The 576716-nt window shown below is 42.7% G+C and overlaps 7 protein-coding genes, 1 long non-coding RNA gene and 5 other non-coding genes across 24 annotated transcripts; 5 read left to right on the plus strand and 8 right to left on the minus strand.

Annotated features, from left to right (window-relative positions):
- The first annotated feature begins 59008 nt into the window (after positions 1 to 59008).
- On the plus strand, positions 59009 to 66463 carry fzd8a (frizzled class receptor 8a). Its single transcript, XM_040127332.1, has one exon. It carries the CDS (start codon positions 59395 to 59397, stop codon positions 61138 to 61140), a length of 1746 nt encoding a protein of 581 aa, XP_039983266.1. The 5' UTR covers positions 59009 to 59394; the 3' UTR covers positions 61141 to 66463.
- Positions 66464 to 69611: 3148 nt separating this feature from the next.
- LOC120790138 (cytochrome P450 2F2-like) lies at positions 69612 to 83007 on the minus strand. 4 transcript variants are annotated; one of them, XM_040127464.1, is made up of 12 exons: positions 82985 to 83007; positions 76060 to 76161; positions 72769 to 72928; positions 72521 to 72673; positions 72232 to 72392; positions 71709 to 71777; positions 71439 to 71543; positions 71213 to 71351; positions 70965 to 71050; positions 70529 to 70630; positions 70267 to 70408; positions 69612 to 70179 (listed from the first exon to the last, which is right to left on the minus strand). In XM_040127464.1, exons 2-12 carry the CDS (start codon positions 76075 to 76077, stop codon positions 69992 to 69994), a joined length of 1323 nt encoding a protein of 440 aa, XP_039983398.1. In that variant the 5' UTR covers positions 76078 to 76161; positions 82985 to 83007; the 3' UTR covers positions 69612 to 69991. The 4 variants fall into 4 exon arrangements, with proteins under 4 accessions (XP_039983398.1, XP_039983396.1, XP_039983397.1 ...); XM_040127462.1 differs by lacking the exon at positions 82985 to 83007 and adding an exon at positions 82890 to 82955; XM_040127463.1 differs by lacking the exon at positions 82985 to 83007 and adding an exon at positions 82041 to 82077.
- LOC120790139 (gap junction delta-4 protein) lies at positions 78838 to 80540 on the minus strand. Its single transcript, XM_040127465.1, has 2 exons — positions 80477 to 80540; positions 78838 to 80207 (listed from the first exon to the last, which is right to left on the minus strand). The coding sequence occupies exons 1-2, from the start codon at positions 80538 to 80540 to the stop codon at positions 79018 to 79020; spliced, it is 1254 nt and encodes a 417-aa protein (XP_039983399.1). The 3' UTR covers positions 78838 to 79017.
- A 3162-nt stretch (positions 83008 to 86169) lies between the features above and the next one.
- On the minus strand, positions 86170 to 125910 carry ccny (cyclin Y). Of its 2 annotated transcripts, XR_005707465.1 has the most exons (11): positions 125239 to 125910; positions 103725 to 103799; positions 99514 to 99548; positions 98432 to 98532; positions 98228 to 98263; positions 97222 to 97279; positions 96690 to 96809; positions 92385 to 92551; positions 89001 to 89163; positions 88047 to 88230; positions 86170 to 87855 (listed from the first exon to the last, which is right to left on the minus strand). XR_005707465.1 is itself a non-coding variant. In XM_040126854.1 (10 exons), the coding sequence occupies exons 1-10, from the start codon at positions 125390 to 125392 to the stop codon at positions 88114 to 88116; spliced, it is 1026 nt and encodes a 341-aa protein (XP_039982788.1). In that variant the 5' UTR covers positions 125393 to 125910; the 3' UTR covers positions 86170 to 88113. The 2 variants fall into 2 exon arrangements, 1 of the variants encoding a protein (XP_039982788.1); XM_040126854.1 differs by having other exon boundaries at positions 86170 to 88230.
- Positions 125911 to 127645: 1735 nt separating this feature from the next.
- On the minus strand, positions 127646 to 132908 carry LOC120789576 (cAMP-responsive element modulator-like). Of its 2 annotated transcripts, none has more exons than XM_040126335.1 (3): positions 132813 to 132908; positions 131031 to 131175; positions 127646 to 129181 (listed from the first exon to the last, which is right to left on the minus strand). In XM_040126335.1, exons 1-3 carry the CDS (start codon positions 132841 to 132843, stop codon positions 129001 to 129003), a joined length of 357 nt encoding a protein of 118 aa, XP_039982269.1. In that variant the 5' UTR covers positions 132844 to 132908; the 3' UTR covers positions 127646 to 129000. The 2 variants fall into 2 exon arrangements, with proteins under 2 accessions (XP_039982269.1, XP_039982270.1); XM_040126336.1 differs by having other exon boundaries at positions 127646 to 129608.
- Positions 132909 to 134149: 1241 nt separating this feature from the next.
- LOC120790245 lies at positions 134150 to 136747 on the minus strand. The gene is made up of 4 exons (XR_005707517.1): positions 136690 to 136747; positions 135777 to 135925; positions 134684 to 134851; positions 134150 to 134274 (listed from the first exon to the last, which is right to left on the minus strand). It is a non-coding gene; the product is annotated as an uncharacterized LOC120790245 (long non-coding RNA).
- A 545-nt stretch (positions 136748 to 137292) lies between these two features.
- cul2 (cullin 2) lies at positions 137293 to 153167 on the plus strand. 3 transcript variants are annotated; one of them, XM_040127456.1, is made up of 21 exons: positions 137293 to 137373; positions 138712 to 138850; positions 139308 to 139410; positions 139529 to 139623; positions 143369 to 143474; positions 143712 to 143794; positions 144142 to 144238; positions 144418 to 144528; positions 147332 to 147494; positions 147632 to 147756; positions 148141 to 148248; positions 148471 to 148530; positions 148692 to 148820; positions 149083 to 149169; positions 149427 to 149579; positions 149830 to 149907; positions 150012 to 150078; positions 150378 to 150580; positions 150891 to 150992; positions 151108 to 151224; positions 152519 to 152650. In XM_040127456.1, the coding sequence occupies exons 2-21, from the start codon at positions 138732 to 138734 to the stop codon at positions 152648 to 152650; spliced, it is 2238 nt and encodes a 745-aa protein (XP_039983390.1). In that variant the 5' UTR covers positions 137293 to 137373; positions 138712 to 138731. The 3 variants fall into 3 exon arrangements, with proteins under 3 accessions (XP_039983390.1, XP_039983389.1, XP_039983392.1); XM_040127455.1 differs by lacking the exon at positions 137293 to 137373 and adding an exon at positions 137490 to 137605 and having other exon boundaries at positions 152519 to 153167; XM_040127458.1 differs by lacking the exon at positions 137293 to 137373 and adding an exon at positions 137742 to 137984.
- Positions 153168 to 154272: 1105 nt separating this feature from the next.
- trnaw-cca lies at positions 154273 to 154344 on the plus strand. The gene has a single exon. It is a non-coding gene; the product is annotated as a tRNA-Trp (tRNA).
- A 670-nt stretch (positions 154345 to 155014) lies between these two features.
- Positions 155015 to 155086, minus strand: trnaw-cca. The gene has a single exon. It is a non-coding gene; the product is annotated as a tRNA-Trp (tRNA).
- A 4624-nt stretch (positions 155087 to 159710) lies between these two features.
- Positions 159711 to 479715, plus strand: LOC120790065 (partitioning defective 3 homolog). Of its 5 annotated transcripts, XM_040127340.1 has the most exons (25): positions 159711 to 160116; positions 194755 to 194856; positions 260851 to 261025; positions 283556 to 283740; positions 286443 to 286580; positions 308051 to 308157; positions 309018 to 309101; positions 312873 to 312998; positions 315497 to 315709; positions 317367 to 317554; positions 321508 to 321647; positions 322168 to 322296; positions 337775 to 337963; positions 338737 to 338907; positions 350679 to 350826; positions 360203 to 360389; positions 370016 to 370164; positions 372735 to 372773; positions 379066 to 379299; positions 382373 to 382607; positions 400318 to 400446; positions 408370 to 408672; positions 465702 to 465822; positions 473688 to 473815; positions 478376 to 479715. In XM_040127340.1, the coding sequence occupies exons 1-25, from the start codon at positions 159997 to 159999 to the stop codon at positions 478803 to 478805; spliced, it is 4170 nt and encodes a 1389-aa protein (XP_039983274.1). In that variant the 5' UTR covers positions 159711 to 159996; the 3' UTR covers positions 478806 to 479715. The 5 variants fall into 5 exon arrangements, with proteins under 5 accessions (XP_039983274.1, XP_039983269.1, XP_039983271.1 ...); XM_040127335.1 differs by lacking the exon at positions 372735 to 372773; XM_040127337.1 differs by lacking the exon at positions 372735 to 372773 and having other exon boundaries at positions 465705 to 465822.
- Positions 181942 to 182013, plus strand: trnaw-cca. The gene has a single exon. It is a non-coding gene; the product is annotated as a tRNA-Trp (tRNA).
- trnaw-cca lies at positions 189750 to 189821 on the minus strand. The gene has a single exon. It is a non-coding gene; the product is annotated as a tRNA-Trp (tRNA).
- Positions 197335 to 197406, minus strand: trnaw-cca. Its single transcript has one exon. It is a non-coding gene; the product is annotated as a tRNA-Trp (tRNA).
- Positions 479716 to 576716: the final 97001 nt, after the last annotated feature.

The raw sequence follows: 576716 nt of genomic DNA on the forward strand, positions 1-576716 counted from the left end.
TCGAAGTTACTACTGCACTAGTAATGTTTTATGTCGAGCAGGTTACAATTGAAACCTTTCAATGATCAAAACTGTCTCTTAACAGAAATGTAGTGCTGATTCCATAAAAGTTGGATTTACTAATTACAAAACAGATGTTAACCTCTTCACCTCCTTCACCGCAAGCAGCCATTAAAAAGGAATACATTTATTTATATCAGGTTACAGGATACATGGTAATAAAACAGAAAGCAGGGGCTTTTAGGGTCTCGGGTTTAAAATGATCTTTGTTTTGGATTGGACTTTAAATAATCTCCCTCACATTTTGCCCAAATCTATCATGTGGCTATAGAAAAGAGCCATAAATAATACCAATTTTGGCAAAAGCAGTCAATTTACTGATACATCTACGGTTTATATGCCCTTCCCCATTGCTTGTTGTTTCTTGGCAAAACAGGAATCGACAGGTTGGTTAAACTATGTGCACGGGGGTGGGTACTTGTTGTTATGCAGAACGTCAGGTGTTCGTTCATTCGTCTAAATACTATTTATTTCATTTAATCCCTGGAGGACGATCCTGGTTTGCAGTCTATACTCCACGTCACAGAATTAATGATTAGATTTTACAGTCATTTGTATTGAGATTTACATGGAGGATAATGTAAATATGTTAACAGTAGAATTATGAAAAATCCATCTTACAGTTGAAAAGGGAAACATTTTACATTTTGGGAAATATAGTTTTGTTGGACAGCCAGATTTAAACGGGATTGCGGTATTTCGAAATATGAATAGTCATGACCATTTTCACAACGAAAAAAATAGAAAAACTTTTAAAGTGAATTTACCACATAGCAATACACAGTTAATGTGGAGTTTATCCCTTCATGGAGGGTTAAAAGAAATAATGGTTTCTCCCAGGGCTGTGGCACTGGCTGGGACTAAACTGTGAGTTCATTTTCAAACACACAGATGTACTGGGCCATTGATGCAAGATATGAGCAAGATAGTGACTGACGTCTGGATAACGTTAACTCAGCCAGTTATTTGAAACACATTGCAGTGTGCAAGTCATCTGAGGGGTAAAGCCCATCGCTGACAGCTCACATTTCACAGCTGGGAGCCCCGACGGAGATATTAGACATTGTCCTGGCAGAGCGAAAGGCTTATAAAATGTATCATTTTATAAAGACAAGCAAAGGTGATGAATCAAAACTGCATGCATGTCTGTTTTGAGACCAAAACGCCAACATTTTCTTCCATTCTCAGATTCCTCCCTGTAGCTCTGAGAGGCTTACTTGTCATGCACAGGTCTGTCCCTGTTTGAGAGCAGATTCATTGCACATTTACACTGGGATAAATAGCATTTCCTGGGGAATAAGCCAGCTCTTATTGGAGAGGCAAGTTTAAGCCGGGATGGCAATTTGTGCCCATCATGCAACACTAATTTATAATGACACCCCTGGAAATGCTGCTTCTCGTTTCATTTGCAATGCTAACTTGCCTCCAGACCACACTAACATGGCTCAACAGTCGAATATGGAGGGGGCTAATTGCACAGAGGTGGCCAGTAGCAACAGGAGAGCCTATAATTGGAGGACACGCTCGGTGTGTGTGAAGAACCATTTGCATATCACTTCCACTGTCTCTGTGAGGTTATGGGGAACATTATTAGCTGGAAAACACGCAGTGTCCACTGTTGGCGCCTCCTGCATTTATTTATTTTCGCCTTACATTTTCTGTGTTTGTCTGCCTGTCCAGATCACCGTCAAAATCTATGTTGTCTGACTTTCTCTCAAAACTTGAGTTCCTCAAGGAAATAAACACACCTGCCACCTTGTTCTGTCCTTCCAAAAGGAAGTGGAAGAGGAAAAACAGAGCTGTTAGATTATCGTAATGATGCAGGGCTGCTTTGCATGATGCCTTCTGCCATGATGTCTGATATAAAATCTTAGTCCCAACGGTTTTCTGAAAAAAAATCAAGAATTTTGTGGTATATCCATTTAAAAGAGTAACTACACCCTCAAAATCTCTTAGCATATTTTAAAAAATATGAAAATAAAAAAATGTGGCTTTGTGGCCATATGGTGTGTAGATGTGGGGCTTGTGGGGACGTGCGAGACAGTGACTGACCACCATACAGTTGGGCATGGACAGCGACGTAGAGCCAGTACTCGGAACGGTAACATGGGCAGCTACTGTCAGACTCCCCTTGTCTCTGCTCGAAAGACAGGGTGTTCATTGGCGCTTTGACAGTTACATACCGACAAGGATCTACCTGCCATTACAAATACATTTTAAAAAAAATTAGAGTGCGTTTACGCTGATATTAAATGGCACTTTGGGGGCCAAAAGGAGCAGCCTCATTACGTGGCTTTTAAAAAACCCTTTTAGCCCTTATGGGGGCTTGTTAGGGTAGACCGTACACCTAGGAGCAGCAGACTTGTCTAAGCCCCCCCCCCTCAGAACAATGAGCCTGTTGTGCTTTCCTCAGTAGTGAGGAGAAGTCCTGGGAGACCACAGAGGCAGCTGTGGTGGGATCTTGGGACAAGGGCTAGGACTTGAGAAGGAGGAGTGCAGCACAGGGTTTTTTGGGGGAGGGGTGGGAGGTTATGGAGTGTAAAGGGCCTGTGTGTTGTGGGAACCCCCGATCTCCCCCCCAAACCTTTTCTGACTTCAGAAAAGGCCAATGCGACAGAACTGCCATTTGCAATGCAGATCATGTCCAGGAGGAAGGAAAAAAGAAGCTGGGAATCAATGGTCCTGTATCAATCTGCTGACTGCTAATGTCCTCCACAATCTGATTCTTGACCCCTTCCCTGCCGCCTCTCAGAAAAACCACCATTGTCCCCAAAGGCCCCACCTTTCTCCCTCCACTCTATTGCATGGCCAAAGATGCCACATTAGGCGAGGAAAATCCACAACTCGAGGTTTCTTTGAAGAGAGACGCAGTAACTGTCATTTAGAAATGTGTTTAGCAGGTTTGGGGGCAAAACATAATGGGCTGAAAGGAGAAAAGAGTGAGAAGGGGGAGGGTTGAAAGTTGGGGAACCAGTCAGTGTTTGGTGAGCACAACATTTAACCCTTGTGGTCATTGTCATAGTATCCCAATTTGTGTCACAAGTCTGGTTAGACTGATACGGTAAATCAGTAAAAGAAGAGGAGAGTGTCAGGTGACAGTGCTCAGAGACAAAGGGGGCGACGTTTGAAGTCTCGTCCTCCACACTCATCGTACCTGAGCAATGCTGGACCAAGAAACCACCTCATTATTCTTACATGAAGCTGCAGTAACAGCTTCATCACATCAAGCTGTTAAATAAACACACCAATTAGCAAATCAGAACCTCCCCTCTCTCTTTCATCTCCAGCCAGTGATAACGTCGCAAAGATGTTTTACAATTGTTGGGTCACCTCAGAAATATTCCTTGGAGTGCTGCTCTCATCATGCCCTTCATAGGATGTATTTCAGTTTGCAGAATTGATTACAAATGATTCATGTAGGAAAAGCAGCTATAGTAAGAGTATTTTCTTTGTCGATTTGCTTCACAGTATGATACATTTCATTTCATCTTGCTAGGTGTAATATTTTATCACTGACTCACCCAGGAAAACTTACAGAGATAATCAGCCCCGCTTATTCCCTAATACATCCAGATGCTAACAAGCCCACAAGAAATGCCGCGCACGGTGTCACTCTCAGCTGTTTTGGCCAAACAGACGGAAATGCATACAATTAGCAAAACTTCAACTCTTATGGAAAGCATCCCAGCTATTTCTAGCCATTAGTGATTTGGTTTGAAACAGCAAACTGCTTCCAAGTACTTGACCTCGAGGGGGCGGGGGGTGGATGGAATAGCAGCGGGGGAGTAAATTGGCCGAGATGTGATTCTGAAGCCAAAAGTTCAGCATGTGCAGGGCGGTTGGCCTCGAACTATTCATTATGCTGCAAGATTGAGATGGAGGGTCGTCCCGTGGCACCTTGGCTCTCATTTGGAGGAGAACAGCTGAAAAAAAAAAAAAAGGACCACATATGGATGCACTGACCCCTCAACCCGCTCAGGGACTGGCTCTAGACTTAAAATCATAATATCGCCCCAAGGTAATGAGAGAACTAGGAGCGTTTGTTGTTTGGTTCGGGTTCTCTGTCAACTGCACATGTGGATGACATTTTACTAACTGGAAAAGGATGCATGGCACCGTTTTAGGCACAGACTCATTTGTATTACATCTATGTTCACAGTTTGGACAAAAATAAGAGCAGGAAGATGATTGAATGTATTCTAAGGGCATGCTCTACTCATTACAAGTGTTTTCTCGTTTACTTTTACACATCCTCTCCAGCCCTTAGTGCATATGCATGATTTCTGACTAGGCTGCTCCTACATAAAAGTGCTATACCGTGGATTAGCTACCACTGAATGGTATGATTTGGAAGCCAATCTGTCAGTTCTCCCTGTCCATGAGACGCCTGCTCAGTCCCGTTGCCTGCTGTTTATTTATGAGCAGGTCTTGGCTCAGACTTTTTAATCATTCATGAAACTTCGACAGGCCGCAAAAGAAGTCAGCACCATGCTGGATCCTTATTCCAACCAATGGTGGGGGTAAAAAAAAAAAAAAAAGGCAATTTTCTCTGAGACTGTAAAATGAAAAAAGACGAGAGGACTTGGAAGAAAATCCATAAGCGACACCCACAGATTCATAGTGAGCTGTGTCATTGTTATTGACTTGTTTTTACGGCTTGCTAATGATTGGCGTGCCCATGTAATCTCCTATGTCTGATAATTCAACCTCCAATTATTCATCTCTTCAGCTTGACCTGGTGTTTTCCCTTTGAGATAACCAATCAAATAAACACAGCTCGTTACTTCCAGAGTTCGGATTCTGCAATCTCCTGCCACCCACTCCAATAGCAATACATTTCCCAAATTCCATTCTCATTAATAAGTGAAAATAAATTAAGAGGGTGTGGGGAGCCAAGTAAATTGAAATGTTCCTTAGAGGTCAGTGGCAAAAATCGCCATTGTAAATCAGGGAGTTGAAAAGTTCAAATTAAAATTGTTGACATATTTACCACTGGGTCCAAAGCAGTCAGATATTAAAAGTGGAGGGTAAAAAATAATAACTTGATTAACAGGAAATAATGTGGTCTTTTTATAAACTAATGTGCTTGACCACACGGTCTGCAACCATGTTTAGAAATTTTCATATGAAAGACCAAAGAAAGAACAGGGTCAATGCTGGAAAACTTTTTTTGCAAATGGAGGTTTGTAGAAGGGGTTCGGGTTGGGCTGTATGAAGGACTGTGTGCATGTGTGTGTGTGTGTGTGTGTGTGTGTGTGTGTGTGTGTGTGTGTGTGTGTGTGTGTGTGTGTGTGTGTGTGTGTGTGTGTGTGTGCGCGCTGGGGTCAAGTAAGCTCTCTTGGAACAGTTTGAACAGTGTGAAGATCATAAACCAATAAACCCTCACAATTAGCCTCTATTAAGACACTAGCAGACACTTCATAAATCAGCTTCTTTACTGACAGCTCATGTCAGTGCATAGAATGGAATCATACCTGTATCCCCCCTTAGTTTAAACCTTACTGGAGAAGCTTGTTTTATTGCTTACTTTTTAAAATATCCACATCTTTTAGGCACCATGTGCCTAAATACAACTCAACCCACGAGTGGTTTATTTTTTGAACAGAATTTTGGCATCATCCCTCATGTTAGAGAAGTTGGCGGTGAGCAAGGTATAAACTACATGAAAAGTCAGGGGATCGTCTTGGACTCACCGACCAACCAACATTGCCATCCCGCTAGCGTGGCTAAAAAGTTGTGAATAAGCTGCTACGCACATGAGCCTGCTTATTGTAGTTAATTATAGATGAACAAACTGCACCGGTAGCTCCCTCAGTGGAAGACTCAGTTCTGCAAATTCAGGCATCTTAGCTGCTCTGAGATTCATGAGAAAAATCATTAAAGATCATTAGGCAATAGCCAGGTATGTAGAGTGAGCCGCATCAGTAGTTTTATCCTGTCATACCTTGCAGCATCGGAGTTTAGTTTTGTACTCACCTGTCCAAACAAAGGCAACAGAAGGAATGTGTTTCATAAATTAAAGATTTGCTCCAAATGTGTTAAGTATGAACTCGTCCTAAAATCTGTATGATGAACCAGTCAGTCACAATTTGAGTTCTCGTTATAATAATGCATTTTTCACTCCTCAAATACATCATGTTGTGCGTGGACGTGTATACGTGAGTCCCTGCTTGTGTGCGATGTAATCATGAGGAAATTCTTCAGCCTCGTTTAGGCCACTTGAAGACAAGGTTTAACCAATGTTGAAGCACAGCTGCACACAGAAGTGCTGCAGCTCTGTTTGGAAATATTTCTGCTGCGGCTGTGCCAGCATCCAAGAATTAGGGCCTAAGGAAGGCTGCATTACTCTGGAGATGGAACATCTGTGTTTCCGAAGGGCAATCCACCAGATACCCACCGCTCTTGGAGGAGAGATTAGGTCCGGCATTAGCCATTTCAAAAGGTTAGCCAATTTGCCTTAAACCAAATGGAGCTGATGGTGTCATGCTGCACTGTGTATTCACCAAACACTCTGGTGATTGGTTGTGCAAACAAATTCCACAAACTAAAACAGTACAGAGTACAATAGGTACAAGACAGAAAATACATGTAAATTAGCCTGAAACTTTACCTAACAGTGTTGTCAAGCACTAAGATGGATGTGCAATAACTTACTGCACATTAAAGCTTTGGGAAACCCCGACGGTAGAAGTCCCAAAAAAAAAATCGGCACAAGTATAGAGTCAAAACAAAAGTTAGAAGTTTCCATTTACATTTCAAGAGTTGCCCGAAACGGCTGCGCATAACAGCATGAAAACATTAGCTCAGTGAAAACGCCTTGATCTTACTGAGACAACAAGCGCCCAACAGGAGAAAAGATGGATTGGGGACTCAGAGGGTCACCACTGTTTGTGTGTTTGCTTTTGGTGTTTGCAGAGAAGGCCTCTTTTTTTTTTTTTTTACGATGCCATCTGCGCCTCTGCAAGAAAGGCTTGCATTGTCTGTATATGCAAGCCCCTTGTGAATGATCACTGTGTTGAGGCGTTAATGACAATACCATTTGAACTTCCCACACTGCTTTTCTTTCATGGTTTAAAGTTCTACACTCTGTGTGCCAAGGAAAACAAGAGCGTAATGGACATTTTCTGGCGGAGCATTTATGTGAAACGAGACTGCCCTCGTGTTTTGTTTGTGATGGTTTTGTGGCGGGGCAAACGTTGGCCAGCGAGAGGAAAGTGCAAAAGTTCAGTGTATTGGACGGTGGCTTGAACTGGACCTCGGTACATTGATATTTACATGTAGTATTCTGAGAGAGTCAGTTCCGACAGTGATAGTGCTCAATTACGCATCAGGAACCGAACCCATCATTGCTTGTGACTAATGGAAGCAAGGGTCTCTGCACCATTGAGAAATCAGGGGGATGACACTGAATGTAGACCTATTTTTAGCTCAGATATAGAGCTACTTCTCTGGGGTGAGCTTTAGCAACCTTCGCCCCGGGAATGAAAGAATAAACGCATTTTTTTTTTTGTGTTGACAGATGCCTTAAGGACTCGGTATAATCTGTATAGCATTTTCCCAGCCAGCCCTAATGTCATTTATTCTACAGCTTCATGTTACATTGCACTGGAAAAAAGAGGCACTCAATAACAAGGGGAGGAGGAGAAAATTAAAGCGAGAAAACCTTGTGGTTCGGAGGTCAAGCACATCTCCTCAACAGCTGACAACTCGCCACGTAAACTTTTCCATATTGCCAGTCATCTACACACTTGCACACTCTCCGCCTGCCTGCAATCTCAAGCACTCCAAATCTGCTTGCTCTGCATCCGGCCCCTCAACCAGTAACTGTCATTCCCACTGGTTAATCACATCAATTTGTGTTGCCGTGGCTGTATAGTTGTTGTTGTTGTTTTGCTGTTTCTGAGCATGCCCAGAGGAGGTGTTCTCTTGAGCAGCTACGAACAGGGGTCTCTCTCTTTCTGCCGGGCTGATGCAGGCAGCTCATTAACCGCCTCCCTCCTCATCCCTAAACAGCTTGGTTTGCATAAGCAAGGAGAAAGTGAAGGTGTTCTCGGCAGGAAAGAGATGATGGGATTCCGATTTGCCTCCTGATTGGCATTTTTCTGCCAGGGCTTCCGCATTGTAGATGGGGAGAATAACAAGTAACCCCCCACCCCACCCCCCAACCTAGGCCCAGGATTAAACTAAAACACACCCTCTGCTGCTGTTCCTGCTGTGGTTGCAATTGCTGTATGAATCTCTTAACTGCATTTATACACAACTAAAAATCAGTAAGCAAGCAGCATTTTCATCATTTAGCAACAGGATAGAGGAGTGCGGTCAGCAAAGTGACGCTAAACCACGCTAGGCTCTGCCCTTCACTTGATTATAAGGAAAACAACCGCTCCAGATGATGCTACTTGGTGTGAGGTACAGTATGAATTAATGCATATATCATGCCGAAAACTGGCTTACGTAAGCTCTGAGATTACTGTAGAAAGAAACAGCAGGAATTCAGGGGAACATGGGTGGCTGATGATAGAAATATCCAAGTCGCCCCGCGCCAAGAAAATATTGACCAGATAGCAATTATTTGTTTCGAAATGCTGTTTAAAAGCCTTGTTCACACTGTCAAAATAATATTTGAGAGAAAATTCTGAATCCTTCCAATCCTTAAAAACATTTGTGTAATGTATAAAGGGTCACTAGTAGTGACAAACCAGCTGAGAATTATCACGCGACTCTGCCGCTCCCCTTTTGGCTCTACTGAGCATATTAGTGTCTTTCAGCTAACACTGTTGGTTTTACGGATCACAAAATTTTCTGTTTCGATTCCGTCTCACTGCCCTCATAAAATAATTTCCAGACAAAAAGCCGTGTTTTTTTTTTTTTTTTTTTTAAATATTAGACTACAAATGAATGCATATCGTTCTACGGGATGTTAATAAGCATCTTTTCGCTTTATGTAAATTTTGTGTTTCAAAACTTGACAAGAAAGATCCATTACTGCCGCTTTAAGCAGATATTATAAATAAATAAATAGATTCTTAATGTCCTCAGTGGTCGCTAGTACCCAGCTTCTGAAATATTTGAGCAAGACACCAGCAGTTGACCTTGACCTTTGACCTGTCGGAGATGCAAAAAAAAAAAAAAAAAAAAAACGAAAACTGAACCTTTTATTGTGTGGATTTCACACAAAAATCTTAGCATGTACGTTGGTTAAACGCAGCATGTTTCAGCCACCAGGTGTAAATGCTTGGAACTTCTGTGTCATTTATTCTCTCATCAATTAATCGATTCCTTTACTTGATTATTTAACGTCTTATTTTGATGTTGATTGAGATCATTTAAAGCACATCATATATTTAGTTCCAAAAGTTCAACATATTGCAAAAAACTGTGCTAGAACAAGTCCAATGTAAATTTGCACTTCCAGGTCCTCATCTGGTTATGAGACATCAGACGTCCAAAAATATATTTCTTGCTCATTGACAATTTCATGAAGTATCGAGGGGGGCTGATATTGAGTTGTAGTAAATTAGCATGGGGCTCCATGAGAGGCGGAGGGAGAGCGTGGTATGGCTTTGTGACGGAGAGGGAAGGAGCTGAGAGGATCTCCTGGGCCGTTGCTGGCCTTTGGTCGGCAAACGTGAAGGAGATGGAATTCCAGGCTTGGAAAAAGTCATAATTCCCGAACAAGTGCGAGTGTATGGATCCTTTAGATTCCTAGTAGACCTTTCCAAAGTAAACAGGGTCACTGTGGCTGCTTTGCCAGATTTTCCAGGGGTTTCAAAGACCAACGTCCTGTGTAAATTACACTCCGTGTTAAAAGGGCTTTCTTTCTACCCACAGTTAACATGAGAAATGTTGATTTTACATCAAAGTCCTCTCTACCTGTGCGAGTATAAGTCCATTTTACAGTTTTGATTTACATAAATAACTGGATTATAAAAAGAGGTTTGAGATTATGTGCCGTGCATTTCGACACAAGCTCCCCCCTCCTCAAACCAGGTCCCCAGTAAAATCAAAACATTGTATTATATGGCTGCAGCTAATACTAGATTTCCTTTAGTTTCCTTTAGTTACTAGAAACATTTAGTAAGTTTCTATGAAATCAGCACACAATTCTAGAATTAATTTGAGGTGCTGTGAGATATAAAGGAATCAGAAACTGAGAAAGTGAAGAAAATAAAACCACTTTTGAAGTTAATCATGCAAGAAGGTTGTCAAAGATGTGTTGCAGCAAGACCCCAGGCGAGACCAGAAACATCTTTTTAATCTGCACTGGGGACATGTAAACAGTCATTAGGCTGGTGGGAACTCTATTCATGCTTTTCAGCTGCCTGATAGATGCGAGACGCCTTGCCAATGTCTACACAAGCAGAGCACCAATGTAAAACCGTCGACACTCAAGAAAAAGTAAAAAAGTGGGAGCTCATGTGAAGAACTTTGTGGGCAACCTTTGCGATTGACATGCATACACACAACACAACAGAGCACAACGCAACACACACATACACACATCTATTCAGGCTGTGTGCAAAGTGAAGGGATCCACTCAGGCTGACGATAATGTAGTTTTTCTTCTCTGGAGTTTCTATGGCAGATGTGCTAGCACTGTAAAAGCGGAAGGGATGCATTGGGGGCTTGTTAATTAGCAGAGTGTTTTGAAAGTCCTCGCGTCCCGCCTTGGCTGGCAGGTTGGCAGCACCTGATTAGTAGGGAATAGGGAAGCGCTGAGACGACGCTCTAGTTCCCCAAAATAAAGAGGAAAAACTCACTCGCTCTGACACACACACACACACACAGTCAGTCAGGGGGCCCATATGCTGGCCTCATTTTTTTCTCGTCTTCACCTGACAAATTGCATTCACGTTGTAAAAAGCGCAGACACTGAAGAGGGAATACATGTGTCTACAGCTTCTCTTTGAACTGGAAATGCAAAGGAGATCATTAGATATACAACATTGTTTTCTGATGTGAAACATGTTCCATGGAAAAGCCTGCAAATTACCTCACATGATGACGATGAGCAGATGTAAAAGTTTAGAAAGTTTCAGAACATGCCAATCTGGTTGAATTGAAATATGGTTTGATGTTTTGGTTGGTTTTATGGCACCCTGTGACCTTTATTCCCACATTTCTTACACACACACGTGGTTCCTGAATAGCCGCCTATTCATAAGCTCATGAAATAGCAATATGCATTTCAGTAGACAGCCAAACTGGGAGGTTGTGTCCATGGTGTGTATAGAAGTGGGTGAACCCTTCAATCTCTGGATGACAGCATTTCAACGAAGGTTGAAATCATAGCTCTGCGAGGACACATTAACATCTCCACGCACAAAGAGACAGAGACAGATACAGAGACAGAGAGAGAGACAGAGACAGAGACAGGGGCTCACGGGGAAGTCTATGTAGAAACCTCCCAAATCTCAAAAATCCATCGTGCAGCATTGGGTCAAACAGGCTGACTGATTGATCCCATTTCCTGTCAGGAGGTGCACTCTAAAGGAAGAAAAGCTAAATTCACATTTCAGCTAAGTATAAAAGAAACCAGTGCGAACTTCTCAGAAGGATCCATAACTGCACAGACTGTCTTGGTCTAGACTAAGAAAGAACAAACGGAAGAAATACACAAAAAGAAAATGTGCATATTTGACGGTTCTTGTGTTTGGCAGATGGTAACTACAGTGTGGTAGACTAGTAGTGGCGTCCTCATACAGACATTAGGAGGTCCCTGAGGGATCTATGATTTCAGGATATTTGTCTTTGCAGGCCATGTTGTTATCCGCCCGGTGCCCTCGGTGTCAGGACCACCATGGGAAGTCCTTCCCCCTGGGGAATACCGCTGATCAGGGCCCCAACTGGGGAAGCTCATTTCATGATTCCATCTCTTGAGGTCAAACAGGACCAAGTGAACTTCAGCGCTTGTGGATTCTGGTTTTTTTTCTAATAAAAAGGTGTGAGTTTTTCTTGGTTTGACATGCTAGAATGCTGGGATAGTGAAGTCTAGAGCCAGTTTGATCAAATTCTGTCTTGTGGTGTCCATTCTTTGAAATAAGTCACTTCAAATTTATTTTGAAGCGTTCTCCCCACAGAAAAGTGAGGAGATCCCTGCCAACTCCGGGCATAGTGTTCTGCAGCTGACACTGACCTCTGACATTTCTGTTCAGGAGGTACCAGGAATGAAACAAGAGTTAAAAAAAAACCAAAAAAAACAGAGCTAGAGTAGATAAAAACATACTGCGAACAAGCAGGCAGCCGTAACAGAAAGAGTTCGTGTTTCTCAGTCAGACCGGACATCCGGGACAGAAAGCATAATCTGGACGAAGGGCCACCCAGTTGTCACGCAGCCAGCCAGATGGGGACACCAATCTGGGGTATTACAGGTTACCGGGACCTTGCTTCCCCTGGTCCTGAGTCCAACTAATGGACATCTGTCACAGTCCCACAACAGCAGACCCAGCCACTCTCAGAGCCACAATGAAATATGTATGAAACCAGGATGTTTAGCACTGGGCCCTCCGCTGCTAATCAATGATTCGATCCATGGCGCCGAATGCAGAATACATTTATTATACATTATCTTTTCATGCAGTCAATTTTATGCATTCTGATTCCACCTCCAGACATACTGCATTGAAATGAGGCAAAGCTGAGATTGTGTTTAAAATTTAAAGTGGCCCCATTGCCCCGAGCTACATGCCCTCCTCACTGTCACGCGCGCAAGATTGTCGGAAAGTGAGACATTTCTTCTCTCGCAGTGCTCTCCCTCTGAGCTTCTGCTGCAACAATTAGACAGACAGGCCAGTCCTTCCTCAAACAACAGCAGCACACATATTTGTGGCACAAAGTAATGTCAATTAAGCTTTTCTTTCTAATTATACTCAGGAAAAAAAGAAAAAAAAAAAGTGTCCTGTGTTGTGAGCCTGAGCTAAGTGGCCTGAGCAGGAGTTAGCAGTAGCAGCCAAGGGCAAAGCTGGCTAATGTAAACCAAATCCTGTACCTGGGGAGCACAGTCTATTCAGGCTAATCCACTAGCCTGGAGGCTGCTGCTTTAATAGGGGCACTGTGGACCTAGTCATTGTCCTCTCTACTCAAGGAGCCCCGTGCAACATGTTAGTCCCACTGAGCTCCAAGAGCCCCTCCTATCTGAATATTTATCTGAGGCATATGGGAGGTGGAAGCTACAGGAGGGAGGAGAAAGGAAGCGAGATTTGTGTCTGTCTGTGTTGTATTTCAAATGTGCCAAAATTGATGATGTTCTATTTTTAAGGCAACAACTCATAGCCCGCCAAAAGAAACAAACCGCATTTCACATGCGAGGCTTGGAAAAAAAAAAAAACAGCCCAAGATGCTTTGACTCGGGGCTAGCACCGACAACAATGCAAAAAAAAAAAAAAAAAAACGGAATATAAATAGACTGAAGGGAAAGAGGATCTAGTGGATTGTAGTGGTTGTATTATCAAACACACCTTTCTCCGCAGGCCTGTCATTTGGCACCATTCACCGAGGGAGCAATAGCAGCTGTCAGCAGCAGCCCTTTACATATCTATCCTCCCAATACATCTCATTGGATTCAATTCATTTTACCTCAGGCATTTTTGTCAGTCCTCCTCTCAGATTCTTCCATTATACGTGTGTGTGTGTGTGTGTTTGTTTTGATTTGGTGTGTATATGTGGGCTACGTGCGCATACCTGCAATATGTTTGTAAGTTTTTATCTGTTCTTAGTGCATCTGTGCACAGGTGCGTTCATGCATGTGTGTGTGAGCACAAAGCAAAAGGAGTATTTACATACGTTTACCCCTGCTGCCATGGGAGCCTGGAGTACGCCAGGGGCTTCTGGGGTTACACAGCAGGGGTGGAATTCTGTGAAGGGCTGCCTCAGTAAAACCACTGATTATCTGTACCATTAATTCACATTTCCTTGACCCTGCCTCTCAATCTATACTCCAGCACTCATCTCAAGTGGCACAGTAGGGGCATGTCCTAATCCAGGGCCGATACAGTGCAGAGAACCAAAGCTGCAATGTTTCCTCTCCTTTTTTTTTTTTTTCCTGTTGTTTTCTGTCCTCGTCTCATTTTTAAGCCGCTGGCCTTTTTGATTCGGGGCACCGGGATCATTCTCGTCAATGCTTATCAACTACGTCCGCTGACATTTCAATGCACCCAAAGTCACACTTTTCCTGTGATTTTTGCCTTGCGCCATTTATTTGGAAGCAGCATTTCTTGCAGAGGCAAGTGAAGGAGACTTCTTCGAACTGCTCTGAGGGGGGGAAGTAATCACTCTAAATGTAAATTGAGATTTGCTAAGTGTAAGCGATGTTCCGTTCTGTATCCTTTGTTATGTAAAATCTCCTCAGGATCTGTGTGTCCAGAGTTATGGCTGGAATATAGGGGTCAGTTTCATAATTAACCCCTTATACTTTTTTAAGAGAAGGGATGGGTAGAGGTGGGACATCAACTACTAATTTACTTTACTGCAAGCAAATTATTTTTCTTATTACTTTATTTCTTACTTTAAGAAAAATGAAAGTGCATCTAAATTCACACCCTCACGCAACTACCTTTCTCTCATTCCCATGGAGCAAGGACGCATTTCAAGTTGAGGAAGGAGGGGAAATTCAAATAAAATGTGCATCCACAGACTATTAGCGAGCACCGACTCCTGTCCTGACAGTTTACTTCTGTTGCCACCGCTCATCAGCATCAGAGCCGTGTCACCCTTTGATGGCTCAGTTTCGGTGGGAGTCGGGAACAGGCAGCGTCAGGCTGGGTTCAGAGGTTAATTGTCGGTATTTTGGTTCTTTACTCCATGTGTAGCTTCCACCCACTTTGATTCCCCCCTTCAGCTTTTGACTGGCGTGGAAAGGCTTCGCGCTGATCACATTTGGCGCTTATTAATAGTCATAATGGTTGGGAGGCTGCCGTCGTATCGACAATGGCATGTGTGTCACTTACTGCTTCCCCGCCTTCACTCCATTCCCTCCTGCGGCTCAGTGCCTCGTCGTGGTGGACGACCGACGGGCGGGCAGGCAGGCAAGCAGGCAGGCGGGCTGGCGGGCTGGTGGGCCGGTGGGCACGCGAGGCTGGGAGCTCTCGGCGGGTGATGAAAATGCATTCTCCGGGCTTAATTGAAGGTAGAACTGTCATGTTCCACGCAGACAGCCACACGTAATTATTCCAGTCTACCAGGCTTCAGTTCGCCTGTCAGCTACCTGCCTGGGATGCCTGCTGCTGCTACTAGAGGGTGTATAGAAGCAGAGTGCAAGGGGGGGGTAGAAAGGGGGATGGAGGAAGAGCAGGAGAGAAAAGGCAAAAGTGTGTTTCTGTGTGCGCTCGGCCTGGCTGGGGAGTGTCACTGGAGGGGTGCATGAACAGCAGTGATCTTCCAATTTGTCTCTGCTGCTCGTCCTCTCTCTCTCCCCCTCTATCTTTAACTCTCTTTCTTCCTACTTTTCTCTTGTGCCGGCACCCCTCCAGTCAATCTGCTCTCTCTGTTTCTGTCTCCATACTTCCTCCTTCAGGAAGAAAAAATAAAATAAAATAAAAAAAATACAGAACCATAGGCGGAGAGAGGAAGAGTGAACGACAGGAAATGTAGGCCCTCCACAGATAGCCCAGGCCGCTAAACATAGTCTGCTTGGTTCAACATCGACTTCAATTTGGGGAACCTCAGAGTATTTTGTTCCTCCATGTGGCAATTAGGATGTCAAATCAAGCTTGGGAAGGCAAACAGCACAGCAAGCCTTCTCGCTGCTATTTCCAGACATCATGTCTGTGTCTCAAGCACACGCACATCTTTCTTCGTACACAGCCATCCAGAGCTCCTAAGGATTACACAAACTCTGTAGCTGCTCAGAAAGAACTCCCTTCTCCCTCACACGGACACACACACACACACACACACACACACACACACACACACACACACACAGTGTTATGGAAATGATCACATCCCTAAACAATGCTGAGTTCCTGACCCAGCAGTCCGAGGAGCCATAAATCTGGGTGTTTTAGGAAGGCCTGACCCTTGACCCCTCCAGCACCAGCCCTGTCCTTAATGTCAGTCAGGCCTTTATCTCCCTCTGGCCTTTAAACATTACCCAGACAACAATGGGGCAAAGCCAGAGCCCTCGTCGCCAATCATACGGCTTTTTTTCCAACATTTCACACCATGACATCAGTGTGTGCTCTCTGTTCCAGGACAAATTGGAGTTGACTATGGTGTCAGAAATGGTCAAACATACGGAAGATCAGGGTTGTCACTGTGGTTCTGAGATACACTACTTTTACATTACTCAGCCTTGTTTTGATGATCTTAGCTCAGCTGTTTATACGGTTGATCACCGCTTCCTCTTCAACAGGCTGAGAGTGGGTTGGCCGATCTGGTCCTGCTCTTAGTAGGTTTAATTTTCTGTGATGGTTGGTGTTAAAAATTTCTGATGCTGCTGTTTTCAGCCATGGAGTTCCTCAAGGGCCCATACCTGGCCCATTTTTCCTCTCTATTTATATGCTACCGTTGGGCCTTTTCATTCACCCCCCCCACACTTTTATGTCGATGACACAACTGTATGGCTGTATAGCCGCAATCGAAGCGCAGCCATTGTCTTTATCTTGTGTGTCTGGTGATTCTGTGAGACGTCGTGGTTATGAAACCAGGATTTTAGCAGCTTGGAAATGGCCTGGCAGTGACTGCTGGTTAGCATGTCGTCTTAATGGGCCGCGTTTCAGTCACTATTTCATACTTTTTCTGTTGTTAGACAACAAAAGCAGAATAACATGTAAATGAGAGCAGCTTTATTGGGAATTCAGCTGCATTTATTGACTGTATATGTGAGCACAGAGAGTGGGAGAGAAGCAAACAGATAAAGGGCGGGCCAGCCCTATCCTTGGTTTTCACCTAGTCTCGTTGCTCTTATCTTTGTTACTATCCTGTCTGAATAGTATTTCATTTTTTAAAATGTGAATCAATTTGAACTCGCTGACAGGATTTCCCCCAACTAAGTGGCAGCATCGCCATGACTAACATTTTCTTTTGGTTTGTTAATGGGGTTTCGCTAAGAAGAGTGAACAGTCTCGCTCCCACTCTAACTAGATTGACAACCATCTAGTGCAATGAATGCGTAAGATTCCCTGACTCACCAAAACAATTTGTGAAATTTAGTCACATTTTTGGATGTTTCCCGTCTGGTATACACCTCCCTAAATTCCGTACTATTCCAGAAAAATCCATGGCTAGAGGGAAAACTGCATACAAGATAAATATGTAAACCCTGGGAGGTACTTGTCAGTTCAACTCAGCGCAGAACAAGACACACTCCCCTTGTTCACAGAGGGTTTCGAAAGCACAACCACATGAAGGCAATGTCTCCACCGTAGTTTTCTTTTCATTTTCCCTTTTACAATCAAGAACTATAAATTATAATTGCTCTGATCTCATTCAAATTCTTTTAATGACAGACCAGTGGGGTAAATGACAGCTTTTGAAAACACTTTGTGAATCAGTAACCTAAACTTCAACCTGTGTGTTTGCACTCATGCACATATTCCTGCGTGTGCTTGCGATTGCATGAATGTGTTGGTCCTGCGCCAACATGGGGCAGTGTGCGCTAAACAAGATAAAAGAGTTTTCCAAGAAGCTCACTAAATGGAACGTGGACCCCGCTGTTTGTCTGCAGACAAGGCTGTCCAGAGGCTGGAGACGCTCAGGAATTTGGGGCTGAGCAGGGCAGGGCCGCTGGGGGACATGGGACTCACTCTGGGTCACTGCTTCTGAGGTCACCCCCCCATTTCTCCCCTTTGTGTCCCCATTCAACCTGCAATATGCCATGAGCAAAAATATTCCTCTACACCACAAACAAATCAACCCATCCAGCTTAACAAGTCATTTAATCTGGTATAGAGCACGGAAATCCCTTTTTATCTGAAAAGAAGGGAAAAAAAATGGCCATGGGGGTGAGATCATTGTTTGTTTCCAATGCAAATCTTGTTTTAGGAGTTATAAATAGCATTTCATATAATTTTCATGATTCTTAATTCTTCTTGAAATAAAACCGCATTGGTATCAGGGCATATTCATATGATCATCAGCTGATGGTGAAGCTTTTTGAAATGAGAGTAAGGTTTTAAAATTTCTAAGACAAATTGGCATTTTCTGCAGCGGTGATCAAACAATTCACAGCGGATAAAGTTTTCTCTCAACAGCAACTCCCACGTGTTGTGGTCTTTAGCCCGTCCCCTTTTCACCTCCAACCCCCCTATCTGATACACATGAAAATCCACTGAATCCATGGAATGTTCCCGTGTTTCAGTTCGGGGAGAGGTGCTGACCACATGACTTCTAATGTAAAATGTTTATCTTAAAAGAACACGCCGAGTTTTGGGTGACTGTCCTATCAGTCAGTAATGAGGACATAAATGATCTCTGTGTTCTTCATTGGCTCTGATGCTTCATGTCAACTCTTGCGCACATAATGTTGAGTGATAAATAAGCTACTTGCATACAGCATTTAGGTCATATCAGCTATTGATTCACTAGGTTGAAAACCAATTATGCTGGGGAGCCAACACCCCACAAAAAATATGGCAGCAGATGTTTTTCTTAGTACTTCGAAAGGGATAAAAAGAAAAGTGGAGGCAGGGTCTTGTACAAAAATGAGACAAAAAAAAAAAAACCCAGGAAAGTTCTGGAAACAACAAAAGGAGCCCTACACCCTCACAACAAACAGCCACTCCGTTTCAGAGGAGTGAGCCGCACCGTTACCGGCTCAGCCTCAATTTAAACTGGAATGTACCATCTGCTCAGGTCAGCACAGGGGTGAATTCAAAATCGCAAGTATTCCAAAGCTACACAGTTACAGCAACATGGATGCTCACCTAACCTACTTAGGATGGTTGGCGTCTGAAGATCGGTATAAACAAACTGGCTCACACACGAGCGCCATAACTTTGATATAAAGTCATCTACTGCGGAACCGGGTTTACCCTTTCTTGGCAGTGCCCACTCACTGCCGCCAGGAAGCAATCAGGGGCACCTGTGTCCGGGATCCCTGAACAAGCAGAAGGCACACCTGTCTTCAATATCACCAAACAAGCACATGGCCTGAGACGCCACAGGCCGAAATAAATGAAAATAAGTCAATAAATCAATAAAGGTCCACTGATCATCACCCAGAACACAATTTTGTGGAAAATAAATTGTTGTTTGTTTGTTGAACTTGACAGGAAAATTAAGGAATAATTAAACAAATAATATCACTGGCCTAAGATTAATGATTCAACACTAAAAAAAAAAACCCCACTAATGTTGGAGAATGGGGCCTTGTAAAAAACCAAGGAAAGACGGTTTTCACGCAGAAATTCAGTATTCGTTTCACTGCCATTTATTTTATGTACTATTTTAGCTGAACATTTTTTTTTAGCTGAGCAAACACAAAGTGCGCCACTTTCACTTCTTGTGGAAATAAAACTAGTCATACGTCAATTCTGACAGAAAAACAAACCATTTCAAAGGGTAGTTAGTTAAATGAAAACCTTTCTCATCTAAATTTGATCAGATTTGAATTAGGGTTAGGGCTAAGGTTACACATGAACAAGTGTAGGCAACTCTCCTCTTTTCTTTTTAGTGCATTGTAGTGTGGTCTACTGATTACGAGGGGGGGGGTTGCTGTTGGAGGATATTAGCCGCTCCTGAGCGGCCTCCTCCCAATGTGATGACAAGCTCCAGAGAAGCCCTTCACACAGCTGGAAGCTCGTGGGGCCCCGCATTTCAGAGGCGTGCGCCCGGCCCCTCGGTACAAACCACGGCGATGTACAGTTTTGTCTCTTCGCTCCTCTCCCGCCCTCTTCCCCTCCTTATCTGCCTTTCTTCCCCCTCCCTCCTCACTCTGCCTCCATTTCTTTTCCCAACTCCACTCTGAAAACGCCCTCTCTCTCAAAGACTTCAGCTGTTCATCTGATGTCTGTTTTCACAGCGGGGCAAACACAGTTAATTTACGAAACTGAAAACAGCAGAAATATGGTTTGTGCAATGCACCCCTCATTAGCTATGACATGTTTTAGACTGGCTATTTTAACATTTATCGATCATCTGATCTACAACTGTCACAAAGAAATGATAGCTGATCAAGTGTATTATCAAACATCAGAACCATGGATAACATTTAGCTGGCCCGATTGCTTGACTGCTTACCATATTTGACTGACTGACTTGATGTATTATCAGTTTAAAGCCAGTCGATGTCAATGTCTGCCTAGTGGTCGGTGGGTCCACCACTTTGGTCCAGACTGAAATATCTCAATTACTATTGGATGATTGCCATGAATCATCCCCAGAGGAGGAGGCCTTCTGACTTTGGTGGTCCCCTGACTTTTCCATTTGTGGTTCTGAGTGAAATATCTCCACGACTACTGGATCTGGATCTACATCCTCCAGGAGATTCAAGCTCTCCTTCTGCCTCACTGTCTCCCCGGTGTGCATGTTTCTCCTTGTCTCTCTCTCCTTCCTTTCTCCTCTATGTGTGAATGGTGCCTAAGGTCCCCTAGCTCTTTCCCAGCACCTGGAAGTTGTGCAACATCCTCCTGGATCCATAGTCCTCTTATATGTTTAAAATTTCTCAATAATACTGTAATCCTGATTGTCCGTAATGTAATTTTACTATGTTGTTTTCTTCTGTACGCACGACATCTATTGCACCTCTGTCCATCCTGGAAGAGGGATCCCTTCGCTGGTGCTCTTCCTGAGGATTCTTCCACCTTTTTCCCCATGAAAGAGTTTTCTGCAGGGGGATACAGACATGTGTCTCCCCTGCATGTAAGTAAGTAAGACACGTAAGTTCAAATGTTCTAACACACTAAACGAATATGGTAAGCATGGTAAGCATTATACCTCCTTAACATCAGCATGTTAGCATTGTCATTGTGAGCATGTTAGCATGCGGACAGCCTGTAGCTCAAAACACTGCTGTGTCTAAGTTACAGCCTCGCAGATCTCTTGACATGGCTGTAGCTGTTGTTCAAATAGCAGTGATCCCAATATATTCAGCAAAGCTTTCTGTAATACTCCCTAGTGCAACTACAAGCTCAAATGCTACCATATGACACAGTCTCAACAAAGTCTGAATATCATAAGCTTCACACATGTAGTGTTTTCTACTGTAGGGCTGTTGCATTAGATTTCCTTAGATAAGATAAGGTGTTCTTGTTATTCAGTCCAAACTGTAACTGATGTTGACAAGTGTTGATTAGCTGATGAATCTCTCGAGTGGCTGTGCAAAACTATTAGATATCTCAAATTAACTCTGACTTACAAAGACACTGGCCCAGTGTTGAGTTGTTTTTTGTTTCACATTCACATTCTGAAAGTTTCATATATCAGCTAAATTATTAAATTATCAAATGTCCAATCAAAGCTTTCATGTACTATGATTGTCATCATGCTCCTCAGGGATAGCAGTGGTTTCCTCTGCCATCTTATTTTCCATTTTAATGAAATGGAAACATTAGTCATGCTCTGAGTCCCTTTTAATCAGCGCAACTTGGTGTGTTGAAACTGAACGTCTATAAGCAGAACAAAAGTCACTTCTTCCCTGTGAATAAGCTGCAAATCTGGGCCAGCCACCACCAAGACCAGGCATGGCCCTTGGGCTCACTTAAGGAAGGCCTGTAAAAACCATGACTGATTTACATCCCCGCTGCCTGGGCTTCTGCAGAGCAGCGCCGCCCCCCGTCCCACAGTGGGTGCTTCAGAGAACCACGGAGGGGTGGGCTGTGAGGGCACAAGAACCGGGGAGGGGGGGGCAGAGAGAGAGAATAAGAGTGTAGAGAAGAAAAGAAGGAGAGGAGAGAAAGAGTGGGGCCATAAGAGGGGGGAGAGGTCACAAGGCCAGTGCAGGGCACTCCCAATCAGCGCTGTGTAAACAGGCCTCCTCCTGGAGTGGACAGGTTGCAGGGGGGAGTCCTCCACGGGCCACTGAGGCTGTCAGCAGAGCAGATAACTGATGGCAGGAATGTGGCATTTGTTCTTAAAAGAGGGAGAGCGGGAGGGAGGGAGGCAAGGGGGAGGAGTTCAACTAGTGGCAGAAAGCGGGGGCCGCCAATTAACATCTACTTGATGCATTCATACAGCCGGGCCTCTGGTTCCTTAAGCCCTGCAGCTGCTTTTCTGCTGGCAGGCAGCTCACTGCTTCCCTGGCGCTGTTCGCTCACACACAGATCCCCTTAACTTCGCAACAGCATCGGCCACGGGTCCACGGCTGTACAGTACTTACATTGTCAGACAGTTCAGTCATTACTCTGTAGACCGCTGGTCATCTGGTGAGTTCTTAACAGGGCCTGAATTTATGAATTCATGGGAAAGTTTCCAGTTTTTATATCCTCAAGAATTTGTAAGATGACGTTTTCCTTTTAACATAAGAACAGGCAGTCGGCAGTGTATTTGTCTCCAGTCCAGCATACCCAAACTCTTTGGTAATCCCTTTACCTGTAACTGCCTTTTAGTCTCATATTACATTATATCACCACACGTTCTGTCATTTTCCTAACCACCACCTCCCAGTCCGTCTTTGTCTTCTCCATTTTACATAAAGATTGTGTTTAGGAAGATTGACATCAATTTAGGAGTTAAGCTGCACTGGGATGGGATTAATGTGATCCACAAGTCAAGTCCTGTCTGCAGCCACTGTGTGTGTCCTGTCTGCCTGAGACGGGTGTTCGTCTCCCTCTGATCCCAAAACAGTTATTAGCCTGCCCTGCCATTATGAGAATATAGAATCGAGATCTGAGTCCCCTGACCTCACATCCGTGCTCATAAGAGAGGCAGAGCTGTCTCCCGGAGCGCTCGATCTGCAAATGAAGCCATGATCCCCATCTTTGACCCTCCCTCTACCACCACCCGTCGTGGTGGCCTTTGAGGCCAAGTGAGGTGTAAACAAATCCAATATACGCTGCATTGTATGGCACCTCGAGGGTCCCCATGAAGTTACTCTAGAGGTACAAATCACTTCGGGTCACGGTTTGCTTGCTTTTTCTTGCTCTATTTCCCCAAGGCTCGCGGTTCCCCACGCCAAGAACGCTACCCAGCCACCCACCGCTGCCATCATACGGGTTTATTTACATTTGAACGTCTGAGATTGATTGAATGGGCCCCTTTTTGGGATCGTACCTCCACAAGCCTGCTTAGTGTTCAAACTGGAGACCACCGTGCAGAGAGGGAAAGGTCCATACATTCTGTTCCTTATATCACAATGTCATTTGACTCTGTCTTGTTACACAGTATGAAGATTTTGGTCTTTAAGCTTTGCCACGTATCTGTGTTATCATAAACTCTGGCCGGCGTTATGACTCTGAGGTTGTGTGCAGGACCGTGTCTTGTCAGTGTGACTGTTGCCCTGCTTTTCAGAGGCTTTTGCCTGAAACCTGAACTAACCTTTATTTGCATTTTCCTACAAATCTTGCCAACCTGTAGCCAATTCGGAAACTTTCAGATGTTGTTTCCCAAACATCTTGGTAGGAAATAATCATGTGGCTCACACAGTTTTTCTTCAGTATGAATAGTTCATTTGGAATAAATGGAAGCAAAACTGGGAAGGTACCATGAGCAGTGATAGCCACTTTTTTCGGAACAAAGAATATTTGATGAAAAAAAGATGCAAATGATTATGGTATTGAGAGGTTGTCTTAGGAAATATTAGACTGAAAACACAACGATTGTTGCGCATAACCAACTAGCTTGTGTTCCTTGCAAATGGTCAGGCCAGAATCAGAAATATAGACATTTTAATGGCCGCTTTCTTGATTCCTTCACTGTTCGAGGACACGCCACTGAGCACGGTGCTGTGTAAATAGATGTGTGCAAACAGCGCTGCGGGGGAGCAGGGCAGGGACACTATCAATTTCCTGGAGAATATCCTCCCCAGGCAGTTATCAGGTCACTCTAGGTTCAGCCTCAGGGAGTGGTCCACTGCCTGTCTGCATGTTACCTAAAGTATTAGAGAGGTGCACAGGAATGTGAGACGATCCAGCATGTTAAAAAAAACTACGACTGGCCAGTTTGAACTGGACAGCGCAGATGGAGGTTACTGGTGTTATCTGCAGGTCTGTGACACTAGCCTTTGCAGGTCATCTAGTCTCTAACGTTCCATGGGAGGCCACTCACCGAGCCAATAATACACTGAAGCTATTGACAGTAATCTGCCTTGGTATCATGGTGAGTCTCGCATGTATAGAAGGAATGACAAAGGCAGTTTCAGTATCACTGGATGCCAACAAAAGCTCCTTTGTGTCCAGTTATGTCACCATGAGCTGCTGCAAAAAACACAGGAGTGTTTTGGAGGAGTCCTCTCTTCCACTGAGGACCTGTTTGGGGATGCACGGTTCAGTGGAGCACTCGCAGGTTTATTTGTGTGCGAGTGACAGACATACATGCATCTGCCTGCGTCTGAACACATGAATAAGATTGTGTTACGGGCCAATGAATCAATTCACACAATATAATGAGGTGTAGTTGGAAGATGGCAGTTGCTCCAGATGCATACCACTTAAGTTAACATTTTAGGTAATTGGATGTGACAGGTCTGTGAGGCTAGTGCCCACCACATTAATGTGAGCAGCAATGCAGTCTAACTTGTCAGCATGGGCTGACACCGTTTAGTCAAGTCGCAACTGCCATCCTACAACTACATTACCAGTCATGTTACAAACACGTCCATTGCATTCATTTTAAACCGGATCATGATAATGTTTTCATAGTGTTAAACTGCCCATGTTTAGGTCGGTCTGGTCAAGGCTGAAATTGTACTACTAACCATTTAGAATGGCAGAAGCAGGGTGTTTTTAACCATTTATCCAGCACTTTTAACTATTCAACTATTCAAGCATTACTTTTAAATATCACCATTTATCCATTGGGCTTCTTTTAGCAATCTTTGTTAACCATTTCTCCATTCACCCGAAACATGTTGCGTAGTGTCCAAGTGTTAGAGCTGACTCAATATCTGGATTTTTTTTGTAAAAAAACAAACAGTCATTTCAATTTTTTGTAGTCCAAGATCTTTTCACAGCAGAAGTGAATGTATGCCTGTGTTACTACTGCCTCCGGTTGCGAATCATCGACATACAGTATTTGGCAGTGGTGAATTGAGATTAGGAAAATATCAACCTTGTATCAATTACTCATGGTGGACTGAATGGTTGTATCCCCAGAATTTCACACACTTTAGTCTCATGGATCTGGATTATAAACTTTTAGGCCTAACCATCAAGTATGAGAGGCAAAGGGGATTTAATTAAGTTCGCCTTGGGAGATGTAATTAAGCCACATTGTGTAGCTGCTCTTCCCAGACCCAGCTGGGCTACCGTAGGATAGGTGGGTCTGCTCAGCACGTCCCGAGGCTAGCTAGCTGGTGCAATTACAGTGCCATCTCACAGCATTACTTATTTTAGGTATATTAGGGTTTGGCCTGGTTTCCCTTTGCCCCAGTTAAAGTTCCCTCCCTGCTCTGCCTAATTAGACAACAACTGTTCCCTCCTGTACTGTAAGTCTTGTCATCCTGACGTTACTGAGGTTTTACCGAGGCTCTCATTGGACAGACAAAGAGCGTGTGCATGTGGATCATTCACTGTACTGTATGTGAGACGTAGATGAGGAAGAGAGTGAAACACCTCTGCCTTTATTACTGATCAAAGTTGCACATCCATAATTTAACAAGGAGGGACCATATCCAGTTGTGACAAAAGGGACCTTCGCATATCAACAGTTGCAGCTCTGTTCATTATCTATGTGGGAATGTCAGGACTCAGATCTGTGAAATGCCATTTGCTGAACGCCGTCACACGCTCCAGCTCACTCCGCAAACCAATTAAAGCAAATTGACAGGATCGTTCAAACCGGTCAAACCAGCCCCCCAACAGACCCCACCCCACCCACCCACACACCCACACAAACACACACACACACACACACACACTCTGCATGGGATTATTTTACAAGAAATACTGTCGTCGTTTGGATCATTCAAAAAGTCTGTGTTTGCTTTTTGGGTGTAAACCATTAATATTAACTATGGCAGGAGGAGTATTTGTCCGAGCTTTGCTTAGGTTGGTTCATTATCTGTAAAACACAGAAGAGAGAAAGAAGAGCATGGTAATAATTCTGACTCTACATTGCGCTGGAAGTAGCTATCATTTATTTTTTTTTAATGGCAGCACAGCGATGTTTTCAATCACCTTAGCATGGTGCAATTTAAAAACACTACATGAATAAGTTACATGTCAGACATTTAGCATAGCACCAGCATAGCACAGATGTCTGAATCAAATGCTCCTACTGGGGACATGCATTTTTAATAACATGTCAATGCTCATTGGTTTTTCATACCATTTACAAACCCACTGGGGTGTAAATTAACTTTCCAAATTAAACTTGCTTTCTGTGTTTTTGGATGAGAATATTTAAGTATGCTGTTGGATCTCCGTGCTGACAGGGCTTGAGGAGATTATTTTTCCAAGAGCGCAACCTCGGGCTGAGAAGTTTATTGAAAATTCTATGAAAAGGACTCTTGCTTATGGAGTCAAAACAGCCTCCAACACGTTACAAATGAAGCAGATACTGATATGAATTTCTCGTTTGCACTCACCAGGAGTTTCATAAAACATGGATCTATATACAGCAGGACACTGAGGTCATTATTCTGGCCAACGGATGCTTTGCTTTCTTACAGGAAATTTTAAGTGTCGAAAAAGTCCAAAACTCTCCTCTCAGACTGAAAACAGTAAAACAAAGATGTACTATCTCATGGTCTTTTAATTATTTGTACAGCTTGACGGAAGAACACAATGATTTGTCTCTATGAAAATAATTCTCACGCAGTATTTCACTGAGAGTCAAGTCAAGTTTTCCAGAGTCCTACCGGGCAAATCCCCGAGGATCCCCACTCAGAGTAACATCAGCTTCAACCTCACAGATGCCGAGTTTCAGCTCTGGTCAGCTGTGTTTTCCACCACACTTCTGTCTGCAGCAGCTAATAAGACTATTTCAGCCCTCGACCCGCAACTGATGACTGAGATGCACTCCTCAATAATGCATTAGACAGGCAGGCTAGCACCCCCCCCCCCCCCACACACACACACACACACACATATACTGTACAGCCAAATACAGTGATGATGTTGCCTCTGCAGCCTGACTCAAAGGTGAGTAAGGCCTATTGATGTGTGAACAGAGAGCAGCACTTCTCATCTCTCTGGGCCTGGCTGCAAAATGGGTTAGAGAGAAGAGGATGGAGGAGGTGGTGTTGGTGGGATTGGTGGGGGGGTAATACACAACAAAAACATGAGGGAGATGGAGAGGGCAGAGGAGAGAGAAACAAACTGAAAAAATAAGAGAGTCACTGGTGCTTTGTTACTCTTTCAGCTGCAGTGACATCACTGTGCATTTTCCCCTCGAACGGAGCAGAGAGGGGGGGGGGCTAGAAAAGTTGAGGCAAGCAGAGAAGTGGCTGTTGCTCCAAGAAACTACTTTTGTGGGATTTCTCCAACAGAGACAGTTTTAACCCATGACATCGGCGATATTGTGGCGTTTGAGGGGAACGGTGCAGATCGTTGTGTCGGCCAAAGGGAAGCTGTTTCGACTTATTTTGACACTTCTTAAAACCAGTAAGCTGCGGTGACACGGAGACCTCAGCACACCGCAGCTTCAGAAAACACATGCAAATACACAAAACACGTTAATGTAACATTTTGACCAATTTGAAAACCCAGCACAGCATAAAGAAACATGTTGAGAATTTAGACGCCACCAAATACAGAAATGCACTTGGCCTTCACAAGCAGTCAGTGGTGTTGGAAATGACTGTTTGATTCAGATATCGTTGCAAATATCTGCTGTATAACTACGGTAGCATGTGTCGTATATACGTTATATGTGCGCTATGTCATGGAGTGAGCAAGTCCAGCCACAAACCGTGGCGACATCAGCTTTTGGTGTCGCCTAGAAATGGTATTTCGTTCAAGTCAAGTCAAATTTTATTTCTATAGCCCAATATCACAAATCACAAATTTGCCTTGAGGGGCTTAACAGTCTGTACAGCTTTACAACACCCTCCGTCCATTTCGTACCTTAACCCCCCCGCCCCTTTTTTTTCTCGAAACTTGCATTATTTCAGTATTTGCACGTGTCTTCTTTATTTGCAGTGTATTTCTATATTTGGTATTATTTTCTGCATTTGGTTGTGTTGTCTGTTGCTGTCTGTGTTTGGATGGGTGCTCTTTGCAGTGTGTTTTGTTAGGCTGCATACGCGTCGTTAAACTGGTCAAGACATGTCTTGACCAGACATGTGATGAACTGTCAGGGCCTCTGTAAATAACTGATAATTGGTATATTACATGTTTTAAAATCCACTAATACATCATGTAACTCTGGTTTGAAAGCAAAATTTACATATGCCACTTTTGTAAAATTGTCTGTTGTGCTAATAAAGCGAACCGGAGTGGAGCCGAGAAAAAGAGTATTGTCTCCGTGTTTGTCTCTATCCACCAGTGGCTCTCTAAGTGGACTCGCCATTGATAACCACACAATGCTTCGCTTCCCGCGCAACAAAGGCTCCCTCAACCAGATGGCAAATTAGTGCCAATTGTTCAAAAACAATGTGGACGGCTGATGACAGACGCTCAGGGCTGGCGGCGGAGGCTGCCGGCCGTTGTTTGGACAGAAGATTTTTCCATTCAGACTTCTCCTGCGTTGCACTCCCACAGCCGAGCGAGCGGGGGGACTGGGAATCATTATGAAGTACTCCAGGGGCCCGGCCGTTTAACACACATCCGCTAAGTTCAGTCTGCTCCAATAGACACATGGACTTCTGATTTCTCTCTCAGCGTGTTAGTGGAAAACAGATGAGGTGCCGCTGATACGCTCACTCGGGCAAGAGTTTTGACAGCATGCTCTTTTTTTTGCATATACTCTGTCCACGCTTCACGTCATTAAAGTAGCACCGACTTCGGAGCAATGAATTATTAGGCTGACAGCTGAAGGTATTAGTTAGCTCTTTGCTTCATTTTATCACAGCTTTTCACCCCTCAAGCGTGTGTTCATTGATTTCTACATCAGATATTTTTCCCCTCTGTCTTGCTCACACTCACCGTAAGTGTGGTACTTACAGGACTTGACTGGAATGAAACAATATGTGTTGTTCCTGGCCATTTCCAGTGATCGCCTCGATGATAATGACTAAAGCAATGGAGCAAAATTCGGCAAAATTTTCTGACAGGCTGGACAATTCCTGCACTTGTGTGAGCTGAGGAAAGGCTGGCAGAAGTAGCTTTCTATGATGAATTGCACCAATTGCTCGAAGGTATCTGGCTTTAAGAAAATAAAATCAACCAGTTACTAATGCCCCGTGGAAAGTTTCTTTTTTCTCTTAGTAAATTAAAATGTAAAAATGTATATGTTTGGGTCACAATTGCACAAGGAGAGTGGGATGAGGTAGTGGTGTTCAGGATTATATTTAGAGAGAAAAAATACAGGAACTCTGCTGGAAACCACAAAATGAAGAGTCCACAGCTTCTATTCAAACAAGAATAACAAACCAAGACTTATTTTAGCCTCACTGGTGAGCAGTCCGGACGACACGCACTTCTGAGTGGACAGCTGCGATATTTACCAGAACCACAATCTATTACCATTAGATAATAAATCAAAAATAAAAGACAATGCCAAGAATAACAACCATAAAATAGAAAGAGATCACCCCATTACGACATCGCTCGCTTTGAGAGTGTGCTATTAGTTTTCATTTTATATGGCATGCTGTTCGTGCAGCAGAACCAGAGACGAAAATTTTAGGCGATCAGGGAAGACTGATCCGCGAGGACCGGAGAGGTTGGTTCACATTTTTTTACTTTTTCCCTGAGAGAGCCATTCGATCTTAGAGCCATACATTTAGACATTTTTTGGACATACTCTAAATACGGTTCTCCTTAACATTTGAATCATCATTCTCTGCTGGTTGTAATGTGGATGTGCTGCTGTGGTGCAACAGTAGAGAGAAGAACCGTCCTCTTTTTGTTTCTTGTCTTATGTCATAAAATGACGCGTAGGCTCTAGAGGAGTGTGTGGGATCGTGCCATTCACCAGCCTAGAGTCTAATAAAACGAGGGTCCACAGCCATGCTAGCAGAACTGAGCGGCACAGCGGTGCTTTTGCTGCATTCAGACAATTTTAGAACAATTGGAAGAACAGGATAACTTCCTTTTGTTCTAACTTGGGAGTGTTCATAACTATCCCAAAAACTATTGCTAGTCACATACTTTAAATAGGCTAAATTAGCCATTTTGTAGCACTATTTAGTAGTTTGTTGGCAAGTGAAACCAGATACAAACAAACTGTCTCAAGCTCATTTTTCATTTGCTTTATTAACTGCATTCGTCTTTTTTATTGGATTTTATTTAGATGTTACGGCCAGCAATAATGGCATTGCAGCCATTTTTGACACATTTGAAGTTCTTTTCCCCAAGTGGGAGATATCGTCGCTATCAGAAATTTCCAATATCTTCACCTTGGAATCAAATGGCTGACATGAATGATTCTTCCAACCCAGCGGCTCATAATTACAGTCTAAACAATGTGCTGTGGATGATGCTAATGTTTAGCAGATCATATTTACCAGGTTCCAGGTATTTACCATCTCAGTTTAGCTTGTTAGTATGCTAACATTCGCTAAACAAAAAGTACAACTGAGGCTGATTTGAGTGTCATTAGCTGATTGTTTGGTCATAAACCAAACGATTGGGCAAACTGATATTTTGACCCGATGATGGCAATAGATGAAAAGTCAGACGACCATCAAAGTCATTCAACTGTATCCTTTGTAAATTTGTAGAAATTTGGTGGCAGTGGCAAATTTGTGGGGTGGTCTTGAAGAAGAAAACATCAACTGTGTCTTCTCATTGCCCTTAGTGAGCCACTCTCAGCATGGAAAATAAAAATTCACCTTCCCTTTCATGCGGATCTGAGAAAATGCCCCAATTAAACATATACACCATAAATCAAAACACCTGTTAGTGACGATGCAAGATTTTCAAAGACACTCTGAACTTCTTTGAAGATCTCCCTCTTCTCTCCATCTCCTCTTTGTAGAACATTGATTTACAGCCCATAACTTTGTATAAAACTTGATGAATAGAGGGGTTGTGGGTACACAGAGAAAGAGCGCGTCTGCATCAACAGTTTTAAAAGCAAACCTCTAGGGTAATGGTGGGGGCGACATGTTTGGGCATGTCGACTTAAAAGCAGGTATAAGGAGCCCCTCAGCGAATCCTGGCACTCCAGTTCCTGCCATTTGTTCTACATCTCTAGGATAAAAACCCGCCTGTGAGCACAGCGTGTCGGATGTAGACAGCTCCCCTCGTTTTGGACATGTTTGTCTGCAATTACTGTCTGAGTTCTTGCTGGGGGAACCTGTGAAGGTATCCCTGCTTCCTCTCGATTTTCTGTATCCCCCGTGTTTCTCCAACTTTACCTCTCTTACAGCCTGTGTCCTCAGTGATTTCACCTGTTGACAAAAGTGAGTCATACGAGACCCCCCCCCCCGGCCCTCCTTCTTCTTTTCTTTTCTTTCTATCATTTCACCCTGAATCATCATTTGGAAATCTACCCCACAATTAAGTTATTTTCCAGGAATTTGGCTACGTGGTGGTGAAACACTAGATGGAGCCGGTCTGGTCGGGCCGCACTAAGCCAGAGCTCAGGAGTGTATTTACTCTTCCTCTTCCTCCAAAGTGTCATTTGTCATGTTCTTGGCAGACAAATGCACCTCCTGAGAAGACGAGTGACGGCCTCCTCACTAACACATCCGCCATCATCATCAGCAGGAGCAGCAGCAGTGTAAATACTGTAAATAGTTCACCTGTCCCAGCACTTGAAGCAAGGCTAAATCCCCACTCAAATCAAGCAGTGGCGAACAGTTTACCAACAGCATCAGCCCTCCCCTGTCATCCCGCCTGACATCTGTAATGATAACAGAGTTAATACTAAAGCCTCGCTGCCTTATCTCCCTCGTCCTCTTTACACGCAGATTAATTCCAGCTCCGGTTTGACAGACAGATACGTCGTCAAAACCTGCCCCACTATACAAGGTTACTGAGTCAAGGCTGGCATCAGGAATGTATACGTTAGTGTGTGTGTGTGTGTGTGTGTGTGTGTGTGTGTGTGTGTGTGTGTGTGTGTGTGTGTGTCTCATTGCCCGCCTCCTTTACACCGCCTGCCAAAGGCACTTCCTTAAACATGTCAGACATAATCCTGTCATTGCTGGAGGGGAAAATTGTGGAGGCCGGCAGGCAAGCAAGCCGGAGAGAGGGTGGAGAAGGAGAGATGATAAATAGTCCAGGTTATATGTCCAGGTGTGGCTGTCTCCACCACACACCTGTACCAAAGACATATGTAGAAATAAGCTAAATGATACTTTCCAAACCCAGTGTCTGCTCGCATTTATGGAGCGAGGATGGCTCTTTAAAAACACAAAGCCACAGCTGCAGCGGATAGTGGATGTGGGTTTGAGGTGTTCCTGTCTTTTGGCAGACTTACTCTCTAAGTGGAAAAACAAAGATGTCAACAGGCCTTTTCTGGAATCTTGCACCCAAATCCTTTTTCTCACTAACGTTGGTAACAATTTCAAAACCAGTTCCAGACATAATTAGCCACCACAAATGTGCAACCTGAAAAGATGATTCTGGTAGTTTTGGACATCATTTCTATCAGTTATGATAAAGTTACCCTCGTCAGAGTAATAGCGGAGATCTGGACCTCCTTGTGCTCAGCCACCAAATAGACTGATATCAGTTTTAGTCCTCATCCATTCCCTGCTGTCTTAAACTTGTCTTTAGCTTTCATGCTAGTTTCAATTCAGTATTTTTTCTTAGCGTGATACATAAAAGCTACAGCATGTTCTCAGAAGTCCACTATATCAGTTCTGGGGCTGGCTTTAGTTGTAGCATCAGCACCCCCCAGCATCTGTTTGCAGGTGGCCCCCTTAATTCTCCAGAATTAGCACACCTTCAGCAATGCTTTCCCCACTGCTTCGTCAATTACTTGAAGTTCCAGCACTGTTGATGTTATAAAGGTGTTTTGTCTTGTTTTTCGTTAGATCTTTCGAAGGGACAAAAAAGTCACTTTTTCTTTTCTTTTCTTTTTTTTTTTTTTTTTTTGGATTGTTTATTGGTGTTAACACCATTACTACTTAATCCGCCAATGCCCTCACCTACCCCCGCTGTCACAGCAATGCTGCGTTCTGATTGGCCGTCTCGCATTTTTGGTACCAGTTTGTAGTTAAAATTGAAACACGTTTACTCAAAGTCAGTAATGTAGTAGCTTAACACCTTTGGTCCAGCGAAGAGGATGGTCAGATGATTTCTCATGAGGAACGAACACATTTTCCTATCACCCATTTGCTCGATGGACAACACGACAAAAAAAACCACTAGAGTCATTTGACTGTCTATTGCATTGTGCCGTAGTAAGTTTATGTCCAAGGCTATGATGTGTCAAATATTTAGAAGTCGTTCATGTTTTAACAGTATACATTCAATATCAGGATTCAGTTCTTTAATTACTTTGGTTAATGAACACCTGCAAATACACAATGAAAAAAGGCTCCTGAAAACCACGAACATGCATGTCTAGGCAAACGTATTACATAATATATTTATATAGCTAGAGTCCAGATGAAAGGATTTTTAAATCTTGGTTATTCCTAGGAATGTCATCCCTACTTAAAGCAACTCATTGAGTAACTGGAGGATAAACAGATGTTACTCATCCATCTTTCCACCCACCCTTATCCCTCAAGTCTAGGAATTCAGAGCTGCAATGCAAAGCCCCGAGCCTGTGTCTGTGTTAGTATTTGTGCATAGGGAAAACAACATGAATGTATGTTGTTTTGTCTGAGTGCCTTCTTCTGTCACTGTGTGAGCTGTGAAAATGTATCACTCTCCCTAGCAACAGCACAAAGTGAAAGCCCCCCCGCCCCCAACCACCACCACCACCACCACGAACAACATGGAGGTCCCGATAGAGAGTGAACCGACAGGCTGGCAGGAAGAGATAGAAGATACTCTCCTTAAAATAAAGAAGTCAGCTTCTCCGTCCCATCTGTCACCGACACCAACCTGCCATCTCCTCCGCCTCAGATTGTCTTGGCACCCTCTGCCTTCCTCTGTTCATGTTAGTGAGGATTTCTTGGCTGACATGCATTAACCGATTCTAAACAGCACATGCCGTAATTCAGAATTCTCTCAGTTGTTTTTGTAGCACGAGGCTGCAAATGGGAACCTGTGGGGTGACGTTTTGCAAAGATGTCGAAATTACAGATCAGAGAATAAACTGAAATGAGTGATGGGAGACTCGGTTGAATGTTGAGCTTTTGCCACCACTTTGACATTTTACACGTACAGGATTGTGCCCATTAACGAAGACATGTACGTTTGAGGTGAAAGGTACAGGTGCAGCTGTTGCTGAGAACAAAAGTAAGTTATTTATTGGTTTGTCGTGCTGATTTGGCCTAAATGAACACACAGTCATCTATGCTGCACCTGAACATTTGCGATAATCCTGTTGGGACTTGCAACACTCAGTTTACTCAGTTTCGTGACAGTGAGTTAGTAATAAAAAATAAAAAAAAGCATCCACAGAGGGATAAACTAACTGCATTTACGATTTACACGAGTGATTCTGTGCCTTTGGAAATGAAACATTGCGTTGTTACAGTTGCAGCTGACTGTTTCCTGCCAAACGTGCATTAGTTTCTATACAGTTTTTTTCCCTCACAAAGTCCAAGTTTTGAGGTTCCTCTCCCTTGACAAAATGAAGGAAAGTATTCCAGCACTTCTACCAGGCAGCTGTAGTCCAACATGGACAAAGCCTTCCAAAGCATATATCACCCTGCCATGGAATTCAATCTTTCCCAGAGGTTCAAAAAAACAAACTGTATTCCCCCAACCGAGGCTAGAAGTAGCATCTGTCAATAAAGTATAAATGAAGGGCTTGATTATACAGCTGGCTGGCTGGGAGCCATCTCTCCAAGGAAAGGAGAGGAGGAAAAGTGGAAGAAAAGAAGAAGAAGAAAAGTAAGAATTTGGTTGTTTTACTTCGGCCGGGCCCTTCCTCACCCATGCAGCTGCTGTAAACGCACCAGTCAAAACAAATCTGGCATGCCAAGGGCTATTCTGCCTTTGCACACACCCCGGCTGCACCTATACACACACACAAACCTGTGCAGTATTTCTTTACTGACTTCTTCCTCCCCATCTATGCGCCTCGTGAGTTATCTCACCGTGAGTGTCTTTCTTGGTGTTGGGTAATGTGTGTGGCCTGTGGCGGAGTAGGACTTTGCTGGCTCAGTGAGTGTTCATCCAATTGTGTACTGCAGATTGAACTTTGTCATGTGGATTCAAACACAAATAATCCCTTCATGAACAGTCATGTTTGGTTTAAGAGCTGATGGATGCAGCAGAGGGCTCTGGAATGTGAACAACACGGAGGCCCTTCATTCAGATCTATGTGCTCTGCCTTATAAAATTACTTAATTAGTCTTCTGTGTATGAAAGCCACTTCCGGTCAATAGCACACTTCAGACCTTCCTGTTGATGAAGTTTTTTTGAGCCAAACAGCAACTAGAGATGATACACAAAGCAGAGGCCAGCTGTAAAAATGTCTGTAAATACATAAATATACACAAACAGCTTCAGAGGAGATAAGACAGGTACGGTTTTATGCTGAGATGGCTCTTCTTGTCTCTCATGGGTGCTACTTGAAGACAGGCCAAGCCGGCCGCTCCAAGGCTGCGTGTGTGTGTGTGTGTGTGTGTATCAGTGTGTGTGGAAGATCCACAGCTCCTCACCCAGTAGAGCCAACTGCGCAAGCTGCATGAAGGGCTCCAATATCCCACCTAGCAAAATAAACTTGACGATTAAAACACAACATACGAGCCCAGTTCCACTCAGGACCTACACCTAAACTTTTCCAGTGCCGCCTCCCCCCTCTTCACCCACACCAACCCCCCCCCCTCCTATCCACCTCCTTTCTTCTTTTTCACATGCTTTTACAGTGAGGTACGCTGAAAGCTCTCTTTGTTGCCACGGTCTGTGGCGTTTGAATGGTACCAAACAAGCGCCCAAGTGCACCGAGCCCCCAAGATGGTCACTGAATAGAATTCCTCCCCTGACTTCTCCCTGGCCGAGTGACAATGAGTGGGACCACTCCTTTCTAGTCAAGCCCGCGCTAATGGCTAAGACAATATTTGCAGGAATGAGGGGGATTTAATTTGCATTCAGGCTGTCTCCATTTCTTTTCACAGGACCTGGGCCTGCTCAGTTCAACTGTGCCGCAGCGTCTGAAAGTACACATTCTGCCGATTTCACTTTGATTTTCTCTTTTTACCCCCCTCCACCGCCACCAAACTCCCCAACCCTGTATTTTTTTTTTTTTTTTTTTAGGGGAAAAGAGTCTTTCAAACACCATTTGCAGCCCTGTGCTTGGATTCTCTAATTCAAAACGGAAAAAAGAAGAGAGAGGGGTAGGGTTTGCCAGGAAAGTAATGGGTATGGGTCAGAAAAAGAGAGGACAGTGTGGATTCAGAGGCGTTTTGTCAAACAAGAACAAAATGCTATCGTTGTGGCTACTGTGTCTTGTTTTCTTAAATATTACACCCATCCTTGTTTTTTGCACGTTTTTGTCACACTAATTGCATTGGTTTTCAGATTATCCTCAGGTGCAATACAAGTATATCAGAGTCCTCGTGATCTTGGAGGGTCCACATGAAAGTGCAACTCAAAATCTGTGGATATAACAGCCTCCAGGATTAACTATAAAAGCTTGTTATCTTAAACTGATATTCAAAAGCTATTGTTGCAGGTTCAAAATTAGCTCCGGGCTACAAAAATAATTTCTCGGCCGGCCCCCGATTAAATAAAGTAATTAGCAGAGTCGTTTCAAAAGCATGGTGCTTTAGATTACAAAAGAAAAATACAACAGGCGAAAACAGCCCCTAATGCTGACTGACAGAAGAGAGAGTAGCGAGATGTCGTAAAACGCCAAACTGTGTTTTTCCTCCAGGCTTTTTGAAGTCCATTAAAGCAGATTCCACACACACACACACACACACACACACACACACACACACACAAATACATTAGGCTTTGCACACAGTGCTAATTATCACAGCTACGTTTTTACCCATTTGATGCTGGAAATGAAATGTTCCTGAGGATTGTTACCGCAGAAATCGTCTTACTAAATGCCCGTCGCATCAATTGCCACTATATAACTGACTTTTTTGTTTTCTTGGCCGACGAGGGGCTCAGAGCGGCGCGCTAACAAAAGGACGGCGGAGCGCAACATCAATTTGGGTATTAAAATGACAGGGCCCTGAATGCAGCCGTGAGCCGCCCATCTACTGACAGACAGTCAGATCTTTTGCGTACTTAAAGCTGACAGTGAAATTTATATTTGTGATGCCGGGCTATGAAGCAGTGATCTGCTGTGTGTTTAATTTGCTCACTGGGAATGAAAGCAACAAATGAGCTATTCAAATTTGCAAGCACTTTTAAAATCGCAATTTTGGCTGCATCAATTTATTTTAAGTTTACAGTACCCTACGGACAGAAAACCTTAAAAATCCTCACTTCCTGATTAATTTAGCCCAAAGTGAATAATTTGACATTTTAGAAAATGCTCGTTTCCTTTTTTGCCTAGTTGTGGTGAGAAGATGAAGGCGCCTCTCATGTCTCTCAATTAAATATGAAGCTGGAACCAGGAAACGGTTAGCTTAGCTTAGCATAAAGACTTGGGGAAACTGCTAGTCTAGCTCTGTCCAAATATAAACAAGACTTAGAGTCTACAGCCATGTTAGCAGTTCTTTAAGGCTGTACTTAAGCTCAGTGGTGCTTTGAGCTAAATGCTACATTCAGCAAGCTAATATGCTTGCTAAAATGCTGATGTTAGCATTGTCATTGCAAGCAGGTATAAGTTCCTCTAAACAGAGCCACGCAAGCTTTTTCCCCGTTTCCCATCTTCATGCAGGAAACTACGAGTTTCCTGACTCCAGCCTTATATTGAGAGTGATATCAATCTTCTCAGCTCACTCGTAGCAAGAAAGCACATGAGCGCGTTTCCCAAAATGTCGACCTTTTCCTCTAACATCACCTCTCACCAAGGTGAGCCGACCAAGCAAGGGCAGAAACACGTAAACCTACCGGCCGCCGTACTGTAAGGCGTGGGCTTTTTTGTTGAGCAGAGAAACACGCCATCTCTGACAAAGACAGTCGTACTCTGAATCTAATTCGTCCCCTTGTTGTAACGCTGACATCGTCCACGCCTTTAGAGCAGAGACAACCAAACTCTCTTGCTTTAAAGACATCTTTCAGCAGGAAAAACAAATGTAGCCGCTGTCGAGAGGTTTGTTCCTCTGGGAACGCGAAATGGTATACAGACGTTTGACAGGGCTGTTCAAACACAGCGCAATAAAGCAGTCTGTGTTAGCGGATTTTCTTTGAGATGTCTAAGTAGGATGTGGGGAGCTTTTGCATATATGCAGCAGTGCCTGAAATTTGTATTTTAGTCATAAATATTCAGTTGACAAAATAAATAATAATAGGGGTGGATACACAAAACAGGATGGGATTCTGTCTAAGCCTCTGGACGACCTCTTCGAAATAAAGACTGATAAAATTATCAATCAGTTACTGGTAGTGTGTGTGATAAACCCCCCCCCCCCCCATTCTGCTTTTGTTTCATTTAGCCTTTCATTATGTCACCTAAGAGTCACCTGCTCCCTGGAATTATCATGCGTTCGACGCTGATTATGTGTTTTCCTGCTTCGCCGAGCAGAGAAAAAGGTGTGTGTTTCTGCATAATGTGGGGTGAATGTGAAGCTGAGGCACATGTGCTTCCTCTCTGACTCCATGGCTTACCTCTAATCATTATTCCTCTTCAGATTGCCACGACTGAACTTTGATCATCTCTCACAGGCAGAAGAAGAGAGGTAGAAAATGATGGGCAAAATTTTGGGTTGAGGAGGAGCAAGGCACATTACCACCAAACTCCAGTATATAATAAGGTACTTTTAGCCCAAATCCACCCCTTTTTCCGACCCTCTCCACATTCTGGTCTGCAAGGTCAGCAGAAAGGGGAAGAAGAGAGGCATCTGCTGTCAAATCAAATCTGGTTGTCAGAAAGCTGTGCCACACACACACACACACACACACACACACAATCATATACAACTTACAGCAAAAACAAAGAGACGCTGAGTGAGAGGTGGACTCGCTGAAGTGGGAGAGAAGAGCTGAAAGAAAGTGGTGGTGGTGGTGGGTGTGATGGGGGTCAGGAGGGGAGAGAAGCTCACTCATATTGAATGAGCGGCTCGCTCGCTGTTTGCTGCTCGAACCAGGTCTCCGTTTGAGGGGGACCAGCTCCACCACCATTTTTCGCCTGCGGTCATATTGACTCTAGCCAGGCTGTTGGGTCTGATATGACTGCAGGCTATGTGTGGGCCTGGACAGGGGTAGTTGGGAGGGGGGGGGGGCAAATCCCCAGCTCCCATCTACCAAATTAACGAGATGAGGTCCCGACAATAACGATTCTGACGGCTTGTCTGTCTGCTATCTGTCTTGCCGAAGTGAGAGGGAGCCGCTCGTGTCTATATGGCAGGAATTCCAATGAGCCCTGGCCGAGGACTGTTTGCATTGGTGATTGCATTCCCAGAAGCCATTTTTAGTGAATCTCAATTGCTAAGACCTCTATTTCTGTTTCAGTAATCCCGATAAGATGATGTACTAGCTGGGCACCAGTTCATTACACTTGTACACTATAAGGAGTTGGAACTCAAAAAATAAAAAAGTTACTGTACAAAGCCCCAACTTTTCACATTCTTATCCCTTCATATATCACTCTGTGAGGGGCTTGCCACAGGTGAAATACTCCTGTGTTAGAGCTATACTTAAACGATGACAGGTGTCCACCCTCAGTGCTGTAAAATTCTGCAAGGACACGCTATAACAGCTCTTTTGTTTCATGGTTCTTCTCTGAGAATTTCCTTGGCACTTTACAGCTTCCTGTCAATTCCGAGGTGAATTTTGACGACGGTATTGCAAAGATCCTGCGTCTGCCTCCTTCTTTCTGCACAGCAGCTCTGTTTGAAGGCCACATGCTCCAGATTTTTTAACTGACTTTAACTGATTTGACCCGCGGAATACGTCCACACACACACACACACGCGCGCGCGCGCGCGCCAAGGTTGCAGCGAGTAAATGTAAACTGAAATGTTTAGAATTGCTAATGGTGCATTAGGTATTTCAAAGGGAATCTGTGTTTACTTGCATCACGTTCCAAACCCAACTAGTGGCCAATCAGATAGGGAAATACCCCCACTCATTTGCTTCTTGATCTCTCACACAAATACACACAGACACACATATACAAACTGGATTCCCCCAAAGAGGAAACATTAGTGGGCTCAAATGTGCTACTAATGAGTATTTCCCTGGGTACCTGATGCCGGTCTCATGCAGAAAGCCACTTTCATCTGCCTTTTTGTCCTCTTGATCATAGATGTCTCCTAGTGGATCATCAAAGTGAGGATGTGTCAACAAATGACAGCACACTATCATCTCTGCTGGGATGGAGGTTAATGGATTTATAAACACATTTCTGCCAAGGACAGGAACAAATATTTGGGTTTTAGGGATTATAAAAATGCTAAACCACAATGTTATGGGTAGACTGGTTTTCCCTGTGTTCTCCTGTTTCCTTTTCCTGTTCTTCTGTGTCCTTCCTCATGGGTCCGTCTGTCCTCAGGTTGTTCAATCCCCCCTGTCTTTGTGTGTGCTTGTCGTTGTGTTGTCTCCCTTTAAGAAGCTGGGCGTGGCTACCTGGGTCACTCTCCCGCCAGCTCACCTGCACAGCTGTCTCCTCGTTTGTTGTTCTCGTAATCTTCTCTAACTTCTAGTTTCCTTGTGCTCAGGTACTGACCTGCAACCTGCTCCCGGTTCCAGTCACCCTCAGCTCCTTCCTCACTGCCAGTCGTCTTTGGAACCGTCGCATCTGCCAGTGCTCAGTTCCTGACTCTGATTCACTGTCGATACCTGTCCTCCGTGTGGTCTACGGCCAAGACTCCCTCGCTTGATCAGCTCACCCTGATCTGCTCGCCAATCTCTGTGAATCCCCACTCCTATTCCCCACTCATCCACTCCTCAAACAAACCATAACCTACCGAACTCCCAGATCTCTGAACACTATCACAACCGTTACCAAACGGCTGTCTCTGAGAGGGGGCCCAAGACTATTTAAACCTAACAAACAACGCGTGCATGAAGAAATTTAACACATGATTCAATTAAGATAATTAGTTCTGTAAATAAATAGAGCCGTCCTTGAGCATATTTGCTTTCTTTATTTTATAGTTGCATAATATTTAATCCCAAAAAAAATATAGCCACTATACACTTTGATTATGTTTGTTTGTTTGACATATTACTCATTTAGATAAAACATAACTGCAACTTACTATGACAGATAAGTGGACTCCCTTTGAAACACATTAAACTAGAAGATACAATCTACATCTGCACTTTGAAGTTGAAAGAAGTGTCATGTTTTAAAACTGAAATGGCTCCTCCAGTGTTCCCATGTTGGTTGATTTTTTTTTAGTCCAGTTATTTTTTGATGTCTTCTAATGGCCACATTATTTGTGAAACAAAAAATTCCTTCTTTGTGAAAAGTCACCCCTACCCCAATGCTCGACTTTGGCCAAATAGTGAAAAGTGTTAACAGGTTGTCCTCGCCCGGTGACAACGCTTTCCTCAACATTTTGTGCAGATATGTTACAGATATCCTGCTAATAGTCAAACAAATGTAACTGGGATTCTTCTCCTTCTAACTGGTGCAAATCACCTAAAATAATGTAATGATCTACAAGGGGTGGATACAGCATCATGAACAACTGCACAACACAGTTCCGTCCAATCCAGCCGCAGTAAATCACATGTGAAGCTTAATGCTTTCAGTGTTTATTTGAACTGTGTCAGAGAGCAGTTTATTCCACTGCGTTCATTTGTCTTTATGCTGTTGTATTGCATTGCATTGTGTTTTAAGGAGTTATTCCTGTATTTGTGGTGGGCAAAATAAAAGCCTCATATAAAGCAATGCTATACACCAGTTTCGGGCTGGTTTCTAAAGAGAACCTACATTTTTTTAAAGCAGCACAGAACCCAAGGAGTCCTGGATAAAAGAAATGTGTGTCCATTTGTCAAGCACCACAACAGAAGTCAACTCTTGGTTTTGATGTACAGTGAGATACCAGGAATTATGTTTGTTTGAGGTTTTTGTTTTTTTCAATTGTGGCAGCTTGTTTACTTGCTAATGAGTAATAATGGTTTAGGTTAACACATACAGTAAAATAACTCAGAACAACAGTGTGTTGCTGCAGCACTTAACCGTTCGCAAGTAGTTTTGAAAGTTCACACACTAACAAAGACACAAGCAGACCACCTAAAATGTGAAATATGAATTTCTGTCCATAGGACATGTTTCTAAAGGTGTGGACCAAGAGGACACCAGTGTCCACCATGTGAGAGAGCGAAGGTCTGCTGGGGTGGTCTCAGCCCGGAGACAACGGATCTATACCCAGGACATTGTCTCCAGCTTTGTAAGAAGGCCTCGCTGAATTAGCCTCCGCCGCCTCTCACAGCCCCCTCTGCTGCATGAGCCACCATGAATAGCTCTCCATTGTTGTGCCACATAATGTAACAATCGCAATGTTTGACTCACAACCGGACCTCGGCAAGGCGGCCGGCGACGCTCATGCAGGGAGGAGGAAGGCGTCCAGGGGTGTGAAGATGCAGCGGCGGCTGGAGTCAGCGCAGGTTACCTCTGAAGACTGTTCTATCAGCCACCAATTAGACCTAATTGGATTGCTAGTCACCCCTTAAATTAGCTTGGCAAATAAGGTTTCCTGCTGTCAGAAAACTGTGTGCAAAATAATGAATAAATACTGTATTTGAGGTGTGAGGCTCTGTTGTCTCGCACTCGGGAAAGCTCAACAAAAATACCAATTAAGCCAATGCCTGGTTAACAGAGTCAACAGGAGAGAGAGAAGAATAGAGGGAGGCTATGAAGCAACAAGACACAACAAGGCATAGATACAACTAACCGTAAAAGAGTGTCATATTTGCCTTCCTGAGATTGAATATTTGATGAGACCTGTGGTTAAAAAGTAACAAAATGCTCAGGCATTGACATTCCTATTAATTTTTAACCAGCTGAACAACGTATTCGGTGGCGTGTTCTCTCAAATCTGTTTTGCATATAGAATTAAGATGCAACATGAAAGCGGGGAATTTAAAAATTAATCACACGTCCAAATGGACATGTTGCAGAAATCAAATAAAGTGTGTGTTCTGCTGCAACAGTTACTTTACAGGGTTTTTATCAATAGGGAGAGTCAGCTGTTGTTCTGAGGGTTGTCCGCTCCAGGTGTGTGTGTGTGTGTGTGTGTGTGTGTGTGTGTGTGTGTGTGTGTGTGTGTGTGTGTGTGTGTGTGTGTGTGTGGCCCAGCGGCCAGTGAACCAGAAGATATTTCAGTGACCTTGAATGTCACACCATCCCTCCATGGTTAGATTTTTTTTTGTTTTTTTTGTTTTTTTTGTTTTTTACACACGTTTGTGTTCCGACGTGGTGAAGCAAAATCCCTCAAGCAGATTCAACGAGACACCTCAGTACGTTGTCATAGGAAGCGGGGAACCCAGGCATAGATGATTCAATCTGCTGGAGAGAAACAGAAAGCTCCCCAGTAAATGTTACACAAAATTCAATATACGTTTTTAATTTTTCAGGACACTTCTGCAGCAAATGTGTGAAACTCTTTCTCCACTTCCTCTAAAAATTCAGAGAGAGGGAGAGAAAATGGTCATAGATTTAACAACCGTTGTACGTGGATACGGAGGCTTAACGCATGAGCTGCAGAGGCCCTGGAGCCTGCGAGGACGTGCCATGCGGCACAGCCTTCTCAATCAAATCAAATCTCTACGCACCGTGGCACGAAACCATTGCCCTTCACCACAGAGGGAGAATGTCTCATCCTGATAATTACACTGGGATGTAGAGATTGCATTGCCACAGGGCTAAAATACTCCCATCGCTAAAACTGCTCGGCGCTGCAGCAGCCAACAACGGGCCTGAGAAGTCGGACCCTGTTTTTATAAATGAGAGAAGCTCAAGCGCTAGCCCGAAGTGCTGAAATCCTATTCAAGCTTCAGTCGCTTGGGAACACGTGAGCTGGATGAACATGTGTAAATACCAATGCATGAGAAGACGGCGCTTTAATTTAACTAAAGGCCGGTGTAAAAATCACTTGAAACTACTGAAGATAGAGGGGATTTTTGACTTCTGTAAATGTGAAATAAATTGCTGGTCTGTTTTGAACCTCCTAATTGGGAAGCTTAAATCGCTGAAACCATGTTAATAAGTACACTTTTTTTTTTTTTTCCAATTAACAGCCTTCTAAACCGAGCAGTGCAGGAGGTGTTAGGCAAAATTCGGCTACTCTACACAAATCAACTAGTACTACAGACTCTGCGCCCCGTGTTAATTGACTGTTAGATTGCGCTCTATGGAGTTGGGAAATGTCTCAGGTAATCTGTTCCTACTGGGCAGCAGCATTAGCAAGACAATAGGTCACATCTGCAGCGTTAACACTCCTGCTTATCATTTGTTTGCACTGGCAGTCAAACAATCACAAAGCTGTGATACGGTAGCGGTGTGATTGTTTCACTGTTAGGTACTTATTGATACTGACTTATCCTAATCTTGTTATTATGTTAAGGGTAGGTGTTTTTTTTTTAAATTTGGCTTCCTTAAAGGAATTCTTTGACATTTTTGGGAAAAACACTTATTCGCTCTCTTGCCAAGAGGTAAGTGGGAGGACCGACAGCACTCTCGTGTCTGAACAGAAAAAATGGAAGCTAACCGGCAGCTGATTAGCTTTGCTCTGCGAGACAGGAAACAGGGGGAAAACAGCTCACCTGGCTCTGTTCCGAGGTTTAAAAAAAAAAAAATCCATGCACTTTAGCTGGGAGCCACTGGATGTTTTCCTGACTGTTCTGTTCTATTGCGAAGGTGAAGACACCCTGGGTGTTTTAACAGTTTTTGGACAACAATGGAGCTCTGTGACACGGAGATATAAGATAGATATATAATCAGGTTTTTGGATACACAGCTGGTACTATAGGAGACAATGTTGGTTTTTGGTCTTTTCTTGGAATGTGTTGTGAATAAGAGAAGTGTAGAATATATCATCAAACTTAGTGTTTAGCTGAGATCCCAGGATGTCTGGCTTTTCATTAGGCCATCTGACTGCCACACAGGCCGGTGTTCGGCCGCCTAATGAGGCATGGAGGCCAGGTTGTAGGTTATGGGAACCCGGAACACGGTCAGACCCTGGAACCGTGGACAAACAGAAGGACACACACAACAGGTGAGATCTGATACTGGTCCCATTCACTCTGACAGACCAGGAGAGAAGACACCACAGAGGCATAGAAACCTGACAGTCTTTGACCCTGATGTCTCTTCCTCTTTACTTAAGAGTTCAAATTACTCTTTCTTCCAATGTAAACTACGAGAAACTAAAATGTTTTGGAATGATCTAACCCAAACCGTTACTTCCTATTTCTATCTTTGGATTTCCTGAGAGGGATGTTTACTGTTTCCGTTCCTGTCATGCCTCACTTTCCCATGTAAACACCCAGGAGGAAGGAAAGAAAATATTACAGCTTAAAAGCAGTTTAAAATCTCCGTTCACTTACGAGAAAACCACATCTTCTGTTAGTCTATACTCTCGACTGCAGCTCTGCCTCGGTGTCAGATTAGTAGCGAGTTGGTCATGAATATACAGCTGGTTACCCTCATTTCGTAACGTTAGTCCCTGTTTGGCTTGAAGCCAGTACAGTAGGGGTAAATAGAGTAAATACAGACAGGCCTTGCAGATGCTAATGTACTTAGCGTTAACAGTAAACAAAATGAGATTACCGGGGAGGGAAGGCAAACTCCAAATTTGATTTACTCAGGCTTAGCGTAAACAGCTTGTCAAACTCCTGCTCTGCTGCTATGAAAAGGCTGCAGAGTGTGTATCTGGCTAACGAGCAGTGTTTCTCGCTATTCATAAAATTACCAAGGCTATTGTCACCGTAATTGGAAGTGACTGCGAAAAGAGAGTATGTAGGCGCATCGCCCCGAAAGAGTGTTTACTTTTTTTTTTTCTTTTTTTTCCCTCTTTATATTGTTGTTGTTATGTTTGGAGCGATCGGGGATTAAGGCAAATAGTTAGGCATCAATCTGTTCGGTTATTATTATAATAATGGAATCTTCATAATGCTAAATGAAAACACATAAACAAGTTTAGCACAAAGGAATGTGCTGCAGGGAGAGATCACCTAAACGTCAGTGTGTCCGCGTGTCTCTGCGACATTAACATAATCCACAGTATAATCCAGAGGAGGCAGCACGGGCCTCTCCATAACGAAGCAGATAACGAGCGAAAGACACCCCCCCTTATGGGAATAAAACTCAGCTAAATTAGATGGAACCAGGCTTAGTGCTCTTATCATGTGATAAATAGGGTTTCCCAAGTTAGAATTTTCTGGCATGTTATGTTTTTTTTGTTTTTTCACACTTTCCCTTTTTTTTCTTTTATTTATTTAATTTTTTTTTAGTTCTGACGGCCACAGCAGTCATATTATTTCTCCCCTCTCACTGTGGGGGGGAAAGTTTTCAGTGTGTCCCCACAAAAAAAGGCAGGCTAATTGCATGTCAATAATTCAATGCTTAATTTTAATCACCAGGAGAGTTCATTTATTCTCCGTCTAGGCTGCCTGACGATGTGATTAATAGGGATGAAAGATAAAGCTTGCAGAGGGGAGAGGGGGAAAGGCAAAGGGATAGATAATGTTAGGATCTGCTATTCTCTTGCTCCCTCCACCCTTCCCAGATGGCAGAAAGGTCTTGCAGACTCCTGAGTCGACAGTTTGGAGGAGCGTGAGGGCTGATGGGGCACATACCGAACAGGAGGAGGAGGAGGAGGGAGAAAGCGTCTCTGGGCGCACTTGTCGTCCATGAGAGCAGCCAATCAGGATTTTCTCATAAAAGAGAGGCAGTTTAGCACTTTATGTGGATCCTACCTGGCTACCAATGCTCTCTACACAGCCATAAGCAGTCCGATTGGCCCAACAAGGTGTATGGGGGGGGAATTTAAAGTGTTTTTGTTTTTTTTTTTTTTTTTAGTGAGGGTCAGGAAATCCACTGATGATCTTGCATAATCCTGAGCAGGATGCAACCTTTGTTTGTGCTAAAAGCTGAAGGTATTACAGGCACATTGTTATGAACTGAGCAGTTAAGGTTTAGAAGTGGAAGAACCCCCCCTAAGGTTGCTCCCCCACCTAGATTAGATGAAGATGAAGGCATCGCAGACCACTCCTTACAATGGAAGCACTTCCTCCAGGCCTAATGGCCTCTGAGCCGCAGCTTTTGTCCCCTGATTAGCCAGCCTATTCAGGTCTCAGCCCCCTAATTGCGTAGCCTGTTTAGCTACCCGGCATTACAGTAAGAATTAATGAGACACAATTACTGCACCCAGGAAATCTCCCGTCCCGGCGACCACTCCGATCTGGAGAGAGACCTCAATGAATAAAACTCCTCGAGTCTAGAATTCAACCTACTGTCAAAAAAAAAAAAAAGTGGAGCACAAGGTTTTTTTCCCCCCTTGCCGGAGAAGAAATTCATGTATTTATTCAAAGCTGTGTCATAATTAGGCCCTAGAGTGAATGAGTGAATGAGAAAGAGATGGGGAGGAGAAAGAGAGAGAGAGAGAAGAGAGAGGGGTGGGGGTGGGAGAGAAAGCAGCATTCAATAGCAAAAAGGCCCGTAGATACAAAAGGTAGAGGAGTAATAGGCACAGGAGTGAAATCAGGAGGTGGGAGGCGGAAAAGATGAACTGGTTCTTGTTGGGAGCCAAGTGTCATTGCTCCTAAAACCAGGGAAAGAACTTTTTAGAGTCCATTACATTGTATTTACAACTCCGACAGTTATGAAGTAGTCACAACCTTTTTTCTTTATGAGTTTAGCCAAATGGGTTGGAGGTGAAATAACCTACAGGGTCCTCGGTAGGTATCTATCAACAGTAAACTGATTCATTGCAGCGAGAAGTTGAATGTCCATCTGTATCCCAGCAGAACGCAGGGCAGAATGGAGTGAAACTCTACGCGCAGGCTGCCAGGCCATCACAGGACTAATACAAACCGACAGGTGTACATTTATACTCTTGTTCGTACCGCTGGGCAACTTAAAGAGTTTCTCATCTGAGAACGAAAGAAATGAGAGAAATCAGTTTCCCCATCTTAAAGAGAACCAGGACAAGGTGCGAATGCAAATGAGCCGCACTCTGACATCAAAGACCGGCGTTCAGGCGTTGAAGTGGAAGCATGCGTTTACACTTGGCTAACCATGACTGAAACCTTACCCGACCCGTATGCGAAATGTCGTTTTTTTGAAGGAACAGTTTGGCATTTTTGGAAATGACCGGTTTGCTTTCTTGCCAAGAGTTAGATGAGATCAATACCACTCTGATGTCTGTGCGCTGAATATGAAGCAACGGCAAGCAGCTGGTTAGCTTAGTTTAGCAGAAATACTGGAAAGCTCCCTTATTAACACATTTTATGCGTAAAAAAAAACAAGTTTGAAACGGTGGCAACAAAACTCCGCAACGCCACCGCAATCGGCCAATAAATACTCCGGCACATAACACCTCATGAAACCGCACCTTGTCATTTTCACATTTAAGTTTAAACAAAAATGAGACATGAGGTGTTAAAGAGTTCCCCAGACTTGTTTTCTGTCGCCTAATCTTTCGCCTTGTTACAGGACAACCAGGGGAAAATGGCATCTACTTTCCATCACATAATCCAGACGACAGGAGCTAAATGTAACCCTGTGTGTCCAGGGCAAGTATTCTGTGATGCTTCATTCCCACACAGTTAGTTGTGAGGCTACCATGCTAGTACATTGTGTCCAAATGTTGAAAAATCAGCACTATGTGGACAAAATGGCTATTTTTTTATTTTTTTTCGCCCAAGGGGAGATTTGTACACTACATTTGATCCGTCCTAACTAAGAGGGAGGCACTAGCGCCAGTCCTGAGGTCTTGAATCAAGAGCAACGCCAGGAGTATTCTTAAAACCTGACATTCATGAAAAGAAAGAAACCAGAAAATCCACTAAAACACACATACAGGAAGAACATGCTTACTCAAGAACCCAGGACTGTTTATTTTGTGACAGTATTGATAATGAGAGTCAGCGGCTCTGTAATTATAGGCGCATCTGTTATATCTGCTGTAGCTATTCAGTCCCTCAACAAGAGGGGACCAGTTAGGTAGATGAGATAAGGCTGAGGGGTTGAAATTTCCCAGCTGCAATTACCGCGGACGGCTCAGTCACTCATCAACATTCCGTCTGCAGCACTTTGCTGAAGGGGTACTAATCAAACACAAAGCATATTGATTCCCCGCACAGAGTCGTGTGGTCCACAAGTGCAGTTTGGAGTGAGAGAGTGTGGGGAGAGCTTTTCAAGTCCTCTTATGTGGTTTGTAAGTTCTGAATTTGCCCAAGATTAGCTTCCATAAAGAGGATTACTACTTTTTTTGTATGCATTTTCAACACTGGCGTAGTCATTTCAGGAATGTTCAGAAGGGGCTTTCAGAGCATTGTGTTTACTCACCTGTCAGTCTGTTTTTCCTTTTTGTTCACTGATTGAAACACCCAACACCCTCCCGCCCCCACACACACAGACACACACACACACCTTACCCAACCTGAATAGTCACTGCAGCTGAGTCTGGTGGCATTGACTGTGCAAATGCTAATACATTAGCCTCAGTGTTATCTTCGGTGGGAGCATGTCTGTCTCAGGCCAGCCTAGCGGTTTACCTGAATGGCCTTTGTTTCCCGGTGACCCCCCCACCCCCCCTTAGAGGAGGTCGTAGCCTGGAGCCATTCCACCCTGGAACGGGCCCTCCTCAGGTTTCCGCCCTCTCAGAAAAATAGAAAAAAAGAAGAGAGGGAGGGAAGGGAAGAGCGACAGAGAGATGTAAAGAGGGAGGTCAGAGGCTCCGGTGAGCTTAGCGTGTAGCCTGTCAATCAGACATCATACAGCATAGCTCAGGGGAGGCTCACTCCAGTGACCTCTCTCCTCGACCTCTGGCGCTCCATTCACCTTTATATGTCTTTCACATCACAACAAAACATACTCGGATTCACCCAGAGTTCTACTTTCTCACATTTCTCCTCATGAAATTCAGAGATATTTTAACAGAGGGAATTTATTACAGTTTTCATGCAGCTGTTGTTTTGTATCCAGGTTGACTACGTGGCCTGAAACTAACCCCTAACACACATTTGAAGCACTATATCAGAATTTTTCCATGTATTCTTAGCGGTACGTCAGTACCGGAGTGCGCTATTCTGACTTTGGCAGAGGCAGTTAATCAAATATATAAGACTCGTGAATAAATGGAAAGCGGCGCTTTCAATACTTTTTCTCATTATGGCGACAAACTCTGCACACACATAATCTTACGAGGAGTTTTAGAAAACGAGACAGATTAACAGAATTTAATAATTAGCTAAAACAGCAGGAAAAGCGGGTCACAAAAAACCAAGCTGTAAGGCAACTCTTAATATAATAAAGCGTAACAGCTCAGGAAGAATGCAGTCACAGCTGTCATGTTTATATCCTCCCTGATTGAACAATTAGCTTAGCAGCCTACTAAGTATACTTGCATTGTCTGGAGATGCCGATCTTAACGGTGTCATTGGCTGAGAGATAACATCACCGGCTGGAGAGTCGAAGCATTATTAGGCTGTTCTTTACCTGCCTGATGCAATCAGTGAAATTAAAAGAAATTGCCCTCAGAGGAGCTGAGTCCAGCCCGCTGACTGCATTTCAGCAGAGCGGTGATTTCAATTGATCCAATTATCGTTTGCTCTAGCGGAGACCCGTCATGATGTTAGAGCTGGGAGAATATGTCAGGAGCGGGCTTTTATCACTCAGTGTCGTTGCACATTGCACAGTTAGATCTGGAGTGAAGGGAAAGAACCAACACAACATTAATGGTGTTGGTGCATTTCCTCTGAGGAAACGTAATCAAAATGTCATTGCCCGTAGTTACAGGAAAGGTCAAATAGGACGAACTTGGTCACGCTAAGTTTGCATCAGTCTTCTTCTGCTCTTCCCCCAGCCTGGTTCCAGACCTGTGAATCGCCGTCCACATCTCTGATTTGCTCGGCGATTGCAATAGGTCTGGACGTTTTCAATCTCAACGAGGTGAAGGAAGTGAAACAAAAAAACACAAACGGCTGAAAACAACAGAAAATAGCCAACTGCTTATAGCTATAACAGCTGTGGCGATATTCATGTGTCCGCCTACCTGTATTTGGATACGCTATACAGGCAGAATTCTTCCGGTTTGCCAGGGAGGACTACCACAGGAGCCCAGCGGGTCCATTCTGAGGGTAAGGACCGATGGAGAAGATACCTAATCATTCAGGTGTTCAATTGACCACCAAAACTCCAGAATCCACATTCATGATATTTTCCCTGACATGTTTGCAGCATTTCTTCACACGGCATCAGAGTCTAGAAGAAATGTTTGAGCCCGGATCCCTCTGCTCTTTTCTTATTGATGCTTACTTGCCTCTAACATTCAGTTTACACACACACCTATACCGTGTGAGGCGTTGTATGTGGGTAACAATGTTGTTCATATCAATTATTTAGCTGGAAACAATGTGGCTGTCAGTGATTATACGAAGGGGGCGGCTTAAGCTTGTTGAGATTCGGAGACGTTCCCCGTCCGGGGAGAGATGGGGTGGCAGGAAGCATGTAACAGATAAGGTCATCAGTGTCCCGTTTATCTGGCCTTGGGGACCCCGAGTTTTCCCTCAAACACACACGTCTACACAAACACCACCCTGCCTCGTGCCCCCAGCTCATCGCAGATGTTTTTCCAGAGAGCTTCAGATAATATTCTGCACGCCTGGAACTGTTCCACGAATCAAATCTGTCAGACAGACAGTATTCTCTGTAAAGCCAGTGTGAAGACTGGATTAATACTGTAAATAATGCCTCTGTTTACATAAATAAACATGTCCTAATTGGGCTGCTAATGAGCAGTATAGGATGCCGAGGGTAGCTTACCAGGGCGTCGCTCAGAGTGTTCGGGGGTTTGATCGGAACCCGCCAAGAATGAGTCGCAAACTCCACAAGGTCGTTTTGTGTTTTACACATCTGCTACCTCTCTGCTTCTCGGCCTCTCACCCCCTGGTTATGGTTTCCCGCTTCCCTACCTTGTCTTTTTCTGCCTCTCGCTCTCCCTCTTTCCTTCTGTCTGGCGGTCATCCTTGCCCTCGCCATCTGTTTCACAGTGTGCCACACACAGAGATGGAGGGAGGTAGGGAGGGACTTGGTGCTAAAGAGGCGAAGGGAAAACATGAAGGATATACTGTACATACTTCCATAGATATTCCTAGACTCTCTGGAGTCATGTTCCAGGGCTGCTTTCATTGAGATATCTAACAAGTAGGCTTCATAAAGACATCCAAATTTATCTGTAGCGAAGCTGCCTAATACTTGACTGTTAGGACTAATTTGCCATTAATTCTGGACGAACTGAAGAAATAGTTTGACAATTTGGGAAATGCGCGACGAGATTTAGATGAGAAGATTGAGCCCACTCTTCTCGTCGTATCAATCTTGTCATCAAACTCTCGGCAGGAAAAGAGAATATTCCTGTTTCCCAAAATCCTGAACCATTCTCTCTCTTTTCAGGCCTGAACAAATGAGCCACACCGTCAAACAGTTAAACGCCATCATCTCCAGCAGAAAACCGGTGCTTTGTGCAAGAGTTTAACATTCATAAGGACTTTTTGCTTAATGACGTTGTTGATGAGTGAGGCAGTAGCAGATAAATATCCTAAGTGGACTGCAGTCTCTAAGGAAATGCTATCCCATTGCTTCCTACAAAGTCAGCACATCATAAGCTGAGCTATGGCTTCCTTTTTTTTTTTTAATGTCAGCTACAGATGACACTCACTGTCAGTGTCAGCAAGTTTAACGAATGTTACAATCAAGACATGGCTCTGTGTTTAACTCAAATTTTCTTAGAGGAAAAAGTAGGACTGGCTTCGCACCGGCGTTACACACATATTTTTGTGAACCCAGCGCCTGTTGTCAGAATCCCTTGATACTGCAATCTCGAAGGGAAAGTCCAGTATCTTTAATCTGGGCCATAACTGTGGACGTTCTGCCTATAGCTCACGGTAACTTTGCGCACGCCGCGTTTTTTGTCGTGGAGATCCAGCAACGGGACTCTGGCAAAACAACACACACATCCTGCACTTGTCTCCGAAATTTTTCCCCCGAATCAGCTGTTGTAGCCAACTGCATGGGGATCTGTTTGCAAGGCAACCTGCCCGCTAGCCAGATCTGCACACGCTGGTTTGTTTTCATGTACTGGGATGTGGGTCACTGCAGGCTTAGCATGCGGGCATGCCATTAGCTGCAAATGAGAGAGGACTCGCTACAATTTACGAGGCTGAAAAATACAACCCATCCACATGTCTGTTACAGGTACGTTGATTAACCCGTTCGTATTTCAAATCCAACATGTGTTTTCACGTGCACCGAAAACTTTTAAAACCCTGATTATTAATTTAGAAGTATTCTTCTTCCTTTACCGTGAACTCCTTTAACATTTGTTCCACCCACCGTGGCTCCGTCCTGAAACAGGATTCCAGCAGGATTTATGGTGGTATGGGGGACACAAGAGGGTCCTCTGCGGTACACTACACACCGGCCTCCATTCTGTCTAAACTACATTATAGATGAAACGCAAGAGCAAGCCCTACATTTGAATCATGGCATCACCTTGTGAATCAAAGATGAGACACCACACAGGCTTGCGCCGGACTAGAATAAAATCTCCCAACCGATAATGTCAAATGTCTGTGAGACCTGCAGATTGTGAGTTCGGGAAAGCTCTACACACTAATGCTTCCATCGCGGTATTTTAAAAAGGAGTGTTTCTGGGCGATAGAGTTCAGTAGCCTTCCCCGGAGTCCCAGCTGACACTGCAAGATCTAAACGAGGGATTTTTAGCTTATAGCAGTTGATGTGAAACGACATCAATGCCTTGAGACGAGGTGAAAGGAGAACAGGTAGAGGTGGAATGGGATGTATTTAAAGACTGCATGAATAGTAATGTGATGAGCTAATTAGCAGGACCCGCTTTCTCGTCCCTCCCTGTAGAAATGAATGCAGGCACCTTGTGACCCCTGTGACCCCTCTGCGGTTTGGTCAGAATCCGCCCTGAACCAACCAGACGAGCCCTTCAACAGGATCCCACGGCTGTGTGTCACCACGACGACAAGCAGCAGAGCACGGAAATGAAAAAACCACCTTCAGGATCCCAAGACAAGGATTCCGCCCCGCGTGTTGGAACCAGATGGCCGGTCTACCTGCTTAAGTGCCGTCCGTGTGTTGTTCCAGGCACGCAAGCCTGATCTCTGGTTACATGCAGGGGTTCAAAAAAATGAGCTCCCACTAATATATGGCTTTGTGTGTGTGTGTGTGTGTGTGTGTGGGGAGGGGTTTCTTGAGCAGGAGAAATCTCTGTGGGCTCCCTTATTTTTCGGGACGGAGAGAACAAGTTGCACGCTGTTTTACAAGAGGGGAGATAAATCTGACAGGAGTGTCAAGTAGCAGGCTCCACAGCAGCCAAAAGCAGACCTCCGCTGGCGGGCCAGACTCTTGTGGCATCGGACGGCTCAAAACCCCAAACAAATCAGACGCTGGCGCTCACGTGGATCAGGGACGGCAGCCAACGAGAGTCAGTTCTTTGGCTGCAGGAAAATGGTTCCGATTCTCCTGGTTGCAGAAACGTTGTTTTCTTTAATTAGTTGTGAAAGTGAAAATTGGATCTGCTTTTCTCAAGATTTTAGGAATAACCCACCCCAGAGGTGTTGGTGACAATACGTAACAGATTCACGGTGCAGCTGGGCAACCTACATTCAGTTTCACTGTTTCTGTAAAAAACAATTATGTTTTTATAAATAAATAATCAGGAAAAGATTGATTTATTCTTAATAGAGCCACTAGCAACAACTTCTAAATCCTTTTATAATCAGCCCTGTCGGAAAAAGGGCCAGAAATTTGTTTGAAGGGCCAGCGTTAAAAAAATTCAATTAAAGAATTCCGCATAAACATTTCTTCCCAGAGTAAGTGTCCCCGTTGCTGTAGGCAATCCACAGATCTCGCTGTGAAAAGGTTTACATAGGGGACTAGTCCTTCGGGAGGAGGTAGTTCCAGTTCAGGGTCTGTGATTTGGAGGCAGAGATGGATGTCTCAAGACCTGGGCAAATGAATCCAAAACTGTCTGGATGGTGAGGCAGCACTATAGGTAAATGAGAAAACATTTGGGCGAACTGACCCTTTAATAACACAGGGCTGCAACGCATAAAAAAGTCCCAATAAAATGAGGTTTGGAAGGTTATTTTTCTACTGGAACTCTGGGTTCAGGTTTGGATGTGTCTCACTCTCTTGCCTCTCTGATCCCTCCTGTGTCCTTTTCGTAAGAAGCAGACGGGACACGTAAACACGAGTGCGCGTGATTGGGTTGCTAATGTCACATCGGGGTAATGAAGTTCAGTTTTCTCAAGCAGCTACCTCTTGTTATCATGGAAAGTTGACTAGTGCTGCCTCCAGACCTGATTCTCCAGTTTTTTCACTCTCAATGCAAACACACACACACACACACACACACACACACAAGTTGCCCCTGGTCACTCACAGAGGGACAGCGGCTGTAAGGAAGGATTTACAGGGGCCGCCTGTACTCCCAGCAGTAGGCTGATTGGAGGGGCCGGCTGTGTTTGTTAAGGTAATGGGCCCTAGGTGAGCTAATTCACTGGGTACACGCTCCATGCTCTGTCACCTCAGGAGCAGCCCAGTGGAAATTGGGGGTGCCGGCGGCGGCCGAGGCCGGGGGGAAGGTTTTCAGCTCCCCGCAATCCCCTCAGCCTTGTTCCGGCTCCTCCAGCTCCACCTGAAAGTGATTACCAGGCCAGCCGTGAGCAAACAAGCCCCATATGGAGTGTCTATAGTGGGGCTGAGGCCGGAGCCCGGGGAGCCCTCCTCCACCTCTTTGGAGAGAAGAGGCCTGAGCAAACACAGCTAATGAAGTCCTAACAAGCAGCCCCGGGTTAGCACGAGCCCGCTAAATGCCAGCGAGGCTCTTGGAATTGTGTCCAGCAGATTGGCTAAATCTCCTCGAAGCTTTCCTTTACAAGATAAAGTTGCATTAGCATATCTCTGGCTCGCCATCTCAGAGGTAAGTCCGGGATCTGGCAGGCAGTCACACTTGATGGGCGTCCTTTCTCCGGCCGGAGCACTTGATTCTGACAGACAAAATGTGGCTTTAAATGGAACACATTAACTTTGGATCTTGACACGACTGCGGATTTTATTCATTGGTCACAGAGTATTTCTTCACGGCTTTGGTCTGGGGCAGTATTTTCTCCCGGCGCTCAGCCCCGCGTTGCAAACAGGAGATGAGTAGACTTCCTCGGAGTAAATCATTATCTCTGTACAGACACGCTGCACTCTCTTGCCCTCGTCTATCCTCCCTCTGTTCCCTCCATCGCTCCCCCACACTGTGACCAGCACCTTACCCTCACTCCCGTTTAATTACGTGCCTTTTTTTCCCCACATCTCAAACACCGGGGGTTATTATTGAGAAAATATCGCACCGTGCGCGCGGACACGCACTCGATAGCAAAGAGCCATTTGCAGAGCTCCCCTTCCTTGTTATCTCTCACCGGCGGGTCACTTAATCAATCTGTGCTCTCCTGATGCTCAGCTCAGTCCGGTTTATTTTTGCTCGTTCATTGTGCGGTTTAAAAAAAAAAAGAAAAAAAAGCTGCCTCACATGATAAAGACCTGGCCCCGCTCCAAACACAATACCTCTGAACTTAAACTGCACCACCACCCTGGCCTCTGCACACAATGTTGCATTTTGCCTGGATGGGAAACTGGGAGGAAGATGTTTTTTTTTTTTAAACAGTCTGCTTGCACTCTAAGATCACACTTTGGCCTCCCAGCACCCAGACTCTGCAGGAACTGTGTGTGTGTGTGTGTGTGTGTGTTTGTTCCTGTTTTTGTAATTGTGCGCAAACAACAGGCAAGATGTCCAAATCACAAACGCATCCCTCCTGTTGTCCAAATGAACATCGAGTTCCCGACAGATGTGCTGGCCTTGCTTGCCTGATTTGACCGGAAGTCGCGTTCGTTTAAATTCCCCGAGCGGCCTGTGACGAAGATGATAACGAAGCCCCACTCACAAGTTCAGCGTCTGACCTAAAATTACGAGCACTGAAAGATTTCAGCCTTTGCAGCAATGTCAGGCTTGTGACATATTTCAGAGTGACATTACACAGTTACCCAGATCCTTTACTCGGGTAAAACTGGCAGTGCCACAAACTTCAAAAACACCCCATTGCAGGTAAAAGTCCCGCATGCAAATTATTACTGGAGTAAAGGAGGGAAAAATGAATGTGAAAATGAATCTGCAAAGTGACCGTGGCTGTCAGGTAAATAAAGCGCAGTACAAAGTGCAGTATGTCCCTCTGAAATGTGGCCTAGTGGAGTAAAAGTGTAAAGTAGCAGGAGATTCAAGTAGAGCTCAAGTATCACAATCGTGCTCCAGTGCAGCATTGGAGCGAATGTACCCAGTTACATTTGGCCTGCTGCAAATAAATCAGGTCTCTGTAGGTCACTTACTGCCGAGTGCACCTGAAGCCAAACTGCAGAAGTACTGTAGCTCTAGCACAGGAGATATGAATGAAATAGGGGGGGGGGGGGCATAGAGCAAGCCCGGGTGGAGACGACGTGGGGGAAAAACGAACCGGCCATATGACAGATGATAAAAAAAAAAAACGCCGTTCAACAGGAGGAGATTAGTGCCAAACCGCCGCAGAGGTCCCCAGACGGACGCCGCTGGCGCGTCGACGCTCTGCCGACCGTCCCGGTCTTCGCCTCGCGCAATTACGCCTCCCGCGGCGCTCCGCGCAGAAGCGTTAAACGAAACATTAGCACCTCATTTAAAAAAGAAAACGGCTTTCCGCGAGGCCAGACGGCTCCCCGGGTAGTCTTATCATGCGCAAATGAGCCAATTTACCCGACTGGCCTCTCCCTCCCTGAAACAATCATCCGGGGCGAGACGCGGTGTGTTGGAGGGAGATACAGGCTGCCGAGCCGAAAGTTTAGTCACTCGGGGAGATTATGAAAACAGACCCGCGCTGCCTCTGGTGTACTTCACAGCGCCTTCATAATTACTGATTAGAAATGACCGATAAAGTACAGAACGTTAGGACGATACCGTTGCTATTTGGACTAGTTCTCTGGGACTTGGTTCCAGGATTATGATATCTCATTTGAGACCCGCCGCGGACCGGGATCTGGACTTTTGTTCGGACGGGTACCTCTGGCGTTAACGCGCACAGAGGTGCGGTTCTCTGATCTGCGGCAGTCGCCAGCCGGAGGCAGCTGTGCGCGCCGGCCACATCGCCGTCCCGTGTCCCGGCGCCTCAGACACTGGCTCAACTAGCAGGATCACTGGCTGTTTAACAAAACATCTTTAGGTTTAAAAAAAAAAAGAAAAAAAAAACAAAAAAAACACCAAACCCCATGATTGACACATAGGAAGCACCACCCCTGCCGCTCTGCGATTGGAGCAGCGGCTCCGGAGGTGTTGCCAGCCAGGCTGCGGTATATAAACGCACCGCCTCGTCCCCAGCCTGACGATTTGTATGGGAACCGGGACTGAGGTGGCCGAGACGACTGGATGTAGTCGTTGTGTTCCGAAGTAAGAACGAAGGCCCGCATTTTCCCGTCGGTGGCGGTCGGACAGCAGCACCTTGGTTCCCTTTAACGGCGGGCAGTCCGAGGATACTGAGCGCAGCCTCCAGGTGGATCCATCTCTCAGCCATCTTGAAGGCTGCTCTCTCTCCTCCTCCTCCTCCTCCACGGCCGAAAGTAAACACGGCTTGCACATTGCCTGCAACTCCGTGCAACATCCAGAGAGAAACGAGATGGGCTCGCTGCGCAACGTCTAACTGGACCGGAGCCAGGAGCAGACTGGCCGAGAGGATTTGCTGCCGTTTTGTGCCGACGCAGAAGAGGGGGACGCGACGCGCCGGGGAGATGGACCTGTTTGGGATTTACCTGCTCCTCTCATTCGCTCTCCTGCCCCGATCCAGCTGCACCACGGCCAAGGAGATCACCTGCCAGGAGATAGCCGTGCCCCTGTGTAAGGGGATCGGTTACAACTACACCTACATGCCCAACCAGTTCAACCACGACACGCAGGACGAGGCCGGACTGGAAGTGCACCAGTTCTGGCCTCTGGTTGAGATCCAGTGTTCGCCGGACCTGAAGTTCTTCCTGTGCAGCATGTACACCCCGATCTGCCTGGAGGACTACAAAAAGCCTCTCCCGCCGTGCCGGAGCGTGTGCGAGAGAGCCCGGGCCGGCTGCGCGCCCCTCATGAGGCAGTACGGCTTTCCCTGGCCGGACAGGATGAAGTGTGACCTGCTGCCGGTGCAGGGCAACCCCGACACCCTGTGCATGGACTACAACAGGACCGACTCCACCACAGCGTCCCCCGTCCTCTCGAAACCCACCAACCATCCCGGCAAGGGCTCCAACCCGCCTAAGAGCAAGCCTGGCAGACCCGGGGAGCCTGGGAAATACAAGCCGCCTGCCGCGCCGTGTGAGCCGGGCTGCAAGTGTCTGGAGCCCATGGTGCCAGTGAGCACGGAGCGGCACCCGCTGTACAACCGCGTCAAGACGGGACAGATCTCCAACTGCGCCATGCCGTGCCACAACCCCTACTTCACGCTGGACGAGAGAGCTTTCACCGCCTTTTGGATCGGACTCTGGTCCGTGCTGTGCTTCGTGTCGACCTTTGCCACCGTCGCCACGTTCCTCATCGACATGGAGCGCTTCAAGTACCCCGAGCGCCCCATCATCTTCCTCTCGGCCTGTTACATGTTCGTCTCGGTCGGCTACATCGTCCGACTCATCGCCGGCCACGAGAAGGTGGCGTGCAACCGCGAGTTCGACGTGGAGCACATCCACTACGAGACCACGGGACCCGCACTCTGCACCGTGGTCTTCCTGCTCATCTACTTTTTCGGCATGGCCAGCTCCATCTGGTGGGTCATCCTGTCCCTGACCTGGTTCCTCGCGGCCGGGATGAAGTGGGGCAACGAGGCCATCGCCAGCTACTCCCAGTACTTCCACCTGGCCGCCTGGCTCATCCCCAGCATGAAGTCCATCGCGGTGCTGGCGCTGAGCTCCGTCGACGGGGACTCGGTGGCCGGCATCTGTTACGTGGGGAACCAGAGCCTGGACAACCTGCGGGGCTTCGTCCTAGCCCCTCTGGTGATTTATTTATTCATAGGCACCATGTTCCTCCTGGCCGGGTTCGTGTCCCTGTTCAGGATCCGCAGCGTCATCAAACAGGGGGGCACCAAAACGGACAAACTGGAGAAGCTGATGATCCGGATAGGCATCTTCACGGTGCTCTACACGGTGCCGGCGACGGTCATAGTCGCCTGCTACTTTTACGAGCAGCACAACCGACAGACCTGGGAGATCACGCACAACTGCTCCAGCTGCCTATTAGAGCGGGACCGCAGGAGTCCGGACTACGCCGTCTTCATGTTGAAGTACTTTATGTGCCTTCTGGTGGGCATCACGTCCGGGGTGTGGATCTGGTCGGGGAAAACGCTGGACTCCTGGAGGACTTTCTGCACCAGGTGCTGCTGGGGCAGCAAGGGCACCGGCGGCTCCATGTACAGCGACGTGAGCACCGGGCTGACCTGGCGGTCGGGCACGGCCAGCTCCGTGTCCTGCCCCAAGCAGATGCCGCTGTCCCAGGTTTGAATGAGAAAAGACCGAGGCAGCTTACGGGGGGACTGCTAGTTGCTGGGGGGCCGTCTTGAACAGTTCGCGTTGTGATGAACTGCCGCCGAGGCGAAGCGTCCGCGCACGCACACACACACACCTCCGCCGGGGGGAAGCGGAGGTAGAGGTCTGTGTGAGGTAGAGGTCCAGGCCGAGGCTTCTGCGCAAACTGGGCATTAGTTGTTGTAGGCAGAGAGAGAGAGAGACGGTTGCTTTCTCCCTTCTTAGCCCCACACGAAGAGCGTTTGGCTTCTTGTGACCATTTTATCTACCTAGTGCCAGATAACATTGTGGAATTCAATCACATCAAAGATAGTTTAAATTAAGCCTTAAATCGTGCCCCAGTATTTTTACGGGTCATTCATTTTGTACGTTCAAATCTATTTATATAAAATTAAAAACCTGTACATTTTGTTTATAAAAGAAAACTTTATAAGCTATTGTAAATTTGTACAAAGTGTAGATGTCTCTTTTTGTGAGAAAGCAAATATGCCCTTTATTTTGACAATAAAACATCTGATAAATCTCGAGATGTGTGTAACTTTGCAGTGCTTTCCCATGCCGGGCAGGCCTTTCTGGCTCCCCGGCCCGTGCAGGCCTTTCTTTTTGTGGTTTGCTTGCGGCTGCCGTGTTGAGGATGGCAGCAGCAATCGCGGCTTCTGAGGGCCCGTGCTAAAAAGGAAGCTCTTCTAACCATCAGAGACCGATAATTAGAGGCAGGGGTTGGGTTGGAGCATCTCCATAATTGTTAAAGTCCTCTTCACATGCCCGCCGAAGCCCGCGCTCTTAATTTAGTAAAAGGGGGAGTGGGTGAATGGGGGTATAAATGCAGGGAACAGACCCTTTTCATCTGCTGAAACTTTGATCTTTCTTTTTTAACGGCCTAGAATAAAGGTGCTGCGTATTAGGAGTGTCTGTCTGATGTGCCAAGGTTCCCCCTAAACGTCCCCATTTGGATGCTTTGATGGACGTCCTACGATTGAAAGAGCATTTTGGAACCCCTCTCTCTTCTCTGGGTTTGTCAGAGCTGAAACCTGCCAGAGCTCCTGCGTCTTGGGTTTGGTTTTTTTTTCTCCTTCTTTTTTTAATTTTCTCCACAGAGTCTGAATTGAAACATCTTCTCCCTCGGCCCAAGCTGTGGCAGTGAGTGCCGGGGCCTTGACACGAATGATATTGAAATGGCAATGAAAGCCCTACAGGTGGTCCGCTCACATGATCTCACATCTCGGGGCCCCTAATGGAGGCAATTTTTTTGCCACAAATGTAACTGGTTTGGTCCCAATTAACCCGACGCGCTGGCATAAGATGATACACCGAAAACCCAGCGTAGACGTGCCTTTGATTTACCGGTCAATAGTGACAGTGGGCTTTGTGGTGCCTGCTTTGTTCCTGCTTTATTCCTCTACACTCCGGCCGCGGATGTGAAACCCAAAAGCGTCTTTCCAGTGTAGTGCAGACTTGCATCTGTTGGGAGTGTAAATCGCACACATAACTCTCGCATCACCCTGCTGTCGGCGAAGACACCGGGCGATGAAGGTGTAGTGGAAGTCGTAACACTTTTTTTTTTCGTTCTCTTGGCAACAGAAGAGCAGCCTCCTCAGCATTTCACTCCCACACAGATCAACAGCGGCTCTGAACAGTTTTAGTGTTTGCGTGAAGTGATGGGGAGGGGGGACCGTGTTGGGCAGTTTTACTCCGGTTTTTGTTCAGTTGCTAGTTCAAAACAAGTTCATGAAACATCTAAACGTCGCACGGTTCTGGGCTTGGTGAAGACCGTGCAGAAAGGTTCATGGTCTGGAACATTTGGTGGTGTACTTCGTTCAAACAGTACCATTTGCACCCAGTCCTGCAGCCTGTTGTTCTGGTGTTTACCACAAAGACCTCAGAGAGTGTGCAGCTCCAGCTCTGACTGCCGGCCTCCATAGCAGTGACATTAATGTGCAGCCCCATCTAGTGGTAAAAGCAGCACTGTGCACATCCACGTGCCTCCGCACCCTGCAAACGCTGCTCAGGGTGAAAGTTTGGCTCTAAGGAAGTAAAAAATTCCACGAGGGATGCCATTTTGCCCTGTCTTTGTCTCCTCGGTCTGAGCTCCAAGATTACGTAACAGGTCTCCACAGGTCTCCTAAGTCTGTTAAGTCACCTGCAGAAGTTGGAAAAGTATACAAGGTTTTTCCCAGTGCTCATTGGGGGTGCTGAAGAAGGAGGTGAGCAGGCAAAAAAGTGCCATTTATAAGCAAAAAAATAATAAAAAATCCATGACAAATTCAACTGAAATAACTTTTAAAAGGGGGGAGCACAGCTAAAACCTGCTGCCTCCTGCTCTGTCCCACCACTGACCAGTCAATCTCACCTCACTGGAAGGTTACCGCCTGCTCAGGTAAGTTTAGGGTGAGCTGAACAAAGCGTCCGCTTTAGCTTTCTTCAGTTACTGCCGGCAACACCGGTTACTCACGGGGACCCACGCACAGACTCGTGAACCAGCTCTATCGGAGTGCCGTCCGTTTACTGCAGAACTATTTTAGTGACCAGTCCCGCAACGGCGAGAGGGCCTCATGACACAAATCTGTCTCTGCGCTTCCTGAATCAAGAATAAACATGGCAAATCACACAAAAAGCCACATTATCACAGCAGAGCCGAGGCCCTTACACAGAACACAAGTTTGTGAAACACAAACTACTTCAAAAAGCTGATTTTGTAACCTGACCGATTAATTCGTAGATTAACCGAAACACTGGGTCGAACGAGACTGTGCAATACGCGTTACATTAGCTGAACTGGGAAATACGCAAAATTCACTTTGAAAGACAATGAACAACAATTACTTACCTCTTCGAGGGAATGTGCTTTTGTGTCGCGAAAAACCCCCCAGAAACAATTGAACACGTATTTGATTCACATGAAAATGTAGTGTATAGGGTCTCCACAGATGAGTGTCACTTAAAATGCCGACTCTCAAACTCGAGATTTTTATGAATAGCATCCTAAATAGAGTATGTTAAATGTATCATCTGAGCCACTGGCTGATTGAGTGCTTTAGGGGAGGGTGTTTTGGGTAGACACAATGACTGTGGTCCTAAATTAACAACAGGAGACACTGCAGTCAGCACTCGAGAATCACACTTAAACTTTGGCGGTAGTCACTTTGGGCTTCTCTATACCAAGCTTCAGAGTGCTAGCATCTCTCTGACACATGAGTTTGGAACCGTTTGGACCGTTTCCTAGAAGTTTTAACGTTTGGATGCACTGCCAAGCACACCATCCTGGCCTGTCCAGGCGCTTAAAAGCAGCAGGTCCCCGCTTGGCTCTTCTACATGGTCATTGTAAATAACAGGTAACGGCCCGCTTCCTCCGCCCAAGCCATTTAGGTGCACTTTACAGGGGAAAGTATGAGAGTGTCGTTAAGAAGTGCTTCACACGAACAGGGCAGGGCCGTCACAATGGGTGGGTGTTAACTGGTAACAGTTCGGGTCAAGTCTGACTTTATGGTTTATTTTTATTACGAAGTATTTTACGCACACATGGCTTATCTGATCTGGTCGGGGCTTGTTCTGGACTTCCAGCCGTGGCCTGTGGCAAACATAAAGACCGTGCTGGCCGTTATCGTCGGGCGACATCGGCGCGGAGCTGTAACCGGTTGAAACAAATCCCTCGGACCGCGCCGGAGTGTAAGAGTTGATCCCTCCATGCAGCCCCTCTCTGATTTGAATGGTCTTCTTTCCTGATCGCTCTCTGAATGCAGGTGCTAAAGCCTCACTTGTGGAGCCAGGAGGAGAATTCTAACACTGCCGCCTATCAAATATTAATGGTGGTGTTTGGTGAGAGGCAGACACAAAGGAGGGGTTTTTTTTTTTTTTTATCTCCTCATGCATGCCTGGAGATACTGTATTTGTCAGCTTGTAATGAGCATTAGTTGCTTTTATTTTACAGATGATGACAGGCAACTTTGGCAGCCCATATTTAGCATTTTTAATTTGGACGACAGGAGAGAAACATTTTTGGATGACAACAGATGCTATAAAAACATGACTTAATGACACCAAGAAACAAAATGTGAGAAAAAGTCATTATGTGGGTTTTTTGTAGCTGTGGGCAAAGAGACTAAACATGCGATTACATTTGGTTCTGTCAACATGAAGACCGCCGGTTAGTATCATGTCTCTTTATTTTTCCAGACTGCATTTCACAGTGGAAGATGAAGAATAGTAATTCAAACCCCAGAGTTTCCGTGGGTGAATTTTTCAATCCATAAGGCATGACAGTGACCTCGGGTCCCAGTGACCCATTTAGATTAATGTTGAGGCTCCCGACCTCCAGCTCAGGCACATTATTCCCAGCTGGCCATTTGAGATGCCAGATGTTGGAAAATAACCTCAACTGTGTTTTTGTTGTCTGCGTCTGTTATAAAATGTGCTATGTCTGTTTTGAAGGCCAAATTGAAAGGTTAAATAAAGATAAGACAGAAAATGACTGTCAGTCTCCGTCGTGCAGTTTTTAACCAATAAATGTTAGACTTTAGCACTAAGACTGAGCCTCACAAAGATATCAGGAGAAGTAGCTGGCCCCCCATTGGCACAGTAACAATGCCTCTGTGGTTTAGTAGTCCTTACAGTGCACCCCTGCTGCCTCTTCCAGTCCAAGGACCCCCACCTCCACACACACACGCACACACACACACTCACAGCGGCAGAACACTGTGTTCCCTCAATCCTTCAGTGACTGACTGACATGTACACAAAAGGAAAAACTTCTTTCATCTGGAGCCCCGAGCGTTTTCAAAGATTCACTCTGGCTGTGGTCAACTCAGTCCAAAGAGAGGCACTGACTCAGCACTGAAAAGGGACGTGGTGTCATGGTTCTGATGACAAGTAAATACTGAGCAGAACAAGTGCCAGTGAGAGCAAGGAGTGTGATTATATAAAAAAGGGTGATGGCCTTGAGGGAGAACAATGATGACTACTTATAGGAGGATGTGATGCAGACTGTAACTCCGGCTCCTATCGAACACGACAGCGACCAAGCACTTAATAAGAACAGCTGTGCACCTGCTTATTCATGCAATTATCCAGTCAGCAAATCACGTAGCAGCAGTGCAGTGCAATAAATCCTGCAGATACAGATCAGGAGCTTCAGTTAATGTTCACTTCAAAGATCAGAATGTGGAAAAATGTGATCTCAGTGACGTGGACCGCGGCTTGATTGTTGGGGCCAGACGGGCTGAGTATTCCGAGTATTTCTGAAACTGCTGATGTCCTAGGATTTTCACACACAACAGTCTCTAGAGTTTTTACTCAGAATGGAGCCAAAAACAAAAAACATCAAGGATAAGCAATTCTGTGGACAAAAAAATGCCTTGTTGATGAGAGAGGTCAGAGGAGAATGGCCAGACTGGTTGGAGCTGACAGAGGCTACAGTAACTGAGATAACCACTCTTTACAACTATGGTGAGCAGAAAAGCATCTCAGAATGCACAACACGTCCAACCTTGAGGTGAATGGTCTACAACAGCAGAAAACCACATCGGGTTCCAGTCCTGTCAGCCAAGAACAGAAATCTGACGCTGCAGTGGGCACATTCTCATCAAAACTGGACAGCCGAAGACTGGAAAAACGTAGCCTGGTCTGATGGATCTGGGTTTCTGCTGAGGCAGCAGATGGTTGGGTCACAATCTGGCATCAACAGCATGAATCCATGGACCCAACCTGCCTCGGGTCAACAGTCCAGGCTGGCGGTGGTGGTGTAACAGTGAGGAGAATGTTTTCTTGGCTCCACTTTGGGCCCCTTAATAACAGTCAGTCATGGTTTGAACGCCACAGCCGGTCTGAGGATTGTTGCTGAACATGTGCCTCACTTCATGGCCACAGTTCACCATCTTCTAATGGCTATGTCCAGCAGGATAATGCTCCGTGTCACAAATCAAGAGTCGTCTCCAAATGGTTTCATGAACATGACCGTGAGTTCAGTGGACTTCAGTGGCTCCCCCCAGACACCAGAACCGGATCCGGTAGAACAGGAAATTGGCAGCATGAATGTGCAGCTGACAAATCTGCAGAAATTATGTGATGCAGTCACGTTAACATGGACCAGAACCTAAAAGGAAAGTTCCCAAAATCTTGTGGAATCAAGGCCACGAAGAACTGAGGCTGTTTTGAGGGCACAGGGAGACCCTGCGCGGTATTAGTATGGGGTTCCTACTAAAATGCTTGGTGAGTGTATATCCCAATTGAAATGATCAATGTAATTTTAACAAAATTACAAATAAAAACGCTTGAAAGTATACTGAAAGTCACATGATGTGGTATTAGGACATTTTTTTGTATTACTATGCTGTAAAATAAGTTCCGAGTGTCGCACCACGCCTGAATTCAACCACAGGCCAAGTTCAGCGACCCCCCCCTCCCTGGACGAGGTCAGAGGCCTAAACAGAGCATACGCCTGCATCACGTGCGTTATATAAGTTCAGAAGGGTTGAACAATGTTTTAAGGTCAACATTGAGACAAAGTTACATGTACAAGATGTCAAAATTAGTTTATCACGATGCGTGATAATCTAAATTACAGAAATAGAAAATGACCCACGAGTATAAAAAACCATTCACCTACAGTGACAAGAAAAAGGAAGTGAACCCTTTGGAATTACCTGCATTTATGTATAAAATTGTCTTAAAATATGGTCAGATCTTCATCTAGGTTACAACAATGAAAAAACACAATCATTTATAACTAACGACACACAATAGCACGCTAACATCCTTGTTCGTTGTGTATGCATCATTCAAACATTCACAGTGTGGGCTGGAAAAAAGCATGTGAAGCCCTCGGCTAACAACATCAACAAAAGCTAAATGGAGTCAGGAGACATCAGACCTGGAGTCCAGTCGGTGAAACCAGATTGGAAGTGTGGGTTAGAGCTGCTTTGACTTATAAGATCACTCACGAAAACATCCTGAGTTTGCTGTTCACACGAAGCATCTGCCCACGTGAACTATGTTCCACAGATCTCGGAGGACTTAGACTCAAAAATGGTTGATTTGCATAAAGTCGGAAAGGGTTACAGAGTCCTCTCAAGGAGTTTAGATATTCAGTCCACAGTCAGACAAACTCTCTATAGACGGAGACGAGTTAGCTCTGTGGCTACTCTCACTAGAAGTGGGCGCCCAGCTAAGATGACTGCAGAGGCACAACACAGAATGATCAGTTATGTAAAAAGAGAATCCCAGAGCAATAGCAAGAGAATTAAAGGAATCCTTGGGGCTAGGCTACATCTCTGTTTATTAGTCTACTATATGCAAATCATGGTGCATGGTGTCCATGGCAGGACACCACGGAGGAAGCCGTTGCTCTCCAAAAAAAACCCATCACTGCACGCCTGTTGCTCGACCCTCCACTGTGCCACTGGGAAAATGGTTTGTAGACTGATGAACCTACAGGTGAATTGTTTGGGCAGAACACGCAGCATTATGTGTTGTGCAAAGAGTGCACCGCATACCAACATGAAAACATCATCCCAGCGGTGAAGGACGGTGGAGGAGGCATCGTGACTTGCTCTGCGGCTTCTTGGCCTGGAACGCTCACCATCATCCAGGGGGGGATGAATTCCCAGATTTATCAGGGTATCTTACAGCACAATGTCAGGGTGGTAGAAGTTGAGTGATGGAGCAGGACAATGACCCTGGACATCAAAGTGAATCTACTACAGACTGACTTGAAACTTAAGAAAGTCCACCTTCTGGAGTGGTCCAGTCAGAGCCCAGACCTTAACCCAACGGAGGTGCTGAGGAATGAGCTCAAGAGGATGTGAGAATACGTCTGAGCTGAAGCAGTTTCATGAGGAAGAATGGTCCAAAATTCCTTCTGAACTTTGCGCAGGTCTGATCTTCAGCTACCAGAAGTGTTCGAGGTTGTTGCCGGCCAGGAAAGTTGGACCAGTTATTAAATCCGAGGGTTCACTTTTTCCACCAGCCCCGTGAAATGTTTAGTGGGTGTCTTCAGTAAAGATGTGAAAGATTAGAATAGTTTGTGTGCTATTAGCTTAAGCACATTAGATGAAAATCAGATCACATTTTAAGACCAATTAATGCAGAAACCAGGTCATTCCAACGGGTTCACTTACTCTTTCTTGCCACTGTAACTATATATATTTATACTTTTTCCACTTGAAGCTGTGCCATACCACAGTTTTTCATGTTCAAAAATGTGACTTTATTAAATGCAATGCCAAATTTTATCCACTTGGGGGAGCCATTACCTGGATGTTGTGTGTGTCCCCCCCCCCCCCAGATTTAAGTGGACAACAAGACAGTAAAGTTACACTGGCAAGATCACTCTTTAATTTTGTCATTAAAATAAAATAATGCCACAATTTAGTACCAATGAAGACCAGGAGCGATTCAGAGGAGAGGAATCATTTATGTATCACTGAGAACCTTCAATTAACTCACAGCATGTTTGAAGTGCCACTTCTTCATTTTTCAGAGATTTTTACGCTTATCGAATATTCTTAGTCTGCTTGTAATCCATACACACTATGTTAAAACAATATTGGATCCTCACTCACCTGTACAATGTGCGGTCAACGTGAAGTTTTGTCTCTCTAAAATGGTGTTTTAGAGAAGGTTGCAAAATTCCAAATCAGTTATTCATAATTTCACACTCTGCAAACACACACACACACACACACAGAATTGCAGAGTGGATTATACAGTATATTAACAAGTAAAGGGTAGAAAAAATAAGTCCTCTGTTGTCTCCATTGCATTAGATGTGTTACTGGGACGTACTGTCCACTTGTGTCCATTTGGATTAACCTTTATTGCTTCTGCAGACAGTCTATCGTGGGACCCTGAGTTGAACCTTCATGCAGTAAGGTTTGGGAGACAAAGTGACCCCATAAACTGGCGAGTAGTCCGGCTGTCCTGCATCCTCGGGCCAGATGAACTTGAATCTCCTCAGCAGAGTCACCATGATGAGGAAGAGCTCCATACGAGCCAGACCCTCCCCGAGACACATACGAGGACCTGAGACATCATTTTTCAATCTGTAAGTCATGTACAGTTCTTAACATGGAAGACAGAACACAGACACTGGGGTTCAGGCTCTCATACCTGCAGAGAAAGGCATGAAGGCTTCAGGTTTAACAAACTCTCCCCGGTCATTCAGGAAGTTTTCGGGGTTGAATTCATGAGGGAATTTCCACTGTCGCTCCTCATTCAGCACTGAGTTCAGATTTTGGATGATCAATGTACCCTGTGGGAAAAAAATAGTAAGGCCACAGAGGGAGAAAGACAGAGCTGAACTTCTTTAGATTTTTTTTTATCTGTCCAACAAAACTCTATGCGGCATCAACTGATTTTAGGTGCTTCTTACCTTGGGCAGGGAAAACCCCATGAGTTCTGTGCTTTTTGTTGTGCAGTGGAAGACACTAAGAGGGACGGTGTTGGCTATCCTCTGGACTTCATGGATCACAGCCTGGATTCATAAAGATTAGACGACATGTTCTTGTGCTTTATCACACTGGGAAGATGTAATAATTCAGCCTCTGCAGGAGCCAAACCACAAAGAGCAGACCACTAAACTTGTCGTATGGGAATCAGCGTCCCCTGTGTCTCTTATAAAAGTAAGTACAAACCTGGGTTAAAAATAAGTACTTCTCAGTTGAAAGGCATCAGCAGTAAAAGAACATCTACTCTATCTGTCACAGAATTTGGGTTATTTGTGATATAAATGATGCTATTTTGACCTATGTCTGCACATGAAAAATATCAGGACAAAACTATTTAGAGAAATCGGTCTAATAATGTACCTGCATGTAAGGCATGTTGTGTCTGTCGTCATAAGTGACGTGATCCTTATTTTCCAACGTCTGGTCTATCTCCTGCTGACACCTCTCTGATAGAGACAAAGATATGATATGATATATGATATATAAAGATATGTTGAACAGCCCGTCGAAATGTCACACAATTACTAGAACAACATGCCACAGCTAACGTGAAAGAGGCCAGAATGATGGAGTCACAGACCGAAAGAGTAGCGGTCTAGCAGGCGTACCCTGTATGTGAGGGTAGGTCATGAGGTAGAGGAAGCCAGTGAGCAGGGTGTTGGATGTAGTGTCGGTCCCAGCAAAGTGAAGATCCAGAACAAGCATGACGAGTCGATCCTCACAAAAAGAAGAGCCCTCGTTGCCTCTCTGGAAAGAAAAGAGGGTTTTTTTTCCAGTGTCTGATTCTTTCTGTCTTTCTCTGTCATATAAATACTTTATTTGCACGACACACACCTTATCCAGTTCATCCAGATAGCAGTCAAGAAAGTCTCGTGGTTGCCCAGGGACTCTGGTCTCTTTGTGCTCAGTAATCCGACGAGTTGCAAGTTTCTTGCACGTCTGAGAAATGAGAAATGGTTTTGTTTTTTTGTTTTTTTCCCCTCTTTTCATCGACCCAAAAGGAGGGAAAGCCCCTTCGTACAGCATTTTAACATTTCTGACTTTGGTGAGTCCAGGTGGAATCAGAAAAAAACAGCATAGGACATTAATGATAAGGGAACTAACCTCAATGTTCCTGAAGGCCTTCATGAATGGCAGCGGTAGGTTACGAATCACGGGAACGAAGTCGTACAGCTGTAAAAAGCGAGAATTTATCTAAAACCTGTCATGTATATTTGAGTGCCCTTGATATAAAAAAGTCTCTGAAACCCTGTTCGCCCCTAGCTCGCCAACATTTCAACTGGCCTGCTAATGCTGTATATAAAAGCTGTTTGCTTATGCTGTTAATTAAAAACTGCTACAAATTAAAATGGGAATCCAATTCCAAAAGGACAGCATTTGATGTATCAGTGTTGGTGCGTTCTACAGAAGCTCAACAGTTTTTTCCAGCTCTCTTTCTGCATAGCTCTGTCATAAATATCCATTTTTGTTGTCGTTGTTTTTAACTTCTTTCCATCACCTGGAGCGGGACGAGCATCGGAGCTTTACGCACTTTAAATAACCACCGTGTCAGTTACTTAACGTGGATCTCGCTACCACTCTCGGTAGCAAAATGTCGGATGTTTCTGAGCTAAATGCGGTGACTCACCATAGCCCAGGGCCCATTAGCTATCTTGGAGTTTTCTTTAAAGCACTGAACAACCACTTTGATGAAGTCATCATCGTAGTCGTAACGCATGCCGAACAGAAGCTGGCAGATGATGTTGGAGGCTGCGTTGTGAAACATCACTCGAGGACTCAAGTTTGTACCTGTGACAGATGTGACGATGACACAGTCCAACACGAAGGGGTCAATTCATGTTGCTGTAACGGAACGCTACGTAATAAATGATGTGCTAGCACTGCCTACTGTATGGGTGCGCCCACAGGTGGCATACCAATGCTCTTCTCCAGTGATTCCACTGTGAACCGTAACTCTCCCAGAATCCTCTGCTCCATGGACTGCTTCCCCAGACCAAAATTCCTCAGGGTCATCAGAGCGAAGCGGCGATGCTCCTTCCAACTAGGGCCGTAGTCTGCTAGAACCATTCCTATAACAGGCATGGACACGGGCGCATGATGCTTAGGCTGAGTATCTTACCTGATCTTCCATACTCTGCCCCATGACACCTCATCTCTGTCTTACCGTTCTGGGTGAGGTCACTGACAAAAATGTCTTGGGGTCGTCCAGCAAAATCCGCAGCCTTAGTCATCATAGCCTCCTTCATGGCCTGCACCCCATTAATGACTACAGCTGGTTTGGGACCAATGAACAGGCTGTAGACGTTTCCGTAGCGTTTCCTCAGCTAGGAAAGAGCCAGTAAGAATCCCTTAAGATGAACATGAATCATTGCCAAATGCTGCACGCAATAAATCTGCTTTCGATTCACAACCAAGACGACGATTTATTTTCAAAAACCAGCTACAGAGAATATTGACTTTTCTAACCTATTAATATCCTGTCATCATCAGATTTAGTTAATCCATTCAATCATCTGTATAAAGAGTCACATCAAAACGTTGGCAAAGTAGTGCAAATCTTGCTCTTGGAAAAGGTTTTTCCCAATAACCAGTGGCCTTTACACATGTTTTTATCTTAATAATAATTATTAAAAACTTATAAATAAACATATAATGCAACTAAAAGTGTTTTACAGTATGGCATGAAAAAACAAAACAAACAAAACACAATAGAAAAAAACAAATAAATAAATAAAGTTCATAGAAATAGAATAAAAGAGCCAAGAAAGAAAAGACAGAGAATATAACAATAGAAAAAAATAAGTAGGTTTTTAAGTCGGTTTTTAAAAATGTGAACAGAGCTTGCATGTCTAATGTAAGAGGGCAGGGTGTTCCACAGCCTTGGAACGTAGTAGCTAAAAGTAGGGCCACTTTAACAACAGTTCAAATACCAGCACCAGAGGACCTAAGGGCTCTCATTGGTTGATAAGGAAGTAAAAGGTCGGAAATGTAAGAAGGTGCCATATCATTAAAAGCTTTTGTATGTGAGTTAAAGGATCTCAAAATCAATTCTAAAAGCAATGGGGAGCCAGTGCAGGGTAGCTAAAGGGGTAGGAGTAATGGGCTCTCTTTTCCTCGTTTCCTAGTTTCCTAGTTTTCTGTACTAGCTTAGATTTTCCTATCAACTTTTTTGGCTTTACAATAGTCCAACCTGCTGGTAAAGAAAGCGTGAATCAATTACTCGGCACCCTGCCTTGTTAAAAATGGCCTCACTTTAACATTTCTCATGTTTGAAGATTGCTGTCGTCGTCACTCGGCTAATATGGGCTTCAAAGTGTAAATCAGAGTCCGAAACGACGCAAAGACTTTTTACTTCTGATTTGGTCTGGTGGGCCAGGTTCCCAAGCTTATCAAAGTGTCTCTCTCTCGTATTTAGGTCCTAACAGCGGTATCTCTGTTTTATCTCCGTTAAGTTTTAAAAGATTGTCACTCATCCATCATTTTTATTGAGGCTAAACAGACGGTCAGAGAAAACAGGCTATTTGGGTCAGCTGGCTCAACAGAAATGTATAATTGGGTACCGTCTGCGTAGCTAAGGAAATTTACACTGAACACGTTGATGATGTGACCTAATGAAAGCATACATAAGGAAAATAGCAGAGGACCAAGACAGCTTCCTTGTGGAATACCAAAGGCAAGTCATGCTTCACAGATACATGATCAGCCAGACTAACAGAATTTTTTACCAGTTGTTTAGGATGGAAACCAGTTAAAAGAGCTATCTGAGAGACTGACCCATCGTTCAAGAAGATGGATTACAATAGCGTGGTTGATGGTGTCAAATGCTGAGCTGTAATCTAAAAGGATGAGGAATGACACTCGATTCAAGTCGGTGGCACATCTGAGAACATTTGCTGTACCGAGGCTGGATCTAAAACCAGATTGGAACTTTTCCAAAAAGTTTTCTCATTGAGAAAGGTGTTAAGTTGATTAGAAAACTGCTTTCACAAGAACTTTGCTCATAAAGGATAGGTTGGATATAGGCCTGTGATTACTAAGGATGTTTTCATCTATAGAGACAAACTGTCATATACATTCTTGAGGAGGTTGCTAGGGATTTGATCAAGAGCACAAGAGCACAAGCACATGTTTGAGCTTGGTATGCGAGATACTGGTAAAACATTTACAAGTTGGAGGGCCGCTACGGGGCGTGTCACCAAGCTTATTAGCTGTTCTACTAGGGCCTCTGTTCGGAGTGAAAGGGAACTTTATTAAACAGCCCGTCAGTGGTTTGGGATTAGGACTCTAGAGTTTCAGCTATTCTACGTGATGATGTTAGAAAAATGTATCTGTCAATCAGCGCAAACATTTTTATGACACTTGGCAATTTCTTCTTTCAGAATGCTAGGATTTTAGGGTGCTAGGGTTTTCCTCCATGTTCTGTTTTCCCACAAGACTGCGTGAATGCACGGATGACTTAGTTCATCCTTTGTTGTTTTTTTAGCTTTAATAGGAGCTATTTTATTGATTGTGTCAGCCAATGCACTGTTGAAGGCATCCGCTCTATCATCTGCAGGATAATCGAAGATCTTTTGATCGAAGGAATTCGTGAGCGCGGCAAATATTAATTCTGCAGTAGTATCTATGGTTTCTAGATACACAGTAAAGACCACACTCATTGAAATCATACACCACTAGATCTGTGATTCCTCTGGAAATTACTGGATCGAGAGTATTACTGCGGTTATGGGTGGGGCCAGTAACAGGCTGAGTAAGTTTCAGTATGGCCAAGATATATAGGAATTTTCTGGCTTTAAGTTCAGGTACAGTATTTATGTGCATATCAATGTCAGCATTCACAACTGTTCTGTCATAAATAGCTATAATTAGTGGCATAAAACCTGTCCATAGCTCAGGAGGGCAGTATACTGTGAGTAGGAGTACCACTGGCTCAGCCTTTAAAGAAAATGCAATGTACTCAAATGTGGAGAACTTGCCGAGGCCTACGCTAGCGCAACTGGATTTGTTTGAGAAAATAGTGAAAGGTGAAAGAAACTGTAGTTGGGTGGGCGAGTTTCAACAGCGACGGCAGCTCGGCCAGAGCTGAGCCATGTCTCTACAAGAAATATTCAGCCTAATTGCTTATCACAGATCAAATCATTGATTGTAAAGGACTTTGTAGTGAGGGATCCTACATTAAGTAAAGCCATGTCATTTAGAGATAGAACTGGCTGTAGTTGAATTTGGCAGCATTATTCTGTCTGCGAGGAGACGGTCTGCCTCAGCAATGCATAATCTGCACTATTTAGTTTGTTAACACAACATTCTGGAAGCCACTGCAAAGGAGCTGCTCAGTTACCAAAAGTGCAATACTTTGTGCGTACTGGACAAATCCCAGGTATGAATGTGTGTGGCCGATGTTCAGTAGCGTAACACTGAAGGCAATGTACGAGTCCCATGTCAGTGTTTTTCTTACCCTCTCAAAGTCTGTCATGGGGTTGTCTAGGCTGAGGTTCAACAAGTTCCCCAGCACTGGCAGTGGAAGCGGTCCTGGTGGAAAGTTCCTGGGTCTCTGACGCTTCAGACGCAGAATGAGGACAACAACGCAGATCCACAGAAGGATGAAAGAAACAAACATGGTGGAATGGATTGCACAGATTTCAAGAGGCTCGGAGTTTAACTGGCTTTAAAGGTGTAGCTCAGCTTTTGGCCCTGCCTCCTCTGGCTGTGTAAATGTATACGAGCGGGTTCAGACACGTGGGCAAACAAAGCAGAGGGAGTCCTGACAGGTTTTTCTTTTTTTTTTTAAATCATCAGGCAGCATGATCAGCAGCATGGGACGCACCTGTGACAGTATGCATGTGATATTTCTCTGCATTCCATTTTAACTTCAAATGCTCAAAGATGCTCACAGACATACATCACATAGTCAAAGATTGGGGTTTTTAGAATTGTAAATATTGACAGTGACTAACATGAGACAGGACAACCGGGGCTCAATTTTGCCCCAGGGTCCTTCATCAGGTTAATCCAGCCCTGCCTGCCGGTCTGATCCTTATGTCTGCATTTTAACGAGGAGCTTTAAGCAACCCAGAGACTCTCACGTGCCAAAGAAATGACATATTTACTGCTGTGGCAAAAAGGTTCATGTTAATCCGGATGGCTTGAAATGAACAAAAGGAAACGACTGATGCTCAGTACAGCCGGTAGAGGGACACTGGCACATCTTGCTGTCAGCTGAAGCTTCTTCAGTAATAAAAAAAAGAAATTCTACAGCTCAGGAAATTCAGGAAAAATTGTTGTTAGGTGTCTTTAACACAACTTTTCTCTAATTTTTCTGTAATAAAATTTTACTTAAAAACGTGTCACAACCACAAAGTTTTCTGAAGATACAAATATGCACATCAAAGTCAGTCATCACAATACCAGAGCCACCGATCTCTGGATGCAACACATGGCAGCATTTCACATTTTGCGCCACTGGAGGGCAGCATGATTTCAAACTGCAGCACTGATGAAGGGAACAAAGCACAACGGACTGGACCAAACAAGAATAGTCAGAATAGAGTGCTTTGAAAAAATGAACATCATCCTCAGTGTCACAATAACACTGATGAACAGCCATAGTCGGCACACACAAAAACATCCCTTCACGTTTGAGAGTCAGAGTGAAACACACAGAAACAAAAGAGATCCAACAAAAACTATCATAGAAGTTTCACTTTTGAGGAAACTAACTTTTGTAGTGTTTGAGACCGCAGAATTCACTTGATATGAAAGATAAGAACATTTTTAGGAATATGACTTGATGTAACAAAGTTAGGCACCTGTTGTAATCAAATTTGTATGTAAAAGTAGTAGTGTTATAATGGCAAGTGAGCACAACACTGTTTATGCAGTATTTTCAATTATTACAGCAAAATAGCACTTAATGAAAGACGTCATCTGAGAAGTCATGGGTCTTCGTCATTTCTCCATATGGTTTTAGGTTAACAATCACCAGAATGTTTGACAATCTACTTGGACAATAGAGTAAAGAATACCAATAATCAACAAGTGTAAGTGAGTCCAGCTCTGAGTCCAGAAGTTAGAGTTGTATGTCATCTCTTCCCCATGTGATGCTTTTACACTGACTACTGGGTGTATGAAGAAGGTGTGGCACAGTCAGACCCGCTGTGGTCTGACGAAAACCCCTGCGGTCATCCTAATGACAGTCGGGGCGCGGCACTCTGTAGATAGCTGAGATATGAGGCCGGGAGCTCTTTTTTTTTTTCTCCGCTTCAAAGAGCCCGTAAGAGGAGGATGATCAAAAGCTATCCGTTTACACAAAGACTGGCCCCTCAGGTATAGAGCAGCAGTCAAACGGCGATGCCGCTGATAGTCCAGGGATGTGCAGAAACTAGGCAGCAAAGGAAGACGTCCACGACTGGCGTGTCACCCTGGGACGCGGGTGCCTGACCCAAATTAGCAATTGAGCTTTGATCAAGGTGAAACCAAAGCCACAGCTAGCAGGGCGCAGATATCCTGAAGGGCAACAGACAACGCTGCTCCTTCGCAGAGCTCCGCTGTGCTCTATTTCTAGTGTCAGTGTATGTAAAGGCTTGTTTTCCTCCTAAGCTCCACGAGGCCCTGAAATAGAGTGACAAGCTGTCTCCATAAATATAGAGCCCCTATGGGGGAACATAATTGCTTTGTGAGCCTATGTCGGCTTTAGGGGACTTCCTAGCGTCCTTCACGTCTGACAGAGGAATCCTATTCTTTTCTATGAGCTCAGTAACAGCCCCTTAGCAAGATTATTGTCTCTCGTTTCAACGTGACCTTCTTATTCCAAGAGGCTACCTGCATCCACTTTGACACCGACACCCACACACGGAGAAGGTCTGTGGTTGTACCATATACAATGACTGTGGCAGGGGGTAGGTGTTTGTGTGTTTGGGACAGGTCAAGGCCTGCCTTTGTTTATGTACAGTCTGTCATTGGAGGTGGGGTAAAGGCAACAAGCCAAGAAACAGGTGGGCTGCACTCTTTTAGATTTTCTCAAGGTTGAGATTTGCTCAAGGACGCTTAAGCCTAGAGTGTCCTGTCATTCCTGCCCTTTTTTGTCAAGAGAGTTTGAATTAAGGACTCGAATTCTTGTCACGTTGCATCACTGGCCTTCGGAAAGCACGCTCCTCAGAGGCAATGTGATCTGAAGGCATGACAGAAATCACAGCAAATATGACTATACACCGTGCATCTCAGGAGTTTGGTTTTGATTCTCCTCTAGTGACAGAGCAGTCTGTGTTGTAAAATGAGGTAGAGAGTGTGACAGGATGTCGGCTCCAACAGTTGCTGCTACTGTGTAAACCTTGGGGTATCTCAGTCTGTTTCTCAAATTGCTCTCACACCTATTTGCCTCATTCTTATGTTCCAATATAACCTGGAAATAAAGCAGTCAAACCCACTCTGATCTTTTCTCCTGTCCATCGTCACTGGCCTGTAGCTTTACGCCGCTGCCCAGCTCCACCAGCGCGTACTGACCCACCCTTCTGGTACAGACTGTTGTTAATGTGGAAACATCCCCGATGGGCCCTGCTGACCCCCCAGAGGGCAACCCAAGGTCTCGTCTGGGCGGAGGTGGCGGTTTCAGTCGATTGCGTTTGCTAACACGAATGGATCGGGGTGTCCCCATTGGCTCTGGGGGACAGAGAGCCATCTCGCTGCCATTCCTTTCCGGAGCCTCCTCTTGGGAAACAGAATAGCCGTTGTTCCCGTTGGTGTTGCGACCTGGAGGTCCTGGAGAGCAAGGACGAGAGGAGCGCTCCAGGCAAGCTGGTTGCTGACCTAAAGCAAGCACCCCCTCTCCACAAGAGCCTTTGCTGCCGCGCCTCTTCCGGAAACTCCATTGTCCAGCTTCTCTCTCTAAATCCTGCTGAGCCAGGGAGGTGTTCAGGTCCATTCCCCTGGACGGTCCACCAGCTGAAAGGAAACATTGCTCTTCCTCACATATCTTCTCCACCACCATCTTCCTCTTGCTCCTCTGCCTCACCAAGCGCTTTATGGCGCAGATGAAATCCAACACATTTAGGAAAAGGGAGAGAGCAGCCACACCAAGCATGAAATTGAGCATCACAGTCTTCTCAGTGGGCCTGGAGATGTAGCAGTCCACCTGAGTTGTGCACGGTGGATGCTGGCACAGGAATCTCCTGGGGATGTAGAAACCAAACACATAGTAGTGAGCTGCTCCAAACCCTGCCTCCAGCAAAGTTCTGAACATCAGATGTAGGATGTACGCTCCAGTGAAGCACGAGGCCCAACCTCGCTCAGCTACCAGAGGCATCTCGTTTACGGACGTCTTGCTGAATGGCTCTTGACGGCTCTTGAACAGGTCTATGGTGACGCAATTTGACACCTTGTGGACCACGTAGATGACAAAGATGATGTAGGGGAGACACAAGGTGATGAGTTGCACCAGCCAGAAGCGGAAGAGCGAGATGGGAGAAAACAAATCATAGCACACATTGGCACAACCGGGCTGAATGGTGTTGCACACGAATCGCTCCTGCTCGTCCTGGTAGAGGGGGTAACCAGCAAAGAGGAGCATCAGGATGCGGAGGAAGATCATCACGATGAACCACACCTTCCCTAAAGGTAATGCACGTTAGAAGTTGAAATTGTGCTGATTTGACATTGACTCTGGAATGGAAGTTTGTTGATGGGGCAGAATTTGCGGATTTTATGATAAACTCAAGGCCCTAGAAATCAGCAAAAATCGACTGAGATTTCACTTGAGGTTTATACAGCCACAGAAAAGCTTAAGTATTTCAGAGCACATGAACATAAAACCAGAGGGGTTTTTTTTTTGTCAAAATAAGTCAGAAACCAGCTATTATCTGACAGCGAAGTCAACTCACCCATCAAAGTGATGCTGTGATTGACAGAGATGAAGATGACCTCGGAGGCACTTGGTCCTGCCATGCTTGTTGTACTCAAGGCCCTCTAAAATCTTCCGGTCCTCCAGTTCCAGGCCACAGGGTAAACACCTGAATCCCTCTCCAGCTACTTTTCTACTCCTCTTTCCCCATCTTCTACCCTTTATACCCAGGGGCACAGTGGTTTCCAGTAACACAATCCAGTGGCAGTCTGACACTCTGATTCTCTCCTAGACGGAGTATGTCCCATGTCCTGCTCGGAAAATCCAATCTGATCCAGTCGAGTCTCCGACAGGCTGAAGTAAGCCATGTAAATACCCCCGTCTTACCTCTTCCTCTGTCCCCTGCAGACAACTGTCTGTTCTCAGACAACGGAAGATGGGAGCGAGCCCCATTGTGGGTCTATTCTTAACACACTTCTAAAAGCACGTTCCCGTCCTGGCATAGCAGAGATATTTTGGTTCTGCTGGTCGTCCTTAGAGGAGAGGAACGAGCCTCCTGACTTACTCACTCTAAACGGCTGTATTAAGTTCTCAAGCACAATGGCAAGCATGTTCATACTGGCCACTCCGTAAAAAATACAAGCCTTTGCTGTGCATCTTTCAGTGTTCAATCAAGATAACATGTAGATAGGCGGACCGTGAATACCTGAATAATGAAATGCGAGTAGACTGTGAACTGTATTTTCCCACAGCTGCTGCCAGTTTATGACTGGTAGGTACCTACCGTACAGTCATTTAATATGGGTATGAAATAAATCTATGTTTAATAATTCATCTGAATTACAAAAGATGTTCTAATTATTTTTTTTTTTTAAATTAACAGTGGTCAGTTTTTTTTAATCAAATGAGGTTAATTGTAAACTTAAAATGAGGTTCTGTTTTGTGCTTCATCATAGTGCAGATCTTACTCATAGCGTAATTTTACTTGGAACAAATCAGATACTTTCCCACATGCTGCCTGCTCCCTCTCTCCTCTGGACAAGGTCCCGGGTGGGACACATGGCTAAAGACAGTTGGCTTGGCTTGTAATCACTACAGATCAGGTATCATTAGCACTTCCATACCGGCTCATAGGAACAATCAAACAGGAACTTTTTTGGATGGTTTTGAATGGATGGCGAGGCTAAGATTGGGAACGCAATTGATTCTGTTTAAAATTCGTAAAATGGTGTGCGACACTGAGCTTTTGACTCTGAGGGAGAAGTATTTACACCTGCAATTCATTTAAACGGGCTTATGTAGTTCTGACAGTTCTGTAGTTTTATTAACAAAAGTTGCAGTATGACGGGCAAGGGGCAAAAAAAAAAAAGCCTGAGAAGGTCCGGCAGATTCCACTTTAAGTCAAAGCTGAGCCTAAGTCCAAATGTGAGACCGACAGCCTCCAAGCAAAGTGCCAACCTTCCACCCACTGCAGAGCAGTGACCAGCAGTGTTACCTTCTCAGCCTTACTTCAACCGGAACGTACCATGTGCTGAGTTAAGCATGGGGGGAGCTAAACAGGTGCAGCCACTCCAAGAATACCCAATAACACTCATTTAACATACCTTGATAATATCAGCACGTAAGGTTGGTTATTAGTCGACACACACACACAGACACACACACACACACACACACACACACACACGAATATCATCTACTGCAGAACAGTTTTACGCTTCCCTCAGCTACTTGAGACTGTCTGGTTGATGCTCGCTTACAGGACACTGAGGCACACCTGTTCTCAGTTGCACTGACTGAGCATAGCTGCTGCAACAACACTCAAAAAGGTATATATTCATATTTATATTTATTTATTTGTTTATGATGTTGAAAACGCAACACAATTCTTATTCAGTATATTTTTACATCATAGTTACTGAATTCATTGTTTAGCAGTTAGCTATCAAAATCAAAATCAGAATTTGTTTCTCGATGTAAAATTAGATGCACATGTTTGTCCTCAGCCAACCATAGAAGTAGACCATGTGCCCCCAGTTGTGATTGGCCGGAGGTGTACTATATCGTTACGATGTTAAAAATCTAAAACATAAAAAGAATTTGCAACTCATCACGCCCTTTACCAATCTTTTTCTTTTGGGGTAATGCAGCCAATAATAACCACTGATCCGCGCTCCACACTGTAGAGAAATTGAGAGGGGAAGAACTCTTTGTCCTCATTTTCTGTCTCATCTGCTTCTGCTCATTTTTTTTTCCACAAAGGCAAATTGCGTCAAAGTTACGAGAATGTAATGATAGTTGCTATAAAGCCTCTGATCCTTATCTTATCAGGGAAGTATAGCTGCATTTCAGCTCGTGGATTACTGCGCACGAAATGGAGCATGCCTGACCTTCTTGGTTGTGTTCAAGCCCATGCCGGCAATTTTAAAACTTTCCTTAGGGAAGCTTTTCACCTTGCTGCCCTTCCTCCTCGCCTCCAGCGTCAGCAGTTAGTGCCATTTCCATGCATCCTAACTATCCTCTCATTTCAGACTCTGAGGTTCCCCACCTGCCCAGCTGCTGCCACTTGGTATGGCCGTCACCCTGCCGTCCACCTGATCCCACAGCTGTTCCCCCACTCCCCCATCAGCCGTGAAGAAATGAGCGTAATAATAAAATATGCGTCTGTCTTACATAAAAAGCTGATCCCTCGTGTCGATGCATAGGTGTGACACAGAGATCCCAACACAACTTAAAAAGGCTTTCATGAGCCAACACATGCAGAATGAGAAACTAACGATCCTCTTCACTATTTTTTCTCTACCAGGATCTTTCTTTATTTGCCACACTGTTCTTGATCTAATTCATCAACGGACAACCACAGAAATCCCCTTGAGAAACAAAATAAAACACCACCAGATTTATCGGATGTTTGTGAAGGATTTCTTTTTCCAACATCTGTGGAACGCTAATGCTACGGTCCCACGGGATCAGACATGGTTTCCTCATCTTCAAGCTGCCCTAATCAATATTTTCATATAAACACAAGGTCAAGTCTCTGTGTATAATATGGTAGGAGCCAATCATGATGACGAACCCCCACTTTCCAGACCGCATCTGGAACATTGCATAGAGAATGAGGCTGGACCTCCTTTAATTCTCTGAGAGGAAATTAACTGTCAACTGGACAAAATATGAGATTGTGAGATGTATGTGTTCATTAACCCAAGAGGTTGGGTTTCAAAGGTGAGTTTGTGTGTCTGCGTACGACATGTCTCTTCAGTTTTGCATGTTTCAAAGTAGTTGATTAGAGATGTTCGACAAGTGCTTTCGCTAAAGCTCACGGCACCTCTTCGTTGCATGAAACTGACTTGTATGGCAGTTAGCAGAGTGGCTGGGTGATTGAAATGCAAATCAGGGCCAAAATGGAGGATTAAATGTGTCCCTCAGCGACAATATGGCAGAGTGTAATCTCTGCATTACCGCTTGCTCGAAGCCATTTAAACGGTTCTCTCAGGGAGAACAAAACCTGCCGTATCACATCAGTTGCACAATACGGGACATGTCAAAATATTGTGTTAGCGATTGGACAGCACTTGGGAGAACACCATGAAATGATTTGAAGTCTCAGAGCTACGGAGGGCTACATTCACCTTCCAAAAGGTGAAGCGATCCTTTACATTAAACAAGACACGCACGTTGGGTTTATTGCAAGGTTTTAAAGTTTAATTCTTGCACAGGTTTTTTTTCTAAACATTGCTTCAGGAGATTAGAATTGGGAGCGGTTCTTTAAATCATAATAGAAAACATACAGAGAAAAAGAGAGAACACAGAGAGAGATCTGAGTTTGGCAATTTGAGAACAGGAACCAATGACTGACTCACTTAAAAAAGGAAATAATACAATGACAATAACATCTGAACACAGTACAAGTTGTTGGAAATATCAACGAAAAAACGAGAGAGGTCACAGCTACAGCAGCTGACTGACGTTAGCACAGGAAGTCGTCATGATCAATTGATTTTGTTAAAATCAAAGACTGTCACTGAAGAGAGGAGGAAATATCAAGAGAAAAGTAAAACTCTATGCAGAGGTAGAGTTCAGTGCACAAGGCTATGACACACACCTAGTAACCGGCCGACAGGATGCCACGGAGCCAAGGTCTCTGCTGTCGGAAGGAAACTTTCCATCTCATGACTCACCACGGTTGACGGCATGGCATCCCCACTTACTTCTGGGTCTAGAAAACATCAGACCGGGCTGTATGCACACATACATACAATAAATAGGATATACAATCTTTGAATACCTCTAACAGTTTGAACTCACAACAGCAACTCCAGTAACATTACTTTCCTAAAGACACATTTTGCACTTTATTTTCCACTCAGTCAAAGCACCACGCAAAACAAACAGCTCGCTTTCCAAGTCCCAACTCCTTTTCGTATACTTTATGTGCAAGAGGGCTGGTTCAACACATCCCACAGCGTCGTCCTTCATTTCGCCACGACTTTGGTACGGTTCTGTCCCTTCTCACACCTGCTGGTCAGGGGAGGAAATCTCACCCGCCCGACCGACCGACCGACCGACCCATTCTCTAGTAGCTTGACAAAACAGAATTTGAGTCGCCGACTTGGAAGTTGCTGACGAAATGCACAAAATAAGCTAGAGTCGTGAAGGAGGGTACGCTGATGTCACACCTGAATAACACCTTTCTCTGACTTTTTCGTATATGAAGAAAAATGCATTAAAGAGCTGTTTTTGTTTGCCTTTGTTTTTTTTTTTTTTTTGACATTTCCAGGGTATTTTTAAGCATACGGTTATGTAGTGGAGAATAACGTGAGTCCTGCTGATCAACCACTATTACAAAATTTATACATATATTAAAAACATTACTTCACACTTTAATCGGCCCATATTCTCATTGAACTAGAATGAATTAAACCAATTAAAATGAGAGATTTTGTAGGTTTCAGAGATGTCCAGAAAGGGCCAATCGGAATGTGATTTGTTCGTGAAAAAACTGTTAATGGTCGTTTCACTTATTTCCAGTAAATGCAAAAAGCTGGTGGGCCCCAAAACTGACAAAATGTTTTACAAAGTTATCAGACACGTCAGAATGAACTCATCAGTGGATAATATTGTTAAATTATTCAAATGAGTTAAAGTATGAGTAAAGTAAAAGTAATTAGTATGAGTAAAAAGCTTTTCCTTTTTTTTTTTTTTGACTTTACTCCCAATCAATTAAAAGTAAATTAATAACCTTGAGTTATTGACTCTTCCATCTTTCACAAGCTTTTGAGGAAAAAAAATATTTCATTTCAATCCTTCGTTTCTTTTTTTTTTTGGTCTTTTCACACATTCATCATTCATCTATTTTCCTCACCACATTTCCAATTTTCCTAATGCTTCTTTTAACAAGGAGGGCCGAGGGCTGGGAAGCTAGCCGGCGTAACTGCAAACACTGCTAAACACACTGAGTGTGAGCGCCAGCCTTTTAAGCTCAAGCTAACTTTGGTGACAGTACTACACAACCCAGTGCCCATATTGTGTAATGATTATATATCGGATACATTATATTATAATTCATAGATATCACTGTAGCTAAAGCTGGTTAGCCAGCAAAATAGCACAGTTGAATGATTAAACGTGTACCAAGACCAAAAAAGAAATTCAGTTTCTTTAAAAAAAAAAATTAATGAGCTAGTGAAAGAAAAAGAATAAAATAAATACATTTTACCTTTTTTTTTTTTTTTTTTAAATTGGCTGATTTGTCTTAAAGAAGAAGAATAAAAAGCTTTTTGCTTTTTTTTTTTAACCAGCTAAGTAGTTGTTAAATGTTATGTTAGATGTTGAAAAAATGAAGAGCTTTCTATTTCTCTTTGCTCTAGTTTAAGTATTTAACTAACAACACTAAAAACTTGTACTACGTTTTGTCAGTTTCAGGGCTCCGAAGGAACGAGTACTTAATCAAAAACATATGAATCTGTCCATGTTTCCACAGAGTGGGGCTAAAAAAATCTGTCTTGTATTATCTATATTCCATAAACTTCTGTCACACATGAAAATTGGCATTCTCTGCAGTGCGAAAACATCAAATCAAAAAATCTTCAGTGGTGTCTCCCATTTAAATCTTAATACTCTGCCCCTCGTGTACAGTACAAACCGATCCAATATAAATATTCTAACATCATTCTGGTGTTTTTCTTTTCTTCGTGTCCTTTTTTTTTTACAGTACGACTTCAGTCTACAGATTTGCACACTGGCGCTGTATTTACACTGTACAGAGACAATTCAGCAAAATGTTTACAATCTGTCTTTTTGTAAGCGGCGTCTGAATCATCGCTTGCTGAATTTTCATTCTTTTAGGTCCTCTGCAGCGCGACATCGACAATAACGACCCTGAAGAATCATACTTTTAGTGGCTTCCAAATGTCGATATTCCATTTGTGCTGTTTGCTAAGCTGGAAGAACCATACAAAATGTCAAAGAAAAAATACTTCAGTTATTTGTTCTTTTTTCTCCAGTAGAAAGGAGAGAAGTGTTGAACTAGCTTATTACAGGCACCACAGGTCAGGACAATGGCAGTGAATAAAGTACAACAGAAGCTCTACAATATGTCTCGCATCTGTCTCAGAGTGGTGGACCCCCATCTTCCAGTCAGTCTTCTCCCAAGTACACGTACTTTATTGTATTTAATGTCAACAACAAAGTGATGCAGGAATATTGCTTTAAGTGAGGAGCTGTATCTGAGTGGTGGCCGGACGGCCTTGCTGTAAGACACAACATTCTGTAACTGGATTTGTACAGGAGGAATTCCCAGGTGCAGTCAAAGCGGCCTTGACCTAAACACCGAATTGCTTCTTCATTGTTAGCTCTCTGCACGAGAACTCCCGATGGAATAATGGAATATTTTGTCAAGGAGGGCCGATGATATGTAGTCCAGTCAAATTGATTGAATGCACACTAAAGTTAACAGTGGAATGTACATGCGTCTCCGTTGTATATGCTCGAGGTTTCTGCTGGATGGGAATGCAAACAAACAGATAAAGAACGACAAAACACTGAAATAAACGGAGGAAATTTTAGACGTGCCTGTAAGCTGTCAGAAACGATGTCATGCTTCAGCTAGGAAACAGACTGAGCCAGAGGGTTAAAGTTAAAGGAATGTACATGGCCTCCGTCGAACAACCGTACAAGCCGCTTGAGCCTCTAAGGGAATTATGGAACGCCGTTGCCTCAGTCATGAGTTGTATTTCACATTAAACTTGTTCCCATTTGCTTTTCCAGACTTCACACAGTCTCTTATTTTGCCAGCTGTATTTCCATTTGGCCTCTTCTTCTGCAGTCACGGTCTTCGTCCCAACAACGTTCACTCACAAACTTCAGTTTGGTTCAGCTCAGCCTTGTTTGGTTCAGTGCAGGCAGCCAGTGGGACTTCTTTTATGTACAACAACACAGAGAAGGTACAATCACACTTGTAAAAGTGCCAGATTGGGTAACTGTGTGTGCGTGTGTGTGTGTGTGTGTGTGTCTGTGTGTGTGTGTGTGTGCGTGGGTGTGTGTGTGTGTGCATTCCAGACAGACCCACTGATCCACAGGACTGCTGCCCACCTGGTTTGCCTGCTTACCAGGCAGAGACACAGTATATCTGACAGGTCTATCTATTCCTCTGCTGCGTGCTGCCAGCAGCCAGTGTTAGGAAATGATGGCTGGACACCACCGCACCACCATCAGGTTGTCTGCGCTCACTGACCGCTTCTTGGCTAGCTTCCTCAAGTCCTTGTATTTGTCGTCACACAACCGTGAGATGGCCTGAAAGTCAAAACATAACAGAAATGAAATGGAGATTGCGAGGCCTACTCTCTGATTTGTTTAAAGTGACTGGTTGAGATCTTTGTCAAGCCATGTGCAATATGAGAGGGCACAAAGGAAATATTCCAAAAGTTTCGTCATCCGGAAATGAGGTAAACATACTGTAAAATCCTAGCGTTTTGACTGAAAGGTCACTCGCTCATTTATGTTGGTTTTGTCCTGTCTGATATGATTGCTGGCTTGAAGCGTTCAGGTTTTCTAAGGCATTAAAAGAGATCCATTCTCGGCAGTCTGTTATTCTGAGATGACAAAGAGTTTTTCATATAGCCTTCAACAGGCATCCACGTGGGACGTGGTCAGAGCCAGAAATATTCTACTCTCGCATTGGACATCATCAGATACTCACATCGTCACTGTGGCTAAGATCTGCTTCAAATGCTGACTGCAGCGAGGCAGAGGGACAGGGAGGGTGAGAAAGATGTTGAGGCAGTGAGGCTAATTACACGGCAACATTGGCCTTACATCCTGTCCTTCATCCGACACGGGACCTACACTCTGTGCTTTGTGTCCATGTGTGTTGAGATGAGACTCTTTGAAATAGTAACTACCCAGAAGGCCTTGGTTCATTGTATTCCACACTGTCAGGCTACACTGAATTGGACTCGACTAGAGTTGATCAAACCGGTAGCTTTTTGTTTTGACATTTCTCTGTATGACCTGAACTCCAAACCCTAAATCTGCTTCCACTTTTCTGCACGTGTACTATTCACCTCTAGTTTCTGGGCCTTGTCCCTGCTGAGGGGTTCCAGGGGAAGACTGAGGTTGTTGGCCTCGGCCAGGGAGCGCAGGTCGAAATAATACTTGGCGTAGACGCTGGACGGCACGTTGATGTTGAACTGCAGCAGCTCCAGGAACTGACGCTCCAGCTCATTCCTTTATCAGAGAGAGAGAGAGAGAGAGAGGATGTGTGGGTTGAGAAAAAACATAAAAAACAAAAAAACAAAATCAGATATTCAGCTTGGAGGCAGGACCTAGTTGAGATTCAAATTGAGTGCGTTAGTCCATTACAATTGAATTTCTGTCCACAGAGAAATCCTTCATGGAGCGACTGAAGAGGCAAATAGAGGCTTGAGTAGTCATGAGGCAATCCACGATGATGGCAAATCCATCACCTCATACAGACACTGGGTGTTCTCTTCACATGTACAGGACCGATGCGCAGACACTAAGTAAATCCCCAGTACGCCCACCACACATAAGCCTTTCCCCAAATGAAAGGGAATGATGTCTAAGCAATGGAGCCCCGAGCATTATGTGTATGAAAGAATATTAATCCCGCATCTTGAAAACGCTATTGTCACGCATTGCCTCACGCTGGACAGCTCTGGGATCCCCTCTGCAGTGTGGTGACGGCCGCTTTCATCTATTTCTCTTCAGTCGTGACCGAGTCATTTTGCATTGTAACCTGCAAAAGAAGCACTATCCATCTCTCCCTTCTAGCCTTTGTTCCCCCGCCCATGAACATCTAAAGGCATGCAGCAACAGACAAGCTAAATTTAGACTCCGCCGTAGCCAAACTCTGCCTAATAATACTGCTTCTTTCTTATCGCGCCATGGCACTCATTCAGCTATTCTCATCTGTTTCTCTTTCTGTTTCTCCACTCGTCATAATCCTTCCTAAACTCCCTTGCAGTTATTTTACAGTCAAGAGGTGGAAAGGGGATTTCAGTGGGCTAGGTCCCAGAGCAGGGATTTATAAACATCATAAAACTGATCTTCCAAGGAAATCTCTGGTCAGATACCGAGTCACTGTCCAGTAAACTCCCTTATGAGCGCACAGCAGAAGCACATGCTGGGCTCCTCTCGCTGGAAAGCGTCCCACACAGGTGGATTACAGTCAGTCGGCTGTGTGAATCTGAGCCCAAGGACCAGAATACACAGACCCTGGTGCAGAAGAGTGTGAGTGTAGCAGAGGTCAGAGGTTGTAGCGGTGGCAAGATGTCTACAGCGTCAGATTAATCCAGCCATTCCTGTGGATGTGAGACGGATGTGGTATATAGGACAGATTATTGGGTCTCATGCTCAAGATGCTTCTTCCTTATCTTAAACACTCAGATTAAGTATTACACACATTAATGTCCAATTGATTTTTTGATTTAATCTAAGGTTTAACCATTGCTTCAGAAGTCGCCCCTTCTCCAGTGTGAACCCTTAAATCGATGTCCAGTAAGAACCACGCATCTCTTATTATGGCCCGCTGCCGAAGAACTAATAAACTAGCCTTGTATAAACCTGGTGACTTGACTTCATGTGGATTATTGACGTTTATTTACAGGGAAAGGTGCAAGAAGAGCTGATATAAGCAGCACAACTCTTCCTCTAACAAAGGGTAGACTATACCTCCTGCCTCATGATCCTCTATCATAGTGTTCCTTGTCTTAGGTGTTTAGGAGAGGTCGACCCGAGCATGGCCAGACCACCATACACGTGAGTCTCAGCACCGCTTCAATTCAGGCTGGCCCCACGAACGCAGGCTGTTCTAAGCATAGAAGGACCCTGGGTGTTTGACACAAACTGGGGTGAAGACAGGTACAGTAGTTAAGAGGAAAGGCGACTAACAATGGCTGAAACCGAATACCTAGTAAGGGCAGTAACGCTTGTTTCAAACAGAGCTGAAGCAATTAGTCAATTAATCAATTAGTCCGTCATCAAATCAATGAATTGATTTATTGTTTAAGTTTATTTTTTAAGGAAAAAGGTCCCAATATTCAGCTGTTCAGATGTGAACATTTGCTCTGATCATAAACTGAGTATCTTTTAGTTTTGGACTGTTCTTTTTGAAACAAAGCAATATATAGACCTTACCTTTTTTTTTTTTTCATTTTTTTTTTTTTTTTTTTTTTTTACAATTTCTTTAAAAAAAAAAAAAAACATTTTATAGACCAATCGGCAGATTAATTGATGATAAAATAATTATTAGTCACAGTCCTATTTTCACAGCAGTCGTGTTTTGATCTTCATATATTTGGCATGAACAGATCCTATCCACAGCCAATCTGTCTTCAACTTAAGGCCCCTCAAGCAGAGAAAATAAGTTTCAGTTACAATGGCACGTAGACATACAGCTGTGGTTTGAATGACTGTAAGCTGTGTTTCCAATCACCACACACAAAATAAGACTTGAAGAGGCAGCCATATCCTCTACACAGGTTAGGTTCCAGCTGGTTGATACTTCCTGTAGCCAGAGATTGTCCCTGCCGCCATCTTTTCTTCGGTTCCTTGCCTCTAACTGAACCGTTTCTTACAATCTAAGACAAATGTGCTACAGCATGTGGTCCTGCTGTTCTTTATATTCAGTCATGGGATTCTGCACCACCCACACAAGGATGCTGCTTCTTTTTGAGAGAAGCTGTTGTGATGGAACCACTCCAGACGTTTCTCTCAATCACAAGATCATTGCGGCACTGTGGTGCAGAAGACTGCTTCCAAAGAAAAGGAAAAGAAGTGATTATTGCTGATTTCAGCTCGTTTCACACCCACTGATAATTTAATTATTCTAAAACCACCCAGTTTCCAACTATGGACTTGTTGCGGAGCAAATCCCTGGCCAGGAACAACACCTCAGAATCTGATGTTTTCTCAGTCCTTAGTGTATCGGAACTGGAACGAGGTGCTTTGTGTTTTTTGAAATGATTGTTAACAGCATTTACCACCAGCATAATTCTTAGCTTCAACACAAATACTGAACCAGGAAGATATTGAGTTAAACATCAGCTCTAGCCAACTGATTTAATGTTCCCAATAGGAGTTGAGTAATGAAAAGTCGGCAATAAATGCGCTGCTTTACTAATTGCACGTAAAATGACATTTTCAGTGTAGTCCTGCTGTATAATAAGCCACCTACATAATACAGAAACATAATTATCTATAATGAATCGAACAGATTTATAATTGTTATGCAAGAGGAAATGGAACTCGTAAAAGATATGCATATATGTGCATGTTAATAGCCACCATCCTTAGCTGCCAATGTTTAGTGTAACTCACCTGAATCTCTAGGCCTTTCTATTGTGTGTGCATTACCTCTGTGTGCATTTTTGGCTGCCTACATATCAGCAATATGCAATTTCGTGGGCGCTTTTCCAGCGACTCACATGTCCTCCACAGTGATATCCTTGAGAATTTGGCAGTAGTCAACGTTCCAGACAGCCTGGTCGTCCCACACCTTGGATGCCAGGAGGATGGCTCCTAACACGATGCGCTTCCAGTTGGCAGGACAAATGTCGATCTCAGCGTAGGTCAGGAGCCTCTCCAAATACACCTTAGACAAAGAGATGTGTCACAAGACAGCATCTCAGAAAAGGTTTCTGGTTTTCAGTTCTTGAACATAAAAATATTATACATAATTGAGAAGCCTGTGTACTCTGTCTTCTCTTCCCATAGATTGAACACAGCATTAGAACAACAATAAAACAAGATCTTGCAATGAAGTGAGAGACGGTCAAACTAGGTGATAACTTCAGTTTGATACAGTGTCAATGTCCTACAGGCTGGGTCACTTAACTGTTAATCAGCATGTGTTTTCCTTCAGCCATTCGCAGGCAGCTGTGATTGCTACCATGAAAACCTCTTTAGTTTTCTTTATGTAAATTTCCTCTCACTGCCTACATTCCTTTGCAGAGTTACGTTTGCTGTTTTACTGTTTCGCGTTCTCCTGTCTACTTCTCCTCCAGGTAAAAACCACAATAGCAAGGTTTCAGAGGCCGATGAATCTTCCCCTGAGCTCGCTCATAAAATATCCATGTGGATCGAACCCCTCCGTCTCTCTGCCTCCCTCTCCATTTCCATTTCTCCCTCTCTCTTTCCGTAGCCAGAATTCCCACAGTGTACAGATCACAAAGCGCACTGAACCCGCAGGCATCTGTTCCTTACAAGATGGAGTACTTGTATGGAAGCAGATCCTTCTTTACCCTTGATCATCACTTTGTTAGAATCTATTAGAGAATCTTTTCTATTACATTTCGTAGCTGTTGTCAAGCATGGAAGCTGCACTGATCTGCTGCATGGAGATAACTTAAACCCCACCTTGCTAATAGTGGCTATACCTCACAGTTTTCTCAAAACAGCTTCTATTAAAATGTTCTCCCAAAAATCTCCCAGTTCCCCTTCTGGGAAAACAAGTCAACCTTTTAATTTTACTTTTTTTTTTTTGTAGTGATCCATTTTTCATTTTCCATGAATAAATTGCACTGTAGACTAAACCGCAGTCTGAATTCAGACCAGTTACAGTAGCTTTAAGAGTTGAAGTCTGACATCTCAGTTGATAAGTCTATCAAAAAGAAATTGGGTTTGCAGAGATGCTGTATTTTTTATGGCAGAGTGGATGTACTGTGCTTTCCACTTGTTATAATTCTGTCTGAATCTGCCCAGTGGAGAATCTTAGAACACTGTTAGAAAGTAGATGGTCTTGTGCTAGAGGACGGTTACCATGTAATTACTAGACATAATGGCACCTTGTGGCTCGGACAAAAGAGGAGAGGCGAAGAGAAAGGAGTGATTTTACGAAAAAGAAATGAAAATATTCTTTCGTCCTACTTTGCAGCCTGGTTTGACTTGCCCACTATCACATCTCAGGTGGCTAAATGGACAAGTCATGCTGGGTTGGGCTACGTGCTGCAGGGTAATGAGCTCCTATCTCTGTTGTGGCATAACGGCTGCCAACAGACACCACATATACACTCATCAGGCACCAGGCAGTAAACACTGAAGAAATCCCGCATGAAATGAGAGCCAGCCCACATGCTGGGTGACACGAATGCAACAGCACGGAGCGGAAGCTGTACAAACAAGCCCAACAAAGAATCCAGAGGCAGAATGGTCGGTTGATGATTTAATGTGTGCGATTTCTTCGCAAATATCGCAGATAAGGCTTGGTACTATGCAGATCAACTGGCCTCCATGGAGCTCGAAGGCAAAATTAACCTCTTAGCTCAGGATCAGGCTAATTTCTGAAACAGATGATCTTATTGGATTAAAAACTGTAATGCGAAAACAGCACACTACTTTAACATTTCCATTACTTCCAGGGTTTTGTACGATGGCTTATTAGAGCAATTGAGAAAAAAAAAAAGAAAAAAAACTTGGAAAAATTGTGTTTCTTTGGTCAAGGAACTTTATTGCTACTTTTGATACCTCTCTGCTAAATTTTTAAGCCTCAGTATTATGTTCTCCGTTGCATGGTCACCTCTTCACTCCTCATATTGACAGACAGCTCCGATTCAATCTAAGTGGCAACTCTCAATGTCAGTCAACTCTGAGCCAAGTGTGAGGTTGTTTTTTTTTTTTTGTGCATGAACTAACCCTGAGGTGACACACAGCTGCCCAAGTAACATTCAGTAGCCAAGTGTCCAATTACTTTTGAACCCCTAAAATTTGGCCACTATGTGCTTAAAGGGCTAATAACCCCGCAGGTCTTTCTGTATTGATATAAACCTACTCAAATTAAATCTGAGACAATGCACTTTACTGTAGACTTGAACGCGAAGAGCAAAAAAAAAAAAACAGTGTAACTATCCAAATACTTCCAGTCTTGACTGCATGTATAACTAGAGAATGCGCTCAGTAGAGTGCAGTGCTCCGCCGATGCCGAAGTCAAACAACGTACACAAGACTTCAGATGAAAAAATTCCAATTCATAGTAAATGATCCGGATCTGCCCAAAATTTAATGGGTTCTTCCCTGGCCAATGCTCCATCCCTGCACCTGGTCCTTTTGACAAACAGACAAACAAACCAACAAACAAAGGGACAGACAAACACTGGTGATTCCATAACTTCCTTGGTGGATGTAATAAGAGGCACTTATGCAAGATGTGAAATCAGTGCAGTATAAGAAGGGATTGCACAGTGATTTAGATATCTGTAATAACAACTTTGATACACTGTTTTATGAAGATTTCACATTCAAGATATAATATGCACTCTAAGTAATAAGAGTGTTAAATCACATCTATTTATTCATAACAGTAGGAAACCTTGGCAGCAAGCACTGGATTTGAAGTTTATGGTTCACTCAGTCAACCAGAAGAACCAATCTGATCAATCTGATCACATCACTGACTGGTGGTTGTTTTTGAACTACTATGCACAATATTCAGCAGCCCAAGTCTGAACTCCAAACCATCAGCACGTAGTGTTTCTCATATAAACAACTAACCGGCAAACCACATCTTGATGTTGTCTACGTCCTGTGTGATATACTTTCTGCTAAGTTCATTCAGAGTATTGTGGTAAAACTCTTTATCTACTCTTCATCTTTTCTCTGTTCCCATTGCAGGACTATCCAGTTAGTGCAGGTACAGGAGAAAATGCAGCAGCTGTTAAACATATTGGCCTAATATCATAAAATTCAGTATGCTCACGTAGTTGCTTTCCAGTTAGTCTGAACACGAATGCACACCCACCCACCCATGGATGCAGTTCACACATTTGTGCATCTGTCAGGGAGCCAGAGCAACCCAATACTAGGCCACGTATATTAACCTTGCACTTCCTAGTCTCCGGGGACACACGTGCCGGCCAGAGCGTCAAAGTGTGGAAAGAGATGTTTCTGGGCAGACGAGTGGGGAGGGAGAGAGAGTTCATTTCCAAGTGAACGTGACAGATATAAATTGAGAAACTATAGCTGAGTACAGTAGAACAAAAAACAAAAACAAAAAAACAGCACAAATAAATGAACGCTATCCTGTATTCATACAGTATAAGACTGCATATGCATGTTCTTGAAGTTAGTTTATACTTTAGTAAAACAAACAATAGAGGATTAAGAACTTGACATGGTAACTGCCACTTGTTCATAAAAATCATATTTCATTCCAACCATCCAACTGTATAATTCCATAAAAATATAAATAAATAGTTAAACAATTAAGACTCCTCATTACTGCATTTAGGGCATTTTAATGCTTGTAATCGCTTTATGATGAACAGAAAGCACACGTAAGAGAGAAAGAGAGAAATGAGATAGGAGGTGGAGAACAGCTGTCTTTCTTTTCCTACTCCTAAAAAAGGCGATTACTGCAGGATGTAGCAGCAAGTATATGCTTGCTACAGGCACAGACATACGTCCCACAGTTCTGAGAGGAAAGGGCACAGAAGTGTGTCACAATTATTGCGTTACCGTCCAATTTTCTGGTCCCTCCTGTGAGGACTTAACCATTCAACAAATGATGGGGGCACAACCTCCAGAGGAATGCACTGAGCATTTCATACGATTCCAGAAAAAGAAATGAGGCCCAAAAATAAATGGGAGGAAACAGTCCAAAGAAGGCAATAGAAACAAGACAGTGCATGTCCCCAGAGAGGGTAAAAAAAAAAAAGGAGAATCAAGAAGCAACACTCCCTCCTAGTGTGAGCACTGAAATACACACACATACAGTATATACACGTACATACACTCACCAGTGTGACAATTGCACACTCAGCGGTGAGCTGTGCGGCACTGAACAGCGTCCTGACGAAGCGGTAGATCTGCTTCTGCTCAGGGTCGTGTTTGTCATAATCAGCAGGAACCTCGGACTTCTGCGAGGAATAAAAGATGACAACAATTTACGTGAAAGTCTACGAAAAACACCAAAAAATGACTGTGGAAATTCTATCTGAATGTTTACCAAAATGGATATGCAGGCTGCCAGTGGAGAATTTTGCCTATAAATGAGTATTCATTTCAAATGGAGAGCTTTCAAGGTTTTGGGTATGGAGCATTGGGCATAACGGTTATGTAAATTCTTGGATTGAAACCCTGCAAAAATTAAACTGAAAATACGCCTGAATGATCCAGATGGCTCCAGAGATTAATAGACAAATTTCCCTGCTATTTGATCCGCGTGGGCTTATTTGCAGTTCATCGGTTTGCATGGTTTGTCTTGCTGATGAATCCTGACAACTATACAGCCTGTGAATAACGGGAATTTATCTTCAGTTAAGGCCTTACGGAGAGCGGATGTAGTTTCTCATCGAAAATGTCTAACAGCATTCTTCCGTCGACATCTCTGAAATGACAAACAGAGAAGGAAGAACATCAGAGTATGAAAGAAAATAAAAAACAGATGGTGTGAAACTCTTGACTTCATCCTCCTCTAAGATACTTCATGTTCAAAAAGCTATTTATGGACATTCATCTGCACTTAAAACAACTAGCCTACCAGTTATGCTGAATACAGACTAGAGAACAGTGGGCCACATTCAAGAACATTTCCATCTTCTCATCCTAAAGCTCTTATTTTTTTTCTGTCAGGTTTGCGCATGCAAGTGTTTCAAGTCATATTCGCCGAACCCTCTTAACTAGACCCACTTGTTGTAAGTCGCTCGTTACTCCACAAATTACTTCACAAGGCTGTACGTGTCACGCCATTTTATAGGCAAGTTTCATTCGCAAAAATGTTAGAACTTCGTACAGCTGCTGATGTTACACTCGGGTCGGGTGTTAAAATGAAGGATGTCCACCTGCTGTCAGAGTGAGAGAATTTTCTTATCAACTACTTAAGCTGCCCTGCCAAGATACGCTGATGAAATCATTAGATCTAAAATATCTTCTCAATAAATTCGCAAACCATTACAATGATGAACAGAATAATTTCACACAAAGTCTATTTTAGCTATATTATATTTTTGTTGATTTTTGTATCATATTTAAACTCTATAAAATCTATTTAGAATAAAGTCAAATGAGTATTTTTGCCCAAAATCTTTAACAACTCCTATGTACCGCTTAAGAATAAATCTTTTCATACGGTTGGTTCTTGTACGAGGCCGATTGTCTTTACACGGTTCAACAAGACTACATTTCTGTGCAGAAGGACGCCCCTTTTCATTCAAGCTCCATACAGAGTATCCAAAGAGCCTGACATTTCAACACTGGCCGTGAGTGACATTTTTTTCCTGCCAAGGTTTAGCTTTGTCTGCTAGCCCGAATGAATGGATGAAAACTCTTATCATACCTGTTCTTTATGTGGTAGTATATTGCGAGGGCCACACTGTAAAGACAAAGAGAAAAAGCAAAAAAAAAAGACATGACAATGCATTTTAAACTAAAACTAGGATAAGAGGAAAGTGAGCAACAGCACTCCCCCTCACTGCAAACTGGAATTAAAATATCAGACACTGAGTTACTTCAGATTTGACAGAAACAGTTATGAAGTTACCATTTGATGGTGTATTTGAGGTTGGGCTGACTGACAGTGCTGTCATCAAGGAATATGGTGGAACATGAGCTGTACTTCCGTCTCACTGGACCAGGATGATGCTGGAGTTCACAAACAAACAGACAGTGCACACAAACACACACACACAAACACACACACACGTCAATCTCTATTTCTGTCATACTCAGACCTGCCAAAACGCCTGCAAACAGCTATGGAAAGTAGGGCACCTGTGAGCCCACAAACTAATTCTATCTGTCCTCTGTCAGCGTCCGACATGGTTGCATGCAGGAATGGCATTGATAGTGGAGTGCATCTTTAGAGAACCCCCAAACTTCTATTTAGTGAAGAACTGTCTTTTCTTTGGATCTTTTCGTTCTAGTCCATTTTCTCCAGTGCTTTGTCAGGCCAAGAGCATCAGTGTATTGTTTATGACAAAAGTCACAGAGAACTTTATTTCTCCCTAATATTTTACTATTTAGATGAACAGTGTGGATAATACAGTTCTTTCTTCCAGGAACTGAGTAATTGCAATTTTTCAGTTGCAATTAAAAAAGAAAGAAAGAAAGAAAGAAAGAAGAAAAACTATTCTTTTTAAGATAAAAAAAAAAAACTTTACTGATTCAACATTGAAACTGCATATTTTGAGGGAGTAATGGGCAAAGATGAACTACACCATAATGAGATGAAATTATTTCTACTATATTTTACTACATCTAAATAATGACTCTTAACTACATCTGAATGCTGAGTTTCTTTCAGGTTATTCAACATACCTGACTAAGGCTACAAGTGGAAACTGTGGGGTTCGAAGACGGCGGGACAATGATAAAAACGGTTGGATTATTTATAAGGGTTATTCTCAGGACTTTACCTTGTTCTCCGTAATGTGTGTGAACTTGCAAAAAATACAAGACAATAAAATTACCATCTGCAAAATCATCATTATCACACTTGTATCACTTGACCAAACTGGCTCGATCTTTTCACAGTTAAATAATCAAATTAGTTTGATCAACTTTAGCATTTGCAATAGGTGTTCCCAAGGTCTACTCTTTCACAGAGTCTTTGGTCGTACTTACATGGTTGATGTAAAGGCTCTTCCGTTTTTCTCGAACTGAAAAGAAAGATGAAGGGACAGGGGTCACTGGTGTAGCCAGCAGGATCACACACTTCCAGCTCAGTATCAGTGCAGTACACAACCCTGACAGACAGGGAGCAGTATTTATCCAGGGTTCATGAGTTCCCTATCATAGATTTTGAGAAAATATGGGATGAGCAGTTTTTTCCTCTAATTATTCGACAGTACATTAAACAATACAAAGCACTTTCGGCACACAGCATTCTGTGTACCCGGAGACACGAAAGTGCTTTTCTCTCCTGATATATTGAAAATTGTGTTTTAATCCATCCATCATTTTGTCATACATGAGTCCGAATTAACTCAAGCATACAGACTGTTTTAATTCAAGTGCAGGCTGTCGTTTGAGCTTATCTATTTTCATGTCCTTCTGTTCACACAAATCTGCTCATTTGCAGTGCTAATTATGCCTAATGGACGTGATGATCTGTAGAGCTCACTTCTCTGAGTGTTGTGTTGTGTCATTCCAAATATGACATAACACACACAGACACACAGACACACACACACACACACACACACACAGCTGTAAGTCAGCACTGTGTCTGTTTTGTGTATCCATGCGTGTCTATATGTGTATACTGTATGTTATCACTCCAATGTAGGAAAACACACAAGGGGCAAGGGAGGCAAAGCAAACTGGAGCGGATGCAGAGTGCAGTGTCTCACACACACAGTGCTGTTGTACGCTGACTGGAAACTCTCATCCCGGTACTGTCTGTGTTTCAGCTTTCTGACACACACACACACACACACACACACACACACACACACACACACACACACACACACACACACACACACACACACACACACACACACACACACACACACACACACACACACACACACACACACACACACACACACACACACACACATACTCTAATGCACTTTTTTCCCCCACTGAGCAGTTGTGACTGTGTGCACTGGCACTGCTTCCTAGCAAAAAGCAGCAGGCTCTTGCGTCATAATTGGGGCTGCATATTTTAGTGAAAAAAAACAATTAAATCACAATTCTGAAGACAGTGATTTCAGAATGGATTTGTTTACACCAATCCATTTAAACAACAGGATGAACACTGTAAACATCCTTCTACACAATGTACTTTGATACTTGTTCCAAATCAGTTTCACACTCCCGGTTGAGCCGCAACTTTTATTTCATTCACACCTTCTCAAAAGAAAAGATTTCCAAAACGCTGCTGCTGAGAAAAATAACTTGACGTGCAACATTTCACAGTTTTTCAGTTAAGGCTACGCAGCCCTGTTCAGAATGGTGTAACCCATGGACCGACTTGTGCATGGGCACAAACACACACAAACACACACAAACACAATGTTATCAGCAACTCAGCAGCAAAGACACGTAACCTGCTAAAAGACAACAACGCGGAGCGAGTACAAAAATACAATAAAGCATGAGACTACGTCCGGCCCAAGCACTCAGTAATGCTACCTGCCTACTGAGACCAGACACATTCATGCTTACCTCTCTTGTTGGTCACAGCAACTGAAAAACAAAAGTCCAAGTTGTCTCTATGTTTGCTTATGACACAGATACACAATGGACTTAAATGAAATAGAGTGTGGAGTGTACAAAATTACACATTGTATGGCATCCAGTATTAGCATTTATTGGCATTTCTGTATGTGAAATATGTTGAGAAAATAGGCCAGCAGACATTCAAACAATAGCTTGATAAGGCTAAAAAAAAATAGCATGAAGTATCAGCCCCTAGTATCAGATCAATATATCAGCCTTCAGGCTACAAACTCTTCAGCTGCACCAGTTTTTTTTCCAGTGTGTATATGTGCGACAATTAATCCTCTTATCACCTCAGTAAAGAGATTAGTTCTACACTGAAAAGTAATCTCAAAAAACAACTTTATCACATTTCAGTTGATTAAAATGTGATAATACAGTGTACTGAAGGGTGCTGACGGCTCTGACTTCGCCCTGCCTGACAGCAGATACATGAGATGATCAAAACTCCCCAGTGTATCTCAGAAAATCTGATGAAAAGGCAGCTGGTATGAAATTTTCACAGGAGCCTGCCTGAAGCCTTTATGGTGGATAAAAGGATGCTGGTCAAGGGTACTTTTGAAAAGCTCCACATTTGAAATCTCTGCATCAATGAAACAACCTTGCTTTCCCACAAAGTAGAAGGCATATTTCATGTCTTGACTTGAATGAGTTTGAAATATAAAGATAGTTTTTTGCAAGCTGCTTATTGCTTGATGCGCAATCTGCCACATATGGCGATGCTGCTCTTTGAAAGACTTCTGTCAACAGGCGCCACGTCTTTGAGGACCAATGCCAAAACATGCAAAATCAAAACATGCATTGTCAAAGGTACACAGAGTATTTCAATGCCAAAAGTGAAAGAGAGGACTGTTGGGAACAGGGGCTCTGAGGGAGCTAGGTCATGTAAAGTGTTGAGAAAACAGAACAAGACTAGGTCAAAACTTGGTGTAAGGCCGGACCGTCTATGGTCAATGTGCGACTTTTGAGGACGTAGTTGAAAACTGTTGTGGAACCACTGTAAAGGACTGCTTTCAATCAAAAGTAGCTAAAGCATCCTCAAAACATCGCTACATGATGTAATACCGCTAATTAGCATATTCATGCCATCATCGCATTGTATTTGCAGTCTGCCTAGTGTCTGCCCATTTCAGCCCTTTATCTGTTTGCTTCTCTCCCACTCTCTGTGCTCACATATACAGTATTTTAATCCAGCTGAATTCCCAATGAAGCTGCTGTCATTTACGTGCTTTTCTGCTTTTGTTGTCAAACAACAGAACAAGTAATGAAACAGTGAGTGAAACGCAGCCCATTAAGACTACAGGTTTGCCAGCGGTCACTTCCAAGTCATTTCCAAGCTGCTGATCTGCCCTGATTTTATAACTGCGATGTCATCTGACATATCACCAACCACATTAGTTAAAGACAATGGCTGAGCTGTGATTACAGAGACAGTTAGAAGCTCATTCGCGTCTGTGTCAGCTGCCATGCGGTCAGTGGATCGAGAGGCACAGACACGTGTGCCTGTGGAGGAAAAGCCCGACCTTGCGCTCACGGGGCAACACTGGTGACTCTCTTCTAGGGAAGTAGCTAAGGTTTGTCCAAAAACTCGCTGGACTGTAGGTAATCTAAGTTGGTAAATCTAGCAACAAAGGCTTTAACTTGGCAACACTTCCCATAAAACAAACAGCTCATGTTAATTCATTTTGACAGAGCAACAGCCAGTGGGGAAACTCCCACACTCAACCGGCCGACCAATGGTGTAATGTCATCACTCGGCCAGTTACTCAGTCAGTCAGTGACAGACATTCGCATTTATAGGGCTTGCCCCGCTGTTGCGGTCCAGCCGAAACTAAAGCTCTTCGATGGAACTATCTGAACTGTGTGTGCAACGTTACTATTCAAATGATATGCATTACATAATTGGAAAGCTGTGTGGAATTATACTCAGGCAGCATGACATGCACAGCTGCATAAGACATGTATAATTTCACAGTGCTTTAAAAATACCAGGTTTCAGACAGAATGCATACCCTGGGTCATACAACCATCAGATGGCTATGGGAATTTAACAGGCCAAAAGAGAAGGCCAACAGAAACAGATGTGAATGGCACATGACAGAGTTGCTCATTAATCTACCGCTAAATGCAGACTTTTCCTTAGGGGCATTAATGCCATAATCACATTTCTTATGCCTGATGTGCATCTAAATGTGCCCCTTACTGCAGAACGTACAGGCGAGTATTAGATGGACTTCTGTGACTATTTATGGTAATTGAGTGTGTTCAAATAAAGCCATGACAACAACGCAGGACATTTCTTCAATTTGCATTATACCACACACGCCTGGTCCGAGTAGGTCATATGTATGCCTGATAGAAACGCTGCTTCACTGACAGAAAAACTGTTTTCAGCCCAAACACCAATAACTCATTTTTAATGTGTTTCTCTGCTTTGAAGTAATACCACCCATGGCACTTTCTCAGGGACCAATCCGAAAAAAATCTTACTATAATCATCATACTGATCATTCAACAGAAATGTATTTGCAAACCGAGGAGAGAGAGAATTCCAAAGACAGGTTTTGAAGAAACGCAAGGTGCCAATAAAATCGAGCAGAACTCACCATCGGTTTGTGACTTGCTGAGGAAGATGGTACTGGCCCGGGGATGATCAGAGGGATTATATTCCATGGGCAGATCTAAAAAAAAAAAAAAAAAGAGGAAAGAAAACGTTTGTCTGACAGGAAGTTCACAAAGTTATAGATCCATTCAACACTGATTTGTATACAGCATACTGTGTAAACCTGGACAACCAGAATACACTTCTGGTACAAAATGATTTCACTTAGATTCAGCATTCTGTTGGTTTAGTAGCTGAACTAATTCATGACTCTCCTGATGCATGTTCAGCAGCAGATGACTGGAGCTGCAGTGCTCAAAGTTCTCAGACACCGACAAATAAAAATGACTGCTGTCAGGAAAAAAGACTATAATTTAAGTTGTTGAATACCTTAGGTTTCGTCAGAATCATCAGACCATGATGGTTCGCCAGTATAACTACAACCCATTGTGGACTGAAACCTTTCATTTTGAGGTTAAAAATGTGGGACTGGCTTTAGGGGTTAACCACTTCTCTTGTAATGGACTGAGCTGAATGGAAAAACAATCTGTCAGCCAACAGTTTGCTGCACCAACGGCGGCTCGTAAATGGATGCGCCAAACAAACACAGCAGAAAGGTAGAGATTTGTTTTAGATCACTCTCTGCACAAACATAGGATCCTAGGATCATTCGCCAGATCAGACCGTAGCGGCAAACAGAAACTTTCATGAATCACAAGCAGAAGATCTTTAAGCACTGGATAGCTGATGACCTCTGACAGCAGGGTTTTACAACATCTGTCTTCTGACTGTGACGCTGACTGCTGCAGGTACATCTATATGCCACCAAGTACTCCCTAACATAAGGTGTCTGCAAGTTGAATTGACTTTTTTTCAGATGTTTTAAAGCAGGATGAAATGAAATATGAGACCAGTGTCCTATTAACAGAATTTAACATGAAGATTAAAATAAATAGAATGTACAGTAAGTATATGTAGAATAAAATGTTTGCAGCTACATTTAAGACTGGCATTCTGCTTTGGCCTGCATTTAATATTAATTAAGGCATTGAGTTTACAATGTGTTCTTTTCTACATCCACTTCCTCTATTATTTCGGACAGGTTACAGATTAGGACATCTTTGTTTATAAGGAACCCGAAGCATTTTCAGATTAAAGTGACTAAACTACAAAGAATAGTTAGTGATTTTTACATGCCTTTTGATAGCTATCTCTATCTTTGCATTAGAATTACCAGATTTATTGTAATCAGAGGTTAGATGAGTAACTAACATTCCCTATTACCTTATTTATTTGATACTGGTTTACATTCTCATATGTCTTTTTAAAAAAATACTTTTTAATTTTTGCATATAATCACATGTAAAACTTCTGATGGCAAAATAAAATTTTATTGTTTATTGCTAACTGGTATTAAACGAGGTAAAGCAGCGTGTTTCAGAGGTCAAAGTAACAATTATTGTCAATATCAATTAATTAACGTTATTTTTTTATTAGTCGATTCATCATTTAGCCTAAAAAAAGTCAATAAAAAGTGAAACAAAGGTCACTAAAAATTCACAGAGACAAAAAAAAGACATGTACATCTTTTTCTTTAATATTCTGTCACCATGTACCTGGAAAATCTTCTCATTCTGTCATGTAACCTAAGTTTGTAATTCATCATCGCTTCTCACAGCCTCAGTTTGCTTTTTTGTTTTCCTGGTGTAGATAGTCATTGCTTCATCCACCTAAAGTTGTGGACACAAACACAATGGAAGAATAGATCTAGTGTTTATTGGTAGATTACAGTTCAGCTTTTGACTCCTAAACATGCAATCCTCCCTTGATAAACATTTATATGCCAAACTACAGCCAGCTACAGACACTGTCACCTGGCAGATGGCTGCTATTTAAAACCTCCGAATACATCTCTTTCGGTTTCTGCCCTCGTTAAATCCCACAGGCGAAATCATGTTGGAACATGAGGTTTTTTTTTTGTTAATTTATAAACAAGAAGTTTACAAAGAAAAGTTGGGATTTAGAGGGTTTTTGTACTGTATTCTGGGCCTGCAGACATCGTGTTCATATCTGTGGTTAGTGAAACAGAGAACCACTGTTGTTTCAACAGTGGATTGGTATTAAATCTCCTAGGTTGCTTGAATTTTATGGTGGCCAGGTGAGTTGATTTAATATCCCGAACAGCCTGAGAGGAAACATTTGTTGACATAAGGTTACGATCATTATCGTGTTCCGGGTTGGGTTAAGCATTAACTCCCAAAATCTCAGACCAACCTTGGGGAAAAAATGAATGTTAATACACAGACAATGTAACATTGCAACCACAAATCCACTCAAAAAACTAAACTAATGTACACACGCAGTGTGGGGCGGTGACCCCATGAGCAGCTTCCTGGTCTCTTGGATGAGGTCAGTAAAACCAGAAGGGTCAGAGAGGACCAACACCCTGATACACTAATAGGGACAATGAGAAACAGATGCTGTGAGACAGAGACAGAAGAAAACAGAGAGGCTGATAATGAGAGAAAAACAGGGCAAGGAGGGCGAGAGGGCAGAAAATGAAGTGATAAGTGAAGGATTTGAAATGTCATTGACAGGGAGGGAGAAGACAGCAGCGGCAGCGGGAAGAGAAAAGAGCGGAAATGATAAAAGAAAATGGAGACAGGAGGGGGAGAAAGAAGGAGAAGATACGAGAAAAGAAAACTGGAGATGAGAGTAAAGGTTAGGGAGAAACTGGGGGGGTATGAGAGTCTCTTTCAGTACACTACAGGTTACGCATTCGAGCCACCGCTATTGTGTCCAAACTCTTTTGAACTACTGTCTTTTTGTGTTGGAGAGCCACTTGAAGAGCCTCAAAGGACATGAACACACACACAAACACACACACACGAACACACAGACACACACACACACACACACACACACACGTATGTACATACATACGCTGCCATGCTGTAGGAGGAAGAGACAGGCGGTGCTGAATAAAAGATCTGTGTGTGGGAACAAGCAAAGAGCAGTGAAGGAGAACTGAAGGTTGGTTAATGATGCTGCACACGCTGCTCGACTGAAAGCTGAAATCGTGTTTTGTGTGATTTGAAATTTTTTCTACTTCAAAACTGAACTGAAATAATAAGTATACACTTAATAATAAGTTTCACTGCTTTCTTGATTTCCTGATGATGCAATGTTTTTTAAAGCCAGGAAGCTGACTATCCAGGGACACCATGGCTGCTGTCAGTGACTTCTGGTGTGGTTCCACCCTCCCCACTTTTCTCTCCCCTTCTCCAACCTGGGGCAGACGAAAGCACCCAACTTCCTGCATTTCAGGAAGCAGAGAGGAAATGAAGTAAGGGTTGGCCGTTACACATTGTTAGGGAGGTAGGCTAAACAAAGAGTGGAGGGAATAGGTCAGTGTGTGGATTTAAGACAGACGTGTCTAAACTTCCACCACTTCCACTCTTACAGAAACCCAACAGAACACACCTATAGTATGGAAAGATGAAGGACAAAATCCAAATAAAATGGACACTTACACAGCTACAATTCATGGCTCTTCTTCCCTTAGTTTCCGTCTAATAAAGGAATACAATTCAGCCTGTATTCCCCCCATGCTGCAAGCTAGAGGCCCATTAGCCAAAAACAGTCATTTTCCTCCAGCTATTTTATCCATAAACAGTTTAATAGTTAATTTTACAGGAAAATTTACTACATGACGACTTATATAAATAACACAATATATAATAACATGTACCATAATAAGGGATTTTACCCATATCAACCACTCCTAATACAGTGGTTGCCTTCATTCATATGACTGTTTGTTTTCCATACCCATTTACAACTGGATCCATAAAGTTGAGAACAGTTCATTAGTTATAAGGGCAACGGTTTGTAATTCTGAATGTTTTACTTTTTTCAGACTACTGCCAGTAATAACTGCTATTACTTTGAACTTTTCCAAATAATAAACAAAACCATATGCCTTCATTAAAGACTGAGCTGGTTCAATTAATTTTTCCTTCCCCATAGTTTTATAATTAGCAGCTACAATGGCCTCCAGGCAGTGCTTGCAGCACAGAGATTCTTCTTTTTTGTTCTGTTCATTATCAGTGTAGAAGAATCAATTTTTGGAAAATTATACAGAATCATAAAAGATAAGAAATCAATTATTAGTATTTATTTACCCTGCATCCTTACAGTTTATTCTGATTCTGGGTCGAGGAGGATCATTTACGGTCCCTGACATCATGTTCGGTAAATCGTAGTTGAGGTGGCAGCCGTGCCTCATTATGAGCCTCGAGGACCCTGAAACATGCACCTCGGCCAGCTGCAACCACCTGCAGAGGAAACTGATGCCCTTTGTACTGGCGTTAGTTCCACTGTGAACGGGAATATGTGTATTAGGATGGTTAGCGGTGAACTTGGACTGTCCCTGCCTGCCTTCAGGAGCCTGTCATGAGGGTGACTTCAGATTGTAACATCAGACTGCATGCTATCAAACAGTACACCCACACGGTTAAGATAAGAAGCACACAGCACATCTTGTAATGGAGGGGTTTGAGAAAAGAGCACAAGATGTACAGTAGCTGGTGTTAAAAATAGATAAGTTAAAAGGAATGCCATGTTGGATCAAATCAAATCATGTTTTGTCTGTTTTGACCACCCGTATGTGATTCAGTATTTTACCAAACGGTTTCTATTGAGAAGTCAGTGCACGGGGCAAAGCAATCCAAGCAGTCCTCAGTTGGTACACAAAGTGTCTAAGAACAGCATGCTGTTGTGTGGATTTACCTTAAACTATTTAAGCGCTCGCCCCATTTGGCCAGTGTTTTAGTCTCTCTCGATGTCCCCTCGAATCTCTTCCATCTGCTTTCTGGAGTGCAGTTTTGATCAGCGAAGCAAAAGAGTTTTTCATCTGATACTTATCACGGTGCAAACTTTAGGATCTCTGCACTACATTTTACTGTGAGCGGGCCCTGATAACACTCCTGTGCTGAGTGTGTGTGTGTGTGTGTGTCTGATAATAGGGAAAATAAGGAAAGTGAGAAATCCAAAAGAGAGGACACAGTCATTGACGTGCACAGTGGGCATTGTCAGTGAATGAGACACATGCTGTGAATGTGCGACAGAGGGCAGATTTTGACAGCTAGGCGGCTCTTGCCTCGTTCAACTAAACACTTTGCAGAGCACAGAGGTGGTAAAATATTATGAGCTCTGCTGTGGCATTAAGCATGTTATCTGTGTTATGGCATTAACCACCGGATCGCTTTATGACACGGCCACCCGTCTTTTCATTTGAACAGTGTGTGTGATACGAGCAGGCCACAGCTGTAATGGTAAGGTTTTTATGTTACCATTACAAACAATTTAATAGCATTTATCCCATCTGCTCACATTCCAGTGTTGGGGAATGGTTATAAATCCATTGAAGAAGTTCTAGATCAAAACAAGCTACCTTTTTATTACCTAAATCCACACCAAACATTAAAAATTACTAATTTAAAATGCTGTTTTAATCTACTGTTAGATGATTTGGGCACTGAATTCGCAAAAATCAGAAAATCAGTGTTCTAGAAGAGAGACAGGGTTAATGGTTTGTAGAGAGAATAAATGAATGAGAAACCAAATGAATAAAAGACTAATGCTTAATGACTCATCCATCCTTTTAGCTTTCTCTATACCCAACACACACGCGCACACACATCAATGGAGCTGCCCCCAGTAGCGCCATCACAACTCTCCCTAGCAGCTTAAACCACCCCCGAGCTTGTATCACTGATTGCAGACATCTGCCAAACTCTGTGCAGTAATGAAGACTCATCCTCGGAAAAGGGCTGAGTTTTTATTACAGAGAAGCCAACAGGGACAAGAAGACAGAGGGGAATAGGCTGAGAAAAAATTCACCTGAACTCCAAAGAAAATATATTCCTGTTTCCATGACTTCAATGAAACTCACTCACACGGATGTGCTTATTAGTGTGTGCTCTCATCACACCAAAACTTCCACCATTAAAACAACTTCAGTATTGTGTGTGTGTGTGTGTTTCTATCACTTCTATATATTTCAAGCGGAGACAATCGTGTACAAGATTACAACAATTTAAGAGCAGTCAATAGTAAGTCAGCGCCACAGTGGCCTGACAACACATGTCGGGAGTGTTGCTGTGTCCCTTGCGTGAATTACTTGGTGAACGATAAATGCTGCGAGGAAGAAGGTTTTTTTCGTTTCTCTGCATTTCTGTGTTAGTTTGGAAAATGCTGTGTTGTAAGCAGAGCGAAAATACCACAGACTGGAGAAGAAAGAGAAGTGCCAGTCAAGTTGGGACTGAGTTTAAACATTTCCCTTCCACTTTCACATTTGGTCAGTTCAGCAGTGGGAAATCGGGCCATTCCTGAGTTCTTCATCATGCCCGAATACTTATATGAGTCTCACTTCTCTTTAATAACTCTAATGAAAGGATGTCAAACATGCTTTTATCCTCTGGACATACAGTATGTCCTAACAAGATAAAGAGTCTACAGCCCTGCTAGTGGCTCTGTGAAGCTGTACTTAGGCACTGTGGTACTTTGAGGTAAATGCTAACGTCAGCATGATAACATCATTATACCTGATATTTAGTAAGTATAATGTTTGCCATGTTCACCATCTTAGTTAAGCATGTTGGCAAGCTAACATTCGCTAATTAGCACTAAAGAAAAAGCAAAGCTGAAGCCGATGGGAGTTTCATTAGTTTTACAGGAATTTGGTCTTAAAAAAAATTCATCCAGATGATGGAAAGAATGAATGAATTTCATGTGTGGGAGGAAAAGTCAAAGAAACACAGCAACGTCATTAGGATTCATCCTCTCTGTACAAAATTCCCTGGTAATCCATCCAATAGTTGCTGAGATTTTTCAGTCTGGATCAAAGTGGTGGACCAACTGACTGCTATCCCTCCAGCCAAGCCACTAGCATTGCTTTAAAAAAAAAAAAACAACGAAAAAAAAGGTGCTTAAAAACTTGACATTATCAATCAGTTTCATCATCAACTTGTGCGTCAAAGAAGAATTTGAATTTGACTGAAATCAAAAAGTCTAACTTGGAAAACACTAAAACAAATTATGATGGAAGAAAAAAATTTTGGCTTTCACGTAAATTATTTATCATTATATTGCTAATAATGAAAAAGAAAGTAGCAGCAGGGATCAGAAATCCGCACCCTCGCCCACCGCGCCGTACGTACAGTACGTGCACACAAATATGCGAATGGGAGGTTGAAAGTTCATGGATATGTTACCAAACACGCACACACCACACCTCCAGTCTGCCTGCACAGCCACGTCCTGTTCTGTGACGGGAAGACACCCTGGACTCAGACGAGGAAAGACCCCGTGAGGACCTACAATAAAGCAGAGCCTTACAAGTCTGTGTTGGAGTACTACATGAAAGCAAACACCCAGTCCCACATTCCTATAATCCATCACTGTGATCTGTTACTGTGACATTCCCTGGCAGTGTACATGGCCATGTGTACTGATGCGTCAGATATGGAGCACTGCTGTTGATTACTTTTACACTGGACAGATGGCTGGGGAGGGAAGAGGAGTAAAGAAAAGTAAAACTGTTCCCTAAAAAGCAAAAAGCACCATAAATGCTGCTGACAGACCACATGCAACACAGTACAAAAGTTATGTTTTCTGTACAGGCTTCTCAATATGTTAGGAAGCTATACTGACATGCCAAGGGGACAAAAGAAGCAGCAGTGAATGATGTTGCAAGGACAGACAGACTGAGAAAAAAGATGTTGTAAAGGCAAGGAGAGAGTGGCTACACTCCAAATTGTTGTTTAAATTTCACCGGGAGAGGCCAGTAAGTCGTTTTTGTCTTTTTCCAGGCCCTTACGCCTAACTACATCAACATCAGACGTCAGCTATTTCACTTCCATCTGTTTATTGAGGCTATGCGTTAAAACCGAAGAATTATTGATGACAGTGAGACTTTCTCAGATGTTTCTCATTGCCTGGCGTGAAATCCTGCTGCCCACGTGACACGTTGCTTTTTAAGCAACAGCTGAGACTTTATGACTCAAATTCATATGTCTACCATTTAGTTAGAATATGTTTACCATTTAGTTAGAAACAAAAACACTGATAGACCATTTTAAAATACTGAAAACTCTGTGAAGAGCAGTGTGTGTATGTGTGACAAAGACAGGCAGAGAGAGCAGGAGTGAGACACAGATGCAAGTAAAGGGACTTTAGGGGTTGAATATTCCATGGGCAGAGAGAGGACTCGTTTACTCTGCCCCCTCATGAGAACCATAAACCCACCTCCCTCTTTCTCTCTCCTCCCATCCCTGCATCCTCTGCTCGCTGTAACTAGGCAACGCTGGCTTGTAACGTTTCAGATGGTAGAGGCAAGCCCATCAAAGGCGAAGACAGACAGCTGGGCTAGCTGTCTTTTCCCTCCTTTCTTTTGCTCTCTGTCTCTCTCTGCTTCTCCCATCTGCTTGTACACTACACCGTTCTAATTGCTGCTGAGTCTTATTGTGCTTGATGATGCAGCGACACTGGTAACGAAACCATTGCACTGATTTCTTACGTCATGTGCACACCTTCACACATTGCCCTTGTGATGGAGACAGGAAGTCGTTCTTTCCATGGAGGGTGAATGACAGTTTACTTCCATGTCTGTCCAGACTCCTATAAATTACTGTATGTAGGGAAGACTTTGAAGGAATTTAATGAAAAGGTATTAAACGTCCAGTGACAGACTTGCAACCTTTGCAGGGTGTACCCCACCACCCCATGACCCTCACAGGATAAGCAGTATACCTAATGAACGGATGGATGGATGGTATTAAGTGGATTTAATCATAATTAGTGTATGAATTATTTAGTTATGGCACAGGACGTGTTTTGTTTCTAATCGGTTTAAATCTTAGTCCAAAGGGACGTTTGTGCCAGTTGTAATGAAATTCTCTCCAGGCATTCCTGAGATAAGTTCACAAGGATGGGACGGACGTGAGGTCACAGTGACCTTCGATCTTTGACTACCAAAACCTAATCAGTTCCAAGACGGCGTTTGTGCCGAATTTAAAGAAATTCCCTCCCGGTGTTTTTGGGATGTCGCGCTCGTGAGAACGGGACGGACGGACGGATGGATGGACAGACGGATTGACAACCCAAAAAGATAGAGCCCCCGGCCAAGGCTGTTGCTGAGGCATAAAAATGTGCCACAGTGCACCCGTTGGAACCTGTTTGCAGAAACACGATAAATGTGTTGATTTCTCTCAAATTTCAAAGCAGAAATGAAGTATTACTCAAAACTCAGGTCAACTTATCACACAACAAGAGAGGCACTTTAGGGAAAATCTGCCTGTGAGAACGGCCGGTTTAACTTTGACTGTGTTGATAATAACAGCTTGGTAAAACTGTCTAAGTATTGTGTGCACACAGAGCTAGTAGTAAAGAAGCAACCCAGGTGAGGAGACAAAGATAAACAAGCAAGCCCTGCTGTCTAAATATACTGAGAAATGTCACAACTATAATTATTTTGTGACACAATCAGGCGGATACTCATGTGCACTTACGCAGACATAAACCCACAGACACAGAGCACAGGTGGGACTGTGGCAAAGCACTGTCATGGTATCCATCAGTGTATACACACTGGGCGGTACATCGGGACAGCTGGGTGAACAGGCACCGGGGTCCAATGAGTGCTTGGTAAGAGATGGACAGTTGGGGGCAACAGCACTGGAGGGGTTGAAAAATTAAGAAATGAAGTGGGTACGCATGAGTGACGGTCACAAAAAAACAAACATTACATGACCGTCACAGAGAAATCAAAATTTTCCTGCAGATCATTGGCACCATATGTGCTCCATTCCTGGCGTCAGGGGAAATGTGTGATGATAACAAAGATGCATGTTTTAAAAGATCAGACATGTAATGTTTTAATAGGCAATATGACCTGTGAAGTCTCTCTCCTGTCACTGCCCATCACTGACCATGCAGAACATGATTCATGCACCACTAGCGGGGATCCATATCAATTATGTATATCTGGTATATTTCAATACATAATTCAAAACAAAAGCATTAAACAGGAAATTGCCACTATTCAGCAGCTTGTAAATAACAGCCAATCACACTGCACATGTCACTGTAATGACTGTATGCTCTCACTCTCTTTCATTCTGAAAGGGCAGGTTTTTGAAACCTTGCTGCCTCTATACCTGTAGTGTGAGTGTGGTGTGGTTTTTGATACACAAATATCTGAAACATGTTTGCTAGAACAATGAAAGCTCTTCAGTTGTGATGCATTAGCCTATCACCACCCTATGTTCCTCTCACAGCTCCTTTCTTAATATCTCTCTCTCTCTCTCTCTCTCTCTCTCTCTCTCTCTCTCTCTCTCTCTCTCTCTCTCTCTCTCTCTCTGTTGGGTTCATCCGGTGTCAAGCTGTGAATGGAGCTGAGGATGACAGGAAGGCCATCTGTGCCAAGCTCTGTCATACTCTGTTTGTGTTTACATTTCCTCACGATACATACGCACATTCAAATGTTGGCATGCCTTAGCACGCATGCATAAATCAAATCAAACACAAACAAACACACCAGAATAGTAGTGTGTGCTATCAATGATGCACAAAGGCCCTGATACACACACACACAGACACACACAGACGCTCACACAGACGCAAAAACAGACGCATACACACACTATGGCAGGGTGAGAAAGGGTAACGGAAGCCGAGACGTACATACATACATAAATGACCAAAACAGATTAAACAACAACAATGACTCATACAATGCTATCAATGTGGTCCACATTAGATAAACTGCTCGTTTTCTCCTGCCTCTGTGATAACAGTGTTCACTTGCTTCTGGCAGATGAAGCCCGACCGTGCAACATGTAGTCGCAGGATGCGCACTCAGATATACATACACATGCACGCCCGTGCGTTAAGAGGCATCCCTGTGCACGCACGTGCGACATGTCTTGGGCAGCTGGGCAGTTATGCCTGTTTCTCAATTACCTGTGCGAAGATAGAATATTCTATTAAACACATTTTCAGTTCTCACTTGGTTTAAAAATACTGGGCTTTAATATGATATTACATTAAAATAGGCTACACATAGTGGCCCTGCAGAGGATCTCCACTGTTAATAAATTTACTGTATGGGTTATGGTTTACTGGTTAAGCAAGGAGGTCATGTCTCTAAAGAAAAACTGTAAGCTACTTTATTCAGAAATTCCCAACAGCTGCAGCTGTAGGGCTGATGTCATGTCATGAGAATTGGATGTGTGAATCTCTGCATTTCCACCTCCCTCTGGTGCCTTTAGTCAGCACGGTAAATTTTGGTAAAACTACACACAATTTCCCTTTTCTTGAGTGAGCCTTAACTTTATAGTGTGATCATTTAATTTGGAATTTCTTGAAACACAGGCAGTATTTTTAAATACAGCTCAAAACCCTATCAAAACCCACTGCATCCTATATAAACTTCAAAACAATGGTGTTTTATTAATTTCTAAATCACTGAGGAAATCGTAAGACTGATATAGAAATTGCCACTTGTTTTCACCGTCATTGTTAACCCTACCACTTGATGTCTCCAGACTTTACTTCTGTATACGACTGGTCTCACTACACTAAGCCCAACACAACCACCGGATTCCACTGGAGCACTTTAGGGGTTAAGTGCCTTGCTTAAGGGCATTTCAACTTTGGGTAAGTAGGCGGGTAAAAAAACGCTGCGGGCTGTTCCAGGCTCAAATAGGTGGCCTTTGGTCAGAGAAACATTTCTGTGTCATTTAGGCAATGTGTGGAAGAAAAAGGGATAGCATAACCTCATCCATTAGTTTTAGACTTTTTCAGTGATAATTGCTTTTTAACATCCATTTGAGACTTGATTCAGACTTGCTTCTCATGGACTTCAGGCAAGGTCTGGACTCACTCTTGTCTCTCTCACTTGGTCAGAATACGGTGTAAAGTAATAGATGCAAATCTCTATTTCAAATCCTATTGTGAAGAGCTCAGTAAGGTCAAACATGGTCATAAACACTAACCCTGTAAACATCATTTGTCCATAGAATTCAGATGTCTCTGTCCTCTCCGCTCAAATCAAGACAAAATAGTCTCTCCCAGTTTGCATCACAAATTTGCCAGTAATGCAAGTGGCGTGCTGACAGCTGTGCCCTAATGATCTCTTGAGCTCCCAAACACCACATCTAATTGCCTTCGAGTCCTGTTCCCAAGCTTGTACATAGTAGCAAGCCCCTCTTCAGCAAGCAACTAGACAGATTGTGTTATGTAAGCGGATTTCTGATTATACCATTTTAGAGCACTGATGAGAATCTACTTAGATTCTAAACCATGGCATTCACGGATTTTTTTTCTTCCTGCTTACAGGAAAAACACAATCTTGAAAGGTTGGATTTGGGGAAGACGCTCCTAGAGAAGACTTGGTTCACAAAGACTATTGGCATTCCCACGCTTCGCTACACAGCCACCTTACGAAAGCCTTAGCTTAACACTTTGAAAGTACAAAACAAAAAAAAATTGCAAAGGGTTAAGCAATTTCATTGCACAAATCCAACTTGCCCTAGACGAAAATATTCTGTACAGGCATGAGGGGAAATCCTTTTCAAACTCCCTTTAGTCCCATGGGAGTGTCAGGGCTGACTTCAAACACACCTGTGTGGACATGGCCGGACCTTGACTACACTTTAATAAGTCTTGTGCCCATAAGCCCTTATAAATGTTGACATTCCACAAACACATCCAGCATTTTCGTAATACGGATATATTGTCAACTTTTGAACTTAAACGTTAATAAGAAACTCAAGTTACAACGCACAGTGACAACAACACCCTATGCCCCACTCTTCCTCACCATACTCCTAACAAGAAGGATCAGTTTGAAATGAACTCAGGATTTCATACGATTTCATACCACAGAAGGGGTATAATAAGTTTGCTCTATGTTACAACTCAATAATGATGAAAGTGAATTAATTATTGACATGCCTTCCACATGGAGAAATGTTCTCTAATTTTAATGACTATTCCCGATCAGTGATCCGGAGGCTTCCTCCCATTTCTTAATCAGAACTGGAAGAAGACAACTACAAAGTCAATTTCTCAGGATAGAGGGGCACTGTGAATGAACATGCAAGCAGGTAATTTGTGGGCAGTGGATGCATTTTCCCAAGTGTAGGCCAAGTCATGCCAAACGACACACCAGAATCAGGTCGTCACAGGCAATCGCATTTTCAGTAAAACTGATGATTTGTTTTTGCTTCTGGGAAGTTTCTGGCTTTTGTGAGCACAAATGAGAAAATGGTCAAGTAGATGAATAGTTTTTATGAGGCAATGATTGTGAGCCGCTTAAGAGGACAGGATTCAGAATCTCACAACCATTCAAAACCACTTCCGCTATTTGCTAGTTGATACAGGCCTCCTGCTTAATAGGTTGGCAGCCAAGAGCAGGTCTCCAGTTTGTCTTCTATTTTAAATGCTGTGGCTGTCCTGTCACTGCAGACAGTCCTTAAAACAAAACCCATTCACACAACCAGGAGGGGAAGGTTAAAGGTTGTAGAAATGACAGGACTACATCAGAAATCCTTCCATCTCTGTGCAAATACCAGCTTGTTGCAATTGACCAAGGCACTTCGACCACAGTTTCTCCAGCAGTAATGCTTAGTGAAGGACTGTGCATGTACAGGTCATCTGCCTGATGTTAACGTGTCTGAACTTTCTGAATATAAACTAAGGTCTAGCTGTCAAGTAGGGCTTTCCATTTGTCTTAAACCAACAATCCCCGGATAAACAAATATATGCACACGCACAGATAAGATTAACCAATAAATGAGGTGTGAATGCACTGACTGTAATTCAGCAAACTACAGTTGGAGGAGGATAAATACAATCAGAAATATTGTGGAGTCTGTGGCAAGAGACTGTGTGGTCAGCAGGGCAAAAAACCCATCTAAGACTCAGTAAGAAATTTTTTCTGTGGTGGAGACCAATCAATATTGATGGTATGCTATTGGCAGAAATTGACTTTAAAAAATGGCCAAACATTTTTTTACTGCCAATATTTGACACATTGTGCAGCTGCCTTCCCCCCCCCACAAGTATGCTAATACAGCCGTCAAATTAACTGTATATTGAGCAACCAGATAAAAGTACCTTGGTCTTTTATCTTATATACGGTACATTAAGTATGTTTGAAAAGCTTAAAACATTATGTACATATTTGTTCTAAAATCAAAATGCATTAGGGATGCACTAATCTGACCTTTTTCTCTCTTCTCTCAGTATTTGTTTATCCACTTTACTCGAACCTGTCTCATGTAATTCAACTTAAAGTCAAAATGTCTTACATTTCCCAGAAGAGTATGTATGTGCTTGATGTTCTTGATATGTGTGGACAGGGTAATAATGATACTGACTGTAATGGTGACAGCACTGGTTGAAAAGAGCAAGTCTAACTAAATTAGACAAAGTGAGATTCAAACCCCATCATATGCTCCATTTACAACCCAAACTGTATCGCTGAAAGTTGTATGACTGATTTCTTCCTGTGTATTTTTCAATGCCTTTGAGAAACACTGGGTACACAAATAATCACTCAGATTTTTAGCTCTGAGAGGCTGACACCAAAATGTGACATTTGCTGCCTAGGTTATAAACAGCTCATCAAATTGTAGTCAGGGGTGTTCTACACTGTTTTAAGGAAGTGGCTTTCATGGCTTAGTTCACTGAAAAATGTTTACCGTAAGTGGGGGATGTACCAAAATGCTGCAAAAGTATCCACCATCACTTGTGCTGTTGGGCCAAATATAGTTCTTAAAACTTTATATAGTAATTATAATCAACAATTAGACAGAATAAAAGATGACTGCACAGATCAATAGGTTTGCTTAGACACTAACAAAAAGAGTCAATAATTCCTTGCAAAAATATTGCTCTTTTTGCATCTTTTGAATAGAATACAGTGCATTCAGAGTCTTCAGACCCCTTCCCTTTTTTCACATTTAGTTATGTTGCAGACTTATGCTAAACTCATTTAAATCAATTTTTCCCTATTCAATCTACACTCAATACCCCCAAAATGACTGAATTTTAGTAATTTTTGCTAATTTATTTAAAAGGAAAAAAACTGAAATATCACATTGACGTAAGCATTCAGACACTTTTCTCTGTTTTTAGCTGAAGCACCTTTGGCAGCGATTACAGTCTCGAGTCTTCTTGGGTATGACGCAACAAGATTTGCAGGCCTTGATTTGAGGGTTTTCTGCCATTCTTCTCTGCATATCCTCTCAAGCTCTGTCAGGTTGGATGGGGACCGTCGGACAGTCATGTTCAGGTCTTGCCAGAGATTTTTGATCGGGTTCAAGTCAGGGCCACTCAAGGACATTCACAGAGTTGTCCCTAAACCACTCCTGCGTTGTCTTGCCTGTGTGCTTAGGGTCATTGTCCTGTTGGAAGGTGAACGTCTGGACCAGTCTGAGGTTCTGAGCTTTCTGGACTCGGATATCATTAATGTTATCTCTGCACTTTGCTCCGTTCAGCTTTCCCTCAACCCTGACCAGTCTCCCTGTCCCTGTCACTGAAAAACGTGATGCTGCCAACACAATGCTTCACCGTCGGCATGGTATTAGCCGAGTGACGAATGGTGCCTGGTATCTTCGCTTAGAATTTACTTTAGATTGGTGGAGAGATGCAGTGATGGTTGTCCTTCTGAAAGCTTCTCCCATCTCCACACATGATCTCTGGAGTTCAGCCAGAGTGATCATCTGGTTCTTGGCCACCTCTCTTACCAAGGCCATTCTCCCCTGATTGCTCTGTTTGGCTGGGTGGCCACGGCTAGGACGCGTTTTGGCTGTTCCAAACTAGGCCACTGTGCTCTTGGGAACCTTAAACGCAGCAGAAATGTTTTCTGTAGACTTCCCCAGATCTGTGCCTCAACACAGTCCCGTCTCAGAGCCCTGCAGGCAGTTCCTTCGACTTAATAGCTTGATTTTTGCTCCGATGTGCATTGTCAGCTGTGAGACATGAATTGAATTTGAATTTAACACAGGTGGACTCATATCAAGGTGTAGCAACATCTCCAAGATGACCAAGTGAAATACGAGGCACCTGAGCCATGTTTCAAGTGTCATAGCAAAGGGTCTGAATACTTAGGTCAATGTGATATTTCAGTTTTTCCTTTTTAATAAATTTGCAATCATTTCTAAAATTCAGTTTTTTGCATTGTAATTGTGGGGTAATGAAAGTAGATTGATGAGGGAAAAAATGAATTTAATTAATTTTAGCACAAGGCTGCAAGATAACAAAATGTGAAAAAAGTGAAGGGGTCTGAATGCTTTCTCAATGCACTGCATTCACATAATTATTCATCTTCTTCAATGATCAAATATTTTTACATGATTTATGTATTCCTAATTTATTCGGTCAAAATGAGCTGTTGGCTTATGGGTGTTACATGTAGTTTTTTATAATAGCTGCTTGATTTTGAAATTGGACTTGTACATTCACTGCACTGGCTATGAGACATGGAAAAGGGGGAAAAATGTCATTTAAATGTGAATTTAAATGTGTACATCTTTACCTAGGACGTAAAGACCTCAGACACAATAATGAGCATTTTTCAACTCATTAACAATCCAAACATCATAGTATCATACATAGCACATCTAGGTCAACTTGTCTGGAAATCATAGTTAGGAGACTCCCTAGGCTCATCAACCAGGCATGAATAATCCATGTCCAGATTTCAATTAGCCTGCAAGCAAGACTCATCAATACGTGTGTGTGTGTGTGCGCTCCAGAAATAACTAACTTTAACACTGATGAGACAGAGACAAATGCCAGGCCTGGAGCCATTGCTCATTTACAGATGTCTACATTAAATAAAACCCAAACAGGGTGAGATTCCATCTGTTTTGTCTTCCATATCTAATTGCATTTTCTCTTTTGTTCTGAGACATCACCTTTACTTAGAGCTGCTGTGTAGAAACAATCTCTGATCATTCTGTGTTCAAATACGGCTAAAAATAGCTCAGCTGTTTAGAGGGTCTGCGAATGGCAAAAAATGTCCCTCTTTCTCCTGAGCACTGCAGTGGTACTGTACCTAGTTGTGTTGAGCCAAATCAGATACATGTAGATGACAATATATACAGTAATCTCTGACAATCTCGTCTTCCATATTCCTCTCCTTTTATTATAAATTTCGACTTCTTTCTCTTCTTCCTCTACTGCAAAAAAATGATTTTCAGTTAACCTATTTTTCTCAAAAGGAGCTAAAGAAAGGGCTCTTACTGATGCAGTTTCCCTTGTTTCGAAAATCAGATTAAAAAGGCAAAATATTTCAAATTGTTCCAGTGAAAATGAGATTATGATCAATAACTGTAGCGATCATTTTTCCATTTCTTTCTATTTATTTTCAAGATTGGTTCAAGCACACTGCCACTACCTATTGCTGGATTTTTTTCTTTTTTATTGTTTTAAAAAAGAGAAAAAGATAAAGTGTGTGTTGTGTGAAGCCATGCCGATAAAGCCTTTATACCCACTTCACTGCTGCCGTCTGACAACATCCAATATCCAAAAAGACACTATTTATAGACTTCACTTTCTTTATGTAACTAGCTATGTATTTTTCATATTAAATGCATTTAGACATCTTGACCGTGGAATCTGCCCGGGGACCGCACAAACCACCAGTCGAACAAAACTAGCTGGAAAGCAGGAGTATTTTAAAAGCGATTTTCCTCCCCTCGGGAATCAATTACTTAACCTTTGTGTTGACAGCGACCATAAAGCTTAACTACCCTTTAGGCCTTTATATGTGTGGTAGTCGACATGTCTTTATTGCAGTCGAAGACAAGTAATGGGCTTAACCCTGATGTGCTAAAGAGACCCGTGCCCTGGTATTGGCATGCTTATACATGCTGTGAAGTACCACCTATATAGCTTGAAAGACTGAGCACAAATAGGCATAAACAAAGATAAATAAGCTTCCGGAAGAGGCATGAATCTCCAGCCTCTATCGCTGACTGATGTATAAATTATAATCAGAACACAGGGGAATGTATAGAGAGCGAGCAATTGCTCTGACAAAACAGATTATAATGCTAATTTGTGAAAGGGGGCCACTTTCAGGCCCTTTCTTACTTGGAAGAAGGCTGCTCAATGAACATTGTGTGTGTGTTTTGTTTGTACACACGCAGAGTGTACACACACCCCTGTCAGCGGGTCCCATGGCTGACTTTTTGTAATCACATGCTCAACGGATCCACACATAAACTCACAAGACAAGCAGAAGCATTCATGCGCTAAAGCCTGAGCAAAACACTTTTTGCTCAGGTAAAACCAAATACAAGAAAACACAGCAAGACAAATCCACAAGCGCTAGAATACCATCACGCCGTCCGTGTTTGCGAGAGCCGACCAGGCGAGATAAACACATGTCCTCACTCGTTCATAAGAAAGATATCAAATTTCCTCGCATCACATGGGTCCCTTGATTATTTCCATATTTACTGTTCACACTGAACTCAAGATTATACCAGGCCTCTCCTATAGCGAGGCTTGGGCGTGATGACCTACAGTACATGTGACTTTCCCAAGTATTCATTTGCTTGGACCAACCTGTGTTAGTCCACAGGATATGTACAGGACTCTTCTGGCTGTGGAATGCCATTAGAGGTCCAGTGTCGGGGTCACAGGGGCATTACCTAAAGACTTGTGTAAACAGCTTAAGACAGCCACTAAAAACCATACTGAAACCTGTTCTTGCGCTCCCTTTCCTGTCAAGATTGCATTTATTCTAAAAGACACAATCCCGAGCTTTGTGTTTGGACGTGTTGGTCCTTTTGAACTTTTGTCCATTCACGAGGCAACATAAGAGACTGACCTCCTGTTCTGGCAATAGATTTACACGCAGTGACTGCAGTCTTACACAGATATTTTAGTCAGTATATTCAGTAAACATTAAATATGATTCTGTTAACATTCGTTATTCCCAATTTGGTTCAGGTGAGGATAAAATTTTGCAAACTCCCAACGTGGTAACATGTGATGAGACCTGCCTCAACCTGGCATAACCAGCTTCTAACCAATGTAGGAATGCAACAAACAATTATTTTTCTTCATCATCAGTTCATCTTCAGATTTTTTCATTGGTTATTTTATTTTATTGTATCATGTACGACAAAACAAAAGCAAACACTTTTACATTTTTGCTTGAAAAATTACTGAAATAAAGGATTATCAAAACAGTTGTTGATTAATTTTCTTTTCATCAATTAATGAACTAGATGCTGCAGCTCTAAACCATTCAAAAAATGTCTATATTAAGGGCTGAAGACGAGGTTTTTCTTTATGGCACGAAAAGGGTCAACACTATACATAAATACCACTGGCACTAATGATTGAAAGAATGAGACTGTACGAGCAAGGAAACTCGAGTTTCCTTCGTAAGGCGTCTGGGCAACTAGGAGAAGAGCCCTGGATGGACCCAGAACATGCCTGGAGGGACGACAAATGTCATCTGGCCCAGGGGCCCTCGGGATCCCCCAAGAGGATCAGGAGGAAGTAACCAAGGAGAAAGGATGTCTGTGATACTTTGCTTAGCCTGGTACTAACCCAGCCCAGATCAGAGAAAGTGTCAGAAAATGGATATATGGATGGCCTATTAGCAAAAAAAGCCTTTCTTTTGGAAGCTCTAGTCGAAAATTACGATGTGAATATCCAACTGGTCATTAAAAACCATAGTGGTCAACCCACATTCCAACCATTCACTGCCTGCTCCATCACTTGCAAAGTTGCTGAAGAAGGCACAGTTGAGACACTGAGGCTCTCCTGATTACTCGCTCCAGAGAGTCCAGTCCTCACGGGGAGCAGTACAGCAAGTTGACTGGCCCTTTTTGCGGCACATCATTCAGACTGAGAACTATAGCTTTGGGAAGAAACCTGCCATTCTAGAGAAAGTGAGACAGATGTGAGTCCAAGTGGCATTTTGACCTATTTTTGGCTGACATCATACCACCCTGCGAGGGGCTGTTTGTGCTATTTGTATCCCCTATGCTCTGCACTGCATGACAAGAGCCATGATCTTGACTCATTTTGAGGACTGATACAACGAGATGCCAAGCCGGTTGACGTGCCACGACCTGAATTGAGTTTTCTCCAGCAACTAGCATCAGGACTAGTTCCTGCTAATGTTGAATGTTTTCTAATAACTGAACATTTTCTCAAGCAGCACTGGTAATTTCCTGACTGTGGTGGCATGCTGGGATTATTTCCTTTCTGCCCTCCCTCTCTTTCCCATTTCCTTAGTAATCAACGGGGTTCCAATTTTTTTTTTTGTTTTTTTTTTTGTCAGTGACGCACAATTAGACACACTTTAGACCTCATTAGACCCTAATGAAATCGATACAACTGTTCTTCAAGGAATTCCATCTCAGAACTGTTGTCTGATAAAACTAAATACTGTATATGTTGGTGGGTAAATGACAGATCCAAGCATTTTCTGTCTAAAACCACTGTGCTAGGGTCCAACGAGCCAAAAGCAGTTTTGCTGTTCCACTCATCATTTTGCTGGAGCATCCACAAAACTTTGGATCTAAAATGTCCAGCAAGAATGTGACTGTGCTGGTGTGAATGAGGGTCAAAATGTGCTGCTGGTCTGTTCCTATTCGGTCGCCCAAAGGAAGCGAATGGACACCCTGCCGTAAACACTGGCCGTCATTATCACATCACCTCCCACTGGAACACATTATTCCGCCAATATTGAATATGCTGGCACAACCTTACGCACACTTTCACGCACTGACACACGGTGAAGATGATGCGTGCTTGAGGCCAAGTCATCATGTCGTGTCCCCCCTCGGCAGACTCATTCAAACTGCATTCTTGAAGACAGCAATAACAACATCCAAGCCTCATAGAGAGGGGTTCCCATTTTCTTTTCTTTTTTTTTAAGCAAACAAGCCAAAGGAAGAGACAGAGTAGACCACAAATCACCAGGTTTTGTCCAAGACAGCACCAACCTGGAAGCTTGTTATAATCTGGACGGAAGCTAACAGAGAACTTTGAAATGATCACAACAGCTTCTTTCCTAAAGTGGACCTGCAGCAGACGGCTCGGACCAACAGGGGTCTTTTGCTCGGGAGCCCCCTGGAAAACCAGTGCCCTATGGCTGGTAGTCCGATGAATAAGGAAGCCTACGGTACTGTAGTTATCGGTGTAATGGATGGGTGGGTCCTGTGCACAGATGTTGCAAGTTCTCGTTTACTGTTAACACTGCATAGGCGTGAGTAATTACAGTACAAAAAACTAACTATCCACAACTATTTTACCATGGAACAGTAATAACAATAATAGTAATAGTAAAAATAATATTAATAATAATAATGATGATAATAATTTAAAGCAATTTTTGTAAGTAGTTTCTTATATCTGGGCATTTAAATGTCATTCAGACTCGTCGGTGAAAAGAAGGTGAGCCTGCATCTTACCGTCGAGATTTTCTCTGTCGCTGATGTGCTGGAGGTTGCAGCCCGTGTCCTCGCGACTCAGCTCCGGGTCCGGGCGGTACGTCTCCAGCCTGGAGTGGTTGTTCCTCCGGTGCTTGGGGCTCGACGACACGCAGCAGGAGGTCGTATTCCCCATGGCTTCAGCGGGTTCCGGCGACTAGTCCCTGCCCGACGGTGTATCGTCAGCCCTCTGGCTGCGCTGTTGGCGCTACGACGGGCGAGAAAAAACGGGGCGGTGACGCGGAGGGACGGGGCTGGTGCGAACCACAAGCTGGCCCCGGTATCCGTTAGCGGTACATGCCCTGCTCTCGGCTCTACGGTGCGGTTAGCTGGACAGGTGGAGTCATTTAGTAAGCTGAAAAGCTCGAGGTAGGCTAATAAGTCGAGAGTAGCCCGCCGCCCCCCTGCGAACCTCCAGGCGAGGGCAGATAGCGCCTCTATATAACCGACTTCGGTTTCACTGTCGACTCCCTCGCCTTGTAATTCCCGTCCGCGAGTCCACTTATCCTCACGAACACATTTTGACACACTCTTACTTTACGGCGACATGACGGAATACGAGGACGTGATGCTCTCGTTAGTCGGGAGAAGATATTTGTGCTCTCAGCGCTACATGGTTGCCGATGTATTGTGGACTACTACTGCCAATGCTGCTGCTGCCGCCGCCGCCGCTGCTGCTACATCCGCCGCCGTGTTGCTTTCGGGTGCATCCCGTAAAGTCGGATACTCAGAGAATGAGGTTAAGAAATGGCTTCGCGATTTGAAATGCATTCCAAATAGCGGTTTTCACGCACGACTGCGCCAAAAGTAAAACAATAGGAATGATACTTTCAGAGAATGAAAACGGAAGTTTGTCACAGTTTTGGTGTAATACATCTGGACCCGTTTACCCTTTTTATGATCAACTTTAAAGACAAATTCCACAGGAAAAACAACAGTACTTAGTGGTACATTTTTTTTTTTTTACCTCCTGTTACTGACTTTGTATTCCTGCTGTTCGTTTTTTTTTTATATTTTTTTTACCACGTTGAGCTAAAAGGGCCGTACATACGTGCGGGTAGAAATTACAATATTTCTGGCAGCACATAAACGTCTCTTTTTAAAAAAAGCCTACAGCGCTGTGGTTGTAATGGAAAAGGTTCCGGTTCAAGTGGGTGGTGTAAGTAAGTATGTGATAAATGGACAATTGTGACAGTCTCTAAAGGGATACAATAAATCAAGAAAATTATAGAATAGAATTGAATAGAAAAAAAAACCCTCTCAAGGTTTCAAGTGGGTTCCTGGGGCCCAATAATGATTTGTTGCTTTTCATCAATATTTATCTACATTTATTATAATAACAATAAACTAAGAATATATAGGACTTCGTTCGTGCTTAAACAACACCACTGCTACAGCCGATGAGCTGTTATGAACCCAGACATGGACATCTGTCATTTCCTTCTTACCCATGTTGTGTGTGCCAGTTAATAATTTGGTCTTGACTGATGACTGACAAATCCATAAGGGCTCTGCCTGTGTCAGAGTAAAATGGCTGCTCAATCTAAATCTCTGTGCAGTATTAAGTCAGATTAGTAGAGGTTAACGTAAACAAAGTCCTGGAGCCCTGAGGAATCGCCTAATCCAGGCAGATGTTTCCATGACATGCGAGACAATATGTACACACTGAGGCCTCAGACTAACACTGATGATGCTGGAGACTGAAGACTGTATGAGGGTAGATGCGCCTTTTTGCCTGATTACAGAGATGAAATGCTGCACTAAAAGATCAGGTATGGTGCTGCAGTGCAGCCTGCTGGTACTGCAGCAGCATCGCTGCTCCAGCGAAGGAACTTCATTCTGTGATCTGAAGGATGTTTTTACACATATTACGTGAGGGGGAGCTGTCCTCAAACCCCTGAGTGTCATCTTAAAAGATACACGAGCAATTGTCTCAAATTCTGCTAACCAAGATCGCAGACGTAAGAGCGCGCTGCAGCTGTATTTACCAGCATTTTAAACACTGCAAGCAAACCAATCTGCGTAATGATCAGTGACTCCATCTGCTGTTGTTTATGGCAACACTTGGACAGTATTTCCTTTTCCCTGCCGCTGCATTCCACAGAGTTTTGTTCCTATCAGTGTGGAAGTTGCCTGTGTTAGGTTAAAGACTGGGCAGGAATAAGGTTTCACAATAGGCCCAGGTGCAAGGCAAGTCCCACTGGTATTGGATTCTTCCTCAGCTGTTTTGTTTCCCATGATGTCGCCCTAACAAACAGCACATGGGAGTGATAGAGCAGGAAACCGATGGTCACTGCAACCAAACACAAAGCAGTGAAGATGAAGCACAAAAAAACAACATCGACATTTTGAACATCTTTATTTGAGATGTAACCCTAGTCATGTTCTCTAGCAAATAAAAACTTCAATTATGCCTGTACCACTTTCCTTGTGTGTTAAATCTCGTCTAATCAGTGTTTGTTGGCCGATATCTGACCAGAAAACCTACACACTCTCCCTTTTACTGCAACGAATTCCTGAGTATTGCTGTGAGCAGAATGCCATTGTTTAAATATTCATTTGACTTCGCTGTTACAGCATTCACTGTGGCTCTTCCACAACATGTGTCATTAATGAAAAAAAACGAAAGATGTGAGAGAGAGAGGACATTCCTTTGCTTTGTCAGTGACAGTCCTAGCAATCAAGCCGAATTATCATTGAAAGGACAGAACATCACATTTTGAGCAGAAACCCAAGGTTGAAACTCAGCACGGCAACAAAAGCTTTATCAGAGACTCACAGTGGAACTTCTGCATTGGTGATTGCTTGATTAATTCCAGTGCTTTGGTATCTTTCTTCTGTTTCCCTCACAAGCTCAAGTTAATAACAAATTAACCCACTTGTTTCAACATGCTTTATATAAGCTAGTCATGTAGGGGCTTTTTCTGTCTGGCCCCTGGTTAACACTGAACACCACTGTGCACAGTATTTACTTCTTATATTTACTGTGTGTGAAACCTAAAACACAGAGAGACGATCAAGAACTTTATTGAGGCAAATACATTTTAAAAAGATCTAAGACCTTTAAATAAGGTGTGGTGATAACAAGACATCGGGTGATGTGTAAAAGATGAGAAATAAAACACCAACACAGAAGTAAAAAAAAAACGGATTTCAGCATCAAATTTGTCATTCAAACAAATGAGAATTACATAAATGGACTTCTAAATTTAACCAAGTATACTGGGATGAAGCAAAGTGAATTAAAACAATAAAGTAATACAATCTCAACAAATGTATGTATTTGTTAACTCCATATACACTTATTCATATTGAGACAAAAACTTTTTTTCTATTTTTGTACAAACTATGCACTTGTATTCAAAACTATAAAAATGCAGGGTAAACTTGTCCAAACTAATATTAATGCCACAGGTTAAAAGCAGAAAAGTTCTTGTACAGATGCACAGCAGATCCTGGTGGGTCGCTACATCAAATATGAAGGATGGGTGGTGGGTGATAAATTCAGTGGGTTTTAATTCCTGTTAGTATGCTTAGAGAAGGATTTCTGAAGTGGAATAAAAGAAAACACAAACATTGATGTGTGAAACCCTGATGGTCAGGTCTCCTGTGAACATTTGACAGCATTTCCCTGAAAAAATACCTGTAGCAAAATAGAACATCACAAAGACTATCAACTGATACAGTATATCAATAGAGCCCAATTATAAAACTACTCATAAAGGGATGTAAAATGCAGTGCAGTTAAGGCGATAACAGCGTGGGTGTTGGTGACTGATCTAGGTTGGGTATTCGGATGTTCAGGTTGCTCAAGCTCTGCAGCTGGGCCTTCAGTAACTGATTCTCGGTCTCCAGTAAGGCATTGCGAGTCTGTAGGTGGTCCATATATTCCTTCTTTCTCTTCCTGCTTGCTCTGGCAGCCTCCCTGTGCAAAGGGACATAAGATCCTCACTGACAATAACCCTGACCCGAAACAAGGTTCTTGTTTTTGCTGCTAGTGGCTCATGGATAATTCAGAGCCAGAAACATTGACATCATCATGTAAACAAATTTAACAGCAAGGACAAGGAGTCTTATTATCTGAGTGTGTGTTCATGCGAGTGTTTGTACGTGTGTCTGTCTAAGCAAAGCCAGAGTCCTCAAGACACCCCACAGAAGCAGACAACACAGTTCCACACAATCGATGTTCCTCCTATAGTTAGAGGATTTATTCGACTTTGTGTCGATAGATGTCTTTTAAGGCTCTAAGCTCCTCAATCAGAGTCTTGTTTTGATTTTCGAGCACGGCCACGCGATTTTCGAGGCATTTGACATATTCCTTCTTCTTTCGTCGACACTCCCGGGCGGCTTCCCTGGAAGCAACAACAACAGTTACCATGAGACCTGAACAAAAAGAGGCCTTAACATCTTGGCTTATCTCCCAGATACAACAGAGAAGGCATTCTGTCCATAAATCAGTTTTATCAAGGGAAAGAAGAGAGCTCACATTACAAAGCTTACGAAAGGTTTTCTCATGTGGGCACAGAATATTTAGATAAGGATGATTATGAACACGTTTATGACATTAGATGCCCTCGGGATAGGACCTTACGTAATAGAGTCAACCCTAGGAGTTGGATGTCATGAACCAAAATACAAACAAAAAAGAAAGAAGCATAATGAATTTCTGAGGACTAATTGTAGTAGAATCATCATGTAGGAGGACAGGGAACATGCAAACTAGAAGAGTAGGAGTAAGCGGCAGCAGTGACACAAGGTTGTTTACAGCAAACACAAAGTAAGCTCAACGCCTTCTACAGACAGCAAGCAAAAAGCACGCTAAAAGTAGAAGGTAATCTACTTTGCTCACCAGCAAATCAAATTATCCACATACAACTGACCTACTTGCAACGTCCTAATATTTGATCATGTCAGCCAACTCACTCTTCACTCCAAACATGCGATACAGAGCAGATAATGGCCAGACAACCTAAGAATTAGCAGCTTAAGACTCTGGATGGAGGAGAATCATGCAGTGGAATGATGATAGCTTTGTGGACCTTATTACAACATGCAGTTATTGTCACCCATTGGCATTTGGTATTTGCCACTTACTGTATCACAAAGTATTCACAGCAGAAAGGACATTGGAAGACAGTATCCAAGGGTTTACATTGAATGTGTCCAATAGAGCCAGATCAATACCGATGTTAACATTTTAGAGTTCCAGTATCAATATACTTTAAAAAAAAAAATAAACATTGAACATTTTTGGTGAGGCTCCCTTAAATGTATTTTTAGAAGAACTGTGACGAAGACATGTACTGATTGGGACATTTTACAGTTGAAAAATCAACTTGTCAGTGCTCCCTATTGGAAAAACCATGTAACAGAGACATTGTTCTTAAACAAACAAGATATAACGTCTTCATTAGTGAGCTTGAGGGGCATTCCCTGTTTCCAGTCTTTATGCTTAGTTAAGCTAATCAGCTGGTGGCTGTTCATTCCTGCTCCATATAGCGTAGACCTGAGGGCAGTGTCAATCATCTCTTCTAACTCTCAGCAAGACACCAAATAAGCGCATTTCCGAAAATGATAACTACTGCTTTAGAATACCTCAAACTTATCTTTGGCCCTCTATACTGGAATTTCACATCAATCATGAGCCTCCATATACACTGATACCGATATATCTAATATAGGTAATATCAACTGATAATATCTGCTGCTAATATTGGTATGGCTGATTTATCAGTCTAATGTCCAGGCTCATGAGTGTGAACGGTCCTCTCTACCTGTTCTTCAGCAAGCGCAGCTCTCTCCTTTGTAAGGCATCCTCTAAGGGTTTCTTGGAGCTATGAGCATTGGCCCCTACCAACCCCTGTGGGAGGCTGGAGTAGGGTAAATGCAGCTGGCAGGCAGTCAAGTCACCTGCGGAACCTGGGTAGAAACAAAAACAACAAAACAACAAGTCAGACAACAGGATTGGGTTGCACCAGCTATCTGTAAATCCATCACAAAGCTTGTGTGTAAAGTCCTTCCTAAGTAACTGAACTAGCTCGTTTCAAACTGGTGATTGACTAAACTGGGTTGCACCAGTCAAACTTAAGTAATGTCTTAGATTGTAAAGTCATTTTTAAACATCTGTTGTGCCCTCCAACAGAGCAGTCAGCTGTGTAAACACTAGGTCACTTTGGTCACTAGCTGTAAAAGTATTGTTACAATTTTAGGGGCCAAAGTGATATATCAAACTTAACTGCCAATGCTCTGTAAATGAATGGATAACTTTTTTTTGTTTATATATGCACACAAATAGAAATATATGTTCCACTTTTGGTCCTATTCAAACAGTTGAGAATGAGTGGGAAATATCAGATCTGGTGCCCTGGCTCCATGTCATTCAGCGTGTCTATTATTTTCAAGTTGGTGACAGATCAAACGAACATTGCCTTAATAATCCTGTAACTTCTTTTAATCTTTTCAGTATCAGTATGACTTTTTTTTCTATTAAACCAGAGTCTCTCATCATTAGAGATTCCATGAGACTGTGTCAGAGTCCAAGCAAAATTCATTGTAAATTAACATTGTAAATTAACTGTATTACAGACGTTTAAGATTTCAAAGGTTTCATATAGTACATGCTCATTCATTACATACTGTGAAATGCAGTGTCTCATTTGAGGCTGTGTGAAATAGATAATAATAATATATAGATATAATTAGAGTGCAAGTGACTGATTTAATTCCCTCTTCTTTTATCTCGCCAGTGTACATACAGTTATCTTCAACAACGTATTTAATTTAAATGTCCTTGTGACACAATCTTATTGAATGGGTGCGTGACACTGAAAAAAAAAAAGAAATACGCAGTTAGACATGGCATAACGCTTATCTACTTCTCCCTCTGTTCAGTGTTTGCTCAGTATCAGTAGAACTCGCTGCCCCAAATGTTATAATATATTGATGATTTACTCTGTGATGTGATGGAATCACAGAAGGAACCGCATTCTATCACAGCACGGCCATCGACTGGCGTCAACATACATCGTATTCGCTAGTTTGCATTTACATGTCGCTGTTGGGAGCCTGTTCCAGGAAAGGCAGTGACGTCAGCTACTGCTGCTATGTGCTGCTGAGTGGGCAGAGCACTGAAGCATTTCACAAAGAGAGAGAGAGAGAAAGGAGACCAGCAGAGCATGTGAAAATGTTTCTATTTTGAAGTAAAGTGAGTAGCAGCTGAATGTACAAATATTTCAACTGATCCTTTGCTACTTTTTTAGAGGAGCCAGCTCAAGATGCGAGTTTGAAGAACTGCTACGTTTTATAATGGTGGCTTGGGAAAAAGTCACCGAAAAACATAAATAAATATGTAATGTCTGCAAAGCCAGGCTCACAATAATCAGTATTTTTTAAATACCAATACTCCTGAATTAACTGAACTATCCCACGCTGACATAAACATCCCTAACTATACTTTGAGAGATCCATAAATTAGTATTTCAACTGAACAAGAATGTTTAAAAAAAAGAAAAAAGATTTTTTGGATCTGGCAGTAAAATAGATGATAGCAAACATACCTGTTTCAGTCTCATCCCAACTTACAGCCATACTATATCTACTCCCAGGTGTTCCGAGCGAAAGTTTCCCCTTCAGAGTCTTCTCTCTGACTGAAATGTTACCACAGCGAACAGCGAGGCTATGAGTGCAATTTACAATTAGAGGCATTGACATCAGTGTGACATCACTGGACTCCTGATGTCAACAGTATGGTTTGCTCTCTCCTTGACACAGCACTATGAGTCAGGGGCTCTAATGTTTGTCTTTGGGAAGGAATTTTTCTCAGCTAGACTGGAGCACAACACTGAAGAATATGGCTTGTTGAAAATGGACAGGCAGTAGAGTCTTAGGTTATTGGAACTTCAACAAACACACAAACATTTTTTTTTACAAGTAAAATTTGTTCTGTAAGCCAGAAATAACATTTGCTAACATACAGTATTTTTTCATTGCTAGAAAGGATACTTTATTATCACAGTGTGTATGTATTTTTTATCCACTGTCCCAGCAAACCAATATCTCGCAGTTTATTCACTTCATACTCAGCTAAAGCCGCTGGCTCCCGCTGCAGGCATTACAGAGGTAAAAAGAGGACCTGAGTTCTGTTCAAGGAATATGAGGATGTCCTATGTTTTGTTCGCAAGTCTCCAGTATATTGTCACAACCATTTGAGGAGACAGCGAGACAGTGGTCGAGGAAGTATTCAGATCTTTACTAAGGTAAAAGTAGTAAGCAATACCAGTGTAAAAACACTCTGTTACAAGTAAAACTCCTGGATTGGCAAAGTTACTTGATTAAAATTATGTCTATCAAAATGTATTTTAATTATCAAAAGTAAAAGTACTAAAATAGCCCCTGTGAGTGTTATACTATTACCTTCTAAATGATTGACTTAGTGACTGATATTGACTTTATATGTGTTGTTGGCTCGCAACAAAAATCACAAAGAAATTCTTAACCTTGACAGGACTAACCTAGTCAGTAAAATGTGACCCTGGTTTTTTACGTGTTATGAAACACCGTAGGAGCATCTCTATGAGACATTACTACCCATATATTAGCAGGTGGTAAGCCCTCAAAGCGAATGTACAATGTGATCAATAAATAAATTCTGATGCATTTGGAAGATGGGGTAAACAACGCTCTTGCTCATATGTGGCCCTTTTCTGTGTGTCTTAGTGTCTGGTTAGCCTCAAGGTTGATTTAGTTACATATCAGCATAATAATTTCATCTAATGTCTACAGAGATGATTCAGGAAACCCAGAGCAACTGTCCCTATCATGTCTTTTTGCTACCCGTACTAAAAATTGAGTCACAGTGGTCTGGAAATGGGGTATTACCTGGCACTGGTGGCTTCCCATTTGTCTGTGGGCCATCCAGCGTCTCCCTGTTGTCCACAGGGCTGTTTGGTGGAGGCCGTGGTATTGGTTTGCTGGTGTACAGGTTCTGTGTCTCTTCATGCAGGAACTGGTCGAGATGTCCTTGAAAAAATCCTACTTTGTGGGTAAAAAGGTAAGGGTACCGACTACATCATAACAGGTCAAGGTTTTTTTAAACAACCTGGTTGTGATAATGGCAACAGCAAAGTTTCTCCTCTCTTTTTATGTATAGCACTATAATTTGCTTAATACGACATTATTTATCAATTGTAAGATACAGCGCTAAGACCATTGCCTGGATTGCCTGTCTTTTGGTGGAGTATTAACTGGAACACCCGGAGGACACTAAATAGACAGGAAAAGAAGGGGCAAACTCCATGCAGAGGACTAAGGAAAATATTCAAACTCTCGGCCCTATTGTTGTGTCAGCGCCAACTGTTGAGCATCATGCTGAGACTGTATTTGTTGTGATACTTTTATAATAGACACAAGTCTGGAAATAAGGTGTTACCTGGAAATTGGGGCATACAATAGTGCTGCATGCAATTCATCGTCTCCCTATAGTACTGAAAGGTGCTTGGTGGAGGCGGTGGTGTTTGTGTTGTGTTCATGGCCATAGACGGCAGGGTCTGGGTCCCCTCAGGCAGAAACCGGATGGGCGCTCTTTGAAAAAACCCAACTGAGAGGGTAAAAATGTAAAAAAAGGCCAATTAAGTATCATTAGCTGAGGCTTAATTACACAACCTGTGTTGTGTTTATGGCAACAATAAAGTTTCTACTATCATCATGCTGCATGCTATAATTTTCTTTTGTACCAGTTTATTAATAACTATATCACCATTGCACACTCTGCTACAAAGGTGGGTTGAGATTGGTCAGATATGCTTTTGTGGCATTAAATGGTCTCTCTCATCACCATATTTAATGATATGTCATTTGTATTGAATCCCTGTTTGCCAGTGTCAATTTGGGACTACTTCCCTTTTATGGGTACTCTTTTTTGGCCCATGTTATAATTTTGAGACTGTTCCCTTAGCATATGGAATGATTTTCTACTACCAAACAGCAGACAAACCCTTGGCTGGAAGCACATTTCAACATCTAGCAAGCTAAAGACCTACAGCAGGTATCTCCCTCAGAAGTTGTGATGGCCAAAATAGAGCTGAAAGTGAATGTTGGACTGACATGCATCTGGTGGACAGAAACATGACTGTAACAGGATGATAAAGTTGCTCGGTGTCTGCTGGATGTGAACATTACTTTTTCTAACACTTAAATCATAACAACTTCATAAGCCAAGGAGGTGGGGGTGGTGGCTGTGAATATGTAAGCTGGTTTGCCCTCTAGTGGTCAAAAATCAATGACTGCAGCTAAAAGCTATTTTAGATGTAAATTCACTTTCTATGGAGTTTTCATGTTAATTTGTCCATTTGTCCTTTGTTATTATTACTATTAGCAGTAGTAGTAGTAGTACTATTAATAAGAGTAAAAGTTGCTTCAGCTGTAGTAACGGTATCACTTTTACTAGTAGTAGAAGAGGTAGTAGATGTAGTCGTAATACAAGGATAAATTGAGCTAGTACATGTGCTTTCAGACATGCTTACAACACTGGTTGCAGCTGGATTGCTGGTAAACAGGTGTATGAATGCCAGGCGCAGGTGTATGTGGCTGACATTTCTCTTCCGTCTTCACTGGGTTCATTCTGACGGGCACTGAGAGGGGCCACTGATCGGGGTGTGCACTCTGATTTCACCTTGGTGATTAAAGAGGGTTAGAGTTAGGATTCGTTTCAACTGAGGTGTAAAGCAATGTTAGATACAGTGAGACAATTAAATAGGAGCTTCTTCTGAGCCGCCACTGTCTGGTATGCCATCTCTTAATCCTCGTCTTGCCATTATCTTCAAGAAGTTTAAACACTATATTAAACCAGTGAACCGGCATTAATGACTCAACCAGTTCCTGCAGTTTTATGAAACACTTCTCTGTTTTGTCGCAGTACTTTCTGTGGTTTGCATTTTTGAGCCAAAGAAGGGGTGGGGGAGGTTAGTTTGCAGTCAGATACTGCTGCTGCCTGACATGAATGCAATTTGTCGAAAGGACAAAACTGTATCCTGTTCAACTGCTGATTTTTATGTGTTAAGTTATGCATTAACAGATGAATGTGATAAGATTCACAAGTGGACTATGAACACAGGCCCTGGATGGCTTCCTGTCCTGGTTAAATCAAACCATGAAAGTTTCCTCTCGTTTAGTTGCAGGTTAGGTTTGTCAAGTCCTTTGACAAAACTAGCAGCCCTTTACTGTTTGCTAAATATGACGAGATGTAAAATAATAATAATAATAATAATAATAATAATAATAATAATAATAAATTAAATCGGTGGATGATTTCGGTAAAGCTAACTAAAACTGATATTTTAGCTATAGTGTGTTTAAATTTTACATAATGACGAGCTAGCTAGCGTTGTGTAACTTGCTAGTTAACAGTTCACTTATTTCTACCGCCATTGAACTCACGTTAAATATGCTGTACGTGACGAGCTTGAGCGGCGACAAGAAAAAACAAACAAACAAACAAGCAAACAAACAAACAAAAACGACAAAAATTCAGGGCCAGATATCAACAAACTTATAAATTGCTGTAAGTTGTGTCTGTTGTTAGCGTTATTTAAAAGCTTGGCTAGCCCCGAGGAACGTTAGGTAGTAATTTTTTTTTCCATGATTCTGATTGGCTGATTTTTCTTCTATTCTCACTGCCAAGTGAGTAATAAGAAACAACATCGCAAGCACCGGCTTATGGTTTTTAAGGCTCATGGGGTTTAAAAATGGCATACACCATTCACACCATTATTTGCAAATCACTTTCAATTTTTACTTCATGTTTCTCGCTCGCAAAAGTCTATAGTTTGTGTCAGTTTACGGAGGGATGTAAAGTGAAACTTTCATAGGGCACAGAAAAACCTTAACAGCTGATATGTTAATCACTGTAGATATATATGAGGTGAATACTTTCGGTTGAGCAGAAAAAGTTTGCCCCGTCTTTGTCAGGCCAGAGACAAAATTCATTACCATCTGCAGAACGTCTGTGGTCATGTTTTTAATTCTCACTACCTAAGAGGTTTCCGTAGTTTTAGACGATACCATGGGTATATGGGTGTTCTTATGGCTTGAATCAGAGTACGTTTGGTCTTATTCTCATCGGTAGGTATGAACATCGCATATACTGTTTCAAATATTTAAAAAAGTCTCTCAAATACACTCAATGAAGATATAATGCTAAAATATTCACAGCTAATTTAGGCTTGTTCATAATACATCCCCATGTGATACACTGGTATAATCCAAGAGGTAGGGAAGACCTGTAAGTGAGACAAATCAAGCCTGGTGACAGCGGAGAAACTTGACTTTTATAACAAGTAAATACTGTACAGAGGTGCGTATTATTCAAACGTCAACACTTGACCTCAGTAACCTCATTTGTTTAACAACAGCACCATCTTTTGCCGAGCTGTCAGTGTAAATGTGGGGAAATTGCAAATAAGATGACCATTTGCTAGCGATAGCTGAGCTATCGTTAGCTTCCTGCTAGCCGCTAGCTGCTAGCTGATGCCTTGAAACTGCTGGGACTTGAGCAGGAAGAAGTAGCATGCTAGCTAGAGCTAGTTAGCCTTTTAGCTAGTCAGCCTATTTTGGGATTGGCATCCCGCAAGCTAGTACCCTTAACTTAGCTGCCTTCATCATGACTGTAAGAAGCCTGTTCTTCTAGTAACGCTAACACGTCCTTTTGAAAGACGAATATCGGCATGTGTGAAGTGGGTAGCCAGAAAAAAATGTGAATTATGATGTTGCAATGTTTTCTCTGACGTGAAATCAACTGGTATGAATGACGAGAAACACAGGGCCTAGTTTCTCCTACTTCTGGTGGTCTATGATTCTTCTGACATTCATATACAAGTTGAGATATTATTATATGTAGCAGTCTCCGCTCCTAAACTGCATAGTATTGATAGCTGATGGTTATCCCAATGTGTTCACTGTTGATGAACGTTAGTATTACCTCCATGAACTTCAGCACAATGTTTATCTCATCTGTTGCTACCATAGTAATTCTGAGCAGCTGTTTTGAAGCAGGCTATTTATCATTAGGCTAATTTCTGTTGATGTACATGTTCACTTTGCCCTTCGTCCTGACAGCTGTGCTATGTAGTTACTCTTGCTTAATTTAATTAAATTTAGAATTAATTTTGTTATTACTATATATTTGGTGTAATGGGCTTCATCTAAATTACTTGGAAATCACAGTCACCTTGCCAAGATGTCCTTCCTTTGTGTTCCTACCGCCATTCATGCTTGGTTCACTCCTTAAATGTAATCCTTTCATGTAATTTACATTATATTTGCTTTAAACAATCCAAACTGCAGAATGGGAAAGTGGAAGTCACATGATAACAGACAAAGTGAAATCAAGAGATGAGATGTTTATTTATATTTTAACATCCTTTTCTCACTAATGTTTTCATGTGTTTCTTTTTCTCTCAGACTGAAAGTGAAACTGTACAATGTCCTTAAAGCCACGGGTGGTGGATTTTGATGAGACATGGAACAAGCTACTGACGACAATCAAGGCTGTTGTGATGCTTGACTATGTGGAGAGAGCCACGTGGAATGATCGGTTCTCGTATCCTACTCCAACTTGCTCCATATTGAAATTTAAACTCCACTACAGGATTTTTGCAAAGTTTCTGTTCAGGGTTCTGGAAAGGAAGTCACATAGCTGCTCAGTACAATAAATCAAGTTGACTAGTTGCATAAAGCTTAATTTTTTTACTTTAAACAGCAAATATGGCTAATCCTTGATAAGCACTTATAAAGTTTAGATAGTTAATCTACCAATCAGTTTTTTCAAACATCTGTAATATATGTTAAATATGTTAAATGTCAGTATGAAATGAAGAGTAGTTCATACAGGCAGAAGCCAAATATTAAAGTATTAATTTATTTGTAGGGAAACATTACCTTAGAAAATGCTGTATCCAATATTACATATATACTACATCTTTATAAACTGAATAAGCATATCTGTACATAATGAAATCCTGTACATCTTTATTATTTATCCTGAACTTTGACATCAGTGACATTTATGCCTTGTGTGTTGCATACCCAGAGCCTTTGGGTGAAAGATTATACACAGAGACCAAGGTGTTTCTTGAAAATCATGTTAGGCAGTTGTACAAGGTAAGCACTCACAATAGCTCTCCAGCATCTGGCAAAGAAAGACATGTTGAGTGCACATTCTTTTATTCCTGCATTGTGCCGTTTTCCATAACACCTGTCATGCTTGTGTGTTTTTTAGAAAGTCCTGGAATCAGAGGAGAAAGTTTTGGTGATGTACCACAGATACTGGGACGAGTACAGCAAAGGAGCCGACTACATGGACTGCTTGTACCGGTAAAATTCCTAACTTTTATGCCTTTTTTTCCACTTGACATGCTGATGTAGTGTTTAATATCAGTGGGTCAATAGGCAGATTCACCATTTAATGTGGTCTTTTCTCCTCTGCCTTTATTTTTTTCACAAACAACAAGCTGAAAACAGTGCAAGATAAAGCACAACTATACAGTGCCAGTTTCATTTTTTTAATCAGACATATTTTCAGTTCGTAGTCTGGGATTATAACGACACTGTTTCCTCAAATTCACAGTGGTATTAAAATGGTTGTATAGTTTGTTTCTTTGTCTCTTTGCAACATTTTTGAAGACAAATCAAGTCTACCAGGTGAGGAATATACATGAACATCTGTAGTCAATTGGCCGTTGACTGTAGTCAGTGTTGTCCTCAAGTATAACTTTTAACAGAAGATGTGAGGTGACATAAGTTGCTGTCTTTGTCAGGTCCAACTAATTCTTCGAAGTTGGCTCGGCGTCTTAGGGTCCTTAGATGCTGATTGACTAATTCTATCACGAGCTACAATACTCCAGCCTACAGTTTTTGTAAACTTAAGTATTACCTTGAAAAGCATAGTGTGAAGTGCCAACAGGCATTTGGTGTGTCCTGATTCATTCTAAATCAATACTCCCTTGGAGAGCTTTCAGGTCTATTTTTATGTGTACTTCCCACCAGACTGCCTGTGCATTCATATGCCTTTGTAATTTATTATGTCAGCATGCGCAAGAGAGAAAGCGAGGCTCATGGCACTAGTAGTGACATAGTAGTGTGCAGTTCTTAATATGGAAGACGGTTGCTTATTATCCTTAATAGATGTCTATAAATATATTCATGTTTATGTTTTCATTCTTCCAAACACAAATCATTATGCAGTGGGAGGTTGCATTAAAAATGCCAACTGAATTAAAACAAGACTGTTAAAACCTTCAAATACAATTCAGCTCTCCAGGCTTCATGGTTAGTGGTGCTCAACACTAGCCACGTAGTAGCCATCATTTAACACTTGATGCTGGTGTATTATGCTTGTCAAAGCTTCAGTGTATGAGAGAAATCAGGCTGAGTGGGATTGCTATACCGTTGATAGAGGCAGATGGTACAGCTGTGAAAACTACACGTCATTTAAGGTGGACTGGATCAGCCAACACAGACCAGCTTGATGACAACCATCAAAATGTGAGTGTCAGTCTGTTTGGTAGTTAAGTCTTCTGACTTAGTCTTTGCTTCTTTGGAGAAATGTTGAAACACCAGAGATGTGATGAAACACACTTGCAGTGTAGGACTGTCAACATCAGGGTGTCTGTCATTAGAATTAGCATCAGTGCAAAACGGATCTTCCTAATATTGATACTCACTGTGTTTTGCTGCAATATAAAACTTTTCCAGTGAGACATAAACACGTCCTTCTGTCCACGCTGCATAAACTCTGTTCTATTAGCTGCATTGACTGTTAACTGTGTTCTCCAGCCAACAAGATAACTTTGTCCTGCTGCCATTTGCTACTGTGCAGGTTGTGCATAGTGGGTTTATCAGTGTTTTGCTGGAAACTGCTGCCTACTGGGGGTTAATGAGCGGTGAGACACAACTGCACCGTAGATTTGTGGGCTGTAAAACCAAAACAGTGTGCCAAAGTGCTCCATAGAGCTGTAAACTTGGGTGTTTCTCACTAACTTTAGTGCTTTGATCAACAACTTTCACGTAATGAGGAGTCTTGCTATTAACTGTTAATATATCAAAAATATTAATTACTCATTATTCATTGTCACACAATTTAGAAGGGATAGTAATTCACTGTTTCTGTTAAAATTATCTGAATAATTTTAATCTGTTGGCCTGTTATCAATAGGCTGTTTAATCTTAGAAATGTATATGAGTTACCTGTGTTTGGCCAGTTAAAAAAAATCTAACAGAGACTATGGATTGGAATTTAATTAGAAGGCAAGGCCAGTTTATTTGTATAGTACATTCAAACAACAAGGCAATTCAAGGTGTTTTTACATTTAAAAAAAAAGGGTGATCAAGACGAAATGTAAAAGCAACATAAGACAATACAAAAGAAACATTTAGATAGAAATGAAAAAGAGTTAAATAGAAAATAAAAAAATAAATCCAAGTCAGAGTTCAGTGCAGTGTAAGAACTCAGTATTTATTTGATTCAATAAAAGGCAGCTGCAAACAAAAAAGTCTTTAGCCTTGATTTAAAAGAATTGATATTTGCAACAGACTTGCAGTTCTTTGGGAGTTTGTTCCAAATATGTCCAGACATGTGGAGCATAAAAACTGAAAATCAGTATTTTGAAATAAATTCTTTGGCAGACTGGAAGCCAGTTTAGAGATCCCAGGACTGGAGTGATATGTTCCACTTTCTTGGTCTAAGTGAGGATTCAAGCTGTAGTGTTCTGAAACAGCTACAGCTGTCTGATTTTTTGTTTTGTTTGTTTTTTGTTTGTTTGTTTGTTTGTTTGTTTTCTGTTTGGTTTTCTTTGTTAGAGATACCTGTTAACATGTCCTTGCAGTAGTCAAGCTGACTGAAGATAAATGCATGGACAAGTTTTTCCAAATCCTGCTGAGACATAAGTCCTTTAATCCTCAATACGTTCTTAAGGTGATAGTAGGTTTACTTGGTAATTGTCTTAATTTGGCTGTTAAAATTTAGGTCTGAGCCAGTGACTACTCCAAGATTTCTGGATTGGTTTGTGGTTGTTACATTACTGCTTGAAGCTGAGCACTGACTTTTAATTGTTCTTTCTTGTGTCCAAAAACAATTACGTCACTTTTATCTTTGTTAATTGAAGAAAATTCTGGCACTTCCAATCGTTGATTTGTTCAATGCATTTACTCAGGGTCTGTATGAGATTACAGTCGCCTAGTGATATGTTTATGTACATCTGTTTGCCGTCTGCATAATTATGGTAACTTATTTTGTTGTTTTCCATAATCTGAGCTAGTGGGAGCATGTAGATATTGAACAGGAGAGGGCCCAGAATGGAGCCTTGGGGAACTCTACATGTAATTTTTGTCCGCTCAGCTGTGTAATTACCTACATACAAAAACTAGTCCCTGTCCTTTTAAGTAGGATTCAAACCAGTTTAGTACTGTGCCAGAAAGTCCCACCCAGTTTTCTAGTTGGTCTAGTAATATGCTGTGGTCAAAGGAATATTTATATCAGCTGATCCCTTTAATAACATATTTGGTGGTAATGTTCGGTGTAAAAACATGAATCCGACCCTTCAGTACCACAGTTTGCCAGTGCCTGCTGGGTAACAATTCTGTGCCACTGGAACCATGAAAATGGCTGAAAGGAAATACAATATCCATAAACTATAGTTGGTGTACCGATTAACCTCCTACTGTCTGGAATGCTAGATGAAAACACGTGCAGTCATATTCTTTACAGAACAGAGTTCCCCAAAGTAGTAGCAATTTAAAAGCTCTTTAAAAAAAAAACCCCAAAAAACCCCACAAAAACTTGTAAATATAACAAGTCACAGATTAGTGCTTAGTGTGTTGTAAAAACAGGTATTTTCACCATAATATTTATAACATTTTTCCAAAAATGCCTTCCCTGGCTTAGGCATCCTGGACAGGATGAACTCAGTTTGCAATTGGTGGCCCCTGGCAGTAGCATTGTTGTGGTATTAGTGTTTCTTGAAACACACACACACAAACACACACATTAGACATTAGATGATATCTACTTCAACTCCTTGAGATACAGTTGATATCTTAACCCCCTCCCCACTTTGTTTAGGTATCTCAACACTCAGTTCATCAAGAAGAACAAACTAACAGAAGCGGACCTGCAGTACGGTTACGGGGGAGTGGACATGAATGAGCCGCTCATGGAGATTGGAGAGGTACTGACTGATTGACTCATACTGATATAAAAATTTCTACCGCACATTCAAACTTCCACTATGGGTATTAGATACAAATAGGACAGTGTATGCACAGAATGATCAAGAGATTAGCGGAATTCAGCCTCTGGGATCCAGAACCCAGTTCAAGATCTCACCTTACACCACTACTACAATGCTCTATTGTAGGATTGTGTGCACTATTGTGAAATGCTGTCTTTTCATTTGTTTTTGCAGTTGGCGCTAGATATGTGGAGGAGGCTAATGATCGAGCCCCTTCAGGCTGTCCTGATCCGGATGTTGTTGAATGAAATCAAAAAGTATGTTTCCACTTTTCCCCATCTGGAATACATACAATATTGGCAATACAATATATTTCTGTCTCTCTGCATTGGGAAAGATAAATGATATAGCTGATTCAGACCTGTTGTTTTAATTAATTTGGACTTTGTTTGCTTATATGATTTACATTAATTTGTATTTTATTATCATTATTGCAATGCCTGGTTTCCAGTCCTCCACACTATTAATGTCTGTCCATGTAATCTAAATGGGCTGCAGTGTTTAACGTACACTTACAACAGTGTCCCACCAGGCAAACAAATGTAGTGCTCAGCAATTCTGTAAAAAGGATCATGCCTAACAGGAGCTTGCTCATGTCCTACAGTGATCGATGCGGCGAGAACCCCAACCAGAAGGTAATACATGGGGTCATCAACTCCTTTGTTCATGTTGAACAGTACAAGAAGAAGTTTCCACTAAAGGTGAGACGACAAATAGTCACCCAATGATCTGATTCCCAGACTGTTTATTCGATTTTTGTTTGCATGGATCTGATTGTACCGATTGTTTTGCATTATCCACGTATTCACATTCATATAGGTCTTTGTATATCCATGTATACTTAATCCTATGTATAACATACCGTCTTCCTGTGTTGCAGTTTTATCAGGAAATCTTCGAAGGGCCATTTCTGACAAAAACGGGGGAGTATTACAAACAGGAAGCCTCCAATCTACTGCAAGAATCCAACTGCTCACAGTATATGGAGAAGGTAAAATAGATGGCGAGATAATACATAACCTTTCTCACATTTTGTTATCTTTGAGCCTTGTGCTAAAATCATTTAAATTTCATTTTTTCCCTCATCAGTCTACACTCAATACCCACTAATGACAAAGCAAAAACAGAATTTTAGAAATTTTTGCAAATTTATTAAAAAGGAAAAACTGAAATATCACAATGACGTAAGTATTCAGACCCTTTGCTATGACACTTGAAATTTATCTCTGGTGCCTCCCATTTCTCTTGATCATGAGTTGTTTCTACACCTTGAATTGAGTCCTCCTGTGGTAAATCCAATTGACTGGACAGGATTTGGAAAGGGACACACCTGCCTATATAAGGTCTCACAGCTCACAGGATTTTCTTGAGGCACAGATCTGGAGAAGGCTACAAAAAACATTTCTTCTGCATGTAAGGTTCCTAAGAGAACAGTGGCCTCCATAATTCTTCAGTGACATAAGTTTGGAACAACCAGGACTGCTCCTAGCCCTGGCCACCAAGCCAGACTGGGCAATCAGGAGAGAAAGGCCTTGGTAAGACGGGTGACCAAGAACCAGATGATCACTGGCTGAGCTCCAGAGATCATGTGTGGAGATGGGAGAAACTTCCAGAAAGTCAACCATCACCGCAGCACTCCACCAATCTGGGATTTATGTCCAGATTGAGTGTCCAGGTGGAAGCCTCTCATCAGTGAAAGACACATGAAAGCCCTTCATGGGTTTTTAAAAAAGCACCTGAAGGACTTTCAGACTGTGAGAAACAAGATTTTATGGTCTGATGAAACCAAGATTGAACTGTTTGGCCTAGATCTAGATTTTAATTGTCGTGGCTGGAGGAAACCAGGCACCCCTCATCACTTAGCTAATACCATCCCAATGGTGAAGCATTGTGTTGGCAGCATCACGTTTTTCAGGGACAGGGAGACTGGTCAGGGTTGAGGGAAAGCTGAACGGTGCAGAGTGCAGAGATAACAATAATGATATCCTGGTCCAGAAAGCTCAGAACCTCAGACTGGTCCAGATGTTCACCTTCCAACAGGACAATGACCCTAAGCACACAGGCAAGACAACGCAGTGGCTTAGGGACAACTCTGTGAATGTCCTTGAGTGGCCCTGACTTGAACCCAATCAAAAATCTCTGGCAAGACCTGAACATGACTGTCCGACGGTCCCCATCCAACCTGACAGAGCTTGAGAGGATATGCAGAGAAGAATGGCAGAAAACCCTCAAATCAAGGCCTGCAAATCTTGTTGCGTCATACCCAAAAACACTCGAGACTGTAATCGCTGCCAAAGGTGCTTCAGCTAAAAAAAGAGAAAAGTGTCTGAATGCTTACGTCAATGTGATATTTCAGTTTTTCTTTTTTAATAAATTAGCAAAAATCTACTAAAATTCAGTCATTGTAGGGTATTGAGTGTAGATTGAAGAGGGAAAAAATTTATTTAAATTAGTTTAGCATAAGGCTGCAACATAACTAAATGTGAAAAAAGTGAAGGGGTCTGAATACTCTCTGAATGCACTGTAGATATTCTTAAACTGCCCTTTTTTTGTCATTTTTGAGTTGCTTCTGTAAATATGGCTCAGCTGCTCTTCCTGTGGTTTGAGTTTATGATGACTAACACTGTGTGTGTGTGTGTGTGTGTGTGTGTCTGTCTGTTTGTACACCAGCATCCATCAGCTGAGTGTACATTCATTCGGGGCCTGTGCGTGTGAACTGTCAGGTCACGTCAGTCTGGTGACATAAGAGTTTTAATCTGAGTATTAGCTCTACTATTAACCTGCTAAGGCTGGGATCACAGACCCCTGGGCAACTTCAGCTGCCATGACCTACTGTCTGTCTCATTCATTCACACCAGCAATAACCAGATCTCTCTGATAGATTTATCCCTCCAGCCTGTAAACAGGATCATAGTTGAAGCTTTACCAATCATTACGGTAGTGTGCCTTGCCTTCCTGTTTGATCTGTCACTGTGTTTCCAAGTCAGCATGAAGATTGATATGCAGTATGACTGTGAAAGAGCAGCAATAGACTCTGTATTACAGTGCAGTCCCCTCCTGTCTGGACAAGCTCAGTCACAATTGATCATCAGACTGCTGTTTTTTTTTTTTTTTTTTTTTTTTTTTTTTACATTTATCAATATTTACTGGAGGGAGAGTTGGAATGTAAAGCAAATTATAGCTGTAAGCAGCAATAAGGCACCTGGGTTCCTGTTTTGCAGAAATTGGTTATTAATGGAAAAACTGTGAATTATATTTTCTAGCATTTTTTTCAGAATTCATCACTTGAATGTAAAATCTGAACCAATTCATATCAAGAGTACAAAAATTCGAAAATTATTTTTTTAAGTTTAAATGGTTGCTTGATGGTGCAACTATCAAGACAGTACAGTCTACATGATGAGACCGGAAAATTCTGCGTGTTTAGTGTTTTTTTTTGTTTGTTTTTTTTTAAAACTAATTTAAAGACTATTTGTTTTAAAAATTTCTTGAAGTGTAAAAAAAACTTTAATGGATGTTTAATCAGTTGCAATCATTTTTTATTTGGGATTAATGAAAATCAATCCACCACTTATCCTCTGTCTGCTTAAAAAACAAAAAATCCATTGATAGGGGAGAGAGCAGTATTTCGTGATTCAATATATTGTGATCTATAAATTTGATGGTATATAATGTGGAGTGGAAAAACAGATTGCAATGCATTGTTAGCATTCTGTTGAATTGGATTTGGGGATCTAGCGTGAAACCAAAACTGACCCTTTTGCCCTTCTCTTTTCACCTTTCTTATCCTCCAGGTCTTGGCGCGATTGAAAGACGAAGAAGTGCGATGTCGGAAATACCTGCACCCCAGCTCCTACGCCAAAGTCATCCACGAGTGCCAGCAGAGGATGGTGGCAGATCATCTGCAGTTCCTGCACGGGGAGTGCCAGAACATTATTCGGCAGGAGAAGAGAGACGGTCAGCCTACTACTGTTCTTTGTGTCATAATGCATGGATCTATCTTGCATGAAGGAAATTACTATACATACAGTCACACGGTAACCACATTGCTCTGTGGAACTGAGATGTGTGTCCCGTCGGGTTGTTTTGTTCAGACATGGCCAACATGTACACCCTGCTGCGGGCCGTGTCCAGCGGTCTGCCTCACATGATCCAGGAGCTACAGGTTCACATCCACAATGAGGGCATTCGAGGCACCAGTAACCTCTCTCAGGAAAACGTTAGTACCGCAGCAGTGTGTGTCTGCATGTGTGCCTGTACTTGTACATGTTGTCTAGTTTCAAACTGCAAGTGCATTTTCACAATCATGTTTTTGTCCTAGTACCTGTTAGGGTATTAAATATCTTTAATTCACAGCTCCTGTATTTTGAATTTAGCACAGGTTGTTGCACTACTAAAACTTGAAAGTAACTTGATTTGACAGTTTAATTTGATATAATCAAACATCACTAGTAAAACTGTGATCTTTGAATTTGTTCAGTGTTTTCATAGAGGTTGTGGTGCTCTGTCTGTAGCCGCTTTTAGTTTTAAAATACGTGTTCAGTATTTTGACTTTTGTGAATGTAATTTTAACAACTTTGTCTCTCTCCTCATACTACTCTAGATGCCAACCCTGTTTGTGGAGTCAGTGCTGGAGGTTCACAGTAAATTTGTTCAGCTCATTAACACAGTTTTAAATGGAGATCAGCACTTCATGAGTGCACTCGATAAGGTATTCAAGCCCAGACTGTAATGGCTGGTGCCTCATTGAACAATATACTTATGACTGTAACTAGATGTGTGATTTTCGGCTAGTTCCCTTTTCCCAGTATATTGTCTGTAACTGTAAAACAGTTATTAATGGGTTGAAAGTATAATTAGGTCCACGTGTTAATGTTTTTTTCCCACAATTAAGATGGTTTGAACGTGTTTATTTGATTTCTCTCTTTCTCAGGCTTTGACGTCTGTGGTGAACTTCAGGGAGCCCAAATCCATCTGTAAAGCCCCTGAACTCGTGAGTGTACACGCGCGCGCACACACACACACACACACACACACACACACACACACACACACACACACACACACACACACACACACACACACACACACACACACACACAATTATACAGAGTGCCTTGACCAGGTGATGTCCCTCCTGGTGTCTCTGTCCAGCTGGCGAAATACTGTGACAATCTGCTGAAGAAATCTGCAAAGGGAATGACAGAGAATGAGGTGGAGGACAAACTGACCAGCTTCATCACAGTGTTCAAGTACATTGATGACAAGGACATCTTTCAGAAGGTGAGAAGGCCTCCTATGTGTGAATGTAACAAAACACCAGTGTTTAATTTATTTCTCAGATATCTTGAGACATTCAGGTGTACAAACCTTGACTAGAAGGGGGGGTTTGATCTCAAAATACTTCAAGAATTATTAGCCTCATAGTGTGCACATTTTTAGTAGCCTCAAAAGTCCCAAAATACCCAACTTTAGAACAAGATTTGTCCATCACTGCATTAATCAATTTGTTTGTTCTAAGTCTTATTTTCTTTGATTTCCACAGTTTTATGCCAGAATGCTAGCAAAGCGGTTAATACATGGTTTATCATTGTCAATGGACTCAGAAGAAGCCATGATCAACAAACTAAAGGTAAATCCAAAGCTGAACAGTATAAAATAAGACTTGGGGGGCTTGTCTTATCTCTGGCGGTGCCTTCACTCAGTGTCTGATACTTAAGTTAGAGGTGGATCCAGGCCACAATGCAGGTGTGATTCTTTCGGCGTCCTGTGATCTTCTGTCTGGCCATTAGGGACATGCACAAAAAAAATGCCCTATCTTTGTCTCTCTTCCTCCCTCCTTTCCTTTATACAACTCATCATTCTTGGTCCTCGTCCCTAATCCTGCAGCAAGCATGTGGCTACGAGTTCACGAGCAAACTCCACAGAATGTACACGGACATGAGCGTGAGTGCCGACCTCAACAACAAGTTCAACAATTTCATCAAGACGCAGGAGACTGTGGTGGACCTCGGCATCAGCTTCCAGATCTATGTATTACAGGTGAGGAGAACTCCGACGGGGCCGACATGCGTCATTTATCCTAACAGACACAGGATCAAAGGAAAGTCTTGCTCGCTTGACAACATAAATCTTAGAATATTATGAGCATTACTAGATTTTTGTGTTTCCAAACAGACCACTGTATTTAGCCTGGCTTCATCAGACGGCTTCGATTCCACCAGTAACAGCTTGTATTCTATGGTTTTCAGTATAAATTTGAAATGTTGTTGTATATGTGATGGGTTTGCAGGCTGGAGCCTGGCCTCTCACACACGTCCCCTCCTCCACATTCGCCATCCCTCAAGAACTAGAGAAGAGTGTGCAGATGGTGAGTCTGCTCTGCGGAGCACAGCTGAATTGTCAGTTACAGAGGTTTATACGGATTACAGGAGCACATTGTAAAATAAATTCTGTGTTCCCCTCCTTTCACAGTTTGAATTGTTCTATAATCAGCACTTCAGTGGGAGGAAGTTGACCTGGCTGCACTATCTCTGCACAGGTAACACAAACACACTCATGTAAGATGAATTATGCAAGATTTCAGTGTAAAAAAGCAATGCGTCTGAGCCAATATCTGAAAGTGCGACTGCAACTGCAGAGCGCTGGGTTTGATGCGTCAGGATAGCCGTTATCAACAAAATACCAGTGTCACACCCAGGCAGGTTTAATCATGGAAGAAACAAAACTGTAATACGACCAAGAATATTTAAAAAAAAAAAAAACGGGTAAATCGTAAGCTACAGTAGATGGTGCAGTTGTATTGACCACCATACATCTGTGTCCCCTCGTCACCATCAGGTGAGGTGAAAATGAACTACCTGTCCAAGCCGTACGTTGCCATGGTGACCACCTACCAGATGGCCGTGCTGCTGGCCTTCAACAACAGCCAAACGGTGACCTACAAGGAGCTACAGGACAGCACGCAGATGAACGAGAAGGAGCTACAGAAGACCATCAAGTCCCTGCTGGACGTCAAGATGCTCAACCACGACTCACAAAAGGTCTGAGGTTTCTGGTGCGACAAGTGGAATTAGAAGTAGATCCCGCTACTGAGTCTGACAACAGGCTCGCTTGGCAGGGTGTTTTGTCATTGGTAATTGGTACTGACTGGGAATTTTTGGTTTATTTGTACAAGATGCCTTGTTAAGTCTGTTAATATGTTAGTCCGTTAATGTTCCAGAAAACTAGTGGCCTATGCCTCCCTTCCATCCCTACCCACCCACAGTCCACAGACTGCTACCATTTATTTCAGACATTAAATAATTCAGTGATGATTATATGAATACAGGATGTCTTCCCTTCTGCTTACAGGAGGAGATTGAAGCAGAGTCCACATTTTCACTAAATATGAGTTTCACCAGTAAAAGGACAAAGTTTAAGATTACAACGTCAATGCAGAAAGACACACCACAGGTCAGACAAATGGTTATCCATCCTTCTCAGTCCTTTCTCAAGTTTTGCTGTTTCCCTGTTGTTTGACAGCCACGTTGACATCTAAAACCCTGTCGCATATCTGTCTGATGTTCAGGAAATGGAGCAGACGAGGAGCGCTGTAGACGAGGACCGCAAAATGTATTTACAAGCTGCTATAGTGAGAATCATGAAGGCCCGCAAGGTGCTCCGACACAACGCCCTCATCCAGGAGGTGTGTGGAACTCTTCTTATTTTAAGACCTCTTGTGGATCCACTTGATTTCTTGATAATTTGATGGGCGGATGGAGACAAGCAGGCAAATAGCTTGTGTATACAGTACATGCCACTCAGAGTCACGTCAAAGGGATTTACCGGGACTTTGGTAATATGAGTAGGGATAAAGTTTGTAATGGAGGTCTGTTGGAAGCCTGGGCAGTAAAACCGGTTTGTACCCTTGGTCTAACAAATGTTCACTTTCACTGTAACACGGGTGTAAAGTATCATGCTTCAGAAGGCACCAGAAGGTGTAGGTGGAAGACAAAGAGTAAACTGAATGAACCGGCATGAATGTGTAAGTGAGTGGTAAATTCTCTGGTAGCGAGGTAATACCGCTGTGACAGTGGGTTGTGCTGGGAACAATGCTCTCCACTCCTGGGACCATATTGGACTATGTTTGCAATGGAAGTATCACCCCCATGTCAGCTGTCAGCTACAACACACACACACACACACACACACACACACACACACACACACACTGCATGTGCAGATTCCCAGCTGTGACAGAAGCATATTTACAGTATGCTGAACACATAGTTTGATAACCATGTCCCCTGCACCTTGTACTTTTTGTGGACTAGAGTTAATGTACGTTTTAAAGCTTACATAATTCTCAGGTTAATACATAGCATACTTCATGGTAACGTATAAAGCATTTGTGTAGTTTATGTTGTGTAAGAAGCATTAGGGCTGCAACGAATAATTATAATCATTATAAATTAATCCACCTGTCATAGTAATGGTAATAAGTGTTCATGACAAGTTACCAGAACCTAAAGAGATGCTGCTTTTTTCACACATTAGCAGTGTCATTGCGAGTATGTTAGCGTGCTGATGTTAGCGTTTAGCTCCAAGCGCCGCCGTGCCTAAGTACAGCCTCACATACTGTAGCTGCTAGCATGGCTGTAGACCCTTGGTGAGGTTTCTGGGTAGCTTAGTGATAACGGATTTGTTCAAGTATCGCTTTACATTAATTTTCCGTCCGTCCATCAACGGAAAAATATATTTTTGACACTAATTTATGGGCCCAGATAGCCCGCATTATATTTTACCACATTACTGATCTCAGCGCAGTCATTGCTCCAGTTTTTTGTCCAAAGTGGAATTGTTATTTATCAAAATCGTTCAAAACATGCATTCTGCAGATATCAATTCAGCAGCAGCATGTACTGTATGTGTGGCAGCATTCTTGTATCCCCGTTGAAAGTAACTGCTGTGCATTGTTTCTCAATCATCCCTGTTTGTAGGTCATCAATCAGTCCAAAGCCAGGTTCAACCCCAGTATCAGCATGATCAAGAAGTGCATCGAGGTGCTCATCGACAAGCAGTACATTGAGCGAAGCCAGACCTCGGCGGACGAGTACAGCTATGTCGCATAGACAGAGGAGCCGAGCCATGGGCCGCCTCCACACAAAACACTTGCCTGTGTGACTTTAAAAGAAGTTTAAAAGATGAATTAAACCACAAAACAGGCTCATTCATTCATTTAAGTTTCGGACTGTCGCCGTCTGCTGTGATCCCGTAGGGTGACCAAAGCAGGACTGGTGCCTCCATCTTTGAAAACAAGAATGGTCATTGTGTCATGTCAGAGAGCCAGCTGACACCACCACCCATAAGGCCCTCCTCCCAACCCCACCCACCTTCTGATTTTAAGCTGTTTACAACATCACCAGTGCCACGCACCTGTGCGTCAAACGTCAAAAAGAGAATGCCTATGGCCGTTTGAGAGGAAAGAGCTGATAAACATGCCGGTCGACCGGAAATAAAGGAAAAAAAGAAAACCGGGGAAAGAAATAGTTGTGACATCAATGACACATTGGTGGCTTCACATTCAAAAACATGCTTTCTTTTCTCACGTTTGCAGTTGTTGTGTGTTTTTTTTTTTTTTTTTTTTTCTTTGTTAAATGTACTGAAGTTAGGAAAAAATATTGTAATAAAACTGGTATACTGACTATTGTATCTACTTTCAAATGTAAAGAAAAATGAGGTGTGACAAACATGATCCTGCTGCTTGTCAAATAAATAAATAAAAAACACTGAAGGGTTTTATGTAAACATTTATCAAACGGATCCATATTTGTGTCATTTCGGGGGGGGGCGGGGTGTCAATGAATGTGTACTACATGTGTTCTTGAGATAGGGGCAGGACAGTATCACAATCGCCAGTTGGTCGCGCTGAACTTTGAGTCCCACCATTTTAACTTTAATGAGCAGCATTTAAACTTGAAATAAATTGCTGATAACTCTGTAAGGTGGCTATGAAAACGTCTATTAATATGCAGTAAATGTCATCGATTGTAACCTCTATGCAGACTCGTTTAATATGTGTCGTTTTGTATTTCCACAAGTGTGTGTTTGCTGTATTGTCGCGCATCAGGTTTACGCAGCGGCCTGCACCGAAGCGTGTCCGCGGGAGGAGTTCTCTCACATCTGCCGTGCCACGCCGCTGGAGGCGGTTGTCAACAGTTTGCTGACTGCTTACAGACGCAACAAAACCCCTTTTCCCAGCATTCGTCTCTCCTTGTATATTGATCACGTCGTACCGGAGGAGGTTTGGCGCCAAAGTAACAGTGAGACTGGCTGAAGGAACAGCTGGGGCCGGACAGATGTGACCTCGCGCCTAATTACGGCGCTGCCATGATCATCACCTTACAGAGAAAAAAAAAAAAGCCAAAAGCAAACAAACAAAGCGTCATGTGCACATGCGCGGTCGGCACGGGATCCGGCCGTTACGCTGACAGCTGTCCGTGGTCCTGACGCGTCCCAACGTGCGTGAGAATCCGGGTGGTCGGCGCATATGCGGGACGCCTCGGCCGTGGCTCCACGAGAGTCCTGCGGGAGGCAGGGCAGCCGGAGGCCTTCGGAGTTTAGTACATGCGTCGCACATTCGCCATGTTTGTCTCATATGAAATGTACCGGACCGGACAGCGGAGCGCGAACAACGTGACCTTCCCTTCGTAGGGTTTTCTAATCCCCCTGACTAGCGAGTAAAGGCATGTTAGACCTCGTGGCGCAACGGTAGCGCGTCTGACTCCAGATCAGAAGGTTGCGTGTTCAAATCACGTCGGGGTCACATTTTTTTTTTCTTCTTTCTTATTTCTCAAATACAGAATCTTCAAGATCACAACCGCTGCACTGGCACAGGATGCGCTTCTGCATAGGAGGATTGTCCACGGTACCACGCCGGTGGCTCCGCTGTGAATCTAATGTAATGCACACGTACGTAGACGCACTGCACCAAAACTCCACCCCCTGTTGATCCTTGTAAGAGCCTTTAAAAAAAAAGAGAGAAAAAGCTGGCAGTGAGCTGTTAGTTCAACATTGTAGTCGAGTAATGTTTCAGAGCTGACTCTGCATATCACATGAAGTGGCCCCTCCACACGTTTCCACGACGGTTTCATGCTCTTCACCTTCTGCGTGTTTAGGACCGATGGAGCTCCGGGGTTGTTCGGGGGTTACAACCTCATTCGGGTGCAAAAAAAAGGTTCCCGTACATTTGAATTATATTCACATTGTTAGAAAAAGACACTTCATCTCTACACCAGGGGACAATGAGACAGTTTAGTAAAATGGCTGCTGATTAAAAGAAGGCCTTAGGTAAGATATTCACAATGTGGAGCGAACGTGTCTGAAGCACAAAGATCACACACATCCACTGCTTTATTCAGACTCATCAGAAGATGCCAGACGATCTAGTTACTTATGCGGTTTCACTCTTATTGAGCAACGGTCTGAAAAACCACTGACCCTGACGTGATTTGAACACGCAACCTTCTGATCTGGAGTCAGACGCGCTACCGTTGCGCCACAAGGTCATGCGTGAAGCATTGGTAGGTCTCCTCCACGACTGACAGTCGTGAGAAGCGTACAGCACAACACGTGGCACTCTGTGTCTAAACTGAAATCCCTTACTGGGAGCAGGCCCTACGGTCTACCGCGGTCCACCCCTGCCCTCTGCTCAGCCTGTCTCCCCTGGACTTTCTTCTGAGCTCGTTGAGATGGACTCAGAGAGGCAACTTGAGCATGAACTTGAGCGAGCCTGCGCGGTGAAGGGCCCGATGCGCGCGGCCTTCAGGCATCCTTTCAGGAGGCTCCTCTGCTCAAACGTTTTCGTCCTAATCCCGCAGGAAGCTGTTCATGATCGCACTCCACAGAGCGCACGGGTCCATGAGTAGTGACCTCAACGATTAGCCCGGCAACTTAACGAAGGCCGAGCAGACTGCGGTGAACCTGGTCATGAGTTGTCAGATCTATGTTTATTAATACACAATAGAAGACAGCAAACATGAGATCTCTGGCTTCTCTTGTCCACATTGTTGTTGTAAAACCTTGTTTGTGCCCATAATCACTTTATTTGAATCATTTTAAAGGGATTTCCGAGTATTAAAACCTGTCAGGGCATGACTTCGACATCCGCTGTCAGGTAACTGCTGCTAAAAGCTGGTCTGCTCATTGTCCAACGAGGAGCCAACCATCATTTCCAGCCTCATTTTTACCAGTCAAATCATTTACACCCATTGTCACCGTTGAGCAAAACTTACTTCCACGCCTCTTTTGAAATATAGGCCGATTTTTCTTAAATTTCAAGTCTAATTGTGGTTACGTTTCAAAAATCGAATATTGTGCATTATCGATGGGACATGTAGATAGAAAGACTTCTGAAGTAACACAGTGTTAAATGGATCTGCTGATGAGATTCACAGACCTCACGTGGGTCTATCTGCACTGGGACCATATTAGGATCTCTAGGCTGAGGTCAGACATCTTATGCACCACAGGACGTTTTCATTCTAAATACATTTGTGATGGTTTGCTGTTGGACTTCAGGGGATCAGAAAATCAGAAAGTATATACAAAACAGCAGCTGGCAGCATTTCCTAATCCGTGAAATCAGAGTGCTAAGACTGCGCTAACACCATTCTCAGGGCTCATCGCACACACTGTGCCCAATCCCCACAAACACGGCAATTAAAGGCTCGAGGCTTAATCCAAACAAAGACGATTCCTGGAGAGAAGACAAGACAAAGTGCGGTGCTTTTTTCAGCCTGCAGATGGGGCCTCTCCGTTTTCAAAACGGAGCAGTGCCGCTCACAGGCCACCGGCAGTGGGACACGCCAAACTGTAGGTCCCCGAGTTGTTGAAGCAAACATTCAAACCCAAATTAGCTGGTGTGTCAATGGTCACGTGGATCTACCAGGTACAACAAGGCAGGATAAAAGCAAAACATGAGCAGATCAGTTTTAAGTCTTAGGATACTTTTTCATGCCCTGCTGCAACAGTCGGAGTTAGAGTTAGATTATAGGGTTGAACTATAAAAACTGTATCATAAAGTCAAGGTCCTGTAGTAACAGCGGCTAATGGGAGTGATTAGGGAAACTATTGAGTATGATGATCGGAAATTTGATTTAAGCAGTGTTAAACTTTCTTATCTGCCCATGACTCTGTGGGATTTCGATGACAAAACCGCTGTGTTTTAAGCTGTATCTGCAACTGGGGCAACTGGCCAATATCAACTAATTACTGGATGACTCACATGAAGCCAACCGGTGAGAACTTAGGCGAGAATTGCACACAGAGGAAATTATGAGGAGCTCTGGCGATTGGAGCTGCTGTGTCTTTTGGATATTAGCATTTCTGTAGCTCTCTTGACAGCTCTCTTGTCTTCACTGTGAAAAGACAACTGGAAACAATTGGCCCCCCTGTTATGTAGTAAAACCACCATTCATTGGTTGATTCGGGTGACGTGAACACTGAAAATTAAGCACAGGTGAGTCTTTGTTTTAATTTTTTTTTTTTTTTGGGGAATTCATTTGAATTCCTCAAAATGGTGCCAATAATTGTGCCAAGCGTACATTTTATGTCAGTATTTTTTATTTCCCTAAATAAAAGCCTTTTTTGTTGTTGTTTTGTTCAAAGCCTTTGGACGTTTGATTAAATATTCTGTTTGTACAAAATTGGTTAATTTGCATTTATTTCTGAAGATGTTCTAAATCCTGTACTTCAAATTCAGGAGTGCCGGTAATTTCAACCAGGACAGTATTGGCGTGTCTTCCAGGGCCTGTTTGACGTCATCCAAACGCGTCCTCTCGCGTTTTCTCTGTACCTGATGATCTTGGGAATTCAAGATCATCCCACTACGAAGGGCATGTTCCCCCGAGCTTATGGCCAATTCCACAAGCCCACAAATAATATGTTTTAGCAATAAGAAGGGGTTTCACAATGCCCTCAACAGAGGGGGGAGACTGTAAAGGTAGAAGGATGCCGCGAATCACACACGTGTATGTGAGTCTATGTAAAGGCAGTGTGTATGTGAGTGTGTTGAAGTCTGCAGTGGTGAGGTAAGTCCGTGATGACAGGGGGCTGTGGCGGGAATCGCCTCCTCCACTCCCGGGACCGTGTTGGAGCACGTCTGCCGCGGAGAGCAACACCCTCCGTCAGTTACAACAGCGCGCCGTCTTCGCCCTGTCCCCTCTGCACTGCTGCTCTTCTCTCCACACAGAACGGGCCCTGAGATGTGTGGACGAGGGATTTGGATTTGTTGCGTCTTGTTTCTTTTTGCGTTATTGTAGATAAACTATGTCAAACTGTAGAGTAAACTTTCGGTTGACAGAGAGTATGTCACGTTAATAAAAACACTGTGGGACGTTATGTAAACTTGTCATTAGTATCCATGTGTCAGTGATTTCAGGTGCTGGTTTTCAACGAATACACACATGTGGCTCATAAAGACGGGTGACACCAGGGTCGCAAAGGCGCCAGAAGAGCCCTTGAGATCATGAAGGTCCTCAGTCTGCTTTTTGGAAAAGTAGTTTTGTTTTTCTGCCACTAGGGGGAAGGATAGCTGTGTGAAAGCAGGAAACTGTCAAAGTGGACTCCCTGTGCACAAACTGTCCAACTGGTTGAAAGAGTTGGGACCACATCTAGTTCTTCACCTCGTGGCACAGCCAACTGACCATGGCTTTGACCCTGACCTGATTCGAACCCCATGACCTTCTGATCTGGAGTCAGAGGTGCTACCCTTGCGCCACGAGCTCGCAACACGAGCCGCTCCGGCATTATGCGTTGCATTAAAAGCATGTAGCCGGCAGCCCTGCCCTGCATTGGTGAAGCTTAAAGGTATTAGAGTACTCAGACTGAGTGGTACTCAGACTGGTGTGGTCAAATTCCCTCAGGGCAGGAAAAGACACAGCAGAACCGAAGACACAAAATGAAAAACCAACTAACAAACAACCGAAATCATACCTGAGAGCTGAGCAAAATACGCCCGCAGGGTTGTGACCTTTAAAGCCCACTTGTATCTTGCATTGAGATACCGTAGTTTGGAAAAGGGACCGTGGATCTTGCGCTTGTGTTCGCGTTCACTCGTTTGGACCACATTAGTTGATAAAGGATAGGGAGCCAGTGGAGCCCAACAGAAAGGTTGCAGCTTTTAGCAGTAAACTGGGTCATATTGCAGATCCAGCCTTGGGCTGACTCCTCATCCTGCACTGCAGTTCAATAATTTAGACACGTGCAGAACATTAATACACGCTGTGCTTCCAGTGTCTTACAGGTCTGGCTCTGGTGTGTCTCCAGCGGCTCCCTTCAGAGCATGCACACGACCCATTCAGTCTGTCTCGGCCATTCAACGACTGTTTATATGCGCCACGCGTTGAATCACCCAGGTAGTCACCGATAGGCTCCATCAGGCCCGGGCGGGGTGATGCATGCGCAATGCTTGTTGCAACAGACTTGCGGCAACCTCCGCCTGAGCCTGAATCCGGGTTTCCCAGACTTACCCAACCATAACTCCCAAACTCAAGAGTCTCTCTCTGGTAAGACGCCTGCCGGACTCCAGAGGGATCTCATGCGAGAGGTTTGTCCGGCAGGTTGATGGGCATCGGGACCTCACGACCTCCACAGGACAGTGTGCAAGGAGAGTCCCAGCATTTGAGCCAGGCCCTGTGGCTCTATTACTGCGTGAACCTCCAGTGAGTACAACAGCTGTGAGAATACAAAGTACCCCCCCCCAACCATAGCATCTGCCCCAGGTAAAGATGGATTAAAAACTGGGCAAAGGACCCCCCCCCCCCAAAAAAAGCCCCAGGAGCTGTGTTTAAGTGATAATAGACTACTTAAAATAAAAATGTGGTTTAGGGCATATTTACTCCCACCGACTACCAGTCGCCATAAGAACAAACTCGGGAAAAGTCTGCTCGGAAGGGCCTTTTTTTTCTAGGCTTTTCCACGACACCATCCTATACCGCAAATCTCTACGGGTACCGATTGCAAACCCAACTTTTTTTTTTTTTTTTTTTTTTTACTGTGTGGAGGCGAAGACGAGGAACGAGAACTCCGGCGAGTTTGCCCCCCCCCCCTTCCCTCCCCCGGCTACGACCTGCGCCGTATCGGCTCCCGGGGGGGGGGAAACTCTCTCGGTGCCTGCGCGAACGTGTGGGCGCACACGCAGTGTCAGTCCAGTTGTGCGCCCTCGCCGGAGAGGCTCTAGCTGGGAAGTTTTGTGCGAGTGAGTCAACAGGGCACGGGCAGGACGCCACCCAGCACTGAACCTGGATCCAACGCTGGGCTTCTTCCTCTCCTCAGAGGACCCAGGACACAAAGGCGACTTCACTTGGGTCCCTTCGCGGGAGCTGGGGATTTAGTTTTCAACCTTCGCACACCGGGGATGGTTATTGTCGTTTTGACGCGGCTTTTTCCTCATTGGAATTAACGCGGCGGAGGGGAAATGAAAGTGACGGTGTGTTTCGGGAGGACCCGGGTGGTCGTTCCGTGTGGAGATGGGAATATAAAAGTCCACAACCTTATCGAAAAAGCGGCCATGAGGTATAAGAAGGCGATCGCAAAGGTAAGCCCCCCCCCACACACACACACAGCCCTGGTCGGTGTGCTTTTGCAACGTTTCGCTCCGAGTGCGCGGAGCAGCACGCCGCATCCACACTGGCGCCTCAACATGGCGCTCTTCTCGGGCTGGAAAGAGCTGGAGAGCGGGCAGAAGAGAGCCAGTGGCTGCCCCCAGAATCGGAGCCGGTGGGGACCCCCAGGGGCCCCCCGGCAGAGGGAGACTCGGGCAGTGCACTCAGTTAAAGAGGAGCGTTTCCTTTGTTATTTCAGAGGAGATGCTCGAGAACGGCAGAGGGAGACTCGGGGGAGTTCAGTTCTTCCCCCGCAGCTGAGCCTAAGAAGTTGCGGAGCAGACGAGCCCGCTTTCTGCTGGCCCGTGTGTCGCTGTTAGGCAGAGCATGGCGAGGGTCAGGGGACACCGGCATTGTTCGCGCCCAGTACCAGGGCGCAGGAGTGCGCAGAAATCCTCCGGAGAGCCTGAGAAGCGATGGGGGTTGAAATGGGAACAAAATGACCCGCGCTGTGTGGGTGTGCTATAGGTGCCGTTTGAAACGGCACAGTAAAAGAAAACAATAAAATGTAAATATTCTACAGCGAGTCTCAGTAGGCCTGCTGGTCCCACATGACTTCCAGGAGCCATTCACCACACAGCTCACTGTCAACTCACTGTTACAGACACATCTTGAATCTGTGCGCGGGCACTCACGTCTTTTCATCCCAACACAGTTCACAGGTTTTATGGAACGAGTGGTCACGGGCCAGTGGAATGACTATCCTGCCTACGGAGGGAGAAGCCCTCTCGATTACGCGCTTGGGGAACGGGTTTTAAGTCCATCCGAGTTTCATCTATTAAATGACGGCACACACGATCGTGTGAGACCCCCCCCCCGTGCCAGTTTTGAAGGAGGCCTGGAAGGGACACTGCTTGATTTTCCCTTTGTGGGTTTCTAGTGGCTGTGCTTTTAAAGCCCATCAAATGACTGAGCGACTGAGGGAATGAAGGAATGAAAGTTTGGACCTGTTGCCATGGTTAGGGACAGCACTCTCCCCTCTTTGCCAGTGGGTGGTATTACCTTTGGAGCTCTTCCCCAAGGGACTGGAATACCTTGATGAACACGTGCTTGTATCACCCAGTTGTATCCTTTCGCCGTTTTAGCTTCGGGAAACTATTCAGCTACTTTTTTCTCTCGAGACAAGGGCCAACAGTACGATTTGGCGAATGCATACACTATGTGGTTTTGATTGAACAAAATCCCTCTTTTCCCAGTGCATTGCCAGAGATCCGGGGCTTCGCTTTAACTACCCGCTTTCCATTTCACACCCGAATGTCCATCTCCACACAGAGACAGATAAAATACCTAAACTTCCTGGAAAAGATGAATATTCACTGTTTCGCCTCGGTAGATTTTCCCCACTGGGCAAACAGTGACGAAGTAGGTCAACATTAACACTCATTCTTGAAGAGCACTTCCTCCTTAGACACACACCAGCAATCACACACTCACACCCACACCCATTCACTCCTCTGTTTACCAGTGCTTGATGGTTTTCCGCGGTTCAGCAGAATGGAGGCGACCGGTCCATTGATCCATGCACCGGTAGAGTAAATGTAGAAGTGTAGGCTTTCCCACTGCAGAAAACTTGGCCCTGGGTCAACACTAACCACTGTATCGCAGGCCAGCCAAGAGCTTTGGACTACAGGAAGCGCATAATAACACACAGGTCATTTGAGTTTTATGATATTCCTGCAGCTGACATCAACACAGAAGTGCTATAAACCTTCATTTAAAAGTGCAAAAGTTGTTTTTTTTATGGCTGCATTTCCAATGTAATAAAAATCACAGCTGTCCTAAGAGACGTTCCGGTATCATGTCTCGCAGACACTTTGTCCTTCAATAAGAGTTCTGGAGCCTCAGTCCGCAAAGAGACGTCCCTGCAACCGGAGTGTTTCTAAAAAACGCGATACAGAGGAGCGTAGGTACATTGCTGTCAGCCCGTATTTGCATGGGCTATGGCTGGTACGCTAGAGTACGTATGAGTATCAATCTGAAGAGTTAAGAGTCAAAGGCACTGCAGTGTGTGAAACGCAGCCTGATGTGCTTTCTTAGGCTGCTTGTGGTTGATTTGGTCCTGACCGAGGTAACAAACAAGACACGTACATTGCAGACTTTAAGCTCTGGTCCAGTTTCTCATGTACACTGCTTATAAGTCATGCTAAAGTCATATATCTACTGCCATAAAAATCCTGTCACAGCGGTAGCAAAGTCCACGTGGAAGTGGACCAAGGCCCTCCTTTTCAGGTGATCTCGGTCCAGTTGTTTAGTCCGCATCAGAGTGTGGGTGACGGCATTCGCACCAGCCCAAACAAACCGAACTAAATGAGCACCTGCACCAGAGTTGGTTTTGGGCCGAACCAAACAGGTTAGGTGTGAGTAAATCACGATTATCCACTTCTGCTCCTGTAGTCGCATCACATTTACTAATTTGTTCATCAAACAAGTACGATACAAAACCCTCCTTGGACTTCCTACCGCGCTACAAACTGCTCCCTGCCTCCACCTACGTTCTGCTTGACTCGAACGTGTTTATCTACCTCTTTATTATACATGAACTGTCCGGCTTTGCAAAACTCTTTGTTACATGTGTTGTTTATCTTGTTATGGCAATTTCAGCGACGCCTTTTATTCTTGCGCCCTTTGCTCTCAGTTGCCTGTCATATCAGTGGTGTGCGAAGTTACACGGATTTGAGGCCCTGAACTAGCTGTGTGGAATTGGCTGAACCCAATCAGACGGTGTCACAAGCTGCTCTGGTCTACCTGATCTTCTCTGGGGACGCTTGAAGGCTTCGTCACAGTCCCAGTGGGACCAGGGTGTGTGTGTGGCAGCCACCCACTCAAGCACCATTAACTTCAGAGGCAATCTGGTCTGCAGTACTCACAGTCATGAAGGATTAATGCTAGATGGCTTTTCAGGCTTCTTATCCTGCCTTTCCTTCGACAAGGCTGTTTTTTTGGCCCTTGGCCAGTCAAGTAATAAGTCAGTATTTACCACATTTTAGTCATGTAAGCAGGAGCAATATGAAGATGTTTTTTGAGGGCGGTCCTGTTTGCATACAAAACACCTCGTGGATGTGACTGGGAGGTTCAGGTCTTTACTCATTCGCTTACAGTCTGGTTTCCCTCACATCTGGTACAGTGTCAGAGACATAACACTCAAACATACTGTCACTGGGTGCATACTTTGTTGCTCTAACTCTTTGAAGAGCTGCATCTCTAGATCCTATGTGTCTTCTACTTTCCCACAGCTACTCCACCTAAATGTAGGCTAAAGCCTTAAAGCACATAATTGCCCCTTTACCTCCCAGAATTCCTCAAATTCAGACTTCCGAACATACCACGGCCTAGTCAAGTTGTTGTGATACACAGATGCAGGATACCTTGACAAGACAACACAGTCAAGGGAAACAAAGTCGCATATTTCCATATTTATCCCTTCTTTTGCTTTACAGTATATCAGCAGCATATGGTTCCTGGATGTCTGAAGACCAGTCCATGAAGTAATGAGTTATCTCGCTTCATAGCCCATACAGGTGCCCGTGACATCACAACATGGTAAAAGCCCAGAGGTTGACTTAATAGTGATGGTGTCCACTGTGGAAACAATGAAAGATTTGGTGGAAGCAGTGGCACTACTGAGTCTAGGTATTTATAGGATCATCAGCTTTTAGTCCGTGCACTATTGTCTATCTTGATAACCACTTAAAACAGTGGTTCTGCAATGCCCTGATTGGGGAAAGCCTCTCTGAGAACTTTCAAGGCTCCAGGACTGGTATTGTCACCGTGTCACTCCTCTACACTTCAACTAAACTGCAAGCTTTCTACAAACAGCAACGTGGAGTTTGTCAAGCTGAAATCCCCTTCTCTCAGTGACAAAGAGCTTAAAGTCAGGAGTTAATAAGAATTTAGCTGTGGTTTGAATGTTTGGGAAATGCGTTGATTCGTTTTCTTGCAGAGAGTTAGATGAGAAGAGAGATACTACTCTCATGTCTGTCCATAAACTATGAAGCTTTGTGGGAAGTAGTACGCTTTAGAGGTGTTTACCCCTTTAAGCTAAGCTAATTCGCTGCGGGCTGCAGCTTCATTTTAAGAGCGCAGACACGAAAGAGGTATCAGCCTCCTTGTCCAGCTCCTGGCGAGAAAGAAAATAGAAGTATTTCACAAAATGGCAAACTAGTCTTGAAAAATAAAAGGTCACTTTACATCCCGATTTTGGCATTACCTATCTTTTCTTGTGACAGATTACAAACTTCCCTCTATGGTAGATCGAGTCACTGTGTGTCTTTTCTCAACTTTTACTTCCGCCACCTGAGTCCAGCCGTGGTCTTATTCCGGGATGGACATCTTACAGATACTGCCAAACAGCTGTCACCCATGGATTTGTTTTCATTTCGAGATCCAAGAGTTATTTTTTTCTGTTATTCGGTGTCAAAAAGTGCAATTATATCCGCTGTGATTCAAAGTTGTAAAACAAACCATGAAAATGGGGCAGTGAATATTTTCTTATAGGTCCCGGATGAAGTAATATGTTTGTCGCGCTTGAAAAAACAAACAGCAGGCCCATGACACACAGGGGCAGGACACATGCACTGAGAGAACTGCACTAATCTGCATTTCAGCTCCTTGGACCCACAATATCACACTCACACCTAACAGTTCCTATTTCTGATCCCCGTCCTAAGGCTCCCAGTCTCTCTGGCCCCCTGTCAGTTCAAAGCAAATTGGCTATTGAGTAACTTTTAGTTCTACCTGGTGAGACATAGGGGAAAGCAGCGTCCTTTGGGCACAGCTGAAGAAGTCAAGATAGAGAGACTCTTTTCTGCCACGGGGCAAAGTTAAGCAACTGAGCGTCTGTTCGTAACAAAATGTTTAAAGCATCAAATTGATGCTGATTTGTATGGAAAGTGAAGGACACATAGGCCTCCAAAACCTCCAAAAGTTAGCTACAGCCGTTGCTGTAGTAGAAACCAGGCTCTAGGCCTTTTTATAGAAGGAACATGCAACATTGTAATTTAGAAAGTTTTTAACTGCATGTTTAGCATCTATAATGGAATGAAGAGTTCACTTTGCTTTCAAATACACTGCTTCAGACACCATTTGTCTGTTTGGGGAATGGTTAGCCTTCAGTGAAAGTACAACATGGGTTTTTTAATCCTCATCTACTCTCAGGTAAGGACCTAACATGAGTCGCTGCTAGTGCAGCTACAGAGAAACACACTGCAAAGCGAAAGTGAGAAGCACCTTTGGAAGGGTTATCAGTCCTCATTAGCTCGCGGCACTCAGTGGCTCACTAGTTATGTAATGAGGAGGAGCTGCTGTGTGTGAAGAGGAATATTACAGTAGTGGAAGGGAATTGGGGGAGATCATAATGTAAGTGGACTGTAGGACGCTGCGCTGCATAGGCCCTGTAGGATGATGGGATGCAATGTGATTGATGGTAACTGAGTACGAGTAGGTCTATGGTTCAACGGTGGTCAAGCAGCAGTGAATATTTTTTTTTAGATTTCATTTCTACCACAGCAGGGTACAAAGGAAGAGCAGAAGACGAGCAGTGTGGACTAAATAACCTCTCATCCTCTTGTATTCTCTTTTGGCTTTTCTTCAGTTTCCTATCTTTGGTTTCTCCTTTCTTGTATCTTGATCTCTTCATTTTCTTTCATCCCTTCTTCTCTAGCTGGTCAACAGTCTTGTCTTTCAGCTGGCTGCTAACTCCCTCCGGGGGAATTGTTGCCTGCCAGTCCATGAGTGAAGCATCGCACATCCGCTGCTCCACAAAGTCACGAGTTGAAGTTTGTCCAAGCATCCAGAAAAGATGTTCAGCACCCGGCCTGCACTGCACTGTGTCTACTGAGAACTAGGACACTGACTTACTCAATCTTTTGAGTTTCTTGATTTTAAAACTAACATGTTACGTTGGGGAAAGACTTCAGGTAGAATCTGCAATGTAAAACATAAGCAGCAATAAGAGGACAGGCAGGGGTGCTTGCAGAAAACAGGGTGGGTGTATGTTCAAAAATGTCTGCAGTTCCTACAATGTTCATCTAAAATGGATGTTAATGCCCTTAAAGCACGCACTTGAACCTCACAGGGCTTCGTCTGTAATCCAGTATAATGGATTACAGATTCGATACAACGAAAATCGCATCACCGTCCAAATATGTAAAGAGTGCGCTGTTGGTACTACAGAGTTTTGGTATACGTTTGTGTGGTTTGGCATGTGGGTCAATGCCAAAAAGAATTCGAAACTTCTTCCATACAACCCGTGTGGCTGACAGTCTAAACGACTGTCTGGCAAGCTTCAATATTCATGTGAAAGGCACCAAGGACAATGGCACCCCCACGAGTCCCACAGCGCCTCTATGTATGGGCAAGCTGAGATGACCTTAGGGCTTCCCCACCGGTTAGCGTGCATCTCAGGTGTACACACAGGTCCTGCTCATGGTAGGGAGGGAGGGCATATGCATGCAAAGACTTGTGACTGCAGAGGGCAAAAAAAAACCAAAACAAAAACCTCAGCACCCAGCTATTCTGGATGCTGAGTTGAAAGCACTGGGCTTGAGTGTTGCACACAAAGCTGGGAGAATTTCTGGCAGTAGCTGCTAAACACAAGCAGGCCACATGCCATAATAGTAACTGCCAAGTTCTGAGTGTGGCATAGCCATGCCAAGCCATTGCGTGCCTAGTTTTCTGGCTCCATATATTCTGTGTTGGGGCCTTCTGGGTCGGGGTCAGTTTCTGTTCTCATTACTGATGTGGTTTTAATAGTTGATACAAATAATAATTTTTTTTCCTTCCTTTATGGTTTTTTGTGATTATCCACCGCCCTTGGAGTTGAATAACAGAAATTCCTTTTGTTTTCAAGTCATTCAGAGATTTAGCGGGACTTGACACGGTGTGGAAGGAAGCAAATGGAGAATTACTGGGTGCATTTTATATGTAACCGTGTATTTGTGTGTGTCCTTGGGTGATTTCTTTTTTTTTTTTTTTCTCACAGAGATAATGTGGCTCCATTTAGATATAGCTCAGTTTGACCACGGTGACATATCAAAGACGAGTTCTTGATAGCTGCTAGCCCCTGTTCCAAGCCACAGGACTCCATTTTGTTATCACAACCCACTGGTTCAGATAATCCTGCTAATCATTAGCCCGAACTGTTAGAAGCCGGACAATAGCACCAACGCACTGCATGTGATCTTGCATAACTTAGATGTGTGTTTGTGTTGAAAGGCTCCTCCTCACAACTTCAGAAATTTCACATCTCAGAGAGCCTCCAAAAACATCCTTATGTTTCTGGTTATTCAAGATGGTGAATACCTGTTGTGCCAATATAAAGTCCAACATCAAATATCGCCAAGAGCTCTTTGATTAACCATCATGAATACAGAATATTTGGATTTGTCTTTTGAAGGGCCCTTTTAGTTTCATTAAGCAGATATACAACCTGGCAAACTAAAGGGAAATCCTGATTGGATGCTTGGTTGAGACTGATGGTTGGCTCTGATTACCTGATTAACTGACTGACTGACAGGTGTGAACCACATGAAACATTTGAGTGTTACAATTCATCCTCTACTGCATCCTGAATCTGCCCTTTGATGCGGTCTCCAATGAGGTGAGGCATGAGGGATGAATGTTATCTTGATTTGAGGTTCTGCCATGAGTAACGTATTCGGTCCAGGAAGATGGTAGTCATTCCTTTTAGGAGCTTTGTTTTCCTGTGTCTGACAAGTACCGTACTGATCTATGTCTTAAAACTTTGACCCCCCGACCCCGACGTGATTGGAACACACGGCCTTCTGCTCTGGAGTCAGACGCGCTACTGTTGCGCCACGAGGTCGTGACTCAAGCAGGACACAACCTATGTTTCCAGCCTGAGCTCTCTCTCCTATGACATTCAGAGTTCACAAGGAAAATTTACTTTTCCTCTTCATTGGAAAGGATATGCTAGTGAACAGCACTTACTAAATCCCTGAGGAAGGCAGGGCCGTGTTTGAACAAGGGTTTGAAGTAATTTCTTAGTTCATAACTTACTATTATCCATTTTTTGGATGCCAAAACACGGACATGCATCTTTAAATCTTGACCCATGATGTGATTTGAACACACAACGTTCTGATCTGGAGTTAGACTCACCAAAGTTGCAATGCTAACTTTCTGCTCCCCATCTCTCTATCTTATCACTCCTGCGCACCCTGCTCTCTCCATCTCTACGGCATTCCCCTCTAACGCTGCTATTTCTTATCACTAATTAGTCATCGGCAGATAATGGCTTTGCTTTGGTAAAAGTTACCGTTAAGCTCCTTTCATGTAGTTGTGTTTACCTGAATGGTAATTGACAAGCCATGTTTGGGAGTCAGAGGACTGATCTCCACCGTGGCCAAGTGAAACACACTATGACATGGCAGAATATGTAGTAATCTTTTGCTATACAAAACCCTCCTGTAGCTTATGGTTTTAGTGAAGCCATGACCTTCAGTGCAAACTCCTCATTACAGGGATTTTTGTTGCTTTTACCCCTTGCTTTGTATTTTATTCCTTTCTGTTCTTTTCTGCTGTAGAAAAGAAGATGGACTACATAACCCATATTTGGAGTATTTTGAATGGAAAAACAGAGCAAGGTGACAAGCTGTTGAATTAAATGTATTTCATGCAGAACAGGCCAACTTGTGTTTGCTAATACTGCTAAGATGGAAAAGCACTTTCCAGCTTTCCAACACATTCTTAAAGGCTGTTTTGACAGCTTCCACTGTCTACACTTTGCACGTCTTAACATGGAGGCCCCTCTTTCTACCATTACTGAATGGCATTCATTTTCCACTCAGTAAGGATAGAGGCTGCCGTAGCTCCACATTTTGGTCAAGGGAAGCTCTGAGATCTGGTTCTGTGGAGAGCTTTTATACGTTCCAGTTATAGTTATACAGTCGTTTCTTAGAGGCAGAGCTGCTCTGAAGGCAGAAGTATTTACACTGGATAAGTTAAACTTTAATGAATGCAGCCAAGGACACATAGCTTTGTAGACCGGGAAATGTGAGTGGTTTGAAAAATATGAATATACAATGAACTTGGAAGGTCAGTTAGAGTAACTGATAACTTTTGTCAGCATTATTTAAGTGAGCAGAGAGAAACAGAGATAGACTTTATGGTCTTAGCTTCATGCTGTCTTACACTTGCGATGGGCTGTAATCTGTCTAAAACAGAAAAGGGAAAAAAAAAAAAAACTGCATATTAACATCAACGTAACTCAACCACCGAGATTATTTCTGCCCTCAGAGCAGCTAGTCTGCAGAGAGATGTTTGCAAAGCTAAAACTCCAACCTACTCTTGTTTCAGAGTTGCAGGACAATGGCTGGTGGTTCATATACTATTATGCTTGACTGGCCGGCTGTTTCACTGGCTTAAAGCTGACCACAGAGTCAAGGAGGTTAACTCATCTCCATGACTAACCCATCAGCCAGCTACGGTGTGGCGAGCCAATTGCATTAGCTTTACTTATCAATAAAAGTTCTGTTATTCCTTATGATAACATCGTAAGGGCGAAGAATATTGTATTAATTGGCAAACGGTAAATCTGTAGATTTGGTCAATTCAGTTATTTAGATGAGACCAATTCAAAGTGCATTTCCTTTTGTTTTGACAATCTGAACTACTGAGTTATTCCCTCTTTTTTTCCCCCCTCATCCCATGTCTCTGGATCCAACTTTGAGCAAGTTGTAGCAAAGGCCAACTATGTGGTTCGCAGTGTTACAACATGCAGGCCACGCCAGGCCGTCTTGGGTGTGATCCTCTGTTTTGTCAACAGCTTATTTCTGTGGCCATAATTGCAGTTCAAGTGCACTAAGTTATTGGATCACAAGCACGGGTTGTTTTGTCAAATTATTAAGAACATGACCTCTGAATTATTGTCTTTAGGAGAGAACACCAGACACATTTTGTAGGTAATGTTATTTTCGCATCATGTGTGGATGAGATGGGACAGTTGTTCTGCAAAATAGCCCTTCTTGCAACAGCGCAAGGACATTTGGTTCCTAGCACCAGGGCAGGGACACAGTTATGTAGTTGTTGTTGCTATGTACTCTATTATTACATCTTAAATGCATATTAATGCAGCGGCTTTATCTGTCCATCGCATATGAAAAGCAAAATGGATGAGATCAACCATAAATTAAAATTAAAAAAAAAAATGTAAACAAACGAACAAACATAAATAAATAAAAAGTTGAAAATCTTAAATTTTAAAGTCTTTGCGTTTTCTCAGTCCTTATAAAGGCTGATGGTCATAAAGCTGCAACATGGCAGACATTTCGACTTTTCATGGCAAGAAAAGCCCAGCTGGAAGTAATAACTTTTAACAGTTTGTCTTGTCCATCTACACCTTAATGCATTCAGCCCTTAATAATGTAATCAAATTCAGCTGTGCTTTCCCTGCTATGGAAAAGGCATTTAGTCAACCGTTTTTCTCTTCTGGCCACAGTGGTGCAGAAGAACCCCTAAATGAGCTGACATGCAAATAAATGTGTTTCTGGCCAGCTGACACACGTGAGTCCAACAGTCCAGTCTTCTTTTAGCCCTTTTGGTTTCCACCAGATCCTGTGAAAATGATCCGGCTTGTAGCTTGCTAGGTGTCGACCTCTTTCGCCGGCTAGTTAACTGCTAACTTCTTTGCTGTGTGAAAGTGAACAAACTTAAAGATGCTGAGCTGCTTTGAGCCTACAGTTTTCTCGCTGTGTGATAATTCTCTGTGTGTTTGTTACTGTGAGCGCCCTCTCTCACACTACACAGCAATTTGTTTCATTGCTAATTTGTTACGCACACTTGAGACTACGTCACTCAGGTTACTTTTACACATTCTGTTACAGCAGGTTCAATTTACTACTTGGATAAATATTTATCTCCTCTCAACTCGTTTTCTTCTAGTTTTCTTTGACCTCTTATCACTGGTGTTATCTTGCCGTGCACGACTCCCTTCTCCTCCTCAGGAAAAGGGGTCAGAAAGGGTCTCTGTCCATGTAATTTGTCTTTCTGAATCTTCTTCCTCCCGTTGTGCTTTCTAACGCGACATAACTAGTATCTGTGAGGCAAAATACTGTTTCTCAGACTGTGAAGAAACTCACAACAAAGCACAATAGTGTTTCTGCACTGGTTCCCCAGTAGTGTTTAGACTTGGAAAGAAAGCCTGAGAAATGTGTAATTCTCTGAGGAGTTCAAAGCAATACAAGGAATACTGGCCTCACAGACGTGACATTATATGCTAAGATGTTGTTCGTCTGTGGGGTGTCCTATACAACAGTGCTGAGCGAGGGATTCAATGCCTCGCTCGGCAACACTTACGCAGGGCAGATGTTTGAAAAAACAAAACTTGAGCAGTTACCCTCTGGCAGAAGGACCGTCTTTGTACACACTGGGTTGGAAAATACAGTTAGATTGAAGAATTACTCGCTGACTGATTGACTGTATAAGGAGTTTTAATATCTGTTTTGAGGACTCGGACTATGTTTGATTTGGAAAAAGATTCATATGCAACGTCAAAGTGCTCGTGTGGCTTTGTCTGTCATTGGCTTTTGATCCCTCTAATGCACCCTGGGTCTTTCAACCCCAGAGCGCTATGCACACACAAATACCTTTCTTTCAGTTGATAAAGTAAATAAACATGGTTGTGTATAGTCGGTAGCTGCACTAAGCTTTCATCAAACACCGTTTAACCTACATTTTGATCTTGTATTAGTACATGAGCCTGAATGGTGCTAAGCCTAATCAGCATATGGGAATTCAGTGCCGGTGTCATCATCATTTTAATTTAGCACCGATATACTCACAGTATCCTTTAACAGTAACTGGTTCCCTGACTGTAGCAATGACTACATCGCGACCTGATGCCCTTCTAATAAAGCCATCAATGTGTTGAGACGTAAAAGCTTGAAGGAAAAGAAATAAAACATCTAATTCCAACTTAATTTTCAACCCCAATGTTCACTTTAAACTGGGTTTGGCTTCAGGACACGATCATCATTATTCATTCAGTATTCATCATCAGCATGAGCTTAATTTTTCATGCCGATGCTACAGCAGCTCCCTGGATGTAGTTTAGCCTGAATAACTTATCTGATACCCCAAAAAGGGTTGTGCCAAAAAGAGGTGACTAGTGTACTTCAAACTGTGTATCTAATGATCAGCCATAATTGTTCTCATGAAACGTTCCCTGCTGGTCTGGAATCGATTATGTTGTCAAATGAAATCACCGTTATTCTGTTGAGTTTAGGGCACTTTGCTTTGCCAAATAATCCTGACTAATCCTTCCTCTCTGTGACATACCATCTTTCTTTACTTTCCATTGTTTTTGCATATGCTGCAGATACCTCTTCAAACAGCCCTGTTTTCCTGTAGAACACCTACCTATTCGTGTCTGAAATATAGATATCACATTGACACAAAAAACACAACATTCACCCGTGATTGCCGTTTTGAAAAAGTTTGTACGTTTGCGCTGCCCCTCACAGATATTCTTTAAAAATATCTAATGTGTTACGACTCATACATTGAGATGACTGACGCTTATAGGAATCTGTTCGTCTGGATTTTCCCAAACATCTGCCCACCAAGATATCCCCTCTAACATCCAGACAGATCTGTGAAATGGAAATGGCATGCTCAGGCCCACAGGAGAAAAATAAATCCTTGATGTTAGAAGGGCTTAGACGCTGGCGGGACTGTGGGATATTACAAGCATTTGGAGCGATTTATTTTGAATCAAGCAGCAGGGTATGAACAGGGTGACAGGGGAAGTTTGCTACTAGGCTAAAGTAAACTCCTGTCTTTGCGTTGTTAATGAATGCAAAAGAAAAGTTTTTGACAGGTTTTGTGCTCTGGGGCTTAAAGTCTTTAAAACTAAAGTTAGGACCTCCCTTGCTGGGAAGTCACTCGTCTGTTCTCAGGGCACTGATTCAAGAGTGTCTGTTGTGGAAATATACTAAAGCAGTCAAAGGGTTCAGTGTGGCTTAAGTGGGATGAATGATCCTTTAGGTTGGTAGTAGGCTGGTACACTTTCACCATGAGTTGGGTCCCAAGTGCTGCCTGTTTCAGTGTGTTCGCGTTCAGGAGTCCTGCAAAGTATGAATGAGACCGAGTCTCATGGAACCTTAGTGGCAGAATGCAGACATCCTTTAGCTTTAGTCTGCTGATGCCACCTGTCCTGTCTGTTGTTGTTGTTGTTGTTGTCGTTGATGATACACAGAGCACTGCTGTTTGACCTTGGCTGTAGCTTCGCTGTGCATGGAGCAAATGAACTAGTTCCTCATCGCTCTTCATACAAAGATATTTATGGGATTAGAGCCCAAGGCTACCGAGTTCTTCAAGAGTAAAATGATTCGGAGATGACTCAGTCTTTTTTGTCATGTTGACTGAGATGCCTTGACAAGCAATAGCGCGGTGGATGGTTTGCTGTTGCGTGTACCACGAACACCTAAGGAAAGCCCCATCAAACACAACGAAATTATACCCTGACATGCATGCTTTGCTGCAAGGATGCTTACTCTTGCAATGGTTAATAGGTCTCTGCATTCCACTTTGGTGCTTCCACAGGTTAATATTTTTGGTGATTTCATGTTGTCTGATGATGTTGGGGCCTGTTGGCTTTATACTCACCTATGTTGACAAGAAGAGCAACATTATTTGTAGCCGGCTCTCTGATATTGAGCTCTATAAATAAAACTGACTTGACCGGAAAAGTAAAGACATCTCAGTGGCATTCCCCTGCCCTTGTGCATTTGGTGTAAATAGGCTGATAGAAACGTAAGTGCTGGTATTCAGTTCTAGTGTAGAAGATAGCAGGTTGATTTTTTTAAAAAGGCGCTGCAAGTAGAAGATCTTCCCTAGGCATTAGAGTAGACAGGCTTACTATACACATTTTACATCTTACACAAATTCAGGCCGTCTGGTTTCCACGGCCAACATAGAGATTTTGTTGGAAGAATGTGATGAATATGTAAAGTTGTCGGATTTTATCTGCGCAGAGTAATTTCCTGCCCAAACATTTTTTCTGGTCACAGAGCATGTTGTGGGATGATTAGTCTTTGCTTGGATCATGAAATGGGGTCATTCGGTACGGACTAAGGAATTGCGGCCGAAAGACATGAGAACTATTTAAATATGATATCATAGTCGGTCACAGTGCATTTGTGTGTTTGTCTTGATGTCTCTGTGTGGTCGGTAGTGACTTTTCAAATGTAACTTTCAGCTGACATTACACACATGTCGGGCAGCACATGGACCATGTCGTCGCTGTGAAAATGTGCTGCAGTCTGAGAAGCCTACGGAGGAAAATCAAGTTATTTCAGTGTTTAAAAAATGCTTGCTACTTTTACGACTGAGGTTTCTGCAGGACACTTAGTCATAGTCTCAGACTACTGTGTCTTACAACAACGAGTAGTCAAAGTCAGCCTGCTCAGCATGTACCAGAGTGTCATTTCCCCTGCCCGGGAACAACCGAGAGACGCTTGAGACTGACTTGAAGATGTCGCGGGGAATCATGGTTGGGTTATCCTGTTGCTGCTAGGGCAAGAGTTACAGCACATTGATAACAGATGGGTTTCTGCTCGTCAGTTGTCTGAGGCTGTGAGGATGCTGAGTTGCCACTGACAGGCCAACCATCTCACAACCTATGATTAGGGATCAGCACAGCCTGAGGGAAGGAGACAGCCTGCAAATAGCATCTGCTTCCTGTAAACAGATCCTCACATCTCCAAAATGTCTGCCTAAATGATGGTGACCAGATTTAATAGCTGCTGATTTTGTGGCCTTTATGTGAAGGGAGGGAGATGCACCTACTGCATTAGATTAAAATTGTAATTCTCGGTACACCGGAGGAATTCTTTTTTTTTTTTTTTGTATTTAAAGAACAGAAGAGAGATGGTTCTGAATGCTAAAAATGTCTATCAGGGCATTGAGTCTTTTTTTTTTTTTTTTTTGCATCCTTTTTTTATGCATTTTCTTCTGTTTATAATAAGGAAAGTGGTCCAGGCCTGCTTGGGTCTTGTGGAAACTCTTTACTCTTTACTGTTACGCTTACACTTTACTGTAAGCGTAAACCAGAACCAGTATTAGTTGTATTTGCGACTATTTTATTTAAAAGTAAAATTCCAGGTTGGTCTAAAGCACAGAATGAAAGCAGTGGAGCTCTACATTAAGGTGTATGTGTTCATGTCTGGTTTTACTGAAGGTTTCACTGAGTTTTTTTCGTTTTTACAGCCCTATTGAGGAAAGGGACTGGCACTGCCGTAGCCCAGTAGATTTTCTTTGCCGGAGGCTGACTGGCAGCGGGTGTTAGGTGGCAGTGGGTGTCACATTGCACCAGAGAGTCGCTGACTTGTGTACTGTACTGACAGAACAAAACCTCTGCGGTGTTTGCGTGTGCATCTACTTGTATACTAACGAATTTGAAGGCTTCTACAAAGCAAGGCTGTGTAAACATCCTCCATCTGTACAGTACAGTACATCTGTCGAACTCCGCAACTTCCTTACAGAGAAAAGTTGCTTTTCCTTTCTATGTATTCCTGACATCCTGGAAAGAGTGACTGGTTGTGTGTTTACGTGTGTGTCTGTGCATGTGCTGTCAGGTTCAGGTGAGTGACCTGGTTTAGCCGGTTTTTTACTGTCAGCTTCAACCCGCAGTCTATCAGCCACATAGATTTCCCAGTAACCCTCTTTCATCACCTCTTTTCAGTTTGTTGTGAAGGTGTTCCCATCATTAAAATAGCATGAAAAGCACATGCAGTTAGGTCTCGAAGAATTTCGGCAGTGACACAATTTCCGTATTTTTGGCCTCTGTACGCCACCACGACGGACTTGAAATGAAGCCTTCAAGATGTGATTGAAGTGTGGACTTTGGGCTTTAATTCAGAGGGGTATAACAAGAATATCCCAGTGGCCGCTTAGGAATCACAGCCATTTTTACACATAGTCCCTCATTCTCAGAGGCTCTTGCCTAACTGTAGTTTTGTCCTTTGGTACACAAAACAGGTTCTCCAACAGAGAGGTGTGTGGTTTCTGTGTTTGCCTGAAATTGATTGAAAGTGCACCGCTTTGGCCTGTGTCTGGCAGTACATTTTAACTCAATGGTAAATACACACCAGTCCCACATCACTCCTTCTGCCTTAAGATATCTGGATCAACCCAGCATTGTTTACAGTGGGTCTGCACCTCTTCATCTATGCAAACAGACTGCATGGGACTCTGCCACCAGGGGCGGAAACCTCTCTTATTCTTTCCACTTTCCAGTGGCTCTCTTCTCACACCCAGCTTTCAGCACTGGTGGTCCTAAAGAGAGATTGATGGGGCTCCCCTTCATCACTCACTGACCTTAATGAGAGCAGCCCCAGTGAAAGTACTGGGCAGAGGGGGAGAGGGGGCATTGAGCAGCGAGCGGGTGGTGGCGGGTTTTTTCATGATCTCTGCCAAGGACTTTATGTAATTACCCGTGCCTGTTTGTTTGTTTGTTTGTTTGTTTATCAGCAGGATTAAGCAAAAAGCGCTTAACCGATTTGCACCAAACTTGGTGGAGGGACGAGGCATTGGCCAGGGAAGAAACCAATAACATTTTGGGGCGGATACAAATTATTTACTACCTATTTGAATTTTTTCCTCTGAAGTCTGGTGTATGTTCTTTGACACCGGCCTTGGCGGAGGTCTGTGTTCTAATGAGCGCGTTTTCTAGTTGCCGTTGTGGGTTCGACTACAGCGTGTTTGCATCTTGTCATGGCACATCATAGAAAGAGACAAAAGCAAAAGAAAACTGAAAAAACCAAATGCAGAAACAACACTGCTGTCACCACGGAGAGCAGAGCTACAGAAATACATTTCATTCACATTCTTCCCATTTGTAGTTCTGAGATGGCTTGAATTGATCCCACAGGTTATTTTCAGCTTAGCGGCACCCTGTCTTCATGCATAGCCAAAGAGAATGAGATGTATTGAGGTTGCTTTACATTAGTCTCGTTTCAAGCATCAGCAGGTCCTGAGATTGCCTAGACTGCATGTGTGCGTGCATGGGTGTGAAAATTTCAACTCTCCTTTGTGTAACTGTGTCCCCGATTCACTTGTCGATAAACACTGAGCTCATTAGATTTAACCTTGCAGCACAGCCTCCGGTGCTTTCTCTCAACATCTCTTTTTATTCTCTCTTCTTACCTCCAATTTTTGTCTTATCTCTTTTTACCCACCCCTTTCTTTTATAACCTATCCTCCTTTTATACCTTCCCCACTCCCATTTCTCCTGTATTTTGGCTTCTCTCTTCTCTCCTGCTCCGTTCTCTTGTTTACATTTTCTTCCCTATATCTTCAGCTTTCATCCTTTCTTTCTCGTAATCTTTCAAGTTCTCTTTTTTGTGGCTCACAGTCCTTCTATTGAGAGTTGATTGCGTACTCAATCTTGCGAGATACTTTTAGGATATTCAAAGTCATTATCTGATCATAAATTTCAGATTTTATGTTGCGAAACATCAGAGGCATTTTGTAAGAACTGTTAACCCAATATATTCCGATGTTTTGGAGGTTTTAAGGTTAGTAGTCCATTAGTAGCCGGGAGAAAGTAGCAGAGGGAGCGGTGGTGGTAGCCAGGAGAAATGCAGGCTGGAGACGTGACATATTCAGTATTGTCCACTGTTGCACTTTTCAAACTTTTCAAAATTTTCCAGCTGTTGCTCCTGTGGAGAAATGATCAAACCCACGTGAACATTCCACATGCAAACCCCCTTTTAAGTGCACGTCTTGAATGGCACCGATTCTCTTTTCACTGGCACTTCATTAGATGTGGGTGGGTACCCTGAAAGTTAAATATAATGGTGTTGTGTTTGGAAGACTCCGTTGCCATTAGAAGGGCAACATGGGGAAATCAGAACGTTTACAAAGTAGAAACACAAGGTAGATGCATCCTGTTTTTGAGGTTGGGGATTTCAAACTTTGTTTACCCAGCAGGATGGATAGTGAGTGGAATCATTATTATGAGTGTTCAACAGATTTCTGTGGGTATAAAGTGATTTATGGGTATAAATTAGGCAGATCTTAAGAAATCTGTCGGTCACTGTTGCATTAGTTTTTAAAGTTATGTGCAGAGCATTAGGTAACAAGACCTGTTCTAACTGCAATGATGGATGCAAAGACAGTGAATGGAGAAGCGGTTGACTTGCTAAGTGGCCATGTGTGTTTCCTTATAACACTGCGCTCCGAGTTTACACAGGGGGAAACGCCACGATACAGAAGCAGATCGCATTCATCAGGAATAAAAAAAATAGCTCCATCTTTACATTTAAGTAATAGTTTCTCATGATTTTGAGAAAAGTTGTCATAACTGAGATAATTATCCCACGATTCTCAACGATCTCCATAAATCTGAGCAGACTTATAGAGCTGGATTTCCTACTGTCTCAAACAAAGACTGAAGTAAAACTGGATTGAATTCTGTAGCTGTGTCATGTCGGCCCTCTGTGTCATGCACACACCATCTCCATCCCAGATTTATGAAAACTTATATCAGAATTTTAACATAATCACATCAGAATTATGAGATATTTGCTTGGATGGCACAAATCCAGTCTGTCCGAGCACCTGTGAATTGTTTGCTGAATGTCGATGTTTGTGTTACGTGATGAATTTCTGTAGAGCCCTCTAGCTGAGAAGTCAGCAGCAGAAGACTGCAGTTATGCTGGACATTATCAAGCTGCAGACATGTAGAGCAAGACGGGGGGGTGCACAAAAAGAGGGCTAGTGCTCAGCAAACCTTTGCCTAGAGAAGATTAACATGCACCGCTTAATGCAAAGCACAGCAAAGCCTATTCATTATTGGACCACAGTAGTCAGCCCTGTAGTAGTATTCTACTACAACAGAATAGTTTTACCATGACCGTGTGACGCACTTTACGTAAATCGGCGCTCAAGCCAAATAAAAACACAGTCATGCACTTATAACGATGGAAAGGTGGCAAACGGCATCTCTGTTTAAACAGGCAAATATGCCCCAATATCGTTCCAAAATAAAAGCAGCGCATCAGGCAGTACATTAGGCCTAGCCAAAATCTCAGAGAGGCATGACTATAACCATGCCATCATGCGGTGAGACTTCCTGGTGAAATTCCTGGCCTGGATCTGAAATCCATCTAGATAACATCATGCTGGCATTTAGTTTTTAGAACAAACAAGAACAAATCCTTTTGGCACTTGGCAGCCGGTTAACTGAGCTGCTGATAGATGAGTAGTCCAGCAGCACAGCGCTTATAGAAGTAAATTACAAAATGATAGAGACATCTCAAATACCAGAAATGAGGTTATGGTGGGGAAGAATGAGCTCAGCAGGTTGTTCAGTTTTACGTAGCCGAGGCTCTCTCCAAATAGAAGAAAGAAGCTTAGTCATTTTATAACCCTGGTGTGGGGCTTTGATCTATGAAGGCATTGCTCCATCGCACTGACCTCAACGTGAGTTGAACATTCAGCCCTTTGATCTGGAGTCAGACGCTGCATCACAAAACCTTGACATATCACAGCACGTGTTACCTAATCCCGTACACAACAGCCGATAGTTTGTGCCGTTGTCTTTGCCAGAGAAGCTTCAGTGAGCGCCGTCCAGCCGCCTGCGTGCGTTTGTGTGATGGCAAACGTGAATTTGGCCGAAATGTCGGAGACAGATCGCCCTTGGCCAAACTTTGATTACATTTTAAGGTTCATCCCGATCTGGCATTTCCAACTTACTAGATGTTTTAGCTGTAAGTGTTCGTGTGCTGGAGGCGGTTGGCTGCTTAACAGCATTGTATTTACATGACATATGTTAGGAAATTAAATCAATGAGTCGAAACAAATAGAAAGTGTTTACAGAAGGGCAGCTTTGCAGAGTTTAGGTTAGTTTACCATTAGTAGAGACTTATGCTCAGAGGGCCTTCCAGTTTGAACCAGCTATCTTTTGTCCTTTGGATTAGTCCAATGAAGGTACTGGATGGTGAGACAGTTTTTTTTTTTTTGTGGTTAAACTCTTCACCTGTATCTCCCAGAGAGGTTTGAATTTTCCCTTGTTGTTGCTTAAACCTAATTCAATCTGCCGATGTAAAATCAGATACGACCCCAGTGTGATGCGAGTTGATTGGCTTCCCTTCCTCTGTTTTCCTCTCTTTGTTTATTCTGTCCATCTAAACTGTTAAGCACGTCCTTTGTCCTTGATCTTCTTCCTTTCCCTCTTTCTCACTTTCACTCTTCAGTGTCCTCCCCCTTTCCTGCCCTTCTGCCTTCCTCGCCTCACTTTCATCCCCCTCTCGCTCGTTTAACCTGCTCGGATGTTTCACCACTGATGTTGCTTCTCTTCAGGCTCAACTGCTTTTCCTATGTGTCGCCTGTTTCCTGTGCGGGGTCAATGAGCATTTCCCCAGCTATGAAGTAAACTCCTCCACCACCCAGTGGGGAGGTGTGATGCTGATATGAGACACAGTACCTGTTCACTATACACAATGGCAAGTGAGTATTTGTCCAGGTTGGGATGTTGGACGTAAGACATTATTTTTTCCCTTTTCAATGATTCTCCAGCTCCGTCTGTGATGCTCTCTGCCCACTTTCCTTCATCGATTTTACCGTTTGAAATGGCTGAGTAAGAGGTCCTGATTGTCCTGATTATTACAGTTTCAGTTGTGTGGAGCTGTGGCATTGAGGGATGTTGAAGACTTTGTTTATTACATAGTGTGGTCTGCTCAGGAAAACAAATGGAAATCCGGTGGCTCAAGTGGGCCAGTGCATGTACAGTAAAGTGCTGTGTGGTGTATACATTATATGCAGCGTCTATGTAACCCAGTCTGGGGCTGTTAATGATAAATCTATTGATTAACTATCATTGAGAATCAGATTGATCAAATTTACACTCAGTCTGATTGTCCACATGCATGCAGTCCATTTTTCTTTGTCAGTTCTTGTCCAAGCAATCACTTTTTATCACTAGCCAATGGTTATTTTTAGAGAGCAGAGCTCAGTTTGAGGATTGCCAAAACATAAACACAGTGTATACACTGGGCCCAGCTCCTTACAATTACAAACAGACATATGGACTCTCTTGCTCCTTTCTTTGTTCTCTTCAGACAGTTTTCTGTCCTTTTGTTTACATCTCATGTATTTTTGAGTCCATCGCTTTACTGTAAGTCTCTGCGGCTCAGAGTTTCAGACGTCAGTGTTTGTGGATTTTGGACGGTTGCCCCAGTGATCATTTGGAAAGTGGCTTTCATCAGCTGCCTCTCCTCTTGCCGCTTCCCTGCATCTGTGTGTCTTCTTCCCTGACTAAGAATCAGATGTTCTCGAGTTCCTGTTAGATTGGAAACTTATTGAAAAAAATACAGTTTATTGTGTTAAAATACCTCAACTTGGGATGTGTTTCCATTACATGACTCTAAACTTTGTATTTCCAAAAGTCCATTTATTATATATTCCATTCAATTTAGAAAATGACTAGCGCTACATGATCACAGTTGATTGTGCCGTTTAGATGAACACATTTTGACAAGACATTGACATCGGTCATTTCATTCCTTATTCCATATTTTTTCTTTTTGATGTACAGTATCTTGTTTGCTTTCGGACTGTTAACTCGAGTGACCTACTGTAGGTTAACTTATGGCTTATGGAGAAACTACTTCCAGTTGCGGCTTCGACTGCGCGACGCATTTTCACAGCGCCGCCTTTTGTCAGGTCAACATTAAGACCTGTTCCCTGTAAAGAGCTTCCTGACTCTTATCTTGAGGATGTCAACAAGCCCAGATCATGACCTCGTGGCGCAACGGTAGCGCGTCTGACTCCAGATCAGAAGGTTGCGTGTTCAAATCACGTCGGGGTCAAAGCTTTTCAAGGCCTTGGTGTGCATGTGCTAAAGTGTAGGACTTTCAAACGATGGCAAATATAAGGTGTAAGACTGGTTGCATGGGGTTGCAAGCGGCTTCCTTGATGGTCAGCCATGTTGTCGTCTAGACTGGTTGCCCTACTGAGTATCGGTTTGTCCCTGTTTCCGTGGTGGAGCTATAAGCTGTCTTTCAACCCCCTCCAGCTGTTTACTTTCCACCTAACTGAAATGCGTGGTGTGTGCCTGAGCTGTATAGTCTGAGTTGACCTAATAAATGACTTGCAGTATGCTGCCTTAAAGTGCCAGTTTAAAAACAACCACGATAACTAGAATTACAAGTTGAGAACACATAATCAATGTAAACAAGGTGGTAAATTTAGGCTTTGTAGGTTTTCTGTGATCTCCAGGTGTCAACACTGAATTTTTATATTAAATACAGCATTTTTTATTTTAAATACTCTAAAAATATAAGCAATAATAGTACTTCCCAGACTACATGTGTTATATTTATATTCTGAAAAGTGGGGCAGTGGGTGGACGCTGTGGATTGGCTGTGATGGATTACATTTCCGAGGCCTCTTGTTTGGAAACCTAGTCTACACCTGCTGATCATTATCACGGTTTGACCGTTTGGTAGTTTGGTAGTACATGTCTTTGGCTTGCAACAGTGTCATGACATGTTGAACACAGAAAGTTGGCACACGAGTTTTTTTTTTTGTTGTTGAAAGGAGAGGGAGGTTCCTTTGCCTCCAATGTACCAGCTATGTATGAAAGTGGTATTAGAGAAGTCTTTACTGGGTTCATGAGCTAGTTTTGTGCCCTGCAGTTGCAGCACAGATGTGGTGAGAGTGGTGCACTGTCTCAACATGTGGGTCTAAAGAGCTGCCACTCCCTTCTGCTGGCCTTTACACTCCTAGGATCTCAATGTCTGCTCTACATATGTTGTTCTTGGACTTACTGGGATTTGCACACACACATTTGCACATACACACACAGACAAAGCAGAGTTCTCTTTCATTGAACTGTTCCTCTTTTCTTTGGTGTAAAACGTGTGTGAGAGGGTTTCACGGTCACAGTCTGTTGCTACTCCACAAACCATGGCCAGCACGCTCCGCGGTACGAATGGGTTCTGTACCTCAGGGTTTCTGGACTTCACATGTTCCGTGAGGTCATATTACATGGTCACCAACCTGAATTACAAATAAGTCCAGGTATTTGGTAGTATTTAGAAATCAGAAGTGACAGTGTACACGTTTGGGTGAATACCTGAGTGCCTACTGAATACCTAAGGCATCGGTCCGTCCTGAAATTAAACTGTGTGTCTAAACAAGGAAATCAGATTTCTCTCTTCCCTGGCAAAATGCAGATCATCTCTCCTCTCGTATTTTACATTCCCAAACCTGACACTCTACACCCCATCCCGTGAACTCACCATCCACAGAGGCAACACAGATATATACCCTGACTGACTGAAGTCTATTCCTGTTCCGGTAGCTGCTGTATAACTGGAGTTGCAGTTTGACCATGTGTCAACTTGAACAATGACTTTATGTTTCTCTTTAAAGAGGACACAGTGCAGCACTTAATGATGGTTGTTCCAGATTTAGATCCCAGGAACAACCTCCTCCTCCTCCTCCTCCTCCTCCACCACACAAACAAACACAAATCCTAGAAAACACTGTGTGACCTGTCTGTGTTCCACATCTGCCATCTGTGAAAGAGCTGTGTTTGTCGTGACATCCCCACTCCGGGCTGTCTGTTCTTGGTGATTCACCCTGTGCTCCGTGTTTCTCTTGGCTCATTTAGAGGTCCCATCTGGAAAGCATAACCTCTGTGCTTATGAAATAATAAACAAAAAGTGTGCTGAAATCGTGCTGACTGCTGCCTGTTTAAGTAGACAACGAGCCCTGCAGTGCCCAACCAGTGAAACTGAACCAGCAGGCCTTAACATGCGGGGACTACACTGACTTTCAGTGCCATCTGCAGCATTTTGCAGCCAGTGTTGGACATTGTTCCAGTAGAAACTGGCAAACTGAGTAGCATTTTGTTTGATGGGTAAAAATGACAGGGATTTATTCTGTTGCGAATTATTGTTGTGAATGTTGGTGTGGCTCTTTTGCATATGGAAACTAAATGACAACATATATTCATTGTTCTCCTCTTCCTGTCTTGGTTTAGTTGTCTGTACACCCATATTGTTGCATACTGGCGCTGGCATCTCCTCGCTTCTCATTGCCTTCCCTAAATTAAGACTAAACCTTGTAAGCATGCAAAGACAATGACACACTGACAGTGAATGATGGATAATTGATAACGCTCTTTAAAAGTCTGTTCTTCACCTCACGACAGTCCACGACTCTCTTACAATACACAGATATTTCACATCTGCACCAAATCGGACCATTCCTCTTCTCAGTCCAGGGCTGAGCAGATGGCCTGATGGGATGTCTCCCTCAGGGTCGGAGACTAAAATGCTCGTTGAGTAACATGACACCCTCACCCTCTGTTTCTGCTCACCCTCTTTCAGTTGATTTCTACTGACGGAGTGTCTGAAACTGACAGATAGACTCTTTATTAAACCCCCTTGAGGAAACTGTCCTTTAGCTTTCCCCCATCCACAGCACATGAGGTCAGAGGTCAGGGTCGGCTAGAGAACTGTGTCCTGTTAGCATAAAAGGTCTGTCTTGCAAAGGGCTCTTCAGTGGGGCAACAGAGACAGAGGAACGAAAGTTTTTAACAGCACCTTGCTGCCTGGTTGAACCTACCCGCTCATCGTGGTTTATCGGCCTCTAGGCATTAGTAAGCCGTTTAGCCAGATCCTTTTTACAAAGCAGTTCATACTACAACCATTTGTATACCACAACCTGTCTTAAAGTCTGGGATATATTGTATTATATTTTTATTGTAGCTTCATGGTAGGAACTGTAATCATGCTTATAATTGCATATACATGTTTGTTTTTTTTGTTTTTTTTCCTTACTGAACCCCAGTTGCCCAATTAATGTGTGTTACTTTGCCTGTCCCGTATTCCCAAGACAGTAAAGGTGTGTGAGGTGTGTTTGTATGTGTGTGCAAAGCCCCCCTGCTGTTGCTAATGGCCACTTGTCTCAGATGGGATGAAACTGGCTAGCTGCCCGATCGAGCTACCTATCCTGGGACTCTGGACAGACTTCTAATAAACATGCTACTAAAAACATGACTTTGGGATGCACGCCAACGTGCTAGTTGTTAGCTTAAACACAGACTGTGAGCTGTCGACACTTACGTTTTGGCCATTTATTAATGAATGCATGTAAAGGGCTTCTTACAACTTGGGGCAATAATGTCCCCAAGCTGGTTATTTAAATGCACTAATTGATGTTACCTCTCAGACTTTCTGTCATACAGCAGGACAGTGCTGTTTTTTTTAATTTTTATTTTTACGTCTGTCATGCCTCATAATCACTGACACATCCTGTCTGAAGTTTTACTCTTTAATTGGCTTAATGATGTATCATTATGAAACTGCTCAATGAGATCCTCATGTGATAATGTCTGTTTTAATTTGTTAGTGAAACTTTCATCGCAGCAGCGGTTCCAGCTCATGCTGAGCCATGAGGCAGCATGTCTGGCCTTTGTGGACACACACACACTCTCTCTCACACGCACACGCGCACACACACACACACGCACGCACACACACGCTCACACACGCACATAGGCTGCAACCTGCTTCTTTATCCAGACCAGATGTTCGGCTTTCCACGTTGTGCTTATCATGACGAGTGATGTGTGGAGTTGTAGTCCTGCAGAAACAAGGTTTAGGGACTACGAATCCCCTACTCAAGCAGATCACAGCAGGGGAAACGACTTCAGAGGTTTAGACAAGCGTACAACTCATCCCAAATCCGAGAGCTTTGAAATCGGGTGTCATTTGTCCTAAAGAATTTCTGTGCTCTTGACGTATGGCGAAAGGAGTATATTTTTTCTGGCTCTCTGCTTTTCTCCACTACACGGCTACAGTTTGAGACTCTGCAGAAAATTGACAGTCATCCCTGCTCTGGCTCTGTGTGTGTAGGTGTGTTTGATATTTGGAGGGTCTCGAGGTCAAGAGGCTGCAGATCAGGCTCTGTGCTTGACAGGCTGGCCTTAATTACCAGCTTGATCCCTCACTGACCTCTATGGCACCAGCACTGCCACTGTGCTGTAGAGCACAGGGTGGGGAGATGTAAACTGTTGGCCAAAAGAAATACACGCATATCTTTGTACCCTTTCATATGTGCCTGCACTACAAACATATGCATCTCACAAAGCCATCGATCTAGTAGTCGACTCGTTGAAACTTGCATTTCTTAGTACAATGGAGGAATTTTCACCAGTTATGTGGGAACTTTTGCTTGTTTCCGTAGGTGGGAAAAATGATTCATTGACAAACTTCTGGGCAGTTTGTTCCGTCTAAATGCAAGATGTTGTTTCAGCAAATGAGGCACTAACCCACATACTGCACACGCAGTTGAACTGTTGAATGAATGAATGATTAATTAGAAAGTATGTTGTTTATTGGAATAATGGCAGTGAGTGAACAAGTGGAGAAGTTTGAGACTTTGTGAATTTGTAGTTGGCCCATTTTCTTTTGTTTTTTTTGTTTTTGTTTTTTTTAGAGCAGCCAGCCAATAGTGTGGCCATTGCCGAGTTAGGCTTATGAAAACCGCCCTGAATGCTAAAACATGTTAAAACTGTACTGAGTGCAGTGTAACTAGCTAATTGTGCTTTCTCACTCAGATAACAGCTGGATCTGTGAGTTGTTTAGTTATCTAAATGAGTTCTAAGACAGATAGTTCTGAAAGAAGTATTGCCGTGTTGAAAACAAGAATTATTAAAGTTTGTCAGAGGTTTAAGAAAAGTGTGGGAGTAAATTATTGTGGAGACACTAATTGTTCTCAGCTTTGTTAGTAAGACATGCATCACCAAAATATGAATCAATTTCTCAGTGTGAAAATTACACTGTGAATCATTTCAAGTTCGTTCAACTTAGAAATGAAGGTTCCTCCTCTGCATTTAAAAATGTGAGTTAACTGAGTTTAGGTTACATTGTTAGTTCAATGTGGGTTTATGAATTTTAAGACTTTTCTCAATGAAAATGTAAAAAGTAACTTAGATAAGTTCAATTAAGTTGAGAAAACCTGAGATATTAAGTTGACGTGACTTTGTTTTCACACAGACGTTAATTACAGACAATTTCCTTTTACATTTCCTCAGTTTAAGGAGTCAGCTCGTCATCTGATGTGAAGAATTTACAGCCGCAGCTGCCGAAGCCATTTTGTAGCCGCGTCAGTACAAAGACAACATGCGAGACGGCTCCCAGGGACTGTGATAAATCACGAGTGCACCGGGGTGGGGACTGACTTCGGTCCTGACCTTCATCGTGGTTCGCATTGATTTCATTAGCACGAGAAGAAACAACCGTGACTCAAGTTGACATCGAGTCTGTTTTCTAGAAGAACTACAAAGAGAAAATAAGCGTCCGTGGAGAGTGTCAACTCTCAAACACGCTCGATGGGAAGTCGGCTAACGGGGCTAGTTAGGTTCATTTAAAAACCCCGTTTAATTAGTCGAGTGAACTGTCAGCACTTCATTCATTCAACTCATCGTTCGAGTCAGGAGAACCCATGTTCATAAGTTCTCAGATGTGAAGATTAAAACTCGACACTCTGAGTCGCATCGACATGAAATTGACATCAAGCGGACGAGAAAAGTTGATTCCACTAGAATCCTGTACGATGTTTTACTGTGTAATACGTTGATTGATATTCGATATGTAGATATGGGTTAGTGTTGGGTTGTGATCAGAAAGTTGGTAAGTTTTGGGTATAAATTGGGTCAATGCGGTAGTGATTCAACAAATAGGCCCGTAAAACATTTTCACATTCCATTGCATTTCTTTGCGGGTACCGAACCCCTCTCTTTCTGTCTCTCTCTCGCGGTTTTCTCTCAACATGTTTGGGGACTGCTCACTTACACTGTGCAATGACTGCAAATCCTTTAAACTTAATTACAGTAAGACTTCATGGTCATTAAGTGAAGCTTTTGAGTCTCCGGTTCAGTTTCTTTGTGTCATGCTGTTTACCGTGGACGTGCAACATCCTGTAGGCCTCCTGTGTGTGTGTGTGCAGAGCTATGTACGATGTCAACCAGAAAACTTGTCTGTTGGGTCCGTTAAGGCTAAAAACAGCACACTTCAGGGTCTCGCTGACAGGTGCGTAGGATCAAAATCATAACTGGAGAACAAAAGGCAAGATTCCCGCACACCGTCCATCGCTTGTACTCGCACTGTCTACGGCGTTTCAGAGGAACAAAACGTTGTAGACAGTGTGCTGCGTTTTATAAACAACCGATGATTAGGTCTTCTTGAATTACCAGTGTCAGCTTTGGAAGTTTTGACGAGATGACATGGGCTGTCACTAAATTCCTCACCCTGTTTTTGTTTGCATAGGAGGACATTTCTACAGCCTGTTAAAAATAATGTAAACCGCAGTCGTTCTGTCAGGATTTAGGTAAAATGGTGAATAATCTTAGCTGTTTAATGCTAATCAGCATTATTTTAGGCTTTTATTTGCCTTTCATTAAAACACATTCTTCAACTGCCGTTGCGTTTGGGGTGTGTGGTTGTTTGTGTATGTAATCGGTACCTCTCAGCCCTGACTGGAGAGAGTGACAATATCTCAGTGATATTAATTCTTTTGTCTGTGTAAAAGAAAGCAACTCTGCCCTGAACCACCTTTCCTGATTTAATATGAATGGACTTATCCGCTTAAAAACAAATTAAAAAAAAAAACTTTTTAAGTGTTTTCTGTTTCACACACATGCATAAGTAAATGTAAGTTACACTAGGTGTGACCTTACAGCAGGAGTAGCCTGCTACTGTCCTATTTGATTTATTTTTCATTTGGTTTGTGTGTGTGTGTGCGCACAAGGGTTGCAGAACGCATCTGCGACGTTGATGACTCACAGAGGAGAAAATAGACTCCATAAAAACATTCATTATTGTGCTGCAGAACACAAACTCTAAGAGTGGGAGGTTGAGAGGTTGAACTACTGGGCTGGAGTGCTGATTCACAGGGAGGTCTGTACTCCCAGAGGTCAGAGGTCACAGCCTAATGGTGGGGTCTAAGCTCTGAGCTCAGGCGGTGAAACTCTGGAGACTTTGCAGTTCTCCTCAAACGACTTCTTGAGATTAGGTGAGATTTTGGTATTTATCTCTTCATTTTCTGAATGAAATTAGATTCAACAGGAGTCTGGTATGAACAGACAACAGAGACCACACGTCAGCACGTCACGCTTACTCTTCACACTTATCAGATTTTTCCCACTTTCTCAGTTTCCAGAGCAGAGCTTGTTGATGCCGCCTTTAGGAGATAACAGACACAGTCACATTTCATGTGTCCTGTAAACTGTTGCTTGCTTGTGCTGCTTTGCTGTTTGTGAAACTGCAATATCCTGTTTGTTATCTGTCCTCTGGAAATATCTCCAAATGCTTGACATTCCCCGGTGCTAACTAAGGAGAAACGTGTCTGTGTTGTCTTTGCTGAAATCCAATCCAAGCGCGACTGCCATCTCTGTTTTGCCTTCACTAATTTGCGTGTCATACAAAGGTGTTCCGCTTTCTAACTGTGTTCATCCGACTGGCCCGGATAGGGACAGTGAAGGCCTGGCTGCCCGGCTGCAGTGAGGGTTGTCAGACTTTTTAAAAGGGTTTGACCCCGACGTGATTTGAACACGCAACCTTCTGATCTGGAGTCAGACGCGCTACCGTTGCGCCACGAGGTCCTGCAGCGCTGCTGGATATTTGAGAGCGACATCCAGCGACTGACATCACCCCGGTGGGAATAGCAACACTTGCAGGAGCTAATGCAGCAATCGTAAAAAACCCGCACGGGCACATGCTCTCTCTTTCTCACACACACTTTTTCCCTCCCTTCTCCCTCCCCCGGTCTCCTCCGGGGCACCAGTCTTTGTGTGGTCTTTGACAGGAACAGAAAAACCCTCTCTGATACAAAGACAGATAATGGGGTGAAGGGAGCTATTGTCTGAGCTTATGTCGCAAGTGCGAGTGTGTGTCTCTGTGTGTGTGTGACACACAGAGAACAACCACCTCTCTATTTCCTCTCAGCCGCCACACTGGATCAGATAAGCGGATACCTGATCAGACTAGAGGGGGGGCGGTGTGTCACTCACTTGGTCTATGAAGGAATGGGTAAAGCGCACATGTGACTAAACAGGTCACTGGGGCAGGAGCGAAAACACCGGCGGACGGTACTCACTGGAAGACTCTGAGCATTTGCTCGTATGTGCTGCGCTGAATACAAAAGTCTTTGAACCCGCGGATCTTTTCAATGTCAACACAGCAGGGTTTATTCTGTCAAGCCACCAGGCTAATGTCACTTTTAACTGTCAACTGAATGTCCTTCTGTTGCAGTTGCTACATTAAGCCACACTTGTAATCATATATCCGATTTACATATTGGACTCCCTGTGAGGGCTGCTGTTCCCCACGCTGCACCTTCATCTCATTAAAGTGAAACCGAGCATGCTGTACATTCCTGTGCTGTTGCATTTGGCAGTGCTACATGAAGAGAATTCAGGCTACTCCCGTTACATCTGCAGTATATTGTGAAATGTAGCTCCCTTGTCATGGGCTCTTGACTCTAGTGACAGTAACAAAAAGCTCGAAGATACATTTTTTTGCGCAATGGTATTTCACTAATGTGACAGGGATCTTAGTTGTGGCGACACTTGGCTATAAAGTTCTCAAGTACTGGCAGTATGTTGCCGTACCTGTCAAGTGTCATATTTCAGGTTCTAATGTAGGTGGCATCTCATGGTTTGATTGTGACATGGAAATCCCAACGGACCATCAGATGAGATGCATTGTGATCCCAGTTCCAGGATCAAATGCCATGGCGCTGTGGAAGGCGTCACCTGCTGCTGTTCAGGATTTGCATGGCAAACATTTCAGACATTTCGTACCTGACCTGAGAATGTTGCCTCAGGTTGAGCACTGCGACGAGAAGTTAGACTTCGCAAGACACTGCTCTGACTTCAGAGAGTTGATAATCATTTATCTAACACAGGTTACACTAGTTTCTGAGGGTGTTGCGTAAACCCTCTCCCTGTTTGCGAGATGACTTGCAGTAAATTGGACAGATACACGCTGTTCTCTCATTTTACTTGCCCCAGACACACACAAATGGCTCAGATAGTCTATCAAAGCTCTGCATATCAGCTGTTCTCGTCAGTTCTGTTTGTTCCTGTGGTTTTTGTCCCATTGTTTATGAAATAAGATAGTGCTGGCTCACTCTCTAAGAGTAGCAGTATCTTTTTGGATGCTTGGAGATAATGATACTGATCACATTTTGGAAATTGCCTGTCCACTTTCGTGCCGAAGCCACCTCACAGAAGTGCTCTGCTCAAAGACCTGTCAGCAGGGCAGATGACTTGGGTCCCCTGTGTGCAGAGTTTCGGTTCTGACAAAGTGCATGAAACCATGTATTGAAAAAATGAAAATCTATAGCTGTAGAGAAATGCAAATACGGAGTTAAAATAGTCAGAAAGCTACATGTGCAAGAGGGAATCATGTGTAACATGTTGATTTAGTTGCAGAGATGATGGCACTGTACACCACAGTGTTACAAATGACTCACTCAACAATGCACTCTTTGTTGGAAAGATCTAGTCCCTCTGCTTCTCCTTCCATACTACGTGTGCTCAACATGTAATGAAGTGTGTCAAACGTGACGGATGTGATGACAGTTCATTTGTCAGCGTACACTTTAGGTGTCTCTAAACTACTGACAAACTCGGAGCATCTCCACGTGAGCAAGGCGGAACTAGAAATGAATCTTTCTATTTGAAGTTATTGTTTAAATGCTATCGTAAATGATTCGGATCACATAGGATCTTCCAAGATCTACATGACAATATGGCTTGGCTCAGGGGAATCCTTATATAAAGCTGAGCTGCATGGGGAACAAATGAAATGATCAGCCATCAGTGGGAAGAGAAACCATGTTTTGAATTGGTATGAACACAATATTATATCAAGAGTAGCACAGGTCTTCAGGATTGGAGACAAAGGTGAATGATACGAAGAAGTAGCCTAACCAGGCTATTTGACTGCCGGGTTTTTTGTGAGCTGAATTGCTAACATGACCAGCTGCATAGTCCCAGGAGTTCTTACTTATACCTACAAGTATCTGCCAAGGACAAACCTTTAGTCGTGTGTGTGTGTGTGAATCAGTTAAGGCTTTCAGTATTTACACCAGGGTATTCAGACATGACCCCGAAAAAACACAAAATCCACCCCACTCCCAGTCCGTGAGGAATCGGCTGCTAACACTCCTGTAATGAGGAGACTTTAAACTGAGAATTCTTAAGTCTCGCCTTTTGGCTCGCAGGAGGCAAAGCACCACTGAAGTAGGGCTTCTACATCGTTTTAACCAAGTCAAATCAGTATTTGTCAAAGTCAAATACTTTCCTTCCATTCCAAGTGAGTTTCTGGGATTAAGTTTTGTGGCCGAGCTTCTCTCAGAATCATATTTGTTTCTCATAATCCATCTGAGAAACCAGTTTTGTTGAAGATGCCAAACAGACTTGGAGCATGTCAACGTCTGAAAATGTAAAGATGTTTAGATATTTTTTTTCCATGTTTAATACTGAGGGTCAGTTTGTGTTTTGTAATGACTTCCAGAGACGGTAAATTTATGCCGGTTCTGTCTTCTTAAGGGTTTGAAGTATGTTTTTTTTGTAGTGGTATTATAGTGTCGTTTTAGCCAAAAAACAGAAATCCTTTTTTCTCTCAGGGTGGACGGCTCTCAAGCTACGCTTCCCAGTCAAACAACCCCACAGTGACTTTTACCGTGGACCAACACATGAGAGAATTCATATTAAACCTCACACACATCAACTCTCTATATATTCCTGACATTAGTACAATGTTGCCTTTTCATCTCAACTGCCCTAAATTATACAACTACTAACAAGAATACAATTCTCTCTTTGCGTTTGTTTACTTGTCTTGTCTTGTGGGAAGGTCCCTGAAAAACTTGCCATCTTTTCCCTCCTAATAACCTCAGAAGGAAGGAAAATACCACACAATCATTCCCCTTATGATTTGGACCACTTTGCCTGGTTAACCGTAATCGAGTCCAGTACAACAGAGCCGTGCATGAAGGCATTTAGCCACAGACCCGAGGAAAAAGCACGGTGGAAAAGAGACGGAGGGAGGGAGGTCGAGTGAGAACAAAATAGAGACAAAAGAGTGAGGAGAGATTTTCCTAACGCTGTGAATGAGGAAGGACAGTCCCTGAGCTGAGTCGCTGGGCCATCGTGCCTCAGTACTAAGCCCTGGGAGGGTAAGGAGGACAGAAGAGGACAAATGGAGAGAATGAGACTTTTTTTATTGCTGAATATCAAACATCCATGGGATCTTTGACGATATTTTGTTTATACATATTAGTAGAGTATTTACAGTGTCCTACATTCACCCTATACATGAAGCTGCTTTGCGCATCTAATAGTTGATCCCTCAAACTATACTTCCCTATAAAGATTCAAAAACCTCATATTTTGTTAAAATTCTTGATGTCTGTTTTACTGTTTTAAAAAAAAAAAAAAAAGAAATCTATTAAAATTTGGCGAGGAGATTTTTTTCCGGGGAAACAAAAAGAAGGAAAGTTGCACTAGACAGACTTTAACTTGGAGAGATACCGACGGATGAAACTTAATATGGGCCTCAGCTGAACTTCGGAGTGCTCTTTTGCACGGCATGAGGTGCTGTGCATTTGGTCCCCCATTTCTTACGCCGTAGTCGCACTCCCGGGAGAAATGCTTTCAGGGCTGAGATAGGGGGGAGAATGAGTTACGGCGCCCGAGACTTATTCTGACGTAGATATGGACCTTAAATTACACGTTTTCACTTCTCAAACGTTTTATATGAACGGCACTTAAGTCCACGAAGCACACTGCATACTGTACACTCTCCGATACGGCGTTAAATAAGAGGATCGGACCAAGTCTGTGATCTTTATAAAACACCAACTATTGTAAAGATACAGTAGTTCATTATTGTTTGAAAAAAATGAGTGCTTTAAAAAGTCATATTGGACTGATTGCACAGATTCCACTTTGCATGAATTGTATGAAGAATTAAGCGTAAGCGTGAAGTGAGCTGATCCGGGAGTTTGTCTGCACCAGGGACTCTACCCGAATGTATCATGTATGCAGGGATGACATTCAGATGCTGTTGCAAAAAAGGTGATGTCGGTATTTCTGACTGGATGGGGGGAAGGTAGACGAGTGTTGTCACCGGCGTAAATATATAACTATAGGACTCACGACTGACTACGACATCTCGTGCTGTGCCTGGTTCACTTTTATTCCCTCTTCTACTCCCCCGTGAGCAAAGGTTTCGTGCCATATGCTCATTTTGCAGGCCATCCAGCGCCGGATTAAAGTATTTCATAACTATCATGATGTCAATCCATAACCATGTCAGAGCCTCAGTGTGCCAGCTGACTGGATCATTATATGAACCGCATGGTGATTAGACCAGCTGAGGAGATACAAGCTGCTAATTCCTTTGGCCTGGCAATGCTAATATGTTGTATGGCTTTACTTACATAAGGCTACAAATCCTAAGTCTATATGCTGCAAATAAAGCTGATCTCATTACTGAGCTAATACTCTCTCTTTTTCTTTCCAGGACCTAAGCTACTGGGTCCAGGTCCACCGATTGGAACATGGAGACGGAGGCATTTTGGACCTGGATGACATGTTGTGTGATGTGGTGGATGACAAAGATAGGGTGAGTCAAAGTGTGTGTGTGTGTGTGTGTGTGTTTTATTTATTTGTTGTTGTTTTTTTTCCAGACTGTTGTCATTTGTTTTGCCACCTCTTCTCATTTCCACTCACCTTTTCCAAGTCTCACCAAGTCTGGCAGTACTACAGAGAATCTGACTGACATGTGCTTGTGATCACACCCTGTCTGCCACGATCACTAAAACAAGACAAAACAGTAAACTACTGCACACCGCCATGTTCTCTGTGTAATCATTTCAACCTTTTTTGCAGTTCTCCACAGCTTTCGTATCAGTGGAAGGTTGAATGATACAGTGCAGTCTGCTGCGTTACATTCAAGGTTCCGCTTTGATGTGTGTGTGTGTGTGTGTGTGTGTGGGGTGGGGATGGGGGGGGGTTGGAGTGTGAGCAAAGAAAGAAAGTGTGGCAGCTTGATGCCACACTAACCACCCCACCCACTGGACCAGCTGTGAATGATTACCCTCAGTTCCACTGCATCCTTCCCATGGGAACAGTGCTGACTACACCTGAGTCACTCGCTCCTCGGCTTTAATGTTGGGCCAGTTAGTGAGCCATAGCCCCCCCTCGTGTCTGTGTGAGCGGGGAATGGTTTCAGTTAACGGTGAGTGATGGCAGACTCTTTGCTGGAATGAACTCCACAGTCAATGAATGCATAGTTGCTAACTTGATAATAATGACAAAAATTCCAAAACTTAAAAAGAATTAAAAGTACTTTAACAGAGTGGGGCTTTTTTTTTTTTTTTCCCCAGTACAACGGTGACAATTATCTACTATTGCTCACTGTAGTCAATCCTGGTGTAGTTGTGATATGGATGATTTATCTTGTGTTCTCGTCATTTCACAGATAACTAAGCTTAAAGCCACCAGGACCATCATAATGCATTCCTCTAAGTGGTGATGGAACACTTAGGTTTGAAATGAGAGTGCGATCTTTGATTCTTATCTGCGAGCAGTTTTTTTTTTTTTTTTTTTTTTTAAAACGACACCCGGTGTCTTGGACTTGCCGCTGCTATCTTGCGAAATCTGTGACTCGTGTTGAATTGTACCTTTCCTGTGCCAACTATCTGAGATTTAGAGCATTTCAGTCATCTGTCAGTTGATGTGAACAGTTGGTCTGCGTGACTGAAAGACCGAAGATTGTCTCATTTGGGTATCAGGGAGGAAGAGTATGTGTGCATGTGCATCTACACACCTTGTAATGACTGTTTGGTAGGTGCCATGGTTACACATCAGGTGGGATCGGTGGTGAGTGCAGCTGTTTTGCACCTGCTCTCGGAAACGCTCCTCTCCTCTTTTTCTCTCATCCATCTCCTGTGATCCTCGTCGGACATGAAGGAAGGAGGAGAAAGAAAGAAAGGACAGAGAACTCTATCTTTGGCAGTTGCTACCTGACTCGAATACCTGCTCCCCCTGGTGGTTTTGTGGGCTCATTACCATTTCACTGATGACCAATTTCATTACTTCATTCATTATTGTGTCTTTTTTAGACCAATTAAGAGGCACAATAACAGCTGATTTAAAAAAAAAAAAAAAAAAAAGCATTTCACCATAGTTTCCATCAGTAGTTGTGTAGTGATAGCGATCATTCAGCCTAGAAAATACAAAACTCCAGTCACAAGACTAACATACTGTAGTAAAACTGTTGACGTAGAGTTCACAGTTTAGCTAGATGTGGGCTGGGACAACTGGCTTTACACAAGTCGAACAGCTATCTGTCTCTGTGTGTGTGTGTGTGTGTGTGTGTGTGTGCATGCATGAGTTGTGAGTTTATCTCAGTGTGTGTGGGTGTTTGCCCCTTTGTATGTGTATATAGTTGCTGTAGTAAATCCAGTCTGTCCAGTTCTTTCCATCATCACCGTTTTACTATCTCATCTACGAACCGACACACACTTAACCAGACCTGATAGTTTTACCCATTAATAGCAATATTGCTCTTATTCCTATGGACAAAGTGCTTCCACAGGCTTCCTGTGTTGTGCTTGGCCCTGACGCTGGTCACCTGGGTTTTTTTTTTTTTTTCAACTTTTTGTATCATAATCTTATGTGTGGCTTCCCATTGTGTTGCCAGTCCTACCAGGTGGTAACAGTTTGTTCAACCCCATGTCGAATCTCAGCAGTATTCAAGGTTACAGAGAACATAACTCAAAAGAAGGAATCCATTAAGCTGCAACAAGCCAAAGCGACAGTTAGTCACTAGAAATACAGTCATTTCAAAAGCGAGGATGATTGGAGCTGCGTCACTCAGGGGTATTCAGACTTCTCATGGTGTGCTGTTTATCTACTAGTAGTTTACTGTTGTTTGCCTTTTTTGCTGAAGGCCTTTGTTGTGCTTGTGTAGTGCAATTGACCCACGTGTAATCGGTTTCATTACCATATATGTGAACCACGAGCCGAACCGGCCGACGGCAAAGGTTTAATGTGATGCAGTCGTATGGCGTGAAGTCCTTTTTACCTCAAAATACGCTGACCCCGACGTGATTTGAACACGCAACCTTCTGATCTGGAGTCAGACGCGCTACCGTTGCGCCACGAGGTCTGCCCATTGCACCGTGTCTCTGTTGGCTACTGCTGCTTTATTCCGCTTCCTTTCTGTTCCTTCTGTCCTCAGCAGTATGCCAGGTTTGGACAGTTCAGGCAGGGCTAGTAGACAGGACTTGAGCCCTGTACCCTGTACACTGTCAGACAGCCCGCGCAGCTGTAGGTTGGCAGCATACATAGTTTTTCTTTTTTTTTGCCGCCAACTTGCCTGCTAGCTAGTTAGATGGCATTTTAGATTATAACTGCAACACTAGCCACAATAGCCCACTGCTACGATAATATTACGACCGAGCTGGGTACACTGCTGGATCAGACCATTTTAATGAATCTAAGTATAACTTTAAATTGAATGGAAACAAATGAAGTTATCTCAACTCAATGGCAAACTGTTGTTTTAAAAACTGCAATTCTTAGGCTTAAAACAAGGTAAAAGACTTGTTAGTAAAAGGACTTTTTTTCTCTATAATGCATTAAACAAGACTGCTGTCTCAATGGGATAAACTAACCCCTCACTTTTAGCCCACTGTGAGGTATTTCATAAACACTGAGAGAGCAGAATATAGCACAGACAGTCACCACTGGAGACAGTACAATTAACATAGCAGACCGTTATTGTGTATTTCATATCCGTTTCACTTTTCTTTTTAAGGCATCGGCTTCAAGGGAAAAAAAATTCTCTGACAGGCTGCCCCCCTTCTATCAGTCCATCACATCAACCATCAGTGGTACTGATGCCAGTCGCTGTTGTTTTTGCTGCAGCGATTTCTGTCGATATATTCCACAAATAAACAGGATGGTACCGAACAGCAAGCTCAGTCCTGTTTACACTCAAATGAATGATCTCACACCCGCCTTTTGTCACTGCAGTAACATGGGGGGAAAACAGAGCATAGGGGAGTTAAAGTCGAAACTGCTCTTCTCAGTGTGCAAGTTTCGGTCCCTCTACCGCTGGGAGCACTGAAGCTGTTCAAATCCTGTGTGTGTGTGTGTGTGTGTGTGTGTGTGTGTGTGTGTGTGTGTGTGGGGTATGTGAGATGTCTGGCTCAGGTTCAGCAGTTAGATTATCAAGCTGTGAATCATATGCAGTCATAGAGTGCATGCCGCAGCCTGTCCGTCTCTGCTCCACCGATCTTTTCATTGATGATCTAACTTCCATTTCACACGTGTGAGGAATATGAGAGCGTATTGGTACAGTTGAGGTAGTTTTGGTTTTGTGTTGCACACAATGTCCCAGGTGCTGTTCCAAGTTTGGTTCTAGTGGGAAGTTTAACCCTTTGTCTACACATCTTTCCTGGTGAAATGCTGATGGTTTTGTGGGTGACATTTGCTCAGGTCCCAGTTTCGTGGAGATTCCTTTTTTCTCTGAACAGGCTGCCTCTCTTGCGTCTAACAGAGAGAGCTGAAACACAGGACCTTTTAAGTTCCATCCTGTCCGTCCTTGAGGTCCTTTCACTATTTAGAGCATTACATCTGTAGCTGGTCATGTAAATCTAATGTGTGTTTGAGTAAGAGTCTGCAGGCTTTCAGGAGTTTGTTGATGTTTATTGGCAGTTGCCACCGGCCTTTTTGGTGCACTACTGCCACCAACTGGACCAAAGTGTGACGTAGTAGATTGGCATGGAAAAATCTAATTTTGTTTTTTATCCAGGCCAGGGTATCATATAAAACGATTTAGCCTGGTTATTTTAACCTGGACTAATCTAGAATCTGCAGTGTGAATTCTCACATGAGCTATGAGTGCCAGTATGCTTTATATTCTATACATTGTCTTTCCGGAAAGTGTGACCTCTTCTCTTTGCTGTGCAAACTCAGGATGTATCTCTAATGATAATGTTAACATTCTGCTGATGACCTTGTGGTGCAATGGTAGCACATTTGACTCCTCACCAGAGGGTTTTTTGTTTAAAGTACTTAAGGTTCAAAGCGTTTCAGGCGCACAAAAAAACGCAGTGGATATAAAAAACTGTTCCTATGCATGTTGTAGTTTAGTAGTACAGTGTCTGAATAGCAACAGCTCTTTAGTGTATTTAATCTCAAGAAGAACCATGAATGGACTTAAACCAGGGATAATGTACAGGAATAGTGTTCTGACATTAGAGAGAATAATCATACCATCAAATAGAGTAAGAATACTGAGGCACAATGGGATCTCTGTAACACGCAGTTACAACACAGAAGATCATAAAACAGTTTTGTTTTCGTGTCTGTCTTTACCTAGAGGGACACTGACACCCTCGGACCCTATTTAAGGTTGAGTCACCTCATGTGTCTTGGGCTAAACTGCTAAAGTTTTACTAAACCAAACAGCTTCAGGTGCATTACCGCCTCCTTTTGGCCCTAAGGAGGACCGGCCGTGATTTTAGAGAGACAGATCGCGATCGGATTTTTGATCTGGCTAGCAGAGAAGCCTATACGCTCATTGAGCACTTTATTAGGAACACCTGTACACCTGCTTGTTCATGCAGTTATCCAATCAGCCAATCGTGTGGCAGCGGTGCAGTGCAATACCTGCTGCAGATACAGGTCTGGAGCTTCAGTTAATGTTCACATCAAACATCACATCAGTAGAAGATGGGGAGAAGATGTGATCTCAGTGACTTTGACTGTTTGACAAACTGGACAGTTGAAGACTGGAAAAACGGAGCCTGGAATGATGGATCTGGATTTCTTTTGCTGAGGCAGCAGATGGTAGGTGCAGAATTTGGCGTCAGCAGCGTGAATCCATGGACCCTACCTGCCTCGCGTCAACAGTCCAGGCTGCTGGTGGTGGTGGTGTAATGGTGTGGAGAATGTTTTCTTGGCTCCACTTTGGGCCCCTTAATACCAGTCAGTCATGGTTTGAATGCCACAGCCGGTCTGCCAGAACATTAAAACTGATAACTGTGGCTCATAGCATGTTGTGGCTGATTTCATGTATTGTGCTGATACATAATAGTTATTGCAGATAACTCCCAGCCTTTACAGACTTCAGCAGGGCTGAATGAGCCCCGTGGCAAGCAAAAAAACATCAAACAAATGCTTTAGTTAATCAAGTGACGAGGAAGGAGGTGGAAACATCTAGCTGAGAGCCTTAGGTCAGACTTTTGAAAATTCATTCAGTGAGAAAAAATATTTCTGATAGCTATGAAATGGCTGGAAATGGCTGTTATACAGACACGTCATCCATATGCCAGATGGCAATGAGGCAATTAAAACGACTCCTGGTTAGATGATGGCCTTAGGTATGAAATTCACAATATGTGTCTGTTGAAATGATATCATAAAGGAATGAAATGGGCGAGATATGGCTAATTAGATCCAATGAGATTGAACTTTAATGGTCATTGCAGGGAGATTTGGGCTATTGATTAACTGGGCATTTAACACTTTGAAACTGTTGTTGTTGTGCAAGACAAACTAATGCAGAAGTGAGCATGATTCCTGTAATCAAGTGCTACGAATGTGTTTGACGTAAATCTGTGTGTTTCAGATAAGCGGAAGGAATTGATTTGTCTGATCATAGTGTTACATACAGTAGCAGCTGATTTGACTGGATAAGAGAAAAGGCAGAACATGTTTTCTGGAGTCTGTGCTCTTTTGTGCTAAAAGGCAAATTCAGTGTAAAAGTTAATCTCGCCTGGAAAAACATGCAGTTCTGACTTAAACATGGCACAAAGAAAGATACTTATCAACGGAATCAGGTCCACTTGAGCTGTCTCTCTTGTCTCCTGTCCTGGTTGTGACTGCCCACACAGACCTGTTTTTAAACTGTAGTGCTTTGATTTCCCCTTCACTTCAAACAGCATTAACCCTTAATGCTTGATTGAGCCTCATCCAACTTGTCAGCTCGCGTAGTGTGCAAGTCGTCATCTAGATAATTTGTCCAAAGGGAGCTTGATAACAAATAAGCCGAGATGATTTTAGGAGCTTGGTCCCTCGGTGGTAGTCTGGATCTCCCTTATTAACAGAGGCGAGTCAAAGCAAGCCTGTCCCCCTGGGCTTAATGGGTGCAGAGGCGAAGGGTGAATCCTAAGTCAGAAAAAGCTCATTACAGCAGTACCTGCAGCATTTGAATCAGCGGTTCAGTGAAAGTTGTTATGCAGCAGATGCTTGCAGCATGGACATGAAGCTTGATGGATGTTGCAGTTACACTTGTGCACCACAATGAGGCCCTCTAGCCCAAGTTATAGCAACCTACAGTATTGTCTGTATAGTGTCTCATTTAAAAAAAAAAAGGATATTCAGCCTTGGAAAACTAGACGCGCCATTTATGTAAAAAGATAGCCAAATGTAGAAGTACTAGTAAAGGAAAAGAGACGGCCTAATTGAAACGAACTGAACTGACTGTCTCCTCTACTTGTGTTAATATGGCCTGTTGATAATGAGTAGCACATCCTTAGATCCTGTGGTTGTAGTCCTAGGCTCCTTGGGCAATTGGCATTGTCTTGGCCCATGAAGTTGGCATTTCCATGGCAACGACGGTCGGGTGCCAAGTGGGCACCTGTGCTGGATCGAGATCAAGCCGTGAGTGAAATTAGCTAAGGCTAAAGCAGGGTCCCAGCAGCTGCCCCCTGGTACCAGAACACTGCCGGGGGAAATCAAAGACTAATTACTATGTTTGTCTGTGCGTGTGTGTGTTTGTGAGTGAATGCAGCGTCTTTGGCATAGATTGAAGACTATTGTGTCTGGTTGGCTGTCTTTCACCATCATCTCTTAGACAGCGTAGCGTGTTTACCGTATGATATGTTCTCTTTTGCCTGAGAGAGCAAAACCCTCAAACCTTTCTTACGTCTTTGGATTGTGCTAATCTAAAGACTCCGTAGAAACTGAACTGTAGTGTATTTTGCAAGTACCACAGTTTGTCACCTAGTTGACAGACTTGACTCCAGGTTTGCTTTCCAGCAGCTCTAGGTGGCAGTATGACTACACCATTCTTTGTCATTGCTACGGTGAAATGTATTGAATACTTAAATATACCCGTAGAGGCAATGCCATAAAATACAATCATATATCCTGAAAATGATGTCAGCCTCCTCTCTACAGGCTACATTGAGTTATAAATGTGTTGTAAGACAAATTGGATTGTTGTTGGGTGATTTAATTTTCACTATGGTGGCAATAATGTTTGTGAATAGCTACTTCCATTTCTTTAAACATGGCTAGCAATGGAGATGGTTAATTGGAACAAAGATACATTTTCAACACACTCGACTAAAGTGATTTCTTTTTTTAAATGAATGAATCAAATCCAGTTGAACTACAACCACAGTAACCGGGGTGTTAATTTTTCCAGTAGATGTAAGCGGGCTATAGTTGACTCTCTAACCCTTTATAATAAGCCCCGACCCCTGACAGAGGGAGGCAGGAAGGGGGGGAGAATGACAACCAGGAAGGTACGATGGCACCTTCCTGGTGGTCTCCCTCAACCATCAGCACCTGCCTCTGCCCAGACAAAAGTCCCCTTAGACTGACATGTCCATAGACTTGACACTCAGATTCAGCCAAGCATGTGGATTTGTACTTGAATTTTGAAAGGTGTTACTGCTGCTGAAATTAGATGCACACACAGGTGCGCACACACACACACACACACACACACACAAACACACACACATGCGCACTCACACTTTCTGAAGGTGTGTCAGAAAGTGAGATGTCCTCAATCAGTAAGGTCTATATCTCACAAAGATAGAAGCACGCGCACACAGGCACACTTGAACTTTTCCTGGCCAGAAAGTGTGAATGTCTTCACCCAGCTTGAACTATGAGAGAGCTCTCAGACAAAATGAGACATCGCGCTCATATGTTCAGACACAGAAATACAGAGACAGAGTCACACATGCCCACACATATATCTTGACAGACACACACCCTGCTGTAGTCGGCTGTAATTAGCCTGTAAGGACCAGAGTCGGCTCAGTGTGTAGCAGAATTTATCCTCACCTCTGCCGCTCTGCCGAGAGGCTTGTGGGCGGCGACAAGCAGTTTTTCATTTCATTTTCCTCGAGGGCTTTGGATTTATTGTCTGTTGTTGCTTGTTTATAAGGTTGCTAGTTTTTTTTTTTTTTTTTTTTTGAACTTCACTTACTGGGTGTATATATTTTTTCGAGCACTGTTGTTCTTTTTCACCAACACTCCACTTCCCACTTACGCAGTTATAATCCCTCACAGTGGTGGAGCTGCCCGCTGTAACAGTGGAAACTGCTCTAGGGAACCACAGGCCTTTATTGTTAGCAGCTCCGTAGTCTGCTGGTCAGTGTAGTCTTTTGTGTGACCTGAAAAACGTGCAGTTTTTACTCTAAGAAATTAACTTTTTGAGGGCATGAGGGTGTTTTAAGCCAGTAATTGTGTCCGTTGTAAATGTGCAAAAATGTATTAATTGCAGATTGTTTTCAATTAAGAGATGCTATTGAAACTGGGAAATCATCAAAGCTGTACATAATGACAGTCGTCTTGCAGCAGAGGTTGTTCTATGAAGTGTGATAGATTGCAGAACATGGTCTACAAATGATCGTTGTACTGTGTAGGTCTGAGAGGAAATATACCTCTAATGAGGCAAAAGCAGGAATGACCTGTATTCTTTATTCACTGCATTATAAGGTGCTATCTGGTCAGAGTTTTATTGACAACAGTGATGCATCATTGTGCACCAAAGTACAACAGTCTGATCATTTTTTAAAACACACACAGCGATATGAACGCAAGTGCCAGTATCCGTGACGAATAGCAGTAAAATGGCAGAAAGTAAAACATTTCAGAGTTCAAATGAAATGCCATTACTGCAACAGATGGTTTCCCAATTCTCATAGAGGAGTTTTATTATATTACTGCCCGCGATCGATGATATATGGATGACTTGTCCCATTCGCAATCTTTACGGGTGAACAGCTTTCACCGAAGTGAATGGGTTGTTATGTGAGGTTGGTCAAGCAGTGGAGTTGGTGAGGGATATTTACAGTGCAGACCAGTCAAACTGAAGAAACCAAACCAAACCAAAGTAGGGGTCCTAGCATTGTTTCTGTCTTTTTATTCCGTTTTTCTCAAGCCTTTATGTAACTAGGACAGTTTCTTGAAACCAGGGTATCTCTTTTTGTCTTTCAAATCCTTGCCAAAATGGCAAATGGGCAAATGGTTTTGTATACCATATGCACGTTAAATTTAAATATTTGTGTGACGTGTGGGTAGTATAGACGGTCTGAGAGCTGATAGTATGGAACAAAGGTCACCAGGCAGTCTTGAACCTCGAGCATCTCAAGTGCATGACAGCCTGCTGACGCTACCGACATAGACCTGCTGAGCCACACATGTAGATAACATCGGCCCATTCTTGTTGACAAAACCAGTGCTTCAGCTGTATAGCATATGTATGCAGTATGACATACACATCCCTGTGCCTGGGGTAAGAAGCAGGCAACTCCGCCATCTTCTGCTGTGGTTTCCTTTTAAAATGGGTGAAATCAGGCCATGTCTCCAAGTGTTTCTTTCAGCTCAAAGGCAACCCAGCTAGTCACGTAGGTGTCTTTGATTTCCCCTCCATGACAGCTCCCCTACAGGAAGAGATTTCTGCCGATGCGCCAAATTGCTACTGACATGGCGTCGGCTCGCCTGAATGCTGTCTGGAAATGCTGGGGTGTTTTAACCAGAGCTGTGGATAGGCAGTGCCAAAACAAGAAAAAAAGTGTAAGGACCTACACAGACAAGAGAGTGTACACATTTACACACCTACGTAGAAAAACAATATTGCACATACCCACCCACTCACACACAGACATAGTATAGTGGCGACACACACTCTCATCCTCATGTGCACGTGCGTGTGTCCTGCGGGAGGATGTTTGCCCTGGTTGACAGCTGTCAGGGCTGCTTTGGTTCCAGTGTCTGGATACTTTGCCAAACCGGCCTAGTATCTGCAGGGGTGGAGTCCTGTGGAGGGGGCTGGCATCGCCCCGGGGGGTCGATTTGGGTCAGCCGCCATGAGACAGGCTCTAAACTGAGGTGACAGATACAGGCCCCCACTGGGATCCTGCTGGCCTCCCAAAGACCCCCAGAGGGGTGTACCTAGGATCACTAAGATAACAAAGGACATCAGGCATCAGACAGATATACAGGGGAAGAGACATCGCCCTGGTTTCCACTTTGAAACTTAATGAGTTGTATTTGCTATTTATCCTTATTGTCCAATTATGTGGCTGCGGTTAGTTTGGCCCATTTCAAAGGACATTATCTTCTCCACATTTGAGTCTTTTCCACCTTGCCTCATGGGGGCAACGGTGCATTCTCCGAGTGGCTCTAGAGCGTGATTGCCTGCTAGGAAATTACTTCTAAAAAGTCACAGCCAGTTCAAGAGAAACTGCAGCTTAAACAGAAAACTTCAATCTACCATCAATTGCTTATTCTTTTGAATATAGACCCATTTCTCTGTCACCCTGCTGCCTCTCAGCTCCTTGTTAAACCAAGTCAGTGTCTCCTCTGCATGACAATAATCCCTGTGTAGCTTTTGTCTCTGGAGTCTCCAGACCATGAGCGGCTGTTTTCAACACTTGACTACTTCTCTCAAAACCATGTATATAATTACCCTCACAGATCCAAAGTCACTCCAAGGTTGTGTCTGAAAATTGGCTCTCAAATAGACTTTGGAAGGCGAAGCTCTGTTTTTAGGCTGCGTTCATTTATTACAGGGGATATACATCAGGCTAGTTAGGATTTGGACTGGTCTGTGGCTTTAAATATTGCAGTAATTAGTATAGCTGTGACTACGGGGCTAATAGAAGAAGGATTTGGTAAAAGGACCTCTGCATATACATGAGCAGTCAACCTGAACCAAAGAGAAAACACGTATATGCATGTAATTCCTTATGTATTTTAATTAAAAAAGGAGGGGAAACAAGTAAATAAAAATAATAAAGGAAAAAAGCAAAAATTTAAGGTGAATAAGAGAAAATAGGAGGCAAAACAAAAAAGTGAAAAGGTAAAGAACAATGACCGATGGAAGAGAAAATACTGACAGACGTCCAAGCGAAGGAAGGAAGGAAGCAATGTAGGAAGGAAAGAAGAAACCCAGTGAAAGTAGAGCGCAGGCATTGCCATGAGCTAAGATGAGTCTGGTGTTGGCGGCTGGCTTTGTACCAAGCTGAAGTTGACACTGGCACAGGGAGGGAGGAAGGCGGTGCCAAGGCTGGGAAGCTAAGCCTGGTTTGGAGAGCTTTAGACAGGCATATTGTGGCAGACAGAGAGCTGAATCCCCTCTAACGCCACGGCTGTGTGCTCTCATTACCTCTCCTCTCATGAGAATGGGCTGAAGACCTCTTCAGATTATATCCTGCTCTGCTAAAATACGGGAGGCTTACAAACATGCTGAAGCACTGTATGCTTTCCTCTTGCTCAGCTACCGGTCCGTGTGCTTTACCATTCACTCAGGGGTGCTGCTTTTATATACTTGTTTAAATGAAATGCAAAAGTCAGTCAGTTCAAACAGCAAGTACATTTAAAAAAAATAGTGGCATTATCCAAGATCTTTACACAGAAAGTATTATTTTCCCCCAGAGTTTTATTCCTGGTAGAATGGAAAGTATTTTCCACATCCCACCCAACCCTTTTCGAAATAGTATTAAGACCATGAAACCGCTGCTTTTACTGCTACTGCAGCTCCTACTGCTACGGCTACAAACAACAATATGAGTCTTACCACTGCTTGTACTGCTCCTACCACATTTTCTTCAAATACCATAAAGCTGAAGCGATTAGTCAATTAACCTATTACTCCATCAACAGAAAATTCATTGGCGACTATTTTGAGAATGGTTTCAGACATTTCCCAAACAAAAACGACCGAAACGTTCACATAAAACAGCTGCTGGAATTATTTGTGCTGACGATACATACAATATATAACATGTTGATGCAATGGAATTGGTTTAAAACAATATTAAAATCAATTGAGATTTTGAAGTTTATCATGGACAGACAGCAAATAACTGATATACAGTAAATATCTAATCTTCAAAATAAGTCACATCGGAAGTGGGCCGTAGTGACTTAGTGGTGTCTATAGAAAGGGTTTTCTCTTTCTTTAATATGCAAAAATCCGCTGTCTCCATCTTTCTGTCCTCCTGTCTCCTTGCACTCAAAGTCAAGAATACGAAAAGCTGTATGTATTCATTATAGAGGGTATCTGAAGGTCAGCGGGCCAATTTGAGAGAATGTGTCTCCGTGTGTCTTTGTGTGCAGCCGTGGTTTTATCCCGAAGGGATTTTTAGGTAGAATTGTCATAAGACCCCTTCACCACTATGCCTTCTTTCTTTCTCCCTTAGTGTTTAAAAAAAAAAAAAAGAAGCTTATTCATCACATGCAGTGAGTGTGTGTATACGTATGTGTGTGTGTGTGTGGAATTGCAAGGAGAATCTCGACAGTCCCTGCTTGAATGCCTTATTTCTCTCCCACAACAGACGTACCGCAGCCTACGGCCCCTCAGTTGTAGCTTGTTATCTGAATAGGCGCGCGCTTATGTGCGAGTGCGTGTGCGCTCGGCGTGTGTGGGAAGGCTGCATGCTATGCCCATTTGGAAGTCAGCGGGGAATTTGCCTATAAAAGGCGCAAATAATAGGCACCCATTTATCTCTGAAGACATTCATCCATCAGCGTACACACAAACACGCATACGCACCCACACAGACTTGCACACACATCTGATGGTTTGTGATATTATTGCTCTGTTGTGCCAGAAGCACTGTCCTGTATATATGCATTAGTGTAAATGTCTGTCTTTACGCAGGGAAAGAAGAGTCCCCTGTCAGTAGCTCTCTCTGGTTTCCTTCTTTAGGGCCATTAAACTGTAAAAGCCCTGATTCACCCGCTGACACTGTGTGTGGCCTCACCTACTGATGACACTCCCAGAGGACACACAAACAACCCTCTCCATGGCCATTAGAAAAGTCTGTCTTCCATTTTGTGTGTATACAGCCAATGTCTACCCTGCGTAGCCCGTTTGTCTTCTGTGAGGATCTAAAAGCACCAGTTTAGCTTGAGGTAAAGGTTGAAGCAAGGCGTGTGGACGTGGAGATTAAAGACATGTTGTGTTACATCTTAACCGCCTAACTTTAGTCTTAATAATAGGGAGAAAAGTAACTCTTCAATGAGACATCTTGGTCTTTCCCACATGAGCTAACGCGGTCGAGAAAAACATTTGGTTGCAACTGACAGTTTGCAGAAAGACAAGACATGAAAAATTAAAAAAAATAATTTAGCCTAAATTGGGTTTTCCATCCATGTTTTTCCCTCCCTTGGCTTTAAAGCAGCGATAAACTGGGCAGGGTATGTGCAGTTTACCGACATGATGTTACAGATGTTGGTACTAAAGTCAACTGAAGTTACCTGATGCTGCCATCTGGGGACAGAAACGCATGAAAACAGAGCTGGAAGGTTTGGGTGTGGGGAACAAATGCGGCTTTGAAGACTATACCGACCCTATAAAAACGCAGGGGTATGCTTTCATATGGTCATACTACATGTGTGTGTGTCTGTGTCTGCATCTCTAGTCTTACATCTTGCTGTCTGTGAGCATATGTTCTCAAAGTGTCCTTTAATGACCTAGTCCTTGTATCTCCCCTTAAAATTCTCTCCTCGCAGTGTTTGAAGAATCAGCCTCAGTGCGGTTGTTCCTCACAACTCCGCCACACTGATCGTCTTTCTCCTCACACCTCTTTATTGTCTTCGTTTTGCTGTTTATTCTCCACTTCCTCGCACGTCTTCAAAAGCCCTTAAACAGTCCCTGAGATGACAGAGACGGCAAGAGACGGGCCTTGCTTTCCCTTTCTAATCCCATATTGATCATCGGGCAGTGAATGAACTGCACATGGACTCACCAGCTGACTCTATTGATCACAGCAGCACACACACGCACGCGCGCGCAGACACACACACACACACACACACAGAGTCATTTACCTCATTTACCAGAAGTCTTATCAAAGAAAAGGCTCCTGCCCAACTACAGTCTGTAACTGTGTTGAAGTAAAAGTGAGCGAGTTCAAGCCCCACCTTAGGGAAATTAATTTTATGCAGCTCAAACAGATGGAAATTGGATGTAGTTTTCTTTGTCTAACCACAAAAAATGTAACCAAATCCACATGTAGACTTGATAAAAGTTTTTTGTTTTGTTTTGTTTTTTTGTTTTTACCTAATCTCGGAGTCTCGGATTTATTTTTTTAATCGGAACTTGTTATTTCAGCTTCTTTGCAGTGATCTTAAATCAATAAGCCCTTTTTTTCCCCCCTAATGATTTGAGTGACTCCTCTTTAAGCAGAAGACCAGGTTTAGACATTCATGTTGCCAAGAATCCATTATTTGGCAACACTCTGAATCCCCGCCAGCGTCGAAGGCGCTGTTGCTGTATGTGGCTGGCCTCTGACCTCCCTGTGTTGGCAGGTAATGTATCACCTGGTATATGTAGCCATTTGTAAGTATTCCACCAAACAATACACACTTTTAAAAAAACACTTGCTTCTGTTGATCGTTCAGTTTTTTTTTTTCTTTAATACGAAGACCTTGAAGTTTCAACATCACAGACACTGTATGGGCACAACCGATGGATATGAGGCACAGTTTTGTCACATTATTTCTATTCATAAGTGAAATAATGGTGACTGTTGCTGCCAGCGGTGTTAATAATTGATGACAAAGAGAGAAAAACGACAGATGTGCCACCTACTTGTTTTCAAATACGACTGTTTGAATAGCGACTGTGGACTAAAGCGTCATCGCTAACGACCAAAAGAAGCCTGTGTTTTTGCTCTTCTGTGGGAGCGTGCATCTTCTGATGGAGCACGTTTTTAGCAACAACTCTAGGTGGATGGGGATGGAAGTGGAAAGTGTGTGACAATTCTGCACAATCTGTCTTGCAGATTGTGCAGAATTGTGTGTGAACACACACACACACACACACACACACACACACACACACACACACACACACACACACACACACATTGAGAGCTGAAACCAGGTTGCTCCATCAACAACACATGCTGATATATTATTTAACATGTTGCCTCCATGCTTATTAGGAGGAGGAGGAGGGTTGAACAAAGAGGACAGAGAGATTCTGAGAGAAAAGAAAATTGGGAAAAAACGCCTGTTTCTTTCTCTTCTTTATCTCTGCCAGTCTCATCTGTGTCTTATGATGAATAAGTTAATGTTTAATATTTAAACCGTCTCCTAAAACCAAGATATAGAAAAAAATCTTTATATCGAGACACTTGTTCCACACACAAACACAATCCCCAAACCCTGAGCGAAGCACACAACTCCCTGGTGTGTCTGATCTCAGTCTCCCTCTGTGTGTGTGTGTGTGTGTGTGTGTGTGTGTGTGTGTGTGAGCACGCGCGCTCTCGTACTGCAGCGCTCCAATTAGCAGTCCTATTAGCAGAGGTGTGGCACCTGAGACCAGACTAGCCGTGCTGGGAGTTTCCCCTCACTGCAGCACCTCTTAACACAGCATTAGGAGAACTAGCCCCTGATTTAGTTTGACAAAGAAATAACTGACATTTCATTCTGAGGCCTATGCTAATATTTTGTCATGTGGCTGTGCAAATGAGTTTGGCTGCAGGAAGGGAATAGAGAGCGGCGTTTCAGCCACACGTTACCTGGGAGGTAGAATAAATTGCAAAGTGAATACTAAAGCATTCACCTTGGCAATGGTGTTTCATATAAGAAGAGGGTCGTAAAGCAAAGACACTTTTTCTACCCCAAGAGCAGTAAAGTACAATATTATAACATCCTGAGAGCTAAATCTGTGTTAACCGAAGCTCAGGCAAAACAGGGAAGGTCGTGGTTTCTAACGCAAACCAGCACGTTCAGGTGTAATGTGTTGCTTTTCAACTCACCTGTCATTTTCTTGTCGCTGGGAATGTTTTGACACATTTACAGGAGCTTCTTGAAAGTGCATTTGCAAAGGAAACAGGGGGAGTTACCTTAATCCGATGCTTGAAGCGTAGGCAGCTGTTCAGTTGTGTATGAAAATAAATAACTTGTTAAGGTGGTCACTTTTCTGCTGTGGATATCCACTCATTCCACTCTGTCTGTAATTTTTTATTTTGTTTGCCCCCATCAGTCCATTCCAGTCCACCAGCTGGGTCCTGCTTTCTAATTGTAATGTTGATGACGGCCATGATGGTGGATCTTTCCTCGGCTGCCTGGGGGGGGGCAGTTTGGCAGGACTTGTTTTTTCACCCTCCCGTCATGATTTGCACCTGTATTTTCACAGCTGGCTTGGCGGTGGGGTGAAGTCGAGATTTCATATTTAAAACTGTTTGCTTTCCCCTGCAGTTTTTTTTTCTTTTTTTTTTTCAAATTGTATTTTAAATCGTTGTGTAGAGAAGGTGATAAGCAGGGGTTCATTGTCTTCATAATCATCACAGTGGCTTCATTCTGAACTGTTTCAGAATGATCTTCAAAGTATCTAAAAGCCCCTGGAAACATTGAAGAAAAGATAATGCTATATAGAAAATAACCTGATCCATTGTAATTTAATATACTGTAACATAAAGTAACCAAAACATGATCTAGCATAACATAGTGTACTGACAGGTAATCATGCAATAGAAGGTACTCGATTTAGAACAACCAACACTTAACACTTTACGATACAGCGCTGCAGCCTTTGTAATGCTCTATGTTTTTTCCTACAAGCAGCTAAAATAAGAATAATGGCAAAATAAAGCTGATGCTTTAGCTAAGGGCTATACACTGTGTACACTCAATTTCTGTCAAATATCTCTGCAATTTTCTGTGTTTTGTTGGAGCAACCGGAAAGAGAAGTAGACAGTGGTGAAAAGTACAAGTTAAACTAAAGAGTATTATCTTTTACTGGGTGTGGTTTTGGATTCATTTCCCAATGTATCATTGGATCATTCAGCCTTTAGAAAGTCAAGTATTTTGTTATGCTCCTAATCCCCAAAGCTCAGTTCCCGGCTTTGCTTTTCAGTGTCTCATTTTGACAGTTACACGACTCAGTGACAGTGGTTATTCAGTGATTATGGTAACAAATAAAACAGGGCTCAGCAAGTATCTGGTGTTTGCACCCACTAGATGGCATAGAACTTATTAATTATCATTTTTCAGTGTTTTAATCGACTGAATGATAAACTATTCATCGCAGCAGCGGTGAAAACATAAACAGCTTTCATTTACAGCCAGGTCGGTGTTAAACGTGACATGTCAAAACAAAACGGAAGAAAGTAGGCATCAGGAGGAGACCAGATATAAACACACAGAATTTCATTTTCATCTTGAACACCTCCCTTTCGTAGCACAAATGGTACACGTGTGAGTCAAAGCTGACAACTTGTCTCTGCTAGGGTTTAGCCATTAAGTAAACAGTACAAAAGCACGTTGAGACTGAAGGGACACCGGGGAATTGTTGATTCATCCCACACATCTCCTCACTCCACACTGATTCACTCAACTGTAGCAGGAGCATGTCGATGATAGCATACATCAGAAAAAGTACAGTCACTTCTCCAGGCTGTCAGAACCGTCCACTGGTTGAAATGGGAGCTCCTGGTACAGTGATGACTTAAGGTTGCACTTTTCTGCAGCTGCAGCAGGGGGCACTGTGGTGTCACTGTTGGATCTGGTTTAGTCTGACAAGTGAACGGGTCAAACTCCTCTGAAAGCAGGAAGCCTTGTACTACGCAAGACACCCACAGAATTAACTATAAAAAACCCTTCCACATTAAAAGGGAGTCTTGTTAGTATGTAATGACTCGGTACCCCCTTAGATCATGTGCAGATATCACTAATTTAGGCATTTAGCGGATGTTATCTCAAAAGTGGATTGGGAAGGGTTCTTACTCAAGAACACCTGAGTCAGTTATTGAGTCCCAGGCATCGAAACCATGTCCCATGCCTCTCCACATATCAAGAAGATCACATTACCCCAGTGTTGAAGCCTGCACGTGCATTCAGAGTCACGTTGGAGACACGGGGGTAGTCAGCGGAACCAGTCCACATTGTGAGAACTTCATGCTCTGTAGATGTTCACGTATTCCTTCTGAAGCCAAGCTAAGGGACTGCTCACCACAGCAGGAGTGACTCAAGACTCGTCTTTTTCATTCCTTTTTCAGGCTGGCGCGTGCTTCATATAGATGCATGTGACTGAATTTGCAAAGTAAAAAACGCTGCAAACCTGAACAAACTTCTTGGGCACGTGCAAAGCCTCTTCCTCACTTGACTCCGCCGCTTGCCTTACACCGCGTGCGAGTTAGCTGCAGCTGAATTTCCTTTGTCTCATGGCAGCGCTGCCGTTGTGCCGTACATTAAGCCGGGCCTCCATGGGGGCAAACGGGCTGTACAGTATGTGATTCACCCTGCTTCGTACAATATCTAACATCAGGGGGACACAATACACACTCACAGTGCTCACCTTAACTGTTTGTGTGAGTGGGCACATAAATCATATCTGTCGGCCAGGAAAGGTGTGTGTATATATGTGTGCTTTAGTCTAGCAAGTGCATGTGTGTTTGTGTGTAGATAGGTAATGCTGGAAAGAATTGCACCATCAAACTCAGAGTTTTTGGACCCCCTCTGTTTTACTCCGTTTCTCCCTGACTGATCAAAGGGGCCTCAGCAGACTGCTCTTCTTTTACGAGTGACTCCTGTTCACAGACTTTTAGAAGACATGGATGGGAGCACAATTCACTTTTATCAGTCACGCAGATGGTTCGCACATTAGTCCTTCAACTCATCCCTTTTTCTGTAAGACTGTTTCTTCCCTCCCTCTGCGAGGAAATCTATCCTCTGGCCAACTTTAGAAAACTTCCCCACAACTACGGTACTTTAAAGCCCTAAGCCTTCTGCCTCTCAACTCCCACCATACACATCTTTGAAGCATCGCTCATTGACGATACTACACAGCTCAGAGAGCTTACGCCTAATGGCCCAGCGCTGGTTAACTTTCAGGCTTATACCGCAGTTGATGAACTCAAGCCGCCATCACAACTGTCTCTCATCCCAGCTAAAACCTGCATTGTGCTGGTGAGGTTCGGAGATGAGGAGAGTGAGGATTGTCAATAGATATGAGGGAGAGAGAGGAAACTGGGTGGAGGACTTTGGAGAAACCTGTTAATAGACGTCTGAGCCGAAGCCAAAAACTCTGGAATAATGAACTCTGTAGAGGAGAGACACACGTATGCGTAGACACTTGTCAAGCAGATTTACAGAATCTTCAGAGCAGGATTTACCACGTATACCACCACCTACACAGTCAGTCACGTAACCCCATCTGACACTAAGTTGTGCTGCCCCTTAGCATCCGTCACCCCAGGCTGAGAGTGAGTTTAAGACGTAGAGCATTTTGAGATCATCTCCGTGTTGACACGAGAGTGAGACTTTTTAAAGCTGTCCCGATTACGGGCGGTCGTACAAATCCAACTTGTCACAGAATACACTTCCATGATCTCGAGTCGTACTCTACAGACATTGACTTAACGCTGATATCGAAGTCCAGAAGCTGTTAAACCGTAAAGTCGACATTGAACTTAAGCTAGATTGGCGACGGGGACATGTTCCGAGATTTACCTGGGACTGTTAAACCCAATGGGGCTTCAGATGTTATTGGTGATGTAATGGCCTGGGCTAACGATGTGTTAACCTCTTTGACTCTACTGTATATGATCCCACACTTTAACGTGTAGGTCATAGATGGCATGTAATTGGTCCTGTGTCTACAGTATGTGTTGTGTCTATGGCCAAGATGCCTATTTGAAAAAAAGAAATCAGGTGCAGTAAAACATGCAGCTTTTTCTCAAATATGAACAAAAGCCAGTGGGGAACAAATCTGTTAAATAAAATGTCTTGACATATTCTGAAATATATGAGGTGTATGTATGTTTTAATTTTTATTTTGTTCCCGTTGCCCTTGTGACAGCATCCAGAGAAGCCTCTGCGCTTGTTGCTGTTGCGGCCATCCATTCGTAAGTCTGGTTGACAGGCAGCCCTATTTACCAATCAGCCCGACTTGAGGAGAAGCTGTTGTTTTCGGCTTGGGGCGGCTATGTTTTATTGCCCTCCACGTGAAGGCCTTATCGGAGGGCTCTTTTGTGTCAGGGTGAATTTTATGGCTGATCGCGTGTATGGGACCAGTCGTAACTAAGTAGAGGAGACGTGTCTTTTTGGCGTCATTGCTGGCCGTGCTTACGACCTATTCCACTCAGAAATGGGACGGCGGTGTGTGTGAGTCTGACTTACGTCTGCATTGATAGACATCACTCAAAACTTTCTTTGACCTGCTGTGATATAGTAGCCCGGGTCCCTTCTCAATTTGTTTTCTCTTCTTATAGTAATAACGTAGTAGGTTTCACAAAAGATCACAGTTGAGCAAAGCATCTTCTGTTGCGCATTGTAACAGTATTTGTTGAATAAATACATATTGGTGTGGGTATGTTTAGCCATAATTGCAAAGTGGCATTGGGCTGAATGAAATGTCCTGTTAATTGTCTGCTTCCACAACCAAAACTGTCATAACTGCTGTCTCTCACATATAAAAAGTGATACTAGACATTATTTTATGAACGAGAATATTACCAAGTGCAATCCTTTGTTTCCATTCACAGATAAATACTGTTTAGGAAGTATATAGTTGCCCCAGTAGTTGACAGAGGGTGAACATCAGCAACTTGATAGCCTGCGCTAATTTGTATTTTTCTTTTAGATTTGTGAGACTGAATCACACATCGCTGGCATTTTCTTTCGAGTCATTTAAAAAAAAAAAGTAACGTTAAAGGTCCTTAGTGAAGTTCTGGCATGTGCACACAGGAATTCACATTTCTGCTGCTTGCAGAATGCCGTAATGCAAATGTGCAGTTCATGTGTTAGGATGGTATGTCATGTTCAGCTAACGTTTCTGGACATGTTACCTCAGCTGGAGACATTTCATCAGTTGCTGGCCAGGCCCGGATGTCAGATTGTCCACTGTGGTAAATAAAACTGGCATTTACCTCCAACACTGGCCTTGTCTAAAGGAAGGCCATACTCTGCTTCTGAGTTTCACGCCACTCCTAATGTAATTTACCAGGAAATGCAGCTGTGCAGGTCGAAAATATTCAATGCGCTGGCTATGCTAATAATTACCGAAGGAGAAAATGCATGCAACATGTACATTACGTCTCAGGGATGTTTGTTAAGAAACACTAAGCATATCTGGGTTCGTGTACGAAGAAACAGGCTTACAGGGTTTTCTAACTCGTATTGGCCTCATGCACAAATGTGCAGCCCGAGAGAAAGACAGAGAGCAGAGTGTAAAGCGGGAAGATGTTGCTCAGCCGCAGTAGGATCACACCTGTTGGTGCTCTCACTTTCCAGAGTTGGCTACTTACCTGTGAGGAACTTGTGGTGCAGTAGCAGCGTGTCTCACTCTCGACCGGATGATAGTCCTCTGATATGTATACTCTGCTGGGTGATTCGCTTTTCTTTGTAACAGCAAACATAAGCTCTCGCTGCATACGCACGAACAAGAATGCGAACGTTGTTATATAAAGGAACAGACACATTGTGAATAGCGGCGCACACAAGTATCGCTGAAATTCAGGGTGAAAAACAACCTATGATTGACCATATTGTTCAGTTTTTTTTCAATGCGGATCACCTCAGCTTGAGTGTCAATGGAGTTAATTATACAACTCAAGTAAGGAGTTAGCCCTGTGAGTAAATTGTGGGTCACGGGCCTCCCACATTTCTTAATTCACTCCAATGTTTTTATCTACACACCCACACTGGAGCCTTTGGTACAAAGTGTGTCGAAAATCTGCTGTTCTTTGTTTCTCTCTGCGCCTCTCAGGCAGATTACAGTGCAGTACTGTGTAGATGTCCAGGGGTTGTTGATGAGGCAGTGGTCAGGGTATTAGCACGGAGCTGAATGGGGAATACTCCACACCTCGTCTCTCTGCCCACACAGCCACTGATAGGAGGATCATTATGCATCAAATGGCCGTAAATGGCCCTCAGACTGCCCGTCTTATCTGAGTGAGCAGCTCCCCTCAGGCTCTGTGTAATCTGAGTGTGTGTTTTATGGTAGCGTGTGTGAATGTCTGCATGTGTTCAGCCTATACACTACCTTGGTTTTCTTTGTATACAGGTTCTTCCTGCCCCCGTTGTACCCGTGCACCGGTGTTAGTGTTTGTTTGTTGTTTGTCTGCATAATACATGGTTCTTTGTATTTATGTATGGTCGTGCACGTACGAGCTGCTACTTGTTTGCCAGACAGCTTATGCGGGCTACTCACCACCTCGCATATCTAACCTCCCCTCCCCACTCTTCTACATTAGCTCATGCTGCTGATAGAGAGCCTCGATAACACACCCTATCACATCATGCGATCTACGGAGGGGGCTTGGATGGAGAACGCCATCCTTCCTCCCACTCCTCTCTCTCTCTCATCCTTCTTTCCATCCATCCCCATGTTAAACCAATTAACAGTAATTACCGGGACACCCCAGGCGCAGCTTCTTTCTGCTGGCTCCACTGTTTTGTCCTCATCACCATGCCAGCACGAAGGGAGGCTCCTAGGCTCCTATTGGGAAGCAGGTCATTACTGCTTATTAGCTAAGGGGGGCTGATTTCCCCCCAATGGGCCCTGTTGGAGCCCGGTAAAGTTCGGCTGTTTGGTCATGCATCTGACTTCTCACATCAGTCTGTGTTTGATAGTTTTAGTGACATGGTTGCGGTGTTAATGCCACTGTAAGCAGGAGTGAGAAAGGGAAGGGTTTTCACAAGCTATGGGTGATGTATCCTCACTTGTTACGTTCACAGGTGCATTTTGGCAAGGTCATGACTAACGGTGGGGTTGAGCAAGACTCTGTTGCCTAGTAGGGACCAATGATGGCAGTCGTTGGGATCAAGCCTGTGACCTTTTTGGCCTTGAGACAGTCACTACGTCTGTTGTCTGCTACAGTGCAAAAATATACAACTCAGTTGAACTGAAGAGTTTTTGGGTGTTTGCCTGCCTTTTTTCCCAGAGTTTGCTGTGACAGGCTACAGCCCTCCAGAGAATACAAGTGTCATTTAAAGTTGAATCCTGTTCACTGCGTCTCATCTAGTTTCCCGAAGCAACTTTGTAGTGCACGTGATGTTTCAGGCAGTATCGAATGTTTAGAAGCTGACTGCTTCCCTGGCTAAGAAAGCTTACCTAAGAAATGAATGAGTGAATGTGATAAGAAAGTATGTGAAGCAACAGTCCATCTCCTCCTGTCCGTTTTAAGTGATTGACAATAAGCAGAGTCAAATGCATTATATGAAAATACTCAACTCAGCGCATTGAGATAGCGACCAGACACTTTTGTGATGGACTGTCTTGCACTGTGAAAGTTGTTTATCCTATTGTACAGGAGTGAAATGCAGTTAATGGCTTCCTCTGAAAGGTGGAAAATGAGCCCTGATATCTCCATCAATGCTGAAAGTGCGCCGACTCGAGCCTTCAAATGTCTGGCTTGTGTGTTTAGACTGCTCCGGGTAAAACTAGATTGTTGTGCTGCATGTGTTTGTCTCACAAATACTGCACACAGCTTACAGTTATTGATAACTACAGAACGGGTGTCGCCAAAGCAGACTTCCTGTGGGGGGAAAAAAGAATTTGCTGCCCTCAAGTCTTTTTGTTTGAACCGATGGCAAACAGGTGTTTTTGTTGGTTAACTTCTGCATGTAGAAACATGGACGATAATATCCGAATGAAAAAAAAAAAGAACAACATACGGTTATAGCAGTGTAAATCGTTACGTTAGACTGTAATATGCAAAACTAAAAGCTGATGATCTTTGTCCCCTAAACATTACACTCATTTATTACAAGACTTTTCCTCTCATATTTAACATTTAGTTGCGGCTTTCATTTTTCAATTTTCAGTATTTCCAAAAAAAAAAAAAGATTTATTCACAACATCATTTTAGTCCACCAGGGACACTTTATAGCTGTTGCGGTCACTGGATGAGCTGGTAAAACGATGACTTGAGATTTATAAATCTGGGTGTCACCTCACACTCGAAGCGGCCACGTCATTATGCATCGCCGATGAGGCTCAAATTACTTCTTGCGTATCATTGGCGTATCAAAATTAGGAACAATTGACAGCAACACAAGTAGTAGGTCGTTAATATTCAAATGAGCCATTAAGTGTTGCGGGACATAATTAATGGGCCACAGACCACACATTATTCCAACAACGAGACACAATCAGTCACTCCTAACAGTTTGCCTAACCTTTAATCACATATGCAGATGCCTTTACTTTTAGTTTACTTGAATACAAATGAGCGGCACCCCTCCCCCCACACCCTGTTTATTTTTAAATGCACACACACACACACCCACTTGATAAATGAAGGTGGTTGTAGACTGAGTTGGTGTTAAAACTGAAGGTGAGGAGTGCAGGAGGTCACAGCCCTGTCACTTACCGTGACGGCACATCTCATAATGAACCGGGCTGACTTCTAGTATTTGCACAACTGTGGTTGACACGAGGTTATGAACACGCGTATACATACACACACGTATACATAGACACGCCGCCATGCCCTCCTGCGTCTCCGGGACCATGATCTCATCGTGTGAGAAATCCCCCACTTTCCAGCGTGGGGTGGGAACCTCTTTACTAAATTATTTAAAGGCCTTTTATATTGGGAGTCTTGATATTGGTGGGTGACCCCCACCCCCTCCCCTGCATTTATGTCGGCGTCAATAATGGATGAGTTGGGCAGCGGGAGCATGGGGCTGGGGATTGGTGCCCGTTGACCATCTTGGCGAGGAGGGCTGGCATGGTAATATGATCTGACTGATGTTAGAGGGGGAAAAAAAGGCACATTTCACAGTGGGGACCTGGTGAAGTGTGTGTGTGTGTGTATATAAGCCTTGAGCTTTGTGTGTTTACAAGAGATCCTGGGGATAATTGCAGCTCTCACCTGTTTATATGAAGAGGAAGAGGGCACGAGCATCAGGCTCTCAGGGGCATTAAACCTGCACACACACACACACACACACACACACACACTCTCACCTGCCTCACCTTCTGTCTTCGCATGTATGTATTTGTGTGTTTATGTGTAGATCCTGGTGTGATTGCTTAGTATGCCCTTTTTTCAAGAAAAGCCATCTGTCGACTAGTTGGTCAGCCCCTTCTGTCTCCGTCTTGTCCTCCTTCTCTGTCTCTCGCATACACACACACACACACACACACACACACACACACACACACACACACAGAGTCATGCTCACGTTGAGGTTCACCTCGCATCTGCACCTTGAAAACACTGACCTGTGAAAACCTCCAGCTCCAGACAACTCACTCTAGTCTCTGGCTAATTCAATAAAGACTGTTTGGATAAACTGTAGGCAACATCTGTGGACGCGCACACACCATAGTGGCCCCACTCGGAGCCACTCGGGCCACGATTTATACTCATTTATCACTTCGCTTAGGTTTTGGGCAATTTACTGGTTAACAGAAGGTAACTGCGGTCAGGTGTCACACTATGTCATTATTATAGGGCTTCAGCTAATGATTATTCTAAGTAATATGTAAATAGTTTCTGACTAACCAAATAAATTCCAGTCAGATGTCAGAAAAAATGTCCATCACAAGCCCTGGGAGCCTAAGGTGATGTCTTCACATTGTTTCCTTCAACCAACAGTCCAAAACGCAAATATTACCAATTTCCACTCACATAAAGAAGGCAGAGAAAAGCAGCAAGTCATTAAGCTGGAACCAGGAAATGTTTAGTATTTCTGCTTGATAGAAGATTTTAGCGATCATAGATAATTTTATGTCAGCTGAGGAATGGATTTATTCATTCATTGTTTTCGCACTACTCACTATTCAAAGATAAAACTGTGAGTGAAATATGAAATGATTTTTGCCACTGAAAAGAAACAAACCAACTGTCAAACTTTGTGCTTTCTTTTGTACTGTATTTCTTGAATTAACATTTCACTCACATAGAAGATTTGGACATCTTTCTACACATGGGAGTGTTTTAAAAGTCAGACGTGGCGACTACATAGTAACCGTGCGTATATGGCATGTTATCATTTAGCATAGATACAGAGTTCTACAGGTAATGTATCTGAGATCAGAGGCATGGTTCTCTCTTCCGTTTTCCTCCAGTCATCTGTCTGATAACAGGAAAAAGAGAGAAAAAAAAACCGCAGGGAGGACAAAAAAGGATGTCTTTGTGTGGGGATGTAGGGGATGGGGGGGCAGGGAGGAGGAAGAGGAGGGAAGGAGGTGTGTGTGCAGGAGGCGAAAGGGGGCAGGAGGAGGTTTCGAATTACCTCCCTCCCCCTCTGCCCCAAATGCTGTCTCCTGGTTTTATCAGTCCACGGCACCTCCAAATTAAATTTGTCTCGAGAAGGGGTGAATAGCGGGGGGTGGGTGGACGAGATATATGGAGGGGGGCCAGCCTGCTTTGCTCCATCAGAGCAGCAGGGGCCCCTGAGGAGCCGAGCTGGCTGCTGATGATGACAAGCCAGATGCAATCAGGGATTGGTCCAGGGCCTGAGCGAACCTGTGCGTGTGTGTGTGTGTGTGTGTGTGTGTGTGTGTGTGTGTGTGTGCGTGTGCGTGCGAGGTGGGGAAGAAAGGAGAAGCCTTTCATAGAGATAAACATAGTGTAGAATCAGTGGAGCCCCCAGTCCGGACCATCTGCACAGTTCCTGTCCGCTATATGCGTCCACTCCCAGAGAATTGATTCATCTCTCCCGTGCAAGCTGACCCATCAATAGGAGCATCTCGGACCACAGTCGGACCTGGCTTGCTGCAAACTGCAGCATCTGTCGGAGGAGCAGAGGCACGGCCGATAAAAGAAAAACATCCTTTCTGGAAATCTTGGATGAATGCTCTCAGGTCCCAATTGACGGGCCCACTCTAACCGCTCAGCGCTCAGAATCTAAGGTGGACTACAGTAACAGCCATTGTGAAAGATATTCCACAAATCTCCTGTACATTTGTAGACAGAGACTGCTATTGTACGATTCTTCTGTAGTCTAATAATCCTTTATTCATTCTGTTTCAAAAAATAAAAATCTTCAATTAAAATTCTTTTTTTTTTTTTTTTTTTTACCTCATGCGGTGGATGGGGCTAAATTGACAGATAAAATTTGATCAGTTTTGACTTCTCTAATGTCAATTTTCTTCACGTTCATTATGATAGTGAATTTAATATTTGTGTTTTCTGGACTGTTGATCAGACAAACAACAAGTATTTTGAAGATGTCAGCTTTGGCTGTTGGAAATTGTGATAGGCATTTCCCACTCTTTTCAGACATGTTAGAACAAATGATTATCAGTTCATTACAAAAACAATCAGATTAATCAAAAATAATAATAATCATTAGTTGATTCTAAGTCCCACCAGGGTAACACCATAGAAGTGCACAAAAATAAAATAGAAAGAAAAGAATGGTGGTTCAAATAATGAGACTGTCCTCCCACAGAAAAACAACCCCGGGGACGTTTGTAGAGCAGCTTATTATGACCCATAGTTCCGTTTCATTGTTAGGTGACAACTAGCGGGCGTGAGACACTATCAGTCTTTTCGTAATAGTGGGGGTGGTGGTAGTAATTAAGATAGATGCAAATAAGAAAGTGATGTTGTTATAGAACTGCAAAGTCCCCATAGGGACGAGATCGGGGTAGATGGATGGGGCTGTTCGTTTCGTTTCAGGCATTTATTCTTGTAACCACGACAACGAAGCTCCTCTAACCTTAACAAAGTACTTATTTTAACCCAGACCATGGTCTTTCCCCAAACCCAACCGAGTTGTTTTTGTGCCTGAACCCAACCAAACCTTTACCATAGCGCTGTCACATCGTAAAAGGGTTGGTTATTTATGTTTCAACAGTGATTTTTATGACTTTTTCTGTGGCAGATCTCTTGCCGCTGCAGGGGCGCGAATACAGGAAACGCTGATCCGGATCATTTCAGAGAGTCAGCACATATTTATCTTATTCTGCACATGCTTCTTATTCCGCGTTTTTTCGTTATTTATATTTTTGCCGAAAGCATCAAGACAATTTCCCAAACTTTTGAGGATGAAGGGTACCTAACTCAGGCAAGTAGTGGGACATGTAATACGAGTATGGGTTCTCACGTGATAAACATTGTTAACAGGTACATTCACTCACGACAGCTTCACGTCCCACCGGAAATGAACAATCTCTGCCGTAGCCAACACCTTGTTATCTCTGAATCCGTAACGACTGCTTCTTTTCTCACTCCAGCAAAGTGTTAGAGGGCTCTTTTTAATTCTTACAAGTCAAGCTGATGTATTCATGCAGACTTTCCTCGTTAGGGATATCTGAGCTCAGCTTGTAAGGCTCCCTCTCCATCCCAACACGACTGTAAAAGTTATTTCAAATTGCATCAGCAAAGGAGCACCCCGCATGCGTTGCACCGTTTCCCCGAACACATTTAATTTTAAGCGTGCCCTCAGCTTCAGTAGGCTGCTGAGGAGCTCTCTCCTTTGCAGTCTTTTGGCACCGTTTCATCAGGCAATTGCTGTGTGAATACTGTGAGTGTTGCTTGGCATTTTGTTATGTTTGCTGTTTTTGTTTACTCAGACGTCTCAGCGAAAAGGTCGATTCCCCATTGGGCCTACCGTTAAAAAATATCCACACCGTTTAAACTCGGCCTCTGACAGCTACAAGTACCGTGCCTCCAATTTCTATTGTTGTACATAGTGTAAAAGCAGACAAAAAGCTTTTGTGGGATGTGAATCCTCCAGCATAAAGGTTACTCTTAATTGAGAAAGGATCTATGAGGCCTTTGACAGTTTCAAAGCATTCAGCCTGCTGCTGAGATAAGAGGCAGTGTTACCGACTTCGAGATGTGCAGTGTCTGGGTACAAAGAGTTATAATGAGCTGTTGGTATGCAAACACACACGCAGAGGAAAAATACATGCGCAGGGAGACGTACAGACAATGATTGGGGGACACACCTACAAAATGAAACACACACTCACACATAGATTCCGCGGTTTGCCGTCTGTTGCTCCTTGTTGGTGGATGGAGCGAGAGGGCCGGAGTGCAGGGCCTGGCCTGGCTGACTGATCGAGCTGTTGATTTGTGGCTCTCACAACTACGCACACACACACACACACTCCTGTCCCATCTACAATGTGACAATGCTTTTTTTTTTCAGACCTCATAATCGGCCTGACGTTGACTAATTGAATTCATTAGACGTTTGGCCGCCGTCCTCTCATTGTGCTTATTTACAGGTCCATTTAAAAAGCAACAGTACAGAGAAAATGTCAGGTTATAGTTGAAATTGTGTGAAAGTACAGACTGTGTTTCCCCATTGTGGGTGTGTAATTATATTTGAGTGTTACATTTTAAACACACACATGTAATGTTTAATGGCCATGAATGATTTAGTGTGCAGCCTAAAAGGAATGGGGGAAAGCCCCCGCTCTCTCCAACGGACTTTGTTTTATAGGCAGACAATGACAAGGAAATTGAATCCTAAGCTACTTAATGTTTGGTGTGTGTGCGTGTTTAAATGTGTGTGCGTGTCAGGCAGGGTTAACCTGCCTATAGGAGGAGGAGCACCCTAGGGAGGGCTTTTATTCCAAGCCAAATAAAATCCTAAATCAAGCATGGTTTCAAAAGCTATCCCCGAGGCCTACTTGAGAAAATATCAAGGCCCCATATTCCAGGTCCAGGGACTTTTCAGTTCTGGGAACAGTCTTCAATTTTGACGTTTCATGAAATATCCTTTTCTTACTCTCTTTAGTTTTCTGTGATTTTAATGAATTCATTTCAGGAGTGTCACATGTTGGAGTTACGCATTGGGCTTATCTGTGAAGCGTTACAGTGGGCTCGTGTAGGTATTCTTCTCATTTCCCGACATTGTATTATGGTTTTATAATGGCCTCACTCTGTTTTTACATACTGACCAAACTTCATTACTTCTTCTAATAACTGAAAGCAGTGTGGGTGTTTTATTCCTCATGTCAATCAAAGGCCAGTGTTGCAGAAGTTTAATTATGTGAGTAAGTTTAATTACAGTGCTCTTGATGTTTTTATTCATTCAGCTCCGTTTTTAATTTAGTCGAATTATGTTTGCAGAGCATGCTAAGCTCAGTTCTGTCCAGTTCTGTCTGTCTCTCACTCCTCCACACACATCAAGCGTGTGACAGTGTGCCCTGACCATGTCACAGCGCAATGCTTAATTTAGACATCCCACGGTGCTGCTCTGTTGGCGGAGCAGCGCTGAATGGGGCCCAGGTGTGTGAATGAGCTCTAGCCACACTCCAGTAATGGTTTTTTACCGCCACACACACACACACACACACACACACACACACACACAATACACTGAGTCCTGCGTCTTAGGCTGTGTCTTTAAGAATCCTATCCTTTAATAAATCAAAATAAAGCCAAACTTCCGTTAACTTCCTTGTATTTCCTTACACATGTTTTCACCAGATTTACTTGGCTTTAAACACAGGAAGTGCTTTAGTGGATCAGGGGTCAACGGGTCAAATGGGTAACGTGCTGGATGTGGTCACCCCAGGGTCAGGCCAGGGAGGGGCTTGTCTTAGAGGTAGGTGCTGGTGCAGGGGAAGAGGAAATGTAAGAATAGCAGGATACAAAGGAGGAAGTACTAAAAGGACAAGTCTTATTTTGCCACGAATCCTGGTTTTGTTTGAATTCAGCGGCCAGAGATTTGTTGACCTCGAAAGATGTGCTTCGTGGGCAAAGAAAGAGATGGAAAATACAAGTAGCTGCACACTCAAGTGGAGAAAAAAAAGAAAAAAGGCAGCTCTGAAGTCACGTAGATCTCGTCAAGCCCAATTAACTGTGGGAATATGAGCCCAGCTTAGGGCCATGAAACCTACCGCTCAAAGCCTCCATAGAAATGTTCAGCGGAAACCAGGCGCGTACTAAGGATTTCAGATGTTAGGTGTTGTAACTGAATAACTCGCCTATGTGTAGATCATTTGCCTAAAGCAGTCATTTAGAAGGTGGAAACAGGCCACTCTGGACAGTTGTGGCCATCTGTTATTAGGCTTACAGGAAAGTTGACGCCTTCGAGGCAGGTAGATATGTCTGTGAAAATGATTATTGCATTAAGCAGACACAAAAGAACCTTGTGTCACAGACTAAACCAGAGGAGATGGTTAAAGAAAAATGCAGGCACCTGTTCTTTTATTGGAAATTATTTCAGTGAGACATGATTGTTGTTGTATGATCTTACTCAGCAGTGATGGACATGAAATAGACAGATGGACATGAACTCTGAAAAGCAACACTTCTAAGATCTCTTAGGTGGAAACCTCTCATCACTTTATTCAACTACATTGTATTTTTGTTGGTTGTGTTTTAATGTTTTCTTTACTGTGCATTTTTCAAAATGAAACTGCTGTTTGCTATGAAGCTCTTTTGCTCTGTTTTAGTGCAAACGCAGCGACTGTGATGACAAACTCCGCTGCCTATTGCAGAGCTTTTCCAGCACAGGTTGGCACAAAGCTTGAGGTGATTTTGAACAGGCAACCTTCGGATCTGGAGTCAGAGACTGCTACCAATGCGCCGCAAGGGGCGCAGCTTCCTGCTCCACTCCTCAACCAATAACTACTGGCTAATGTTGTTCCCATTGGATCAGCAACAGTTGTGAGGTCTGGTTGTAGATTTCTGCAAAAAAGAAAGCAAAAAAAGCTTCTCGTGCAATAGAAAAGTAGTTTAATAATTCACATCAGTCATGGATCCCTTCATTTTATAAATCTACATTAGTTCGAAAAGAAAGAGAAGACCAACTAATGCAGTCTTGTCAATCAATACATTTCATCAATACATTAAGAAAAGAACAACAAAATTTTACAATCATATTGAACAAGACTTGGTCAACAGTCCTGATGCTCAGTTTGTTAAAGAAACTGCATCTGGACCAGGATCCTAACCAAGCTGCAGTGAAACAACAACAGCAGTACATCGTGTGTTGGGAAAATATGACCAAAAAGCACAGCAATCTGGAAATCCTACACATTAGTCTATGTCCTTTTTTTTGTCCTCTCTCAATTTTCTTTCTTTTCTTCACTCAGGCCTTGTTTTCAACCTTCCAACCAAGAAATGTTATTATGGGCCGGCATCTATGGGTACGGTCTCTAGTCTTTTCTTTGACTTATCCACCATTTCCTCCTTTCATCTTGTACAGGTGCTGCAGTGTTTTCCTCGTCATCATCCTGTCAGACGGTAGACCATGTCTGCGGTCTGCCGTTCCCTAAACCCTTACATTTGTTGGGCCGACTACCATTTTTGGCTGCTTCACTCTTACACAGGCGCACACATCATAACGATGTGTTAAATACCTTCTCCGGCTGTTTAACTACCACCAACTCGTTTGTACTGCAAGTTTAAGCGAGGAAGGGTCACATTCGAGCCGTAGCTGTTGATACTCTTTCGATTGCCACGATAGATTTTGCTTAAAGGCAGCAGACGAATTTGTATTTATGAAACGATTAGGAATACGGATGCATTCCCAAGTGCATTAACATACATGTATGCACACACACAAGCATCCCTCATGCACACTGTGGCCTTCCACTATGTCCTTATGCAAACCACCTACATGACAGGTAAACAGTCCATTCCTGCAGTAACCTATAACAAATAGCTGGTTGCTGAATGGGAGCTCATATAAATAGCTATTAAAAAACCCAATTATTTTACTGCCAGCTTGGGGAAGGAACCCTGACTGGCTGAATTGAGCCCTGAGTGGCATTCATCAGCGTCCATTGTCATTCTTACTTTTCTCTCTCTCTCTCTCTCACTGGAGGTAATTGACTGGAGAATAATTCCAGCCGATCAGTCCACCTAAGAAGAGACGGGCCATTGATTGATTAGCTCTACAGCAACACATTGAGCCGTGCGGTGACTGAGATATTGTTATTCTCTTATATGAAACGGCTCTAATAGAGCTGGACAAGGACTGATGATCAGAGGGGATGGGATGGAATAAGGAAAGAGCTTGAAATATAACTGCGACTTGTTTATTTAAGAGGCGCAGTTTGCACAATGGAAAGGTTGAGTGTCTGAGTGTTGCTTGTCATATTTAGAGAGCAGAGGGGCAATAACTGGGGTTATTAGACTGACAGTCTGCCTGGATGCATTGAGACACTGGGAACTCCGAATGGTGGTGAGACTGTTTGGGAAGTGCTAAACTCTAATAATCAAGTTCCCTGTAAAGCGAGAGGGAAAAGAAAAGTTCATCCTTCTTTGGGCTCTAGACAGCTTGTATTTTGGCGATTAAGTATTGATTTGCAAGTTCTTTAGTAATGATAAGTTACAGCTCTGTAGGCTGGTAAGACGGGGATAAACAACTTTGCTTATGGTGCTTAGACCGCTCGCTGCCATGTGTAAATGAGTGTGTGTGTGTTTGTGAATGTATGTTGTGTCAGTCTGTGTAATGGATATACTCCAGTGACTCAGGGCTGCATTGCCCCACTCATTCAAATCAGATTCCTCATGGATGTGACGATGTGCACGGACTCTATTTTAGCCCTGCGCTTGTTTGCCCATAAACATGCACGTAAGTCTTTTCAATCTGTCTTTCTCTCTGAAGATAACATAATCACAGACTGCAGTATGAGAGATGCGGCCTCTCAGCCATCGGCGTTGAGCCCAACGTTAGCACTGTCCATCCTCTGGAGTCCTTCTTACTCGGCTCTCACACAGCTCAAATAGATTCACCTGTCGTTCAGGCTTCTGAATTCGTTCCACAAGTTTTAGGATTCGAGTCTCACTGTTGGTTGCGGAAGAATGTTATTTTTTTTGTGCTTGAGGTAAAATGTTTAAATGTTCCTACATTTCCTTTCACTAACATGGAAAATCAAATCATTAACTATTTCCCACACACCATATTTATTTCATGATAGCTACATCGCTTATTTCTGCTGTTGTCGCACTATTACTCTGCTTTACGATCTGGGTCGTATGGACTCGGTGCATCGCTGGGTTGGTTTTGGACTGGTGTGGTGTGCGTCCAGACCAGCATGCAGCCAAGAATGGCTGAAGATAGGTAGTTGGAAGTTTGTTCTATTTGAGTTACCCTCCACACTAGAAAACGTGTGTCAGCAACGCCAAGAGAATTGAAATTTTGTAACTTTTGAATATATCTGGGCGTTCTGACGTCATAGGAAGTCGTGAAACAAATTGCTTCTGGCAGGTAATACTTTGCACACTTTGTCTACAACATCTTCATAAAAAAGGAGATTAAGTATTAATCTAATATCAATGCACTATTAAATCAAATGATACAGAAATTTTGGGCTCTCATATTTTGAAGAGTTAAAAAAGTTTAAAACCCATGGTTTGCTGAGCTCACTGTACTATTCTCCTACTGGTATGGCCTGGATCTTTCTACCTGCCCGTCTCCTGGAGGGTTGGATGGTTTTTCCAAGGCCGCCCTTGAGAGACAGAGACGAAAAAGGAGAAAAGAAACAGAGTGAGAAAGAGAGAAAGTCTCCGTTGATGAAAGTGACAGTGACACTGGGCTTATTGCCTAGTCAAACACACACCACTGCTGCCACACGCGGCCTGATCCAGTAATAGGGGCCAATGAAATCTGCTCATTGGGAGCGCGGTAACTGAGCCGAAACAGTCTCATTCTGCTGCTGTCATACGCCGAAAATGGGCTGACTTAAGTTACAGCCGCGTTAGGCCCTGTGAGGTTCCTGCCACTTCTCTGCTCCAGCTACGATGGCTCTGACACAGGGGATGAGAATTTATGCTTTTACGCCGTGAAACCCAAACGGATGTGACATGCAATTTCACCTGGAATGAACGCAAACTGTGTTTTTACAGAGTTCGACTTTTCCCAGCTTGCTTAAAGTCAAACCCGTGTTAAGCAGGGAAGGGAGAGTCAAGGCTGAAGTTGACAGACATACAAACCGACCTGCATCCACCTCATCAATGGCGGATGGTATTTTTCATCCTCCTCCTTTGTTTTCCACCCTGTAATCAGATTGTAATCAGATTGTGTAATGAGGCTGTAGGGGAAGACGAGGACAATTATGTGTTCAAAATGAGCTCAGCTCCTCTGCGGAAAGCTTTTTTTTTTTTTTCTTTACGTGGCTGTGGGAGATGCTGCTTGGAAATGGCCCAGATTGCTCCCCACAGGGCTTTAACGCAGCTCTCTTCTGATTGCTGTGTGATTGCAGATTGAATCCGGACATGTCATTTTGTCAAACAGTGCTAAAACAATGGTGGGGCAAACTCAAACGGCCTGTGTTTGGAGAGGGTTGACATCCCACCAGATCCTGGTGAGGAGCAGGTCAGCTGTCTCACCTAGTTTCTCCATAATAATCACCGAACCCAGTTATCCCGAACGGGTAAGCGTGCCATAGCACCTCATTCGCCGCATTTCACAGTGGCGGTACATGTCTCAGATTACCTGGGCTTTGAGCAGAGCTACCATAGCCCTATCAAATGTCATCATTCAGCTGCCGTGAGGGGCACGTTGTGTGTTTGTGTGTGTGTGTCGGCACGCGCTAAGTCTGGCATCATGTTCTCATGCAGAACACTGCTAAAAGGATTTGCAAAGGTCCAATTTGAACAATTCTTTGCAAATCGAATTGTCGGCCGGCTGCATATGTGTCTCAGTAGCTCACTTGCTTCATGTCCGTCTTTCTGTTGAACTATTATGTTTATATCCCAGAAGGGACTGCACATCATCAGCTAACTTTATTTGGCATGTTGGGATCCATGCTTTTAACATAGTGATTGAAAATGAAGGAATGAAACTTTATTTTCTTGGCTGGATTAAAAAAAAAAAGGCAGATGAAAGTAAACACGCACAACAACACTGTTTTTATTTCTGCTCCATCCCTCCTCCTTCTCCTCCTCTGCCATCGCGCCGTGTGTCTTGAGGGGTTTTGAGTGCCAGGGAAAACCCTCTTTTCTGGAACCTTATCTATCACGCAGCATGCAAAGATGCCTCCAGACACACTGAAATTAACATAATTTCTAATTTTCCGTGTATTTTTTTTCAAGGTTTTAAAAATGTGTTTACTACCAATTGTACATTGGCAGAAAATGCACAGTAAGTCAGCGGTGGGGTACAGGCTGTTCTCGGCAGGAAGCTGCTGCACAATCCGGTCTTTTCAACGTGGACGCTTTTAATATCAAGTTCAAATTCAGGTCTTTATGGGCACAGATCAGGGATTAAATTTAGGAAGCAACAATGTACTGCTTTGTCATCAAATTAAGTTCACTGAAGAGACACATTCATTGTAATTTCTCTCCTCATGTTTGGGTATTTTTCCCGAAAACTGTGCGTTAGTTTGCTTCTACTGATTGATTCAAAAACTCTTCAGTCTCTATAGCTATTAATTTGATTTATTTATTCATTTAAAAAAATTTTTTTTAACCGGTTCTAGGGTGAAAGTAGACTTTGCTACTGCTATCCGCTGTTGTCACGGTGCACACAGTTACCACATTTATATTTGCCAAGAGGCGGGTCACGAAGTCAGGGGATGTGGGGTTTAGGGGGCAACATGACTTCAAAGGCCAGTGTTTTAAGATCATCTGTATAATTTGTGTTGCTCGTGGACTATAGGTCATAGCGAACCCGAGGTGAGATGAAGATACAGCCTTATTTTTGGGAGGTCATGTTTTCTCTCTGTGCCTTAATATTTTTCTGTTTAAATCTTTAGCTTTATTTTCATACTCATCGACGGAACTGCAAATATGAAACTGACCAACAGGTATGTTGCGTTTGAGACCTATAGGATGATTACTTGTTGCTTGCAGTAATTATTTCTACTTTGTAACTTCTAGTTGTAACCCTAGAGCCAGCAAAAAAAAAAAAAAAAAAAATCAAATGAATAGCTTCATAAATTGTAAAACCCCTCATGCAACTTGCATGCTCAGATGTTCATGCAGCATGGCTAATATAGGCCAAACAAAAAGAGCCTTCTGCTGTGCTATTCCCCGTCATTATATGAAAGCTAACCACGGATCAGTAGCTATTTTACATTTTACAGCTACTTAACTCGTCAAAATCTCTCCTAAAGAAGGATATATCTTAACCAGCCTTAAGCAGAGAGAAGCCTATTGGATATACACGCTAGATATTTCTATGAATTATTTCAAAGAGTCTATTAGTAGTGATATTCTCTTTGTCATTTCTTTGTCTATCTGGTCGTAACATTTGTAGATGGGGCCTATTTACCAGTTTGATATTGTTGTATTATTTGTGTAGGTATAGGTGGTCATAGGTATTTAGACTCTTTAGCCCATAATCAGGGTGAGGTTATTCCAATGATGTCTATTTTGAGCTAGGTTGTACTTGTCGCTAAGTCTCTTTGAAAGGATATGCTAAATATCCTACTGTCAGATTTTACATTTGGGAAGTATTTCTCTATTGATCTACTTTTGTATATTCCTTATATATTTGTATTCCTTACTGGCACCCACACTGGGTTGTGCTTTTTATAACAGTTGATATCTGTTGCTCAGTACATTAACCTTTTTCATTGCTCTGATGGTTTTTCTCTGTGGGAAATTTACTCTAGATTATACTGTTTACTCCATGTTGAGGGCTGAAGGGTGTATGAGCTGTGTTGTCACATACTGAATATTGAGTTTGACAATATTTTATTTATTGTAACTGTCCTCTTGACACGGACCGTCTTGCACTCCCGGGGACCCCGGAAGCTTATGGAATAAAGTCAGCGCTGCAAATCTGTCAGAGGGCTTCTGCCTCTTTGCAAGTATTTGAGCACGTTTGCTGTTCTCAACAGCTCTTCAGTCTAACAACTGAAAGTGTAGCTGGCTCAGGGCTGCAGTGTGGTTATGTTAAGGCATGAGATATCACACTGATGTAACACATGAATCGATGTGATACAACAGCTAGAATCATCCATGGCGACAGAAACACTTTTGCTAATTTTTCCATTTGGTTTTTTCTTTCATTTGATTTAAGTGACAGTGATGTTTGATGATTTCACACCTGTAATCCAGGTTTTCCTCTAGGCTTTCTCTGTCCATCAGAGTTGTATTAGTTAATACTGTAGATGCAGCCGCTTGGCCCGTCTACTTCATCCTGTTCACCTGATATGTGTTTATTGGCTTGAGAGATGAATTTGTCTTTACCTATGTCTCTTCCTTGCCTCTGTTGTCCTCGCTGCTGTACTGGATATCTCATTCGCTATCTTTCTCTCCTGCTTTTCCTCCCCGTTCATCCCTTCTTTTTATGGCTCTCATCTGTATTCCTGGTTCCATCACAATGCGGTTTTTACTCCTCTCCTCTCCTCTACCAGTAAGTAATGCTGTGTTGCCTGGATACTTGTTTTCTCCTCTCTGTAAGAGGTGGGTGGGCTGGAGGAAAGAGGGAATGGAGAGGGGGGGAAGATGGAGAGAGGGAGTGAAGAAGGAGGCCAACAACATTTACCACAAGGCTACGGACCCACTGAAGGGAGACAGCTGGAGGGAAAATGGGGAGAGAGGGGAAACAGAACGGGGTGGGGGCAGCTGTCAGTCTGTCACTTGGTCTGTGCTCGTTATGATCCCACCTTATTTATCCATTTTCTCTCTTTCCCAGTCTGTTTTTCTACCAGTTGCATATTAAATTGTACCGTACATACCATTAGAATATAGCGTAGCCGCAGCTGTAGGTCTGTATATTTCTTTGAATTATTGATTCATTTGTCTTATATGAATTATTGATAGTGGAGGTAGTGAGAGAATAGAACCTATCTACAGGTGAACCTTTGTGTAATCACCCTCGATAACCACACACACGCACACGCACACACAAACACAGGCACACACACACACACCTCTGTCTCGCTATAGATCTTTGCATTGTGGCCCTCACTCACCCCCCTCACCCTTCATTTCTTCCTTCATTATAACGCATGCCAGTCCCTGTTTCCAAGACAACCACTCCATCAGCCTCTCGTTGCTTTGCTGCCAATAGTATTGCTCACGATTTGTCCGGGTGTGATAAATAGTACTGTATGTGCGCTTCTGCCCGTGCTTGTATGAGATATTGAAGATCAAGAGTTCGTCTAGATTGAAAATTGATTCCTGACGTGGTATGTCTGCGCTTGGTCATTGGCACAGGTGCATCCTGGGATATATCACGGGGTAACTCATTAAAACTTTCTAGGCTGATACAGACTATAATAACACAAAACTCAAAGTATATAACTTAGTGACATTAACTTGTATCAGAAGTGTATTAATACATTTATATATAAATATGACATCCTGTTTTGGTCTAATAGTATGATTGCATTTGTCTGAGTTGCTGAGTTCCATGTTTTTATTTACCTCTACTTCACCGGGTGAGTCCCTGTTCACATAACCTTGATTTTTAAGCAGCTAAATTGTGTTTGCACTATACACTCAAACGTCACGTGGATTGTGTGTTGATATCAACCAGTCCTCCTCTGTTTTTGCCTCCCTTTTCCGGTGCCTTGCTGCTTCTGCCTGCCACGTGTGTGTGTTGGTTTCTGATCCACCAGGTTATTTCATGCTCCACAGTCTCAGAAGCCTCTTTCATTACTATGTTCAAACCAAGAACCTGGTCATCATGAACATAGAGAGGGACGGCAGCACAGGACACACACACACACACACACACACACACAAACTCTTCCCCTTTTCATCTCCATCTTCTCCATCCCTTCTCTCTGGCTCTCACTGTGGAAATACCACTTCTTCCCTGTGGGTGTCTGTTTTTATTATTATGGGATATTTGTTCATCCCGCTCAACAATGAAGGACCCTGCGTGTGTTGGTGTGCGTTTGGTGTGAGACAGACGTGTTGATGAATGGGCTGTCAGTGGCAGGTCCAGATGGGACAGGCCTGGTCTAATAGGATTCCATGCCGACAGAGGTTCCCAGTAGGGTGGTGAGGCGAAGTGTCCACGTAGGTCAAGTGAGGCAGGCTCAATGAAGAGAGAGCGGGAGAGAGAAAAAGAGGAGTGAGTTAAAAAGGCTCAGATGAGAGGCAGGAGACTTAGACCTCACACAGGTGCACACACATAAATACCAACATATTCATACATATATGTATGTTATTCACATATAGTCTATGCATAATTGCGTTTGTGCATACATCAAGTGTTGAGCAAATACACAGGCATCTATATGCATACACACACACACACACGCACACACACGCTCTGAAGAGTGGAGGGTCTGAATTGTGTGCTGAACTCTGATATCCCAAAGTAATTATTACTTTATTTGTTTCCTCTGCGCATGATTTAAATGAAATAGACAGAAAATACTGAAATAATACAAATGACAAAAACACAGGAAGAAGTTTTATTAAGAAAAACAAAGCATTATTCTTTTCAAGAAGTAGATAAATCAAAGAAAATGAAACAAATGCTTTTTTCTACACACTCTAAAACGTAGTGGATTGTGTGAATATCAAAACTTCAATCAAACGCATTACATGTTGTGATTATCTAACACTGGGCACATTGTGTTCAGAAGATTTCATCATGTTTATGTGCTCATTGCCTTTATTAGTCAACTGTGTCATCCTAGATGTAATGTAAAAAGCTATTTACAGTAATAGTCTGTCTGTGATAACAGCCGGATCTCTCTGCATGTTGAAACAAGGCGACACTAAAGCAGCAATAAAATGTTTTTCTTTCAGAAAATCGGCCTGCTGGTGTAGATTGTCTCAAACACACTGCTCTGAAGCTCATCTGTAATTCAAGATACTGGAAACTACATAGCAAACCCAATAAAATGGCTCTCACTCGCAGGTGGAATTTTTTAGGACTAATGTGCTATTTCGAAACATTCTGTTAGGCAAACCTTAACACGGTGAGTAAAGCAACTAAAAGCGAGTGTACTGATGCGTCACGGTGTATGTAACCTTATCCTCCTTAGGAGAAGCGGGGGCTCTAAATACAAACTTGTTTGACTGATAGAAGACAAGTAGGCCGGAGATCAGGCAATCCACAAAAAGCTACTCATTTGACTTTGGGAGTGGCTCAGGTTTCAAACTAAGACAGGTTCAAAGGCAGAAACTATAACAGGATGACACACATTAACATTATTTTCCACATGTAATATTGCTTGATTTACATTTGACATTTCAGTATTATAGCTGTTGTAGTACATTAACGATCAATATTGAATAGTTAATTGAGTTGTATTGGTCCAATCAGAATGAACCAACGAGATCATGCTTGAGATTTCATGCCAGCAGACATTTTTAACACATCGCAGCGCAACTAATAACATTAATGGTGCTCGCTTCTATTCAGGTGTCCCAGGAAGACATGACAGTTTGACAGTGAGCAGCATGAGCAATAACAGAACCCTGAACCCAAACTGGAATTCAGCCATCACTGATGTTATTATTCACACCTGCGCTTTTTATTACTGTGACATGGCCGAATGTTTTCAGTGAATTTTTTTTTTTTTAATCGTAAATCTCTTTACTAAAGAAGATAAACATGTTAGAAGTTATTCTTCTACAAGCCCACACCACGTCCTATCATCTGACACTTCCGGCTTCCTTCACTTTGGAAGAACTGCGTGCTCTTCCTGTCATGCACATTTCCAGTGTGACATATTGGCTCCCAATACAAGATTCAGTTTTCCCAGTAGTACCCTCATTTGTTGATAGTAATCAGGCTAATACTATAGTATTAAAATAATGATGATCTGTTGAGGCCACAATGCTTTGAGAGAGACATTTAAGTGAAATGGGTTCTGAGGAAACGAGCCAGACATGCTGCAGGTTTTAACATTCTAGTTATTTACTAGAGGACACATTCACTGGGAATTTCTCATCTACTATCTATTTAGCATAACAGGCTGTTTTCCAACAGCAGTTTATATGCTAAGTAGACCTCACACAGGCTGCTGGAGATTCTGCCGTTGTCCAGCAATCAATGGACACATAAGCAGCTGTGCGGCATTTTGATGCCGCTTGAGGAGCTTAAGGCGCTGAAAGCCGGTAATATCAGACTAGTGTCATCAACACCACTGCCCACTTCTGCACAACTTAATCCAAATAAAGGCTCCCTTTACAGAGGATACGACAAACATGTTTCCCGCTAAACGAGTCAGGTGGGTCAGGTTTATGCACCAGCTGAATTTCATCAGGCACTCCGAAGCCTTGTCATGAACTTGAACAGCAAATCCTTAAAACTTGGCACATAGCAAATGTACTATAACAAAATTATACATTTTAATTACATTTCTAGATGTGATTTGCTATCGTATAACAAAAAAAGCACTATGAGAGAAAGCTATCCAGTCTTTAGAAGAAAAGCCAGTTTTGTCAAAATAAAACACTGTTTACAACATTAGAGATGAATCTGTTCTTAGTTAAGAAAAATGCAGGCTTTGAAAACGTTGATCAGTCAGTGTTAAATTACATAGAGCTCTGAGCAACTCGGTTAAAAGCAATGCACGCAACAGTGAAAAAATCCATCCGATGTGAAACAGGCATTGCTGTTACGAGCATCTTGGTGGTGTTTTGGACACTATGTAAGCCCCAAATAGAGACTAACATCTATGAGTAAATTAGTACAGTGTCTTTGACCAAGTAACACAGTAGAGTTCCGTACTGAATTGAATGGTTTTTTTTATTTCAAGACAATTAAGTAAACCTAGAAAACTGTTTACACCAACATAGCTCCAATATCTGGTAGATTATAAGAAAAACAGATGAAAGAATTTTTAAGATTTTTATGAGAATAAATAGCTTCAGACTTTACTACCTTCCGTGCAGTCTGGTTAGATATCTTTTTTTTGTGTTACAACCTCAAACTCTCCCTTTATAAAAGGATGAACCATTCTCCCTGGTGTCACTGCTGAGCTGTAATGCTATGCAGGAAAGAGCAAAGGCATGATAATGCCAGTGAAAAGTGAATAAATGAAGAAAAGTGTACCGTAATGTATTCAAAGTATTTCAGCGCCATTGGCACCTCCAGTACCTGCCAGCAGGGTGAAAGCTGTGGCACATCTCAGTCTAAATTGGAACAGCACCTTGGAGACTACAACAAAACAAAAGGAAGCAGCCACGTTAGCTCAGCTTAACACAACTTTCTAAAAGCGTCTTTTTCGACGGTAACAATGGATCTTATTCATTTTTTGATACCCTCTATGAAATTTGGTTTGGGGTTTACACTGCTCCGTTCACTTTGTTGTTTTCTATAGTACACACACATGCACACTGTCTCTTTCTTCACCCCTCTTCCTCCATGTCATTTTCTTCTAATTGACGGATGCTGTCTCTCACTCCTCATCCAGCCTCTCTGGCAGCTTTTAAGATGCTTTTAATGGGAGCTGAGAGGACAACCAGTGCCATTGTTTCCCCCTCTTCTCCTCCTTCAAACTAGCAGCCTTCATGGGGTCTCTTGAAGACTATTGTGCGTGTGTGTGTATGTTTGTGTGTGTAAAAGAGAGAGAGACAGAGAGAACCAGCTGTGAAGTTCGCTAATAGGCTCGCCGGCCCGATATCTCCGTCTCGCACGGCCACCACTTCCATCTCCGCCCTGCCGCCCTCATGCCCGACGGGAACTCAAGCAACCTCCTCAAAGAGAGATAACACTCTGGCATTATTAGCTGAGGAGAGAAAGTAACATGAAGAGGCAGGGAGAAACAGAGAGCAGCGGAGATAAAGAAAGACTCACTGTACACCTGGTATCTTAATTCTTACATTGCTCCTGTCTACATCTGAGTTTGCTCGGTTACATTTTCACCAGCAAACTTCAAAATGCTCCTTTGGTGTTCATTGAAATTTGATTCTTCCTGTAGTACACATCACTTCCTCCTAAAGTTTCCGTCCTCTATACTTGTATCTCTCTTGTTCCCCATACAATGGTATTCCTATCATTCCTATTTGATTAGTATGTTAGTATCCACGTTGCTTGCTTGCTTGCTCGCAGTGTAATTTGGATACCTTCCCTTAGTAGATCCACATGTGAAACTCTATTTCCATGTCTCTACTTGCTGATTGTGATTTAGATGATCTGCTCCTCAGAGCTTCTTTTTTTAAAATCTTGAGTCATTTTACCCATGAGGAAAAACACATTTTTATGCTTTTGATCATTTACCGTATGTAGCATGCCACAAAGGAAACAAGGTTAAAGTGGAAAAGGGAGAGTACGAGACGGGATGGAGGCTTTTTTCTACAAAATGTCGTTGCACCTTTTGTCTGTCACCACTAGTGAATTGTGTAAAGTGTGTGATGCTTTGTTTGGAGAGCCCACAACCCTTCAGTGAGCTGATCGGAACAGGCAGAACCAATAGAGATGAAGGGATGAAGGTGTGGAGCAAAGACAGGGGGGTTCATCAAACACACTTTTCCTCTGTCTTGATCTCTCTCTCTCTTTCACACTCTCACACTCACGCACACTCACACACACATAACACTGGCACATTTTTGGCCTGTCTTAGCTTGTCTTAATAAACACAAGCTACATCTCTCAATTCAATATTGCTCATTTCATTAACTTGATTGGCATGACTGCTGATCAGACACAATATAGCCAAAGCAGTATGCAAGTTATTAAGAACAAACAACTTACACATTCACACATTATGGTGATATGATTTATGATGTGATACTATGACTTATTTAGCCTGTAAACACAATAGTGTTCTAACCAATATGTACACTACTGTATACTAAGCAGTGATTATTTGGTTTTAAGACAGGTATGACAGAAACACACACTCTCCCCAGTCTCTCTGTCTTCATCAGCCCGTCTTCAATCAACCTCTCTCTCCTAGCTGTCTTCATCTCCTCCTCCCATGACACCCACTCACCACCACCACCACTCAATACTACAGCACTAATACTGCCACTTCATGTGCAAATATTTGAGTCTGCCGTCAAACCCCAAATAACAGCGATCAATCTCACAGATATTACGGTTCAACTGCAGACCTTTGGAATAGCGAATTGATTTTGACGTCTTTCAAGACATATCATTTCCCTAGGGATGTATCAAAACAAATATTTTTAATGTTGAGTGGGTAAATATTCCCTTCATCCACTCTCAGGGTGACGAAGGAGGCTTGTCTCATGAAGCTGTTAAAGTTGGATCGCTATCACACAACAGTAACTGGCAGTGGTTTTCTCACCTTTCTTGGATTCCTAACTGCACTGCCTTGTTTTGCTCTTTTCACATACAGGTATATACGCAGTTAAAACACAAAGAATTCAGATCACCTTCTAATTGCACCCAAAAGCACATCAAAATAACAAGCCTGAAATGTTTAAGGCTGGATAACAAGAAAATGTCTGTAGCCTGCATGTCATCAGGGTAATTAGGCAGAGCCAGGCATTCTGAATGCATAGTTAATTAGCGCCTTCTCCATCTCTGCCGGGATCACCCGGCACGTCTAATGGTCACATAAATTCTCATTTATAGGTCATAATCTGTCATTTATGTACATGGGCTCCCCCAATTAGAGTCTTGGGCCCTTCAGACTGATGCCTCTCTGGGGGATTCACAGCTCTGGTACCCTGGCACTCACAGATCCCCATTAGTGACAAACCCTGACCTGGCGTCTCCGCTGACCCTGGAGGACTATGGATAATCTGGCTCATAAATGGCGCTGGTACCAGTGAATGGTTCCAGGTGCTTGTTGTGAGTATCCCATGTGTCTGTTTCTGTGTCAGTTGCCTGAAACGGTAAGGGACTGGCAGAAAACCAGCACTGAACCTGGGACAATGGAGAAGGGGACATAAATAGCAGGAGCTTGGTTCAACTTTGCTTCTTTCGCCACCATTTGCCATTCTACTGCTGCCATTTTGCATGATAATTACTGTTCTATTATCAATGGACGAATGTTTATATGGAGCACATGAGCCAAATTAGAATTGTAAATAGATAATTATCCTGGACCACATTCTGCTTCACTTTAATTTGAAGAAAGAATGTGGATTGCCAATGAATGGGGACATTTAACTCCGTCCCAGTGGAATCACCTAAAGGCCAAGTGAACACATTCCCATGACCCCAGCAATGTTACGTGAGTTTGTCCTCACATAAAGGAGATCCAGGCATCCAGCTGTTGCGGGGACATGGTCAGTCGCTGAAAGCTCTGGCGAAGGAAACAGACATGCGAGTTTTAATTACTACTCACACCACTGTCCTCTCAAAGCACTAATAGGGAGACAGAACTTGTGTTATTCTGAGGGGTTAAATCTGCCCTTCACTATAGCATCCTCTTATACACAATCACTCCAATTCATTTGATTTATTTGCATGCATATTTGTGTTTTTGATGTGTCTCTGCGTTTGCATACGTCTTAGCTTGGAAGGGAAGCATGAAATATTAATTCATTATTACCTTTGCAGAGGCTGAGGACTAGGGGTCATTTATCATTAAAGCTCTCCGAGAGGAAAGAGACACACCGCTTTCCTCTTTAGAAATGTCTTCTGTTACTTGCACTCTACTCTGAAATTTTTCTCTAGTTCACCAGCAAAATATAGCTCCACATTCTTGCATGGGTTATATGGAGAATTTGGTTGAAATATGCCATCTATAAGCACTGCTATGTCATGATACATTGCTGATGTGAGCATACTTGGCTTAAGTGCACATTCATTGATTGAAGACAGAACATTTAAGTTGGCATTGTTTCCTTATATCCCTACATGCAAAAATAGTTGGTCCGTGCTGTCAGACACAGCTAAAGTCACGTTAGCTTTAATGGGAAAAGAATGCCAAGCAAAGAAGTGAAAGTTGAATTGCCCACACTGTGAGGACCCCAGAATCACCCTGGTTAGTTAGCCCCTCTTGACCCATCTCACATACAGTATGCGCTGTTGCTGTTCCAGGAAGTCAATTTGGACGCTTTCAGCTTCAGTTCCCTCTGGAGACCCCTCTTTTCTCCACGGTATGTCATCATAGTCACATTTCTCCTGTCTCTCAGCCCCCCTTTTCTCTTCGTCCTGTCTCTTTATGGTTCTTAGAAAAAGATCTCAGAGAAACCTCATATTGATGTTTTACTAAAAAGGAAGGCAGGAGGGCATCCCACTCCTGTCATTTCTGTCAAATGGTCAGTGCACATGGTTTACTGCGGAACGGAAGCATGTCTGATAGCACCACAGAAAATAGAAGGATAGGAAAAGTAGGCCAGGTGACTGGTTTATAACCCTTGCTTGTTATTCGGCTGGAGAGCAGACTGCATTGTACTGTGCTGTAATCACAAATTTACAATATTAAAGCAATATTTTCGCAGCATTGCCAGTGTTTCTTGAACCATCAGTCGTAAGGAAGATGCAAAGTGAGCACAATGGTACATTTCAAGTTCTAGTGGTGGGCCAGCCAGCTGTGTTGCAACCCAAACACTACTACTCCAGCCAGAAAGCCAGTACAGGTCAGAGTTAGTGCGTGGGCGTTTAGCAATTTACTTCTTGCAAAGCACTCTCTAGAGGGATTCCTCTTGGGTTCTGTTACCAGACAAGTAGAAGAGGAGATGGTTGTGTTGTGGCTCACCTCTGAATCTGTGGGAAAAACTCAAAGAGCACATTATTTGATGCCTCTCTAGGATGCAAGCCAAATATACTGTAGTCTCTTATTTGAAAGGCAAAGTTCCGCAGGCCAAAGGTCTGTGGGACTGGATCTGTCAATCTCTATGGGATTAAAAGGCCAGAATAGTCAAGAATGGATAAAACAACTGGGTAACACAACTTAGAAATAAAAGCGGTGCAGGGAATATAAATTACAGCCAAGGTTATAGTTTGACAACAGGGTAAGAGCAGGCTGGATAAATATAAGACTTTACTGACCCTGTGTCGTTAACTGACAAATCAAACCTGGCAGTCGTATTACTCTTACCACTCTGCGGTAGTGTGTTTATTCACTGCACTGAAAGAGTCATAGAGGCTTTGATGTGGCTCTGACTCTGCTATTATATTCTTGTTGACATTCATTTCTCAGATGATACTGCAGGCTCCACTGATTAGTGGTTAGCTCTGAATAATGCATATTAAGTAATGAGCTGCCCAAATGGATCAGTGGGCAGTCAGTTAGACCATGCATAAAGCAATCAATTATTCGATCAATAGCCCTCATTAGGTCGTCATATAGTTAAGCTGTATGTATGGGCCTCTGGTTGGAATGAATAATTTACAGCCTGCAGAGGAAAATGGGAAGGCTGGCCCAGTTCAGTACTGTCATGTCTGTCGCCTTCTTGTTGGAAGAAATGAGAATAGAGGCATTTATGTGGGATCAAGGGTTTCTAACATGGAATTCTGACACTAATTTGTATTTTTAGATACATCTTGTCATTCTCTTTCCCGATATTCTAGTGTTACTATTGTTATCACTGTGCACACAACATCTATTGCATGTCTGTCCACGCAGGAAAAGGGATCCATCCCCTGAGGTTCCTCATCTTTTTTTCCTGTCAAAAGGTTGTTTTTTGGGGGATTCTTGCTTTATCTGAACAAACGGTCTAAGGATAGTGGGTGTCGTATGCTGTACAGATTGTAAAGCCCTTTGAGGCAAATTTGCAAAATGTCATTTTGAGCTGTATAATTAAAATTTCAAACTTTTAAAATGAAAAAAGACTTTCAAAGACACAATCCTGTGACTAGTAACATCTGTAATTTCTAGGTAGAAGAAATTGTTTCTAACCACTGGGTGTCACTACTGTGCACAACGCTTGTATGATCACTCTGAACCAACTCTGTTTATGTGTGGAAAATTGCACTAAATAAGGCCTTATTACCCTACAGAACGGTATCTGTTTGAAGTAAAAACCTTTGCCACACATTTGAAAATGCACCTTGCCTTCAAAGCCCTCCATGAAGAGTCGTGCTGTGCAGTTGGATGTAATATTTCCCGGACACATTTTCAGATCTTGGTTGGCGGTCGTGATTCAGACCAGCAGCGTTTTTTCTTTGTTTTGCGCCTTACACAACCTCGCTCAAGGGGGCAATGCTGGGAACCTGAACCTAAGCCAAAAGCGCTGGCGCCAGTCCCACATAGCGATAATATGGATGGGGCGGAGCCTTTGGAGATCAGAGTGCAGTGCTGCCATCGCAGCTTTTTCCCATGGGACCATTAAATTGAAGAAAAAAAAACCATCACGAAACAGCACTCTGGACCACTACACTCCAGTCTTTCTTCATTAGAAAACAGTTTCAGTGTAACTTTATCGATGTAATTTTAAAGGTTGGGCTAAAGATTTTACCAAGTTTGAATCTGGGGAAGGAATTATTCTGTATTGTCCCTACCCTCAGTTTTCACTCACAATTATCAGCAGCCATTGTCTACTTCCCAATCATTAGGCTAATCAACAGTAGCCTCAGTTCCCAGCCCAGTGTCTTAAATCCTCTTCCTGCCATAAGTGGCCATGTTTCCTTCCTTAATTGCATCCAGCCGTTTGGAAACAGACCTGAATGGCTGTCTAGGTGTTAATTGGTTTGAAGGACTGCAAACAGGAGAAAAACAGGATAAAGGTGAATTAGGATGGTGCATGTGGCCCATATATAGCACAGTGTTGCCTGGGTACTGTCATGCCTTGTTTAGAGGTGTTCTGGGTTATGTTGTCCATTGAGTGGCCCTGGAGAAAAGACATACACATGCACACACATGTATCACACAACCACACATGTTCTTGTGTTTTGCCTGATGCAATCATCTAGGTAAATGTAGTCATATATAACTTCCTAATCTAAATCATTCATCTTGTATATCGAGGATGAATCTTAACTTTAACCTGAACTTAACCCTAAAAAACCCTTTTTACATTGAAAGTCAGAATAGATTTACAGTTAATGTTAATTAGATTGTCCATGGACGGTTGGACATCTGTACTTCTAAAAATGTAAAAAAAAACAAAAAACAAAATCACCCACACTCACACACAGTCACTCTAAGTATAGAAAAAAAGTCCTCCTTCTGCCATCGACTCTTCACTCACCCATGGTTGCGAGAGTCACCCTTTTCCCTAGGCATGCAATTAATTCATAAAGTCATCTATAAAACATGCGCTAGGGGTGGAAACATGGTTACACTGCTCATGAAAGCTCAGATTTGGCCACTTCTGCTTGCATCGCCTGTCTCTTACTTTAAAAGAAACATCTCAACTGCTTCTTTTGCATCCCACTGTGACCATCTTAGATACAGGGCCAGGGAAATAATGCAGCTTCAGTAGCCTGTTTGGATGACTGTGAGAGGTCTGGGCCACTATGGCGATGCTGTTAGATGTCCTTTAGAAGGCAGAATTATGGAAATCTTCTGGCCAGTGGTTGCTGTTAGATCTCCCAAATAGCACATTACCCTTACTGGACCTGTGTGTAGTCCACAGGCTTAATACTGAGCGGAGTATTGACTCCACAGCTGGAGCTGAAAGCTTCTGAATCAAGCTACAACTCAAGCAGAACTGAAGATCTTTCCAGTTCCCAGAACAAACAAACCTCAAAATGTTATTTAGAGTGCTCCTGTCAAGGAGCTCAGTGTTTGAAATACCAGCACAAAAAACTGAGCAAAATCAAACTTTGGTCTTTTCATTGTCCGGTTAACAGCGTTTCTTTAATGTCGTCAAAAAGATTTTTCCCAGAAGTCATGTTCTCTGTAGCCTCAGCAAAGTATGGACAGGTTTTACACGCACTTAGCATTCAAAATGCTTTCTTAACAAGTGCCCCAGGTGTCAGAGGTTGCTGTTTTCCTGCTGAGAAATCTGCTGATTTTGTACCTTGAAAGATACAGCTTACACATCTTCTGAAGGGGGAGATTATGCTCTTGGGAGGCTTTTTGTTGCACCTCAAGTCACTGCTGCCTTACCTGTCTGCCAAGGCCTATTTTCTACGCAGATCAGCTGCCCACCTGGTAGAAGAGCTGACATTTTGGCTCCTGCTGCATGCTCCACTTTCCAAAGGAGACCTTTGAGAACGGCTGAGAGGATTTGCAGCTCTCTACAGCAGAGGGGAACCTGGATCTCCATCTGGTGTTGGCGTGGTAGGGCTAGAGAGCAGGGTAGTGACACGCTGGCTAGCAACACTTGCCTCTGTGGAGGATGGAGTTTGAATAAACATCTCTTTTTTTCTGTGTCAGGCTCTTTCTTTGTTAACATTTTTATTTGTTTGATTTACAAAAAAAAAAGAGATGTCCTGAATTGTAAAAATGCAAAAACATAACTAAATTTTATTTTACTAATTATTCATTCATCAGACACTTCATTTAAAAAAACCAAAGAAAAAAATCAGGGAGATTTTCCACTGACTAAAATTATTGCCTGATACTTATGATGACTTTAACCCCAAGCATAAGTCATAACACTAAACTACCCCCTCCCTGAATCCTTATTCGAACCTCTTCTTCATTGAAGTACTGCCCCAAACCCAATTCCTAATCTCAAAATCAAGACCTATTTACCCACAGCCCCTAAAATAAAATGCCCTCACCCAAAATGTCTAGAACTTTTTCTCAGAAGTTTAGAAGTATAGGACACGACAAGACACCAAATCAGACACCATATTCCTTCCTCACACCCATAGCTCTGGTCCTTTACCCTGTGTCAGCAGCTGGCTGCCTTGGTCATGTCAGTCTAATAAAACTGCAAATGAACTATGAGGCTTCAGTAAAGAAGCTCATGTGTCACTCCACATTGAGACAATGAACTTTGCCATGACTGGTAGCTGAAGGAAAAGTCAAACCTCTTGAGACTGGCCAGGTCATATTCATGATTTGTGAAAAAAAAACCCAATATTTTGAGATAGGTGAATGGTAATGTGAAGGAGAGCTGTGGTTAAGGTTTGTTTTTCGATGAAGGAAAAGACAGAGTGAAGAACAGAGACCGGCAAAGATAAACATTGTGATAGGCAGAGAGTGAAAGGAAACAAGAGCAAAAAAGCACGAAGAGAAAGAGAGGGAGATGAAGTTTGGACAGACAAGAGTAGATAATATGAGTGTTGACTATCAGACTGTTGACAGGTAAGGGCTGCAGAGCGTCTCTTCTCCAGCCCTGACAGCAGCTGACAGCATGATCCACCTGCTGATCTACATTCACGCCGCCATGTGCGAGCAGACACGAGCTCTCTGCCGTCTTGTGAAGTGCAGATCTTTATTTTACCTCTCCATCTAGCTCTCTTTATCTCCCTCTTCATCCCACGGCTGAAAATCTCTTTGGTATAGCCCCGTGAGTTCCAGGCAAGCACGAACAATTGGATGTTTTTGTTCTGTATGCAGTGAGTTCTGCCAAACTTATGTGTTGTGTATCAGAATGAATTTTGCCTCCAGGCTGATACGCTCACAAATATTCGATGACTCTCAAACTCAGTGCCAAGTCTTGACAGATAGTATCGTGTCTGCAATGACCTTACTGATGGAATGTGGATGAGTTGGGTAACTTCTTTTAATTACGGTGCCTTCTGATCTATGCTGTTGACTGACATATACAGTAAAATACCACCAATAAAGTATGACAGATCTGTGTTGCCAAAATATTACAACACAGTAACTGCCCAGGTCAAAACAGGCCTCCGAGCACTGACACATACAAGTACACAAACATCAGTGCTCTCCTACATACTTCAGACACATTCAGATAGATACATAGACATCTTAGTGTCTGGAAAGGGTTAGCTTTAATTTGCAGAGAAAAGAGGAGACAGCAGTAAACAGTCGCTGTGGTCTGCCCTACGGCCTGGACTTGTCATCAACACTGCCAATTAAGTGCTGATTAAGAGATGGAGCCGAATCGCTGACAGCTAACAACTCACTGCCAAGACCCCAACCTTGCCCCGTTCACCCCTTACCCCCAAACACACCCGCAAACACACCTCCACCACACTCCCTGAAAATCCCAGCCACTCAGAACAACTGTATCTCAAACTGTATTGTATTAGATGATAAAACATCAACTATGAACTGCAGTAGTTACAATCATCAGGTATTCAAAGGGCAGTAAAGTCGAGTAGATTATTTCCGCTGCCTCCTCCAACATACGATACACAACACAAACAGCAGCAGAGAAGCACACATACTGTACATAAAATGACAACGTGGCTTAGACTAAATGTTCCAAGCTCTCCCCATCACAAAATGAAAACAAAAGTTACAGATCACACTTTGAAGCTTGTCTGAACATGCTATCTGTTGTAATTGCACCAAAGCACCAAAGCATTTGTGTAAAATAGTGTTGAGTGTTGAATCAGTGAAAGGCAGGTGATTATATACACAGGCAACGCTTACATATAAAAACCATTTTATATGTAAGCAAACTCTTAAGTCACTTCCCGACTAAACTGTCCTAAAATGTTCAGATTCAACTTTTGTACATGGATGAAGTTTTAAATTACTTGAAACAAAAGGGACGGCATCCTAAAATAAAAGTCACTCCACTAGCATAATGATAGTATCAAAGTTTTTCTCCCCTGATTCATTAACATTTTCAAATTAGTCGTTTTGCACCAAAAAAAAATTACAATATTCACAGTTATTCAAAAACTGGGTTAAGAACAGTGAGATTTTGAAATACCACAGTCTAAAGATATGCTCCTCACTCCAGTGCTCTCTCACTTCTCCCAACACTTTAAAACCCCCTCATCTACTTCAGCCTCTTCAAATTAGCTTGCACTCTGTCAGGCTCAAGTCGTCAGATTTGCCCCCTCCAGCCTTCAACCTCCAAACCAGCTCAACCAAGATCAGTACCCTGCTCAGCCCATCACAGCTTCTCAAGGTTGGCTCAAGGACAAACTGCAGAAAAGCAACTCTCGCCATCTGTTTCATTTGGAACCTGACCCATGTCTGACCATGCGGCCAGATACAGGCAAAAAAAAGACAGACCTACATACGACCAGATTTAGACCTGGATAGTGAAACGGAAAACAAGATATTCCCTCTCTTATCAGCATAATGTTGTTTTCTTGTGTTGTCTGCATGTCACTTGTTTTCACAGCTGATGGATCTGGCATGTGTGAGAAATATCCAGGGTGACTTTGCCTGGCTTCACTATGTTGTTTGTTTTCACTGGGGTCGGCTTGGGGCACTGATGGATGCTTGAGAAAATGGCCCAATTCCCCCCAAAACCTCAGCACCAGTAATAATACCCTATATCCTCAACCGATTAGTCTCTCCCTACATATCTGACTGCCACAGAGTTTTCCTTTCAAACATAAATATTGTTCCTCCCTCAGCAGGAACTCCAGTCATGGGAACCTGCTGGCCTCTACGCAATGTCACCCACCCTCCCCAAGGTTGCAGAGTCAAACTAACTAGTCCCCTCAGCTCAGGCTGACCAACTAGCCCACTAGGCTGTGACATCTTCATCCATCAAAGCCTTGATAAGGGGTATCTTTAATTAAACCCCCCCGTCCAGCCATGGATCTGTATCTCTTTTCTCTCTCCCTCTAACAGACTCTCGTCCATCCGTCCATTCTTAAAGATCCATCCCAGGGAAGGCTATAGCATGTCACTGTCCCAATGCTCAGGACTCAGTAAGTCGATCCAACAGGAAATCAATAGCAGGGCCTAATGCTGAATAATTGAGGTTACGGGAGTTCAGCAGCACTCCCCAGACATACACTCCCACCCCGTCGTGTAACCTCCCATTATGCACGGGGTGGGGCGCGCTGTGTCCTCATGTCCCCTCTTTTGTATCTGTACTGAGTGTACAGATACATTTGTTTGAGTTACGGATTGTTTTAACAGAAGAGCGCTGCTTCATTATGTTGCTCTTAGAGCTTACTAGTAACTATCCAGTCATGGATTTATTGTTCACATCTGGTGGAAGTTAAAAATACAGATCAACACCGAATACTGGCCTGCCGAGATAGATTCTTCTAACATCTCTCACAAGATTTACTGTAGATGTGGGAAAAACACTTTGAGAGAAATCTGAATGGCTCTGTGTGTTTTCATTTAACATACCGTTGACATCTACTTATGAGTGATACCACAGCATTTCATAGCCACATTTCTCTTCTGCTGCTAGAGCATGTCGAAACAGGGAGTCTAACAGGAGAGAGTACAGTTGCTTGCAAGGTACTCGGAGAGTGACATGCACTAGAGGGCACAAGCTGCCTTTCTAAGAAACAAACTTTGAGTTGGAGAGGACAGAGTGGGTGAATGAAGAGGTGGACCTCTATTCAATACTGTTTGGAGACAGAACCTAAAGGAATGAGGGACTTTCTAGAAGGTTTCACCTCTGTGATGGAGGGCTAACTAAATGAAACCCATTCACCCTGGAATTTTTTGATTCAAGGGTATACCTGAAGCATGAGTGAGGGGTTTTGTCATGTGTCAGCTCTACTGTCAGTTTGGCTTGCACAGTGCACAAGTGTTTTCTTTTTCTTTCTTTTTTGTAGCAAGCACTGATACATTGAGATTCGAGTTGATTTTATTCACAACTGTCAATGTTTTGTTTGACAGAGTGTATGTAACAGCCAAAAGCTGTCAGTATTAGTTTATGTTTGACAAACATGGTGCTGACCCATTCTTCTCTGTCTTTGAAAAGAGCCAGACTGTGATGGAGTTACCTCTGCCCCACAGATATTACTAAAACGACCAAGTGCAGGAACCCAGCTCTCACCAGCCCTCAATGCAACTATGTCAGTCTAACTGATAAGTGTTTGGTGTACGTCTGCATGTTTTTGCTTTCTCTTTAAAGCTCAAGCTTGCAGTAGCTTCCAGTCAGCTTGTCACCTCTGGAAAGGTGCATGCATGTCTCCGAGAAGATTCTTTTAGACTCCGGGATGTAGGTCCGCCCCCATGCGAAGCTGACTGCAACACAACCTAACACACACACGTCTCCACAGCAAGAACCTTAGTGCCATAGAGGTGCTGAGCTCTCTGAAGCGATGCGCTTGGCTACATGCGCCTGGCTACAGCGTGGAAAGGCAGAAGCTGCAGCAAAGCCCACTCACTATCTCAGTGGCCCGTGTCCTTGTTATTCAGTCGGAATCTTAAGTGCTTACAGAACTCCTCACACTTCAATCCACCATTTTAACTGTACACACAAATATCAACAGATGAACTAGTGTATGAAATGGTTAAGAGATGTATTAAATTAGAACTGTTTTGTAAATACGTAACACATAGCAGCAGTTAATGGGTACATTAGCACCTACATCTTTTCTAAAGAGTTCTGCACTATCTCACGTAGTGCATCCATACACACTTCACACACAGACACACACACTTGTTTTTTTGTTTGTCAGATTGGTCCTGTTGAGCACACTGCTGTAATTGCTCTCTTGTAATCTAAGACACTGGATGCACATTTTCTCTCACAAAGCAGGGCCTGAGTGTTCCCTTATTGGCACAAAGCCATTTCTTTGTTGTCTCCTCGTGTGTTTCGGTGTGTTAGTGAAAGTGTGTCACTTCTCACATTTACCCCCCTACGGATGCACACATAAAGACAAGCATCCTCTCTCCCTGCTTCACCTCCCTCTCCTCTTCGTTTTCTCTCCCTCCAGGCTAAAGCCACTCAGGCCTGCAGATTGCAGATAATGACAGTGCTGTCCCCACTGGCTACTTTGTGTTCTTGTCTATTAGTGGAGGTGTGTGTTGTAGGGTTTGGCTCTGCCTCTGCTCAATTCAGTGCCAACAGTGGGGTATTAGCCTCTACTTGGCCATTTCCTTGCTGACTGACTAGGTGACTGGGTCACTGGTTGGCTTACTGGCTGAACACTCTATTGGCTCCCAGCTCACTGGTATACTAGTGGCTGACGTACTAGCTCATACTCAAACCGGCTGGCTGACTGACGGGCTCACTGATTGGCTGACTAGCTGAATGGCCCAATAGGTTGGAATTAGGTGATTGAACTCATTAGCTGACTGGCCGGTTGGCTCGTATACTTACCTGCTGATTAGCAGTCTTGCTGAGCACCTAGCTTACTGGCTTAGTGGCACAACACTGGCAGCTGCTAAGCTATTAGACAAGTAGGGTTGTAGTAACCACACTGTATGTTTGTGTGTTTGTGTGTGCATTTTAAGGACCTCAGGTGTTCCAGTACCGCCTTCTTGTATTTCACTGACTGGTAGAGAAATAGGTAGTAGACTCTACTGGTAGATTCAGCTGCCCTCACTATGCTCTATGAGATGTGCATGTGCATTTATTTGTTGGCTTCATTTTTACAGAGCAGGAACATATTCACGCAATAAGACTGGTTTGTTGTTTTTTTTTTTTTTTTTTTAACGGTTTTCAAAAACATACAGTGAATTCTCCCATAAGAATTCTTCTCAGTCAATAGAACTAGAGAGATTTCTGGAGGAGGAGTACTCCATAGATTTTTTTGTTGATTAGGAATTAATTATTACTATTGTAAATTGTGTTCCTTGTTGTCAAGTCCATTTTACGTGAGCTCACAGTGATTCCCTGAATATAAAGAAGTCTGTGCATATATACATACAGTCTCTGTTGTTGCTTCATGGCCCCGGGCGATCTCAGGCAGCTCACCTGGGGGCATCCCAAGTGACAGGGCAAAGGCCACCGAGGAGGGAGACCTACACTCTAATTTGGCAACAGTATACAACATGCACCTCCAAGCAATAAGTCAACCTAAATCCAATCCAAATCTAAAGTGTTATATTGTGTAACATTGATATTGTTTTTTTTTTTATCTGTTTACCTATTGGTTGAGAGTTGCTGCCTAATTCTGACAGAGTTTGGAGAGTGTTGTTTGACAGACACAGTTAACTATTACTTTGTTGATCCTGCTGGTTTCCTTTTACAGAATAGATCACTCTAAGCAAATGATATACAGCTCTTGGAGCCAAAACACAACATGGGCAAAAATAACGCACAAAATGAATAGAGTTAGAAGTAAAAGTTCACACTTTAAAATGACTGTCAGTGATGCACCATGGATTTATAGTTCAATTTTGGTGTTTTGGGTTGTGTCAAGAAAGGTCTTTGTCAAGATATTATCTGTGCGTATTAGCTTTTGGTGTCATCCTCTAAAAATCAAAGAGAAAGGGTTTTTCTCTTACTTTCTTCAAAAACACTCTAATACAGATAATACTTAGGCAGTTGGGGGTGGCATGTATGAGGCGACAGTCTTAAAACTTAAGTTCTTCTTCTTAATGATCGGGTCTGGCCTTTTATAAGGGTATAAAACACCTGATTTCCATCCGCCTCGACTACAGAGGATGTATGGCCTTGTCAAGGATACGGTCCTCCCTCTCTGTCCACTCCACTCTACTTTCTGCTTCTCATTCTCTCCGTCTCTTTCCACCAGGGAGGCTTCAACTGTTTGAAGCTTTCCCTTTTTTCTTTTGGCCCCCTCTCTCTCTCTGTGCCAAGGTCCCTGAATGTGGAGTTTTTTAATTACTCTCTCCTGGCTTTGTGCATAACCAATGAAAGATTGAAGGGCACTTCCCTCTGAAAGGCACTGTTAGAATACGGGTTTTCCTAATGTCATCGGCTTGGTAGAGGAATACTAATAAACAAACTGTGAATTTTTGTGCTTTCGTGTGTATCTGCGGTTTTTTGTGTGTAGGGGTGGTTGTGTGCACTCCAATACTCATATTTGTGTGTCTTTATTTTTGAGATCGTCCCCTAGACAGACTGTCTAGCCATTGTTTTGCATGTGAATCACGGATGGAGAGGAAAGGAATTATTAGATTTGACAGTGGGCCTGGGCTGTACGAAGACTGTGGGAGCAGATAGGTTCATTGCATTGATTAGATTTCTTTAAGACCAGTTTGGGAGTGCAATGCCTCAAGGTGCCCACAACAACTCTGTTTGGACAGCAAAATGAATATCGGTGGCATGAAATCAATACAGGATACCATAAACAAATGATTAGACTACACAAACTATTTTGGGTACAGCCTGGGCTTTTCATACATTCAACCTAAAAGTACAATGTCCTTCAAGGCAACAAAAAGTAAAGGGCATGCAACTGAAGAAAATTTTAGACTACATTTGTGAAAGCTGTGGCCCACAGTGAACTTAAAGTAAAAATGAATACATTTCTGTACGCCTAGAATGGAATAGGATAATTAATAGGATTACATTTAAAAATGTAGACGTATTGATGGAATAAGATTAGTTCAGCATTATTTCATGTGACCGCTCAGTGTTAATTAGTGTCAGGTGACTGATGTTAATTTAGCCCATGGAGGTCATAAGGGGCCTGCCTTGTTTCTTGCTTTCTTATGGACACCCACCCTAGCTGATTACATGAATACGTCATCATTTTTTCCTCCGTTGCTCCCTCCCTCCCTCCTCTCAGTCTTAAGTTGCAGACTGCAAAGGTCTTTTGAGTGTCTTAAAAAAAATGTGTTATTCATTTCCCATGGCTGAATAGTGTTGAATTGTACATCTGACCATGGGTTATAAGGTATTAATATACACGGCAGAATGCAATGGGGGTGTATTAGGGATTTTCCCTTCTGTCAGCACTGCATAGGTAGTGCTTGCACAGGGTGCCCTAATATGTGTGAATTCATTTCCTCCAACGCTGGAGGAAATCTTCAAAGGCAGGGACGAGAGCTTGGCCGAGTGGATTTGAAAGGGATGAGTTTCTAATCTGGTTAAACTTGGCTTGCTCTGTATATTTTTCCCACTGCATCTTCGCTTGTTCTTTCTTTAACACCCCTCGTTCCTTGTGTTTTTTCCTTTGTTTTTGTTTTTTCTTCCAGCAGTGAATGTACCTCGCAAGCTGCTCTGCCTTAAAGAGTGAAAGAAATGATGACTTAATGCTTTAGCGACAACAGCAGCGTAAACCAATGTTAGGACTTGCTTATGCTTATTTTGGGATTACATTGCTTTAAACCTGGCTTCCTGCTCGCCAGTGCATAACGTCAGCCCACCCCCTACTCCCAACCCCGCCCTCCTCCACTGCACTCGGACATCATTGCCGATATAAACAGAACGATGTGCTGCAGTATCTTTATGCATTACCTTTGCTTTGTGGTCTGTGTCATCACTTCAGGTCTTGGCTTAGCAAGCTTCTGGGGCACTTTTCTGTTGCATCAACCCCATGTGACAGCACCTGAAATATGCATATGTTTCGGAAGTGTTGCAGGGTGCCATTTGAGGGTTATTTGGAATGCTCCTGCTGGCAGGTCAGAATGCTCAAGACCTATTCTCTGAATATTTGATGGTCTTAATGAGCACGAAAATACAGGACTAAGCACTTTGTTGGTTTGCTCGACTCACAGTGTGTGAGAAATAATGGACGTGAGGAAAGGATGAAATATTGAGAATACTGTGTGATAACTCTACAGTAAGAGGAGGAGGGTTAATCCATTGTGACGGTGCCTGAGGTCATGAAAAAGTTATGTTCCCCTCAATGTGTGCTTTAAGGGAAAGGAAAGGACCATGTACGGTCTCTATGGCAACAAGTGCGTCACGTGAGGGCTGTATTGAGTTCTTCTGTCTGCACCCAATACATGATCAGAAATCTTACTCTTTGATGAATGCGTAAAGGATCCTTGACTGATAGATGGAGAGTGGTGAAGGGGGTGAATGGATGGACGGACAGATGGATGGGTAGATGGGTGGTGTGTGAATGAAGGATGATGGCTCGTGGCTATTACTCAACAAATTTAGGGTCCTTCGAGTTTCTGGTGGAGTAAGTGGCTTTCAGAGTTTCCACCGTTACTGTACCTATAATAACTTTGTGCCCCTGGTGCCCTTGCACTAAAATGATGATAAATGATGGGGAGCGGCGATGAATCCTGAACTGTTTGTGTGTGTTTGTGTGTGTGATGATATGTGTGTGTTTTCTAGCAGAGAAAGTATATGTGAAGGCTACTTCAGCCACTGCATAACCTAATTTAACTTATTCATTATAACCATTCATACACTGACCAAAGTGTCATTCCTTCCTTATTTCATATCAAAACAAACATAAGAGAGATTTCCACAGAGCCACACAAATACGAGTGAAGGAGAGTAAATTCTGCTCAATAAATTTGGCTCATCCGTCTATTCATCAAGGTATAATCGTTACTTATTAGTCATGCACTGAGTTTTAGCTTTTGGATATAAATGGAAAAGAAAAACTTCTGACATAAATATGGAACTTGTCTCCAAGGGTTGCTTTGTGCAGCAATAAGTATTCACAGCAGGACATAGCCTAGCGTGACTTTGGATGTGCTCTTTAATTGAAGGTGTGGATTGAGCGGACAGGTTTCCTGTGGGTTGACTCGTGTCAGCAGTCGCATCTGCTGGGCTGTGAAAAAGCTGTTGTGGCAGATATGGATTAGCGTCGGAGCATCGCAGTGCAGGTATTACATGTCTTTGGTGGCACTGCCAACGCTGCCCTGTGAATGCTAATAACCTCTGTTGTCTTGTGTTGTCATAGTGCTGCTTGGCGATCGCTTGGCGGTGGCATGGCGATCGCTTGGCGACGGCATGGCGATCGCTTGGCGGGCGCTTGGCAGACGCTTGGCGAACGCTTTGGACTACTGTTTTGTGCCGGTGCCAATCCTAATGGCCGGGCTTCCTGGGACATCAGAGGTTCTGAAAGTAGAGGGGTGTGTTTGGCAGAGGGGGGATTGGAGAAGAGAGAAAAGAGATGGAGAGAGGTTGTCAAAACATCTCCTCATTCCCTCCTCAGCTGCTTCCTTGCCTTCTCTTCTTCTACCGCGCCCTTGCTGCCAAAAGCAAGAAGGAGATCAAAGGAGGCCAACATGAAAGGCATCCCTGAGATTGTTTTTTCGGTGCCCTGTCTCCCTGCTCTCTCTTTTACAGATATGGAAATGATGAATCCCAAATACAGCCTGTACCTAGGCTGCAAATAATGCCCTGCCTCATCTGACTTTCTCTCGTTCCTTTCGCTTCTTCTCCTCTCCTCCGCCTCGTCTCACCCCTTCATCATCATGTCTCTCCATCCTCTGCTCTTGCCTCTCTCCAGCAGCCCTCAGGCTTCCAGGTAGATAGCAGTTGATTGGCAGATGCTGTGACAGTCAGTGGAACCGGTGAGAGTGGATGAGTGTCAGCCTTGCTCCAGGGGCTTAAGGCAGCAGCAATGTTGTAGCTCCCTGCTGGAGAGAGAGAGAGAGGGGCCCATGAAATAAGACTCAGCCAATTCCTCTCTTCTCCTTGCTTCTCTCAACTGAAGCAGGTAGGAGCTAAATAGGTTTTTCAAATTGCTCCAGAGTTTATCCCGAGACTGGAAACTGGAACATTTCTTCAACTTACATCCTGTCATTTGCTTTTCTTCTCTCATTCCTGTTTTTCTACCTTTGGTTTTGATATATCTGTGTGTTTTGTTGTAGGTTGTAGCATCTTGTTATTCATGGTCTCTTTAAAATTCTGTTTCGCTGCCTCACTCCTTCCTTCCTATCTGCTCTGAATCCTCATTCTCAGCTGTCACGCTGCTTGACAATTAGCCATGCCGTTCCCGTCTGTGCATCACTAAAAAAAAAAAAAATTTTTTGTCCTTTTGAAAAACTTCTGAATACAACTTGACGCCTGCTGTAGAGCAGCCACAGGGGGAAAGTGTGAGAGTATAAAAATTGAAACGTGAAATCGTCTCAGTTCTAAGTGACTGTGACCAATTCCCAGATGGAAGGAAAGCGTTTGTGTGATGGCTTTTGCTGTGTTGCCTCTCGAGCTCTGTCCCGTCAACAGCAAGAATTGCATCAGTTTACCCTCTGGCCAAGTGTGCCCACTTCTTCACAGAACATACAGAGGACAGGATGGCGAACTCAAAATCCCCAAATAAAAGAAACCCCCTGTAAAAATGCTCTGCAGACATATGTTGATGATTCGGTAAGTGTGTAGATCCAACAAGGGGGTTTACGTCCTTTTCAAATACTTCTTCTGTCTGTGTTTGTATGTTTTGGTTCTAGCCCAAGCAAGTGGCTGCAAGCAGTGTTTCCACTTCCGTGGATTATTAATTCATAACTGGACCTGGTAGATAAACACACTTTTTTGGAGTCCAGAAACTAAGAAACTTTTTAATTTCGGTTGGTAAAATTGCTCACTGTAGACTGATTATTAATATGGTATGCATCACTGCTGAAAACTTGATATAAAATGATCAAATTATGGCAACACTATAGCTGTCCCTGCTGCTCATATCTTTAAGATATGAGTTCAGAATACTTTCCAAAGCTGTTTTAAATTAAAACACAATTTAAAATGTTAAATTCAAACAAAAAAATGTGAAAAACATCTGTCTGCTATTTGAAGAGAAATCAGTCTATCAGCCAATCCTCCCTTTTTCTGTTTGGGTTTTTTAAGTTAGACGAGTAAAAGGTAATTCAATGTCTCCGCCCTCAACTTACAAGAATTCTGAACAGAGGGAACTTTTCGTGTCTGTTTGGGTTTAGGGGACGAGCAAGCACTTTCAAGATCCCATAAATACTGAATGCAGGATAAATGCAGGACCATTTTATTATGAAATGGAGGGTGTGTGGATGAGTTTAGCTGTACATGTCAGATACCGACAGAGTGCTCTGAAGTGTCTGGTGAAAGGAAGCATGGCATAGCAAAGTGGACCTAATTAGAGGGATTTGGAATGTATTTAAAAAATGAATCACGCTTCGCTGTGACACCAACAACAGTATTCACCACTACTCTATATGGGCAGCTGGCAGGAAGAGGGCTTGTCAGGTTGCTAAATACTCCCACCAACATATGAATGGGAAGCCTGATTACTTTGTCACTAATGATTCATTGGCTCGCACATACACTCGGGCAGTGTAAATCCCTCTGGGGACAGTCCTGCTCTCTCCTCTCTGTCTGAGTTCACAGCCATCTCGGCATCTTCGCTTAGTCGTTCTTGTCCTCAACATCACTACAAAAATGTTCAGCCAAAACAGCTTTTCATCCTAAAAACATGTAGAAAAATTCTCCAGTTGCAGATTGTAGCAGTTGCAGTATATGCTTAAAGAAAGTCCAAGTATCCAACTTGTGTAATGGAAAATTGACCTCCTCAAACCGCCTGATTTCTTATATTAAGGCTCTCTTATTTTGTACCAACAGATATCTCTTCTTTCCGATTGCCTTTCTGGTGCGCTGAGCAGATTTTCGATAAACTCTTACAACCAGAGGAATATAATTTCAAGATTGGAATGAAACATGATTAGAGTGAAATGGGCGAAGCCTACAGTGATAGGGTACGCCTCAGGGATGGAATTGGGATGCAAGAAAATATCTTAGGGAAAAAAAAAAAATCTTTAATTGTGCAAAGCCAGCATGAGAGATGTTGCTGTGAATTACAGGCAACAGTAAACCACATAGGTATACTCACAGAAAGGCATAAATTCGGTGACAGATACACAAATACATACGCGCTTCCCCATCGTCCCCTGCATATGAATCAAATAAAAAGGAGAACAGGGGCTTCTAAACTTGTTTATATGCAGATTTTCCTGTGTTTGGGTGATGAAAAACAGAAAAAACATTGAAAAACACTTGTGCTATTTTTACCCTCAGACAAATACAATGCGGGATACACAAAAGCTGTTTGCTCCGAACGGCGACTAATGCTTTCTTTGTTAGTTGCTCTCTCCACATCCATGGCCTCCCATTAAATAGATTTGCAGGTAGCACAAAGCCATGAAAAGAACTCATCTCAAGTCTGTAATATACATACTATTGTTCTGTATAGCATGGCGTGTATCAGCCTGCTGCTGTACGATTGCTCTGTTAGGAAGGAATAAGAGGTTAATCTTCTTGTGAGAGGTTTAGTAACAGGTTGTGCCGGCAATGAAAACCATTTGGCACTGCTATCTCCACTCCACTAGTGCAGGTCGTATGCATTCACTGCTCTCTCTCTCGCTCTTCCTCTCTTTCTCTCGCTGTGTGTCTCAGTCCAGGAGCCTAAGAAAAAGCCTTGACTCGTATGTGGTAAATCAGCATTGGCTGATCTAATTTACCCCGGTGAAAGAGGAAACAGAGTCTAGTGTTTCTTCTACAACATAATCAAGACTGCTTTCTCTCTCTCTCTCTCTCTCTCTCTCTCTCTCTGGTTGATTGGGTGAGTTGGCTTTAGTGATGAGCAGAGGGTGCTAGTCTGATAATTATGGGATGCTGTCGGGAGTTCTCCCTGTCTGGCCTGGGAAACGCGACAACGTATCACCTTTGTGGGACTGGAGCAGCTGCTTGCTGTGGGAGCCAAACTCGGCAACCTGGAACATCCCGTGCTACTTGACTGAAGATGTTGAGAGATTGCACTGTACAGAGAGATAGTGTGTGTGTGTGTGTGTGTGTGTGTGTGTGTGTGTGTGTGTGTGTGTGTGTGTGTGTGTGTGTGTGTGTATGTGTATTACACATACACAGACAAGACTTAAATCATGATTGAGAGATTTGGGCTGATATACTTTATGCATATTGCTGAATAGAGGCACATTACCTGTATGTGAAATTAAAAAAACATACACACGTACAGTACATACAGTAAATAAGCACCAATTCATGTATGTATGTGCATGTATGGACACTTGCATATGCCTACACTCGCAAAAAAGTTAGAAATACATATTCATATTCAGGGTGTATGTAGAGACTATTCCCCAAAACACTCTGTCATGCACTCACTTGTTTTTTTCCTTTCTCTCCAGCTTGTAGCTGTATATGAAGAACAGGATCCTCACAATGGAGGTGACGGTACCAGCGCCAGCTCAACAGGTACGCAGAGTCCCGAACCCTTTGCCAGTGAGATGAGTTCGGCATCTGCCTTCCAACCCTACCAGACCAGCAGTGAGATCGAGGTCACTCCGTCCGCCCTGCGATCCAGTGAGTCCAATGACAAATATTCTCTTGCATCATGCTACCACTAATAGTTAGCTTATAGTTAAGCTACCATCATTGTGGTATTAACAAATTTTAATGTACATGGAACAAAAAACTTCATTAAATGCTCATTTCTATAAAATCAATTGCTAAAATTGCAAAAGCAAAGAAAATTTAAAACTGAAAAAATGCTAAAAGTCTAACAAAATTATGAGAAACTCAAATTAAACAATCTAGTGGAAAAATAACTTACTTACAACTTACTTAATTGAGCAGAAATAAATTTAAATGAAATTGAAAAAAATAAAATAAATCCAAACTGAATTAGCATCAGCCTGACTAGCATCTTAATGACTGTGCCTTGCTGTAAAAAGAAAAGAGTAGGTGACCCATGCCATTAGCAGGAATTCAAATTGCAATTTAAAGGTCAGGAACATGAAAGTGAAATTTGAAAGCTGAAAATTACTTGGAAAGTCAAGCACAACAAAATGCACTGAAGACAAAACCACATTCTGGGCCGATGCACGTATCCAGAAAGTCCCAGTAAATATTTGAGCAAACCTAGGTAAAGTCATATTATTGTTTTGAATCTCTCAGGCCGTCTGGGTTCTGGGTAAAAGACAGAGGGATCGGAGGTTATCAAAACATGTCCAAGAAATTCATGCATGTGAGTCATGGGACTTTGGTTTATGAGCTTTAGTTTGCTTGTAACTGTACACTGTGAACAGGACTGAAACAATACCAAAATGCAACAAAGTAAACTTTTCTTACTCTGCAACAAACTGGCCAGCGTCTGTTTTACTTGACATGCTTCAGGTGTATTGTGTGGAGCTGAGTGTCTTTCAAGACTGTGCAGTGTGTCCAGGGAATAGCAGTGTACTGACTTAAACAGACAGGTATAAACCGAGACAAAGGAATGAATTGAGACACAGTTGGATACTCAGTCATGCATGAGCAAGGGCACACATGCCAGAGCAAGTTAGACACACTCACGCACGGCACACACAACCTGAAAACGGCACACACAAAGTCAGTGACTCAGGTGTTGCTCATGTCAACGTCCCATGAAGTGGAACCAGTGAGCTGATGCAGAGCTGCCATAAACTTCAAAGGACATCGAAGACATTCAAAGCCAGAGCTCACGTACGAGCATGGACTCACACACATGCACATGAATGAACAGTTGACTTTACTGTCCTGCCCCAACCTGAGAGCATATCCTAGCTTCTCTCAACCTGCCTGTTGGACTGCGGAGGTTTATGGAAATTGTTCTTGGCAATGATGCAATTGTAATAGTAAACCGTTAGCACAGGGTGGACCGCAGGTTTGTTTGGAGTTATCTGACCTGCTGTCAACTAGCTTCAAACATACCCACATTTGACATTTGGACTGGGTTTCTTAGAGATATGTTGGCGCCTTTTATTCTCCACACTGACAAGGATTGTCTAGTACTGATTTATGGCTTCTAAGACTGTTCATATGTGGTGGAAGGATGAATTGAAAACATCATCCAGTAAACAAATGCACAGCTAAATCTCAAATTGGCGCCTACCATCACACCCTATCCTATCTGGCTGAGGGTGCATGTTTGCTAGGTGGGTTCACCTTATTAAGGGCTGTCCCACACCACTTTGTGTGTAGTGGATGTGGGCAATATTGTCAAACAGCAGGTCTATCCCCTAGGGGAATCACCGGTGCCAGATAATGCAGAAACCGTCATCACTAAATTATAATCTAAATTACTTTTTAAATAAAATTTTGGTCATAAACATGAACCTTTTTTTCATGATGGGTTTCAAATGTGTCGTAAAGTAAAATAAAGTAAACCAACTTTGTTCCAAATTCATTCGATTTTTCTCACTGCCATAATCAAATCCCATATTCACATGTAAATCAACTAGAGAAGACCAGTCGGTATATATTTTATTGTACGTGATCGTTTTGTTTTGTTAATATACAGTAACTTGACCAGCCGAACAAGGAAGGCATCTATCAAATCCATGCTGACGACTGTTTCCTGTTCACGGTGGAGTGTGGCAAGTGTGCTTGTTGATACCCTACTGCTGCCCTCCAAAGCTTTGAATGCAACTCGAATATTGGGTTAAAGTCCATAGTGATGGGCTAGTGACTGGGGAAATATGATTGCCCCTCCAGTGTCACTGGGCTAGATTATATATAATATATCATATAATACGACCTGCATTAGGGCACAGGGCACTGCACAAGAGCCTAAAAATTGTGCCCAGAGTTTTCTAAGCCAAATTTCAATGCTGTTTTATTTCTGATGGAATTTTCTGATTTCCCACGGGCTCCTCCTGACAGATTTTTGGATCCCTATGTGCCACCTGATTTAAAAAAAATCTTGGAATCGCCCCTGGTCGTGCCACATGTATCTTCATTCTGATGCCACAATGGAAAGCCCATGAAAGCTCTGTCTTACCCACCCACACACACACACACACACACACACACACACACACACACACACACACACACACACTTCTAAGCCTGTCTCTTGCATGGAATACAAATTATCCATCTTGCATTCAAGACATGCAATGACAAGATTGCGGCAAAGCAGAGGAACTGACTGCTTCCTACACACTGCATATGCCATGGTGATGGGTATATCTTTGTCAATTTCTTGGAGATAAATGATTGTTTTGTTTTGTGGTAGTCTACATAAATGCAGTATTACCAACAAGATACAAGTTCCAAGATTGACAAGATTGCGTTGTTTGCAGTATATGTTTGTTCGCTGGAGATTATGTATAATGCACAGTGACTCTTAACCAGTTAACAATTCCTGTTTCCACTCAAAGTCCCTCAAAAGTTGTATATGTGTGTAGTGAACAACATTTGAGATTTGAGATGAGAAGAGATGGAGAGACAGCCAACCAGACAGACAGACTGACTGGCATCACATATACACAGTCAGGCAAATGAACAAGACAGAGAGGCGATGGTCTCTCCAGAGATGCAGATGAGCAAATTACTGGCAGCAATATTGCATATCAGACATCAAAGTGTAGCAGCGGCGCCCTTGGCAGCTGTGCTCTGAGGCAGAGAATTATGGCTATTTAAAATCATCATCTTTTAGAGACATGTTGATTGTTTTTTCTCCTTTTACAACTCCCAAAGTCCCAAACTCTCCGACTGCTTTCTTTCTGTCCTCCATCCCTCCCTTGCCTCCGCTTTGGGAACCCATTTTAGATTTCCAATGCTAACATGTGCCATGCAGGTCAAACTGCTAATAATGGGATTGGAGATGAGATGTGAATTAAAACAATGAACGTAATTTTCCGGTAATTATACGGACGCTGGAGCTGCCTCTGTCTCTACTCACCACTAAATTCTAATCTTTCAGAAGTAAGAGAAAATGTCTGAAACTTTAAATGAATGCTGGATCTTAATGGAGCTTGTAGTTTTGAAATTGAATTGAATTGTTCTGCTCTGTGTTGCTCAAAGAATCAACACTCAAACACCACTGTCCAATCATCATCAGTGCTGAGGTCACAGTTATAAGCTCGGAGTTCAGAGCCGGAAGTTTAAGTAAGTGGTCGGTGCTTAAACCTGTGTCCCCTGTCTAAAGCATCATGCTGTCTACAGTACTGAATCTAGGATATTAGCGTGTTGCCTGCAATGACATCATATGTTTGCAGTGTGAATTACCTCCTGCACACACTTACATGTGGGAAAGGCGTATTCAACAGATCACAGAAACTGCTTTGGGCATCGACTCTATCACTGGCTTGTCTTCCTTGACTCTCATAGATTACTACTTTTATGTGATTGCTCCTTGAATGTGAGCTCAAGTGCTATTGACAAAAGTTAGAACTACACTGACTTTGATGTGGAATGGCTTTTAAACAGGATAGGATAACAGTGATTGCAGGGATACTTTCTGAATGACATATAGATCAAACTAAAATACCTACATATAACTTGTCATTTTGCCTTTTACACTGTGAGCACTTTTACAGCTTTCAACACCACACAAGACAAGCTCGCCTTCTGGCGCTTCTATCGCTTAGGAAGACCAATGTGGTGACGAATTGTCCAGTCCTCCACTGACCTGCCCCTGTGGTCCTTGAAGCTCTGCGGTGACAGGGTTGCTGGGAGGCCATTAGAGAGATTGCCTGTGGGGGAGAACGTGTGGACACCTTCTAAGAGGAGGGCCTTCATCAAATCAATTTGGCTTAGTGGTCTGCCAGTGAGCAGGCTCCCTGCCATCAGCCAAGGCCATATAAAAGTCATTTCAGCAGAGGAGCTGCACAGTGACACTGACAACACAAAATATAATCAAACATAGTTCTCTGTGACCAGCATGTGGGTTAGTGTGATTGTAAAATGCCTCACAACACCTTTTAAAAAAACGAAGCTGCTCATTTAAGACATTACGTACGCACTTGTTCTGAGACTGTGCGTGAAGCATTCTTTAAGCATTTTTTTTTTTTTAATTTTAAGAACTCCATCTCAGATTTAAGGCTTAATAAGTGGGCAACCCTCCATTGTGGCCTCTCCAGTGGGTATGGGTGACTTCCATAGCAGTGACTGCCCATTATAGATAAACTGCCAGGCTTTTGTCTTTGGTCCAAACCTACCTCTTCAATCTCTCAATTCAGTGGTGAGCAGGTGATGCAGTATGATCTAGGGGTTTAGATATCGCAGGAATCGCAGACTTGATAACGGTGGCAGTGTTTATCTGATTGGTCCTGTCTGATGGTTAATCCATCTCACGTGGTCTCTGTCTAACTCTGTCTCCCCCTCCCCTCGCTCTCTTAGTAAAGTTCTTAGAATCTTGCTGCGGAGTATGTTATTAAATCGATTCAAAATTTGAGCTTGGGACAAGGCCAGGCACTAAGTTATTGTATAGTACTGATTGATGTCAAGTTAAGCTGTTTGTCAAAGACATCTAGCACTGTCAGTTCTCAGTTTTGTTGAGCCCATCTGTAATAATGCTTTATTACAATCCATGTTGCTGTTGGTTGCCTTGAACAGTTACTCTCACCATCAGGTTCTTGACCTTTTACTAGTCGGTGCATCCCAGGGCAAAACTTTGCTTTTGGGTCATACTGACCCCCCCACACTTATGTTTGTCTGTGTATTTTGCATGTACCCGGATGCCTCTTAGTTTCCATCAAGCACATAATAGGCTATCAATGGCCTCTTTGCCCAAACATACAGAAACTAACCAATACTCCCATGCTGGAATACTACCAACTGGTTTTCTGTGTTCCAGTCAGTTTGTGGTAATCTGGTAAAACACAGCTTTATCAGAGACTATTCATACATTATGTAAGCACAATATATACTAAAATAATGAGGTTCTTAAAACTGAATTTTGACGAAGGGCCCCTCCCTTTGCACTGAAACTCTATGGTGTTAGGGTTTCAGGGAGGTAACCTCTACTAGACAGGGTCAAAAAATGAAACAATACTGTGAACCTTTTGATTCCCTTGGGGACTTGTTGGTAATCCAGTTTTGGGTCCATGGACTATTGGCTAAAGGCCTACAAGGTGTCATATAGCAACACAATTAGCAGTGAGGTACTTATACCCTACCCCACCACCTGCCTCTACAAAAACAAATCTGCAGAGCAGAGTGAATGTAAGAAACACCTTCCATTCCTCACTGACTTTTATCAGTACAGGCAATGTATTTACCAAAAAACATGCCTCAATTTTTTTGAGTGGTGCATTTTCTCTTTGTTTCTTTTTCTTTCTGTCTTTTATTTTTGGCTTCAGGTAGTGGTAATGAAATAGCCTTCTTTAGGACTCTGCTTCTCTCTCCTCCTCTGCAGCGCCATGGCACCATCCAGCGTCGCAAAACACTTGTCATGACAGGCTTATCTCCTCAGCTAACACTGAGCAAGAACTGCACATTCATTTAGCTGTGATTCAACAAAAAATTAAAAAGTCCGCAGTCTATCTTTGCCAGTGATTCATTCCCTAGTGTTAAAAGTGGCTATGCAAAGCACTATTGTTCCAATGGACCTGTGGATATGAATTTCAAAGATTCTTAGCAAGGAATCACAAGTTTGGCCAATGTAGGGATGTAGAAGAGTTGATTGAATGAAAGACATTTAGCACTAGTCATTATTAGAGTTCATGCCCAGAGTTTTTGATCACTAATTTACTCCATATGGTTATGTCATGGTGGTCCTTCATACATGTACTCAACCCTTATTCATCAACAAACCACAGCCACTCAAACCGTGCATAAACCTCTCAAAGTAGCTACAGAGTTGAGTACACACTCAGCTGCGAGGACGTTGAGATAGCAAACTGATCATTAGCAAGCTGAAAGCACTTTTAAATCCATGGGTGCTCATGGGAGTCTGAACTGCCTTCCTCTACCTGAGTTAGAAGAGGCTATTAGTTATGTCAACTCTTAATCATACTCATGCTTGTAGAGGGAGAGGAAGATATAGACAGTGCCCAGGGTGGGTCTTTAAACTGCTCAGGAGTAGGCGTTTATTTCACAGTCACTGGGAATATTAGTCATAAAAACATTCATACTGTCATAATATCACCCAGGGCTTATTATAGCTAATTATTGCAATGGCCGGCACTGTTAAATTTTGAAGACAGTGTTTTGGTAATTAAGTGTGAAGTGCTTGGAGTGGTCAAAGTCTACACTCAGCACCATTGGGACTGCGCTACCAGTACTATTCCTATTATTACATCTGCCAGGATCCCAAAAAAGCCACAGCTACACTGCTGAATCATTGGTAGTTGTGTGTGTGAGTCTGTGTGTGTGGGTGTGTCTGTGTGTGTGTCTGTGTGTGTGTGTGTGTGTGTGTGTGTGTGTGTGTGTGTGTGTGTATGTGTGTGTGTGTGTGTATGTTTAAGTTTGTTGACTGCTTTATTACTTCCTGAGCTGGGCTGAGAGCAGTTTTGCAGGTCACTTATGTCACGCTTAAGCAACACAGGAGCACTTAAATCTTGATTGGAAAATAAAGTCGTTTACACTTACTGACACGCAGAAATAGACTGGAATGGTGACTGTCTGTAACCCCATGACTGGGGGCATGGGAAGGAAGCCAACGTTTGTTTGCACTGACTCCGGTGTCATCTCAGTAACAAAGACACTCAGCAGAAGGACATGTAGCCAAATCATGTGTCTCCCTGTCGCGATCTGAAATATGGCATCTTTATCCACTTCTGACCTCTCACTGGACTCTCAATTTTTTATCCACCATGTAAACGCTAACGTATTCATGTAGTGTTGAGAAAAATCCTGCACTGAATGGCAGCGCTTTGAGTGATAACTTGGGGGGGAGGCTTTCCAGAGACAGGAAGTGTTAGCAGGAGATATGATTGCAGAGGTGACAGGGTCAGCTGATCTTCTTTCATCTTGTTTTCGACAGAGACGAAGAAAGAGTCAGTGTTTGCAGTATCTTTTTCTCATTTGTGAGCAACAAAAATATCACAAAGTGCCTCAATTGCCAAGGGCCTCCAAATTTAAAATTTAAACAATCATTTAATAAAATCTCTCTTTTCTCTCTCAAATGCTGGGTATAGTTGAGGAGCTGCTAATTCACTGCGGCCCTCACCTAAATTGCTTTGTAAATCCCACAGAAAGAGAATCATTAAACTTAAAATCATTACACCGGTTTTATATTTCTTCCACTTTTCACTTCCCAATTCTGCTGCTTGCTTTTTAGCCTCGATCCATCTGGCCAAAGAGAACAACCAAGGGACACTTTCTTGCAGTTTTAGTCAGCACTTTATTGGCAAAACTGTTTATCAGAAACAGATTTGCTAAAGTACAAACTTTGAATTTCCCAAAAGAAAAAAGAAAAACAAAACATGGTGTTAAATGCACATCAGAACTTCCACTAATATGTGTGATCAACTTGCAAAGTATTTAAAAAAAACCAAAAACGAAAATGTGAAACATTCAAACAAAACAATGCAGATAAGATATAAGAACAAATATTTTAGGCTTTATCAATCTAACACATGATAATTACAATGATTATACCTCAACTTAAAATATATAAAAAAATATTTCAGTTAAATGGTTTAACTGTAAATGGAAAGCAATGCTAACAATAAATCCACCTTTAGGTCTATCCTCTCTGTGTCTCTCATTAGTCAGTAAGAGCCTTTGTGGTTCATTTATATTGTGAATGACATTCAAAAAGAGGGTCACAGTTGGCCAAGGGCAATGCCTCCTGGTCTTGGCCGTCCTCAAAGGATTATGGGATGTTTAGCATCTCTTTGTCTCCAAGCTAATCCCAGTGGACATGAAAACAACCCCTTGACTCCTCCACCCACCTCATTAGTCCCTTTGTGAAAGTGTCCCAGCGCTCTCTTTGTCCTGCACCAATCTGTTTCATTGTCTTCCATGGGGAGGTCACCTGTGAAGTTTGTCTGCTATAAAGCACATGTGGAGGAAGCACTCAGAGGCATGTGCTGGCAGCCACATGTGGTTATACACACACGTATATTTATACGAACCTAATGCAGGCAGACGGACATTTGTCCACACATGCTAATGCACACATGCGGATAACATGGACGCATTGATGTGTTTATGCAAACAGACAGTGCAGGTTAATTGTTTTCATTTTTATTGGTGAATGTGTTCACAAATGAGAAACTGCTCGTAGCTTGCTTATGAGAGAAAGATGCAGCTCCTTGGCCACAGCACCAGTAAGTCTGTCACTCCCCTACTGTCCTTCCTCCTGTTTTTCATCAGATCCACAAAAATACAGTCCACCCCAAAGCGCTGTGGAAATCCCAGAACACTCCCCTACCAAATTCCTATCTTCCCGCACACACGATCACTTTCAGAGTACTTGCTTTGATGAAAGCAAAACATTTTTTGCATATTGCTTGATTTTTTTTTTTTTTCCCCTCATGGAATGGTTTCTGCCAGCCATTTGAACATTAAGGGCAAATTAATTTGACAACGTGCAGTGACTGCTCAGCGGACTTACTTTATGCTACCATTGCAGATGTTTAGAAAACCACATGTTGGTATACTGGACCAAAGTTCTGGATATGGCATGTTTGGAAACGAGGACAAAGCGTCTCGCTACCTTTTGGCATAGATTTGATCTATTAATTATTTAGATGTGTTTCGATGCTTTCGTGTGCCCACAGGAATCAGCGAGTGAAAGCATTACTAACTCCCCCACTGTAACAAAGTCCCTAGTAATCATATGTTGTGTGAGAAGTCTTTCTTGTATTTTTGCTGATCAATTGCAGATTTGTGTTTTCATCATGGCAACACTTTTCTATTAACAATAATAATACTTTATTGATACCCATAGGGAAAGTCACCTTTCATTTGTGGCTCCCTACATTGACTTGTCAGCACTTGGTCGGTAATAAGAAAACAGCCTGGAGCTGGTTTGGTTTTTAGTGTCTTTTTCGAGCAAAGCAGATGCAGGCTGCACATGGGGGATTGAATTCCTGCCCACTTCCTAAGCCTGCTGGCCCAAATTGTCTTTGTCATGTGGAATTGAGTCAAGCAGCAGAGATCAAAACCACAACTAGCTGACTTATAGTATCTCCTTAGTGAGGCCAAGGAACTGTGTTTGGGGCACAGCTCAGAGGTAGAGCATTTGACTGCAGATCAAGTGGTCTTCAGTTCAAATCTGGGTGCCCCCTCATTCTAGGGCAGGATAATGGCATTATCCGTGCTTCAAATGGAGACTGGGTTCAAGTTGTTGTGTGAGCAAGCTCACACCTCGCTGATTAGTCCTTGAAACAGAAACCAGTTGCATTCATTTTCCTTTTTTGTACCTTGAAACTGATATCAGTGCTACCATCTTATAACAACCCATAATGCAACACTCTGTAAAAGGCCATATTTAGAATGGTAATCTCTCCATCCAAAAAGAGTATCTGTTATACTGAATGAAAACGTAATTGTCTTTTCTAGAAATATAGGACAATGACCACTTTTTTAAACACGAGTTTCAGAAAAAAAAAATTCTCTTATATTAGGGCCAATATGGTATTCTTTCTCTCCAGGGCCACAGAGAACTCTAAGCATAGTTTTTCAGTTCATTCGGTTTAGGCGCTGCGCCTAAGTCTTATGATGAGGGAAAAATCCTGGGAAGTATGTGTGTCCAGACACCCATGAAAGAAGAAACTCTGACCAAAAAAAAGGTTAATGCTAAGTGCTACACATAGCCCCTTTAACCTCTCAGCCTCCCTGTGACTCATATCATTCCCATCCAAACACAACTCTCTCCCACTATCTGAGCGTTGTTTTGGGAGACATTGTCCTTATCAGTATTATCAGTGAAGCTGCAGAAAAGTCCCCCTACTCACAATGCCACTTTGTTTCCCAGTTACATGTGTTATTCCTACCGGGGGTCTTATGCATACCTATCGAGAAAAAGGCAAGGTTTTCTAAACCTCCGCTCCCCTCCCCTCACCCCCTGCCTCAAATCTCTATGAAAACCTCATGTGCTTTCATAACACTGCGTGACTGATCAGAGTAATGCTTATCCAAAACACAGTCTGCACATCAAAATGCCATCTGTTTCTTAGGATTCTGTATTTACCGTTCTTAAAAAACAGTCCTTCTAAAAGTTCTACCCATAGAGCTGATGAACGCTGAGTTTGTGAGTTCTTTTCTTCTGTTTTTGTCATTGTCGCTCTGCTCTGCATTATGGAAAGAACGCCTCTCTGATATGCTTTGACTTTTTGCATGTAAGCTATTCTGACCTCATATATGCTGCTGTGTGTGTGCATCTGAGGTGAAACAGATTAATGTGTGTGTGTGTGTGAGCTGTTTTGAGATTAGCAAATATACTCAGTGGCAGTTCCCAGCTGGCAGCTTTTGACCAGAAATGTCTCAGTTCATTCAACAACACATTTAAGCCGGGCCTCATACCAGTGCCCATATCACTCCTCCTGCAGCACTGCTCTCATCTCACACACCAAATAACTTTCTGTTTTTCCCAATAAATCATCAAAGGGTCCAGAAAAAGTTGGGGAGGCTGGTGGAAGTTTGCATTTGTCATCTTTTCTGAAAAGAGCAGATGGCGTGAGGATGTTTTTGTTCAGAGCAAAGAGAGAAGTTGTTGTTGCGGCTGAAATGTTTGTGATATGGATTTTGTGTACGTGCTGTCTGGAAACTGTAGCGGAATGAGCTCCATGCTTTAGATGCTGTCTGAGCTGCCAGAAACTGATATTCATTCGCTCACTCATCAGCCTCCAGTTTCCGCTCACACATCGGCTGTGACAATTAAATCTGTTACAATTTGAGCTTGTTTGGAGATAGAAGAAGCAAACTATTTGTTCCATAAAGTGATCCTTTAAAGACACGGTTGACCACTGTGGAAAATGTATTTTAGTGGCGGATGTAGGCTGTAAGACACTGCTGTAATGCTCGTGTCTCCATGTCGCTGCTGTAGTGATGTCTCAAAATGACTTTAGTTACTATTAACTGACATTTACATTACAACTGGAATGTATAGGACGATGCTCTTAACCATTTTGTAAGCCTGCTGCACAAGCAAAGTATCTCACATATACAAGCAGTGCCATAAAAAGCTGGATTCGAGGTCTGCGCGGTTAAGTGAGTGCTGGCCTAGATACTTGTGGCATAGGTTTTGACTGATAGTTTGTTGTCAGATATCGCTCAGTGATAGCACCACAGCAATACTAATAGGTGGCATTGTACAGGATCAGGCCATATTGTTCTTTAATTATATTCCCCTCATTCTGTCATTTACTTATTGAATAAGGGACTATTCCGTGCAGCTGGCACATTCGTGTTCTTTCATATACCATAATAAAGAGCACGGTGAGCAGAAGGTTTGCGGTGGAAATGACTCCACAAGCTAAGGCTAAATGAGCTGTTTTCGAACTTGCTTCATGTTGTCTTCGCTCTGAATAAACTCTACCAGAATCGAAAACTTGTAAGGGAAAACACAAATAGTCCATACTGACCAATCACAGGTCTTGAGGTGCCCATGTTGTTTCTTCTTAGTCATTTCAGCCCTGACGTGTGGTTACATTTTTGAGGAGGCACACGTCAGCTATAGTGTAGCTTCTGAGCCTATGCCTTTAGCCACTGCAGGTACAGTGTGAACACTTAACAAAGAAGGATAAATCAAGTTAAAGGGTCAACATGCCCAAGTCAAGCAATAATACCCTGGTCATAATCATGATTAAAAAGTGGGTCAAAGTTGCTCTCGCTTGGTACAAAAGGTGAGTGTTTGACCCATGTTGTTCTTACACCTTTAGCATTAGTATTCACAACATTTCACACAGCATCCCCGCAGATGATAAGGTGCTTCAAAAGCTTCAAAAAGGGACATTTCATTTAAGAAAATCCACTTGTAGAGTACGTGTGTATGGGTTTGCCTTGGGTTGAGATGAATGGTGAATGGTCTTGGTGTGACTAGCCTCATAGACAAGACCGGTCCAGATCAGAAATCTTCCCAGTATGTGTGTAAGAAACAAGTGTAAACATACTACAGCTCAAGGCCAATACACGGTTATTTATTGTACTTACTGATGGACAACGTGTTGTGCCCTCTGTGTTCAGTTTTCTAGTGTTCATTGTTTACCACCAGAATTTTAGTACAATGGGACACTTAAGAGCACCTTTGGAAGCCATATTGATAAAATTGCTTTTTAGAGCAAAGGGAGGCAGGGTTCATTGCAGCTTTTACAAACTGACATCCCTGACGCTGACTAAAATAATCACCCACACTGAAATTACTTTTCGGGGTGAGAAGAGGTTTGGGTTGAGAGAAGTCTTTATGTCAGCAGTACCAGCTTTTTGATATTTTCTGTGAAAGTCAAAATTAGTTTGGCCAACCAAACTGAATCCTAAAATGTAAGAAGCCTGGCAGCTTTGGCCTTGCCTCTAGCTTCTACTACTCCTGGGTCATGATATTTTCAGAGCAGCGTTTTTTAATCTTGACACATATTAGGCTGAGTGAGATTTATGGCCCCTTTTCTCCGGGAGCCTGTGCGTCTGGACCGGTCATAATAGAGAAACACAAAAAATGGTGTTTACATGGAAGGTGCTGCTGTGGACCTGTTTCTGGGATGGCCAACAGTTGTTTGGTTTCCTGATTAGCAACTCCCTGGTGGCTTGGTTGTGGATGGGAGTCTCTGTGAGTGTGGTCTAAGTTGGGATCGATGTGGGGTGTTGTAATGCGGCTCCTTATCCCATTTAGCATGATTTTTATTAGATTATTTTATTATCAGGGAATAACTAGTTAGGTAGAGTTTAATATGCTACTATTGCAGTAAATAGGATAGGAAAATTGATAAAAATAGGAAAATATATATGTACAGTATACGCAGTAGTATATAAAGTAGGAAATTTCATATGAAAACTGATGGATTTAAACCAGGTCTGAAGATGGCAAATCCACTTATGTTTCCAAACCTTTTCTGGCAAAAAAAGGTTTGGGGTCATTTGGGGTCAGGTGATCACGCTTGATGACCTGACCCCAAATGTTAATTAACTGTTTAACAGTTCAAGCATTGACATTACGTGCAAGTTTGCAATTATTCATATGTGCACACATGCATGCATATACACTAGTTGTATTGCTCTCTGGGGTCTCAGCTGGAGTAGAGTCTCGACCTAGATGAGTCACGTTTGATTTGGGGAGTGAACTCCACTCCTCCCCTCGCCTCCCCTCCTCTCTGAGATCTTCATTGTCTAGGGAAACAGTTTGCCAACAACACACACACACACACACACACACACACACACACACACACACACACACACACACACACACACACACACACACACTCACACACGCATTGCTGTTATTCTTGCTTTGTTGTTGAAGTGCCTAGGTGTCTGCTGCTGGAGGCCTCATCTCCAAGGGCTTGAGGAAGGCTGACATCCTCTCCTCTTTCTCTCCAGTAAATAGTCTCTCTGTCAGGAGAAAAGAATCAGTCTCTGTCTCTCTGTATTTCTTATTCAAAATGAAAACAGGATGGTTGACTCAGCAATCCTGTTGGAATACAGCTCTGTCCTGCCTTAGTCTGTGACTCAGGGATTGTGGTAGCACATCATACCAACAACAAAAGTAATGTGATTGACATATGAAGTTTGTCATTGAAGACGGGACTGATTCTGAACAGAGTAGAAATATCTGGGTAGCATGCTTACTGAATGGTAAATTATCGCAATTAAACATTCTAAAACAGAAATTACTGTTGATGAATTATGTATTTTTGAACAAAGGGAATGACACAATCACATCACATTTGTGCTGTTGAGAGATCGTAGACACTGATCAGTATAAGCAGTTCATTTTGAAGAGATGATCACTATATTTAACACTGGCACAGAAATGTATCAGTTCTATCAAAAATTAAAACAAGTGGAGATTCTTTCCTATGGAGGCTACAAAGCCAGTCAGGTGATATTTGAGGCTAGTTTGCGAAAGAAGCTTCTGTGTGAAGAACTTCGGCATAAATCCTGTAAAAAGCCTGGAGGACAAAGCCAGGTCATCTTTTGATTTCTCTGCAAACAAGTCCTTTTGTGCATGAACCCTCTGAATGGTGCACTGGTAAATAGAAAGTTGACAAACTGGTACCATACATGTATGATTGGATTTTTTATAACTTAATAGACATTGAGTTACCGACTTGTTGTTTTCCAAGACAGATTTGCAGCATTTTATCATTGCTTGCTACAGAAAGTTTATTGATTTGTTTTGTCATTAAGGTTTTAGTCTAGAATGAAAATGAAATGAAAGAGAAGCTAGCAGAGGCTGCCTGTCCTATTACCACGTTTTGGTCACAAGTGGCTACAATATGCTTATATCTTACATGGATAATTTGCTCAGAAACAAAGAGTACATGAAACTGGAAAAATTGATTTATATTCATGCCCATGTGTTCATGTACAAGAAAGCTCAAACATAAACAAGTCTGCACATACACATTTACACACAAATACATATGCACAGAAGCATCCAAAAACCTGTACACACAGTGTATAGACTTAGCCCCAAGGACAAGTGGGGTTTTCGTTTTCATAACTGCCCATTTGCTTTGGTTTTCCATTCATCCATCTATTGGATTTCATCTTCCACTCTTGGTAAAGGTCAACAGTTGATGTTGATTCACAATTTGTCCCATCTCTCTTTCAGATTAGAGTTTGCTAAACACTTCGTAGGAGCACTCTGACTGGTATTTTCATCTCTTTTTAGCCTTCAATTGACCAGCATCCTATTTAAGTCTTCTACATATTTCATTTCTTTCTCCACACTCCTGGTTCCCACCACTCCATAACTGCCCCCCCCTCCAAAAAAAAAAAAAAAAACCCTTTTGTCCCCCTCTGGATGATTCAGGTCAGTGTGTATTCAGTGGAAATCCCCCTGACTGCACACAAGGGACATCAATATGTAGTCAGTGGGAGAGTTAAAATGGCTCAGTGCCATAATTTATTCAGACATTGAACTGGCCCAGGCTTGAAGTATTCAAAGCAGCCCAGAAAAAATAGCTTTTAGACATTTCATGAAGCCTTGTTCAGATGGCATTTATATTTAAATCAGTTCCATGTGAAAGCAAAGACTCGGAGTATGCCAGGGCTGGAGGGCCACAGGAGAGAATACCCAGTTCACCCACCAGTCTTCATCCCCGGTCGGCTGATAGTGCCTATATGTTTACTGTATGCACATATTTGTGTTTAAATTCTGGTGAAGACCTGACATCGTTTATTCCATAACCTTTAACCCACATCTTACTGTACAGGAAAATTTTACCCTTGTATGCATTATCACATGTTATTATGTGTAATGTTCAGTACACTGCAGGTGTTATGTTGCAATCGTGTAAGTGTACCTACTTTTCCTAAACTCAGCCCTCATATTCTCATTTAACGGTAAATTCACACAAAGCACGGAAACACATTTGTGCACTGTTCTTTATGGGTTAAACTCCCAAGCATGTTGTAATTCTGGCCACACCTCAATCAGTGGTGTCAGAGCAAGTGTATTTTATTTGACAGCTGATGACAAACATCTGATGCATTAGTCTGACAACTTCAATCCACAAAACTGCAGTTTTGAGCCCTATGAGGTTTTGTTTTGATTTATCAGTTAAAGCTTTCTTGAATTTCCTGGACATACTGACAACCTCATGTGTACGGGCATGACTTATTGAAGTTTTTTGTGTGGGGATGAATGATATACCTTCCTGTTTCACAGTGGATTTCTCCTTGTATGATTGTTGAACGGCAGTACAATAACAGTGGATCAAGAAAGAATCTCTTTCTCTAATTCAGAGGGACTGACACTAAACATTGCACTGATTCAAGTAAAACAGTACATTATAAAAATGTTAAGTAACCTATAATGTCCTCTGCACTTGTATGCTGGGATGTCATTTTGACTGTCCAAAAGGCAGTGTTTAACTATATTTACTTGACTCATTGGAGACAGAAGAAAAAACACCTATCTCGCCAAATTCTTATAAGCTCTTCTGAGTATGTCAAACTATATCTAACTCTAAACTAGTTTCTCGTGTAATTGATAAGTGGCAGAATTTGACTGGATTTTGTTAATTTTATGCCCCTAGGTGGTCATTAAGTCATCATAAGACTAGAAATACAAAAACCCAGCTCACACACTAATACAAAGTCTGTCCTTATCGTGTCCTCTCTATAGCCTTATCAGTATGCTGAGGTATTAGCTCCATTACCCTGAGTTGGCAGCCAGTCAGGACAAAGGGCCACTTCCTCCTCTCCAGGTACACTAAGGATCCTCTCTCTGTACTTCATGCCATTTCAGTGATTGGAAACTTCCACAGCTAATACTGTAGAGCTGGCCCCCATCTCTTTCACCTCTAAGTTGGAAGTTGATTTTGCTATGTTACTAGAACCGCTTGAGGAAAATGTGGGGAAGTGAAGTGAGGTGGTGGATGTAACTTCACTGCAGGCTGCTGTTGATTATAACCGTTTTAAGTGATGAGTATATAAAAAGTATATGTAGGTTTTGGGGGTGTGACATTTTTACACCATACAACCTATTTGTGCAATGCAGAAAATGTTTCTAACGGGTCAACCAGCTAAGAAGACTTAAGAAGGTATAAAACACTCCTGCCGACTCTCACATTGTCCTGTTCATCCCAGTAGCTTTCTCATTTTTAACAACAGGCAGTTAAACATGTATGATAAACATGTCACTTAACATCAGCCTCTTTTGATATAACATCATCTAAACCTAAAGGACACCAGAAAAACAAAGAAATATCAAGAAGACCTCAAATGCCTCCAAAACCATTGTGCTGTGGGTGCCCTCAAACATCATCTCCCTCATAAAGAGGAATAGCATCTTGTCAGGGATAGTGTTTCCTATTTTTTTTTTTTTTGGTCTTACATCCAATTGGCATCCACTTTTAAATTGGACTTGACAATATGTGAGAGTTATCTCCTCTCAGCCAACAACATGAGCCCTTTCTATTCCTGATTACACCAACACACTGTTTGCTGGACTTTCATTGGTATTTGCTTTTGGATTTCAACTGGAAAGTCACAGAGGGTCTTCATTTTTTCCCAAATGAGTGTCTGAATAATTATTTGGTGGAAAATAGGCCATCCACCAGCTATATCATGTTCCATTTTCAAATCTGTAACACCTAAAATAAGTGTTTGCATGGTCTGGACATCGGAAATAATTGTGAGACAAGTCATTGTTTAACCATTTTCTGATTGGTCTGAGACATACACTGTTTAGTTCAGCTTACTCTATTGTGTTTGGATTTTTTCTGTGCAGTGCCAGAACTGAAGACACTGTTTGGATGAACACTGAAATGTCCTCACCTTCACAGTAGTGAGTCCATTAAACTTATCTACAGATGGTTGAAATTCTTACCAAGTCATTTACTAGCCTTATTTTCATTAATTGGCTGGTAGCAGTACTTTTTGCAAGTGAGGTAGGCACATGCTGTTGATTGTAATTGAAGCAAGGCCCACCAAATTTACTAACAAATTATTCCCACCTTTGTTAAACTGACTGAAGGTCTTTTGGCGATTAAAATAGAAAAAATCAGTGGCTGTGCCCATACCGTAGACCCAGAATCAAGTTGAGTAACCTTACAGCATTCAGAATTTCCAAGGTTCTGCAATCTAATACTAAACTAAATGACTGTTATCTTGACTTTACTGCTGTGTGATTCATACAAACTAATGTATTTCTCCTTCAAACAAGGTGAGAGTGATAGATAAATAAAGGACAAAGCAATACGAGGTAATAGTCCCGGAGAGTCTGACCTCTCCCTGTGGTGAATTGTAGTGTGTGTACGTCTCTACGACCCTGCACCTTGGCCATAATCCCTCACTACAGGGGCTGGATTAGGGCCTCGTCTTATTAGCCACTGTCCGTCCCACCACCCTCAGTGGTCTCGCTCATTCTTCAACCTGGATCGATGGCTGGCTCGGTCTGAAGTGGCGGCTCTGGTTATTAAACATGGGACCAACCAAATCCTTTGGATTGCCGCGATAATCCCATCACAAATTAAGTATAGGAAAATTGGTAAGGGAGGATGAGGAGTGGAGAGAATCTTCATAATTTTGACCTTCTAAACAGTGAACACACAAACAAGATGACACTTGTTAACAGCTCTCTTATTTGTCATATGTTAATCTGTAAGGGTTTGTACCCAAGATGGCTCAGCATTTTATTAAAGACAACACCTCAATGAATGGGAATCTTGTCAGTCTTTAGATGCCAGTGACATCGTAAAAAAGCCAGACATTATTAGTTGATGTGTAAGCATAGATCCAAAGTGCAAACAGGGTCAGAGGGCATGTTTTCTTCTTCACACAAAGTAAATCCTTTATAAATCTCACTCATGCGCATCTAAATCTGTGAGGTTTTGCAATCTTGAAAGGGAAGGCATGATCAACAACGATGAGATTAACTGATGAAATGGAAAAATGGAATTGCCTAATCTAGAGTTTTATAAACTTCACATTAAATGATATCTTCTCTATTGTATCATAGAGTATATCAACACTTAATGTAATACTGCATCTCTTACAGAAATTCTGAAGTTCAGCTGCAGTCTCTCCCAACTTTTGTCACCTACTACATTTTAATTTATTTCAGTTATTTTGTGTGAATTTTGGGTAACTATGGTTTTCAGATGATTCAAATTGATGATTGGTCCATAATAATGGACATCTTAGTCTGTTACATCTGGAAACAATCATGCTGCCTTAAAACAAGATCGATGTTGTCATAGTTTCCAAAGACCCAGATAAATGTCCAGTAAGAGCTGAGCCTTAAGATATTCTGGGATATACACCAAGCTTTTAAGCCACAACAAGTGTCTTATATAACTCCCTATCCACATACACGCAGAAACACCAAAAACCAGAGCTTTATTAAGCCTCAATATAAGGTGATATAAGATAAAAGTCCCTAATAAGAAAAAAGGGCCACTCTATTGGAAAAAATACAAAAAAAATGTACATTTTGTTGCAATGATTCAGATTTATCCTGAGCCTTTTTTAAACCCTTTTTCTCCTTCATTTTTTTTATTTTTCCTCTTAAATTTTCCCTGTATTTGAGGATATCACTCACTCCCTTTGTTTTTATATTTGTGTGGGTGTATGTCATCTCTAAGCCTATCATGTAGGATAATACCCAACATTAATTACCCCAGCTGTCTGAGGTGACCGTCACTAGAGCCCTGAACTGGACATGAACCAGCCGTTTCCGAGAGGGGGCAAAGTCTATTATATGCCATTATTGAATCTTCAACTTAATTCAAGAGTAAACGCACAATGACTGGCCGTCTGGCTGCTAGCTGTGGTTTCTTTACTCGATTCCCAGCCTCCTTTGAGGAAGCCTACAGACAAAATAAACGAAACACATTTGTAACAGAGGGATACAGAATATATTAAAAGCTGCCGGTGTGTTATGTCAGCATGGTCTGTGTCAGCGGAGTGGTTTGGTCAAATCTTTCTGACTGGAGGTATGGGGAAACCTAGTTTCAAAGTGTGGTTTTACCTGTTACTTGTTACTGTATGAGAACTATACTTGAAGCAATGGTTCCCTCATGAGAAGTATAGTTTTAATAACTCAAATTGCTTATAAAAAGGAGTTTCAAACCTCGGTCGCCAACTCCACCTTTTGGTTGCTGAGAAAGTTCTTGTAAGTTTCCAGATGTTATCATACACTGCTTTGCACATGAAGTCATGAAGATGTGGTGCAATCACCAATAAACTATTGTGAAATGAAGTGAAAGTAATGAAACAAGTCATCATCACTGACCAGAGGACACTGGTGTAAGGCTCTGTGATGAACAGCTGCCTCGCTGTAAGCTTACTGTCTGTGGATTGCTGTTCTGTGCACAAACCTCATCACCAGACAAGTCAGTGTCAGATGACATTGGAAAACCTCAGAACTCTCCACAACAACTTTTTTTTACACCCAATGCCAATGTTTTTGAATTTCTTGTTTTCTACAATTATGGAATGATCAAGGTCAGAGAAAGAACTTGAAAAAGTTAATGTCAAGGAAAGCAGACATTTTGTCATGTGATAGCAGGAAAAGCACAGGTGTATTTGATATCATTAAAAATGTGCATGGCATGGGTTACCAGAACATTTAATGGAACTTCTTTTAGATGTCTCTGCCTCCTCATCCTCACTTTTTATCTCACAACATTAAGGGCGCTGTCCTTCCTGCATTGTCACTGAACATTGGCACTGGATGTAAATTGCGAGGTGATGAATTGTCCAACAGTGACGTAATTCTTTGTATATGATTGTTTTGTATACTTATGTGGCCTAAGGTACAGTAGCACGGTATCCAATCACCTCCATTGTATGTGGAAGCACTGTAAACTGTAAACTATGTAGACTGCTACGAGTCAGGTTTATGTGTATAGCTCTTGATGGCAGTCATTGTTCAAAAGTCTCAGCAACCAAAGACTACAGGCGAGCGAGGCACCAGAGCGACTCTCAGTGAGTGTAATAGCAAAATAAGCTTCATTTCCCATGTGGATCAACAACCTTACAAGCAACGGGTTATTGAGAGAACAACAGTTCGGTGCGACAGTCTTGACCACAGAGTTATCAGGTAGGAGAGGATGAAATAGTGGGAGTAGGAGTGAAATAATAAGGAAGGAGAGCGGTAGAAGGAATGTTTTATGTTGTCTACATGTTAGAGCAAACACATGTGAAGAACACTGGAGGGGGGATGTGACTTACTGGGGTCAAGAGAGATGCTTCTTGAGAAGACTTGTGTTTGACAAAAGATTGAATGGAAGGCTGTATTGTCTGTGTCTGAAATACTTGGACACTGACAAACACATGTTGATCTCACCTTAATTTTTCGCATTCAGTCGCATAATTATAACGTCTTCATTCCTAGCTGCTCTGCAGGCAGTCGCAAGAAACACAGTAACATTCGGAACTCCCCAGTCTCGTTACAGCATTAAATAGGCACGGGTAGAGGCACAGCGTAAGCCATGATTAAAATGCGTCACTTCTACCACTAAGGCATGTCTCTGGTGTATCAGATGGAAGCTTAGCACAGGCATATGCTCGCTGCAATGATCCACCGATGGATGACAGGTGGTTATCCAACTATTTGCATAATTATGGGTTTAACACGCACACTGCTAGAATGTCATAAACAAATCCATATGGCCTTTTGGGAAAATCCAGATGATTCACACCACAGCTCACGGATATACCTACCGTCTACCCTGTGTAACAGGCATCAGCAGGATTTTCTCACTGAATGTTTCATCTGAGTCTGAAGTGAAGAGCAACTTCATTCCCCCTACTTGTTTTGGCAGCTCTAATCAAATATGGAAACTCTATACCGAGTTTTAGTTGTAGATTAGTTAGTGTGGCAGCTGTGACATGGTCCAGTGTTTCTTTTGCAGTTTTCTTGTAGATGTTTGATGGCTGGGGTAATTTTGGTTCTGGTTTGGACCTGGTTTCATTCTCTGGAAACTTTCCAGAATCAGCTTCAGTTGGTAGTGCGGTATGTAAAAACTACCCTTATCTTGAGAGTCATTCATGATATATGTGCAATTTTCCTGCATTGCGATTGTTATTTTTTGAGTGGCTAGGCTGAGCAAAGGCTTAGATGATCATTCAAATACATACTTTTTCACATATTTACATTTTTCCTAGCTGTCTGGGTAATTCTCTTGCTAAAAACTGTATCGACAGTATTTCTTTCACTGTAGCAGGACTCAAGCCAAGCCTAACCTTCCATATTTGAGTTGTACAATATTTCCTTTTGGGCTAAGTAGACCATTTACAAAAACAAAAGTACTTATAATCAGCACTTCCCATGTCTCAGCTGGACTGTAGGGGTCTTGTGGCTACCAGACAGAGCAAAACCCCAGAAATGTGCAACTGTTGGAACACTGAGTTGGAAAGTGATCTGCTCGGAAGGTGGATAAAGCAGCAAATGATTTGTTGTTGCTATAACTCTTTTTTTTTTTCCCTCTGTGTCCCCTATTTTTTCTCTTTCCACCACTCTTCTTTTTTCCTTCCTATTCCTTTCTTTCCACCTTCCTTGTACTCCACTTTTCCCTTTCACAGACATGCCTCTCCATGTCCGTCCCAGCAGTGATCCCTCCCTGGCCGACTTTCCTCCCGGTGAAGTCCCAGTTGGTCCAGAGGAACCATCCAGAAAGAACCCGACTCGCTGGTCCACAGCGGCTGGCTTCCAAAAGTACAACCACAAACCAAACACCAGCAGTGGTACCGGCAGCCTGGAACGAAAGGTAACACATAAATCTGGTTGACTTTGGAGTGGTATCAGGAGAAATACTTAACTAAACTATTACTTACTGTGATTTACAATTAATATCATAAACGTTTGTATCAATCTAATAAGGTGCTAAAAATTCCACATAGCATAAAAAAGATCGATATTACCTTCATTCTTTATTACACCACTCAAGTAGTATATACTTATTTTCCTGCATCTCGCCAAGAAGTTATTTTCCACAGTGCTGCAGATGTACTGAAGCTGCATCAATTAAAATGTCAAAGATATGTGCTCTGAAATCTTCTAACCTCCAGCAGTCTCTGTTTTTAACTTCCTTACTGAGCTTTCTATCCCCATTTTCATTCCTACTCTCCTCTCCACCCCAAATCAAAGAAATAACCATTAGATACGAAACCCGTGCTGCCCTCCTTGCCGATATCCAGCAGTGGCATAGAGTCTTTATCTGAAACTAGTTCCTTCTGATAACAGCCTTTCTTGTCTTCCAAAAGGATGAGCAGAGATTGTTAAACACTTTCCTTTTGTTCGAAATTCACCTTTTCTGAGGCGTTTTAAGCCTCTGATTATAAATCCTAAAAAAGTGTAGCTCAGATATGTCCTCCCCACGGTTTCCAAAAAAGAAGGGAAGCCAATTAACTTCTCAAAATGACTGCCCCCCACATGGTGCTGATAGACCTGTGCTTCAAGCAGAGAAAGAACATACGTTCTCAATGAAACAGGGAGGTTAAAACAAAGAGAGATTATTGGGTGCTTGGAACGTGACACTGCAACCCTCCATGCGATTAGTTTGTCTGGAAGCGTCCTCTGATAATCCTATTTAAAGACACTTTAGTTTTCAAAGCCCCAACAATGTAACAGCACACTCTGCAGTGCAGGGCGGAGAAGAAAGTTTGGGTTGAAATGGTTATTAGACCTTTCATTTTGTCAGAGAAGCTTCCTTTATGGCCCATTGAGAAAATATTTAAGAATATTTATGATCTCAGAGAGAATGAAAAATGTAAGACGGAGGACCAAGAGCGTCAGTATGCTCCACTTGACTTCTTACTGCAATTTGGTCCTTCTGCTCTTCCCTGTGGCTTCCAGGTGATCAGTTATCTGAATTAAATCGCTTTACTATAAGTCATCTTCTTGTCGCTGGCGACTGGTATGAAAAGTAATGAGCTGACACCGTGAGGCTGTCATTTTTATTGTCCAGTTTCTGACAGGGCTATTAGATTTTTTTTCAATAAAAAGGGAGTCTTAGTCCTCATAATGCTCAATATCTGTTTTTCATACATCCAAATGTCATACTGTATTCACCACCAGTCCAAGATGAAATCTATTTTTATGCAATCAGCAACAGATGTTGAATGTATTAGTCAGCATTGACTTTGAAATATTTATGTCTTTGCGCTAACATTGTTTTTAGAGGGCCCATACATCAGAGCGCATGGATGCAAGCCATACACACATTACACAGACTCTGGGAACATTTAAAAATTACAGCCGTCCAGGATCTGTTCAATTCCCAATGAGTCCAGTTATGGCTGAGTCAGGCTCAGTTCTGCTAAATCTCCACATTATAGGCCAACAGGATTCCTCAGTCATCAGCTAGCACTGTAAACTCATCACGTCTCCCAACGACGCTTAGCCCAGTCAAGTAAAGGGATTAGGTAGTGGATATGAACCTGTTGATTTACTGTCACCTCTCTGGTGTCTGGGTTTCTCTGCACTTTATGATCTGATATGTCATAAAGGTTTGTGGAGAGGTCCTTTGTCGCGGCGTGTTGCGTGGTGGGGTCCGCGGCCATGATGACAAACAGGGGCTGTCTCAGTAGAGCCCACGTGTCCGGCTGAGTTTTACAGTCCCGTCTGCAGTGCTTCCTTGGGCCCCATCATTCCACATTCAGCTGCACTAAAACACACATGGCTTATTACAGCATGCGAGGGTTACATTTCTCTCTCTACTGTTTTTTTTTGCTCTCTCTCTTTTTTCTGCATTGTTTGCTGTTATGCTGTAACTTGTTGAACATAACATTATGTGTTTTGCCTTTTTTCGTTTTTTTGGCTGTCTCTCATCTTGTTTCTCATTCTGCAGTAAGCCACTTAGGATTTTTGTCTCTCCGTTCATTTGTTTTATGATGTCTCATTAAAGACATCCAAACTTCTGTGTTTACATCTGTGTTGGTAAATCATTGTCTCTGCTGTGATTTTTGATTAAATTTTTCTTTCATTTTTATTCATATAGCTTCAGCCACCACGACTTTCAATCACTGGGATTTCAAAGCCACGGCTAGCATGTCCGAAATGTATTCTTGTATGTTGTACGTGTTTTTGCACTTGCAGCCATTGTAATAAATAAGCTTAAGTCTGTTGGTTGACATTACCGTGGCAGGAGCATTTTGGGGGGTGCCTTTTGTGGAATGGAGTGAAACATGAATGAACAACTCAGTACTGGTGTGTGGCACAGCTCCAAGAAAAACTAACCAACTTACACCACAGAATGTCTGTCATTCAGGTGCTATAGTTATCACTAATCGGAAAAACTGTCGGTCCAAACGCCAAAAATATGGAGGATGGATCGGTCATTGAAATTGTTTGTTGACAAAGGATTTCAGATAGCTGATTACGTGCCAAATCATTTCTTTGTGGTAGTAGCTTCTGTTTCCTAGTCGTGCAGTGATGTTAATCTCTCCACCTTCTCCTGTTCCTCTGCAGGGCAGAGGAGGCCATGCCTACCGGAGCCTTCCGCGGGATGCGAATGGCTGGACCACTCAGTTCCAGAGGGAGATGACTCGATCCTCCCTGAGCGCCAACCATCCAATGGTGGACCAATGGCTTGACAGACAGGACCAGGTATAGACGTGGAATTGATACAAAAAAAAAAAAATTGTGATTTTTTTTTAAATGGTTTTTAAGAATGATATTTACTACTCGTTTGCAAACTTAAGCATTGCAAATAAATCCAAGCAATAAGCTAAACTGGAAAGGTAGGGATGTACCGCTCCAGTAAGCCAGATCAGTATTCACCCCATACTGACCTTATCAAGTGGACAAGGTATCAGCCGTAATGTGTTGAATCAACAATAAATACAGTTTTAATGTCCGTGTCTACCAGTTACTATCACAGTTCAATGATTTTTGAGCCCAAATGTAGACACACTCAAAGGCAGGTAGGTGCAGCGAAGGTACTAAGGTTGGGTTCTAAGGTAATAACAGCCACAAATGTCCAAAACTTTAAGGCAGGCAGAAGCACTCGGAAAAACTCAGCAACATGAATAGTGACTCCAAGCAGGTTGCAGGCACAATGGAAAACACTGGGGAACTAATGCAGGAACAAAACGGACGATCCGACAAAGAGTGAGAGGAAAAATAGAGACTAAACACTCAAGGAAGGCAGGGCAAATTGGGAACAGGTGAAATTAATCAGGGCGGGGCAAGCAATCAGACGGGCGGCAAACACACAAGGGTAGTATGTCAAACAACCGTAAACACAACCGGTAAAGGATGTCAAAATAAAACAGGATCACAGGGAAACTAAACAAGAAAAACTAAATAAAATTTGTGCTCAGGAACAAGGTGGGACGTAATAGTTATTTTCATTCAGTCCTGGAGGGCCACCAGCTCAGTCTGCCTAGCAGTCCCTAGCCTCATGCTACCGTACATACAAATGATGCCAATGAATTCCACACAGTGGGGTGTACAGATTTAAAATTCTTCTCAGTCTTGGAAGATACCCAAACTTAGGGTATCGGGTTCGGTTTTGGGAGACAGAAAGTTGGATATGTGCATCTCTTTGGAAAAGTATAGTACAAACTGTACGCTGTATGGATACACAAATTGTTTTCATACCCGCATCGCAGCAATGTTGCCATAATACGATGTCCTACTGAGTGACAGCAACATGTAACGTATGCTTTAGAGTAGCATGAGATATTTAAAAATATTTCCTCGGCATGGCTGGCACCTCTATTTGTACTCTCTATCCGCAGATTATCCATGGCTGTATGTTTCGTACTATGCTCCACTGTGTCACTAATGTATCATATCTTACCATAGTATAATAGCAATGGTAAGCACAGTAGTGACAGATAAGAGAGTAGTAATTACGGCATCAACGACCGCTCACTGCCCAAGCCAATGTGAAACTGGACCAGTGAATGACATCAGACTTCATACTGCTGTTCTATGTGGCAATACTTTTTATAAAGGAACATAGTAACCGCAGGCTTGTCTCCTCACTTCACATCTCTCGCTCTGTTGGCACTTTGTGATTGTCTCACTCTGTGACTGGTCCCTGTACTCCTCAGCCTGTCAGAAGAGAGAAAAAATGTTCACTTTAAAAGTTATTAAAAGTGACAGAGGCTCTCAGCTGGGGGAACAGAAATGACCTTGGGAGGTATCGGACACGGTGGGCTCGACGTGAAGAGGATTTCTCTCTGCTTTCCTCCCCGTCTCTCGCCCATCACTACCTCAGCTACCTGCTCTGACCTGTGTAGGAGGTGTTTAATCGATCTGTCCTTCGTGTTATAGAATAAGAAAAGTGCAATGAGAGGACGTGAAACATGTAGAGGAGAGATAAAGAGTAAAGAGAATGCAAGAGGAAATGCACTGAGGAAATAATAAAACAGTTTAAATATAAAAGAGCTGATTAAGATTCAAACTCTCAAACCTATGGCTGTTGACTTATTTCACAGACACCTTTCCTGCATTGTTTTCCATTTGTCTTGCCATGATTATCACGTAAATGTCTAGCCTACAGTGATGTGGGTTTCTAGGATGCTTGCCTTTATCTATCTAGTCTCATTGAAAATTAACCAGGCTAAGGTTCATTTTGATCACTGGTACAGACGCTGATGTTTTTTGAGGAAGTATTTTAATTCTTAAGTGTTGTTTTACAGTTTTTGTGTCCTGGCTATACAGTCTGTCAGGACAAAGCAATCCAATGAAAAATAAGCCACTTTAGTGCAGTGTGAATTTTTTGTGAGTGAAGCTTTTGCAGTCTTACTCTAACGGAAGGTCCTGTGACTCTTATGCTAACTGCTTCTTGTCATTACTCATCTTATCTGACCACGCATTCGGAGCATATCCTGACAGAAAAGTGGCCGAAAACATGCGAGGGTATGAAAATGCACACTGTTTCGTTTGTAGTGGTAAAACTTTTACCAAAGACAGATTTGTTTATTTTCAGTCATTATGTACAGTTTATCTTGAGGGGATTTGAAAATGTTTAATTTATGATGATATAATCCAGAAGTTGAAGTTAAAAAAGGAAAATAGCGTTGTTAATAACATCACGTTACAATTGAATGCGTTATGAAGTGGGTTTTTGGGGTTCTGATAGGACGGTTTTGTTACCTTTGGACAGACCGAGGCTAGCTGTTTTCCAGTCTCTGTGCTAAGCTAAACAGCTGGTGAAGCAGTCGCTTCAGTTGCTGCTTATTTCCTATAGGTACCATCGAGCTGTTCCTTTGACTCTTAGCAAGAAAAGAGATGTGTATTTCCCGAGATGTCAAACTATTCCTTTAACTTTTAAGTTAATATCCTACAGTAGTGAGAGTTGTTATATTGGCATGCTATACCAAACCCTCTATGTACTTGTGTGCATATTTTATTTGACTGTATTTATTCTGTATTTTTTTATTAAAACCCTTCATTTTAGTATTTGCAAACCTAGCTCTGGTAGAAACGAATGAATTAGCACAAACAATGCGAGAGCGTAATTTTGTTCAAAAATTAAAAAATGAAGATTACGTTTTTTAAGTTAATACTCATAAACAAATATCTAAAAAAAATCTGAGATTATCATTTTGGAGCAGGATTCATATTGACATCAGTATGTAAACATTTAATCAGTAACAGCGGGAGTATCACAGTGTAAGAATTCACAGATATTCACGCTTGGTGCCACCTGAGTCTTTGTAATCTGACAGCTATATGATTAAGATGATTCACAAAACACAAATCCGCTCATTAGAGGTGACACAGTGTAGGTTTCAAAGCAGCACTCAATTGCCCAGTTGTTTCTTTCCTTCGCTCACGGTATCTCAGCCTTGATCCCAGCCTTTCCCTCCCAAACATGACGATGATATTTTGTTTTCTTTGTCTATTTGACGGGCAGGCAGCACACCAGCATTAAACTGCGAGATAAAAAAAATACAGCGAGTGGGTTAATTAAAAAGAACCGCGATCAGCGCTAAAGCACTGGCGGAGATAATGAGTCTAAAAACAAGCACACACACACACACACATCACAAGGTTTTAGGAAAACACACCAATTAGCACTTGTTTGTTCATCACGGATTATTTATCTGCTGTACTTCATTGTTCTGCTTTATGACTAGAGATAAAAGCAAAAACGAAGGAAACTAAGAAAGGGCACCACACTCGTTTCTCTCCCTTCACTGGAACAAATGACGCACACATTACTTTGTACATCTAGGGTATATGCGTGTGGGTGTCGTGCTCCAGCAGCATCATCTCTTAACTTTATACATAGTCCTCTCCTTCCGTCGACCTTAAGTTTTTAAGCGCTCCTTCATCAAATCTTTTCTTTAAATGGCCGATACGTGTGGAGCCGCTCTGTTCTGCCCGGTACCGTGTGGTGCACTCTTAAAGTGCTTTCCTTCCCCATTTATATTTAAGCAGGCCACCCCGCCCTCTGATATAAATTAAGAATGTGGACTCGGGCACATGGGCATCTACGCTTAAAATACCAAAGAGTGGCTCGGGAAGCGGGATGCACGACACCACCGACTTTACGATCTGTCATTCCGTCGTCGCCTCGAGAACCCGGAGGTGATAAACTCCGAGAGGGATCTGAAAGTGGGGGGCAGAGTAGCAACTGTAAATCCGGGAGTGGTTCTTTCAGGATTTTATTTCAGATGAAAAACTCTGGTATCTTATTAAAACGCAGCGTACACATACGGTATACACACATGTTCAACATACACTCTGATCACAAGGCCTTCTCGTTCCTAGTTATATCAGGGAACCAGATATAAATTCACGTCAGTGTCAGATGGTTTCATCTGAGGCTTCCGGAGCCCCGGCCCACCAAAACCCTTGCCACCTTTCCACGGATGCACACACACACCCGGCCGACTGTGGGCATGGAGAAAAGCATGCTCTAGCAGCCCATGAACGCCAAGGCCTTATAAGTTATTCTTTTTATAAACAGCTGACATTAACTGGCCTGTTATCCTACTGATGAATGCTAGTGGGCCCTCCCGCTCGCCATCACACACACCAACACACATGCTAGTATGACATTTGGATCTGGCCGAGTGCTCCTCCACCGCGTTATTTTGCAGCACAGATGAGGGACCGAGGCCATTATCCTGAGCCGTAGCAGAGGAGGGACGGACGCCAGCTGTCAGTCACAGAGGGATTTAACCCGGTCAGAATGGGCCCCATGAAGGGAGTCCCAGATATTTGAAGTGTATCCAAAAAGTTGCAGCGAAAGGCAGAGTGACATATTATCATTTATTAAATACTTATTATCATGTTTTATTCATAGAACATTTGTACGACAAATAGTTATCCGGGTAGGGTCTGAATTCATTTATTGATTTATTATTTTCTGGCCTATAGCATGCTGCTTGGAAAATGCTGTTTCAAACAGTCAGGCCCGTAACACTGAAAGAAAAGAAAAAAAAAAAAGCTCACACTGTTACATAACAGAGTCCAAAACATGTCTGGGTAGAAGCAGCTCTGATCAGACATCTTTGATCAAGCCTCCAGCTGCCGGAGTGCCTCCCTCTCTTTGTTGTCTAAATGAGACACCTTGTCTGGCGAGTTTTAAAGGAAGCCCAAAGTGGCGCGGTGCCCATCTTACTCGCACAGCCAACATGTTGAGGGAAGATGAATCCGTTCAACTTCAAGTCGGAGGAAGAGAGCGTGGAGCAGTGCGAACACACTCCTTCACTTTTATACTTTCACATCAAAGATTTCCCTCCAAACAAACACAGATTGCCTTTTGTGAACCGATTTGTCAACAAAATGTTAGTTTCTCCCTTCTCTTCTGCCTCTCTCGCTTCAGTCAGAAGCCAGCTGTTGTTACGCTGTTTCGCTGGTCTTCGCACAGTGCACCATTACTGTTACATAACTAATGCCTATTAACAATGTGGCCCCATCAATGAATGTGCAGTCTAGAAGTCAGCTGATCTCTAAGTAGATCCTCAGGCTGACTGCAACAATCACAGTTATTTCCAGGGGAGTACTGTCCTTATAGATTTTCGGTTGAACTCAATGACAGTGTGTTTAGTTAAGGTGTTTTGGAAAGGTGAAGGAGGCTTGCATAGCAGTTTAAATGGACAAAAATAGGAGAATAACACCCAGGTGGACAAAATACAGGAATTTCCCTTTAAGTACGAATCAGCTTTTTGGCTTGTTGCTTTTCTTATGACCATACTGCCTTATTTCAAGATACAGGTTCAAATTTTTGAAAACAAGCCAAACTATAGCTTTATCTCCACTTGTTTAATTAAAAATACAATAAATAAAGAGGCAAGTAAGTCACAGTCGGAGTAAGTCTGAAGTGGTTGAGCCAAAAAAAAAATAAATAAATAAAAAAATGATGACATTTAAAAAAAAAACCTTGGGCAGGTCGGTTTAATAAAGTTAGCCTTTAATTCTCATGGCTGTTGTTGGTGAGTGAACTTACTGAGTGAGTCTACTCTCCTGACTAGCCTGTTGGTAAAGCCCACACAGTGTGCAGGCCCTGAGGCAAGCTGCAGGCAACGTTGCAGCAGTTGAGCACGGAGAGAAAACACAGCAATAACCCCAAACCCCTTTCTGTCTCTCGTTCTGTCTCTAGCGGTCTCTCTGAATGATTTAGAAACAGGTGAGCTCTCCTCTGCCGCCCCACCCATCCGCTGGCTTTGTCCCTCTGTCCATTGCTATCTGGTGGACGCAGTGTGCATATGTGTGTCCCTGCAGTATGTTTAATGGAGAGCGGGTCGAGGGGGTTTGCTGTGTTCAGGAGAGCGCACAGGAAAAACAACAACCCGCATTCCAGAGCCATGCAGTCAGTCCCGCTGTGGTGTCCCGTGTCTTCAGAGTGGACTTTGCACTTCCCCAGACCCTCTCGGTTCTCCCCGAAGCACACACAGGAAGGTCAGCCAGCTCCACAACAGTCGCAGAAGTAGATGAGGAGGCTTGCGTGCCGGTTTTGTCCGTATAAAGACACATCCGTGTCTGCAAGGAAGCATGATGTTCCCTACATCTCTTGTCTAATTGCCGCCCTGTGGGCCTGGGCAGCAGGAGGTGCTGTGTATTCAACGGTGACTCCAAGCATACAGCAGCACCACCAAAAAAGACAATTTCTCTCTCTTATTCTTTTTTCTATTAAGCATTATCTCTTTTTGTATGCCTCTTCCAATTTCTGTTTCTCTTTCCTGCTATCTCTCTCTCTCTCTCTACACTGCAAAAAATGTTGACTTTAAAAATTCCTTGAATCTACTACCTAGAAGGTTTATTTTTCTGAAAAAGGAGTACATCATTCAGGGGTTGGATTACTTTCAAAAGGTCTAATTCAAATCAAATTGTCACACAGATTTCATTCTTGTGACTTTCTTTAATACAATGACTTAGTGATTTTGGGGCAGTTAGCGTAATAATCCCAACTCTATTAAAAATTTGCTTTAACAGTGGATCTGAGAATCACTAACTTAAGATGTAATTCTTTTTTTTTTTACACGGTTGAGCCTTTTTTTCTTCTCCGTGAATGCTATGTAAAAGGCGGCTCACTGGAGATGCCCCAGTCCAGCTGAGGACCTGAGAGAGAACAAGACCTGCACTGCTTTTTGAGCCTCGTTTAGTTCTGCTCACCTCCTCTTTGCACCTCTAAGCGGGCTCGGGCATTCAGCTTTAGCTTTGCACTGACTCGTGGTGCTTCTTGACTGATCCGACGTATTGATGGTGAGTGATCTGAAAGTGAGAAATCCCAACCCTTATTACGTTCTTATTTTTACTAATGATGTTGCTGTTAAGGGTGAACAGTCTACACTCCACATTGTTATCCCCATTGAACTTACTGGTAAATTTTGGACACGTGGAAGCTTGAATTTAGTGTTCAGCCTAAGTCGAGTTACTCGGGTCTGTCCCTCCCTCAACACTTTTGTCTGTTTGCCAAGCTGCTTGTCCAGTGGTAGAATCTAACTAAGTGCATTTACGCACGTACTGTATGGATATGAACACTTTGTCCGGCACTGTGCTTGCCATTTTGCATTTTTTCTCTAAAAGCACACTGCATGCATCGCTGTTTTCATGATTTTGATGCTTTTTACTTTATTTTCTTATATAACAAATTAAGAGCAAAAAAGACACAGCAGCAACCACGCACATAAGGAAGTGTCCTGTGGCATCCACCGTTTTATCACTCCTTTATAGAGGACCATGACATCTAAATCTCTTGTACTGGGAGCAAGTGAAAAGAAAACCTTTCTACACTGATGTCTCAAAGTGTCAATATTAACACTGTTCCCAATTTTTGGTGATGTAAAAATAACAAAGAGTGACCATCAGCTGTATTTAGACTCCGGCTCACAGCCTGCAGGAACAAAATGAAATACAGATTTAGTGTCATTCTGTCATTAATTAGCCTACAGTAAGTGTGTGTGTGTGTGTGTGTCTGCCTGCACGTGTTTGAGCAGGTAACACAGACACTGTTGGTAGCATCATTTAGTTGATTCATTTCACAGCAGGGAAAATGGATTGGAAATGAGCAATTATGAAAAGAACGCAATTTAACGTCTCATTATTAAGTTAATATCTTTGTTAGAAATAAACAAAGTGACAATCACTATAAGCCATGGTGTCCGTGTGTGTGTGTGTGTGTGTGTGTGTGTGTGTGTGTGTGTGTGTGTGTGTGTGTGTGTGTGTGTGTGTGTGTGTGTGTGTGTGTGTGTGTGTGTGTGTGTGTGTATTGATTTATAGTGTGACCATGAAAGTTCACCGTCCAGCCGCTTTTCTGGCCAGACGCTTTTCTCACTTGGCTCTCAGTGTTTATTATCATTCAGAATGGCTCCCCTCTCACCTTCACACACCCACAAACACACACATGCACACACACCAACACGAACACACACACACACACACACACACACACACACACACACACACACACACACACACACACACACACACACACACACACACACACACAAACACACACACACAAACACACACAACATAGACATAGACACAGACAGAGAATAAGAATGATAGAAACAAGTGCTTAGCTATTAAGAACAACTTTCACAACTTAATCCCAAACACATAACACAGCAGACAGATGTAGTTCCCAAGGACAGAGTATGAAAAGGCCACCAGCAGGGGACTGGATGAGAGACAAAACTGAAAATGTTGCTCTACTCAGAAATGGGAATCAGAAGAACAAAAAACACAGTCTTTCTCCGTTGTTCCACGTCAGAGTTTCATGCCAAGTTGGCCTTTTCTTTTCCCCTCGAAACCAGACGCGACTTGTTTGTTTTTGCTCTTCCTTATTTTCTCTCCTTTCTCACTTTATTGAAAATTGTGCAAATCGAGTCTCTCTTCTTATCTCATTTGAACAGGAGAGGAGGCGGCAGACATTTTTGGAAGTCGCCAACACTCGTCTCTATCAGCTGTACAATAGCCAGAAAATGTTTAACCTGTCATCCTCTGCGGGCTGTGTGTGCGGATGCGTGTGTGACTAGACTGTTCAGATTAGAATTTGTCTGATTGAGGCTTCAGAAGGCTGATAGCAATGTTTTTGAAACTCCCCGGGGCTTTTTGTGGCATCTTTTAAATGTGACTATTTATGGGAAAAAAATCTCTGCCCTGAGAATTAAAAATTGTGACATTTTCCTTCAGAATTTCATTGTTGTCAGAGTGGAAAAGCCTCTGAAAAAGCATCCGTGCGATAAAAGTTAACGACAAAAACCATATACGCGAGGAACGTGATCAAGATGCTGCATCAGCGAATTCATGAATTCTAGCTTTGATACAAGACTACAGTTAACACCTAGACATCACGATATTCAGTAGTTAATAAAACACTGGTATGATCTTGATTCATTTGCAAAGTGACATATCCAGTTTCAAAAGTAAAGGTGGGTCAAGAAAAGCCAGGGATCAGAGGCCAATGGGCGTTGGATCACCAGGGGAAACCTGGGGGAGGAGTTGTACGACGTCAACAAGCGTGGCTTCAAGACAATCCTTCCCTCACCCATATTCTTTTCTCTTTATTTCGCTGCTCGTAGACTTGGATCGCTCGTTTCATGGGGGACATCCAGTTTGGAATAGAAAGAAATCCGGTCTCGCACGTGGTATTACATCATTTCATATTATGTCACTTCTCACATGTATTTTCGTGACAAAACGTAGTCTGGAGACCAGACGGGCTCTTCGGGGATCCCCCCTGGTGAAAGATCTTGTAATTTGTGATCCCCTGCCGCTGATCAGTCATGTAGTGATGGAAACTAGGATTTCACCATTCCAGATTACAAGTTCTGTAGTGCGAACGGATCAGCTTCCGACGACTTTGAAAGTCATGCAGTGTGTACACGGCACAAGTGTCCATTTTTCTCCCTTGCACTCATCTTCTCGCTTCCTGCTCTTTAGGCTCCCTTTCCCCGTTAGTTAATTACGGCTCGGATGTCATTCTCGCCCATTCCCTCACCCCATCACTGCGACCGGCCCTTCAGCGAGGCCGTCTGTTCTCTGTACACGCATCGTCTTCTCTCACAAGTTTTATTCAGTTCCTGTTCTTTTTCTTTTCTCGCTTCAAAACACTAAAGATGAGTGGATGTACTAAAACAGGGTTTTCCAGGGACAGATGAAAAATTTGTTTACATCAGTGACTGTCACTCATCTGCCCCTTTATCCTCCCCTCTTTTGCCCACATTCACGGCCCCTCCACACTATCAGGATGGCTATCTTTCTCCGCATTGCTGCTTGTTAATCCTTGATTAGAGTTCATGCATTCGCCTTTTCCGATTTGCTCCATGGAGTGAGAAATCACTTTCTCAATGAGAATAATTGAACACGGGCAGGGGGGTGCCAGCTCATTACCCACAAATCACAGGGAGCAGGGGCACCTTAGCTGTAGACAATAATGACTTCAGGGAATAAAACAGGCTGTCAGCATGGAGTCAAACCAGCTTGGGGAGCAGAGTACAAAGCTGGGAGAGCGAGATGCAGACTCTTAACACTGTTTCTTAAGGTGAAATCATTTTGTCCTTATCTTCCTGGATGTTCAGCTGAATCAATTTACTTTTCTCAGAGGGGCCAGTGTCGGTGGCTTTGGAGGGAAGTGCTGAGTGCTGTGTAGGAGGAGCATGGTCAATATTCAGGCAAGGTGTTTCTGTTGTGAAGTAAATTACGACCGAGCCCATTCTGTTTTTTTTTTTTTTTCTTTAAGAAATGTCTCCCTTAAATGGTCCAAGACGATCAACTCTAAAACCTTACTCCAACTCAAAGGACAAGAGAGACACAAAGATATAGAGGCTAATGAAAATATATTCTGCAGCAGCTAGAGCTAAACAGCTACGCTCTCTCTATCCCTGATGGACTTTGGGGATTGACAGAGCCCAGTTTCCCACAGGGTGAAGTCATTCACTCTTATTTATTTGATTTCTTTCTACTTTCTCACCCTCTCTTTCCCTCGGTGCTTTTAAAAAAAAAAATATGCCACACAGTTCCACTTTCTGCAGAGTGCCAGATGAGTTCACTCTGACACAATGAGCTCCATTGTCACAATAGGCTTTTCTCACTGTTTTATAGGTCCCCTTAAGGGGGCAATGCTTTTAAGTTGCTGAAGGAATGTAATAATGCCCCGACCGACAGTAAACATTCACATCTAGGGGCCACAGAGAAACATGAGATGGAGCTGCTTTGCCATCTCGGCCGAGGAGACCCGCTGCATTTGCATTGGCCGGAGAACAAAAGCGGTCACAGTTGGGTGCGAGCGGAGAGGAATGGGGTGGTTTCCTTTCAGAGCCAAGGAGATGGAGGAATAGAAAGCTTCTAAAGAGAGAGGCTGAGGAGAGGAGAGATGTTAGTGGGCAATCGGTCTGTTTCTGTTGCTTCCGTACAGAAGGAGGGTACTATTTGGATTCATTCATTTTTCTTCTGTTCCTTATTCTGACCCATTTCGATCCAGCTTTATATCAACAATTATGAGAAAAGCCTACAAGAGCTTGTCGAGAGACATACTGTATGTGGGAGCATAATAGTTGTCAAGTTACTGGCAAAACTCTCATGGCAGCCCCTGCGGCATTACTGTGTGTGTCCATCAATTGTCAAATGTTCCGGCAAGTTGTCCTTGAATATTATCTACCCCATCGTTTATTGTACTGTAGAAAATAAAAAATAAATAACATTTCAACAAGCATAGCACTGAAGCATGATGGGGAGTTCAGACGATGAACTTACTAAGCCTTAGAATTCGCTTGAGGCAGTTGAAAATACCAAATCGTTTGAAGTGCCTCCTGCCCGGAAGCTCTGATACCCCCGGTTTCAGCATTGCCCTCACTTGCTTTGTGGTCAGACAGGGATGGGGGTAATGTGAGTTTTGAATCTTCTCTTATTAAGGAACCCGCTGTTTGTCACCTAAATCTAAAATGTTGGATGTCGCATCATCCTACCAACACATTAGTTCGCCACCTTGGGAGATAATAATAATAATTACACCAATCAGCCACAAGATTAAAAGCAGTTACCGGTTTTAATGTTGTGAGAACAACGTACCATCAATGATAAATCCGAAAAACCGTGGTATACTTTTGAAGATTGTCGGCGGTAAAAAATGGAAAAAAAAAAAAAAAAAAAAGGTGTAATCCTTTCAGTGTCTCAAGGCTGGATGCCCACATTGAATTTAGAAAAGCCTCGGTAGCGTTGATGGTGTCATTCTAGCAAGCAGCACCACTGTAATGGGCAGTGTTTCTCCCTGCACAACAGTCTGCCGACAGGATGTGCTGCTCTTTATGCATCAGGGATACAGCCCATGGGAGCTGTTGCGTAGAAGAGCACCCCTGCTGAGCTCCATCACAACATACTCTGATCTTCCCGCGTGCATTCGTGATTTCAATCAGAACCATGCTGACAGCCTTTTCCATTTAGAAAAACGGCCGAGTGGAGGAACATGAGTCGGTTTGCATGTCTGGGTTTATGTGTGTCTCTTGGGTTGGAGGGCGAGACTCCTGCTGATGTTGTTATGTGATTGGCTCAAATAAGAACAGATACGTTGATATGCAAGTATGTCCATGTTTGCCCTGTGTGTGTTCGGTGTGTGTAGTGTAGGTGGGTGTCAATGCACGTACAATATTTATTTGTTGCAAATTGGCTATCCATGCTCCAATCTGTCTTGCTTGTTGTGACACTGATGATTTCCCCATGCTCATATCTCATCGGTGATTGCAATCACTTGTTGTATTTAGCAAGTAAATTATCATCAACTCTAACCAACACACTCCTTTGATCAATCGATATCTGGATTCATCTTGCACTCATTGCACTCAGATCCACGATACATACAAACCAAAAGTGTTTTTTTTATCTGAAAATGGCCTGGATGAGACGATTCTATCCCTCCCTCCTCTTACCTCCCTTTTATTCCTCTTTTCTCCCTCCTTCTCCACTAAAGCACAGACCCCTTCCACCCTCCCGCACCCTGCCCCAGCTTCCTGGGTCCACTAGATTGCTGTGGCTGTGCTGGAGTCTTTTGGGACCTCTCCTCATTACTGGCCCTCCACAGGCTCCTCATCTCCACACGGCTCTCTTCATTTAGCCCCGGCTGAGAGCATGGACTCAGCCAAATGGCTTTCTGTCTCCCCCTTATCCAAGAATTTCAGCTTCCAATTAAAACAAAGTGGAAAGCGCCCCCCCCCACCTCAGCCCACACTGCTCCCACGACGCTACCAATGAACCTCTCACACTCCACCTCCCCCACCTGCTCAAACAAAGCAGCAAACAACCTCTGATCTGTGGAATAGACTGCTCACCCCCTGTAATAACTTGCTGCAATGTGTTCCAAAGCTTGACTTTCCACTAAATTATTCATAGTTTAACATCATATAACCCTCATTCCCTTTTCATCATTTCTTCCTTCTTCATGTTCAGTGTATTTAGGGTTTAAGGTCACAGTGTGTTCAACATCCAATAGAAGATGAATGAGATTCTTGTACGAGTATCTGCTCTGCACATTTTCATTCCCAGTGCTGCTATTATCACTTGCTTATACATTTGCATCACAGTAAATGTTGTATTAAATAGTTCACATGGCACTTTGGCAGTGCAGGGTGTGCAGTTTATTCGCAGCAACCATGCTGCAAATAAACTGCAGGGGTGGTGGTGGGGGGGCACTGAAAACAATGAAATAAAGAAAATGCATTTAATTACAATACAGATCTGAACCGTGGGTGCTCTCATTGAAATTCAGAAAGTCACTATTATTTCAACTGCGGTGACATTGGCTCACTGACCTTCACAGTTTGAAAGATGGATTAAACGTTCTGAGCAGTGGAAAGCAGACTGTCCTCCCACTTAATAAGCTCAAAATGATGATTAATCTGTGAAAAGCGCCACAGAGCTCCTTTTAATGCATGGGTAAAGACCAAGGATTCAGCTGGGACCGTCGCTCAGCAAGGCTGCGCACTCAACCTCCAGGATTATCTGTTCAGAATCACGTCCCTTCACCTAAGCCAGGTGTCTGGAAACTCCAAATCTGCTTTAAACTCCCCCTTTGAAGTGCTATTCTAATGCAAAATGCCATGCACATTCAGACTCTTTGAAACACTTCTACGGTATTCAAACAACATTATTCACAGAGCTCGTAAGAGTAAGAAGTGCTCTGGACAAGGGGCCGGTGACGATAACTCAATCCACGGTAATTCCTACCCGTTTGAACCTCCGGCTCTCTGCTACAGGAGCAGTCTGCTCCGGTTGTGGCTGTTATTGATGAGGTTTGGAAAACGTCTTGAGCCTCTCCGTCCGCCTTGGGCCTTTGTTATTGACCTGGTGATTGATTTAAGCCCTCATAATTAGCAGGCCTAATTTAATTAAAGTGCAATTTAACGATGCAGTGGGCAAAGGCATAGGCAGCTGTGTCATTGATAGATCAGTCCAGGCCTGATATGAAACAGGCGCTAGCAGATGATGTATTCCACACACAGCAAGTCTCCCACTGACAGAGACAGAGACAGGAGAGGAAACAAAGGTTGTAGTCGAGAGACAAAGAGGCAGAATGAGAGGAGTAAAGAGAGAGCCAGGTCTTTGTTTTTCCAAATGTCAGCTCGCAGCCAGCACCGTCCGTCTCCCACCCCCACCCCTCCGCATCTTGCCGCTCTCTGTCCTGATGTGGACAAATGCAGTCTCGCATCTCTGATCTAATTTGCTTAACAGCATCAGGAACCTGTCTGTCCCTGTAATCTGCTTCAAGTAAACCCACATCAGAGCCCAAACTTTTATGAGCCGGAAGCCGTATCTCCCCAAAACACAGCAAAGGCTGGAGATTTTTGTTGATTAAAAGGAGGTGTTGGAATGAAGGAGTAATAGAAAACTCTGCCATTTGGGAATACAATAAAAGATACATATCACTGGCAAGAAAAAGTTGTCATTGAGAATGGAGATATATTAATAAATACAAACATAAAGCCTAATTTTATTGTTTGTCATAAAAACAGTAATCGCTCATAAATGTGTTTTTTTTAAATGAATAACTTGTTTTTCTTTCATTTATTTTTTATGTAAGGTAAAAAGGAAAAATCTAAATTTTTCCTGCCTTGCCATCCACAAGATGAATGTGTCCTGTTTTACACTTTAGAGCGCTAGCTGAGTATGAAAATGCTACCAGAAAAGCTGCATTCATAAACCATGCTGTAGAAGATTTGTCAGCCCTTTCAAACAAGCTCCCTCAGCTGCGTGAAATGATTTTCCTTATGGTGATTAAATGTTTACCACTGCTGTCTTTTAAACAGTACATGCTGCACTGGCACATGTACCACCAATATAAAAGGAAACAGGTTACAGTATTCAAAGTCCAGACTTTGCTGTCAGGAATGGTTGAGTAGAATCGAAACGCATATATATAATTTTTTTTTTTTAACAAACCCTTGTTTGTTTGAAATTTGAAAATAGTTTCAATTGGAAAGAGGTTCTTGATACCCAGCACCACTCTCCACTGCCCTCACCTCTCACACCACCACATATTGAACTCCTTCTCCTCACTATCCAAAGGAATAGCACGTCTAATTTGGAATGCAAGTGCTCTCCTTTGAAAGGCTGGAGCCCATGGGTGATGTGTGAAATATGAAAGACAACACATGTCCTCATCAGAGGACAGGCGCTGTTTCGTCTCCTCTCCTTGGCAAACAAACACAGCACCGTAGTATCGTATCCTCTCTCTGTATTTCTCTCTTTCTCTCTCTCTCACACGCATTCAAAGCAAGGGCTGGTCGTCACCGGGGTCACGCCGCTTTGATTCTTTTCCAGATCTACTGTTTTCCCTCCAACAGGGAACTAATAGTTTGCCAAACAAACTAAACATTCACCGAAGGAAGGCCTGTTACAGTAGGTACTATGCTGTGTATTCTGTGTTCAACTCCCTTCACATCAGCACGATAAATCCTCGTTGCTGCGTATTGAAATGACCAATAACTTACATCATCATGGTTCTTAAGATAATAACGATATAAAGGAGATAAGGCAGTATGCTGAAACTGTTTTTTTTTTTTCTGCTGACAACCCTTAAGTGCCATTTAGGGAACTTGTGGGTAGGATGAAGGAGGTCATTATGACCCTTTTCGTCAACCACAACCTGTTTAACTCTTCGTCCAGCCTTTTATAATGTTTCCATATCCCCCACATAAATGTAAATAAGAGTCTCATAATCTTAGTGATTGTGACATATTGGTTGTTTTAATGGAATTGGAGTCCAAATGGGCTGATGGGGAATGAGGGGTTAAGTATAGTGGAGAGGGTGGGGCTGGGTCATTGGGTGCAACAGTCATGTCCAATCTAATCTAAGGCCATTTTGGGGCCTAATTTGGTCCTAATGGCAGTTTCCTCTAAAGGGGTGGATAGAAGAGACAAAAGACCTATTGTAACACGAAGAATAATCCATGTATGGTCAATTCTGACACATCTATGACCAGATCCTTCTACACACTGACTATGCCATCCATCAGCAGCTGGTGAAGACTGCTGCTCTAATTTGACGTACACAAGTCGAGATCATCTGTTGCTCACATTGTGTCCCATGCCATAAAGCTTCTTTTAATGGCTGAGCGAAAAACAGCGAGATTCTGCCTCCGGTTCAGATGAAAAAGTATTGCTAATTGCTTTGTGAGGTCAAAGGAACTTTAATGGGACTATTAGGAGTTATTACCTGCAGCTTGTCTTTGTCAGTGCCATTGTGCAATGCAGCGGTGCTGTGAAGTCCTGTTTGGTTTTGCCTGCTGTACAGTGTTTAGTCGACCTGCAGGTAATGAGGGGGCATTCATTACTCCTTAACCCATTGTGAGGGAGAGGAAAAGCCTCCACCTCTGTTGTTTTTTTTTTTCTCAGTTAAACCTCCGCTCACTGAAAGCAGGCTATTTTCACATGTTGCCCTCATTTGTTACCTTTGGCTGGTTTAATGTTTCCATAAGGGGCGTACATTAATGTTTCATATGTTTAGCTGGCAAGTTCAGGAGGGAGGGCAGTCTTTGTAAGTATTTCAACAGCCATATGCTAAATGTTCAGGTTAAATTGCTTGTTTCCGTTACGTTTACGCACAGCGAACGTATCGCGTCGTTCATTGGAAGACATTTCTATATCCGGTTCTTTGGCCTCCATTGTTCTGATCACCACAGATGGCTCATTGTAGGGGAGTATGTGACATCGTCTGACAGGGATGCCTGTTCCCTACACGAAGCTGTCACACAGATGTGGACCTCAGCCCTAAAGGAGGGGTGGTGGCCAGTAACACACCATTTGCTGTGACCTTTGAACCTGTCCTTGTTAAGCCCTTGACACAAAGATGGGCTCAGGAGGGAACCCCCACCCCTTCCCCCCTTTTCCCCAGACAGCTACATGTTGTACTTGCCTATGGCTAATGGCGTGACACACACCTACGCACGCGCGCACACACACGCACGCTTACAGTAGGTGTCATTAAGGACAGTGGTTGATTGAGGATGACAGCTCCTCAACACAAACCCTTCGCCCCGACCCTCAAGCAGTGGGTTATGTGCGTGCATGTGCATTCGTGTGTGTGCGTGCGTGCGGCGTGTGTGTGTGTGTGTGTGTGTGCAGCATTTTCCCTCCTGAGCAGACAGCTGCTATCCTCTGCCATCCCCTCTCTCCTATTTTTCTCCTCTCTCTTTGGTCTTCTCACCACTCTAACCTGTCGGGCCATTTGAAGGTAACAAGACTCTGCACTTTGCAGCCATCCCACTCACCCGTCGCTCTCTCTCCTTTATGATTCTCAATAATCTAATGCTACAGCTGTCCGATGGCCAAGCCTCTAACCTTTGCTTTTGCTTCCCTTCATTGTCAAAGAGGCTGGTGGATTCTTGGACACAGATCAGGGCTCCGGGCCCTCCCTGTGACATGGGAGGAGGGGAGAGGGAAGGAGGGAGGGAAAGAGGCAGAGAGAGAAAGTGAGAGAGCTCAAGCTAGGAATGAGTGCCATGGCGAGTTGAAAGCCTTGTTGCTTCCCCACTTCACTGGTTACCAAGGGATCAACAGGGTGCTAAAAGCACTCGGGGGAAGAAGAAAATGGAGGGTTTTTAGAGAAGGGGCACGGAGAGATTCAGAGTTATGGAGGGATAAAGAAGGAGAGAAGAGAGGGAGAGTGAAGGAGCACAGAGAGACGGACGTATTGTATATTTAGCCTGTGTTTCTCCCCTGCTGTCACACAGTGCTCGGCTTTGCCACAGACAACAAGTGGGTTGGCAGCGAATGTAAAGGCAGATGACTTCTTCCACCCACGGTCAAGAGGAGATATTGACCCCTGCAATACTGGCTCAACGCTCAGTCAGTCTGTTGGGAAGTCCGCAGCTATCCTGAAGGACTTCAATGCAGGAAACGTCAGTCTTAGCGAGTCATTTTCATCGTATTTCTTTTCAGAGATGGTATTTGCTTGCCTGACAGACTTTGCGAGCACGGAGTATGAAATAATGAAGCGGCTGGGCCATTGCTGGGTGGACATCCCCATTTCGACTCTAACGAACCACGCTGGCCACTTAAGCACTGCTTCGTGAAGCCAGTGTCAAGTGTCAATCACGTCTTTCTGTTTGCGGTGGAAACTGACTGGCATGGTTGAAGCATGTTGTGCATTCAGATGTGAGAATGAACATCCCCAGTGGCAGAGGAAATGGAATCTTAATATTGAGAAACACTAGCACTAACAACACCAGTGGAATAAGATATTCGTTTTAGCGAGACAATATGAAAATATGTTTCAGTTTAGAGGAGAACACATTAGCACATTTTTCATAAAGAACATTACATTTCCTGCCAGCACAGTGAAATGATTCTGCTCCAATACCCAGAGTAGTTCAACTGTTCCACAGATGTCCTTGGAAGGAAAATCAATGGGGGTGTGTAACACAGATCACTGCACTTCTGTCAAGGAGAAAACACTTAAGGAAGTTTCTGAGTGCAAATCTCACTCTGCAGATTTTTCTGTTTGTTTTAAACAAAGCAAGGTGTTAACCATGAGGCTGATTTAATGACAATACTTTGCAATTCTCCCCCTTCTTTATCTTTCCTGGTCCATCTCTCCTTTTGTCTCTGCTGTCCTCTGTTGCCAACTCACTCTGATTTGGTCACTCGAATGCATTTTTTTTTCCCTCTTTTATCAGCAGGTTTCTCTTTTCTTTAGTGTCGTTTTTACAGTTCCTCCTCCGTTTTTCACACCTGAACAGAAACGTCACCTTGCTGTGGTGCTGCTCTGATATCTGCTTTTGCCGGTCTATGGTAACATTACACGATCCCACTCTCATACCCAACTTGCTTGCACTGTGCTTTGGTCTGGTGCGAGCGATTGATGCCTTCACCTTGGTGACTTATTAGTTTTATAGTTAGACCTATTATTATTCTTGTTATTGTTATTATGCATCTTTATGTGGAACCTCTGTGCGCCATATTCTCTTTCCTCCTGCTTCAGCGCTTTTCTATACATACACGCCGACACTCACACACCAGTGATACGTCAGGGGTAACTCTGGGTTCAGTATCTTGCCCGAGGACACTTCGACGTGCTGCCCGGAGGACCCGGGGATCAAACCACCAACCCTCTGGTTAGTGGACGACCCGCTCTACCTCCTGAGCCACAGCCGCCCCCGGTGCTTGCTCATGGGGGAATTTTGGGTATATAGTATAATAAAGAGTACGGTCTAGGCCCTGCTCTGTGTGAAGAGTGCCCTTAGATAACGTCTGTTATGATTTGGAGCTATGTAAATAAAATTGACTTGATTTGACTTGGTGGTCTGATGGTAATAATCACAGATACAGTTGTTTTCGTTTGTCTTTACTTGTTCTTTATGCCATCACGTCACATCTTACTAATTTTTCTCACGCTTAATCGGAAAGATGCTTAAAGAGGAAGAGCGATGCAGTCACAACACAACCGCTTGCCACCTACAGGAGCAAACTAACAGAGAGGAGATTGTTGCTGGGAGCTACTGTTACTGAAGTTAATTACACGTCACTTTCGGTGATGATGCACTGTGAATCAGCTTGCCTCTTTGATCACTCTGTTGTCTAATGAGACAAAGATGTCAAGCACCATCGCCTCCTTCATTTGGTCACTGAGTATGAAAATGGTACAACATATTCCTTCATACCTCATTTTCCGCCAGTCTTGTCGTATGGCTCATACTTATATGGTCTTATATTTATTCTGCTTGTCCAAATTCGGCTGCCTTCTCCACCCCTCGCCCTCTCGTCTTTATTTATGGATTCCCACAGGTGGCCGAGTCCTTAGTGCAGAGCACATATATATATATGTGTATAAAAAAAACCAACCAACCCGCCCGAGGGGTTTTCATAAAAAGCCTTGTGAATAACGGGCCCTGCGAAGCGCAAAGGACCTCAGCTGACACTTAATTAAAGCTGGGGGTGACTGGTTGACTGACTCATTTTCGTACGGGACAGTTAGGGAGGGGAAACAGACAGGTCGTCCGATGAAATTTTCATGCCCCCATCACACCTAACTCCCCTACCCTAATAAATAAATAGGGGGCAGAGTCTCTCCGCGCCAGGCCTGTGTGTCGGCAAAGATATCCTGGCCTCTGAAAAGGGTTGAATCCATTTCCATAAAGATGTGGAAATGGATGGATGTGCTTGACATTTGAGTAAAAGAGAGAGAACAAGGAAGCGATGGGTGAGGATGGGGAAATAGCAGCGGCTATCAAAGCCTTTCAGTGGACCCTTCCGAGGAGACGATGCGCTGTCTGGGTGCTGACAAGCATATACGTACACACAGGAAGAAAAGCACGCACCCACACACACACACACACACACACATCAGCAATTACTAAAAGGAGTGGAAAGAAAAACTGAAATTTCTTTCTCCTTTCAAAATGAAGAAACTGTGATTTCCAGTGTGCTCGTCACTTGTCGGTGAACCTCCCGGGCTCTTTCTGCAATTTCAACAGATGATGATTACTTGAAAATGAACCCCGTGTTATTAAATATGTCTCCCTCCTACTCTACATACAGCATGTCATCACTGCACGTAAGTGCCCTGTCCAGTCTGTACCATCCACATAACGAGAACTCAGATAAAGATTTTATCCCCCATTAAGGAGAGCATGAAGCTGCCGTCTCATCCCAGAGCCTAGTTAAGTCCTCAGACGTCTGGCTTGCCTGTAAAAGCCACCGCCTCCCAGGCCCGCCGCCTAATAGCCCTGAAGGAAGATGAGTAAATGAAATGAAGAGAGTTGCAGAAACAGATGACAGCAAGCACGGCCACTTCCACTCACTCTAGACCTCATCGCATCACTGCAAAGACGCAGTAGTGGTGCCACGCCCAGGCCAGACCTGATAGATTGAGCAGGAGCGATCGATCAGGGCCATGTTGTCACTGCAGTCGCTGGGGTTTTTGGCCGGGGAGGGGCGCTTCGGCTGCGGCATCAGGCCCCCAGTCTGTCCCGTACTGAAAGTCTCTCTTGATTTAGAATAGAGAGTTTTGTTGTTCTTGCAGGTAATTGGATTAAAAGCCAGAGGAGAGATATAGGCTGGGAGGGGAGGCAAACACAGCCAAACAGAAATAATGACAGAGATTGTGAGCTTTTTACTCAGCTGAGACAGTCTTTTAATGATTTATCCTGTCTTTTTTTTTTCTTTCATTTTAGGAGGAGGAGGAAGAAGAGCAAAAGAAACAAGAAAGGAGGATTGAGCGGACAGAGCCAGTAGGGAGGGCTGACTCCTCATTGGAGCGTTCACCGTTGTTAAGTCTAGAGTGAGTGGCCTCACTGTAGGACAACCCCCCCCCAACATATACAACATATAGCTATGCTGATAGTCCTGGTCTTATTCAGCCAGATTTTCAGATATATTTCCCTGCTCTACCACAGTAATAGATATTGTTTGCAGTGCTCACAGCATTGAAAAATCTAATTTAAAAATGTTTCTTCCCAGAAAGACGCATGGCTGTGTTTTCCTGGAAACAAATAAACCAAACCCGTATCTGTGTAAATCTAAATCTGTATAGCTGTATATCACTACAGGTAGTGGAGGAAAATAGTTTTTTTGTAATTCTGGTGAACCTACCATTTAATCTGCTCCGAATAATACCAGAGGTGGGAATGTTTGCGAGAACACCACCATTAAATACCTAATCATAAGCACATGACAATGACATCACAAAGCTTACATCAAGACCCAGGCCTTTTGCCACAAAAGCTTCACACACACACACACACACACACACACACGAACTGTTGTGTTCCTTTGTCTTCACTTCGTCATTTACACAAATGAACCTTCTCCTCCTCCTCCCTCCCTTCTTAACACATTTTCAATTCATTTGTTCTCTTTGAGCACAACAGTCTGATCTTAATCGCTTAATTGGAGTCTCCGTTTGGTTCCCTAATTGACCCTGAGGTCCACCATCCTGACTTTGTAACGGATGACTTTTTATAGACAACACAATGCAGCTCCACCCCCCATCCCGTACATCCCATCCACGCCGTCGTGTTTGACTGTGTCGTCCTCTATAACCCTGTCATTTTTGTTATTATTTATTCATGCATCTCTCCCCCTGCCTCCTCCTTCTTCTCGTCCTCTCGGCCACCCTCCATCCACATCATCGTCCTGCAGAGGCATGCTCAGGCCGGTCAAGGTGTCCAATGAAGGAGGGCCCCTGGGGATCCACGTAGTGCCTTTCAGTTCGCAGGATCTCAGGTAAAATAAAGAAGTGAAGTCTGGGAATCAATGCAGCTAAGTGTAGAACGATTGCTAGTCGGTTTCACCATCCAATGCGCCTCCTTCGGCCTTTGTATTGAAGCCCAGTGGATGTCGCTCTCTTTGGGCTTTTACTCAAGATTTCTCTCATTTTCTCTCTCTCTCTCTCTAACTCTGTTTTTTTGTTCTCTCTTATTCTTCACTTTTTGCGTGTTACTCTAGGCTGTTTTCATTGACTCTTATTCTTCTTCTTTTTTTATTTTATTTTTGTGAGTCTCACTGCTGAAAGTACGCGCCAACACCCGTCATTGCTCACATCCCACAGCTTGGAAGTCCCCAGTAGGAAGGAGAGCAGATGAAAGTAGATTGGAGACTGCACAGTTTTTCAAAGTCTTGTTATGCTTTTCTTTTATTCAACATACTACATACCTATGTCAAAATGATGTCCACTCTGCCTTCAAGGGGATTCAGACTGCGTTTGAGCCGTCGTTGATAGGGGACAAGAGGAGTAGTGCTTCCTAGTTTATGGTTATTCCAGAAAAGAAAAAAAAATAAAGGACAGAGGAAGTGGCCAGAATGTAATCAAACTAAAAGCTTGTGTATAATACAGACCCCTGCTGCACGCCAGGGGACTGGCGCACCACCAAGGTGAATGTGACTACTCACGTGACTGCTGGAAGAGGGCGTCAGGGGACTGAGGTGAAAAGACAGAGCTAGGAGATAAAATGGGGCTGACATTTTAGGGAGTGAGGAAGGCTGTCATTGAAGACTGCTGCATGTCATTTCTTTGGGACACTAATCCCATCGCTGTTTATAAGCAAGTGTCAGGAAACTATATTTAGCTTTGACCCTGTGCGGATCGACTCTCTCAGAAGCTGTGACACTTTGAGTTATCCTGAGTCAGAGTAGGAAAATAATGATTAATGATGACAGGCGCTAAAAGAAGTGAAGCGTTTATAAGACTTCAGTGAGCAATATTGCTTGAATAAAGTTTAAAGCCAACGATTTATTAGACACTCTGTTGTCCTTGAACTACTCTGTATTCCCACAAAATCCGACTGCATCTAGCCAGATATAGCAGTATTGCTACATGGCCAGTAAATTTCTTCTCCATCAGCTAAGGACGGGCTAATAGCTATCAGAGCCTTCAATTAACTTCAGACATGATAAGACTTAGCGTCTGGTCAGTGGGATGATGCTAATGGCCTGCCCAGCTCTTTCCTGTGCGCTAGGACAAGAGGCATTAGGCTCAGCAGGCTGTCATTAGTGTCTAGACCGGGGATGCAGGGGTCAGACAGCCAACAAAACCAGACAGCAAACAGGGAACTGCCGGCGCTCCAGCTCTGGCTGCCTGCATTCTGTTTCACTGCTCTGACAACAAGTTAGGAGGGGAAGATATCTGCAGGAGAGAGCTTCGAGACTCTGTCGCTCCAGCAGACAATGTCGCTCTCTTTTAAACACGCGCACACACGCACACACACACCCAAATGCACAGATCCTTACCTGAAAACGAACTCACACCCGTGCAACTGTGAAAGGTATGGAGTTACTCTGAGAGGCGTATTCCAACACAGACTCTTTCTGTCTTTCTCTTTTTATTGCACGCTTGCAAATGGTTAGTGAGCAGTGCTGCTCTGCCTCACACAAACGCCCCACGCAGATGCATTCTTTGCTTAATGAACTTCTCATTCCATGACCAGGTTTAATTGTAACCAAACTACAGACCGAATTGCCGTGCATAAATGGACCCTGATTGGATTATTATTTGATTAAAGGAAGTAGATGAGAGCAGGTGGCCTCCCTCACTTCCTTTCTCAGCACTGCTGCCCCGCCACAAGATGGAGTAAAGCCGTCGGACAATGCTGATTATTGTGTTCTATAAAAAGTAGGACTCTGCAAGCCTCACGCAGTATCTTTCTCCAGAGTATGTAGAGAATCTTCCAACTGCAAACTCCTTGTCCTTGTATCTGATGCCTAATGAATTCACCCACTTGCGGCCTATGAGAATACCATTTGAATTTTGCTTTGGCTCTGCTGTTTTCCCCCAAGTAACTGATAAGTATCTACAAAAACCCCATCAGTGAGACAGGAAGGAATTGAGAGGGTGCCAGTGCATTACATTTATCACAGTAATGGTGCTTTTATGAAACCATCATCTTCTTCAAATCCCCCAAAGATGCCACTTTATCCCCAATCCTCTCTACTGCTGCTTTGAATACTGATTAGGGATCAACCAAAACTCCTTTATCTACTGTCTCTGGTCTGCTACCAGATCAGAAGTCATTAGAGTGTGTCCATTCTGTAATCTCTACGCGCAATACTTTGTTTTCAAGCTGCCGACACTTATGGAGATAAAGCACAATCATGTCCACTTCCACACCGCCTGCAATTACTCTCTGTTCCGCACACTTAAGCTGACCTGGCAACGCTGGCTCAGGCACTGAGAAAGAGGGAAGGGTCTTTTGTGATCTTTAATTTCAACTTAATGCCGCACCATTTACCCCCACCGAGGAGCCGAGATGAGTCTGTGGTGTGAGCGCGGATGTCCACATTATGCAGCCAATTAGAGCAATGTTCCGAGAGTGGCCCTGTTTAGCTGAAACGCTAAAGAGCTTTGCAAATCTGCCCTTGACGCCTGTGGTAAACAGGGTCACGATTTAAATGTGCCGTTGTTTATGTGTCCAGTGACATGAGAAGAAGTAAGTGAAAATTATGAAAAGCTCGCAGCTTATGTCCTTGGCCCAGATCAACTGTTGATTGCAGTGTAAATTTCTGTATCTTGTACATCTTCGTTTGGCTTCTTAATGGTTTTGGCTCTGATATATTCCATCAATACTTTTAATTTCCCAAAAGTGAGCCTCCAAACTTTTTGTCAGTTTATGCAAGGACACCAAACATTTGCACTCAGTCAGTCTACCTGCTTCCTCAGGCATCTGGTGCCTTAGAGACGGAAGGAGTTTGTAGTTCTGCTGTGCGAGCGCACATCAGATTTCCGTGCATGTGTTTATCCTCAGGGCCTAACTAAAGCCCCAAAGAGCTCACTGATGTATTTATTTAGAGGAGGGGGAGAGGGGGGCATATCTGAAGGTAAAAAGGTTGCCTTTTTTGAAGGGATTGCTGAGATGGCACTGCCATGGAACTGCCTGGGTATTTAATACAGCACTGCTGGCGCTCATCTTAGTGAAGGCAACTGCAGTGTTTCCTCTGAAGCCATAAGATGATGTCTCAGCTACTGGACTGGATTACCTCAGACGACCCGCCCTGTCATTCTCTCAGACCTGCCCCGCAGATAGGCAGACAGAATGGAGGACAGAGGAACAGGCAGAGGCCTGAAATTAAGTTAGTAACGCATTGCTTCTCCAAGTCGCAGGAAAATGCAGATCTTGATCTGAGCTTAAAGCTTTGAAAGTTAACTTTTGTTGACAGAAGAGCACCAGAGGACTGTATATTACAACGGGGCTAAACTAAACGTACTTACTTTCCCCAAAATGTGGCGGGAAACTTTTAAAGTATCACAAGTGCAAAACTGAATAATTAATTCTCATGGCCTTTCAGACTTGTTCACCGATGAAATACACACAAAAATGGAGAAGTGCTTGCGGCTCTTTGTTGCACTGGTTGATTCATCGGTTGCTGCTTTATGCAGGGGACAGGGATTGCAGTTTGCTGCCGGCTGTTCAGTGGATCGATATGTGACTGTATGTGGTGTGATTGCTACGGTATGTTTCCAAATAAAGTTTTATCTGTAACCTGTTGTGTTATTATTTGCAGGACTCAGGGTTTGCTTGTGAAACGTCTGGAGCAGGGAGGCAAAGCTGAACAGGAACGTCTCTTCCAGGAGAACGACTGCATAGTCAAGATAAATCAGGGAGATATTCGCAACCTGCGCTTCGAACAGTAAGCTCTGGAGTTGGTCCTATATCGACGACTATAACATCTTGTCCGTTGTCTTTGCCTTTTGCTCTCAATTCTCTACTTCCAGTGGCTTTTCAAATAATTTCAGTTTCTCCTCCTTCTTGTCTGGTCCACTGGATACAATGCTGATTTTAATTTTCCTTCACTATCTCCAAAGCTAGGACACACACACTGACAGTGTTGTGTTGGACATTCAGTGCAGTGACAGTAAATAGTGTTGCTGTTGATAAGTGGAGCCCGGACATCAGAGAGAGACGTGACACCCACACAGCTACACAATAAAACAGAAATATTACTGACTTGTTGGCCTTTCTGTAATAGGTCTCAGTGACCTGTAGTCCTTCACCACCACTTCGCCCTCTGGTCCAAAACCGCAAACACTCTTCTCTCGATTAATTTCTAATGATTCATCGCTCCCCTTCATTTCCTACAGAGGAATGAAGATATAATCCTGGGACTTTTCCCCGCATACACCCAAAGCCACTGTTTGCTCTCACACACATAGGCCCAAGGTGTGGACTCCTACACATATTCCCAAATGCTCTGGCACACACATGCAGTGACACTGAACTATAAAGTCTTATCTACTCCCCCGTGTGTGTGTGTGTGTGTGTGTGTGTGCCAGGCTAAGTAATAGATTGCTTCTCCTCCTCGCTGGGCTCTAGAGGCAGTGTGTGTGGAGATGGTCTGCTTGGCTCTCTCGCATTTCGTCCACTCCTCCACAGGAAGAGACAGCCTGGATTCCCGCTAACGAGGGTCCGGCCTACAGTCATACTGGGCTGGACATAATCATCTAAAACCGCTGGGCTTAGAGCCACCTTGCTGGGTTACTGACAGAAACCATGTTTGGAACTCCTTAGCATTCAGGCGTATAGTTAGAAACTATCCATTTTTCATGAGCAACTCTGTCATTGTCAAATTGTGTTTTTTTAACCGAGGCATGCCTAACATTTCATAAACCGACTTTGGCAAAGATAAGAAAAGCTCTCCATCAGCTTGTAAAACTCCAGACTATCACAGTTACCTTACCCCATTATGCTAATGTGTTCATCAGACTGTGTACAAAGCCACTAAGGTTTCAAGATTCCTTCTTTTCTCTCCTTTCAAAACAATGCTATTGTCATTTGTAAACATTCAAATTTCCATCCAAGCCTCTTTCTACTGTGAAAGAGGCTTTCAAACCAAATTCACAAGGGAGTGATGTTTTGTAGCGTGCCACGCTTACCCTCCTCCGCTAAACACATACTCCTCACCAGCATCAAGATGCATATGATGTTTGTAATTCTGCATGAAAATGAGGTGGAGGAACTAAACTTTCCTCTCCATCTGCCCCCTTCAAGCTCCTCTCTTGATTGTGCACCGCACAGAGCAACAATTTAAAGTGATAGTCTAATCTCCTTGGATTGTTTTGGATGAGTAAATATTTTGAGGCGCTTAATCTAACTGAATGTAATGATGCATTGATGGGGTAATTTATTATTCAATCAGGCTCGCGTGGAGGCTGATTACTGGAGTGATGGCACTGTATATGTGCTTGTGGGAACACTAGCGTACAAACACAGACTCACTCAGTCAACACCCCTCAGTGTGCGCATGTGAGTGATTTTTGTAAATTACCATAAGAATCAAGATGGGAGAAACCAAATCTCGCAAAAGTGCCTCGGTGCAGTTGCAGGTCTCGCCTCTGTGACACCGCTTGAATGGAGTGCTGTCTGTTGTGGCGGAAGCAACTTAGCGGCTGTCAATTGGATAGAATCAGCATGGTATTACTGGCATGGCAGTGGGGGTCTGGAAACAGGAGTTGGGATTGCTGGATTCCAGACAGCCACTAAACCCTTTATGCTGCTGCATGGCTCGCTCGTGGCGAGCCTATCTATATGCTAAGTGCCGCGGGCAAACCAGACTAAACAATTCTTGTGTCTGTGGGTGATGTTGAGCTCTTGTCTTGGCTTATTTGGCCATAAAACTTGCACGAGACTCAGTGTGTGTTTTGGCTGTTTTTCCGTCAGGAATCGAGCCTGCTCACTTTGGAACGTCATTGTCTGGAGAGCTTCCCGAATATGACATTCACCATCTCTGTTCTAATTCTTGAGTCAACTCATGTCAATTCATCTCTAACCGCACAGACACAAACAGACAGACTACTGTACCGTAGACAGATACTCTTCTCTGGCGTAATGAAGAATACACAATATATAATATTTCATTCACCATCCTTATTTCTTTCCCGTCTTGATGTTGGTAATTATAGATAATGTATTTTCTGTTCTCTGTAGCTATACAGTGAGTAGCCCTGCGATTAGCCATGCTAAATTCAACTCTCCCTATCGCCTCTCAACATACAGTGAATCATAGCCTTCCTTATCCCTCTGTATCTGCCAAGCTATGATGGTACATTATTGTACTCGTATCTCTTATCATGTTAGAGCTAATTCATTTCTGTCTGCGTGACCTACACACCCTATCTGTATTACCTCCAGAGCCCAGAACATGTTCAGGCAGGCCATGCGTTCCCCGGTCATCCTCTTCCACATGGTCCCCGCAGCCATGAAGCGGCAGTACGAGTTGCTGTCAGCGCAGAGTGAACTCAGCTCACCCCAGTCCAACAGAGTCTACTTTAGCCAAGGGGAGAGGTCCAGTCTAGTGGGGGGGCCGGCACCCAGGTTGGGACCACAACCTGGCCTCAATCACAAGTAGGTTTGACCTTCTTTTTGTTTCTGTACAAGAGTTGCATTTCATTCTTTGATACCAACAGCAAACATTGTGTCATTGAAAAGATGTTCAAACAGCCTACACAGATGTTGAAAGACATAAAACATACCACCAAAATGAAAGTAAAGGCCAATTCATGGTTTCTGTCTAATTCTACGGGGGTCTGCGCAAACCCCCGTGCGGATGTCCATGTGCAGCCCGAAATTTGAGACCGTGCTGACTTTCCGCACAACATGCGGGCTTAATGTGCACGCATCAGAAAAGTAAACTGCTTGTGTCAAGTACAGTGTGTATGTCTTGATGTATGTACTGTATTCCACATCCTTCTCATGTTGCTCAGCCAAACACAAGAAACAAAGGGGCTCTTCCTCTTGCTGTCGGAAAGTCAGCATCATGTTTTCTAGTGCGCTTGTGTGGAACATATCCACGTACGTGTAGTATTGAAGTGCGTACAGAAGCACGCACAAGTCCGCCGTCCACGTGCAAATCCGCAGCTGGCTGCATCCACATCCATCCTGGAGTATGATCAGGGCTACAAGACATCTGTTGGGCTGTCCTCAAGCATGAAAGGAAAGTTGCCCTTCTGATTGGTTGAATTAAAAAAAAAGAAATCTAAAAAACCGAACCACGCTCAGACTGCCACAGTTTCCAATGCATGGCAGTTCCGTTTTAATTGCACCAGTCAATGACCTTTCCCTAATATCTTCACTGTGAATCCATCATCGTTTAAAAGCTACACAATAAAAAGGCGGGAGAGCAGTTTAATAAGAATTTCTACCTGAGACCTCAAAGTCCACATCTTGTTAAAAGCCCATTTTACGTGCCTGTGGTCACTATTAGTTTCTGTAATGTCGTTTTAAAAAAAGCTAAACATGTGGGTGATTATCAAACAGATGATCAAATCCGAGTTTATAGGTTCTCTGTATTTTATGTTTAGTATGTCTGTCTATATTCCCTACTTCTTGGAGATACTGATTTAACGTTGAGGCCTCCTTACTGTGCATCTCACTTTACATCATAGCAGCTTGACAGATAATGGCTATAAACTTATATGCTCAATTTAAAGCTGTACTTGTTGTTAGCGCAAAATCAAAGCAAAAAACACCCTCCGGTGACGTAGAGCAGGCACGGATTGGATGAATCCAATTAGCCAAGCACAGTATCAGAACTTAAACAAAATAACCACTCTAACCCCACAAGCAATTTGTCACCTGATAAATTATAGATTGGACAACGGCAGTTTGACCAATCAGTTCATCTAGGCTACATATTTGCAGTTGTCCATAACTCTCACCACCATCATTATTCCAAATTGGAGCTCAAAGTTGTCCTGATAATTATTCAAAACTTGTACTGAATATGATGTTTTGCCATAATATTATGATGAAAGCATCCGTTCTTGTTTGGGTTGTGGTTGAGATTAACACACATTATTATTTATGAAATGCTGACCTGCTACAAGGAAATAATAATAAGAATTGGAAAAAACAAAAGATATACAGAAAATACCAAAACAGCATCTAGGGAATGTCAAAGGAAATAAATTACTGTTTTCTCTTCCACCATACTAATTCACAAACTGGTTATTTTGGTAGGTTATAGACAAATCAAACCTTGATCTTTGTTTTGCTCCCGTAGCCATCAGGGCCCCCTGGCAGGAAGCACCCCCGAGCCAAGCCGACGGTACACCACGCTACCCCACACCTTGGTCTCCAGGACCTTGTCAGCCCCCTCCCCCTCCCTGCAGCGCAGGGTAAGCATAAACCCATGCACCAGCTCCTACCTAAAGAACAAAGGCCGCAGATTCAACATCCAGCTGAAGAAAGGTAAGAACCAGCAGTCACACGAATGCATGGTTGTAAAAAGGGGAACTCTGTTCATGAGAATTGTAGTAAGATCAATGATGTGGTTAACTTTAGCAAGTGGCAGGGGCACATGAAAAAGACTGACAGTGGTTTGTGTCCCCTTGTTACTCATTACTGAGTCAAAGGGGACAAAGCGCCGTCTCATCCTATGTATGCATTTATTTTCTCCGGAGTAAATAAGAGAAAAATACTCAGAAACCTCTTCTTGCCTCTGGGTTTCGTTTGACAGAGCAAGCCAAATGCAAACACAGATCAACCCCGTCCTGAAAACAGAGATTGTGCTTTGGTGCACTCAGGCTGCATCACCGTGGTCTTGTGTCTGAAATATTGAGATTCAGCCATCAGGTTGGTTTGTTCGTGGACAGGTGTGTGATACTGGAGCAGTTGTGTGTCTTAGCCAGCCACTGTGGTGGGTCTGCTGCCAGGCCCCGTCTCATTTTCGTCACTTCACTATCTTTACACGTATTGCCGAGCCGTTGGTTATGAAATGAACCGGTGCTGAGGGTGCTCGCCTGCTCTCTCTCTCTCTCTCTCTTTCTTGCTCCTTTTTTCTGTTGGAGGGAGCAGATGTTTAGTTGAAAGCTGGCACTGAGGCCTCAACAGCGAGCTTCAGGGAATAGAGCGGCAAGTGAGGGCAGCAGCGCAGGATAAATGCAACAAACCTCTGGAGCAATACAGTCACAAGCTGCTCTAATGTGTTTGGCAAAAGTCCCCGAGCACTGCAGTACAAGTTATTTTCATTTGTTTATAATGTGATAAAATTTCTCTTTTTTTGTCTGCACACAAGCCTCTCATTTTAGTGAAACCAACCCAGGGAGATGTTGGTGGAGCTCCAGCAAGAGACCAGTGCCAATAGTTTAGTTTATTTTCACCAGCCACATTGCTTAATGGTCTAATTCAAGACCAAAATTCCTAAAAGTATGCTTTCGCCCAAGTGACAGAAATGGTTTCTGAGATTGTTGCTCATGATTTTAATGGGGCTTACTGGAACGGATGTGCCCCACTTGTAAACTTCAAGCCATTTGTAAACATTAAATGGAGAGGAATTATTGTCTAAAAGTTGTTGAGCACTAAAATCTGAGAGGGTCAAAATGTGCTTCTGAACACGTTTTTGACAGTTCTATTTGATTACCAGCCGGCTTTATCACTGCTAATGTACTTTGAGACAGGGTTCAGCAGTTTTGTTGTTGACTCATTGTAATTGTTGTGATTTGGCCTAAGTGGCTCTGAGTTCCGAGTGACAGGAGCAGATCTGCATGGCAAATTAACAAGAGTGCCTTAATCAAATACCGCAGTTGAAAAGGACATATGCACCCCATTAAGTCATTCTAATGTGCCTCAGCCTCTCGTCATGTTTGCTATTTAATTGGCTTATTGGAGCCAGGATTTCAACTACTCCAGAAAGGGATACAATTACTTTCATCCTGGTCTTCTGTTACCCAAAATAAAGATGTCAGTGGTTAATTACTGCAGGCCTATTAGAGATGCATTCTCCTAATTGTGTGATTGGAGACTGCTAATGACTGGATCTTACAATGGGCAGGAGTTGGATTCTGTTCATTAGGCTGTGTGCAGGCCGGGGACTGGCATTGGTTGGGGGGGGTTTGAAAGGGGCACCATAATATGCCACTTATATGGACCCCTGGAAACTATAGGACATAGATACAGTGAATCTATTGGTCTCTAAGTAAGAATCAGCGAAACTTTATTTCGAAATCTGTGAAACCACAGCTGCTTCTTTCGGTGCATTATTTGATTACTCTGTCGCTACAGCTTCATTTTGAGTATAGCCACCTAACAGTGAAGGGAACTGACTGCCGTGGCAGCCTGTGTGACCTTGTATTAAAAGTTTGTCAGTCATTGAGACAAAGTGCCGATTTAACACCCAACATTGAAGACAGCAGCTCTATCTGTCTGCTTAGTTATCATGCCGCACTGAGGGAGAGCTCACAGAACGCCATCACCCTCGACTGCTCAACTTTCTGACTTCATAAGAAACCTCCTCATCACCTTTCCGTAAGCTTATTTGGGTGCAGAAGCCATGAGAAGGCCTCGTGTTCATCAACACCATCACTGTCAGCGAGAAGACAGACTGCTAGAGAGACGTTCTGGGAAAAGTAGGTCATGATGAGCCATCAGAGGTGCTGACAGCCCTGTGAAATGAGCAGCTACTTTGACATGAATACTAATCACTGTTGTTACCATCGGAAAAGCCTCCACTGAAACCATGTAATGCGACTTTCCCACTTGACTGCTTGAAACACCAGAGGCTAGGTTATGCATGTTGGAATCTATCTCTCTGCACGCTGCTCTCAGTGACTCATCTACTAATATTATGTAGCAGGGATATTGAGTTTTTGAATATTTGGTCAAAGAATAACGGACAAACAGTTTTTATATGGTTTACTTTATTCCCTAGCTGACATTTAAAAGCATTGCTTGCTTTTATTTGACAAATTCAGGTCTGGTCATCAGAAAAGGTCAGCCTTGAGATCCTCTTATTTATCCGTTATTGTACTGGCCCACTTCATCCGGACCAGCAATTCATATTCATTTGATGAACCTTAAAGGTCAGTCTCCAAACCTAAGCTGAATGGCTTTTTGCACAGCTGATACCTGAAGTGTTTTCTTACATTCAGATGCTGAATTTACACCTACCACTCACCGCACTTTAAAAAAGGCACGCAGCTCTTGCAAAAGGATAGATCAATAAGAAACAACTTTAATACACACATTTAGATCAATGCTGTCTACATTATGTAAACTTCAAACTATCTGTAAATAGTTAAAGTTTTGCCTTGACCCAGACACGGCTTGGTGTCCTCCTGGTCTTGTACCAAAACATTTGAAGGGCTTTTGATTAAAACATCTGGCCCATGGTACATGGATGATTTAGAAAACCTCATTTTAGCTATTGAGGTGTAGTGCACTACATTTTAAGAGGGTATTTGAACAGTATTTCGACTCATTCTGCAATCCATATTCATTCATTTCTCTCTGCTTATTCTGGTCGATAACTGGTATTTAATCGGACCATAATTTAAAAGAGTGGCTTTACGGTCCACGCGCTTATCATAAACATTCAATTTGGTATATTTAGAGCTAGGGACATGTTTTCATTTTTACTTCCTAAAAAACTTGAGTGAGACACACCCTGACGGCGAAGCAATAAAAATGCCAGGAAAAGGACAGAGGTATGTTTGTCGTAACTGCAGGAAATACAGAACACGGTGGAAAACCATAATTTGATCCCTGTGCAGCGGTTGCTCGTGTCACAGCGGCAAGTAATGAAAAAGAGCTTTCAGAAATTGATGTAAGAGTCTCGTCTGTTCCTTGGAGTCACAGTGAAAGGAATATGATAGTTTGGTACGACTTTTTTCAGGCTTCCTTCTGACTTTGATTAGCATTACTGATGACTAGATACAAGTATTTCTAACATTCAGCTATATGCAGAGTGAGAAAAACCTTACTCTCATAGCCACATTTCGTATTGTATATATTGGTTATTCTCTGTTAGTGGCAAGACTATTTGAAATGAAAGTAAGAAAAGGGAAAAAGAAATCTTGCGTTGTTGACATTTATGAATTCAAATGGAGATGCTGTAACACTTTACCAAACATAAACACATGCGCTTTATTTACCTCCCCCATCCTCACAAAGCTGTAAATCACTAATGGCACTGTTATAACTTTTGTGTCGGGAGGGTAACAGAGCATGTAGACAGACAATCTCAACTTTACAGCCCAGGTTCAAGCACCCCTGCTGGTAAACATTCCTAACCAAGTGCCCTTGCGCAAGACACTGAAATCTCCAGGACTGACGTTATGTAGTGAACCTCCGACCTTTGACAACTATCAGCAGTGGTTAGTAGAATATAACATAGCTATTTCATGACCTTTGTTCTTTTTTCCTAGGTCCTGAGGGTCTCGGGTTCAGCATCACATCCAGAGACGTCCCCATTGGCGGCAGTGCTCCCATTTATGTCAAAAACATCCTTCCTCGAGGGGCCGCCATTCAAGATGGCCGACTGAAAGCTGGAGATCGGCTGCTAGAGGTGGGGTAGCGCTTTTTTAACAACCTCCAACCATTATATGTGTTCAGCAAGCGTGAATTGCACGTTATTTCAGAGACTAATTGCTCTTCTGGAAATAGTTGTGTTCCAAAATTCAATCTTATGCAGCTTTTGTTGAAAATGAGTCAAATACACTGTGTTCCCTGTGGCTACATTAACAATATCAGGCCCAGCTGTGAATTGCAGAAGAAAATTGGTTAGAGGGAACAATATTTTGATTAAACTTCAATCAGACTGTCGTGAAAATCAACTAGTGCTCACTTTAGGAGGAAATAACCCATGTTTAATTTCAGCTCCATCTGGCTCCGACGGTTAATCTGCATAAAGGTTATGTGGAGGCCATAGATTCCCCCTCGTTAAAGTCAGAGAGCTCTTTGATTTTACTTTTGCCGCTGAGTGTGTGTGTGTTTGTATATTCATTATGACCTATATATGTCTGCTTCTCTGCGTACTTATGACTACGCGCGCATGCGTGTGTGTGTGTGTGCATGTGTGCGTGCAGGTTAGTGGAGTGGACCTTAACGGTAAGACCCAGGAAGAGGTGGTGGCACTGCTACGAGCCACACCCATGGGGGGCACTGTGAACCTGTTGGTGACTCGCCAGGAGGACTCCCTGCTGCCCCGAGAAGTGGTCAGTTCCTCGTCAGCAAATCACCTTATAGCCTAAAGTTTTCACCACCGCTTTCCCTCTAAAAACAAGAGTATTTCTCTAACAGTTTATGTCGGGACCTCGGCAGTTCTACATTTCTTGGCACGTGATGTACTTGATACTACAGGAGCATTCTAACTTATCAAGCTGGCTACAGGCTTCCTGCAGTGGTTGATAATTGGCTCATCAGCAAGGATGATGTGGGAACCACAACTCTGTCATTTCCTTTTCCGCCTACATCTAAAACATACTGACAATCACATAACTAATGTGTTTATAAAGGACGAGCAGAACACAAAAGCGAGTAGAAAACCAGCACCAGAAATGAACCCACTGTAAGAATCTGGTGGAGGCCACTAATCGAATGTACAGCTGGAATATTTGTCCTGGTGGCTACACTGATGTGCCTGTAGTTGCTCCCTCAGTCCGTCAGCTTTCTGCGCAGACGTTTCTACATCCTTGTGTCTTCTGTGTAATTCTATAAGTGCTGTGTTTATTAACAGATCAAAGGCTGCTCCTCTCTTCAGGATTTCTAGTCTTTCTAGTCTCATAAATCAAAAAGTTTATGAATTATAAGTGATTTCATTTTGAAATTTCGTACCGATGTTGAACTGAATTGTAAAGTATTTTTTAAAACCAGTTTTAGATCCTCCTGAGGGTTGCGACAGTGGCTTTGAGGTCTTTTTGCAACTAAATATTTGAGCAGAATGAGAACTGAGAATCACATGAACACACATGGCTCTTTAAGTTCAAGGGGAGGCCGGTTTAGGTACACAACCGACCGACAGTTTACTGCGTGGAGTGCGCACAAAGAGACAGAGAAGCAGCTAACATAATAACACACGTTCACATTCTGTGCAACTGCGCGCCGCACACGCTCGCACATGCACATGGAGAACACACAGGCTTTTAGTCAAATACACATTCGAGTGATATGCACAGGCAGACACAGTCACAGCTTTTAGAAAATGAAGTTACTCACAAACACACACACGCACACTGATCAGTACACACATACACAGACACTCTCAAATGATGTGTATGAGCAGACAATATTCACAAACACAGTGGCACACATGCGCAGGGACATGGACACCTCCACACACACACACACACACACACACACACACACTCCCACTCAGACACAGCCTACATACAGGGTGACTTTGGCTGTCGTGCAACAGATGGTGAGGCTACTGCCCTCGTCCAGCCTGCGCTCAGTGGCTCTGACAGCGGGCTCGGGCATCACTGCACCTTGGCAGGGCCAAAGGCCCCTGACGCCAACCTCACTCCTACCGAGAATACTCAGCCTGGCAACCGGGCTGTTAACCCCGCCATAGGAGCTGTTCCACCTGTAGAATAATGGCCCTCTGAGGCACGTTTTACTCTGCTAATGTACTGGACAAATTTGAGACCTGCAGTTACTCAAAAAGCTCTTCAACCACCACAGCCAACGCTCGAACCACATGAAGCCAACTGTTAATGGCTGTCCTCAGCGGCCTTGACAGAATTTGAAGGAAGGCACGATGGCATGGTACAGTGTGAGCGTTTGATGGCTACAACCTCTTAGCTCCTCAGGCATGACACGATCAGAAAAAGCCAATCATGGAAACACTTGCGTAAAACTCTCCTTGTCTTCGCCCTTTTGTTTTTTTTCTATCTTGGCCAACTTCTACATGCTGTGAGAGACATTTAGTTCACATTTCATCACTTTCCACAGCATAGTAGCATTTTGCTCTCCGTTTACGGTTCCTTTTTTTCTCTTTCTCACTTTCACAGCAGTGCTTTCACAAATCCCAATAATCCCTAAAAGTATGTTCATAAAAATCAGATAAGGAGGCCAAGGCTCCGCCAGTGACAGTTATTGCAAATAAGCTTTGGTGGGAAAGCATGTTTGGTAATTGCCTCCACTGTCACACACTCCGGATGGATGGGTGGGTGGGTGAGTGAGTGAGTGTGTGTGTGCATGTACTGTGTACTTGGCACTCTGGTGTCACGACACACATGAACGCAAATATGTGGACGAGCGTTTACAAGCTGTCATTCGTGGAATTCTCTCAATGATAATACCAGAGTACTGCAGGCATCTGACAGAGAAGTATTGCGTGCGCACACACAGGCAGGATATCCAGCTGTATACATGAAAATAGAAAGGAGTCATCTCTTGTCTAGTTGACATTTGCCTGCTGATGTTTAAATCCCTCCACATCTCCTTTTGTTTAGACGTTTTATTGTGCGCCAGACATACCTCACACACCCCCAGAGGAACTAATTTACCACCCCAGCATGTTTACGTTGCGTCTTTATTTTTCAGAGTCTTGCTATTTTGACACCTCTCCATTAGCAATAGCAGTAGCTCTCAATAGCTTTCAATAATTATGTAGTCACTGAGAAGACAAAAGCTTAAATGGCATAGAGCAGAGTGGGGCGTTTCCTCTGTGATTTCCCCGTCTTTGTCTGTGTGGTTACTGCTCCCTCTCCACTCCAAGGATAGTAGAGAGTAGTGCAGCCGTAACCCTTACCCAACTCTAGGCGAGGAGTATTTCTTTCTTCCCTCTAAAACCTGCGCCATTCATAATAATTTTCTGTAATCTACCTAGCGGCGGGAATCGTTCATCATTGGTTTTCTGTTTGGTTCTGTAGGATGAACCCTGTGACCTTCAGGTTATAAGGAACCTTCATTAAAAGAGGAGAGATGATACGAGCAGGGACACGCAGACGGAGTTCTCTCTGAAAGCTTAACTCAAACCCTGAAGGTGCAGTCGGAGGTTCTGATCAATGGCTGCGTGAACAAAGTCACTTGTTAAAAGGGGTCCTGTTCCGTCACTTGACAGCTCTGGGGTGCTGAATGCTGGTGAGTGCAAGGCAGGATTTACAAAAGACTAGAGAAAAGTCAGGAGGATTTCTGCCCCCTACGGGTTCGGAGGTTAATTCGCAGAAACTTATATCATCAGAGGGGCTGATATGACTAAGTAGAAAGACTTGAGTGAGACTTGGGGTAAACCCAGGATTTACATGAAGATATATAGTGACTCAGTGCCTCGTGACCCTAACATAACAGCTTAATGCACGATCTTTGGTTCGCACCTTTGTAGTGATCCACATTAAAGGTGAAAGTAAGCGAAGGAAGAGTGGTATAAGTGCATCTAATGGAACAAGACTAAGACATGGGCTTAGAAAGACAGAGGTGGCAAGAAAAGAAAAATATAGATGAATAAGTATAAGAAATTGTGGCAGAAATCTAAAAGTAAATATGGATGGACTGGAGTTAGGTGGAGGTGGTATTCAAATCAAGAGGTATATGACTCTGCCTAAGCTATCCCCTCCGGCGCTTCGTGTGACACACACCACCACTCTCATCCCTCTCCCTTCGCATTATTCATGACCTCAGCTGCAATTACCAGCCCGGTAACACTGACCACGGTAGAGTTTACAAAGTATTACAAAACAACTCCACGCACACTTACACAGACAAACACCACACAGGAAGAAACAAACAAACAAAAACAAAAAAAAAAAAAAAAATAATTACTATGATTATAATTATATATAATTACTATGATTATAATTATATATAATTACTATGATTATTATTATATATAATTACTATGATTATTATTATATATTATTACTATGATTATTATTATATATAATTACTATGATTATTATGATATATAATTACTATGATTATTATTATATATTATTCCTGTGTATATATATATTATTAAGCTGTGCAACATTAATAACCGTTACTGGTTAATATGACGCACAATCAGCGTATGATCACTGCATGATGCATACTTCAGTGGATGTTATTTATTGTAGGCATTTATCTCCCAGCGTGCAGCACTGTTTGAGCTTACAGCTGCGAGCAAAGCTGCGCCCTTGGCCCACTTTGCCCAGCCTCGTGAAGTGGAGATGGTGGTCCTAGCTGCCTTTTCCCCTGTGATAACCAAGTCAAATGCCGTGCTTCACTTTGCATTAAGCAAAGGCAACGGTCACCAAGTCAAATGCCGTGCTTCACTTTGCATTAAGCAAAGGCAACGGTCAAAAAACAAGGAAGTACTCATCCAAGGGTTGTGTTGGGAGAAATATCGTGTAGGCTTGCCATGTCCCCACTGATGACAAATCATTTTAATTCATTCTAAACCCCCGGCTACAGTGCACTGTAAGTGAATTAGCCTGTAAGTATTGCTGCTGTTTCAGCATGTGTGCTGCGATCTCAACTCCTTGTTTTACGGACACACTCGCATGCATACAGTTAGTCATGCCTTTAAACATATTTAGATAGCACCACAAATACTTAACAACCCCACGTAAATCCTGAAACACAATACGGGCCTGATTAGTCACATATGGTCTGGTGCCGTAATAACGTCGCCCATGCTTACCCTTACATCATTCTGTGACCCCACATGAAGAGAATAGTACAGTACATGAACAGCATTTTTTTTTTTTTTTTTACATCCAATAAGACTATGGACTGTGGAGAAGAAATGGGCTTGTGAAGCCTCTGTTGTACATAAGAGCAATCAAACAGTACATTAAAATCCCCTCTTTATGATCATATCACACTTGTCACTGATCCATTAGGAGCTATATCTGCAAAGCAATGAGAATCTTAATTGCGCAATTAATTCCGGCCCCTGATTGATGTGACAGCTGAATTTATGGCTCGTGTGAATGCTGAGGACGCAGCAGACAAATGCGTGACAGCATTGCTGACAATTATAGCAGACTAATGGCCTGTTTCACGAGTGCCAACCCGAGTGGCCTGGTTGAAAATCCTCCCTGCCATGTTTTTACCACTGGACTGTAAAACTGAGGCATTCAGAGCTACTCCACTCAAAGATTTGTTTCATAATTCCCTGAAACAGTTAGGTATATGGGGTAGAAATAAAAGCACTTAGTTCCCTGAAATGGCTCAGGTATCCAAACAAGCTCTCCATTGTTTTTTCTCCTCCAATTCAAGGCAATCATTGTCAGTATTGCGTTGCTTTGCACAATTATTCACAGCAGATGATATCTCTGTTCCTTTTTCCTAATCATTCCTCTAACAGTGTTACACAGCTGGCTTTTTGTTGTGGTGCCCACAGTACAGTGCGGTTACGATTCACGATTTGCCTGCATTAAAGTTGGAGGACAAGAACAGACTTATGAAGTATTGATTTTCTTGCTGCTGAGATCCATTTACCAAGCCGGTAGAGGGAGAAATGAATTGATACAAGGCAAACAAAACGCGATCCCCTGCCTTTAGAGGCAACTAAATGATACACATATCTGTTGAGTTAGAGCCAAGTTCACTCCTCCTTACTTCTTTCATTTACTCCTCAACATAGAATTCAACTTTGCCATTGACAGTTTAGTATTAACTTAAATCTTGAATATGGATAAACAGAATCCTAGCTGTGATACTAACAAGAATTTCTGACAATGGATTCATCTTTATAGATACATAAGCTGTTTTTTTTGTTTGTTTTTGTTTTTTATTCTGAAAAGCTTCTGTTGAATGTCACAAAATACAGTGGAATACTTCTGGGTTTTTAAATAAGCTCCCTTCACCAAGTCACGTTGGTACTAGCTTTTAGCAGAGTTGATCTGGGACCGCAGAGTAAACTCTTTGCTTTGATTTGGTAGGAAAAATCTGAAAACAATAGAAGAAATTAGATCAGATGGCTTACATCGTCTCTCACTCCTTCCACATGAAGTATCTTTTTCAGTGCTTTAACAGTGCAGATAAACCTTTCGGGGTATTACAGTGTAATGGTGATAAACAGTGCTATCTTAAGCTATGGCGTATCTACAGCCATGCCAAAAAATGACATCTTTGGTGTTAATATAATTAGATGTCTCTCAGAGTAATGCTCTCTTGCCTCACTGTAAAGATGATGTAATGTATTCCAACTTTTTGCTAATAAAGTGCTGCAGACAGAATCTTTCTGGTCTGTCTTTTGAGGAGTTTATTAATATAACAGCAGGTGACAGAGCCAGATTTTTTACTTGAGTAAAACTTGGCAAACGAGTCGAAGAGGTGAGTCATTTCTCACTGTTGGAACTGATAATTTAAGGTAATGTCACCTTTTTGCCAGGATTCACACTTTTTCAATAATGAATTCCCAGTTGTACTCTATGATATCACTTAAAAACAGAACAGCTGCTAGAAAATAATTGGATGTAATCAGCAAATTGCTCTACTATTACAAATATCTACAAATACTTGACCCGTACTTGGTGAATTTGTTCTGAAAATACAGTTGGATCTCGGGTTAAGTCAAATTAAATGAATTGCTCTAAAGGCATTTGGGAGGAGTTCTTTTGTGTTGCAACAAGTGGGAGCATTTGTGACTTTACAGAGCTCTTGGGAACATTTTGGCAGCAGCGGATGCATCTTAGAGGTCACTTTGTCTTCCACTTTCTGCCGAAAAATGTCTGAAATGAGAGGGCACGGTGATCTGATAGGTAAGGGCTCCAATATGTTACCATGGCACAAAAAAATCTTTTCCCCATCTCCTCTTGTGTCTGCTGAAAGCTTCATGAGACTCATACTTTGCTCCTACTCCCGGATTTTTAGTAGAAAAACACCCAAATTGTACTCGTATTGCACTTTCCTTTTCCTATTTACTCTTGTGTATCCCCGAAACCTTATTATTTATTTCAAGAATGCTGATGAGTTCTTCCTGCATTATTAATTTGGCTCCTATAGAAAGTATTTCTGATCAGAATGCAGAATTCAGAAACATGCTCTGTCATAATTAAAGATAATGCTGCCAAACGTGGTTGAAGACAATGCCAGCCTGGTTAACGATTTCCGAGCGTGTCTTGTCAACGCCACCTGTTTTCGTTGAGCACTTTTCAACAGCTGTTCCCATAATTATGCTTGCTGTCACTGCAGAGAACAGGAGGGTGCACCGCAGTGTTGTGCTATGCCGATAAACAAGGTAGTTACAGGCCACTTATGGCGACACAGTTACTCTCCCAAAGGGGATTCAGCGTCTGTTTCCAGAACACATAATGGGTTGAAGTTTGTATGTATAGTTGGACATAGCAAAGCGCTTTTTATCCACCATTAGCTTGAAATGAGAGGCATCTGCTTCATGATATGCGTCTGTACTTCCACTGAAACGCCTTTGCTAACATTTGCAGTTGCCAAGTACACTTAGAAAGCCGCCTTTTATTTTATTCAGTGTTCTCTTTGATTAGATGGAATTATTTCTTAAATATCCTACAGAAACATCTAGTGTCAAGTCAACCCTGCTTTTGGTTGCTCACGGTGAGATCGCCTCAGTGCCTTCACGGATAACCAATAGCCATAATGCATTTGCAGTCATGTAGATTGATCCTGCGTCAGATGCCCTCTTGGAAACAGAATTTTTTTTCTGCTAATGAGCCAACTGAACTTTCTCGAAGGACATGTATTGTTATTTTATCCGCACTTAAAACCTGCCACTGCTTGCTTTGCTCTTCATGCCCTTCAGTTTTGTGTTAACAGCTTGCCTCTCAATCCTTCATTGTACCTGAAAAAGCCTGGATTTGTTTTTAGGCTTAGAGGTATTTAATATTCTGCCCCTTTGTCAGAAAATGTTGTGAGAAGAAACATCGCCAAAAGAAATTTGTGTTACAATACTTATCACGTGTGCACCCCTTTTGCAATTACATCCATGGCTGATTTCTTTTAGCCTTTTAAATTCTTTTCCAATGACCTTTAATGTCACCAAATTGGGCCAAGTGTGGAAAGAAGTTTCCAGCAGTGTTAATTGTTTTAGGCAGTGATGTGCAGAGAACTCAGAGTTATGTGTGAATAGAAGTAATTGTGATTCATTTGCACTCTCTCTTTCTTTCGTTCTTCCTTTTCTCTCTTGTATCTCACTCTGGTTCTTTCTGTTGCTCTGTTTCTCCGACACACACTTTGCACACATCCAACGCACCTTCCTTGTTAGCAAATAACTAGTTAAGCGAGGTAGTAACAAAACAAAAAGGAGGCGGGACTCAATTGCTAGAATTATGAGCAGTGTTTTCCTCTGCCCTCTTCTGCTCACCTGCCTGTGGATCTGCTCAAATGCTGCCTCTATCGCCCTCCCCTGCCCAGACAATAGACTTTATTAATGGGAGCTATCCCATCACAGTGTTAATTAATAAAGGACTTAATTGTATAATGGACTGTGACTGCATGGCTGAGTCAAAGGCAGCAGAAAGCAGACAACGTAGGTTTCTTATAGTCACTCCACTTAAGAGTGGTTTAGTAATAAGTCTGACCTTAATGATCAGTAACTGAACACAGCACTGGACCTTTTATTCACTGGGGCAACATTGCATACTATCAGCCATTTAGTACATTGGCATCTTTTGGATTTTGTTGTCACTTTAAAAACCTTAAAACATGCAATACAATATGAACTACACAATCTCCAGATTTTGTCCTTGGTTTCTGGTTGTCATGCTACAGTGGAAGAGTACTTGTAAACACATTTTTTACTCTGCAGACATGTCGATAACTGTTGCACATACTGTACTTGCCTATAAAAGTACGTGAACATCTACATGCAAACTACGCAATAACTGCGGGATTAAAAATATATGTACTAGGGGGCGTATCAGGGCCAAATCATCCAAGGTTGACACCAGAATACAGTTCCTTCAGGAGAACGATTTTGAACATCGTAAACATACCTTAACATGGTGACACTTATGGAGGTTGCTAGATTACATCACTATGAAGCAGCGTAGACATACAAATGGGCAATATTAGTTACTCAAATACGGGCTCAAATTAGGGTCAATAAAATTGTGAGCTTGTAAAGTCATATTCACAAATAACTCTAAAGGTTGTAGTTATAAATCAACCTTTGTAAACCTGTAAAATAAATCTGCATGAGAAATTCAAATTTGTGCATGTGTAGGAAAGATTGGTATTTGTAAAAAAAAAAAAAAAGAAAAGAGACTATGTGAATAAAATGTGTGAACAAATGATATCAGTGGTTAAACAAAGCCACTGTGAAAAAAGTGCTTTTGTGAACATCTGTGTACAGATACAAAGCAGAAAACTTTGTGTAAAACTCAACGCTCAAAGTTCACACACAGTGTGAGACACTGAAGTTACAAGTACGTATTTTGTTCCTGTCTTTACACCTGAATATGACTGGGAAATGAGTCCAATCACAGTGCAGAGTCTAATTGGGGGGCAGATGGTTCTGTTGCCTGAAAGGTGAATTAGATATTCAAGATGGATGACGGCGCCGGCTCCTCCACAACACTTGTGGGTTGAATTATATTTGATGATTTTGTATAAAATAATGGTAAACATTTAATGTGCTGTGTATGTATGCAAACCCACCTGGGTCAGTTATAGTTTTTTCCTGGCTTATTGGCTAGTGAGAGTGGAGGTATTAGACATTGAGCCATCATTAGTGAGTGCACCTTCTCTTGAGAGAATGTTGTCCTTTCTGTTTAGGAGACAGTATGGATTTGTCACTCCATGTTAGTAAAAGATTTCCTGCCAGTGACTGTACCTAAGAAATATTGTTAAAAACAAAATGTTGCAGTTATCAATCAGATGTATTTTACCCTTTTTCCCTTTGGCTTTTTGAAGTAGATGAAATGCTTGTTGCAGGAGCCCACAGTGCAGCTCACAGGGTCTGACCCTGATGAGACGCAGGACGAGTCTGGCTCGGTGGACCCAGCACCTCCAATCACCAGAAGCTCCATCACTGAGCAGATTAGTACAAAAGGTGTGGTTGAAATGGCCCCCCAGTCATTACCAAGACAGTAGTAGCAATCATCATGAGCTATGGAGCCGAGCAATTCGGCCTGGAGAAGGAGAAGACTGCTAGAGCGCCTTACATCAAGAACCAATGAGCAGGAAAGATCCAGCACCTGCCACAAGAGCTCTGGGCCCTCACAAAGCAGCGCAAAAGTATAGAGGAGGAGGAGAAACCACTGCTTACAGTGTTCCGTAAAATCCTTAGGAGTAAGCTCATGGCCCTGCGGAGGGCAGAGTGGGGCAGGGAGAGAGCCAGGAAGCGAGCTGCTTTTATAGCTAATCCCATTGGTTTCACAAGGAAGTTGCTTGGCAGCAGGCAGAGTGGACACCTCGCAGGCTCCAAAGAGGAAGTAAATCAATTTTTTCCATGCCACCCAGCATGATTCCATTGAGAGACCAAGAATTGGAGCACCACAGAGCCCTGTTCTACCATCCAGCCTCAAAAGTTAATTTTGACATGAAGGAGCCGAGCCTGAAAGAGATTCAGGAGGTGGTGAAAGCAGCCAGAGCCAGCTCCACCCCATGACTGAGCAATGTACCTCACAAGGTTTACAAGTGCTGTCCAGAGCTACACCAACTCCCCTGGAAGGTCCTACAAAGAATATTGAGCAGTGGTGTAGTTGCCAAGCAATGGAAATATGTTGAAGGGGTGTGGATTCTCAAGGAAGAGAATTCCACAGGCGTTGAGCAGTTTAGATCGATATCACTGCTTAGTGTCGAAGGAAAGAGCTTTTTTAGCATCTTGTCCTGCTGACTGACAGAGTTTCTTCTAAAAAATAAATACATCAACATCTCAGTGCAAAAGGGAGGGACTCCAGAGATGGCAGACTTCCTTGAACATACTGGGGTAGTCACCCAAGTAATGAGAGGCATGTGAGGGGAAAGGAGATCTGGTTGTGCTGTGGCTAGACCTGGCCAGGGTTTATGGGTGAATACCACACAAGTTGCACTAAACCGGTACCATGTTCCCAGTAAGGTCACGGACCTCATCTTAGATAACTATAACACCTTCAGATTGAGAGTCCCTTCTGGGCTAGTAACATCAAGTTGGCAACAACTGGAAAGGGGCTTCATCACTGGGTGCACAGTATCGGTCACCCTCGTTGCCCTTGCCATGAACATGGTAGTAAGAGCTGAAGAAGTGGAGTGCAGAGGCTCTTGAACCAAGTCTGTTATACGACAGCCCCCCTTCACAACCTACATAGATGACCTCACAGTCCACCGCATCCTCTGTACCAGGCAGCAGATAGATCCTCCATGGGCTGGAGAGGCTTATTAAGTAGGCAAGGAGTCTCTGACAAGTTCCACATTTCCCTGGATGGCAACATGATTCCATCTATCAGTGAGAAAACAGTCAAGAGTTTGGGAAAACTCTTTTACAACAGCCTCAGAGATGTAGCAGCGATCCAGACTTCCAACAAGAAGCGAGACCGTTGGTTTAGCAGAGTGGACAAGTCAGGACTGCCTGGAAGTTTCAAGTCCTGGATATACCAGCTTGGCTTCCTGCCTTGAATCCTCTGGCCATTGCTGGTTTAAGATGTACCCATCACATCAGTAGAGACAATGCAAAGGAGAATCAGAGGATACCTTCGCAGGTGGCTCGGTTTACCACGCTGCCTAAGTAGCGCAGCTCTGTATGGGAAGAATAACATCTTGAAGCTTCCTTTTAACAGCGTCATGGAAGAATTCAAGGCCCCCCGGACCCGAGAGGCTTTGCAGTATAGAGACTCCAAGGATCCCAAGTCTCAGCAGCTGGCATTGAAATCCGCACTGGTAGGAGATGGGGTGCCGCCAGGGAGCTTGAACGTGCAGAAGCAAGTCTGGTGGGTGGGCAGCATTGGGGGCAGTGGCAATTGAAAGGGCAGGCTTGGGCAGCTTTCCAACACCTCAATACAACAAGGTCCAGGACAAGGAGAGGCAACTGCTTGTCCAGGAAGAAGTGAGGGCTGGGATGGATGAAATAAGAGCAATTAAAATGGCATGTATGAGGCAGCAGGGGGCTTGGATGAGATGGGAGAGTGCAAGGGAATGAAGGCTTACTTGGACTGACATCTGGCGAGCAGAGCCCCAGCGCATAAAATTCCTCATTCAAGCCGATTACGACATCTTACCCGGCCCAGCGAACCGCCAGCTTTGGCGCTGCCCGAAAGCCCTGGGGGATGGTTGCAACTGTTTGCGTGATGACCAGGTGCTGAAAGCAGTCGCAGAGAGTGTCTCCTTGGCCATAGCAAACAGCAGGCTCAACGTCCCCCCCACAAAGCTAAGTAACGTTTATCAAGGCAGGAGAGCAGCCCAAACCACAACCCACTGTAACATCTTTGCGAGCAGACATCGTCATTTTGTCAGAGCCCTCAAAACAGCTTGCCCTGATAGAATTGACTGTGCCCTGAGAGGACCGCATAGAGGAGGCACTTGAAAGAAAGCATGTCAAGTATCAGGGACTCTTGGAGGAATGCCAGAGACAGGGTTGGCGAGCACAGTGCTACCCAGTTGAAGTAGGCTGCAGAGGTTTTGCCGGCCGCTCTCTCTACAGAGTCTACACCCTGCTGAGTATGAGTGGGCCCACAAAGAGAACAGCCATCAGGGCACCAACGGGTCTCTAGGTGGCTGTGGATAAAGAGGGTAGATCCGTGGTCCAATGCTACTGGGACACAATTTGGAGACTGATCAACCCTGGCTGGGTCGCCGGGGCAAGGGTATATGATGTTGTGAGGCCCGCAACACCCAATGAACCCAGGGATAGTCACTGATGATGCGTGCCAGCGCATCCGTAAAATGTATCTTTCACCTAAGCATGCAACCTTTTTAAGTGTTTTTACATCAGTTTATCTATTGTCAGTTATTTTGTGCTCTCTGTCCCAGGTGCACACATGGGGCTGAGCTTGGAAAAATAAGCTGCTTTTCTTTTTTCTCCTGTACAGAGGTAGTTGAATCCAGCTCTGCTTGAGCTGAAACGGTGCAACAGGGCCTGTCAAGCAGCCTGACAAACTCATTCTTGGCTAGCGGCACTTGTTCCTGTCTGATGAAAATGTTACACAGCTCTCTCATTCTCCCCCTCGGCCCGCTATTCCCGTAACACAGCTCTGAGTGGGTGGTTTTTTTGTCATCGTTTTGGAAAAGAGCGTGCACACGTACACACAGGCTGAGACAGGGTCCATCCAAAGTAATTTTTTCATCCTATGTATTACTATCCTTAACTGCTGGGCTAAAAGCCTCTCATAGCCACTATTCATTTATTTTTCTTTTGATAAAACATCTCGTTAAAGATAGACTGACCCTGCCCGTGACGCATAAGGCTATCCATCCATGAGTGTTCTTTTCAGGGTGGAAATTGTATGTTTCTACTCCATTGCTAGGGGCCTGCTTTGGGAGCCAACTGATCACAACTAATTATTTGTGTCAAGGTTGCCCCAATGTGACAGCTGTCAAAGCTTATAAATGATATTGATATAAATTTTGACATGGGTTTACAAGCTCCAGACAGACATTGGGAAGTTAAACATTGTTCATGCATTATATTTACCCCTTCGCTGGATAACATATTGTTTTTCAACAGTTATTCTTTTCTGTCCCCTATCCGCTTCATTCAGATGTCGGATGGAAAGCAAATGGCCATTTCCTGACAAGAGCCTGTGACAACAGCCGGAGTTGTTGAAATGCAGAGCAATTAAATGAATTCCACCAGTCTGAATTTACTAATGGTCCATTCAGGGTCAAAGCCCAGTCGGCAAGTTTTGCAGACAGGTGTGCTGCCATTTTGAAAGAAAGAGAAGAAAAGCAGAGAGAGAGAAAAGGGGGGCTGATAGGAGAGCCGCTGGAGAATAGGGGCTCAGTCAGAGGGTGTTGAAAAGAACCTCCACCTGAATGCACCACTGCATCCTAATAGCTCCTCAGCCTCCGAAAAGAAAAAAAAAACACCTTATACTCTAGCTTTCCCTTCTTTCCTTGGCTTCACTCTTTATCTGAGCAGCTGTGAAGCGCACACACCTGGCTGCCATCCATCTGGTTGTGTGTTTGTGCACGTGTGTTGATGTGAGTCTATTTAAAGAGGCCTTGCGATGGGCTTCTGGGGTTGATTGCTCTCACCACCAGTATTGTTCATGTGGATTTGGCTGCCATGGCAATAACTAAACATGTACATTAGTATCTGGCCAATCAGTATTACAGCTCTGCTCTCCACATTCCTGTTGAGCGGGCCTGTGATCAGACAGTCGTCAGCTCTTATCTTCTGAATATAGATGTCTGTGTGGGGAAAGTGAGTGGGATATTCTCTCACTCTTCAACAACTGCTGTTGATGTGCCCTTGAACAAGGCGCATACAGTTACCCCCAAGAACTATGGTGTTTCTCAGTGAGGCCAGTAGCAGATGTCTGGATGGTCATTTGGGAGGCTTTCTCCTCTTTGAAATGTACAGAGAAAGACGGAGTGTCTCATTTTCTTCTATCAAACTGTTTGGAAAGAACAACTAATATCTAGCTGTTGATTTCAGCAGATTTACTCAGCTACAGTATCTTGGCTACAGCTCAAAAATCTTTGGAATGCACTGAGCACTGAATGGAAATTATTTTAAACCGTCCTTAAATCTTTACCAGGTTTTCCCAAAGTCAACATGAAAAAGGAACTGCCAGTTCCTTGATGCTTCTGGTTTTTTCTCTACATCTGTACACACACTTCCTCTCACAACTCTTTTTCCCTTCTGTTTGGCTGCAAGCGACAAGTAAAGTACAGAAACACTGTTCCTCCTGTTATTTTTTACAGATGCTGTTCGTTAGACACCAGTGGCAGTTTTTAGAAAAAAGACTGGAGAGGTTATTTGATGGACTATTTTCCAGCTGAATTGATCACGTTGGGTGTTAGACACTCAACAGTACTCTTTGCACCTCACTGGCAGATGAAATGAACCATTTTTGTGTGCCATGCATGAGGATTTGCACTACGGGCCCTGCAAACAAAAGGGCTACTATGGTAATTTTCAACAAAGGCCAATGGATCACACGGGGAAAGAAGGCCCCATTTCTAATGTGTCACAAATTATCCTTAAAAGGGCTGTTGTTCAAAGTAAGTCATTGTTTTTTGAGCATCAAATTGCTACCTGGCGTTTTCAAAGTTCTCCGCTGTCCACACCTACACTGAGCTCATGACAGTGGAAAGGAATTAGCAGCGCTTGACTACACGGTATGGCCAATTGACGATGACAGCCCTGAGATATGAGTTGCTTGCCATCCATTTGCTTTCTTCTCCTGCTCCCCTCATCTTACCCCTCATTATCTTGTCTGCTGCCTGCTTTCCATTTTCTTGTCATTCACCATCCTTGTTCTTTTTTCAATTTTTGTACCACTATTCTCCATCTTGTTTTTTTTTATTGTCTCTATGTTTTTCCATCTTTTGACAAAAGTTAAAGTTAGATACTCCTCACAGGCATTTGAGTGCAAACATAACACTGTAGTGGGACTCAGCAACAGTATGCAGCTTTGGTTGGTAAGTTGAGTCATCACAGCCCAAAAGATCCAGAGCTGTGTGCAGATTCTTTTTCACTCTTTTAAAAAAGTTAATAAACACATCAACACTGCCAGAACACAAATAATAATATAATATATAATAACAATATTCACTTATACATGTAATTTTTCTTTTTGAAGGCCAACTGATATAGAATAGGTTAGGTCTCAAAGTGACATCTCTCTCTTTCTTCAATACTCTCAGCAGCCAGAGGAAGACGACATGGTGTTAACCCCTGATGGTACACGAGAGTTCATGACCTTTGAGATCCCCCTGAGTGACTCAGGCTCTGCAGGCCTGGGTGTCAGTGTCAAGGGTAATCGGTCCAAGGAGAACCATGCCGACTTGGGCATCTTTGTGAAATCCATTATCAATGGAGGGGCTGCTAGCAAGGCAAGTGACTACTCCTACCCACTTATTCTACCATTAACTTGTTGGATTTTCTTTTTGGAATTTCATTCATTATTTTTGTTGTAACTCAAAGACGTCCAGGTAGATACAAATATGAGACGGCCCAATATGCTGTAGAGCAGTTGCCCAACTGAAATACTGTACATTGGAATCAAAGTCAGCGAGTGGCATGACAGCCCTGTTGTGAAATTTTTTCCTTGTGGCAGCAATGTTCTGTAATATTTTCTTATTCCCTTGAAAAAAGATTTTGAATTTGAATCAAGTGTTCAATTTAAAGTGGGAGTCTTGAAGATTTTCATTTAGATAAATGCCTCTTAAATCACAATTTAGCGCCGAATGAGGTAACACAATGGTGATTGAGCCTATGGCCCACTGATGAAAGTATTGCAATATTTATATATTTACAGTAACACAAACTGGGTGTCTGTGGCAACAGTCTTGGAAAAAATGCTCTATTATGTTACTGCTGATGCAAACCGAACATTGCCTACTGCTACAGCGTTGCATTAAAAACAATTAATGGGCAAACAAATGTCTAGCACTTACCGCTATCATTCATCAGAAATGCATCAACAAAAGAGCAGTCATTTTCACCGGCAGCAACACAGAGAACAGAAATGCGTCAACAAAATCAGTCTCCTTTAAGTTGCAGCTGCAGAATTTACATTTTTGTCATGTTTAAAACTCATGATGACAGTGTTCATGAGTATTTTAAGAGCCGGATCTAATTTTCCCCTGTTGGTATTTGTCTGCAGGATGGGCGTCTACATGTCAATGACCAACTCATTGCAGTCAATGGAGAGTCGTTGCTCGGGAAGACCAACCAGGATGCCATGGAAACACTGCGCAAATCCATGTCTGTGGAGGGCAACAAGCGAGGGATGATCCAGCTCATCGTGGCCCGGCGGGTGGCCAAAAACAGTGAGGTAGCCTAACAGTCACGGAGGAGTCGCACTGATGTCCTGGGGACCACAGTAATTGGCATCACAGGGAGTCAGATTTAATTGGTCTGCCTTTGTTTCATTTTTAATCAAATTTTTAAAAAATTATTCTAATTATGACCTACCATAATTCTAAGATGGACTGTGCACCTCACTTTCCCCCATGTGTACATGCATACGGTATACAGTATAGTACATATTGTTAACGCACACGCAACAAACACGTGCTCGCTTTCATTTAAATCCTGCCTGTGAATAAGCCGAAGACATATTAAACGAAGAAGAGGGATGGCTGCATTTCAGCTCTACTGAATGATAAATGAGAGGGGCTTTCTTCTACCTTGCCACTAGCCATAATCGGTCCACCATAGGTTTTAGGCGCTCCGAGATAGCTAGAGGAGGACATTTATGAAGCAACCACACCCCCATGCAAATCTTCAAACAGTCTCATTTCCTGTGTGAGATAAGTGATACATCTGACATATGCGCGTGATTTTCTTTGCCCATGGTGGGCCTTGATATGATATCTTTGAAGCACTTTACTGAGTTATGATTGACAGGCGGAATAACACTGTAGGATAGCAGATAAAGGAATATGTACTGCGGTTAGGTGAATATTTGTCGTGAGGCAAAAGTGAAGACTATTAAAAGTGAGGGGATTTCTATCTTCATGGAATGTCCATTGGGATATAGACCTAATCCCAGCCTGCCCTTCTTTGAGAAAAACGGTATTCTTTAACATACTTGAGTAAAAAACAAGATGAATGCAAACATGACTTACCCCAATGTGAAATGCAAAGCACAGTGTGACTGCATTTCAGAAACTGTGGATTTGTGTGTAAATTCTTAAACAAACTCACACACGTCCACTCACCCTGCAGCCAGAGGTTGTAGATCAGGTTTGATTAGTGTTGCTGTGACTCTAATTGGAGCTTGTGTCCCGTGGCTGTGTGTCAGTGTGGAGCACCACGCTGAGCCCCGTACTCTCTCCCTGCCCTTCACCCTCTCTGCTAACCCTCATTCTCCAAGTGCTCTGTCTCTCTCTTCTTTACCACACGTCATCCCCCTGATGCCCTGTGAGCTTGTTTTTCTTTTTGTTGTAATGTTCTTTCCCTTCATCACTTGAATGAGACCACTGGGTTGACACAACGGTGGTACCAACCCTGATGGATACAGCAAAAGAAAAAAAAAACATAAAAAAACAACAAAAAAGTTGAACATTAATTTTTGCTACAGTACAATGCGACACCACCCTCAGAGTTAGATTACCCTGTACTGCATTATTTCTACTGGTTACCTCACAATCATCTCGACGAAAAATAAAATACAGAAATTGCTGTCATGATAATTTTTCGGAGCAGTAAAACCCTCAACTTTTATAGGATTTACTGCTCCAATATTATAAACCACTGTGCGGTGTTGTGGTATCTTTTGTTCCTTCAAACCCATGTATCTTTAATTCAAACCGGACTTCCTGGATTATAATTTGATGTCTCGGTGGCACTTGAAGCAACTCAGCCCATCAGCGCAGGCCTTCGCATTTTTTAGACGTAGGGCTGTTTTCAGTCGACATGCCTTTCTCTTTTCATTCTGCCTTTATCCCTCCTACCCCCCTCCATCCCTCCACTCTCTTTCCCCTCCTTCCCCGCTCCAGACTAGGGGAGAGGACACATGTCCCTCCAGGGAAAGCTAAGCCCCAAGGTTCGGTGAGTTCTATCACTTCAGTCCAGTCACTCTCCTGTCCACTTTAATCCCTCACCAGCAGGCAGACAGGTAGACAGACTGATGCATCTTGAGAAACACTGAAAATATTTTCATCTGATTATTACACTCTCACTTTGTAGGTGGATTGATGAAGGACGACATTTTTACATTAAGGTTTATTGCAGTTGTTATCAATTTAGAGAGAAATTTTGGTAAGTTTGTATATAACTCGACGTTTGTTTCAACATCAGTTGCTATGAAACAGCATATTGATGATGTTGCAAAGAAAAAGTGAGAGCGTGTCAAACAAAAGCAGAAGGGAGATGTAATAGTGCGTTTTAGATTCCATCCATTAAAGTCCCATTACAGGCAATCATACATTGTTTGAGCTGCAGTGTTTTCAGGAAGCTTAGTGGTTTGAAAGGTTCCCTAAAGTCACTAGAGGGACTTTTAATCTACTCAGAGTAGAGAAAAGATAAGATTGTAGATGAAGAATTTAAGGTTAGTTGCAAAACCTCAAATAAGAAAAGCAGAAGTTAAATGTCAACATAAGCTCCCGGCAGTTACATCCACCCCCCCTTCTCCCCTGCTCTGCTGTGTTGGCCAGGCAGATTTCTGGGCAGCCAGCACCAGTTTGCCACTGTCACCCAGCTGAATGGGAGTGAGCACTGGAGGCCACCATTGAAATGAATCAGATCCATCACTGTCTGCAGGGGAGAGGAGCCGAGCAGTACAGCCTAATGCATCAGAGGCGAGGACTTAGATGGGTGCAGCATATCCAGGCCACCTCACTCCATGAGAATTTCATTGATTTCATCATTGCTTGCTCCTGTGGGCTAAAGTATGATCATCTTTGTTAGAGCAGAGCAGTATAATGTTTCATGGTAGTTTAAGCTCGTTTGGTTTGGTGGGTGTTTGCAAAAACTGAAACTGCACTCCAGGCACTAAACTGGCATCCATTTTCTTCTACGTGATTTAACTGAAAATGTTCTAGCTGAAAAGGGCCCTGGAATACACGGATGTGAACATGAAACAACTTAATGAAAATGTGAAATACACAATGTGACATTCGGGACTGTGTGACCTCACATGCACGCACACACAAATGCATTACCTAAAAGAACACACACACACACACACACACACACACACACACACACACACAGTTCCACACATTGGCCAAGGTCTCTCAGAAGCCCATTTGCTTTCAGCAGAACTTCGGGCAAGATCTACCCAGACGTATCCTCTCAAAGGCGAAGACAAGTGTTTCAATAGGCTGGTTATTACTGTCTGCCCATGATTAAGCCCGCGTCTGAGGTGGAGTGCCTGGTCTACTTTTGCTGCCATCAAAGCAGTAGCAAATGAGTGGCCTTTACCTTGGGTGAAAATGAGGATTTTTTTATGACCTCGGAATAAAGAGAAAAAACACTTCAACTTGATTAAGGATGAATTCCAGCCTAACCAAGCAGTTTGCCACTTTTATTATTCAAAATCTGACCAGAGTGAACACACTAATTTGTCGAGGAAGACTATCACTCAACTAGGTCACTGAATAGTAGTGAGTCGAAGATGCAGCAAGCCAAATGCAACGAGATCTAAAGTCAGCTGATGGAGCCTGTTGGATATGTCGAGGAAATGTCTCCAGCTGTTTGTGGCTACTTTTGGAAACCAGTCCTAATACCAATGCCTTATAGTGCATTTGATGTTTAATCCAACAGAAAACAAAGGGAGGCCGAAAGCTATATTCATAACGTTGGAATATGCTCAGTACGCACAAAAGCACAGATACCCCCATACGCACGCTCTTTACCAGAACAATTAATTTCCCTCTCTTCTGGTCCTGCAGATATCCCCTGTTTGAAAAACTGCCATTCTGCCCCAGATAGTCAGGCGATATGATTGGTCACCGCCAATTCCTTCGAAGCATTGTAATTGCATTGCTGCTTCAGAGACTGTATAATTTCTCCTCTGTATCTGAGTTCTATTAATATATCAGCGCATGTGTTTAAGCAATTAAATTTATGACAAGTCATTTCAGTTCCATTATTTACCTATTTATATATTTATTTATTCATTTATTTGGCTACACTTTCCGAATGTTCTTCATCTTTCTTGTTTTTAGCGCAGGGACTCGATCCTCAAGTCACACACCCAGAGACCTGTGACTGAATCAAATCTGCTGCAGTGGTTTGGTTGTTCAAAGTCAGTGTTAGATTTATTTGCGACTTTCTGCCCTCCACTTTCGATTGTTTTTAAAATGTACATCCATTCGTTCAATGTTTCGTACATTAAATCTGACATCTCTCTCAGTACCGCCCATGTCTATCACCATTTGTTTGTGACAATCTGAGGACATAATCCTGTATATGCTTTTTGGAGGCATGCCTGTTGTTGTCCGCCATATCCGTCTTTAATGATGCAGTCATGATTTTGTGAGATGAGGTAACCTGCAACAGCAATTTTCCAATCGCTGGGATGTAATTACCTTGGAAATGTGGAACGTTGAGCAAAGTTTAGCAGTGAGGTAAGAGGTGTGCTGAAGAGACGGCAGCCTAAATAAGTATGGAGTGTGAACAGTCGTGATGACATAAAGACCTAATTGCAGTTTTTTACAATTCGCAACCCACATTTCCCTATACTGAGTTCCCTTTTTCGAAACCATTCAGACCGCTCTCTTTACCGACATGCAGCTCAGCACCACAGTTGATCTGACATCCAAAAAGCACTAATGCAACCACTAAAACTCGTCCTATACATCTCAGGATCAAGCTTGGTACCAGAACACAGACAACATATGTCTCTCAACAGCAACACTGTAACTCAAAATACACTGGCCTAAAACAACACCGATGACAGCTAGCATGACGATATGGATCACTACATTACAGTATTCAGTATGTACAGATATGTATCACAAATGCTGCAATATGCTTTCATAGGCTTTGTTATCATTTTATTTGTTTGACGTTTTTGACGTTCATTCCAAGTGCGCAAAATGAAATTAAAGTAATTCTAGTAATGCAGTGCAAAACTATACATATTCTTTATGTATATAGTACATGTATAGAATAGCTACATATATAGCAATACAACAGCGTTAGTCAACCCTGTCGTCTTAATTTGGAAACAAGTTCTCACCCACATCACACCTTCAGTCCACCTGGGAAAGAATCATTTTGCTGCCCGACCCTTCCTGACTATCTCGGGCAGATATGTCAGAGCTTCTCGCATCCATCGTGTCATAGAGGGACATCTGATCCTGTGGCTGGTGGTCGTAAACCTTCCGCTTCCATGAGGAAAAGAAGTTCCTCTATTTGGGTCAGCATTCATCTTGTGTTATGTAAGGTTTAGAATGTAAACTTAAGTTTTGAAAATAGTATGCCAACGTGCAAGAAATGGAGTGTAACAAAGCTTTGAAAACTTTAAATCAGTTTTGAGAAATGTGTGTTGGCAATTCTAAAAAAAAATATTCTTCAACCCCCTAGCTGATCAGCTACCCTCATCTCAATCTGGCTGAAACCAACAAAATTGACCGTCGTGTGGGCAGAACGAAGAAGATGGCTTATTGTGAGACATAATCAGCACTTATTCCAATACAAACGAGGTTGGTAGAAAACCTGAATAGCAGCTAATCAGTGGGAATTTAAGGTAGAATTATTCCAATAAAGTGACCTGGATTTTATGTCTGGTCATATAAAAAATGCACCCCCCTCTCGCCTGTGCCCCTTATCCTGCTTATGAACTTTTGATCGGTGGTGGATGTTTGTTCCTGTGTCTCGCAACAGCCGTAGCAGTTCATGACACTTACGGATGTACGCATTTTGATGTTATTTATGACAGAGATCTCCTGCAGACATTGACTGTTTTTGACAGACTGGCTGTCATATGTTTTTTTTTTTGTTTGTTTGTTTTTGTGCTTCCTGGCAGTGGTACTTCAACTTGCCAGTGAAGCACTGCATTAATCAGAGCAACGAAAAAAGATACTTTCCCCACCAAACCTTTCTATTCTTCCCTGTCTGTGTTTGCCAGCGAACTACTTCGCTCATTCAACACATCTACAGATTGAGTTGAATTTCACAGTGTTGTATTTTTACATTGTGGTGCTCCAGTATAGAGTTCTCATGATAATTCATGAGACAGAGCTACTGCCTAAGGATGTCCTTCGCTTCACCAGTGATCTTCCCCATTTGTTCGATTCCCTGTTATTGAAATAAAGATATTTCTAACTTTGGCTTTTTTATTTTATGCTTGTCTCAGCAGACAACCTTGAGACATACGTAAATGTAATGCTTTTATGTAAAAAATTCCCCCTCTTTTGAGCACTTGAAAGACTTTCTAGTTCAGGAACCCTAATTATGTAAATACCATGTGGGACACGAAACCACGTGGCCCAGTGCATTTAGTCACCTGAGAAAGTTTCCGGTTTCCTGTTTCCTTGATTTCCTTAAGCCAATTCATGGTACCACATTTACAGAAATGCCCGCTGGTGTTCTGCCGTTCCTCCGCAAATACACCACCAGTAATGCCGACATTTACTGCCGTGCTGAGGTTTTGATATACATGAAAGATAATTAACGTCAGTGCTTTGAAGTGAAAGAATGTGACGGGCTCATAACAGCATGATGGAGAAGGATTACAGGGCAGCTTGCAGAGTGAGGTGGGGGGTTAACCCACATTTTTAGCCTGACGCAATGACATGAGCTAATATTACATACAAAAGCGAAATCAAAATGATGCATTTTAAATATGTTGGGGTTTCAAAAAGAAGAAGCAAAAAAAAAAAAAAATTCTTCTTAAAACAGTTAGTTTTATCTGTGGTCATTTTCTTTGTAATGGTGACCACCTGTAGACCATAAGTTTACCACACTCTTATATTTTACAACTACACCATTAGGGAACTTTGTCAGGTAACTGGCAAGCTAGAACAATGTTTTATTATTCACGAGAAGCGGCGGTGGGTACAGACGAATGATCGAAGCAGCGGAGTATTTATGCCATGCTCTCACCCCGGCACTGGTGCATCATAGAAGCTCGCAGTCGTGGTAGTTTAGTTAACTCCGCGAAAAGAGTAGATACGACAGCTTATTCTCTATCTCAAAGAGCACCCGGGTAGTGTCCTCAGCATGCTAATGGCCCATGTTTGTAATTCTTTCCAATAGTGTTGCTGTTAGTCACTAAGAGAACGTTTATGCAAAGAGACAAAGGGGAAGGAAGTGGCTGGCCCTAACAATGGACGCTCCCTCGGATGAGAGAAGGGCTGATCGATAGAGCCTTGAGAGAGCTATCAATCAGGGTCCCGGCCTAGTAAATTATGGTTTTATTAGTATTGAGCTAACCACTGCTGGGAGAGACCTTAAAACACTGAGATGCTGGCCCACAACAGAGGCTAGAGAAAGGGCTGGAAATCTGTGTTGACCCCACCCCTTCAACTTAATAGTGAGTGATTTGAAGGTAGTTAGATCATGACATGAAGGAACTGCAACTGCCGTTGTCATAGCAAATAGGAGTGATTCATTGAAAGGGGATAGCGCGGGGGCACGGAGCAGTGCACTCTGGGAAATGCGGTTTGCAACAAAGTGGTGACTAAATTGAGGAAAGTAGAAAGAGCAGCAGAAATGCAATTCCAGAAGTGCCGGGCCCTCATTCCCAGCCGGCTCTCCGAGGACTAACTCAGTTAGGAGCGGCAGGGGAAACTCAATAGGACCAATTGAGAGAATAATATAATGAATCTGGTGTTTGAGTGGGCTGCTTGGGCACAGTGGAGGACTGCAGAGGTGAAGTGTGTGCTTTAGTGTCTGAAAACCCAAGTGTTGTTGCGCAACATACACGTGTACGTGAATACACACACACACACGTACACGCACATTCCTTTCGCTTCACAGCATAGTATATGTGGTGGTCACTTGTTAGCTGTGTATAATAGCATTGCACTGTGCTTGAACTTGGCCAGTATGAACAGAGGATTGTCAACTCTCAACAGGTCACAACCAGAAATATAGATCCCCACTGAAGAGATGAAAAGAAGATGGAAAAGTATTTGGTTGATACCAGCGACGCTGACAGAAGGCATAGGTCTGGGATAAAAGCCAGAAACACTCTTAATGTGTTGAAAGTTATCTTAAGTCTTGAAACTGTAACTAAAAAGTAAAAAATGTGTACATATGAAAAGGAGACATCCATCGTACTGGATGTTTGGACATTGTTACAGTTTCCTCTGTAGCACAAAATGACAGGAAGAAGGAGTTAAGTGTTTTATTAGTAGTAGTAGTGATCCTACTAGCCAACAATAAGGAAAACCCAACCTAATAATCATTTAGCCATATAATGTTAAGTAAGCTATTGCATATGAATTTCAATGCTTTGAATTTCAGTTTGTGAAGTTTTAGCCATGCCACCAGCAATTGATTTCCTACTGTGAAACGAAAATCCGAAAATGAAAAATGGGCTTTTCCTGAAAATGGTCTTGTCCCTCGATTCGAAAAACTGAATATCAAAGTATTTTCTGACACAAAAATAGAGTTAGATAGAAAAAGGACAGAAAAATTCAGTTTTTTCATTCTGAAGTCTAATTTATTCTTGATAAGGAACCTCCTATCTAGTATTAATATTACCTAACCTTTCAACATTATTAACAACAGCTAAAACATTGACAGCTCAGTTATGCGTAGGCTGTGTCCAGGCAATAAACAAGCACAGAATGGCCACACAGAATAATGCCTGGAGCACATTGGACAACGCCTAGGTGCTAGCTGTGAAACAATGAATCCTAACGATTTTTGTTATGTATATTATACATGCTCAAAATCCACATGTTAGTGTTATTGTGAGTGCATTAGAAAGGTAATAATAGTATTTATTTCAGAGCAATGGTTTGTTGCACTGGTTACTTGGTAACAGAGGTGGGACACTGAAATATGATCAGGAGTCATTCTCACATATCCTGCTGTCGGGCTAATTTCCTGTCTCTGCGATGTTTCGGAGAAATTGAAGTTCTGCTAAGAGCTCCTAAAACACCACGGGCTCCACGTTGGGAAGCGCCGGCATTAGATGAGTCTCTAGGTGGATGTGAGAAGCTAATGAAAGCGGGGTATCTGTGCCTGTGGCAGGATGCAGCAGTTTAAGGATTGTAATTACAGCGTTATAGTGGAGGTTGACTGGATTAAGGCCAGAGCAACAGGCTGAGACCATGATAGAAGGCCAGGAAATTGCCGTGGACTAGACATTATTAGCCTTAGTTGACAGCTTAAGACCAGCCCTGTGGACACACTGCTGCTTCCTTTATCCAAATACTCAAGGTCAGGGAGATGCTGATGCACACGCAATAACACATTTGTCTGTACTTACCACAAATGCATATAAACACACACACACACACACACACACACACACACACACACGCACGCATATAAATACAGTTATGCGCATACACGCACTCTCATACTACATTCACACATCCATACACAAATAAAAGCATTACCTTGAACACACAAACACACAGGCGCGGTTAGCGAGTCCAGTCACTGTGCAGCAGCTGATCTTGACTGGGCTCAGTGCAAGTCACAGCGCTCCGCCCCCTCCCTCAGTCAACGGGATAATCCACTCTGAAAATGACTAGATTAAGGCAGATTAAACACATGATGAGGTGATGAGAACCTGGGGTAAGAAAGGACTAAAATCTCACCAATGACACTGAAAGACTTAAAGGAACACTTTAACACTTTTTTTTCCACTTTTGGAAAAATAAGCCCCTCGATTAACTTGCTGTTGCTGTTGTTTAGGGATTAAATCGGCAGCAGGAGGCATTTTTATTTTTCCTTGGGTTGTTTTATTGATTATTCTGTGGTTGGCAATTTTATGTTTGTCTTTTAAGACAATAGTAACTATTGATACTAAAGCTAACTACCAGTTTCTTCTTCTATTTATTTAATCCTTCTAACACGCTGCTTCGGTTGCAGGAAAATGGACTGTTCTTAAGCATCAGAAAATCTTTACCTCAGAAAAAAATTAGATGTATGTTGAAGACGGAATAAAGGGTGACAGCAAAGGGCGCATATTTTACATAAAAATGTCACCCCTTGTCATACAAACTTGCACCAGTCAGTGAACATTCACAAGTCAGTAAACATTCACAGTGTGCTAAAGCATTAGTATGCACAGAAGCAGACTTAATTAATACTGGATACACAAAGATTAAATTGCTGCCATTTTGGCTCTATGTTAAGTGGATTCCAAAGTCTATTTGCCATAGAAACCAATGAATACTTTTAAAATAAGCCTGTTCAGCTCTCAAAGATAGAGGGAGACAGTGACATAGTGTCTCTCTGAGATCTATTCCATTCGACACAGACTAAACATAGTTTTCACATAATTTGGTTCTCAGCCGCTTGCTTTCTGTTCCACTGTCCGCACATTTCCATACCTCTCATCTGAGATCTACAATCTCAAAAACAGATTTAAAAGTCCAGAGAGGTGTTGAGTAAAAGAGAAAGAAGTGCGTAGAATAAATCTTAATTTAAACAATTTGAACCTTATTGAGCCTGAATCGTCCAGGCACATGCTGGCAGTGACCGTGGCTCTGATTGTAATTGCGTTGACCCAGGCCCCAATTTCACACCAACACTCACCGCTTCTTTCCCTTCTCACCCATCGCTCTTATAACCACACTGTCACGATAGAGTCCTGCACTCTCAACCTCATTAAACCTGTCATTTACTGTATATTGAACCGCCAGTAAGTCCCTCTAACCTGATATCCGTCTCCCAGGGCATGCTCCTACCATGAGCATGCACACGAACAGGACCCACGCTGCACTGTGGTCTCAGCCCCCACACCCTGAAATTCTTTTTTCTCGTTATTCCCTCCATTTGCTGACCGCAACCTCCCTAATGTGGTGGTGGGAAACATGGTGGGGAGTTTCCTCTTCTTCTTCTCTTCCTCTCTCTCCTTCGTCCTCCTGCTCTCCTGTCAGCAGAGTATTGTTATATTAGCCAGGGCCTCCTGGTTTAGAGCATGCTTGAGGTACAGAGTTGGAACTGTGCAGAGAGCTATCTGTCATAGGTCCTGTACAGCGAGTTCTTCTCCAGTGCGTTCCCCTTGCTGCCCACAGGCTGCTCTGAAGCATTGTGTGGAATAAGGCCGAGGCCCAAGCTTTAGCCACTAACTCTCTGCACGTGGATTTGAGATTTGTTTTTACCTCTCTACCCCCTGTCTCTTTCTGTGGTAGCTCCATTGTCTCTATCCTAAAAATATCACATTTGACAGACTATTGGCTGTTGAAGACTGGACACAGTATCCTGGCCCACTGGTCCCAAACCCAAAGACTAACTGCTAACCATGTCCCCTGTCAAGACTGACACAAGCACTGCTTGTACAGTGGGCTCAATAACCAGCAGTGCGGCCTATCGACCACATGGCAAATGTCACTGGTCCATTTATTAATTGTTAGAGACAGCTGTCTATTGGCCGATGGGAAATCCATGGAGCTTTATCCTTCTCGGACTACTGCAGGAGCTGTTTCACACTGCTGAACCAGATAATACCGACGCAAGCCGAGATGGATGTTAAAGCCCCGGTTCCATCTTTTTTGGAGTATTGATGGCATCGCACTAAGTGCCATGCTATGCAGACACCATTTCTTCTTTTGTGTGTGAATGTGACTGTGTGTATATAGAGTATCTTCCCATTCATATGTTGCGTATACACAGCAAAAATAATCGGTAAATGACGGTTCAAATCTCCCAGTGGGAAAAGATAGTCGTTCCTCTTTCCATTTCAGAACTTGTTTTCAGCATTTTGGACATGTAATTTTCAAAAATCCTATTCTAGGCCAACTTGGTGTTGTAAGCTTGGTATGGTAATTCTTTCCATCAGTGACTCAAAATTTTTAGTAACATTTATGAATATACTGCAAACATAATGTATATGGCGAATTTTTTTCATACAGGGCCTTTAACAAAATTTTACAACTTTTTATGAGACTAGATAGAACATATATTTGGCACCTTTTGGTAAGACCTCATGCCTGCTCTTCATCTCTCTCCCCGTCTCTGTAGGAAGCCCCTGGCAGCCCTCCAGTTTTAGTGCATCCCATGAACTCTCTACTGGACAACCATGAGCGCCGTATCTCCCACTCTCTGTATGAAACCATTGAGGGCTTGGACAACATCTCCACACCACGGGCTAATGTGATGGGACGCATTGGTGAGTCATATATTAGCAGGGGTTCTTTCACTCCCCCTTTCAACACATTTGTGTCTCTTTCACCTTTTACTAGACACAAAATTACTCCACAAATTGGATTCTTTTCGGCCGCTCAATCCCCATTCGCCTTGATTGGAGTTGTGGTTGACCTGTTAACCTCTTGCTATACAGGATATATTTTCCTCATAAATTGGTGCCTTCTGTAATCTGATATTTGCCAATCAATTTTAACATCTACCTCATGCCCTGTGAAGTGTTTTTGCTACCTCTTTCCCCAAAACCCCCAGCCAGCATTACCTTCAAAGCCTCACTCTGCCTCATCGCCCTGCATCCCAAGGTATGCTATTTCACTATTCAAACCCCTCAGGGATTAACGTCATCTCCAATCCTCCCCACCTTCACTCCAATCCCAACTGGCTTCACTGGGGTTGACTCCCATTCTACCCAGTTGACATCAGTGGGCTAAGATCTCCGCTCTTCAGGTGTATTAGAATTGGCAATTCAATCCTCGGGCAATCGCTGCTGTCATCTCAACATCGACAGACCTTTCACATATGCATACACACAGAAGCTGAAGGTAATTGCATCAGTGTAGGGAGGGTGTCTTTGTTGGGGATGATGCAGTGTAGTCGCATGTATCCACACCCTTTTTCTCAACCCACACAGTAGGTTTTTTTTACACACTTGTTTATTAACTTTACTTCCCATCCCCTCCATGTTATTATATATCCATCCTACCCTCTTTTCTCACCTCTTCTATCTCTTCTTCTCCATCTTCTCTCTTCTTACTTTTTCTTTCTCCAAACTCCAACTTTCGCCATTTTTCTCCCTTCTGATAAACTGTATCATCAAGATCTTCTTGTCTTCGCACTTTCTCCTCCTTCACCTCCCACCCTTTTACCAATTCCACCTTCTCTGCATGGATGAAGTGAATTTGTCATCTGTCAATGATATAGACTTTGTCCCTTTCCACCCTTCCTCCATTCATTCTCCTGTTTCTCTCCTATCCCCTCCCCAACATTCCACCCAGTGTGGTGCCACTGTGCCACTGATCATGGAAGATCAGAGGATGTGTCAGAGGCATCTGATGGTTAATTAAGCCTCCAGATCAATAGGGCTTGCCCCTGACACACTCTCTCCCTCTGTCTCCCTGTCTCCCCTTCTCTTTTTTTGCTCTTTCATCATGTCTTACCCCTCCATCTTGAATCAAATGTTCTCAAATTGGCTGGGTTTTCCTCTCTTATTTATTCCACTTGCTTTTCCGATGCAGGTTTTTTGGAATGCTGCTGTGATCATAAGCGGCAACTGTGGGCGCTAATGGAAAAGTTTTTTGCTGCTGAAACTTCAAGGGCGCCCAGCGCTCATCTCATCCTGCGGAGCAGGAGTCAAATGAACCAAGTGGAAGGGTTTTAGGGGTGGGGAGGTGGGAGTGGGAGCTAAAGCACTAAGTTATTACAGACGAAGCTCAGTGGAGTCTCAGATCTTTGACTCGGATTGTCTTGCAGCGAGAAAATGTCAGTTCCTTTTCTTCTGCGTCTTCAAGCTGTCTCTGAGTCGTGCCCTCATTAACCCGTGCCTACATTTTGTGAGTCCTCACCTTTTTAAACTGACACAATTCTGTTATTTAAATTTCTGATGCTACCAGAGATGAGTTTTTATTCATTACAGCAACACAACACTGCCGCAGTGAGGTAGAATTTAGAACCTGAGAAGTAAAATCAAGGAATGTGCTGCTCAGGGACAGTCAAAATTTTGGTCTTTTGCCATTGCTGTATATATGATCCTCATTTTGTCCATAAAAATCTTCAGTTTACCGAAGCCGCGGATGATGCATTTTGTTTTGTCCCTAAAATGCATTAAAGGACAGTAGGTATATTTGAGGAAAAACTGAGAGAAACTGTCTCTGTGTCTCTTCTGCCCAAAGCAAGTGGCAATGACCTTGCTCACTGACAACGCAGAGCTAAGATCTAGTTAACCTTGATCAGATGTCACAAAAAGCAAGTTTGAAAGCAAATAGCATCAGTATTCCTCACACATCAGAGTTATTCATGTTCATCCAACACATGCTTTGTTTTTTTCTTTCCATTTCTAAATTTAACCCACAATTTTAGTCTACTACACTTATTCACTTTAGTTTGAATCAAGGCAATAAATAAGCATAATGAAGACATAATAACAATATAACCAATTAAAATTGTCTCCTCACTTACTCTCCACTGGTGTTGATGGTGAATTTCTGCAGGCTAGACAGACAGTACCTGTTTCCACTCTCTATCTTCTCCTATATATTATTTCGGATGGGCTCAGACATATTGCCTGGTGTGTGAGAAGTGACAGATGTGGTTAGAGGACAGATGCTGAGATCGGCTCCGCAAGGTCAGGAAGCACACAGTCGACAGGGCGTGACTGACAGCTCGATGTTGAGTGTATCTAGACCTGCTAAATTACTGAATCATGAAGGCCAGACATGGCTGGCATAGCGCTGTCTCATTGATTGTAAAGCCAGCCTTTCTTGATCTTCCCTGTAGTGTTTTGGGCTGCCATTTAGAAATACCTGCTTTGTGTGTGTGTTTATATATTTGTGGCTGTACACATTCAGCTAATCAATAGTCAGAGGTAATTCCATTCCCCGTTTGCTTCAGTAAGCCATGAAATGCTGTGATATTGTCAGCTTTAGCTTCACACATGCACACACCAGTTGTAATATCATGGCCAGGGGCTGAATCCAAAGCTAGCAGGTGGTGAACATATAGTAATCTCTACTTGACTCTCTGCTCCCCAAATGAAATGAGTTCCTGACCCTTTTTCCTTTTATTCTCCTGTTTTCCCTCCTTTTCCCTTTTTTTTGTGGTGAAAGGATAGAGAATTGGCAGGGGTGATTTTTCTTTAAAAGCAGGAAAAATGGTAAGAAAGAAAGAAAAAAGAACGAATAAAAAGTAAATAAAAGGGAAGGAAATCTGGAACTCAGTGAGTCTCCTGTGTGTGCACAGTGTGCCAGCGACAGCCGAGGTTTGACACAAAGGTCGTTAGCATCACACCCAGCTTCGCATTCCGTTCTGTCTAATTGAAAAGTGCCACTGGGTGCAGGGTCTACACGCTGGGGTGAAAATTAGAGCCCGTGGACACTGTCTGTGGATGTGACTGTTTGGCCAAATGCCTGACTCAGAGTGCACACCTAGGACTGGCACAGGAGTGAAGGAGGGGTGGGACAGGAGGCTGGATGTGGGGACCAGCCAAACAGACTCATGCTGTTGTCACACAGGAAAGGAGATGTTCATATGATGCAATGTATGCAGGGCAGGCGACGGTGCAAAATCCTGTAGACACACATTAATTCAATCCAAAATTACTCACCTACAGAAGTACAGAACAAGTTCTCTCACTTTGGACAATTTAATCAGTATAAGGACAGATTTTTTAGAAAGATGGAAGTACAAGAGAAAACACACTCGTAGACACAATAACCTCTAGGTGTCCCCAGACACAGTTGTCTTCACTAATTTTGTTTAAGGGGGGCCGTTTTCCCAGAACTAGACCCAGCTGTCTCCTCAACTCCAGTACTTCACAGTCTGCAGACTGATCCTCTTTGTGTGCTCAGCCATCAGCACAGGACACGAGGCAGAGTGGCCGCCCTCTTACCTTTGTGTCCGGACTGCATCAAAGTGCTATTAGCGTGTCCCTTTTCCCGTGTTTCACCGTGCATATTCATTGTGGTCCCTTTGTGTGAAAAGAGGTATGGCTGCAGTAGTTCAACCATTTAACATATTCTGTGTGACGACTGTGAGGGCATGTAGTGACCGAGCTTGACCGACGTGTCTCTGACTCTCCTAGTTCTTGTGCACTTGTTTGGGTGGGAGAAGTTTCTTATTTGTCCATCACGTTTGGTCACCTCACAATTTTCCAGCATAGTTTTACCTGACGTATCCCTGAGCAGAGGTCTGATTAACCAGAGTAGGTTTCTCAGGGTGGAGGTCAGCAATGCTACATTTAAAATTAGATTTATGTAATTTAATGACAGGACATATATGTGTTTGTTTCTGAAAGAAACACAAAGCAGACAGGACTAAAGTGGACTTTGTCCTTGGTTAATAATGATTATAGCCCTAAGGTATCAAGTATTTGGTTTTAATTTTTCTAAACCTCTAGACTGCTCTTTGCACATACAGTACGAAAGTTTCCATTTGTATAATTATGTGCCAAAGTATATATACATTGTACAGCAAGTTTTTAACATTAAATATAACTACTTTGCGCCTGCCCACTTCTTTTTTCTGCTCAAGTATTTTTAACTAAGTGCATTAGTGAATGACTTGATTCATATTTGGTTCAAGCCTCATATTACAAGTGTATCAAGAGGCACAGAGTATATATTTGTCTTCAGTGTGGGTGCATAGCATTTGCAATTGGTGCTCCTGTGAAAAGGTTGAGGTGGTTTTTCGATTATATTCCCTGAAATGGCATTTCAAGGCTACATACCAGGCTTGGCTAGGAGGGCGGATCTTCCTTCAACACTGCTGATGACCTGATCTCTGGAATAAGAAAACCTTTCAGTCTCATCACGGTAATTTATGCCGGATAAGTGGTTAGTTTGGTTTGATACTGTAAAGGAGACCAAATTGGTTTTCCAAACATTACAATAACAGTAATCCGATTGTGTCAATATGTGGTCATATGGACCTTTACAACAACAGCTCTCAGCCCAGAACTTAGATCAAAACTGATTATGACAGGTCGGTGCATAGTCTGTCTCTGGGTCCATAGGAATCACTGCTTAACTCTACATGTCTCTGCAAGTCTCAGTGTTTGGTGTCCTTATTCGTATCCTAGACACACTTCCATCAAGCCAATTAACTAAATGCTCTGATCAATTGCATTGACCAGGGAATCGCTAGTCAGTGGTGGAACACTGTTAAAAAATGGTACCAATGTCCCCTGTTGAGCATGAGGTTTTGGTTTCCACCAGTGCGTACTTAAAGTGATTACCTTCTGCAATCCACGTATGGGTCTGATAGCTGTGGGAGTGTGGATCAACTAATGATCTCTCTTCCAGTCAGATCAATAGGCCAAAGTGTCACAGAAGGAGGGAGGAGTACAGAGAAGAGAGCGGAAAAGAACGCATGAGAGTGTGTGATGGACAGAGGTGGAGGAAATGGTGTGGGAGAAAGAAGATGGAACGGGGCTATTAGTGTGACCTCTCACCTTACAGCTCAATGTTTTAATGGGTAACGCTTGGTCAGAGGGCAGAAGAAAGAAGAGAGTGAAGCTCTGATCCGGTTGGACGGATGCCGCCAGCTGGCCTCTCGAGCCAAAGAGCTCATCTGTCTCTTGTCTTCACACCCTCTGACAAAGGAGAGGAAGAGCATCTCAGCTTCAGCACCGTGGAATAGCTTCCACGCGCTAAGCACGGCTGGCCAGAGGGCTGCAGGTGCTTCAGTACAGTGGTAGGGGACTTGCACTTTAGTGATCGCACCATTTGTGGGTGCTACTGCACACATCTCAAGTGTGGGGCAGAAGAACAGACTGCACATATTGGAGGATCTGGAGTGGACAGATAAGATAATGTGATAATATGCGTGTGCAGTAAGTGTGTAACGTGTATAGCTCAGTTGATATAAAATGAAACAAATGTGATTTTTTTAAAAATATTTTTTTCTGTTTGAGTGATGAGCAGTTGCAATGAAATGTAATGTTCTAACATTAAAATGAACAACCACAGTAATCGCTTTGACTTCAATATGTTTCAGCCGTTAAATGTGTTAAGCCTTCGCAGTACAATATTTCTGGTACATGGGAAACCCCACCCAACAACTTTCATTTGTCTTTAGCAGGGTGGTGACTGTAACAGTGGATGCTGCGTTGTCGGGTGCTGTGTGTCTGTTTCTGTCAGTGTGACTCATGAGAAGCGAGCTTTAATTACAGTGTCACAAAGGCCGCAGTGGCACCGTCGTGTTGCCAGAGAACTCTTCCCTCAGCTGCGTAGAGGGTAAGCATGAAGCAGGAGCCCTTAAACAAATACCGAATAGCCCCTTTGTGAGAGAACCAGCTTCTGTGAACAATTAATCATAACTCAAGTGATATTTATCCCCACGTCCCCTCGTGTACATGTCTCTAAGGTGTGTGTGTGTGACTAAAATCACAATACCATCACAAATCACAAATGAATCAGCAAAGTATTTATTTTCATTTGTTTTCTTTCCACAAACTGAGTGCATGAAAGACTCCAGTATTTCTGGAATTGCAAAGGTTATTAAAGGCTAAATAGCATCATATTGATTCAGGCCATGATAGTGGTTCTGGGGTTTGGAATAAACAGTAATTGCAGTCACACTACCCAGGTTCAGATTCGTGTGGTTATTTTGCTCTGGTGACTTCAGGCAAGAGAATAACCAATAAAAAAGTTGCTTCAAACTTAAGAACAGCAATATGGTAGGATGACCTTCCCTTAGCAAAATTATGTAACAGAGACAACACTCGAAGCACATAAAAGAAGACTTCAAACAAGGCATTGATAATGTATTCAGTCATTATTTCACCTCCATCTACACCTCACTGCGCCAAAACACCTCCGAAGGTGCTGAAAAGTCTCCTTCCTCTACACCTTGTGCCCGTTTCCGCACTCTGCCTTTTGCTTTTTATCTTTCTCAGCCCAATTTCACGAGAAAAAGAGCCATTTAACATAAACTGAATAATTTTGTTTTGGTTTCTTCGAGTCAACCTCAGTCTCGTCTGCTCCTTTGCCCCCGCAGACCTGAACAGTTAGACTTGCCGTATGTTACAGCAAGTATTGGGGGTGGGCCGGCTGTGATTTCCCTCTATGCTTATTATTCTAACGACTGCAGACGAGCAGGTGCTGCAGCTTCTCTAATTATTTTCACCTCTCAAAGCTCGGTGTCACTGATGCAATCGAGAGGTAACCCTACCTAAGCACGGGGGGAAAGTAAAGGCTGGTATAAGGACGGCTACTGTGGACACACAACCGCGGGGCCTCTCTTATTGACACTGCCGCACTTTTCCTAAACTGACTGTAAAGCAGAGACAATGGCGACAGAGGGGAGGGTACTGTTTGATGTTGGGACTGACTGGGAGTAGTACTGCACGGGCTCTGAGGTCAAACCTGAACAACACTATACAGCGTAAGGCACGCAGAGCAACAAAATACACCGAATATAGATAGACCAGAATGAAGATTCCGAAAATCGCATACACCTACACGTTTACCGATACACAAATACTGATAACTATAGGCTGCAAAAGCAAATGTCTCTTTTTCCACTATGCAGATATCACCATCATTAATTGTCCTTAGAGCTTGGAAAGGCTGAAAAAATTGTCACAACAACTACACAAACTGCTCCACAGTGCGTCACAGTATCTTCCGAGATACTGAAAGTCACCGGTTATACCAACATTGGCTATCACAATTCATGATATAATAATAATAAATAAAAACAAAAACTTGATTAAAAGGTAATGATGAATATTGTTTCCCAGCTATAATTTAGCTTCGAACTGCTTGGTCTGCCTGCTAAGACAGTGAAAGGGCTAGACGAGTCACACCAACTCTCTGGAGCTTCTCACTGTCACGACTCCAGCCCTGCTGATTTACAGTACGCGGTGAGTTCAGTTACCCGTGGTTCAGTGTACATTACCCGTGCACAGTGTTGGCAGCCATCTTAGCTGGTTTAGATGAGCACGCCATAGACAAAGGGACGAGGCTTCCGAAAGAATCCGGGAACAGACGCGTAAGTAAAGCGGCGGCTTTTGGATTTGGTTTCTGGTCACGGGCCAGCATAGCAAGAATGCACAAGGAACTCAGGTATAAAACAGCTGGCCCTATCACGCAACTTCATTTCATTAGGATGGAAAGATAAACATTGTGGTCGCAAAGTAAACTAGCATTTTACTGTTATTATCCAATTTATCCACTGTAACACTACATTTGGTATAGTACACGTATTCACCAGAGGTATAAGATATATGAATCTCTTTTGTCACAAGCCTAAGACTCCTGACTATGAAATAACCGAGAAAATGCCATTTTTCCACTTGTTGTCTTTGTTTTCTGTTTGTTTGACATTTTTCGTTGCTCTTAGGAGAGGATCTTTATAAGCCCACCTTGTGTGTGTGTCTTCCCCTGCACAGCTGTCTTGTTTTGTGTATTTGCTTTGCCTAAAAAACATTTTTTATCTGTGGAAATAACTACACTTTACACCTCATTGCTGCCTTGATTGGTGCTCAGATTTACTTCCTCAATGCGCATTTATCCTTCAGCGGGCCCCAGTGAAATTAAATGCCTCTCAGACGCATGTTGGGATCCTGCCAGGGTAAATATTGTTGTCTGCTGTTAGTGATTACACACAATTGTTCCTAAGCTTTTAAATTTGGTAAATGGCTCTCCCATAATGCAAACAAAAGCACAGACCATAGGAAGTTCAGCATTTCTGGAAACCTGTAGGTAATAGTAAGCAGGTGTGTGATAGGGCTTAGACCTCATCACTCATCTTGACTTTGACCCCCCCCATGTGTGTATGTCTACACTTAAGTCATACACTGATTAATTTGCAGAGTGAATCTTTCACCCCTTGTATTGTAATGCCACTTCTCATGCTGCAGACCAACCCCTTCCTCTGCCCTTGGTGTTGAGTGCCAGCCACAGTAGCCCATTCCCCTTGACTTTGAGTCCCGAGGAGCGGCAAAGGAGCGATTCAAAGAGGTCCTCAGCGGGGAGGGTCATGCGAGACGGAATATAGATCAAGGGAGCTCCCTTCCTCTGCTAGTGTTTGTCCTTGGAAAAAAGAGGAGGAGAATGAATAAAACTCTCCGGGTGTCCGACTTTTGGCTGTGACATTAGGTGACCGGATTCTGGAGAGGAGACATTAGACCATGCTTGTGTCTTGTCTTGTGAGTCTTGGTGGCCACTTTGTCCTGTCATTTCCACCGGTCCTGAAAACGTATGTGTGTTTAATGAATGTCATTCGGTGGTAATTGTCTGTTCGTGCATCATCTTTGTATGCATTCAGGAACTGCAAAATTGTACCTGATAAGTACCCTTTTTTCCCCCCTTTCTGAGAAATAATGGTGTCCTTCAGGCATGTCCTGATATGAAAATTTCATAGTACAATTATCTCTGTTTACAGTATTAACTTTCTAATTACTAAAGGAATATAAAATTGTTATGTGTACTCAAACGTGTCTGTGGAGCAAATTGCTTCAGCAGGTGCACATATCTTCTCAATCTGATTTAAAAAAAAATTGGTTTCAGACACCACGGATTGGATGTGGTGAACTGATGCCATGTTGTGTTATGTAACTGGGAAGAAAAATGATTTGAAGCCATAAACGCTTTCTAATCGCTCTCTTTCCCCCTCTCCGTCAGGTAACTACCAGCTCTCTCCCACTGTGAACATGCCGCAGGACGACATAGTGATGATTGAAGACGATAGGCCACCTCTGCTTCCGGCCCACCTTTCCGACCAATCGTCCTCCAGTTCCCACGATGACATGGGCTTTGTGGGAGACAACCCGGTGTCCTGGATCCACGAGCTGCCCGGTCAGAATGAATGGTGAGCGGGCCGAATTATTTATAACTTGATGGACTTCAGACAGGCCTTGTGTGGAAGAAAGCAGGAGAGAGTATGTGTGAGGTGTAGGTGAGCTTGTATCCCATTAAACCCAACCATCAGTGGGTTTTCGCGCCCCGCTCCGTCTATAGACTGCAGCCCTCATAATCAAATATGGAGCCAGGGCGCATCAACCTTGTCAGAGGACTAAGTCTCTTCCAGGCCCGTTTAAGCGGACGAACCGGCACAGACCAGGGAGGTTATAAAAAAAAAAGATTCTAGCATTGTGAAATCGGCAGGTAGCCATTCTCTGCTGATTGTTAAAAATGTTTCTCAAAAATTCTTTCTTTGTTTTTGTCACTGAAACGCTGCCTTTAAACACAGGAAGTTTTAGCTGTTGACACTTAAATGTACACTCGAAAATTACACTCGGAACTTCCTGTGTAACTGCAGTTGTATAATTGTGTTCAGGTACAGGAAATCAAAAGACAAAACATCCAGTCATGTCCTCATTTCTCATCTAAATGATGAAATCAGTGATTGCTTTTTCACTAAGGTAGGTTGTTGCTAACTTTGACATGTTTTTTTTAATAATGAGTCATTTTTTTATGGCAATTGCTATTGTTCCTTGAATTGGCGGGTTGGGGTCACATGTACTGATATGCAGCAACAGAACCACAGACTTGAAGGTTTAGTTTTTTTTGGTTTAGTTTTTTTCTCTCAAGGTGGAATGCTGGCTGCCATGATAGAAATGTTTGGCGTATTTATTTCTTTTTTTTTATTGAGCAGATTTGCTCGTTGTTCTTGTGATGTCAGAGGTTGGTCGTAGTGGATTGGGTCCACAGCACATGGCTGAAACGCACTCAGACACTCCTCAAACACTCCCCACCCCACAAACACGCACGCAAAGAGAAAAAAACTCACATACACACACATGGCCTGTGCCACGCGAGGCAGGAATGTGCTACGTACCACTGCTTTGGGTTATTGTGAATAATTCATGTCCTCAAAGTGACACACACGTATAAACACACATCAGGCGCACATTCGCTTTCACTCAAATTCCAACAGCTGCTCAAACGCACCAAGCGGGTATCCTCATTCTGACTGACTCACACTGTTAGACTGTTTCTCATTTTTCCTTTTCGAGTGCCCCGAACATCCCAGCGCACATACAGGCACACGCACAGTGTTAACAGGCATAGCGAGCCAGCGGGGGATGTAGGTTAGCCAGACTCCAATGAATTGGAACTGTTACTTTTTAATTAAGCTCTTGCAACACTGCAGCCAGGGCCCCGTACATACTGAATATGTATTGTGCAGCGCCGTGAAAGTCTCACCTCTGGCCTCCAGCATTATACAGCTTTCAATTCTCGCGGGAGGCGCCTCGCTAAGGCCACAGCCGTACACGTAACAGACAACACAAAAACGGGCCAGTTGGCTTGTACAATCATTGTCATTCAGGCCCTTTCTCGCCTTGTCCTTTTTTGACCCAGTGGAACTTAACCAACTTTGATTTCCTCTTTCTCTTCTCTTCTATTTCCTTTATTTTTTTCCTTTTCTTCCGCACCAGCGTTGTGTGTGAATTTGTCTCACACGGAATAGAAAACCAGTTGGCTTTTAAAATCAATTTCATCCAGTCTCACTTCTCTCTATTAATGCATCTGGTTGTGATTATTATAAGGTGAAGAACTACTAATGTACTACTAATGTTATGTGTTTCTTTCTTCTCCTCAGCAGGTTTCTAGTGAAGGACACAGGCCATGTGTTACTGTGTTAATGTGTAGGCCTCCAAGATGAATGGTTGGTTTGGAGGTAGAAATTCCATCTCACACACATAACTTGACCTACTTTTTCCCTCTTGACATCCCTAGCCAATATCTAATGGGTGTGTGTTCTGGGTATTTGTTCATGTTTTACCGTGTGAAGCCCGTTTTGCCTTCTCTCATATCAGATTTACAGGCCTCAAGTGAACATAAAAGGGGCTATAAATATTACACACCAATACCTTTAGATCTGTTAAAATGGTAATGTAAAGATAACCAAGGACGTGTTTGTTGCTATTACAGACTCTCTTTTTTATTAAAACGAATTCTAATTATATTATTATTTAATGTTATTATTAGGACTCCTACTCCCTTTTATCAGCTAGGTGGTGGTAGTTTTGAGTTTTGAGGTGCATTTCAACCCATTGCATCCATATGGCTCTTTGTCGGCCAGCTGTGGAACACTGTGGCTATACTTGTTAAGTCCAGGATGTTAGTGCGTAGGGTTAAAGGGTGTGTGAGTAATGGTTCAGGGTAGAGATGGAAACCGTCATGTGTTATCTGTCAGTTTTCACTGGATAAATGAAGGTTGTAAATTATTGTTTTGCATATCTGCACCAAGTTCATTTGAGCATGGGGTCCTGAACCATCACATGAATTCCCTTCGTGGTGTCTGCCTCCTACTAGTTGGAATCTAAAGTCAAACAGGAAGGGGCACGTCTAAATGATTTACAGTGAAACAGATAAGACACACTGGTTGATTTAGTGCCTTTGCAGAACGATCTGGATAAATAAGAAGATGAAAGGGTTTTTTTTCTTCCTCAGGAATGCCATGTGCAGTGTCAGAAACACAATTTGTTGTACAATCATGGCAGCTCCTACACTGTGATACATACAGGCTCATCAGAAATGCAGAAGGAAACTTTCTAGATTCCACCTGGTTTTCATCCCAGAAGTTGATAGTGGCAGTCGCAGGGTGTGTCTGTTCTTTCTAACTGGGCCATTTCCAAGTCCATTTCTAGTTCTTTTTAGGAACACATCGTTAATGTGCAAATAAAGAACTGGTTGTTAGTCTTATACAATCAGTTAAAATAAAGCCCTAATATCGGAGATCGTAATCTACAAAAATATAGTTTAAAGATGTTCAGCTCTGCAGAGATACTCCCATCAGATTTCCAACTAGCTCAGCACCATCAGCCACGTCTGTATGAATATTTTCATTTTACAACAAGGCCCCCTTAGTAGTTGCTCTAATCACCACTGAGATGCCGTCGGCTTTGTCCTTTAGAAGAAAAAAAAATACTTTAAGAAGTATTTGCAAGCTCACGTCGCAATGTAGCATCTAAACAAGAGAAAACGCAAGTCCCTGTGCTCAGGAAAGGTTTGTAAGAGCATCCCAAGGAGTGTAAAACCCTTACCTACAAAGTTCTGGCACAGAGCAACTTGACTTTGAAGATGAAGCTCGGTGAGCGGCTGAGAATGTCTCTCCTACCAACAACAGTACCTCTCTACTTCCTCATCCTATTTTCTATCAACCCACAGCGCTGTGTTTTTCTCCTCATTTAGCTGCTTATAGTTTACAGTATATGCACAAGTCTAGTGAAGAAAACTACAATTCATTTTGTGGCGTTTGTAATAATAATAAGAAGAAAAACCTAATACTTAATGCAGTAAAATGTAACATTAGACCACGAGAGTACATTTTAATGGGAATTTATTAATCCTGTTTCCTTTAATTACAATTTACTTTAACTTAGTACACGGCAGCACTGCAAAGCTGTCACTGTTTGCTCACATAGTTACACAACACTATGTGAACAGAAGTTCACAGTTATCCCACTTAATTACTCTACAGTGTGGAAGGCTTTGGCTGTGGTTTTGCAAATGTCAATTATGATACAACGGCTGTGGATGAAAGGAATTTAAGAACTTTATTGTTCCGAAAATGTGAGAAGGTAAGGCTTGTTTTCCGCCATAGGCGCACCTTATTTTTCAGCTCCAGTAGCAATCTGTATCTTTCAAAGTCACACACGCATAGTTTACTGTGTTATACGAGGGTTTGAAGTGAGATTGCAGTGAGTGAGTTGGCACTGAAGTGCAGAAAAAAGCTGGGGGGTGTCTGCAGCACGCTCATTATTCTGAGGTTTCAGGTGAAACTAACTACTGCCAGCTAGCCCTTGGCACACAGGCTACTAGTACCCTACCAACCACTGTTATCGTAGCTGCCCTGCAGACTACCTGAATTAAGTTTTACTTCTTGCAGGAGGGAAGGAGGCGTGTGCAGCTAAAAACGAATAATGGCCACTTGTGATTCAATTTATAGGGCACAATATGTTCAATTATGTATTGATTGTATGAATGATTTGACCGCCTATAGGAAGCACTTGGGTTTCATTCTCCAGCTTCTTTTGGAGGTTTTTAAATATACCAAGGATTAAATTATGGGGTTAACACCGAATGCTAATTATTTTTGGATTTTTAGCATTAGAAAAGTCCAAGTTCCAAAACAAATCATCCCAAAATAACCTTGCAATGATGTATACTATTCTAAACTTCTAATCGCACTCCTTCCTCAATATCAAAGATCCTTTCCCCCACAAATACTGGAAAACACAGACTATTATCAGATCCTAACACGTAATGAGTCCAATGCAAGAACAGTTTACATGGTAGGCTAATAGAAATGGTTTAATAGTCCCTATGCTGTAAAATATATCCAGTCTATTTCTGGCTTCAGTAGGTGTGGAGCCTCCTTAAAAGAGAAAAAAATACTTTCTTACTTGGACCACCAGGGGCACTGTCAATCTGGATGAGGCTGACAGAGGATAGGTGTCAGTTCTCATTAAGGTGAAAGAGAAGCAAATTGGACAGTGAGAGAGATAGAGAGAAAGAGAGAGAACTAGACTGTGTCCTTCTCCGTCTTTGTGAGATGTCACAGGTGGAAATATAATTTCCCAGGCAGCTCTGACACAGTCTGTCAACCAGCAGAGATGGAAAAGGACTCCAGACAAGCGCACACACACACACACACACACGCGCGCGCATACACATACACAGACACACACATAGACAGACACACATACACACACACACACACACACACACACACACACACACACACACACACACACACACACACACACACACACACACACACACACACGCATACACATACACAGACACACACATAGACAGACACACACACACACACACACACACACACACACACACACAAACACACACACAAACACACACACAAACACACACGCACACACACACACACACACACAAATATATACAAACACACACACACACACACACACACAAGCAGACAAACATATACACACACATATACACACAAGCAGACAAACATACACACACACACACACACACAAACACAAGCAGACAAACATACACACACACACAAACACACAAACATATACACACGCATACACAGACACACAATACACATACACAGACACACAATACACATACACAGACGCACGATACACACACACACGCTGCTGCACAGATGCACTCAGTCTCAAGAGCGTTTAGATAGACATTGGCTGGTAAACAATTTCACAAATTAACATATAAAGTGGAAAAGGTCCACGTAGACATGAACAAACAAACTTCCCAGCTAACATTTCAGGCAGACTGCCTACTTCACCTGACTACCTAATAGTCTCTATCATCGGTAAGGTAACTAAGAATCGCAAGTGCTCTATTAACAATGTGTTTTTCCCATCAAGCTATCGGCATAAGTACATGTAAATGAAACAACCAGCCCTGTAGTGCACGCGTACACACACATCATTTGACTAATCGCAGATGTCCATTTAAGTTGGTAGTGGCTTTAACACTAGGCAGTACACACACGTTCACACACACACACACACACACACACACACACACACATACAAATTGCAGGCATTTTTTTTCCTTAAATGCTAATAGTCCGCTCTATCTTTATGAATATTTACAATGTCTCAGTGGTGCGCTCTTGCTACAAGCATGTCATACATGCTCTCTTTTTTGTGCTCACCTTGAGTGTTTATCTACAGCTTCTGGGGTTGTGTCCTGTGTGTGTGTTTCTGCCCTACACTGCCTCAATGTGACAGGGTGCAGGTGAATCTCAGCATGAATGATGCCAAAGTAACCTCCACACACACTCCTGCCTCACATACCCAGGTATCTCTTTGTCTGGTCCCTGTCAATCGCCCTCCCGTTCAGCAGCCTGGCGAAGTCAGTGTAACAAAACTCAACCGCATCTGTACACCGTGCGGGTAATGAATGAGGGGGTTGACGCGGGAGTCAGCCAACGGACAAAGAGGTCTTAATTGGTCTTGCGCTCTCCCTCTGTGTCTTTCTGCAGCTTCATCAAAGTTAGAAGGAAATCGCAGCAAATCACAGGGGCAGGTGCTTGTATGTGTGGTGCCAATGGAAGCATTTTATTTTACAGTTCTTAAGTCCAGGTTTCAGTCAAATCTTTTATTAGTGCAATTAAGCAAGTGAAAAAAAAAAGTGGTGATGTGAGACATCATTTTTACAATGATCTCATGTTTAAGAACATCTGTACAGAGGTCATTTTTTTCCTGTGAAACGGGTCAAATATTTAGACTGTTTAGCGTACGTGGGCGCATCTGCCAGCAGTACAGACCACTGCACCAACTTCTTATGCGGGGCTTTAAGCAATGATTGAAGGCATCTCCAAGCTCCTTGTCCCAGCTATGCATTCGTGCAGTCAACGAATTGCCCCTCTCCGAACCTCAGAAGGTCCATTTCAGAAGCGCCTTACTGAGCTTTACTCTCCACCTCTTGCCCCCTCTCTGAGGCGCTGAAACTTATACACAGAACCCCCCGGAAAGTCAATTAAACAGAGCTGCACTTTTCTAAGAAGCAGGACGCCGAGAGACTTACCTCTTTGGGGTCGTCTTTAAATGAGGGTAAGAAGTGTGGGGAGTTGGGAAAAAGAAGAAAAGGAAGTAAAAAAAAGACACAAGTCACCAGGGTAAATTGTGAGCACAGAGGGCTTTTAGCACACACCACTTAGCAACAAGGCTGATGTGCAGTTTGACACATTTAACTTCCTGTGAGGGAGACAGAGACAGGAACAAGTTGATGTAAAATGCAAGTTAAAGCTGTGGATTTGCCTGTGAGCAATCCTCAGGCTAGTTAATTTTAGATGATGGGAGGACTTTGAATGCGGAGGAGAGCATCTGCTCGGAATGTTGGAAATTGCTTTTAAACACTGTTTAAAGAAGGAGAGATGAGAGAATGTATTATCCAAATGGATTGAGCCCACTATTAAAAATAGGCCAGAGGCATGGATGAGATGGATGGTCTGAGAAAGAAACTGTGCCACTCTGCAGATTATATAACTTGTCTTGGAGGCAGTCACATGGTCAAGCTTTTTCTTATTCCCATCTGTCAAATACACTTTCCATTGAGTATATGACCAAAGTGAGCAATTCAGTGGACCTCTATGTCCAGTATAGGTCTCCCCCTCATAGACTTAGCCAGTCCAGGTTCTTGAAGTTGGCTTTTCTGTCTGATAGTAGACATTGTTTGAGCTTCAGAAGCATCTGGATCAGAGCAAAGAGACTTCAGTAGCAGTATCTCATTACAGCAAGCATTCCTATGGGAAAATTAATAGCCGGTAGAGAGTGAATACGAGTTCTGTAATTGAGTTTTATATTTCTATTAATGGACTGTACAAACTGTGAATCTTTGTGTGTCAGCTTTAAGTAGACTAGAAGATTAATTCTAGCCTTGCAATGCTTTTGGTACTGTAGTAGCACACGTATTTTATGGTTAAATGGCCACATATGCACTGTATTGTGTTACTTGAAAATTGCTTTAAATGTGCTTTTTAATTTTACAAAACTGAACAGTGTAATATCTAATTCAGTTCGAAAACCTAGTGTTTGCAACCTGTGACGAAGATTCACAGGTAGGACTGGCATCTCTGTAAAGGGACAAGTTAAAAAGAGCGGGAAGCAGTGGTGTAGAGGATCACCGCCACCTCTTTAAATAGTAATGGTTAATTACACCTTGCGTGCAAGTTCGGCAGGTGCCTCCGGTTTGGAAGGATACTCAAAGCAACACAATGCTGCCTCTCTTCAGGTTACCCTGGATCCCAACCTGGGCATTTAGGCATTGCTCTGTGTGAACCAAAGTAAAGCAGAGGCAGTGTTAAAATGGTTGCTTTAACAGCAGCTTAAGCCAACAGATCTGATGTCCCACTGAGTGAATTAACACCACTGCTGGGCTGTCCCCCTGAACTTCACTCTTACTGCCCGCAGATTTCTCGCCATTTCTGCTCAGACAAGCTGGATTCTGAGTCATCCCAACTGCGTGTCTCTGTAATTGCTCTCACATACTCGCCAAAAAGTCCGTACCTGTGTGACAGGGTTGTGCATGTTCCCACCTGCTGGCCTCTCACTTCGTCTAATTTCTATGTGTGTTCAGTTTCCCCAGAAACTTACAGTACGTCTGGCCAGAGCAAACAAATCTAAATTCAGTCTGAAAAAGCGTCCTTTCTCGCTTGCACCATCTCAGTTACGTTCCGACAGATGACATTTGAGGAGACAGAAAAAAGAGAGGGCAGGCTGGTTTTTACGGGCTCGGAATGATGAGAGGAGAAGCGTGAGGGATGATGAATAAATGAATAATACATCTGTGCTGTCATTCCTCTCTTCCTGTGTCAGCCGGAGTTGGTCCTGTGAGGCGGTCTGATCTTAGTTTGGATTGTCAGGTATGGTCGATAGCAAAGGGACACGTTGACGCCGGCCCCTCTGTGACGCATGAAGCAGGTCTTTTGTTGAATGGGTTTGACAACTCAAATAAGAATTGTTTACATGCAAACAAGTGCTAACAGTTGCAGTTAACTCATATTACAACTATTGAAGGGTGCTCCAAGTAGCAGCTATTCCAAGAGGATACTTCGACAAAAAACATAATTTTTCCCATACTACTCCACATTCAAACACATATTCGCGTCATCTAGCTTAGGACAAAAGCTGTTTGTGCAATATCGCGAAAGATCAGATTACTTGATGAAATTTATGTTGTAAGATGCAGGAAATTCAGGATCTCTAGAGATAAAAATACAAAGACCCGTCAACGATCCTAATGTATGATTATCTACAGAACAAAAGAAACAGTGACAATGTCCTCTCGTGCATGTCTATTAGACTCCATCGGTACTGCATCTCCTCCCTTCTGTCTCCCCTCAGAAGGCAAGATGGTCTCACCTTAATTGTAAATGCACTCTTCTGCATGCAAATGCCAGTGTCCCCGTCTCCCAATCTCCTCTCCCTACTCCCCTCCGATTTTCAATTAAGATCCAGACAGAGATAGAGGATCTCAAACGGAGTGCGCTATGGTGGGCCGGGCACTGCCACTGCTCCAGACATATTGAACGAGGGGGGTTATTGAGTGGCCATGACCCCAGAGCAGCCTCACCTCACTGGGATATCACACATCTTAGACTGGCCTCCTCTTCCCAATTGTGGCATGTCCTAAATCCACCCGGCAAGGGTGGAGGTGTCCTTGATTAGAATAGTCGTTGAAATGAAGGATTGAAACTGCCTGTGTTTGTGTGTGTGAGGCTGAGATTTGGGGGTGTTTGAATATTAATGGGAAGATTTTATCTCCCGGTCTGATTATTAGGATGTCCCCTAGCAATATATCCATACTTGATGCAGATGATTATGAAATATATTCTTTATTTGGATGAACATTGGATAACAAGGTATGCTCTGGGAATGGCTGGGCATTGGCCATGACACTCAATTTTTTTGTGTGTGTGTGTGTGTGTTTCTCTCCCTCTTTTTTTTTTTTCATTGTGAACTGCAGCTCGCTCAGTCCGGACGCAGATCCTGATGGTGCATTCCAGAGGGAGGGCTTTGGCCGGCAGAGTATGTCAGAAAAACGCATCAAACAATATGAAAATCCTGCCCAGCTGGAGATCATCAAGACCCGCAAGTCCAAGAGCATGGATCTAGGTAAATGCTATGCTATGCTATGCTAAACACTCATGCATGGAGTCAAGAGTGTGTGATTAAAGGAAAAGGTCGACATTTAGACAAATACTCTTATTCACTTTCTCACCACTTGCATGCTGTTTTACGGAGGGTTTTGTATCGCACTATTACTTAACTGGGATCACTAACCTAGAGTCTCCACTGGTTGCCTGGTTACTGGTCCGGGCTCATATTAGATACAATAAGATTTTGAGCTTGGAAAGTGAGTTTGGCAACTAATTCCAAAGTTTGTAGCTGTAAATAAACCTTTATAAATCTGTCAAATAAATCTACATGAAAAAATTCAAGTTTGTACGTATGTAGAAACTGTTTGAATTTGTAAAAAAAAAAATGGAGAAAAGAGAGAGAGACAGAGAGAGAGACTGTGCGAATAAAATATATGAACAAATTTCATCAAATTCTATCAGTGGGGCGGTTTCACAAAGACGCTATGAAAAAATAAATAAAAACATGTCAAAATCTGTTTGCTGTGTCTTTATGTAACCTCCCCACTGACAGAGTTTGTTCCCAGATTTTATTCGCAAAGTCTTTCTTTTTTTTTTTTTTTCACAAATTCAAAATTTTCTACATATGTACCAACTTGAATTTCTCCTTGAATTATTTGTGAACATCACTTTACAAGATCAGAATCTCATTTGCCCTAATATGAGCCCATGAGCCACCTCCTGTCCTCATTTGGCCTACACGTCCCATGGCCCTGTGTAGCAGTGTAGCATGGGTAAAGCACAAAAAAAATTGCACAGTGGCCTCTTTGGTGACTGTTAAGTGATAGGAAGGCCGGTGAGACACAGGCCTGTGCACACTCAAGCACAAGCTTAAACACACAGACTGTATCTAGGGAAGAAAATGCTGCAAATCCCGAGCCTCTCCCAATGAAGCTGAAGCAGATGCCGCCTTCTCTCGGATCACTGGCTAATCATAACAGATAACAACTAAGACATGGACCCACAAGGATCCCAGAGACTTGTAGAAACCTTTGACTCTCCCCCAGACTGGCATAGGTCTGGGCCACTGCACTCTGATTTGTGGGATCCATCTTCCCTGTATTAGCTATAGCCTTTGTTCGCAATCGAAACTTTTCTACAAAGTGACCCAGACTAAACGAACTTATAGCAGAAAGTGCTGCTTTGGAGAAAGATGATAGTTGGTCATGGGATAGATTTCACCGAGAAATTAGATGAGCAGAAAAATAGTTTCCATTATGTTCTTAGTGTTAAATACTGTATAATTGGATATTACTGAGGGCAGGAATTGAGAAGAATGGACAGGAAGCTGAGATCGCTCCATGATGGTGGTCTAATTATTGCAAATGCACATTTTATCATCACGTTTAATCAAAAAAGCTTCACAATTGAGCCGAAGTGGCGTCAGCGTCTATTTGTGAATTTGATTAGTTCTAGAAATCAACCATGTTTATTTTTACAAAGGAGACTAGTTCATCTGCTCATTAGACGATACCTTGCTCTTGGGATAACCAGTGTTATAGATGTTTTGAAAATCTGTATTATTTCTGTATTATTTCTTAGTTCTAACCAATATTGTGTGTGTTATTAGATGTAATTCCAAATCGCGTTCTCTTTCAGTACTTGCGGGACCCAATTGAGTTTGTGAAAATCCTGCTGACAGAAATCCCTGCCAGTTCATAATCATGGTCCATCGGTGAAAATATCACAGTGTTCAGATGGTGCAGGGAAATAACTAACTTGTTCCTCTCATAATAACTGACACGAGGTCCCGGAGGAGAAGTGTTTCGGTCAATACATGGACCAAAGGCTCTGCAGTCTGCGTTGTCACTGTCACATAAGTTCCATTTATCCCAGGGGCGCACACTGTAGAGTGTGGTGATTATTTTAATGAAATTATTATATCAAAGCCAGACAATGAAAAATGACCCATAGGTCATGTATAATGAGCCACAGAACATATTGCCAATGTTTACCCGTAAGCCTTGTCTTTGGTTTTCTTGAAAGTTAAGTGAAGTAGGAGGTGTAAGCATTCCTCTCTGCTTTCTATTAATACATTACTAAAGCTGTCCTTTTCTTCCAAAGCTACTGTGACTAAGTTGGTAACATGCTCAACAATGCTATCCCCTACAGACTCATCTTATTCTGTCACGAGGTATTTTTGTCCCTCCTTTTAATCGTGTTCCAGGTGCTCCCAAATCACATCATCAGATGGATTTCGTGACTTTGAAGCCCATCGTTGTTGAAATAGGCTACACTGGTCAGGCATCCCGCAGTTCAATCCCATTTAGTTGGGGAACAAAACTGAGTGAAGGAAGAAAAGGGAAGAGGGAGACGTGAGGTGCTATGGCTGACAGTAATACGTTAGCACATTCCAGCCACTTTGCCTTGTAAGCCTCATGATTGACGGTCTCTTGCATGGGGTGTATTATATGCTCCACTTAGATCACTGTTCTCAGACTGTTCATGGTCTGCCTGCACTTTCTGATTCTGTCTCCTCTTTGCATGTGCTCAATAACATGGTACAGAAGGTACTCACTGCTCACGCTTGTTTATGCTCTTTAACAGTAGCAGATGAGATTAACTGCAGCACAAGAACCAATGGAGGTAAGCAACCATGTCGGGACCAGCTCAATACACTATCACCTTTATTACAGTGGACCATTATGACTGTTCATCTGGGTCCATGGGTCAATAATAGAGATTTGAAAAGCAGTCTCACTCCTTCACCATAACCAGCCCATGACCAACTATTATTGGCTGTGTGATCTTGGCACCTTTAGATTCATTTGGACGAGAGTGTTGGTTGAGGTAATTGCAGCATGATCAAAAAAGGGTTTTCATATTGCTGAGAGGTAGTTGCACGGCGCTGAATAGAGACTTGGCAACTCGTGCGGGGACCTGTGCCATTGTGCTCGTTCTGCGGTGCAAAAGAAGAAAACACTCACAATTCCAGCAAGTGTAGAGGGCTTGAGAAAGCCGGGCGATGGAATGGCATTTGCAATAGAGAGACATTCACTGCCATTTGGCCCCTTTAGCTCACTGCAATTGATCCAACATAGTCAGTGTGTTTTGAGCTCTGTTTGCAGCAAATTAGACTGCATTCACTCCATTAAATTAACACAGAATGAGCTGATGACTGGGTTGTTTTTTTGTTTTTTTTTCTTTGTGATTTCTTTGAGCAGTAATTTGAAACTAACTTGCTTCCTGCATCCTGTAGTGTATAGGGATATTTTAAAAAAAAATCATATGTGTGCCCATATTAGGTATGTGACATTACTTTTATATAACAACTTTGTGTATATCTTGCAAAGTTGACTCCAAAAAATATTGTAAGACCCAGGAAAAATGTTTAAAAAAAATATTAAAAGACTGATGGTCAGCAGTGTTGAATGAGAGACGGGCACTGCTAGCTCACTCTAATTGTCAGCTGCTGATCCAGTGGGTCGCCCGGGTTGGCATGAGAATTGCCAGCCTCTGCATATTAATAGCTTAGCTAGTTACATGAGTAGGCTTACTTGGAGAGTGATAAGCAAATATAAAAATAAAATTAACGGGTTGATTAAAGCGCACAACCACAGGACAGTATCAAGCATCCTTGACTGAGATATTAACCACAGGTCTGGGTAATGACCATTCCTTTGTGACACATGTTCAGCGTACGGAGGACGTCCTCTGTCGGGCTAATGATCCACAACTGGCAGAGACATAGGAGCCCGGCCGACCCGGGGATGCCTCACTTCCACCAGGACACCTGGACATGGCCTTCCCTCGACCACCTTGGAGGCTATTTTTAACATAATTACCCTTTTACCGCCCTGCTTAAAGCCCTGACTCTCTGAATAAATTATATGTAATGGAGCCACTGTCTGTACACAGATCTTTACATGCAAGGGCCTGTGGTGAATAATGGCTCGGGAGCATAGTTTTAGCTGCTCTAATTATACTATGGGCTCCTGTCCCTGTAATAACTGCTGCTGATTTATTCATGGAGTTTGCCATACCTCCCCTCTAACATTTAATGGCAATGGATCTTCTCCAATTAACTGTCCTTGCCCTTAATCAGGCTAAGTAACACAGCACATTGACCATTTTTGTCTCAGCCATGACTAAATTCCAGGTGCACTTTCCCCATATTTGGTTTGTCTTTCCTTTTTTGTATTTCATTATGATGATTTTCATTTCTCCTCCAGACGTGTGGGGAGAGACAGACTCATGTCCGTATGCCGGGGGGGGGCTTATGTGTTTTCATCCCTCTGAATAAGAGGGAGATGAGGAGCAGAGCACTGAGGGTTCTGTTGTGTGATAGGAATCGCATAATAAACTGGCATACAGAGAGCTGTCCGTCAAACTCTCCCAGGAGAGCCAGGGCTGCTTCTGACGAAAACAAAGGCAGGTTCGAGACAGCCGGGATCTGTGGCAAACTCTCCCTTTTCTTCGCTCTCCCATTCTCTTTTTCTCTCTGCTTCTCTCGGTCATTCACCGCAATGACTAGAAACCATGGCAAAGGGGATCATGGTGCGGAATACCAAGCGGGAGGATAATTCCCTGTTTCCAAGTACAGCAGATGTCATTTGTGTTCCCTTGAACTGTTGCATCCTGTGCGGCTCTAACTTACAATCCCATTGTGTCAGACATGTACCCTGGCTGCTTTGTGTCCACTGTTGGCAGGCTTTATGCACGAGCTTAAAAAAACACCCAAATTTACGTGACATTTGTACTGGATTGATGGAGTTTTATCCTCAAAGTATGAAATATTACAGCATTTTCCTGCTATGCTGTATCTGCGTCTATGTTTCCTTATAATATATTTTTAGACTGTCCTCTCTTGTCCTTCGCATGATGAGATTACTCTTTCTGAACAAATGAATTACATGAATTTTACTTGCATCCTCTTGATCTTGTAAGGCTTTTTATGCCTCCCTGGCATTAAAATTTGTCATAGTAATCAGAAATGGTCCACCTCCTCTGAGGAACTAAGCAGTAAAATGAATCTTCTGTTCCTGCAACCCGAGAGCTTTTGACCCCGTAGACATTTGTAGTACACAGTAAAGTTTCATTTTACGGTGCAATGCAGCCTGAAGGCACACATATGTGCTCTTCCCACTAAATGGGATCCAGCATTATAGGATTGGTGTTCATTTATTTTGAACGGTGCTTTCAGGATTGAGTCCAGGTTCTCTTGGGACTGGACACTTTTATTAAGGTTGACAAAAAGGAAAGGAGAATGGTGTGTTAAATACATAACAGTACGTTGACTAGTCTGGAAACCCAACACCACTGGCTAACGGCTGACCTTTTAGCCTATCTGACGTCTTTGACACCGGATCTGTAGCCGCCGCGGATGACAGAGGAGCACTGACACTCTCAGTAAGGCTGCATTTGTAGCAAACACAGAAGAAAGACGGATGCCATGGTGATCTGAAAGATGCTAAAAGTAGCATGAACATTTTCAGTTCCTTTAAAATCGTTCAGCACTGCTCTTTGCTACATGTGTCCTCTGCATGTAACTGCCTAGATGAATGTTTGGACTAGCTGGCTAATCACTAGTGAGCTGCTGCAGGTTTGCTTGGTTAAGGGATCAAGAAGAAAATAGCAAAGGCGCTCAGCCAACAAAAGAGACAAGCTGCCATTAGTAAAATTATGATAACAGTATATGCATTCCTGTGTACCCTCTTTTTTTCCTAAGCTCTTGACTCATTCATGCCCTGCCTTTGCAACCTCTGTGTACTGACACGGCTCCATGTTTCCGCTCTCCCATTTCAATCTCTCGTGCACTGAAACAAATGTATTTCAGGGAAGGTACTCCACGCTACAGTTCCAAATTGATTTCTTTCAGTGATGGGGGTTCATTTTCGTCGATTAATCTGTGATTAGCCGAGCAACCCTCCATCCAAAGATTCACTGTGACCACCTAGCTACAATGGGTCTTGCCTCATTTAAGCTACTTTAAACATGTCAAGGATCCTGTTGATGGTAGATGACGGAAGTGTGTGTGTACGTCATGTGTTTGTGTTTCTTGTAACTATTGAGGGGTCCCTGCACGGGGCACACACATACAAATATACTATATACACCCAGTGTTTCTCTGTGTGTTCTATTCAGTGGGAGTAGAGGCAGGAATTTATAGCAACATTTGCTATTGAAGAGCAATAGAGCAAAAATCGCAAAAGAGCTATGGGAGACATTTGTCTGCACCAAATGAAGCCACTGAGGAAACAGCAGCAGACATTCACTACATGTGGTGGGTCTGTATGGTCTATAGGGAGCTGTAAAGACACAGTGCTGCTCTGTCCAGACTTCATTGACATGTGTTATGGCCTCAGAAATTCAGTGAGGCTGCTAAAGTAATTAATTTAACAGTCTGTCTATGACTAGACTGATAGTTTCCTCCGCAGAAGTTTACATCTAACAAGGCTTCACTTGCACATATTCTGAAATCCATCTTGTTACGTTTGACAGCACCGTGCCGCACACTGAATGGAGGTAGAATAAAAGGGGCATAAAATCAACCAGGCTGTTTGTTTACCAACTGGCAGGTAGGGTGAGAGCTCCAGGGAACTGACGGAGGTCCCCTGACAAAATTAAATATCGATACCTAAGTTGTGCTCCACTGACATACCCTAAACAAACCCCTGCTGAGCATTAGAAAAATAATTACAGCTTTTTGGGGCCTGGCTCTAGTGTTGAGGAGGTTGACAGTTGGACATTCACTTTGCTTTCTACACAGTTGGCCTACCGTGTTATCTATTGCCACTTAAGGATATACAGTTAGGGACATAAATATTGGACAGTGATACAATTTTCGCAATTTTGCCTCTGTACACCACCACAATGGATTTGAAATGAAGCCGTCGAGATGTGATTGAAGTGTAGACTTTAAGATTTAATTAAAGGGGTTTAAGAAACTATCACTTTAATAATCGTTAAAGCCACTTTTCTACATAGTCCCTCATTTTCAGATGGTCAAAAGTAATTGGACAAACATAACTAAAAATATAAGGATTATTTTTGATACTTGGATGAAAATACTTCACAGTCATTGGCTGCCTGACATCCGGAACGCATGGAAATCACGAAATGCTGAGCTTCCTTCCTTGAGATGCTTTGCCAGGCCTTTACTGCAGCTGCCCTCAGTTGCTGCCTGTTTATGGGTCTTTCTGCCCTCAGTTCTGTCTTCAGTAAGTGAAAAGCCTGCTCAACTGGGTTGAGGTCAGGTGACTGATTTGGCCATTGAAGAATATTCAATTTCTGTGCCTTGAGAAGCTGCTGGTTTTTTTTTTCACAGTATGTTTTGGGTCATTTTCCATCTGTACCGTGAAGCACCGTCCTCTCAGTTTTGCTGCATTTGGTTGAATCTGAGCAGACAGCATAGCTCTAGACACTTCAGAATCCATCCTGCTACTTCTATCAGCAGTCGCATCATCAAACACCAGTGACCCAGTTCCATTGGCAGCCATACATGCCCATGCCATATCACTGCCTCCACCATGTTTGTCAGATGATGTGGTGGCTTTGGATCATGAGCCGTTCCTTTCCTTCTCCATACTCTTCTCTCCCATCATTCTGGTACAAGTTAATCTTGGTTTCGTCTGTCCAAAGAATCTTGTTCCAGAACTGGGCAGGCTCTTTTAGGTGTTTTCTGGCAAATATTAATCTGGCCTTCTGTTCTGTTAATTCATAGTTCTGTTAAACCCCTTGAATTAAAGCTGAAAGTCAATAGTTCAATCCCATCTTGATGGCTTTGTTTCAAATCCATTGTGGTGGTGTAGAGAGGCCAGACTATGAAAACTACGTCACTGTCTAAATACTAATGTACCTAACTGTACTTTGTCTTACAAGTATGATATACATGTATATGAGCTACCTCTTTCATGTCATAACAGCCCTCCATTGGTATCGTGTCACAATTTACCTGTTAATTGTATTAACTTTGCATAATGGTTATACTTTGTGCGGCTTCCTTTTGTGAAGTAAACAAAGTGGGAGCCACTAGTCTTGTCTCATAAAGACATATCTGTCCGGAAACCGTATTGGCATTGCCCATACTAAGGTTTGTATTGGTACGTGCAGTACATATGATGACATTGTTGTGGAAAGGTTCCATGTGCTAGTTTTGTTCTGCAGGTGGCCTATGTCAACAGATGTTTTGGTGGTTTTCGCCCAAGAGGCTAATCAACATAAGACCGATAACAGATCGGGTTGTTTTTTTCCCCCCTTTTTCTATTGGTACTGCCTTCATGTTGTGGTATTACCTGCAATTGTCTACATGTGAAGCCCCTAGAAAGAGAGAAAACGATTTCAGCTGTAAGATGTTGTTTGTGCTCAGATGAGCTAGTGAATACAAGAGAATGCTGTTGGAAATGAATGGACTTAGATTTGTTTAGTCTACACCCCTCCTTTCGGTTAGAGAAAGAGAAAGCAGAGTGAGGACCACCCATAGGAATAGGTTTAGGTTCACAGTCATTCTGGACATCTTGGGAATTTATAATAGTGTAATACAACACTATAATCACTCTGGTGCTGTTGTACATTATTGTCTGTGACATTTATATGCATTATGTTTCAGCCATACGGAGAACAAAGGTTGAATTATAATTCTCAACAGGAAAATGTCTCAGTGAAGATGTAATGCTCTGTTCTCATTTCACTCACTTCATTGGCCAAGCGTCGGCATCATTTGTTTTTCGTGTTAATTGCCAGACTCACACTTTCTCTTTGCCTGCCAAGTACGGCACATAACATCATCCAATACAAAACTAGTAAAACGTAAATGATTCATTGACATGCAATGAGCTCCCTAATAATAGGCTTTAGGTTGCCATTGTGGGGCAGATAGAGTTAGAGCCATGCACAATTACTCTGTTTTCCTCTGTGACACTGTTTCCTCTTTCCATAGGCTCTGCAGAACAAGAGGTCGGACCCTCGCTGGGCCTGAAAAAGTCGAGCTCCCTCGAAAGTCTCCAGACGGCTGTTGCTGAGGCAACACTGAACAGTGAGATTAACGTCAACAGGTCACGCTCACGGATTGTCAGGGGCCGCGGCTGCAATGAGAGCTTCCGAGCCGCAATTGACAAATCATATGAGAAATCTGGTGTCACAACGGCAGAAGAAGAGAACAGCATGGAGACATGTGAGTGTTTGGATATGAGGTTTTCGTTTATTCGGAGTAGAGACCCATGATAATGTGCCCAAAAGTGTGTCATTATATAATGTACAATGGCAGACATTAGCAGATTATTACAGAGAAATTTAGTTGGTGTGATATAGGCCAACTCAATAATGCTTCCCCAGAGCCTGTTCAAAACAGCAGGATTCACCCCCAAGTAAACTAGGTCAGGGATCCCCACTTGCTTGAGAGATATGTGTGTCACAAAGCACATGTGCAATAGGCGTCTAGGTTACACACTCATTAAAATTCAAATAGTTCATGCTTAGTGGAATTGTTAGAGAACGTGGCAACATGTTTTTCCCTTGAGCTTACATACTCTTAAAGTGCATTGCCATGTTTTTCAACATAGTGCATGTAAGGAAAAAATTCTGTCGCTTACTCACATACATTAGGGTCCTATTGTGTCAATTTTATACGTCATATGTATGTGTAATTACATTCACTGCGATTAAAAATGAAATATATGTCTTTGCTTTAGCCTGTGGTAGTTAGTTTTGGCACGTAACCCTTTACAACTTCGCCAGGTTTCCTTACATTCCTTTTCCTGCATACCTGACTGGAACAGGAAACCAAAATTACCTTACTTTATCCTTAACTACGAAGTCAAGGAGAGAGGAAGAAGAAAGACATGCCACCTTCCGTTTGAGTGGATATATCCATTCCTACTTGGTGTTTGATGACAAAAAGACATGCATTGGATATAGAGAGACAGCCGTCTTATGTTTTTGCGACAGGTAATAAAACTGCAACACTACAAGAGTAATCACCAGATATAAATTTCCATTCACCATCAAAGGATTCCATTAAAACAGCTGGGGAACATTTGAAAAAGAAGGAATTATTTGCCTGAAACGCTTTGTCCTCATAAGCTCTGTCGGCATGCCACTAAATACAGTCTTATCTCGGCAAAGAAAAATGGGGAAAGCAGCCGATTTCCCCTGCTGCGGTATATTGCATTCTCCCTCATGATATTCAAATAACTCTGTTTTTCAATTTAGATAAAAGCAGGCAGTCTGTGCTCGTCACTGAGGTTAATAGTCAAAGTTGACAGATAAGCCTCTGCCTTCGTCTGCTCCCAGACTTTTATTTACATAAAATAAGAATGTGGAATCACCTAAAGAAAATGTGTCCCCAAAGATATCCTGTTGGGCAAAATGCACTTCCCCTTGTGCTTCTTCGTGTTGCATCGTTTGAGGAAATATAAAAGAAAAAGGAAAATCTGTAGTATAGGGCATAAATCCCTTCTTTACTTTTTTATTTTACTGTGTCTGTCATAACCTTCACTGATAGGTCAGCTTGAAGCTCCTTGATTGTTAAAGCAGTGAAGGTTAATGGTATAGTTTCACGAAAGTGACAAAATGGTTGCTGTGGTTGTTTGTCTCTTTAAATTATCCTTCAGGCTCCCGATGCTTTCGTCATTGCTCCTGCTGTCATTTGAGATTTTAAGCCAAGTCTTTTTTTTTCTTTTCAGTTCAATGAAGTTGGTACGGGTTGCGTCGCTTTTTGATTTCCGGTGATAAAGGCTTTTGTCTGGTTTTGTGATAGGAGGTCCCTTCTTTTTCCGTATTGCTTTATTTGAAAGACTCAAATAGATACACACGTTAATATACACATTTACAGGCGCACATGGCCACTGTCCTCTGGGTGACTCTGGATTACAATATTTAGTTAGTTATCTGCAGATTGCCTTTGTTAAGCAGCAGCAACATTAGCACTCATTTAAATAGCAGGATACCGCTCAGAGCTGCTATTGGCTACTGTTGCTCTTAAGTGGATGATAAGCAGGCAGCAGATTGAGTGATAAAACTGATACTCATCCAGAACCTGCTCCCAAATTTATTGAGGTGGAGAAAAGGAAGGGAGGGCCCACATGTGGCAATGAACCGCATAATGAGCAGCTTTAAGCTGCCAGTTCACTCTCTATTCCTGCAATACAGTGCCTCGTGTTGATATTCCATTTCAGTAATTCCCTCCGAGATGGCAGCTGAAAGAAATAGCTGATAGCGCCACAGATCACAAGAGAAAACAAACCCCACTGTTCATCCTTGAAATGTGAATCCAGCAGCTCCTCCCTCCCGTAGACTGTCTCATCCCGTATGCCAAAAATCCATCATGGTCTTCCCTCCCTCTTCTTTCCTCACGATAAGCGCTTTTTCTCTCCTCCATCAAAGGCAGAATTTAGACAGCAACGCGCAAGACTGTAATAAGTTGTAATCTGAAGGACATCTACCTCATGCCTCAGAACCAGAGATATAGCGTAGACAGGAGCTATGCCGTTTGTGGAGCACACCACATTTGCAATTAAGATCCTCGGGAGCCTTTTTCAAGATTATTTAAATGTATAATTACTGACAGATTAATTACATTTTGCACATCAGTTCTGATTAGATGTGATGGAAACTTTGAGTTTAATCAACCCTACATCTCCTAAGGAGTTTGGTCTCAATTTAAAGTCTGGGTTGAAACGAGTCCAGATGTAGATTAAGAACAAGATTCATATGACAATCAGTACAACTTCCATTATTTGGTCGCATCACTTTTATATGAAATGCAGCAGCAAAGGGCAAAAGTAGATAGTTCTCTTCTGAGCTGTGTGCAATGCACACACTTGAAATAACTTTAGGCTTTCAGCTAAGTGAAAATGTGTTCAACTTAATACTATTCTCCCAGGGTGTAAAGTGTAAATATATTCTTCTCTAATGAGACGAATGAATTCAGCTTGTTTTGTTCAAAGCTGCTATACCTTGTGGGACACAGCTTTTCTTTTAATGGTTTAACTGATGTTACATCAGGAAAGAAGTGATTCTTTATAACTGTTTTTTTTTTTTAAAAGTGCTGTTGTTGTGTGCTGATTTCAAATCTGGCTTCTGTGATCTATGGAGAGTCAAGTGGAAGTTAAAGTTTTTGTCTGCCTTTACTGACTCATGTTTTATTTTTCTTTCTCTCCCTATGTTTGTGTGTGCTATACTCCTTCCCTCTCAACATATATATATATATTTAACCACTTCTCCATCCCCTTGTCTCCTCACTCCAGTGGACGAGGATACAGAGGGAAGTTCCCGATCAGGTCGTGAGTCGATGTCCACCAGCGGTGACCTCATTGTGGGTCCTGGGCTGAATGGCAACCTCTCCAAAGATGACAGACAGAAAGACTGGGACAAGGTTGGCGGGAAGGAAAAGAAGAAACCTGAAAGGGATAAAGAGGAGAAAGACAAGGACAAGATGAAAGCCAAGAAAGGCATGCTGAAGGGCCTGGGCGAGATGTTCAGGTAAGAATGAGATGGAGCTCAGCTCAAATTCCTAAACAAGTCCTCCCCTGTGTAGCCCCGAGCGCTACGTGCTATCTGCTTTATTTAATTCCACTCAACACGTTCACCGCTGGATCATACAAATTTTGAATGCACTCTCTGGATGTTGTCGGTGCTAATCAGAGACCCCTCTCCTTGAACCCTGTGAGATGGAAGGATTGGCTGGAGGAGGGGGGTGGGGGGTATCGACCTCGAGGGCCTCTGGCACTTTTGCACTAGATTATTTTTAATAAGGGCAACATGTTTTATTCATAAACCCATGTGCGCGCTCCCTCCTATCCAAACACGCTCAGCATTTGTTAACCAGAAGACAATGTTCCGAGCCCACACGGGTGCTAATGCGGGAGCTGTGATTTGGTGCAGGGGATAAAAGACCTTTGGAGATGAGAAATAGACTGCAGGCTGGAATCGTTGCCTGCGATTGGTATTTTCAGTGGCTGTCTCATCATGCGCTCGCAAAGTTTTGGAGGCAAACTACCTTGGGAGGCCAAGAGAGGTTCCACGGCTCTGCTCTCAACAGCCCATAATATTCATCAATTGAAAAAAAATGTTCACAAGCAAAAGATGCAATATCAGTTATTGAATTTAGCAACTCTCACACCTGCTGTAGGTCTGAAACATAGTGTTATCATCTCATATGCCCCAGGAAGTGGGAGGCTAGGTCAAACCAGACACCTCTACTGGCACATTCTGGGGTTGTTGGCTTCGCAATCCAGCCTGGGACATGATACAACTGCCACTGAGCGCTGATGGGCGAAAACCCCACAGTAAAGAACTTATGTTACTGTGGACCATACACTGTGTACACAGGCAATAGTAGGGGAAACATGCAAAGAGACTCAAGATGAAAATAAACATCCTACGGGTATCCATTCAGTATCTCTGCCACAAGGAAAATTAGTGGGGGAGTCATATTAATTGTTTCCATTCTGTGCACATTTAAATATTGCATAAATTAATGGTGGAGGCAGTGCAGGCCGTTATCGTGCTGTAAGTTGTTTTCATGTGGATTAGTTTAATGGGATTAGTTAGCGTATCGCGGCGCACGGCTCAGTAATGAACAATAAAGACGACAAGTGTGTTTTGAGGTCAAGATTGAGGAATGCGGGGAGCCTGCTTATCTTCCATTATTTTCACTGTTGTGTTTTTTTTTTTTTTTACTGGCTTTGCATCCTGTGGTGTAAATGCATAATGACTCATACAGGCTCACATTCTGTTGCACACCAGGTGTGAGCACATATGCGGAGACACACTCGTTCACAGGAGTACACACAGAGAAATAGGCTGGTTCAGTAAATGAAAGAGGAAATTTGACACTTTGCGACATACAATCAGCGCCATTGGCAAACCTCTCTGAGTGGCTATGTGCTCGTCCCGATAGGTGGCTGCCGGGTGAATTTAGACGTGCATGCAGGTCCTCGGCATGCCATCCTCAGCCTCATCATCGCTCTTCATTGTCTATGATTGCCACTGCCTCTTAAGAGTTGGCCTGTGGCAGGCCTTGCTGACACTCTCCCCTGCTCCATGCATTTACCAGCAAGCCCTGTGCCTCCTGAATGCAAACAGGCAGCCTCCTGAAGCAGCATGTCTCTCTGACTCCCAAGCTTTGTCTTTCCTTCTTCCTGCTGCTCCTACTCCTTGTTGATACATCAAACATTTTTCTACTTAAAACTGTGACAGCTCTCACACCCACACATCTACACTGTCCTTTTCTATTCTCTCCCCGCTCTCTCACAATCAACCTAACTGGTTTAGAAAGTTAGAGATGGCAAGGAACTGAGGTGAGAATGAATGTGTCCCACTGGATACAATAAAGACCTTTTTTTTTTTGTAAAGAACAAAATGGAGGGATGTGAAATGCCTAGCAGTAAAAAGGGAGTAGAGGAAAGAAAGTGAAAGATCCGTTGTGTGTCTGACTTTCAGCGATTCTAGCAAAAGTTTTTACAGTAGTTTTACTGTGCGTGACAATGGGTTTTGCTGACAGTAACTTGACACTCTCAGGCTTATGGATCATGGATAGAATTTACATTAGCAAGTTTCACATGTGAGTGTCTCACTGTTGCATCAAAACATCAAAAAGACATCCTGATTGGGTTAATCCTTTGCAATGCTTGTCTCCATGGTTTTCATTAGCATAAAATGGACAGGCAGGCACTCACTTTTTCCCGCACTTCTAACACATACATGTCTTATGCTCACGTTCTCCCTCTAAGGAGATTTGAAGGAGTTTGCAGAGCGCTGCAATTTGAGCTCATTTGCATGCAGGCCTTTGGACGGCCTGATAAACGTGTAGCCCACGTCCGCTTAATGGACAGCCTGATTGGGAGTGCATTAACATCAGAGCCAGGGGAAAGGAGGATGGCCTAATATATAGAGAGAGGGAGGATAGAGGGTGAGACTGAGATAAATACTGTGAGTGCAAGAATGAGTGAAAGTGTGCGAGTGCGTGATGGAAAGAAAATTGACTGCCTAAAGCCCAAAGCGAAGAAACTGCAACGCACAACCCTGGCTTCCCTGCCTCTCCGGATTCATACTGTACTGCCTGTAGGATGGCAGACTGCCTGGTATACAGTCCTGTACCATCCAGTAATGGATAGCTTACAATCTTATGAATGGATAGCTATGTGCATGCAAGCATAGGATAAGAATTGGGCCCTAGGCAGCTTGACATCGCTGTTATTTCAAGGATGTCTGTTGCATGCATGTACTACTGTGCCCATGTCGGCATTCAGTGGGACAGAGGGGAGCGCAGGGTGATGCTTTCTCCCTCAAACCACTGTATGTGATTATTCATCTCCTTTCTAGTGGATAACGTGATCATTACTTTCCGATTCTATCAGTTTTGTTTAGATGTTGGAAGCTTTGCCCAGGGCTCTGTTAGCATGCCAGCAGACAGTGATGTCTCAGCCCCAGCCTGCAAGACGCCCTTCAACATGCCTAATGAGGTGTTGTTTATCTGCTCCGTGACTGACTGACCTCCTCCATCAAAGACCCATCTCCCATCTCTTGATGTGTTCATGTGTGTGTGACCATTTTGTGTGCAAGCACATAAAAAAAATACCCATGCCTGATCATTTATTACAGGGCTGAGTATTCGATTGTTAAAACATATTCAAAATTAATATTTAAATCTGTTAATTACACTCATTAGATAGGCATTTTTGCAGTGTGTTTGCACATCCATCCTCAGAATGTTGCAGTCTGTGCTCGTACATTCATAATTTTACATCGAAATAATTTTTTATATGTTTATAAATGTGTTTTTGGCAAGACTGAGAAAATGCGTTATACCGTAGGAAAAGCAAACAGTAGCATGAAGGAGAAACAGTGTGAAAGCTGCAAAAATGGAAGGCAGGGTTGGGACGGGGAATGGGGGCTAGATAGGAGGAGGGTGGAGGGTGGAGAGTGGATTGGGTGAGAAGGAGAGAGGGGCCGTGTGCACTGGAGTGAACTGGGGCACCAAGAGAGAGTGGGAAAGGAGGATGAAAAGGAAAGGGAGAGGGGGAATGAGAAGAGAAGGGCGCTTTTCACAGCGGCAGTCACGGCATTGTGCTACTCTCTGGCTGGAGGGAGTACTGAGCATCTCTGGCAATTTTTGTGTACATTTTTGTTTGCGAGTTAGCGTGAGCAGGTTCAAGGAGCATGTAAAGTTGCGCGTGCCTGAGTGCGTAATGTATGTTTGCGTGTGTGTGAGTAGATGAAAAGACTGTGTTAATGACCTCTTTGGCATCTCACCCTTGCTCCTCAGCGTTCCTCACCAACACACCCATACCCCTACCCCCACCCCCCACTCCCACCAATCTGATAAATCGCATGCTTCACGCCGAGCCATCAGCCAACACTGGAGCTTGGTGTGACAGCCTTGCCCCCCCCTTCACCCTACATCACCCCTGGGAACTCGTCTGCCTGCTCCTCCCTGCAGATGCAGTCCCACTCAAGGCTACATGGAAAGTTGAAGGAGGGAGGGGTGTGGACTGGAAAGGGAAGCAGTGAAAGATGGAGTGCGGGGATGCTCTCCATCTTTCAGTCTTTGAGGGGGTTTGCACGAGGGTTTGTGTGCCTTTGCATGCATGCGTGAGTATGACTAGAATGTGGATAACGCACCATGAAAGCATGACTGTGTAGAATGAGAGTGGGTAGTTAGCGTGTTCCTGTGCTGCTCCGTGTCTTCATACCATATGATTCTTTCTGCTCATGTGGGTGTGAAGAGCTGATGGCGGGTAAGCCAGTTTGGTCGTTAGTACACCGACATGACACACGAATTAGCCTGGCTTTTTCTACACACACACACACACACACACACACACACACACACACACACACACAGCCGAGAGCGAGCTTGATGGACCAACATACACATTTACTCTCTTTAATACAATCCTCTTGCCTTTCCACCTTCCCCGGCATACTCACAAATGGTCACATATGCTTGTACCATTATACCACAGTTGATTTGGAGACAGCAATTAGCCGCCTCCACATGTGGGCTCTGACATCTGCTGAATCTAATCTGAGAGAAAATGATAATTGTTCTTCTTTTGCTCTGCCTCACTCATCATAATGTCCGTGCTGGGGGAGAAAAGGGAAGCACGGGGCACAGCATCAAGCTGGAGCCTGTACGTCTGAATGACAGCTGGAGGGATGTGAGGAATATGAGTAATGCAGAAAAAGATAATTGCATGAAAAAAAGAATGTAACACATCGTGGACTATAGATGGTGATGCAAGAATAGACGTCAGCGCAGCTGGGTGGTCAGTGACTGCGGATATTGCTTTTCTAGTTCTTCTGCGACAAAGTGACTTCCTGTCAGCTTTAGGGGCACTTTTGTGCCGCTGACCCCTTTGACCTGACCTCACCGCGGAGCAGGCGAAAGTAAAGTGAGCCACAAATTTCCCCTGTCATGGATGAATATTTCAGGGGGAACTCAGGAGTGAACTTTGGCAGCTTTTGGCAGCTCTGCCCAGTGCAAAGTCAAACCTCAATATCACTATCAAATGGATGCACAGCTAAAAGAAATATGTCACTGAGGGCACTACGCAGGGAAAGGGTCAGCCTTTTCAACTTCTCAGGAGAAACAAAAGAGCACAGAAATGTCCTTTGAGTGTCACATCCCATTAGCCTCCTGCCGATCATGTACCAGAGAGGCCCAGCAGGGGGCCAAACAACTAACAACAAAGTCCCCCGCTGAGAAAATAAGCGCCACTGTCACAGAGTGCAGCGACGGGACATGAAAACAGTAAAACAACAAAACTCCTCTGTACGCCAGGTTAAGGCAAGCACAGCTTTGTTGCTGGTCTCCAACAATAAGATGTCGCCGTCAATTTCTGACATGGTGGAGCATTTAGACGTGGGGAGAGACTGAGTGATAGGATCATGGAGGGGGAAGAGAGGCTGCTTTGCGACTGCAGCCACCATGCAGATGGCCGAGGGGGGGGGCTAGGGGGGTCTGGCTGTCTGGCTGCACTTCCTCTGCTTTTGGCTACTCGATGCAAATGTGATTGGGCAGCAGCGAGTCTCCATCATATAGCCCTGGAGTAATTAGGTTTAGAATGATCATGCAGTGCTCCGAGATAGACCTTGAAGCATGGGGAGAAGTGAGGAGGATTGTGTGTGTGTGTGTGTGTCTCTGTGTGTCTGTGAAGAGGTGGTGTTCCACGGTGGAGTTAATTGAATCTGAAATCTTGTTGGCCTGAAATGAGATCCACCGATGTCTCTCACGCTGTGTCTCCGGGAGAGGGCTGCAAACATGACTGAATTCATAAAGTGTGTTATTAAAGAGCTCAAATTAAGTGTAGCAGAGCACCCCTCCATTCTCTACCAGGCCTATGACTACTAATGATCCAACCCCAGTGGAATCGCGCCTAGACCCACCAATGGAAACCCAGAATTCCTCTCCTCTTCTCCTCTCTTCTCTTCTCTTCTATTCGAGCGGTGTTCCTAAACTTCCTCCGTCTCTGTTTGATATTTGTTTTTTCAAAGTTTGAGACACTTCGAATCCACTTTGATGTTATTTTTTTTTTCACTCTGGCCTGGAACACTTTGATCAATCAGAGAAAGGCTGTTCGACTCTCAAAGGACGGACGGATTTGAAAATAATGAGAAAACATTAACAGCACATGCAAGGATCTGAGAATGGCACAATCCCATTTGGTTTTCTAAATAGTACAAATGTATCAGTAGTGCCCTCCATATTAAATGTATGCTTAGGTCTGAGGAAGGGAAGAAAGGAAGGTATTAGATGACTTAGAGATGCATAGCATGCCTGATATTACAGAGACAGAGGTGAGAAATGCGCATGGGAGAACCTATTTATTTCCCACTATGTACTATGCAAATGAAGTGTGCTGGCTGCTACAGTAGGACTCATTGCTAGTCTGCTCAGCCATCCACCAGGCTTAGCATGTAATGAAATAGAGGCCTTTGGCTGAAATGACCTTTCCTATCCACTGAGTTCCCACCCGCTGATCTGTGCACACTCCTATCATGTGAGTGAGAAGATGGGTGGTGGGAGAGAGAGACGCTGGGAACGGTGCTTTTGAATAACAAAGTTAATATCAATCGATGTTGAATTACACTTTGGATTTCCATCAAAGACAAACAATTAAAGCCAGGAACCGTATCCCTCTTGTTTTGTCAGCGTCTCCGACATGTGTTGGGCATGTAAAGTGAAATTGTCTATTTTTTCCTCCCGGTTTTCTACCTCTCTCTCTCTCTCTCCGCCTCTGATCTTTTTTTTTCTGCCTTTGCTGAGCGTGTCAGAGAAATGTAGATTCTTTTCATGGCTGGAGCAGGATTTCATTCCTGCCTATGTTTGTTGTGTTGGATTCTTAATTGGGCTCTCCCTGCCATACTAAGATGTGTGAGATGTGTCCCCCCACCCCTACTTTGTGAGTTCGGGAGGGGGTAAATGCAAGGCTGAAGGAAAGAAAAGGACTGAACAGTTGATATATCTAGCTTCAGATCTGTATGTTGTCTGGTTCAGTCTCTTCTAAGTTATTTGGTTATCAACAGTTGTATATCCAGTCTAGCATAGCTAGGAATTGCAGCCCTACTGGTTATTTCTGCATCCTCTGGTTTCCATACAACCCCAACATTTAGTGCCAGAAGTAGTGTGCTCTTTACGTAGAGCGGTGGAAAGTAAGGGTGTAGAGGGTGGGGTGTTGGAAAGGTGTGTTACACAATAGACTTTAACACAGGTTTCCCAACACAGGCCCGCAGTTAATGTTTGCCTTTTCATTAACGTTAACCACGATCCTTTCTTATCCTTAACCAGTCGGTTGTCTAACCCTAACCATCCACCAAACCTAACAACTGCAAGTGTTTTCAAACAAGTCCTCCAACCCAAATGAGCATTGAGGTGGTCTGTCCCTACCCTACGACCCGTAGCAGCGTACCAGCAGCAGGCATGCCAGACCTTCGTCGTCATGGTAACAGTTATACGATCCCATATGAGCATACCAGTGACAGGCATATCGGACCTTCATTGTCATGGCAACAATCATAAGCATGCGATTAAGGTTATGGAACTGTCATTGTTTGATTAGCTTTAGCCACAAAAACTACTTGGTTGGGCTTAAGCGCAAGAACTTCTTGTTTGGATTTCGGAAAAGATCGTGGTTTGGGTTAAAAAAAAAAAAAACTTCCCTGGGGTTAGGGGACCTTCGTCGTCATGGATACAGTCATAAACATGCAGTTAAGGCTGTTGAACGGTCATGGATAAAAGAAACGACAATGACTATTGCTTTCACACGGAGAATGAACAGCGGTCTCCAGCGTCAAAGTGCTTTTCTCTACCCATCCATCCACTCCACCCTCCTCTTAACTTGGACTGTGTCACTCTATCTACTGTCACCTAACTTTCTCCTTTGCTCCTGTCATAGTTACTGTGGCCACTAGAGGTCGCCTCACAATTAAATGTAACTCTGAGTTGAAATAAGGTGCTTACACTGACATCCTGTGGGTTTGTTTTTTACAGGAGAACAGTCTTAGTATTTTAGCTGCCTTACTTGAAGCATAGCTTAACCATATTTATTTGCCATAACCACAACCTTGCTTTAACTTTAGCCATACCGCAGTTGTCGCGTGCACATATTGTGCAAAGCAAAGATCTCAAAAATAGCGGCGCTGGACATTAAAGACGTCGCCATGGAATGTAATCTGGAGTTTTGCTGAAAAGCCCATTCTGGACATTCTTGTCTGGCGATATGGATGGTATATCAACTTCACCCTGATAGCATTTCTTGATGCGACCGTGGTTGATTTGTAGTCTCAATCTCATACCAGTGGTGTTGATATGATAAAGTTCATTTCCCATTAACCCCCGCCGCTCCCTGACACGAGGAGGATATTTCCTCTTTGATCAAAATGTTTTCACTCCTGCTTTACCATAGCAGTTTAATCTTTGCCAAAACCCCATGTTCCTCCAATGCTATATATCAACTTCCCTTTGTGCTGTAAATCATGCAGTTTACACAATATATGATGTAATATGTGTGTGAGTAGAGGCTGCAAATCCTCTTATTGATCCTTCTGTCTCATTTGTTTACAGTAATTATACGGAGGTTTTATAAATGATTTGTTGAATTGAAAAAAGCTTAATGCAGCATGTTTAATTTTATCATACTGTACCAATGGTCCTAGTCCTGTAATTTTTTGATTTATTTTGCTTTGGAGAAGCATCAGTTTCATCCAACTGCACAAGGCCAGTAGACAGAAGAGGAGTGTCCACTGTTATTTATCTAACCCTGCTTGTGATGTTCCATGGGATTCCTACTCTCTCTCATCCTCATTTTTCTCACAATTACTGTCACTCCCTCCCTCTGTCTTTCCATATATCCACCCATATCCCTCTTCCCGCCTCTTTCTCAACTGCCCTGGAAATTCATCGTAGCATTGACAGAAAGACCTCTCCCGTCTCTCTCTCTGAATGCTGGGAGGGATGTATATCATGGATCAGCGGTTCCGCTGTCTCCTTTCTCTGATGCACTCAAATACAGCACGTGGGCTGGTGTGTGTCCATGCTTGTATTTCATAGTCTGACGTTTACGAGACAGAAAATCTGCCTCACTTTTCCCCTCGCTGTCCTTAGGCAAGCATCTTGGAAATCAGGCATTTGAGCGTAGCAAAACACATTTGTCTCCAGGCTCATCATCATGTAAATTAGTTGGGAGACAATTGCGAGACACAAGGATAATCAAAACAGAAATGGCAAGAAAAGAGGCCTGATAAACAAAATTAATTTATGAGGTAACCTTGTGTCATGACAATAATCATAAGCTCTTTCCTCTCACCGATATGTCCTGATGGGTTTAAGTTGTAGGATGTGAGAGCAGCTGTAAATGCATCACCAAAGCTATTATCAGTGGAAGTCTCTGATTCCCGTGAGTTTTTTACACATCTGTGATCACTTGTTCAGCCATGCTAAAATTCAGGTTGCGTTTTTACCCTGTGGTACTTTCAAACTCACAGTTGCTGCCATCATTAAAAGAGCTGAGAAGACTTCGGCTGCTGTGTCTGCTGAGATTTTTGTATTTACAGCATGCAGCTGGAGCTGGATACAGAGAGTGGCAGTGATCAAAATGGCCCATTAGGAATGCAGTGTGCCGCCATGCTGTATCTAGGTCACAGCCTGAGCCACCTACTGTAGCTCCTCCACTGACCAACCACAGCGCTGCCCTCCTCATCTCCATCTCCATTCCTCCACCCCTGCGTTTGTGTGTGTGTGTGTGTGTGTGGGCTGGGTTGGTTAGGCTTTAATCAAATGTGGGTGCGTATAGGTACAGTATATGGCCACGAAAGAACAAATGTGTGTGTGTGCTTATGGATGGGCTGTGGCGAGCCAAGGCATTTGGCAACTTTTGCGTTTGTCTGTGTGTAAAGTGAGAGAAAGAAAGTGTGCAGGATGATTATGTGCGGAACAAATGTCAGCAACTCAAATAACGCAACGTTACTTTGGGTGATTGGAATGCACACAAATACATACTCACCAACACAAGGCCTACCCCAGCACCAGAAACTCCCTACTCACTGCACTCATATACTTTAACATATGGATCTATGAATGCCTTTGGACTGTTTATTTGTGTTGTAATGAGAGGCTTTAATCAGTGGTGTCAGGGATTTGAAGCACTCCTCTGTGTGTGTGTGCAAAAAACACCCCTCCCCTCCTCACACACACAAACATACACACACAATGCAGTGATTTATGTGAAACATTAGAGGCAATCATGTTGGGCTGGGCCCCGTCCTTTGTATTGCACAGGCTGTTTGAAATATGGACAAGCCAAGCTGTCCCTTGATATACAGGCACACACATATAGATAAAACACACATACACACATTGTGTGTACCTGTTATTACTTAAATAAAAATTGGCACACAGAATGATGAATGCTTTTTTTTTTCCAGCTTTGAAACACAGAAGCCATACACATGTGCAAGAACCTTTACATGTACATGGACATTTATAGACTTACATTTGTACACACACACACACACACACACACACACACACACACACACACACACACACACACACACACACACATGCATAGATTTGTTCTACTATCCCCTCCACTCATTAACATAATAGACTCCCTAGCCCCTTACCCCAACCTTAGGCATCACAAATAAAGGCCTAGCCCTAACCTAAACCTAATTCTTACCCTAAAACCAAGTCTTATCCCCCTTTTGTGCCTACAGTGACATGAATCCCCATGGGTGAGTGTGCATTCAGTCTAAGGTCCCCATCCGGATATAAGAACAAGGGCACAGACACTTACACTCTTATTCAGTTCAACAGTATCGCTTCGAGACTGATGGTTGTTAGTTTAAAGGAAGAGAACATTCTCAGCCATTCACTCTGATGTAATTCCATCATCTCGGATGTTGCTGCAGCTCTGTCTGTCTATAGTCTGTCTGGTCTCTATGACTAGAAAGAAAATTTCTCAATAAGAGCGGATTAGCTCTGTAACTGTAATTTTGAAAATCTACCACACCCTCCTCCACACCAACTCACCACGACAGACAGACACACACACACACACACACAATAACATAATGGCACAAACAAACACAGTGGAAGTACAACGACCAGTCTTCATATTTATTTAGTCCAAACCCTTTTTCTTTCTCTTCTTCTCTCTTCTGCTCCTCAGGGGTGTTGGTGGTGGGGTAAAAAGGCTCCGTGTGCTCAATTGGACACACATACAGGCTTGAAAGGAAAACAGTTCAAGCCGGAAAGATAAATTCTGAAAGAGGAGTTTGAAGAGAGGAAAAAACAGATGGAAGAAGACCTGTCTGGAAAGTAACAGAGATAAGAGAAAATACTGACTGACACAGCAGGCAAAAAGATAAAGCTATGGATGAAAACAATTTTCTGAAAGTGTGGCATCGCATCAATTTCTGTGCATCTTTATTTCAGCCAGAAAATCTTTATTTACATACAATTGAATAACCTCTTTATGGTAAATAGGTGGGGACAGTGCAGTGATATTGGTTGAGAAAAAGACCAGACGTTCATTTAAATACAATGAGATGGCATGAAAATTCATGTACTTGCAAATTGTTTTTCATTGTTTTCATATGGTGAAAGACTACGTAGGATGTTACTAAAACCGAGTGTTCTCCAACGTGACGGTGTCTTTTTTTCTCTCAGCTGGGAGACCTAAGAGTCATGGAAGTTTGTGGTGAGAATCATTTTTCCTCCATCTCGCCTCTGGCGCTGTTCCCCTACTTGGGCTCGACCTGATGTCATGAATAAATGCATGTCACGTCTCTACAGGGTGGGAAATGCCGCTTTCCCACCTGGCATGAAACGTTTCGACTCCTATCCTGCCTCCTCCTGTACCTCTCCCCACTGTTTTCACACCGTTGGTGGAAGAATTAAGGCCGGCTTCTCTCCAGAGCTGCAGCCAATCAACAAAAGCCCAGCCCCTCCCAACCAGTGGAAATCGATTGATTCAGTGTGCACAAGCCGTTGTCCAGTCAAGTAAAAGCACAGAGATGTCATATCTTGCTGTGACCTGTAAGAAGCAGAGTCCCTGTGAAAGGGAAGGGAATGTGCAACTGCATTAAGAGTTGTGTTATTTTTAGGGCACATTCCATTCATTCCATATCATGAACTCCAAGATGGAGTGAATCCAAAGAGGTGTTACGTTATCTTACGCGTTCTCTGATAAATCAGAGGTAGCTGTCTTTCTTCTTAAATTCTAAGGAAAACGCTTTTCCTTTCCTTAAGAGATGCGTCAAATTGTAGATTCTACTTTAAAAGAGGTCTGGCTGAGCTGGGAAAGCGCTGACTGATGTTACAGGTTGCAGATAATGAGTTCCACGGGGAAGGAAATAATCGGCTGGCAGTGGCTTCAAGCTGGAGGACTGACGAGAGAACATCCTCCAATACCTCTCTGGGGTTGGTGTGCCTCGAAACCGGTGGTGGCAACATTATGCAAGGGCCAGTCGACGATAATAAAATGTCCCTTTAGTGTCTGTTAACGATTGCTGGGTCACAGTGTGATTCGTAGGGGAGGACCAAAAAAACTCTCTTTTTCTTTCCCTGACCGACTCATTGGATTTTTTTTTTTTTTTTACAAGGCGTCCGAATGTCTAGAGACTATGGTAGAGACTCTTTACTCACCACAGGTGCAACAACACTTAGCTAGCACGGAGGACAGACAAAAGAAAAAGCTACTATTAAAATTACAAGCCACTGTCAGGGTTGCCACTGTACCCTAGGTGCAGTACTGAGTAGAAATCATGCACTTCTTCATATTGGCACGCCCTTGCATTGGACAGGGATAGGAGAGGGTAGAAAAAGAGTAATGTGTGTTTGGTTGACCGTGTGTGCTAGTTTTAAAATTCTGCTGGTACTTTTAATAAAATAATAATGTCTCTTGATTCTTTTCTGAGAAAAAAGTGTATTTTTATGGTGCTTTATGGATTATCACAATGAATTGCAGTGTGTAGAGGCATAGTTATTAATTTACTTGCCGTCAGCGACAAATACTGTTTCTTGGGATGTAGGCTCAGACACCACATCAGCCGTCTTTGGGGGACTTCGCCCTGGGAGGTTTGGATTAACTTTCAGGTTCGCCGAGCAGAAACCATAATGATTCTCTCTGTCTGCCCTTGAAATTATCCTCTCATCACTGAATCAAATTGATAGATGAAGTTATTTTTTCTTTCTGGCTCACCTGTTCCATTTGCAGGTTTGAATAATGCCAAAAGATTTAGCCCCTTGCATGATGAGTGCCTCATGTGAGGTTAAACCAGGCGGTCCATCACATGCTTGCATTCACTTTTTAAAAACCGCAGATTTTAGGAGGAAGGAAGAGACTGCTATTTCTGCTGTCCCCTCTCCCCAAGTCAGCAACTTCCTTTGAGCAAACCGAAAAATTCCCTACAGAAGATGTCAAAACAGATTTGCTTCTCTCAAATCTACTTCCCAGATTCAACGATTGTAACAATCACACTGGCTTTGAGGCTTTGCATAATTTACTCTTTTTCCATCTTTGGAAATTCTGTCTTTTACTCTTTACTCCACTGTTGTGCTGCAGCCTTGAAGTTTTATTACCCTGTAAATCGATGAAGATGATGTATGAGGCATCCACTACTAGTGGTATAAATCGTTCTGTTTTCAGTGATATAAGATGATGTATCATATTGAATGCCGTACATATTTACTGACTTATTTTCTAGAGAAAGTAGATACGGTAAAGGCAGATACCCAGTAATACAGTATGCCTAATATGCATCAGTATTTGAAACCTTTATTTTATGAGATGCTGTCAGCAGATGACTAACTCAGGACACTTTGATTGAACACTTCAATTTTATTCTCAATATTTCTTCGCATCAATGGCCATCACAGCATTAATAAAACATATATTATATATTGCTGACACATGTTAGAGTATCTAAATGAGGTTTAATGGTCAATCAGAAATTATCAAGACCAAACAGTGATGAATGGCACAGAGCAGCTCAAGCTTTGGTTGAGCAGCTCAGGTGGTTCTGCAATCTTCATCGTTCTTTGTCTTTTGAGGGCCCCTCTGCATTTGTGTATTCATCACTCTTACCTGCTGTCTGCCACGGTGAGATAGATGCTTAGGAATGGATCATTAAACAGAGCTTCGGTCCGGTGGACTGAAGCAGAAAAGGATCAAAGCTTTATGAGAATGTAAATGGCGTATCATTGTTCTCCCGGCTTGAGATGAGAGGTCCAGCTGTTGCTGTGACAAACTGCAGGTTTAATAACTATTTAACGGAATAATCTTAATTCAAAGGTTCACTTTTTACTCCTAGTAAGCTAGTAAGTGGATGTTTGAGGCAGGATTATTCTGTTATACAACTGTTTTTGAGGTCATTAATGAACGACCATGCTCAGTCCAAATATCTGTTGAAACAATGCCATCAAGATTCTTAGGTTGTAGATTTACTGCTGTGCAGCCACATGATACAAAAACTCACCCGTCAGACTTTTGGGCCAAATTTAGTTCTCTTTGCCAAACTGCAATGAATACTGTAGTTACTCCATTGTTATTCTGCCTATGAGTTGCAGCTGCCAATCAATATCTTATTATCAAGCCTCAACAACCTCACTCTCAGTACAAATATCCTGATGCCAACCCCGATTAATGCCAAGGTGCCAATACTGGCTCAAGAGTTTTCATAGAAACGGCTGAGTTGCTTTCTTGACTCCTGACACAGATGAACTCAAAATCATTCCTGGTTTGTATCAGATTCTGTTCAATTCTCAAATGAGACACTTATCTTCCAGAGACAGGTGTGAAAGTCAGTACAGTTTGCAGTTTTTATACACACACTGGTACCACGGATCTCTGAGATCTCTGATATCTTCCTTCTGAGAAAATGTGAGTATAGAAATATTACATTGGGGTTTGTGCGTCATTGAGGGTTTGGTGGCTAATCCTGTGTTCCACAATAGCCCCCAGTGGCAGGGCATCGGCTATTCAAGCGGAGGGCAGAGCCATGTTGTCCTGGAACCAGCAAGTGTCCCGAGCCTTCTAATAGTTCTGGTAGGATCTTCCCTTTCCTCCGCCTACACTTTGATGTTGGCCCTCCTTCTCAAGCCACCAGCGATGGGGGAATAGCCTTCTATATGGGAACTGCTACATGCCCAGGGTCCTGCACAGTCTAATCCGCCAACATTTTTCACTATGACAAATCCCTAAATGTATTGATGTCGATCCAGAGGAAGAAGAACAAAAAATGCTGAGGGCAGAAGTTTGTCTCCTGTAAGGTTATTTTATGTGTGTTAGGGGGGTTGGAGTAATGGGAGACTAAAAAAAAACTGGAAGAGGAAAAGAAGAAGGTGAATTTTCCTCAGGAAGTTAATGAAAATCTTTGAAGTGAGATGAGGAAAGCTGTCACCTGCCCTGGTGAAAGATAGCATTCACTATTATTAGCATTCCCAGCTCTAGCGTTTTATGCCCGGCTAGAGCCATTTGTTGATTAACTAATCAGGTAATCTGTGCTACAAAAGAAACCACATATCACTGCATCTGCTTCTTCTGGGCTCTCTCTGCAACCACAAACTAGGATCGCCCACCAGGCCATAGCGCAGTCGAAAAATTACAGCTACAAAGGAGCAGCTACCAACGAGAAACCATTTGCACAAAGCTCCGGACTGCTTTTAATGCAAAGTAGAATAATATACATCTGTGAGGGAAACATTCTCCAATTTCATGAATTTATTCACTTCTACTTGACCGCAGTCAACCTTGTCTGATGTGATTTTTTTTTTCAGCCTTCATAGAAACTTTTCAAACTGTCAAATAAAGCTCAGCTATGAAAAGGGTAAAAATAAACTCAGAGTGAAGCACTAATGGCCTGGGAGACTACAGAGGTTAATGCTTTCTCCTGTTCCGCTGTCTGAAATTGAACAGGACCACTCAAGAATGCCCACATAGAACATCATAATCAATGTCTATGAGTACAATGCAAGAACACTGAGTTACTTTTCACTTGTGGCCGCAGGCCCTCATGCCCCTAAACTTCCTGTTTTTGCCTTGTCTTTACAGTCATCAATATTGTTCATCTAAGTGGCCTGGTTTCCACCAACCTGACAAATAAAGTTAGAAATCAAAGGTTCAAGGTTTGCAGTACATTTTTTTGTCACATGTGACAGTAGTAGAAAAACCAACACCATTTCATTTTTCAGCATTTCAGTCCTTTCACAGTTTCTATCAAAATATTCTCAGCTTTTCCACAGGCAGTATTTTAGCCAGATACTGTATCTGTCCCTTCCTGAGCTGATTTGGTTTTTAAATTATGGCCTTTGTTGAGCCTCCCATGCTTCACCCACCCAAAGCCCTACCATGGTTATAAAATGCACAATAACCCTAATTACAACATTCGTGTCAGGTTTTCATAGGTTATCTGCATATATAGACATGGTGTTCAAATGGTTGCATTCTTCATATACTTAATTAGGTTTTACTGGTGCATACATATTCAGGACCACGCACCACGGATCATAGCAGATACACTGACATTGAATCTACTTTATATGATGTGCAGATTTGCTTCTATCTCCATGTGCAAAATGACCATCATGTGCACTTCCTGGATATCTGCATGTAATACTTCCTTTTTCTGTATCCTTTCTTTTTGCACTTCCTCCACAGCTGGCACCATTGTGGAGCAGGAGGAAATTACATCATATTTTCATGACATTGCCTTTCCTGCTCTGCCTCATCGTAGCGTTTCTCCTTCATCCCTAAATTCTGTGCACATGTACAAAGTTGGCATTTGATCCACAAGCACATTTTGTGAGTAATAATTATCTCAGCCAGTGGAGTCAGACAATAGATTTATCAATTTATTGTGTGTTTGCGGTTGTGCAGCCCTGTAAATGCACTATACTCTTAACTGCATGCCTCCTTTCTACTTTTCATTCTTCATCATTTTCTCAAAGCCAGAGTCTCCAGTCATATATTTGCCGAGCATCAAGCTTGGCCAACCAGAACAAGTTACGATCATCGGCTTGGCTAATTCTAACCTCCTGTAAGGCTGTCACGGATTACCACCACCGGTGTGTCACTCTCGTCATTACAATTCAAGTTTGTGACACTGCCTAGAAAGTTACAAATAATGCTTGGCGGTTTCCTCATTTTCCTCACATTTTTCGTGGTTGCAGGTAGTTTGTTCCCTTCTCGCTCAAAACTAAATCATGAGCTGTCACTGCTCCTCACACTCTAAGTAAACTGTACAACTGAGGGGGGCTCATCCCCTATTTAAAAGGGGATGAGCCCCCCTCAGGCCATTTTCTGCTTTTTAGACTTACTTTTAACATCGCACACTGAATCTTTTCGGCTTTCCAGGATGGAGTCGTGTCTGGGAGGGAATTGACTACGTTGAGTTATCTTTTCATATGGCTTACTGGGTTTTGATTGGATTTATATGAAAAAGGCCAAGTTGTTCTTTTAGTACCTATTGGGTCCACAGGGAGATTCCTCCTGAGCTGTCTCCCCAATAAAAACCCAAACTGAAGATTTTGACAGTTTGACACTTTAATTTCCTACTGAGTATTTCAAATAAAATTCCTGGACAAAGGAAGAGACAAGCTGCCGTCAAAAATGTCTATATTGGGTTGGAAATTATTAAAGCCTGGGTCTCAATTAAATCCACTCTGCCCTTCTCTTTTGCTCAGGTTTGTAAAGCACCGGAGGGATGAGCGGCCAGGAGACAGGATGGAGAGGAAGAGCTCCAGTAAATCTAAAGCCGAGGACATGCAGGCGTCAGAAGAGGAGACCCTGCGGATGAGGCTTGAACAAGAGAGGTGAGTGCTCAGACAGAGTCTTGGCTTGCTAAAAGCCTAAACAATTAAGTCCAGCCTGAACAAAGGGGGGAAAAAAACACTGCTGACTGGAAAATTAGCAAACTACCTAATTAACAAAATGCTGGAGCAAGGTTGGGAAATTCTGGGAAAGCACTTGGATGTCAATTTGTGAAATGTCCCTTTCTTTTTTATCAGTACATTAAATAGATCATTTATGGATTGTTGTTGCCTGTGCCATTCGGAGGCACTGACCTCCTAATGTTGCTCGTAGGCCCCGGTGGATTTGGCATGATTGAATGGTGCTCATTATAATAGCGAAATCGATGTAGCTCTGCATTTGTCTTCTCCTGCAGCTCTCCCAGGTTGTTAATCGCTCAAGAATATGCTGTTCCCTTCTATCCAGCCCTCTTGGCTCCATGTCTTCTGGTGTTTTCGGGCATCAGGACATCCAGAAAAATAAGGCAAAGCATTGGTTTTGCTGTATGCGCCTCATCCCTCACAGACAAGCCCCATTTAATTCTCTCCAGCAGGGAAGACAATATTGGTGGCATGGTGAATAAATAGACAGCTTGCTGCCTCCATTGTTCTCCACCAGCCAAATGAACTCAGTAATCAAACTGCCGTTGGTAATGAAAGCTAATTGAATAGAAACAATAGGGCTTGATACCTCTCTCTCTTACGGCGAAGAGAGAGGATGGATGGCTGTTGAAAATGCACGGTACCGCAAACACAAACAAGTGTGCACACAGACAACACCCACAAAGGGCCTCTTCCCTTCTGAATGGAACATCTGGAGGCCTTGCTTAGAAAGCTCTCTTTTCGGTATTCAACTATGACTTGCAGCGAAGCTCCTCTCCACTGCGGGTGCGAACCCCCCTGGCTGAGGGCCCAACATATTTCCCTCAGTGCACCGAGGGGACTAGCGGACCTGGCTCTACAGCCAGATCTGTCCCCCTTTGAGCAGCTCCCAGACGACTGTCATGCTAAGCAGCAGAATCAACAAAGATGCACAGCAGGCATGAGATACGTAGAGTACATGCCCTCAACCCTCCCCACAAACACACACACAATTTAAATCCTGTTCCTACTTCTTTTCTTTCACCCCTGTCAACCAGTCTCTTTGTCCGCTACTTCGTCTTACAGCACAATCTCATTCCCTCTCTTGTTTGGGTCCGTTCTGCATGTGTGAGCTCAAGTCCCACCTCCCTGTGCAGGAGGGCAACGTAATTCTTTCCTTTTGTACCTGTTCCCAAATCCCATCACTCAGCTAGGCCAAGATTGTCCCTGGGTTAATGGAAAGGGAATCCTGAGGGAAATGGTTGTGGGTAATAATAAACCAACCTGCCATGAAGCCGAGTCGATATTCAAAGCATTAGGGTTCAGCAGGACGACAGCTCAGAAATCCATTACTTCTTGTATTTTTTGGTTGCACTACTGTATTACACTCCCAAGGTGCTACATTTGATTGTCGTAGGTCTCCGCTTAAGGTACAGACTCTGATTGATTATATTCCTGCCAAGGAGACAGGACCATTTCAGAGTGCATTTATGAAATTATGGATCAGGCCGTAATAGGTTTTCGAAGCTGGCAATCATCAGCCAGCACGATGTGTCAGCACGACCCAGGACGGGCCGCAGCCAAACTCCCAGCTCGGCTGACATTAGTGATCTCTAATTCAAGCAGACGGTTTCGACAGTGGCTTTTAGTGATCCAAAATAGGAGTCAGCAAAGAGGTGAGACAGATTAATTCATAAAACCTGCCCTTTTCCCCCCGAAGTTTAGGTAGTTTTAGTTATATATTTTAAACTCTGACCTTAACATGACTCCTGCAATTTATGGTTTGACCTGCGGTCCTTAAAGACACGACCTGTTTATTTTGAGTAAAAATGTTCTTCTAATTGATATCTTGTCAGCCTCTTATGGAAGCCTTATTGAAGATGATAGAGAAGACAATATATAAAACTCTGACTTTATTACTGAACACAGCGGAGTACATTGATTTGATGAAGAGTGGTTATCAGCAGCATTTGTTTTACTAAAATCTGGCAGATTTTATACAGCTCCTGTGATTGGCTGTTTCATACCTCATCAAAGCAGCATTAGAACCTGTGGTTAGGCTAATCTAAATGACTGCTCAGCCCAACAGCGGCAGCCATTACTCTGGTTTCTATATGCCTGTGGAAAGCACCCAAGACACCCCTATCTGATTGGCTGGTGTTGAGAGGACTGTGGAGACAATAAGCTCTCTGATTGGACCCTGGGTGGGTTGGAGAAGAGCTTTTTCTGTGGCAGTGGACCTCTTTCATGCAAGGCTATTGGGGAGAAGAGAGAGAAAGAAAGAAACACAGGGCAGGTGGTGTTGGTGGAGCTTCTATCAGTCTCTGACTTATCTCTGCACATGCTAGCCCTGAAACAATATTTTCCTGGCCAAAGTGGGGAACGCACAAATACACCCTGACAATGTCCCTTCCTCATATTCTGCCTGAACTGAACTTCATTCTCCCTGTCTTTCTCTGTGGCAGCTGATTGTGATGTCCATTCTCTCTTATCTGCTTGGCTTCGGTCGGCTTCTAATCAGCGGCCAGCACTCCACTGCCTCTCTCCTTGTTCCCATTTCCCAGACCACAGTAAACCACATCACTGCCCTTTTTTTCCTTAACAATGGAGCACTTGCTCTTGTTTGTTGTTTGAGTTCCTGCTGACTCAAGACAAACAAAACCTGAGCAGTGTTTCTGGAGAACGTCAGTCAACACAGTTCATTTTCAGCAAACAGCAAACGGGGATTAGGAGTAAGAATTTGGTCTTTAAGTTCTTCGTACAGACACCTAGTGCCACCAAAAAATTACGCAGTTTGCTAAAGGGCAGATCCTTACCTTTCTTCTTTGTCACAGTGATTGTGGCACCAACGTTATTATTCCACTTTGTCAAACCATCTCTTTATTTCAGTATCTCTTTATTTCGAGTCTCATTTGCAAAGTGAGCTCAAAGGAAGCTACAACTGGCTGATTGGGAAGTGTGATTACATTTTTAATTATATTGATACCTACAGCAACTTAACGTGATTATTAACACTGTGAATTAACACCACGGAGCTTGGACAATTATCCCTGTGTTGCAGCTATGGACCAAGTGTCAACACAAAAGCTGGGCTATCGGAGGTTTGCGATTCTGCACAGACAGCTGCACAAAGAGTCATTTACTGCACTTTGATTAGATTCAGATACATACTGCCCTCCATCTGCACTTCGGAACAATAGAACGTGTTTTGATGAGGGGATATTGAAAAGAAAAATCTATTCAAAGCGGCTGGATGAGAAAGTAAGAGAGCAAATACATTCTGTTTCATCCACCATGGTAACAATGCATATTGAAGAGGCAGGCTTTCAAACTTCTAAGTGTGTTGACTTCAAAATGAGTGTCTGAGAGTACAGACAGCCCCCCCCCCCACCACCAGCCTCTCCTTGGGTAGATTAAACACTGACAAACATATTGAGGAGTTTGCTGGCTTTGTTGGTCCAAAACAAGAGCTCTGTTGGGTAAACTGTGAGATTTATTCAGTGTGGAGAAGAAAGACTTGAGGTGAGCTGACATGTTCACATTACCAGTTCACACCAGGCCTTTCATTCTACCAATATAATGTGTTAAAGTAATTACTTACCATTCTTCTGTTTTAGTCTTCTGCTTTACACATTCATATGCTGAAATGAACCCTGAGCAAAAGTATCAATGCATATTCAGTTTTAGTTGATGTGAAGATGCAATTTTCAGTCTCAGTTTAGTGACGATAGATGATTTAAAAAAAACAATAACAGGAAGAATAGAAAAAGTTGAACAGAAGGAAGTTAAAGAAAGAATTGTGTCATCTGGCTGACACATACTTTTCTTGAGGACATGGTCAATCAGTGGATAAGGAGTTGAACTTCAACTGCCCTGAAAGCCTCAGTATTAGATGTCTAGACTGTCAGGCCAGGAGGAAATGCCTCCCCGCTGCACTGTTATGATGAACAAGTAAGTAAGCACTGCGTTTTTTATTTAGAGGTACATGTTTGGTCAATTCTACTTCTAAGAATAGAGTGCAAAACAGGGACAACACAAAGGGACACAAAAGGAACCAACCAATTACTGACTTAATACTGGAAGTATCTTCTTTTCTGTCATCATTATAATTAAAATAAAAATTCAAATCCACTCCAGGGCTGCTGTGAAACACTAAATCTCACTTTTCCCCTTTTTGAAAAAAAATCTCCACCGGCTGATGGCATTAAAAGCTACAGTGTTCTCTCGTATGTAGTATCTGGTAAGAGCAGAAGAGAGAGGGGCTAGTAATTGGGGCTACACAGTAGTAGCGTGTTTAGTGTGGGCAGCACTTTCCTCAGTGTTAACATGCTGGCCCATTAATTGGCTAATGGAGTATATATGGTACAGTGCGGGGGTGGTCTCTCAGGAGAAAGTAGGGGAAGGAGAGCAGCAGCTGCAGGTTGCCCAAGAGCGAAGTTAGTAGGTGTGAAAGTTGAAGGTAATGAGCATATTGCTGCAAAGAACAATGGCTACCCTGTTCCCTATGAAACATGTTTATATTTTACTAATTTGCTTTACGTTTTTATTAACGAGGGGTGGATGGTTGGGCATACAAGGCATAGGGCTGTTTAAAGGCAACACATCCCCTTTCATGCCTTAAGTCAGGGTTGACTTTTTTCCAAATTTAACTTCACAATCTTTCACTAATATTTATAATGTTATCTACAATATCGTAGATATTTTAGTATGATATGTTGACAGTGAACATTTTGCAGATACTTATGTTGATAAAACGAGAGTGTCTACAGCCAGATTAGTATCTCTGTGAGACTGTATTTAGACATAGCTTTGTTTAGAGCTAAATGCTAATGTTTACCTTGGTCATCATCTAAATTTAGCTTTTTAGTGTGCTATCATTTGCTTGTTTAATGGTCATAAACTGAAGTATTGGACAGATCAAAACTTGACCTGATGGTGCTGAAGGAAAATGATGATCATTACACTTCAACCTGAGGGGAACCTGTATGTCTGTACTAAATTTCACAGCAATCCACCCAACAGTTGTTGAGACATTTTACATTTCACTAGAGGAAAAGTCAAAAGAAGATTAAAGTTATTAGGAATCAATTGCTGCAAACCGGGAATGCCACAGATTATTGTGGCAATCCTTCTAGTAGACGATTAGATATTTTACAGTATAAGTGAAACCTTTGAAATTTCTAACACACACCTGCTCATGGCACTAGATGAAAAGTCGTTGGATCATCAAAGTCAGTAGGACGCGTCCCCTTCAGGCAATGAATGCTGCTATTTTTTTAAGTGCAAATTAGTTGCATATACAGCTGGGTTCCAAAAGTCTGAGACCGCATTCCCATTCAAGCAAATGGGAATGTGGTCTCGGACTTTTTATTATGTTCAATTCTTGACACGCATTTAGCAGAAATAATCATCTAGCAGAAATAATGCACTTGAGAGTGTAGCAATCAAATGGCAGCTTGCCACAGAGCCCCACTGCCACCTGGCCAAGGATGGAAACTTAATACTTAATAATAATCTATTTTTCTTTCTGACAGCCAGGACAAGCTGAAAGTGAAGTTTTTACATGAACACACAGACAGACAGACCTTTTGTATGACAAAAAAAAGCCTTGACTCCTCTCCTGAAAAATGTGAAGGACATGATGAATTGAAACAAAAGCTTACCTTGAAAGTTGATGAGTGTATTAAAGCAACTAAATTACCACGCAGGATGGCTCTGATGGTAATGATGCTAATGGCAATAGCATGACTCACATCTGTGGAATTTTTGCTTATTAATATCCTTCTATTGAAATGCACCTATTAGCTTTATCCATGTCAGACTCCTGAGCCCTGGAAGAGAAGTCTCTTTTAGCTTCATGTCGCCAGTCTAGCCAAGGCCATTATCTCATCCCAAATGTCAATATTGCAGTTTTTATGAATCTGATTAGTCCATAAAACGCCAGAGGGTCTTGAGATCCCAGTGGACTTCCGTGAACCTGTGGTAACATCATTGTCTTGTCCTTCCTGGCAGAGATCTGACATCACTTTAGCCAGATGGCAGGTGAAAGGGCTTCTGGGAATTAGCGTTTTCCTCCCTGTGAGGCCTGTGTTCTATTTCCTGACAGCACTAGCAAAAGTGAGACCGCACAAGGTGTACACAACAGTGCTGTGAGTTGATGATTTCCATACTGTAACTAGTCTGCGACAATGTGGAAAAACACCAAACCACCTTAGAGGATTTATAGATGACTGCATATCATGCAACATTGCATCAGGCCTCCATCAAAATCCCATTCCGTAGATAATGCTGAGAAAATGGGATTTTGGACGGCTAAAAATAAACAAGTCAGTCTATGGTTAGGATATGGGAATTGGGTTAATACGGCTCTGAAAAATGGTGATTGTTTGAAATGTGATTAATGTTATTAAAATACGCAGACATGGGAGAGAAAGTTAGGCTAGAGGGGATTTTAGCTTTGTTCCAAAGCTGTCAGTCATCTGTGAGGAGCAGCAGTGGAGGGTCAGAGGTCAGTTATGACCTGAGGTAACAGAGAAGTCTAGCACCAGTGGGAGGTAGCGTGCGGGTATGCATGTGTGTGGATGTGTTACTCTACAGCGCAGATACAACATCTGGAACCAGTGAGCAGCCTGGTGGCTGCTGCCAGGGTCACCGCAGTGGGAGGTCAACCCCCCCCTCCCCCTGTCCTCAGCCCTTCTGCTCTCCGCTCCCCTATGTCCACTACCCTGTTCCTACAATGCCAGCTCTCCTCGCTCCCATGCAACACCATGACTGGATCTTGTTAGCTGCCGACAGATGGGCAATCACATGGAACCATTCTCTGAGACCGGAAAGGTCCTGTGAAAGGCTCCGTTGTGTGGAGGTGGACCCCGGGAGAGGAACGGCATGGAGGGAAAGGAATGGGTGGGAAGCGGGAAGAGGAGATCCAACTCTCTCCCTCCCACCTCCTCTTGTTAGAGGACCTGTGGGATAAGATCAGTACACTCGTCTCAGCCCTTTTAATGGCTAAAGGAAAGCCACGTATTTCAATACTACTGCAGGGCTTCTCCAACTACATGGGAAGACATTTTTCTCTATCCTCATTACCTGTTACTTAGTAGAAGAAAGCCACTGTAGTAGTTTGAGGAGGAGTGGCCTCTTTGAATCTTGGATCGAAAATTATACTAGGTCTTTTTCTCTTTTTTTTTTTGCCCCCACCTCTTTCCGCTGCGTTACCTCCTTACATTTCTAACCCACTTGCCACTAAATCCCTCAAATACCATTAAGTATTTGACTCGCAAATAAATGCATGTAATATGTAAGTTGCCAAATTTTCTCAGTTCCCAGGGCAAATTGGATGAAAACCTTTCCAATCTTGAAAAAAATAACATGAATGTCTTTCCATCAGCAGAGCCAGAACAAATATTGTATATACTCCTCCTGAGCATGAAAATAAAAAAAATGACTGCCTGGAAAACATAGAAAGAATCTTTTAAGAACTGATTAATATTGGGTAATATGATATGGTTCTATTGCACTATTATAAATTGGCCAAATGCATAATTTCAACCAAAGACAGAGGCAAAGAAAAGCAGTTAGCAACATTTTACAGACATTTCAAAACATCCAAAACCTTTTTAAACTCCTTAAAAATTCATCAGGCTGATCACCTGAAACTTAATAATTTTTCACTCATCTAATGTATTTCCATTTTGAGGGATAATATCCTTGTCACAGTATTTGAGCGTGTAAAATCCCTCACGTTTTCCCAGTGAGGACATGATATTGAATTTAGGCGTTTCTGTGCAACATTTTTAGTTTGCCCAGATGATTCACAAATAAAGAATACTTTTATCGCAGTTTTCCTCTTCAATGTTTTTATCCCAGAATACAGGCCAAGACGCGGGAACTTCGGGAGAGGCAGGCAAAGGAGAGGGAATATGCTGAGATCCAAGATGTTGTCAGCCGCACCTTCAGCTCAGATGAAGAGCACACCTACGCCGGCATCGGCTCATTAGACTCGTCAGTCGATAGCAGCGGAATGGACCCTTACAACCACCACTACCATCTCCCTCAAAGTCCCCAGAGTCCTCACCTTCCCTTGAGCCTTCAGGACAATGGTCCACCCCTGGAAGCTCTGTATGCCCAGGTCAACAAGCCTCGAAATGGACGCTCTGCAGCACCAGACGGGTAGGGAGCGACCAAAAAATTTTCCATACGCAGGCGTTGCAAGGTTACTGACACTAAAAAGCTTTGTCCCTGTTGCTTGTGCTTTGCAACATACTTGCTCATTTACACCTCATCTATAATGCAGGACCACTGGTGTGACAATATTTGTTCAGTTTGACTTGTCATGGGTGACACATGCTGCACGAAAAAACAATGAATTTTACACAGTGTTGTTGCTGCCTTCTCCCACAAGGAAAGCAGGCAGAATCCATAGTCAAGGTAAAACAACACCAGGAGCCTATCAGTAATTCTCAATGTGTTAGAATTTAATATCAGGCAGTCTCTTTTTTTCATTATCTTTGGATCACAGGTAATCCTCCCCGGCCTCTCGCACACCCATTTCAGAGAGTGACACTGCATCTGAGTTCAGCTTTTTTGTCGCTGGGGGGTTGTATCGCTCATAAACTCCATGTCAACACAAATATTTGATGTGACGACAACACCATGCAGAGCATGAGAAGTCATCTAATATGCTTTTATTTGTTTAGTCACTCTTTCAGCTTCAGTATACAGGAAAGGATTGTGATTTCTTGGGTTGTGAGTGAAAGTGACTTGTGACTTTGCTTTTTACATGCTTTGCCAGCTATTAGCAATGTAAAATCCCCAAAAAGAAAGAGCAGAAGAGAGAGAGAAGTATTATTAAGATGCCTACAATCTCTTAGCCACATCTACAGTTTTATGCATTTTAACCTAACAATTCAGCTGTCTTAAATTTTGATGTATTGATAACATGCTGCACATCTTGGTTTTAATAATCCAAGTGGCTGTTGCATTTATTTTGCTATTCCATTCCTAATGAGTAGTCCTCTGCGGAGTTGTAAGTGTTATTAGGGCTACAGATTTCCTGTAGGTCATATCCAGTGGTGACAAGTCAGGAGACCGCTATCCGGATAGTTTCCCAGAACCTTTCAGGTTGTTATTAATGGATCGGATAAAACCTACCTCCTGTGATTGACAGCTGCCACTTGGGGGCTTGTGATCTTTCACTGCTAGGCTCAGGTGGGGTGGAGTGTGTCAGTTTCTGTGTGAGATCAAGACAGAGCACCTCCATGAGAGTGTGTTTATGTATTTTAAAAGGATTTACAGAGGTAGAATTTCCATCCTGTAACCCTCCCATGACAGTCAGAGTAGATATGACAAGGTTATCTGGCCTCTCTGATAGCTGGCTAAATCCATGTGCCAATATATCTGAGGCTTAGTCGAGGCCACTAATCCATACGTCTAAAGTGAAGGTTACGTCCACGTGTTTCCTCAGGATAGCCCCGTTGTGTCATAGCAACAGTGTACTGTAAACTATCGCTCATCCGGATCAAGCAGAAGTTGCTGATAAGCTTGGCAGCTAGTTAAAAGAAGAAGGTAAGGCAATGCTTGATTGGTGTTCAGTCAACCTGTGTATTCAGATCACAAGACTCTAAGATGTTGGTCAATGATAGACATAGTGCCATTGATTCTCAATGGGAATATCAATAAGCTCTGTGCAGGGATACATGATAAAAACCTTAGCCTAAGACTGAATATTAACAGCAATCCTCCAAAGGTTTGCTGTTAAACCCATACTTTTTCAAATAGTTCGAGTTGCATAGGTTTATTCAGAGTTGGCCAACTATTCTCTGACTATCTGAAAGCTGTTCAATATTTCTGCTGTTTTTATCTTACAAACTGGCATAATATATTTTGCACGTGAATACGGTTCCATTATACTATTTATGAGGCTGTCCCTGAAATTCATCAGTATCAAAAAACAAATAGGATAAAAAGAACCTGTCTTATCTTTTCCTTCCTTCCCTCTGGTTTTAGCAGTTCTTTGGAAATAGTGAATTCTCACCTTCATGGGTTTATTTCAGCATGAAAAGCTTAGTGTTGCGTGTTAATTATACATACAAGCTCATATTTAGTTTGTGGTCTGAGCCATGAGTATTGATTGTGCAGTACGGAGTTTTACTTTTAGGGACAGGATTAGCTCTTGGTTATTATTTGATGTGAAATATGCACTGCATGTTCAACACTGCATTTTTGTTTTGCACCTCTCACTGCTTTGCATATCTTGTGTATGCCAGCCCGGCTGTACGCCTGTAATATTTGTCTTGCTGCCTTTGAGATATAATAATATACACTAGCTCTTATTTAGCACAGAGGCTTTCTATTTACAATTTGCAAGAAGGAGCTTGAAACACATTCAGATTCAAGACTCCTGTCACTTGCATATCATAACAAATATAAACAGTAATTTGCATTTCAATCATTTCTGACTGTTCCATGTACCAAGAGAGCAAAATTGGTCTCAGAACCTTTGTTTTGCCATATAGAGATCCAGTATGGCTTACAATTACTTTACTTTTTTATCCTGCTGCCCCAAGCAACCTAATATTTCTGAGCTGCAGAGATAACACAGACTTCCTGTTTGAAGGTTCAGGAAAAGGAAATAGATGAAGATTGTCCAAGGAAGGCTGCTCGTTCCTGGCTGTCAGTCGCTCTTAAGTATGAAAGAGAGGAGTGAGCAGCATTTATCTCTGAACTGGATAACGCTACTTCTACTACTTCCTCTGAGGTGGACCACAGAGAAACATACTCTGATCAGGGGGCAGATTACGGATCCTATTTTACAGGGATATTTGAGTTACTTTCTGTCAGAGTTAAGTTCCATGGTCAGATGTGTGTGACAGCAAGTCATTACCTTGTAACACACGTGAAAAAAAACTTAAACAGCATGTAAAAACAAATGTTTTTGCTATGTCATGCCTATAACCCGGTTGCCAACACTATACTGTCGGTAATGGAAACGGGTAGCAATTTACAATTTTCAACAGGTAAAAAAGTTTCAAAAGAAATTTGAGAAGAAATTCATGCTTTTCAAGAAATGCATGGAAGATACATTTGTTGTCTTGTTTGTTTTTTGGTGTATATTTTACAAAAAAACACATGTAGAAAATACATATCTACATAAAAACAGAATAAACCCAGCACTTTGTTGTTGGCTAGCTTCCATTATCTCCTACAGCATAGTAAATATTGTTATATGGGGATGTTACCACAGTGGAAGCCATCTCCTGATTATCATATGACTTCTAGAAGCCTTGCACAACTATCTTAAATCTTATCTTGTAAAATTGGTTCCAGGGACCAAGTAAGTGGAAGTAAATTGAGTTAAAATTAGCTGGCAGTCTTGCTTTATTTTTCAGCCTTTACTGGGAAAAACATACCAAATGGTGAACAGAGGCAGCGAGTGTGTTGGAGGAGGACTACACTTGAAAGCCACCTAGTCAAACATTACCGTAGCTGGAAAGACATCAAACAACGCTAGTGCACCCAGGAGTCTGGTTTCCCATCCGTTTGTTTACTGTACATCCTTTGTGCTGTCATTAAAACTCAACATTTTAGTCAAATAGAAGAAAGGTCTTTAGATTAAGTCAACTAATTATAGACACTTAGGAGCCCTTCAGTTGATGTGGGGAGGTGTTCCTTTATAGAGGAGGTGGGGTCCAAATGCCTGCAATTGCCAGTAACCATACATTATAGTTTTGCATCTTGAACTCTTTTTATACCTCATGTGTTTATGCACATGTGCATTCATTTTATGCCATAATAACAGCATTTACCCATGACGCCAAGGGTTTCAAAGCTGCACTTTTGTTTATCCACTACAGTTCATATGAAGAAGCTGCAGCTGGATAAATAGCCCCTTTGATAATGGAGCCCTAATGGGAAGGTCACTGTGACTGTAAAAAGCTGGAATGAGTCAGACCTGAGCTTATAAACCCTTGGAGATACGAGGACCCCTGGTTGCTCTGGGCGGCCAGAGATCCTGTCCATTCTGCCGTGTCAGGTTTTATTGTTCCTCTACAAGATCACGGTACAACAAGAGCTCATTTGACAATTTATTACCAAACTCCATGTTATTAGAGCTGGCAGCACCAGTGATGTTTTGATAGTGCTGTCAGACTCAGTAAAAATGCAGGGCACCAATAGAAATCTAGGATTTTTTCATGTTCATGTTTTGTTAAAACCTTATATAAAGCAAACGTAAATATCATTTCCCCCCAGGAGCCTGTAGCATGAATTCTGCTACGTCTGTTAAGGAGTTTACGTGAATATGAGACCGACGTAAACACCTGAACTCCGTGCTTTCTTTTTCAGTTGTTTTGTTTGACCTTATTAAAAGGTAGACCTAGCAGAATGGAATGACCTCATTTCTTGACAGGCAGCTGACAAGTCAACCCTTCCATCTGTCCAGGGACCATGGGGTTTGGGTGACTGGCGTTGGATGCTGCGTTTCAGAACGGCAACCTGACAGGTGCCAGGCTCGATGGGATTTGTGGGAAGCAAGCGTGAAACAAAGCATCACCTTTGAAACTGCAATTTGATTGACTGCTGCTCCCATTACCCAGTTGAGTTTCTAAAGCTCCTTAGAGCATGGGCATGAGAAAGAGTCAGAGACACACAGAGAGGAAGAGGTGGGGGGAAGCCAGGGAGGAAGGGAAGCACGGATATGGAGCTCGCAGAGCTCAGCAGTGCAAAGCCCTTGAAGTCCTCTGCAACTCAGCAGCTCCACAGAGCCTTGCAGGCAGAGAGCAGGGAGAGAAAAAGAACCCAAAGATCCTCACCTGAAGAAACACTCACTCCAGTGTTTCCCCCTTGCTCTCTCCACACTAAAATTCAGTTAAAACCTCCACTTTGCTTGGTTTTGAAATTGGATTATGAGGTAGCTAATGCATTTTCCAGTGCTGATAAAAAGGTCAGGCTTTTCATCTCTGGAGAAAGTTTGTGAGGATTTCGTCCCTTGCTCTCGCCACCTCACCACTCTGAGGCTCAGAGACGTTGACTCGTGAGGTGGGAAACGTTAATACGCAATGAGAGACATAATTCACACCTCAGATGAAGGGTATTTTACAGCTGTCCACTGCAGTTCCAAAAAAAAAAACCCATTCCCCTGCTCCTCAGAGCCACAGGCTGATAGAGCTTTTGTCCTCACTATGGTTTGGATAATCATCAATAAGAACGATTCATTGTTCCCATTGTCTTGTTCTTATCATCCTCATCATATGTTTTGGCTAAGAAAACATAACACAACCATTCCAGTGGGGACACACGATCATTTGGTTTTATTCTGTGCTGTATTGTCCGAATGGACTACTGGATGAAACAATTAAAGAAATGCAGGTGGAGAGCACCTTCTTATGAACAACAAGGTTCCACCTCAATCAGATGATCAGTGAGCCAATCTGAAGTAATCACTTTTTTATTGTTTGCTATTGTTTATTTGGTGCTTGTAATTAACTCTGCAATCAACAATCAGTCTCTGTGATTTTTATTGTCTATATTTTCATTTGCATGCAATCAAAGTCAGATTAACAACACTTTCTGACTGCAACATCTGTAGCTTTGATTAAATCCTACCTCTCAATTATTCATTTGTAAACAAATGAATCCCTGCATCTGCATTAAGGCTTTAATAACAGTCTCTAATAACGTTTTTCTCGTAGTTCCCAAGGGAGTAAAACTGATATGTCTAGCATCAAGGAACAGTTTGCTTTAATGAGACACATACATTAGTGGTAAGTAATTACATTTCACTTACTCATCAGTATCTCTGTTATTTCAGGGTGTTTTGTCTGGTGTATCCAGTTCCTTCACCTCTTGTATGATACCAAGCTAAAAAATACATAGAAACAACACTGACTGCATCGCATTTGATTCCCCGAGCCATGGCAGCGTGTTTTGGCACTGCCTTTTGTGTGTCTGTGACATCCACCAGCTTTTTTTTTTTCACTACTCCCTCTCAGTGTCTATGTGTGGGTGTGAAATTTGTGTCACACTGAATGTCTGGAGTGGTGCCGTCTCCTGCTCTAATTGAGAAAAAATAAATAAATAAAAAAAAGGGACACTGAGGTAATGGGAAGAGTTCATCTGGAATGGTGGTAGCTCCTGTTGAGAGAGCTGGCTGTGTAATGAATGAGCCTGAGTGAATCCTCAGGTCAGCAGTTGTTACCGGTTCCTGCAGGACATCCCCTGCACCGGGTAAACCTGTGTAGATGGTGTTTCAGTCCCCACACAGCTTTGGAAAAGCCCCGTGTAAACCCTGAAGATAAGTTACAAAATGAGTGTACAAGTCTGACACACACACACGCACACACACACACACACATTTGTGCGCTGACTTTTGCCCTTTACTCTCAGCCTGTTCTGTGCTGTGGCGATAGTGCAGGAGGCCTAATGCAACAAATGCACATCAGCCTTATCGCAGGGGCTGTACATAGATAGCAATGTGTATCTCCCAGGCAAAGCAAGTGAATTATTTTCCTGGTCTTTTTTCATTTTTTTTACCCTCCCGCATCGGGGAGGGCCCTGTGGGATGGATGTGATGAGATGGAGCACAAGAAGGCAATTTATCCTCAGTTTGTACCATTACGTTCATTTAAGAAAGCAAACAGCCTGAAAGCAGATTGAGAAAGAGAGAGAGAGATGGAGGGAGTGTGAGAGTGTGAAATATAGACCCACCTTTCCTTCAACTCTACATCAAGTGGATGAAGCTGATTAAGGTTGCAAATACAGTATGTATTTTATCAGTGTCCTTCAGATTGGAAGCCTGGAAGACATGCATACAGTACATAATGAATTTTCACAGGAAGATGAAAGGAAAGGAGGGGAGCATACCATTTCGGGCAGGCGTGACCCAGCAGACAAAATGGGAGGTGGAGATGGGGGGGGGGGGCTGGGGTTGAATATGGCTGGGGGCTGCCCAGGGGTGTTTCTAGGAGCGGACAAGGTCATCTTACACACACTCACATTACATTTCACTCAAAGTTTAATTTTTAATAGTAATGTTAGGACAATTGCTCCGGACAAAATAGACATGTGCAGGGCATCTGGGAATTCTCAAACCTATGGCACCACTGTTTGCTATTTTTTTTCTTTAAATTTCGTTTTCACATTTTTATTTGACTGCCGTAATTGTTCGGCAGTTTGTGTCGTACAAGTAAAATAAACCAGCAGCCCGGTGACAGTAGATTGGTTGTAGAAATAAACAAGTGTTTTAATTCATTTAGGGAATATCAGGTGTTTTGAGCGTGTCACTTTTCACCAAATTGTGTTACCAACTCTCCAAGTATCCTATATCCTTTAACTCATGCCATCTATGCCTACATGACAAAATCATGTATTACCTTAAACATTGTTCCAATAACATGTTTTTCATATTCACAAAACAATCAAGCTCATAAACTGTGATGTATATAAGAATTTAAGGGGTATTTCCAAGATATAGCATACATACATGTATCTTCAGGAACACTTTGGGATGTCTGCATTGTGCAATAGGAGCCTTCACCGCCATCTAGTGGGTGGACAACCAGTAACGTTAGCTTAACCATGTTCTCCGGTGAAAATGTCTTAATGCACCAGCAGCAGATATCACAGTAGTTAGGGTTTGCTTAGCTAACATTAGTCAATAAACCAGTGGTTTCCAATCTAGGGGCACTGTCACTCGTGGGACAGAAGATTCAGGGCCAGTCAAAAAATATTCCCGGCTAAAGCCCCGGAAGCCTGATGCTGACGACGCCGATGGGTTTGCCAAAAGCTTGTTTGTTGATCGGCACCAGAGGGCATCTCATTCCCTGCAATCAGCAGCTGCAAATAGACAGTTAATCCCCCCTCAACTCTCCCGAAGGCTGCCAGTGCCTGACAGGGTAACTGCCTGTGCTGTATCAAGGAGAGATTAACAAAATAGACAAGCTTTAGCTGGGAATGGCAAGTTTTCCTCCACAATGTAGAATGAATTTGAGGATTTGTTTTGAAAATGTCACATTGACTAATTGGGAGAAAGCACACAGAGAACACGCTGTAAGCAATTGTGGGATGTACCGCTCTCCAAATTCGGTCGCTGAAAATCCATTTTGATTGAATAACACACACCGTGGTGTGCCTGTTACGTGAATACTGTATGAGATTCCTCTGTAAGAAAACTCTGATTTTCACATGATAGATAACCCAATTTCCTGAACTAATCACGAGTCCTCTCTACTAACATAGCGTCGCCGCTTTCATCCCTTCTCGGCTCTCACACAGGTGCTCCAGAAATAGTTCAGGTGAGGAATGTGACTGAGAGGCAGGTGACTGCAGAGCGTGAGCTTGCACTGTGAACCGCGCGAGCGACCAGATTACTCTCACGCCTCCTCATCCTCTTCACCTTGCTTTCATCTCTCTCTTCAGTTACAGCAAATGGAAACACACACATAAACATGAACGTGGCCTCAGCGTGCCAGGTAGGCATGGTAATTGCTGCATTTTTTCTTCTGTGCGCTCGATGTTTGAAAGCCAGCGAAGTGAGGCCAGGGAAGTCATTGTTTACCCTAAAGTGAAAGCTGGTAGAGACATAAGGGAGTGTTTAGGGCTTCCCCTCTCACTGTAAATATAACTTGTGGAAGACAGGAGAGCACAAACTGGGGGAAAAGGAAGAACTGAATTAGGGACAGTAGTTCTCGTTGACCAAAAGAAAAACAAAAAGTGAATACAAGAAGAAAGGATTAGACCAATCAAATTGTTGTGGTATCAAGTCAATATTAGTCTCCATCAAAAATGAAAAAAAAGCCAGTTAGTGTTGTGTTTAGTATGTAGGTAGGTGAAAGCCTCCAATTAAATGTTATCTTCCTTTATATAGACCAATCCAGATTTTAGATGAGGAAATTAGGAAATCAAGCCCCCCAACAGTGGCATCTCACTTGAAAACCTGCACAGTAACATTTTACTTTTAACCACGTTTGCCAACAAATACAGTATGTGCAGGCCATACCAAACAACCTGCTACATGTTGAAAATATAGTCATTACAATCCGTTGAAATAAAGGATATAATCTAATAACTTGAGACGCTTTTGCAAATCACTTGCAAATCACCAAAACCACACAATATTACAACCCTATCGGCTGCTCCAAAAATAAAATCCCGCAAGTCTCTGCTCCGTGAAGTCAATTTCATCCTCACGCTTCATTTCTTTGGCTGCATCCTGGGCGGCATGCCGACTAAGGACTATCCAGGGACCACCAAACATCAAGCACCTGGCCAGCCCTCAGATCTCTTGCAAGATGATACTCTGCATGTTTTCCGGGCAAAGTTCCAATTTAAAATTTCATGTTGTTTGATATTTTGTTAACTATCTTTTAAAAACAAACTATTTTGAATATTAGCAAAAAATATCTGCTATTAGCCCCTATAGTACTAAATCAGTGGTTCAGGTATCGGCCTTCAACCAACAGTATATTACAGTACAATATCCTCTTAAAACCCTAAATTTCCATGCTAACCTCTTACTATCATTCCTTTATTGCGGTACTGACAGGACCCCCCTCATATTTACAGTTAAAAAGGGTTCAAATCCATGATGTTATAAATAGATGAGGCCGCTAAACAGTATGGACAGTAGAGATTTAGGCCTAAAAGTTTAGTACTGACCAGTGGCTCCTGCATCAATTACCGAACCGTGTCCTGAACACTATATTCTAAGTGGTCGCCGGGGTATAACTGTATCAAGAAGTTACTCCATTCTAATCGAAAGCCAGCCAGTGTGTCCAGGGCACATAATTAAATTTACCTTGCCCACATCTCAGCCAGCGAGCCTGTGCACTCAACACAGAACGGCATTAGTTCTCTCTATTTTAAGAGCAGTATCCATATTCCCTTGTCAAACTACGCCATTGTCATTCCAATCCCTGTGCCTTGAACAAGCTCCCGGCAGCAAATCGGATCTCAGCAAGAGCCTTTGTAATTATAGGGAGCTGAATGGGTGAAAACATCCCAAATCCACAAGACCAGCCAGTGATACATTCCATCTGTCTTAAGCCTCCTTCCAATATCCGAGATTGGCTTATGAGGAGGTACTGAATAGTGCACACCCTCAACATATTTTCTGCTGTTCGGGTGAAAATTCTGTTAAGTCTTTTGAAAGTTTTGGACAAAATTTGTCATTTGCCTTGGAAAAATGTCTTTCACAACAGTTCTGGGAAAGTAATTCTTTTCCTGGTATAATGGAAGTCCATTGTTATATAACATGTTGATGACATTGCTGTGTGGATGAACAGTTGTTGTACAGTGCATTTGACAGCTACGGTATATTGTGAAGAAGCAGTGTCACATAAAATGAAAATTCATTAAATGCCAATGCAGAGTCACAAAATATAACTGAAAATAGGAGTTCCCTTCTTTGCAGTGAGAGGTGCGTGATAAATCATCATATAAAATAAAAGCTATGTTCTTTTTTTTAAAATTTCATAGTAGAAATTATTTGTTTGTTTTAAATATTCCCATTCATGTTACATATCTGGCTTCGTATTGTTGGACAGCAACAACCCTTTCTAGCTTGACAGTCAGATATCCATGCGTGTCAGTAGAGTGTATAACCGGAGGTCATACAGTGAACATGGGGCGCATTTCCTGACTTTTACTCCATCATTCCACACAGGTAGAATAGAAGTAAACCAGAAAATACCAGGGAAAGCCTAGGGGCTTCCCTGTATGTTTCTATTCAGTACAGCCTCTGCTTGATTCCCAGACTCAGCTTTAGGACCCCTCTAGCAAAATGGGACAAGTGCTTTGTAAAGTCACCTGAGACGGACCTGTTTGAGCTCATTGTGGGACCAAATAAAACCCTGTCAGGGCCACCAGACATTTCTAATGCCATCAGCATGCCAGTGAAAATGCTCTTATCCCCTTGCAATAGAGTAATGGCAGGGCATGGCCTTGTTGGTGCACTGTAATGGGCCCATGATGTCATCACAGATCATCATGGAGCCAAGTGTCTTGGAGCCTGTGCAGTTTTCAAAGAAAAAGAGTCGTTTTCAAGGAAATCATTCAGTTTCCACTGTACCCACTGTGATTGGTGGAGTTTGTTTATGCCAGAAGAAATTACCAGGGAAGTTAATAACCAAAGGCATTTTAACCTAGTCAGCCCTGTTGAATTAGTTCACTGATTGAACCAAACGCCATGCAAGCCCCTGGAAATAAGCCCTACTTTTCCTCTCTCATGCTCTCTCCAATTTTTCTACGGCCTGGAATTGCACAGTAAATATCCTCTTATTAAACATCAGGACTTTCTAGCAACTCAAGAAACACGGATTTAAGTATGAATTTAAGTTCCGTATAATGGGCATTCTTCAGATCTGTGCGTGTCTGTAAGAGTGCAAGGTATATCTGTGCTATTGTTGGCTATTACAACTAAAACACCTTTGTGACAGTGGGCTCCCTCTGCTTCACCATCCTTAAGCCTTAACAGCTTCTATGCCTGAGGGTCTGTAAGTGTCCCAGTGAGAGACGTCACCCCAGAAACACTTGTCTTCTCTGCTGTGATTGAACATAAAGAATAATCCCCATCCTGCAGTTATATGGCCATCATTAAAGGCTCACTACCCGGCTGACCTGCAGTCAGTTTTACCCAGGATAATGGCCATGTTTTAGTGGTAGTCAAAGATGTCAATTAAAATCCACATTGGTTTTATGACCTTTTGTAGGAAGTTGTGGTTCATCCATTGCATAGCTGTGAGAGCAGACTTGGTGATAAAGCCTGTTATTTCAAATTCACTTTATGGTTTTGTGTTTATGGCTGTGTATTTTATTTGTATTTGTATTGTGGTGCATGTGAGAACATAGCCATGTCCGAGAGCAGGCATGTGTTTTACTATTCTTTCTCTGTCATTTATTCATAATGTATCACAACAAGATGACAGGATGACTTTAATAGAGTGGTTGATAGTGGGTGGAATGGTTGTCAGATGATTAAACCGACTGTGGCAGAAAAAAACTACTGGAAAAGTATGGTTACGTACATAGAATTACTTCCTGGTGTGTTGCGATGATGTCGTTTGAAATATCTGCTCTTGTGTGTGCCGAGGACGTCGGAGGTCAGGGTCAGCTGCAAAACAGGACCTGTGCCCTCCAGCGAGATTAAGTAAAGACTGACTTCAGCAGTGTGAGTACTGGCTGACTGGGTTTTGAACATGGTAAATATGCAGCTGTTGTTGTAGTTATTTAAAGCACAGTGATTTAAAGGATAAGAGCAGGGGTTGTGTAAGTTTTTCTTCCATACAAATGGCCTATGCCTTACATTCCTGACGACTGACCAATTTTCTATAGTGTACCAGATGTTTTAGATACATTTCTTACCTCCAGGCAGCTATTGATTTCCCTCCAAGGCAGTACAATTAAAAAAAAGTCAGCTTAACAAGCTTTGTTTGCTTGCTCATTCATTACAGTTCACATTTTTTCACCTTGACCTTTTTGTCAAGGTGACGTTATTGTAAAGTTGCAGTGACTGTTTTGAAAACTCTCCTTGTTGGTGCATTTAAAGATCATCCAAAACCTGAGAGTCAAGAGTCAGCTGCCGCACATGACCTTTTTTAAAGAAGAACTCAACTGGTTTTACACATGGAGATCATTTCACTTGTCCCTAGGAGTACTCCTCAACCTGTGAAAACAGTTGTATGATGTCTTTTGTTGCTGTGAACTGGGCCCGAGACCTCAAATTCTTAACAGAAAGCCTGTGTTAGGAACTTGTGATGTGGGGTTTAACTGGATGTGTGCGATTACCAGGCAGGGAGGGTCTAATGAAAGACACTACTGAGTTGCATCATTGGAAATGTGGGATCCAGTGGTTTGAGAACTTGACCCATACCAGTGACTAAAAGTAAGAATATAGCCTCTGCTGCTTCCGTTTTCTGTCTCAATTCCATATACATTTCTCCAAACATAGCTCATTTACGCAGAGGTTTTAAAATCAATATCTCGGAAATCTCAATTATTTGCTTATTTGTGGTAGGAGTTAAATTCCAACAAGTTTCACTGTTACCACTATTTTCTTTTTGCATGCTGTCACACAATTCTAAATCTTCCCACATGGAAGAAAAAGATTCTGTTGTAAGATCATGGATAAACTCTTGTTAGGCCTGTTGTCTCCCTGTGTCCACATAATGAATGAGTGAATCTCAACAGCCATCTGTTTCACAGTAGAGCCTGAGTCATGGATATAGCGAGTTGCTACAATGTCAAAGCATATATCACGAGGGCCTCGCGATCATTCTTACAGTCCTGTGAGGTGATGAAGAGGTTAGAGATTCGGTGACTGTCTGCGGTACCTGAAGTATTTCCTGAAGTAGCTCTTTGTGTGGCTTTTTATCATGGCGTATTGCTATCGGGAGGCACACTCAGGTTAGTAAGTAAGACAATTAACCCCTGTATTATGTGTGCAGCCAAATTCATCACAGACTTTAAGCATTTGAAAAACCATTTTCTATAAAACATGCCTGTTCTTTAGAGCAGCATGACATGAAAATGAAATACATTTGATATAATTGCATACTGAATAATACCTCTAAATGTTCTCTACGATTTTCATCTCTTACAAAACTCTGCAAGAATTAAAACCGCATAAATAGATAGAAACAGCTTAAACACTGAACCAAACGTGTTTTATACAAGTTATTTTACAAGGGTGGAATGAATTTGTTCCTTGAAAATAACAGGTCTTACTACATATGACATGAGACAAGACAAATATGTTGTAATATGATCAGAATATAGAAAAGGTTATGGCAGCTTTATTGGAAAGAGGTAGAAAATGTGACCTTTAACATCATTTGTAATATACAGTGCATTCAGAAAGTCTGCAGACCCCTTCACTTTTTTCACATTTTGTTATTTTGCAGCCTTAATGCTAAACTCATTTAAATTCATTTCATTCCTTCATCAATCTAGACTCAATACCCCATAATGACAAAGTGAAAACAGAATTTTAAGGATTTTTAAAAGATATATTACAAAGGAAAAACTGAAATATCACATTGATGTAAGTATTCAGACCTTTTACTCAGTACGTAGCTGAAGCACCTTTGGCAGCAATTATAGCCATGGGTCTTCTTGGGTATGAAGCGTCAAGCTTTGCACGACTGGATTTGGGGGTTTTCTGCCATTCTTCTCTGCAGATCCTCTCAAGCTCTGTCAGGTTGGATGGGGACCGTCGGCCAGCCGTTTTCAGGTCCCTCCGGAGATGTTTGATTGGGTTCAAGTCAGGGCCACTCAAGGACATTCACGGAGTTGTCCCTAAGCCACTCCCGCGTTGTCTCGACTGTGTGCATAGGGTCTTTGTTCTGTTGGAAGGTGAACCTTCGGTGCAGTCTGAGGTCCCGAGCGCTCTGGACCAGGTTTTCGCTTTGTCATTATGGGGTATTGAGTGTAGATTGATGAAGGAATTAAATGGATTTGAATTAGTTTAGCATTAAGGCTGCAACATAACAAAATCTGTAAAAAGTGAAGGGGTCTGAAGATTTTCTGAATGTGCTGTAGAGACCTGAAATGTTCTTTCTTGTCATGTCCTTCTCTTCCATTTAATCTGTCCTCTATTGTGAGATTGTGAAGGATTTATACTTGTTCACATCCTCTATTTTGCTTCATTAATGTTCCATTCTCCTCGTTTGCCTTCATTCTTATTCTTTTTCTCCTTTTTCCTGTTGCGCTCTTTCCCTCCCCGCCCTCCATTCCCCATCTCTATCTCTTTATCTCCTTATTTCTCCCTCATTTTCCACCAATGCCAGGGATACTGAACAAGCCCAAGCTATCAAGCCGTAATGAGCATGTTCACTAACGCACTGATTCATCAGAACAAAGAGAGGCAGAGAGAGCGAGGGAGAAGGATGGATGACAAGGGGGAGACCGAGAATGAATGAGAGAGAGAGAGCGAGATGCTGGAGTGTACCCTTGAATGGCTTTGGATTGAAAACCCCTACAGCTTCTTCTCCCTCTGGCTGTATTTTTCCTAATACCCTTTTGGGCTATTTCTGGGTCCCATTTTAAATGAGAGGTGGGTGTGAATGCACTGAAGGGGGTAGAGGGGGGATCGAGGGGAGTGTGTGTGTGTGCAGGGGGGTGTATTTGGCCCCACCGAAGCAGTGAATAAGAACTCTGAATCGCAGCAGGAACAAGGGTGGTGGTGATGGTGGTGGTGGTGAGGTTTTGTGTGTGTGTAGGGGCTCTCTGTTGCCACTGGAGACGAGCGAAGAGATGCATACACACACAGACACACACCAAGCCCGTATGTGGAACCTCCAAAGCTGATTAGTCAAACTTGTGATTTCCAATTTCAAACCCGCGACACAAATCCCGTACTTAATATTCATGCAGAAAGTGGTGAGGGCCCCCTCGCCGTCCCGTGCTGCCGTAGGGCTGTGGGTTAGGTGGTGGGTGAGTAGGGGGGTTGGAAGTGGTGGTTGTGGGGGGTTGCCTTTTAATCAGCTTAGTTAAAAAGATGGAGATGAGGAAAAGAGGAGGACGACAGGGAAAGAGAAAAGAGAAAGTAGTGTTTTTCGCCACTCGATTGGGTAGGTGGCCCGTTGGTGAAAGCAGCCCATGCACACGCGCGCACACGCACACGCACACACACACATACAGAGGGTGACCATCATAGCCAAGGGTGCAGAGCGACCCGATAAACCCCCCCCTGATCACACACCCACCTATGTCTTGTCTCATTCAATCTTCTGGTCTGCGGGTGGCACTAAAATGTCCTGTTTAATGAAACTGTTTACACATCTTTCCTAGTGTTTGTAATGTGTGTGTTTGTGCATGATTCTGGGCCTGCTCATGCCTTTGTCAGAGAAGGGGATTACGGCCGCATCTGAAAAACGTCTTTTCTGTTTTGGCGAGGGTGGCTTCAGCAGTGCTACTGTTTGTGTGACTCCTACGTCTGTGGCTTTTAACCTTATAATCAGGATGACATGTCGTGTCATCGTCACTTCCTCGCACGGGCAGAGAGAGCTGGGAGCAACGGAGGGATGAGTGAGAGAGAGGGAGGGTGGATAAATGGACATTGAATGCAGGCAGGGATGTAAACGTGGACGTAAACCAGCTAAAAGTTTACCCACCTCAAGTTTACCCAACACCAGGCTGTTTTTGCTTGTGTTTCTCTCTCTCTCGCTTTATTTACAGGCTTATGGCACAGTCATCACATGTCATAGCTGGGCATGTCACTTATTATTATTTTCAGGATAAGTTAGGCTAATCAGAAATGCCATCTTTTGGCATATCTGTCTAATGATACATGTTCTAGGACAGTTTTTTTTATGAAAAAAGGTCTCATGTGATTTGAAATTGTTTGGGATTTTTGCTTTTATGTACAAGTCTACAATGGACCAGTGGACACACTGACAGATATAAGACACATGTTGATGGGACATTCTGAGCCTTAGTACTGTAGGAAATGTAGTGATGGTGTAAAAAGGCAAATTTACATTCAAGTCAGTGAGTTACCTGTGGCCTGACTCAGGGGAGCCACATTTTTACATGAAGGAAGCGACTATTTCAATTGTTAATACCGTCTGTACCGTAATTTTTGGTGGAGGAGGCTCCGCTCTCCAGCAGAAATCTCAACGAGTTTGAGCAGCATCGAGAACCTTGCTGGAAAACCAGTCCCCTCAATCAAAACACACAATAAGCTGTAATTAAATCAACAACAGCAAAGACTTACCAGAAAAAGATCAGGTTGGTGTGGAGGAGGTGCACCTGTATGAATATGATTCCATGTTATTAGTGAGCTGATAGCCAAGCAGCTGTCGGTCGGCCAATGCAAATGCAACCTCAGTTGTATACCGTACCAATACTGGACTCCATATTCCATATTCAAAGAGCCAAACCATGGACGTTGCGGTTATGTGGCATGCGCTGTAACCATTCGGCTAATAGGGTATCCTTGATGGACATCGGCAATACTGCTATAACTGGAAGGAGTAACCGATTCTATCAGCAGATGTGTGATATAGTGTATGTGCTTTCCAATTTAACAGAGTTGTGATTTTGAAAAGAAGAGGTGCAAACTCTGACACAAGTCATATCAACTGGGTTCATAGAACGAAAGGCTTTCGAAGGCTACAGCTGACTTGATAATATTGTGTACCCACTATGTTGGTCAACAGTGCACCTTTTGAAGCAGGAGTAAGAGAAGGTGAGTGAGGAAGAATGATGGGTGGACACCGGACGGGAGAGACAGCTGGAGAGATATAAACAGAGAGAGCTCATGAATGAGAGAAAAATGTTAGGATATAATAATCATCAAAAAAGAAAATAGCAAAGGGAGGGAGAACAGTGAGCAGGACAAAAAGACAAAGATTAACCCCGAAGAAGAGAAAACAGGGAGGCGAGCAGCCCTCCACCTTCCAGAGAGCCGGAGTGATTGAAGTGAAGAGTGTTTCACCCTCCCTCACCTCCCTGTCAAGGCCACAGCTGTAGACTCACCATCCCATCACTCATCCAGCTATAGCGGAGTGGTGTGCGGTGTTTCCATTCTCCACCACGCTCCATAACTCAACCCTTCTTCTCCACAGAGACGCTCCTTAAACACCAGCCCCCCCCCCTCCTCCACTTCTCCCCCTTCGCTCTCATCACTCCCATCAGTCTGTCTTTAAAGCAACCATCGGGGATATGAGATGCAACAGCCTGTGACCATCTCCATAACTCCCCACATACCTACCAGCCTCATTCATGTAGGCGAGGGGCAGAAGAATGGGGCCGACATGTAGACAGTGCCGCTCCACAGGGAGCCTTGAGGAAAAATGGCAGCAATAGAGTCTGAGAGGGCTATAATTCACCAGGCCAGCTCAATGATGCTGTGACACAGTTATTGGCCATATAAACTAGAGCTGTCACTGTGTCATTATTGCTGACACTCATGCGAGATCATCCTTTTCTTTTCATTTGCTTATAGCTAATTTCTTTTTTTTGGTCTTTTTTGTTTGTATCGTGGCATTGTGACTGATGCCTCCTGCCAAAATACTTTTGCTTTCCTTTTGTTGTGATTTTGCTTTGTTTGCCCTCTATCTGACTGAGATTGAAAACACACACATTGGCACATTCACCTGACATAGGTGTTAATTAGGTGGCTCAGTGCCTGCGGTATGTTGACAGCAAGTAAACACAGTAGAGGAGCTTTCATGTGTTGATTTTGTTTCCTACAGGTTCACTGACTCCTCTGCACAACTGCTCATAGCATTACATCTCTTGCTGATTAAATATAAGTTAGCAGCTATTTTTATAGTCTTATACATCTGTAATAAGTTTAGACCAGGTAAGGTTAATGCATTTATTTCTGCTAGTTTTATATATAATTTTTAAAAATAGCTACAGACTCTGCAAAGTGATATCTCTAGTTAATGTAATGTTGTAATGTAATGTTAATCTCTAGTTAAATATTACTGAAGAACATAATTTCATTTAGTGACTAGATTGAATTTACAATGTCTATGTGATTTAGATTGACAGGACAGGCCGATTTTTAAACATATAATCTTGCCTGTAGCTACCAGCTTTGAAGAACTCAGCCATGTCTTACTCTAAAATATTGTTTTTCCACTCAGGGCACTGTGTTGTGACAGTATCTAAATACTACACACCAGGTACATGTCTCCCCTCCAGGTTTGGGAGTCTGTTTTATGAGCTGAGTAGCAGCGAGGTCTGGGTCTCCCTGGCTTGTAAGACAAATAGACTGTTAGTCAGTGTTTACACCTGGGTCAGACTGATATATGTCCCCCCGGTTAAGAGAGACATAAAGAGCTCATTCTCCTACTCATTATTATCCAATAGTCAAACATCACAGGCCATCGGTCTGCAGATATGACCTGTGGGGTCGTTCTTTACAGAAGGACAGTCTCACCTTGACAATCAATACCACCTTTCTTAAATGCTTAATCATTAGTGTCATCTATCATTACAGTCCTGGTCGAAATTATTGGCACCCCAAGTACAGAATTTTGAAAATCTTTAGAAATAAACGCAGCTCGATCAATTTTGCATAGTCAGAATATTTTAATAAAATGTCCAAAGTTACTGAACAACAACAGCAACAAAATGCTTTAGTATAGTTGAATAAAAAACACAGAAATAAAATGTACGCTTGACACAATTATTGGCACCTCCTTTATGACTTTAAATTAGTTCTTCAAACAAAAAAACACAAACATATAAGACTCACCTGTGCCTAATTTTTCCTAATAACCAGTGAATGATGTTTTCATTGTAAAAAAGGGCTGATTGTTTCCAGTTTCTTTAGCACAATGGCGGGCCTGGAGCAGTCTGGAGTGGTGGTTTCAGCCCGTACCATACGCCGCAAAGTAAACCAAGTACCAGGCCAAGGAGGACATCGCTATTAAAAAAAAGGCACAAGAAGGCAAAACTAATCTTTGCAAAAACTTTCCTAGATAACCCCAGTCTTTATGAGGTATAGTTCTATGGACAGATGAAACCAAAGTAGAGCTCTTTGGGAACGCAGTGATTCAGTTTGTTTATAGGTGATGAAATGAAGCCCATGCGGAAAAGAACACCCTACCTACAGTAAAACATGGTGGAGGTTCTATCAGGCTGTGGGGCTGCTTTGCTGCCTCCGGTACCGGAGGCATTGAATGTATCAACAGAATGATGACATCAGAAGATTACCAAGGCGTTTTAGAGCGAAATGTGTTACCCAGTGTCGGAAAACTTTTGAGGCGAAGGTCTTGGGTCTTTCAGCAGGACAACGACCCAAAGGACACATCCATCAAGACAAAAGAGTGGCTGAAAAGGAAGAGATGGGCTCTTTTAAACTGGCCAGCAATGAGTTGTGATCTAAATCCCATTGAAAACCTTTAGAGAGAGCTGAAATCTGCCACTGGGAAAAGGACTGCAAACTTAGAAGACCTTGAACAAATAGCAATGGAAGAGTGGCAGAAACTACCATCTGACAGATGCAAGAAGCTTCTAGATGGCTCCAAGAGTGGCTTGGAGCCATCTTGGAGCCATGGCTTTAGAGTCTGTCATCATTGCCAAAGGTTCTGCAACCAAATATTAGAGAAGGGTCGCAAAAATTGTGTCTGGGGTACATTTTATGTTTGTATTATTTCAATGTTATGCAAGTTTTGTTTTTTATTTTCTTTTGCTCAATAACCTTGTACATTTTATTAAAAAATTCTGATTATACAAAATGGGTTCATTTGCATATATTTCTGAAGATATTCTAAATTCTCTAATTAAAATTCAGGGGTGCTGATAATTTCAACCAGTACTGTACATACAACAGAAAGAGATCACATACGTCTTCTCACAATAATGTAACGGGAAAACAAATGTAATGCATCACTTCACTTTCTTACTTGCAGTATATCACTATAATATATATATATATATATATATAATTACCATTCATTTTCTTATGTCAATCATCCCAGTAAAAATCACACAAAAAAAGTAATCTATGAAAAATGAATCTCATCGTACATTCTTCTCTCAGGAAAATAATGAATGATAGATAAATAACACTGTGCTATAAATATGATTGTGATGTTTTATAGAATCAACTACTATAACTTTTTACCATAAATCTTTCCCTGAAAATCTTTGAACTAATCTAATCGCATTTGTGGCCAAACTCTGTGGCATTTTGGCATCAAAATAATTTAGCATTTTCAGGAGACAAGCTATCAAGCAGCCGAGGCAGAGTCTAGGTAGAAATACATTGTATTATACATGAGACTGAGACACACAAGCGTGCACACTTGAAGCCACACGCATCAGTGCCCACAGCAATACTGAATCTGTTAAACAGTTTTGGTCCAGACCATTTTGCTGTTTGAACCTCAATTCTAATTTGGTCCTGCACTAAATTACCAACAATTACCTTTCCAGGGTTGGTTTAGTACATTTCCCCCCTTCATCATCAGCAGCCCCTGGTCACCTCATCCTCGTTCTCACTCCATCTCACTTTCTCTTTCCTTCTCTGTTAGTCTGACTCCCTCCTTCACACCTTCACACACACACACACACACACACACACACACACACACACAAACACAGGGCAGCTTTGGAGCCCTGAGGAGTAGCTGTCAATCACCCATCAGGCTCCCGGGTCAGTTTGCCAGGCTGCCAAATGTGTCGTATCAGTATGCTCCCCGGTGTCAAGAGCCCTCATTATAGGCCAAAGGCTAAACCAAGGAAGTGAATGAGGCTTTCCTCTTCATTATTTCCAGTCCCCTGTGACCCCCTAACCACCTTGTGCTCTCTCTGCACCTCAACATAGCTATCCCCCATACCTGGCTATAAGAACAGTACAACCTTTAACCAACCACAGTGATATAACCCTGTTTCCCTGCAGGCCATGGCCCTGCTGCTGCCTGAGAATCCACTCATGCTTCTATCGCCTTCTTTCTTACCACTCTCTCTCTTTGCTAGTTTTCTTCCCTCTCCTACCGCCTTCTCTTCCAAGGGCCCTGAGGAGATTGTGAAAAGGAGTGCTTGACAAGGGGCCTCAGAGTAGTGTTTTCCCACAGTGTGCTGTGCATGGTGCCCACTTGCTTTCTGTCTTCAGGTGTCAGAGACACAGAGAAGTAACCTGGTTGCTAGACGCTAAAAGCTCGGCCAGCTAGCAACTGGGCAAGTTTTCTGCCAAGTGAGAAATGTCATGTGACAGCAGCATCGCCCGTGCAGCATTTGACGTGACAACAGAACAACAAAACCAAAAACCACAAAAAAAAATACATGTATTTGGCAAAGTAATCAAATAGCAAGTTGTGAGATAAAGTGTTTCATCTCAAACCTGGGTTTGTTTTTCACATGATCAGTCTGATCAGTAGAAGCACCCCCCAGCATGTGGAATTTCTCTGTGTTGGCCAGGTACCATGACGGTGGAATCACATTGGCAGCAGAATTATTTTATCCCTTATTATTAATTCACAAATCAATTAACTGTCATCGCAGCATCTCTCTGATGAATTGCTTGTAATTAACCCATAGGTGTAACAGAGCCATCCTCCATTATCTGCCTCCCTGCCCGCGTGCATGCTGGCCAAGCTGGCTGATGTGAGTTTAGATGGCTTTCCTGCACATTAGCCTAACACAATTAAAGTAATTATTGATTTTTGTTTTGCCTCCATGCAATTCACGGCCCAGATAGCACTCTGTAAAGTAAGGCCCTGATTTCTGGGTAGATTAAAGGGATCAACTAGAGGCATTTGGTGAAGGATGATGGTAACTTTAGAGCACTGTTTATTTTCACTTTTTACCTCACAAGGTTGTTAAGGTCGCAGAGTTATGACATATTAGACATACAAGGTTATCTGTAGGCCTTAATGGCTTCGCCTCACTAACACCAAGGCCTCAGTATTTGTTTGCCAGTCCATCTAAGCAAAAAGCAAATGAATCACAAAATCCATGTTTTTAAATACCGTCCTTGGTGTGGGTTTTGTCACAAAGGGTACACGACCTGTAGTAAACACAACACAGACATTTTGTTTTTACCCTGAAAACGGCAAAAATGAACAAAATCCCACGCCGCAGGATCAAAGCTACACCGTCACTTTCCTCATACAAACAGAATACGTATCCTTAATGAATAATGGTGTAAAGTTGGTTTCATTTTCAGCAACTACAACTGTATCATTAGGTGTTACCGCTGGATAACTTAAGCCGAAAAAACTGCATTATTAATGGGTTCTTCCGTGGCCCATGCCCCGTCCCTCCACCTAGTTGGGTGTGAATCAGTTCAGTACTTTTGTGTGCCCAAATATCCTGCTGACAAATAAACCAACAAACAGTCACAGGTGAAAACATAACCTCCTTGGCGGAGTCAATTACTAAAGGGAGTTATTATACAGGATATTTGGGCACAGACAACAATTCAGAAACATATTTTTAATTTACATTTATTTTTAATGTAGATACTAAAACATTAGGTTAAGCAAAGATTTGAACTGACAGATTCAACGACGATCCAAGTCATAAAGTTTTGCTGAAAATTCAATTGAAAACAATGCAACAAATTTAAAATGTCCCTCTGTGTGATTTTCTTCTTTCATATATTCACAGGATATGCATGGCAGTGCATGGCTATGTAGCACGATAGAGTTAGCATCAGAAGACTAAAATGATCAGCAATTGGCTATCTAGAAATCAGAATTCCTCTCAGATTCCTACAAATTAAAAATCTGGCCACAATTGGTGTCTTCTCTTCAGCATGGTAAATTTAAGCCCCTATTACTAATACTAATACCATTCATTCTTGCTAACGCATATCAGCAAGCTAGCTGACTTGCGTGGCAGCTAATGGTAAAAAAGAGCTTTTCATAAAGTTCAAACTAAATTAAAAAACGACTTTTTATCAGTTGCGTTTACAGTGTCATTGATGTCAACAACCGATATCATAAACTGGGAGGTTTCAAAGCCTCACATAGGCCAAATGATCTTTCGTGATCTTTATTCCTACATAGTAAGGAGAGCGCTGATTTGTTTATCAGCCGGAACCTTATAGGACAAACTTAGAGAACAGCTTTGAAAACAAAACTATTTCTTTTCTTGAATTACATAATCATTAATGAATAAAACTAAAAATAAACCTCACGCGTTACAGAAAAGTTTATTGTGCATTTTTCACAAAATGTCAGACAGAGCCTTGTAGTTCTATGGTAGCAATTTGTTGTTGTTTGTCTTGCCATGATGACAGTTACTAATTTTGGCCACTACATCACTAAGTCTATTGTAAGAGTGTAATCTTATCATAGGTAAGTGTTGGCACAATCCGAAGCAGAGGGCTAGTGTGCATGTGCTCCATTTGGCCCTGTGTGTGCGCGTGTGTGTGTGTGTGTGTGTGAGAGAATGTCAAGCAGAACCCGAGGCCCATTCATCTTTGCTTCCTACTCCGTTCATCTCGTACATGTAAAGCCTGCCCCTCGGGGATAAGCCTCATTCAGTCTGACATATGGTGCTTGACCACGGTGGAAGGAGAACAAAACAGGAAGTGTGGCGGGACAGAGTCAAAGAGGAGAGAGCATTCTTGAAGCGGTTAGGAGGCAGGCTAATCCCTCCTCCCCTACCAGGTGCTGAGAGAGGAGATAACCTGGGAGACAATGGCAACTGCCAGGCCTCTCCATATGGGCCTTTATGTGTGTGTGTGTGTGTGTGTGTGTGTGTGTGTGTGTGTGTGTGTGTGTGAATTTGTATGAAGGCTGCTAAGCGGTGGGGAGGCGGCAGGCTGAGTTGCTGGCTGGGTGGGTAGGAGCGGGACTGGCAGGGAGCAGAATAACAAGAGTGAGTGAAAGGGAGGGAGAGGCCTTTGTCTTTGTTTGTGCAGGCTAAACAGGGATTAGTGTCTTGCTGACATATTCTGTCACTAGCCACACTGTGACGGCTGCTTAGAGGGTCCGCGGCTCAACCAAAGTAGCCGGGTTGAGACTGACCTGCCCAGGCTTAAAGCCCTGCTGACTGATCTGTGTCTGAGAACTGCTGGATTGATCCCTACAGATGCTGAAATTGCCGTTAGGGCTTGACTGACAAGGACAGAATCATCAAAGTTATATCCAAATGTTAAAACAACTGATTATTTACATTTTGTGACAACATCCAACGTCATTAAAATTGAATTTTAATGTCAAAAACTAAAAAGTTTATTTTTTAAAGTTTATATATCGTTTCAGTTTTCTCAAGTGACATTTTTTACAAAGTGTCAAAGGAACAAGAGCAAGATCAGATTTACAAAATAATTTACCTCGTAGTTCTTTAGTAAAATATGAAGAAAATTGAATTTGCACAGCTCTGGGTTCCAGCTCACCTTTTAACTGAAAATGACAGCTAACCAAAAGTGAAAAAATGACCTCCTCCGTCCCCCTAGATCCTCTATAAACCCCCAGCAAAGAAACAGTCTGGGGGGGCCGTCACTTTCGATTCATTATAAAACACTGATAAAAGTGCAGTATGGCAAGTTTCCCCAGTTACCTCACCGCCCACACACAGGCATTCACATATCTGGCAGCCCCCCTTGTGAATTCTCCGTTTCATGCCTCCACTGTGTGAAAAACTTTACATCTGTCTGCACAGCTCACCGTTCTACCTTCATAAAACAAAAAATCTACCAGGCAGAGACCAAAGAGAAGGAGGACTCTTTGTTTCTTTTTGCTTTTCATATTCAAATCTACTCACACTTTCTTTTTTTCTAATGAAAATATCAGTTGGCTGTCTATAACTTTTGCAATGGCAAAGTTTTAAGTGTTTATTTACTTTCGATTTTTTATTGGTTCTATAAGTTTTCAACTTTGTGTGTGTGTGTGTGTGTGTGTGTACACATGTTGTGTGTTTGTGCATGTTGTGTGTATTTGCATGTGTGTTTGAGAAGGAGCCTGAGCAACCGAAAGGGAAATTGCAGGTGAGAGTCCAGAGAAAGGGAAATATAAAGTGGAGGGGAAAAAAGACACAGCGAATTGAGATGACCAGAGCGTAACTGTCTTTTAGAGGGCGAGAGGGAGGTGCCATGGCGATAACATGCCACGCCAAGCCAGATAGGACATGACGCAAACTTGGCCGCCACCCGACAGCCTTTCCACTTCTCACCCTCACGTTGGGGGAATTTTTTTCCTTTCTTTTTCTTTATTAGCACGGGACGCGAGCAAGAGATAGAGATACGCTTCATTCTCCACTGAGACACCGTATAACAGCAGAACTTGAAGCGAGCCCCAGTGATAAGATCGGGAATGTGTGACTCCCTGATAGTGTCCCGGGATGACAACCAACCCCTACGCTTTTCCAGATGTTTACAAATGATGTTCTGGCATCGTCTCCTAATGGGATAGATTATCAACCAGTAGACGTTCTGTGTCAAATGAGTGCTCAGCATTATGCAGCTTCGGACCGTGCTTGACACGTGAAACATCAAGCATTGGATGCCATCTTTTTTTGACCAGTGCTGGCTTTGTCTGGCCAGCACAAGCGGGGGACATGAGGGCAGACCAGATGTCAAGGTCTGGAGGCTTTGGCGGTTGTGGATGTCGTCGCCTCGGGCCTGTCCTCAGCACACGATAGAGTAACAACGACCACCTTGCCCAGCCGCTGTGGGAAGAGTGTGGAAAAGCATGTAACCAAAGAATTCAGCTCCAGATACCCTGAGGTGTGTATTAGTCTGTTTTTACAAGCAGAAGTCACAAACAGGAGATGAAATGCATCGCAGAGCAAACTAGTTTATGAAATTTTGCAGCTTTGGAGAACTAGCCGCAGCTTGTGGATGTTCAGCTGAGAAATAACTCATAACGAGGCATGTGTTTACTTTCAGAGAGAAGGAAAAACACTGATGCAAAAGGGTGAAAAGAGCTACAAAACCCCTAGCAACGAGCTTCTCCTGGTATAGTTTTTCTTGTATTTTTAGTATCTCAAATGAATCTACTTTAATTTCTCCTTGCACAGGATTCAAGAAATTCTCATTCATTCATTTAATGATTATTACTTCCCTGCTGTATATTGCTGTGCTGACAGTTTGAATGTTTTTACTTTCATTACAGAGAGTAATTGGCATATTGACTTTTCACTTCATGGAGGATGGTGGTATTTCTTCCAGTCTGATTGCGCTTTTCCATTTGAGACCCTTGGTATTTTATTTTTTTTTTAAAACTGCTTCTCCTTGTTACCATCCCGAGGAGATGCCCTTCATAAATATTGATGTTTAATCGCTTGCAAGTCTCCGTTCCACACCAGGTGTTTGGGAATATCCTTAGGTATCTAAATCCAGACTCTGGCTGCAGAAAGCAAAATGTTCTCTCAGAAATCCTGTTTTTTTCCTCCAGTGCGCGCATAAAGAAATAAGTGTCTTCTCCAGCTTACGGTTCCGCTAGCCTAGCACTTCGTCTCGCTCGTTTTGATCTTAGGTGACAAGTGAGGGCTTTCACAGATGGGAGGAGAAGCAAGCAACGTGGCACACAGAAAAGGTGGCTTTGATAGCTGAAATTAATGAGGCTGGATATGTTTGGCTCCGCTCATTATGCCTACACATAGACCCCAAACCCTGGGGGCCCGAAGCTCTGCTTCTCGTCTTTGTGCCCTGATCTCCGTCTCCTGATTTAGAGCCTCCTCCACTCTTTCCTCCTTCTTCCTTTGCTACTTTTTCTGTCTCCATCTCTCTCTCCACTCACACCTCATCCCCATCTTTTAAACTCGCTCTTTCTGTGGCGTGTGGAAGAGAGAGATAATGTAATCAGCTGTGCATGGCGAGAACAATAACTGTGTCATGTCGGGTTGACACGAAGCAGACACCTCTTCAAAGCCACCACCTCGACATTCCACCTCAGCCCTAACTGCATGCGGCTGGAGGAAGGCGGAGGGGTGGAGCAGCGGCAAATGCTTCCATCTCTCTGCCAAAGGAAGCCACTGGGGTCTGGAGATGTGTATTCTGTACGTCTCTGTGTGCGCCTCTGTGTATACCTATGAATTAATTACTATTCATAATTGAAAGTGAAAAGAATTTTTTGTGGTTCCTTCCAGGATGAGACTTAACAAAAGCACACCGTCTCACGGTGTGTGTTTGTCCCTGCGATTGCGTGTGTCTGTGAGTGTTAAGGAGTTGATGGGCTTGAGGTTGGTCCTGAGATAAGGGGAACATCTGTTAGTCTGTCTTGATCTTTGGCAGAGCTCCTGGTAAGAAGCTCCATCTAATCAGAGCAGACACGGAGTCGGGGGGTTGGTTAGCATGGCTGCCAGCTCTGTTGCCCATCCTGCCTCAGCCCTGGCACTGGGATACGCGCGCACACACACACACACACACACACACACACACACACACACACACACACACACACACACACACACACACACACACACACACACACACACACACACTCACTTGTCTTACATTAGTTGTGAGGACACTCTTTGTAATCATATATTCCCTAAAACAGCCCTTAGAAGTCGTGAGGACTGGCCAAAATGTCCTCAAAATGTCAACGTGTCCTCAGAACGATGGTTTTGAACCAAAATCTGTCCAAACAACCGTAGACAGACATGTACACACTCATAAAACAGACAGAGACGCAGTCGCCTTCTGTGCACGCTGTCCTATTTTGGCAACATTCTGTGGTTGCAAATAGCTTATCTTTGGTTGCTTTTTTTTTTCTGCCTTTTTTTATTTATGCAAAGAAACTGAACTGAGCGTGCATGTTCCTTGCTTTACACTGATACAGTTTTATATCCACAGCCGGAGCTGCTCAGTAGTGTATATTCTAACTACTAATGGCACAGTTTATGTGCTTTGCTTAACGGTATCTTGAAGGTAGTTCTTGATGAAGGGCCTAGTGTTATTTTATCTGTTTTTCACAGCGAGTCAGAAGTCTCGATCCAGCCTGCTTCTCCACCCTCTGGGCTAAACATCCTCCGGCTCCATCAGTCGGCTTTTGCCACCAGACAACAAAACTAGTTTTGTGGCAAGCATGTCATCACTGCAGCCATTTTATGCCCCGTTGCTTTAGTGTTTTGCCATCAGCTTTTACCAGTCCTGACAATGTCAACTTTAGCCTACTCTCAGAAGTCAAACACAATGCCTGATGCACTCCTTGACATGAACTGTCCAATATTGACTGCTAGGTGGTCTCACTGTGTATCAAGATTGATTTAGGTCTTGTTCCATGTTTTTCCTATCTCGAGGATTTGTTTTGCTCTGGTTGTGTGTGTGTGTGTGTCTGCGTCAGGGTAACCAGCAGTGACACACGCCTGCAGTGCTGTATGGATCTGGTCCTTAGGAGGTCTAATGAATCTAGGTGAGCCTTGTCACCGCGTGTCCCCACGCATCGCCCTGCCGATCATGAGAGCCGACAGGTTTATGCGTCTGTGGCAACTCCCTGGGGAAGCGGGATGCTGAGGGAGCAGGCACCCAGGGCACACACATAGACAAACTTGTACCACTTTCAAAGTCGGACTGCTGCACGTGCATGCAAAAGTTCAGGTAAAGTGGGCATTAATCACAGCCTCCCTGCTTAGCAAACAAAGTAACATGCAGGCAAAAGTCTTGTTAGTAGTTTCCAGGGGGATGAAAAAAGCCTTCTATGTAACACATAGTTCATTGTGTCAGCCTGTGTAGATCTAACAGAGGAGTGCATATTCTCATGTATCTCATGTGTGCCATCTCATATGGGTTGATATCAGAATAGAGATGTTGACAGTTATTGTCGTATTTTGACCGGGCCTCTTTGAAGACAGTCGCCCCTAGTGACAAACACATTCAGCAGCAAATACAGTTGTTTTACATCCTCCAACATTCCAATAACTGTGAGGAAAAACAGTGGCACCAGGAGATACCATCTTTCATTTACCAAAGCTGTGAGTCAAAGATTTTTTTTTTCCATCTCGTTTCTGTAATGAAATCATATTCCAACAAGAGGGGTGTGTATCTATGGCGATTAATTCTGATGTGAATGGGTGGTTGTGAGAGAAACACAAGCCGACATTTGAATTATATATCTGCATAGGTGGTCGAGGGGTAATAGGGAATTAAATGTCTAACTTTTCATGGGGGTGTTTGACCCGTGTTGGTAAGATTTTAGTTTTTTTTGTTTTGTTTTGTTTTGTTTTTTGGAATTGAGTTGAATCAATGTTTATTTTGCTTCCATCATCAGCCCGACCACAACTCGGACTGAACTATAATTTTGTGTTTGGACTAAATTATCTCTGGAACATGATTCCCCACATCTGATCCCAGAAAATGACACAACCAGTTTAACCAGCAGAGTGGCTGAATGGCTCCCACCTGTAGCATATTTCTTTCCTGACAAGCTAACACATGGGCATTCCCAAGTATGGGCTGTTGATTCACTATCCGCCTTTCCCAAAGTCAAAAGTCACACACCAAACCCCCCATAATGACTTAATTAATGCAATTTTCTTTTTTTAATCCTCACCATGTCAGCTCTCACAGAGGGAGACCTTTGACTTGTCACCCCACCCCACCCCCAAGGGGTGCTGCCTTTGTTATGCTGAATCTAAACATGTGTCACTTTCACTGGTGCACTGTTTCCCCAGCCTGTTTAGATAAATGCCAATTTGAAGCCTTGCTTGTCAGGAGAAATTATGGCAACATCTCGTGTTGGAGAAAAGCCAGAAGTCTTCTTGTTTACACACATGTCATTTAAATCTGGACTTAAAAGACAGCCCCTCTTTCTCCAGAGCAACCACTCAGGGATTTAAGCGATTGAGGTGAACTGAAACTCTTCTTGTGACTCGGGGAAAGAAAGTTAAGAGAGTGCAAGAAGGTCATGACAGCCTTGTCAAAACTGGTGGGTAGATAGAAAATCTAAACAGCTTAGTGCACAGTTCTAGTCTGTATCCCTGTGACTATGTGTTGCTGTGCAAAAAGGCTACTGTATATCTAAAGGTCATCATATATGTGTCAGTGCATTTATGTGCTTTTTTTGTCTCCTCTTCTACTGGATGTTGACTCAGCTTTAAACAATGCTAAACAATGTTTTGAAGATAGGTTTTCCACAATTACTTGTGGGTACGGATTTGTCAAACGTCTGTGCTTTGAGTCGAGATGCTACAATAAGCAAGATGCTAAGGGATATCTGCCGAAAGGTATATCGCTTTTCTTATTTGATATTGTTTGGACTCTAGACTTGCTCACACATAGCTGGACCTGCTTTGGAAATGACTTGGCACCCTTTACCACAGCGCTGATGATCATAGGAGAAATTATATTTTTGTTGGGCTAAATTTTAACAAGCCCTTCAGCCGTTGATAAATCTAGGTTCAGACACCCCTTTTTCCTCAGCTTTAGCATAAAGGTCTTTTTGAAACAGTGTAATGCACCAACAAGGGCCAAACCCTGGCACTTTGAAACCTTTCAAGCTCGTACCTCTGGAGTGAGCCAGGCATGGAGGAGATAAGGCTAAGCCCCTTTCTCTCTATATTTCCCTTCCACTATTCCTCTCCTCTTCCACTATTCCTCCTGCTCCCTTTGCTTTACTTTCCAGCTAGCCCAGTCAGGGAGGGGGTTGAAATACCCACAGGTCAGATGTCTTATTGTTAGCCTTTTATGCCTCTCCTCCTTAACTTACAGTTGGAAGATCTGTCAGTCATAGCGATGGTTTACCTACTCTGAATGGTTTAATTCCAATGCTTATGGTATATTTAACTGTAATTATACACCTTATGTATTTAAAAAAAAAAAAAAAAAGTCTCAATAGTTGTTATTAGAACGAAATATCTTGGAAATGAGAGTACAACATATTTGTTTCAGACTATGTTCTTTAGTACAGCTGTTGCCTTCACCTCATCTGAGTTGTTTCTATGGGAACCCAGGGTTTTTCGACGGATCAAGGTATTTTTGTCCGCTGAGTGAAGTACTTGGCTTCTGGTAGCTATCACCAGTGGCACAGGTGGTAGATTGTAACCATCAGCCACTCCTTCCCTCAGCAGATTTGTTGTTGCTCGTTGAGTTGGCTCCTTACATCTGTTTGTTTCCTTGGTATGGTAGAAAGAAGCCACTGAACATTGTTTTAATTTTTGCTTCAGCATTATACCGGTCTGTGTTTGTCCTGTGCAGCTGGGAGCAAGGGGGGAGTCTTGCACTCCCAACATGTCAGCTCCTAGCTGGGTTCTAGGAACTGATATATTAGTAGGAAGGTAACCACCCAACACACTCCAATTCCCCGAAAAGCTGCCCTCCTTCCTGTAACCAGTCCATGTAACTCCTGACTAGGATTGAAGCAGAGGGAGGGATGGGCTTTCACAGCTGGAGCTTCTCCCTACCTTGGAGTACATAGGCAGTAGAAATTATACCATCATCCAATAGCTTCACCATCTTTAGCATTTCAGCAAAAACACTTGCCATGTCACATTGCTCTCTGTTTTTGATGTGCTACACTGAGTCGGCCTGTTTACCAAAACAAAATAAGGCAGAGGCAAAATATGAAATCATCACTCAACCTCAGGGTATCTTACAGATATGTCCTGGGTTTGCTCAGAGTTATTCTTGTAAACATGCGTAATAATCGGTTCCATGTTCATTGGAGTGGCTCTCACTAGCAGCAAGGCCCCTAGACAATACGTCAGTCTGAGCAAATATCTATAATAACTATCAAGTTCTTGGGCCCTTGTCCAGCACTGGGCCCCTGAATCATATAGGTTTGCTGCTAATATTTGGTACGCATGCTCACTGTTCATAGTGCCCTATAGTGTACAGCGTCCAATATGCAAGTTCAAAGAAATACTCAACATACAGTATATACAACATCCAATGTATGTCTTAGTATGTAAACGGAGTTAATCAGTGACCTATCAGGGACAGATATTACTTGTCTGTGTTCTCACTGCATAGCCAGCAGCCCAATCTCACAAAAAACTTGTTTTTTGCAAACACGACCACATTCAAATGCCCAATAGATACACACATTATGTACTGGATTGCGCATACAGTTACACTGTAAACATATGGATTTCATCACATATCCCCTGATCTACCTGGAATCATATTATAAACCATGCAAATCACAATGTATTTCATGTAATAATGCGAGGCATGTGGACCACGCTACTCTCATGACTTCTGCCATTTGAGGAGGAGATGAACGAAGAACGTTGGGGCCACTTCATACACATCCACGGAATCGGTATACACACAATTTGCAGTGTGCATCCTCGCAATTTTTATCCAAACAATTTCCACTTGTTCTCACAGACACACAGAGGTAACAATGGACAATGGTAACATAGCACTACATCCACACACATACATGCACCTGACGGATCAGGCAGTAGGTGCATGCTTCTTCACAGTCCAGAGTGGCTTCATAGCCTGTGAAATAATGGTCATTTTGTTGGCTGCAATAGCATCCTTTCCCATCCCCTGGTGCCCAGTGGTGAAATAACAGGCTCTGGGCTCATCCACAAAACCCACAGGCCCACACTTGAATCATTGCTACAATTTGAGCCATCAAATCATAATGGGAGGATGAGATTGCCTTTCTTTGCTTGGTGGGTTTGTGTGTATGTTTGGGTGAATGTGTACATGGCGGGTAGCTAAGCAGGTTTATATTCTCTGGGCCCGCAGGCTCTGGTTAATGTGTTTAGATAGTTCACATTTTTTCTCCTATTTTCTAACTGAGAAGCTAGTTTTTCTTTGTTGTTTTGCTGGTTTTTCACTCTATAGCTCCCTGTCTTAATTAGTAGAAACTGGGAACAGTCACATTAATAACTGATGGTTGTCTCTGGGTCTGTTTCCCGCTCAGTTTGGAATGAAGTTGTCTTGTACTTAATGCACTACTACACAGACTTTATCGCACGGTATTTGTACTACTTATTTCTCCAGTTGTTACCTTGAAATCTTTGCCTGTGTGGGTCACTGTGCAGTGCACTCCCTGGTCTACATAATGGGAAATTTTATCTTTTCATTAAGGACACATATCAAGCATGACATAATGAGTCATCTAATACTACATATTCAAAACACCAAATGTATTTCTTAAGGCATCACATAGTGTAGACCACCATGAACCCCCATTGGTATCTGGCTGTCATGGCTCTGTGTGCGTGTCCTAGTTTTTGTCTAATTTCGACCTTGACATTACAACCCTACTGTCAGGCCAGCTCGATGTCACCTCATTCTTATGTGTAGTGAGTACTTCACAATCTGCTGTTGTTATTATGGTCTCAGTTACTTACGTCATTTTCCTGTAATGAGTCAAAATCCCACTGCAAGTGACAATGCATCAGTGGCACAGAAAAAGACAAACAAAATAAATAAATGTAGAAAGCAAAGGATGATTGTCCCTCAGTCCAGAGACACTGTTCTTACATAGCTTCTTGTGCCATCACAAGAGTAGCGAGGTCAATTTTTCCTCCGTGAATGGAATGTAATTTACCGTCAGCTTTGTGAAGGCAAGCTATGGTCATGGCAGAGAGGGCTCTCTCTTCTGCTCAGGCTAATGATTGCCTTTGACAGAGGAATGGCCACCGTGCTTTTCACCACAATCCTTATTCCACTCGCATTGATCCCCCTGCCTATTTTCACACAGTAATGGATGGCATTGTCCCTCCCTCGCCACTGTTAGTACAAATAATTACGAATCAATATGCACTCAAGGCCCCACATCAGAATATAATTTTAACACATGATTTATTTCCACCAATGCTGCGCAGTCCCTCCCATGTGCAGTGGTCAATGGTGGGCTGTTCTGTGACCAGCTCCTTACCGCCCTGTGTGATCAATCGAAGCAATCAGCTAAAGACTCTCCCGTTCATAGCTGCTGAATAAAAGAAATGGCGCCCTTTGTATAATTCCAGTGCAAATTGTGTAGGTGTCTTTTCAGCAAGGGTGACATCCCTGACGGTAAATACACAAAACAATGGATCCATGTTTGTTCACCAATAAGTGGTCTTTTCAGCCAGGATGACATCCCTGACAGTAAATAAACAAAACAATGGATCGATGTTTTTTCACCAATATGTGTGATAATAAAACGAATACAGGTCTTCGCTATGCGTTTGCCATAGTGAATACATAAAAGTCTGTGTTTTTTCCATCCATACCAAACTAGAAAAGATTGTACACTTCAATATTGGCTTTGCAAACCTCTGAACAGCTGGAATAAAATCTAAAATTGCTCTCTTAAGCCGTCAAACTGAGATTCTAAACAAGACTCGGCAAGGTGTTCATATCAAAATCGTCCGTTTGCCCAGGCTCGACACTGAGAGGCTAGCGCACTAATCTCTTCATTCTCCGGCCCTGTCGGGCCCAGTGATATGTCATACAGTGTTCCTCATTCAGGCGACGTGTGTATGTGTTGTACAGTGTGTGTGTGTGTGTGTGTGTGTGTGTGTGTGTGTGTGTGTGTGTGTGTTTGTGTGTGTGTGTCAGTGTTTGTGTGCCGGGGCTTGTCATTTGACATTCTGGCAGACAGAGAAGCCGGATCGCTTTGAATCAGACTCGGAGCATTCCACCTGCCCAGGCCCTTGGAATTTCAGCTCATCCATCCTGCGGCACTGCCATCGCTGTCACACATACGTGTGAAAGGTCAGCCAAACCATCCCTCTACTCCCGAGAGCAAATAAAGAGGTCAAACATGTCGGGCACAAGAATAAAACAATATTCATTAAACTTCACCACACCCCTCTGACCCCCACCAGAGTACGCTTTGGTGTGTATAAAACAGTTTTTGGTACATTCCAGAAATGCTTTGAGGGTCAGCTGTTCAGCTGGTGAGAATGTAACTTAACTAATTAAGTAACATTTGACAATTTGATAACTAGTTTAATGTCTAATGAAAAATTAGACGTTTGTGTGTTTAACAGACGTTTTACTGTAGCTAGATCTAGGAAAATACCTCCGTCATACATGGATGGCAAATACTGATAATCAAACAAAAATCTAATATCTGCCTGGTGTGAGGAACAGACCACAGGTCATTTATGTCGTCGTGATCCAAATTACAGATCAAACTTGGCCAAGAGTCTACATTTGGAATCCTGACCAATCGTAGCATATTTCATTATTGGTATGACTATCAAAGTTAATTGGTGCGGAGGGGCCAGAGACAGACGTCCTGGATTAATGTCAACAAACCGTGGCATCTGGAGGGTCACAGACCATGTCACAGATGTTGTCAAACTAGGCAAGAGAAGGAAAAAAAAAATGAAAAACTAAGACATGCCAGTCTTTCTATTGGGGCCTTGCTACTCTGATTCACTACACAGGAATAAAATGGCAAAACATGTCATATCCAGCACTCATTTTAATGCCTGACACCCTATATCTGTTGGCTTGGGTCATTATTGGGATGATATTGTATGTTGTCTGATTCTGGTATAACTCTAATGCAAACACTAACTTCAGCATGAACTGTTCGGCATACTCATGCTGAATGCTTTTATGGTATGGCCAAAAAGTGCCGCCGGCGAAGGGCTGATGTATGGAGCATTGAGTGACTTCATTCTCTCCAGGGTGCGATCCAGCAGACAAAATCAGGAAGAGGTGATGACGGCAAAAGAACGGTATAAATGCCATCTCAACTAGGCACATCCCCTAAAGGCAGAACCCCACACTGGGATACACACACTGGACATAACATAGAAACAAAGACTTTATGTAATGTAGACAGACTGGGGTATTGTATGCTGAGGTTCTGCCGGGACCTCGGTCCAAGATACAAAGAATGTGTTACTGTGGCTATGTGTGTGTGTGTGTATTAGCAGACAGAAAGTGGGGCATTCTGCGCGCGGGGGTCAAGTCAGGTCCTGGATGTTCTTCCTGTGTTAAACACTCACCCACTAACTCCCTCTCACACAGACACAAAATCATACTTCCACATTGCCTCTTGTAAGACGGTCTGTTACGCTGCCCATTTCAGCAGGATTACAGTCTTTGATTCTTAGCAGATGAAACGAAAACAAATATGGCACCAGCAGCACCCGACAGATGGAGGTCAGGCGTTCTGAAAAGTGATTTTGTGCAATGGATTTTAGAATGAACGTGCTCGTGCACACACACACTCACGCGCACACACACACACACATATATAACCACTCTCACATTTCTGAGCATTAGTAACTGTTAGTGCTGTGCCTCGTCAGCGGAGGGGGGTGAGCGTTTTTGGGATTGTCTCTGATGGCTCTGTCCCCCTTCTGAGACTCCAAGTCATCCCCTCTCTCTGTCGCACATTTTCCCTTCATACACACGCATACACGCTTACCCAATCTCTCCATCCATCCTGGAAATACTGATGAGAGACCGTCAAAAAACACCAGAGCCATTTTCATTTTTTTGTAATGGTAAAGAGAAGGTCAGTGTTCTCATCGTCTCCCGCGGCAATGCTAGTCTGTCTTTCGCTGGCACCCACACACACACACACACACACACACACAGGGAAAAGATCACAGCCTTGGCAAGGCAAAAGAGACACAAGAAAGCCCCAGTGTACAGTTGCTAGGGGTGGGAGTACATGAAAAGCTACAGGCCTAAACTCTTAAGACTCTTCAGTGTTTAATGTGCAAAGTGATGGGCGAGCAAGTGGCTTGCATTGTAGTTTGTTTCTTTTTACTTGAAAATCTAAGCAGTGTTTATGGCATGCGTATTCGTTTTTTCTCTTCTTGTCTTTCAAGGTGACATTAAATCACAGTTTTCACAAATCCTCTCCCCCTTGCCACCTCTTCATGACCGAGAGGCCTCTCACAGAGATGGCTCTAATTAAAAGTGGACTCTGTGAGCTTTCCTGGTTGGATGGAGGTTGCTGTGCTGCCAACACAGGACAATCCAATCCATCGCTGCTTGCTCTAAAGCTGTTACCTGAGCAGCATTGAGCTAATAAACACTGCCGGGTAGCGGGGGGAGGATCGCTTATCTGGTTCTTTTTAGTTCTGTCTTTATATTCACTCCATTGGAATCAGCCATGATGCGCCTTCCTGGCCGTGGCTCTGTACCTTGACGAACGGGACAGATTTAAATAACTTAAAGCACCTCTGCTCAGACCTAATCACCAACCACACTTTAATCAACCCCACTGTTCCCGTCTTTGCTTCTTAACATTTTCTATGTGATGGAGTGAGGCAAGGCCAGATAGAGGCATTTAAATGTAAGTGCTGGCAGGCTAATCTCTTCAAGTCCACCCTCCATTGCTTTCATTACTCCACTGGGGTGTGCGTTGTTTTCGTTTCTTTCAGGTCATTCCCTTTGATACTGCAAGTACAAAAGTGATTTCTGGCAATGTGAAAGACTACAATTGGCCCCAGTTTCAGGACCGAAATTGCTTAACCCTCTGTGAGACAACTCAGGCTGTGAAGTATAGGATGTGAATATGCTTTGTAGTACATCAAATAGAGATCAGGCTCTCAGGCTTGTCCTCTATCTTCTATACAGGCTATCATGTCGATAAAGACATGATATGTTAATTGGTCTACAGAGATATGTAAAAGTCCTCCCTCACTTTTTCCCCAAATTGTGGCATTTACGTCATTATCTATTTAGCCGAAATGTTACTGAGATCCCAAGAGGATAGCAAGTGAGATCATTTCTCCTGGCATGGTTATGAAACCCCCCCCTCCCCAAAAAAAAAAAAAAAAAAAAATTCTTTGCCTGCAGCAAACAAACACAATAAATACAGTTTTTTAAGTGATTATTTTTTGTGGTGGCCGCCCAAAGCTCTCCCAACATTCAGTAAAATTGAAAATGTTCAGGGGGACATCGGCACATCGGCAAAGCCAGCCGCAGAAGACTGCAGAAGAAGAAGAAAGCAATGATGCAGACGAGAGAAGGGTGCAGGTGATGACCGTTTTTGCACTAATGATGCTGTTTTTTTTTTTTTTGTTTTTTTTTTGTTTTTTTTTTTTTTTTTTTTTTTTTTTTTTGTTTTTTTGTGTTTTTGTGAAAAAAGTTATTATATTTATATATTATATATTTATGTTCAAGCATGAATTTGTTATTTTATTTATGTATATTATATTATATTATCTTATCTCATCTTATCTATCAATCACAGCCTATAGGCACCTAGAGCAGCGGTTCACGTCTTTCCATTTGGTGTCATAGTATTCAGCACAGAGGATGACTCAACCCTCTGCACCTGTCATCTTGTCTGTCCATCCACTTTTCAGCGTGTCACACAGAGTTTACGACACAGATGCTCTAGCAGTTGGAAGACTGGAACATCTGTGGAGCATTCCTGTTCAGACCCTGGTGTCCTGAGCTCCAGTGTGCACCAGGAACTGATTAAAGGAAGGTGAGAAGGTGAAAGTAGCAGGTTTTAAAGGCTGGTGCCAACTTTATTAAACATGTCTCTGTAGCAGTATTTCAGGGCCCTTTGAACAAGGTTTATTTATGGGATTCAGTGTGCAATCAACATCTCACAATTCAAAAAACAATGACCATGGACACCTTGCCCTCCTCTCCTCACCCAGCATTAGTCTGTGTGTTTATGTGTGTTCAAAGGTTGTATCCTCCCCATCCATTAACTTTGTAAATCGATGTGCTAACTATAGTATAGTCATGTTTCTGTCCTTTTTCATGGACTTGATGAAGTATTACAGAAAACTAAAGGGGAAAGGCACAGTTTAGATAATCTCAGTATCACAAATGTATTTCCACTGATTTGAGGTGTCTTATAATGTTGCTAAAGGAGAAATAGAAAAGCGCATCAATTATGTACCTATTGTAGACTTGAAGGGTGGCTGGTAAAAGAGTTTTTTTCACTTTAAGACTGAATAATGAAATAGAATTATTAAATGGAAAATGTAATACCTTTACATTTTAATAGCATAATTTAAATGCAAATTTATTTAATCACTTAATGAATTTTTTTTTTTAATATATCCACTTTAAAATGTATTATGATTAACTTCTGAAAAAGTCTACAGTTAATCGAGTGGCATCCACAATACCTAACCATTAAGTCAATCTGATGCGGCCATATTATGCATTGCATATTTTATGGGCTTTTGCCCATTTTATGCAACATCTGAGTTTGCTTAGCAATTGGTTTCAAATACACTTGTTAGTAACACAATATTGAATCATCAGCAAGATTTATAGACTCTCTATCAGCTCTCTACTGAGATAGACAGGCTAATATTCAGTGTATGAAGCAGCATGAGACCAACCTCTTAGGGGTAGTGTGAAGACCCCCCCCCAACCCCCCACCCTCAGCACACAAAGAGGAGACAGAGTTGGCCTGGGTAATTGGGATAATAATTATTTCTGCATTTAGTGCCAGCTGGGTGCCGGAGAAGGTCAGGGAACAGCATGAGGACAGGCTTATCTCCATGTTGGTGCTGGCTTCCATATGGCAGCAGACAATAGGAAAGGGCCTTGGCCCCGGACACAGCAGCATGGCACAGGACTGCTCCCACGGACAAAACACAACAACACACCGCTAACCACGGTGGGTCTCAGAACTGCCACACAGGCTGGCTAGCTGAAGGACTGGCTGAACAGTAGTGGACTGACAATAAAGGACATTTGAGAGACGGAAGAGGGAAAGAGGCAGAGACATGTGGAGGGAATGGAAAGAGCGCAACAGAAGGACATTAAGCACATGAGAGTGAAAATAGCCATTTCTATAAAGTTAATATCATGAACTTGTTGCCTTTAAGTCCTTTTCTGATTCAGGACACAAATAGATCTGTTCTGGCCTGAATGGAAACAATGAGAAAGGCTTTTGTTATTTATGAAGAGGACTTTGACCCCTCTATTGAAACTCTACCTTTATGCATGGTCCTGGTAAAGGCTCGAGGCTTGGTTAAAAGTCTCCTTTTTTTTTCTCCCCATTCGGCTCCTTATTCCACCGCCCCTTCGACCTTACTGTTCACGGGGTTACCATGGCACCAAAACCCCCATAGCAACCCAGCCCGAGCATCATAAATCAGATTTTTACTGTGTAACACTCCTTTTAATCTCCGTCTATTGACGGCTTTATTTGATTCCGTCTCTTTAGCGGGCTTTCAGTGGTAAGTCCATCCTGACAAGAATGCTGGGGTGTGTGTAATCAAGTGTATATGTGTGTCTGTATGCATGTGTACAGCGTGAGAAAATGCCTATAGCAAAACAATGTTGTCCAACGCTCCTTTGAACCCCCTGTATGCATATTTGTCAGTTTGAGTCTCCCAATGTCCCCTTCCATGCGTGGTGACTTTTGAAATGTTTTTAATGAGTGGTTAATCCCCTACCAGGCTCCAGTATTACCTAACTTTCCTATCCAAATGAGGAGGGGAGTCTATTTTTTCTCCCTTCTTCTGTGTTTTTATTTTTTTTATTTTTTTTATGTGACTTAATTTAATTGAAAGGGAACTTGGCAGTGTCCAGGCAGATTCATTACTTATTCATAAAGTGACTTTGTTTCTGTGCAACCTGTTAATCAGAGCGTCGCTGCAAAGAACACGAGCCAACAAAACCCCCTCCCGATGCCGCCATCAAACTTTAATACGACTCACTGACTCATCTCCCAAACAAACAGCAGAGGTGAGAGAGAAGTGCCCTGATAAGACAGAGATGGGCTCGGGTGAACAAGAGAGGAGTCAGTGCACGACTGAAACGGTTAAAGCGTCTGCGCTGGTTGACCCACTGCTCCAAGGGCCATTTCAGTAACTGTCCCATTGATCTGCAAGTAAATGGATGAAATGGCTCTGTAATAGCAGGAACCTCTGGCTCTCAGCAGCAGCTGTCCATCTCAGACATTATAAGTTATGATCGATGAGGTGGCCATGTGAAATCAGACACTGAGATTGGGTAGTTGTGAGTCTCCCTGAGAGAGTAATAGTGCGTATGTGCGTGTATGTGTGTTGATAGTTTGTTTTTCATGGTGTGTAATGATTTATACTTTTGAGTATGTACAGATTAATCCTGGTTTGAGGATCCTGCGTGAGTTAGAACATGTTTGTCAGTGAAATGTATGTGTATGTGTGAAGGGGTTTCTACTGTGTTTCCAAATCCACGCACCTCTAAAGCTCACTTTTTGCAACGATTTATCTCATTAATTTAATCTGTACAAAAACCAAAGTGTAAAAATGGAGACGTTAGGAATAAGTGCAGGACCAGTCTTTGACAGGAGCAGTGACTTCCACCTTTTACATTCAGATTTTTTTTACAAATTAAAGAAAAAAAGAAGAAAAAAAGTATAACGTGTTAATTCAAAAATTTTAGAGGTCCTGCTAACGCCACTGAATCAAATCTTGTGTGAGAGTGAGAGCAGAAAAGACAAGAGAAACGCAAGGCAGCCTGACTATATGATGATTGTGATGCAGGATTGTGATCGTGAAGGGCTGTTCAAGTTCCGTCTGTCTCTTTCTTTCGTTCTGTCTGGGCTATTGAGAAGCAAAGTAAAGGTCTAGAGTTCATTATCAGACATTTTCCTCTTTAAGGAGACAGCAACCAGGGCATGTGGCAAGTTGTCATTACTTCCAAGGCTGTCACATAATCTTTGCCCACTTACATCCCAGACTCAGGGACCTGGCTTGTCTGGAGTGGGCCTGTCTCATGTATCTATTACCACTCTTCACAGGAAATTAATCTGAACGTGTCTATAGAGAAATCGCCATTTCAAGCCATTAGCAGTTTGTTGTGCAATGTCGCCATTACTGAAATAAGCTGAGCGGTGGAGAATGGACTTGGACTTACTTGAGCAATATCCAACTGATGTTACATTAGTATTAGCAATCGGTAATCAGTAATTAGTAATCAGACAGAATCGGACTTCACTCAACTTCATCCGCCTCTCACAAGAAAAGTTCAGGATGAGCCACACACACATACAAGAACATAAGCATGCACGTATAAAAGCTGCAGAAGAGGAATGAAATTAATCCATTCAACAGTTTTATGGCTTATCTTTATAGGATGTGATTGGATTTTAAGGATTTTCCAATTGATTCCAAAGTAAACACTGACATTTAGTCATGCATCAAGACAAATCTGCCAATGAATAGTGTCAGTCAGCTGTTTTATTTGATTGGACTGATTTTTTATTTATTTTATTTTTTTTTGATACTCCACAGTAAAGCCACTACATTCTTGGTTGGAGATTACGTTTTCTTTCACTCCCTATAAAATGGTCTAATCTCAGAAGTAAAAAAAAGTGTGTTGGGGGATACCCAGTTCCTCCCACTACCGAAGTTAAGGTGAATTTTGGAAGCTAATTTAATTTTTAAATTTTTTTTTTTTTTTTTTTTCGCCGTGGCCACCACGCCCTGCTTTGGAGGTCGCCGTTCTGTGAGCGCTGGCCAATTGGCAACCACTGTTTACTGCTACCAGCTGCTTTGCTCATTGAAGTGGTTGCCTCTCTTTTACACATCAATCTACTTTCTCTCTCTTTTCTCCCCTCTCATTAATCTTTACAAGAACCCTGAGTATGGCATAAGTTAAGCTTTGCCATATTAACTGCCCTTGAGGCCCGTTAAAGCTATTTTTGGGATCGCCTTGGTTTTGATTATACTATCACATAAGTGTAGATACCACTTGTTGAGCTAATCTCATTCTTTTCCTCATTAAGTGTCTCTGGAGGGTGATGGATTGGACTTTGGTGGGAAGTGTGCAGATGGCAGATTCTTGGGATGTTAGGTGTTGTTGGTGAAAGACTAGGAAGGGTGGACTCCAGTCTCTTGTCTTACTGAAGGTATTCGTTTTAAGTCTCTTTAATGATGTTTTTCTCAGTTGACCCAGTGTCCTTCAGACACTGCCGTGCCGTCAGAAGTTTCAAAAGCCCGCTCTCTTGACCTTCTCCCTGTCTTCTTAAGAAGATCACGTTGCTAGTGCCTTAGAGGAAAAGGGGAAGGGGGCTGGACTGTTTAAAGGTGATAATGGTCTTTAATCTGCACCAGTGATGATTTATCCACTCCCGACCAGCCTCACAAACTTACTTTAAAACACGAAATAGAAACTGTCACCTATTACCAGCTCATTGCTCATTTCTTTGAATTTCTGAAGGTGCGGGGTAAAAGCAAAAGCAAGAGCAAGAAAAAGATAGAGGGGGATAGAGAGGAGGCAGGGGAGAATTCATCTTTCCTTTTTTTTTTCTTTGCAAAGCCACCAGAGCTCCAATCCAATTTGCCAATTTTGTGGAGTTATCCTTAAGCCTGTCAAATGCACAGACAGGGAAAGCTGTCACTTCTCATATGGTCATATGGTCACAATCAACACTCGAGTTATTTATAGGTCTCATCCTTCACACATTAACTACTACATTGAGCCACATACGCAGACACCTCACTACACTCTGAGACCATAAGAGAGCCAATTTACTCATTCAGTATCACCTCTTTACTGTCCTTTAAGCTACTAATAACATTTTATTATAGAGCATACAGCTGTTGGAAATTTTTTAATGGATCCACCTTCAGTCAGTTGGTTATGGTCTTTAACAGTCCTTAGCAAGTCACACTCCCTTACCCAGGAACACATAAAAGGATCAAAGATGTAGAAAAAACTCATTTTCTCTTGATAGTCTAATTTTCTGCAGTTACACAATAGTATCAAAACTACTAATTATATATTCAGGTAAGTACTGTACACATTGCAGCTTTAAATTAAATGCTAAAGAGGATGGTAAATAACGGGGTATCTGCTTGCACTTAGTGTGGGAGGAAGGCTAATTAAATGTGCTTCAGATATTTCTGTCTCCGTTCGGACTAGCCACTCAGTTCTCAAATACCAACAGGGCAATTATTGCTTCATTTCCATGGCATGGCGTGTGACTCTGTGTGTGAGTGTGTGTGTTTTGTCATACCTGAAGGATCTGTGTTAAGTCAGCAGTTTGAGCATTTCCAAAGACCTCTATTGTTCTCAGCTCTATTGAGAGTTCTCCACACACTGGCCTATAATTAAAGGGATCACTCCCACTTAATGCTTTTGTTCTCATGCCCCTCACCCACTGTAAACTGGAGATTAGGGATAATGAGCATTTTGTGCATATATGTGCCTATGCCTGTCTGTTTATGCAGGCGGATGTAGTGACAGTATCCTAATTTAGCTTTGACTCACTGGTGCGTTCATTCACACATCAGCCACCACGGTCGCCATCTGTGGACAAACCCATGACCGCTTGGGGGTTAATCCTCTGTGGCTTGTCTGGGACTCTGGGAGCACCACCACAAGTGTCGTCCATTCCTAACACCACCTGAAGGTGACAGTGTTTTGTCATCAGTGCCTTTCAGCTCCGTTCACTTAAAGGGCAAACTAAACCCCCAGTGCCAAAGTCAGCCACCTAACCAGGCCTGAATAATTCTCTTGGACATTACAAGGTGAATTAGGAGCTTGGCTGAGTGCTTTGCTGTGTCAAATTTAAAATGTGGCTCCATATAGGTTTTTTGCCTATGAACATGTAGCCTTGCCAAAGGGGGCAAATGTGTTATGAGATAAAATAACACGAGAAGTACTACAGTATCTCGCTTTTCTCATCCCTGTGATGTCCACTCCAGGTTCCTCTCATGAAACTGAGAGACGCTGCCCTTCTCTCACCTCCTATACCTCTCCCTCTCTTCACAGTTCTGTTTTGTCTGACTCAGAAGCAGTTTAGTCGGAGGATAAAAAGACATTACAATCTGATCTGGTGCGCGATAACAGCTCACATTTGTGGAGTCCAATAATGACCTGCACATAAAGACAGGCAGAAACACTCAACTTCTGCGTGTAAAATGCCAAAAACTTTTCCTCAATGATGGAATATCGTCCTCATTAGCTGTCCGTTGAAAGGCGTGAAGAAACATTATCAGATCTCTGTGTGCTTGCTGAAGCCCAGGGCCATCTTAAGTTTCACTGGTTCAAATCCCCGTTGCCAAGAAGAAACAACAGGACGGGACTGATTTTAGCTAAAAAAAAAAGACCACTGAGTCCGACTTTAGCCGCTGCCTCTGCTGCTAGAGGAGGGGGTGTTTGTGCATAATCATGAGTGTGAACAGGGAACACTGCCACTGTCACTGTATTGCAGACTTAAACGTTTGTTACAGCTGACCTCATAGCCTTTGGTTAGGCTGAATCTGGAAAGTTATAACCTTCTAAATGTCGGGGGGGGGGGCAGAGACACTCTAAGATGATCTTTGTCCTCGCTACAGTGTCACAAGATCAGCTTTTGGAATATATGAGCATATTCTGCACTAAAAAAGGATTCAAACCAGTTCCCATGTAGTGTTGTATGTTGACTTTGCTCTTCTCCAAATCCTGTTATACTTGACCGGTTCTGCACCCAGAAGTCTTTTGCATGCTTTGAGTATTGACTGATAGTGCTCCTGATAAGCATGTCGGTCACAGGGGAAGTGGTGGCCTGTGGTCACGATGATAATTGAGATGATAATCACAGCCGAAGAGTTTTCGCGTGCGTGCGCGTGCGTGCGTGTGTGTGTGTGTACGGTGGTCGTAGTGGTGGATTAAGGGGGCGAGGGGCTCCCAGCTGTCACAGGGGCTTTTGATTGATTGATGCCTGATGTAAGATGATGGATGTGTACTCACATTAAGCCGAACGACGGCCATGCCAAGTGCGCCGCTGCTTGAGCAGTTTAAGGCAGCGTTACGGCTTCATTAAGAGAGAGAGAGACGCTGTGACCATAGATCATGGCGGTGACAGGCCAACATTATGTCTGGCTGGGCTGATAATGATGTCATGAATGTGAGGGTCAAAGGTTGAAAGGGGCATTAACATATGTAAGGTTCCCGGAGGTTGATGGGTGATAGCAGTCAAAGGCAGAATTTCTTCTTCAAGTATTTGAAAATGTGACTTTATGGGCAGGTACAAAAGCATGGCAACATTGTAAAAGACACACAGGACTGGTGGCTTTGACGTGAATATGTTTCACGTGCATAAAGACTGAATAAAAAGAAGACCCTTAAATAGTTAACAAAAACAGCCCGCAAACAATTGTGCACTAGAATAAGGATACTGTAGTTTTGTTTTTATGGTAATTTTTGTATATTCTGTTTTGTATAAAATTAGATTTTAAGAGTTTAATTGTCTGTCATGCAAATCACTTGTTGGTATTTATGATCCATTGTAGCCATTATGTAAAAAGATAGGAGACAAATGATTGTAAGCGATGTTATGTGAACATTAATTAGTGTTTTTAGCTCTGACTCTTTTATTTTTGTCCTTGTAGTCTGCCTCTTTTTGTCTCCCCATTTATCAGTATATGCCAACCTCTTGACCTTCACAATGATTATTACACAACACTGATAGCCTAAACTGAAAGGATGCTGCCATCTTCATTTTTTTTTTTTTTTTGCTCGTCTGTCTGAATGACCATTACTAAAGGTCACAACCTCTGAAATCCTCCCTCTTCCCTCTTTCTGGCTTTCAGAGGAGGGCTCCAAGACTTAATCCAGTAATGGAGAGTACAGGAGAGCCGCCAATACAGGACACCAGGGGATGGTAAAGAGGGGGAGGGGAACGGGGTAACAGCTCCCCTCTTCTCCTTCCATTCCCTCCCCTCTTTTTTCTTTACCTCCATCCATTCCCTAGAAGTACCCCCCCCACGCCACAGCCCCCTTCCCTCTCCTCACCACTTAAAGCTTGGACCAGCTGTGCCAGGAGCAAAAAAATCATTGGAATCCATCTCTTTAATTCTGCCTTATTACACCCAATACCAATATTGTTATTGTTTAAAGTGGCCTTGGCTCTAGCCCGGCTCTGACGGACGGGCGTCCCACCGCGCCTCTCTTGTTAATTATGTACAGAGGAAGTAGCAGCGGCACGGGGGGTTGTGGAAGAGAAGACTTGGGGGCTGCTTGTGTATGGGACAAGAAGGAGGGCTACGGAGGCCTGGCATGAATTATTTACCATTGAATCGTGGCTTGCCCGCTGAGCGCCATCAACTGACATTTGGAAAGGGAGCGATCGTCTGCATTCAGCACTGTGTGATTCTGTGCTGGCGTAAAATGAAATACTTTGTGGTGTGGGCCTTCCAGAATGAACCTGGGGGACCTCAGTGCCCTTATAAAAGGCAGGATATCTGCTTTGCTTGTTAGTTGCTAAAAGGGATTTTAAAAAATGGGTGCACATGTGAGCATTGAATGCCGCAGTAAAGAAGTAAACCTTCCAAGTCAACCAGTCCTACTGAAAATGATGCACCAGATGTCAAATGATACATTTCTAAATACATATGGCCCGTGCATGACCACAGCTTAGGCCCATTTGAAATCTAATATTAGCCTTTCATTATAGGTAGCCAGAGAGAATGTGTCACTCTAGCAACACGCTAGAATAGCAGCTGAGTAAGGGAGGGTCGGATGCGTGTGAGTATCTACATATGGAGCGATTCATCTGCTCATTCACATGCTGATATCTTTGCATATATTTGCATTAAAGGACCATACCAGTTTTTAATCCATTTATTACATTTTTATACACAACCAACAAGAATACCATAGTGTCACAGTTTTTTTTTTTGTTTTTTTTTATGTGTTTCTCCCACTGTGCAGGCAACCACTGGTTCTCAGTCATTACAGAATGGTATTATCACTTTGCAGAGACTAGACAGTGAACTCACGGAATGCTGTACACGCATAATAAACTTGTTGCTGCTTTTTTTTTTTTTTTGTCAAGTACACACCACTACATTGCATGGTAATGCGGCATAATTCGGGCTGCAAAAAAGAGAAGCTCAGACATTTAAGAGTCAAATGCTGCCTGGTGATTCATTCTTCATAAAAGTTTAGTGATTTCACAAAAATTTCAAGTCCTTGCAGGTTGATTTCAAGGCCATTTTAAAATCAGCAATCATTCTTAATTTGGAAATGATCTAAAGCTTGCATAAACCTGACCACATACAAACTACTGTGTGATTACAGCGCTGGGTAATCATAGGCGGTATTTTCTATGATGTACAAAGTACATGCAGTGTATGTCAATTTACCGCCAATTAAAATTTGAGATATTCTGAATAGCACACTGGATAATATATGATTATAGCTGATATCACCAACTTTTTTCATGTGAGTAATATTTCATCTTATTTTCTGGTTTTAAGCAGGGACTCACCTCTTGTCCCGTCTTTGAATTGCTTCCCTCCAATCTGTCTGTTTTCCTGCTACCGTGCTGAGGCAGTGGTACGCTGCGTTTGAAAAACTTGCCTGTTTGTGCCTCCCTAATAAGCTGCCTGTGGGCATTCCAACACGTGAGAGCAGCTGAAGGATGAGTCTCAAAATGCAAAGTTATTGGTAAGTGGAGTGGGAGGGAGAGTCTTGGCAGGATCTGCAGGATCACACAGCTGTTTGATGAGCTCAGCTGGACCTGGCTCGGCAGACTGGAGCTGTTTGTGAGACTCTTCTGTGGGACTGTATCTGTGGCAGTACACCAGTACTAAGAAACATGGATAAATAAGTGTCCCCATTTTCTCATTTTATCCTCCACATTTCAAAAACCTATTAAATTCGTTGGTTTTGCAGGTTTTTCTCCCTCTATGTTCCTTCCCTTTAATTTTACATCTGTTTACTAACTTTCATTATGCAGGTCATTTAACTTCAGGTGTGGCATCTATTTAAAGCTCGTGAGGTATCAGCACTTGGCTGGACAAACTCGTCTCAAGCTCCACTCGGCTCCTTCTTGTCTAAGTGCTGACAATCGTCTAGCCGGTGCTTTCACTAAATTTTCTAGCCCTCTCGGGGCTGTGGAGTGCTACTCAAAAGAAAAAACCTGCAAAGGTGACTTGTCCCTGCGGCATATCAGTCTCACTGGGCATTTATTTGAGGTGACCTAATGCAAAGCAATACAGCAACCAATTTCATATTTCATGGCAACAACCTATACTTAGACCAAATATTTTGGTGTCAGGGTCCATAAAAGAGTATACTGGAAATGAAAGTCATATAGTATACCCCCAGCTCACTTCTCCTTTGCCCTCTCAGTGTCTAGCTAGCTGATATCTCGTAAAAGCTGTCTTTAAAGCCTGATGGGCTCATAAAAGCTGAGCTAACCTGTTTGGGTGGATAATTTAGCCTATGGCCTTCACATGGCCTTATTTAAGACTGACTCTTCACTCTCCTTAACCTAAAGAGGAATGTTGACTCATCAGATGCCTCTGTTCAACATAAACCGCCATAACACTGCACAGCAAAGAGACAGGAAAGTTGTATTTGAAGGGAATTATTCACCCTGTTATCAAACTTGAGCTGCCACATGTGTCTTCATATTGTTTATATGAGGTCTGACGCTTTGTCTCATCACAAAGTGGCACTTTCTCTGATGTGTATGAATGCATGTGTGAGTGCGTGTTTCCGACTGTGTGAATTACATTACGCAGTCCTAGCCATACTCCCAGTCTACTGCTCTCGCTCACTCTCAGAGTGTGCGAGCACCTCTGATTCAATGGACTGGGATTAGGGGCTTTAACTTCAAAGTTCGTCTCTTTCTTCATCGAGGACGCAGCTGTCAGTCAGAAACTGCCTTGCTCCTTTCTTCCCAGAAAATATCTTGTTAGGTTGCCAGCCACTGAGGTGGAGAAAAAAAAGTTTGGGCACCCCTAGTCAAAATTTGTTACGATGAAATAGTTAAGTGGGTGGGAGATGAACTGATCTCCAAAAGCCATAAAGCTAAAGATGAAACATCATTTTCAACATTTTAAAGAAGATTAGTGTATTACTATATTTTTGTTTTGTACAAGTTCAGAGGGAAAATAAAGAAAGGAACACCAAACAAACATTTGGGCACCCCAAGAGATTTAAGCTCTCAGATCATTTTTATCAAGGTCTCGGACCTTAATTAGCTTGTTAGGGCTATGGCTTGTTCACAGTCATCATTAGGAAAGGCCCGGTGATGCAAACATTTCAAAGCTTTATAAATATTCTGACTCCTCAAACCTCGTCCCAACCATCAGCAGTAATGGGCTCCTCTAAACAGCTGAGTAGCACTCTGAAATCTAAAATTCTTATAAAAGAGCTGAAGATGAAAAGAGGATGGCTTCTACGATAGGATAATGATCCTAAACACCCCTCAAAATCCACAATGGACTAGGTCAACAGGTGTAAGCTGAAGGTTTTGCCATGGACCTCACAGTCCACGACCTAAACATCATCAGAAAACCGGGAATAGACCTCAGAAGAGCAGCGCATGACGGCAAGAAGTCCAAAGAATCTCACAGATCTAGAAGCCTTTTGGAAGGTAGAATGAGTGAAAATCCCCCAAACAAGAACTGAAAGACTCTTGGCTGCTACAAACAGCGTTTACAAGCTGTGAAACTTGCCAAAGGGGGTGTTGTGGTATTGACGAAGCAGGGTGCCAAAACATTTGTTTCGGGCCCTTTTCCTCTTTTCTTATTTTGAAACTTTTAAGAGATGGAAATAAAAAAATTAAAATATTAAGGAAATGTGTCATCTTTAAATTTATGCCTTTTGGAAATCAGGTCATCTTTTACTCGCTTAACTATTCACAGCCCATACTTTTTCATGCCGCTATAGAGTCTATCATCCATTTTAAGAGAACATGCCATGTTAATGTTTTATGCTGTATGAAAGCATCTCAGTATCCCTCAAAGAAGCAACTCGGAAAAAAGGTTGCTCCTGCTGGATGCAAAGTGTGTTACACTAGATTTGATCTGATGCAACTCATGAGAGTTAGCAAAATGAATCGTGTGGAGTGTTTTTTTTAGAACGTACTGTACACTATACCTTGATATACAGTATGACCACATTCTTACAGTCAAAAATTTCAGGTATTTTTTCTACGGTAAAAAATACTTTTTGAACAGGGCTTCTGTAAATTGCATTCACTTCAAATGGACATCCATTAAGACCTCCTGTCTATCCCTCTGTCTGTCCTCCTGTCTGTCCTTCACTCGGAGTTAGAGCGGCTGCCATCCGCCTCACAAGATCAGTTGAGTAAGTGATATTTTCCGGACTTCACCTGAGCAGTAATTTTTTTTTTTTTTTAACCTTGCCACAACATTGCCTCAAGAAATATGATTGGTCTTTAGAGGGCCATCTCAGCGTCTTTCACTTTAGCACTGGAAGTTTTAAAACAACCAAAAGTACTTTCAGTTCCTCTTTTTTATAGAAAAGGTTACACCTGTTTCCTTATTACCCAGGAGTAATACATCTGAGCAGCACAGCACGCAGAAACAAAAGTGCCGTAAATCTCTTTGGAACCGAAGCCGTAAAAGTTTTCCAGTGAAACGGCAGGGCAGAAGGTATTGACGGTGTCTTTGAGGTGTACGCGCCTCTAAGGCCAAGTCCTCACTTGCACCTGTATTTTGACCACCCCTCAAACAGAAGAATGAGAGAGAGCATGAATGAATAAAATGTTTAGAATGTAATGACCTAAGAACAGTGATTGTAGCACGTGTCTTCGGGGTAATAAAGCAAATTGGGGTGAAGTTGAGCCAGACAGGGTGGCAGGCTGTATAAGGGACAAAGAGAGAACCAGAGAACGGCCGCTTTTCTTCATTTTCTATGAGCTGTATTTCCTAGTGGACGGCCCCCTGTGACTCCCTTCAGGGCAGAGCTGTTTCTTCATTTCTCACACTAGGGAAACGGGAGGTGAACGGTACACCAGGGGCCGGCCATGCTGGACAGTGTGTCGGAGGGAGCAGCTCCACAGGCATTGCTGCATTCCCTTGCTAATCAGAGCTCCATGTTCCCCAGTCACGTCACCAACATGGCCTAGGCAGGCATCGCAGATGATGGCCTCCGAGGTCCCCCAAGGACCCCATATGGGCTGCTTTGGATTCTGAAAGGAACCACGAATAGACAAGCACACACACACACATTCACACACAGTTCAACAACAGCAAGAGCTCCCATCTAGAAGTGGGGATTTTAACTGGCGAGGCGCCACTGTCGGTGCATCAGTCACAGGAGGACATGGGTGAAGTCAGAGCCTGACAAATCCAGGGTATTATCAGGTCTTTGTCCAGCCTGCAGCTGTCACTTACCAGGCTAGTGGGAGAGAATGAGGGGGACAGAAGGGAATTCATGACCTATCCCTGTAACCACAGAGGAGGACCGAGACATTCAGAGATAAGGCATATGGTAACAAAAAGTGAAAAATGAAGGAGAGAGATGAGGCGAGAAAGAAGATATTTTTTTAAGATAGGAAAGTTGAGAAGGAAGGAAATGCCAGGAGAAGGCTACAATATGTGCTTCAACTGCTTTCATTTGATTGCGACAAAAATCATAGTAGATTGGTCGATATATACTGATTTCCTCTGAAGACTAAAAAAAATGATTTATCTTTGTCCCTCTCCCATTCAAAAATGACCAGCAGTAATGCCTATCTAATCTTTTTCCATCATCGCGGTAGGTCCCAAAGGCTGTCCATCTCCCCAAAAATGCCTCATCTTTCTGTCTTTGAAATAAATGAAAGTCCACAGGGCAATGGAATAAAAATGAGCTAAGCCTTTGACTTGATACAGGATTGCCAAAGGGTCCAAACATAAGAAGCCTGCCCCTTCATCTGCTGCTGTGTGGAGATACTGGGGCCGGAGCAGGAAACCAGATAATCTGATAGAATTTCAATCAACAGTGATCAGATAAGAAATAACAGACTGCCTGATTTTAAAGTCAGACTGAAGCCCCAACAGTTCAGCCTTTTTCACTTTAGTTGGAAATGAATAAGTCTGAATAAGAACTCCTGTCAAACTTCATCTCTTGGAATTTTATCTCCAGAATGATCAAACTCTGCTGTTCCTATTCTGATGGCTGCGGCTGACCCCTGACCTTAGGTATGCTCATTTGACCCATGTTACACTCTCAGTGATTGGATTGCTTTTTTATTGCCCAGTGGCAGTTTTTATAGGGCATGCCAAGACTCAACATGGCTTTGATCCACTAACAGAAGCAAATAGGGGGGACTGTGGCATAGTATGCATCCTTGGCCTAAGCCCTGTGGTGTATGAGACATCTGCCAAATACTCCTGGATCAAAGGATGACTATTACACAGACAGGCGTCCACAAAACCCCGACTGCCGCTTTAGAGGGCTCATGACCCCTGTCAACGGGTCAGCTTAAGAACACAGGTGGCGTGGAGGTCACACATATGTATGCACATAGACACATGCTACTGCATACTGCTCCGTCGTAGTCTGTTGCAAAACAAAAGCACTGATAAAGGAACTCCTGTATAAGTTGTGACACTGTAAGGTCTTATGAATAAAACCTAAAAGTGGGATTCACTCACAAAGCTACTTTCATCACAAGTTCAGTAAGCTTGGGGCTTGTTTTTGTTGTTCTGTGTTATTTTCCTACTTCGACTATTTTCTTTAATCCTTTCTAAATAAGAAGAGGATGAGTTGGAACAGCAGCAAAAGGAAGAGGAGATCAGTAGAGAGTCTGTTGTTGTTCAGATGGGCCTGAATCCCTGTTTGACCTGACTCTGCATGCCAGCGAATTGACAGGTTCACCTCTGCCAATAAGCCTTCAGAATAAGCTTTCAGCCAAGCTATAAATACGGCAGCGGTGTGACTTTACTGAATACAAATGTCTGTAAAGTTAGGAGAAGAGAGACGGGGAAAGTGAGATAGTGAGAGTGTGTTCTTTGTGTCTCTTTCTACACCGATCGGCCACAACATTAAAACCAGTTACAGTGTGTGTGTGTGTGTGTGTGTGCGCCTATGTGTTGTAGTCTCTGTTACGTGGGGATGTTTTCATGCATTTCGGAGCAGCATTGCCAACCTGAGAGGCCAAGTGCTGACATTTCAGTCTGCGAACACACAAATGAATTTTGAGCAAATCTCATTATACAGGACAGAATTAAGATGCTGGCTGTGAAAATGTTGTAGCATATGGATACTTTATCTCCCCCATGTTTTTTAATTACTTTACAGGCAGTATCCTATTTTCCATTGACCCACATTTTAAAAAGAGGACTTTCAGAAGAAAAAACTGCACTGGAACTAAGCCCCGAAAGCTCATACGATAATGATGCAGACATTTTCCCTTACTCAAAAACATGTGGCTTATAGCAAAGTGATGAGCGTCGCTCCTTCATATTCCCTCCTATCCATCTGTTAGTTAGGGTAGGCAGGGGTGACATATCCATCCTGACTGCTGAGGTAATCTTCTGACATAAATTGCTACCAGTGTTTCCTCCGACCTTTTCTCACAGCTCTTTTTCTTCAGGCCCATCACAGACGTTGATGTATTCGGGGGGGAGTTGTAAACGGTGACACCTGATGCGTTGGCAACGATCATGCTGACTAATTACGCATTAAAGTGCCCGAGCATTGGAGGGCTCTCTGTGAAGGCAGCAGAATTCATCTTCGTTATGTATGGAGACAGGCCTTCTGCCGACTGTTGCAGTGATAGTGGGCCGCTTCTGATGCCTCTCTGTGCTTGATTCCTGCCCTTCCCCAGTGCTTAGCTTTCCAGCTCTTTTTTCTTACCATATGAACATATTTACACTGGAGAATTCCATGGAGTGCTTTCCAAGAATCCCATCAATTTGGTACCCCCGTGGTGGGTGGAGGACCAAGAGGAGAAGCCCCTACAGATAATCTAGATATAGCACAGGCCTCCTTTGAACTACCATGACAAATTCACCCCTACTCCCAACACATACTCGCAGCAATTTCCATTTGTAGCTCTTTGAAAAATATATTGAAGTGCTGTGCTGCTATTTCTTTAATTTGCTGGAGATCTTGTCTTCGCTCATCTTCTCCCAGTCCACACCCCACCACTTTATCCGCCACATACTGGAGCAGATCTTTGGTAATGCACAGGCCCTCTTTTTTGATGCTTTAGTGGGTGTGAGAAGGGCAATAGGTCTTGTTATGTAGTGAGTGTATATGGACTCAAGAGGTCTTGTTTATAGCCTGGATTGTGGCCCTTGTTCGGGATCCCCAGCTGGCTCCCACTGCACCCTCTGGTTCCTTTAGCCCAGTGGTGCATGTTTGAGATGCTGATGCTAGCACTGACCCTCCCTGGAGGGTCAAAGAGAAAAATTTACGAGGCTGTTTGTTTAGAGTCAGCCTGGTCTTCTCTTTGACCAGCCTCGGGGATTAAGCTAATTGCATGTATTGGACTTCCCAGATCTGTGTTTGGCGTGTTTCCACCCATAACAGCCTTGTCAAACCTCACTCTCAACAAGCAGGGACAATGGCCCTTACTGTATTTCAGCATATGTATTAGCAGTAGGAAACATGAAGAAAATTAATTCAGAATTGCAGATGTGTTTTTATTTTTTCTTCACAATTGCACGCTGTGAGTGTATGTACCCTATAACTAAGGCAAACACACTTGCGTTCAGCACATCTTCGGAGAGATCTAGAAACCTTTGCATTAACAAACAGATGTACTCCATGTGCATGTAGGGGGCTCTTTCTGAAGCTGATAATGGTTTCATACTCTTGTGTTACTTTTGTAGTTAAAATTAATAAAAACGTCAGTGGAATCTTTTCTTTTATGAGCCTAAAAATGTTGTCATAGATTTTCTACATATAATTAAATTTTTTAAACATTGCGCATGCTATTTAAGCAATGTCATCCAAATAGAAAGGAGACTTTGATTTTGCAATGAACAGTAATAGAAGGACTTCACAATCAGCCCACACCCAAAAAAGCATAAGCCACCTCACACCCCAGTGAGCCACTTAATTGCCCACACCCACATAAGTCTTAATGTACGCTCCCTGCACTCCCACACACATAAAGCTATAGGAATCAAGTGGAGTATAACTAATACAATTGATTTTGATCAGGCAATACGAATAACACGATAACCGTGTCTCGCCAAGTGCTACTCAGGGGCACACACTGAGATCCGTGCATCCTTTATGAGCTGCTATTTATTGTGCTTTTAATGACGCTTGATTGGCAGCATTTCCTAGTGTGCTTGTTCTAATCTGCAATTATCACTATAATTGTACCCAGAATTAGCCGGGCCCAGATAAGCAATCACTTCCACTGCTGGCAAGCCACCTGTAAGTGCTACTCCGGAGGACACGCACAATGACAGGGTCACCGATCCTCGTGTCAAGCCATGTCTCTCGTTACTCATCATTTCATACACCTGTACTTCTTGCCTCACTGGCGATTTCGGTTACTTCATCCTGGCTGACTTTGTTTCTTTCCCCTCTCTCACATGCTCCCATTTTCACTCAGCACCATACCCGAGACCACCCCGCCTACCTTTATCTCCCTTTTCTTCCATCCCACTCCCTACATCCCCGAGCTCCCATCCCCTCCCAGCACAAATTCCTAACCTTTGGTCACTTTCATCCTGTGGTATGCATAAATACAGGCCTATTATCATGCCGGTTGTCTCATCATAATTATGCATTTTGTCATGTGCTGCCTCTGTAGCTGCTGATAAAACGAGAGCCTGATTAAGCTGAAGGAAGGCTATTGATTCCTATTGACAGGCCCCTCAAAGCCCTTTAATGAAGGGGATGTAAATGAGGGTTTTCCACAGTGTTTAATGACTGCGTACCATAAAAGGCCAACATTCTCCTGCAGTCTAAAAGGGACATACATCGCTTACGATGGTGCACGGGGGACACTTTCAGTTATAAGGATGTTAAGGAGCAATGGATGGAAAGAGGGAGGGCAGGAAGAAAAAGCCGGCAGAGGTATGCGAAAGGGAATCACGACTGTCAGATCAAAGGGTCCTCCACACAATTTGGACAGGTGTTAGGGTGGTCAAGTGAATTATTCAAATATGAAAAAGCATCTGTGACAACATGCTAGCTAGAGTAATGTGCCAGGTGTTATTTCTGAGTGAGGGCTTGCTGGAAAATAACCGCTTGGTGTGCTATCTGGATTCAAATCAACTAGTCCCACTGTCTTACCTCCTGTGTCTTTCTTCCCCAGCAGTCAGCTGGCTCCCAGTAACCATGACCGGATACAAAAGCTGAGGCACGAGTTCCAGCAGGCCAAACAGGAGGAGGACCTTGAGGACCATCAGCACACCTACAGTTTCGACCAGTCCTGGGTGAGTGTCTTATAGGAGCCCCGCTCCAACAGAGCGGTGCTGAGCCACACAGACCCAGAAAGACATCCTCCAAAATTCCCTGCACTGAAAGCTCCAATAATAATTCTCCCTGATGCAGCGCTGGACACTCAAAATATCTCCAGAGCCACCAGCTACTTGCAGAACTTGGCAATCAATAAAGGAGAATCTCATTTGTGTGAATATTTACTTTTGACCTGACCTTACTTCAGTCAGAGTTGGGCACTACTCCACAACATGGCATAATAACATCATTGCTTCTTAGCAACAAGCAGTAACAAATCAATATTTCAGTATTTCACCATTTCTAGAAACCATATATGTTTTTGGAATTCTGTCGACGTTTATCGCTATTACCCAGTTGATTCGATCAAATACACAGCAGATGAAAATGTTCCAGTAAATTTTATTCTTTCTGACCGATGTTAGAGATAGAAAGTGAGAGAAAAAAAAAAAAAACCCCGGAGCACAAATGCAATTTGCTTCCTTCATCATTCCCAGGAGAAGATGTTTAGTTACATCTGCAGACTACAGTTAAATAGTGTCATAAATTCTTGCAACCAGGGACAAAGATAATAACAATGTTACTTAAAAGAAATTCATAAACATTGACATAACACAGGATGAAGCCCAGAACGCCATCTACGTTCGTCTGACACTGCCATCCTTTTGGACCGTCACTATCCGACTCATGTCACTAAAACTATTTCTCTGACTAATTGGTATTTTCGGGGTCCAACCTTGGGAAGAAATTGCTAATTACTCATCTCTGTCTGTGCCCTTTCTATCTTGGAAATATGGCAGGAAGGCGGAGAGGAAATTAACAGGGAGACATTTGATGACAAGTGACTAGTCAGGACTCTGAGGCAAAGTTAGGGGAGAGAATTGGATGACAGTGAGGCACCCTGTCATTTTAATTTTCATGTGACTTGATTAAACGGATTTTTAAATTAAAAACATTTAAATTAAAATTTTAGAGGAGTTTTTTTTTTAAGCTGTTCTCCTCTTCCATGATTGATCTGTAACAACAATGGGATTTACTCTTCATAATTGGAAAAATGTAATCAAGTTAATACCTTTGCTAATTCAGTCAGGCTTGATCTCGTATTCCTCCCTGCTGTGCATGAAACGTTCAACTGTCCCTGGAGTTTAAGTAAAGACACTTTATTTCACTTTATTTTACCCCGTGATATCGCTCATTGGGTGATACTTCCTCTTTGTTTTAAACTGTGGAGCCAAACTTGTATAAGCAGGTTGGAAACAAAGTAGAGGTCAAAGAATTGTATATTTTTTGTCGCGTGACTTTTCTGACCTGAGGAAAAATGGCTAATTGTTGCACCAAGCGGAGCTGTTCCCTAAATTATGGGTCAAAATGTCAGAACTTGAAAGTAAAAATGTTTGGCATCAGATTTTCTGGAGAATTGTAAGTTTCAGCTTGTCAACTACATTGGTGTCGAAGTGGCAGACGTCTTCTGCTGTTTTTCCTGCTGCCTACGTGAGTTTGGTTTAGACATAACAGCGTATTTTGCCCCATGTTCCTGCTCGGAGAAAGGCAGACTTCATTTGCTGTGGATTAGCTTCGGCGTTAGTCCTACTGCTGGTTGAAAATCACTCAAAGCGGACGTCTTACTCCCCTGTTTTCTTAATCTCTCTCTCTTCCCACCCTCACTGTCAAAATGAGATGTTAACTGTTTGTTCAGCACTGAGCTGTCCCAGTCTGTCTCTCTGAGCCTCTGAGCTCCTAATTGCATGTGATTGTTGACACTGTTGAGCATACCCCTGCTATTCCACTGGTAAGAGGATATGGGGCCAGCCCTGGAGTATTGAAGTCTATTTTATTAGCGCTCTTTCATGTTATTTTATTCCTGTGAACAAGGATTCACAATAGCAGAGCTTGTTAAGAAAGACACAGGGTTACCCATGTTATGTGTTGACACTGATTAGATGAAGTCAAAGGAAATCCTGTGTTAGTGTCATTCAAAAGCAAAATGGATATGGCTCTATTTCAAATGGGTCAAGCGTTTAAACAATGACACCAAGGAAACCTTTGGAAAGAAAAGAAGGAGGCAAAAAAAAAAGCATGTGACGCATTTATGTTGGATGTGTTGGTGAAAAGACCTTCTAAGATGTACGTGCAGAAACAGGAACAAGAAGTTGTTCTTCACTTACAGTGGACTTGATTTAACTGTAACTTTTTTTGGAGTGATTATGAAACTGAAAACTCTGTGTTACTTTCAGAGAATGAGCTCTTTGGCTGTTGGTTTCCCAAGTGTAGGTGGAGGCATTTCTGACGTCAGAAGCATTTTTGGACAGAGTTTTGACCCGTGTTCAACCTATTACAGTTACTTTTCGTACAGAAATTGATATGTTTCACTTTTTTTTTTTTTTTTTTTTACTGTGGATTTCACTCTGTGTCATTGCTGAACGTTGTCCACAGTGATGAAAATTAAAACCTCTGTGTCCTCCGTGACCTCCAATTTTTTGGTTTTTCCAAACATTCAGTGAAGAATGTTTCAATTTACAAATAAGTGACGGTAACCAGGAAAAAGCAAGACGCTCAAGAAAGCAGGGAAATGCCTCCCACATCAAAATCTGCAGAACTGCACTTTGATGCACGTTGTCCCTGAGTACTCAAGGTTACGTCGTAATGACTTCTACACAGATCTGCAGTACAAGCAAGAACAAGAGCAGCTGCTAGCATCTCAAGGCATTACTGATGTATTATTTATACTGTATATTTCTTATAAAAACAAACAGGATTAGCTCAGATTGGCTCAATAAGTTATCCAGATATTAGGTAATCCCTAATAACATTGACAATATAAGCAATATTGATAAAACAATATCACCTCAGGGTCCGTTTAGTAGCTTTTGCGTAGCTTATGACCATATCATATGATCTCCATTGGCAGATGGAGTCTGCCCAGTTGCCACGTAGTTGTTCAAATTTCAAAATGTTAATAATCGAAAGCTGCAGAACAGCTAGTAAATGGACCTAAAGGTGAAAATGCTGTTTCTCGGTTTGAAAAATTGTTTTTGTAACTCAACCAAAGTAATATTTTCAATTAATCTAGTTTTTTTTTTTTTTTCTGTGGTCACCTTCTTGTTACCTCTTCAAAATATTTCCCTTTTGTTGGAAAAAACATAAAATGTACAAGATAATGATCCTCATGATGAGGAACGGGTACAGAGGGAGCATTTGTAGCAGCGTGAGGTCTGAGGTTCCCTATGTGTGGGATTGACCCCAGCTTGTGTCTGGGGTGTTGGAGACTGACCTCAGGTATGTCCGCTGTGAGCGCCTGAAATGGCACTGCTGAGGTCAGTCCTTGAATCCCAGCTCCTCCTTAATGGAATAATGACTAGGACACGAGAAGCCCTGTCTATCGTGTAGCCCCGAGCCAAGATACACAATTAGAGCCAGCATGTTTTCTCTCCCTCCCTCTCTGCTCCTCTGTGAGAGGGAATTTCCAGATGTTCATCATAAAGCGCCGTGTATTTTCCAAAGAACTGCCTTTTTCTCTCTCGCCTCCTGTCTGAGGCAGTAAAATCAATTTGACCACACAGACCAGTTTGAGTGCTATGCTGGTGCCTTGGACCAAACGCACCAACAGCAGCTTGTACTGCTCTTATTTATTTTGAATTGCTCTATCTCCTGCTACCAGGATACGTGTGTCTACAAGCTTTTGTTATGTCTACTCTGAATATGGTGCTCTCATGTTGGTGGGTGTTTGTGCTCATGTGAAGAATAAGCTACTTCTAGCTGCAGTCTTTTGCTAAGGGTTGGAGTTACGACAACGTCGCTCTGTGCCATGACAGTGTGTGAGCCCCCGGCTGTAACCAGTCACACAATTCACGGAGTGCGTTATTTGATGCCGCAAAGCAGGACTGTATTTGAACTTTTTCAACAGGTGGCGCTGTGCTAGAGAGGTTCAACACAAAACGATGCATCACTTAATTAAAAATGTCAATAACAGTATGAATCGTTAAAAGCAGAGATTTGAACTCATTTTGTCTGTAATCGTACTTGCAAGACTGAAACAAGAACACACATTTTCACACATATTGTTGCATAGTAAATGTCTTACATTATAAAAACTCTTTAAAGGCAAGCCAGGCGACTCTGGACATGGTCTGAAAAGCAGCAGACAAATCCTCTAGTCACTCTTGATTATATCTATGAGGTTTTTTTTTTTTTTCCTTTTTTCTCATAGAGATCAAAGGATTCTCTTCCTTCAAGATGTGCCTTGGACTTTTGGGCTTTGTCATTGCACTTTTGCTACCATTTCAATCACCTATCATATATATATATATATATGCAAATGCATGCATGCCTACGCATCCAGCACTTCTATTGCACTCAATTTACTTAGATACAAAACTGTGTTAACACATAAGATAGATAACAGAGGGAGGAAGGGAGAGCAAAGTGATTACACACCAGTATTTTTCAGCACTATTACCTCGCACATTCATCCACGCCCATATCTTCTCCGCAAAAAATGAGACTACAACATTTTGTTCTGCCTTTCGTGCGTGCTGTGGAGTCCTCAAGTGACACGGAGATAACCAATCCAACGTCCCATTCGGCACGGTTTCCTGGGCCAGAAACCAGGAAATGGCAGACCACACTGCTTGCTCTCAGACAGATATTCTGCCCAGAGCTACACACCCAAGTAACCACAAATGGACTGGGCTTGCTTATAATAAATTGGTGGAATTGGGTCGACATGAGGACTTTAGAGAGAATCATTACCCAGCTGGGGTAGTTTCTCTACCATTCGCTCACTTTCTGCTCATATTGTCTTCCCATTAGCAGCTTAAATATTTTCCATATGTCTGTTTGTGTACAGCACGGCTGCTCTCTTAAAACTGTTCCCCATGCGGTGGCCTACAAATATAGCATCGTGAGGAATGCGGGGAACAAAGCCATATGTTAGTGCTGACCAGTCACAGCAACCTGCTTTGATATCGAAAAGGTCTGCGACCAGCTCCGAACCAAGAAATATCACAGCTTGGCTGTCTCGCTTATGTTTTGAACTTTTAAAGCTCCGCTCACGCCGACGTGCTTTCCTGATGCCGGATTTTTGATAGCTGCAAATAATTTCCATGATTATGTCTCCTCCTGGCTCGCCGTCTGTGACTGCTCCCATGTTTAAACAGGTGGAGAATTTTTTTTTTCCTCCCTGATTTGTCTGTGACACCACCAAGGAAACAAGGGAGGGATAAAAGCTTACCGTATTGACATCATTTTTCACATTATTGGATAAAAACGAACACGGACGTCTCTTTGATTCGATTTCAACAAATGTCATGTTTTATGTGGCATTGTATTCCAGGCCTAACATGGAATAATCCGATTCTCCTTCCCTGGATAATGCCATTACACTGACTGATTTTCTCTCCTGGCTATTTCTCATGCATTTCTCTTGGCATGGTGTCATCCACTTCAACCCCTTCAGTTTTAGAGCGAAGCGTCAAGCACCTCCGGATTCCTAACCACTTCCTTTCAGATCACATTAAAAACTTTCATTGTACGTGACTAATTATTTTCCCACCACCGAATCTGGCCCCAGTAAAATCATTTCTCCTTTTCCCTTACAGTTCATCTGATATTCGTTTATGTGCGCTACCCTCTCTGAGCTGGGGAAACATGTTGTTGCAGCAAAACCCGAAACATATGAATCCAATTCACTTCACCCACGTGGAATACGATTGTGTTCTTAGTACTTGGAGGGCTTGAGAATGGACTTGTTATTGAGGCTGGGTGAAATGTAATTGCACTGTTGTTGCAGCTGCCCAAGTGAGGAGGAAATCAGCCATTTCGAGAACATGAGAAGTTTCCATATGCCAACACACCTTTACCCCATCAATCCATTCTATCATTTACTATTACCCCTCTTCTACCACTGGCCCCACAAACAAACACATACACACATAGAGAGTTTCCACATTTTAAAAAATGTATTTCCCGGACACAATGATTCTTTAGAGGTTCCGTTCAGTTTTAAAGCTCAGCTGGCAGGTAAAATAGTGAAAATTACTGGTTAATATTTATTTAAGCAGAAACCTATGCACACAAACCATCAACACCTCCACCTGCCTACCATATTACCCTCCGGGCCTTATGAAAACCGACACTCAGTCAAGCCCCACGCATGACACCTCCTCAGCTTGCCTCTGTTTAATTGGCTCGCCGTGTTTTTTTCATCAGCCAATTCGTTAGCAGTGTGTTGGTGTTGAGGGAGATGATATCTCCATGTCAGCCCTGTCGAGGATCACGTAACCAGCATGCATACACTCTGGTACGGGTTAGTGATGTATAGTCGATTCACAGACAGATCTGCGGAATGAAGCAGATACTGGTAGAACTCATCTATAGTTTATGTCTTCAGCACACCAGTGGTGTGTACTTTGTTCTGAAATACACAGTATGTGTTGATTAAAAGTGAATTTAGCTTTTACATCTGCTATTCTCAGCACCCGACTCAGACTCAGACTCAGACTCAGTAATCTGCAGTGTCTGAGTAACACACATCTAGCAAAATCATCTCCCCTGCAAAGCATCTCCACTCTATATGGATGAATGAATTACAGCGATTGCACCACGGTAACGGTGACAAGCCGAACTAATACTAAATTAGGTGGGTTAACTCCAGTCCCATGAGTACATGCATAGCCCATTATCATCAGAAAGTAACTAGTAGTAAAAGAAAATCCAAAGATGAAGGCCTGATAATAATGTGGTCGGTCCAAGGCTGATTGTGAAGTGTAATGAGAAATTCATTTTGAATTGTTATAAAATATTTGTAATATGATCACTACATCCTGCATGATAATCCAAGTCTCCCCGCACGTCCGTGTGGAGTCCTCAAAGACAGCCCGACTTTTTCAAATGTTTTTCCATTTTTCCAGAAAAAAAAAAAAAAACTGCTTTCATTTTTGGGTCAGTGGAGTCAGTTATTTGAGACTTTTTGATAGGACTGTTGTTAAAATGATAATGCCACTTAGATTTGTTGACTTTTGAAGTTACTGAAGGTGGCTAATCCTCAATGGTGTTAGAAAATGAGCTAAAGCCGTCAGATTATTTGAATTAGCAGGCTAATAATAAGCAAAAGGCTAAAAACTGGATTAACAGCAGATATCTGCAATAATATCTGAAGCTTGCAATCACAGTGTGAAAATAAACCAAATGAAACTTACGTAGTGGCTCATTTTAGCCCATTGTCCAACACCACTGCCGTCTTCAGTGACAAAAGTCACAAAGCACTGAACAACAAACCAGGTTCCTCACCTTTTTGTGTCCCCTGGAAACACCTCTGTTGACGTCTGTGCTACTTGCAGCGCGTTCCTGTATTTGGTTGCGTTGTGAGTAGTTGCAGCACATGTGTTGTCAAATTGACGGAGACGTTTTCTTAATTTGCGCGGGTTTTGTCCGTTTGCACGTGTTCTCTTAGGATGCAGTGCGCGGAGCTCTCTGGGTCCCCGTGTTCAGAATTTTAGCAATAGTAGTAGCGTCTTGAATTCTAGTAAGTTATGCCTTTAACAAGGTTACCAGGGACTTTTCCTCCACTGGCACAGGTGCATTTTTCAGCACCACTGTCATCATGAAATCACACCTGCTAACAACCCGTACCCTGAGGGCAGCCCACAGGAGGCATCATACTGTCAAACCACCTGCTGTGCCGAGGGACATATATTCCATCATCTAAGAGTGTGTGTCTGTGTGTGTGTGGGTGTGTGTGTGTGTGTGTCTGCACCCAGACAGAAATGTTTGGCTTTGTGTCTCTCCGTTTTACTCGGCCTTAACTGCGTGTACCTTGTCTTGTTTCATTTGGCGGATGCTACAGGTGAGCAACGGGACCGAGACACAGAGCGGACGTCATTCGGTGACAGTTGAGACTCAGGTTCAGAAACAGAAGCAGGAGGACAGAGATGGTTTCCAGAAAGCACAGAAACAGTACAGCTCCCTGCCACGGTGAGACAACCTTCCTCTTCTCCCTTCTTTATTCCATCTTTCCGCCTGTCTATCTCCATCTCACTCTCTCCCCCTTCCTGCCCAGTCTGTGTCTCATCACGTACTTCCTGCCCTTTCTCAACCTCTTCGTTTTCGACTTTTTTGATTTCCCTCAGTTTCCTTTCTTCATATTTGTGCCTTTACCCCTTTTTCTCCGCACTTTCTGCAAAAGTGTCTTCTTGGCCACGAAGCCAGTAATCAAAAAACACTTTCAACTCATGTCCAGACATTGAAATGATTCTTTGCAAAACTCTTTGAATGAAATCATTTAATGTGATCACTTGGAATAATTTGACTGATATTCAGCTTCATTAAGTCAATGTTGACCCTGAGGAAGTGGTGACTTTGTCACAGGCGTCAACCCCCTCTCCCCAACACTTCTTTTATGATTTGCAGCTCTAATATCATGTTTTAGAAGGAATTTTCTCTTGGCACTCTCTCTCCTTACACAGCTTGAGTTCAGAGCTGCTACTGCTGCTCTTTATCTTCCTCATCATCATCTTTCGATTCTCTTGCATATTTGTCAAAGAGATGCCAATAAAGCTTACCATATCTTACATCTGGAGGCCTCGGGGGGAAAGGGGTTTAGCATCAGTATTTGCATTTCCTGCCATCACTCTGTAAAGTGTCTTTACCAGCCCTCTGAAGCTTTCTAATCGCACTTTCGTCAATGCAAATTGCAAAGCCAACCACAAAAAAATGTCCACATTTTAAGCTTTACATATTTAAAGAGAAAGTCACTAAAGTTGCTAATTTTTTATTAGACTGACTAACACAGGGATTGCATCACAGTAATAAAATAAACATTATTTCCTCTCACTGTTAAATATTTCCACATTGAAAACAATCCAGTGTGAGTTTTTTTTGTATTGTGAAATGTACAGGTTGAAAGTGAAGTCTGACTTGTTGAAGTGTTGCTGCTTTGCCCGTTTAAACAAAGACAGAACACTTAATGTGTGTATACCCGCTATATGTGTGTGGTCTCTTGGCCAAAGTAAGTCCGCTCTCCCGTGATTTCAATCTTTCCCTCCACAAACAGCAATCATGGATTCACAGCCATCCTTCTTTGCTCTGCTTCCCTGAACAGTCACAGTCAGGTCAATTAAAACATGTTCCTGTCCAGGGCTATGGATTTGTGACCCACACGGACCTGTAATCAATTGGCATGAGTAAGCCAGACCAATCTATGCATTCCCTTCATAGGTGTCATCTGCTGGCATCTCATGTGATGTGACAGTTGCCTCCAGCCCTCCCCTCTCAGCGAGTTGCTTCTCTTGGGAAAGTTGGCCTGGCGGGCCGAGAAGCCCGGCAAGGATGGCCTTTGATATGCATTCCTCTCATAATCTCATAGCGTATTTTAGCACAGAGTCGTATGAGCTCAGGCTTGACATTTGACCCTGGCTAAGCCTTTTTAGAGCTTGTGTCTAGCGTGGCTCCTCATTAAGGAGCTGAAGTCTCACATCCCCAGATTAATAACCACAATTCCCCCTAACTCCAGCCACCTCTCTTTTGGATCCCCTTCATCCTGTCGTTCTCTTCCAAAACAGGAAGCCTGAGCAGTGAGCTGTTCAGCCGAAAGGGGACACACCCCAAGAAAAAAACTCCTTCCCAAAGAGCCTCCAGAAGAAGCCGTGGTAGCTGGTTATCTGATGAAGGCCAGGCTTAGTTCGCTGTCTGGGATGTGAGGACTGAAAGAGCACTAATGAAGGCTTGTTGTCGGAGCAGGATTAGCGGTGACAGGCAGTGGAGGGCGAGAGGCGCAGGGAGAGGAATGGGTGTGTTAGTAGCACAGAGAGCCCACTGATTAGCCTGAGAGAGACAAACTCACAAGGATACACACAAACACACACATGAATGTGGTCAAGATACGGCTCTGAACTGTGGCCAGAGGGAGATGCCGGTAGCGCTCCCATATACCTATGCAGCTCTTGCATTCCTCAGCCAAAACGACTTTGTTCCACACTGCAAAGAAAACATTATTCCACGTTTGTCGACAATTTATTTGTAGAATATCGGAACAAATGCTCCATTGCCCGTTGCATGCAGTGTTTTTTTCCCTTAATCGTTTTATATCTGAGCATGTATGTATGTGTGTGTGCTTTCTCCTCCTGCTCATAAACCCTGATTCTTCCCAGCTGTTTTAAAGAAAAACACAGCGGCCTCAAATTTTTCTGCAAGCCAACTTCCCGGCTTTGTTTGTTATGTTCTGTCATTCTAAATTTACCCCAGTCTTTGGCATGGTGTATTTTCCCATCCCCTCCCTCTGTAAATGTAACTAATCTACTTTGTGACATATTCTGGCGCAGGAGCAGAGGTGATAAGAGAACTAACTCCCCTGACGCATCAATCATGATTACATTCCTGTGGAACAATGCCATTTCTGCTCTCTTCTCATTGCCACCAAAGATATTCCCCTAACATCTCCCTTCTTCTCTTATCTGCTTTAAAAACTAAAAGGTCATTCTGGAAAACCAGATCCGCTGCCTTGTGCAACAGGCATCTTTCGTTTCTAAACAAGCAGCTCCCTCATGAGCGGTGCTGGCTGCTCATGTAAATGCATGGCGGCTCGCCCAGACAGCGAAACCCAGATACGGAGCATGTGGTAGGGCTCTCTCTGCAGTCTGGCCCTGCAGCTGCCCCTCCGCCAATTACCCTCATTCATACACACACTCTACATGCATGCATGCACACATACAAATAAATACTGTAGACCACAAGGGCTTCCAGTAGTAATGCTGGAATAGTGGGATTATCATTGGAATTACTTGGAGAAATCAGATTTAGATGGAAAAAAAAAAGTTAAACAAGGGAGAGTTGAAGTAACGAGGAAGAAGAAGAAAAAGACATAGTTACATTTTCTACCGAGCAACTGATGTACAAGCACTGCCTACACTGCTTGAAATCTTTAAGCCTGATTTGCGCTTGACACAAGGGGTTAAATGGAGTCCTGCCTCGGTGTAGATACACCTTAGGTTTCACCCACTGATATCAGATGCATAGTCTTGTACAGGATCAGGCAGTCTTGTGTTTTAATTATATTCTTCACAGTAACCGTGAAGAATATAATTATTTCTTTTACTTTCTGATGATAATGGGCTATGCATGTACTCATGGGACGGGAGTTAATCCACGTAACTTAGTATTAGCTCGGCTTGTCACCGTTACCGTGGTGCAATCGCTGTAATTCATTCATCCATATAGAGTGGAGATGCTTTGCAGGGGAGATGATTTTGCTAGATGTGTGTTACTCAGACACTGCAGATTACTGAGCCTTTCTTCAATGTCCGCGACACCATCTTCACCGACAACAATCTCTGGGGCCGTGAGAGACCTGTAGGAGAAAACGCAAACAGCCGATCACAGCTGTTCTTGTGATCCCCAAGTGGTATCTTGGTGGTCGCTGTGGCCCGAACTTGTAGTGCATTTTTGAGGAGGTGCACATTCGCTGCTACGTAGCTACGTGCATCGTCTCCGTAGCTACGGTGTAACCCCTTCATGTCAACTATAAATTAAGCTTTGGAGAATTTAAAGTTTTTACTTGTGGCTCAGTCATGTACTGTAAATCATCTAAGTCGTTTTCTCTCTGCCAGGCTACATCACAGCACATACAAATCAAGACATCAGATTCATCCAGCCTAAAAGCATGCCGGGCCCCTGTCTCCATCTGCAGCCCTGGGCACTGTGAGCTCAAAAGCCTTTTGAGCTCGCAGTGGGTCGGGTGTGAATGACATTACTCTCAGCACCGCTGATGCAAAAGACACGGTCACGGGTCTTCCATCGCAGGTCGTCCTTAATGGGTCCTAATAATGGAGGAGGAGTCGTAACACTTTAGCCAAAATCCTGACAGCTCCCAGTGGCGGCTTTACAGGGGCAATTTCTGGAAAGGGGAGCAAGTGTGGCGGAAGGCATGCGTCTGGTTTCGTTTTTCTTGTATGAGAGATAACATGTGCGTGTCTAGGGCCGTCCTGTCAGTGTAGAGGCTGGCGGGCAGACTGAAGATGGGTGGAAGGCGGATAACGCCGTGAGGCTGGCCATTACTCCGTCTATGCTGTAAGTGAACCTGTCTGCATCTCCAAAAAAGGAGTTTAATGGATTAGAGCAGCCATTTCTCTCAGGGAGGTTTTAAGATTTGTGTTTGTTTACAATGTGGAGCTAATAATCCTGCGGGCGCTTCAGGCTTCCTCCGTTTGTCTCCTGTCCCCTGCATGTCGCGGTCATTATGTCACTGGATTCACATACATATCCCGCCACTCGTGTTGCTTTCGGTATTTTAACTCAGCGCCACCACCACATCCCTTTTTAATCACAAAACGTGAAAATGACCACATTCTCTGCTAAAGTGCAGTTTCTTCTGAATTACCCTTCAGTCGTGCTGAACCAGGGCCCAACGCAGAAAGCAAGCAATCTTTTCTGAGCAGAGTTAACTGCTATTCTCCTCTCTTCCCTTTAGATTCCGGTGTTGTTTAAAGTGGACTTACTCAGCAGCGTGGCTGACCTCTTTACCTGTCTCTGTGTGTTTAGGCAATCTCGCAAGAACCCCAGCACAGTGTCCCAGGACACATGGGACAAGGTGCACATGCCAGCGGAGGGATTCCAGACGTCCAAGGAGAATCCTCGCTACTCCGGCGTCCAGGGATCACGTAACGGCTACCTGGGAACTCCCAGCTTCAACGCCCGTGTCCTATTAGAGACTCAGGAGTTGCTGAGGCAGGAGCAGAGACGCAGAGAGCAGGAGGCCAACAAGGCCAGGCTGCCTTCTGCACAAGAGACCCCCAGCGGCAGCACCTACGACCACAACAGAGATCACACTCAGGCCCCTGGCTCTGCCCCAGTGCAGTCCCCACCTCAATCCAAGGGCCCCTATAGACAGGACGTGCCCCCATCTCCTTCTCAGCTCGCCAAGCTCAGCAGGCTTCAGGGCTCGGAGAAAGGGAGGCCGTTTTACTCCTGAGACAGTAACATGGACCTGGAAAGTGGTAGTTTTGGGAGATGCGGACTGATTGTAGGGAAAACTAACAGGGAAAAATACAGAGTGGGCAATAAGTCTTTTTTTTTTATAAAATGCTGAAACATTCATGGGACTGTTGATATAAACTGTTAATATTTTAAAAAAGATTTCTTTACGATAAGAACCGTGATCCTTTTTAGCTTTATCAAAAATAAATGATTTCAGATGCTATATTGTCCACAATCCAGATCAACTATGTGTTAACTGTAAGTGCCTTCTAGTCCACTGACGGTTCACTTTTTGTAGGCACCAGCCCCATTTTTGGCCTCATGGTCTGCGGCTTTGACCCATCCATTTGACACATTCAGCAGAGCAGACATCGCTACGTCGCCACATCTGACGGCACTCTGACCTAAACATCATAACACCAAGCACGAGACACAGCCCAGGCATGTTTTTGTACCACTTGGGTCCTGGTGGGGATCTTAGGCGATATCATGCCGGTGTGAATGAGGCTTCTTTTTGCCGTTCAGTGGGACTTTGTCAGGCACTGCTGTGCATGTGTACGTGGGTGTAAGTGCTGGCAGGAGTTGGCATGCAGTGAACAGAGTGTGGAGGTTAAGCAGCTTGTGTGAACTGCGGAGTCAGAGCTGGGTCTTTGGGCATGACGGCTCACCCTCCTCAGATCAGAGAAATGTCCCTTTTAGTTTCAGATACACCACCACCCTGAATCTGTGTCCTCTCTCCAACCCCCTCTTGTGTTTAATACGATAATCCCGAATTCTCTGTTCCTCTCTTCTGACTGCTTTAGATCTCCTTTACTCCAACCCTGCCCCACCCACCCAGGGAATCCAGCAGCATAAATTGGGTCAGGTCTGGGCTATTAATTAATGCACCTCATTAAAATGAATGCACCCATTGTGTGTGTGTGTGTGTGTGTGTGTGTGTCTGTGTGTGTGTTTGTCATCATGTGTGGCGAGGAGTAAGAAACAGAGACCTTGCCGCCATGGCTCTGGCCCCAGCTTTACTTTGAATTATTTGGCCGTAACCGCAGCCTGTTGGACCCTAGGTGTCTGAGCTGTTCCTCGCTGCATGTTTCATCAGGGTTGTTAATGGGAAACCACATCGGCTCTGCAATGGGCCTATCCATTGGCCTGATAAAAGAGAGCTGATTTTGTTTTCTCCTTGTGATTATGTCCATTGAGAGAAAACCACTTGGTAGCTTTTTCGCCATTCAACTAATAACAAGTGGTGCTGTTTTTAAAGTGTGTGTGGGAGTGTATACTGTATGACCCTGTGTGAGTTCTTGTATTTCTTTCCCTGTAAGAATGAGAAGTTGAACTTTAGTTATCAGAGTGACCCAAACTTTTTGCAATGTGAAAAATGATTCAAATCATTTTATTTGAATCATTTTAATGATTTTATTTGTTTTTATAGGAGGAAGTTAGGAAATTACCCTGACTACTTTTTTAATTGATCAGAGTTTGGGTTTTTTTTTTTTACCCTTCAGTATGTTTACATGCACTCAAGAAAGCAGGTTTCTCAGAGAAACCAGGTTCTATGTAGGTAACTGGAGAATGCTGGGTTTAGGATAATACCAGAGTTAGGAAGATAAAACGCATGGTTACTATTAGAAATGCAATAGTTAGAATAGGTTAATGTTGAGTAAGATTTATAGAATTTATACGGTACGAGGGTGTGTGGTCCTCGCAAGTGCAGGGGAAAAAAAAGCATTGCATTTGTGCACTTGCGTATGTGTTTCCTCACACATACAGTGGTATGTGAAAACACATTACTAGTACTGAATACAGTTCAACTACCAATTTTCCAGCTCGCATGTGTGTGTGTGTGTGTTTGTGCGTGTGTGTGTAGGTGGACGTGTGTTTAAGTGTCTGTGAATGCTGCCAGTAACTGGATGCTCCAATATGTCTATGAATATGTCTTGGCAGCAATATAAGCCACTTGGCTGCTGAGTGGGAGAAGAGCAGAGCAGTAGGAGGGAGAGAAGATGGGAGGCCTGACCTTACCAATGATTCAGTCAATGGAGTAATCACAACTATGCCTCTGAGTCTGCAGTACAAACAGGATGTTACCACCAAGGCTGCGCTCCACTTTTGTGCTGTCTCTGTTCTTCTTCTCTTAATGTGTTTTTTTTTTTTTTTTTGCTCTGTCTTGTAAGTTTCACGTGTTTGTGTTTTTCTGTGTCAGAATTAATGGGTCTGGTATTGGGTGTAGATGAAAGTGGCTGAGGGTACGTGTCTGTGTTTTGGGGGGTCCGCGTTGACACAGCAGCTGTTTTAACTGATGTCTCTGGGTTTTTATGTGTCTCATCATGAACTGGGGAGGGGTTCAAGTGTCTGCACGTATCTAATGAGTTTTTTCTCCTCATATGCAAATTTGATAATATCCCATAATACACGTTTATTATTTGTGTTGTGTAATTAATGTTTGTGCGCCACCTCTGTGACACATGGATTCTTCCCATAAAGCTATTGTTTCAGGGGATTTTTTTTAATCCTGGGAGAAATGAGAAATAAATTGTTATTGTTTCATTGTATTTTTATGACCATCCCTCATTGTGTTTTATTGTCCACAATATGGTGGTAAAAGATGACTAATATGTAAGCACAGTGCAATTTCCCTTTTTACAACAGTGTATCATTAAGAACCGTTTCTGCTGTTCTCTGTACATACAATATAAACTTTTTCAATGAATAAACTGAGGGTAGTTTCAATCCTTGTTACAGTAATTTCCCTTGATTGTGTTGTTTTAACATTCACAAATGGTTCCCCTACTTGATAACACACCAGTGAAATAAGATGCATAATTGAGGGCAAGTAATGAATATCATATTTCTTTCTGCTACCATGCTGCATATTACTGATTTCAGAATTCAAAATGAAACACAAGTTGTCAAACTTCTATTTTTTCCATTAGAAAACTCAAAAGATTTAGTCATCTGGTTGACGGAGTCTTCATGCCTTTAGCAGCTAAAAAATAAAGATGGAAAAGAAAACAAAAGTCGAGATATTCTGAACAGATCAGCTCATAACTGGAGGAATGTTGACACAAGTTGAATTTCTGTCGTATACAGCGATACACTGGGATTTGTTCAAAATGTGGCTCCCACATTTATTGAAGCTGCGTTGATAAGAACACATCCTCCCTGTCTCGCCATCTCTTTAATCTCTGTTCCTGATAGGTCACTAACGGCTGGCTTGGAGGTTTTGCCTTGAGCTGGCTTGACTTCCAGTAACATCCTGTGACGACTCTGATGGTGATAAAGACAATAGCTGACTTTCATGATTTCCAACTCTAGGGGAAAGGCAGGTTTTAGAAAGCGCCGGAGCCGGCCCTGCATCACAGAACTCCTGCCAAATCTGTCTTCATCCCGAGGAAGGGAGAGGTCCTTGAAAGAATTTGTCTCTTCCGAGTAGAAAAATACGAGAAAGCACATAAATCAGGGATGAAATTGAACATTCCTATATTAGGATCTAGGATCTAGGATTTCACGATATGCGGGTAATAACCTTTTGTTCTTTACAGTGCTTGTCAGTACCAGTTTTGCATAGTATATTACAAGAATGTGGGAGTGTTTCAAGCTATAAAGTTAGCTTAGCAAAGACTATTATAATGCCAATAAATAGTCTAGAGAGAATATGGTCCTCTACAGGTTTATAAATACCATTTGGGACTACAGATATAATATAGTATGGAGAAAGGCTGGCTTTTATAGACAATGAAACGTTCATTCTGTGGCTACGTTTCTACTGTGATTTGTGGAAGTGCAGGCCTATAGGAGCGATTTTCTCATGTACAATGAGATCATCACAACAAAACTGACATGCAGACATAAATCAACAGTCAACATTTCCATGGAGGTAATCTTAAGCCATCAAAACACAATAGGTTTCGTCCCAGCATGACACACAACGCAGCGTGTAACCTAGTGGGTACTCTGCTGTATCAGCTTGCACCCTTAACACTTTGAAGCCTGAGGGAACCGTAAAGCTGTCTTTGGCCCCGCTCTGTCCGATCATTACTCACACCGTAAGAGCTCTGCCGAGTCTTAATGTCCCCCCTCTTGCTTTCCCGCCATCATAATATGCCATAATGAATACCTTCAGAGATTTCCAGTGATCAACAGCAGACACTGTCATTGGGTCAGTTTTGATTTCATTACTCCACTTTGTCCTGTTGACCCCTGCAGGCCAGACCAGTAGACCCCTGTGTTGGCAAGTGCAAGTATGTCTATATGAGAAGCAGATGGGATGTGTGTGAACCGCCAGTAGATAAAAATGCTCTAGTCTAGGGTTTTTGGGAAATCATTTTTTACACTTTTTTCAGCCCGGTGAAGCAGGAGTCGGAGTCACCAGTTTACTGTTGAAAAACCTGCTTCTCCCTCTGATCCCCGACATGCTGCCCCACTGGGATTTCAAAAGAGGAATGAAAAACTGTGGTCATAAATCTGGGCAGATGCACAAGAGAAGCCGGTTGTGGGAGGCTGACATGAACACACACACACACAGAGGCACATACCTGGGGGTTCTTCCCTAAAGTTCTGGGCAACATCTGGCGAGTGCGTGCATCTGAGGAGAGGCCAGTCTCTGTAATGTGTGATTAGAGGAGGAAGAAGGGCTAATGTCTTCTCCCTCTCTGGACCGTGGAATGTGGAGTGAGCTTTGTGTGTGCGTATGTCTGCGCGTGTGCGTGTGAGTGTGCGTGTCACAGATGAACTGGCTTCCTGAAAAGGAAAGATAACCAGATGAAGAACAGAGAGCATGTTTGTTAAAGATACAGTCTCCAATGTATGGAAGTATATTCTAAGTAAGAAGAAAAAGCAGTATATTTGGATTTAAAATCTAATTGGACTTCAAGCAAATCACTGCATTGGTTTTTAAGAAACAATGACACTTGCTTCAACTAAATTCTTGAAACAAGTTTATTGGGCCTTATTTTAAAGGTTTAGTTCGTATGTAGTGCAATATTTTTAGGATTTCAGGGGCAAGATAACTCCCAGTTCAATTCCCAGTTCAACTCCCAGATGCAACCCATTGTTATACAAGCGGCTCCTACCGTGAGTGATAAAACGACAGGGAATGGCGTGAACCTCTGTGAGTAAAACGTGCCGAAAGAAAATCTTTCCTTGTCCGCGCTGTCGTGAGGGTGCGCATGATGAAAACATTGTCATCTGCACGTCCCAGCGAGGGTCCAAAAATGTATGGCCATGCTGACGCTGTTCATGCTGACAGACATGTCTCAACATGTCCATATATGCAAACACCCAATGTAAAATAGCCAGAACCACATTCACTTTTTGTGTCCATTATGGAAGGAGTTTACTGTCTCTAGGTCAAGCACTTACTTTCCTGTCAGGTGTTTATGGTCAAACAGTGTCCACATTGATGTGATTTATGTGGTTTACTCATCCTCATCGAGTCATTTTTGCTTACCCTGTTGTCAGATGGGGCAAGCAAAACCAGATCTAGTGAGCCACCAGGTGATTGATTGTGACAAATCAATGCACTAATCAATTGATTTGTGTGGCTATTGGCACATGTTAATCATCAACTGGAAGGTCATACGGCCCAGCAGCTTATCTACCACAACATCACTGATCCCAATGCACACCATGAAATGAGGTCTCTTGGGGCCAAAATAGGCCCTAACCAGGCCCCAGTAGTCCCCAGATAGACATTCTCTTCCTGTGCCAATTTAACCTGAGGCCGGTTCCCACCATGCCACCCATGGAGCGTCACAAGCTGCATGGGACCAGCTACAGCCTTGAAGGCGTCAGGAGGAGAGCACTTCCCCACAAATGAGGAGAAACAGTCAAGCTAACAAGCCTAGACATGTGCCATGAGTCAGGTCCTTGTGAAAGCTTGGGCTTGATGTTTTAATGTGAACATTTTATTTATACTCCAGTGGGATTTGAGGTCGCCATGAAACCTGCAACAAAGTACATGAAACAGCCTTTGGGTTTCTGCTTAGGTTATGATGCAATTTCGTTACACAGAAAAATGGTTTCATTAAACTCTGTCTCCTCTGAAGCCTCAGAACTGTTTGTATAATAGCTTCATCACTCTGGTGTAATTTAGGCCTTCTTACTTCTCTCAGACAAGACAGACTGCTGTTAGATATTATTGTGGAACCAGAGGCTTGTAAGCAACTATGGGGGCATTCCCTGGGCTGCATTGAAGGTAATGGGACCTGTCATATTCTACAGACGCACACACACTCTACGGGGAACATTCAGGACCCTTTACTTTTCAAGTAGCCCGTCAGCGAGCCGGATTGAAAACAGAGGGTGTTCTGAAGGCTGTTTGATTGGCGACACATGTTGAAAGAAACCGTCAGGAAAGACAGAAGTTTTGCTCTCTAGCAGAGCGAGCCTTTGATACTTCAAAAAGTGCCCGCATCTGTCCTGCATGAGGAGTCTCCTCATGTACACAACACTGTTTACCTCCGTTAATTTATGCAAGTCATGACAGAGTCAGCACAAGTTCACTGCAAAGACAAGCTGATTTTTTAGTTTATAGCTGCACCCTTACTCTCAGCTTAAGGGCTTGTGAGTAAAAATCGACAAACACAATTTCATTTTGTTGTCATGTGTGGACAAAGAATTACACATTCTTGACCGGCTTTGAAATGGTAATGCATTGTTTGAAGTATTCTGGCAAACAAAGTAGCACAACAAATGCAAATATGTGCAGCGATTTTGATCTTATAATAATCTCTTCCCCCAAATTCAGGTTGTTTTTGTGTTTTCACCATCAAATGAATTATTCTACTGAAAATCTACTCGTGCGATAGCATCTATAATTAGTATTTCCATCCTTCTTGCCGGCTTCTGCTTTATCCACCTTTTACTGTAGAGATGATTATGATTCTGTGAAATGGGTTCTGCCTTCTGACACTGAACAAAGGCTTGTTTTCTTGCTGCAAAACAATGGCATTGCAGTTTGCAGCTGCCATTCTGCTTCCCATACACTAAATATACAGTTTACTGTGCTGTCATTTACGATGACATTTCATTTGTTAGCCTCGACACACACACGCATTTGACCCGCGTGTACGTTCTCTGCTTCACTGTCCCAGGGAATAAAAGACATGGTGCTTCAGTGTTGCTCAGTATTTATGTATTTATGGATTTATACAGAACATCCCAGGCCACACGTTCTGCTGAAGGGAACAGAATGGCTCCAGCAAAGCGTCTCCATTGAAAATCTACATGGGAATAAATCCTATAATCTCTCCCCAGTTTGCACACTAGACTGGCTGAGAGCAATTACTCTGACAAAGAAAGATTTTTTCTCCTTTCTTCCTCTTCCTCTTTGCTTTCTGCCATCCTCCCTGCCTTGTGTCAAATTAATCCTCTGAAATTTCCTAAAGATCTTTGTCTATTTCTTTTTCCTTCCTGAGAGTGCAGCCACTTGCTTTCTTTTTCCGTCTTTCTCAGATATGGCACCCCAAGAGAGGAGATTGCCTGTCAAGTGAAACAGCTGTCAAGAATTCCCAAAGTCTCAGTGCACTTTCTCCCCCTTTCTTCTACCTGACCCCCCCCCCCCACACACACACACACACACCACCGCAGACTCCCCCCACTCCCACCACACACATCTTCACACCCAACCCCTCTTATGGAGAGAGGGAGCTTCTCAAAGACCTTATCTCCTCTCGGTGGGATCCTCACAGGTGCTGAGTGATGGGAGGTTGGGGGCGTACGTTCTCAAGAGGAAGAGGGAGGCGAGGAGAGGAGGAGAAAGAGTGGATTAAAATGAGGGAGGATGCCATTCCTTTTTTGACAACCAGGAGGAGGGGGGTTGAGGCTGCTGCTGGTGATTATTTAACGATGGAGGAGGGGGGAGTGGGACTCTGACACCTGTGGGGGAGTACTCGGGGAGGGGGTGGAGCCTGCGAGAAAGGGGGTGACCATCTGTTGCAGTCACAGGCAATGGAGACCAGAGGCACCGGGAGCCTTCAACCCATTCCAAAAATGTTAATGGTGTGCCGCTGATGCATATCAAACGCACATCTGCACACGAAGCAGCGCTCCCCTTTCGACTGTACATACATGATTCAAACCTGCTCCCGCATGCTTTGGATGTTTGCAGTGATTAGCATTATCACCCTGGGTTGTTTGACTCTCTCATCTATGTGATGCCAAAGTTTCATTATCGTCTCATTATTGTATTATTGATTCTTACTTTAATTGACCTGGTAGCATAAATGCCCCCAAACCAAACAATCCATACTCTAAGTAACTCTAATTTGATTTTTGTTTTGTTTTTGTTTTAAACATTAATCTGAATTTGATTTTGGATGCAGCCGAGCAAGGAAGATGAATTGTTTGTTTCACAGTAGCTGCCAGCAAGCTGCCAACGGCAAGGTTACAGGACTTAACATTAGAAAAGAACGTATTGTACAGACACATTGTTAGTTAAGATGGTTATGGTTTCACCCATGTCTGTTTCTTGTTTTGTTGTCAGCAGGATTACACAAAAAAGTACTGAACCAATTTGCACCAAACCTGGTGGAGGGATGGGGCAAGGGCCAGGGAAGGACCCAAAAAAATTTGGTGCGGGTCCAGTTAAGGGGGGGCAGCTCTTTTTTTTTTTTTTTTTTTTATTAAGTTTGTGAGGTAGGACATTTTTCAACATTTTGGTCACTTTCTCAGGAAATAATGCAGGGATCTTGATGTAACAAATGAGTCATATTTATGGTGTCAAGATGTATGAGTTTGCACAGTTTGGTGCAGATCCAGATAATAATCTGGATCTAGTAGAAGAAAATGCTGAATTACACAAAGAGTTGTACTTACTCCGTTTTATGACAAATAAATCATTTATGTTGTCAGACTACTTCCTTTTTCTTTTTCCATTATAAGAGTTAGACAGACGTGTAGCATTGTTTGGCCTTGGGGGAGGTCTGCACTCTACTGAGTGCAATTCCAATTTCTTTAGTTACGTAGCTTTCATATAACCAACAATCTTTGATTATATGATCATGATTCTGATGTCAGAATACCAATTGCTGTAGACAGTGAATGAGGGTAAAGTTTGAATGGCATAACTGACATGTAAACACAATCAATTGTCGCCTGTTGACAAGTGGTCATTTTCTGCCGAATATGTTATGAAAGGAAATTCTATTATGACATTGTTAGTGTGGAAATATATTCACTGCCTGGATTATGTTCTCTGGTAACATTTTTCACAGCCCAGGAAGCAGCAAGTTCTTGTGAACAAAAGAGCGCAGAGGTCATGGGGAGTCCCCTTGCGCGGTTAGGGTTTATGCTACAACAACACTTTGGTGAAGGACAGGGAAAGATTGTGGTTTGCTGAAATAGTGGAAAAGTAAACACATATCTTGTGATTCAAGTTAGCATTGTCTTCACTGTTTAACCAAGAGCGTGATTTCTCATCCTCAGTAGCCAAGAGCTTTGAATGCCTAAACATAACCATGACAATGTTAATCATGCTTCAGCTACGAGGGGATATTGTAAGGAAAACAAACTGGATTCTAACTAAAACTGCAGATTGTTACTAAAAGTGTTTGCTCATTATGAGGGGTGATTGGGGCGAATGATGGGTGTACAAAGCTCGGAGACCAAGTTAGCCCCACTAACACATTTCCTCTCTGTGGATAAAAAAAAAAACCTAATCCAGGGGACTGAATGTCATTTCCAGGCAGGATTTCAGTAGCAGAAGTAAAAGCAAATGGGAAACACCTACGGAATTGATTTGCAGAACTTTATCGCCAAATATCTCCTGTAATACTCTGACCCTGACAAGCTGGTGCCTGAAGAGGTGTGCACTGTATGCTTAAAAGGAATTGTCTGTGGGATCATCAAACAGCCTCTGAAACTCTTTGTCACGACACGTTTCCATTGTGAGGGTGTCTGACAATTTGAGTAACTTTCTGAAACTGCCCGCTTCGCACAGCAAGTGGCCACGTACTTGGAGATGTGAAAGTAAGCAGATTTTGAACTTCCCTCTAAAGCTGTCTCCTTTTAACTACATAAAAAAAAAAAACAACAACAATACTTCTCGAAGGCCGGAGAGAAAAGCCAGCCCTCCCGTGTTGCCATTCAGATCAGCTATGAACACTGCCCTCAGGCATGGCCAGATGAGGCATTATACAAACTAGCTCATTCTGAGCATACTTCACGCCTTGGCAGTGCTGTCACTGTGGTGCAAATGCACTTGTGCAGTTCACCCTTGCGTACACAGTGTAGTACAAGTGTATACAAGGCTGAAATTTTTCCTTGTTGTATGTTTTGTATATTCAACACGCATTCTTCTTTTTCTTTTTGACACCTTTCCAATATGTTACAGACACAGTGTTTTGATATTACAGCACATGTGGGCTCCATCCCACTGACGCTCCGCGCCTCCCTCCCTTCCACAGTGACAGTGAGTGTCTTTAATAGTGATACTGTTTTGTTTCTTCCCGTCTCTGGGGATGGATAATGGGGGACGCTCCCCCTCTGAGGCGAATTGGCTAGAAGAGGCTTTGTAAACATAGGGGAATGAAGATTAATCACACTCTAGAGATGGTGTTCCCACTTTAATAATCAGTATTGATTACTGTCACCTTGCATCTGCACCAACAGCTGCTGCGAGGGGGGCCCGTCGTCCAAGGCTGGTCCACCTCACACTTCCCGTCTGGAATCATTGTGTATTCAGTGCAGAATAGCGGAGTTAGAATGAAATGCGTACCAATAAATATCCTTTATTGTGTATTTACCAATAAAACTATAGACACTTACTTTAGCTTTACCACCAAAGAGTGTAGACCAGTCTTAACCTCGTGAACATGAAGGTTTATTTTAAAGGCTAAGGTTTAATCGCACTGGTCTCTTTTGTCCAAATATATTGAATTTTGCGCTTTGTTCCCCCAGGATGAGACTAAGTACCCTAACCAATGTGACAATGCAAGATCATATAAGACAAGTAAATGCAATTATTACTTTTAGAAGAGAAAATGTGTGTATATTTTTTGCAAAATATGCCCTGACAGCAACAAACTATTAGAAAATCATTTCTACTGGTCTGATCAGGGTTTTTATAGCTAACACTCACTGAGTTTGCTACCATTTGCCACTAATTCAAAAAAATATTGTATAGGCGCCTTCATTAGTTCACGGTTTGAAATAGATGAGATACACTAATTAAGATTCATCTCTTTAAGAAACCAGACCTTCAGGGACCCTACGAGCAAGTGCCCTCCATGCCTAGATGATGATCCAGGCATTCTGAAGAACGACAGAACTGCTGTTTCAGCGATGCTCTTTTTTATTGTATGACTCTTGTGAACGTACCCTGAGTTAGTCTGTTTCCGAGTAAAGTGTGACTCCTAAATTCTGTCATCAGTGCAGATTTGCAGAAAAACGTGTAACCCTGAATATATATTTGAAAATCATAAAAAAAAAAGTTACGGTCAAAATGTATGTGTTTCCATGTTTGGAATGTATCGTATGTTATTAATTTGGGATATGGCAGGACTTTTTTCCCCTTCCTGCAGATGTTTGGCTGAAGTGGGGTGCTGAAAAAAGCCTATTCATTCCCCTTCCCTCTGCACAAGTTTTTGTTCTATGAATAAATAATACTTTTTTTTCCGTGCAGTCGCAGGACATGGCACCAGTCTCCAGTTTTTTGAAGATGGGCAAATAAATCAGAAATGTCCCATATATGCTGGAGAATTTACCACAGAACACCCAAACTGCATTGTCAATGGTTACAGCAACAGTGAAACAAGAATGTGGAGGAGAAATAAATAAACACATACAACTTCAGTATTACCTGACCTCTGACCTCAGACTGAGGCATGCTGTTGTGAAGGGGGTTTACCCAGACAAGGAGGATCATCGGTAATGAGAAAAGAACAGCAGTGGGGTTTCCTTGAATGAGAACACAGAGTGTTGTGACCCCAGAACGGCCTTTCTCCGTCTCCAGAGCCTGGGGCAGGAATGCTGGGAGATTGAGAGCCAGTAGGGACCGTTTGATTGGCGTGTCGATCTAAGCAAATACAGGAAAACCGATGCGGAATATAACCGGCTGAATGCAGCAGAGATAAGGCCTGACGCAGAAGTTGTAAATGGAAATGCGTTACATTGTAGATAACAGAAATTAGGCGATAGGTAAAAAAGACAATCGATTGGGATTGTATCAGCTAAAAATTTACAGGTGAACTTTGTGATTGCAGTGGGGTTCTTTGCACTTGGCAGCAGGGAGTTCTGTGCTCTGTTTATTGCACTTGAATAATCACACAATCATGTTGTCATCTCTAAGTACAAGCCCCCACGCTTGGCCAAGGTCCATTAAAACTATTCAAAGAACTACACCTCTCAGATAATTATGTGGCAAAACAACAGATCAATAAAACCATTTATTTGGAATGGCTTTTAAAGTGGAGATCAATCATGTATTTTTGTATACATCAGAGGACGGAGAGCAAGATGTAATGTGATGATTGTCGTTATGTATGGACGGTTATGATGATAAACTCTCAGTCCGTTCCATGTGCACTTATTGAACGTGTGCCATTATTCATGTACCTAGGAGATGATACAGATGCATTCAGCATTCAGGGTAATTTAGAGAATTTATCCGCAAAGACATGCGGCCGCTGTGCACACAGATTAAATTATTAAAACTTGCTTTAGATTATTTCAACTATTTATTGAAATCACAGGGATGTTGCATCTTTGGAGAAACAAATAAAACGAAAAATGCCGGCACCATTCAGTTTTACAACAATGAAGCGTGAGGCTTTGGACGGGCTGATTGGGCTGAGACCTGAATGGGTTTCTCTGACAGCAACATAGCATGGCACCTCTGAACCTAAACCTGCTGCGTTTACTACATGGTAGGAAATCACAAAGAATGATAGAGATCAGTGAAAACTCAATAACATCTGGAATTCTGCTTCTACTAGTTTCTTTTCCCTACCCGACAGTCAACAGATGATTGCCCTCCAGATCCCACTGTTTAATAAATTAGGAGTACACAAGCTGAGGTGCTGTCACTATGATAACCGATGCTCCCTTCCGACATTTACTGGTCGAGGGCACAAAAATTGATGGATTACGTCGCCAAAGATATGACTAAGCCTGCTATTATTCATATTGGCAATGTATCTCTGATTTTAGGTCGGTGCCTCTGACAGCACTGGCTTGTCCGCTTGGGTTTCGAGGTGTGAAATGCTATATGATTGCCGTCAAAACTGGGCTTTGAGGGGAGGTGCGGGGGCGAGAGCGTAATTGTCTGTCATTTCCCTCTGCTTATCTCTGTTAATATCATCCTTCTGTGAATGTATGAAAACGTGCCCCTCAAGTGTCAGAAACATCTATCAGCATGTCTAATGGAGCCCCCTGGTCAATGAAAAATGCATCAGCTGATTCACGTGTGTGAGGGGTGAAACATAAGCCTTCGTACTTAGAATTATTTATGGCGGCAGCTCTGTGAAGAAGAGGAGGCAGAGCGGTCATTGTCGTTCGTTTTTCACATTTTGAATGACCCACCTCAAATGTGTGAGAGATAAACTTTCAACATAATTCCTTTTATTTGAAATGCGATCTTATTTTGCTAGCCTAATTCATCAGTTCTATTGGTTCTGATAACTTTTATACACGGTAAAAAATCATATGGTTAAACAAATGGTGACTGGGGAAGAAAACGAATATAGGTAAAGGGGCCCCTTGTAGACCCCCTAAAAAGCAGTGGTATTTTCTCTCTGACACCAAGGCAAGCCAGATCTCCTTCCCTGTCCAAACCAGCCACTGTTTTTATGTTCGGATATATGTTATGTTACAGTCACTGTCACTATAATAAAAAGATTTCATCTTTTTCTTCGTCACATAACAAACATGTGGGCAATGTCTTCTCCACTCTTTGTTGAATTTCCCCAAACAACTGAAACAGCGCCCCTCTGCGTCGTGATAGTTGTTCAATGTTACTGCCTTTGTGGTCAAACATGGTGTTGCACCTTTACTGAAGTCTACCAAAGGGAACACAGGTGAAGCTAATTACATTAGCGAGTCAAGTTAGGAAACAGTCGCTGTCCTGCCACTGCCAAACTGTTAATGGACGGGACTCTGGAAAAAAAAAAATACAAACTCTGAGGTGAACAGTGAAGCCTGTGGCCCTCTGGCCTCCCAACAAATGATATGTAGAAAAAGGGTCAGCTGAGATAGTTGGATAACGCCAGTTTTTCAGTGCTGCTTATAGCATCAGCTAGCTCGAATGTTTTTGTAAGAGCAGTTGTCTAGCACCAAGGGAGTGAGGACTAGAGGACACGTCAAAAAGGACCATCACAGCAACAAGTGCAGTGGGACATTATATGACCTGGATACTTCATCTCCATGGAAGTAAAGGAAGGGAAAAAAAGAAAAAAATGTGAGTCAGACACACGCTTCATCTCTCTGTATCTCTGTCTGTCTCTCTTATCTGTCCCTCGCTTGCTGGTTGGTTAAATGTGTCTCTGTGGCTGTTCTTGGTGTGTGGTTGCTGATGTAATGGAGGTTGTATTATGTACTGCGTCTTGTTTTTCCTGGACAGTTAAGCTGTCAGCGAAGCTGTTGCTGTGTACTGTACATACAGTTGACACAGTCAGGAGTCTGCAGGGCTTTGAATAATTTCTCCTATTTTGCATTTTTTTTGTTTGTCCAGTCACCTGTTGGTCTGCTACATATTTGCTTGGGTGAATTTGTTCATTTTCATTTGTTTTAAGTTGTGCCCTATAATGAGTCGTTAGGTGTAATAACCAACCGGAGGAGTTATCATTGTCATTACTCGCATTTCAGGTGCACTGAACTTGGGTTTTACATTCACATAAAGTGCTAAATTATCTGGCTAAACTGTGGGCTACAGTGTTAACTGAAATTACCCTTTAATTGAAGCAAAGAAGGCCTTATGGTTGAGCTAACAGCCTAAAATAAAGGCAGATCATTCTTATGGCCTTGGGCTCACATTAGTGAGTGAATTGGTTTTGATGCGATACTTACATGAATTAAAGCTGAGATGTTTTAGAACGATTATGGTTAATATAACCAACGTCACAGGGATAAAAAGTTACGGTGTTCCCTTTTAGCCACTTGAAGAACAAGCTAACCTGTAATGGGAAATTGCTTTTAAATAAGGGTGAGGATTAGCATTTGTTTTCCTCCTTTGCACAAGATAATTTCCTAACAGTTATGACAAACCAATAGAACCAAAGCTACCAAAAAGGACCCAAGTCTAAATAAACCAGAATTATCCTTTAACTGAAAGAGGGAAGGCTTTATTACTGAACTAAGTGAAAGTAAAGGCAAATCATAATCATGGCCACTGGCTGACACATTAGTGACTTAGGCAGTCCTGATGAGATACTTACATAAATCAAATTAAATATACGGGTTACCTTTTTTAAGGCTAGGATTATTAATATTAATTATCAAACTAACGTCATCATGATAAAAAGTTCCAGTGTCCTCTGTAGTCACTTTAAGATTAAGCTAATAGCCAATACCTTTTAAAGGAGGATCGCCTCCCTCTTTACACAAAGTAATCCAGTGATAGGTGGGGATGATCAGATTTTATCGCCTGGGCTGAGTAATCCACTTCACCTGTTCCTTATAATGATTTTAGGCAGGTAATCAGCAATTTGCAATGGATTATCTTTACAGACTAACCTTGCCAACGTTGTTAATCTATTATAATTCACCCTAATGTAATTTCATAGTAAACTGGGTGACAATTCATTAGGTGGGTGCAGCGGCTCTGGAGTGCTTGACGCGCTGCAATTACAGCCGATAGTGGAGGGCCCTGACCCTGGAATGGACCTGCAGTGACAACGACCAGTAACACTAATGGAAACGGAGGGGTGAGGGGACTAGGTGGCTGTCATACTCTCAGGGCCTGACCACCCTGACAGGTGAGAATGGGCCGCTTGTAATTATTTAGCAAGGATGCATACTGGAACATTAGGAATGACCAAAGGAAATGGAGATCAGATGGAAAGTGAAATGGGCACAGAAGCACGGAAGATGAGTGCTTGTTGTGGAATGTTGCTCAGAGGGTATAGAGGGCCGTTTTTATTGGCACAACCTCTCTCTTTGCTTGGGGGTACAGGAAAAACAGAGTGCTATTTAACATAAGTTCAACATAGCAGTTGAATGCCTTAAAAGCGAAATTAATGAGGCCAATAAAGGTTTTATAGCCCCATGTGATTAAGACATTACACCACCTCAGGTGTGATAATTTACTTTTAAGTATAGCAATATTCCATGAGGCCAGCATGTCATGGAGTTTTTTTTTAATATGGATATGGATATAATATGGATAGAAGCCTTTAATTTCAACAGCTGAATATGTTCTTGCCTTTTTTTTTTTTTTTCCCCCCGCTGTTTTCTCAGCTGCATGACCACACAGTGTTGCATTTCACTCCAGCAAATTAAGGGAGATCAGTGTTTGGCGTACAAAATCCAAGTCTTAAAGGATGAATTGCATACTCTGTGTTAAGCAGGAGACTTATTGAAATTAATAAACATTGGAATGTTGATTCAGAAGATTAGAATTGTCTTAACATGAGAGTCCCGACCAGATCTTACTCGTGTGTTTTTGTATCATGATGCTATCGGAATTATGGATAGGATTAAAAAATCCCCTTGAGATAGAACATGTCTTCATCCATGGACGGTGACACAGGTTCACAGACATTTTCTCACAGTATCAAACCTTTGGTCGAAGAGTTGAGGGAATGTGATGCTCCATAGCGCAGCAGGAACAGCAGAGGCTACAGAGTCTTTTAGTGTTTTTAATTGTCTCTCATGAGTGGAATATAGATTACCTCCTTGGCATTATTTCAAAGAGATAACTGAGTCAAACATAAGGAAGCCCACTGAGGTGGAAGGAAATAAGAAGGAAATGGCTCCATGCAGGACTTCCAGGCCATTGTGTGTATAATATCTCTCTAATTTGAATGTGATCAGTGGGTTTTGTTTTGTTTTTTTGTTTTTTTTGTTGTTGTTTTTTTTCCTCTCTCTCACTGGTTGCCAAGTTGATCAGCAGGCTCCGTATTTACTACAGATAATATGCTAACCGTTAATTGACTTTCTAGCTAACATAAGCAACTTTACCGTTAGCACACACACACCAGTCTGTTATAAATAACAATGTGCTCTCTCTCTCTCCACATGTCTGAAGATATTTACCGGCACAAAAAAACCCTGAAAAAAATCTCTCTTTTTCAAGCCATGTCTATTGATTCCTAAAATATGTCAGTGCATTAAGCATATTTCAGTTAGTCTCCAGTAGAAGTCAGCTTCTTTCAAAAGAATTTGAGAGACGATACATCTGAGAATGAGGAAAGTCCTTCCACTAGAATTAAGAAAACGTAATACAACAAAATACTTTGGACTGAGCCCTGCCTCAGCTCATGACATGATATCACAAATGTAAATTAGCTTTTATCTAGGCTTTCTATATAAATATTGGATATTTATAATAATAGATCAGATACCTCTTTTGGCTTTGAACAGTTTTTTAAATGAAACCATCTGATAAGTCCAGTGGGGAAATGTCTCTTCGATGGAACTGCTAACAATTTATAGACATTTCAAATTGAACACTGATTTTTTCTTCTTTTTTTTTTCTTTTTTTGTAGTAGAGTCTCAAGCCAGTAAGGTCTGGTCTGGTGCGTTGTGTAATATAATCTCATCAAATGCCTTTTTATGCTTTTTAATTAGTGTTTTGTCTGAAATGTTACTAGTAACTAAAGCTGTCAAAAAATTTGATTAAATGTATTTACTTACAACAGTTTGCCACGGGGGTAAATTGGCAGCAAGGTTGACTGGGCAAGATGTTTCCAGCTCACTTAATAAAAGCTTTTTCACAGCAGACATTTTGACTTGTTATATTAGTAAGCCGGCATATACAATAGCAGGACACTTGAATGGGCCCTGGTATTGTTGTTGCTGTGAAAAAGGTCTATAGATCCATGGGGAACATTCAATCAGATGGTCTCCATCTGAGACTTCTAACTGGTGACATTGCCAGTGTGGTCAGCGTCTTTAACACAGAGAGCACAAGAACACACTTTTTTTTTTCTTTAGCTGTTTTAAGAAAATAAAACTTTAACTCTATTACAAACAATCAAGTCTTGATATGAAGTACAGTTTTGCAATATCACATTCTTTTACATTTAACTGTAATTCACTCTTCAGTAAAGAATACAGTTAATTTATTAGCTGACTTAACATAAATATATAATACATAATTATAAAAATGTGAAATGGCTTTTTTTATGAAATGTGCTATTGTGGCTTTGCAAGATGGGGTTTCATAGGTCTCTGCTGTAAAGAAGTAAATTGTCTTACTTTGTGAAGACAACAGTGCTGAAGCAAAAATACCTAAAACTTCGTCGCCAAATAAATCAAATCCGAGAAAATGGTATGCCGAAATATCAAGAGAATAGCAAGAAAAAACAAGATAGCTGACTTCAGTCATATCGCTGATGGCAGCAGTTACTGACACAAGTTTAGCTTCCACCAAAGTTTAATTATACTCAAGAAGGCACCCACTGGGAGAGACGTGCCACACCACTTCAGGGGGTGTTGAATCTCACAGGTTAAACATAGAGCGAGAAGCGTGGGCCACCACTCCACCTGCTATTCTCCATTACACTCAGCAGAATGTATCAGAAAGTGAGTGATGGACAGTCTCTCTACAGACACAGACAAACAAGTGTAAATACTATATAAACAAACGTTTACATAGACTCTGAAGAAAAACGATTTGTCTGGAAACAGGTGGGAGGCCATAGTTTTCTGCTTATATTTCACTCTAGCATTCTTAGTGCTTAGCATTCAGTGATGGAAGGGACGGGAAGTAAATGTCTTCCCTTCAGACACCCCAGACCTCTGACAGCTGTCATGACCACAACATCTAGTATAAGAGCAGAAAAAATGGAAGGGTGAAGAGAAAGACAATGTGACAGAGACAGTGACACGGAATGAATCGTAACACAGCCATGATTCCAACCACTGTCAAGCAGATGCTATGTTGCAAAAACATAACCAAGCAAAAATGCCAAGTCTCTCCAGAACTCAGTAGTGCTGTGACATTGCTATCACTATTTATTATGATCCGTATGTTGGTCATGTTCTAGGTTTGCATCTAAATACAAAATAAACTGCACCCAGCTTGCAATTCCAGTGTCCGACCATCACAGATTATATCTTTAGACTTTTAAAGGTAAGGTTGACGGGAGTGGACTGATTAGTTTACTGTCTGGGGAACACATTCAAGGTAGGAGAACAAGTATTGGCATTGAGCAGTCAATGTGTTTTTAATATAGAGTATAGAAATATAGGATTAAAAGGAGACTTTCGGGCCTGTAGTGGGTTTGCTGCTTGCTTTCACCTTCGTTAGCTACTCGTGTCAGAAACTCTGGACATTGACGACAAGGTGGAACCTGGTGGAGATGCATCATGGCAACCACCTCACCTTAGAATGATAGCCTGGCTTAATCAGGGCAAAACCCTCCAAAATACTTCTCTAGGCATTAAAATCAATGTGATGCGGGAAAGATTTTCCATACTGCAACCAATACATTAGAGGAAGGGACATTACTGTCACAGAGAAACAAGACTAAGAGCCATGCTAGCAGCTCTGTGAGACTGTACTTAGGCACAGCATTACTTTGCACTAAATGCTAATGGTGGCATGCTAACATGCTCACAATGATAATGCAAACGTTCTTATGCTAATTAGCACTACAAATAAAGTACATTAACGGTGACGTGAGCGTCATTGGTTTTTTTACCAAATAACTGCAAAACTAAAGTATTGAGCAAATAAAACTTTGACCTGATGATGGCGTTAGATGAAAAGACAGGGGATCACCAAAGTAGTTACAATTTATCCCGAGGGCAGCATTATGTATATCAAATTTCAAACCAATCCATCCAACGCTTTTTGAGACATTTCAATTACAACCATAAATGTCAACCTCATGTTGGCATTAGAGGGAAAGTCAGGGGATCGCCGAAGCCAGTAGGATTCATCGTCTGGGAGGCATGAATCTGTACCAAATTTTGTTCCCATCCATCTTGTATATGTGAAATATTTTACTGAATAATTAAAAACATCTGCCGGTGTCACACAGGAAAAAGTAAAGGGATCTCCAAAGTTATTAGGGTTCATCCTCAGATCACCATGAATGTCACTACCAAATTTAATGGAAATCCATACAATTGTTGAGATATTTCTTTGCAAGACAGCATTTAATTGCACCTTCTTAGTCACATGAACTGTCTGCCATTTTAGTTTCATGCAAACACATCCTGACTGGCTTACCAGGAGTGTCTCAGTGGTGTAGTTCCCCTGTGCAATATCCCATCAATGATGCAGTGTCATCACACACTGGAATTTATGGGAGACAGCAGGATGTACCTGGGATAATTGCATTCACTTGTGCCTTTGGGCACAGTCTGGTTGACTGTGTCCAATTTGATATAAATCAATGATGGAAACCCAGCTGGGTGGAAAGATAGAAGGCAAAAGGATACATTTTGGTGAGTTCGCACTTGATGTTCGGGGCAGTTTATTCAAACTCTGAAGAATTTCCTCCTTCACTTTGGGTTCATTTTTCAGGTGACAACACTCAGGTGGCATCCAATATCTGCACCAAGATGCATGAATTGTATGCTAGTCCTCTGCCCAAGAGCACTGTGGTATAGTTAGCAGTGGGTGAGGTGGTAACGTAAGGCAGCTACCAGAAAAAACCCACAGCTTTTTATGATTGTAAGTAGGCAGCTGTTTACATCTGGGCTTGCAATTATTCATGTTTGATAAGTCTAGCATAACAAAATAAGGGAAAATCTGGACTGATGCTCTCTTTCAGCTGTTAGTTCAGAAAAGCTAAATTACAGCAAAGAACATAGATGAGTCCATCATGCTTACCATCGTGTGAGACAGATGAGGGTTGAGACTGTAAGTGAGAAACACCAGAGCCGATGAAACTCCTCCACCACTGATGCTGAGCCCCACTTCCTTCAGACTAGGAGTCATGTGGAGAGCTTAAGGTTAGCTGTTGCTTCCAAGCTTCCACCGCTGTTGATCTGTCTAAGAGCAACATGACAGCTGCTCGAAGAGAGAGAGGAGAGAGACAGAGGGGGATGGCGGTGAGGGGAAGTGAGGCAGGATTAGGAAGATGGATTTGGATGCTGGTGAAGGGTAGCCAAATGGTGAGAATTGAGGGAAAACAGTGAACAGTAAGGCTTATCAAGGCAAGCGAGATTAAGCTTCACTCTTCTGCTGGATGCTGGGCAATAAAACGTGGATGCTGCTGTGAGAGGACCCCCATCTAACCTCCCAATAAACACAGTATGATTCAGTATTTTTACATCTGCTCAAATTAAAGCCATATTAATGAGAATGGACAGTTGGAGGAATGTTAACCTCTTGCATGAGATTTCATTTTACAAATGTAGTGCAATGATGAATTATGAAGGTACCTCCTCAGCATATACAACCTTCAAGGATTGCTTATGTCTCTCTTACAGTCTGCTTTGAGTGCAATTAGTTCTCATTCAGTTTGGCTCCATCTCGGGAGTGTCCATCGTCCATACAGCACAGAGGAAATAATTTAGCCTATGATTTAATAATCATGTCTGCCTACTGAGCAGGGTTCATTTTGGGATGTGGCGCTCTATGAGATGCGTTTGGAAGTCTGTTCAGAGATTTCACTTTGTTCATACAAACAACCAGCACTGGAAAAAAATGGCATTCACACACAGATCATGAAGCAAAAACACCCACTGGAACAATTTTTATTTTTTTCTTTCGAACTGACAGCCCTCTTGGACTTTACAAAAGATTAGCTGAATTTCCAGACATTGCTGTCAACCTCTGGGTATTAGCGTCAGGGGGCACCATGATGCGCGACACTGACCCACTCTTTCCTTTGGCATAACAAAATGGCAAAGAGGGCACCTGAAATATTCAGGATTTATCTCATTTTAATATTTAGCACACACCCTGCTTCCTCAAATGTGGGGCAAAAACAAACATTTTCCATAATTGAACCGAGTGTAGCCGAGAAATAATCCATGACCACATTTCTTGTTTGTGAATCATCATAACCATCATAACCATCATAACCTTGGAAAGTGGACTGGTTTTTCAGGCCAAAGATACAGTACAAGACCCCCTGCTTTTTCAGCTCTAGTTGGAGTTCATCCCTTTTTTAATGGATTACCAAATGTCCCTTCCCATCACTGTTGTGAGACTGCTCATGCAACAGGTTTTATGTGCAGTATATGTATTGTTATCAAAAAGTTAAGTAAATTCGAAGACGTTTGAATACCAAAGGTTACTAACTAAGCTCAGCTGTCAGCCACATCACTCTTCTCATGGAAACTAGTATGTCTTGCTAAAAAAAGCTTTTAATTTTCACATGGCTTCTTTACTAAATAAAGAGTGATAACCAAAACCTAGAGGCATTCAGCAGAATAATTTACACTACTGAGATGACAAGGGCGTCAGGGAATTAATTATGGCATTAAAGGTGCAAATAACAACAGTCTCGATGCCTCTGAACAGAAAACGGAGACTAAGCCGAAGAAAGTGAGAAAGACAGATTGGTCGGTCGAAAGTTATCTCTACCCTGAAACATAATGGGAGTGCTAAACGTAGCTAAACACTTCAAAGTGCAATCTGTAGGGGGAGGCACTCAGTGGACCAACCTGTACCTTACATCCGGTTGTGAGTACGGTTATAGATCAACTGCTCTTGCCTCCCCCCCTTTCTTTCTCTTAGTTGCAACTTAAGCAGATGTTGCAGAGATTGAATTCTTATTTCTCTACATGTGAAGGTACGCAGGACGCTGACGCGCTCTCATCTCCGGCTGACTGCCAGGACGTTATTGCTTTGACTGAGGGTGACAGCAGCTGTCACGGCTGTCAAACGACTTGGTCTGCAGCATATCAAACTGCAGGTTATAGTGTGACTGACGTGCTCAATCAACCATTAACGCAAAATCACTGTCAGCACTTACATGGCTGCTAACAATCAGTCATCACAGGGAGGAGGCTCATTGGTCTAACTGGACTCAAGGTGGTTGCAAGGAAAGTTTGTGATTTAACGTTACACCAATATATGAGTTTTCTGATGAGCAGTAAGCGTACTGGTCTTGTTATTAAATATCGGATATTAGCCAATCATACGGTTCGCTCCCAACATGGTGGAGGTTCCTTTATGGCCTGTGACAGTGCTCACCATTCTGAGGTCACAGTGCGTGTCCTCTGTTGTCTCCCCCAGTCGGAGAATGTAGGGAGGAGTTGAGGATTGTCAGTGGGAATAGATGACACCTGTTCTGTGTGGACGTCCATCTGCAGAGGGTCACCATATGCAGAAGTCATCAAGGTGACAACTACTAAGTCTACCTATCAAACCTGTTCAGACATAACAATAATATAATTTGAATTCTTCGTGATTTCATAAACTCACAAATGGTGCTTTGAATTTTGACCAGGCACAGTGGTGGAGCAAGTATTTAGATCCTTTATTTGAGTAAAAGTAGCAAAACCACAGTGTAAAAATAACATATTTAGAGTAAAAGCCATACATTTAAAATACCATTTAGGTAAAAGTACGTATTAATTATTATCACCAAAATGTACCTAAGTATCAACAGTAAAAGGAATCATCATGCGGTGTTTTATTAACATATACAGTGTGTATATTATTGAATTACTTTATACTGTTTATCATTGACAGTGGATCTCCAACTATATGCCCCTTTACTCAAGACAAATAAGACCAACGAGACAATGTCTGCTTGTGACCTCGTCACAGGTTGCCTACTCTTGCCTACTCGTTGTGACAAGTTCACCTAAAGAGTGATTTTTTTTTTTTCCTTTACTATTTTCAGAGGCCCATGAAAAGTCAAAAATTAGGAAAAAGTCTGACAAAACAAATATAATTTTATGTACCAAATTATTTTTTTCAACGGTTCCTATCTTTTAAATCATCTGATAGCCCCATTGCCTCAGTTTCACACTGAGACCCCTCATAGTGTTCCTGTGCCCAAGGCTGGGAACCACTGATTTATAACAATGAATCACATTTTTAAAACCCGATTATGTTTAAAATCCTTGTCTGCAAATTAATCCGAACATGGTGGCATTCAAGGACACAGAAACCACTTTAGCCTCTTTGTGTTCACTGTAGCAGTGAAGGAACACAATTTGATTCCACTGTACTGTACTTAGCAACAAATGTAGAGAGAATGACGACAAATTCTGATTTGAAGCTTAAACTGGTAACTGCAGCTTTCAGATAAAGGTTTTCTTACGAAAGGTAAAATGTAAAACCTTTGAAATTTAAATATAAATAGTCAGGTAAAGTAAATTAGCTGAGAAACCAAGTACAGCACTTAAGTAAATGGACAGTTACTCTCCACTACTGACCAGTCTTTGCTAAATGAAGAAATGGCAGTGCATTACATAAAAGATATTGAATGATGAGACAAAATAATAGCTTTTACTGCAGTAGTATTAGGAGCAAAACTGTGTCCCGGCTAAAATTTCCCTTTCCAAAGCTAGTCCACTCTCTGAATGGAAACAATAAACAAACAATAAACTTTTCCATAACCACAATTTCGGGTCATGCATAAATCCAAACCAGTGCGCACAAGACTGATGCAAGAGACTGAGACAGCCGAGAGAAATACTGTGACATGCTAAGAGCTGCAGTCAGCGATTGGGTCCAGGTCCGTCCATTGTGGAATATTACAGTTATGTTGTAACACTGCACAGAGCGCCATGCTACCCATAAAACATCAACTGAAGCTTTCCGAATCACCCGACAGGTCAAGTATGCACCAGCATCGAGGGGCCTTTGAAACTGTAGGTTTGGTGTTTCCATTTAGTCCAGCTATTGTGGAACCTTTTCCGACACGGAAAGAGCGTTGGATGAAGGCAGGCGGAGAGTCACGTACTGTTGCCACTGGTCAGTAAAACGCACCGAGGACAAGAGGACATACAGAGGACGCATTGAAATGTGAAAAAAACTGTTGAACCCCGAAGGTAAAAGTACAAGGTGTCTGTCAAAAACATTGCAAGGCTCATAAAAGCTCATTCCAGGGGTTGACAGCTGGCGGTTGTAGGAGGAAGGATGAGGTAAGGTGTGGATGAGGTGCAACTGTAACAGAGGGGAAAAGTGACTCTCCTTAATCCCCTAAACTTTTTCCTGAAGGAAGCACTTTTTTAATTCCAGACTTATCCTTCCCTGGGGAGGGACTGTTATCAGCTGATCTCTTTCTTCCTCCCCTTGCCCCTGTTTTCCTTTTCCCCTTCCCTCTCTCTGATGCATCTGCCAGGTGTGATAAGGCAGACAAACACTACCTTTACAGGGCTATTAAAACCATTTCCCCTCGCAGTTTTGAAATGATTATCGCCTTAGGCCCACAGTTACAGGTTAACAGATAGCTCACCTCCATCTGCCCATATCTGGGGGACTCTTTGAGGCTTAGGGCTGGCTGGGTGGTTGAAGATTATATGCGTTGCTTAAACCGCTTGAATACCAGGGGAAAAACGGCAAAGGTGGGAGGGAGGAGAAGAAAAAAGGGGTGGAAGAAATGAAAAGAGCAGGAGTCCTGACATCCACAATGCTGTGGCGGATGATAAGGGATACGGTGACAGCTCTTCCTCCCTCTGTCTGTAGCTTGGGCTGACTTTATGTGGGACACATTGTCAGGTAAAGGGCAGTCACAGTCAGTCTTGAAGGAAGCTGGGTGATCTTTTTGCCTTTCAAAAATGTTCTGCACTGTTCGAGGATATATCCTTAATTTGTTATAAACTGGATTAAGGGAAGATATCAGTCTTGATTCACACACACATTAACAGCAATAGTTAGGCTAAAGAACAGATATATTTTCCATACAAAATAGAATGAAATTCCTCTAAAAAAACTGAAGCCATCTCATTTATAGACACTTAAAAACTGCTTACAGTAGACATTTGTTAGCCACTGAGACAGCTACAGTATCTATCCTCCAGTGTGGATGCTTCCTGCCAGCCAACACTGTCTCCCAAATCCTCTCAAGCCTTACGTCTGCTCCATAGAGATATCACCCCCAACGGCAGCTGCCCCTGGCTTCCTCCCATTACCTGCTCCTCACTTATCTGTCTGTGGCTGACTGATGGTCTTCTTTATTTCAGCCAATTTCCTGCTACCCATTAGAATGTGTCACTTATTGGTAGTTGATCTGGTTCAAATTTGATCCTCTTTTCTATTATCATATTAAAAAAAAAAAAAAAAAATGCAGACACAGAGCACAAAAAGACAATGCCAGTTCAGATGGAAAAGCAAACAGTTTTCTTTGGAGCAATCGAGGAAATGGTGGTGCAGAGCTGAAGTGTTCATTAACTCTGTAAAGGTGGAAACAGCCCTCCTTCAGCCACTCTGAAACCGTCCTAACAGAATAATCTGACAGCTGAGGCACTTAATTTAGGTAGCAACGGATATATATTAACATTAATTTAATTGCACTCAGCGAATTTCCTCTCTAATTGATCTTGGCCCCTTTACAGCATAATTACTAAGATTGTCACTTTTTCTCACCGCAGCCAGACACATCCTGTAAGGTCAGTGACCCTGCAATCTGCATAAAGAATTAAACAGGCGATGAAGCAGGGTTTACAACAGCCTAATGACAAATTATCAGCTGATAGAACCTGCAAATTCATTTTTAATGTAAACCCTGATAACAAGTCACGTGGGAACCAGTAGGTAATGTATGTGGTTAATAACACCAACTGGGAGGCATAAAGGTTACTGAAATAAAAACCAGCTGTCTTTCGGCTTGGTGTATTAGCGCACACACATTATGCCAAATAGAAACTAATGAGAAGTGAAGCTGGCATGAGTTATAGATAAGTGTTTTTATGGTCGATGCTAAATGCCAAAATCACTTGTTACTTCGGCATTTAAGACAAGAACGATCAGTCATTTGCGGGCAGCTGGTTTGCCCTAGGAAGGCATTTAAGACCTATGAATATAGGCTTGGTTTATGATCAAGACTACAGCTGTAAAATGTATCGTTTAAAAAATCTGCTGCCACTGAGCTAAGAATTAATCGAGACAAAAAGTCCCCTCTTAGCTCGGTGAAGGTAATGATTTGTCACTGGGGATCTCCACTGCTGTTTCCCCTGACCTTGCAGCAAGAACTAAATTGTTATTCTATACAATAACATACAAAGCAAACTTTGACTGGAGGAGCTCCTTTTAACCAGAGCTTCCAGCAAGCCGGAGGTGACTTGAACTGCTCAGCCACGCGGTTGAGAGCCTGCTGAGAGCTTTTCAGCCCGGTGTTAACGAGCTAAGTTCATATCCACTCCACATCCATCCCAGTCCATTATTGGCTCCAACAGCTTTTGAAATGTCATCAGTCTACTTAACCGATGGCCAATTCATTAGTGTGCTAACGGTCCGTCTTAAAAAAACGGCCATTTGAATTGTGAATTCATGCAATGGAAGATAAAACAATATCTTGGACAGTTAAACTTGGTCGAAAAGAACTTGATTGATTGCTGAAATCTTTTATAAATCTTGAAATCCATTTTCTCAACACAAGTGAAATTACATTCCAAGTTGTATATGCTGTTGTGCCTGACCTGCTTTGTAAAACTAAAAAATGAGCAGGCCAATAATGTGGCCATAAATTCAGCTACCATTGCGAGTGTCCCATTTTAAGGTTGGACACGTTTTTATTGAAAGAACAAAAACTGAATCAGTAACATGCTCTCAGGATTAATTGGAGGCCTCATAGGTGTTTTAAAGCATCCGTTCTCCTGCGTTGCAGCCCCCAGGGTGTTGTTTTCTTTGCCATGGTGTTATGAGGAAATTTCTGGTAATGAAAAAAACAACAGTGTGAACCTAGCCTGCAGTCCTGTGCTGGCTCCTCAGGGAGATGAGAACATCTTATGAGTGAGGCCTTTCAGTAATGGAGTTCACTATTAATCATCTCTCTCACATGTCGGCTTTGTGTCTCCCTTCTATTTTATTGAGTTGCCATTCTTCTCAACCAGAAAAAAACATCTGCCACTACCATTCAAGTAGTCCTCTTCCTTCCCCTTCATAATAAGGGATTATTGGCAAATGCATTTCTGCCCTGACTGTGAATGCCTTGAATACATGGGATCCATCAACAAACCAAACCCCAACATGCCACAGAATGACTCTGTAGCCAAGCACTGATGCTCCCCTTGATACAATAATTTTGTTCTGAGGAACAGATGCAATTACATTAGGAAGACAGTTTTCGTGAAAATGGGAAAAATCAATGATCCAGCGAAATGTTGGCTCTGAATCAGCCAGATTAGTGTCCAGAGTCCAATTATATACATCATCATAGACTTGACATTAAACTTCATGTTTTGTAAGCAAACCAGGAGAAATAGTAGTTAATGTTAAGTAGGGTGTTACGGCGGGGGTCGTAATATACATTGTATATTGTATTCTTGGTGGAGAGTGAGACCTATCTTTTCTTTGTGAGGATCTGTGAATTAGGGGACAGGTGCCGGTTCCAGTGTGGATTTGTTGACCTCCAGTGATTTGGCTGCTGCGGAATGACTGACCCAAAGGCCGGCCTATTTACCTAATGGGTTCTCCGCAGCGGCGTGGACGGCCGATGTTGACAACGGAGCCTCGTTCCTCCGTGGCCTCCAACCTTTGAGAAACTTTGTGAAACTTGTCTGTTAGCACTGGTGAATTTTTTGCTTTTCTCGCTAACATTTCCGTTGTACATTTTGTAAACAGCTCAGACACTTTGTATAGAGCACAAAGCAGTATGGGTGAATTGTCATTTTCATTTGGACACTTTTCTCCTTTGTTTAGTTTAGTTTAGTTTAGGGAGTTAGGGTTATTAAATGTCTCTTTTTTAAATTTTTTTAGTGTTTCTTTTGTTCACTTAAGGATTAGACAGAACTTGTGTCAAGAAGATAGCCTGGTTTTTTTTCTAGTTATGGCCTTTGGTTTGGTTCCAGCTTCACTGTCTGTAAGCTTCACTGTCTGTCAGCAATGCTCACTGTGTGTAGCGGTAAAATTGTTTTCTTTTGCATTCGTTTTCGCTCTCCGCTTCTTGTCTTTAAAGTGTGCCCAGGGCGTAACACAGGGCTTTACACAAAATCATAGGTGTATTTACATAAAAGCGGAGCACGAGACAGAAACACAACAATAACAACACTCCGACCTTAATTAGTGTAAAGAGGTTTTAGCTCAATTTATTCATGTTTTATTTTGGTGTGAACATGTACTGTATATAAGTTTCAGTCCATAATAGTACATATAGTGATGTACTGTACTTCGACTCAAATTTAAACTCGCTTTAAACGTGCAGATGTGAGGACTGATATGTAATCATGGCTGGTCTCCTTTTGGAATATGAAGAGACATGAGCCCACAACAGCCAAGTGTCCCTGAGAATTGTCTTCATTTGATGATTTTGTTCTTCACGATTTATGTCCACTGTCAACATGAAGTGCCAGTCCTAGAAGTAGTGTGTCCTTTATGAGGCACAGCGGAATGTAAGTGCGTGGAGCTGGGGGTGGGGAATTTTGCATCTTTTTAAACTCTCACCTTTTATTAATTGTAATCAAATATAATTCATAATTGGCAGGCATTCAACCTTACTGTGGGTTTGCCTGAATATGATTGGAAATAAAACATAATGGATACACACATCCACCAGAAGAAATCACGTTCATGATCATTTACATCCATGTTTGACATGGATATCTGCACTTTTCCAGTTTCTTTATCTTCTGCGCTTGCTTCAGATTGTAACTGGCTTGCTGAAAGACTGAATCTAACCTTTTAAGCTTCTAGCGATAAATAACCAACAAATGCCAAAATCTGTCAAGTACTTAGAAATGTTTGAATCTCCAGCTGTCAACTGATCAGTCACCAATGCTAGACTGAGGTTTGCACTGAATGTAACACTATTGTGTGAGCATATGCCAACAAGTCCCGGTCATCATGACTTATTTACATTGTTTACTCTGGCTGTTCCCCAAGGCTGGGCAGGGGATTGAGTGGAAGAGGTGGGGGTGGCTGAATGATTCACAGTCCCAGAGCTCAGCTGGGACCCTAGAACATACCAGGGATTTTACATGCATGTATTTATAGAGTCAGAGGTGTTGCTGAGCTGTTTGTGCTGCCCCATGGGTCCAGCTACAGTCAGATCATGGCATCTAGTGTTTCCCCATGTGTCGTTTTTTTCACCCTCTACAAGCACTGAGAAGCAATAACACATGAACAGCTAATGTCCGTGTTAGACTCTCATCCATATTGAATACATAAGCGTTCATGTAGATAAAAATCTTTTAAGGAAATTTTCTGTAAAGTGCAAATTTGAGAGTCAGATTTGATTGCTGGAAAATCAAACCGAATAAAAGTGTATCTACGTGAGCCAAAAGCATATTTGTACTGCCAAAACCTGATTGTTGTGCTATCAAATTTAAGAGGTTACCACCGTGGATGCAGCAGCTTCACATATGTTTCTTTATGTGTACAGTGCGTGCCAACAGTTAATCGCACTATTTCCTGTAATTCCAGTCCCATGGTGAGCAGACGACTGATGCCCAAACAGCAGACTTTTCAGAGTCTGAAAAAAAGAAAAGGGACGCACAATATCCACTGATGAAGAGCACATTTTCAGAAAGATTGATGTTGGGAAGAGGACCCAACATCAAAAGCTTTTCTTAATCTTATAGGAAGGAGGAGTTATATATTTAAGGATTTCAAAGTCCTATATGTCCGCTGAATATGTTATCTGATCAGCGTCCAAAAAACTGGATTTCATCAGAAGTGATTGAGGTAATTTTTCTTTAGGTCTCTTCAGGGCTCACTTTCTTCTCTTAGGAGGGAATAAGAGCTGATGCCCTCTGTGTGCTGCTTCTACAGGCTTCAAAACAAAAATAAAAAACCCCCACAACTCAAGCTTCGCCTGAATTAGATTACTTCATTTGCGCATGACATGATATATTGTGTTTATGCCTGTATAAGATCTCTGCATTTTGTACCAGTAAGCAGCCTTGCTTTTATCAGCTGATGTCACTCTGCACTGGTGTGTATTGTGGCAATTTATTATGTGTTTAAAAGGGCTTTCATGTTCCAATAATACTGTGTGTGTTTATTGTAAACCATGTCTGTGAGGCACATTTTTATTTTACAGGAAAATAAAAAAAATTTGAATTAAATTAAACTGAAATGTTTTGTTTCAGAGGCGAGCCAATGTCAGAAGCTAACTATCCGTTACTTTTGTAAGGAGGCAACTTGAAACAGACCTTTCTATGCGGAGGCCTATCCCGATCATATTTCCTAATTATCCTGACATACACCGTGATGTATGGTGCTAATCAGCAGCTGAGAGTGTTCGGGGCATGAAAGGGGAGGGAAAAGTGCATGGTGGATAATGCTCACCTTCTTAACCAAAGGTTTATTCTCAGCCGTTGTTGCCTTGGTGAGCCAGCCCCCGCTGTGAGCAAAAACGTGCTACATTATCAGTTCACCAGGCTTTGAGAAGCTGTAGCATCACACAGAGCTCAATGGACTCCCCCTCGTAGCGTGCAGATGGTTGCGGTGAGGCCCTGGTGGAAATAACACTAAATAAAATTCTCTCTCAGGATGTGACAAAAGAAAAGTGGGGCTACCTTGCCACCTGCAACGTCTGGCACCTCTCTCTCTTCTCTGCCAATTAAAAGGCTGAAAAACTAGCCAAGCCTCCAGGCTTAGTTTAGCATAATAACATTTGCATAAAATGAGACCATCTGTTTTGAAACCTTTTATTTTTTCTTTGACTGTGACTTTAATGTGTTAATGCTGTGAGCTCTGATTTGCTACGCCACTGATTTCCTTGTGGGCAAGGCTACTGAACAAAAAAATGAAAGAGGTCTAGATCCCTATTAAATAAACACAGGCAAAGTCACAGCTCAGTTTGCAACAGCATGACAGTTTGGCACATAATCCTAATAAGACAGTGACCTGATTACTTATATGCAAATTATGTATGTCAATATTGGCTCTGAGAAAATGACATGCAAGTCAAGATAATAGTTTTTTAAATTGGCTGCAGTTTTAATCTACAATGTGGTGAAAGGATAAATCTGGTTTATTGCAACTTGGGTCTTATTATTGTAGTTTCGGCCATAGTTTGCATCGCTTATGATAAGATCGTAGTTGCTGTGAATTGAGAACGTGATTTTGTCACAACAAAGTCCAATGGCGCAAGAAATACGAGCAGTCAGACGATCAGACAGGTTGTAAACGAGCCAACAGTATCAGGCAGAGTATTTAAACCACTTTATTTGGAGGTAAAAGCCAAAGTGAGTACACAGAAACTATCTGTAGAAATCCCTTATTACTCAAAAAAATTATGCACAACTATGGTAAGTACGATAGCTCAAAATTTAACACCGAAGTCTGTCTCGAAACTGTGATGGATGTGTTTCAAGAGGTTGGGTAATAATTTCAAAGTTTGCCTTTACTTTCTCATGTAAGTTTAGCAAAAACCTGGGCGTTGGGGGTCTAAAGCCTGACTTCATTTCCACATAAACACATCTCAGCAATTCACTTTGTGAATGTAATGTTATTATTACTGGTGGGGATGATGGACAAAATTATGAAAATAAAAACGAAGTTGTAATGAAGTGGAATTAGCTTTTTAACTCCAGCAGCATTTACAACGATGGGTGAGTCAAAGGAATAGACCGTTCATCAAATGCGATCTTACATCAGTTTCCAAATGGTCCCTCAGGTTTGGCATCGGTCTCCGTGTATATCGTGTTCGTGCTGAATCTTATTTGTCGTCATTGTCGTGGAGTGCATACATCCACAGTGCCTCACACGGTCTGCCTCAAGCTGAGCTTCTGCTCTCCCCATCTTGGCACCACAGGCCCTCGTTTAAGACCAGCCAGCATGCAACTGGTGCCGAAGGGATGATGGATTTATAACAAATGAGAAATTAAGCAAACAGCAGAGCGTGAGCACTTCTAGAGGGGCCCGGTAGGAGCTGATGGCCACTCAGCAGAGGCCCACTGCCATGCGTGTCCCTGGGACTGCCAGTGGCTGTCCAAATGCGCCTTGTAGGGGTCCTCACCAGATGGTAGACATGTGACAACTTTGCCTCAGAATTTTCCCCGGTTTTCAATACATGCACACTCAAATTGCAAATTGATTTTTATGAGTGACGACTCAAGACTCCCTTGACACGAGTCCAGCGGTTATTGTATGAAAGAGGGTTGTAACTCTCGGTATTTTGAAGATTCATTGCATCCGCAGCATTTGATATTCATTGTTTGCCCTCCCTTGCTCCAATCTATGGTAAACAACCCGGCATGCACTTCACCTCAGGTTACCATTATTGTACATCCCGCAGTGAGTTGCTCAGCTGATTAGAGGGCTTCACCTAATTAAGAAAAGATCTGGAACGCCCGTCTTGTGGTTTGCAGAAGGAGGATGAGGGACGGTCTTCTCCTCTGAGACAATCAGGCTGACAACCTTCCTGGTGACTCCTCGACCACAAAGCTTGTTTTGAGATTTAACTTTGAATTTATTTATTTTTTTAAATCACAACAAAGGCTCGAGTTAAGCTCTTTACTCAAGAAGGGGCCTGATTCGAAATAGCTGGCGGTTGTCATCACCGCATCTCCAGCTCTCCGATCAGTTTTCCTTTATTTTCTATACCACTATATGCCCCTTTATAGGATTATGGCATCATATCTTTGAATACATTACAGAATAAAGTCAGTCAGAATGATAAATTTAATCTCTCTTTAACTCCTTATGCATTTTATGAATAACTTTTTTTTCAATTAGGGTTATTTTCTATTATTTTTGAATACCTCTCCAGATTCGCACAATACTAAATTATTATAAGTACGCAAGTATATTTACTATAATTAGGAAGCCAGAATTCAAATAGTGAACCCCACTGCTCTGCTATACTATATTCCGGCGGCACCATCTATTACTGACACCATTCACCATCAAAGTGTCTAACCGTTCAATTAAGTGGTGTAAAAGCAACTGCTTCACAGTTCCCTGCAAAAAAAATTGTTACCATTCCAGTAATTATAATAATAACAATTAGGCATGGGCTTCCTCGGTAGAAAATAAGGATGCAGGCCATACGGTGAGACTTCATCAAATATTCTGAATATGAGATTGACTTATAAGGTGGCCTGTTGGGTGCAATTCAATTATCTCTTTGTTTTGCTGCAGGGAATGAAGGGAGTAGATGGAAACGTAACACACAGTGAAATAGCAGGAGACTGCTGGTAACGATAAAAGGTCAATAAAAGCAACAGCGTGAAAGAAGAAAGTGATTAGCAGTAAAACTAATAGATGGTGGAATATTATACAAAGGGAGTAATTTGAGTTGCTTTGTTTCGGTTAGAAATGGGAGTTTTGAGGGTATTTCTTTACTAGTGTCTTTTGGAAACAACTTCTATTCATTTCTTATGGGAAACTGCGGTTTCCCTGCTGAGTTTCCTACATTTTGATGTTCCAGATCACATGCCTGCAATGTGCTCTTTCCCCCTCTTTTTGTGAGAGCTCCTTTTGAAAATATCCCTGAATAGGGAGAGGACACTCGTGCTGAATCTGACTTATTTATCATATCTTTTTCAGTAACAGATACAAATATCAAATTTTCTCTCTTCCAACATGAACAAGGATGAGGAGTGACAGGAGTTCAATCTTATTTTTCTTTTCACTTCCCAGAACCCAGATCATCTTCCAAGAACCTCTGATGTTATCCAAATCCACTCTCCAAATGCAGATTTCATTCAATCACCCTGTGATCATCTCCTCTCCCCTTATCTCCCAAAGCTTTTCTCTTTTCTGCTCACGTTGATAACAGGGAACAGAAAAGAGGTGAATGAATTTACCTCCAATGTATTGTGCCGGTGTGAGCGCGTTCAAATTGATGTCTTCTCTGAGACTGGAAATGGTGCGCATATGGGACCCTTTCCTCTGCAATGCAATATTCAAAAAGATCTTACATAATTCATCTTTTTTTTTCCTATGTTTTTGGAGAGCCGTCCTCAAAGTGTCACTGGCAGACCCTTTTAATTTGACAAGCCTGTGAAGTTGGAGTGCAAAATCTTGACGGCTTGGCTTCGCAACTTCTCACGGGACGGGTTGATATTGGGATGATAATGAGGCGCTCTTTTCAAAAGAATGGATGAATTAATAAACAGTCATTGGTCTGGGAGGAATAGTTCAAAGGCCGTCATAATCCAGTGGTTTACACAGCTCCACTTCCAAATGAGAGGAAGCATGATTTATTTAGGTCATGGACAGTTTGTTAGTGAATAAAAACTGACATTTTTGTAGTCTAGAAACAAACTGAAAACAACATAACTGAGAAGAAGTTTAGATGGGAGTCAACATTCAGCAGCTGTGATTCACTACAGTTCGGCGACAACACGTTTATGACATCCAGGAGGAATCTACATGCACGTTGAATAGTTCTTGTGTACAACACGCAGTTAGCTTATGTGCAGTAAATAGAAATTAAGTCTTGGTGCGCAGCAAGACAAATGGCATGTTACCCCTCTTTTCCTCCTGTCTGGAAGTAAACATGTGGCCGGGAGGTACTGACAAAAATGGAGGTCACACAGTATCTTTGGAAACTTACAGGGCATGTGAAGTGAAGGAAGTAAAATATATTACTATATAATGATACAAAAATATATTTATTCTGTACTACAAAATGCGATCTCGGACCACTGATCTTAATATATATCTAAATTTCTTCCTCCTTGAACTTATTCGTTCTTTCAGTTTCTGGTGGGACTGCTAAAAAAAGGATCAGTCTGAATCATATTTTATTTATTTATTTTTCATATTTTTACATGATGTTACTTTTATTCCTTTTGAAATGGACAATTCTGCAAAAACCTGCATTATGTTCAATGACAGTTTCTTTAATGTCCAATGCCAACAACTTTTGAAAAAACTCTACAGTATATGTGCATATCAACTATAGGCTGTGGTTATGGTTTGGGAAAGATCGTGAAGGATTGTGGTTAAGCCAAATAAAATATGGTTAAAGCTACACTAATCAATAGTTTTACATTAACCAACCTAACAATGGATCCAAGTGTGTGTAATATGGATAGAGTGCTTGTCCTGATGAACCAACAGAGAATTAGCAACTGTTCCTTTCAGCAATACAGAGAGCTATTGCGTCTTTGAGCTTTTTGTTTTGTTTTTGTGGCCCGCAACTTTGATGTTTTAGTTCAGTCTCACCGCTCTCATCAGCCACATCTCCAGTCACAAGAGGCAGCTTTTCAGCAAACTTGCTCTGATTAACCCAGATGACCACTCGCTAAGTGGAGCATTTCATTCAGAGACAGTGAGCAGAAGACACACTGTGGTCGCAGCGAGAACAGCAGGGAGAATGGCTTAAACGTGCAGCCAGAGAGTGGATGAGCTCATGAAAGAGGTACAGGACTTGAAAACAAGTTAACTGTAGCGCGCTCTCAACTGGATGTATTTCAAACACATGAAATGCATGAACCGGCTCTCTTCTGGTGCTGGATGCTAAAGCCAACTACTTGAAAGGCCAATGTAGGTGCAACAACATAGTGGTGGATGATATGTAAGTTGCTGTATGCAAGTTCCCCTGCTGCCTTTTAAAAATATGAGTTAACTGAACTTAGGTTATATACTTAGTTCAATGTCGTTTTATGAGTGTTAAGATTGTAAAACTACCGGAGTTAAAGTAACTGAACTTGAAAAAAACAAGCTCGGTAAACTTCAGATATTAATTGGACTTGAATGTTTAGTCACACAGACAGTAATTATAGAGTATTTTCCTTTCCTTTTACATTTTCTCAGTCTCAGTCATTTGACATGAAGAACTTACAGCTGCAGCTGCTGAAGCTATTTTTTTTTTATTTTTTTTATTTTTTTACCAGAGTCAGTACAAAGACAACATGTGAGGCTTTTCCCAGTGACTATGTGGCCCAAGGCTCAGTGTTGGGGACCCTTGTCTTTGCAGTATACAGCACCTCCTTGGGTCCAATTAGCCGCTCGCATGGCATCTCATATCACTGCTACGCAAACGACACCCAACTACATCTGTCATTCCCGCCATTTGACCCCACGGTCTTGGCACGGATCTCGGCCTTTCTCTCAGACAGATCCACATGGATGAAGGAACGCCACCTTCAACTAAACCTCTCTAAGACTGAATTTAGTCATCCCGGCCAATCTATCTCTCAATCACAATATCAACATCAAAATTGCCTCTTCATCTCTCACCCCAACCAAGGTCGCTAATAACCTGTGTGGCATTTTTGATGACCATTTATCCTTCTCTGACCATGCTGCATTTGTCTCCCAGTAGTGCTGCTTTGCACTATACAGCATAAGAAAAATCAGGCTTTACCTGACTCTGTACGCCACCCAACTCTTGGTACAAGCCGCGGTCATCTCTCGCTTCGACTACTGCAATCCCCGTTTAGCGGGCCTCCCTTCACGCACAGTGAAACCCTTACAGATGGTCCAGAATGCAGCTGCCTGTCTGGTTTTCGATCAGACTAAAAGGGCACATGTCACTCTGCTGCTATTGATCTCAACTGGTTACCCATGGCTGCCCAAATCTCATTCACGTCACTAATGCTTACCTGTAGAGTGACTTCTGGATCTGCACCCATTTACTTGAACTCAATCATACAGGCTTATGCTTTATCTCGGCCGCTGCGTTCCTCTAAGGGACACTGTCTGGCGTTGCCATTCCTAAACAATAGGCAGTCTCAGTCTGGACTGTTCTCATTTTTTGTTCCCCGATGGTGGACCAAGCTACCAAATGTTATCACAGCAGGGGAGCCCCTCTCTATCTTCAAGAAACTCTTGATGACTAATCTGTTCGGAGAGTACCTCCTCTCCTAAAAAAACTTCGACACACTAACATATCTTTGCACTTCACTCTCTTTTGAATAGATCTAGCACTAAGCACTTACTTCAAGGTCTCCAACTGTAATAAAGCTTTAGTGTTTTTCCGCGCTTGAAAATCGCGTTGGATAAAGGCACCTTCCAAATGAGTGAATGTAAATGTGTTAAATTATAAGTGTCAAGTGTCATTTCAAGTCAAAAGACCTCAAGTCACAACAATTCATGTTTATAAGTTCTAAAATCTGAAAATTAAAACTCAACATTTTAAGTTGAATTAATTTACATATTTACAAAACATAAATGTGTAGATTAAGCTGATAAGAAAAGATTAGCTGAGTTCACTGTATTCCTAAAAGATGTTTTACACGAATGCAGGGCAATGTACCGTTGTACAAAGGAATAAAAATTTGGACTGTTTTGCCATCACAAAAAAATTCACCCCATCACCACCCCTTTACACCCTTACTTTTAACCTTTTTAAACATAAGGCATATTGCTTACTACATAGGTACTGAAAGTAAAGCTTGAGGTGTGGAATTTCCAGTGTGAACTTAATATAACCATATTTTTGGTAATGGAACTAGCTCCCTGCTCTTTCTCTGCCAAGTGGATTTCATCGTTATCATTAATTCTTTTACTGTGTGCCAGTGAGCCCCATTCTAATGTCTGTCTAAATTAAATCCAGGCACAGTACTGACAGTGATGGTCGCAGATTTTTTTTTTTTAATTTTGTTGATATAGAAGTGATTTATTTTTTTTATTTTTTTCTTCCGCTACCATGGATGGAAACTAGTTATCGTTATCATTTTCATTTCCATCATCCACACACTTTCTCCTCTGTCCCTCTCATTTTTGTGCAGCCATATTTTCTAGGTCACATTGTGGTGAGTCACTTGTAACTGGAGCAAATTCTGTATACATGTATTTTCAACTTGCCCAACTTTTCAATCAAGCATCTCCTTGATAGAGCAGACTCAAGACACTGAAAACACATGTTTGTTAGCCAACACTCAGTTGGCTCCGATGCCTTTCCAAGCGGTCCAGAATTAATTTGCTCTGGCGAAATAGTTTGCAGGGAAAAATGTGAGCTATTGTCTGGATGCTGCGGTCCCCACATGAGCCACCTGTATTTGTCTGAGCACCCCCAGACAGTTGCAGCTCTCACAGCTGGGAACGAGAGGCCATCAGCAAGTAATTTCACCCCTCCACTCCCTCATGTCTCCCCTCGATTAGACAACTTCCTTCATGCTTTCTTGATGGACTGTTTTTAACTTCTAAATCCATATTTTGCATAGAGAGACTAAATCCATGTGCATCTCAGGTAGGGAGAACATTGAGCTGTTTCTTTTTCAGGTCAAGTGGTCCAATAAAAAGATAAATAGAAGGTGATCAAACATACTGGGTGTTGAAAGGGGTTTTATCCATAATCCATCTGCCCACTTGGAATTACTTCAACTGTATGAAGACATACTGTGGGACTGTTTTTGAAGCTGAGGGAAAAATGGCATCTTGCTTATTAGACCACTTTAATAATTTACTCTCAGGCAGCAAACAATAAGCCAAAAATAAACAACCCAATAGGGAAGAGCAACCGCATTATGCTCACTAAGCCGTCATTCAATCCATCATAATTGAATATCTGCACTATCAAGCACATTCATCCCACATTCTCATTGTTGACTTATTGTTAAACCCAATGAATGAATGTTGTTGATACTGCTCAATTTTTATTCGGCGCCATGCTCGTGTATAGCTTGTGGGTAAAATTAAAATTGATGTGTGGTTTGCAAGTTGTGAGATTTGGCTCGAATCTCAGTGGTAATCATTGGGCCTCTCTTTGTTAATCATTTCCTTGGGTGTGAGGCAGGATACTTGGCCAAGTAGGCAATATGAATGGCTACTGTGAAGATAAGCTAGAAATGTAGTTCTGTCACTGTGTATAATAATCCAAGCACTGCATCTATCACGCCTGCTATTGAAATGAACAGATGAACTCCCACACATGCCGCAGAGAGGGGATAGATAAAGCATTTTTCTACATGCTGCGACAGTTTTTTATTGACTGTTGGGTACACAGGAAGTGGCCTGTAGAAATCTGTGATAACTGCATATTCTTACAAAAACGTAACATTTTACATATAATGTAATAAGAATAACCACATTTTGTGCCGGTTATACATTAGGATTTTGGGTGCCATAGAGGTACAGTAGCCATGACGTTCGGGTGATTGGGTTGAGATACTGGCTCTTACAGAAGGACCTCTTGAATCCTATTCAGATTGTATAAGTGTATATAAGCTATATACATGCACCCCTAATCTGCTCTGCTAAATGTGTTTTGAGAGAACCATAACTGGCATGGGTTATGTTGACCGGCAAAATGGTTTCCATTTTAGGAAGAGAGAGATTCTGATCCTGTACAGAGGTCGCACGGGCGAGGTTGGGGTGTGGGCACACAAAGCAAATGGCTGATTTGGAAATTGCAGGGACGACAAATGAAATACATTGAAGTGGACTTGCTAGTGCAAATAATAATCGTGACAGTCCTGCCATATATACCTAGAGTGTAGATTTAGATTTTTGTTCATGATTGGATTTTCCCCATTGTTCCACCACTGCAACACTAAACTGATGTATCATATGTAATCAGGCTGTATCATGCTTTAATTACACTGAATTTGCCACGGTAATTGTGTTAAAATGCTGTCATTCATTCTGTGATATACAGTGATGATGGGAAGTTTTATCGTGTTCCATTACTAAGAAGAAGGCTTTTGACATTCAGTTGCCGAATTTATCACAATGATAGAGAGAAGGGCTTGCTGTGAGCAGAAGGTTTGCAGTTGAGATAGACTTGCTAGATGCGTGTGTTACTGAAAAGAATTAAACTACTTAGTCTGTCTTTAACTTTTTTTAACGTTGTCAACGCTAAAAACTATCTCAAATTTGAAAACTTGTAGCAGAAAAGATGACCAAGCTGACCAATCACAGTTTTTGCAGTCTCCATCCGGTTTCTTTATCACTGCCGTAGTCCCGATGTATAGTTTAGGGCTACAACTAATGATTATTTTCATTTTCTGCCAATGCTCTCGATTAATCAATTATTTATTTGGTCAATAACATGTCAGAAAATACTGAAAAATACCAGGTATAATTTCCCACAGCCCAAGGAGGTGTATATATCATATGTCTTCTTTTTCCCAACCAACAGTCCAAAACCGTAAAGATCCACAATTTAGGCTAATATATGACAAAGCAGAGAATTAAATTCTCACATTTGAGAGGCTGGAACCCGAGAATGGCATCTTTTCTCTAAAATGACTCCAATGATTAATTGGTTATCAAAAGTGTCAACTAATAATTGCAATTCTAGTATAGTTACATTTAGTTGTACATGAAAGTCATTTTTATGAACCGGGCTGGTCACGTAATAGTTGGCACTTCAACTTAAGAGTACAGCCACGTTCAAGGTAATGCAAAGGTACAGCTGTTTTTGTTTATGTAATCGGAAACTTGAGTAGTAAAAGTGTACTTTTACCATATTCATTTATCTCTTTCTGTATAGGTTCCCTGAAATGTAAATCCGAGCACCGAAGGAACGCCAACAGCCCCCCAGCATCTGACATTCCTTCATATTCTATATGTGACCATGTTGCTATGAATCGCACCTGAGAAACTGGAAGTCAGAGAGCAACACGTTTTTTTGCACCGACCAGGCTTGAAATTTTAAACATAACAGTCAGTGAGTGAGAGAGACTGCTGCACCTTCATAAATGATGTTATACCACATCATAACTTTGATGAAAGAGATTTTGGTGAATATACTTTTCCCTCCAGGAAGGCATTTCAGTGGATAGATGTTAGATCCGTGAGCGACCATTAACCAACACGCTCTGTGATGCTGCGTCTCCATATAACTCTCCGTATAAAGGTATATCTGCTGACAAACTTCATGCCATTGCATGCATCGGCTTCTATTTTTGGAACACAGCTCATGGTGAGCTCTTTCATCCATGCTGGCGAAAGAAAATAAGCTACAGTGTGCTGTGTGCAGAGGCAATGTTTCTTTTAATGCTGAATGGGTAGACTGGATCACTTAAAAGATAGAGTCACAAAGAAACAGATTTTTGTTTGAACAGGAGGTGGGTGAAAGAAAAAGACAATAATTACAGTACCTTCCTTGCTCTACACTAATCCTAAATATGCAAAAAAATTGAAAGTTAAAGGAATGTGTGTGTATATATATAAAAATGCCAATTCATGAAAAATTATTACCTTAAGGCATTAGATCAACATTATGATTTTCTGCAATTTGTAACATCTGTGATGACCTCAAGAAAAAAAGAAAAAACACAGCTACTTTACATATTGTTTTTCAGAAACAAAAGCTGAGGTTATTGTTCTTTGATCATTAACACAGTAGGCCATATGGGCCATGTGTGTGCATTTATACAGAAACCTAAATAGTAACGTTTCCACACTACTGTATATATGACAGTGTTAATTTTGACACCCGATTTCGAGGAAAAAATAAAAATCAGTTTTAGTCTGCTTGTCGTCAACTGAGGACTTTTCAATTGTGTTTTAGTCATACATTTTTTTTTTTTTAAATCTTTGTCGTCTGAGCTTTCTGAGGCTATTGTTGCCATCTTTGTTATACACAGTTACCATGGTTACAGGTGTTGTTCTCCTCAATCTCAAGGTTAGGGGAACAGGCAGTTTCCATGTTTGTACCCTGATGGTGCGCATGTCGCTCTGCTCTGCGGTAGTAAGGCTGACTGACTCTCCTCAGGAAGTTCAGCTTCCTCCCCCAAACTCCGGCTGTTTTAAACAGACCCTCGGTGACTGTCGTCCTTGCTCGCCTAGCATCACCGGAGCTAGGGCTCCCCATTATGAGCAGCATAATCAATCAAAAGCCCAATTCACTTACCTGTTCACTGAAATATTGTTCACTGCCCGGGGTTTAGCTTGAGCAGCTAAAACATCAAATAACATTAATGCAGTAATACTTCCTTAACGAGCAGGAAGTTTTAGATAGTTAACTTATCCTGCACGATACCTATTGATAGTGTTTGTGTGTGTGTGTGTGTGTGTGTGTGTGTGTGTGTGTGTGTGTGTGTGTACGTTGTATGTACGTAATATCTGTAATATGGATGCTGCATCTTGTCTAATTTTCAGCGGGACTGTAGATAAGTTTAGTCCAAACATTCCTTCTGTGATCCACCTCTGTTAGCTAATGGAGACAACGTCACTACAACCTAAGTTGCTGTGTATTAGTGCATCATTTCAAGCAGCTAAACCAACTTATGAAAAAGAGGGCGCTTTGGGCTGTGGAGGAGACTGTTAGCTTTTAGCAGTTGACTAGCCTGTCATTTTCAAGGGCTACTTCATTTCATTTCATTCAGTTTTAGTCTCATTTTTGTCCTGAAAAATAGGTTGTCAACAACTATTTTTCACTAGAGTTTTCATTGACAAAAATTTCACCACTTGCACATGTTACTTGACACTGTATTAAGCTCATAGATATCATTTTTTGTTGTTACCTGATCAGAAAAAATACATAGAGCCAAATAGAGAGTGATATTGTTCAAAACTAGAACTGTGCCTCCTGAGCGCTACAGCTGCATAAAATTACAGTTGAGTCTCCCTGATCTGTGTGACAGTATAGTGTGTTTAGTTTGAGAAAGCATTGTTAAAGATGAAAGTAAAAGAAAACACATGAATGCTTGTGGTCTCCTAACAGATCTTAGATTATATAGTAATTTGGTATCAAAGATTGTTGCCAGAGCCTGTTAGTGTAATTAGCTCCGATGCTGATCTGTCTGCAAGATAGGTCTTCAATGGAGCCATTGACCTAGAATAGTGTGAATGTGCTGCAACATAATGAAGGCGAAAGCACATTCAAAGAAGACACTGAATTTGAAGTAGGATCTGAGAGTTGTTACTTATTTTTCCTCTCAGTTTATAAAGAGAATAACATCATGTTTTTGTGTGCATATAGATCTTTTATCTTTTTATCCTCTGAGCTAGATTAGATAAAGTCTTTGTTAATCACAAAGTCGATTTAATCCAAATAAATTATTTAAGAAATCTGTCAGCAAACAGTCAAATTTGCCCATGTGTTTTGAAAATGGGATTGGTGTGATGGGCGCAAAGGGATCAGTGATCACACAGTGACATATTTTTCTCTCTCTGAATAAACAAGACTTGGAAGCAGACACTCCACTTAACTAGCACAAGTCTTCTTTTCCCTCTGGATGAGACACATGTCTTATAATCAGCGAGCAGCACACAATCTAGACATATGGCGCTTTCTTTCCTCTGCTCTTGTGTCAGCGCTCATGCAATTGGTGATTTCATTCTTTGCCAGTTTTTTGTTTTTTTTTGTTTTTTTTTCTTTCTCTTTTTTTTCTTTCTGCAAGAGAAAGTGGCTTATAACACGAATAATTAGTGGCTGTGATAAATTGCAATGAGCCTCATCCCAAAAGACCAGACTAGAAGTCTTACTCAAAGACGACAGCCTTCCACTGTCTTTAAATGAGCTATTTTTACCAGTCAACAGGCAGTTGAGGGATTTCACTATTTTCTGCTTAGTCTTTGGAAAATACTCTATAATGACGTAGTGGTACATCTGTGTACAAATTAAGATATCATGTCTTATTAAACCTCACAAAAGGCAGACATTACAGTCCAAGACTTGGTAGTATGGAGTCCTAACTGCAGAAATATACATTCCCCGCTCTAACATTTCAGCTGTACTTGCATTCCTACCGTACGCACTCAATGATTTATTCAGGCTTCAAATGCGCTGCCCTTGACTTAAAGCACATAAGTGATTCAACAGACACTGAACACTAATGAGGATCGCAAAGACACAGATGATCATGATGGTGTGGAATATAGAAATATGATAAAGAACTGAGGGGTCAAAGTGCTCGTATGTTCAGTCCAGGGGTCCTTCTGGGCAGCTCAGGTTCCACTCTGTCATGGCCTAAGGGCACAAGAAGGCCAAAGCAAACACAACACTATGTCCAGATATGGCCTGGTTCCAAGTGGACTGGTAAAGCAAAGACCAACACAGTAGCAACCACAGGATTTTATGACGAATTTTAAATTCTAAGATTGTCAACTGTCCATGAACTGTGTAATTGGTATACATATTTATGTAAGACTGTTTGTTGCAAGCTCAGGAGGTAGAGCGGGTCGTCCACTAACCGGAAGGTCAGCGGCCCGATCACCGGCTCCTCCAGTCCGCATGTCGAAGTGTCCTTGGGCAAGATACCTGACCCAAAATTTCCGCCGATGTATCATAGGAGTGTGAGTGTGTGTGTGTGTGTGTGTGTGTGTGTGTGTGTGAGAATGGGTGAATGCGGCAGTAATGTAAAGTGCTTTGAGTGGTCGATAAGACTAGAAAAGCGCTATATAAGTGCAGTCCATTTAAGTAATGCAACCATATGCATGTTGCCATACATCTATGCGTGTCACCCACTAGGGCAGGGATTTATCCTCATCAATCAGAAACTGGAAAAGAAAATTCAAACAGAAGGAACAACAGACCTACTACATCTATCTTGGCAGTCCTTCTTCATAAAAGGGAATGAAATGAAGTCCCACACCATAGACCTTTCCATAAACAACCCAAACCAACATCAGGACCCAAAGGTTTGGTAAAACCAGGCGTCCAGCACCACATAGTTCATGAGGACATGAGGATGAATTTTACTGTACTTCTTTATGTGACTGGGCTCCAACCCTGTGCTCTCCTGCCCCCTCCCCTGAGAAATTCTGTACTTTGTATCGTAGCGCGTTCCTATCATTTTGCCCATTCCTTTTTAAAAGTTCAATTGGAGAGGATTACTCCTATATTATTCCTATAGTCCTACTCTTAATACGTGTGGAATAACATACTGCCCACTCCCCAGTACAGTATAACGTATGAACAAAGATGTTCTGTTGAGTGCATTTGTGACATGGTCCACAAAACATCCAGCCATGATGTCAGGCTCTGTCTGGCAGTGAATGTACTCTGACAGGCCAAAACTCTGAAACAAGGTCCAAAGGTTATGCAATGACTCATTGTCTCAGCGAATGTTATTCTAGTGGATGACCAGCTCCACCCCCCCCTCTAATGACAAGCTAGTTCTATTAATTCCTTCTTTGAAGTGCTGTGAGAGAATCTCCAAGGTTTCTCATCCAGCATTTTCATTGGTTCAGCCCTCGATGGGTTCGTGAGTAACCCCCGAATGAAAAAAAGAGCAGTGCGGGTGAGATGAGTGTGGCTGGTGTTGATGTAAGGTGATGTGAGGTAGCGTGGGCTATAATGGCAGGTTAGAGGCCAGATTGGATGTTCCCAGCCTGTCTGCTCTGGGTTTGAGACTGCAGTTTTGGGGATTTAGTGTAATTACAAGTATGTTGGATAGATTTGTATGCGACCGATTTTAAAAAGCGAGAGCGAACCCAAACATCAGCATGGCATGCTGCATGTGAGGACCTGACCTTGATGGCATAATCGCTTTGGCCCCCAAACAAAAGAAGCAGTGCAACAACAAGGTTTATGCAGGTGTCAGTGACAGAGAGAAGTTAGTCTAACGTTCCAGTAGTGCAAGGCTCTTTTTTGATTACTGCAGCTATTTTTATCTTCTCGTAGTTTACGCCATGTATGTCTCTCTGTTTTGTTTTGTTTTTTCTTGGCTGTTACATTAGTCAGTTGCACACCAGGATTTCCTGGGTGACTCATTAATCATATAATTTGCAGACTCAGTATTATATTCCGTACAGTATGCCCTGCAAATGTGATACAGAACATAATTGCATGCTAACAACATATTTAATCACAGAGTGTGCGCTTTTGCATTACCAGAGTTCAATTGGTTATCATCACAATTCACTGATAAGCAGCACAAAAGAGATAAATCAGCCCAATCTCATTCGCACCTGAACAGGAAGAATAGGAGGGAGAAAAAAAGCAAGACTTGTGCCACCTGACTGATGAATACACTCATGCATGTGGACACTTTGCTGGCACGCGGAGAATAACGGGGAGGGAATCTGGCACTTAATCAAGTAGACCTACTACTGGGAAATCGCGGCGCGAGAGCGATGAGGATGATGCGTTTATCTAGCTGCTTCTGTGATGCATAACTGATTCCGCTGGCCTCGCTCTCGCGGCTCACACTACGTCTTCAAACCCGCAGCTCGGATGCATCTAACATTAGATCCTTTTTATTCACTTGACATATTGGGTTTGGTTACAGCAAACAAAAGTGTGCTGCTAGAGTGTATGTACCATGACCCCCTTCCTCCTCCTTCAGTATTCTAGAGATATTTCGTAAGGTTCCACTGCACCTAATAAACGTTGCCAGCATAATCTGCTCTTGGTGTGACACGACATTCTTCCCTACAACCTCTGAAGGCGAACCATTAGAAGATTCACAGAAATGAGGCTTGTACACTCCAATCTGTGAAGAGATTACAGCTCAGGGCGAATGCGAGATCATTTGTGCGTGTGCGAGTTAATTGGCAGCCAAAGAGCCTAAGAGGGAATGTACTGCGAGCCCAGCAAACAGTAACTCAGACCCAGGGCAACACTAATTATTCCAGGCTGCCCGCCAAACTCGCAATATTACAGCTTCACAAAGCCGACTTAGTGCATGTGCTCCTCTGTGGTACATGGTGACGGGGATTCTGTTTTGAGGATAAATTAATAGAAGACAGTGTACCCAAGGTAACAGGTGCACAAATGGAGTTGTACTGATGCATATTATTGTATTGACTTGTTTTTTCACTATGACAGGGTTTGCCTTTATTTTGACTTTCAATCGTGCACTGGACAAAGGCTAGATGAGTGGGAAATAGAGCTGCAAACGAACTGCAGTTCAAACGCTCACAGTAATCACGGGTGCATGTTGAAACCTGGACCAAAGTTTTAGTTAATTACATGATCTCCAGTGTATTTTGTGTTGTTAAATCTCTTTATCAGCTTGCTCCCTTGTTTTAATTGGCTGCATGGGAAAAACAAAAACAAAATTGACATCACTAGCTCAGTTTAACCAAGGGAATGCTCCTGTTGCTTCTCAAAAACAAAATCATAAATCGTAATAAAAACACCCGTAACTAAAGGCTTAGACCAAAACTATGTCATATACAGTATTGATATTTAGCATAGTATGTATATTATGTTATTTCATTTAGATTACAATTGAAGATTCCTTCTTACCTTTTGATTGACAGACAACTGACAAATCTCCTCCATCCCTCCAATTCTGAAAGATTTTCAACTACAATAATCATTGTAACCGAGCACCTCAAAGATCCTTACTTGATGCAATAGCATGACTGCTGAGAGGAAATCTGGGTGAACAGACAATAGTGAGGAGAGAAATCATGAAATTGGCATAAATATAGAAGGGAGGGGGGGGAGAAATAACTGAAAACCCAGCGAGGTAAATAAGATTTGCCTCTATTTCTGCTGATGGCTGTCAGAACATCAGCGCTTTAAGCTGCAGATACGGTGGCAGCTCAGGGTGTGTGCGCATACTGGTGCGTTTCGGTCTGTGTATGACGGGGGCTAATTATCATGGTGGAGGGAGGGCAGTGTGGAGGGGTAGGGAGATGAGTGAGAGGAGAAGGACAGGAACAACAACCCCCCCCCCCCTCCCCAAAGCCAACTCCCATGCCTGCGTTTGTAATAAAATAGCGGCGGGGCATGCTTGAAAAAGGGGCTGCTTAGAAAGCCTTTGATCAGCAGCCCCCTGTGACATCAATTAACCATTAATGTGCAGCCGTAGAGCAGGAAGATGGAGCACTGTCCAGGGTCACCTCCATTCTGCAGCCACCGAGCCTGATAATGCCGGCTATTTAACCCATCCGTGCGAGTGTGTGTGTGTGTGTGTGTGTGTGTGTGTGTGTGTGTGAGTGAGTGAATAATGTTTTTGCAATAAAACTCTGCATGAGAAGATTAACCCTGGAATATTGGGCTCCTCTGAGCATCATGTGCCATATTTCCAAAAAGAAACGGTTGTAATTATTTTCAGAATTAAGTTTAGAGTTAAGCCTGGGAGATGGAAAATATTAAACTATACTGAAATGGATATTTACAAGACTGTGTGTGCAGAAAGGAAAAAAGTATCTTTCTGTCTGTTTCTGTCTTTCACCATACACAACAGGGCGGACTCTCTCTCTCTCTCCCAGCATCTTCAGCTGAAGCTGTGCACTGTAGCTAGCACGCTGACGTCTTACTCGTTTGGCATTGCTGTGTGAAATCCAGCAGCGGCCAAAACATTCCCGAGCCAGTGACCAGTGTTCTCCCTTAATAAGGATGTAGGGCTCCACTAGCCTGCAACAGATTCTTTAATCATTTTTTGGATGGTTTTAACTGAAATGGTATGATTAATGGTAAAGAGGTTCACTCCCCACGGATAGGTCTAATTGGGCTTCTGCCCTGGGTGCCTCACCTTGGTTCTGTCAGCCCACTGGCCACTGCAGTCAGAGGGAAACAGGTAGCACAGAACCTGGGTGGACAAAGGACATGTTTGGACAAAAAGAGGCAAACATTTCATTTTTTTAAGTCTGATAGTTGGAGGAAAAACCATACGTTATACTGCACAGATGTCATGGGGAGCTGAACATGGTGGATGGTGGGGGTGCATAGTGCAGGACTTTGATACTGGAGATTGGAGAGTCCCATGTGTGGTTAGGTTTAGGCAACAAAAGCACTTTGGTTAAGCGTTAGTAAGCAAACACATCGCGTGCTGTGCCTCAAGTGACTTTTTCAGTATTTAATCATGATCATGACGTTTACGTAACCTTAATTCCTAATTATGTTAATAAAAAACCCGGCCGGCATTGTGTTCCTTTCAAAGTGTATTTGCTGTTGCAGTTTCGTAGTATATAAATATAATGAATATTCACATCATACTAGATATCCGATTTGAACTGTTTGTTTCCTGGCATTTTGGCTATATTTAGACAATCAGATATGATGCAGCACTGACATTTATAACTGTTTCAGGATAGTAGCACTGACATACAGTCAGCACCTCATCATTTTGTGGATGCTCTCCCTCAGGAGCACCTTTTTATTACACAGCCACAGTAAAGAGAATCCTGGACACTGACGATGTCAAAATCAATTCCATAATAGCGGCGCAGTTTAAAGGATAATGGACACCCAGTAAAATGTCCAAACAAAGACATGAGGAGAAAAAGGCAAAGAGAAGACAGCACGTACAGCACCCCACATACAGAGCAGTACCACAACACATGGAAAACAACAGACTCTTCTACTTGTGCTTACTCGTCCATGACCTGTATTACAATGTAGAATAATTACAGTTTGAGGGCAGGGAGGAGTAATGGCACACCGTGTGTTACTGATATGACTGTCGTTTTGCCTTACGAGCTCTGCTATCTAGCTCACTAAGATTAGTTAGGTCTCTAATCTATTGATCCCATGGGAACGTTTCTCCATAAGTCTCTCAATGGCTTCCTACTTAAACCCTCATCAAAGGCTGAGGCAACGCGCCTTGCGAGCTGTTTATGTCAATACATTTAATGCGATGCACTTCACAGCTCGCCTCTCAGACACCAGTAGTGGCACAAATGACTATATAAATATCCAGCCAGAGACCCAAATAAAAATGAAATAAATAGCAAATAAATTCTCCCCTCTGAGGATGATAACCGGGAGCGCCCGAGGACAAGATCAGGGAAATGTAAGACAAATCCCAGTGCCGAGCTTCAATTCTCTTGCTGTCATTTCCTGATCCCCTCCCTTCCTTTCTTCTTCTTTTCCCCGTAAACACATTACCGTCTCACCATTCAGACAGCCTCTTCTTTGTTGCCTGTCGTCTATGTTTCTTCCGTTAATGGTGTGGATAGCCTATCGTGGCGTTGTGCATGTGTGATCCTAACTGACAGTAAAAAGGATAAATGCCATGAATAAGCACTCGGCTGAGCGTCAACCGTGACCTTTGCCACAAGAAGCTCGCAGCCGTTAGAAGCTGGATCCACATCAGCAAATGCAAACCATAATCACACAAACGCACACAGTGTACTTGTTTCTGGGATGAAAGTGACGGAAAATAACCAACAGCCTGTTGGTTTGTGTAAGTCCTCGTCATGGCAAAAGAAATTTGATCTCTCGTTGTTGGCATGTCACACTGATTAACAGATTGCAGAATTAGCCACGCAGACGGTCCTTAGGGTGGTTGAACAAGTGAGGTCAAAAATAGCTGGTTAAAAAAAAAAAAAAGGAAAACAAACTCTGATTCAAAAATATTTACAATGATAATAATAAGGCTGAGTCTTAAACATTAACCATGGCAATAGTAATTTTAGAAAGCCAGCACTCCAGCTAAATACATTATGTATGCATGGTATACACACAGTCCATTCACACACGGTATAGTCAGCTAGAATATGTATGGATGTTTGTATGCTTACTTGAACACGTGTTCCAGCCATATCTTTCAATCGCCCGACTGCTGGCGTCAGACTGATTAAACGGATTTATCCAGCGCAGCTGTCCATAATGGCTCGCACTGTGCTTCGTACATGTCGTTTGGTTTTTTTTATGCTTCACGTAGCTTTCCTTTTAATTGTACCTGAGACACCTGTCAATCAAGCCCAAATTCCCCCTCAGTCTTCGAGGTTTAAATGTGAAACGGTGGTTGGAGTATCTTTAGCCTCAGTAACGTGGAATGTTGTTTTGTTTTTTTTTTCCAGGTGAAATCGAATATATCGGTGAGGAGAGGAATTTGATCAAATTGCTCTCTGATTGCAACGCTCAAAAATACAGAGCGGTAGACGACTGGTGGCCTCCCTCACCTGCTTTGTTAGATCAGGAGGATGAGAGGAAGAATGAATCAAATGGACCTCCTGCTGTGAGCCACCCACCGGCGAATGGTCACGTGCCGTTTTATATGTTGGGCGGGCTAAGCTATTGGCCCCAATACACATTTCATTGGATAAATTCATGCATATGCCCCAGATGGGTGATCAAAAATAGTTGAAGTAATATGTTTAGCAGGAAGAGGAAAAGAGAGGGATTTTTATGCCAAAATGTTTTTGTTTTTTTTTAAATTTACCTCCATATACCATGAGATAATTGAACAAGTAACACAGACACATGATTAGAACTTGTTTTTGTTTCATTGTATCTTTGACGTCATATTTTATATACAGTGTGTATATATAATATAATATAGCATAATATAATATAGTATAATATAATACAGTATAATATAATAGAAGTTTATTTTTTTAGAATCTCTGCCAAAAACAAAAACTGATAAAGAGAAGTGGATGTGCCATGTCATGACAAAATTTTGGCTAAAAAAGTTGATGTTGTAAGAGAGAAGTTTATGGTTTCATTTCCATATAACCTCTTTTCTTTCCCTTTTCTCTCATTTGGAACCAGTTCCAAGTGCCTTGAACTGCCTTAAGGAAGTTATATATTGGCTTCATACGGACTGGCTTTAATTATACTCAACATTAACAAGTTTTCAAAACTGTTGAAATTTACCCGACGACATGTCTATTGCTCATCTTCTTGTCAATGCTACATTGGACGCCATGGCAGTGTCATATTTTGCATTTTCTGTCGAGTCCCTGCATGCATTTCTGAGTGTACGCACACTACCGTATGATTTGGGTGAGATCAGGTCGGACAAGGAAATGAAAAAGAGCGCCTCTCAGGGGGATTAGGCAGCAGGGTGGTGACGTTGTCATCAGCCTTACAGTCATGAATCTCCACCGGGTATAGAAGGTCAGTGTGGCTAAAGCCATACCATGACAAAAGGAGAGGTGCAAGCAACATAGAGAAATATGATGTAGCTTGGAGATCCCTAAGCAGTGCGGTTGACTGTAGTACACACTACATGTCGGTGGTGAGCTAAGCCTGAATGGAAGCCTGGTTAACAAAATACTTAAAGCTACTGAACCATAAACCACAGTGTCAGTATGTCACACAGGTGGGAGCAAAGATCAACAAGTGTTGTCTGTTTTAACTGAAAAAAAATACTTGAGAAAGGGATAACCTCAAAATGAATGAATAAATCATATCAAACTTCATTCTCCCGAATTTTAACGTGTATCAAAAGTGGTATACATCCCAGGACACGGGGCAACTTGTGTAAAGGTCTTGCTCGTCTTTCCTGTTGACAGAGAAAAGGACCTAAGGAGAGAGACAGGACTGGCCTGAATCGGGTGCGAGAGTTTAGGCAATGTCAGACGTTTGGTCGAGTGGAAAATTTAAGGTTAGACAAACCTTTGGAAGGGATATCCTGTTGAATAACGTTGCGCCTCTTCTCCTCTACCAGTGTCTTTACACCATGTAAGCATTGCCAGTGTCTAATGTACCTAAGCTGAATCCCACTACAAAACACGTTGCCGGTTTTTATTAATAAGAATCACTGTGGGTGACGATGCACGATTTTTTTTTTTTTTTTTTAACTGAATGGTCAAAAGTGTCGCTGGAATTGACCATTTACTAATTAAGTGGTTATCGAATAATAGCTTGGCAACCATGACAGGGCATGGCAGGCCTGTCGGGCTTGGGATTTGTGTGGATGGGGCTCTAATAACAGCGATACTCTGTATCCAAAGAGTTTGGAGGGTGTTCTTTTTTTTTTTTTTTTAAATAACCTTTCGATCAGACCGTGTTTGTCTGCTCTGGCGTAAGCTGCAAATGTTGCTATGCTGAGAGTGATTCGGTTTCTTGCTTAAAGGTGCTCCAGGAGATCAAATGCGCGGCACGATGGGAGGGCAAAACGGAGAGGTAGAACCCAGCTGAATTCGGCAGTGGTTTCCCTACACATCATGTCGCCTTCCTGCCTCAGTTACGCGTCTTCGCTGCAGCGGCACACCTCGTACACATTGCGTATGGTAAAAATAGGACTCGCTTTTATTGTTTTGTTTTTTTCCCTCCTCCTCCTGCAATTATTACCGTGTGTTTGTGACGATCACGAAATTACTGATTCTGAATTCTGATTTGATGAAACAACTTATAATCACGCCAAATTTGACACCCTTGAAAAGCACATATTGAAGCCATGTCAAGCAGAGAGAGGCCCAACACATTCCTGTTAATGCATAGAGCAGTGGACGCCCTGGTCTACTCCTGAGGAATGCCTGATGAGAATTACAGAGTGAAATACGATGACCCCTGTAGCTGCATTATCAACACCGATTTCAAACTACATCCAGCATATCTTCGGATGTACGGCTCACACTTTACTCGAGCACCACTTGAGTGGTTGAGATTTATTTTGTCAAAATGAGTCTGAACCCGCACCGCACAGAGCTCACTCTGCTGCAGCAATGCTAAAGGGATAACGCACAAAATACTTTCAATGTCAAGGCAAAGCTAAATAATGAACATAATACACAAGATACACAGTTCTGACCTGTATTGTAAGCTCAGTGCAAACACAATAATGATTACACTGTGATAAGCATCCTAGTGGACACATTAGGCAATGTTTTTATTTTAGCGGATAAGAGTTTACGGCCCATTTATCAGCATGTTTGGTGTCTCTAGGTTATCTCGGACGGAGAAAATGGCTCAATGGAGCCAGAAACGATATCATTAATTGGGTTTGTTGTTCTTGGGAGTTAGATAATCAAAAGAGTGAGGGCTCCGGTTTATGTGTATTGTAAAGCCTCGCCATTGATTTTCTGTATGTGTGTGTTTTTTTGTTTTTTTTCTGTGTGTGTGTGTGTGTGTGTGTGTGTGTGTGTGTTGTTGTGAATTTGCTTCAGGAGCAGATTTTTGTTTTCATTTCCTGGCTGCAGAAAGGTGGCGTCTGGAAGCTATCCTGTAATTAATCTGGCTAATCAATGGTTGACGCCTTGGGCACATGTGAGGAGTCAGCTGTTTGAGAATCACCTGTTGTCTCTCTAGAGACGGTCATTTCCTCCGTGTGTTATTACATGTTGGTGAGTGTATACGTAACCATTACAAAGAAAAACCCGAGTGAGTTTGACGCGCACAAACGCACACCTCTTATGTCATACCCACAAAGTCAGGCAAATTGATAAGAGAGTCAGAGTTTCAAATATGTGAACATCACACACTTTGATATCGATTCCTGTTGAAGACTGAAGATGAAGGTATTTCTGAGCTCTCTGATGAAAGTTGCCATGCATCAAAGCCGCTAAAATGGCGACACTCCATTACTCTTACTTTGCATAAATGAGTCGGTTTAAATTAGAAATCCAATTTGTATTGTTTGCTGTGCTCAGAATAGATTACAAATGTATCAGCCAGCTGATGCTAATTTGGTTGGCAGCCTGTTCTGATGAGGAAGGAGAGGAGCGCGGGGGCGGTATTGGTGTTTTGTGCGGCGTTGTTTGTCACCATCTTTATTTACCTTGTGGCCAATCCACAGGCTGCGGGCATATGGCTTATGATAATTAGAGTCCGTATCCAGGTCTCTCTCACACCCTGAGTCATTCTCACGTCGTCTGTGATCCAGCACTCCCTTTTATTCACTTCACTGTCAGCATGCACTTCCAAATCTGATACTAGTTAGATCATTCAAATTACCATATAGCCTAAAGGTGAAAATTCTTCTCTTTTCTTCGCCTGTTCTTATTTTTCTTCCAACTCCACAGAGAGGCTGCACAGGGAGGAGGTGTTGCGGATGTACTGTTTGTAATGTTAATTTTTATATCCCAGTGGAAACTGATACAGCAGTTTGATTGTTATTCTTCTCTACATCAAGGTCTCACAGCAAGCGCACTGATGTAGAGAGGAAACTCAGCATACATTGCATGATTTTCTGGGCACAATATGTTTACCTTCTACCTACCTCCAGCACTTTTTTATGGCAGAATCATACATGGCCAGAAAGGGTCTAGATGTTTACAGTATCCCATTGATTCGTACGCAAGGGAGTAATCTCAATAGGCTTCTTCAAATAGGCACTCCATTAGCAGGGTATGTTTAATTAGAGTCTTCGATTTAAGCTTGTTTCTTTCAACAAAAAAATCTCTCCTTTCAGTGTGCAGCTCCTTTGAGAGGCGGTTTCAAGGGAGTGAATTCCCACATAAAAACAGCAAAGGATATGAGAGCATTAACAGGTAGCAGTGGGACTCAGGCCTTTTTTTCAGACTGCAGACCCAGTTTAGTTTTTCGCCGAGTATAAGTTGGTCATTCCATTGTTGTCTAAAACTGACAAAAACACACTAATAAGCCAAGCTGTACACTGGCTGATACGTTGCCTTCCTTCATTACTATGAAGGCCAACATTGTAGTTTACACACCAAATATGCAGCTGAGAATAATCATACAGTATGAACTATTTACAGAAACCGCAGGAAGTTTGAAGCTATGTGGAGACAGACTGACACATTGTTGGATTTGGATTTTTTTTTTTTTTCAAGGTTTGTTTCCTATTTTGGCATTTGTGGACAGTTTATAAAAAAAAACAATAAAAAAAACAAAACAATATAATGTTGCCAGCCATAATCCTCTATAGCTTAACATTTTGGGAATTATGCTACTAACGAGCAGACAGTTATCTTACGTTAGCACAAAGACGGGAAATGGGGGGGCTAGCCTGGCTCTTTCCAGATGTTACAAAAAATGCCCACCAGGCATCTCAAGTTGACTTACTACATGTTAATTAGTGACACATCAACACGTTATACTGTATCTTCTTCGCTAAATCCACACAGAAACTGAAGGGGCCTTTCTGCTAAGCTAGGCTAACCGGCTGCTGGCTCTGGCTACATGGTTAGAACGTGAATAGGCATATTTTTCCAAAATGTCAGACTGCTCCTTTTAAAGCCAAGACGTGTAAGGTGTAGCCTAGCTTAGCATAAAGACTGGATGGGAAAGGGGAAACAGGTACGCCAGCTCTGGCCAAAGTGGAACAAAATGGGCAACGACAACTCTAAAGCTGACTTATTAACACATTGTTTCTATACTTCAGTGGTGCATGAACAGAAAATGACAATCTCACTGGTAAGTTGTGATTTTGCAGTGTTACATGTCTCTCGACAAATGTGTTCTTCACATTGTTTCGTCGATGCTCGATACTATTGAATTATGAATAGTCCACTTGTGTGCCAGTAAATGATGACTAAAGCTTAATTTTCTCAATTTCACTTCTGCTGCTGCTGCTCCTCCTTAGCGTTTCACTGTATTGTCATCATTTAGACCATAGTGGCACGTGCCACTGAGCACTGGCATTGATATTTTAAAATCCATCTTTTTCACTGCAGGTAGACATTTTCACTGTGCAGCATAGAAATTACTTGAATGACTGATGTATGGTGTTAATCAAAATATGGAAACAGCCTCCTTATTTGTGCAGCCAGCCCTGAGCAACTGCCAGCACTTGTTCGGAGTTTTCATTCTTTGTTTTTTTGTTTGTTCGTTTTTAAAGCTATAAATCTACTTTAGATCATAAAACATAAAAGCTGACCCCAAAATTACAAGGTTTCAAATCACTCTGACAGGAGAGAAATCTCTGCAGCCGCACTGTCCCAAGGCCAAAGCTCCTTCGGCGTATCAAGCAGCATATCCTCTCCGGGTGCCGGCTGCCTGGTGGGGCAGGAAAGCCACCGAGAAGGACCTGCTATTAGAGCAACTTGTGCCGCGCGACCTGCTGTCTGGTCACATAAAAACATCAAGGAAGCTGTGGATGGGCCTCTGGACAGGTGCCAGACTGAGGTGGGAAGCAGCATTTTCCTTGGTTTAGATCATATCCCATCGACCTCAGAGGTTTCCTTCCCTTTTTTTCTCGCTTGGTCTTGTTAGTCTTTTAGTCCATCTGCCTGTTATTTTCTGTGATTCTCCATTTGCTTGTCTCCTCTCTCCCTCTTTCCCAATATCTGGCCTGGTTCATCTTTCTGCTGCAGCCGTCTGCAGGTTTCAAACCAGCCAATGCAACCAGGACTGACAATAACATGTTCGCTCACTCTTTTCACAGATGTGTAGAGTGGGTATTTTTAGATGATGCACAACTTGCCATGTGAATTGGCAAATGAGTTTAGCCAGGATTGAATTAGACTCTGAATTGCATGCTAATTACGAAACCCAGTACAAGTGTTGGCTACAGAAGCCTGTCTGAGCATGTGTCGCTCTGCTCAAGTGGGATTCCCATATCAGGATTTTTTGGTTTTGATTCTATACGAGGGGAGCAGCCAGGCACTCTAACAACAGATTGGAATTTAAACCGAGCCACGTGTGAAAACAATTCAGTGTGCCACACATACAGAAAGTTGTGAAAATTACATGGAGTTGTATTCTAATGATATTTGCAGAATTATTCCAAACTGTTTCCTAGTTTCTAGTTTTCTTTAGTTGGGCTGTGTAGACCATAAAATGTTTATTTAATCAGAGCAGCTACACAAATGTCAGAAAGAACTTTGGGGACTTAGTTACTAAGAAGACATGTTGTTTTGTTCTAGCATGTCTAATCTAAACCAGTGTTGTTTTCTCAGCTGCTCAGGTATGCTTTTGGAAATCTTGCCGTCCTGGCTACAATAATGAGCTTCAACTTCAGTTCCTGCTTACCTCAGTGAATGTCAGTTCTCTTAAGATGTGAGATTCGGCAGAAGCTGAGCAGTAGAGTATGTCTATTTTTAGGGGAATCCCCAATCAAGGACTGAGCGTGGAGAAGTTGCAGGGAGAACAAAACCATCGTATGAAAACACAGCTTCATGATTTGAGTCTAGTACGTGGGAATTTCTTGCATTTCAAAAACAATTTTCAACTCTATAGGATTTATATGAGCACCGCAGCCGCCTCGCTCCCTCAGCCACAATCACCCTGTTTTCCTCGCCCTCCCTGATGTCATTTTTCTGAGGGGGGGAAAAAAAAGTGTCCAGCGTTAATCTCCGTGCCATATGGGTGGACTGATAGATGCTGCGATGCTAAGTGGCTCGCTCAAACCGTGCTGGCAAGAAATAATTATAATTTATGGGGCCAAACATTGCGATTCATCACAGACCGTGCCTCTTCAGGCAGCTATGACACATCATTATGGGGTATCGCCTTTCTCTCTCTTTTGCTTCCTAATCCAATAGAGGAGCCGTTTCATCCCAAACCCACCTCAGCACATGCTGTTGTCTTCGGTGATGCCATGCAGTAATGGCTCTGACCTGTCGAGATGTAGACTGGGGGACTACTAATGAAGGTTTATAAGACATGGTGGAGACGTCAGTCAGACGCCATTAGGACAGCCTTAAGGCACAATTGCTATGGCCAAGCAGTGGATAACTTATTGTGCTGTTGAGACTTAAGTATATGTGAACAGGCAACGTATGTACAGCGCTCTAGTGAAATTCTGGCTAATCATGTCATTACACGGTGCCTTTCAAGTGAATATTGTTTGGGACTTTAAAGCCCCAGATAACTCTTAACTCTTAACCAGAATTGGTTCCCATGTTTCATGCTGATTCATTTCGAATAAAGATTTTCAGCCATTTTGCGGCTAAATCAGTTCCAATTAGGGGGAAAAAAAGCAATCATTAGTTCCAAAGCAATAAAGTTAAATGGACAATATTTCATCCTACACTCGGTGTCACAACAAAGTGCAGCAATGGTCTTTTGCCTCACAACAATAAGAAAGTGATTTAAACATATTAAAAAGAACAGGAATGTCATTTCATTTGAAACTTTGCTTTTGCTACCAATTATTCATAATCTTTACAGCAATAACGGCATATCGAGTGAACTTTTTGACCTTTCATCTTTGTCTAAGAGGACGGCGTTTAAGGAAAAAAACCAAAGTGCCTGTCTGCCTTACAAGAACGGCTTCACTAGTTGATTATTATTCAGGATGCAGCAGAAGTGCTGCTTAAAACTGGAATAAGAATGTTGATTTAAAATTTGTTTTTTGTTTTCAGAATGACATGCTTCCTTTCCAAACCTCGCATGGGCCAGAGATTACATTCCGAAGGCCAGAAATCTCTGCAGCTGGGAAAATATTTATTTATTCAAAGTCACTGGTATTGATCAACAACCCTGTCGGACCTTGCCAATGCGCTCTATTCTAGTCATTTTATCTCAGTCTTACTTGTCGCCTCCTAAGTGACTGTACGCTGCTGATTTTTGTGGATTTGCAAAAGGATCATGCATTTTTTTCACCTCAATTCGGTAGGTGACCGTTGTAAGCACATAGCGTTCGGTGTCACCCTGCAGCCGGGTTTCCACGTCAGTTGATTTATAGTAGGACGAGCAGAGGGCGCGTCAATGGTCTGTATTCAAGGCCGTGTGGCATGCCAGCGACTGTCTTTTAGGTGCAGGTGCTCTGAGGTGTTTGCACCTCCAACCAGCTTCTAAGTAGGTACCCAGACAGAAATAGCATCAGTTGGCAGGATATATATGTCATACTGTATACCAACCTGCTAACCTCCTAATCCAGCGGAGTGATGCCAGGGGACTTCTAAAGCCTTCCCAGGCTCCGCCTCCGTATAATCTCTACCTTCAGTCATCAATCCAAATAAATGTTAAGTTTTGAAAAGCTGAGAATGAGGGAGGGTTCATGTAGTAGTCTTTGATTTTTGCAAGTTTTACTTTTTCCCCTATTCCTTGTTGCATGTATGACCTGCTGCAGTGCCTGGCTGAGACCTTGTCTTAGCAGGGTATGTGGAGTCGAAAAATCGGTGCGGTTTTCAAAACCCCAGAAGGCTTCCGAGGGCACAGTTGGCAAATACATGTGCCCAGTATTGCATTTGAGAAAAAAATGTGTTAATCTTCCGAGATTTTTTTGAAACCTTCTGTCCCGTGTGTGGTGTGGGTTTCACATTAGTCACAGCAGCACAGGAGCATGTATGTATCTGTTCTGCTGCCACTGGGCTGAAACCTTATTATCTCGATTCCCAGTCATGTGTAATATATGGAAAACACGAAGCTAAAGCAAAACAAAAAAGCGCAGAGCTGAGACATCAGCATGAAAAAAAAAAGCACTGGATCTCAAGCATTAGTGTGTGTCAGATTCTGGGTCCCCTCTGAGCTTGATGATGTTCAAAGCCTACTTTCATATTGAAATCAGACTTCACTTTAAGTGTGGGTGGGGCATGGGGTCACGGCCTGTCACTGACTTAGCGCGTTTGTAAAAAAGGCCAATTGCATCAATTTGATTGAAGAGCCGTTGAGACCGGTGGAGGCCTCTGCATTCAGTGTGCAGGGCGGTTTTTACGCATCAGTACTTCTTGTATTGCTTCACTTCGCCACGTTCTCGGCATTGATTACATGTCCCCTCCAAACGGCAGAAAAAGGATGCACCCAGACATCTGCAGCTGGGCCGTCCTCCATTTTGGCTCGGACTTGCTGTGCATGGGCTAATCTTCTTGAAGGACGGAGGGGTCAGTGGAGATGAACCGTGAATCGCCTCCGCCCCGTCCCGCAACGCTGCATGAAATAGGGCCTCTCCTTTTGGCATGGTGGTTATATGTCCATGTTAGGGAGCACCTGTCTCCATGGTGCATTAATGAGGCGCTCCACAGCTGTTTCAGAGGTTCCAGCACACACACACTTCCTATATGATTCATGCTTCTCCTCTCACTTCCCCTCCTCCCCTTTAACAGTGATCCCCTTTACTTTCCAACATTTCTACCTTACCACTTAAAATGGAATCAAACACTTCCCAACTGTCTTTGTTCTGCCAGACTGCTTTGGGTGACATTCTTAACCTGTAGTAACTCAGTGAGCGGAGTCATGTTCACATGTGGGACGAGACAGGGGTGAGAGGTGTAACTTTGGTTAGTTTAGTCTGACACAGGAACTGGGGAAAGTGAGGTTAATAGTCTCCGTAGGTTGGTGACATTAGGATCTTTTCACCATCTTTCTTCATGTTCTTTTTCTTCCATCCTCTTATCCAGGGGAGGAGAAAGGAAATGCTAATTATTAAAACTACCGCATTTAGGTACACCACATGCTAGAGTGGTCAAACCACAAAAATCCACATTTTGACCGCTGAGAGGGGAACGATGGCAAGAAAGAACACAAAGGACATGAAAAAAAAATGCTTGAAAAGGTTGATGAGAACAACAGTTAGAAACACCAGAGCTCTGTAATTTGTTCCCCAGCCTGTTATCCAACTTATTGTGCACTGCACGTGTCTCTTTATAAAAGGGCCCATCAAACCAAATCGCCCGAAGCTCTTAAGTCTTCAGGCTAGTGCATATTCATAGTTATTATTCCATAACTTTCACATTTCAACTTTTGAATAATGACTAAAGACTTACATGGCATTGGTCATGGTCGTGTTCGCCATCAAACCTTACGATGGCCTTATATAGGGGTTAAATAAAGAACCATTTCCCGATCTTATCACTCGTGTTTGGTTTATTTTTAAAAACGAAAACACAGGGTATACAAAAAAAACGAAAGGCACTTTGTATTTACCTCCTGATAAATTTACTGTTTGCCTTACATAATTACAGGGGCTGTCAAAGCTTGGGCTGTACTATTGTGATCAAAAATTACTTACCTCCACCTCTTCATCTCACCACACAGCTCTCCTCTTGGCCTGTCCTCTCTCAGCTTTTTGAAGCAAGTACAAATTATTTACCTTGGTAATATGAAGCCCATCCTGCTTTGATACAGGCCCCAACCAAATGGAGACTGATTGCATATATGGAGCGACCACTCTCAATCGAGAAGTAACATTGGTTATGATTTGACCTCCTTTATGTCAGAGTTATTTCCATTTCATCCTGTGGTCCTTGTTTACTTGCTCCATCCTTTTCCCTCTACTCGTAGGTACCTTTTCAGGGTTACATTAATGGGGTTCTGTTGTTATGTCTGCATGGTTTGCTCCGTCTCATCTTGGACTGCCTCATCAGAGATTTGATGAGAACTTACTAATAGGACAGATGTTTGGAGGGAAAATCAATTAGATTAGCTATTAGAGGTAGAGGGATAAAAGGACACTCATTGCCAGAAAACGCATGAGTGCATGGAAGCAGGACAACTTGTGTACAATTAACTGCACACTGCTCTCAAAAACCTTTTTTTTTTTTTTCCCAGAAAATAATTTTTACTTTCTGAAATCTATACTCCACTAGCGAATCTCTTGCAGCAGCAGGAGCAATGTTTCATTTATTTAACGTTTATCCCAGAAACTGCTAGAAACTCTAGAAATGTCTGCCTTCATTACAGAAGTACATACGGAAGTATCAGAGTGTAATTTCGAGGCGTATATATAGGTTTATAGAATATTAAGGTATAATAGATTTTATGAAAAAAACAGAAAAAACATTTCAGTCAAATTTAATTTTAAAATTTGGCATCAGTGGCTGCACAGGGCCTGTGCGACACAGCTTACAGTTGAGGCAAAAGGCCAAATCAAACAACATGCGAATCAACAGGTGCCTTTGCCTGATTCATATCCAGAAAACAGCATAGAAAACGAGAAACACTCCTGCTTAAGTTTTCCTGTTTGGCCCTTTGGAACCAGATTTGGGCACAAAAAGAAAAGCCACAAAAGAAAAAGAACCAAGAGAGAGAGAGAGAGAGAGAGAGATCCTAAGAGTGACACAGAGAAGAGTGATGACTCTGAATGATGCTGAAGTGCCTGAAATTATCATGAGCGGTATAGAGTATTCCGTTCTGCCATCCCTGTGGTTAAGGTGGGTTCAGTTTAGACAACTACAACTGCTTGGTTGTCTTAATGGTTAAGAGAAACTAAAGTTGATTGTTGGTAGGAGACACCAACACCAAAGCTGACTGTTGGCAAAAGTAAGAGTTTAGTAAAATAAAACTACAACCTTTGCTGCAGAACCTAGAAGTCAATTCAGTAAACAGCAATGAAACCAGGCTGTAAAGGCGTACCTGACCTGTCGATCATCAACCCGCCAACTCTCAACAGCATTACCTGCCCTCACCGGACCTCTCACCACACAAAAGCCACCAGCACAAATGTGCCAAAAGCTTTTACATCTTTCATTTTACCCTTCACAACTTGGCAGAGTGCTTTTGATTCTTTCCCTGCAACAGAGTGGACCCCTCACTTAGTTCACACCAGAACAAAAGAAGAACTGTTAGACTTCTGGAAGCCGCCTTTTAGAAAATTGCTTTAAATCAACCTGAATATACTGAATAGAACATCTAATTCTGTTAATTTTGTTGCTAATGGTGATTGGAGTTGGCTCTTTTAAGGTCACTTGTGGGCTGGGGAGAGCAGTGTCTAATGTGTCTTGAAGTGTACCTTTTGATTAGAAGCCCGAAACCAAGTGCAATTTCAGAGTCCTCAATGCAAATTTGAACAAAATTTGTTTTTACTGAAATTATGCTAAAAATGAATAGAACACTCAAGTCATTCCCTCCCTTTCTTCTTGCACAGAAGTAATTATATCTTTTGGAAAGTTTTGAAATTATACACAAGACTAAAGGCAGTGGGAGGTGGTGGATAAATGAAAATGATCAAAACAGCTTATTCTGTTACCTTTTGATAGAACCAGGGGAAATGCTAGTTAGCATTTGTCTCATTGTCACTCAAATTTCTATTCTTTCAGAGAGTCAAATTTTGTGATTAAATTTTTGGTTTTATCAAGGTAGAGTTTTTAAGACTCTGATTTCAAGGTTAAATGGTGTAAACATAAAACAATATTAAATATAACTTCTCTATGTCTGGCCGAATTGATCAGGAACTTAATTATGACTACCTTAAAAAAATTCAATGAATGCAGCTAAACAATTTCCTTTTAAAATTTGAAATACCTTAAATGGCTGTGTTACTTCCAAAGCTGGACCATTGTGAATGGAATATTTTCAGATTACTGATAAGCATTCAAATTTGCCTAACATGGACTCAGTGAATCAACTGAAAGCATATTGCTATGCCCGATCCAAATACTTGGGACACTTACATACCCATACATGCAAAGGTGAATTTTCTTCTTTTTCTTTTTCTTCTCTCAAGTGGTATTGTGTTTCCATTTATTGAGCTCCATCTCTCACATCCTGAGGGAACATGGACAATGGATATCCAGTCACCTTCTATTATCCCCCCAACCCCTCAAAGCCCTTTGATAATATCAATTAGAGGTAGTAACATCCTGGTAACATACTGGCCCATTAACATTTTTCATTTAGAGAACCTGTCAGATCCTATTAGACTTCTGTCAGAAGACCTGCGAGCATCAGGGGAAGGTACCTGGTGTCTGGTGTCAGACCCGTCAACTCAAACCAACCCCCCAGTCTGCTTCCAATCTTAATAAATGCAGACAACCTGAGCTTCAAGTACCCAAATCAATGGAGCATGGGAAGAGCAACATGCAGGCAGCTACTTCCAGTTACAAATTGAAGGAAGTGGTTTATGAGCGACTGGGTGAGGGGTGGTGGGGGCGAGGGTGCTGACAGCCTCCACTTCACCCATTACCACCTTGATGTACAGGGTCATAGTGCAGTGATGTGATGAGGTAGGTCAAGTAGTGAATTATTCAAACAATAAGGTTCCAAGATTGCTTTCGATTAGCCAACTCCAACATAGCCGCAGGTTTTGATGTTGAATTTGCCCTTCATATTCTTTAAAGAAAAGGCTGTTTTTTCATGTCTGTCTTGTCAGGTGCCCATGTGTACAACATTTTTTGATTGCTGTAATCATTCCTTTTGTTCATACAGGCTGTTAAGAAAGCCCTTCCAATGTAAGTGATGGGGGAGAAAATCTACTGTCCTTGTCTTGTGCAAAAATACATTCACGGGTTTCATTGAAGCATATGTAAGACTACAGCAGGCTGAATCGGACAGATTAAGAGGGGATGTTCTAAATTCACAGTCTTTTTAGTGCAAAATTCCTTCTCTGTGTTACTATCCGCCCACTGCAACTCAGCACAGAAACAGTCCGGGAAACAGAAAAAGGGAATTTCATACTGAAAAGACTGTAACTTTGTTAAATACTCATTTGACTAAAAGTGTACATACTGTATGGGCATGTGGGTGTTGTATTAAGACAGACTTGAAAAAATGTTAACTTTTAACACCAACTTTTAAAAGTCTTAAAGGGAAATTACACTTTTATGCAGTCTGTGTCATATTTTTGTAGTTTTGGCCATCAACATTACACTTACCAAGCTAATTCCTGAGATGTGGTAATGCAGCGACCAATAAAAAGTCAGACAAGAAATATGAGCAGTCAGTCAATGGTAAAGGTTTTAAACAATTCCCCAGGTTAACCAAACATATGGGGACGAAAAAACAAAATCAAACAGTAACGTAGGGCTGCAACTAACAATTATTTTCATTATTGATGAATCTGCAGATTATTTTCTCAACGTATCGCTTAAGCATTTAGTCAATGAAAATGTCAAAAGGTGGTGGAAATAAATGCCCATGAGAATTTCCCAAAGCCCAAACTGAAATCATTAAATTGCTTGGGTTTCTGACCGGCAGGACAATCCAAAAAACATCATATATGATACAAACAAGCAGCAAATCCTCATATTTAAGAAGCATGAACCAACACATATTTGGTCATTTTGCTTGAAAACTCCACGAATTAATCGATGATCAAAATAGTTGCCAGTTAATTTTCTTTTGATTGACTAATCAATTCAATGGCAAATTGACAGATTGCTGCAGCTCTACTGTAAAGATATTGCCCTAACTGTTCTTGTAAACTGGTCAAACTTTGACCTATCATGTTCGCCATATAGTTGGGCATAGTTTTCAAGTGCAATTGGTGGTTGTCAAAAACATTTTTGGTGCGCTCACTTTCGGTTTTACGTCCAAATCTCAGCAACTACAATACAATGCCATCACAATGGGTAAAAATGATGACAAGAATAAGACCCAAGTTGTAATAAACCAATTCTAAATAAAGAAAAAAATTAAAGATTTGTTTTTACAGAAAAATCAACTCATTACTGATTCTGCAAACATTTCCCATATATTTCTTAATGTCAAGAAATTCTGTGGTATGTTGCTGTGTGCAACTTTAGTTTTCATGTATGCATACGCAGGTGAAAGATCACAATCACACCAGTGTGCAGACAATTGGGTAGTGTGTGTGAGTAGCAGACCCAAGACCCCGTCATTTTCTGTCCTCTCTGTCTGCATGGCATTTTCCATGGGCAAGGTCTCAAACTGTCATTTACTGGGAGAGGTGGTGAAAGGCAGTCAGACGCTTCTTTTTTTCCTTTGGCTGTGTCCTCATTGTTTCCCTAGTTGAAGCTGCTGAATAGTGGGATACTGGGATATGCACTGTGATACTGCAGAGCACACTGCCCCAAGGCAAGAGCATTATCATCCATTCTTGCAGCAACATGCATTGCCTGAATATGTAAAAAGAGAAATTGCAGCACCCAGAGAATGGCCTCTTGCTGCGATTGAGGCCTGTATAGTCATTTGTCAGTTACGTATGGAAACTTGATGGAAAACCATACAATGGCACATTGGAACGTCTCCTCATTTCAGCTTTCCTGCTGCAAAAAAACACCACAACACAAGCAGTATTGTGTGCACTGACAAAAGATGAAAGGCGTTTCTTTGCACTCAAGTCAGTGGTGTGCTATAATAGGCAGCGCTCTTTTTCCTCACTTACACCTCAAGTCACTCATGCAAATTGGCAGTCGCCACCGTTAATGCTTTGACAAAGAGGGGATGGGTGCACCTGTTTACCCATGTAGCTTTATCTGTCAAACATGATGATATATTCTTTTTAAAAGGGAGTCGAATGGAATTGTTTTTTTTCGCGTGCAGGCTGATTTGAAGCGGAATGGGTTTCCTTGGGTAGCCAGTGGGATTGCTTTGATGGCTGACATGTTACTGTGCTGTGAGTTATTGTATGTAGGTTACAAAAAGCTGTGTATTCTGATCCAGAGGCTCACTCCGACGAGTGCGAATGCATCACCCATATGGATTCTGGGGTGCAGGTGGCCTGACAGCTTACGTGCAAAAAATAAGACTTGTGACAGGGATTTTATTTATAAATTAACAGTCGAATTGAAAGTTCACCGACAAATAATTTATCGGTATGAAAACATGCTGCAAAACTAGAACTTCATGTCCCATGACTGTGGCTGTCAACACAACATGTTGTGGCATCTCATGAACGTATCCAGCATCACAACTGCTGTTTGAATTGAAGACTTCTCTACCTCTTGTTTAATTGGGACTTGCAATCTGCGCAAATCAAAACGGGGGACGGCAGGGTGGGGAGATGGGGAGGATGAAGTAACAAATGAGAACAAGCGAGGCGGCGGGAGATAAAGACCGAGGGACAGAATGAGATGATAAACACACAGTGTCCATGCGGTGACTGCGAGATGACCGTGGGAAAGGCAGCTGTGGCAACACAATAAATTTGAATGTGGTTAATAAATAACTTTGTGAACCAGAGCACCTGGCCCAGTCTCCAGTGCTATCCAGTGTCATCGCAGGCCTCTGCCGATGATTCACTAACCTTCCCGTCAAATGAATAGGTATCTTGCTCCTACACTTTGCCGCTTTGCTTGACTGCTGCGGAGTGAAAGACAACACGCTGCCACTGCTGATGGGAATAGATGGAAGCATTCATAATCTATAGACAAACGTAGACCAGGGCTTATTCAAAGATCCTATTCTAATTGAGTTTGCAACACCATGTCTTATGGGATAGAGAATGGTTTCAAACTAAAAGGAAATAAAGTAGAAAATAAGACCAGAGAGCTGAATGAAAGAATGCAGAAACTAAATGAGAGAGGCTTTAGAGCAGGACTCTGAAAGCTCTATTAGCGGCAGAACGTTGTGCAAAAGCAATAAGCCACAGTGTTCTGCCCCTTATTCAGATAGACCCCAGCTGATATGATGGCAGTCTCCTCATCACACTGCCTGGGAATTACGATCTAGGCGTAAAGTCATGCTTACAAATCCGGGCTGGATATTAACAATGGAAATACACACTTAACAAGCCCTTCCTTTATCCTGACCTCTCTCTTTTTTTTTTTCTTTGCTCGATCCGACATTGACTTAATTCTGTTTGATTTGCTCTTTCTTCCTCGTGTGACCATCTATAATATTGTGGTAAGGCCATGTTTGGAGTATGGTGATGTCCTTTTGGTGGGGTGCAATAAAGGCCATGCTGCATTGCTGGAGGTTGCAAGAAAGGGCCCTCAGGATCATCTCCAGGGGCTGCACCCCACCACCGCAGCTCCCATCTCGTCAGAGCAGTAGGGAACAGGCAGCCCTTCAGCTGGTCAAAGAGACCACACCAGCACAACATCCACTCCATGACTTGCTCCCAAAGACGAGAGCAGATAGTATAAGCAGGCGACTACAGAGCAGCAACAATTTTACACACATCCAGTGTAGAGCAAACACGCTAAAAGCAGCAACCCTGCCTACAGCAGTCAGACAATACAAAACTGAAATGAACAAAAGATGGATAATTGAAGTCTTTGGGGTGGATGCGTTGTTTTGTTTTACGTAGTTTTTTTAATGTTTTTTTAAAACATAGTTTTAAGTTATTAAGTGATTAGTGTAAGTGATTGGTTGTATTTGTCAATGTGTATCTATGAGTATGAATGAATGAATAGGTGTGTGTGTATATAGACGTGTAGTTTTATATTTTTATGATGCACAATCGTATATAGATACTATATATTTCAATTTGTATGAATGGATGAAGTTCTGCTTATATTCAGTTTTTCAACTGTGAGCTTGAATGTTAATAAACTCTTGATACAATAGTGGGCTTGTTCACTGTCCCCAGGCCGCGTCTCCTGCTCTCAGGGCAAACCGTGCCCCAGCTGGGAAGGATGAAGACCAGAGGCCTCCCTATCATTATACTCATTTCCTAAAATAACAGGGTGCACTAATGAGAATTTCTAATTAATATTCTAATTATTTTTGTAATTGCTTGTGCCAAGTGATTACGTGCAGGGCCAATCCTTAATTCTGCCTCAGCTAAAGATAGGCGATAATAGCTATAGTTCATATTCTTGTGTTCTCCTTAACATGTTAGACTATCAAGAGAAATTAGAAAAAGTCCTTTGATAATAAATAATGCCCTCACAACTCATTTAGCTTAAGTCTACATGACGTTCGACCTCATTGTGCACATCATCATGCCTGAGGCCATGGAAAAGTAAACGCGGAAGCTGTTAAAGGGATTGAGTTGTTTTTTTTTTCAATTTAAATAAGGTAATGATCAGTGATGTTTAAAGGGTCTGTTCACGCAAAGTAAAAGATACGTCACGTTCTCATGTACTTCTAATCTTATCTTTCCGTGCAAGTAATTTATTAGATGGTTTTATTTCTCCGGGGTTTGAGACATCTGTCTGAGATTTCTGCCGCCGCCCCAATACAGTGGTGGTGAATGGAATTTCCTTTGTGGTACTCGCAGCACTTTCAAAAATGTCATTTTTAGCAGAAACTTAATCAACAGAACACACTGTCAATATTTCATATGAACTATTTGACTTAAAGTACTACCACTTATTCTCTTCAGCTGGTCTCACATTCCTGAAAACATTGTTTCATAGCACGACTAGTGGCCAGAAACTCCAAAGTGTTCCTTTTTGATATTAGGTGCTTCCTAACTGGGGTTGAGCCACATCCTAATACTGTATCCGAGCGTCTCCTGTGTAGACACAGCGGAGCACCGGAGCTGCTGCTGCTCTGCTAACAGAACAGCAGAACATGTGTTCAGGCCATGGCTCTTCTGGAGACACGGTATGTGGGGGGGGGGGGCTCTACATACACGTGCAGAGCATTTACATGTATCCTCAGAGAGCCTTCATTGCAGCCTAACTCAGCAGGCTTCCATCAGAGCCAAGTACTGTGGTGTTCAATGTGAAAAATATGACATACAATGTGGAATTAAAACAATAGCTTAAAGTATCTACATATTGCTCTTGCTCTTCAAGGACCGGGCGCAGGGCATAAAAATAAATAAAGGATATGCGCCAATGTAGCACATTACACTACAGATCTGTGTGTTTATCTGTTTATATCTATGTGTTTATGTTTAAGTGTGTGTGTGGTGCCATATAGAAGATGCTTTATCTGTCATTGTCATGCGTGTGACTGCTGATAAGTCCCACACTCATGGAGCCTTGTGGGAGTTTGTTGAAAACAGTCAAAGATCATAAAACCAGGCTCAACTAAATGTCATGAATAGTCATTTTGCCTGAAAAGAAATGCTCCATGACCATATAATCTACATATACAGCGAAATGTTCTCCCTGCTGTCCTCCCTGGAGCCATTTAAGGCTTCCTGCCATGCCGCGTGGCCATAGAAGCCTCGTAGGCACCGACTGGAGGAGATCAGTGGCAGAGGAAGCCTTTGACCAATTCATCTGGACATGGAGGGTGCAGAGAGGAGCCAGAGACATCTCGGTGCTCCCCTCTGGGGAAACGTGATGGTTATGCATGGCCATGGCAAAAGCTGGGGGAAAACGGACACAGACACACAGCTCCCCTGGAGAAAATCAGATGAGATCAAAGGAATGGAGAATATTTCAGATGGGCTGTGTTCCCTTGAGGGGATGTAGCATAGCCCTCATATTGCCTGCTAGATTAGTTTATGATCTCACGCCTGAGCTCTAAGGAATAATCAGTCTTTGTTGACTGTTGAATTTTGAGTATCATTTCAACTTGTTTTTTACCTGCAGACAGAAAAATCTGGTTGATCAACATATAATTTTGCACTTGCTTAATGTGATTTTACACACTCCTACTGCAATTTGACTAAGCTCTAGCCAGATTCAGGTGTTACTTTGTCAACAAGCAGTGGTGAAAATGAAGACTGGAGATATTCAACACATTTAACTTACCCACTGTGGTAATTCCTCCCAGGGTCTGGCTATCTGCTTTGCCATGAGCCACAGACATTCCTTGCAGAATTTCCCCTAATACTCTTATTTTTCTATTTCGTTTTTTTTTTTTTTTCCCCCCGAACCATTCCTGTATTTTTGCGCATTTATCTTGGGACCGTGTGTCTTGTTTGTTGGAGGCACAAACTGTTTTGCATTCGCTAACATCCACAAAGTATAAATATTGGATTAAGTAAACAAATCCGAGGGGCTCACCCCTGAATGATATCGGTGAGTCAGCCTTTGGAGCCAGCAGGAATGCCACGGTCACAGTCTTTACTTGAGATTCAACACATGAAAAGAGAGAGAGAGGCAGAAAGAGACAGAGAGAGAGGCAGGGAGAGAGAGAGTCAAATGGCAGTTTAATCCTCCCTGAGTGTTATCTCGCAGGTGTTTTGCAGACTGTGCTCTCTTTGGAAACTTTGAAATCGGGCCACGCTTTCATGTGCAGGATGAGGTAGAGAGTCTGTTCCCGGCCGTTTGTGGGCTATAAGAATCAACACAACAGCGCAGGACTCTGGCTCTCAACTCCACTGTACACGTTATTCCCCCAAGGTCCTTGCTAGTCATTGGGTCATGTTAACTTAAAAACAATCCCAGCAGTTTCCTTTGCTTTTTCCTTTGGTCGTAAAACTGAGAGGGAAAAAAACGAAAACGGCATCCTTGAATGGGTAATCACAATGCACAATGAGTCGGGCTGAAAGCTGCACAGAATTCGCTAAAGTTATTTGAATCAATGTCATTTTACCTTCAGCAATTAGCTTACAGCAGCATCCCACAACACCCATATGGATATAGAGTTACATTACTCCAGCTTATTCACACACGTGTTCCTGACTTCATTAGAATTGAACCCTGGCCATAGATTTCCTCCCTAGAAATTAGCCAGACTGTAAAAGCCAAGATGAGAACAGACCCCCTTGGCCCCCTCCGGGCATCCAGTATTGGGTGTCGCTGAGTTTTAATGGCCCAGTTCATCACCAGGCTTCAACGACAGTGGATGGTCTGGCAACATTCGGTTCCCGCAAGAGAATGTGCTGTTTTATTGGCTTCCTCTGCATTGAGTTGTCCCCTGTGCCCATGTAATACAGCAGCAAGCATCAGATAGGGGAAAGGCCCACTCCCTGATTAATCAGCATTGTATGTTTCTCAACGCTAGCCTAGTGCTCATGTTCCATATTTTCTAATGGTTATGGGCACAGTTATTTAGAGTGCTGCTGGGGGAGCTATCAGTCAGGATGTTGCATGGCTGAAGTGGGCCCAAGCATTATCGAGCGAAGCATGTGCGTATGAGAGCATGTCTGGCAAGAAGAGGAAGACGGGTGAGGACAGAAAAACAGACGCATGGTTATGAAGTAGGCTCATGCGTCTGTGTTGTTTCACATCCAAAACTCATAAGCATCCGTTTCTGCAAGTCTTTTCTTTCAACACCATGAATAGTCCCTGGGAAGCAGCTTTACTTAGCCACTCCACTCATCTTCTGTCGTGAAAAACCTCTCACCAGGTGACAGCTAAGTCCTTCTGACAACAGTGTGAGGAACACATCAGATCCAAATTGTCCAAAGGACAGGACCATTCAGAGCATTTGACTCCCAGTGGCCTAGCATTATGGGAAACGGACCTCGGGGCCAGATTAGAGAGGCCGTGGTGAGGAGCAGTTTTTTGCATTACGTTATAATTCCCACAGAGCCTGGCAACTGGAGTGTCTCAGCATAATGCCCAAATTCAATGTGGCATTTCATAACTGTGCTCTCTTCACGGTACTGTAACTGTGATGGTTCTGGTGGAGAGAGCAGCTCTCTGTCTGAGGGGTCAGGGAGTTATACATATTCATCAGTGCTCTGAGGACAATGTTTTCTGGATAACATGCAGACAATGCACCAGTGACACTGCAAGCAGCGATTTGTGGGAATGTCAATGTTGATGTTATCATATTAAAACCAATTTAGTTTCAAAATGATGAGCTGGAAGACAGACAGGCCCAGTCAGACAAGTAATTAAAACTGTGAAATTTCTTAGCAATAACAATGCATTTCAATGAATCACTCAATGTGGTTGCGGTAGCGAACTTTGACAAGTGAACTTGCGGTGTTGACGAGTATCAAACCCTCTTGACAGTGCTGACCTTTGAGGTAACGGAGAGCTGGAGAGTCCAAAACAGAATGACCTATCGTAGCTTATTAACTGTACAATCCACTTTTATTTAACCTGCTCTGGCGGAGAATAAATTGCTACTCGACAGAAACATGGTTTTAGACAACAGCTCAGCAGGAGCTGATGGTAGAAATACTCTTGAATAAACTTTGTGAACTTAATGTCCCATTTAACAACTGAGGTGACATGTACCAAGCTCAGAGAGGTAATGTGTCCAAGCCCCTAGGAATAGTGGACGATGGGGGTTGGGGGTTAATGTTGCTGGAAGGATCACATGATTCACAGAGGTCCAAAAAGCATTATCCTTATTCACCATCATTACAAAAGTAATGCTTGTAAGCATCACAAACCCCTGGAACAACTCTTTGTGTTATCAGAATGTGATCGATTTGGTCCAGTAACATTTGGAAAATCTTGGAGAGGTGTATGATTGAATTAGTTTATCTCATTCACGTGTGCAGGGAGCCCGCAGGATTTCAGATTGGTCAGCAAGAGGAAGTCTCGAACCCTCGTCCAGACCGGCTCAAGTGGAGGAGGATTGTAGTGCACATGCTCTATGAAGAAGTTTGCTTAGACTTTTTTGCCGTATGTGCCCTGTGAGCAGCTTGCATAGGAGTGAATGGGGTGCCATGTTGGAACGTGGTATACACTTAATACACCCATGATTGTGACAGACTGCTGGTAGGATGTTTTTGCCCGGCTAGCGTGGTATTGTGTTTGTCAACCAGCTACAGTAGATATTTTCTTTTTTACTTCACGAACAGAATAATAATGTATGTACAGTACATACAACATATGTGCAAACAAAACATAAGCACAAACAAAACCGATTAGTGTATAAAAAGCTACAGTATTTCACCAAGTGCCCTTGCAAATAGTCACTATGTCGACAAGCCTCTAACTGCGCCTTTTACAAGGGTGAAACTTGCTGTGCCACTTTATGGTATGACCAGCCCTTCAGGACCAGGCATTTGGTAACTTAACAATGTGAAAGGAATCTTGTTTATCAACAGTAAAACACATTTTACTGGAAGTTAATTGGCCATCAGCATGGAGAGAAAAAGAACAAAAGATGCAGTATGTAGGCATACAGTGAGTGTTATAAAAAATGATATGTTCTTGAAGGCAGCAGCTAGAAAGGAAAAAGAATGATTGAATAATACTGAGGGGGGTGAGTGACAGCCAACTCAGTGGGGTTTGCGCCGTACCGTATGTGATAAAAATAATAACATCTGAACTGAGCGCAAAGGGCAGATTTGACATTTTAGTGGTGTGAGGGGCAAAGGCACAAGCGCAGGTCGTGCACCCTGGAGCCCAAACCTACCTGCTTCACTAGTCCTCACAATCTCACCTTCTATCTCTGAAAGCAGGTTTACACATCTCCCCACTGTCACTTTTTCCATTTTTCCCTTACTCAGATCAGCAGGAGCAGCAGCAGGGTCAATAGAATTTCATAAACATTAGATCCATCCAAGCAGAAAATGTGCTCCAAACACTGCCCTGCTTTGGCCGGCGGTGATGCTGGGTCCCTGCTTTGTGAGAGGTTATCAGCTGGAGCAGAGACGGCCTCAGCCGAGGCCTGTTGGTCACCCTCGAAAGCAGCTCTGAAGGCCAAGGAGGGAAGACATGGCTGATGGATATCTTTAAATTATATCTGGGAAACGGCACCTATGGCTGCCTCGATGAATGTTAAAAACCTTTTCTGCTGCCGTCCTGTTACACGGCGCAGTCTGCACTACTCATTTCCCTTCACAGTTGCTTCACAGTTAACAAGTTAGTATACTTTTTACTTGTCACACTAGTGACACGGCTGTAAGGATGGTAATGTCACAATTCATTGAATTGGTTGCCATGAAATGTATCGTATCCTGTATGGCTGTAGACTCTTGGTCCTGTTTGAGCTACACATGCTGTACCTTAATTTAAATCTGTTGTTTAAGTCCACTTATAAGTTATTTATCAAGTAAAACCACTAAATATTTGCAGGTGCCAGCTTTTCAAATGTGATGATATGCTGCCTGTCTCTGTTTTTATATCATTGTACATTGAATGTACATTGATATAAATTCATTGTTGGTCAGACATAACAAGCAATTGGAGAACATCTTGGGCTCTGGGAAAATGTGATGAAAAACTAAGCAACATGTTAATCAGTAACGAAATGTTTGCTTAGGCAAATTCATACTTTGCACGTCTGCATAGCCTCAAGAGTCCACGTGGTCATAAGGCCTCCGCCAACAGCACATGTCCCCGTTTGAATGTTTGCTGGTGTACTGTGACCCTGTCCACTGCTGACCATGTTTGTTTGGGAGTATGCGGGCTTCAAGTGTCAGGCCTAAGGCATGTACAGTAGGTTTCAAATTTAATATATGTTTGATTTTTGTTGTCAAATAGCACACGCCAGCATGAATTTTACTTCTACTTAAGTAACATTTTAGGAAACAGGCAACACTCATGTTGAGTCTCAAACAGGCAGGATATGTGCCTCATCTCTCCATCCTGCCCCCCTCCACACACACACACACACACACACACAAATCCCACCCTCCTGTGTCTCTCGTAGTGATTGCCTTGCCTGCTATCTCTGGGCAGCAGTTCTGTTTGTGCAGTCCCTCTGTATGTCAAAAAAAAAAAAAAAAAAAAAAGCAGCCTGTTAATTTTATGATCTGTCACACGTCTGCCCTTCTGCGACGGGCAGTGAGCGACTGGGTCTGGACTTCCTTATCGCTCTGTTCATTCCTGTCCACTCCTGCCCATCCCTGCCAGACTGGAGTCACATCACATATCTGGGAAGCAGGACTGAATTGGTTTCCACACGCTATCGGGAATAGGGCAGCTCACACAGCTCACAGTGGAGGTGATTATTTCGATGCTTTGACTTTGAATAAAGTTCAAACCAGGGCAGTAGAATTTATCCTCACACTTTAACAGCGAGGAAACTTTGGTTATTAAATCTCTGCATAATCTAAATATGTATTTCTATGTAGTTGATGTTGATCTTTCTGTTGCAGCGTAATTTAGCAGTGGTCCAAGAAACCATTCAGGGAATGTAATATTGCTTTGACAGCTACGATATCCTGTTGAGCATCTTCATTCACTCCAGTCACTTTAGTTTCTGCGTTCGGAGAGGGTGGGGGGCTCTCTAAACAAGCTTTCATCAAAAGGAGAAATGAGAAAATGATCTACGGGACACTTCCTCAGTCACTAAGCCTCCCGGGAAATGTTTCATAAAGCCAGAGGAACTCTGTCTGTGTTTACGCGTGTGCTTTTCACGTGCATGCATGTGAGCATGTGTTGGTGTGTATTCTCAGAAGGAAATGCTAACAGAAATTAAAATGAAAAATAATGAATAGAGATCTCACATTCGGAGCAATAACAGGTCTTTGTACATTGAAATCTGGGGAACCAGACACTGGAGAAGCAAATTGTTCATTCCACACTTACTGGTGACCTTTCCATAACTTAAAGCCTGTTTATTGGAAACTTATTACGATGTTTGCCTTCTGCCTCCTAATGAGGTCTGCTGCTTTTACAGATAACTTTATTTACATGAGGCTATCTACTTACATCAGCACAGGAATAGAAATTTAGGATCTATATAAATACAGAAACGTGAAGCACTCAAGTAATCCAAGCTTTGTAAGGATGAATTAGTAATCTTCTAATCAAATCTACAATCTTAAACAAAGACACTATATCCGTCTCTCTCCGCTTGACAAACACAGAGCAGGTGGGCCACTTCACTATGTAAATCTGAAGGCAGTCCGCCAAAATTGCACACAGCCGCAGAAATTAGAAGGTGGCTTTGTCCTGTAGGAAAACAGAGACAAATTCAAAGCACACAGAACAGGCATTTCAAATTAAATGGGCACACACAGAAAAACAATTTTCACTTAAATAACTGCAGATGAACGGGGACATGCACATGGCACATTTCTGAGGAATACTAAGGGGCTGGATGATCACCAGGAAGCAGTTTTTTGTGGTACGTTGTTCTGGGTTCAGTTTGTAGAACAGGATGGCGCTCTACAGAGAATCAGATCAGAGCCTTGCGACAACTGCCTGGGGAGCCACGGTGATGATGTATTAGGTCCCTGAGTTTTTCTGTGATGGGTGAGCCGCAGTCACCAAGACAACAAAAGGACCCCTGTGCCAGAAAGCATTCCTTCTTCCTCCCACTCTCATGGACTGCCAATAGGAGACAGAGTGAAAAAGCAAAGGAAGCCATGGAAGGAGAGATGGGAAGAAAGATGCGAGCTCTCCCACCCATTTCAGAATAGTTCCCACATATTGGGCTTTCAGTGGGAGGATTGGGCCATGACAGTAGTTTGCCAAATGTTTTGTTTGGATCCATTACTGCATCTCAGTTTTCCCAGTGCTGTTTAATTGTTTGAGAGCAATGAGACATGATTACAAACATTTCAGTGCAGACACAATTGTAAAATTATTTTCAGGTTTTCAGCAGGTACCATAGAAAGTTTCGTTCTGTCCCACGTGACTGATACACTGCATTGTTCTTAATAATGAGCACCGCACTGTAGCATGAACCTAATGCCGCCAATGGTTTCCAACCTTCCAATATTCATGTTTCCACATTCTGAAATTCATTGGATAAGATATCAAACCAAGAAGCCTCTATTTTGAAATCAGTGCTCCAGCAAATGTTCATGGCAGACAGGGGGTTCCTGCCATTGGTGGCCTTACCCTGTTGTTGGGTTAGAGTGATAGACATGAGAAAAATGGAAATTGTGTATTCCCAAAGCATTTTGAGACAGAGGGCATGGCTTGTTTGTAACAGTGGTGGAAAGAGTCGTTTGTCTTGGGCACTTCTTTAGACTCCAGACTGAGGGTGGCACACTTCAGAGGCCAGATGGAAAAATATGCCAGGCAAATAGAGCAGAAATTCCATTGTTGTGGGTAATGACTTTCTGCTGGATTCATGCTGAGAATATGAAAGGCAACCCCCCCTGCTCTCCTCCAGAACCTCTCTCTGCCTCTCTCTGCTGTAATGTCTTCTCCCCTCCTCTCTAGACAGAGCCTACAAAATGCATGCACACAAACAAATAACCTGCCCAGAAATTCACTGGTGCATAAATAACGCAAACATCATCCAAAACACATGTTTATATATATATATGGTTAATTTATATTAGTACCTACAGTGACTAAATATAGCTTTCAGTCTGCAATAAGCAGGTGTTATCCCATTGGGGGTGGCATTAGAGCTTCTTATTATCCCATTATGCCCATGATGCACTTTTCCTGGGTCGAAGCAAACAATTAGCATCATTATGATGCTGCCTCACGATATTTCCACGCCGGCTTAATTAGGACTCCAGCCACAGAGGCTAACCATCAGTGGTTTGAGCACAGACTCCCATAACAGGTGACCATCTGCAAAGAGACACTAAATACAGGGTAGAATTAAATAGCACCGGAGCTTAAGTCCATGTCATGTGGCACTGATTTGATATAATACTTAAGGTAAAATATAGTCTTCAAATTTTTACTCTACTGTGGATAAATCTGTTTTGTTGAACACACTTCATACAAAAAAAAAATACAACAAGTCTTTCAAATAAATTGCTGATACAAAAAGTTTCATAGAAGATAAACTGAAAGACAGAAAAACATGTTGGAATGAGCAGGAGCAGCCAAAATAACTGCTGAAGGCCTATTGAGTGGCCCTCCCAATGTCACACAGAACAAACATGAAGAATAAGAATTACATATCAAAGCATACAGTCATACCTCAACACAAGCAAGGGTGCCAAACCCAAATAAGAGGAGAAAGCAATTACGTGTACCACTTTATACACCAAAACATAGAAACATAAAACACTTTGATATTTTTAGCAATAATGAATCACATTTGGTTTGAAATGAATAGTGGAACCAGATAGTTACCATGACTGAACCAACATCACTGAGAGAAGTTCTATCACCACTGAAAAGTGCAATGCAAAACATCTCAGCAATGGCTGCTTAGTGGCAAAGATGTCAAAAACAGAAAACAAATATAATGGTTTCATGATCTGTTGTGGTCCTCTGATTATCTCGATTGCACAATATAGTAAGTATGGCACCATTTCAGCAGTGCACTGTCAATCAAAGGGAAATTCACCACAGACATGTACATTAACTCTACACAATACCCTACTGTACACCCCAACCTTCGTGACCTCCTTTCCTGTGATGAGTAAAAGAAAAGTCCCAGAGGCGAGGAGGGAAGAGGTTGTCATTACATTAGGTGGGGTGTTTCTTTTGATTTGGAGGAAATAGTTTCTGCATTAATGGAGTCATTCTGTGGCTCGTCTCCTGCTTCAAAAGAGGGAAAAACAAAGGCTGGGGAATGATAGCCGCGAGCACTGTCTTCACATAGGCAACGTTTGATGGCTATACATTATTATACAACGCTTTGTACATGATATAGAGGCACATATTTTGCTATTCAAATTATATTCCTGTGCATTTTACAAAAACAAAAACATGAATCAATGCTATTAATGGTAAACATGACCTTGCATGAATATGAGTAGAACGACATGTTGTAGCAATGAAACATAAACAATGTGAAATATGAAATATTAACAATGTTTCAGCCTCAGGTGTGTAGGTATCATATTGGCACATCACACAGACTAGAACTGTTTTACAGGCAAAATATCACAAGTACACAAGATATGATTCACATTAATAATTAGTTGTACAATATCACTTATCTGGTAAATTTTGTGCAGCGATAAGTTCAGCAAGTCGAGTTTTTCGTCACAGAACTGTGGCTTTAAAGTGTGGTTACATACAGTAGTTCAAAAGACTTTAACATTTTACCGAGTACTAAATCTGTAAGAAGTTGCCATATAAAGTCCCACACTTGAATAATTGCCCCTGCTGTATACAGTACACTGAAGTATAATTTGATTTAACAGCACCCCAAGTCCTCTGATTGGAGAGTTTTTGGAATGCAAAGAAACAGATGAGCTCTGATGATAATCAAGCTGAAATTAGCTCAGGGCTGCAGTCACAGGTGCTGAGCCCTCATATGCAGAAATGAGGGCGAGCAATGCTAACTGTATTGATTAACTGCTAGCACTTCGTGCAACACAATCAGCATTCCATGCACCATTGGAATTAGCCACATCTGCAGCCACTCCTTGGCTCCGCAACGTGGTCAACTAATCATCATCACGAACAGTTCCAACTTCGGTGAAAGAACTTTGATTGCTGTGGAGTGCACCTTCCATCGCAGCGATTCTTTCAAGTTTGCAGAGTTTGAAGAACATCTTTGAACGTTCAGTTGTTTGAGATCTGTTATTTGTGCTTGTTTTTGTGTTGCATTGTGCACGTTACCATCTTATAATGTAGATTTTCTTTTTTCATTTAAAATGATTTGGGTCATTGATTTAAAGTGGTACTCTTCTGCTCGTCTTATTTTGGTTAGCATCTTGAGCAGCTCAGTGCTGTGGTGTTTGTGAATCACACATCACAGACATAGCTTCAAAATGAAACAGTGTGGCAAGGCTTTGTCTCACGAGTTTCTATCGGAGCCATCACTTTCTTTTTCGCATCAGCCATTCTGGCAACAACTTAAGATTTCTTCTATTTTCTTCCAAACAAATCATTCTTGTCATTGCTGCTGCAACCACTGAAATCCAAATGTCAGTATAATTCGGCTGTGCTAAATTTGCTACAATGCTACAGGTAACGAGTCAAAATTCTGACACTACTAGAAGCTTGACCTTTTTTAATAGATGAGCGCTACCTCATCTCTTTATAGGAGAGTCTTTCGGTAAAAAATGGAGATTGTACAAAAGAATGGAGGGAGTGAGGAAGGGAGACAAGGACCACCTGAGACAGAGGATCTCCTTTGTGAGTCTGGGAGAGGAAAACACAGATGTAATGAGGCTCATGATAGACATCAAGTTGGAGTCATGTTACATCAGTTGAGAGGCAGAGAGAGAGGAGAAGCCCTGAGACAAAGAACAGGACATTAAATAACCAGGGTACAGTAAAACTCTGCTGGTCTGATTTATTCCCATTTTCCTCTTGTTTATAGCAGCACCTGAACGATGCAAAGCAATCCAACTGCACATGCTGTTCTTAACAACTGGGTATACAGGGATGACAGCAGCAGACGGTAGTGGTGAGGCTATGCGACAAGAGCTGGTGAAACATGAGATCCTGCTATCCCCCCGGTGTACAACAAGACATGACTGCAAAGGAGGAGTGTGTAGTCTGCAACAACTCTCCCCCTATTTTACCTCTTTCTTGTCTTTCCAATCGTCTGGCCGGTGCTTAACTCCCACTGTCAAGATAGCTTTCCCCGTGTAGAGAGAGGACAAAGGGAAGAGCACAGAGGTCGGAGGGAATGCAGAAAGAACTGAGAGGTAGACATGTAGGCTTCTGAAGGTCCTGAAGAAGTGGGTGTGCAACAAATTCGCACAGGGATGTAAAAGCTGCACTCGTCAACAATGGGTCAAATGACTGTATTGTCAAAGTTGTTGTTCGTACCGATGAAGTATAATCATCCAATCGTGTGGTTCCTTAACACATAATCAGATGGTTATGTCAGTACTTTTTAGTATCTTGAAGCTCCTTGTTTTGGTTGTTGTGAGCCACACTAGGCATTTTGGTTCAGTTTCACTGATCACATTAGTGTTAACTCCATTTGCAGCAGGTACTTTTTTTGGCATTAACTGCCGAGCAGCAAATATTAGGCAATGGGTTACTTTTGTTTGTTTGTTTGTTTTCTTTTTTTGACCTTTTTGCTCAAAAGATGACAAGAGAGAGAAAAGAAACATCTTGGGGATCTAATTACCATTAAGCCATTCGGCTGTACTAGCTACTAGCGGGCCATACATTCGAGAAATGCCTTCAGTTGTCAATCAACAAGAAAAGGATACAGGTCTTGCTGGAACCCTGGTGAGCTCCATTAACCTTCCGCCGTCGATTCAATCGTTCACTCCAGTGTTGTCAAATCGACTGCGTGGTTGGGGCTGCCTTCAAATGAAAAATGGCAACCTGTGACCATAACATTAACATTTCAGTATTGTGTTTACAGTTTGTGCTGCCCGCAAGTTGCCAAAAAAGTCCATTTATAGAGGTTGAAGCAAAGTTTCGGTAACTTAAAACTTCATCATTTCTATCTGTTATGATAACATCGTGCTGACCAAAATAAAAGCTAAAATCTGGGGAAAGGCAATTTAGCCAACTCCAACAGGGCAAGAAACAAGTGTTCAGAGGATCATAGAGGTTGTAAACAAGCCAAAAGTTAAGGCAGATTATCTAAGAACCTTATTTTAAGGTAAAACTCAAAGTTAGCACACCAGATCGCACTGTTAATAATCCCTGGTTGCACAGAAAAACTATGGCAAGTATGGCAGGTCAACATTTAAGAAGGTGATCTGTAAACTGTGATGGATGTCTACAGTGAACAGTTTGGTTTGGTAAACTGTTTTTCTGCCATATTTTCTTGCCTGACTTCTTTGTAGCAATGTTGCTGTGATCCCTGATCACTTCAGTGTCATTATTACCAATAAGAATAACGACCAAAACTACAAAACCAAAGTTGTATAAAAACAGACTTTCTCTATAACATCAGAGGTCAGACTAGTTTGATACATGCATTCAATTGAATAATATCATTATATGAGCAACACTGACTCCTAGACTCCTTTTGTTTCTCTTCATAAATTCTCTGATGTTCAAGGATCTTAAATTTTTCATCTCAGTGTTTTAAAAGTACTATTTTAGGTCATGTTTGTAATGATGAATATGTAAATGTTCAGTGTTTACTCTGATAATGCTTATGTGGTTCCATAGATGGTGCTAGGAAATCCACAGAGGACTGGGACTAACCCCATTAGTACACTGCTGGATAACCATGTACAGGCCCAGGGGAGGTCATTATGAAGGAGCTGTTTGCTATCTTCATATCTGTAATTAACATATGCAATGCTGATTACTTGTTTCAGCATTTAACCTAGATCTATATTTTAACCACTCCATAACAGGAAAAAAACAAAAAACCGGGAAAGAAAGAAAATAATTTATGATGATGTTAAAACATCAACATAATTCCATAGATGCCAATTTTAGTCAACAGGTTGAAAGTTATAAAAAAAAAAAAAACAAAAACACAATACCAAATGGAGGCTTTTTTCCCCCTCCCTTTTATGGGATCCTGTTTCTATTTAGGACTGTTTATTTGTGTATTTGGGTTTGAATAGCAGGAAAATGTGACAGGAACCAATGTGGGATTGAATAGTATCCTAACGGTATCCCACGTCTCCATGCAAGCTCTATGTAACGACCAGCTGCAGAATTCAGTTTACACTTGATGGCTCCATATTTACACGTGAAGACAGCATGAATAAAGAACAGTTCATTCCTGGGGTTCCGCCTCTTCTTTCATTTCCTTGGCATGCAGGAAGAGAATGAAAGGAAAAGGGAAAGAAAAAATCATGTGAGAGAAATTACAGAAAAGCAGAGGAATGTTTGATATACAATTGGCCTGTGAAGGTAGAGTGCAAAGCCAAATGTGTGCGTGTTTGTGATTAAAAAAAAAAAAGGTACGAGTCTTTCTTGTGAAGGAAAATACAGGACAAAGCGCTGATCTTCCAGTGCAATTATTCTATTTCACTCTATTTTTTGTGCTGAACAACCACAAACAACAATTTCTCCCATTTTGTTTCGGGTACCGCATTTGTCTCTTTGATAACATCGTTTTGTTGGGAGACAGTCACTTTGATTTGCATTCTTTTTGAAAAACTTCAATTCCTTAGATGGAACAGGTGGGCAACTGGTTGTCTCTGTTTGTGGACTGCCTTGAATCAATTCCCAGCAAGTGTTTAATTCAGCTTTTGGGAGGCAATGGGCGAACGTTCAAACACATGCCAGCTTTGCTTATCAGAGCACTGCCTCATCCTTCGATATGTCACCCTCTTGCCTAGCAGTTCACTGGTTAGTAAACACAAGTTTGATTTCATGGGCAGCTAGCCGAACTTCTAAATAGACAGTTAGCGGCATTCTCCCCTGTAGTCTGTTCCATCATATCATTAGATAGACAAAACCTAGTCCCAGCGGATCTTTCTTATTACATATTTAATGCAGTCATGAGCACAGTTAGATTTGCAGATTCAGCTGTTTGTGCTGGTGGCTACCAGTTACACAGTGCTTTGTAAAGAGAGGGACAGAGTTCTTGAGTGGATGTAAATTCATCCAAGAGAAATACTGTCTAAATTCCCACTCAAGCAAAGTTGAAGCAGAGGTTCCATTTGGGTTCTCTGATTCATTTGATTCACCATATCTGAAGGACTTTCAAGGTCTTTTCTGGGCTCAAAATTGGTGAAAATCAAACCCACAAACCTTTTTTTTTTTTTTTTTTTTTTCCGTGAGATGTTAACCCAACAAAACGCAGCAGTGTTACTGCTAGAATAGGACCAGGGTCTTCAGACATATTGATAAATGCCGGTACTACACTATATTTAATTATAATAAAAGTGGATTACATTAAAGGCCATTTGTTACTTTTCAAAATCTTTTAATCATTTAAACTATCAAGGAGATACAAAGCCTGTTTAAAACCTACCTGCTAAAGGTCAATGACCAAAAACACAGACTTACAAATAAATACTTCACTGATGCTGATTTTCTGCGGACACAGTTGAGGCTGCTTAAATAATAACCAGGCCAACCAGGGGTTAACTTGAGGTGGTCTGCTCTCTCAAACCAAACCCCTGTCTTGTGCTAAACTGATCAACATCACATATATGGCTGTACTGGTGTCTAGAGAGTCTCACTGTGTTCATCCCTCATTACTTTAGCCTGTAACTGAATCTCTGTGGTTTGGAGTTTGACAACGATGTTCCTGTGCGTGCTTTCAGCTACGAGCTATTGGTGGTCACTAAGTGCTCTCACAGGTATACCAGAACTGTTTTTGAGATGTGTTATGGTTTTGCTAATGCAGATCAAATATTTCTTGATCCGGATTAGTATATCCGGATCTGAGTCACTAAACAAAGCTCATGACCATAGGTAAGGGTTGGAATGTAGATCGACTGGCAAATCTAAAGCTTTGCCTTTGGGCTCAGCTCCCTCTTCATCACAACGATCCTCCACCATGTCTACTTTACTGCTGGCGCCGTACTGATCCACCTGTTAATCTCATGCTCCATCCTACCCTTAGTCATGAACAAGGTCCCGAGATACTTAGTCTTTCACTTGGGGCAGAAACTCTGACCCAAACTGAAAAGAGCAATCCACCATTTTCCCACAGAGAACCATGGTCTCAGACTTGGAGGTGCTGACCCTCATCCCAGCCGCTTCACACCTGGCTGCCGAGCGCCCCAGTGCATGCTGAAGTTCACGGTCTAAAGGAAGCCAACAGAACAATGTCATCTGCAAATAGCAAAGAGGCAATTATCTGGCTCCCAAACCGGACCTTCACCTCACCCTGGGTGCACCTTGAAATCCTGTCCATGAACATCACAAACAGGATTGGTGAAAAGGCATAACTCTGGCAGAGGCCAACACCCACCGAAAACATGTTTGACTTCCTGCCAAGCAAACGGACACAACTCTCACTCCGGTTATATAGGGACCGAATGGCTCGTAGTAACAGACCTGGAACCCCACTTTCCCATAGTTCCCCCCCCCCACACACACATATACACACAGTATCCACTGTTCCATGGCCAGGACGGAATGCGCAGTGCTCCTGAATCCGAGTTTCAACGATTGGTCGGAGCCTCCTTTCCAGCTCCCTGGCTTTCTCCCGGTGGCTGAGCAGTGCGATACCCCAATAATTCGAAGAGGCATGTCAGCCAAAACAGTGCTACAGTGTCCAAAGCCTTCAGCATCTCAGGGTGAATCTCATCTACCTCTGGCACCTTGCCAATGCAGAGCTTCTTAAGTACCTCAGAGATCTCTGCCAGAGATATGAGTGAGGCTTCCCCGGAGTCTTCAAACTCTGCCTCCTCCTCAAAGGACATGTTGCCCAGGTTCAGGAGTTCCTCAAAGTGTTCCTTCCACTGCCCAACGATATCCCCAGGCCGAGTCAGCAGTTCCCCTCCCCTGCTGAAAACAGCCAGGGCCAAGCCCTGCTTACCTTTCTGGGATGCTGGATGGCTTTCCAGAACTTCCTTGAGGCCAACCGAAACCTTTTGCATTGCTTCAGCAAACTCCTCCCACATCCAGGTTCTTGTTTCTTCAACCGCTGCAGTGTTGCATTGTTAGCAATGCTATTATTCAATAAAAATTGTTCTACAAAGCAGGTAGGTTATGGACATATTTTGTGCTATTTGGTCAGTGGATCAGTTTAGAGTGCTGCAATCAGGAATAGTACAAGCCGAAACAGAAGCAGTGAACTCTTAGATGAAAAGGAGCAGACAGTAGGCTCTAAAGTTAATGGGAAAAAGTTTGGCTCCACCACGTCATCAAAGTAAACAATGACTTTTACCTTGCCATGCTTGCCTGAGGACAACCATTTGCATCAATCCAGCATAGGTTGAATGGTCATGGTTGCTAAACTTAGTAGGAATATCCCCAACCCCTGTTAAAAGGTATAATTTATGTCATTTTTTTATCAGACAAAGCTTTGTTTTTGCTGTACATGACAAAAAGTGTAGATCAAATGGAACAGGTAATAATGACCTTGAGCAAGGAAAAGGCTTTCAAAAAAATTCAAAAATAAACTGTACATGTAGTCACCCTCAGCTGTTCATTAAGTGATGGTCATCATTTAAAAAAAATGGCTGCTTTAGCTACCCTTGTTATCAAGGATGGCAACTACAATGTGAATGGAGCAAAATTAAACATAGGTGCAATCACACCTTTTGAATCCTGTCCTCATGTGCGTGCATTTGTTGCAGCGTTTAAATAAGTGGTATGAAATACCGACGAGACATTTGGCTCCCTATTGTTTTTGGTATTGTAAAACAGCAGACACTTGCCAGGGTTTCCTGCCGTTCATCATGTAATGAGCCAGACCCTAATAAACATAAGGTACCAGCTGGACAGCACCCGTTTCCCCAGAAGTAATTTACAAATGGAAAATGCTTTCATGCTACACACTGACGTGCATGCACACACACACACATGACAGAAGTATGAAGGAGCCTGAGGCTGTTTCGATACATCCAGACCAGGGAGAACAGTTTTGAAGTTGTGAAGGTTTGAGATGTTAATGTTTTCCAGGTTAAGTCTGGGTGTAACATTGCTAGCCTGAAGTACATTGCATGCTCTGGATGATTCTGTACCTGATCCAAAGGATTCTGGTGCTCATCCAGGGCCCAGGGGATGAAGGGAAGTAGAAAAAGTTATGAAGGCAGGAAAGCTGAAGATGAATTAGTTCAGTGGGACTTAAAAACATCCTCGTTCTCTAATCTTTGGGTAGTTTTTTTTTAATTTTAAATTTTCACACATCTTTTCTCTTCCATGCTTTGAAACTAGTTTGATAGAGGTGAAAAGATAACTTTCCTGATCTGTAAGGATGAAAATGTAATTCTAATCCCTGGAGTTTCTCTACAGGTGCACAGCAGAAGTTGTATATTAACAGAAGAGACAATTGCTGACTGTTTCTTGAGGGATTCAAACAGAGCTTTGGGGCAACGCATTCTTTCATTAGAATGCTGATCTAGTCAAAATGCAAGCCTGGAAAAAACAAACTTGGTGAAGAAGGGGAGGCTTGCCTTGTCAGGAATTTACGCTGATACACCAAAGAAGAGGGCAGGCTCTCCCATTTCTCTTTCTCCCGCTCTCCTTTTCTTTTTCTGTCTTCAATTGTTCCTCTCTGTCGCTTCATCAGCATTTTCCCTCCATTTGAAAGCATGGGATTATGCAAGAGAGGCAGCATCAAATGATGGGTAACACCCCCTCGCCCTCCCCTCAATATCACCCCTCTCTCTTGTCTTTTAGTCTCCCGGCTGCTGGCCATGTAAACCTGTGAAGCCTGTAAAAGTAAAACTCAACAGTCAAGTCACTCGCTGACAGGGAGCACTGTCAGCACACAACCGCACATAAGATTGTCTTTGAAGTCAAGGTCAAATGTATGAAAACATACAGTAGCTCCTACACTGTGTGTTTGTGTGTGTGTGTGTGTGTGTGTGTGTGTGTGAGAGAAATATTCTACGTCGCCGAGCAAATACATAATGGAATGTCTCTAAGCCGCACAAGAGCCTTCAGGACACAATTGTCAGTTTCAGTGTAAAGCAACAACATTGGAGCTATTGTGTGGTGAGGTTCCTGTGTACGAAAGCTGGGATGAATTCAGCAGAGTGGTTTGCTATGATGCCTTGCACGGCTTTTTAGTTGTGTGGCAGTGGCAATAAAATGCAAGAGACACTTTTTTTTTCTCCCACTTTTGTATCTGTCGTTGGAAAAATAAAAAGAGCTCAGCTTCATTTCCAAAGAGTCCCTATCCATTGACAATGAACTGCATTTATACTGACAAGTTCTGTTAATGCTTCATTGGCTGTGCGCGCTCTCCCAGCTAACTCCCTCTAGACCAAGATTAGAAAAGACCTAAAACACATGGAGAGGGGGCAAATTGCACACAAATACCCATTTTCTACAAAGATGGAACAAATAAACTAGTAGCTTGACAACTTGATGACAAATGCATTTTTACAAAGAATAGCCCATTTATTTCATGTAATACTGAAATCTTGCGACAAAAGCAGCTCTGGTGCAGTCGGGAAAGATAACATTTCTGTAAATGATTGCTAACATAGGATGTACTCTCACAGGATTATCTGAAAAAGTCAAAATGAAACCTTTGATGCACTGTTCTTTATTGACTTATGACAGAACTTGTGTGCAGTTGATGTGAAGTTGTTTTTATTGACAGTGCAAGTCTTATGTGCAGTGCCCCTGAAACTCATCTGACGCTGTCAAGCTAAAGCACATTGATTATTGGGTGTCAGTGAGTGAACTGTCTCTGAACCTTTGCGTCTCATCTGAGGTGGTGAGTCGTCTTTTGAGTCATTGTGCTATTTCTGTTCTCTACAAGAACTCGCAGTGTCCTTTTAGTTGATGAAATCTCTAATTCTCTGGCCTTTTAAAGGATTCGGTTCAAAATCTCGTCCAGGCTACAGAACGCTCTGGTCCTGGGATTAAAGCTGGGTGCATTTCATTGATTTTTTTTTTTTTTTTTCTTTAATAGATGATTTAATCATTCATTCGAATAACACTGAGTTACTTTACCATTGATGTGTTCCTGATATGGCGATAAGAATAGCCTGTCTAGATTTCCCATTACACAATCAGTGTCTGTTCTCCTGACTGTATTTAATGGCATCTGTGTGTTAATTAGTGATTGCTAGCACTGAATCTATTAGTGATACAATGCAGGACCACTTGTTTCATTGACAGACCTGTTGATTATCCCCTTGGCATGCCAATAATCCATTAAGCACATTGTTTACTTTGCCTTTGTAAATAGGTCCACTCTTACATCATATGCATGTAGCAATATATTTCGCCCCATTTAATAATGCTATTAAACTTTACTGTGCAATGAAAGGACTGAACTCACAGCCATTAGTGGCAGTGCAGGAAACCAAGTGTGTGGTAATTTGCACCACATTATCGCCTCCACAGCATTTTACTGTTAATATAATGACCCAAAGTCGTGGACGGCATATTACTGTGGGTTTAGATACATGGAGGTATTATTATACAATAAAGGTCTGACTGTGGATTTATATTTACAGTTTGTATGTCTATGTATCTGTCACATTGATATCTATATACATGGGTGCACAATATTTTTCCTTGTGAATGAGTTAGGTTTTCTACCACATTATTTTTGCTCTTGCCATTAAATATGAAAAACTCTTTCCTGCCACAATATGCTTAAGAAAGATGCAGTGCAACAAGCAGCACTTAATGAAATCCCTTAGGTGTTTCCTGTACAGACCTCAGTGATAAAACATCACCTCATTCCTATGCATCCTCCTCCCATGCATGAGTGTCACCCTGCATTACACCTTGGTGGCTGCACAGAAAACCAAACAGGCTCCTGCCAACCAATCTGCCCAGCAACATCTTATCCAAGGCATAACAGATAAACGGGGGAGAAACACTGTTGAGTGGATGGGTGAGTGTGTGGGAGGTCTTCCAGGCATGGATGTCGGGGAAAGTGTATCGAAAGGTGTGCAGGGTCTGTAGCATGTGGCACTGGCTGGAGAACAAATGACCTAGGACTGATAGCAATGTAATGCATCTAGGAAGCAGATGGACTTTTTTGACGGTAACACTAGAATTGTGCTTTTGCGTCAGGGCGTAGTGGTGGCTACTTGTGGTGGATTCACCAGAGCTAATGTGTACCTTCTTAGCAATGCCTATCAGGGCTATGAGGGCTAAGAGGTTTGTGGAGAGCGTATACAAGACAATAAACAGCTGGTTGAAGAAACGCTCAGTAATATCCTTTTTTTCAGTAAAAGTAGCCAAATTTATATTGTCTACTCTACAGAGCTTCGCAAAGCTACTAGATGATAACAGGTATTTAATGAAATCAGCCATTGTAGCCTGGTAAATGCCCAGTCACACAGAAAGTGGCACAGGGAAATTCATCGAGGCCTCACAAAATAGGTGCTGCTGGAAGCGTGATGATGTAGTGACTATTTGTGTGTCACGGGCTAGAGCATGTGGGGGCATGCAGTTGGTTCGGCCACGATAAGGAAAGCCAATGCTGTGAGAGAGAGACAGAGTATAAGAGAGATACAAACCTGTGATGACCTATCCCATAATGGAGAGACTGGGAGGAGGGAGAATCCATATTCACACACACAGATTGATTTGGGTGAGTGGAGCAGTGGGTGAAAGAGAGAGAAAAGATGAGGTGTGGGGGTGATGGACGCTCATGGTGGATGTCCACATTATTGTTCTGGCAGAGCAATCTTCTCCAATCTTGGCAGTGCGTAATGGAGGCACGTAAGATACCGGGTGCTGTTCCCTTCTCCATTTGAAAAGGCAGGACCACATGCCAGACTGAATTGGTTGAACCTTTTTTTGTTTGGCTTGCACTTGGCTGGGTTACTGTCGCAGGGCCCAACTGTTTGCAAAGAAAACCCAAGGACAAACAGGAGAAAAAAAAAAAAAGAAACATCTCATGTCTGTCCTGACAAATGTTGTTAAACAAGTATTCTAAAGAAAGACACTCCATCCTCATAAAACCCTGGTCTTAATTTTTAAGTTTTAGACGTCTTTCCTATGGGTGATATTGCTAATTGGAAGTCAAAAGGAGCAAGAAACAGATTTTACACAAACACCAAGTTTAGCCAAACTTATTTGGAAGAGGAAACGAAAGTGAGCAATAAATTCACTACTTGTACATTACAACATGGAGCCATTCAGATTGAATTCCTGCCTCTAATTTTGACTGTGCTTCCCCCACAGTGCAATCAGGCATCGCTACTAAAATTTCCAGCATGCTCAATTTGTGTTGTACTTCACTGTAGTGATCCCAAATCTCCGAATCCCAGAATCCCAGAATCTTCCATGAGTAAAATATGTTGTCCTCAGTAACTTCATTTATCAATCAAACATGTCGGTGGCTCTTAATTTGGCGATGCACGGGTAATAACACAGCGAGTACTCAGTCTGATTGCAACCATGTCTCAACCAACCCAGAACACACGCACGCACACACACAGGCATGCACTGAAATAAAAAAGGGCGAGACAAATGAAGAGAACTGAGTGGAGCGGGGAGTGTTTATGGCAAACAGGGGCCTGGAGATCATCAGATTAATAACCTCCTCTTTTATTAAGAAAATAGCATTATTACGTTTGATCATCTGAGCATAACAAAACAAGCCAATACACTGACTGCCGCAGAGCTGATTATTGTCCATTATGTTTGTTTGGAGGACTTTGGTCAGAGCCAAAAGGATTAGGGCTGATTTAGAGACTGAAAAGGGGGATTTGGAGGAGTGTGTGTGTGTGTGTGTGTGTGTGTGTGTGTGTGTGTGCGTGTGTGTGTGCGTGTGTTTGTGTGTGTACAGAAACTGTTGCTGTGAAAGTGCGAAGCAAACACTTTGACTCTTTAGAACAAGACCCAGAACAGGGACTTTGGTGCCTCGTTGCCTGGTGACCCCGTTGCTAGCCGCACCGGCAATACAATAGCATAATGAAATCTCTTGCTGTTCCAGCTCTCCAGGCTACAGCACAAACAGACGAGAGGAAGAAATAAACTTCAGCACATAGTAGGATCACTTAATAACGCCTCTTCTTTGTGAGGGAATAATAGCTCGGGACATTATACATGAAGAAAGAGGGAATCGTTCCTGCTGGCACCTCTGCCATTACCATAAATGTTGTCCCCACATGTTGTCGGTTTTGACTGATTGTTTCACAACCCAAACACAGACAAAGATGAGCGTGTGTGTTTATAAAAAAGAAAGAACAAAAAAAAAGCAAAGCTTTATTGTCATCATACCTCAATGATGGTGATGGTGAAGATGGTGTGCAGCTTATGATAAGCCTCTGAAGGCCACCTCTTCTGCCTTCTTGCCTGTCATTAGTGAAGACGCCCTCCCGCACAGGCAGCTGTCACCTCAAGGAAGATGTGAGGAGAATCTACGACAGCCACTGTCTCGTTCCTTCTCAGGGACATTCATAGACTCTGACCCCCTTTCTTCCTCCTGCTCTTCGGCCAACTGGCTGTGAGGCATCTTTTCTCCTCATTTCCTGTCACCTTTCCTCTCTTAACTCTGCTCGCCTTTGCTCGCCTTATTTTTTTTAAATCTTTTTTCCTCCTTGCCTATGCTTTCTTTCCATCTCCTTGCTCCCTGTCCTGTCTCCTCTCACTTTTCTCTCACCTCTCTCTGCTTTTGTGAGAAAAAAATCCAGAATCGGACTCTAAAGTATCAAATAAGCTTTTTAGACATGGGACTCAATCCCTTGCCGTTTGGCCACCGGGAAGCCACATTCGCTACACCAACCTGCCACCTTGACAATTACTGTGAGAGAGGAATACAACAACAACGGGACAAAATACATGATTAGCTATAACTAAGTCTGCAGGCTCTACAACACAAGGGAGCGGAGATGGAGGGAGAAAAAAACACGGATAGCTGGTTGAGTTGGGGGGGATTATGTGTGTCTCTTTAGTTGTGTGTGTGAATGTAAAAGCACACTCCCTATGCTTCTAATTAGCTGATGTGTTCATTAGCTCTGTCAAGAGATTAGACGTTCAGTCAATCTGAAACGCGGCTGTTGATGTTTCTTTCTCTTGTGATTACACCGATGTTTAACTTGCACGGAGAGCCCGTGATATTCCTGTGATCATTGTTGCTCCTTTACTGTTTCCACTGCTCAGTGTTTGGTTTAAAAAAAAAAAAAAAGTCATTGCTTAAAAATCAGTTTTCCTCCTTAACTTCTCAAACGTCACCTCGGTTGCTTCTCTCTTTTTTTTTTTTTTTCTCCATGAAAGCCCGCACAGCATTGTTTCCTTACCACCCATCATAGATAACCTTGACAAACCAGGGAGAAGTCAGAGACTCCTACCACTTCAATTCAAAGGGGATTTTTCAATAGAATTGGCAGGGAAGAAAACAAGAAATGTGGCCCTCCTGTATCCATGGTTACCTTGGCTTTATTGCTGTTTGTCTTGCCTAGCAGATGCAATAAAATGCTGGGAGAGAAATGACTGGGCACGGAGTGTAATTGCAGAAGAGGGCACCGCACACAGGTGTTCGGAGGATAGTGGGAGCCAGGAATTGACTGGAAACCTTCTCTGCTCTCCCTCCTTTTCAAAGCTATCTGGTTTAAAAGAACCTCATATGATTGCAGGGCTCTTGAATGTGCATGTACATCATATTTTAGGTTTTCTAATTAAGATTCTGAGCTTCAGGACTTTCAGGTATGCTATTAAAAAAGGCCAAATGGAAAATTAAGTGTCCCTCACAGCAGGGTTGATCAGGTTTGGCCTCATTCGGGGAATAATGAAATATGGAGGTAGCAACCCATGCATGCGCAAAGGAGAAGGAGAGGGGGAAAAGTGAAAGGAAGGTGAAGGAGGAGGGAATAAAGGAAAAATAAGTTCTGGGATGCAAGATGCCTTCCTGCAAACCATTTTCTGCTGTGCTGGAAATCACACATTGACAGGTGTCTTGCACAGTCAGCCGTTTACTCTACGGTCTCCTCTTTGGCAGTGGATAAGGGGAAGGAAGTATCATTCCCACCCTCCATCACTTTCTTTATTCTTCCTCCTCATCTCTTTTCACAACTGCATCTCCGCCGAGGGCCTGAATGTTAAATGAAATAAAGACGGGAACGCGTTCACACCTCTGTGGTCCTGCTGGGGCAGCTGGGAGGAAGAGGGAGGCACATTATCTCCTGCGGTGTGGCCACCTCAGATAGATGGCCCACTGGGGTTTGGGACGGTAGCTGAAACACACACAAATACACACACGGGGGCTTGGGCATGGAAAGATTGAGCACTTAGGTGTTCTTGCCACTGTAATGACACTGTTTAGAAGAGACATTTTGAGAAAATAGCACTGACAGGGAGAGTTGTGAGGGTTGCAGGAGGGAGAGATCAAAGATGTCCAGCAGTCCCCCCAATATTTTACTTTCTGCAAGGCTACAAATCACTGAGAAACCACTTGATCCCCAGCTCGCCCTACATACACTCATATACACAGAGCGTGTTCCTCTTAGCTCAGGGTAGATGGGAGGTTAAATTTGTGATATGTCCCATGATGTGTCAGTTCTGAGCTGCACGTTGCTATGGTGTGTGAGGATCTCACTCCAGCTGCCGCATGCCACTGACATTTTCCGTATTCTGAAATGACAGGTGAATAGTGATAGCTTACACAACGGGGAATATGCAGAAAAAGAGTTTTTAAAAAAAAGTCAGAGGAGTAAGAAGTGAAAAGGCAACACTGACTAAACGATAGGCAGCTTCAGACAATTAACAAAGTGACACGTAGAAGCCTCCACTGTCACAATCGACTGGTAGCTAGTTATTGTTCTTGGGCTGGCTCATCAGGGAGAGTGTTGTCTTTGCGGAGGGACACCCACGGGAGCCTCAGGAGAAAGCACGACGATGACACACTCAGTGCTCATCATTCAGGCACACCCCCCTGGGGCCCATGGCTTCCCGATGCCACACCGACAACTCTGCTACTGACAAGCCATCTAATCCACATTGTGGGGATTGCAGTCTAGTATTGAACTGTGACATTTTAGATTCAAAGGGGTAGGATCTCCGTTTAGGACTGTTACTGTTCAAAGAAAAATGGTCAGACCTGAAACCAATGTTGGCGAAATTTATCCATCAAAACCCGCAAAAAACTACATCATCATTTTGTGTCATCACCGACTGTTACAGTGCCAAATAACTTCAATTTCTGCATCTCATTAAATAGTAAATATTGGACTGTAAGACTGTTAGCAAAAAGGTTCCATTCCATTAACACCACTTTGAATTCATTGTGGGAATTTTTAAGAAAACTATTGTAAATAGTGCATAAATTTAACACTTACAATTTGGGACACATGGATAAAAAAAAAAAAAGATTTTCTGACTTCAGCTTTTCCATCAGTTTGGTATAGCAGATGTTTCAGCCTCAGTTGAAGAAATTCTAGCACCATAGTTTCTAAATTCATCCAAAATTGACCCAGAAACCTAACGGTGAACTTCTTTAAACTGCTGAATCTTTTATCAGGTTTCTCCAAAGCATAGTTGTCGGCTTTGGGCTCTCACCAGCAGAAGCTAAAGAATTTTAAAGGTAAACTATGCAGGATTTTCCTCAAAAACAATGTATGGACCAGTTCTTTTCAGTCGTCACTTATGACCCACTAGAAGTGTGGGATTCTGTTTCTTATTTTCTTCTTATTTTGCAGTGTTTGGGACATTGCTGGGCGTCAACCTTTGGGCTGTGGGTGCGTAGGCCCCAGCCAATAACAGCGCGCAGGGTGCGGCGGCGGGGCGGCCAGGTGACGTCGCCGTCTCCATCTCTCTCCCCGGCTCTCATTCTGCGTCGTGGATGTGTTTGAAGAGCTGCAGGTCCGCGTGTCCGTTTGACCAAGGGCGGGACTGAGCAACTCAAACACGCAGAGCACAGAGGCAGCATCATTTCCACAGGGCTGTGTGGAGGTGTGCAGACGTGTGGGCTTGTTTACTTGTGCTTTAGAACGTAGCCGCCGTGAAACAATCAGAAAATAACGTTTTATTATCGATTCACTGCTTTGTTCTCTTGCTCTCTTTCTCTTTCTCACTTTGAATATTCTGCTTACAAACAGCAACCGTGAATCTTCTTCTTGCCAAAGTAGACCTTAAAGGTTTTTTGTTTTTTTTACCTTTTGACACCTCATCAAAGAACCAGACATTTTCCAATGCAGTTGCTCATTTTTACTGATGATTCAACCTTTCTTTTCCATCCATTCCTTGGCAGCGTTCCTGCTTGTCACGTACCATTGTCTAAGCAGCAAATAAACCGGACTTTGCAACTGAGAGGAGCAGGAACCCAATCTGTTCTACTGAAACATTAAGACCACTGATAGCTACAGTCGTCTGCATCATTCATGTAGATATGTTTTTATGCAAGTTGCATCTGACAGTGCAACAGTCATTAAGGCTAACGCCTGTCATCTCTGTCTGAAGGAGCGTTCAACAAATTGGAGTGGATAAGTGTTAGTCCAATTATTTAGCAGAGTCTGAGAAGGTGCCATTACCAGCAACGGCATTGATCGCTTCAGTTCTCTTGCAGATATCAAATCAGGCGAAAATCGGCGTAGCAGGCATACAAATGAGATGATGAAATGTGTTGGTGCATCAAAATGTTCGAGTCTGAACAATCGCACAAGCCGCACAAAAATCACTTGGGTCATTTCAAATAAGCTTTTATCATTGATTGACCCGGGGAAAAAAGGAGATTTTACTTTCAAATGAAATTGAGGAGGGAGAGTAAAAGACACAAGATGCTTTAAAAACCTCTCTTCATTCATTAAAAAGTCTCTGTTACCAGAGAAAAGGGGGAATAGGATTAATCTGTGCTCACAGTGTATGTGTGTGTGAGACACAGCTGAGTGATTCTCTTCATGT

The sequence above is a fragment of the Xiphias gladius genome, chromosome 5, assembly GCF_016859285.1.
Source record: "Xiphias gladius isolate SHS-SW01 ecotype Sanya breed wild chromosome 5, ASM1685928v1, whole genome shotgun sequence".
Classification (NCBI taxonomy): domain Eukaryota; kingdom Metazoa; phylum Chordata; class Actinopteri; order Istiophoriformes; family Xiphiidae; genus Xiphias; species Xiphias gladius.

Excerpts from the sequence above, each read along its gene's own strand:
- fzd8a (XM_040127332.1), top strand. The coding sequence starts at position 59,395 with ATGGACCTGTTTGGGATTTACCTGCTCCTCTCATTCGCTCTCCTGCCC.
- LOC120790138 (XM_040127461.1), bottom strand. The coding sequence starts at position 76,221 with ATGTTTGTTTCTTTCATCCTTCTGTGGATCTGCGTTGTTGTCCTCATT. Across the intron at positions 72,393-72,520 it reads ATCACTGGAGAAGAGCATTG|GTACAAACTTGAGTCCTCGA; the intron begins GTATGCCACCTG and ends CATCTGTCACAG. Across the intron at positions 70,409-70,528 it reads TGGGGTTTTCCCTGCCCAAG|GGTACATTGATCATCCAAAA; the intron begins GTAAGAAGCACC and ends TTTTTCCCACAG.
- LOC120790139 (XM_040127465.1), bottom strand. The coding sequence starts at position 80,540 with ATGGCAGGACCAAGTGCCTCCGAGGTCATCTTCATCTCTGTCAATCAC. Across the intron at positions 80,208-80,476 it reads TCACAGCATCACTTTGATGG|GGAAGGTGTGGTTCATCGTG; the intron begins GTGAGTTGACTT and ends CATTACCTTTAG.
- ccny (XM_040126854.1), bottom strand. The coding sequence starts at position 125,392 with ATGGGGAATACGACCTCCTGCTGCGTGTCGTCGAGCCCCAAGCACCGG. Across the intron at positions 103,800-125,238 it reads CGACAGAGAAAATCTCGACG|ATCTGCCCATGGAATATAAT; the intron begins GTAAGATGCAGG and ends TTTTTTTTTTAG. Across the intron at positions 96,810-97,221 it reads AGAAACTACATCCGCTCTCC|AAGTCCGAGGTTCCTGCTGA; the intron begins GTAAGGCCTTAA and ends TATTCCTCGCAG.
- LOC120789576 (XM_040126335.1), bottom strand. The coding sequence starts at position 132,843 with ATGGCTGTAAGTTGGGATGAGACTGAAACAG. Across the intron at positions 131,176-132,812 it reads TTGGGATGAGACTGAAACAG|GTTCCGCAGGTGACTTGACT; the intron begins GTATGTTTGCTA and ends GTTTCTACCCAG. Across the intron at positions 129,182-131,030 it reads CTGCGCTTGCTGAAGAACAG|GGAGGCTGCCAGAGCAAGCA; the intron begins GTAGAGAGGACC and ends CCCTTTGCACAG.
- cul2 (XM_040127456.1), top strand. The coding sequence starts at position 138,732 with ATGTCCTTAAAGCCACGGGTGGTGGATTTTGATGAGACATGGAACAAG. Across the intron at positions 144,529-147,331 it reads GCTCACAGTATATGGAGAAG|GTCTTGGCGCGATTGAAAGA; the intron begins GTAAAATAGATG and ends CTTATCCTCCAG. Across the intron at positions 150,581-150,890 it reads TCAACCACGACTCACAAAAG|GAGGAGATTGAAGCAGAGTC; the intron begins GTCTGAGGTTTC and ends TTCTGCTTACAG.
- LOC120790065 (XM_040127340.1), top strand. The coding sequence starts at position 159,997 with ATGAAAGTGACGGTGTGTTTCGGGAGGACCCGGGTGGTCGTTCCGTGT. Across the intron at positions 308,158-309,017 it reads TCACCGTTGTTAAGTCTAGA|AGGCATGCTCAGGCCGGTCA; the intron begins GTGAGTGGCCTC and ends ATCGTCCTGCAG. Across the intron at positions 372,774-379,065 it reads CAGCACAAGAACCAATGGAG|GCTCTGCAGAACAAGAGGTC; the intron begins GTAAGCAACCAT and ends CTCTTTCCATAG.